A 532800-nucleotide genomic window follows, 5' to 3' on the forward strand; every position below is an offset into this window, starting at 1 on the left:
AATGCTGGCCTAGGCTCCGGGAGATCCAGGTTTGAATCTGTTCTGCCAATGAAGCTTGCGGCGTGACCTTGGGCCAGTGACATGCTTCAAGGCTCACCTACTTCACAGGGTTGTTGTGAAAATAAAATGGAGGAGGCCACAAGGCTCAGCAGAAGCCCTCTGTCTCCCATCCCCACCATGCGAAAGAAAAGCCATGAGGAAAAGGGTCAAGTAAATAAATAATAAAAACTTTAATTACACTTCAAAGACGCCTTACAGTGCAAAATTGAAACCTCTTTTCCCCTCCAATGTACATTTATACATTCAAACTCCATATCGAAACAGCAGGCACCGAGTAGCACAGATGGCGTGGAATTCACTCCCGTTTAAGCAGACCTCAATGGGCAAAAACTCTCCATTCGCATGGATCTTCCTGGGCGGCCCTACTCGCTCAACCGTTCAACCCTTGTGTTTGGAACACTTTTACAGTCAACCAAGTCATAACCGTTTCTTCAGATTGGTCTGACGGACCTCCTTGTGGAGTCTCTTGTGCACCAGCGCTTGGAAGCCAAAATAATAATAATAATATTTTTTTTAAAAAAACAGCTATTTGGAGCGCTGTGCGCATGTCAAGTTGGGTTAGACAAAGAATGGAATGAAATTTCAGACCCCCAAATTTTTGTCTGTGGAAAGACCTGACCAGAAAGGCAAAAGACACCACAGTTGTGAATTACTTTTCACTGCACTGGCATGGGGGATCACATGTAAAATGTGCCCATGAAACAGGTTTTCTAAAGAACGGATCTATCTGATGAACAGATGGCAGTAACATATCGCTGTGATGCTTCTGGCTCCAGCCTTCCAGGGGGAAGGTGCAAACCTTTACAGTGGTCTTACAGTGCCTTCCTGAGCAGTTACACTCTTCTGCTCACGCTGGTTTTAATGGACTTGATGGCTGTAGCTCATATTGGGACTGCACGCATTGAAGTTCATTTACCTCATAACTGTGAAGAAAGTACCAACTGAAGTCACCATCCAGATTCTCCCCAGTGTAAGCCCCCCCCCTTTAAAAGCCCATCCCTATGCAAAACAAGAAAGTGAAATGTATGGAAATGAACAGCAATGCATACAAAGTGGTTCAGTCCCGGAAGCATGCGCTTTCGACAAAAGCAAACAGTGTAATGGCTCCATTTAGCAAAAAAAAGAAACAAGGCAAAGCAAGACGTTAGGACAAAAATCAAATTTAGGCTGCGTGTTGGGATATTCCTGATTGATTCCAATCACAAAAAGGCTCCTCATTTGCTCAGATGCCACAGGCTGATCCCGTTCAACATGAATCTGCGAAAGCTGGAGTTAAGAGGTGACAGGCTTAAGGAACGCCCCTACATGTAGAGAGTGACCACGGTCAGGGGGGAAGGCTAGGCCAGAACCCCTGACACGCATTCTCTGGGCAGGGAAGCTTTCCAGAAAGCGAAGCAGCTCATTAGCCCAGCACCTATGCGCAGAGGCCACACCTGCTTGTATAACCCCTCCTAATGACTGGCAATGGTGGAAAGCTGCATTCCCAATCATGGGGAGGGAGAATGCGCACGGCTGCGGCCGCTGCATGTGAGTGCCGTGCTCCAGGGCCAGCACGCTCATGTGCACTCTCCCTCGCTGTCAAGGAAGAGGGGTTGCGTGTAGAGCGTTCAAGGGGAGACCTCACAAGAGGCAGGGGCACATGGCTTGATTTCACCCATGTCCCACTGCACACTGAAAACAAATTGGGTTTTACACACTGCATGTTTCTCTACAGGCCCTACTTACAGAATAATGTTTAAGAATTCAATAGGTGGGGACACGATCCCCTCTCTTAGTTCTCAATTATGGCACTCACGTAAACTGACATCAGTTCATCGGTTAATCTTTGCAGCAGCTAGAACCACCAAAGTGCCAAGAGTACCACTGATCTGTACTGCTTTCAAAGACACCCCACCCATGCCACACAATAAAGTGAATCAATTTACTTTAATTCCACAAAAATGACTTTTGCTCCCTGCCAGATCTCTATGCAAAGGTAACGACACAAATAACTGAAAAGGGGCGGGGGGGGGGGGATGGTGGGAACGATCCACTGTGGACCAGCAGGAGCTGCATTCAAAAAGCACCAGAGGTGGGGACAGTATTCAGATGGGAGAAGACAGGGCAGAACGAACAGACTGGATCAAACCACCCAATCTCATGCATCCTTCCTCACAGGCTCAATGGCCCCAGTATTTTACAAATTGTTTCTGCAAAACTACACACTCTGCCTTTCAGATGACGCCCCCCAGATGGAGAGAATCATCAGAATTATTTGTGCTTTGAAAAAAAATAGAGGGGAAAACATTTTAAGACATGGATCTTCTTCACACTCCCGTTGCAAAGGCCACAGAAAACTGGAGCACTTTCTCCTCCTAGGTCGTACACACACAGAACGGTTTTGCATCACAGTTACCATGGACTAAAAAGAGAACTTCCTTTAAAATCCCCTTTGATACATCAAAAACAACAACCCTGCTTTGATAATGGAAGATTGGCAAGAAGGTTTCCAAGAATATACAAAAGGAGAAAAAATTAATATGTACAAATCTTGTCCGGATATCAAAGCAGCGTGTTAAAAAAAATAACACGAGGTTCTCCCCCCCACCCCCATCTCAAAACTTCACATAGTAGAAGGTTTGGGGAGACGGGGGATGGGACTTTTATCAATGAAATATTTTCGGTCTACAGGCAAACACTGTTGTGACTGGTAGATTTCCCAGCCAAGGGCTCTAGCGAGGGAAGTTCACTCTTCCAGTGTAGAAATTTGGCAAAAGGATCAAAATCCATTCCGAGTGACACTGGTGCTCTGCTTCACCACTCAGGTCTTTTAATTTAAGGAAAAAACACAACACCTGGAGGTGCGCAACATTTTGCTCACACGTGAATTAGGTGTCCAAGAGTTTTACAGTAGGCTGTTCCTCTACAGAAGGCTGGGACCATCCCAAAGGACGCCAGGGAGCAATACCGGCGGAAGGGAAAAGGATACTTGATAGAACCGCCTACACTGAACGTGCCACAGTCTCATTACAATGTACCAGAGAATTCTCCAGCCACAAGGCTCTCTTATTTTTGGTGAATTGCCAACCACGGCTATGGTCCAAGAGATCCCGAGGGTGGCGGGGAGATCTCCAGTTCTGCTACCAATGCCTGGAGTCCACCAGCTCTGGACGGAGGCTCAGCTTCTTCAGTGTCTCGTAGCCCACCACGATGACAATGGTGGAAGGGGTGGCCGAGATGATGCGGGCCGAGAGACCTTTCATGAGGCCCCATGGACCTTCCTCCGCTATCAGCTGCTTGAACGTGAGAATGATGGAGTTTTTGCCTTCCACCTTAGGAGGAAAGAAAACCACACAGTCAAGAGAGATTCAGCTCAATGCAACATGAAGGGCCAACTGGGCCACAGTTTCACAAGGGCTGTGGGCACCAAGATGTTCATTCACACAAAGCTCTACTATACGGAGTCAAACCATTTGACTATCAAGGTCAGCATGTCTTACTGTAACTAGTTGTGGCTTTCCAGAATTTCAGGCAGAGAAAGGTCTTTCCCAACACCAGTAATCCAAGATCCTTTTTAGTGGAGATGCCATCACAGGCCAAGACCCTTTGAGGGTAGCAGAGGCATGAGGACAAAAAGAAATGGATGTTGCAACATGTTTGCGTCCTGATCAATTGACTAATTGACCAGAATAGCACAAGTTAAATCATTACAACTGCACAAATCCGATTTTAATAGCACACTATGTGCAGAACTTAACATGAGGGAATCGCCTGGTTTGAAGAGAGCTGGAACTTTTCTGGAAGTCAGCTATAGATAAAAGCAGTGGCGAGAAAGGACGGGCAGAGCTATTTATAGGAACAGGCTATTTTTTGGATCGATGGTGGTAAAACAGGAGTGAAAACTATGCTCAGAAACAGATCAGCAGAAGCTAATAGGACTATATGCATCATCCAAAGCTTCTACTTGAGTCACATCATCGACCTGATTGGCCCATTTGTCAACTTTAACTGCGGCTCCTTGGTGTGTCCCCAGCATTGCCACTGCGGACACAAGAAATGAAGTCAAAACCTTCCTTCAGCAAATGTATATGCTCTTTGGCCCCTTTTCTAAAGCACAAGACACAGAACTTGGTATAGCTCAGGAGTCAGCAACCTTTACTATGAAAAGACCTATTTTTGCTCCGTGCCCAAGGAAAAAAAACCCTGGGGTGCTGTGTGGTTTCCAGGCTGTATGGCCGTGTTCTAGCAGCATTCTCTCCTGACGTTTTGCCTGCACCTGTCTGGCATCTTCAGAGGATCTGATGAACCTCTGAAGATGCCAGCCACAGATGCAGGCGAAAAGTCAGGAGAGAATGCTGCTAGAACACGGCCATACAGCCCGGAAACCACACAGCACCCCAGTGATTCCGGCCGTGAAAGCCTTCGACAATACAAAAAAAACCCTGTTTGGAGCCACAAAACATATATGAATCTTATAATAAAGGTGACACAGCCTATTAAGTATAAATTAGCCCCTCAACATTACTGCTAGGTCTAACTGAGCATGTGGCTCTGCAGTGGACTATTTATGATTACTTGGGATTTTAACTTAGCCATTCTATTATAATACTATCATGTTTTGTTGCATTTATGAATGACCTGTGGGCCATAATAATGACAAGACTGACTGAAGATAATGTTGGTAGTGACTTCCTTATACAGCACATAATAAAGAAATTCACTAGCACAAAACACACTAACGATCATGAACATATTCTTTTAAATGGGGGTCAGACAAACATATGGAGATGTACACTATTAACTGTGTCAGCTAAACAAAGCCTCCAGGTTCAGAGGCAGTATACCTCTGAGCATCAACTACCAACAAAAATGCTGCAAGGGAAGGCTGTTGCCTTTAACCTGGCAAATGTGGGATTCCTAGATGGACCCCTACCTGATCTAGTAAGGCTTTTCTTACATAATGTTGATCCCATTTGCCAACATGCCTTGAAAACAGTGAGGGAAACAGTAATAAATGCCGTGCCAAAGGATAAATAACTGTGTGCTGTCCTCAAGCCCCTGTCCCCTTTACATCTTAAATCCCCTCTTTTCCCTACAGTTTCTGCCTCAATAAGATTACCAATCCATACAACTCTATGGAACATACCAGTGCTAACCATCACCTCCTACCCTGCCCAGCAGGTGCCTTCCCTTCCTCCTTGTGGTGTAGCCAGCATGGTGTAGTAGTTAAGAGCAGGTGACCTCTAATCTGGAGAACCGGGTTTGATTCCCAGTTATGCCACTTGAGCTGTGGAGGCTTATCTGGTAAACCAGGTTAGATTGTGCACTTCAACACACGCCAGCTGGGTGACCTTACCTGCACACAGTTCTTCAGAGCTCTCTCAGCCTCACCCACCTCACAGGGTGTTTGTTGTGGGTGGGGGGAAGGGAGAGGAGATTGTCAGCCCCTTTGAGTTTCCTTACAGGAGAGAAAGGGGGGATATAAATCCAAACTCTTCTTCTTCTCCTCCTTGCTCCTCACAGCAGCTTCAGCAGCTGAGCTCTCCTTTCTCACCAGCTGGCCACTTCTCCTTTTTGCCTGGCCTCCTTTCCCATGGTCCAGACAGCCTCATTTACTGTTCTGGAAACGCTTCATGCTCTCTGGGCAAGCCTGGGTTCACACTGGATGTGCCCAGAAGGGAGTGTGCAGTGGCTGTGGGCACCACAGCCAGTGAAGAAACCAGGGCTGGAGGCATGGGCACGGCGCCTTCCACCTCTCTGGCACTTCTGCCTGATTCGCAGGAGTGGGGAGAAGCAGAGCGCAAGCATGCAGATGCAGACTGCCAATGGAACTGACTTTGGTGGTAGACATGCTGAGGAGGCACCATGTCCCTCCTTGGAACCACAGTGCAGCATGGGTTCAGAAGGGCCATCGGCTGACATGACTGCAGCCCACAGTAGCCCTAGCAACACGGCCAAGCAGCTGGTCGGCAACTATAGCTCTTTGGTTGTTCCTCCTGCCCTGCCCCCAGGCCAGGCTACACCTCCTGCACTGTTCTGCTTGGCTGTCCGTCTGCTTGGGAACACAGCCACTGCAGAGTGGCAAAAGCCCTCGAGCCCTCCGGGGAAGAGGCGGCCTATATAAATCTAAAATATAAATAAATAAATAAATAAAAAGGGCCGAAGGTTGCAGACCCCTGGGTCGTGCCATTCCAAAACCTGGAGTGATTTTTTTAACCAGAGGCTGAATCTCTAAGACTGTCAGCCTACAAAGTGGAAGAGGACCAGGCTATCAAGAACACAAAGTGCAAAGAAGAGGACACGAAGGGGATTGGAAACCATCTTGTGATCTGAGGGTACGAAGGGGCAGCCTGTTTGGATACCTCCCATGTCTCTGAAATAGGGAAAGTCAAGTTAATTATATGCAAACCCACAAGGACAAAATCAACTACAAGCCTTCAGCCCCTCATAAAGCCTTAGGCAGCAGAGTCATCAAGCCGAAGTGATTCTTACCTGCACACGAGTCCGGATGACGTCCATGGGGTTGGTGAGGGTGGAAGCCGTGGCAGCTGCCATTGGCCCGGATATGGCTTGGAGGAGCAGATGCGGGCAGTCTGTGGGCGTGAGGCTAGAAAGCTGTTCTGGGAACAGGAGAGAGTGCCACGTTACAGCTGCCAGCACAAAGCGCCAGGTAGCAGCAGAATAAGATGCTGGGGATAAAGACCAGGGAAGGGCTACAGTCTTCCCACTTTGCCTGGGGGCTTCTCAGAAGCCTCCAACTGACAGCTTAGATGTGCCTTGTTCTGATTTGGTAAGGAGGTATTAGCATCTCAGGAAAGAGTTTATTGACAATTATCAGCCACTGTCTCAGCACACATTACTGTAACCTTATTGTAATCCCCACTGTAAATCTGACAGTAGCCTCTTGAGACCTGAAAAAAATTGACCAGGGTCTTCACTGTGTCCACTGCAAAGGCTTCCAGTCTCTTCCCTAATGTTCTTTTCCTGCTTAACATCCCGCCTGAAGATATGTTTTGGGGAACTCAACCACTTGCCCATACCATGATCGCTGATACGCATGGTTTTTATTATCTCACTACAGAAACAGATCTTGAATAACACAGATCACGGAATAATATAGCTGGCCACCAGAGGGCACTATTTCACGCAGCCGACAGAATGAGCAGGACAAATGACAACTTAATGCTAGTTGTCATTCTTGTTTTGTCTAAGCAGCATCATACTAGATCAGGGGTGTTAAACTTATTCGTTCTGAGGGCTGGATATGACATGAATGTGACTTGGTGGTGCCAGGCCCAGGGGAGGGGTATGTGGTTGTCCTAGCTGGTCCCAGAATAGCACGGGGGGAGGGTGCTGGACTGGTGAGCCTGCAGTAGTGTTGGGTGGCTGCCTCTAGGGGATTTATCAAGCCCCCAAGCCACCTGAGGCAACCCACCCCCCACTGCTCCCAATCTGGCCTGGCAGGAGAAGGAGGGTTGCCTCCATTGGCTCATGGGCCTGATAGGCCCCCTCGAGGGGTTGAATCTGGCCCCTGGGCCATGTATTTGAGACCCCTGTGCTGTGTTAAAAGTGCCCTGCTGTACCAACATGGCTATTTGTACTATTTGTGGGCTATTTGAGACTCTGTGTGGCGTTGTGCTGAAGAGCATGTGGACTCTAATCTGGAGAACCGGGTTTGATTCCCCACTCCTCCACATGAGTGGTAGAGTCTTATCTGATGAACCAGATTTGTTTCCACACTCCTACATTCCTGCTGGGTGACCGTGGGCCAGTCACAGTTCTTTGGAACTCTCTCAGTCCTACCTATGTCGTAAGGTGTCTGTTGTGGGGAGAGGAGGGGAAAGGAGTTTGTGAGCCCCTTTGAGTCTCCCGGGGACAACACCTGCCACGGGTCCGCAGCTGCAGGGCCAGGGTGGCTCAGCATGGAGCACCGCGATGGTGGCAGGCTGGCTCCTGGGCCGTCTAAGCCACCTCCCCCCCCACCCCGGCCTCCCTGCAGGCTGCCTTCTGCCCTCCACAGGGCCTTGGACAGGCACCAGCTCTTCTGAGTTGGCATGAGAGAGGAGGGGGTGATTTCCCCCCCACACACACACACACACCATTGTGCCCAGGGTCATTTGACCCCACCCCCTGTCCCCGTTACAAATACGCCACTTGTCCTCATAATGGGATTACATGGACTGGGTTGGTGGTTTGTGGCGTTCTGGTTTCACCTACCTGCGTAGAAGTGGTAGAAGGGCCACCAGGCGGCACTGTTGGGAATGTAGGTAAGGAGGGAGGCCACGTAGCCCCTGTAGAAGCCTTTCAGCCCATCGGCCTTGAAGATCTGTGAAATAATGTCCCGGGTCTGCCCAAAAACCGGGAAGCGCTTGCCTTCATAGGTCTGTACCTTGAACCGGCCCATGGTCTCGCCTTTCCGCTGCATCATCAGGTGCTGGGAGACCACATCTATGGGCACTGTGATGCTCTGGGCCACCAGGGAAGCCGACCCGCCGGCTACCACAGACTTGATGGTGTTGTTGTTGCTGTACCTGGAAACATATTTGCGAGTCAGCTCATATGTCGTCACATAGCACTGGCCCGAGATCAGGGTGAAGGTGTTGACCAAGAAGCCCCGGTAGAGTCCTGTTGCTCCTTCTGCCCGTAGGATCTTGACGAAGGCGTCGAAAGTCCCATTGTAAAGGCTCTTCCCCTTCTGGACCTGCAGCCGTGTCCGGATGAGTGTGAAGGGGTACACACTGACCCGGATCATCATGGTCATGCAGACGCCAAAGACGTAGAACTTCTTCTTGTCCAGGTGCTCCCACTCGATAATCGGGATGTTACGCTTGTCCTCCATGATTGAGGTCCCCTGGAAACGAGGGAGAAGGAAGTGAGTTCCTGGCTCCTTGAAGGCACAGATCTGCTTGGCCATACCTGATTGCTGTATTCCATCTATTAGGCAAATCTAATTCTTTCGTACCCAAACTATAGCTTGAGTTTCCAAACTGTAATCTATGCACATTCCTCTGCTTTCGCCTCTGCTGTCCCTGTTTCCTGTCATAAATTTACTCTAATCTTCATGGCTGGGCAGGCTCCACAGCATCAGCCGTAACTACGGAACTCAGGTCAAACATCCCACCAACCGCAATTTGTGCAAACCATACACTAATGTCCTGCCTGTTCTGATTCTTCAAGGCTATCTCCTGCTACCTTCAATTAACGCTGCTATGGATACAAACTGGGTTCCTAGGCATTGAAAGGCAGCATGCTGCCATGGAGCCGCAGACCCTTTCATGGCTTGTTAACGGACCTGTTACTCAATTACAAAGTCATAGTCCATTAGGGTGTCTTTTTTTAGTTTTAAATTTAAATGAATCTGTACAAACCTGGACACACCGAGCCTGATCACAGGAGAGGCGTTTTCTCCCACACAAGAGGGAATAATGCCCCTCCTGATATGGTACCCACCACTCATGATTTCAGATGACTTTTTTGCCATCAAGTTGCAATCGACTTATGGCGACCCCCGTAGGTTTTTTAAGAGACACTCAGAAGTATTTTGCCATTGCCTGCCTCCGTGTCACAGAATCATAGAGTTGGGAGAGACCATAAGGGTCATGTCATGCCCCCACAGAGGCTTTTGTTATTTCCCCATTAAGATTCAGTTTCCCCATAGTTAGCATGGTTTTCGTTCATTGTTAAGTCTCCTAAGGGAGGGTATTTCAGTTAGCCCCTGTCCCTTTAAGACATTTCCCAATAGGCAGTTTCTTTTCTTTACCCAGCAATCTCTTGTTTTAGTTCTAGCCAGTCAGTCAGAGTGAGGTGCTAAGGGTAGTTGGAGACTGGAATATTCGTGATGTACATATAAATATATGGTGGTCCGTAGAGCACAAGTTAAGTTTAACAGCAATTAGAATCAGAGAAGGACTAAAAGAACTGAAAGGAAGCAAGACACAGTGGACTTTCTTGAAAGCAGCCAAGAGTAGACACAGTCTGCAGCTTCAAACCTGCTCAAGACAAGCAAGTACTCTGATTTAGACAGACCCAAGGGAGGAGCTAGGGTCTTGATTCGCTCAAGTAATAAACCTATTGTTGAACTGTTAAACCTGGCTTGTGTCTCCCCCACTCTGTCCTAGCCAAGTACAGGGCACCAAAAACAGATTCACTTGGGGGGCAGAACAGGCCATCAAATCCAACCCCCTGCCATGCAGGAACACACAGTCAAAGCACTCCTGACATATTATCATCCAGCCTCTGTTTAAAAATCTCCAAAGAAGACTCCACCACTCTCCAAGGCAATGAATTCCATGTTGAACAGCCCTGACAGTCAGAAAGTTCCTCCTAATGTTTAGGTGGAATCTCTTTTCCTGCACCTTGAATCCATTACACCTGGTCCTAGTCTCTGAGGCAGCAGAAAACAAGTTTGATCCCTCTTCAACATGACATTCCTTCAAATATTTAAACACAGCTATCGTACCACCCCCACCCCCACCCCGTTAACCTTCGCTTCTCCAGACTAAACATCCCCAGCTCCCTAAGTCTCTCTTCGTAGGACATGGAATCCAGACCTTTTACCATTTTGGTTGCCCTCCTCTTGACACGACCCAGCTTGTCAATATACTTCTTGAATTGTGGTGCCCAGAACTGAACACAGTACTCTAGGGGAAGTCCTTGTGGGCCTCCCATCCATATTTTTGCCAAGGACAGGGCTGAGAGTGGCCCCAGGTCACCCAGCAAGTTTTCATGGCTGAGTGGGCATTCGAACCTGGGTTTTTCAAAACCAAGTTTGACACCATAACTACTGGTTAACTAGAAAACCTGTATCCACTGGAAGGTCTGACAAAACCATTTGGTCTTACACAGCCGTTGAAATGCTAGTAATATGGAGGCCTCGGTGACTTGCACATGATGACTCTTCTCCACTGCATAGGAATCATCACCGAGAGAGCTCTGGAACAGGCAGATCTTGATTGAATCCGCCTGCAAGATGGTACTCAACATGGAATAGAGTAAACAGCCCTCTACAAGGCCCACTCAAGTGAATTTGCTGCTCAAGAGCATACTGGGGTAAGAGGCCCACGAGATCAATATGTTTTCAAGAGACTCATTAAAGTGATTAGTTGACACACTGGTTTCTAGACCACGTGTCTAAGGCAGGTCTTGAAAGTATCCAGGCAAAGCCTGATGAAGTCACAGAAGCCACAATGGTGGCTACTTGAGAGGCAGCACCTTGGCACCTTGCACTGCAGTCTGCCCTGACCTGGACTGGACGGCCCAAGCTAAGGCCAGAAGGTAAACAGGGTTGGCCCTATTTGGTATTTGGATGGATGTCCTCCCAGAAAAACCAGGGTAATGACACAGAGACAGGCAATGGCAAATTATTTCCAAATGTCTCTTGCCTTGAAAACCCTAGGGCGCTGCCATAAATCAGTTGTGACCTGATGCCCCCCCCCAAAAAAAATTGAGGTCTACTTCCTTATACTATGCCAGATAAGAGAGCCACCTGTATACATTTCCCGTATTTCTCTCATTTATTGTGCAGATGGCAGCAAGCCATTCTTTTCTTTATTGGCAAGACAACTCTGTCTTGATCAGCTATACATGCCGAATATACTATTGAAAGCAGATTCCAGCTGCTCCCTTTTTCATTATAATGACTGAAAAGAAAATCCAGACTATGCTTCCATACAGCCAGTTACAACAACAAACCACAGTCTACAGTTATATCTGAATTAGCAAACTGTACGTAGCATGGCACTGGGAAATCAAAATCGCAAGTAGTGGCTTCGGTCTACAACTTGTTGGCTTGGAAGTAATGGCAAACCATGATTTGCTGCAAGTCCAGAAAGACACTACACTAGCTGGTTGTCTGCCAAGACAAGGGGGACCACAGGAACCCCCAGATTCTTTTACGCTGCAGCAAATGAAGGCTTGTGATCGATTATGTCTTATCAGGAGCACAAGTTTTTTGCACGAAAGGAGCTGGAAACAGAACCACTTGCTGTTCTCCTTGGTCTTCTCAGGCTTCCAGTTCAAAAGTAATCTCAGAATCCTTCTGGCTACCTCTGTGTGAGAAATGAAGAAGCAGACACAACCGAAGGAGTGGATCTGTAGTTATGGTGTACCCTGCCCACATGCAGGAGTAAAGCTGGGTCTTTTCAAGAGGGGGGCTGTTCAGAAAGTGGACCAAACTATAGACTTCACAACCCCCAAGACTTGTTTGTGGCATCAAAGGTTCACAAAGGAAATACAAGCATGAGTGAGAGATGACTTTTGGACTGGACAAGATGGAGGGCGGATCTAGCAGTGCTATCCTAAGCACGTCTATTCAGAGTCATGCTCAGGTCTATTCAATGGGACTTCCTTCCAGCAAAGTGGTTTTAGGACTGCCCTGTAAATGATTTAATATCTGCTCTTTATTGGGTTTAATTTTAAACTTAGCTGGACTACCATCAATGAGAAACAGGAATGAAGACAGACCAATATCAGGAAAGAGGAAATCTGAGCAACTCATCTGAGCAGTTAGAAGGATTTAGTGATTTACTTCCAACTGAGTAGGGTAATGCACTACATACCTGAAAGGGAGAATTTTTTTTCACATATGCAATTACAGAAAAGAGGACGCCAATGTAAATTTGCATATGAGTCACAGTTACACACAGTAATAAAACTTGTGAATCAGTCATTGCTGGTGGTTCCACCTACTGCCAACATTAACCAGTTGGCAGCAAAGATCAGGCAATAAATCATGCTTCTGTTAAAATCAATCCCTGTTCTCTTTTAAATGACTGAACTGCCATGGCTTCTATTACCTTAGGTTTTTTATCCTACGTAAGGACTGTATTAGTTCTATACTTCAAAGTGAATCATTGCTAAGGAATAACAGGTTGGAGCCAGACTAAACTTTTCCAGTAGCAAAAGAGAATTTGCCTGCCGCCCTGCACTCCCTAAAATGCTGTTTCTGGGGAACAGGGGACGCTGAAGAATGACATGGGGTAGAAGCCTGCAGCAGGATTGGAGGAATAGGTGGCAAATGCCAACTTAGTTTACATCCAACCCCTTGTCCTATTGAGTTGTGCCATAAATTAAATAGCAATACAGTAACAGAGGAGTCTCCTGATAGAAATTCGACATGTTTCTGAATTTCCAGGAATGGCTTACACTGCCTCAGTTCAGATAGGGCACCAAAACAGGGCTGAAGGACTGTAACTACCATGAAAAATGAAGATCAAATTGGGAGAACTCACACAAGGCCTTACTCTGCTTCCAGACATCTGAAGCGTTGAGCAAATGGGGAAAGGCAGCAGGCAAGCAGTTCTAGGCCAGTGGTGGCGAACCTATGGCACGGGTGCCAGAGGTGGCACTCAGAGCCCTCTCTGTGGGCACGCGCAAGCAGAGTTCGTCTTGTGGGGTGGGGAAATTGCCCACACACACACACACAGACACACACCCCAGGCTGGCCTGGGCCACTGGGCTCAATTATTAGCAATAAACCTAAGACCTAGTTTTGGAGAAGCAGTGTAGGTAACCCTGTTAAGCGCTGTTAAACCCCACTGATTTTCATGTGAAGAACTAAAGTGCTATCCTTTACCTGGAAGTAAGCTCGGTTGCTGGCAATGGGGCTTGCTTCTGAGTAAACCCTCCTAGGTTCATGATTCACCCGCTCAAAGAGTTGCATGGTTGTTTCAAAGCAAAGCCACTGACTTGTAGGGATGCACCGCTGACCCAGCAGCACCGTAGGTAGAGCGCCAGCACACTGGCCCCAATCCACGGCCTCTCTGCGTCGCTCTCGGGCTCACCCCATCCTCCACCCCCCCGGGTGAGAGTCAGCAGGTCATGCGAACTACCTGGCTCGGGCCACCTCACCTGGTAGGTGTCTGGCCATACAAAGGGACAATGGGGCCTTTGCCCCCAGGTGTGGATTAGACCCAGACGCGGACACTTCCTCCCACATCATCGCATACCAGCTCCGGCATGAGATCATGCAATCACTATGATGATGCTCCCAGTCTCCTCGCCTCTCCCCGGCCTGCGTCATATAGCGCGCTGCGCGCCAGCAAAGTGCCAGGGAACCGCCGCCTTTGGCAGAGTTGCCGGATGCTGGTTGGCTCCAGCAACGGTACTCTCCACCAGATGATATCTCAGCGTCGTCTACAGTTTCTTCACGGTGACTCAGCGTGCCGCGACCACAACCTGGTGCGAAACCACGAGCTCGAACCTCCACCCTGCTTGCCGTGCGCCTGGGAAAGGGGCGGCGGTACCGGCGGCGATCAGCTGGATCGGCATCCAGGAGACGTGCAGGTGCCGCCTGTAAACGGATCGAGAGCCGAGACCGAGTTCAGGACACTCTCTCTCGTCCGGCCGAAACAGCGGTAAGTATGGGAGCGCAAAAGCAGGGCTTATGACAAGCCGCGTTAGCGGAGTGGCGTTAAGCGTAGCGGCAGGGTCTCGTAAAGAGAGGGAGCTCGCCAAATTGGATTGAGGAGATTGAAGCTCAATGTCCGCGCCAATTTGCCGGAAGGGGACATTGAATCTTAAGGATTAGGAAGGCATAGAGCACTCTTCACAGAGCCTCGTAGCGCCCGTTGTGCTGCTACTGGCGGTATTCTTTAATGTAAAAGCCATCAATACCACGAGGTCGCCAGAATCTCATCTTGCATGCCAGCCACTCCTTCGACCCTTCAGCTTCAGACTGCACCCAGACTTTCTATCCACTAAATTGGGCCACCTGTCCTCCTTCTGCCTCCCTCGCCTCAGCCTTCAAATCCTCCCAGCGGCCCGGCCCGTGCATCCTCCTCCCTTCGCCCGCCTTCATTTTCTGAAGCCCGCTGCCTCCATCAGGCGCCCCGCGTGTGGGCGGCACCAAACCTAGCAGAGCATCCCAGCCACGATCTGCAAAAAAAAAAAAAAACTGGCGGGCTTGATGCAGTATTCACAATATGCCCGTGTGCACTGGCCGGAAGGGGGGGGAGGTGATGAATCCAGCGACTTGTTGAGTACCGTCCCATAGGCTACAGCATCCTCACTGGAAGCTCCGCCAAGGCAATGCGGAGTAGGAATCACCAGCCCCTATAGAGGCGCTGCCAGGAAGCGATGCATAGAACCACCCTAATGGTCGGAGGACCCCGGACAACCATGCTTTTAAACCCGCGCCCTGTCGTGGTTTGGGAGGCGTTACCGCCATCAGTCATAACGGGGAACATTTTCGGCACGCCGCTGCTTCTACCCGGCGGTGAACATGATCCCCGTATCAGATTGTCCTGCGGGAATGCCTGGCTTGATAAGCCTCACGGAGTGCTTATAAAGGCGTGCGCGGTCTGGCGGATGGCACCCAAAGCGCTTCTCAGCATCCGGGCAAAGCCTCAGGGCCCTATGCTGGGTTGTGAACAGGCTCAAGGGGGCGCAGAACGGTAGATAAGAGCCCCAAAATAGGCTCCTCTTCGCCTTGCCAAAGCGCCTCACTGGTGCGCGGGAAGATCACGGCTGGGAAGATAAAGACTGGCCGACATGCTTAAAGTCTGCCAGGATATCCCTACCGCCCACCAAGCCAATCTTTTAGCGCAGCCCTCTCCACGCAGGACTGGGTTGGTGGCTGGCCAAGCCAGGCGGGACGCTGAAGGGAATGTAGGCTGCCTGGAGGGCCTACAACCCCGGCCGGAGGAGTCCCGGAAGGGGCTGGGCAAGCCCCAGGCTCAGATGCGGTGGTGCCAGAAGGCTTCCGCTGGAGAGAATGCCATTAGAGAGCTGTGAAGTGCTCTAGCCCAGGACCAAGGGAGGGAGCTGTTGGAGACCCAAAAATCCAGACCGCCTCCCTCTTCGTGGCATCTGGCTCATCTGCACCCGGCTATTTCTTTCAAAGTTCCCCACAGTTACTACCGTTTGCCCCCACTTGTCCGCGGCGACCCCATCCCTGCGGACCGGTAGGCAGTGCCCTGCCAAAAGCTTATCTGCTGCTGGGCGGGATTGTTCCGTAATCCGGGGTCGCCGACTCCGCGCGCCAGGGTTATCCATCCAGGTGGTGAACCTCCGCGGGCTTGCGGCGGAGACCGCTTCTTTAGCTAATCTCTCCACCAGCATAAACGCCGTGATTCAATAAAGGCCCACGAGGCGGGCAGCCGGTGACGTACCATTGCAGCAGTGGAGCGCCCATTGGGAAAGCTGGCCCGTGCCTGGAGCTCACCGGTGAGGCCCACTCCGAGGAACTGGTGGACACTGGCGCCCGTCTCGCGGCGTCATTAGAGGTGACGGTGGCCTGATCAGTGGCCAGCGGGCCTGCCCTTGTATCTGGGGGGTGGAAAACAGGCGCGAGGCCGGGCGATCCAGCCAGCTCCACGGTGCAACCCTGGACTCAGCGGCAGCTCATGAGTCCGCCCATTGTTCTGGACATACGTAAACCTTTGGGGAAGAGGCCTCGCGGAAGGCCGGGGTTAAAGCGACGCGATATGGGATGGATAAATCCACCCCGCGCCGTTCTCCGTGCGGAAATCTTGACCCGACTGTGTTTGCAGGCTCACCTCCTGGCTTTACCGCCCGGGGCTGTTCCCTTCTCCTCCCTCTCCTTCTATTTTTTTACTACCGACAGGGAGGCGGTGTGAGCTGGCCTCCTGGATTAAAATCTGGGCCCATCCTGGGTACCGCAGCGGCACCAGGAGACAGGCCCTAAGTTAGGGATGCTGCGGCGCAGGATTCCTCATAGGATCCTGGCAAATGGCCAGGTGAGTGAAGCGTAAAAGCGCCCGGGCCAGCTGTAATGAATTCAAGCGTGCAGGCCGGCGGCGGGCAGCCCGCAGGCGATCCTGGTGGCGGCGTCCTGCCCAAGATGAATCCTAATCACAACTTCCATAGCACCCTTAGCCTTGCGGTCGGCATCTGGGTCCGCGGTGGTACGTCTCTTTGCGGGAAATTTTCCTCTTTGCGGTGGGAATTCACTTTAATCGTCTGATTGCTTTGTTTCTGGTCACAATCCTTGGCCGGAAAACACTCCTAAAGTCCCTTTATAAAGCAAATTAAGTATGCATACCCGATTTCCCTAAAGTGATTCGCTCGCCCCGCCCAGCCAGACTCTCGGACCTCGCCTTGGCAGCCTGATGGCGTGTTTGACCTACTCTTGCCCTTTCATCCGACGGTTGAAAGGGTAGTGGTGAAACATCCCCTGCGCTCCATGGGATGCGAAACAACCTGCCTACTCAGCCGATCAGTAGCTCCGCCGTTCCAGGCCGGCCTCCGCCACCGGCTGGCTGGCGGAACCGACCCTGGGGAAAGGAACAGTCTCTACACCACAGATCCCTGAACCGACTGCCATAATAGATGGCCGTGGAATGGCACTGAAAATAGCCATCGGAGATGGGTGGATCTCTTTTGGGACCCTGTCCTCGTTACGTTAGACGCGCCCGGCCTTAAACATTAAAGGCCAGATATTTGGTAAAGAAGCAATCACCAATAAACTCAAGGGTACTACGCAGCAAGGCCACCCGAACACCCGAGGACCTCTATTACGCCTATCTTGCTTGTCCGTCGCTGCAGCTCGCGGTCGCTGCATCTCGCCGCCTGCTCTGCCTGCCTCCTGCGGTGGCGGTCGGTGGCCTGCTTTGTGGCTTTGGTCAGACCAACATCTGGGAAGGCGGTTGCTGCCGCCCGCCCAGCGTCACCACCTTCTGCCTGGGCGAATTACCTGCAGGTGAGGAGTTTGCTAAGCTCCTGTCACTCCCGTTTGCAAAGGCCTGGGGATTTCCTGAGGCAGGGGTAGGGAACCTTTAACACTCAAAGAGCCATTTGGATCCGTTTCCACGCGGGAAAAGAAACCTTGGAGCGCAAAATAATTTTTTGACATTTAAAATAAAGGTAACCACTGTATAGGGTTTTAACTTTACTCGCTCATTCTGAGAAGAGCGCTGGATCGTCCGCCCTGTTGCCTACAGGGTGGGCAGGATGGGAGCCAGCAGCTCGGCCTTGCTGGCCGCCGGGGAAGCGCCCGCCCAGCTCCAGCGGGGTGGGCGAGAGGAAGCCCTACGGTGCGATCAGCCCGGTCGTGCGGGCAATTGATGCATCGCCCTGCTGCCTGCAGGGTGGACAAGGACTTGGCGGCTCAACCTCGCCAGCAGCTGGAAAAGCCAGCCAGCTCCAGCGGGGGTGGTGAGCTGGCCAGCCGACGTGGGCAATTGAACACCACCACGGGGAAAGTCAGACCACCGTGGAGCCGCGGTCTGCAGGGAACAGAAGGCAGCATGCGTCTCGGGCGGTTCCCCTGTCCTAGAGGAATCTGGCCTGAATTCCTTTATGAACGCCTCGTCCATCAAGTACTCAATGAGCGCTGACTGGGGACCCATCGTCCAGACCCTCCCGGCCGGCTCTCTCTCCCTCCTAACCAAAACTGTTGCCAACCACCAGTCAAACACCTGCGCCCGCATCTCCGGCGCGCCGGGACGAGAAATCGGACCGAGCCCATTCACCGGCTCGGCCAGTTGGAACTGCACGCATGTGGAAGACATCCCCCCCGTGTACGGGAACATCCTACTCCCTCAAGGTTGGTTCTGGACTTGCGGAAGAACTCAACTTCACATCCTGCCCGACTCTCTGCGGACTCTTTGTTGTCTCCAGCGTCTTACTATCGTTCCTCGGAGAGCCCACCTCCGGGAGCTCAGCGCCCTTCGGCTCGCCCTTCCTCTTCGACCCTCCTGCGAGATGACGCCAGTTACCCTCTCAAAGACAGGTTTGTCTCTCGCTGGCTTCCCTGGTGGAATTGGGACTACGCCTCTGGCATCGGGAGCTATTGGCGGCTGGCCTAAGCCCTTCGCGAAATCCATCAATTCACCTCCATTTGCTCTGGGCGGCGGCTTCCGGAAACAGGAATGATCAAAGCAACCCTAAGATAAATGTGTGCGCTAATGACTATTTGTTGTTAATGCATGGGGTTGTGAGATGTAAAGAATATGTGTTGTTTAATCTCTCTGATAATTCCCAATTGATTCACATGAAGGTGCATGAGTTGCAAGATGTTGTATCCAATCTGAAATATGGCCGTATTGCCTGGTGGTCATGTGGAGCTAGCTACCAGAGGATGGCCTCAGCATGCATACCAATTTTAATATTGGCTTAATTATGTGCCTCCTCGCCGGATCCACCATCCTTGTATATCTACTAGCGCATATAGCATTATGCAAAGCCCTCACGACTTTCCCTTACATACGCCAATCAGGTCATCGTATTTGCACAAACCTTCGACCAGCAGGCGAGCGGTGGCGTCCTTCGTCGGTAGCAACCATTTGACTTCGGCCTAAAACATAAAAAAGGAGGATATGTAGGGATGCACCACTGACCCAGCCTTTACCGTGGAGTAGGCGTAGCACACTGGCCCAACTTCACGGCCTTCTGGTGGCCAGCTCCCCATCCTCCACACCCGGTGAGTCACAGGTCATGAACTACCTGGCTGCGCCACCGCAGATGTGTCCATACAAAGGGACAATGGGGCCTTTGCCCCCAGGTGTGGATTAGACCCAGACGCGGACACTTCCTCCCACACGTACCAGCCCGATGAGATCATGCATCACATGATGATCTGATCTCCGCCCTCCGGCTGCTTACCGATCCGGCCTCCCTTGCACGCCCGCATAAAGCCTAATAAAGGTGCCAGGAACTAGCACGCCGGCAGAGTTGCCAGGATCACGGACCCCCGCGCTCCCGCTGCTGGTACTCTCCACCAGATGATATCTCCGCGTCTCGTCTCGTTCTTACGGTGACTCCGCGTGCACGACTACACTGACTACCACCAAGCTTACTCCCGAGTAATGCATGCCTTTGAGCCAACCGTTTTTTCTAAACTAAAACCTCAGTATTCAGGTTAAATTGCCATGTTGGCACTTTGCGATAAATAAGTGGGTTTTGGGGTGCAATTTGGGCACTTGGTCTCGAAAAGGTTCGCCATCACTGTTCTAGGCCATGTTCCATTGCCACATTTCAAGGCTCAGGTAGCTTGTACTCTAAACTGTGACCTGGTTTGTGGGTAGCGCAAACTGTGGGTTGTTGTGATGGTGGAAATGAGCCAGCGCCAAGTGGCCAAAAACCCTGGACAAAGACAGTTCTTCTAAGAAAGAACGGTACCTTTCAGTGATCATGCAGCACAAGCGAATTTGTAGGCAACCAAGGAATCTCTTCAACATTCATCCTGAGTATCAAGAGACTGCAAAGTCTTCGGCCTTTCCTTTTTACAGAATCTCAAACTTTCTGTGGAATGAGAGAATGGTTTATCTGAGAGTTGTTTTTTTTTTAACCAAATGTATCTCTTACCTTTCTGCCCTCACAAGGGCTGCCAAGGTGGCTAACAAATCGAAACATGCTTAATAAAACCACATTTTAAAACTACTAAAACCTACCCCAAAACATGGAAGCACCTGAGGCAAGTCCATAGAAGGTGACTATGGTGGCTGGGTAGGTTCAGAAGGAAGTAGGGGGTCCTTTCAGGTATGCTGGCCTCAAACCATATATTTATTTATTTTTATATATATCAGATTTAATATACCGCCCCATCCCCAAAGGGCTCTGGGCGGTGTACAACCAATAAAACGATCACATTAAATCATGATCAATAAAACAACATTTTAAAATACCAGTTAAATGCAATTAACAACCAGCTCCAATCTCCATCTTAAAATCAGATGATGACATAAGCATGGACTCATTGGGTGGTCGGCATAATATGGACAAGCCCCCAAGGTGGAATATGGGGCGCAGGGGACGGCACCTTCAACGGCCGACCTCCCCAAAGGCCCAGCAGAACAACTCCGTCTTGCAGGCCCTATGGAACTGTTCTAAGTCCTGCAGGCCCTGGATGGCTGGGGGGAGAGTGTTCCACCAGGTTGGGGGCTTTAAAGGTCAGCACCAGGACCTTGATTTGTGGCCAGAAACAAACTGGGAGCCTCAGCAGATTGACCAAGATTGGAATGACAAGGGAACAGGGAGAACATGGCAGCCAGCATAATTCCTAGAGTCTTTAACCCACCACAGATTCTCCAGCTTCTAAATGTTGCCTCCCCCCGCTCCCCATTGCCTCTACACTCGATTCAAGGTTTTGTTTCATAGTCCTGAAGGTTTGAACCTTTGGGCTAGATCCAGACGCTAGCAATTCCCAGCCCCTTCCCCCTTCTCATGACAGAGCCCCCTTTTTGACAATTCCTCAGAGAACCTAGTCCTCCCAAGGGCAGCACTGCATGGAGGTCAACAAGCTGCAACGGGGGGGTGGGGGCGGGGGGGGCAGGGCGGGGCGGGAGCAGGAACGTTCTATTCTGCCCTTCAAAAATGTTGTCTACTTTCAGTGACAGAAAAGATTCCCTATATTTTCAGTGAAGTAATTCTCAGAAATCTACACATGCTGACATTTATTCCAAATCTTGGTATCTCAAGTTTTTTTTTCAATTCACAGAACTTCCAATGTGGCTAATATAGAGAAAGTAATATTAATACAAACCTCCCCAGCATTGCTAATTATTATTAAATTAAATAAAAAGCAACTGCATACAATCCATCCACAAAAACAAAGCTCTGGTCATGATTATTGGTCATCCCACAGTCGACAAGCAAGGCACCAGGTGAATGAATGTACGTGGACAGAGAATTCCATAAGCACGGCGTCATCACACAGAGCTCCTCATCTCCGGTGGTGAGCCACTGCCCAGCAAGGCAGGAGATCCCCCTAAAACAGTGGTTCTCAACCTGGGGGTCACGGGCCCTTTGAGGGTCGAATGACCCTTTCACAGGGGTCGCCTAAGACTCTCTGCATCAGTGTTCTCCATCTGTAAAATGGATAAATGTTAGGGCTGGGGGTCACCACAACATGAGGAACTGTATTAAGGGGTCGCGGTATTAGGAAGGTTGAGAACCACTGCCTTGAAATGTCATATAGTTCATATAATAATTAAGTTTGGTCAAGAAGCAACCAACTCAAGGGGTTTTCAGGGCTAACAATGAGCAGAGGTGGTTTGCCTGCCTCCGTGTTGTGACATGTGCCTTCCTTGGTGGTCTCCCATCCAAGTAGTCACCGACCTGCTTAGAATTCAAACTCTGATGAGCTGGGCCAGTCTGTGCTATTAAGACTACTAAATTATCTTAACTACCAGGCAACCTCGCATGGGGCAATTCCAGAATTTCCTAGTGCTATTTCAGCCAAGCAGATCAATGTCACCTGTGTGTACACACCTGCCCAACAGATTCAGGTTTCGGAGGCTGGGCAAATTCCTTGAGCCACACTCCTCAAACCCCCTCAACCCCACATGGCAATCACCATCCTCAGCTCCTTGCTCCACTGCCTGCCACAAGTCTACTCCAAGACAGAATATGTACCATATGTGAGCCATCAACATACTGAGTCCTCCCACTGGCCTACAACGGTGTATTTTGATTGGCAGCCGTTTTCCAAGTCCTCGAGCAGAGACTAATCCCTTCAGCTTCATTACCAAAAACTGAGTCTGGGACCCTTCTGCATGCAAAGTATGCACTGTGCCATGACAGCCTATGAGCTTTTCAGACAGACCATTCCACAAGGTGGGGGCCCCGATGGAGAAGGTAAGTGCGGGGGAATGATTGATTTTGCCCAATTACTGGTTGGCACCTGAAGAAGACATTGCTCAGATGAGCAAAACAAATGAATAAATAACACTCCGCTGCCGCGTGCCAACAAGGCCGGCTCTGGCCACTAAAACAGACTGAACCAGACTGACTGTACACAAGAGAAATGAGGAATTCGAATCAGATGTTTGGTACGAATGGAAACAAGGGGTGGCAATACAGCCTCCCTGGAAAACTTGAAAGCTGCTATGCCGCACCAAAAAAGTTTCAAAAAAGAACTCCAGTGTGAAACCCCTACACTGGAATTTTGCAGATTTCACGTGACCAGACTTGGGCTCCACAGAGGCTGGGAGCAGCTAGCTCCCTGCAAGCTACTTATCTTGCATCTGATAGGCTTGTTTATGCCACTGACTTGGTCTTGTTTCCATTTGTTCTTTGCACAGTAATGTTGCAGTTCTTGGATCGCTGCGTTTCTTGGCCTCCTTTCTTCTGTTCTATCTATGTACATCTTTCTGCCAACTGAGAAGGCCCCATCGCATGCTACAAATGTGTTGGTTTTTTAAGTAATACAAAACTGGCTTTCAGCAGACTTGCAAGCCCGTAATAGCTATCAAATACTTAACCAGTTGCAGTGGCCTGTCTACCACCATTTACGTCTCCGGAGTCATCAGTTATGCAACACTTCAAAGACAGAAGCAGACAAAACGCATTCTAAATGGCCGTGGCCGCTCATACCCTCTCCAGTCTAAACGACCTTACAGGGTTGTTGTGAGGGCAAAATAGAAGTGAGGAGAGTGATGTGAGGCGCTTTGGGTCTCCATTGGGGAGAAAGGTGAGATGTAAACGAAGTAAATTATGGTAAGAGCAATTCGTTAACTTAGCTGTAGTCTGTACTAAATCCACTCTTCACCAGTTTAATTGCGTGACCCGAAGTTCTTTTATTTTAAGGAGTGAAAATGTCAAGTGGGTAGCCATGTTAGTCAGTAAGAGTAAGATTTGAAACCAGTGGCATCTTAGAGACCCAATAAGATTTCCAGAGTCAAACCTCCTTCTGTCAGATACCAGTCTGACAGATGAAGCTGTGACATTTGAAAATGGATATCTTGTTGGTCTTTAAGGTGCTCCTGGACTTGAATCTTGCTCTTCTAAGGAATAAAAGTTTTAATTTAGCCACTTTCTCCCTTGCTTGTTTACACCAGTCAGCTTCTTCAGTTTTGTTTAATCTGTTCTGTACTTTTCTTCGCCCAGGTCTGACAGTTTATTTACTACGCGGCGCTCTGCGTATTAAAAAAACAGACCAAGGAATGCACATTTTGTCCCCTTTCAGCACATTAACCGAGCCGACATTTACAAGGAGTTGCAGCTCTGGCTGAACGTGCTTCTTTGGCCAATGAAGCTGCTTCTTTTGTACTCTGGACGAGAGGAAAGGTTCCGGAATAAGGGGTTGGGTCGTATCCAGAGCACAGCAAGAGTCTAACGCACTCTGCACAGACCTCAAAAGGGACAGAAGGAGGTCAAACCAGCTGGAATATAAGCCCGCACTTCTAATTTTAATTCTGAACTCATCTCTGGGATGTTCATAAGGGATTAGCATAGCCAAATAGTGGAACTTTTCAACGTTTTTGCCCAACTTGCAACGTAAGTCCAATGGTTAGGTGCAGGCAGTCTATTATGTGGCAACACATTTTACTCCCCCCGTTTGCAGTGAGGAAAAATGAATCCCATCACATAACAAGGTCATAACCTGAAAGGTGGGGCATCCAATTATCACCTGAGAAAAACTGAAAGAAAAACAAAGCCAGTGCAATGCAACTCTACTACAAACGTGGCTTCAGGATCATACAATCAAGGACATTTGATTACCCGTCAAGTCACAAATAAAAAAACTCCACAAGGACAGCCAGCAGAATGCTTTGCAAAACAGGAATCCAGAAGAAGAACACACGCTTGCATAAACAAAATGTCATCTGTTTCTTCAACAGTCACACGGAGGAAGGAAGAAACAAGAAGCGGCCAGCCACTGTCGAAACTGCAGATGGGAATCAGATTCCATAGATGCTACCAGTGTACAAATGGGTGTGATTTTTTGATCACATGGACCATCTTAAGGCTGAGGGCAAGCAAGTTATACAAAGCAACCCCGTTAGCAAAAACCTGAATCCCATCCAAGACAGTCTGCAGCATCTCAAGTCCTTCACACCAGATGCACTTGTCAGTGGATTTCACAGACACACGTTTTTGCAGTCTTGGTATGTGCTTCTGGTGAGTGACCAGTTAGGCAGATAAACCTGGCCCTGTTTTTAAGAGACAACATTCTGCATTTCCATTCACCTGAATGCCAGAATTCTGGTTTCTTCAACAAACTTAAACTTCTAGGAGGACACAAACACCATGGTATGTACCCAAGTGGTAAACTAGTGGCCAGGCACATGGTTGCAAATCAGTAAACAAGTTTAAATTGCAGAGCTCAAAGAAAGAGCTGTGGAAAGTTCATATCCAACAGATACATAAGGATTTGTTTATCCAGTTACTGGTGTCTGACACAGCAATAGGCATTTTGTCCTACAGTTTATCCCTAACGATAAGCCTTCACTAGAAATCTATTCTCAAATTTTTTATTTCAAGTTCAGTGGCTGAACATCTGCTCAGCTTGCAGAAGGTCCCAGGTTCGATACCTCACATCTTCAGTTTGAAGGATCAGGTTGTAAATTCTGCCTGAGGCCATAGAGAGCAGTTGCCAGTCTGAGTAGGCAATACTTGAAGGACCAATTATCTGATTCACTATAAGGCAGCTTTGTGTGCTCATATACAGACTACACCCCTCAAACCTGAAACTACCACGAGCGTGGTTAAGAGTAGGTGAATTCTAATCTGGAGAACCGGGTTTGATTCCCCGCTCCTCCACCTGAGTGGCTGAGGCTTATCTGGTGAACTAGATGTGTTTCCACACTCCTTGGGCTAGCTAGTCACAGTTCTTTGGAACTCTCTCAGCCCCACCTACCTCATAAGGTGTCGGTTGTGGGGAGAGGAAGGGAAAGGAGCTTGTAAGTCACCTTGAGTCTCCTTACAGGAAAGAAAGGTGGGGTATAAATCCAAACTCTTCTTCTCTATTCCCCAGAAAACATTTTTCATTCACTATCATATTAGCAATCCCCAGTGAGGTTCCCTAGCTCATTGCCACACTGCATATTGCACTACTATTCCCTCCATTTGACAAATTCACCAACTGTCCACTCCCAAACCTGTTTTGGGAGATGATGAAGAAACCAATTCACATATGTTCCCCCTCAATAACAGTCCTCTTCCTCCTCTCAATTTTTTTAGCAAATTCTCCCTCTCCCAATAAAGGTTCCACAATATCCAATCTTTGGAGTTTCATTAGGCTAGAGCATTCACACTAGGCTTTGTACACGTACCTGCTATTTACTACCCCTCCCTGCTTTGCCCTGGGTAACCCCAAACCTTCTACATAGTCTTGCCTTATATAAGCTTCTCAAATATTCCCTATTTCAAGTGCCTCCCCCCAGTAACCTCCTCTCACAAACATTGGGGTTTGGGGCGAGAATTTATCCCTAATCCACATTTTGCCCTTAGAATCTACCCTGCCATCAGAACCAGGACCCTCTTTTAGGGGGTTGATCACTCCCTTTAAAGTGGGCGCTTTCCCCATTCTCAAATTCTCAGTGAGGTTCCCCTGTTTTCCAACACTAGCTCACTGTGAGCAGCAGTGGCGTAGGAGGTTAAGAGCTCGTGAATCTAATCTGGAGGAACCGGGTTTGATTCCCAGCTCTGCCGCCTGAGCTGTGGAGGCTTATCTGGGGAATTCAGATTAGCCTGTACACTCCCACACACGCCAGCTGGGTGACCTTGGGCTAGTCACAGCTTCTTGGAGCTCTCTCAGCCCCACCTACCTCACAGGGTGTTTGTTTGCAAGGAGATTGTAAGCCCCTTTGAGTCTCCTGCAGGAGAGAAAGGGGGGATATAAATCCAAACTCTTCTTCTTCTTACATATTCTACTTCTATCCCCCCCATTTGACAAATTCACCATCATAAGAACATAAGAACAAGCCAGCTGGATCAGACCAGAGTCCATCTAGTCCAGCACTCTGCTACTCACAGTGGCCCACCAGGTGCCTTTGGGAGCTCACATGCAGGATGTGAAAGCAATGACCTTCTGCAGCTGTTGCTCCTGAGTACCTGGACTGTTAAGGCATTTGCAATCTCAGATCAAAGAGGATCAAGATTGGTAGCCATAAATTGACTTCATAAATTTATCCAAGCCCCTTTTAAAGCTATCCAGGTTAGTGGCCATCACCACCTCCTGTGGCAGCATATTCCAAACACCAATCACATGTTGCGTGAAGAAGTGTTTCCTTTTATTAGTCCTAATTCTTCCCCCCAGCATTTTCAATGTATGCCCCCCCGGTTCTAGTATTGTGAGAGATCCATCCCCAAATCTGTTTGGAGAGATGATGAAGAAACCAATTCACATTTTTGGGCAACCCCAACCCTTGTACATACTCAGCCTTGCCTTATATAATCTCATACTCAGCCTTCTCTTTTATAAGCTTCTCAAACACTCCCTATTTCAATTACCTCCCCTCAAACATTGGGATTTGGGGTGTGAATTTACACTTAATCTACATTTTGCCCTTAGAATCTACCCTGCCATCAGAATGTGGACCCTCTTTTATAAAGCTGATCACGCCCTCCAAAGTGGGCTCTTTCCCCATTTTAAATGAACTCCCCCCTCCCCCGATAACCTGCCCTTCCCCAGAACTGCCCTCTTTCTCACCCTGGGATCTTCACTCCCCAGCATGTGCCTCTGCCCCTTTTCAAATTCCCCCCTCCCAGGAACCTGCGCCTCCCCCTCACCAACCTCCAGGCGGCGGTTGGGCGCCTCGCCTCGGCCCTGCCTTTCCTCTGGCCCCAGGCTGGGGCCTCTGCCCCAGGGCGCCCCCCAGCCAGGCCCGGATTTCCTCTTCTCTCGCTTCCTCTCACACGGTCCGAGAGAAGCCCTCGGCGAAGGGGCGGAGCCTTCTGGCCTCCCGCCCGAGCCAATGGCCGCCCGCGACTCAGCGCCTTCGCCTCCATCTTATGTGCTGGCAACGCAGGCCCGGGTCGGCTTCCATTCGCTTTACTACGCTTGCTTCTCGGACAGGAGCGGAGATAGAGGCCGGCGGTGGGGCGGGGAAGGCAAAGCTGCGCGCGCACAGGGAGGAAAGGCGAACGTTGGGCACTAGAGGAGGAAGTGAGAAGCCCACGGGGCCCTATTTCCGGGCTGACAACCGGGTTTCCTCTCCGTCAGACCCGATGCGAAGTTGTAGGGAGGACTCGACATAGAGATAGTAGGACGGCCGCACTTGTAATCATAGAGAACTGCCTCCTAGAGTGCGTCTCAATATTAAAGTATTGAATTCCGTTTCCGCCGTGCAATATTCCCGTTGACTGAGGGGGTCTCCTGGTCTATCGAGGGCCGGCTGTACACATTTTTCTTTTTCTCTGTGGCCTTCGGTTTTGTTTGCTCTCTGAGCCCCACACCCCGAATGCGCCAAGTGGATCAGGTTGAAAAAGGCGCGTAAGTCGTGTTACATTTTTTTCCCGTCTGAAGACTTCGTTCTTTCCAGGATATCTCCCCGTGTCTACCCCTATGCATGTGTTTGTGGGGCGGGGGTTCCTCCTATTTTTTTTATTGAGGTGCACTGCCTCTGGTCAGGGAGGCTCCATTATACTATCTGCATTGGCTTAATTCGGGAATATAACGAATAACTAAAATAGAAATTTTGTGGTACTTTAAAGGCTACCAACATTAAACCTCATAGTTCCGGCCAGGGGGTTGGATCTTTTATGGTTGTCTGAAAGGGTTGCCAACCTCCAGGTAGAACCTGGAGATCTAGCATTGCTACTGCAGAGATCAGTTTCCCTGGATGAAATCGCTGCATCGGAGGGTGGATCCTGCAGAGCCCCCCCCCCCCTTCCTTAAACTCTACCCTCTATATAGGCTGCATTCCAAAATCTCCAAAAATTTCCCAACGTAATTGGTCATGCCTCTGAAGATGTCATCACAGATGCAGTCAAAACTTCAGGGGCTAAAACTGCTAGACCATGGTCACACAGTCTGGAAAAACCCACAATAAAGGCAAGACTTAATCCAATCTAAAGATGTAAGATTTCCAGAAATTTGGTAGCCGGGAGGTAGTGGCATGGTTCCTGTAAATTTCGGGGGAAATCAGCAATATTTATTTCTTATTGAAATTATATTGTCGCTTTGACAACATAAACTGTATTGTTCAGAATGTTCATAATGTAACATATAAAATGTGTTTATGTGCATGTTTATGGGATTTGCAAGTGCGAACACCTTTGTTTTCTACAAGATATTATACCCAGCATTAAAGAGATAGTTTTACACCGCTGTTCCCTCTACTGTTGTAATCTTTGCCATATGAGAGGTTGGAAAAATAAAAGTTGAAATTAGAAAGCAAATTCTGTAGTAACCGAAATACTTCATACTGTTTGGACTGAAAGAGCAGAGCGACACTTACTTGTTCGGCTTTTTCTTTTTTCGGCTTGCTGCAGCTTGATTGTTTATCCATTTCCAAGACAAGAACAGCGTCCTTGGAGGCTGAAGACTTCCAGATAATTTGGCAGATGGATGGATCTGGGCGATAAGCCAATTGAGAAGGGTAACAACTGAGGGAGGCCTAAGACAGGAAACCAGTTTTCAGAGAGTAGCCGCACTGGCCTGCATCTTAGAGACAAACAAGATTGTGGGGCACAACCTCAGAGGTGGAGCTACCAGGGGGCTGGGGTATGTGTGATACACTGGGTGCGCACTGGGGGGCGGAAAATCTCCCGCGGCGGCCCACCCCCACTTACCTTTGTAAAACAGTGCAGGCTGGAGAAGCGGCCTGTTCCCTTCAGGCTGCAAACGGCCTGGTGGGAACTACACTTCCCAGGAGACCTTCCAAAGTGTCGTTCCCACCAGACCATTTTCAGCCTGAAGGGAACAGGCTGCTTCTGCAGCCTGCACTAAGGTAAGTGGGGGCGGGGGCAGGGCACCACGGTGGGGGGACACAGAGTGCGCACCGGGCACACTCTGGCCCAGCTACACCTCTGTTCAACCTTCCAAGAATCAAAGCTCTCTTCATCAGAAGGAATGAGAGTCTTTAGTCTATGTGCTCTATTTCTATTTTGTTGTTCACCTCCCTGAGCCCTTTGGGGGGAGGGCGGTATATAAATATAACCAATAAATAAAAGAAAAGGCTCATGATACACTTTCATTAAGCTCTGCCTGGGATGCCAGTCAGGGGAGATAATAGTGGCCTTGGTGGATCTAATGGTCTGGTTCATTATAAGGCAACCTCATGCAGCGAGTGACACACTTTGGGGTAATTCTGAAAAGATAACATCATCATTGCCAGGAGTCCAGTGACAATTTAAAGACTAACCAACTTTATTCCAGAATAAGTCAAAACTTACTTCATCAGATGCATGAAGTGTTCATCCATAAGGGATATACACTGTTTACTAACTGCTGCGGGCAGCAAGGCAGGAGAAAGGAGAAATTTTAGAGGCCTGATGAAAACATGATGTGGTCAGAAGAATAATTGATCCACTCAGGACAGGTGAGGACCACTCTCAGCTGTAGAGATCAAATCTGTTGTAGGAAATGTGAAGGGTGAAACATGAGTGAGAAATGCCACCTCCTTTTTCAGGCCAGGGATGGGAGAAGCAGTACTGAACTTCTTGATGCCAGGGAGGGACAGGTCTGGAATGTGCTTCAAAGGAAGCAGCCCTTACAAAATGACGCTGGAGCACATGGGTGTTTGCGGAAAGTAGAGACCCCTGGCACAGTGCCCAAGTTCAGCCCTAATGAGGACAATGAGCAGACCGACTTCTAAGCAGGTTAACAGCCTCCTCTCTATTCCCCCTCCTGTATATCCTTCTCATGAGGGCAAGTGGAAAATGGGAACAGAAAAACTTGGGTCTTCAGTTTTTCTCCAAGACCTCAAACCTACTGGAAGAATATAAGGGGGAGGTCACTCACTAATTCTTGCCCAAGTAGGTCATCCAAACACAGATGTTTAATAGACTTCGGAGTTGAGGGTGAATATGCAAATCAAGGTCAGGGCTCTTTCTGAGTCTTCCTGTTCGTCTTTTGTACTCCTTCTGATTTTCTTCATAATTACTGTATTGCTTCTTTCCTCTCTCTATCATTAAAGTCCCCAGTTTCACATTATAATTTGCCTCTTGGCGTGACTTCACTTGATAATTATCCAGTTTTATATGCACTGTTATATATACTCCGCCCAGGGAATGGCAGCTTGCTGAGGCTGCTGAGAATTCTCAGCTACAGATCCCAAACCCCTCCTACCTCAGAACACAGAGCCCCAGTGGGACAGAGAGCAGTACTTAAATTGCTTCTAAGGTGAAGTGTGGGTATGTTCAAAGGAGTAGTGACAACCAACAAATGTGCTAGACCACACAGACACACTCCTCCCCACCAAGCCAATTTGGAGTTTTAGCATTGTTAGGAATTCCTGCCATGCTTGTGGTAGCTGAGCATGTTTATAACGATCCTGAGAAACAGTAAGCATGACAACTGGGTTGCTGGATTTCAGGCTTTGCCGCACGGGGGGCCTCGTTCTTTGGGGGACAGGCTGGAATTCCAGGGCTGTCAGCTAGCCCACCTGGTGTGCGCCATTTGTGGGCACAGTTTGTCATGAACCACTCAGATACATTTTACGTGCAGTGCACAGTTGAGGACTAAATGGGGGTGAATGCTCCATTTCTTCAGCTGATTATTGGCTCTGCACACATTCTGAGGCAGTATGATAACAGGTTCTGTTGGGTTTTCTGGGCTGTGTGGCCGTGGTCTGGTGGATCTTGTTCCTAACGTTTCGCCTGCATCTGTGGCTGGCATCTTCAGCGGTGTATCATGGAGGTGTATCACTAGATACAGTGTGTAACAGACTTCTCTCTGTGATACAGTCTGGAAAACCCACCAGAACAGTTGAATCTGGCTGTGAAAGCCTTTGACAATACATAGTATGACAACAGTTGCTAATGGTGGATGAGAGTACTATTATTTCTGCTATTCAGCATCACATGACCAGGTCCCATCCCAAATGTCTTAGGAGTTTGTTAGGTACAGCACCTGAAAACCCTGCATGGCAGTAACCTTGAAATATCTGATGTGAGCTGGGGGGAACCCAAGGAGGGGCAGAGTTGGGTGACTGGAGCACCAACCCTGCGGGAAGGGGGGGCGGTTATATCAACCACTATTTTGTCTAATTTCCCATTCTAAAAGCAAGATCTAATTATTTAAATGGAAGGTGTGGTCATATTAATTTTTTTAAAAGGTTCTCAGGTGGAGGATCAATCAGGAGGAGAGATTGATCAATTGGTACAACTCTAGTTATAGCCTTTCACTATGAAGATGACTGACTCTGAAACCCAAGACCTGACAACTTGAAATGAACATGGAAAAGACAACTTAACAACTGCCTCCAACTGTTTCCTACCCCTTAAGGAATGGCTGAAGAAAATGTTGAAAACCCAAGCCAGGAGTCTTCTGCTTAAATTCAAATGCAATAATCAGATTGTCGTAATAACATCACATTTTTTAATAAAAATAGCATGTATAAACGCAACAAAGATTTACATCTTTAAAAAAAATGTATAAACACAACGTGGAATGAAAAGATCAAAACACCAAACTGGTGTAAATTTGTCGATCTCCAATAAAAGGGAAAATGAAGCTGGAAACATTTTCCCCCCAAGAGAGTTGAAAGGTGGCGTTATTGTTTCTAGTCCAAGACACAGGGGAGATTATTTCTGTGTGTGTGCGAGTGGGTATTCTATAGGAAATAAAACTTCTCTCAAGTAATTTGCAACTCAAACTAGTTTTCGTCTCCACTTTGGGGCAACTACTTTGGTTGAAATCAGCTGAACTGCGGATAGCAGGATCACGATGCCCTCCCCCTTGCCAAATTTGCTTTTCTAAGGGGGAGGGGCATAAATCATTTATTGGTTCAGGGTCCATGGCCCCTTGATAAGGATTTATCAAATATTAAAGCTTAAATTGGATTACACAAACATCTGTGCCTCAGATGGGATACAATGCCCTTTGGGCAACAGGGGAGTGCCCCCCCGTAGTAGTGGCTTGGAAGAACATTTGCGTGAAGAATAAAGCACAGAAGAATTCTCACTGCAACAAGTTTCAGAGGGTAGCTGGATTGGTCTGCAGTAGAACAGTTAGATCTGAGTCCAGTAGCAGCTTATAGAACAGGAAGATTTCCGGGGTATCTGATGAAGGCAGCTTTAATTCTCAAAAGCTCCTACCTTGATAATCCTGTTGGTGTCACTGGACTCAAATCCAACTGTTCCACTGGAACAAGATTCCCAAATAAAGCCACAAAACCTAGTGAAGTTACAGATCGTCACTTGTTTGACTTGAATTAAACCGATTTCCTAGGATTTGTATTTTTTTTTGCAACTCACAGAATTCCAGTGATACAACCTGTTGATACAAATAATAACCCACTAGAATAGTTGTCCCCCCCGCCTTCCTCTTGGAAGAAACAACAATCTAAATCACAGTTCGAGAACACTTCTCTCACACAAACACGCATGCACACAAACCCACACAGGCTGCTCAGACCCAGTAATGGGGGACCCCCCCCCCCCCAGTTTGTTTTCACACAAAGCTCTGGGTGCAAAGTTGTTTCGAGTATACACTTACAAAGGTTAACATATAAACATGACAAACGTGCTTGCAGTGGGAGGAGGACGACCCAGACTCGGCTGCCGACAAAGGCTCTTTCCAAAGACCTTGGGAAGATGCTTGCCAGTGGACTCCCCCCACCGCCCGTGTGGCGGGCCCTGGGCCAGTGATGCCAGTTCCTGAGGCCAGCCCTATCTGTAAAGCAGAAACATAAACGCAACCCTGCATGCCCTCTTCTGTCCCTCTCTATGCAAAAGCCCACGAAATGGACTCGAGCTCGGCTACCGAGCCATAGCCAGATTATTGAGTCCACAGCATTTGCCCGCTCCAATGACTTTCTGGGCTTTCAGAATCTCTGACCCAAATCAACATGTCTGTGGAACCAATGAAAAACCAAGCCCTTTCAACCATAAATACTGTCTTGACGTAACCACCTCCCAAGTGGTTTCCATGGCCAGAACAAGCCTAGAAATCAAACGTGTGTGTGTATGTGTGTGTGTGCGTGCGTGCGTGTGTGTGTGTTTTTAACAGTCAAGGTCCCTGATTCAGGGGAAAGTGCCAAGGCGAACAAACTGCAGCTCTAATAAAATTGTTTAAAAAGTTGTGGTTTCCCGTTTCGCTCGCTAGAGGTCAGAAGCGCTACATGGGCACGGAATAATTTTTCCATCTCGGAGAAACGCAGCTGTTAATGAGAAAGAGGTGGGAGGGAAACTCTCGGCTTTCTCCTAACCTGGAGCAAGACGAGAAAGGCCCAGCCCCCATCCTGGTGGAACAACCTCCCCTTTGAGTATGTTTGGTGTTGGTTCAGAAAGTGTACACAGGCCAAGAGAAGGGCATGCTGGGTAAAAAAGATAAGACTGCTGTCTCAACTGTTATCAAGAACTCGGGATGTCCTTCACTCTCTGGCTGTACACATTTTGTCCCACACACTTCTTAGATCCCATGCAAGCTGGCAAGGTGAACACATAATGTTCTGATTTGCAGACAGGGGTTCGAATCCAATTTATGCCATGGACACCCTAGCCTTGGTCTAAATGCTTCCGAACACCCCATGTCCACACATATCAGAGGTGACCCAGTGAGCTTCACAGCAGAACAGAAATTTGAACCCAGGTCTTGTGCTCTTACGATGCATTCGGTCTCAACTACAGCCTTGCATATGCAAAGATTCTGTAAGGCTGCAGGGGAAACAAATCTGTAGACTGCAGCGCTTCCAGACAATCTCATTTTCTAATCCAAACACAACTTCACTTTCTCTTCCTTGTGGCAGCAAAGAGATATAAAATCCCAGAAGCCAAAAGGAAGGTGGCTGAACAGGATATCCAGTGGTTTGGGGGACAGAGAGCATTCTGGCCCCTGCTTAGCTCCTTTCCACAAAACCACAATAATTTATGCAAAAATAGTAAAAATATTGGAATAAATTGTGCAAAAATAAGAGGAAAAAATATGCTACTGTAGAAGAATCCAGATTTTTCTTTCTTGGTGCTTGAATTTTCCTGAATTTTCCTTTCTTCTTTTTTGCATGAAATACACACGAATCAGTTGTAACCCAGCCTTTTAGGTCAAACAGACCTCTAAGTGGGGAGTCAAATTCACAGGGAGGCATGCCCACTTGCTTGTGGAGATGCCTCAATCTTCCCTCCCCATTTGGGGTCAGCAAGCACAGATAACCCTGTCTGGAACCCTGCCATTTCACAATATCCCAGGACGACAAAAAGAGGGCCCCTATTTGGCCAGCTCCATCTGCTGGGTGCCACCATACAGCAACCTCGCTTGCAGATAAGGTGATACATGGCGCACCCTTTGAGCAGGTCTTGCTCTCCCTGGCTCAGATGTCAGCCTGTCTCTCACTCTGCCAGCCTCAGCAGTGCCCCAAATTTGCCTCAGGATAGGTCTGCCTCTGATCCCCACTCATGGAGCAAACACCACGGCTGCACTGGTCTCTTATACAGTAAGGCTGTGCTTGTATTTTACCATTAAGTTTATCACCCCCTCATTTAAACCCACTGCTTTATGCCCCCCCCATCCCTTTATTTTTTGGCAGTGTTCCCCATAGACCTGTCTCGTTTATCACAAAACCTCAAAACCGTCTAGTTTTCTAGTAGAACCCACAAGGCCTTGACCCCTGCTTCCCACACCTCTCCAAACCCAACGGGGCCCAGGAGATGAGAGGTGAGGAGGGTGCCTGTTTGTCCCTGATCTCTGTAAACATTTCACATTAGAGGTTTATGAATTCAGCTACCAGCGACCCTGTGGAGACGTCACAATGAAAATGCTGGGGTCCAGTACCATATCGATGGAGGAAGGGCAGATGGAGGGGGAACCCCCAAGACCTGCGAACGTTAAGGATTTCCGCCAGCCCCTTGGTGCCAGTTTTCCAGGGCTGCGTGGCATCGTACAGACAAGACGAGAAAAACTGAATTCAGAGGTAATTCCTTGTTTTCCGATGGTATTTTCAGTTGCTGCCATAGAAATGGATAGAGGCCGAGAATTCTTTTTCAGGTTGCCTGTGAGCCCGAGGCGATGGCTTGAAAGGTCTGCTCCCGGGAACAGCCAGCAGGGGGCGAGCTAAATCAAGCCAGGTTCCCGCCCGCCGCCACGGCCTTTTTGGAGTCGTCCCCATTCAGCAGGGAGGAGTTCAAGCGGTTGTTGTCGAGATCGATCACTTGAAAAGAAGCCTCCTCGGGCTGCACACAGCAGGGTTTGGCACCATTCGTGGCCACTTCTTGCTGGGGGCCCTGCATCTGATATTCGTTGCCTTGTGGGGCACTCTGGCTGTTGCTCAGGAGGGCCTGCTGTTGTCCAGGAGCTCTGCCGCCTTCGGGGGCATTGGACCCCTGAACTTTGTTCTTGGCTTTCAGCCGGTCGTGGTAAGTGAAGAAAGCGAAAGCCGCTGCGATAGCTAAGGTCATCGACAGAAGTATAGTCACAGTCACAAACTGGACCCAGTAAGAATTCCGCTTGCCCGCTGGCATGGCCCGGTGCGGCAGGCCCTCCTCGGCGATGCCGTCTTTGTCGCTGTGGCCCAGAATGCCGGGGTACTTCGGGGTGAGCACACGGTACCTGGCCACTACCTGCTGGTACCCGTTCTCATTGGACAAGCACTCGTACGTGCCAAGGGAGGCCTTCTGGACAATAACGACCAGGTTTTTGTCATCTTCCATGACCAGCCCTTCTGCCTTTTCCCCCGTTGGATAGTTCCACGTGTAATTGGCCAGGGCGGAAGCATGAGGGCAGGACAACCGTACCATCGAGTTCAACGAAGAGGTCAAAGCTGAAATGAAACACAAGGAGCTGCAATTTCGTAGAGGAATCAACATGCCCAAGTCTTTACTGGACCTCTCCCTGGATTATGGCGTAGTTAATGACCCGATCTACTTTCAGACATGAGAGCCGGGCTTGAGAAATTGCTTTTACGCTAGACACTTAGTCTGCATTTTCATCTGAACTATGGTGAAGAAGAAGAGTTTGGATTTATATCCCCCCTCTCTGTCCTGTAAGGAGACTGAAAGGGGCTTACAATCTCCTCCCCCCCCACAACAAACACCCTGTGAGGTGGGGGCTGACAGAGCTCGGAAGAACTGTGACTAGCCCAAGGTCACCCAGCTGGCGTGTGTTGGAGTGTACAGGCTAATCTGAATTTCCCAGGTAAGCCTCCATAGCTCAAGTGGCAGAGTGGGGAATCAAACCCAGTTCTCCAGATTAGGGTGCACCTGCTCTTAACCACTACACCACGCTGGTGGTACTTTAATGTGCTTTTGCCCAATACTGTCATGTGCCTCATCCCCCTTCCACATTCATCCTGGAAATTTACTTCAGTACTATCCTTCCTGAAAGATCATCATACCCATGTTTTGATGCAAAGGTGTGGATTTCTGGTAATGCATAAACCTGCCATCCAGCACCATTTCCCTCATTGTCTTTTTAATTGCTTTAATCAAGAGCTGATGCATCAATGCAGAGTTCTAACGCTTAGAGCAATAGACCCATGACTGTTTTTTTGGAAAAACAGGCAAAACGTTTGCCAACAGCAGGCACGTTGAGATACTGCAGGCAATATCCCCAACGTGGAGATTCGTTGCCAGTGGAAATATGCCTCTGCTGTCACAGCAGCAGTAAGAGCAGAACGCAGAATCATTCAATTCAGAAGCAACTGAATCCCCCACTGTTCTGTTTTCTTTTGAACCAGGGGTCTGCAACCTGTGGCTCTCCAGATGTTCATGGACTACAATTCCCATCAGTCCCTGCCATGCTGGCGGGGGCTGATGGGATTTGCAGTTTATGAACATCTGGAGAGCCACAGTTGCAGACCCATTTTAAACGGTCCATTTTGATAGTTTCCAAAATCCAGTTTGACACAATGTTAATCTTTTACATCAGTGTTTTTTAATTTCATTTATATCCTGCCCTTGCTCAAGAAATCTTAAAGGTTTCAGGAAGCCCGATGGATTGACCCAAAAATTTTGGAATGCGGTTTCATGTTTGGCTACCCTCTTTGTGGTTACACGGAATTTTGTCGGCTCTCTTGCCATTTTCCTAAGTCTGCCTCCCAAGAAATCTAAGCAGGCATTTAGCAAGAGGACAACATATTTTAAATGGGGAGGGGGAGAGGGAGGAGTGCTCTTTACTCCAGAGGAAAGTGCTGTCATTAACACAACGGATCCAACCCAACCACTCCAACCTGAGTTCATATCCCTCCTCTCTCACCCATAAGATCGAGAACTGTGGTGGGAGCAGAATCGATAATTGATGGGTGAGGTGTTTAAATTGTATCTGGGTATTTGGTGTACACTGAAATGTTTTAATCTATTAATGTATGAAAGTCGTGCAAGTGATTGTTTTAAATACGTGTTAGCTGCCCTGAGCCCAGCTTTGGCGAGAGAAAATGGGATGTTAAATAAGTTAAGAAAAAAATATTGGGGGGGGGGGACGGACACCCTTATGACAACTAATGAACTCCTGAAAGGCTGACACTGAACTTTTTACAACTCCGTCGTCAGCTTCATTTGGAGACTTCATCAAAGTTCTGAAGCGTTTGGTCTTGTCTTGGCATCCGAGACCGGGATTCCCCTGCTCAACGTCCTGCAGCCAGTTATTCCTGGAAGTGGAGAGGACATAAGGACTGACTTGCAGGATCACAGCACAGATATCACATCCTGCTTCCAACGGCAACGGGCCTGGATCACAGCTCAGCAGCAGAGCAGCTGTTTCGCATCCAGAAGGTCCCAGGTTCAATCTCCCGCAATTCCAGTCAAGGGATTTTCTCCAATTAAGGAGAAAAGAGGCCGATGCATCAGACCCTGGACAGTCACGGCCAATCTGAGCAGACACAGCTGAACTTGATGGACCAATGGCTTAATTCAGTATAAGGGAACTTCATATGTTCATGAAGCAGCAGACTGCCGCTGAACATGGCTGTTCCGTTTAAGCTACCAGGGCTAGTGGCTTTCTTTTGCCCTACTATTAGCATGGGACAGCCAAAAAGACAGTATCGTCACCCTGCAACTGATGAAGAAGAAGAGCTTGGATTCATATCCCCCCTTTCTCTCCTGTATAAAGACTCAATCTCTTTTCCCTTCCCTTCCCCCCCCCCCCCCCCCACAACAAACACCCGGTGAGGTGGGTGGGGCTGAGAGAGCTCCGAGAAGCCGTGACTAGCCCAAGGTCACCCAGCTGGCGTGTGTGGGAGTGCACAAGCTAATCCGGTTCACCAGATAAGTCTCCACAGCTCAAGTGGCAGAGTGGGGAATCAAACCTGGTTCTCCAGATCAGAGTGCACCTGCTCTTAACCACGACACCACGCTGGCGCTCTCGTGATGTAGTGAATTAGATGCTGTTCTGATCTCGTATATCGACGCATGATGCTGACACGTGCCAAGTCAGACCATTTGTCCAAAGCAGCCCTCTGACAAAGAACGGCCTTACTCAACACCTGCCTGGGTTTGAAGCAGAGTCCTTCTCTATACAAAATATGTACACTAAGCAACAGCCCCCTCCGTACTATTTCACTGTTTAAACACCTGATTCTCTGTGTTCTTATGTATCTCTGCAACAGAGACGTGCATGTTAGTCCACGAAAGCTGATAGAATCATAGAGTTGGAAGGGGCCATACAGGCCGTCTAGTCCAGCCCCCTGCTCAATGCAGGATTAGCCTAAGGCATCCCTGACCAGTGTTTGTCCAGCCGCTGCTTAGAGACTGCAAAAGAGCGGGAGCTGACCACCTCTCGAGACAGCTGAATTCCACTGCTGAACGACTCTCACTGTTTAAAAAAATGCCTAATGTCCAGCTAGTACCTTTTCATCTGCAATTTACATCCATTATCACGGGTCCGCTACTCTGGGATCTGTGGCTCCCCTGCAGATAGACCCGCCCTGCACGAAGCTGTCTCCTCCCTTTCTGATTCCTGAATTGCAATTTGAAGTGGTACAGCCCATTCTACTTTTGCAGGGCTCTACCACCTGGTTCTGCTGCATGTGTCAACCAGACCCCCGGAGTTAGCTCAATTCTGCAAATACTCACAGGTCCTCCTCCTGTTGGAATCTAGCACATTTGTTGTGAAATCGGTCCCAGGCACAGTAGGGATCTCGGGCCAGCACACACTCTGCACAGCTTCTGTACATGCTGCAGTTGGCCAGCGATACTTGCAGTATGCCTTTTGAATAGCCCACGTAAAGGATGCCCTAAGGTTGCATGGAGCAAAAAAAGAGAGAATTGATACCTGTATTGCTTAATAAACCCTGTTCAAAGGAGAGCCATAATGCTCGCCAGGTTTAATGTTATGCCTTCTGCCTTGTTACATGGCAGATTTAATAAGCAAGAAAAGGCTAACAGATTGTGCCCATGTAACGATGGCTCAGTTGAATCTCTGGCCCACCAATAACTACAATGTCTCAAATTCAAGGAAATCAGATCCAAGTATGTGAATCTTACTCCTTTACATTTACCCCATCTCCCCGATTTAATTAGATTACACTACTTGTTGGACAACCCTGATCCTTCTCTCTGTATGATAGTGGCAAACTTTCTCCTGGAAATTACTAAACGCCAGTAGATTTCCTTCGACCTGTATTGTATATGCTTTTTAATCTGTTTTTTATTACTGTTGTACTGTTGTCTATGCCAATAAAGGCTTGCTTCTAATGTTGATTGTTATCATTTGGGTCCCTGCAGAAAAAGGATTAGCAGTCTGGTTCAGTCTGGGAAGACCTTTTCCTGCTGCACTTTAGCAGCCATTTCATGGTGGCACCTACCTTCCCGTTCACAAAATCCAGATGTGCCCCATCCTTGGGGGACCCTTGTCTAAGCTACAGACACAAGTAACTGATAGACAGAGACAAGCGACCTACTTTTTCAGGGGAGAGCAGCATGTTCCGAACAGGTTCCGCCTCCTCGAACAACTGGATCTCTTCGATGATGTGAGCTCCCCGGGTGGTGACCACTACTTTGTGAAGGGAACCATCCTCTGGAAAACAAATCCCAGATATGGATGTACTTTAAAATGTTTAAACCCAGGTTTGCAGCAATCCTGTACACATATAAGCTGCCTCATATTGCATCGGACAATCAGGGTCAATATTGTCTCCTGGCAGGGGTCTGCAAACTGCGGCTTTCCAGATGTTCATGGACTACAAATCCCATCAGCCCCTGCCAGCATGGCCAACAGGGGCTGATGGGAATTGTAGTCAATGAACATCTGGAGAGCCGCAGGTTGCAGACCCCTGATTGGCAGTGGCTTGCCAAGGTCTCCGGTGGAATCCTTCCAAATCACCCACAGCCTGGTCTTTTTAAATGGAGATGCTGGGGATTGAACCTGGAAATTTTTGATTGCCAGGTAGCGCTTTTTTTTTTTTACCCACTGAGCCACAGTCCCTCCTTCAGCAATTGGCCCAGAGAAGCCCCTGGCCATGCTTCAGGCACACACAGCTGCTCCCAACCCGACATTTTTCTCCCCATCAGACTCCCAGCATCAGTGTCCAGGCGGAAGGGAAAAGGAATTCTAAGTGAAAGCTGGTGGGAAGAAGAGGGGTGAACCCGGAAGCAGCTTCCTGGCTAAGGAAAAGCAGCCGCTCCGCAGAGGAGGAGAAGGGTGGGCAAGGGGCTTTTCCTTCTAATCTGGAGAACCGGGTTTGATTCCCCACTCCTCCACCCGAGTGGCAGAGGCTTATCTGGTGAACTAGATGTGTTTCTGAACTCCTACATTCCTGCTGGGTGGCCTTGGCCTGCACACTCCCACTCACGCCAGCTAGGTGACCTTGGGCTAGTCACAGCTTCTCTGAGCTCTCCCAGCACCACCTACCTCACAGGGTGTTTGTTGTGAGGGGGGAAGAGCAAGGAGATTGTAAGCCCCTTTGAGTCTCCTGCAGGAGAGAAAGGGGGGATATAAATCCAAACTACTCCTCCTCCCTCCTCCTCCTCCTCCTCCTCCTCTAAACTACCTACCTCACAAGGTGCCTGTTGTGGGGAGAGGAAGGGAAAGGAGCTTGTAAGCCACCTTGAGTCCCCTTACAGGAGAGAAAGGTGGGGTATAAATCCAAACTCCTCCTCCTCCTCCTCCTCCTCTTCTTCTTCCTCTTCTTCTTCCTCTGTGCAGTTTGCCTATCATCCCCTCCAACTTCCTCTGCCTGGCACTGGGGATACTTTCGAAATCCGTAACAAGCAGAGGCTAGCACACACGACTGGTTTCCGATGAACGGAATGTGACCATCTGAATAGCCCAGCTTAGCCCTAGCTTGCCAGATCCTGAAAGCTAAGCAGGGTTGGCTTTGGTTAGTTCTTGGATGGGAGGCCCCCGAGGGAACGCAGGGTTGCTACGCAGAGGCAGGCAATGGCAGATCACCTCTGATAAGTCTGGTTGTGACTCAACAGCATGCTCTTCTTTTTAGCTCTGTCCTGGACTGACTTGATTTTATCAGAGCTTGGAAATTAGTCCAGGTCAGCCCTCGTCAGTACTTGGATAGGAGGTCCAGGGCTGCTACACAGTGGCAAACTACCTCTGAATCTGAACCCCATTAGGGGTTGCTGTAAGTCAGCTGTGACCTGACAGCCAAAAAACAACAACAGCAGCAGCCAAGAAAAGAAAAAGAGAGGAAAAAAATAACGTCATGTGCAAGCTATAATTGGACAAGATGCCGGGGGATCTCGGAGTTTTATTGCCTTCCTTCTCCCAAGAAAAACAGCAATTCAGACTGAGGCCAAGTGGAAGGAGAGAAGAGATTTAACCCTTCCGTTGCCATGAAGTTTACTGATTGAGACTAGAGGCAGCTGTATTCTTACCAGGACAGCTGTAGAAAGAAACTGAGGAAGCCTCCGGAAAGGCCCATAACTCAGTGGAAGAACATCTGTGGAGAAAGCGAGAAGGGAAAAGCTCCCCCCCCCTCCCACATAAGACTAGGATGTGAGTCCTCTGCTGAGGCTGAAGAACGAGAAATTACAAAACAGACCAGAGGACGTATTTCTTCACACCACACACAGTTAAACTGTGGAACTTCCTGCCCCAGGATGTGGTGATGGCAGCCAACTTGAAAGGCTTTACGAGGGGAGTGGACATGTTCAAGAACCCATGGCTACTGGTCAACATGGCTACTAGTCATGATGCATACCTATTCTCGGGTGTAGTGGTTAAGAGCAGGTGCACTCTAAACTGGAGAACTGGGTTTGATTCCTCCCTCTGCCACTTGCGCTGTGGAGGCTTATCTGGGGAACCAGATTAGCTTGTGCACTCCAACACATGCCAGCTGGGTGACCTTGGGCTAGTCACAGTTCTTTGGAGCTCTCAGTCCAACCGACCTCACAGGGTGTTTGTTGTGAGGGGGGAAGGGAAAGGAGTTTGTAAGCCCCTTTGAGCCTCCTTACAGGAGAGAAATGGGGGATATAAATCCAACTCTTCTTCTTCCCCAGAATCAGAGGAGCATGCCTATTATATTAGGTGCTCTGGAGCACAAGCAGAATAATGCTGCTGCAGTTGTCTTGTTTGTGGGCGTCCTAGAGGCACCTGGTTGGCCACTGCGTGAACAGACTAGGGGACTTGATGGGCCTTGTCTGATCCAGCAGGGTTCTATTATTTTGCATACAGAAGGTCCCCGGTTCAGCCTCTTGCATCTCCAGTTAATTAGATCACAAGCAGCAGGTGATGGCGGAGACTCCAACCAGCAAATGTGACGAGATCCCTGCGTCCAGGTGTAGCGGGGGCAGCCGGAGGGAGTGGCCAGGGGAGGAGCCGACATCAGTTAGTTTTCTCCTGCCCTTTGTTCCTGTCGTGCCGGCAGCCTGGGCTTCGGACTGACGCTACCGTAAAGCGGGCTTACGTCCATTAAGCCCAATGGGGGCTTTGAGTCACCAGGAAGACTTTTTTGGATTCTAAGCCTCCATGCTGCCAGGAAACCTCGTTGGGAGCAGCAGGCCGGCATGGCCGCGGACAGGTGCTCGGTCCGTCAGATGGGGATGTAAATCAGCCAAAAGACCACCTGGTCCTTTGTCAGCCACTGACATGTTTCATCAATAGTGTTTGGAATCGTTACAGTTTTGACTGACTTTCAAGGTGTAGCCTGGTTTACAGGCCTGGTGTTTTTAATCAATTATTACTGTGTGCACTTGATAATAAATCTGTTCATTTTGTGATACAGACAGACAGACAGATATGGGTTTCCTGCTCAACCTTTGTGGTTCTCTAAATGTCAAATTAAACAAAGTGTTCTACCACACCAGTAAAAGCCATACCTGTTCCCAAGAACATCACAATGTACGGATCCCCGACAATGTTTGAGGTCTGGTGGACCATAATCCGAGTGTACAGGACATTCTGCTTCACCAGGAGAGGCTGATTTTTGTCAGGCAAAATCTTCTCGTCCATCAAGAAGTGCTCCTTAATGAACGTCAGGGCCCGGTCTGCAGAAGAGCCAACCGAACACTGTAGGAAGAGACACAATGTTGTAAAAAGACATCCTTAATGTGACCAGGAACATAAATGCAAGGGTTGTGTGCTGAATGCGTGCTTTGGAAAGCTGTCCAACTCCTGCACAAAAGTAACTAAAACTTTATGACAAAACTGTAACCTGCAGGAATATTTCATGGAGCAAGTGACCCCTTTCCCGATCGACGTACCTTCCCTGCGACCAGAGCAGTCGCGCAGGGCAGGGGGGCGTGTCCCCTGGCCTGGGCAACGCGCCAGAAGGTTGCAGGGAAGGTACGTCGATCGGACGACGGCGCAGCGCCGTCTTCCCTGCCTTTACCCGGACCGTTTGTGTGAACAGTCCCAGGGTGTGTGTGTCGGCGTTGTATACACCGACGCACCCCCCAGCGTGGCCGTGCGGAAACGGCCTAGCTGTGGAAACCTTTTATGGCCTATACACTGTAGGTATATTTTAGGAGTTTGTATCATTTGCAGTTATGAACTGTGATGAACTGTGATGCTTTTTAATGATGACCGACACCTTAAAGTGGGATATGAATGGTGGGATATGAATGTTTTAATAAAATAAAGGAATCAATAAAACAGGCACCTGGACTGAATCTTACCAAACCCTGGCTCAAACTTTGTGAAATCTCAGAAGACAGAGAGGTCTTTCATAATGTCCTGCCCCTCCTTGGGAAAAGGGAAGGAAGTGCCACTGGTCACAGAACCCAACTTCTAGTTATTCTCACCTTTAATTTTTTTAAAGCTGGTTACAGCGTGGTGTAGTGGTTAAGAGCAGGTGCACTCTAATCTGGAGAACCAGGTTTGAAATGAAATCTGACCACACTAGTGCTGTGCACATGCAGTGTGTGCACTCCCTAGCACTGCCCAGACATTAGGGCTGGAAGAAATACTCACGCTGCCAGGACGGGGATCAATCGCTGGCCCGTTGTAGGTCATCCATTGTGAGCAATCCTTGTTGAACTCCTTGAATTTCCCTTCAAAGGCTTGCTTGATAGCCTCAAAGTCAAAGACACAGACCGCTGAGCTCTGCAGATTTCCCCTCCGCCTGCACACAGATGTAACAAGTTAGTTGCATAGCTAGATCTGAAACTAACTGCACACACCCAGCGAGGTTTTGCATTCTTATGACTTCACAGCCTCTGGGACTCCACCCAAGACCAGATTCTGTGAGGTCAGCCTCAGGGAAACCCCTTCCCCAACACAGACCACTCGCAGGGTGGAACTATTTTCCAAGGGGATGGGTTGCTCTGGGAAGCGGGCAAGACCTCTGCAGCAAGACACTCAGTAGTTATTTGTTAGTGGAGAGAAAAAGAGACTTTGGCCCAGTCATACTTTGGCTGATCCACCTCACAGGGGTGTCAGGAAGACTGTGAACAGGGAGACACGCATTGACCTAAGCGTCCCAAAAGAAGGGGAGAAGGCAGAAATATTTCTAATTACTATTTATCTGCAATATTTTTATTGCGCCTTTCTGCCCAGTTAGGACCACCATGGTGGCTAACAATTAAAACAGCATAATAAAACACATCATAAAATTCAATTCAAATTAATGAAATTCATCATAAAAAATGGAGGGAAGATTTAAGAATATGGAACGTTCTAAAGGAGTTTGTTCATGTGATATGACTATGGTTGAAACACTTGACCATTCTTTGTTTCTATGCCCTAAATACAATAAGATACGCATGAAATACATGAATTCCATTTTCTTGCAATGTTCTCAGTGGCATGAGTGTTATAAGATACCCAATCTCCTGAACAGCTCTGATGTGCTCTTTTGTGAAACTGTTGCAAATTTTATACTGGAAATTAGTAATTTTAACTGTATTTCTTAACCTTGTTTTGTTTTTAAATTTTGTCCTGTTTTATATGCCAATAAAGGCTTGTCATCATAAAATTCAATTCAAAACAGTGTGTGTGTGTGTGTGTATAACTAAACAGAAGGCAGCAAATGGTATAGTGGTTAAGAGCAGGTGTACTTTAATCTGGAGGAACCAGGTGATTCCCCACTCTGCCGCTTGAGCTGTGGAGGCTTATCTGGGGAATTCAGATCAGCCTGTGCACTCCCACATACACCAGCTGGGTGACCTTGGGCTAGTCACAGCTTTTTGGAGCTCTCTCAGCCCCACCTACCTCACAGGGTGTTTGTTGTGAGCGGGGAAGGGAAAGGAGTTTGTAAGCCCCTTTGAATCTCCTACAGGAGAGAAAGGGGGGGATATAAATCCAACTCTTCTTCTTCAAATTAAAACACAAGGGAGAAAGGAGAGATCGCTGAAAGAATGCCAGACAAAACAAAGAAAGTCTTCATTCGCTGGCAGAAGAGGACAAACGAATGTCCTTGGGAAGGGAGTTTTCATCATTCTGGTGCTATGACCATGAAGGTCTTCTTGGGGGCTGCCACCCATCTAACCCCAGAGAGCAAGACAAACATGGAAAGTTTGAGCGGGGGGAAAAACACAGCGCAATCGATATAGACGTAATTAATTAGCCTGTTTGTAATGCTATACAATTTGCTTTCAGAGGATGTTTAGGTCAGATCTAGGAAGCACGAAGAGAAAACCCAAGGGGAATCTTTGTCCAGGGCTCTCGCTAGCCCTACCGCACACAAGTCAAGCCCAGCACCCCAACAGGTCCCCTGGCTTACCACTGAGAAGTGAAGATGCCGTAGAAAACAGTGCCGCCTCCCGGCTCCGAGATAGCAACGATGTGCTGGATGACGTTGTATGGAAATTCCCCCTTGTGGGAGCAGGAGAGCTGAGCTTTTAGAAAGGTGGTCCATTTCTTCTGAAGCACTTTGTCTCCTCCGGCGTCATTCTGGAAAGGGCAAGAAAGCAAGGATCTGGCGCAAACCGTCCACTTGCGGCAGGGCAAACGTGCAAAGTCCCAAGGTCAGACTTGTGCCTCTCCCATTAACAGGGGAGGCTAGTGTATGCCTTGCCCTAAAACTCATGGCAGCAGCTTCCACGCACGGAATACAGGTCGCAGCCTTCTCGGGTTGCTCTGGAATTTGGAATTCAGATAGACTGCCTCCAAATAGGGAGGTTCCGTTTAGCTGAGGCTAGTCACCGTCTCTTCACCTATATGCAGGTAAAGTGCTATCAAAGTCGCATGCAACTAATGGCAACCTCAGTGAGGGGTTTACAAGGCAAGTGAGAGGAAAAGGTGGTTTGCCATTGCCCTCCTCTAAGAGTCCTCTTAGATGCTCTCCCTTCCAAGTACCGAACCTGATGAGATCAGGCGACAGCGTGCCACCTCCCTTCCCTGCCGTCAAGTATATTCCGTGGATTTATTCAATCCTGTTTTTTTAAAAATCCATTTCATTTAGCAGCAACCACCCCATCTTGTGGCAGTGAGTTTCAAAGTCTCTTTCCGTGCTTCTGCAGCATTTTTCATTAATTTTACAAAATCTCCCTTCCAGTTCATCCTTTTCTTTCTACACTAAAAAGCTCCAAATAGGATGCTGTCGGGCTCTGTTCCTTCGTATGCTGGACACTTTCCACTCCCCACAAGCTCCCTCACTATCCCCCAACCCCGTAGGCCTCAGTTGGGAGAAGGGATTTCACATCACTCTTCTCTTCCTCTCCTCTCCTGTGTGGTGTAGTCGTTAAGAGCAGGTGCACTCTAATCTGGAGAACCGGGTTTGATTCCCCGCTCTGCCACTTGAGTTGTGGAGGCTTATCTGGGGAACCAGATTAGCTTGTGCACTCCAACACATGCCAGCTGGGTGACCTTGGGCTAGTCGCAGTTCTTTGGAGCTCTCTCAGCCCCACCTACCTCACAGGGTTTTTGATGGGGTGGGGAGCTGGGAAGGGCAAGGAGATTGTAAGCCCCTTAGAGTCTCCTTACAGGAGAGAAAGGGGGGATATAAATCCAAACTCTTCTTCCTCTTCTGGAAGGGAGGACCCAACCAGAGTCAGAGGACACCCTGCCTCCATCAACACATGAGTAAAATCTTATCTATGCAGGACCAAACCAGTCATGACTATTAAAGCGTGTTTATTTTTGCATTCATGTGTCTAAAGGAGAGAACACAGCCACAAAGATGCATACTGAGACCTTTGTTTGGGTGTGATAGAAAGTCGGGAAGCTGCTGGAAATTATGATGGGTGAGAGCGTTCCAGGTGCTCCTCCGCTGCTCTCACCTCCATTTTTCACATGCTGGTGGCTACCAACAGCCAGATCACAGGGCATCGCTTCCCAGGGATAATGAAAACTCCCTTCTTGGAAGCACCCCCAAATCAAAACAAAACAAGCATCGTCAGTGCCCCTTTGCTCAGATGACAATCAGTGCCAAGGCCTGGCAAAAAATTAGACAAGACAGCAATAAGTAAACCTTTCTGGCACGTCTCACCTTGCACACCCGAGCCACTCTGGAAACCTTCATTTTGTCAAAGAAGTCATACTCGCCCGTTTCCGAGAAGAAGAAATAGACTTTGTCGTCATCTGGAGGGCTGGGGATGTTGAACGAAGCCACGAAGGCTGCATCAGCTAGGAGAGAGCCACATAAAAACAGATGCTGAGGACGCTCTTTGCCCTGCAGGTCACGGCCCCTTTGGTGGAAATCCTCAGGGGAACTGCCGGTTGCCTTGGAAATCTTATCTGGGTACCCGGCAAATTGGTTGCCTAGGTGACCAAGCTGGCTGGTGGAATACTGCTGGATACTAGTCTGGGGCAGCTGAGGGGCTTCCCTATTCCCATAATGCCCCAGTTCAGACTGTGCCCTTACCATTCAGCCAGGTAAAGAAGAAATCGGACTTCAGAACGACTCGGTTGCCCAGGGTACGAGAGATGATGGGCTCATTGCCTTGGAAGTTGTTCATAGTACCTGTGTAAAGCTCTCCATCTGAGGAGCAGAGGAAGAACAGAAGATTATTCCATATGCTTCAGTTGTCTTTACTTACCAGGGATGGGGCTGGTTTCCTGATGGTGCTCGCCTTCCAAAGAGGTTGCCTGCCGCACCTCAGCCCAAACTACTACACTGGCCTTGCCTTTTTTATTTACTGATTCAGGTTATTTATAGTCCGCCATTTTCCCTGAGACCCAAGGTGGATTACATGGAGTAAATCAAGTACAATCAACAGTATGGCATATCCAATGAGCAATACAACAAAGTTTGGGCTGTAGAAATCAGAAAAATACAGAAGTCTCAGAGCTGAAACAAAAAACAATGATATGGTAAGTGGTGTACCGATCTGAAGAAGCAGGATTTGGATTTATAGCCCTCTTTTCTCTCCTGTAAGGAGACTCAAGGTGGCTTACAAGCTCCTTTCCCTTCCTCTCCCCACAACAGACACCTGGTGAGGCAGGTGGGGCTGAGAGAATTCAGAGAGAACTGTGATCAGCTCAAGGTTACCCTGCAGGAATGTGTAGGAGTGGGGAAACGCATCTGGTTCACCAGATAAGCCTCTGCCACTCAGGAGGAAGAGTAGGGAATCAAACCCAGTTCTCCAGATTAGAATCCACCTGCTCTTAACCACTACACCATGCTGAAGCCTACTTATAATGTTTGGTAGAAATACAGTGGTATAGGTCACTGAATCTATCCCTTCAGCGTGCCACTTTCTGACCATTTCATCACATTGCAGCTCCATTTACCTGCCCCAACAACTCAAAATAATAACAACTGTGTGTCGGCAAGTTGCAACCAACTGGTGGTGACCCCAAGACAATGGGGTTTTCCAAAGCAAGAGATGAGCAGAGGTGATTTGCTACTGCTTTCCTCCTTATAGCAGCTCCAGTCCTCTCCGGTGACGTCCCATCTGAGCACCAGCCCTGCCTAGCTTCCAAGATCGGACTTGCCTCCTTCCAATCAAGATGCCACACCAAGAACTGTGACTCACGCAGAAACACAGGAGGGCTCTTCCAAAGACTATTAATTAATACATTCTAACTGCTCCCATTGCTCGGGTATAATCCCTACGTTTTGGCACCAGTCCCTATCTGTGCCTCCTGAGGATGCAATGTTAACATTTTTCATGTGAGCTGTTACAGCTCTCGTCCTACCAGGCTCCGTCTTCATCCCCAGGCAATCTAGAAGTTAATCTTGGAACGGGAAGTGGATCCATAGCCCCAAGTGTCAACACACACATACCACAAGCACACACTGCGGTGCCACAGAGTAAGGCAGCCTGCCGTTCCTCACCTCCAGCTACAGAAGTGAGCACTGTTTACTTTATTTAGTACATCGTTTAATTTATTTAGTACATTTTATCCTGCCTTTCCTCCGAGCAGCTCAGGACAATTAACTAGTTATTGCAGGGCAATTACGGCAGGGTTTTTTGGTGCTGTCTCTCTTGGTGCTGGAAGCAGCAGCAGCAGCCGCCTTCTGGGCTTTTCCACTAGTTGAAAACATGTTATGGCTGAAGATATGCACACAGCAAGCAGAGTCAGACCTTCAACCCACACCACCAGCCTTTTAACTTACCCACAACAATGGCTGTATTGTCGTAGTTAGGATCATACGGGCACAGGCCTTTCCCCTTCTGGAAGAGCGGCTGTCCGCTTTCATCCGTCCCCAGGCTGAAATCACCCAGTTCCTTAAAAAAGAAAGACAGGGAAAGACGGAGGAGAAACAGGGTGAATATGCAGCCATCCTACAAAACCCAAGCTCTTTATTAAGAGATTTATATCCCTCTTTCCTCCCTAATGGGAAACTAAAGTGGTTTACAACGCCATTTTTCCATTTTATCCTGGCCACCACCCTGTGACACAGGTCAGGCTAAGACAAAGTGACACCAGGGTCACTGAGCAAACTTCCATGAGTGGGGATTTGACCCTGGGGCTCTCAGATCCAAGTCGGACGCGTTAACCACTACACCACAGTATAATAATCTCTTCTGGAGCATCCCAAATCCTTGACACAATTCAGCATTCCTTCTGGCTGCCGAATATCAAAGGGTTTGAGAAGTATCTCCTGGTCTTTTAGTGACAGCATCTGTTTTATTTGTTCCGGATGGGAGTCACATCTACACCTCAGCTTTGAACTGATTTAAACATGCTGCGTGAGGGAGAAAAGACCTCCTAAGGACGCTTCCAACCTTTCCACCAAATCTCAGGATTCTTTCGTGGGAAGGTACCACACAGTGAAAACTGGTGATGAAGCGTGTCCTCTCATCACAGAGGCCACGAACCAAGGAAGTCCCACATTCAAATTTCACCTCTGCTTCACCAGCAATGCAATCCTCAGTAGACTGCCATCCTTCTAAGCCCACTGTCAGGAGATGGAAAGAAAATTCCCACTAAGAAATTTCCCTCAGATAAAGACTGTGTGAAGGTCAGAGTCGGGCAGAGGTGGGATGCAGCAGGTTCTCACCAGTTCCCGAGAGTGGGTTCTAATTATCTGTGTGTGTGCAGAGAGGGGGTTACTAATTGGGTCTGCTTTTCCGTTAGAAATTCCATTAGGTCCAAAAATCATAAAGTCCTGTTGTTTCCTATGTGGCTGGTTAGCGAAGGTAGAAAACGGGATAATTCTCCCTGTTGGCCTGTTTTAAAAACATGTTTTAGAAATATGGTAAAGTTCCTTGTTTAAGGAAAGTATCCTTCTTTTGATTTCTAGAAACAAAATTAAGTATTTGAAAGTATTAATTATTTGACAGGCAGTCAATTAGAGGAGAAGTAGTTGTTTCTGTTGGCAGTAGACGATAGGACTTGCTATAATGAGTTTAAATTATGGACGGAAAGATACCAGCTGGAAATTAGGAACTTTTTTTTTACAGTAAGAGTTTTTTACAGTAACAGAGAAATTATTAATGCCCCGCTCCTGGAATGCCCGGCCACGCCCCCATCATGCCCCGCCCAGCCCCATTGGCACTACGCCACTGTTTGAATCCCATCACCATGGGAACCTGTTACTAAAATTTTTGGATCCCACCACTGGAGTCAGGGGTTTGGAGGATGAAGCTCCCAGTTCTCGCGAGTTCCGTCAGTAAATTCACTGTGGGCGCAATATGCTCGAGTAAATTCTGTGGTCACAGATGCACAAGAGCAGACACAGGAGGAAGAGGACAGAGCCACAGAGGCCGGGAAAGGACCTGAAGGGATTGATGAGTGTCGCAAAGAGAATCATCCGGAGACTGAGGGATAGAGTAAAGAAACGGAAAGCGGCAGGCAGGAAACGTCAGCACTGCCTCAGACGGTCACCCTGCTTGCCTCTCAAGAGCTCACACAGGCCCAGAAGCCCAGCCCGTGCTTTTTCGATGTCAGGAGCAGGCGGAATATGAGGAACAGAATGTTAATGCAGTTAATCCTGTGTGTTTTGTTTGGGAACATGGTTAGCTATACAGAAAACACAAACCCAAGTGTTATGATCTGACCAAACGCTAAGTGAGACAGTTTGATCTGACAAATTGATTTATACAACCATGTCCGTCTCTTGATGTCAATGGACTCAAAGGGGCAGAACTCTGTTTGGGATGATAATCCAGGCGGCCTTTGTGAAGCTGCTCTCTCACCGCCTTAGCCAGTGGTGGCGAACCTATGGCACTCCAGATGTTCATGGACTACAATTCCCATGCTGGCAGGGGCTGATGGGAATTGTAGTCTATGAACATCTGGAGTGCCATAGGTTCGCCACCATGGGCCTAGGCAACAGGAGGAGGAGAATACTGATCTACTTTACAGGATTGATGTGACACATTCCAAGTTCTAAGAACATTCTCATAGCAGTACATAAATGCCAAGTATCATTATTACGAAGTCCCTTGATTTATTCATTCAATTTTTCATCCTACCCTTCTCCCAAGGAGCTCACTAAAGGAACTATGTCTGGTTCTCCCCTTGCACACAACATTATAGTTCACAATGTGCCTGCAAGGTAGGTTAAGCTGAGAAATAGTGACTAGCTCGAGGTCACCTAGGGACCATTATGGTCTTTTTTTATACTATTACCCCTATTTTGAGAGCGGGGAGCTGAGAAAGAGCAGCAATGGTGAGATCTGAACCACTGGCTTTCTGATTTTAGCTCAGTGGCTGAGCCACTGCACTGCGCTGTACCCTTGTGAGAACCAGCCCGTTCCTCCCCAGGAGCTGGGCTCATGACGTGTTATTTGTCACAAAAGTGAAGTGGCCTCTTGGAGAAGCGATTTTCTAGTGGCGATGCGAAGCGGCATGGAAGCTAGGAGGCAGATGAGTCACTAAGGCCCTTTCCGCATGGGTCAATAAACACGGGTTAAGGGCGGGATAAAACCCGTGTTGGGCAGGAACTTCGCACGGTTCCCACCCCTAACACGGGTCTAACCTCACTCACGCTATGGGCCGCAAGGCGGGTTAAACGAGAATCATGTTTTGTGCGATTCTTTCGTTTTAACGTGCCTCACAGCTGTCGCCGATCGAGCGGCTGCGGCTGTGAGGGACGTTCAGGGGCTGTGATCAAACTAGAGAATCGCAGCCCTTGGCTCCCACCTGCAGGAAGAGGCCATAACGTGGCCCTGGGGGCGGTCCAGGAACCAAAACCAAAACACGCCTCCATGCGAAGGCATGCACCCCATTCACACAGCTGGCTGTTTGAACGGCCTGGGGCAAGGACGGGCTCATGTAACCCACCTCCCACCCGGGTTTATTGGCCCATGCAGAAAGGGCCTAAGAGCTTATGAGTTACTATCTTGAGGAGGCATTCTCTACTGTGTGAGAAAGAAGAATGCCTCTTCTTGCACAATGTCACGCAAACTACCGAAGACACCATCTCTGAAGAAATATTCCCTCACAGGTGAGAAAGGAGAATGTCTCTTCTTAGATAACCTCATACAAACTAGAGCAGATACCATCTCAGAAGAAGTATTCCCTCACGGGAGAGAAAGGAGAATGCTTTTTCTTAGAAATGACATGCTAACTGTAACAGGCTCCATCTCAGAAGAGGCATTCTCTTCTAGGAGACAACAAACTGGGAATGCTTTTTGAGCAAATGTTTAGAGTATTCACTCAAATCCAACAACTAAATGCAGTTAATCCTGTGTACAGCTCAATCTGCCATCACATCTGTAGACGTTTGACCCATCAGACACTTACAACGTAAGCACAGGTGGGGCTGAAAGCATATGTCCCGCAGGTGTAGAGGTGCGTGCTGTTCAGCTGTACTAGGACACGGATAAAGTTGAAACAATCTGTCTGTGGAAGAGAAGAAGAAGTCTGTGACACCCAATCTTTTCAGAAGAGATCATTTTAAATCCAGGCTCCAGATCTAAGGTTTCAAAAAATAGGAAAAGTTTATTGAAGAGTTGCAAAGACAATTCTTCTCTCCTGTTCCAGTGGGAGTCTAAATGAAAGCTCTGCCCGTTCCTCTATTTCAGGGGTCTGCAACCTGTGGCTCTCCAGATGCTCATGGACTACAAATCCCATCAGCCCCTGCCAATTGGCCATGCTGGCAGGGGCTGATGGGATTTGTACTCCATGAACATCTGGAGAGCCGCAGGTTGCAGACCCCTGCTCTATTTATTGCAAAACAGAGATCACCCAATCATATCCATCACCACAGTTTGACACTTTCAGCCAACCTTTTGATAAAAGCCTCCCAAGTCCTTTGAAGTTCGTCACATAAGAAATGCAAAGGTGGCTAGATTTTATATTCAGCTACAGGTTTACTGTATTGTCGAAGGCTTTCACGGCCAGAATCACTAGGGTGTTGTGGGTTTTCTGGGTTGTATGGCCGTGTTCCAGTCACATTTTCTCCTGATGTTTTGTCTGCATCTATGGCTGGAATCTTCAGAGGATCTAAAGATGCCCGCCACAGATGCAGGTGAAACGTCAGGAGAAAATGCGACTGGAACATGGCCATACAACCCGGAAAACCCACAACGCCACAGGGTTTACTTTTGGTCAATTCTGCTAAACTGAAGATTATTGGACCTCAGCCAGACTTCTATATGCAAGTTCACAGGGTACAGTGAAGCTAACACTTTTGATGTCTTATCAAGAGACAGAATGGTTATGTGTTGTCTCCAGTTAACCACAGAAGTTAAGTAGGCAGAACACCTGCAAAACTTTATATCAGCCTTGAGGCCCTTTTCCCTGTGAAAATACTCTCCAAAGACAGATTTTAAGTCATGGCTTTTACAGTAGTAGTTCCAACATCTCAGACAAATTGAATTCAATACTGATAGTGTAAGGCTCTTCTTGAATAACTAAACACTTTGTGGCATAACATTTTCTTTTCTTAGCAATACTATTATTATTCTATCTAAGTTTATCTTGACTTATGGCTTATGACTTTCTAAACTTACAATTATATTTTATTTTAAACCTATATTATCAATTAGTACCTAACATTTCTACATGACTATTTCTCCTTTATGCTGCATGAAAGCCAGATTTCCGTTTCCTGCCCACTTTGTACTCCAGAAAAGGGTTTCTGGTGTAGTTATTTAAGAGCAAATCTATGAATCAATAATGTCCAAAGTAAGGTCCCCCCCTCTTTAATCTGTCACCATGCAAGGTTGTAAAGGGCAGCAAAATTTGTAAAGGATTAATGGACACAACCTGGAAGAGACATTTTCAGGATGAAGTGACTTTGTGTTTCCGAACTGCCCCCAACTAGCAGAGCAGTCCCAATTTCCTGATTCCTGTCCAAAGGAAACCATAGCCTCTAATAGTGTCCCCTTTGAGGAGATTAAAAGGGTTAATTGTCGGGGTCGGAATTCTTCCCCGGAGTGTGATGTTAAAATTCTGCCAGTTTAACGAAGGGTTATGAAGGAGATCTCTACTCTTCTGATGTCTTTTTGTATGCTTTAAAAAGCATCCTCCAGAAGAGGAAGAAAGATGTTGCCACGGCATAAGCAGAAAGAAAGGTTTAACCTTTTCCTCCAGCACTATTGACCAGACAAAGATTTCCTCAAGATGCTACCGGCTGTAGCAGAAAGACCGTTTTCTATACTGGGGACTTCAAGGAAAAAGTATTTCTAATGTGAAAACAGTACCAGGTAGAGGGTTTAAATCTCTCTTCCCCCAATGATTCAGTCACAATAGAAATTCTTGCAACATGGTTTTTTTTGCTTTTTTTAACATTAAAAATTAGGGTTGCCGATGGCCTGGAAGAAAAAACAAAGCCCTTACCCTTTAGCAGAGGTTTTACTTCTCAGGTGATATCACATATCCCCAGGCTATAAAACACCTCAGCTGTCCACTGGCAACCTTACCCACACCCATGAATAGGATCCAGAGCTAGCAAACAAAATCCAGGTAATGATCCCATTTATAAAAGACAGATTGGGGTGGTGGTGGTGGAGTTGCCTCAGGGTGGGTTGGTCACAGCTGAGGAGCCACCACAGAAAAGGCTCTGTGCCCACCTGCTGCCTGCCTGACCTTTAAAGATGAAGGACCAGGAACAGTATTTCAGAGTCTTGCTGGATCAGATCTCCAGAGTATTTTTCCTGGGTAAAGTTGTGGGAAGTCATAAGAACATAAGAACAAGCCAGCTAGATCAGACCAGAGTCCATCTAGTCCAGCTCTCTACTACTTGCAGTGGCCCACCAGGTGCCTTTGGGAGCTCACATGCAGGATGTGAAAGAAATGGCCTTCTGCGGCCATTGTCCTGATTTAGATCAGGGCCACAATTTATTTATTTGTTTTATTAAACTAGTATGCAGTTCTTCCCCTCAAAGACATAGGGCAGCTTCCAACAATTTTCTTTGGGGTGGGTGGGGATTTCAATTCTTCCTCATGTCCATTTTACTGAGCTAGCCTGAGAAGAGGGTCTCAAAAGCTTCGCTAGGGGAAACCTGAAGATTGTCTGTATGGCAACTGTAGATTCCCCAGCAAAGGCAGACATCAGCATTGGAGGGTGCTTAAGAAACAGCAAAATTCCAACAGGTAGATTCATACAGGAGAAGGGAGTTCCTTAGATCCCCTGATCCAGGATGCTTCTACTATTACAGTGTTTTGTTCGTTGGACTGCATTTTCCTTTCTCAGTGCCTTTGAAAGCTGAATGATAAGAAACCAATGCGTACAGCTCAATCTGCCATTCCATCACCTTGCAGAGGAAAGTGGCACCTCCTAAATGGCTTTGCGTGCCGCCAGGTGGGAGCATTTTATACTATTACTAAAGCTCCTTAGGTGCACATGATGAAACTACTGCTTTTACCACTCGGAAGGGGGAGCCATAGCTTTGTGTAACTTTGCTTTGGGGGACACTGATTAAAGGAAAGGGAAATCTCTCTGGACTGATATGACAGTAAGGGAAGTGGAGCAACTGTAGCAAATCGTGTGTCCGGCAGGTTAAGGCTGGAACAAAAAAGAACTGCGACGATATGGGGTGAATTTCAATTATCTGTATAATTTATTACATATCTTGGTTGCCATCCCCACCCCATCTTTTTTTGCACGTGTTCCTCTGCCCAACATACCTCAAGGCTTTTCTGCTTAAAAACACATTCTTCCTTTTTCTCAGGCCTGGCCTTCCACGGTACCTATTACAGAAAATGGAGAAGTCTTAGCACACTTGTACCCAGTGGTGGGATCCAAAAATGTTAGTAACTGGTTCCCATGGTGGTGGGATTCAAACAATGGCGTAGCGCCAATGGGGCTGGGCGGGGCATGACGGGGGCAGGCCAGGCATTCCGGGGGAGGGGCATTCCTGGGTGGGGCTGTGGCAAGGACACAGCTGCTGCGCTGGTCCTTGGGTGGGAAACGAATGCACACAGGCGCAGGCTGCCACGCACACCGGTGCACCTCCTGCTAGACTGCTTCAAGTTCTGCGCACTACTGCTGAGAGGAGGGGCGTAACTAAGGCAAAAATCACATGGCAAAATCACCAATTAGTAACCCCCTCTCGGCACACACAAATAATTAGTAACCTACTCTCGGGAACCTGTGAGAACCTGCTGGATCCCACCTCTGGATATGGGCCTGAATCCCCCTATCCTGCTCTGATACTGTACCCCTCACAACTCAACCATCAGAAGCCAAATAGACTCTTGAAGCAATCCTCGCTACACAGGAGGATACATTGCAATAAATGGCATTGCTATAAAAAGTCACTGGGATCTAGAGGTTAAGGTGTCAGACTAGGATTTGGGACAGCCAGATGTGATCCCTGCTCTGCTCTGGAAGACCACGGTCCAGTCTTCCTCACAGGATGATCTTGGAGAAAAATCAGAAGGGAAGAATGATATAAGCTACCTTTGGGTTCTCACTGGGGAGAAAGGCAGGGTATAAGTAAAGTAAATAAAAATACAGCAAAGCAACAGCATAAAGCAGGGATGGAGAACCTTTTCGAGACCGAGTGCCCAAATTGCAACCCAAAACCCATTTATTTATCGCAGTGCCAATACGGCAATTTAACCCGAATACTGAGGCTTTAGTTTAGAAAAAAACAGTTGGCTTCGAGGCACGCATTACTCGGGAGTAAGCTTGGTGAAGCAACCATGCAACACTTTGAATGGGTGAATTACTACCCTTGGAGGGTTTACTCAGAAGCAAGCCCCATTGCCGGCAACTGAGCTTACTCCCAGGTAAAGGATCGTGCCCAGGCCAGCATAGATGTGTGTGTGTGTGGGGGGGTGATTTTCTGCCCCCCTTACATGACAAACTCTGTGTACACGTGCCCACAAAAAGGGCTCTGAGTGCCACCTCTGGCACCATGCCATAGGTTCGCCACCACTGGCATAAAGCATCTGTTTTAAATGTAAGCTGGGCAGAAGCCTTGAGCTGGCTGGTCCAGGCTAGCCCTACCTCACAGATCTGGAGATTAACCACGGTCAGACTTAGGCCCCTCCCGCACATGCAGAATAATCCATTTGCAAACAACTGTTTGCAAGTGGAGTTGGCTATTCTGCACAGTAAAATCCAGCTGCAAAGCGCATTGAAAGTAGATTGACAGGGCATTATTCTGCATGTGGAGAAGGAGCCTTTTCTGGAGATGCAGAACAGTGCCCTTTCAATCTACTTTCAATGCACTTTGAAGCTGTGCGGAATAGCCAACTCCACTTGCAAACCATTGTGACAGTGGACTGAAAGCGCATTATTCTGCATGTGCGGAAGGGGCCTGAGTCAGTACTTGGATGGGTGACCACTAAGGAAGTCCGGGGTCACTACGCAGAGGCAGGAAGTGGCAAACCACCTCTGCTCCCCTCTACCCTTGAAAACCCCACAAGGGGTCGCTATAAGTCAGCTGCATCTTGACGGCACTGTCCACCACCTCTGGCAGAAAGCCAAAGGAACAATACAGGATGCATTTCGTTACCCAGCAAGTAATTAAATGACAGAATTCACTGCCAGTGGATGTAATGAAAGCCACAATCGTACTTTGAATGGAGATAAGACAGATTCAGGGAAATCTGGTCCAACAACAACTATTATGGTGACTAAAGTGAATCTCCAAATTAAGAGACAGTAAACCTCTGGATATCAGCATCAGCAGGGACCACCAGGGGAAGGCCTTGACCTCATAAGGACTTAAGAACAAGCCAGCTGGATCAGACCAGAGTCCATCTAGTCCAGCACTCTGCTACTTGCAGTGGCCCACCAGGTGCCTTTGGGAGCTCACAGGCAGGATGTGAAAGCAATGGCCTTCTTCTGCTGCTGCTGCTCCCAAGCACCTGGTCTGCTAAGGCATTTGCAATCTCAGATCAAGGTGGATCAAGATTGGTAGCCATAGATCGACTTCATAAATCTGTCCAAGCCCTTTTTAAAGCCATCCAGGTTAGTGGCCACCACCAGTGCCCTGTTGCTCTTCCAAAGCAACTGGTTGGCCACTGTGTGGAACAGGATGCTGGACTAGACAACCCACTGAACAAATCCAGAAGGACTCTTCTAAAAGCTAAAGAAAGGAAAGAAGTTTGGTCAGGGTGAAACTGCTGAAGCCTAAGCAGGTGTGATCTGGTGAGTTTCTATTTAGGAAGCGGGTGTGTGTGTGTGTGTGTGTGTGTGAGTCAAGGCTGTTCCTCTTTGCCAGGCGGGGCCGTATCCTCTGCATTATCCCACAGCCAGTCTACTGGTGAGAGCTACAGAGTTTTGAGCAAACCTTACAGCATCGTCTCAACACAATGACGACACTTCTGCTTTTGTGCCCGAAATGAGGTTGCTCACAGGTGCACCTTTCCATGACCCCCAGTTCTTCCTGGAAGGTTGCCAACAAACTGTGGCCAAGCTAGCAAGATGTTGGATCTTCAGCACCCTCCAAAAGGCCTCATGGTGAATGCCTTTAAAACAGGGGTGTCCAACTCTGGCGCTTCAGACGTTCATGGATTACAATTCCCATCAGCTCCTGGGCTGATGGGAATTGTAATCCATGAACATCTGAAGTGCCAGAGTTGGACACCCCCGTCCTAAGATTTCGGAAGCTAAGCAGAGCTGGCCATGGTTGCTACTTGGATGAAGAACCACAACAGAGGTCCAGGTTTGCTATGCCAAGGCAGGCAATAGCAAATCGCCTCAGTTCGCCTCCTGCCTTGAAAAACCCAACGAGGAGGGGGGGTCACTGTAAGTCCACTGCAACTTGACAATACTTTCCATCAATGTAAACCCCTTCCTAACTGAATTTGAGTGGCTGGAGGCATCAACAGGCAGGGGATGTCCACAGATGGAGAAGCTGTGTGCTTTCACCACTATCTCTAAGAGTGCAATGTCAACACTAGCCTAAATACTAAGAAATACACACGTTGCACTCTGGCTGTATCCAATCTTATATATTGATCTTACATATAATGAATCAACTTAACACTTCTATTTGTATTTACATTTCCTCCGTTTTACTGACAGAGTTCTTCAAGATACAGTATAAGATACATAATAGAGCCCTGCTGGCAGAGGCTGATGGGAATTGTAGTCCATAACATCTGGAGTGCCAAAGGTTTGCCACCACTGTAATAGAGTGACTATCAGATACATAATAGATGTATCTGAGAGAGCCAATGTACCCATTAGAAGCCTCAAAGAATTGTTGGAAGTGTGACTGAACATACTAACGTACTGAGGAAGACGCACGAAAAATGTTCTCTACGCGCGAAACGTTTTTATGTAGAACCTACAGAATTGGAATATGGACTATATGAAACTGAAGCTTTGTCTCTGAAAAAAGAATTGGCAGGAATTGAATGGACTAAGTGGTTATTTATGTTTAGTTATAAATGCTGGAAGACTTACACTGTATCTTGAAGAACTCTATCAGTAAAAGGGAGGAAATGTAAATACAAATGGAAGTGTGAAGCTGTGTGCTTGCAACCACTGGAAAAGCTCAAACCCGAAACATGACAGACTGTACCTTAGAAGGAAGGGGTCCTGACAAGAGACCTTTGTGGGAAGAGCAGAACTATGCACTGGAAGATGTAGGGAGGGGCAGTTCTTCAAGCAAGTCATTCCCCCCCAACCTGGCCATGAAGAGCTTCGAATCATGTGATTCCAGATCTTCCTCTAACCCACTCCCACATCTCAGGTGTGCCCCCCATTCCAGATTCCGCTGAGTCCCACTCACCAAACCCTTCAGCCTGACAGGGGTGGCGTTTCTGATATCGAGCGACAGGATGGTGTCTCTTGCTCCCACATAAAGTGTCTCCCCATCTTGGCTCAGGAGGAAAGTATCGTAGTTCAGGACTCCGTCGTGGCTGAAAGAGGGGATGATCCTATTTGCATCTCCTGATTTCGGTAGAAAAAACATAAACAGAACAGCATGAATAATAAATATTATCAATAATTAGTAGAATCATAGTTGGAAGAGACCCCAAGGGCCATCAAGTCCAACCCCCTGCCATGCAGGAACACACAATCAAAACACTCCCAACAGATGGCCATCCAGCCTCTCTTTAAAAACCTCCAAAGAAGGAGACTCCACCACACTCCAAGGCAGTGTATCCAACTGTTGAACAGCCCCGATGGTCAGGAAGTTCTTCCTAATGTTTAGGTGGAATCTCTTTTCCTTCACTTTGAACCCTTTACTCCTGGTCCTGGCCTCTGGAGCAGCAGAAAACAAGCTTGCTCCCTCACCAGCATGACATCCCTTCAAATATCTAAACATGGCTATCATGTCACCTCTTAACACTCTCTTCACCAAACTAAACATCCCCAGCTCCCTAAGTCTCTCCTCGTAGGGCATGGATTCCAGACCTTTTACCATTTTAGTTGCCCTCCTTTGGACCTGTTCCAGCTTGTCAATGTCCTTCTTGAATTGTGGTGCCAGAACTGTACACAAGGTCTAACCAATGCAGAATAGAGAGGTACAATTACATCCCTCGATCTAGACCAGGGGTGTGCAACCTACGGCTCTCCAGATGTTCATGGACTACAATTCCCATCAGCCTCTGCCACCATGGCCAATTGGCTGATGGGAATTGTAGCCCATGAACATCTGGAGAGCTGCAGGTTGCAGACCCCTGATCTAGACACTATACTCCTATTGATACAGCCCAAAATCACATTGGCTCACTTGGTCAATGTACTAGTAATCGCAGCAGCACTGCTGGAGGTATTTGACTGCCACGGCTGGAATACTGCACCAGGGACCTTCAGTCTGATCCAGCAGGGTTCTTCTGATAGTCACTTCAAACATCTAACCCACAGCCCATCACCGTACTGAGATTACTTACGGTGGTCTCTTAAGCACAGTTAGTCCCTTCTGAGCCCATGCATGTCAAAGGGTATAACTCTGTTAGGTGGGACCTAGTAATGAGGAAACCAGGCTGGAAAGAAAGAGACCAAAATGTCAAGTGAGCCTCTTCGATCCTCTGAGCTGGAGACCAACACAAGGAGGATGAAGAGAAAATGAGATTACGGCCAAAAATTCTTAAATGGCTTAATCACCCAGTCCAGGGAAGGAAATGGAGCTTGATTAAAATGCACGGTTTCAGGCTTGACAGCCACTTTTAAAGGGACATATCCTGGATAAGATTCCTCTCCTATAATTAACACGCTGTCTCCTGCGATCAAGGAAGCCATTTGATAAGTCAGACTAAATGTTCTTTTGTCTTTCCACCTCTGAATGAAAGCATTCCTTAGCGCAGGGGTGTCCAATTCTGGCGCTTCAGAGGTTCATGGACTACAATTCCCATCAGCCCCTGCTACAATTGGCCATACCAGCAGGGGCTGATGGAAACTGTAGTCCATGAACATCTGAAGCGCCAGAGTTGGACACTCCTGCCTTAGCGGAATTCAGAAACCCGTGCTTTGGTTCAGTGTGAGGGGACAGGCCCAGACTGAGGGATGCTTCCAAACTTGTCCTCATCTGAACTTCTCTCGGTATTTTGGAGCGCCAACCTACCTGGCCTTGATTCCAAAGAAAGACTGAGGCATCAGGACTCCTTGAATGCTCCAGGGGTTATTTCTGAATTTTCAACAAAGCGACATGCATGCGTGCTTTCTCACATCTTTCAGTTTGTATTATTAATGCGCACATTTGCACTGATCAAATACTGCAAGAAAAGCAATGGTCACGTGACTGTACATCACGATTCTTTTCGTCTGATGTCTTAGTCACATTCCAGAGCACGTGCACCTTGTGAAAACATTTCACAACGGGAAGGATTATGGTGCAATCTATGCACAATCATATTAAGCTAGCTTTTTCTGGTAGGGTTTTATCAATGCACAAATGGGCAGCAGAAACACAGAGTAGGAGGGGGGAAATATATAAAGGAACGGTGTCAAACTCGCGGCTCTCCAGATGTCATGGACTACAGTTCCCATCACCCCCTGCCAGCATGATGCTGGCAGGGGATGATAGGAACTGTAGTCCATAACATCTGGAGGGTAGCGAGTTTGACACCTGTGAATTAAGGGATTAAAAGCTGTGACAAACTGGGCATGCTTGAGTTTCAGAATTAGCTGCAGCCATTCTTGGAGGTAAGTTGAGTTAAGATGCAGAAGAACACTGGAGGCGGGGGGAGATGCCAGGTCATGTCAGAGAACAGGAGAAATCTGCTGAGAATCTCCAGGCAATTTCCCTCTGGGCACAGGGTGGGATAGAAGTTGAAAGATAAATGAATAAAAAATAATAAAGGCTGCATCATTATGTTATATTAACCAATGATTCATCACTGGGCACATGTATGTGTTGTGATGTATAAAGTAACAACATACTTCTGGCTGTCCAAGGGACCCATCCGCAGAGGAGTCTGCCTGCCGCATCTCTGTATGATCCACTACTCTAGTTTCTTCCAATCAGCTTTCACTGGGGAGATGTTTTATTTCTGTCACAAGCCTACATTAGGCTGCACTGGATCCCAGCAAAAGCAGAACTACCTGTCTTCCATGGAAGTTGCCCGCTGCATCTCTGCATGAGTTGCCACTCTGGGCTTGCTTCCGTTGAAAACTGTAACTAGTGCAGAAACTCCTCAGTCATCGGAGGTGTTCCAAGAGTCAGCATAGTATATTGGTTAAGAGCAGCAGACCCTAATCTGGAGAACACTTCTCTGCATGAAGCCTGCTGGGTGATCTTGAGCTAGTCATGGTTATCTCAGAACTCTCTCAGCCCCACCTATCTCACAAGGAGTCTAATGTGAAGGGGAAGAGAACGCAATTGCAAGCCATTTTGAGACTCCTAAAATTAGAGAAAAGCGACCTCTTCTTCAAAGGCCATCAGTTGAGACAGCTAAATGGAACCTCCAGGTTCAGAGACAGTGTACCTCTGATTACTAGATGCTGGGGGGGGGAGGATAACAGCAGGGGAGCTATTGAATTCATGGCCCCTTTGTAGGATTTCTGAAAGCAGAATGCTGAACCAGATGGACCTCTTAGTCCAGCTGAGAGACGATCCTTGCCCTTCCAAAGCAGAAACAACTGCACAGAAGACTTGGGAGAAAGAATCAATAGACAGCTGAACTGCTTGGAGAAGCGGCAGCTGGTGTTTGTTTTCTCTGTGTCAGCAGATGCTGGAATAATTACCACCGGAAAATGCGGCTTTTGCTACGTTGAGGCTATTTTGGGTTGACAAAAAATGGCAGCGCCCCCCTCCCTCTCCACAAGGGCTTGGCTTTGCCGGGTGTCGCTTAGCGGATGCAAAACTAGACTCAAGCGCTCTGTGGCACTGCAATGGTAAAGAGGGTTAGCAGAGAGGAAAGCAGGTCTCTGCATACAAGGGTGCTAAACCACAGCTCCAAGTTCCTCAAAGCTGTAAACTCGAGCGGCGGGGTCTTAGGCCAACCGTTTTTCCTCACCCCATTTTTTTGATCGAGTGACAAGCTTGGTAGCTGAAGGGAGTGCTATGGGTGTAGCACACCTTGGTTTTAGAAAGGTTTTTGACAAGGTCCCCCACGATATTCTTGCAAGCAAGGTAGGAAAATGTGGGCTAGACAAGGCTACTGTAAGATGGATTTGTAATTGGTTGACCAACTGAACCCAAAGAAGAAGAAGAAGAGTTTGGATTTATATCCCCCCTTTCTCTCCTGCAGGAGACTCAAAGGGGTTTACAATCTCCTTGCCCTTCCCCCCCTCACAACAAACACCCTGTGAGGTAGGCGGGGCTGAGAGCTCCGAGAAGCTGTGACTAGCCCAAGGTCACCCAGCTGGCGGGTGTGGGAGTGTACAAGCTAATCTGAATTCCCCAGATAAGCCTCCACAGCTCAGGCGGCAGAGCTGGGACTCAAACCCGGTTCCTCCAGATTAGATACACGAGCTCTTAACCTCCTATGCCACTGCTGCTCCAAAGGGTGCTCACCAATGGCTCATCTTCATCCTGGAGAGAAGTGGCTAGTGGGGTGCCCCAGGGCTCTGTCCTGGGCCCAGTGCTATTCAATGTTTTTTATCAATGACTTGGATGATGGAATAAAAGGCACGCTAATCAAATTTGCAGATGACACAAATCAGGAGGGGCAGCTAATATCCCAGAGGTCAGGGTCAGAATTCAAAATGACCTGGACAGATTAGAGAGCTGGGCCAAAACTAACAAAATGAATTTCAACAGAGATAGATGAAAAGGCAGAAAAAAAATTAAAACACACAGATATAGGCTGGGGGACATCTGGTTTGACATCAGTACATGCGAAAGGGATCTGGGAGTCTTAGTAGACCACTAGCTGAACATGAGTCAGAAGTGTGATTTGGCAGCCAAGAAAGTCAGGAATGTCATACTCAAATGGAAGAAAGCTTGTTTTCTGCTGCTCCAGAGACTAGGACCAGGAGTAATGAGTTCAAGGTGAAGGAAAAGAGATCCCAGCTAAACATCAGGAAAAACTTCCTGACAGCAAGGGCTGTTTGACGGTGGAATACACTGCCTCGGAGTGTGATGGAGTCTCCTTCTTTGGAGGTTTCTAAACAGAGGTTGGATGGCCATCTGTTGGGAGTGCTTTGATTGTGTGTTCCTGCATGGCAGGGGGTTGGACTCGATGGCCCTTGTGGTCTCTCCCAACTCTATGCTTCTATGATGTCCCCATCAACAATGCAGCGATATTTACACTGGCCTACCTCTTGGGGGTGTTGCAAACCATCCAGTCTTCATTCAGTTAAGCAGCACGACAGTTAACAAGTTACAAACCATGGAATCAAAGAGCTGGAAGAGACCATACGGGCCATCTAACCCAACCAATGCAGGATCAGCCTAGAGCATCCCTGAGAAGTGTTCATCCACCCACTGCTTGAACACTGTCAGTGAGGGGGAACTCATCACCTTCAGTGGGGTGTAGTGGTTAAGAGCAGGTGCACTCTAATCTGGAGAAGCAGGTTTGATTCCCCGCTCAGCCACTTGAGCTGTGGAGGCTTATCTGGTGAACTAGGTTAGTTTGTGCACTTCAGCTGGGTGACCTTTGGCTAGCCACAGTTCTTCAGAGCTCTCTCAGTCCCACCCACCTCACAGGGTGTTTATTGGGGGGGGAGGGGGAAAGGAGATTGTAAGCCCTTTTGAGTCTCCTACAGAAGAGGAAGGTGGGATATAAATCCAAACTCTTCTTCTTCCCTGGGCAACAGATACCACTGCTGAACTACTCTCACTGTAAAAGATATTTTTGGAATATCCGGCCAGTACTTTTCTGCCCATAATTAAGACCAGGGGTCTGCAACCTACGGCTCTCCAGATATTCATGGACTACAATTCCCATCAGCCAACTGGCCATGCTGGCAGGGGCTGATGGGATTTGTACTCCATGAACATCTGGAGAGCCACAGGTTGCAGACCCCTGATTTAGACCCACTATTGCGAGTCCTATCCGCTGCGGCCAACAGGAACATCTCCCTGTCCTCCTCCACGTGAACAAGCCTTCAAATACTTCAAGAGGTCCATCCTGTCCCCTCTCAACCTCCTCTTCAACAGACTGAACATTCCCAAGCCCCTCAGCCTTTCCTCTCCAAGCTCCCGATCATCCTCATCGCTCTCCTTGGACTGGTCACAGTTCTTTGGAGCTCTCTCAGCCCCATTTACTTCACAGGGTGTTTGTTGTTGCGCGGGGGGGGGGGGGGGGGAAAAGGAGATTGTCAGCCCCTTTGAGTCTCCTTACAGGAGAAAAAGGGGGGTATAAATCCAAACTCTTCTTCTTCCTCTGTACTCACAGAAAGGTTTCTGTCTTTGGACTGAAGTCACTAAATCGTGTCCATCCTCCCTACCCACCCACCCACCCATCTGAAACAGACAATAATAATAATGCAAATCTGCTTTGCGAGGATTACTGAGCTAATGCATGTGAAGTGTACTTGAAAGTTACATAAATGCAAAGTATTCTCACTGCTAACTGGAAGACTGATTTCTTGCAATCAACGCAAAGAGGGCTTCCAGGTTGTGATTTTTTTAAAAAAAATCTGGCTCTCCGCTCCGCTCATATCCTCTAAGAAAGGAGCCTCAGCAGGCAGACCCTGAGAACTCAGGGACAGAACTTTGGATATCTCGGCCAATCAAAGAGATGCCACAACAAAACTCGGAAAAAATCGAGCAAGTTATTATGAGCTGTTCACCCCAGTGTCATGCGCAATGGACATTTTACAGAATACAAAATAAGGTTCCCTGCCCCAAGGAGCTTTCAATATGGACTTCGACATTAAAGCGGAGGCAGCGGAGGGTGCAGAGGGTATGAAGCATGGTCAGTTCAATGCAACAACAGGTTACATTCCAAATCTTTCACTGGAATGAGGAGTTTTGCTTAAGGAGGTCCTTGAAGGGAGACAGGCAGCCTCCTGAAAGGATCTTAAGAGGGGATTGAAAGCATAAAGAACAAAGAGGATGATAACAGGCTCTCTATTGCCTGGGCTCTCCTATTGGTGGCCGGACAGTTTTACCGGCCACACGTTGGGTTGGATCCTGCTGTCCATGGGCCAAGGATTTGGGATTTTTCCTGTATCCTCCTCACATAAGAACATAAGAACATAAGAACAAGCCAGCTGGATCAGACCAAAGTCCATCTAGTCCAGCTCTCTGCTACTTGCAGTGGCCCACCAGGTGCCTTTGAGACTCACATGTAGGATGTGTGAGCGCCAATGGCCTTCTGCTGCTGCTGCTGCTCGAGCACCCTGGTCTGTTAAGGCATTTGCAATCTCAGATCCAAGGAGGATCAAGATTGGTAGCCACTAAATCGACTTCTCCTCCATAAATCTGTCAAAGCCCCTTTTAAAGCTATCCAGGTTAGTGGCCATCACCACCTCCTGTGGCAGCATATTCCAAACACCAATCACCGCGTTCGCGTGAAAAGAAGTGTTTCCTTTTATTAGTCCTAATTCTTCCCCAGCATTTTCAATGAATGCCCCCTGGTTCTGTATTGTGAGAAAAGAGAAAAATTTCTCTCTGTCAGCATTTTCTACCTTAAGCATGTGGTGTGATGATTTCAAAATAAAGTCACTCATCAAATTATAGGGTTTTGATTGCTAGATTTGATTCAACCTTGGGCTAGTCACAGTTCTTCGGAGCTCCCACCTCACCGAGTGTTTGATGTGGCGGGGGGGAGGAGACTGTAAGCCCCCTTGAGTCTCCTACAGGAGAGAAAGGGGGGATATAAATCCAAACTCTTCCTCTTCTTCTCCCCAGCAGCCCCTTCGGAGAACTGGCTGGGCTTGCAGGACCCGTGCAGACTAACAGCCATGCAATTTGGGGTGGGAAGTGGGAACAGCACTGAGGAGGGGAACAAGGCAAAATTACCCTTCCTGCCTCTATTTTCAGCGCATCTCTGCTTGCAAAAAAAGGGGGGAGGGGATAAGTTGGGCAATTTCAACCCTTTTCCATTCTCAGAGCAGCCCTCTGGCCTGCATGGGTCTCACGACCCCAGGAAACCACTTTCCTGCAGTCGGAAGGGACTCCTGGGGAGATGGGAACTTGGGAAGAATCCCTCAGTGACAGCACCTTCCACTGATGGATCCGCGGTATCTAACCGGCAACTGTAGCAGGAACATAAGACAGAGCTTTTGCTGTATCAGACCAGGAGTCCATCTAGTCCCAGCACTCTGCTACTGCATGATGGCCACCAGTGCGCTGGCATCACATGCAGGATGTGAAAGCAATGGCCTTCTGCTGCTGCTGCTGCTGCTGCTGCTGCTGCTCCTTAGCAGAAATACCTTCTGCTTAGGCATTTGCAATCTGAGATCAAGGAGGATCAAGATTGGTAGCCTTAGATCAATTTCTCCTCCATAAATCGGTCCAAACCCCTTTTAAAGCTATCCAGGTTAGTGGCCATCACCACCTCCTGTGGCATGCTGTTCCAGAAGCACACCAATCATAGCGTTGTGGGAAGAAATGTTTCCTTTTATTAGTCTTAATTCTTCCTCGCAGTGTTTTCAATGTATGCCCCCTGGTTTTAGTATTGTGAGAAAGAGAGAAAATTTTCAACATTTTCTACCCCATGCATAATTTGCGGAGCCAATCATATCCCCCCTCGGTCTCTCCTCTCCAAACTAAAAAAAAGAGAGTCCCAAGCGGCTGCCTTCTCTTCATAAGGAAGGTGCTCCAATCTCTCAATTATCCTCGTTGCCCTTCTCCACACTTTTTCTATCTCTTTGATATCCTTTTTGAGATGTGGCGATCAGAACTGAACACAGTACTCCAAGTGCGGTCGCACCACTGCTTTATAAGGAGCATGACAATCTTTGCAGTTTTATTATCAACTCCTTTCCTAATTATCCCCAGCATAGAGTTTGCTTTTTTTCACAGCTGCCATGCATTGAGTTGACAGAATTATCTAAGTGCCAGTTTTCAACTGATCTGCACAGCCATGAAAAGAAAAGAAAAGTTTGGTTATATCCCCTTTCTCTGTAAGGAGACTCAGAACTTATAATCCTCCCACACACACACACACACAGCAAACACCCTGTAAGGTAGATTCTGGGACTGAAGAGAACTCGAAAGTTGTGACTAGCCCAGGATCACCCAGCTGGCATGTGCTGGAGTGCACAGGCTAATCTAGTTCTGCAGATAAGCCTCCACAGCTCAAGTGGAAGAGGGGGAATCAAACCTGGTTCCTCCAAATTAGAATGCACCTGCTCTTAACCACTACGCCACTGGCACTCTGAGGAACAGAAACATGTAGTTCTGAAGACACCAGAGTTCTATACCCAGAACCAACGTCTGCTGTAACAGCAGGGCCTTCAAGAATACTCCCAGCCCGTTCCATACCTTGCCCTCCCAGCCCATTCTGTATCTCGTTTCTCCCGTTCATCAGTCTCCATACTTCTCTGAGTTACTTACCACTCCGGATGGTCACCCTGGGCATCAGATCTGCAGCCAGGGCAGCAGAGGATACAAGAAGGCACACCGAAAGGTAAGAAGGCCGGCAGGGTTTCATGGTTGGTGGATGGTAGCTGGGATCTTGGGAGAAGGCAGGGCCCGTGAGTTACTAACGAGTAGCTGTAAAAAGAGAAGCAGGAGGGCACAGAAGGGGAAGTTGCCCGTTGAAATAAGGCACTCTTTGCAATGCTGCCCTGTCTGGGATGGAAGCAGAAGTGGGACAGGAGATTTGAAGATGCGCTAGACCAAGAAGCCACTCCTGTGGTTTCAGAATTACTGATCACGGATTGCTGCAGTTCTTCCTCTTCTTTTGGTTTCTTAAAATTAGATTTATTAATGTATTGTCAAAGGCTTTCATGCCTGGATTCAACTGGTTGTTGTGGGTTGTCCAGGCTGTGTGGCCGTGGTCTGGTGGATCTTGTTCCTAACGTTTCGCCTGCATCTGTGGCTGGCATCTTGAGAGGGGTATCAAAGAGAAAAGTCTGTAATACACTGTGTCTGTTAGACATAGACTTTTCTCTGTGATACACCTCTGAAGACGCCAGCCACAGATGCAGGCGAAACGTTAGGAACAAGATCCCTCCAGACCTGTTCCACAACCAGGGAAAACCCACCACAACTAGATTTATTAAGACTTTTAAAAGAATTACAGGTGCAGAAAAGGGGGGGGGGATAAAAAGTGCATTTAACAAAAGGACTCCCGATTTTATCTGAACTGCATATTAACCTATGAAGATATTACCACTTGCTCTTTAATAACGTATGTAACATTAGTTCTAAATTGTTACTACTGATAAATTCCACCCTTTCGCTATGAAACCTTATTTTTCATGATCTTCAACCCGTCAAATCCACAAGTCATCAACTCATTTTTTTTCTGTTTTATCTAAAAAGTCCATCAAGGGTTTTCCAAATCACTTTCAAAAGTTGAATGGTTCTTTCTCGAAAATGAAGTGGGGACTTCACGATTTGGGGCAGGCAAGCAGGCGGGCGAGAAATACGCTCTCGTAAAATCCCGCTAACTAGCGCTGGAAAAGAGGCTCCCGCTTAACAAAGTGAAGAAATTTCAAAACTAGCATTTACTCCGGATTAAAAGGAGTAACAAAAAAATTTAAAAGCCAGGCGACTGAGCGCCCTCCGGGGAACGGCGCCCGCTGATGAACAGGCGAAGGCTGGAACAAGCGAGGCGAGCTTCACATCAAGAGGCGGGAGTAGCGGTGGCGTTGCGGACCCAATTTTTCTATACAATACTGGAACATTAAGCTGCATGAATGGGAAAGAAACAACAAAAATATATACATGTGCGATAGCAGGCGAGGAGAAGATAAAAATCTGAAGAAGCGAGGTTGTCCTTTGCATATTGACATTGCGGAGGCGGTTGGGAAACTGAAAGGAAAGAGAGGCTGAGAGTCTTAAGAGCCGAACCATATAAAGTCATTCAGAAGGAGAAACAACAGCAGAGCTGGTGTAAAGTGGCTAAAGTCAAGTCAAGGGGCCATTTATTAAAGAAGTTAGGATTAAAGGAACAGCTATAAAAAAAAAAAAAAGAGGTCAGTGGAGAAATGAATAAAGAAAGCGAGAAAAAGCCAGTTTAATTGAGAAATCAGAAAAAGCGGAGATGGAGTGAAGCTGGATTATATGATTGAAATGATGAATGGCATGCAAAAGGACAGCACAAAAGCGTTTTCAATGAACTGGAAGGAAAATTAAATGAAATGGATAATAAATTCAATAAAGTGAGTACAGAAATAAATGATCTTAAAAATGAAATGAAGACAATTAAAGATCTGGGTCAGAAATTAGGAGAAGTAGAACAACGATGCTTGCAAATTGAAAATCATCAGAGGAGAATGAGAAAAAAGATGGTCAGCTGGGAAGAAGAATTCAGAAAGCGGAAAATCAAATGCTTCTCACAGAATTACACCAAAAGCAAAATATATTAAGACTTAGAGGAGTGCCAGAGAAAGAAGGAGAAAAGATAAGGAAGGAAATGATTACAAATTTGGCAAAATATATTGACACAGAAGAAGATGTTTTAGAGGAAGATATAGAAAAAATATTCAGGATTAACACTAAACAAGGAGACAACAGAAGAGATAGAGATATCCTGATTTTCTTTTCAAGACTGAAAACAAGAGAGGAAATACTTAAGAAAAATGCAAAATCCAAGTTGAAGATAAATTTGAAAGAAATTCTCATCTTGAAAGAAATACCATATAAAATCTTGAAGAGGAGAAGAGAGTATGACTTTGTGACTAATATATTAAGGAGAGAGAACATCAGATACAAGTGGGAAGATATCGAGGGGTTCTCAGTGACATATAAAGAAAAGAAAATGAAAATCATGTCAATACAACAAGGAAAAGATCTTGCAGAACAATTAGAAAATGAGTTAAGTAAAATCAAGACATTTGGGTATAAACAAAATATTAGTATAAGATATTAACAATGATGGGGAAAAATCTTATTAAATATTTATTCTGGATTGTATTAATTATTTTGTTATAAGTTTGGTTCTTTCATGGAATATTAATGGAATGAATCTCCCGCAAAAAAGGAAAAAAATATTCCATATTTTGGAGAAGAATAAATATGATTTGATTTGTTTGCAGGAGACTCACATAATAAAAAAAGATGAGTCATTGTTGATTAACAAAAAATTGGGTCAAATTTTCAAATCATCAAGAGAAAAAAATAAAAAGGCAGGAGTAGCTATATATGTAAAAGAAGAATATAACCCCAAAGAAATTGTGAATGATGAAGAAGGACGTTATATAGGAATTGAAGTTAATTGGTTAGATAGAAAAACATTTGTGATGGGAGTATACGCACCAAACCAAAATAAGAGTACTTTTTTCCAAAAATTGAAAGATGTAATAATGAACTTAGGTTATACACATATCATTTTAATGGGAGATTGGAATGGTGTAATTTCAATACAGTTAGATAAACAATCGGAAAGGGTCACTGAGAAAAGTAATGGAAGACTTCCAAATATTTTTTTTGAAATGATAGATGAGTTGAAAGTTGTTGATGTGTGGAGAAAACATAACTATGGGGAAAAAGATTATACCTATAGATCGGATTTCTACAAAACAAACTCGAGAATCGATATGATTTTTTGTTCTCAGGACTTGAGTTTAAAAACAAAAGAGATAAAGATTTTGCCAAAAATATTAACAGATCACAAAGCAATTGTATGGACAATTAAATCAGGAAGGAGGTTGGGGAATTCATGGTACTTATTAGAAAAATAACCAAGAAAAAAACCAAGAAAAAGTGAAAAGATTTTCTTAGGATTAATTGGACCACAGAAATCAATATAAATGTAGTATGGGATGCATTAAAGGCCTTTGTAAGAGGATTATTTATTAAGGAAAACAATATATGGAAAAAAGAAAAAGGGAAATATGAAAAGGAATTATTGGGAAAAATACAAAAAATAGAAAAGGCATTGATAGAAAACCCATCAATTGAAGAATTAAAAAATGAAATGAAAAACTTACAAAATCAGATAAATGTACTAACAACTAGTGAAATGGAAAAGAAAATTAGTATGCCAAAATGTACCATTTTGGCTTATAAACAAATCAGGAAAATGGTTATCATACAGATTAAGGAAAATACATCAAAAAAGCAGAATAACAGAAATAATAGATAACGCAAAAAGTTTTACAAAGCAAGAAGACATCATAAAGAAATTTGCAGAATACTATACTGCACTATATCAAAGTATAGAGAGTAAGGAGGAAGAAATACAGGATTATATACAGCAAAACGTTACAAATCAATTTACAGAGGAAAATAAAGAACAACTAAACAAAGAGATATCTAAAACAGAAATTAAAGAAGCCATTAAAAAATTAAAATTACATAAAGCTCCAGGCCCGGATGGGATACCCAATACTTTTTACAAAAAATTTCAAGACCAACTAATTGATATTCTTCAGGCAGTATTTAATAAGATAAAAGAATCAAAACAAATTCCAGAATCATGGAAGGAAGCCACCATAACGTTGATACCAAAAGAAAATCAAGATAGAACTTCAGTACGAAATTATCGACCTATTTCTCTGTTAAATACAGATTATAAAATTTATGCAACTATCTTAGCTAACAGACTGAAAGGAGTACTAGAAAAAGTAATAGGTAAAGAGCAGAATGGCTTCCCTTCCAGTTGAGGATAATGTAAGGTGTAATAGATATTATTGAGTATCTGAATAAAAGAGCAGATAAACAAGCAGCTCTTATATTCATCGATATCGAAAAAGCTTTCGATAATTTGAATTGGGTATTCATGAAGAAATCATTAGAAGTACTAAATTGTGGGGAAAACTTCGAAAATTGGATAGCAGCAATATATACACAACAAAGAGCTAAAATCAAAGTGAACGATGAACTATCAGAATGGATTCAAATAAGGAAAGGGACAAGGCAGGGCTGCCCTCTGTCACCCCTACTCTTTATCTTATCTATAGAGACCTTGGCCAAGAAGATGAATAAGGACAAACAACTAAAAGGAATACAAATAAATAACTACGATTATAAATTCAGATCTTTCGCAGACGATTTGGTAATTTCAATAGAAGAACCAAAAAAATCAATTAAGGCGTTAAAATTAGATTTAGAAGAATTTGCGAAATATTCAAACTTAAAAATAAATGAAAATAAATCTAAAATAATGTTTTTCAATATGACAAGTAATCAACAAGAAGAGATTTTGAAAGAGGCCCAATTTAAAAAAGAAAAGATAGTAAAATATCTAGGAATCAATCTAACAAAACAAAACTCCTTACTATTCCAAAATAATTACGAAAAAACTTGGGAAAAAATTAGAAAAGATATGGAACAATGGGGAAAATTACAGCTATCACTTTTAGGTAGAATTGCAGCAATAAAAACAAATGTGTTACCAAAGATGACTTTTCTATTCCAAACTTTGCCGATAATTATTAAGAGGAAATGCTTCGAAATTTGGAAACGAGATATAACAAAATTTATTTGGATGGGGAAAAAACCCCGAATTAATTATGTAAACACATGCGACAGGATGGAAAGAGGAGGATTGGGCCTGCCAGACTTGCAGCTTTATTATGAAGCTGCAGGACTGGTTTGGTTTAAAGATTGGATGAGTTTAGAAAATAGAGAACTATTAAACATCGAGGGCCACGATTTAGTATTCGGTTGGCATGCATACCTCTGGCATAATAAGTGTAAATTAAATAAACAATTTAATGATCATTTTGTTAGGAGAGCAGTTAGACAAATATGGGAAAGTTACAAAGCTAAATTCTTAATTAAAACGCCAGGATGGATTTCACCACACGAAGCAAGCGTGTTAAGACCAAATGCAGGAGGTATAGAATATAAAAGATATTGGGACATTTTGAAAGAGGAACGAAACATAATCAAAATAAAAGACAGGCATGAAATACCAATAAATGGAAAACAATGCCAATGGTATCTATATCTCCAAATGAAAGAAAAATTTAAACAAGACGAAAACAAAGGGTTTAATTTAGGGAAAGATCTACTATGGGAATGTCTGTGTAAAGACGAGAAGGGAATGATTAGGAGGAATTATAATCTATTATTAACTCAAAAGACGGAAAAAGAAAGGATAAAGAAGAGTATGATTATTTGGGCAAAATTAATAGGGAATAATTTAAGTTTGGAACAATGGGATCAAGTATGGAACAGAAACTTAAAATTCACAAGAAACATAAGTATAAGAGAGAATGTAATCAAAATGTTTTACAGGTGGCATTTAAGTCCAGCAAAACTAGCAAAGATGTATCCAAACACATCTGATTTGTGCTGGAGATGTCTTCGAGAAAAAGGAGATTATGAGCATATGTGGTGGGAGTGTTGTAAGATAAAAGATTTCTGGAGAAAAATACATGAAAAAAATTCAGAAATTTTGGGATACGTATTTGAAATTAAAAAAGAAACTTTTTTGTTAAGCTTTATAGACCCAGTAATACAAATACAACATGATTATTTTTCCATATGATTACAGCAACAGGGCGATAATAGCGAGGGAAATGGAAGAGCACTGAACTCCAAGAAATAACAAAATGGATGGTGGAATACTTGAGTATGGGACACGATAAGTTATCATCTATCATAAAGCAAAGACCTATAGAAAAATATTTGCAGGATTGGGAACCTTTATTGAATTATATTAAACAATATTGTGGTACAGATATGATAAAGATATACCAACATTGAAATAGAAATATTTTTTTTTTTGTTATGAATTTCAGTAAGCTTCAGATTAATAATTAAAAAAAAATGTTTAGAAACAATGCATTAGGAAGGTAAAAGGAACTAAGATGCAGAAGAAAAGAAGGAATGGAGTTTTGTCTTTTTTTTCTATGTTAGTTTGAAGTGATAGTGTGAACATGAAAATGAATTATTAGGATTAATATATTATTTAAGGACAAGGTGAAGTCATGAATTTGGTTATGTAAGAAATGAATATTAAGATGAGAGAACTTTAAGTTATTGACATTGAGAAAGAGTATTTTAGAAGCTAGTATTTATTTATTGTTTGTTTGTTTGTTTTTAAAAATGTAAACTTGAATAAAGATTATTTAAAAAAAAAAAAAGAAGTGAGTTTAGGCATCTCAGCCAACTCTAATAATGTCATGAGCCGTTCTTTTATTGAAGGCGTAGATGGAGTTTTACCTTTTTGGGCATATAATATTCTTACTGATGCTGTCAAATTTAAAAACGAAACTGCTGCGGTTCTAAAACAGGAAGGAACAAGAGGGCGGGAAGCAAAATTCTCAGTATGGAGGCTGGGGTTTTTGGAGAGTGGGTGCCCATAGAAGACATCTGCTGGGGGAAGGAAGGGGGGAAATCCACTATTGGTGCAAGGCAAAGAGTGATTCGTCTCTCTACCAGACTTTGGCTGATTTGCTCTGCCCCATGATTAAAGGAGATTCTTTTCAGGGCAGAGCTTCTGTTATGGACGCCTTTCCCCATTCTGACATTTACTGCACAGCAAATCCCATGATCTCAGCTGTTTGTAAGAATGGACAAAGAGCGACCTTTCCCCCTGTTTCCCAGGAAAGACACAATAAATGGTCCTGCATTGGACTTTCTGGCTGCACCCCAGTTCTACTTCTGTCCTCCTCAATGATGGGGAGGACTTTGTAAACTTTATTTCAACTTCAAGCATTTGTAGCATTTTAGATCTATTGAAATAATGGCAGATCAAGGTGTGTCAAATAACAAGCCTCTTTGTCCTCTTGCGGCAGCAGCAGGATGTGTGTATGTGTGTGTGCGTGCGTGCGCATTCATGGGGGGACAGAGAGAATATAAGTTCTAGGACATGGTTACTTTCTTCAGCGGTGTGGCCCAGGGAATTGCTTTGACTCTTTCATTTGTGAGGGGGGGGTTATTTTTGAAAGAAGCTACTAAATCGATATAACTGCCATAACAGCAACATTGATGTAACAGCAATTTCAAGGGCTTTAACGCTGAACACAGTACTCCAAGTGCGGTCGCACCACTGCTTTATATAAGGGCATGACAATCTTTGCAGTTTTATTATCCTTTCGTAGTTATCCCCAGGATAGCGTTTGCCTTTTTCACAACTGCCATGCATTGAGTTGACATTCCCATGGAACTATCAACTAAGATGCCCAAATCCTTTTCCTGTGACCCCTGTAGTGTGTATGTGAACTTTGGATTCTTTGCTCCTATGTGCATCCCTTTACATTTTGCTACATTGAACTGCATTTGCCATTTCTTAGCCCACTCACTTAATTTATAAAGGTCTGCTTGGAGCTCTTTGCAATCCTTTGCGCTTCTCACCACCCTACATAATTTGGTATCATCCGCAAACTTGGCCACCACGCTACCCACCCCTACTTCCATGTAGAAAGTCTCAGGTTCAAACCATGATGACTCTACTTAAATGAAAGACCTTTCTCCATCTCTGATCCAGGTATGGGTATTGACCCTCAAGGCCTTACGCGGTCTGGGACCCTCGTACCTTCAGGACCGCATTACCCCATATGTCCCTTCTAGGCCTCTGCACTCAGCAGAGGCCAATTTACTGCTGGTCCCCGGCCCCTCCATGATGCGACTGGCCTCCACTCGGGCCAGGACTTTTACGGCCCTGGCCCCTGCCTGGTGGAACACTCTACCTCCAGCTATCCGGGCCCTGCGGGACCTCGGTGTGTTCCGCAGGGCCTGTAAGACAGAGTTGTTCCACCGGGCTTTTGGAGTGTCCGGCTGCTGATGTGCCCCACCCTTTCCTTCTCCCTTCCCTCTCCCTCCCCCTCCCCTTCCCCCTCCCTCTACTTTAGTTCCCTGTGCTGAGTTCCCTTACCACTTATGGGACCCCCTCCCCTCCTTTTTGAGAGGGTTTTAATAAGGATTTGTTATGGACGCTGTTTTTATATGCTGATTGTTCTCTTTTAAATGGTTTTAATTGTATCTTGTTTTAATCTGTTGTTCACCGCCCAGAGCCCTTCGGGGGTAGGGCGGTATAAAAAACTCAAAAATGAATGAATGAATGAATGAATGAATGAATGAATGAATGAATGAATGAATGAATGAATGAATGAATGAATGAATGAAGTTTATAAACTGTTTATTAAAAAGGGGGCATGAGTGGATCAAGAAGAATTTATCTCCCAGTGTAGCTTTAGAGGGTAGCCATGTTGGTTGGCTATCCAATGAAGGGGTCTTTGGCTCTTGAAAGCTTATACCCCAAAATCTTGTTGATCTTTAAGGTGATATTGGAGTCAAATCTAGTTCTCCCAACAAACTAGAACTTATGGGCACTCAATGAAGCTGATGGCCAATAGAATCAGAGGAGACAAAAATTGAGTCAGTGTGGTATAGTGGTTAAGAGCAGGTGGATTCTAATCTAAAGAACTGGGTTTGATTCCCCACTCCTCCACCTGAGTGGCAGAGGCTTCTCTGATGAACCAGATGTTAGTCACAGTTCTCTCTGAACTCTCCCAGCCCCACCTACCTCACAAGGTGTTTGTTGTGGGGAGAGGAAGGGAAAGGAGCTTGTAAGCCACCTTGAGTCTCCTTACAGGAGAGGAAGGTGGGGTATAAATCCAAACTCTTCTTCTTCTTATACCCCAAATATCTTGTTTGCCTTCAAGGTGCTACTAGACTCTTAACTATTCGTTCTCCTATTCAGCTGTAACAACACTGAATCTCCTGCTCTGCACGCAGACCGCAGGTTCAAACCCACTCACACCCATTGGAAAGATCTGTGCTAGCAGAGGAGGGAAACATTTCACTTGCCAGGAGAAAAGATACTTTCCCACAAAGTCAGGAAAGCGTTTTGAAACCTATAAACAGTGTGAAGCTATTTGGGTGAATGCTGCCAAATCTAAATCCCAGCAGTTAGAGGACCATTGAAATTGATCAGTGTCTACTTTGGGAACAGGGCAATGAATCATGTTATCTAATTAGGAATAAACGAAAGGGAGAGAGAGAGAGAGAATTGTTTGCCATTAAAAGAGTTGAAAGCTGGACAAGAAAATGGATTTCAGAGCAAGGCCTGGATTTTGTTTGTGAAGCAAAAGGGAACAAAAGGCTGGCAGGGTGATCTGTTTGTTACCAACCTGTTACCAACCTCCCTAACAACAACACCAGGCATCTTTTCAGTGTACAAAGCATTTCACACTATCTTTTCTTGTAATCCCTACAACAGTTCTGCAAGGTAGTCCAGTACTATCCAACCTGTGCTGCAGATTTGGAGTGGGGTGAAGATCATGTTGGAATAAGCGACTTCTGCATGCCTGGACACTGGGGGGTGCTGTGTATCTCACTCTAACTGTGATGTTGCCTCTCTTGTTTGCCCTCCTTGTCTGGGCCAGGAGACCGCCCACTAACTTCCTTTCTTCCCAATGCTGGTTTCACTTCTGTTCTAGCGGCTTTGACCTGAGCGCATGGTCAATGGCAGCCTGCACACAGATGGGGCTTTCCCGCCTGTAGCATTCTCCTTACCCTTTTGCACTGCGTGATGGCGTGTTAGTTGTGCCACCCCGGCACTTATCGCATGAGGGAAATGGTAATCTCTTTAGAATTCTGAGGGTTTCTTTCTATCTACCTTTTTCCTGGAACAAAGCTGTGAACTGGAGATGCTTGAATAAATGTAAGTTTTACCTTTTACATTTATCTCTTGGGAAGTTTCTATAAACTGCACTCACACACACTACTGGGCAGATCCATGACTCTAAACCAGGGGTCTGCAACCTGTGGCTCCAGAGCCGCATGCGGCTCTTTCGTCCTTGTACTGCGGCTCCCCGTGGCTTGGGTCCTCTCAACCTCCTTCAGAGAGTCGCCCTAAGGGTTAATGGGAAAGAGTCCCCGTTCCTAGAGAGGCACAGCCTGAGACAGTTATCCCAAGCCACTTCCGGCTTTCCTGTCCCAGCTGCCTGGTTGGCCAATGACGGTGATGCAGCACTTCATGGATTTCATAACACACTATAATTGTTTATACAAAGCATAAAGGTAACAAAACAATTTATACAGTGTTATCTTCATTTTAAATGTCAAAAAGTATTTGTGGCTCCAAGCATTTTCTTTTCCGTGGAAAACGGGTCCAAGTGGCTCTTTGGGTGTTAAAGGTTGCCGACCCCTGCTCTAAACAAAATGTAACAGATCACATTGAAGCTGAAAGAGGAACTGGGGAAGATCTTGCCAGTTGAGTTGCCATCTTGTTGAGTTTGCCCTCCTCTCTGTACACAGGTGCTTAAGGCCTGGGCTTCCCCAATGGCACGAACCAGACTTTGGGCACTTAGCAGTTGACAGCTCTTTGCCAGAGAATCAGAGATCAGAAGTGGCGAAAAGATCGCCTAGCAGGGAGAAAGAAGACCTGCTTGAAAGTCAGAATAGTCCCCTCCCTTCATGTATGGATTATTTTTTCTGTGTTGTTTGCCCCTTTCAGTCCCCCTTGGTGAGAAAAGTAAGGTACAAAAACACTAAAGTAAAAAATGGAGGCGTCCATAAGGTAACCTGAGTCTGGGCTCTCTCAAATGACAGCTCCTCATCCAAGCCGCCACATCTCACCATGACCACAGATATGGGCCTCTATTTATTTATTTAATTCAATTTGTACGCCGCCCTCCCCACAAGGCTCAGAGCAGCTTACAGCAGTAAATAACATATAAAATTTGATTAAATAAACAACTAAACAATCAAAACAACTAAAACAAAACAATTAAAACCGTTATAATAATTATAATCCAATCTAGTCTAATTGAAATACATTTAAATTAAAATCGACTAAAAGCTTGATTTCAAATCAGAGTTAAAATAAGACTGGCAACAGATGCCATTTAAAGCATAAGAACATAAGAACATAAGAAGAAGTCAGCTGGATCAGACCAGAGTCCATCTAGTCCAGCACTCTGCTACTCGCAGTGGCCCACCAGGTGCCTTTGGGAGCTCACATGCAGGATGTGAAAGCAATGGCCTTCTGCGGCTGCTGCTCCTGAGCACCTGGACTGTTAAGGCATTTGCAATCTGAGATCAAAGAGGATCAAGATTGGTAGCCATAAATCGACTTCTCCTCCATAAATCTGTCCAAGCCCCTTTTAAAGCTATCCAGGTTAGTGGCCATCACCACCTCCTGTGGCAGCATATTCCAAACACCAATCACACGTTGCGTGAAGAAGTGTTTCCTTTTATTAGTCCTAATTCTTCCCCCCAGCATTTTCAATGAATGCCCCCTGGTTCTAGCAGATAGGGAACTAGGATTTGGGCAGGCAACAAGTGCAATTGAGAATAGACAATTTCAGTTTCCAGTTTTCAGGCCTCAACCAAAAGCCTGGCAGAACAGCTCTGCCTTACCAGCGCTGCGGAATTGCATCAAACCCCCAGGGCCCTGATGTTAGGTGGCAGACTGTTCCGCCAGGAAGGAGCCAGGGCCGGAAAAGCCCTGGTCCTGGTTGAGGCCAATTTGACATTAGTAGGACCGAGGACCACCAGGAGGTCCGCAGTGGCTGACCTCAAGTTTGCTTGGGGGACACATCAGGTATGAGAACACACTTTGTAACTCACAAGCATAGAAAACCAACATTACGATCTTGCTATCACAACCAAAGTCACACAACCGTTTTGCCAAGTTTGAAAAGCAGCAAATTTGTTTTCCATTGATATAGACCAGAGGTGTCCAACTCTGGCGCTTCAGATGTTCATGGACTACAATTTCCATCAGCCCCTGCTGGCCATGCCATCTGAAGCACCAAAGCTGGACGCCTCTGGGCTATATCAATGGAACACAAATTTGCTGCTTTCCAAACTTGGCAAAACGGTTGCGTGACTTTAAGGCCTTACGCGGTCTGGGACCCTCGTACTTACGGGACCGTCTGGCCCCATATGTCCCAACTCGGCCTCTGCGTTCGGCCCGGGAGGCCAGTTATAAATTCAGTCCCCAGCCCCTCTATGATGTGGCTGCTTGAAAGCTTCCCACTTTAAGACCCAGGGCTTTTCACGGTTCCCTGGCCTGTAACCTGAGAATAGGAACGCTCTCCCTCCAGCTGTCCGGTCCCTGCGGGACCTTAATGAATTCCGCAGGGCCTGTAAGACTGAGCTGTTCCGCCGGGCTTTTGGGGAGGCCAGCCGCTGAGTGCGCCCCCCTTCTTAACAGCGGGAGCCCTGCCGTCCCCCCCCTCTAGGGGAGTTTTAAACTGATGGACGCCATTTGCTGTTTTATAATGAAATGTCATAGTTGAACGCTGCATTTTTTAATACGGATCGGTACTAAATGTACGGACTTTATTTTTATCTGTGTTGTATATTTATGCCAGACAGACATTTTTGAAATACAAATCAAGAGTACATTCAAAACGCAGACAGGAAGACTGTATATAGCAGTATACATTACTTAGAAAGTTCTGTCACTTAGTAAAATAAATTTTGCTACTTTTTCCAAGAGCATGACATCTGTGTTGTTTAACAGAAGCTCCACAACAGAACAGTCAGAGTCACTTTCGGATTTGTCTAGGGCCAGCTTGGGAGAGAAATTCCTAATGCCCACGTATATTTATGCTGTGAACCGCCCTGAGCCCTCCGGGGGAGGGTGGTATACAAACCTAATTAATTAATTAACTAACTAACTAATTAGTTAATTAATTAGTTAATTAAATAGCAAGATTGTAATATTGGGTTTCTATGCTTGTGAGTTACAAAGCTGGAGTTCCTGGCCATGCCAACAGGGGCTGATGGAATTGCAGTCCATGAACATCTGAAGCGCCAGAGTTGGACACCCCTAATATAGACTCATGAGCAGACAAAAAGGAAAAGAGGAAAGGATTAACACAGACAGACGAAATTCATGCAGAGTTCCTCAGCTCTAACCGGCAAACCTCCCTCAGGTGTTTTCTCGTTTCAAAAAATAATAACCGAGAAACTGCTTATATGTCCCCCATGAGTAATCTAGTTTGATCTTTGATTCATGCCTTGGCCCAGGAAAGTGTTGATCTCCGGCTATTTTCTTCAGAAGGCTCCCCAGGCAGACTGGTTTCCGTCAAAATGTATGCCTTCAGGTAGCCAAAGTGTGACACAAACCATTCCTTTATCTAATTTAGGTCCCACCTGGGAGACCCAGTGGTAATTCCAGATGGGTTTTTTTTAATTGTTCAGTTCGTATGTTGCCAAGATCCAGAGCAACTTTATTTATGTGCCTCAACTCGTACCAGCACAGAAGCATTCAGACTAACCTGCCCAACAGCTCTGATCTGGCACCCGCCGCTGTCATTAAAATTATATTCCAATTAGGCAGATGACAGGCAAGTGAGATATACAAATAAGAAGCCTCATAATATGAATTCCCCCCTCCCCCACTGTGGCTGCTAACCCCACACCCCAGCCTGAAGACCCAATCTTATATTATCAGATAGTCTGGGACTTTTCACAGTCTGTTCAAGTTACCACAAGAATGGCCTCAACTTGACTTGGAATTCGGTGAGTTACGGCTGGATGACACATTCAAATAAGAGCTCTGTGAATTGGTCTCCTGATGGAATTTTCATTCATTCATTCACTTCATTTTATATTCCTGCTTTTCTCCCCAATGGGGACCCGAAGTGGCTCAAAACATTTTCCCCTTCTTATCCTCACAACAGCCCTGCGTGGTATTGGCTGAGAACGTGTGACTGGTCTAGGGTCAGCCAGTGAGCTCCCGTGGCAGAAAGAGGGTTGGAAATGGCATCTCCTAGATCAGCAATTCCCAACCAGGGTTCCGCGGTACCCTGGGGTGCCATGAGCACGTCCTAGGAGTTCCGTGAGAACGCCGCCGCCCACAGGGTGCCATGAGATATGAAGAGCAAGGTCAAGGGTACCGCAACATTGAAAAGGTTGGGAAACACTGTCCTAGGTCCAGCAATCTAACCACTACACCAGACTGGCTCTTGAATGAAATTAGGCTGTGGTACTTAATTTGGAACAGGAGAGCAAGTGTGTATTTGTGGGATTACCCAGACACAGGCCCAAGGAGCAGCAGGCGTAGTGGTTAAGAGTAGGTGAACTCTAATCTGGAGAACTGGGTTTGATTCCCTGCTCTGCCACTTGAGCTGTGGAGGCTTATCTGGGGAACTAGATTAGCCTGTGCATTCCAACACATGCCAGCTGGGTGACTTTGGGCTAGTCACAGCTCTACAGAGCTCTCAGCCCCACCCGGGGTGTTTGTTGTGGGGGAGGAAGGGAAAGGAGATTGTAAGCCCCTTTGAGTCTCTTTACATGAGAGAAAGGGGGGGGGGTATAAATCCAAACTCTTCTTCTTTCTCTCAGTGCCATTTTCCTGGTGAAAATCGCTACCACCTACACAGCTGATTAGCCCCAACAGGGAAACACACCCATATTCCATCTTTTTTGTTCTATATCAGTTTATGGGGGGAAAGCAATTAGGAAAATTGTACTGGTGGAAGGGAAAAGCTTAAACCCTTCCTGTAGGGCCCAATCCACAATCTTCCCTGCATTGGTCATTTTTTAACTTAAAAAAAAAAATTGGAGATCCAATTATGCAGCTCCCATATCCTATTTGGTTCAACCTTTATTGCGGGCTGGAATCTAGGGAAAAGCTCATTGGTACATTTACCAAGGGACGAAAAAGAATTACAGTGAGGTGCACAAAAAAGTTATAACCGTTCTATGCCACTTTAACTGTCATGGCTCCCCGCCAAGGATCTTGGGAACTGTAGTTAGATAAGGATGATTGTAAAGGGGCTTGTGCAGGGCTTCCAACTACTGCAACACTACAGTTCCCATAATCCTCAAGGGAGAAGGAATGATCAATACCCAATTAACTTGTGACATATGTTCCAACACCCAGTGCATTGAAGAACACACAAAAACTGACTGTGGCTACAACTAACAAGGAACGTCAATGCATTTTTTTTAAAAAGCTCCAGATTATCTCAAAAGCAGAGAGACTGTTTCTCTCTGACACATTCTAGGCTTGTTTTATCTCACAGTTCTGAACAATTCTGCAAGAAAAAAATCACAGAGGCAAGTCACGCAAATGCAGCCAGGGCAAATTAGCATTTCCCCTTAGTTGGTGGTAGGTACCTTATCACCCCGTCGAAACAGCTGTCTGTCCCTCCTCCGAATGCGATCAGCGTTGGAAGCAGCCAGGTGCTGAGCGGCTGACGGGCGAGACGGGGTGATAAGGACCAGCCAAAGGCGAGTCATCCCATTTCCTGGCATTGCTGGAGTGAGCCAGCAAAGAATCTGCTGCTGTCTGTCTGCGGAGCGCAGGCAGAAGCCGGCAGTTGTTCAGAGAGACAACTGCAGAAATCCTGCGGTTTGGTTAATATCGTGAACAGACACAGGCCCAAGAACCCGGTTTCCAAGCTGCCACACCAGAGGCGTACATCTGCAAATGTACAAAGCAGCAGATCTAGCCCATCTTCCGAGACAGGGGTCCAAGTACTAGTTTTCTAAGTGGCAATCTTCATCCGGATGAACACATGAAGGTGCCTTCAGGGGCAGACCACTGGGCTATTTCGTATTGCCTTCTGGGAGATTTTGCAAGGTCCCGGCCTGGAAAGACTTTTCCCAGCAGCCAAAGACCTCATTTTTTTATGTTTTGTGTCATAAAGTAACAGATGACTTATGGTGACAACTTAGGGCAGTGGTGACGAACCTATGGCACTTCAGATGTCCATGGACTACAATTCCCATCAGCCCCTGCCAGCATTACCAATTGGCCATGCTGGCAGGGGCTGATGGGAATTGTAGTGCATGAACATCTGGAGTGCCACAGGTTCGTCACCACGGCTATAGGGTTTTCAAGGCTAGAGAAGTTCAGAAGGGGTTTGCCGTTGCCTGCCGCTGTGTCACGACCCTGGTACTTCCTGGAGGTTGCCCATCCAAATATGATCCAGGACTGACCCTGCTTAGCTTCTGAGATCTGAGGACTTAGACTAGCCTGGGGCTATCCAGGTGACGGCAGAGAGCTCAGGTGGAGGATACAAGGACTTTGCATGCCTCTTTGTATCAGTTGCTGGGGAGCTCTTGCAGTCATTTTGCCTATGGCAGGGGTGTCCAACTCTGGTGCTTCAGATGTTCATGGACTACAGTTCCCATCAGCCCCTGCTGGCATGGCCAATTGGTAATGCTGGCAGGGGCTGATGGGAATTGTAGTCCATGAACATCTGAAGCACCAGAGTTGGACACCTCTGATGGGCTTCCTAAAGACAGCTGCTCGGCTACTGTGTGAACAACAGAATATTGTACTTGATGGGCCCTTGGTCTAATCTAGAATGGCTCTTCTTATGTACTTATGTATCAGACATGCAATCCTGGCTCCATTCTGCTTACAAGCCTGCTGCTCAGGGAAAACAATTTCAGTCTCCCCTCCCGTATTGATTTTGCACCCTTGAGTCAGAAGTCTTTCTTTTTCTTTTCTCCAGTATATTAGAGTCTTTTTCTTCATGCAGAGCAGGTTCACTTGTTATTCAAAAATAACAGATTAAAAAAAAGGGACAGAGAAGAAAATAAAAGGAAAAGGAAAGGCTGACGAGAAAAACAAAAAGAAGGGAGAGGCTGTTTCCAGGAGAACAATGTCTCGCTCGCATTGCTGATTCTGGATTTTCTCAGACCTTCAATATAGACCCTTCCCGTCCGCTTGTCAAATTCAAGGTCCCCAATATCTGGGGACGTGAGGGCTAAGAAAAACTTGCTCTACGGTCAGCAAAATAGCCTTTAGCAGCAATGTGCAGTCTGGGAGCATTCAAAGGCTCAACCAGATTGAAATGCTACTGGAAGTTCCTGATTTTGTATCCGCAAGCCCCCTGAGGAGCTGTTACTAGCCCCACTGTGAGGTCACATTACTCATGCAGCGACAAGTAATTTTTGCAACAACAACAAAAAAGGGTCAACAGTGTCTTCATGGGATAGACTATGACTGGGAAAATGGCACAGTGAGAAGGCCAAAGTCCTTTCTTCCTGCGTTGTGTGGTCATGAGTGGAGCACTGGGACAAAATTCCCACCACACATGATACAAAGAAGACGACGACGACAACTGTGGATTTATACCCCACCTTTCTCTCCTGTAAGGAGACTCAAGGTGGCTTACAAGCTCCTTTCCCTTCCTCTCCCCACAACAGACACCTTGCGAGGTAGGCGGGGCTAGGAGAGTTCTGAGAGAACTGTGACTAGTCCAAGGTCACCCAGCAGGAATGTAGGAGTGCGGAAGCACATCTGGTTCACCCGATAAGCCTCTGCCACTCAGGTGGAGTGGGGAATCAAACCTGGTTCTCCAGATTAGAATCCACCTGCTCTTAACCACTTCGCCACGCTGGCTCTCATCTTGTCCACTAACATGCAATGCATAGCCAGGTGCTGAGATTCTTTAACCGAAGATGCCGGGGAGCAGTGATATGGGTTTTCCAGGGAAGTTTTCAAATTTGGATTCAAGTACTGTGTAATGTTTAATAATATTAGCAAAAAGCGGGCAAATATACCATGTACAAGCAGTAGGACATGTCTGAATTTCAATCTCATGTTTAATCTATCTAAAATAAGTTATTTGCAATACAACAGCCCTGAAAATGAGAGATATGTTATGTTGACTATATTCACAGATGCCAAGAACAACATTTTCCACAGAAATATACAAGATTGGAAATTTTTCTATGGAACATTTTCTGTCCAACATCCACTGCCTGGGATGGAATCCGATAAACCTTTGACACAGGCAACCTGACACACTCTACCACCTTCTACTTGGTCAAACCAGCTGCCCATTTCATAGAATCAGAGAGTTGGAAGGGACCATACAGGCCACCTAGTTGAACCTCCTGCTCAACGCAAGATCAGTTCAAAACATCCCTCACAAGAGTCCCCTCAGCTGCTGCTTGAGGACTGCCATTTCCTAGGCAGCCCATTCCACGGATGAATTACTCCCCTTCTTTTCTGAGGTTGTCAAATCACAGCTGACTTATCATTTATGGAGACCCCATAGGGTTTTCAAGGTAAGAGACATTTGGAAGTGGTTTGCAATTGCCTGCTTCGACTTCATGACCCTGGTATTCTGTGGACGTCGCCCATCCAAACGCTAACCAGGGCCGGCCCTGCTTAGCTTCTGAAATTTGACAAGATCAGGTAGCCTGGGGCTATCCAGGTCAGGAATCTTAATCTATACCAGGGGTCTTCAAACTATGGCCCTCCAGATGTTCATAGACTACAATTCCCATGAGCCCTACCACTTTGCCATACTGGCAGGGGCTGATGGGAATTGTAGTCCATGAACATTTGGAGGGCCATAGTTTGAAGACCTCTGATCTATACCCACTATTGCGAGTCCTACCCTTTGCTGTCAACAGGAACAGCTCCCTGCCCTCTTCTAAGTGACAGCTTTTCAAATAGTTTAAGGGAGCAATCATGTCTCACTCACAACACCCCCTTTTCCATGATCATTTCAAAGTCCCTCAGTCTTTCCTCATAGGGCTTGGTCTCCAATCTCCATTTTGTCCAGGACAAACCATTTCTAATCAACAAGCTCCTCATGGAGGCAGGGGACTGAACCTGAGGTAATTCGGCATGCAAAGAATCTGCTTTGCCATGGCTCCTCCCCAGTAAACATGGGGCTCTGTGTCAGGACCCTCTAGTGTTGTAGCCCGGGTCCTGCCATATTTCTGTCTACAGAATGCTTACTGCCATATCTTTGCCTGCTGGAGATTACTGCTTAAGCAGGCCTGAGAATGTTTCCCTGTTCTCATGTACTCAGTTCTGACAGTGCAAGCCACCAGCTTTCCTATGCTTGCCATCAATAAATGAGAATTCTGCTTTCGAAGTATTGATTCCTTCATTGATCAAGTCTGGGGGTGTGACACTCTACTGCCTGAGGCTGAGCAACCACAGACATGCCAAGTTTTCCAAGGTGACAGAGTGATTTGTCCGTTTATATCCAATAACGGACAAGGCCTGGCATGCTAACAGAAGAAACCACGCACACACACACCCCTACACACACCTAGCAGTCACCAACAAACTCCTCACGGTGCTCAGTCAACCAAGACTGAGCAATGAAAACACCTGTCAAATGTTGGTGTTGCCAAGTTGTGGAGTCAGATACCAACAAAGAAGTGAACGCCAGTAAACAGTCTGGGAGGCTTTCAGTAAAACAAAACAGATCATCTGCCTCAAGTCGCCTTGGCTTTGAGCAAGAACCCTCTTTCAACATATCTCAGGAAATCCCAGAGTAGATGTGAGTTATGTGCCCTGGAGTGCCTTTTGACTTATGGTGTCTCTTGGGCCGTCAAGTGACTTCTGACTTATGGTGTCCCTATGAAATAATGGCTTCTGAACAGCCTTCCTCAGGTCTTGCAAGCTGAAGGTATACTGAAAAGTATATCTGGAACACAATATATACAGCTGGGTCATTGTGGGGCAGCCGGGGGGGGGGGGCACACAAACTCTTAGGCGACTATGTGACCCACACAAACAGGTTCTCGGTGACGCTTCTTTAGAAAACCCAAGATGACTCCCTAGTGCCATCTCTCAGACACACAACCCCAGTTTCCCCTTTTTTAAAAACTATCTTGGATTTAGCAGACTGGCGACAGGGGTCTGCCACCTGCGGCTCTTCAGGTGTTCATGGACTACAAATCCCATCAGCCCCTGCCAGCCCTATGGATCTGTAGTCCATGAACATCTGGAGAGGCGTAGGTTGCAGACCCCTGCCCATTAGAACCAGTCTAGGGAGCAATAAGGCTCATCCAGACTGCCTCCTAGCCAAGAAGGAATGCTTCGTCCCGAGAATACGGATGAGACAAGAGAATCTTCCTATATCGCCCAAGTCAAGGGAGATTTCTTTGCTAATGGGGTTTCCTTGCGAAAACACCCATAAGATCTGGAGCCGACACCATGGCAGCATCTACGCAACAGGACAATGAAGGGTGAGAGAGTCAGAATGTAATATATATTTCGACAGTGGAATGCACTACCTCGGGGTGTGGTGGAGTCTCCCCTCCTTTGGAGACAGGCTGGATGGCCATCTGACAGGAGTGCTTTGATCGTGTGTTCCTGCATTGCTACCCTGGACTTCCCAAGTGGTCTCCCATCCCAGTGCTAACCAGGGCCGACTCTGCTTAGCTTCCAATATCTAATGAGATCAGCCATCCAACTGAGGGCTACTTGTAACTAACTTACCAACTATTTTCCCCAATGGTTTTTTAACAGATAGCTGCCACCAAGAGAACATTTATAACGGGGAGACTAGGATTTGGGGAGGGGGGCTATTTTCATTTATTCCCCTCATGTCAGTTTCCCGCGGAAAGTTCAGACATCACCGTAACTGCTTTTATCCACACTGGGCAAAACATACAGTGTTTAATGTATTGCCGAAGGCTTTTACAGCCGGAATCACTTGGGTGCTGTGTGGTTTCCGGGCTGTATGGCCGTTTTTCTAGCAGCATTCTCTCCTGACATTTCGCCTGCATCTGTGACTGGCATCTTCAGAGGATCCTACTATCAGATGCAGGCGAAATGTCAGAAGAGAATGCTGCTAGAACACGGCCATACAGCCCGGAAACCACACAGCACCCAAACATATAGTGTTTGTCCTTTCTCCCCTTTTCCTTAAAAGTAGCTGAAGTGGTAGTGGCAATTTTTGGTGGGAAAACAGTACAAGGAGAGAGTTAAGTAGATCCATTCCTCTCTCTGGGTCTTCTGCCTGCAGTCAACCCCCCAGCAACATGGCTATACGTTGCCAAACTACAAAGTGATGGCAGGGGCGTACTGCCCAAGGGGACATATGGGGTCAAATGTCCCCAGGCTACGGCCACTTAGTCATGTGGGGGGCAGAAAATTGCCCCCTAAACCCACCCTCCTTCCTCCCAGGTCCATACACTTTCAAGACAAGTGAGTTGGCGCATGTTCTATAATGTGATGGTGACTTTGAGATGACCTGGTGCAAAAAAAGTTGTTTGGTCGTGGTAGGGGAGGGTGGCCACCCATACCGGGAAAGGGGAGGGGGGGCTCAGATTTTGCATCGGTTGACATTTTCCCTAGATACGCCTCTGAGTGATGGGAATTGTTGTAATGGAACCACATCTCAGGTGTATTTCCAACCTGGCCATCATCCAGATGATCTAGACTGCCACATCGTTGAAGATCAGCTGGGTAACAGTCAGGTTATTAGCAGTGGTGGGATTCAAATAATTTAACAACTGGTTGTTTACAAGCACCATTTTAACAACCGGTTCTGCCAAAGTGGTGCGAACCTGCTGAATCCCACCACTGGTTATTACCGTTTCCCTGAAAATAAGACATCCCCTGAGAATAAGACGTAGTAGAGGTTTTACTGAAGTGCTAAATATAAAGCATCCCCCGAAAGTAAGACGTAGCAAAGATTTTGTTTGGAAGAATGCTCGTCGAACAGAACTCCAGAGCATGCAGTTGTGGAGCGGAAAAATAAGACATCCCCTGAAAATAAGACATAGCACATATTTGGGAGCAAAAATTAATATAAGACACGGTCTTATTTTTGGGGAAACACGGTAGTCTCTGAGGTTCCAGAGAAAACATATTATCTCCATTCATCCACCCAGAGCTCAGGGTATAGGGATCAGCTGAAGGGCAGGGGGAGGGGGAACCACTGGCCATTTTCAGAGTGACCTCTTAGTGCTGGCAGATGTGGTGAGATTCTTGCACAGAGAGCCAGACCAGCAAAGGCCGCTCCTTACGTTCTTGCACAACAGTTGCGTTTCCGGATCACTTAACACAGATCAGCGACGCCTTAACTGTTGAGAGATCCTGCAATTTACACAATTAGAAATTGCTGTATAAATCCCACGCCTTGAGGAGGGCCGTAGAGATTCTAGGGGGAGGAAAGGCAGCGGTCTATGCAAAGCTAAAGTTAGCCCATCCCAGAGACAGAACTGCTGGCCAAACAGGCCTGGCAGATTTCTGAAGCAGAAGCAAACAGAGCCGCCGACTCTGGGCTGAGTTGGGCCTCCGCAGGCAACAACCGTCGTATCATTTTGCGGTCAGTTCCACAGAGATAGAACTCTGCTCAGTCTTCTCTGCAAATAAAATTGGTGTGTGAATTCAGTTTCCTTCTGTTCGCTTTATCTAATCAAACGCTCTCTCTTCCTGCTCTAGACGAGTTCTTCCCAAGGACATCACTGGCTCCCTGCCTGTCGCCTGCCGTAACCTTCCCTCTTGTTCATGTGCTCCATCTGTGACAATTCTGCTCTGTCTCTGCAAGAGGCCCGCTCCCACTGAGATCCTCTTTTGTTGCAATTCCTCGCAAACAGGGACACGCACTGCAATCCCCAGGATTCAAAACCCAACCTGGAGCCTCTTGTTTGCTATGCATGCCATTTTGCAATGCAAATAAGAGACCTATGCTGGGTCGGAGCCTGGCTGGGGCCATGGGCGGCCATGCTTAAATCCAGACTGGAATTCAGATGCTGTGCATCAGAGGGTGTAACTACATGATTAGTAAATCGTTGGGGACAATGGGGTGACAGGGATAGGCAAATGATGGTACTTCCGACATACAACCAGAAGTGATGTAATCACATAGGGCCGTGGTGGCGAACCTTTGGCACTCCAGATGTTATGGACTACAATTCCCATCAGCCCCTGCCAGGATGGCCAATTGGCCATGCTGGCAGGGGCTGATGGGAATTGTAGTCCATAACATCTGGAGTGCCAAAGGTTCGCCACCACTGACATAGGGAGATGCTCCAAAATTCACCCCAAAACCACAGAATTTTGCCCGGATGTGACGACATCAGAAAACTGGAAGTGATGTAATCGCACGGGGAGATGCTCTAAAATTCACCCCAAAACCACAGAATTTTGCAAGGATGTGACGACATCACTTCCAGTTTTGTGGCAGAAGAAAAGTGAAGTGCAGGCACGTACCATGTTTAACCACCGTCCCACCCCCTCAACCTGTGAAGCGCCAGGACAGAACCGAGGGCAGCTGGGAGGTCTCCTTTGTAGTGGGAGACCTGGTCCCCCCATACATATTATTTGCTGGTCTGTGTCATGTTCTCTCAGCCAGATGTGTGCTTGGAGCTCCATGTTAATATGTAAAATCTCAAGCGCATAAGGGCTCAATCTGAATCAGGAAAAGGGGGCTTGCCTTGACCCATTCCATCATGCCATCTGCCCAACATATAAGGGCCCTGCTGTTTGTCCCATTTTTTAAACAAATGTGGAGCTCAAAAAGAGAGAGTAAACTGGCTAGAACTTATACAGAGAGTCTGCAACAGGCTTATAATAGTTTTTAAAGAAGAGAGAGGTTTGTATTGGTGAAGAAGAAGAAGAAGAGTTTGGATTTAAACTCTACCTTTCTCTCCTGGATTTAAACTCTACTCTTCTTCTTCTTCTGTAAGGGGACTCAAGGTGGCTTACAAGCTCCTTTCCCTTCCTCTCCCCACAACAGACACATTGTGAAGTAGGTGGGGCTGAGAGAGTTCTGAGAGAACTGTGTCTAGCCAGGGGTCTGCAACCTGCGGCTCTCCAGATGTTCATGGACTACAAATCCCATCAGCCCCTGCCAGCATGGCCAATTGGACATTTTACAGCCAGAATCAACTGGGCTTGTCAAGCTGCTTGGCCGTGGTCTGGTATTTTTTCTCCTACCCTTTTGCCAGCATCTATGGCTGTCGATGTGTTTGCAACACATTTTGCTTTTATATACCTCTGAAGATGCCAGCCATAGATGTGGGCAAAATGTTAGGAGCAAAAACTGCCAAATCACAGCCAGACAGCCTGGGAAACGCACAATAACAAGAGAGGTTTCTATCCTAAGGAGTTCACAGTATAAATGGGGGAATGAGAGCTGAATTATTAGCAAGGGAGTCAGAGCAGATATGATTTAGAACTTACATGAGATTTAAATTGCCTTTGTTGTGAATGTGTGTTTACAGACACGGGAGAGGTGTGGGAATGAACACTTCGGGTAAACTGGACCGTGAGCCGGGAATCTTCCAGCCTTACTGGTGCTTTTCTGAGGAAGCTGCTAGAAACTTAATTCCCAGGTGCACAGGGCCTGATCAGAACTGTGTAATGCAGTGGCTATATTAGAGTTTTGGACTAGCTAGGGTCAAGGAGACTTGGGTTCAAATTCCCACTCTGTCGTGGAGGTTTCCAGGAGACCATGGGCTGGTAAACCTCGCACAGCAGCTGCGAGAACAGAATGGAGGACAATGAGGTAAGCTGCTTTGGGCCCCATGAGGAAAATGTTGAGTTATAAATGAAGTAAATAAATAAATATATCATGCCACCTTGAGCCAAGAGGTAAGTCTTGGTATAAATACTTCAATAGACTAATAAATAAAAAACAAAATAAAAACAATCAATTAAAGCCAGCCATTGAACACCCTAGCAAAAATCTGCTGAAAAAACCTCAGCCTAGAAGCAGCCTATAAGAACAGCTGAGAAAAACCCACAGCCCTTTCATTAGAAGCCTGAATAAAAAAGAAATGTACCTGGTACATACTGGTAAGAGGCCAGATGAGATTTAGGGCTTTGTACTTTCAGCACCCCACCAATGTTGAAGTATCTTCTATAGGAGCAGGAGTGGCATAGGAGGTCAAGAGCTCGTGTATCTAATCTGGAGAATCGGGTTTGATTCCCAGCTCTGCTGCCTGAGCTGTGGAGGCTTATCTGGGGAATTCAGATTAGCCTGTACACTCCCACGCACGCCAGCTGGGTGACCTTGGGCTAGTCACAGCTTCTCGGAGCTCTCTCAGCCCCACCTACCTCACAGGGTGTTTGTTGTGTGGGGGGAAGGGCAAGGGGATTGTAAGCCCCTTTGAGTCTCCTGCAGGAGAGAAAGGGGGGATATAAATCCAAACTCTTCTTCTATATAAGAATGCTGAGATGTTGACATAGATAGGGAAGAGGCGTAGCAGTTTGCATTTAGATCCCACTTTTCTCTACCTTAAGGAGTCTCAAAGCAGCCTTAGGGAGTCTCAAAACAAACTCCCCCTCTTCCTCTCTCTACAGCAGACACCTTGTGAAGGAACAAGGGCTGACAGAGTTCTGAGAAAACAGTGACTGGCCCAAGGTCACCCAGCAGGCTTCATGTGGAGGAGTAAGGAATCAAACCCGGTTCTCCACTCCAGATTAAAGTCCTCTGCTCCTAACCACTACGCCACACTGGCTCTTCAACACTACACCATGCCGAGAACCTAGCACCCTGCTAGAGCAGACCAAATTTCCATACAGTCCAGCATCCTGCCTACCACCATGACTGGCCAAATGGTCCCGAGAAGCACACCTTCCATTTTTTGTCCCTGGGCAATTCTTATAATAATAGGAATAATAGTTATCCTCCTCCATTAATTTCTCTTGTCTATTTTTAAAGCCAGCTAAGTTTGTGGTCATGGCCTACATCCTCGGGCAGTCAATTCCATCTGGTTAATTACGTATTGTCCAAGGACATTTTTCCTTTTGACTGTCCAGATCCGGCGCCCGTCAACCCGAATTCCAGAAAGGGAGAAAAATGTTTAACAGCTTGTTTTATACCCAGCCTAGTTAGATAAACCTCAATACTTTTTAGGGTTTCCTTATAAGGACAATGCTCAACCCCCTTAACCCACATTTCAGTGGACCTCTTCCGTGGCATTTCTTTTAAAAAAACAGACGCAATATCATAACGACAGTCAAGGTTGTATCAAAAGAAAAGACTATACACAATAAACAATCAATGTTGATAGCAACAGACCACTGAATGGTGGTCACTGCCATCATAATAAACCTTATGTTTTACGCTAAGATATCTGACACAATATTTAATAAACATAACAATGTCATACAATATTATATGATAAATTATGATAAAACGGCACAGATAAAAAGCTTATAATGGTAATTACTATTATAAACTTCTAAAAAATTCTTCCAGAATATTGAACATTGGATTCACACATTATAATCATCTATCCAAGATACATGTGTGCCATTTCTTGATTAATGGTATCCTTTTCGACCAGAGCTGCGCACACCATTTGAAATGCAACTGCACAAGGGAGGTATGTTATATGGTAATAAGGTGGCCGTTCAATTTTCAGTCTTTCCCTCAGAGACCAGGACACAGAGTAATGGATTCAAGTGTAGGAAAAGAGATTCCACCTAAACATTAGGAAGAACTTTCTGACTGTCAGGGCTGTTCGACAGTGGAATTCACTGCCTCCAAGAGTGGTGGAATCTCCTTTGGAGGTTTTTAAACTGAGGCTGGATGGCCATCTGTCAGGAGTGCTTTGATTGGTGTGTTCCTGCATTGCAGGGGGTTGGACTTGATGGCCCTTGGGGTCCCTTCCAACTCTATGATTCTACGATTCCCTAAAAATCCTTAGCCTGGCACTGACCTTTCTCAACACTGCTTGCACACTGAGTTTTTAGCGAGCTGTGTGACACAACCCAAGTACCTCTTTCCTGGTGAGTCATTGCCAGTTTAGATCCCATCAGCATACATATGATTTTTTGCTCTTTTACATACAGCAAATAGTTGTGTTCCATGCTGCACGTAGACCTAGTGTGGCCTTGGTGCTAAATTAAGAGTTAACTTGGGAGGAGTGGCGGACGGAGAAGGCTGGAAGGTCACTTGCTTCCCCGGCTCCAGCTGCCAAACTCAGACCAAGCCCGTCTTTGTGATTCTCAAAGTTGTGTGTTCAAAGTTCATCAGCAGTTGCTTTTAACCAAAACACACACGCTGGCAGGCGAAAGAAGCAGGGAACAGAAAGTATTTCTAACAAGCATCTGCGATGGGTCGCTCCCTCACCCCCCCTCCAATGATGCCCCATGATTCCTTTATTTCACAACATCACAGTACCAGTTGGAGAAGACAAAGCAGAAATTGGTGCTCTGCAAGCGATTTGCCAATCCGGGAATGTCTAGCCCCGAAAAGCTGGGGACAGGAGCGCCTGGAAGAGAAATCTGCACACTTTCTGCCCGTCTGTCCAATAATCACAAAATTATCGAACAGATGGCCAGAAAATGTGGTTGTACCGAGAAGTGGCATGTGGCGTGGGGGGGGTGGGGGTGTTGGAGTATAGGGAGACAAAGAAAGAAAGAGAGTCTTTGCACCCGGCCCGTTTACACCAAGGAGCCGAAGAGATCTGCGCACAAGAGAGGAAAGAGGGCAGGGATTATCATATGCATGAGATCACGGTTGTATTCTGCACTAATCTGGAACAGTTAACAACCTTACGATCATTAACGCTGATTGAAATTTTTTGTAGTCGTCGTTAAATGTGCGAGAAATAAGGGAAGAAAAAGGGGGTTGGAGAGAGAGAGAGATTTACATCCTGACCTGAAGGTGTTTGCTGGGACGCAAGTTCCAGCTATTGCCACAGAAATCGCTTCCAACTAGATATGCTAAGGAACTGCATTCTGAAGTCAGCGTGCTGCACAGACAATCGTTGCGCAAGAGAACGGAAGGAACGACTTTCCAAAGAAAAATGACATGAAGGCCTGGCTTGATAAGACGGAAACAGGCTTGTGGTGTAATTAGTCAACTTCAACAAGCATTTGTGGTCTTGTCAATTTAATGGCAAAGGAAGATAGAAAGACAGGAAGGAAGGAAGAGGAATTGTTTGACTGAGTTCCATGTGCAGAGGGCAATTTTTCTATCTCTCCCCTCCTGCAGGAACAAAATTTGGGGAAACATTTCAGGCCTCCACAGGAGGGTGAGGTTGGAAAATTGAGCTCTGTGAGCTCCTGCACCCCTCAAAATATTTGTTTGATTTTTACACCACTCCCCTGTTGCCACAGTCTCAGAACAGTTTCTAACATGAATTTACAATAAATATATATGTACTACTTTGTACAATTCCCTGTTTTATTGTGAGTAAAGTGCCATCACTTATGCTGCAGTGGTGGCAAACCTATGGCACTCCAGATGTTCATGGACTACAATTCCCAATTGGCCATGCCAGCAGGGGCTGATGGGAATTGTAGTCCATGAACACCTGGAGTGCCTTAGGTTCGCCACTATGGACTTATGGCGACCCAGTAGCCTGTTTGAATAGCTCACAAGAAACAAGCAGCTGGGAAGTGAGTAAATTCACGGGAAGTCCCTTTCCTTATGCACACACTGTTTCTGTGTGGGCTTCGCAGCAGATGCAGTAATTTCAGTGGAGGAGTAGGATCCTGGGAGACCTGGGTTCAAATCTCAACCCGTACCACAGAAGCTCGCTGGGTGATGTCGGGCCCCGTCACAAACTCTCAGTCTGGCAAACCTCACAGGGTTGAACTGTGGAACAGCAGAGGGGGGAGAAGAATTTTCTAAACTATTTTCAGTCCCGACTGGGAGAAAAGCAGGATATAAATAAAATGCAAAATTCCAATGCAGACTTGAGATCCCACTTCACACCAGGCACACAGGGGGTTGCTGCAATGAATAAGTAAAAGGTGACATGGAAAGTCATATCCCAAACATGCGGAGGTACTCCAAGGAACCACAACAGTCCGCTGCTCCCTGGTAGACATCCACTGCATGTTTTCACTGCATGTTTTGTACTGCATACATCAACACACTACTCATGTTTCACTAGCAGAATGGGCAGGCTCTCTTCTGAGGAACCTTTCGGCACACCTGCGCATTGCATGATTCCACAGCGAATAACATCACGCATGTCTGAAAATATTCATGCACTTAATCTATACCGTACCATGATCCTCTGAAGATGCCAGCCACAGATGCAGGCGAAACGTCAGGAGAGAATGCTGCTAGAACACGGCCATACAGCCCGGAAACCACACAGCACCCAAATATACTGTACCTTTATCCCCAATGGGGACCCAAAAAGGCTTGCGCTGGGGTCCAGGGTTCTCTTGGCCAACAGCAGCAAGAAAGAAGAAGGAAACCACGGACAGAGGTCAAATTCAGCAAATACCGTTAAAGGAGGAGTCAAAATGCCTTCCTAAAGAGTGCCACTTTGGCCAGACACTGAAACACCACCAGGGAAGGTGACAGATGGGTTTGCTTGAGAAGTGAATTCTACAGTCTTGGTCTTGTTTATTCCACATGGCCACCAACTGGACCTCCTATAGAAATGCCACAAGGATGAGGGCCTCGGAGCTGGGACTTAAGAAAGTAGCAAGTCAACATGGAAGTCAGTGGTCCTTGAGGTATCCTGGGCCTATAGAAGAAGAAGATTTGGGTTTATATCCCCCTTTCTCTCCTGTAAGGAGACTCAAAGGGGCTTACAACCTCCTTTCCCTCCCCCCCCCCCCCACAACAAACACCCTGTGCGGTGGGTGGGGCTGAGAGAGCTTCAAAAAGCTGTGACTAGCCCAAGGTCACCCAGCTGGTGTGTGTTGGAGTGCGCAGGCTAATCTGAATTCCCCAGATAAGCCTCCACAGCTCAAGCGGCAGAGCAGGGAATCAAACCCGGTTCCTCCAGATTAGAGTACACCTGCTCTTAACCACTACGCCACTGCTGCTCCTCCAGTTAGCTTTGGACTTTAAGGGTCAAAAAGGGTCAGAATTCAATTGGGCCCGGAAACAAAATGGCAGACAATGAAGATGATAGAGAACTGGCACAGAATGTTCTATACAACTTGTCCCAGTTAGGAATCTCATTCAGGGTCAAATATGGTTTCCAGGTAGACTCCAAAGGACGATGCATATAGAGAGTATTACAGTTGTCAAGATTGGATGTAAGTAAGGTGTGAATAATTACAATTAGTTGATCCCCAGTCTGATGCAAGTCCATCCACTTAAGTGGGAGACTCTTATCTGGTGAACTGGATGTAATTCCCCACCCTTACACATGAAGTCTGTTGGGTGACAATAGGCTTGTCATAGTTATTCAGAACTCTCGCAGCTTCACCTACCACACAAGGTGCCTGTTGGGGGAGGGGAAGGAGTTTGTAAGCAGCTCTGACACTCCTTACAGGAGAGACAGGTGAGATATAAATCCAAACTCCTCTTCTTCTTCATCTTTAGCTTTCACCCAAGGCTGCACGGGATTAGCCTCCTTGGCCAAGGGGGCAGGGCCGACTCCAACAGATGGTGAGATAATTTGTGTGAAGCCAAGAATGTCAGAGGGCTCAGATCTACCACTACTGTTTTGCACAGAACACACAAGAAGGTTAGACAGGGCAAATTTTGTTTCTGGGGCCCATTGCATTATGCTGCCTGGGGCTTATGGGACTCATAGTCCATGAACATCTGGAGGGCCACAGCTGGACACCCCGGGCTACCTTACTAGCACACCTACATTCCTAAAGTGAGCACTGCAAAATTAATTCTGAGCACCCACTTATCCTTTCCTTGCCTGATGCCAACTACAAATGCTCCTGAAATTCTCCACATCCAAACTTTCCACTTGATTTTGCAATTCCAAATCATCCCATCTTATTTCTGTAGCAGAACTGAGGCATTAAACGTGCTTAGGTCCTGTCCCCCCCAAACTGCACAAAATATCCTGTGGCTTTGGTTCCTTCTCTTGGTCTTTCCTTTTGCCCTCCCTAAGGTTCATACATGCACTGATGAAAGATGCAGAAAAGAAACACGTCTATAAATCCTCACGTATCGAGGTTTCTTTTCCAAGGGGCTTCCCCACTTTCAGAAGCGCACATGTGCCTTGGAAAAACAAAACAAAAGCTCCACCTATCTACAGTCATACTGGCTTTTTGGCAGCGTTCTCTCCTTGGGCATGTGTGTATCAGTAACGTGGCAGCGATACAACAAAACTGCAGGAGCTGGACGCAAACAGAGCATGCTGGAATTCTGGGAGACATTTCATCCTTTAAACCAGAACCCAGGTCGTATGTTCCAGAGAGAAATGAATGAAAACAGATCTGCAGGATGCACCCCTTTACAAGCCCAGATACAACTTCCAAACAACAAAGGACCGCATGGGGTGAAACCTGACCCTTTGCTACTTCCAAACAGAAGTTAACAACCTCCCCACTCTCCACAAACTCAACCCTGGCAGCTTGGCAGGACAGACATGGGGCGAAAACGCCTCGCAGATTGCAGAAGGTGGCATTACCTTTCCAGTGGGATGAAGGTGCCAACATGAATTCCCAGGCATTGTGATTTTTGGCGCCGATGAGCCCTCAGCTATGAATTTCTTCGTCCTCGGAGCATAACGGCGCCCCGCGGCTGGTCGGAGAAAAGGTCTCCGTTTTACAGCTATGCCAGTCGGATTCCCAGCCAACTCTTGGAGGAGGGGGCTCCACGCACAGAAGTTCTCTCAGCCGTAATGCTACCTGGCAGCTCTTCCGCTCCAAAACCCGCTCCCAAACTCAGGTTTCTTTCTCTGCAGACGGCTTCTGGGTCGAAAGAAAACCCCGCTCCTGCCCTAGCTAAAACTGGAAGCTGCCCAGAGGGCTCTTCCCCGAGAGAGGGGAAGGGAATAGTAAACGCGGCTTGTCACTTGCTGTGAGTCAGGGAACCAGAAAGTCCACCTCATCCTTGCTCCTTGGCGAAATGACAGAGCTGCGAGTCCGAACACATCCGAAATCTCTTCTCCTAGCAAGGCAGGACCTGTCTGTGGAGGTGGTATGTTTTATAAGCAAACAGTTTAGTCCCCCATTCGGGGTTGCACACTTGAGGCTTTAGAAGGAGGGGGTTAAAATGTTGCTGGGGGTGGGGGGAGGCCGTGGCAAACCAGAACTTCACTTTGTCCACTCTGGGAAGTTATAGGTCTTACAACTGTAGAATTCCCTTCTCCCTGCAGGTCCACCAAAGTCCAAAACTCAAGTGCCATTCAGAAGGGTCGTAAAAACTTCCCTATGCAGCCAGGAACTAGATACAATCAAACGTATGAAGTTTTACTTCTTTCTATACTCATTTGGTATCTGATGAAGGAAGCGTTGGATATCTGGGAAATCTTGGTCTTTAAGGTGCTACTGAATTTCAATCTTGCTCTTGTATTTGTGGGTTGTTTTTTTAATGAACCACTTGGGCCCTCTGCTTCTCGCTGCTACCATCATAAATCTTTCTGAACTTCATAAATCTTTCTGCATGGCATATCCACAGGGCACAGTTTTTATACACAATTCACGTGCCATTCATCTGCCTAGTGTACATCATTTCTAAGCACCGGATTTCTCAAATAACACCACCAGCGTGCACACGTTTTACAGAGGAGTGGGATTTAGCACAGTAAAATGACAAAAGGAAAGAATGGTTTCATTCCCACAATTTCTTTGGTATTTTGGTATTACGAGAATAATACCAAAAGACAGCAAAGCTGAGATAATGCTAAGAAGACAAAAGACAGCAATGTTAAGAAAAGTCTGGACACAGTGCATAACACACTTCTCCCTGTGATACACCTTTGAAGATGCCAGCCACAGATGTAGGAGAAACGTTAGGAACAAGATCCACCAGACCACGGCCACCCAGCCCAGAGAGCCCACAACCACCAGCTAAGAAAAGTCGTTTGCAGCAGGAAAAGCGGAAGACATAACAACATGAGATGAAGTGACTCAGTAAAGGAAGTCATGACCGGATGTTTTGGAGGTCACTGATTCATAGTGTCACCATAAGTCTGATTGCATCATGACGCGCACAGAAAAACAAAATGGGGGAGGGGGAGCGTTAAGGTCCCACCAGCAGGAATTATAAATTCAATCCTGGTGCACAGCTGGGCTACCCAGATCGTTCACCTTGCCCCATTTCTGTATTTCGCAGACATGTCCAGAAATTCGACAGATGAAGCTCAGCATGCAAATTAAATGACCGACCAAGTTTCACCCACTTAATTTCTACATGCACTGAGGGGCTGGAAAAGGCACCAGAGCAGTGAAGTCATCAGCAATCCTATATATTAGCACTAGCATAAGTTACCCACCAAGGGAATTCTAATTTCTATTAACAATGTGGTCAATTTAAAAAAAATACAGGATCCATTTCACTACTTTCTGGAAGGGAAAGAAAGTCTGATTTCACTGTGCTGAATGACTGTGTTCCAAAAAAAGGATTACAATGTTCCTCTCCCTCTACGCAATTAACTACCTTCAAACCCAAATTCCTCTCACAGACAAATGTTGACAGAGAAAAACCAAGATCAGGTTCAGATACAAGGAACAGTATTCAGTAGGAGTGAAAATGGTAGGATGTTGTAGTCAAACACAATCAAGAGTTATGTGGGATCTCAAAAACACACCCAGTTACCACCACTGTGGGGGGTTCCAGTGCGAGTTCTAGACTCCAACTGCTCCTTCCACAAGGTAAAGAGAAAGTCTTGGCTATCTTTCACCTCACTGGACCACGAGGTGCTTCAAAAGAACCCTCTGTTCTTTTGAAGAGACACCTCTGTTGTGGAAGGATGCAGGATGTGCAACCAGAGGTGGGATACAGCAGGTTCTCACAGGTTCCTTAGGTTACTAATTATTTGTGTGTGCCGAGAGGGGCTTACTAATTGGTGATTTTGCCACGTGATTTTTGCCTTAGTTACGCCCCTCCTCTGCTCCTCAGCAGTAGCGTGCAGAACTTGAAGCAGTCTAGCAGGAGGTGCACCGGCGTGTGTGGCAGCCTGCGCCTGCGTGCATTCGTTTCCCGCCCAAGGACCGGCGCAGCAGCTGCGTCCTTGCCACAGCCCCGCCCATGAATGCCCCGCCCCCAGAATGCCCGGCCACGCCCAGCCCCATTGGCGCTACGCCACAGTTTGAATCCCACCACCATGGGAACCTGTTACTAAAATTTTTGGATCCCACCACTGTGTGTAACCACTTCACGTTCTGTCATGAGCCCCAAGATCCCGTGGCTACCATTTCCCAATTGACCCCAGAGCAGCCATTTTGTGGGAGCACGATTCTCAAAATTTTTAGGTGCCCTCACACCCAATGACAGCGGGGACCCTGATTTATGACAGATGCGCACTACCAAAGGAACCACTCATCAGAGGCCCCTCGGGACGACTGATTCTTGTCTGCCACACAGGGTTGCCAACCCCCAGGTTCTCCAGAAGATAGAGATAAGTTCCTCTGGAGAAAATAGCTGCGCTGGTGGATGGATTCCAATGCATTACAGCCTGCTGAGGTCCCCTCCCCAAGCTCCACTTTCCCTAGACTGTGCGCTCAGATCTCTAGGCATTTCCCAGCCTAAGCATTTCCCAGCATGGTGTGGTAGTTAAGAGCAGGTGGATTCTAATATGGAGAACTGGGTTTGATTCCCCACTCCTCCACCTGAGTGGCAGAGGCTTATCTGGTGAACCAGATGTGTTTCTGCATTCCTACATTCCTGCTGGTCCTTGGGCTAGTCACAGTTCTCTCTGAACTCTCTCAGCCCCACCTACCTCACAAGGTCCTTGGGCTAGTCACAGTTCTCTCTGAACTCTCCCAGCCCCACCTATCTCACAAGGTGTCTGTTGTGGGGAGAGGAAGGGAAAGGAGTTTGGAAGCCACCTTGAGTCTCCTTACAGGAGAGAAAGGTGGGGTATAAATCCTCCTCCTCCTCCTCCTCCTCCTCCTCCTCCTCGGCAACCCTACCCAATCTTCATATCTCTATATACATTTGCAAGTCTCTTAGATGTCACTGGATTCTTGGGAGCGACAAAGAATTGGCTTTGTAGTGATGCAGACCAATATCATTATTTCAAGTTTGCAGATGGGGGAAAACGAGAGTTAGGAATGGATCCAGCAATCTGTCAAGGAAAGGCATTGACAGTTATGGCTCGTTTCCACCTACCCCTCCTTCCGCAGTTCTTTCCAGCCCTGGAAAAGTTTATTCCTGGAGCCTCCCCACAAGCTTCTCTACCATGTGAAACGTTAAAAAACCGATATACCTTCAGAAGCAAACTCAAACAATGTTGATGGACCCCCTCACACTCGACTAGAATCTGAAGTCAGAATCACAGCTTCTGGTGAGTATAAGAACATTTCTGAAGCAGGCCTTGAAACTGGTACAAATAAACAGAGGCCTCCAGTGTAGGGGGAGGAAATGTTTTCCCTTTCTCCTCCTTGTTTCACACACAGACCAAGGAACACATCGCCCCTGCTGTTCCAGTCCGCTCCAGGATTTGGGCAGAGCCAAATGATTTCGTTCTGTTCTGTGCTAGGACTCCAAAGAATAAACTGAACAACCAGCCATAAGAACAAAAGAAAACCCACAATGAATTAGACCAGAGGCCCATCTAGTCACCCACTAATTAATCCGGAGAACAACCTACCCCTACATAATAGTAACAACACACACACACAAAAATTATAAAATATATAACCTACCCCTACATATTTATACTATATATAACCTACCCCTACATACACACACACACAACCTATCCCTACATAATAGTAACAACACACACATAATTATAATATATATAACCTATCCCTACAATATATATATATATATATAAAACCTACCCCTACATATATACACTATATATAACCTACCCCTACACACACACACACACACACATTACCCCGACATAATAGTTCTACCCCTACATAATAGTAACAACATTTATATATACAGATATAAAATAACCTGCAATATATGTTTTAAATAGTATATTGGAAGTACTTCATGCATATTATTAATCTTTGCAAACACAGCAATAGCATTGCGTGGAAGGCCAATATTATTTCCAATTTGCAGTTGTGTTTGTGGAGGTGAGACTTAGGGCTGGATCCAGTGATCCGTCAAGGGAAGGAGTTGACAGTTGTGAATTTTTTCCCACATTCCCCTCCCGCTGCAGTCCTTTCTCACCCTGGAAAAGTTTATTCTTAGAGTCCCAGCAGGCCTGTGGCTGATAGGCTGCGGTGAGGAGCAGAAAGGGGCGAACCACTCTTTTGGCCTGGCCGGTCATGTAAGAGGGAGAAAGAAGGACTCTGCCTCCTGTGTACTGCAGTATTCTCATGGTCAAGAGGGGAACCTAGGAAATATCCGTAAACCGTGGATCACTGGACCCAACCATAAGCATGGCCCCTTCCGCAAATGCAGAATAACGCACTTTCACTCCACTTTCACAGTTGTTTGCAAGTAGATTTTGCTATTCTGCACAGCTGCGAAGTGCATTATTCTGCATGTGTGGAAGGGGCCTAAGACTATCCAGGCAGTTTACAAGTCGGATTTCAGGCACTTGGTCTTACACTTTCTGCCATAACACAACACCTGAAGCCATTCCGGCCTCCTCTGCTTCCACTTATCCCTCTGGAAACCCTTTTCAGGAGAAGACAGACGGACACTTCCTGAGCTCGTGACAGTGGCCGGAACTGACATCACTGCTGCATTTGTTCCAAGTATTATTTCAAGGACACGGGCAGAAGCAGCCTCGGGTAGTTCTTGGTCTCCTCTGCCCCTTCTCCTCTCTTCCTGCTACCTCTTCCCTTCCGTGGGATCCCCGGCTTCCTCTGCCCACCTTTCCTTAAGTCCTTCTTCCATCAAGCTACTTTATACTGAATCAGACCCTTGGTCTATCAAGGGTCGGAACTGTCCATTCAGATGGGCAGTAGCACTTCAAGGAATTCGGTAGGGGTCCTTCACGCCACCTACTACCTGAAGATACCAGAAACCAAATCGGGGACCTTCTGCAATGCCAAGCAGATGCTTTCCATGGTGTCACAGCCCTCCTTTCCCATCACCTCCACCTTCCTACCTTTTCCACAGGCTCCTGTCCCTTAGTCCACCACCTGCTCTGCCCGCTCCACAGCAACCCCAGCCCCAGCTTCTCCATCCCTGAGCCCCTCTGTTGCTTAGCTCGTCTGTGACATCATGGCCACTGCTCAGCCAATGGCAGAGGCAGCAGAGGGGAGCAAGTAGAAGGACAATCATTTTTACTAATGTGACCCATCATCAAGCCTGGGATAAAAAGTGGGTTTCAGACATAATTAAGAAACAGGGTTGATCACATAATAAAGGGAGGGGATGGACTTGGGGAAGGAGTGGTGGGTTTTTCGGGGCTGTGTGGCCGTGGAAAACCCACCACAACCAGTTGAATCCAGCCGTGAAAGCCTTTGACAATACATTGAGGAAGGAGTCTCTGCCAGTGTCTCACTTCTGACGCCCAACAGGCAGGGCAGTGAATGCTCCTTCTTTCCTCATTCCCCAAAAAGAAGAAGAAGAGTTTGGATTAATACCCCACCTTTCTCTCCTATAAGGAGACTCAAGGTGGCTTATAACCTCCTTTCCCTTCCTCTCTCCACCACAGACACCTTGTGAGGTAGGTGGGGCTGAGAGAGTTCTGAAGAACTGTGACTAGCCCAAGGTCACCCAGCAGGAATGCAGGAGTGCAGAAACACATGCGGAAGCATGAAAGCACATGCGCTGTACGGCTTCCCCCTACAGCGCATGCACGGCTTGTTCTTGCAGTGTTTCAAGGCATCTAGGTGAAATGGAAGGAAGGAAGGAAGGAAGGAAGGAAGGAAGGAAGGAAGGAAGGAAGGAAGGAAGGAAGGAAGGAAGGAAGGAAGGAAGGAAGGAAGGAAGGAAGGAAGGAAGGAAGGAAGGAAGGAAGGAAGGAAGGAAGGAAGGAAGGCAGGCAGGCAGGCAGGCAGGCAGGCAGGCAGGCAGGCAGGCAGGCAGGCAGGCAGGCAGGCAGGCAGGAAGAGGGAGGGAGGGAGGGAGGGAGGGAGGGAGGGAATGTTGAGTTTTCTGGCTGTTGAGTATTCTGGCTACCAAGAAAGGCGGCCACAGAAAGCACCCCCTTTCGAGCTGCTACTGTCAAAACAAAATGAACAAAAAATCCCGAGGAAGTCTGTACACGTTTCTTCCAGCTATGAGTCTGAGAAATCGGATCAACCCTCCAGCACCAAAATTAGGCCAGTGGAAGTGACACTAAGTATTTCTCGCAATTCCACAGAAAGATATTTGACAAGAAAGAGAAGGACGAAAATATCTGGAGAAAATGCAAATTCTGAAAGTAGTGCAGCCCTTCTCTGAAGGATAGGGGGAAAAAGCTTTACGGTGACAGTTCCAAGTCACAAGAGATGACACTGAACCCATACAGTCCAACAGCTCCTACTGAACAAGGACAGAGACAAGTTATAGGAATGAGAGAATATTCCGTATTTTGGTTTTCTCTTTTTTTGTGCTTACTTTTTTGTCAGTGCTTCTGGTTTCCTGCATTTTTAACCTTGATTTCGTAGATCTGCCTGTGTCACATGTTTACATGATATTCTACAACATGTGCCAGGCGAATGATGTGGAATGCTGCTTTGTTGATGCATAAACAAAAGTGAAAAATGTTTTACAGGAAAAAACTCTGTGCTGGACAACAGAAAGTAATCTCAAGTTCAATTTGGATAAAGGAGAAGCAAAATCAAAGTGGGGGTTTTCTTTTCAGACTGAGAACACCACAGTTGAGAAATTCAAAATCACCCCTTCCCATTATCTGCCTGTCAAAATGCTGCCCCAGTTTTTGCCTTTGGAGCAAGAACATTGCACACAGAGAGTTTCCTCCACCTTGTCTTTCAAACAGCAGCATGGTTTGTGGGGGGTTTGTGGGTTTTTTTGGCACATTCGTACAACATCATTCTGGGTAGGGGTGGGTCCATGGTGACTCTAGTGCAGATATGGATAAATGCAGAGGTGGGATTCAAACAGTTTAACAAACGGTTCCGGTTCAGTGGGAGGGGGGTGGCAGCAGCCGGCGGTAAGCTGCAGACTCACTGGCTGCTGCTGCCCAGCCCCCAGCCCAACCTCCATCGATGGTGGCCCTGCTGCCTCGTCTTCAGAGGCAACAGGGCCACCGCTGATAGAGGTTGAGGAGGAAGCAACAGCAACCGGCAGCAAGCCACAGGCCCGCTGGCTACTATGGTCCACCCCACACCCCCCCAGGCTCAACCTCCATTGGCAGTGGCCTTGCTGCCTCATCTTTGGAGGCAGCAGGGCCACTGCCAATGGAGGTTGAGGTAGGGGCGGCAGCAGCCAGTGGTCGCGGGGTGGTGGTGGTGGTGCAGGGATGGCAGTGGTGGGATTACAACCGGTTTGTGGAACTAGTAAAAAAATTAGCTACCGGTTCTACCAAACCGATGCGAACCGGCTGAATTCCACCACTGGATAAATGCGTATGTGTCTGTGTGCACGCACACAAAATGCTAGCGCACAGTTTCCTTTCACCCCCAATTCTGCCTGTCCAAATACAACTCGCCATACACCAGCCAAAAAAAAAAGCAGTGATCCTTGGGCTGAAAACAGAGTTGCTAGAAGAACACAAGTCATGCCCATGTTTTCCCCTTTGAAAACTTGCAAAAATAGGGAAGGGGCATCATCTGATTGTAAAAGCAGAAGGAACAGGGTTGCAGAGGAAGCCGAGCCCTCCCGCCCGACACAAACTCGTGGCATGCCTCCTCTCTACCCACAATCTCCAGGCCCTTCTCTTCCAGTTGAGGTTCCGAGAGAAGAATTCTGGCTGATAGTAAAGTCTGTGGGCTGCGCGGTCTGAAGCTGCAAACAGAGGATTTGGATCCCCTCCGACATCCTTGTTTTTTCTCCGCCCTTCCCTGGGCGCCTCTGAAACACAGAACTCGCCCCTCCGCACACATCCAGCTTCATCTTTTAGGCAGCACAAGTGAAGGCAAGATTTAATGCTGGGCTGATCTAAAGCAGAGTTAACAAAGTTTTCACAAACTCGAAGGCCGAGCAAATAACTGGTGCTCTTCCAAACTGTCGAGCAAGGAAAAAGGCTCACAGGCCAGCGCAGTTGACACGGTTAGCCCACTGCTGGCAGGCCTTTTATGCCGTTTCCTGCCCTTGCAGAAGCCGGCCCAAAATGCAAACAAACAACCTCCGCGGCACCCTGAGGGTTGGACTGAGATGGGGCGGACGCCTCTCGCCCTGCAGGTTACTAGAAACATCTGGCAGCGAATTAAAGGGAAACAAGTCTCTCTTCTCGGATGCAAAGGAGTTTAAGCAACAGCTGGATCCATCAACAGGTGGCTGATTTTCACAGAAGCAAACGTGAGCAGTGGGAGGGGAAAGCAGAGAGGTTTGCAAATCAGGCACTGGCAGTAGCTTTGCCAGCTTCCTCTTCTTCTTCTTCTTGTGTTCCTGTCAACTCAGCACAATTGCAGTGTCAACACTGAATCCAGGCTCTGCTCTCAGAGATGACAAAACACCCCTCCCCACCTCCTCTAGGTGCAAAAAGGGCTGAGAGTTCGGGTTTTGAAACCAAGTCAAATTAAACAAGATGCTGCAGATCTGCAATGAGATCTCCCCCCCTTTTCCCCCTTAGTTTCTAGGGATCCTGAACTGGATAGAGACTGTGGGTTACATGTTAAGATTTCTAATGCGTAGTATTAGCTAGTGCGGTGCGGTGGTTAAGAGCAGGTGGATTCTGGAGAACCGGGTTTGAATCCCCACTCCTCCACCTGAGTGGCACAGGCTTATCTGGTGAACCAGATGCGTTTCCACACTCGTACATTCCTGCTGGGTGACCTTGGGCTAGTCACAGTTCTCTCAAAACTCCCTCAGCCCCACCTACCTCACAAGGTGCCTGTTGTGGGGAGAGGAAGGGAAAGGAGTTTGTAAGCCACCTTGAGTCTCCTTACAGGAGAGAAAGGCGTGGTATAAATCCAAACCTCCTCCTCCTCCTTTTTCTTCTATTACTAAATAAGTGTGTTATTTAATCAAATCAAGCCTGAATTAATCAAATCAAGCCTGAATTCAGCTTATAGACTAAAATTACTAAAATAAGGCTACTGTACTTTGGTCAAATCACAAGAGGGTAAGCCTCACTGGAAAAGACAATAATGCTAGGAAAAAATCAAGGAAAGAGGAAAAGAGGTGCATTGATTCAATAAAGGAAAACATAGCTGTAATTTTGAAATAACTGAACAAGGCTGTTAATGAAAGGCTGTCTAGGACAGGGGTAGGGAACCTGCGGCTCTCCAGATGTTCAGGAACTACAATTCCCATCAGCCCCTACCAGCATGGCCAATTGGCCATGCTGACAGAGGCTGATGGGAATTGTAGTTCCTGAACATCTGGAGAGCCGCAGGTTCCCTACCCCTGGTCTAGGACATGCAGAAAGCCAACGTAAATTGAAAGCGACTTGACAAAACATAACATGCACTGTATCTGGATTCCTCTAACACTGACTGGAATAGTCAGATGTCAGGTGTGAGGAAACTCACTTCCCACATGGTGGGCCCATGATCTGGATAATAACCATGATGTACGGGGGCTTCAGAAGAAGAAGAATAGACGCTTTCGAGTTGTGGTGTTGGCGAAAACTACTGCGCACACCATGGACAGCTAGGATGACAAATGCAGAAGTCTTGAGTCGCATAAAACCAGATACATCACTAGAAGGGAAAATAACCAGGCTCAGACGTACATACTTTGGTCATGCGATGCGATCAAACTTGTTAGAAAAATCTATGATGCTCGGTCTTGTCAATGGCGGGAGAAGACCTAGACGCCAAAGAACACGATGGCTGGATACCATAAAAGCTGATACAGGCATGCGCATCAACCAGCTGAAGGAAGCAGGACTTAATCGGAAAATGTGGAAAGAGCTTGCCTATCGGGTCGCCAAGGGTTGAGAAGGACTGAGTGGATAACGTCATCATCAGGGGGCTTCATCTTTTCCCCATGCCCCATTCCCAACCTGAAATAGCCCCGGGGGGCAATATTTGCCCTGTTGCAGGGTTGAACGTGGACTGACTGGCTTCTCCCTCCTGTGTTATGGTCATAAGAAAGAACCTGCTGGATCAGGCCAGAGTCCATCTAGTCCAGCACTCTGCTACTCGCAGTGGCCCACCAGGTGCCTTTGGGAATTCACATGCAGGATGTGAAAGCAATGGCCTTCTGCTGCTGCTGCTCCCGAGCACCATCTGCAATCTGAGATCAAGGAGGATCAAGATTGGTAGCCATAGATCGTCTTCTCCTCCATAAATCTGTCTAAGCCCCTTTTAAAGCTATCCAGGTTAGTGGCCATCGCCACCTCCTGTGGTCGCAATTCAAACTGCAGAGATACAGACTTGGGAAATGAGTTCCTTCACCCCTGATGTCTGACTGTCTCAGCTGAAGTCAGGTTGGGAGATACCAAATACTGCATGTTACAAATCACAGTGCATAGATGTTGACACTGTTAATGGATCGTATCTGATACCTGTGGGTTTACCTCCACGCATTTGTGTCCACAAGGCAGTTCTTTGTGTGGGACCACAAATTATAAACAGCTCCTCCACTCAAGCAAGTGAGGAATGTTTCTGCTCGGGTTTTCTCGGAGACTGTGCCCATTTTATGGAACGGATGTTCTTAGGACACAAGGAACACCCTAACCCTGCAAACATTTCTGAAGCTCTGAAACATGGAACTGTTTCCCTTGGCTTTTGGCGGCTTACGAGTGGAGGTCAATTAATACAACAGGATATTGACTTGGCTGTTCTCTCTTCTTGCCAGTTGTACTGTATTTTTGTGAAATTAAATTTTAGCTGGCTTTAACAAAGTAACCCATGATGATGATAATGATGATGAGGAGGAGGAGGAGGAGGAAGAAGAGTTGGATTTATATCCCCCCTTTCTCTCCTGTAGGAGACTCAAAGGGGCTTACAAACTCCTTTCCCTTCCCCCTCACAACAAACACCCTGTGAGGTGTAGGTGGGGGGGCTGAGAGAGCCTTCAGTGAAGAATTTGTGACTAGCCCAAGGTCACCCAGCTGGCATGTGTTGGAGTGCACAGGCTAATCTAGTTCCCCAGATAAGCCTCCACAGCTCAAGCGGCAGAGCAGGGAATCAAACCCGATTCTCCAGATTAGAGTACACCTGCTCTTAACCACTACACCACTGCTGCTCCTATCAGATCTCAGAAACTTAAGCAGGATCAGCTGTGGTTGGATGAGAAACCACCCAGGAAGTTCAGGGCTGCTATGCAAAGATAAGAAATGGCAAACCACCTCTGCTATTAAGTGGCCATAAGCCAACCGCAACTTGATGGCAAAAAGGGGAAAAAAGTAAGCCTCTCCGAATTTCACTGATCAGGAAAAAAGCAAGATATATTTTAAATGAGTAAATATAAATAAAAGGGGGAAATCCTTCCACACTGCTTCCACAATCCAAATCTACTTGTTCAACAACCTTTAGTTTGTTCTGCCAGGGGGGAAAAATAACAGATATGTGGTTCCATACCAAGCTACTGGAAAAGTGGGATAAATAAGAAATGTAACACAAGGAAAATTTGCCCGCACCTTTCCAGCATTCCAGTACAATTCAGTTCAGCCCTCCACCTCACGGCTGATTTTGAACAGAAACTAAAAATGATTAGAATTGTAATAATAGATTTCTGGCATTATTTGAATCTCAGACATTCAGTGGGTGGAGCCTGGGGGATCAAGGCTGGAATCTATCCAAACAGGGCGAAACCTGCTGGAATGTAGTGATTATTTTAAAGACCTTGATACTTGCCTTTTAACTGTTTCCAGGTACAGGAATACTGCCTTCTGTTTTTGAAATACAATATGATTTTCCAATTACCTGCCTTTCTATCACATTTCCACAGAAAAAAATGGAGACTAGAAGAACTTGCCAGGCGTGAAGGGGTAGTGAAAACATTAAATACAGGAGACAGAGGACAACCAGCCCTGTGGAAACTATTTCCCCTCCTTGTTTCTCGTTCTGTCCCTGAAGATCCATTTTTTTTATTTATGAATAAGTATTTATACCCTGCAGCTCTAGATGGCTTGTGTAAGGTAAAAACAATAAAAAACACAATTAAAACATCATCAATAAAATACAACAATTAAAACTACAATAAAATGCCCTTAAAATAACCCCACCTTCTAGTCTAGCAGATGCAGCTAAGGATCTACAACCTGCGGCTCTCCAGATGTTCATGGACTACAATTCCCACCAGCCCCTGCCAGCATGGCCAGTTGGCCACGCTGGCAGGGGCTGATGGGATTTGTAGTCCATGAACATCTGGAGAGCCGCAGGTTGCAGACCCCTGCGCTAACCAAATGCCTGGGTGAAGAGGAAGGGCTTTGCTTTGTGCCTCAACGCATAAAAGGTAGGCACATTGCAAATCTCCAAAGGGAGACTATTCCAGATCCTGGGGGCAATCATGGAGGAAGTTTTCCCACGTACACGTGCCCCCCACACCTCAGGGAAGGGAGGTACCACCAGGAGTGCCTCCCCCCTGTGACCTCAGTGACTGGGTAGGTATAAACAGGCGCTGGTGCTCCTTCAGGTAGGCAGGGCCCAAGATGTTTAGGGCTTTGTATGTGAACATCAAAGTCAACACCTTGAATTGAGTCCTGGAGTGAACTGGAGCCAGTGCAGCTCCTTAAGGACTGGCACGATGTATTAGATAACAGCCCAGCTGTTGCAAGCTGCATCAACTCCAGCTTCTGGACCATCTTCAAGGGCAGCCCCATGTAGAGTGCATTACAGTAATCCAATCAAGAGATTACCAGAGAATGCAACACTGTGGCAAGGTCCCATTTGTCTAAAAATGGATGGAGTTGGTAAGCCTTTGTGGTCACCGTCATCAGCTGAACCTCAAAGGACCGTTATGAATCCAGGAGCTAGATCTTTCAACCGGTTTTTCTGGAGCAACAGAGCTCCAACCAGAACTGGGTGCCCTGTGATCTCGCCGACTTGGATGCTCGGGACACAGAGAATCTCCGCCTTGTCTGGATTCAGCCTCGGTTTGTTGGTCATCATCCAGCTCATAACTGCTTCCAGGTAGCAGCCCAGCACACATAGCACTGCTCCTGACTCCGATGAAATAGAGAGATACAGCTGGGTGTCATCCGTATATTGATGACACTTGACTCCAAATCCCCTGATGACCTCACCCAGTGGCTTTGTGTAGATCAGGGGTAGGGAACCTGCGGCTCTCCAGATGTTCAGGAACTACAATTCCCATCAGCCTCTGTCAGCATGGCCAATTGGCCATGCTGGTAGGGGCTGATGGGAATTGTAGTTCCTGAACATCTGGAGAGCCGCAGGTTCCCTACCCCTGGTGTAGATGTTAAACAGCACAGAAGAAACAACCAAGCAGTGGGGAACCCCAGAGGGGAGCTCCTAGGGATGTGAGCACGAGTTCCCCAACACTATCTTCTGGGACCAACCTCAGATAGGAGGAGAACCACTGTAACACAGTGTCCCCCAATCCCATTCCCCAGAGTCAGTCCAACAAAATGCCATGGTTTATGGGACAGGTGTCAAACTCGCGGCCCTCCAGATGTTATGGACTACAGTTCCCATCTCCCCTGCCAGCATGATGCTGGCAGGGGGTGATGGGAACTGTAGTCCATAACATCTGGAGGGCCGCGAGTTTGACACCTACGGTTTATGGTATCAAAGGATCCTGAGAGATCAAGGAGAATCAACAGGGTAATATTTCCCCATCTCAGTCTCTCCCAATAAAGGTCATCCATCAGGGCACAGGTGTTGCTGGGCCATACTGTGCCTGGTGCACACTCTGTGTTTTCCGCCCGCCTGCCCCCGCACCGGCACCCTGCCCCCCCACACTTACCCTGGGGTCACATGGGGGGCGGAAAATCGCCTCCATCCCTCCCCCTTCGCCCTGCCCCACCAGCCAGGCCCCGTGGCCCGGAGCAGGCTGCTTTTTCTGCTGGTTGCAAAGAGCAGTCCGTTGAACTAAAATAAGTGGGTGGGGGCAGGGCGCCGGGGGGCGGGGCGCCATGGGGAATCAAACCCGGTTCTCCAGATTAGACTGCACCTGCTCTTAACCGCTACACCACTCTTAACCACTATCTTCACACACTATGGTCGGTCCCAACCCAAATGTGCCTGAGAACCCAAATTTCAACAAGAAACTCCCCAAGTACGTGTTCATGACAAGACCCAAGGGGAATCCAGGAACTAGACCTGGGAAGAGTGGACTGTATCGTTCTCCAGAATCTCAGAAGACACCAGGGCAAGGCAGTCAAGAATGCCCCTGGTAAATAAAGACCGGTTATGCAAGAATGACTTTAATCGGTGCTGACCCCTCCCTCCACCAAAATCAACGTCCGCATCTCAGTTTGGGAGGCAATGTAAATTTTGTGGGTTTCAATCCTATTATTACTTCGTTGCAGGCCTTTATTGCCACCAATGTTTTCTTAGCTTCCCTCCCTTTGCAGACACTCGGGAATTGCTTAACACTTTTTGTGGGGCAATATGTAGGTTTAAGCTTGCATGATAAGCCAGGGGAACACAAAAGATTGGAAAAGAATGTAATCAAGATGAGGCACAGAAGGGGAAAAAAAGCAAAACTGACTCAGTAAGTCTTAACTTTATCTCACAGCATATTACACAAGAGCACTCCCTATGGATGCAGGCACTGCGATGTGTCTAGAAAGCCCAAGTTCTCCCCTCTGTAGCTGGACTCTTAAAGAGGCAGTTAACTTTAAAAAATGCCCTATTGGATTGGATCAAATGCCCATCTAACACCAGCATCCTGTTTCCCACAGAAACCATCCAGATCCCCCAAGGAAGACCCACAAACAGGACACTGAAAGCAATAGAAGAAGAAGAGTTTGGATTTATATCCCCCCTTTCTCTCCTGTAAGGAGACTCAAAGGGTTTACAATCTCCTTTCCCTCCCCCCCCAACAAACATCCTGTGAGGTGGGTGGGGCTGAGCTCCGAAGAACTGTGACTCGCCCAAGGTCACCCAGCTGGCATGTGTTGGAGTGCACAAGCTAATCTGGTTCACTAGATAAGCCTCCACAGCTCAAGTGGCAGAGCAGGGAATCAAACCTGGTTCTCCAAATTAGAGTGCACCTGCTCTTAACCACTATACCACGCTAGCCCCTTCCTCTGTTGTTTACTCCCTAGCAACCAATATTTTGAGATACACTGCCTCTGAACAAGGAGTTCAAAATTACTACCATGAGAACGTATGACGAGTCTTGCTAAAGCAAACCACAAAATATGAATGCTCTGGCGTTACATTTCCCACACCAGATGCCTCTGAAAAGCCACCAAGAAAAGTCTGAATGAAACTGCCTCTTCCCTCACCTTAGAGTCTGTTTTTCGGCGGCCATGAAGTTTTTCAGACATTCTTTAATTTTCTGAGGGGCTGGAACAGTTGTGGGATCCAAAAAGTTTAGTAACAGGTTCCCATAGTGGTGGGATTCAAACAGTGGCATAGCGCCAATGGGACTGGGCGGGGCATGACGGGGATGTGGGGCGAGGCATTCCGGGGGCGGGGCATTCCTGGGCAGGGCTGTGGCAAGGACGCAGCCACTGCGCCGATCTGTGGGTGGGAAACGAATGCACGCAGGTGCAGGCTGCCACGCACACCGGTGCACCTCCTGCTAGACTGCTTCAAGTTCTGCGCGCTACTGCTGAGGAGCGGAGGAGGGGCGTAACTAAGGCCAAAATCACGTGGCAAAATCACCAATTAGTAACCCCCTCTCGGCACACACAAACAATTAGTAACCTACTCTCGGGAACCTGTGAGAACCTGCTGGATCCCACCTCTGGGCTGGAAGTTTCTAATTGCCAGCCTCCATATTTATTCAAGGCCAAAACAGGGTGAGGTACAGGAGCCATGAGTGATTCCCCCCCCCCCGCCCCAGTAACAGCCATGTGGGGGGTGGGATTATCCTCCAATCCTGACCAAAGGACTCGTGTGTGTGTGTGTGTGTGTGTGTGTGTGAGAGAGAGAGAGAGAGAGAGAGAGAGAGAGAGAGAGATTGCCTGTCGGAAACAGCAAAGGTTTCTGTATGGCAAATTTCACCCTTGTGTGGCTAACAAAACCTTACTGATTTAGATCCGGGACATACTCCAGGAGGGAAAGGTTAAATCCCCCTCCAACAACTCCACTGCTCTAATCAGAATCCAGCGCCCTTCACAACTGCTTCAAACACAACTTTTCACCGGGGGTTCCAGGTCCTCACAAAAGCCAAAGCAGAATTGGATTTTTTAAATACAGTGTTACTTGTTGGGATGGAGGCCAAACACACAGAGTTTTGGTGGCAACCCAACACCCGGGCTGGCTCTCCACTCTCCTCCAAGGAGGCCTTCTCAAGGATCTGAATGGCTGAGCATATTGTTTGGAGAAGGGAGCGCGGAATAAAAGGCAGGGGGGAAGCCCGCCCCAGAGCCGAGACAGAAAGCTCCTTGTAGTAACCCAGCAAAACTAGGTTAGGCCAGGCTGGACTTCACAGGCCACTGTGTACCATTGGCCAAGAAACAAGGCCACACGGAGATCTGAAGCACTTGGCATTGTTCTGGGCTGGATCGCTGCCACAGGAAAGGAAAAATGAAAGGCCTGGTCTTTGTCCAAGCTCAGATTATCGGTTCAAAAGCTTTTGTTTGGGGGCATTTTAAAGTTTGCTTTCTGTAAGGGGTTTGGGGGGGGGGGGGAATTCCTACAAGTCCGGATTCAAAAAGGTCCAGCTGGTGTATGAGAGAGGCTAAAAGCCAACACTGGGACGTCACCAGTTCAAATCTCACCTCTGCTTGGGATTCCCTCCGACCCTCCCACCCTGGTAAAAAGTGGCTCGCTTCCAAACAGCCCGACAGCAGTTTGACACGCTCAAATTGCAACGTCTGAGAAAAAAACTTCACTTACTTCATTTCCTCAGGTCAGGCTGCAAAGGCCTTGAGATGCTTAAAAATAGTTGCGAACCTTACCGCTATTGTGAGCTCCCTTTGGACAGGCTGTTGTGCCCCAGTCCTCCATCTGGAGCCTGGGGATAACTCTACTGTCCTACCTTACAGGGCTGTCGTAACAGCCACTGCGTATAAAGCAGTTGTTGATGCTTTTCAATACTGTTAAATATTGGTGCTAATTAGCCCAGTTAGATGTAAAGGATGGAAGGATAGCTTTGCTGCTGGGGATGCCTTGCTGGTTCCCCCCCCCCCACCACTCAAGAAAAAGACCGCACAGTGGCCTCTCCCACACAAGAGAGAGGGTGCACTGAGCCTGCACAAATGGGAGCTTGTTTATTCAGACAAATGACACTGTGCCTTTCAATATAATATTTCCAATGCGGTTTCCAGCCATAAAACACTAATTATCAATTAAAACGCCGGAATGAAAAGCCAATAAAGCCGTCTCTCAAGCAAACAGCCAGAGCAGCAGTTTGCTTCTCGCTTATTGAAAAGACAAGGGAAAACAGTTTAAACTGGGACATAAAAGTCAACGGGGGGGAAAGCACCGCTCACCTCCAGGCAAGGCATTCCCTAAGAAAGAAACCACCACTCAAAAGGCCCCGTCTCCCGTCACCGCCCCTTTCACCGATGAGGGAATCCAGAGAACTTCCAAAGACAGCTTTAATGGACAGGCAAGTGAATTTTGGCAGCAGGAGGTCCAGTTCCAAAGTGGGTTGAAGTGGACCAGATTCTAAGCTAAGTGTCTGCAAAGTGCAGCCTGCAGGTCACACACGGGTTTACAAATAATTTAATCCAGCCCACAGCCACTTGCCTTCCTCCTTGTTTCTCTCTCCTGTCTCTGCCACGGCACACGCGGCACCAAAGAAAAGCCTGTTTCACGTGAACCTCTGAATCACAGAATCATAGATTTTGAAGAGACCACAGAGGCCATCAAGTCCAACCCCCTGCGATGCAAGAACACATAATCAAAGCACTCCTGACAGATGGCCATCCAGCCTCTCTTTAAAAACCTCCAAAGAAGGAGACTCCACCACACTTCCAGGTAGTGCATTCCATGGTCGGACAGCCCTTACTGTCAGGAAGTTTTTTCTTCTGTTTAAGGGGAATCTCTTTTCCTGTACCTTGAACCCATTACTCCTGGTCCTAGTCTCTGGAGCAGCAGAAAACAAGCTTGCTCCCTCACTAACATGTAAAAAAAGTAAAGTTTCTCCTCCAGTCTTGTCCGACCCTGGGGTACCACTGCGAGCAGTGATTTCATAGGAAAGCCTCTTTGTGGGTTAGTTTGCCATTGCTTTCCCCGGCTATTCTTTACCCCCTAGCTATGAGCTAGGTACTCATTTACGGACCAAGAAATGGATGGATGGCTGAGTTGACCATGAGCCAGCTGACCCATAGGGGGCTCGAACTCCTGACCGTGTGAGTGGCAGTGCAAACACTTAACCACTACGCCACGGGGCTCCTCACCAACATGACACCCCTTCAAATATCCACACATGGCTATCATGTCATCTCTGAACCTTCTCTTCACCAAACTAAACATACCCAGCTCCCTGTAGGGAAGTGATGGCAAACCTTTTTGAGACCGAGTTCCCAAATTGCAACCCAAACCCTACTTATTTATCGCAAAGTGCCAACCCGGCAATTTAACATGAATGCTGAGGTTTTAGTTTAGAAAAAAAAGGTTGGCTCCCTCTTCCTCCGCCCCACCTGCTCGAGCAGGGGCCAGCCTGCTCTAGCCTCCAGCAAGTCCTGCATACACCGCTCTGTGCCTCTCTAACATCTCTGCCTCCTCTGCGCCCCACCCCCCAGACAGCAGCCACCCAGAGCACAGGCACCAGGTCCACCAGCTGAGTCCTCCCTGCTCATCGCAGTGCACGCACATCGTGCTCAGTGGCCCAAGCCAGCCTAGGTGTGTGTGTGTGGGGGGGTGATTTTCTGCCCCCCACATGACAAACTCTGCGTGCGCGTGCCCATAGAGAGGGCTCCGAGTGCCACCTCTGGCACCCGTGCCGTAGGTTCACCATCACTGCTGTAGAGCATGGATTCCAGACCTTTTACCATTTTGGTTGCCCTCCTCTGGACCCGTTCCAGCTTGTCAATATCCTTCTTGAATTGCGGTGCCCAGAACTGTCCACAATATTCCAGGTGAGGTCTAACCAATGCAGAATAGAGAGGTACAATTACATCCCTCGATCTAAACACTATACTCCTATTGATACAGCCCAAAATCGTATTGGCTTTCTTGGCTGCTGCATCACACTACTGACTTCTGAGGCGGAGCCTGAGGTTTAAAGCTGGACCTAGCCAAGCTGAGTCCAGTGTTCAGCCTGGCCAGGTCCAGCCTGTATTGCTGTATTTGTATTGCTGGCTCCACTTCTAAAGTCTACATGACTTCTGAAGTAGAGCCAGCAGTATAAAGCTGGAACTAGCCAAACCAAGCCCAGCACTGAACTGTGGGCTCAGCCTGACTGGGTCCAGTTTTATACTGCTGGTTTCACCTCCTAAGTCCACCTGACTTAGGAGGCAGAGCTTCAGAGGTGGAGCCAGCCGTATAAACCTGGACCTAGCCAGGCTGAAATCCCAATTCAGTGCTGGATTTGGCCTGGTCAGGTCCAGTGTTGAACTGTGGATTCGGCCTGACCGGGTCCAGCTTTATGCTGCTAGCTCCGCCTCCAAAGCCCATGTGACTTCAGAGGCGGAGCTGCGGAGGCGGAGGCAGAGCCAGTCGTATTAAACTGAACCTGGCCAGGCTGCCTGCAGTTCAACACTCAGTCCTCAGGTATTTGTAAAATGTGCCATGCAGCCCATGCGTTGAAAAGGATGGAGATCCCTGCTCTGAGCAAAGGCTGAAGGAGCCTCTTTTCAGTTTTGCCACCGACACGATCACAAGCCTCCAGCAGATCTGACAGCTACTTAACATTGCTTTCCCCTCTTTCCCAACTCCAGCACTGCCCCTCTACATCAGCTGATCCTGGTGTTTTGCTTCTTCTGAGCAAAGAATGTTCTTTTTGCTGTGACTTCCCTTTTCTCTCCACGTCAGCAGGAGCCAGTCACTACTGGGTGGTGAGAAGGGATGGTAGCTCCCGGATGGCTGCCAGGGGAGTCTCCCCGGGTACCCACGGCTATCACTTCTGAAAGCTGCTACTACAGTCACCTGAAGGCTCATGAAGACTGGTTCGTTAGCAGCTGCATTAATCATTCCAGATGTGCAGAGGGCTTTGAAGGACCTTAAGATCAGAAGGCCAGGTGCTCACTGGGTGGGGCAGGAAAAGGGGTGCGAGCAGACATTTTGCAACGCATGACCACCCTCCCAGTGGATTCCAGGAGAGGGCCAGCTTCGATGCTGCATCTCTGAACGGCTTATGGTACCTACTGAGAACGTCTCGCCCCAAATCCGAGAGCCAAGGCTGGCCAGTTTCCCTCCATGCCAGAAAAGCACTACTTGGATTTCATTCTGCTTATGCAAGTCCCGCCACGACAGATCTGTCCCTCCAAGACTGGCAGATAATAGAAAAGCCAGGAGAGAAAAATGACTTCATTTTTAACCATCAGTGCAGCTCCTGGCTCACAACAACACCCCCAGATGTGCTTCATTTTGGCAGATGGGTGCGGCGTGACCATGCTTCAGGTCCACACAGAATTGTTCACCTTCCCCACACTGCTTTCCCCTTCGTCACGCACCTGCCCACTCAACACGACCAACTCGGGCTGAACGATCAACAGAACCGAAGTCCTACAACGAAGGCAGAGACCCTCCAGGACCCCTGACAAAATCCTGCATTTATTCTCCCGCAGCCGAACAGCTACAGCGGCACCCGGCGCTTATTAAATTACGCCTGCTGCTCTTTTCCTCCAGCCACCCCGCCCGTTCCAACCACCTGAGCGTAAAACCCACCGCCAGTTCTCTGGACGATCCATGCCAAATATCATACAGGGGAGACCGGTTCGGGGGGAAATCTCTCGACACATCGCTCGGCATACAGATTTTCAACTCGACATAACGTGCGAGGAAACTCCCCGCAAACACGAGACGCACGTGCATTTAAATTACTCCTCATCAGAGCTTTATAAAGCCGGTTCGTTTGCAAATAATTGGAGAACCTGGGGAAAAAAAACACATACGACTTCCCTCCTTTGTATTTAAATTTCAGGAGGGTTTCCCAATCCAGAAAGCCCAACGTTTTTGTATCTTTTAAATGAAACACTCCTCTGCCTGCTTTTCAAGCTTCTATAGAGCCAGATGGATACTCACATGTCTGTAGTCGTTTCCCAAGGAAAAAAAAACATCTTTCCCCCTCCAAAAAATTACCTGATGGCTCAGCATGACCTAGATCTTGGCTGTCTTGGCATGACTGTATCGAAACCGAGACCACAAGACCCTTTCCAGCTTGGGTCCAGCTCCCCGGAGGTCACCGGCTGGCGGGTGCTACTAAACCCGACCTGCTCTTCACATCTGAAAGGAGGAAAACCCCTCTATCAAGCATATTCCCTGTGTCACAACAGACCTCTGGTTCTTCTCAGGGAACATCCTGGCGTTGCCATAGCGACGGCTTACCTCCAGCAGCGGTCCAGGCTCTGCCGATCTGCTCACACAGCCCCGGCGCTAGCCATGCAGAAATGACCCGCCAGTGATTCCCAGTTCCAGATGTGGGGGTCGGGCAGAGAGACGACGGTGGGCTTTCTTCCCCCACAAAGGACTCATGGCACAGCAGCTGTGGAGAGGCACACGGACAGACACAAATGTTAATTCTCCACACTTGCCGCCTTCCTCCCCAATGCAATTCACCAGCTGCCAGATGTTTGTCGGCGAGGCGAGTAAGTGCGTCTCATAAAAGCGGACCCAACCTCTGGCACGCCCGGAACAATGCAAATAATCAACCTCCAGCCGTCTCCTTTGATCGCGTTCCCCAGACAGGATGATAAGTGTGGAGCAAACAGCGTTTTCCCTCAGTCACAAATCAAAGGGCGATAAAGCCGGCTCAGAGCATGAAACCAAGTGGAAATTCTTCACAAAGGGGGAAGGTGGCGGGGAATCTCTCGCCCCTCCCCACACGGAAAAAAAACCTCAGGGCTCCTTACACAAGATAATGGTTTTAATTATGTCTCTGTACTGTGCATCTTGTGGGATCGTTTTTTGCCTTCCCTCTCTTGCCCTGATGGCATCTTACAAACTGAAAAAATACAGCAACAGCAAAATCCAATAACAGAGGAAACAACAATTCTTCATACACACACGCACACAAAAACACACAGTATTAATGTAGTACACGAACAGGACCCCCACAGCAAACCACAATTTGTACAAATGGGTTAATAAACCCGCTACAAATCCTGGTTTGAAACTCCCATATAATGGAAGACAACAAACCCCAGTTTGGCAGACCATTCTGATGGCACCACTATTGGGAGTTCAATCTCATTTACAAACCAGATGTCTGAATGCAGACATCGTATTAGAGCACAGCAGGATAGGGGCAAACAATTCCCGCAGCGGAGTATTACAGGGCAATAAGAGGAGAGAGAAGGGTTTAGTTCCCCTCACCCACCTGCTCTACTCTACCTATAAAAAAATTTAATTGACACAATGTCCACGCTCTGGCATGCCGAAAGCCATCAGAGGCCAAAAATGACCCTCTTGTCTTCCCACAGGCTGAGAGAGAAAAGAAGGAGTAAGGAGAACAATGGGCCAGACTAGCCCAATGTCCTAAAACAGGGGTGTCCCACTCTGGCGCTTCAGACGTTCATGGACTACAATTCCCATCAGCCCCTGCTGGCATGGCCAATTGTAGTCCATGAACGTCTGAAGTGCTAGAGTTGGACACCCCCGTCTTAAGATTTCAGAAGCTAAGCAGAGCTGGCTATGGTTGCTACATGGATGAAGAACCACAACAGAGGTCCAGGTTTGCTATGCCAAGGCAGGAAGTAGTAAATCACCTGCCTTGAAAAACCCAATGAGGGGGGTCACTGTAAGTCCACTGCAACTTGACAATATTTTCTATCAATGTAAATGCCTTCCTATCTGAATTTGAGGCGCTTGTGGCACCAGCAGGCAGGGGATATCCACAGATGGAGAAGCTGTGTGCTCGCATACATTCCCTGCCCACTTTAAACTCAAGGTGACAGACATGCAAATAATGTACTTAAATCTTTGCAACATGCTCTGAAGATCTTGTTCTCACAAACTAGTTGGCTTCACCACTGAATACTCCTTTGCAGTAAACATATACCACTGTAGGTGGAGAATCTAGCTGTCAAGGAGCAGCCTTTCCCCTGCCACACTAGTTTGCTATATGCAGGGAGATCTGTCAAACAAAGAACATCCACTATATGAGCCCCCACCTCCTATCAGATATTGTGCGAGTCAATATCGGTGCATCACCTCAGTGAGATACACAGCTTAGAGGTTGTTTCCCTTGGAAATATTTTGGCTACTACCTGTTCAACAGAGATGACATGAAATATTCAGTGAGTTAACTGATCAGTGTTTTACTATTAAAATGGGAGGGACAGCAAAAGGCTTAGTTCCCCATGTTATGTCCACAGGGATGCCAAGAGCCAGTGAACACCTAGAAAAAGAGTCCCATTAGATCCCCTACACAGACACCACTAAGACCTTATCTACACTTCTTATGAAAGCAAGTTAGATGGTTTACATGGTTGTAAAATCCCAGAGAGACTAGCTCCCTCAAAAGTAGTTTCGCTAAGTGCTGTCCCCCAAACTAAACATGATGTTCACCTCATGATCCCTTCTGATCAAACAAGTTTTAGAAGGAGGAGGAGGAGTTTGGATTTATATCCCACCTTTCTCTCCTGTGAGGAGACTCAAGGTGGCTTACAAGCTCCTTTCCCTTCCTCTCCTCACAACAGACCCTTGTGAGCTAGGTGGGGCTGAGAGAGTTCAGAAAGAACTGTGACTAGCCCAGGGTCACCCAGCAGGAATGTAGGAGTGGGGAAACACATCTGGTTCACCAGATAAGCCTCGCCACTCAGCTGGAGGAGTAGGGAATCAAACCCGTTTCTCCAGATTAGAATCCACCTGCTCTTAACCACTAAACTCTCTGTAAAAAGCACTGTGTCATGTCCGCTGGGCAAACAGGTTACATAGGTTTATGTGCCCCCACAAAGCCCTGCAAGACCCACTGAGTAGAAACAAGGATACCTATCGCTGTTTTGAGTGATTCTCCTTCTACTTTCCGGAAAGAGAAACACTATTGCCCATCTCGGATATTTCCTTGATTCTGCAATAATGGGCATACGGATGCAAAGTCAGACCTATCATGGGGTTTTGCAAACTGTGGAGCCGTTATCACATTTTTATCTTGATCTTCCTCCAAGCAGTTCTACGGCCAGAACATACTTAAGGGGAGGGAAAGTCCCCTTCCTCAGCTGGGTTACTGGAGTCACAGTAAAATCTTAAGCAGTTACACCCTTCTAAGACAATTTATTTCAGTGGGTTTAAAAGGGCGCAACTCTGCTTGGGGCTGCACTGAGAAACAGCTGCCCCCTTCCCTTCCAGAGGCACCCGGCTCACGAGGTTCTTTCTTTGTCTGGATGATTAGTTAATCATATGACTGATCACTGGGATTATGGCAAAGTGGAAGCCTGGTATGTGTTGGGCCACGAGGTCACAAAGCAATCATTTTCTTGTGGGTGTGACTGTTTCAGCGTTCTCTAAATGTGTACCCTGACCGTGAACAGGGCCTTGGGAGGAAACTGGTAAAGGTTCCACGAACAGACGGGTGGAAGGAAGGAAGGAAGGAAGGAAGGAAGGAAGGAAGGAAGGAAGGAAGGAAGGAAGGAAGGAAGGAAGGAAGGAAGGAAGGAAGGAAGGAAGGAAGGAAGGAAGGAAGGAAGGTGTGGCTGCAGAGTTTGATTTTCCTGCATCTCCCCTCCAATGGCAGCCTTTATTTTGAGCTGCCAAAGGAGTAGGAAAGTGGGAAAACAGCCCTCCACAAGCAGAAATGCCTTGGAAATATTAGGCCCCTTCTGCACACGCAAAATAATGTGTTTTCAAACCACTTTCACAACTGTTTGCAAGTGGATTTTGCTATTCCGCACAGCTTCAAAGAGCACTGAAAGCAGTTTGAAAGTGCATTATTCTGCATGTGCGGAATGAGCCTTAGGCAGGACCCAAGCCAAAGAAAGGAAGGAAGTCTCCCTTCCCTTGCTGTCACTGTATTCTGTTATGCTTTAGGAAGAAGAGTCTGGAATTATATCCCACCTTTCCCTCCTGTAAGGAGATTCAGGGTGGCTTACAAGCTCCTTTCCCTTCCTCTCCCCACAACAGACACCTTGTGAGGTAGGTGGGGATAACAGAGTTCTGAGAGAACTGTGACTATCTCAAGGTCACCCAGCAGCAATGCAGGAGTACGGAAATACAACTGGTTCACCAGATATGCCTCTGCCACTCAGGTGGAGGAGAGGGGAATCAAACCAGACAGAATCCACCTGCTCTTAACCACTACACCACAATGGCTCCCTAGATCATTCTCAACTGAATATGTGGACCAACTCCACTGAGAAGCACCAGTGTCTGGGGCAAACTGCACCTCTGGCATATGATCTGGTGCAGTGGTTAGAATATCAAACCAGGATTTGGAGTCCCAGGTTTGAAACCCTGCTCTGCCTACTGGGTGACCTCTGGACAGTCACACATTCTCAGCCTTACCAACCTCACTGGGTTACTGTGACAATAATACTGTTACTGTGGCAGGGGAAACGTCAGGAACAAGATCCAATTGGCCATGCTGACAGAGGCTGATGGGAATTGTAGTTCCTGAACATCTGGAGAGCCGCAGGTTCCCTACCCCTGGGCTAGCCTGACCACGCCCTTTCAGGCACACCTAGCCTAGGGGGCTGCAGGGCGGTGCCTTGTTGGCCAGGAGGCGGAGCCTCAGGAAGCAGTGGTGGGACACTGATGCCTAACAGATGCTGAAGATGGCAACAAACTGAGGAGCTTGGCTGTGAGTGCCCGAAATATGTGGTTCAATGAATAACGGGTAATCTTGACCCTCCAGACACTGACCAGCTCCTCACTCTCATCCTCGGACCCCTGAAAAGACTACAAACATCCTGCAACTCCAAGTCACTCCCAAGAGTGAAAACCCCCTGTGGACGGGGCCAGGACTTCACGGCTCGCGGTTCCTGTCTTGGCTTGCAGATTTCTTGGCAGGGAGATGAAAATGGAAGGAAGGCAGGCCAAGGTGGATCAAGGGGAGAACAGCGGGATGGAAACAAAGGGAAGTCACTCGGCAGCAGGCCAGAAATGTAGCTCAAGGGAGACTCAGAGGAAACGAGCAATGTGGGTGGGGGGATGGGGGGGCCTCACAATATTGCCAAGCCAGGAAAATATCCTGGTTCATGTTATGGGAGGCCTATCAAAGCTACGACAGCCCAACAGAACCTCCATATATTCTGTTTGGGACAAACAAAAGAGGAGAGCCAGTGTGGTGTAGTGGTAAGAGCAGGTGGATTCTAATCTGGAGAACCAGGCTTGATTCTCCATTCTTCCACCTGAGTGGCAGAGGCTTATCTGGTGAACCAGCTGTGTTTCCGCACTCCTACATTCCTGCTGGGTGACCTTGGGGGAGTCACAGTTCTTCGGCACTCTCTCAGCCCCACCTACCTCACAAGGTGTCTGTTGTTGTGGGGAGAGGAAGGGAAAGGAGCTTGTAAGCCACTTTGAGTCTCCTTGTAGGTGGGGTATAAATGGAGAAAGGTGGGGTATAAATCTAAACTCTTCTTCTTACCTGTCAAGCCCTGCTTGAAAGCTACCTGGAGACATCTGGTTAAACAGTGTGGGAAGTAGGATACGGAAGTAAATGACCTTTTTGACAGATCTAAGAACATAAGGAGACCCCTGCTGGATCAAACTAGTGGTCTATCAACTCCAGTATCCTATCTCACACACTGGTCAATAGGACATACAGACCAGCCGAGGCCTTTTTGATGTTGCTGCCTCACACTAGCATTCACAGATTGACTGCCTCTAAACATGGATGTTCCCTTTAGTCAGCAGGGCTAGTAGCCACTGACAGACCTATCCTCCATGAATCCATCTACTCCCCTTTAAAAAGCTATGCCTGTGGCCATCACTATATCCTCTGGCAGTGAATTCAACATTTTCATCTATCGCTATATAAAAAAGTATTTTTTTTCAACCCTGAATCTACTGCCCATCAGCTTCATTGGATGCCCTGGAGTTCTAGTATTTTGGGAGAGGGAGGAAAAAGTTCTCTCTGTTAACTCTCTCCATCCTGTGACAGTCTTTGCCTTGCATTCTCAAGTGGCATTCTGAGATTTTGGCCGACCAAAAATACCCACGTGAAGGTGAAGAAGAAGGTGAAGAAGAAGGTGAAGAAGAAGAAGGTGAAGAAGAAGGTGAAGAAGAAGGTGAAGAAGGTGAAGAAGAAGAAGGTGAAGAAGAAGGTGAAGAAGGTGAAGAAGAAGAAGGTGAAGAAGAAGGTGAAGAAGGTGAAGAAGAAGAAGGTGAAGAAGAAGGTGAAGAAGAAGGTGAAGAAGAAGAAGGTGAAGAAGAAGGTGAAGAAGAAGAAGAAGGTGAAGAAGAAGAAGAAGAAGGTGAAGAAGAAGGTGAAGAAGAAGAAGAGGAGGAGGAGGAGGAGGAGGTGGGGGGGTTGGGCTGAGAGAGCTCCAAAGAACTGTGACTAGCCCAAGGTCATCCAGCTGGCATGTATTGGAGTGCACAAGCTAATCTAGTTCACCAGATAAGCCTCCACAGCTCAAGTGGCAGAGCAGGGAATCAAACCCAGTTCCCCAGATTAGAGTCCACTTGCTCTTAACCACTACACCACGCTGGCTCTACATACAGCACTACATTTTGAAGGGACCCATTTTGTTGTCTCAGTAAACCCAAAATACTGTTACAGAATTCGGTTCCTTCTTCCTTGGCAATGGTCAGTCAATGGTCAGTCAATGTTTTGCCAGCCTGTGTTGATATTTAATTTTTTGAGGATATTTACGCTGCCTTTCCAGATGGTTCGCAGCAAGAGCAACTGTGACAAGATGTTCTCCTGATAGATGGAAGTCACGCTCGATTTTGAAATGAGATACTGATCAGAGAAGGTGACACTCAGAGGCAGCCCAGCTGAAGAGAGCAGGAACAACTGTGCATGTATGAGATACAGTAGTTGGCACTTCAGAAGAGAGAGGCAGAGAGAAGTTAGCTGGAATTGGGGTGGGATAGTCTCCTGAGGACTCCAATCTGTTCACCTTCCACTTATACTCTACTTCATAGGTGCCAAACTTGAGGCCCTCCAGATGTTACGGATTACAGTTCCTATCATCCCCTGCCAGTATCATTCTGGCAGGGGATGATGGGAACTGTAGTCCATAACATCTGGAGGGCCGCGAGTTTGACACCTGTGCAGTCAACTTGAATGTTCTAACGAAGGCCAATATTTAAAAAATGAACACATAGGAAGCTGTCCTATATGGAATCAGGGAACTGGTCCTTTAAGGTCACTAGTGACTGATGGGTACCAGCGGCTCTCTAGGGTTTTGGGCAGAGGCCTTTCACATCATCAACTCCCCGACCTTTTGAACTGGAGATGCTGGGAGTTGAACCTGGAACCTTCTGCATGCAAAGCAGAGGCTGCTCCATTGAATGACAGTCCCCCTGCACAAGATAGCATATATCTCCAGCTCTCTGAAAACTAAACCTGGAGTCAACTGCTCTGAGAACTTCTTCCCATTCAGGGACACAAAACTTATGTGAGACTAGCAGGGCCCGGCCACACGTTGCTGTGGCTTATTGTGGTGAAATGGGAAAGGAACAGTAGCAGCAAATCAATTGCAGAGGCCAGAAGTACGTGCTCATGCAAACACGCAGCCTGATACTGTGCGATGCCAGTGATGTGTGTGCCCGCATTCCTTGGGGGGGGGGAGGAATGGAAAGGCACCCCTCCCACACATCTAGGCTGGCTGGTCATGATCCTTTACCTGGGAGTAAGTTTGGGTGTCGCTTCTGAGGAAACCCTCTGAGGGGCGAAACGCAGCCATTCAAAGTATGTCACGGTTGCTGTACTGAGCTTACTCCTGAGTAATACGTGCCTGGTTTTCATGTATGTGAACATCTAAAAACACTCTCACCTGGCTGACTATAGTGGCTGGGAATTTTCAGAGGAATTGGCCCAGCAGTTTCTGAAGTATACTATCATCAACAAATACACGGTTATTATTTATTTATTTTTATTTATTTTATTGGATTTTTATACCGCCCCATCCCCGGAGGGCTCTGGGCGGTGCACAACATTTGAAGACAATATAATTAATAACATTTAAAAGCAGCGATAAAATATCCCAAGGCGTTTACCAATATGTCCAAAGGTTAGCTTTTTATATCTATAGATTTGTATTGTCAAAGGCTTTCATGGCTGGAATCATTGGGCTGCTGTGTGGTTTCCGGGCTGTATGGCCATGTTCTAGCAGCATCCTCTCCTAACGTTTCACCTGCATCTGTGGCTGGCATCTTCAGAGTTGTATCACAGAGGGAAGTCTGTTACACACTGTGTCCAGAGAGAAGGAAATGTTTGGGGTATATATTGTCCGTGTCCCAGGGTGGGGAACCAATCAGTAAGTGTTTGGGTGGAACTTGCTATGCAAAGGTATGGTTGATAGTATTGTATTGCAGGTGGGGGTTTTCAGTCCAGGAAGTGATTCACATTTGCATTCCCTGCAGCAGCAACAGTCTTAGTGAATGCAAACCTGTGTCTGGGTAGAGTCCATTGTCTATGAACCTAGCATGCCCTTGGGGTTTGATTCTGGTGTTTTCAATCACTGGTAGCCAAGCTTTGTTAATTCTCAGAGTCTCTTCCTTTTTGTTGAAGTTTTCTTGGTGTTTATGGATTTCAATGGCCTCCGGAGTCTCTTCCGTCTTGTTGAAGTTTTCTTGGTGTTTATGGATTTCAACCAGAAACCCGCCGGAAAACCCACAACAACCAGTTGAATCCAGCTGTGAAAGCCTTCGACAATTATGTGAGATTCTTTTTTTTTCCCCTTGAGAGAGCTGCAAGTTGGCTGGAGGAAAAGCATCTTGGGGTGCAGGGTCTCCTAATATGGAGAAGCGGATCTACTGACTTGTGGGTGTGCCCCTTTAATCCTATTTATGTAATATTTGCTGGTGCTATAAAAATATAGAGGCATCATGAGGCTTCAGTGCTTCACTGGTCATAGGAATCCAACCACGTGAACACACCCTCTGGAACATCTCATTACTCGGGGGGAGGGAGATGGTTGCAATTAATTAGCCTGTTTTTGACATCAGATCGCAACTATATTCTGTTCCACATCAAGATGTTAGTAGATTATATATTTCTCCGCCACAGAACAAAGCCAGACTTTCTTTGTTGGAGAATGCTCCGCCTGGGTCTGAGTGCCTACCTAGCCCTGCTCTCTTCATCCGTTTGAAAGTAAAAATAAATTTTGGCATAAATGCTCTTGTATCGAAGTACCCTGTTCAATAATGCACAAAATAATGGTTATGACAAAGGCAGTGAGTGAAAACGAAGGATAATTCTCATATTCGTTCGGTAGTATGTTCTAATGTGGAATCATACAATTTTCTCAGCAGCTGTGCTTCAACTGACTAAACTATCATCTTTATGTGAAACAGAGTATACCCATGACGTGGTAATGAACAGAACACCCCAACCAGGCACACAGAGCGTTTCTCTTGACCAAGTGTAGCCATGGCCTAACTTCCATTCATTTGTGACAAGGGAGGAGGGGGGTGGCTACCAGATGAGGAAAGAGGCATCTAACTGACTGAGAAGAAAACCCTCCCCTGCTCCTGTGCTTTTAAGAGATGCTTGAACAGCAGAAATCAGCAGGCAAAGCTCTTTCCAGCACAGACATAAGCATCATTGCTTCCTGATGTCTGCACACCAACCCTCTGGTAAAAGGGACGGCTAGAGAAAAGTTGGCACCTCTAGCTAAATATCCCTGAAAAGCACAGGCTCAGGACTCCCATAAACTGTATAAGTTATGGAACTCACCGCCACAAGATACGATGAACGCTACTGGGTGGCTTTGATAGGGAAGTCTTTCAGCTAGGCCAATTCATGGCAGACTCAGCCTCACTGAGTTTCCATGGCTGGCAAACAGAACCTCCATGTTCAAATGCAGCACACAGCTGAGTACCTGATGCTGGAGGAAAACAGGGAAGGCTTGTTGATTTCCATGCTGTGCTTGTGAATTTCCATTGGTGGCCACTTCTGAAAACAGGGAGATGACATAATCCAGAAAGGTATTACTGAGGACAGAGCAATCCTAGCTATTAGTAAGCCACAATAGACAAATGGAGCCTCTAATACACAGTCTCTCTCATCTTTATTTAGTCACTTTATTTATACCCCACCTTTCTGCCCACCAGAGACCCAAGGAGGCTTCATTCTCATCTCCTCCATTTTATCGTCACAACAACTCTGAGGGGTCTGTTTGGCTAAGAACATGGGGTTAGCCCAAGATCACCCAGTAAACTCCTGTGGCAGAGAAGGGATTTGAACCTATGTCTGCCAGATCTAGCCCAGAACTCTAACCACTATACCAACCTGGCTCTCAAGTAACTGGTGCTGGACCCAAACAGGTCAAGCATTCATATAAGCCAACCAAAGGTGTTAGGCTAGCCTTCTACACAGCAAACAGGTCTCTGAGTTCTCACTCAGCAAGGCAGTTTTTTTTTAATGTGACCAGCGTTTTGGTTGGTTATTGGAAGATGAAAAGTAGGGGTGGGTTGTCTGACTCACAGGAAAGTTCCCAGTGGCCCCTGCCCTGTAAGACAGCTGGTAACAGAAGGATGCTGAACCAAGACCCAGCGGGGCGAGCAGCCCCTCAGGAGTTGTTCAGCTCAAGACTGATCCCACAGCGGTCATTATTGGTAAAAGCTTCCCCGAGAGCAGCACCAGCAGCTGCCAGATCCAAGACAATCACCCCCCAAGGCACTCCCAGCACTGACGGGACTCGGCTCACCTCAACCCTGGGTTGAGTAAAGGCCCAATCTGACCACACTACAAAAGAGTCACAACGTGGGTTTCCCCCACCATTTTGGAAATAAATCAAAGCGTCTCCCTGACACTGAGCGTGCATTTCTCTCTGAAAGCTGCAAACACGTTTAGGAAACAGCTTCTTACACAGAGCCGGAAATGAAACCCATGATACCATCTTGCGACCAAAGCACAGAACAAATGGCTCTTGAGGTTTGACAGCAAAATGCTCAGGAGCAGATGAAGTGAGAAAGCTGCCATCAGTCAAGTTTATCCACATTGCTCCTGTTTAAGTATGCTGGCTGAAGATATACAGAGCCAGCATGGTATACGGGCTACAGTGTTGGACTAGGATCTAGGGGACTTGGGTTTCAATCCAAGAGGAAGGGCAGGAATGCTCAGTATCTGTTTTGCAAGCAAGAAGGTCCCGTGTTCAGTCCTTGGTATCCATAATGAAAAGGGTTCCAGGGAGAAGACACAGGAAAGACATACTGGAGAGCTGCTACCAACTGGAAGCGACAATATGGGGTTGGATGGACCACTGGTCTACGCATGAGGCAGATTCATATAGCTGCCCCTTCAAGAGCCAGCATGGTGTAGTGGTTAAGAACAGGTGCACTCCAATCTGGAGAATCGGGTTTGATTCCCTGCTCTGCCACTTGAGCTGTGGAGGCTGATCTGGGGAACCAGATCAGCTTGTGCACTCCAACACATGCCAGCTGGGTGACCTTGGGCTAGTCACAGTTCTTCGGAGCTCTCTCAGCCCCACCCACCTCACAGGGTGTTTGCTGTGAGGGGGAGGGAAAAGAGATTGTAAACCCCTTTGAATCTCCTTACAGGAGAGAAAGGGGGGATATATATTCAAACTCTTGTTCTTCTGTTGAAGCTCAACAGGCAGTTCTGCTGAGGCATCAGGCTCAGAATTCCTAACAGGCCCCAACACAAACATTTGCTTAGTGGTGTAAACTACACCTATGGGATTTGGGCCTGCCATGTTTTCCAACAGAAAAGGGAGAAAGCTGTCAATTTGGCCTCCTCAACAATGCTGAAGGCCTACCTAAAAGACACCGTTCCCAGGGCCACCCTCATATCCACACTAGATCCCATCATGCAGATGTGTTCGGGAAGTCCCAGGTTGAAATGTAGACTCTCAGGTGGAAACTGAGATTCTCAGCCACATGGAGTCAATGTTTTAAAATCAGGGCCATGATGAGAACAAGCGTAAACCTTACCCCTGTACTGTGTTTCTCCAACTCGAGCCTCACCCCCTACACACAATTTCTCCAACTCAAAACTGCCTAAATGGGGAAATTAGGTACATACAATTTTCCCCAATGGGGCAAACAGCAGTTCCTTGGGGACACTTCAGGCAGTGTGGGGGATCTTAAGCCCCCCCCCTCACCCCATAATCCCAATTGGTCTTCACATGCCTCAGAATCAATGGCCCCTTCCACACACGCAAAATAATGCGTTTTCAAACCACTTTCACAACTGTTTGCAAGTGGATTTTGCTATTCCGCACAGCTTCAAAGAGCACTGAAAGCAGATTGAAAGTGCATTATTCTGCATGTGCGGAATGAGCCCATGTTTCAACTAGGAACTCCAAAACTCTTAAATGAATGACAGGATTTGAGGTGGATGGGGGAACAGTGTCCCATGTTGTAAGGGACCTAACACACAAGCCTCAGGCGAAAACAGGGCCTTGTTAACTCCCTAACTCTCATATCAGGAATCACTGGCCATGCTCCCCTCCCATCCACAAAATGTGTACAGCTGGAAGGTCTATGTTCATCCTCTCTACAATCGCCTGTCTGCCACCCATAGAAAAGCTGTGAGGTTTTCTGTTCTCTTTTGTACCTGCAAGACTACCACAAGGTGTTCTCATTCTCAACACTTCAAAGCATTACCTCAGCAGCTGCAGAGTGTGAAACGGCAGGCTGGTGCTCTGGGAGATCCACACGCTGCGTTCCCCAATTTAGAATAAATAAAAACAAAACTAGCAGTTTACCCGATGTGAACCAATTCTGAGCAGTTGGTGATCGTAAGTGTGTCAGGATCTGTACATTTACCGCCAGTGGAGTTTCAGGTTGAAAAAACATACCAAGAGGGAGACCTGAAAACCCTGCCTTACCCCCAAGTAGTTCTGATCCATATGGGATCATTTGAACCTGGTTCTATTTTCAAAAACAGGCTTCAGAACTCTTCACATTGAACTCCCACCATCTAGGCTAGTGGTGGCGAACCTTTGGCACTCCAGATGTCATGGACTACAATTCCCATCAGCCCCTGCCAGCATGGCCAATTGGGAGAAGCAATTGGCCATGCTGGCAGGAGCTGATGGGAATTGTAATCCATGACATCTGGAGTGCCAAAGGTTCACCACCACGGAGTCTCTAGGCCTTGAGTGTTCACACATATGCATGAGGGCAGTGGCGCATCAACAGAAAATGGAGCCTGGGGCAAGAACTGAGTTTTCGGAGGGGTCCAGGTAGCCCCTGGGGCGAGGAGAGGGGCTGGAGGCCAGCAAAGGCCAGGAGCCTGTGGGACTCCCCTTCCTGACTTGTTCTGCCACCCGGCAGGGCCACCACCCAAAAGGAATGTGGAGAGGACAGCAGCAGGGATGGCCGAGCAGCGTCCTTGGGGCAGTTGGCATGGCGCGCTATCCACAAAAGGGCAGGCCTTTCCTTCCCCAGAGAGTGACGGCCACGTGGGACCCAGGAGGGAAGAAGGAGGGGGGTGGGGAACAATTTTCCACCCTCCATGTGACTAAATAGGCACCGCCCGGGGACATTTGCCCCCATATGTCTCCCTGGGCGGTACCCCCCCCACCCCCCGCACAAGGGTCCATTTTTTATCCACTCCAAGATTTCATTCCTTGAAGCCCTGAGGAAGCAGCTCTTGGAACTGCCACTGCAACTATTCAAAAGGCATTCCTCAAGGACAAAATGTTACGGCAGCAATTCACCTGGGGAAGGGACAATAAAGAAGACCCCTGTCCCTCCCTTTCTTGGCACGCTGAGGTCTGTCTGCATTACTAGGAAAAACAGTTTTACTGCTCCTTTATTCAGTCGCCTGCCTCCCTAATGATTCTCTGAGGCTTAACATGCCTCGAGATCAGGCAGTAAGGAGCTTGGGCCTCGAGCTGGACTGCACTACAAAAGGGTCATTCACACCTAGAAAATCTTTGCGGACTTTTTCTAAAGCACCTGCCCCTCCAGCAGCTTCGTCATGAAGCCCAACGGACAAGCGCACCTTCTGGGGTCCGTAGTTAATACCTACCTGAATGTCACAGAATATTAAATAAGTTGACAGGTTCCTGAAATTCAGCTTCTTGATACGTGAACTAAGAAAGGTCTTGCTAACTGTGAGGTCCTAGGTTATCTAAGTTCTTGCAAAGACAGGCCAGCAGGATGTGTGGCTCGAATTGAACTGAGGCTGTCCGAGGTGAGACAGCGTCTACCCAGCTGTGAATTTCAGAGGGGCTTCCTAGTATCCCTGCCGGCATCATGTGGTGGTTAAGAGTGGCGGACTCTAATCTGGTGAAGTGGGTTTGTTTCCCCACTCCTACATTTCTGCTGGGTGACTTTGGGCTAGTCACAGTTCCCTAAGAACTCTCTTGGCCCCTTTGAGACACCTTACAGCGGAGAAAAGCAGGGTATAAAAATCAATCCTTCTTCATCTTTCTCTCCAGGAGGTAGCTGGCTTCAGCAAGGTAAGTTCTTGAACAGAATCACAAATGCTGAATGTCCTCTCCCAGATTCCATCCACTCAGCCTTCAGGCTTCAGAACTAAAGTCTTGTTCTTCATAAGGACTCGAAACTTGTCCTTTCCTTCCAAATGAAAGGTTGCTGGATCCAGCAAGCCATACTAAACAGTCCATTAGGGTTGCAGGCATACAATAAACTAGAACCGTTTCCACTAGGCCCCAGGTTTTATGGTTTTGCGAAGTGGGTTTACTTTTCCCCGATGCTTCCCCCAATTGGCCATGCTGGCAGGGGCTGTTGGGAATCGTAATCCATGAATATTTGGGGCACCAAAGTTGGATACCCCTGTCCTAGGATTTTCCTGGCATTCCCACGATCTTTCCCAAAGCTGTTTTGCTGCAAAGCTGGAGTTTTGGGAAAGAAAGTGGGAAATTCTGGAAGTTTCCCACACAGCTAGGAAAGTCTGAATTTTCCTGGTCCTGCCTACATGGTAATTTCCTTCCATTAGCCATTTCCTCTCTCAACCAGGAAGAAGAGGATTAACAGGGAAATCAATATCTCTACATCACTATAACAATGTAAGAGGGTTTGAGCTCCATTTTCATTAAAGTGTGTGTGTGGGGGGAGGGGGTGAGATCAGATAAACCTTTTTGTTGCAGGTTCTGTAATGACAGCCTAGACTTACTTTTTTAAAAAAAGGAACCTTGGAATTCACAGAACCATTTTCCACTAATCTTACAATTTTTTTTATTGATATAACAACAACATGAGATTGCCTATTTGTAAAAGCTGGAGTAGCCCTGGGAGGGCCCAGCTGGAGGGTCGAGATTGGAAATCTATGGAGAAATCCAAAGAGTTGCCAACTCCTGAGCTGGGAACTTCCTGGAGATTTGTGGGCGGAGCCTGAGGAAAGTGAATTTAGGGAGGAGACAGACCTCATTGGGGTGCGCAATGCCATAGATCCCACAAAGAAGTCATTTTTCTCAAGGGAATAGATCTCTGTTATCTGGAGATTAGGTGTAATTCTGGGAACTGATATCTGTTGTCTGAACATCCCCTGCAATTCCGGGAGATTTCCAGGTCCTATCTGGAGGTTGGCACCCTACTATGCGGCAGCCCCCTTGCCACTGAGCTGCACAGGCAACCGCAGCAGCAACAGGGAATAATGCATGCCTCTGCCCGTGCGGAAAACACTATTTATTGGCTTATCTCCCACCCATACCAAACGCCCGCGCAGTCTACACACTCTGGCTTCCCAGGGCTCTGACCCTAAAGTCTCCGTTATGTAGCACCGGCCCTTCCGATCACAGCCGGCTGCGCAACCGATTTACAAAACCATGCCGGGAGCGCGCTTGCACATAGAAGTTGCGTATGGGAAGACGTTTGTGCCAATGCAACCGCCAGCTTCGCAGCGCGATCCTCCCCCCCCCCCCCCCCGCGCTTGGACGCTACTGCATTTCAGGCACTCGTTGGGTCTCCATTGGATCTGCAGGCGCGCAGCTCATTGGCACTTGCAGAAAATGTTTGTGCGGGACAGGAGAGGAGCTGCAAAGGCCTGCCCCCACCCTCCAAATGTCCCGAGGCGCCCTAAAAACGCCGGGAACTCACGTAGGGTCCGCCGCCTCCGGTCTTTGCAGATCTGGAGAAGCTCCTCTGGAAGGAAACTTGTTTTTGCCGAGCAGCGCCCGGGGCGCGCGCCCTTTCTTGCGCGCTCTGGCTTCGGCGAAGGAGGTCGGGCAGAACTCTTAAGCGCTTCTCTTTCTTCCTTTCTCTTTCCTTTCTCGCCCCGATTAGCTTCCCGGGGAGAATTGGCGTCACTCCAGCGCCTGCCAAGTGAGCTCTGCCTGGCACTCTGCAACCAAAAGAGCAAAAAAAAAACTTTTCCTACTCTTTCACAACTTACCCAGCAAAAAAAAAAAAAAAAGGCGGGGGGGGGGGGGTTCGCATCAACAGCTTCAGGGACGGGCGGATCAGCTGATCATAATAGCGGCCTTTGATTGCAACGGGGCTGGGTTGCAACGGGACAGGCGCTACCTCTCGAAACGCGTCTATCCCCGTTACATTCACACGTGACGCTGGCGAGAGAAGGACTGTGCGCGGCGCCCAAATGCGAGGGAGCGATTTCGGTTCAGCCGCCGGCCTATGGCTGAAACTGAACCTCGAGCCAAGGATATGGGTGGGCGAATGGACAACAAGTGCGTCTGGAAGTTCCCCCCCCCCTCTAACAAACGCCCCCCCCCCCACTTTTCATCCTGTAGTTTGCGTTACGCAAGGGCGTAGAACTTGTCTGATTTTGTACAGTGGGTTCTGTAACTTTTGTTTCCCTCCATGTGTTAGTGTTAAGGCCCCTTCCGCACATGCAGAATAATGCACTTTCAAGCCACTCTCAGTGCACTTTGCAGCTGTGTGGAATAGCAAAGTGCATTATTCTGCATGTGCGGAAGGGGCCTTAACACTAACACATGGAGGGAAACAAAAGTTACAGAACCCACTGGTTCTGTAATAGTCTGGTTCGGCTGGCCACTGGTAGCCACTGTGGGAAACTCTGAAGGACAGCTGGAGGACCTGGACATTTGACCCCCCCCCCCCCCCGCCGACTCCCCACCCCGGCCGACTTCTGACAGTGGAGTAACCTGTGTAATACATGCTGCACCACAGGCTGTAGCCATACACTTTACAACATACTTGGCTGCAAGAAAAGAATATTCGATGCAGTTTTTATCCCACAGTTCTTCCAAGGCAGCATACAGGGATCTTCATGCCTCCTCCATTTATGGTGGGCTGTATTGTGAGCTGATGTCCATCCTCTCTTCAAACCCTGCTTTCTCTACTGGCCACCCTCAAATGATCAGGAATTTCCCAACTCTATTTTATTCTCCTTGTGGGGTAATTTCAGGTGGGTAGCCAGGTTAGTCTGTAGTAGTAGTAGAACAAAATTTGAGTCCGGTAGGGGCATATCCAAAGCAGTTATTTTCTTCCAGGGAAACTGGTCTCTGTATGGGGAGATTAGTTGGAAGTATGGGATGATGGTTGTTGTCCTTATGGATCAGTTGTCATTATGGGAGATCTCCAGGCACCAACAGGAGGTTGGTAACTAATCCAATAGTACCTTAAAGACCACTTAAAACTTTCAGAATATGAGCTTTAATGAGTCAAAGCTCACTCTTTTTTTGATTGGCACTGGCACACACTCTGTGAATTTGTGTCCAGTTGAGGACAGATAGTTGTTCTTTCATTACCATCCATAATGTGAGCTCCTAAATAAATAGAGGCTTCTATCTGGCAGTAATTATATGACCTACGCTTGACTGGAGATTCATAATCAACCTTTTTACCAGATTCTTTGTGACTTTTGTATTATTTTGAACTGTTTGTTTTGTCTGTACTTTTTACCTCTGAAGAAGACCTATCAGGTCGAAACGCATCAGGTCAGTCCACGTAACAAGTTTTGTGCAAACAATTTGATGTTTTGTTGTCATTGGAGAGGCAGTAATTCAAATATCTATTAAACGATGTAATTTTAAGAGTTTAACATTGTTTTTAACTTTAGTTCTTTAAGCACTGTGTAATAATGACATATTGTATATTTTATCAGTTTTAATTATCCCTTCTGCTTTTCTCAGTCTTTTTTGGTTCTTTCCTTCCTTCCTAGCTAACTTCATCAGATACAAATGAGAATGAAGATGGGTCTTATATCCCAGTTGGAAAAGGTGAAGTGTGTTGGAGTCAGGAGGCAGATCAGCTGGATCTTCATTCTAATTTATTTTTTATTTTGCTTGATTTATACTTAGCACAAGAGTGGCCAGCCTATGGAGCTCCAGATTTTCATGGACTACAATTCCCATCAGCCCCTGCCAGCATGGGCTGATGGGAATTGTAGTCCATTAACATCTGGAGCATAGGTTGGCCACCCTTAACCTAGCATTTCTCCCCAATAAGAATCCACACCAGCTTACATCATTCTCCTGTCTTCTACTTTTCCTTCAGAAAAACGCTGTGAGATAGGTTAGGCTGAGAGTGTGTGACCGGCCCATGGTCATCCAGCGAGTGTTCATAACAGAGCAGACCAAATTTGAATCTAACACTCTAACCGCACTATCTGATAAAGAGAGCTTTGACTCACAAAAACCTATATCCTGGAAAATGTGGTTGATTTTTAAGGCCTGATGCGTTCATGGCTGGCTGCTTCACTTCTTGAGAGTTGGGTTCCCACTGGGGAGAAAAGTAGGATGCAAATAAATAAATAGACCACAGGGGCCAGCCAGTAGCTTGAGACAGCTCAAGCAGAAAACTCACCCAAGTGATGAAAGTAATAAAGACTAAAAACTAGCTAGGGGATTTTTCCCATTTGACAGTGTGCAGATCACCAGCCACAGCAATGAAAGCTGTCATGATGCAGCACTGCAAAACACTGGGCTGCAAGACATGCATGTGAACCTATCTCACAGGTGGCTGTTGTGGTTTTAGCAGGCTGTGGTCTGGTAGTTTTAGCTCCTAACCAACACTCCCTCTAAGCGATCCCTGAAGCTGCACGGAAAAGCGCTGTGCCAAACTGAGCCACCCAGAAGAGTTCCCCCTGCTGGGTGACCCTTTATCTGCCCAGCACCAACATGGTGGCCATGTGGCTGCATGTGTGCACAGCTAACATTTCACCAATATCTATGGCTGGCATCTTCAGAGGCATGTCACAGTAAAATGTGTTTCCGTGGCACAGTGTAGAGTGGTTTGTGTAGGTGGGTGTCTGTTTTGTTTACCTCTCAGGTTCCACCCAGACACATGCAAATGTACCTCACACCCTTCCGCCTGAGAGGTGGACAAAATGGATACCCAACTACACAAATCCGCACTGGGAGAAACATCTTACTGTGACGTGTCTCTGAAGATACCAGCCATAGAAGTGGGTGAAATTACCAGACTATGGCAATGCAGCCCAGAAAACCAACCAGTTAATTCCAGCCTTTGACGCTACCTCACTAAGGTTGCTGTGGTGGGGAAAATATAGGAGAAGGCCTGTGATTGTCTTCTGAGGACAGAAATGTGAGAGTCTGCAGGGGAAAGCCGTCGTCTGGAAGCATTTCAGAGACAGCCTGCTCATTTGCCTCTCTTCTTCCAAACACGCAAATGACATGCCTGGCAAAATGAAACCTTGGAGAAGACTCTTGTACCATCTAGTGATCACAGGAGGTAACACACAGGGTGGAAAACGTTCGCAGCTGGAGAATTAGGGGAACTAGGACTTAAATGTGGGAGGCTTGTCACACCTGCGAATGGCTCTCACCGGAAGACAGTTGTGGGGGAAGTTTACACGCTTCAGACAATGATCCGACTTGGTATAAGACACCTCTGCATATTGAACTCTCAACCATATTCCACATGGGGTGGTGATGTCTCTATAGTAGGAGTCTCCAACCTTTTTCAGTCTATGGGCACATTTGGAGTTCTAATGCGGCACAGTGGGCTCAGCAACACTCGGTTCCCTTCAGTGGAGGCTGTCCCCACAGCAACTGAGTTGGCCCCCTGGAACCGAGCTAAGTGGGCGGGATCATCTTGGTGCCTGTTTCGCTCCTCGATCGTGATTGGTGCTTGTGTTATGGCAGGAAATGGGAGCGTTCTTTTTTTTTTACAGTTTACAGTTACATGCGCTTTCTGCCCATCACGACTCTCCCGTTCTGCACATGCCACAAAAGTGGCTCATGATTGGTTGAATGGATGAGGTGTTGTTTCGATGCTTCCCCACTTCGAAGCGGTATCGACCTTGTTCCGGCAGAAAAGTGTAGTTCATAACTGCGACAAGGATGTTGCAGTTCTGAGGGGGTGGGGGAAACTGAGACAAAACAATGTTGAGCTCGGTGGCAGTGGGGATTCACTGAGGCGAACCTAGGTAGAAACCAGTTCAACTCTGTCAGTGGGGAAAGCCCCTTTGTTAACACAGTGCAGATCCTTGTGCTGTGGTGGCAGCTGCTGCCAAAGCAACAATTTGGAAAATCTGTACAGCCAAACAAATCCTCAGCAGTCACTTAGAAACCTTGCTGGGCTCATCCACTTTCTAAAACTTGTTGGGCCCTAGAAAAGGTGTTGGCAGATGCCATTCTGCAATAGTTTGAGTATTGGAGTAGGATTTTGGAGTCCCATGTTCAAATTCCTAGGTTGATTTCGCATGGGCCAAAAACAGCTGTGTGAAAACGGTGTAAAAGGGTTTAAAATGGTGTAGAAGGGTTTATACCATTTTCACACCGCTGTTTTTGGCCCATGTGGAATCAGCCCTACTCTCAAGAACAAATCACTTAAGTTTAGTGGTGGGATCCAAAAATTTTAATAACAGGTTCTGATGGTGGTGGGATTCAAACAGTGGCGCCGCCGCACACACGCACCTCCAGTCCCTATTGGGCAGGAAGGTTGCTTTAGTAACCCCTTCTCGGCACTCAGAAAAAATTAGTAACCACTTCTAGAGAAGTGGTGAGAACTGGTTGGATCCCACCTCTGCTTAAGTTGTAATATCATCAGATCAAGCCTTGAATCACCCTTTCTGTGGTAGCTTATCCACTTTAATAATACTTATTTATGTTTGCCAGTTATTGGGAACACTGGTTCCAAATATCCCAGAGCAGTTGAGTTGTTTCCTGCACTTTCTTCTGACACATTCTTCTTTTGAGTCAGCTGCTCCAGAGAAGGGCAAGAATTAAAATAAAAGAGCTATATAGCCTATTTGTTAGCACAAGTGTGACCTGAGGAAACTTTGACATTTTTTGTGTGAAAAAATTTACATTTTCGGTTACGCTGAAAATATAATGCCTTCCAAGGGATATAATATCGCATTAAGCATCACTTGTTCTTTTCTGAGAAACAAAGAAGGAGCTACATGTTTAGTTCAGTTTAGGATCTGACTCTGGAGGCCCCAGGTCAGCTGAAGCAAGGTTAGGAGTGGAACTGTCTCAGTGGTGCCATCTTGGAATTCTTCTCCATGGGAAGCTTCTGGAGTAGTTCACGTGGCACCTATGAACATCTTCTCCCAGATATTTCCTGCCAAGGAATTAAGACCACAGGGAGAGGTGGGCACACAGGACAGGACCCTTTTAGTGGCAACCCCACACTTATGGGATAGCCTCCCCAGGGAAGTACACCTTGCCTCATCTTCAGGAGGCAGTTGAAGGCAGTTTTATTTTGGACCTTTTTTTGATTATTTTACTAACAGCCCTAAACTGTGATTTTAACAGGTATTTTCTATGTATTTTGTGTGTTTTATTTTAGGTATCATAAGCAATTCTTGAGCTCCATAAGGCAGAAACGTGACTGATAAATGTTTCAATAATAAAATTTCCCTCGCCAATGCTGCAGTCCTCACAAATAACATGCAGGGAAGAGGGACGTTCAAATGGAACACCCTTGCTGTGCCCATGTGCTCCAGAGCCATGTATCCCAACATGTTCACATTAATAGTTTGCAGTTTGAAATGTGCAGGCAGCAGGTGGCATTCAGTTGGTTCCTGTGGGGACATCCTCAGGACTTAGCTTATTGCTGGAGTTGATAGCAACCCTCAGTTTTGTTTTCTCAGCCTTCTGACTCAACCCTTTGGTTTTGCTTTCTCAGACTTCCTCAGATTCAAGCCACCAAGCCACCTTGTCAGAGAGCCTGGCTGCAGAAGACTGAAAAGAATAATTGAACGGAAAGAGAGGCTGTTGTCAGGACTACAACTCCCAGCATGCACCGGCACCCACCTTTTTCCAGCAAGAGCGGGAAAACAAACTGAGAAGCTACATCCCATCAGAGCTTCACGGCCAATGAGAGGCCAGAGACTGGGCGGGTGGAGAAAGCTGATTGGTTGTTGTTGAGTTCAGAAATAAAATAAATATTGGAACTGAGGACATGAATCCTCAGTTCCAGCACCCTGTACTTAGGGTGACGCAAATTAATAAAGTTATTTTCTTTAAGTTAACTGTGTTTGAGTGTGTTCAGCCTTACAGGTTGTGAGTGCATCTATGGTCTGTTTATGGAACCCTGCTTCACAGAAGGATTCCCACCTCTTCAGGAAGGTACAGTTTGTAGGCTGGAAATGGAAGGAAATTGCCTGTGTGCACGTGTATCTTACGAGCATGCTGGACCCTCTGAAATGCTCAAAAGGTTTGAACGTTGGATGGGGAACACTCATAAAATGCAAGCTGTCTTAGAGAAATGTTAGGTAAGCTGTAGCAGTAGCAGGCCTAGCCTGTGCTCATTCTCAGACTTTGTTGCCGCGTTCACCACATTATTAATTTCAACACACTGTGTGAGGTTAAAGACTACGGTGTTCTTAAATGTGTGATGTGAAAGAGTGCGGTATTCTAAGCATGGCTTAGATAAAGCTCTCCTACTACACTGTTGAACAGTCTAGATCAGTATTATCTGGCCAGCAGCAGATGGAACAGAAGATATCCCCAGCGTGATCCAAAATCATTTAAATGTCAAGGACTGAACCTGGGATCTTTGTGTGTGCAATACACTGCCTGGAAGATTATGCCCTCCCCCAACAACAATGAATGAGTCTGCCAGTTCATTGGTCCATCAAACCCATCATGATAGGAGACAGTTCTGCAGGATTTTAGGCTGATGAAGGTCTTTCCTATCACCTGCTAATTGTTTTACTTGGAGATGCTGGGAATTGAGACCTTCTGACACAAAACATGCTCCAACACTTGCATCACATCCTCACTAAGTTGCCTTGTCCTTTGCTCCATCTAACTCTATATGCTTGTATACTCTGACTGGGAGCAACTCTCCAGGGCTTGCAGCAATGACAGGTCTTCCCTTTTACCAGCTACCCAGGATCGTTCCCAGCAGAAGATGCCAAGAATCTTTCACATACTGAACATGTGTCTACCAATGTGCTGTGTGAGCCAGTTCTGAAGTGCTTTTCAGACAAAGTGGGTGTTTTTTTAAAAAAGAAATAATTCTGGGCAAGCAACACACTGAAGCCAACAACCCCTGTTCAAACCTGGTAGCAGCCTGACTAGACTACTGTAACAAGTCTTACATCCCGCCCCCCTGCATTGAAGATTATCTGGACACCAGTTGGTTCAGAACATGCCAACCAAAATTTGCACATTAAACAAGGTTTGTACTGTGGCTCTCACTGTGTTTCTGGCTTCAACTCAAAAGCGTTGATTTGTTAAGTCCTTGTTAGTTGTTGGCCCAAAGTAGCACACCATCCCCAGATGTTCCTACTGTGCTTGCAGGTTAGCCTTAGGTGCTGTGTTATTAGGGGGTGGATATTTTGACAGGTGTGGTTAGTGGGAACCCATGTGAAGAGAGGCCTTCATGACTGTCACCCCTCAGTGGTGGGACTCTTGTCCCCAGAAGTTTGACTGAGCCATTCAATCACCATCGTGATTAGCATTCCTTAAATCCGCCCTTATTGCAGAAGGTCTTCAGTAGAACTTGAAGCCAGCCCTGGTTTTATTTAGGTCAAGCTCTTCATGTGTTCTTGGATTTTATGGTCATCCTCCCCACCCCCAAAGGGTGTAGCAAAGGCAGCAAGATATAACCCGATCTCAGCACATCTCAGAAGCGAAGCGGAGTTGACACTCAGACGGGAGACGACCAAGGCAAGCTCTGCAATGAAAAACCGCCTCTGCTCTTGGCTGGCTTGCCTTGAAAGTCCCTTGTCTGGGTCAGTATAAATTGGTTATGATTGACAAGGCTTCTCTATATTTAATAGCCAAGCCTAGCATTCAACATGCATGCCTGATTTGCGGGTTTTTAAAATATCCCAAACATTAACAGTAGTGTCTGTACTTGGCCAAATGTGACAAATGAATAAACAAAACAAAGTGGAGTTCAGCAGCATTTGGGGTTGCCATAGCAACCCCAGAATGGCTCACAGAAACTCGGGCAAGCAGTGAGCATGAAGTGGGGAAGGAGGCTGATCCAGTGACAGCAGGGCAGTTCTGGAAGCCTGCAGCAAAGAAGAGAGTCCATGGGATGGGGGCCTGGGAAAATGGGACCTCCCTCGCCAGACTGCACTTGAAGAAGAGTTGGATTTATATCCCCCCCTTTCCCTCCTATAGGAGAATCAAAGGGGCTTAAAATCTCCTTGCCCTTCCCCCCTCACAACAAACACCCTGTGAAGTAGGGGAGGCTCCAAAGAACTGTGACTAGCCCAAGGACACCCAGCTGGCATGTGTGGGAGTGCACAGGCTAATCTAAATTCCCCAGATAAGCCTTCACAGCTCAGGTGGCAGAGCAGGGAATCAAACCCGGTTCCTCCAGATTAGAGTACATCTGCTCTTAACCGCTACACCGCTGCTGCTCAAACCAAACTTGGTTTGTGAACTGCCCTGGGAGTGTTCAACCACAGAAAGGCCACATACGAAGAAGTTGTTTCAGGGCACCACTCTGGCATACAGTTCAAGCAGACCCGTTAGTGTAAGCAGCAAATTAAAACAGACAAATTAAAACAGACACAAAAGAGCAGGTTTCCGTAAGTGTATTGGTTTAAGAAAATACAGAAACGTTGCGATATTGCCATGTTCTCAGCAAAGTAAGCTTTATCAGACCTCCCTCACAGCATCCAAAATTAGCGGCAAAAAAATAAGCAAAAAAGTGGCTCTCCCTGGAGAATTAGGTTCTGGGCAGTGGCCCCTTGCCAGGAAGGGTGGAGGAGACGTCAGATACTGGGCAGCATCAGGATTCGAACTCAAGACAGCTACATTGTGCCCAGTGAGAGAACAAAGGGGAGAGAGATGGTGGCCAGGCGAGGGGGCTTCGAGTTTTAGTGTGTTGCTTTTGCACCAAGGCATTCCCCCCCACCCTGGATTAAGGCCACAGTGCAGATGCGACGCAACACGGGCGTCAGCAGCTCCCACCTGCTGGTTGCGAAGCAGTGCAGGGCAAGGCTGTGTGGTGACCACACTTGCAGTTGTGTACCTGAGGAAAATATTTGGCTGCGACCAAGAGATGCACATAAGGAAATGCGTACATGCAAAGACACTCCCAGCCCCCCAAAGCCGTTCTGATGGCCACAAGAGACACTTAAAAACATCTCAAGTCTGGTTGCTGTTGGGGGAGGGGATCTTTGCAGTGCACACATTCATACACACACACACAACAGGGCTTTCGATGTTGCAGCTACTGAGTGGAAGTGGCCAGAAAAGGTTGTGCTAGCTAGGCTATCACTGCCTGTTGGGGAGCAGGCAAAGGTCAAGGCCACCTTGAACCCCCCCCCCAAAAAAAGTGATTAAGGCTGCAGCCAATGTTGCCAACCCACTTGAAAGCAGTTGGAGAGAGAGATTTGGCTGTCCCCCCCCCCCCAGGGTGCACAGATTCCTTTGTCACCTCTGGTTCTGATCAAACAGGTTTAATAAGTGCACAAACACCACCACCCCCATCCTCCACAGAACCTGTTTGCCCAAAGGCAGAAAGGGACACTGTGCAGAAACGAGGAGTGGTTTTTCTTCCCTCAAACCACTTTCAGCTCTCGAGGGAGAAAACATCCTGTCTCCAGCTGAGACCTTTCTCTCTGGGACTCTCTAACCTTGTTTCCTAAATTCCTTAGAGCAGAGGTGTCTAACTCTGGCGCTTCAGATGTTCATGGACTACAATTCCCATCAGCCCCTGCTGGCATGGCTAATTGGCCATGCCAGCAGGGGCTGATGGGAATTGCAGTCCATGAACATCTGAAGCGCCAGAGTTGGACACCCCTGCCTTAGAACATACTCTCATGTCCAAAAGACACAGATTTCTGATGTTGGGTCAAGATCCAGGAAAAAAATAATTCCTAATTCCCTGAAGGCTTCTCCGGGGTATACCAGAAATACATCCCGTGGCAGCGTCCAGAAGGCATCAACTCCACTTTCCCCAATCTTTCCAACCCAGCAGGCAGGAGTCTGGCATACTGAGGTTCACACTGGATCCTCATGCTACAGCACCCGCAGGGACCAACTTTGGATGGGTTCAGCTGGATCACTGTGGGGGCTGGGGATGTCCTGAGGAAAACCTTTGGGCCCCTGCTCACCATTTCCCCAGCTTCATCCAAACATGCCCCAAACAAGCTCAGTTCCCAACCCTGTACCTGCTATCCCTAAAGACCAAAGTGAGAAGCTAATTAAAAAAAAGATTTAGGGAGTCACCATCTGCTTCACGTTAAGGAGGAGATGGGAGGGAGCAGAGGCAAAGTTTAATGTTTGCTGGACCAGATTCCAACTGAATCACACCGATACACCTCCAGGGAAGAACCCCCCGCCCCCTTTTGAGAAAGGCGCTCCAGATGTTCAACAGGGAACTCCCCCCACTAATGAAGTCCCTGCTCACGTGGAAACTCTGAAAGTGGGAGAGCAACAGACCTGCCAAAACCCAAGCGTCCAACGCTTCTGCTAAATTCGACAACCTTTGAAAAGTGCCTGGTCCCACAACAAAAAAGAAAAAAAAAGAAAAAAAAGGCCCGTTGTCTTGCTCACTTTCCTTCAAATTAAAACTTCTGGAAAAAGAACAATAAACTAGCGAACGAAAGGCAGTTTTTGGCTTCCTGTTCCTCTGTCTCTCACCTCTAACTACTGTCCCACAAATATCATCTCTTCCCCAAGGCACATCTTGGTTAGTTTGACATACATTCTCTCCCTCCCCTTTCCACCCTCAAAAGTGCCACTGAAGAACTTACAGTACATAAAAAATCAACCCGAGAGCATCAATATTGGCTACTATAGCTAAGCAACTGGTATGAAGCGGGTAGAGATAACAGTGTGGCTGCAGCTCAAGCAAAGCGGGGCAAAGAGGCGCTTTTAAGCACCCCATGTCGGTTTAAAGATAATTGTCTTTGCTAGGAAAACCCAGCAAGCAAAGCCCTGTTGTGACAAAGCAAGACATCTAAATTCTAGTTTCCAAAATAAGGCATTTCGTTTTTAAGATCTATATTCCTTGAAGGAAGAGTGAGGGGGAGGAAATTATGCCTCCCCCTGAAACTGCTAGAGCCGCTGAAAGTACCATTCCAGACAGCATCCAGGTCTCCCTCTGGGGCGGATGTTTTAATCCAGATTTCAAATCGTACATGCAGATGCAGCTAATTGAATTAGGAGTGACTGCAGTCAACACAGGTGTTTTTCTTGAAACGGATGGAGGGAGGAGGGTGTAAACCAAAAAGCTACAATTGGGATTTTAAGACCAGCTGACTTTATAATCCTGCCAAATTTAAGGATGTTTTGGAGTTTACCCTGCATGGCCTCCTACCATTGTTTCCCCTGTAGTGTTTCAAACCCGGCCTTGGAAGCAAGAGGGAATCCATCTTGGATTATTTACATCAGATTAAATGTGCTGTGTTGCTTATTTAGGATTTTGAACCAGAAGGTCCTTAACATGTATCATCAACAAATTGGTTCCCCTAAATCTCCCTCAACATGTAAACAAGGTCCCTCTCTGAATTTAGAGGGATGCTAGGGATGACATGGGGTTATTCCACAGGGGCAAATGAGAACTGAGGATGCTGCTAGCTGGGAGTTATGCAGGCAATTGCCTCTTCTATACATCCCGCCAGTTAAGTGCAAAAGACAGAATTTACCCCCAGGAAGCAACAATAATCTAGAGGCCCTTCTCTATGGACTTTTCTCTTTAACAAACAGAAAACTTTGGTATTCAAGGAAAAAAAATACATATATACCTATCTAAAGATATATTAAACGAACAAGATTTTTCTTTTCTTTTTTTGGCACCAACAATTCCGTCTCTTTGGCTTGTTTCTTTTTTTAAAAAAGAAAAAAAAATTAAAGCCTTTTTTCGTCATAGAAAAAAAAGATTTTTTTCCTTAAAAAAACCCCCTGAAGCATCTTTAGCATTTTATATATATAATAATATGTATAAATTTTTTGCCGTAAAAAATAATTTGTTTAAAAATGTTTTTTTTTCATTCTTTCTTTTTTTGTTGTTTGTTTGTTTTTCCTCCTGTGCACATAAGGACCAAATAGCTTTGGATAATTTGGGCAGTGAACAAGTCGGGGGTGGGGGGAGGGGGTCAATCAGAAGAGTTACATGATGCTGCAGTTCTGCGGACCCTGCAAAGGAAACGAGAAAGAGGGGAAAAGGTCACTGGGATGTGTTTTGGACACTCTGACTGAAAAACATACAATAATAAGTACATGCAGAAATGGACGACCAGAATCACCAGCGGGTTGGAATCAGTGGTGGGATTCAGCCGGTTTGCACCAGTTTGGTAGAACCGGTACCTAACTTTTTGATGAGTTTGGCAAACCGGCTGTTAAAAGCAACCGGCTGCTCTTGAGGTGCTAAAAACCCCATTGTTCCCTCTCCCAGGGCAGCAAAGGGGCTTTCAGAGCAGTGGTGGCAAGGCCCCGTTGCCCCCTTCCACCCGCACAAGAAGTTCCTCCGCAGCAGATAAGTGGAGGGGTGGGGTGAACCAGTTGTTAAATTATTAGGATCCCACCACTGGTTGGAATACTTTCCGCTTCAGGAAAACAATTTGAGGCTTTATGTTTGGAGGAAGGAGATTCAAAGGAGACACGAGATTGAAGAAGAGTTTGGATTTAAATCCCTCTTTTCTCAACCGTAAGGAGTTTCAAAGTGGCTTGCAAACGTCTTCCCTTCCTCTTCCCACAACAGACACCCTGTGAGGTTGATGGGGCTGAGAGAACTCTGAAGAAGTGTGACTAGCGCAAAGTCACCCAGCAGGTTTCGTGTGAGAAGTGAGGAATCAAACCTGGTTCTTCAAATTAAAGTCCACCTGCTTATTACCGCTATACCATGCTGGTACATAAGCACAATCACGCCATTAAAAGGCGGAGAGCTAAACACACAGATTCAAGGAGTTTATAGAGACATGAGCCCTGCAGGGATAGGGAGGGATATAAATCCAATAAAATAAATTTTTATCCCCCCTCCACAGTTTCTCCTGCCACACCATGGAACACTGACCTGCTGGCGTGGGGTGGAATTGCCCAGAATGTAAGACCTGGGCAGCAGGCTCTCTCCAATGCCAGTCCCCCCTGTGCTGCGGTAAGCACGGGTAATGGTGACACTGGAAGAGGATGATCCAGAAGACACAGCGCTGGTGGCAGCGTTGGTGCCGCCGGCCTTCTCTGCTGGCTGCCCACAGGTACTGCATAACACCGTGCGGGAACGCAGGTTGTACTCAGCAGGGTCCCCGGAGCTGCTGCAGTGGCTCTGAAGGAGGAAGGAGAGATGGTGAGAAGCAGGCCAAGGTGTGGTTTCAACAGCCCTTCCAACAGGTCTTTCACCCAAAGTCTCACAATGAACAGGGGGCTGGCTGCAGACCGACTTTCCCACTTGCAGGGGCTCTTCTGCCAGTGGAACAGAATGTTCCTGCCGACCCCCTCCCACTGAAGCTAACTAATCTCCCTGAAATGCTGCCTCCGGGGATAAGACAATCTCAGGTGGAGTGTGAGGGACAATTCAGGTCTACAACAGGAAAAGGGAATTGGTGGTAATTACTTCACCCCTTCCGTTAGTGCAGGGGCGTCCAGCTGTGGCCCTTCAGATGTTCATGGACTACAATTCCCATCAGTCCATGAACATCTGAAGGGCAAGTTAGAAATTTCCATGTTAGTGGAAAATTTAGTCTGTGCCCCACCTGTTCAAGTTATCCCCAGCAGAGCAGTTATCTATAGGTTACAACTGCTCAAGATTGTAGCACATGAACAGTGACGCAAGTTTACTTTAATCTGAGCATGCCCCCCCAATCCAGAAAAGATAAGCTTGTAGCCTGGTCTGTGGTTACTTTGTTAATGAAAGGTATTACAAAACCACCTTACAAATGGGTAACAGAACCTGCAACAGAGCCCTTTCCGTAGCGGCCCCCTTCCTAGCAGGCAGGCGAGTCTAAGGGTGTCAGGAAAGTGCCCATTCTTCTGTCATGTCGCACAATATGTAAACTGGTACAGTTCTTAGAACTGAATGATTAATGCTGTTCAGGCAGGCTTTTTAAATAAAAGGAGGGCTCCCATGCTTATATCACTCCACAAAGGGTGAGGCACAGAGGGCGCTTCTATAAAGAGAATTGGTAAAAAGGAAAATGCTTTGGAACACTGAATTGTTTATTCAACGCAGTCTACAGCTTTCATTTCAGTGTTCTCTAATTTAATAATCCAATTTCACTGCAGTGTTTGTTGTTGGTGTTACCCAGGTCTGGGCTGCAGCATTTTCTAGTTCTAGTTCCAGGCGGGTCTGCAGCAGAAGGGCAAGATTTGAGTCCAGTAGCACCTTAAAGACCAGCAGGATTTCCAGGGTATAAACTTCCCAGAATCACAGGTCTCTTTGTCAGGTATCTGACAAGCGGCCTTTGACTCCCAAAACCTTGCACCCAGATAATACGGTTTGTCTGTAAGGTGCTACTGGACTCAAATCTTGCCTTTCTAATTCTGTAATCCCACGAGTTTCAACGAGAAAGGGCAGACTATAAATGAAGAAAACAAATTTAGTTTGGGGATTTTACTATGGACCAAAGTGGATACCTACACAATCCCACAGTTATATTCACTGTCTTTATTACAATGAAAAACACCCTCCTAGAAAGACCCCTTCAAAGGCAATGAAACCAAGGGTATCGCTTTGCTTAGGACCTGTTAGATGTTCTGATTTTTGTGCTGGATGGCTTCCAATTAAAAGCCACTTTCAGTATTTGTTAAAAACACAAAATGGTTGAATGCAAAGCTATTTTTATTGAACTTGACGGGCAGTTCCACTGAACGACAGCAGCTTCGCCAGCGCATGGTGACTTCCCCAGCGCAAGACGCTCTTACGTCACACCAGAGGATGATGCTATCGTTAGCAGACTGTCAGGCCTGGCACCCGCCCGGCCTGGCATCAACTGGCTGGTGCCAAGGTCACACCTGCACTTGATGCACACACCTGCATTGTATGTTAATGGGCCATTCTGTTTCAATCGCTGTGCTTGTAACTTAGGGAAGTATACCTCCCTCATTCCTCCCTGGGGCTAGATTGAGACGACCAGGAACACATAACAATACTGTACTTCTGTTATTCATCCTATTGTGGGAAAAGGTGGGAGGGAGGAGTCTAGGAAAGTGGGAAACTTGGGAGATATAGGGCAGGCTGGCTTCTTGCAGCTAAGGTCCTGATACAGTTCAATAAAGCTCTTGAACTATTCCAGAATCTCAATTATTGACTGGAGTAACAGAGCACAATACAGGCCAAATCCATAGGATCCTGCTCGGGGATTGAGGGGCCAGAGATGCCAGCTCGCAGCTCCACTAGCGTCTAGTCATCAGGGAACTGCCCCTGTTCCTCCTGGCACCTGCCCACAGCAACACACTATCTGCATTTCGCCTTTGGGAAAAGGTGCTGGGCGTCTTTCAGGAAGTGTGCCTCAGAAGAGCTCTACAGAAGTCAGCCCTGCCCCAATGTCAACTGAAACCTCTGAACGGGAGTCTGAGGTGTCTGTGCTTTAGACACCCGGTGTCCAGTGCCTCAGGAACTCACATGGTGGTGGTGGCGGTGGTGATGGATGCCAACCTCGTCATCATCCTCTTCATTGTCATCCTCGACAACTACAGTGCGCACCAGCTTCCTCATGGCCACTTCCTGTGGAGAATATGGAAAAGGAGGAAGCGTCACTGCTCCATTTAGGTAGGAAGGACGGGGTGTGTTTAGCACCAGAGCAGCAGGAAAGCCAGAACGGAGAGTGAAAAAGACAAAAAGTAAATATTGTCGAAGGCTTTCACAGCTGGAAATACTATGGCGTTGTGGGTTTTATGGCCGTGTTCCAGTTTCTCCTGACATTTCGCCTGCATCTATGGCTAGCATCTCCAGATGCCAGCCACAGAAGCAGGCGAAACGTCAGGAGAAAATGCTACTGGAACATGGCCATACAACCCACAAAACCCTCAACAACCTACAGAAAATAAGCTTTAGGTTTCAAAACCTTCGTGCTGAAAACAGGTTGCAGGCATTACTATTAATCAATATTAGACATAGCCTAGGAGACAACAGAGGCATGTCTGGAAACTGATAATCAAAAACAGACACACACACACACACACGAGACCCAGACGCGAGGGCAGAGACCGGCCAAACGGAGCTCTGCCAGCCAACAGGCTCCAACAAAATTCGTCTTGGGACTCTGGATCGGCCTCTCTGTTTTTGCTGAGGGCCAGCTGCCTCATGCCAGCTCCTGATTGCCCCCTCCTGCCAAGCGCCAGCCTCAGGGCATCTTACCTCTCCAGAAGAAGTGAGGAGAGCCGTGCGCAGGCTGTCTCCAGATCCCCATGAGCTTTGGTTCTTCCACACCATATCCGAGGGTGGGTTGTGGGTCACCCCAGCGCCAGCAGCCCAGATCTGTAGACAGAAGGAGGAGGAGGAAGACATGAGACAGCCTCATACCAAGTCTGGCCTTTGGTCTACTGAGGTCAACACTGTCTACTTGTCAAATGCCTGTTGTATAACTGTGTGAGCTATGTTTTGACCTTGGTTCCCACTCCTGTGCGCGCCTAAATCTTTCGGTGGCCAGCTGCCTGGAGTGCAAGATGTGAAGTATTAACCACGTCTGAGTGCTATCTGGTCTTTGAAATTTCTGCAATGAGAATACTGTTTATGTTATCTGGCTGGGAGTGGGATGCGGGTCTGATTTTATACTTTCGCCAGGAACTCTGAAGTCTCAGAGTTCCCCTGTCTTGGTTTCGAATCTATCTTAGCCAGTGATTAAATAACTGTTTGAAGTTACTTTGCCTGGACTCAGTCTGTTCGTTACACTACTCGGGTTGGTGGCAGCTCAAGTAGCGACCTTTCACATCGCCTGATCCTTCCAGGAGATGCTGGGGATGGAGCCTGGGACCTTCTGGGTACCAAGCTGAGGCCAAGCCACAGCCCTATCGCAATTCACTCTCCAAAGGAGCTCTGTGCCCACGCTGCTAATCTAGCCCACAAAGCAGCCTAGGTAGCTTCAGGGCTATGAACCACAGATGGCCGTTCATTAGCAAAACATCCCTTTGAGAACCAGTGGGGTGTAGTGATTAGAGTGACAGACTAGGATCTGAGAACCTCAAGTTCAAATCCCGACTTTGCCACGGAAGCTTGCTGGGTGTCCTCGGGCTAGCCACATACTCTCAGCCTAACCCTAACTGAGAGGGTTACTGTGAAGACAAATGGGGAAGGGAGAAGAGAATGATAGCAGCTTTGGGTCCCCATATGGGAAAAAGGTGGGGTATAAATGAAGAAGAAGAGTTTGGATTTATATCCCCCCCTTTCTCTCCTGCAGTAGACTGAAAGGGGCTTACAATTTCCTTTCCCTTCCCACCCTCCACAACAAACACTCCGTGAGGTGGGTGGGGCTGAGAGAGCTCCGAAGAACTGTGACTAACCGAAGGTCACCCAGCTGGCATGTGTTGGCAGTGCACAAGCTAATCTGGTTCACCAGATAAGCCTCCGCAGCTCAAGTGGCAGAGCGGGGACTCAAACCCGGTTCTCCAGATTAGAGTGCATCTGCTCTTAACCATTAAACAAAGAAACAGAACTGTGCCTGACGGGGCTTCAATGGGCCTGACGGGGCTTCAATGCATCTCCATCACATCCCTTTTCCCAACCTGGGGACAGCCCGCATGACAGTATCTTCACAGATACTTACCGTTACTAACTGTCCAGCCTTCAAGGTGAACTTAGGAGGGAACCTATAGCAGATAGGGGCCTCTTCTCCATTCTGGCGCTTGATCTGCCAGTTTCCCAAAGACTGGTCCTGGGCAAAACAACACCATAGAAACCGTTGAAATACCTCCAGTCAAGGTGGCTCGCGCTCGACTGGCAACTTGACCCAGCCTCCTCTCCCACCCCCAAAAGAAAAACCGGATGGATACAGTTCTGACTTTAACACATTCTTTCATATCTTAAGCCCACACACTACAGAACAGCCTGTGTGCCCCTCAATGCAGAAAGCTGGCATATCTGCTGTTTGCCCACAGGCCCTGCTATGCCATGACGTTGCTTTAAATCAGCGCTTTCTTTCCCTCGAATCAGGGGAAAGATAGTTAATACCTTTATGAAAATGTATTTTGTTAAAAAAGATATATCCCCATCTGACATCGACCTCTACCAGAAAACAGCAAACTCCTACAAAAATCAGACACAACACAACACCCAAAAGGAAAGCAGGTATCAAAAATTCAAGGTCCCTTGTGATACCTAGGGTCTCCTTTCTTCTTCCCAACGAATCTCCCTAAACATTCAGATCTTTACCCTCGGTCTCTGAGGTTTGGTAGGTGGTGACAAGAGACGGGCTCTTCCCAGTGGCAGCACCCAGATGGGGGGACAGTCTTCCCAAGGGAAGCCCGTATGGCCTCCTCATTGATAAAATGCAGGAATCGGGAAGACGATTCCATTTGAGAATGTTTGAAGTTTAGCTAGCGTTTATTTCTGCCAAGACACCTGTGGAGTCTACTGAAGTACTGCACCTGCTGGAATTTTAGACCATATTGTACACTACCGTAAGCCACCTGATCAAAGCTGCGGGATATGAAGGGTTCAAATAAACAAAACGTTTTTTAAAATCTGAAATTTCAAACACCAACCAAACCTAGAAGGGAAGAACAGAACGGAACCATCTGCAGCTGGTGTCCTACAAGTGAAAATACCCCAAGTACTGCTAATGGCTCCATCAGACCCCAAACCAGGTCACAACAGGGCCTTTACAGGAGGCCTTGGAAAGGATTAACCCCGTTTCAAGTTCTCTACTTGCGGCCGTTCTACTTCCCCTTTCCTCGCCTCACCACAATATTTATTTATTGATTAAGTTGTATCGAAGGGAAAGGATGGCGAAACACAATTTGGGGCTCGAAATATCCTTTTGTCCAGATGGAACGTTCTCCGACACCTCCTTGAAAGCTCTGTGATCCTACAGAGATTGAAATTCACAGTGTCCCTAATGCATTCCTGCCCGGGACTGGAAACCAGGAAATCCCCCTACCCCTAGCACGCAAACCCCCCCCCCCCCCTACCTCATTAGATTTGTTCCTGAGGCGGACAAACTTCCCCTCGAGGTCCACTTCCTCCACGGCCACGCGGCCACTGGTCCGGGCATGGTGGGAGAAGCTGGTGCGGCTCTCTCCGTCCTCCAGCTTCCTCTTCTTGGAAGAGCTTTGAAGGGATGAGTGGGAGACCCGGGCCCTGCCGCCAGCCTTTTGAGAAGAAGGACTCGGGGAGAGACGCAGCCTAAATGAAGGAATTGAAGAAGGGTGTGAGTAAAGATGGATTCCGATACTATCTACAACCCCATCCCAACAGAGAAGAAGAAGAAGAGTTTGGATTTATATCCACCCTTTCTCTCCTCAAAGGGGCTTATAATCTCCATTCCCTTCCCCCGCCCCCAACCAAACACGCTGTGAGCTGGGTGGGGCAGAGAGAGCTCCGAAGAACTGTGACTAGCCCAAGGTCACCCAGCTGGCATGTATTGGAGTGCACAAGCTAATCTGGTTCCCCAGATAAGCCTCCACAGCTCAAGTGGCAGAGGGGGAATCAAACCCGGTTCCCCAGATTAGAGTGCACCTGCTCTTAACTACTACACCAGGCTGCCTGGGAAAGAATGGGTAAGCACCCCCAGTCCTGGCCCAGCTGCGCACTGACCTCTCCTCCTCTCCCTCTAGGAGCTTGCGGTAGGCATTGATCTCCATGTCCAAGGCCAGTTTGATGTCCAGAAGTTCCTGGTATTCATCCAGCTGTTGCTGCATGCGGGCCCGCATCTCAGCCATCTCCCGCTCCTTTTCAGACAGGATGCGGCGGCTGGTGTCCCTTTCTCGGGCGAGCGCATCCTCCAGATCCCGCAGTTTCGCCTCCTTGGCAGACAGCTGAGAAGGATGCATAAGAGGGAAGCGGTAGGCGGCAAAGCCCAGCACCAAGGACTCAGAAAGGGACAAACTGCCAAGGGAGAAGAGGGATTCCACCTCCTTAGGGCAGCTGTCAAGGGGAGACGTGAACCTTTTCCTTTGTGGCAGCAACCAAGACCTCAGATAATGCTGAGTTTGCATCATTTAGTCATTTTTTCCTGACGCTTTATTAACTTTCTGTATATTAATTTTCCCCACCCCCATCACCAAAGTCCCTGGGAGGGGTACAGTCATAAAAGCACCATAAGATACAAACTTATAAAGAACAATGTGTTGTCAAAGGCTTTCACAGACTGAATCAAGTGGCTGTTGTGGGTCTTTCGGGCTGTGTGGCCGTGGTCTGGTAGATCTTGCTCCTACCATTTCTCCTGCGTCTGTGGCTGGCATCTTCAGAGGAGTATCACAGAGAGAAGTCTGTTACAGTGTTGGACACAGTGTGTAACAGACTTCCCTCTGTGATACACCTCTGAAGATGCCAGCCACAGATGCAGGAGAAACGGTAGGAACAAGATCTACCAGACCAGGGCCACACAGCCTGGAAAGCCCACAACAGCCAGTTATAAAGAACATCCTAAAATAAACCATTCCCACCCCCCAACCTACGCTTCCCTCCTAAAAATACACAAGCACTCAACGCAGCACAAGGCTAAAACCTGTAATCTGTTTTTCAAGTATGGCTGCTATCTGCAGATAGCTAAATCCACAGATCAAAGTCACACTTATCCAAAACAAATTTTTCTGCAAACTTGGGGGACCTCCAAGGCTTGCAGAAAAATCTGAAACATTAAAAGAATGGGGGTTCAAATCCCCACCCTGGGAAGCTGGAGAGCAGCCCTGCTAAGAAGCAGAGCCTTGGAGTCAAAACAGATTGCAGACACTGCTACGGCCAAACTCCAATTATTATTTAATTTTATTATTTAATTCCTTCTTCCACCACAATTCAGGAAGGACATTAACAAGCTGGACAGGTCCAGAGGAGGGCAACCAAAATGGTAAAAGGGCTGGAATCCATGCCCTACGAGGAGAGACTTAGGGAGCTGGGGATGTTTAGTCTTGAGAATTGAAGGTTAAGAGGCGACATGATAGCTCTTACCAAACAGGCTGATTGACGCTTGGTGAGGAGGGACTTAGGGAGCTGGGTGTGTTTAGTTTGGTGAAGAGAAGGTTAAGAGGTGACATGATAGCCATGTTTAGATATTTGAAGGCATGTCATGTTGGTGAGGGAGCAAGCTTGTTTTCTGCTGCTCCAAAGACTAGAACCAGAAGTAATAGGTTCAAGGTGAAGGAAAAGAGATTCCACCTAAACATCAGGAAAAACGTCCTGAAAGTAAGTCCTGTTCGACAGTGGAATGCACTACCTTGGAGTGTGGTGGAGTCTCTTTCTTTGGAGGTTTTTAAAGAGAAGCTAGATGGCCATCTTTCTTTGGAGGTTTTTAAAGAGAAGCTAGATGGCCATCTGTCAGGAGTGCTTTGATTGGGTGTTCCTGCATTGCGGGGGGGGGGGGGGGGGTGGACTTGATGGCCCTTGGAGCCTCTTCCAACTCTATGATTCCATGATTCAAAGTGAGTCGTGCCAGACAGCAACAGGGGGAAAGGGGGGGGGAAGGATGGGAGCAAGTTTCATGGGCCCCCTGCTAGCTCTTGGCCGATCTGTCCATCACCACAGCAAAAAATAGAGAATCAAGTGAGACTTAACTGCATTTTCTCAGAACACGATGAAACTTTAAACCAAAGAGCAAATGCATCAACCGAAGTGTCTTGGAGTTAAACAGACAGCATTTAAGTGTGCTGTGGAGGATCATGCATGCTTTTGTTTTTGGCCTCTGATGTCAATGTTAGCATGAGCTTTACTTGGCAATGTCCAAATGGAACGCTCCAGGTCAAGGCATCTGATACTGATCACAAACTGCAGGCACTCCGAGAGGCCTGTATTCAAAGCGCTGCCTGCACCAACTGCCTTCTGCCATCAGCCTTTCCTGCCAGCCTTACCTGCTTCTGCAGCTGGCTGAGCTGAGCCGACAGGGTGTCGATGCGGATGCGGGTCTGCTGCAGCTCCTCGTGGGCCGCTCCCGCCATGCTGCTGTTCCTCTCGGCGGACTGCTTGGCGTTCTCCAGCTGGAAAGGAAGTCGAATCACAATGAGACGCGGGAGGGTATGAACAGAACAAGCCGAAAATGCCAAGCCCTGTGACGTGGGTTGGACTTGTGTAAACCCAAGGCAAGCTGCCTTCTGAACACCACCACCTGATAAATACTTAACCTTTGGCTGCCATGCTGAGCGGTTGAGCACCTTTTTAAATAAGTTTGACCCTACTTAGCTTTTATTTCTCAGTTTATTCTTTTATTATCTAAAATGTTTTACTGTTTTTTACTTAAATCTTGAACTGCCTGTCTGTGGTTGTCCCACACTTTCTCTTTACACCCTTTGTTCCCCATAAGTCACTACCAGTTCTCTCCTTTTTACACCAGCTCCCTTCCGATACACCTGCATGGTGCCCACTTTCTCTCCTGCTCCACACCCGTCCTTAAAAGCCCCACCTTTCCCCACAAAGCCTTCGTTTCCGTTCCCCAGATCTTATGGACTTCCTTATGCCGAGCTGGATCACTGGCTTAGTACAGCCAACTCCGATTCTCCCAGGAGACGTCTGCCACATGAGATCTTTTCCCTGGAGAGGTTGAGAATCGAACCCAGTTTTTCTGCATCTTGCTCATTTAACCAGTGGGCCACAGTGGTTACCCATCAGCTCTGGCTGATACAACTGCCATCAAGTTGCCTCCAGCAGTTAGAATGTAAACTTCTGGGGGGAGGAAGGGCCTACTCAAATGTCCCTAGGCTGTGGCCATTTTGTCATGCGGGGGGTGGAAAATCGCCCCCCACACCCCTCCCGCTTCCCCCCGGGTCCATACATTGACTTCATGACCTGGGGCAAAAAAATGTTTGGTTGTGGTGGGGAAGGGCAGTGGCCCATACCAAGGGGGGGACGGGGGGCGGGGGGGCAGAAAACTCAGATTTTGAACCAGGCTACATTTTCTCTAGATACACCCAGTGCACACTCTGGCTTCCCACCCCACCCCTGCAAGACCCTGGGAAATGTAGTTCCCACCAGGTTGTTTGTAGCCTGGAAGGGAACACAGGCAGGCCTCTTCTCCAGCCTGCTCCGTTTGCTGAAGTAAGTGTGTGTGTGTGGGGGGGGGCACCGAAGGGGGAGGGGGGAATTTTCTGCCCCCTCGTGACCCAAAGCCGTGCGCCTGGTGCATGGTGCGCACCCTCCCCCCTGGTAACCCCGCCTCTGCCTCTAGGGGCAGGCGCCTCTATTTTTCAGATTGCAGAATTCAGTAATGGCTGCCCTGTATGCTGATGATACTATATTCGTAAAAATGGCCCAACAGGCAAAAATCAGAAGGTCAGCTAAGGTGAACAAAGGATGCCCCAGAATTCGTCGCCGAGCTATTGACAGAAGTAGCTGCTTCTTTTTACAGTAGCCAGAGACATCCCCAAAAGGAGTGGAATTCAGGGCTAAACTAGACATGAGAGGATTTCCAGGTACGACACACTCTGGGCTGTATTTTAAAACGCCCTTTTAGAGACTAATGGGGGCAATTTAAAAACATTCCAAGGACCCAATATGTGGGCTGGACCATGACAGGATCAGGCTCTCATGGCATTTTAAATTTCCCACATTAGAAGAAGAGTTTGGATGTATAGCCTCCCTTTCTCTCCTGTAGGAGGGGCTTACAATCTCCTTTCCTTCTCCCCCCTCCCCCCGACAAACACCCTGTGAGGTGGGTGGGGCTGGGAGAGCTCCAATCAACTGTGACTTGCCCAAGATCACCCAGCTGGCATGTGTTAGAGTGCACAAGCTAATCTGGTTCACCAAATAAGCCTCCACAGCTCAAGTGGCAGAGCGGGGAATCAAACCCAGTTCTCCAGTACCGCCCACTTTAGGAATCCCTAAGTTAGGCCCTTGCTGCAACGAATGCCTTTGAAGATGCTCTGTGCTCTTGGTAGCTTCCCCACTTCCTGTTGCTGGACCCTCGAGTGAGAGGGGGTGAGCATGTTACCTTGGCACTGTAAGTTTTCTCCAGCTCCTCCTTGTAGAGTCGGACCTGGGATTCATGCTGGCCCCTCAGATCCTGTAAGGCCTCAGCCAGCTTGCTCTCAAACTCCTGCTGGCGGCCGCTGTCAATCTCCACCAGGCGGGTGTCGTGGCGACGTTTGGTCTCGCGAAGCTCCTGCAGGAGAAGGAAGGGATGTGATCAAGGCCCTGCAGTGGCTTCAACTGGATTCTATGAGAAGCGGGGCCTTTCTTGTCACAGCCCCAAGAAACCTGGAATGTTTTCCCAAAGAATACTAGTTTATCAACCTTTGTTACAGCATCCCGCAAAGGCTAAGAGAAAGATAAGGCTACTTTCGCTAAGACTATTAAGCTAAGGCTAAGAGAAAGATATGGCTACTTTCGCTTTTGCCTAGTGTGACGAAGTAGATGTGCCTGGGGCCAGGTGGCGGCTTCATCCCTGTGTTCATGACCTTGAGCCTGTCTTGCATCCCTTTCTGTAAAGCTTTGGGCCGTGTGGGATGGAGGTGTGGAATTGGGACGGGGAAAGGCAAAGGGAGGATTTGATATATCTGGGTTCTTCAAGGCAGTTTTCAGAACTGGCTTTTTTCCTCTGGCCAACCGATGTCTATCAATAAAGACTTCTAAACCCAGAGTTACAGAGTCTGAATCGGTCCACAGAACTGCGGCTTGACACCAAGATGAAGCGGAAGCCCACGCCCTCAAGGACTGCAACAGCTTACAAAAGCCAGGCCCTGACCTGATTTTCTCAGCTGACTTGATCCGTAGCCCCACAACGATTGGAATCTAAGCACTAGAGGGCGCAACAGTCCAAGCAAAGCTTGGGTCCCTCTGTGGGACACCCACTCACCTCACTATAGATGTTCTTCTGGAAATCCAGCTCTTCCTTCAGGGTCTGCAACCTGTTCTCGGCATCGACCCTCCGCAGCATCTCATCCTGAAGCTGCTTCTTGGCCTCGGCCAAAGCCGCTTCCAGCTGGGGAAGGAGGAAAAGAAAAACGATGCATCACAGATGAATAGGAAGAAGGGCAGCTCTTACCAAACAGGCTGATTGAAGCTTGGCGAGGAGGGACTTAGGGAGCTGGGTGTGTTTAGTTTGGTGAAGAGAAGGTTTAAGAGGTGACATGATAGCCATGTTTAGATATTTGAAGGAGTGAAAAATTGGTGAGGGAGCAAGCTTGTTTTCTGCTGCTCCAAGGACTAGGACCAGGAGGAATGGGTTGGAGGTGAAGGAAAAGAGATTCCACCTAAACATCAGGAAAACCTTCCCAACAGTAAGGGCTGTTCAACAGTGGAATGCACTACTTTGGAGTGTGGTGGAAGAAGAATTTCCTTCTTTGGAAGTTTTTTAAAGACAGGCTGGATGGCCATCTGTCAGGTGTGCTTTGATTGTGTGTTCCTGCATTGCAGGGGGTTGGACTTGATGGCCCTTGGGGTCTCTTCCAACTCTATGAGTTTATGATCTAAGCTGGCAGGATCTCTGTATAGTCGGTGGCAGGACACAAGATTGTAGCTTTGTCTGTTCAATTGCTTCGGGAGAAACACGGAGCCGTGACTCCTGGTAACTGGCCATGTGGAGGGAAAAATCAGGACAACAGCACAGTTGGGCAGAGGCTAAAAAGAGCCTTGCTGGATCAGGGTGAAAGTCTATTTAGCTCCACACCCTATTCCTTATGCATGCCTCCAGAAACATCGCCGGGAGGATACGGAGGCAACATCTCTGCCCCACTGTTTATACTCCAGAACAGGAATTCAGAGATACACTCAGTGCTCATGAACAGGCAGGTTCATTCAGCTACACAGTCTGTCAGACTAATCCTCTTCCATGTATGGATCAAACACCCTTTTAAAGACATCTTTGCCAGTGGACTTCACCATGTCTCATGGTAGCCGACACCACAAGTTCTTTGTCTACCCTCAGTGTAGCACTTCGGACCAGTATTATGGGGCGACTCCTGTCCCGTTGCACAAGAACCGGGAAGGAAATACTCCTTGCTCCTGTCATCACTACACCAAGCATTACTCTGTGGATCCCTGCTGCGTACCCTCCCCGAATGAAACTTTTAAAAAAGCTACCCTTCTCTTGTAGGGAATGTGCTTCCAGTCTCCTAAGTGACTCTTTTTTGGGGAGTGCAGCAACCTGAAGCAAACTCACAGGTCTGGCCTATGAAGACAGGAGGCGTTGCGGCACTCATCTTGGCCCTTGGCATGGAAAGCTAGGCTCTGAAACTTAAGGGAGGGGGGCTCTTTTTAAAAGGGAAAGAAAAGGGCCCTTTTGCCACAGTTGTGGAGTTTCATTCTCAGCCCGTCACTTTGTCCAAGGCCACCTCCTCACATTTTCACTCAAAGCACATTCATTCGAGTGTGCAGGAGCAGTGCATGGTGGGCAGGCAGGCAGCACGTGACCAAACATTAGCTGCACCACCTTCTACCTTGCCAAGATTTTGAGTTGCAGGGAGCTTGTTTGAACACAGGAGGGAGGTAGTGAGACAATCTGCTGTCTGTGTCCTGCGGTCGGCTCTTTCAGCACTATTTTCTTTTTCATTCCTAAATCGAGGAAGTTGTTGTGCACAGACTGTGTACTCTGCTCTCCCCCGGCTGGCCGATGTGGCCTCTTCTGAAGACAAGTTCCTTAACAAAGCTCTAGTAGCAACTGAGCTTTGGCACAAAGTGGAAGTAGAGATTCAGTCTAAACTGAGCACACTTTGTTAGATTAATGGACCAAAATTCTTTGACTGCCCTAAAATGCAGTTGTGTATCCACAGGTGTGTAGCAAAAAAGGTGGGTTTTCAAGGCTATCAAACTTCTTCATTGATACTGACAAACTGGAACAGGTCCAGAGGAGGGCAACCAAAATGGAAGTTTGGTGAAGAGAAGGTTTTAAGTGGTGATATGATAACCATGTTTAGATATTTGAAGGGATGTCACGTTGGAGAGAGAGCAAGCTTGCTTTTTGCAGCTCCAGAGACTAGGACTTGGAGTAATGGGTTCAATGTGAAGGAAAAGAGATTCCACCAAAACCTCAGGAAAAACGTCCTGACAGTAAGAGCTGTTGGATAGTGGAATGCACTACCTCGGAGTGTGGTGGAGTCTCCTTCTCTGGAGGTTTTTAAAGAGAGGCTGGAGGCCATCTGTCAGGAGTGTTTTGATTGTGTGTTCCTGCATTGCAGGGGGTTGGACTTGATGGCCCTTGCGGTCTCTTCCAACTCTATGATTCCTAAATCACCAAGACTCTTCTGGCATGTGGAAGACTAACAAGCTTATTTTGGCATAGCCTTTTGGATGCCAGGGTCTATTTCAGTGCCACAATAAATCCACCAGACTTTTGGGTACCACAAGACTGTTGTTTTGGCTGCAATGGTGTCACTCACCCGCTTTTCAAACTCATCCCTGCCAACCAAGCACAAGTTAGGGGGATCCCAAACAGCTCAGGCCAGTTTGCTTCACCCCTGGCCGAGGAATCCTAGACAGATTTGGGGGGTCATTTACCTTGAGCAACTGGGCTTTCAGATCACGGACTTCATTTTCCAGATTTCGCTTCTCCCCCAGAGCAGTGGTGAGGGCAGCTTCCTTGGAGTTCAGAAGGGCCTCAACATCCTTCAGGCGGGCCTGGGCCGCCAACAGGTCCCCTTCCTTCTTGGTGTTCCTAAAAAGCAAAAGGAAGAGGGAGGTGTCCATTAAGTCTGTATCTCAGAGACCTTGTGAGAAGCTGTAACTCCGCTACATGGACATCGCAAGACGGATGACAGCACAACAGGAATCCTACTGAATGGGACTACGACTGGCCCAGCAGTGGCCACCTAGGAAATTCTGAACCCTAGAAGGAGACAGCCCTCCCTATTTGTTCTCCTGCCTCTGAACCCAGAATTGCTGGCACAATGCTTCCAAGCGCTATTTCAACCTGCTACAGGAGTTTGAACACATGATAAAAAAATCCAGCATATTTAAATAAGTAAATGAGCCTCTACATATCTGAGGTGGCAGGGATCCTTTGAACTCACCCTCCAGACACATGGAGGGCCAGGAATATCCCTCTGTCTGCAGAATGCAAGTTAAGTTCTCCAATACAAGGATGTATAAAACAGGAGTCTTGCTGGATCTGTCCAAAGGCAGCCCGGCCTCCTCTTTCCAACAGTGGCGAGCCACATGTCTTTAGGAAACTCATAAGCAGAATACGAAGGAATTAGTCCTTTGTCCCTGCTGTCCCCATGGTATTCAGAGGTATAATCAGTGGCAGAATTCAAATAATTTAACAACCGGTTCTGGTGATGGGATTCCAATAACCTAACAACCGGTTCCGGTGATGGAATTCAAATAATTTAACAACTGGTTGTTTACAAGCACCATTCTAACAACCAGTTCTGCCAAAGTGGTGCGAACCTGCTGAATCACACCACTGGGTATACTGCCTCTGACCATGCAGGCTCCACTTAGCTATCATTGCTAATAGCCATTGACAGGGTTACCCTCTGTGAATCTGAATCGACTCTCAAAACCTCATTGCATCTTGTGGCAGCAAATTCCTAAGGTAATGAAGCGACTCAGCTGCCCATCAGTTTCATTTGGTAACTCCCTGTTCTGGAGAAGAAAAAATTCTGTTTACTTTCTCTATGCCATGCAACATTTTATAAGCCTCTGCTATGTCTCCCCTTTCCCTGGATGACATGAAAAACTGCAGCACAGTCCAAAATGATCTTCAAAGACCATATGCCGCCTGTTTGGCACGCCCATTTCCAGCGCAGTACAATGGTTATAATCAAATGAGAATTTGGGAGACCCGGCCAAAGAAGTGACCGTGGGTCAGTCATTGTGTCTCAGCTTAACATCCCTCACAAAGTCATTGTGAAGGCAAAATGAGAACTGTGTGGGTCACCCTGTGTGGGTCACCTGGAGCAGAGCGGGGCAAAACTGTACTAGAAGGAGAGATTCCATACCCACCCTCCACAAAATGATCATGAGGCAATTTCCCGCCCAGACATCGACCATAACAAACTCCATTGAGTGTCTCAGGGAAAAGACTCATGCGGGTTACCCAACAGAGATTGTGACTATTTCTAACACAGCGTGTACACAACGCAACACAGACCTTCAATGCATGCAGCAGCATGCAATACCAAAGACACACACAGAAAAGGAATTCAAGGACCCTTGGAAATGTGGTGCGGATAAAGCTGTGTGACAGTGCAAGTTCACACGTTGATATTTCCTGTCTCTGTCAGAGCCACCATTTCACGGCCCACTGCAGAAGACTTATCCAGGCTTAACCAAACACACACAGGCAGCCTCCCAAAGGTCAGTGCTTATGATCTTGTAAACTTGGATGCCCGTTAAATATTTTGCTGATCAGGCAAAGCTTGTTTGAAATCCCACCTTGTATTTGATTTTATGACCAGCTCCTATAGATTATAAGAAAAATATTAGAGTATCTTTAACAATAAGAGATGTGTTTGCCTATTAAGTTGTACATCAGTTTACCCATCATCAATACATTATTATTTATGGAGGAGAAGTCGATCTATGGCTACCAATCTTGATCCTCCTTGATCTCAGATTGCAAATGCCTTAGCAGACCAGGTGCTCAGGAGCAGCAGCAGCAGCAGCAGGCCATTGCTTTCACATCTTGCATGTGAGCTCCCAAAGGCACCTGGTGGGCCACTGCGAGTAGCAGAGAGCTGGACAAGATGGATTCTGGTCTGATCCAGCTGGCTTGTTCTTATGTTCTTAAGGCCGAAATCAGAACAGAACCAGGGCTCAGGTGGAAAAGTGGAACAGCATCTACCTGGAATTTTCCACGCAGGGTATGAGGGAAACTAAGCAAAAAGCTCTAAGATCCAGGATTCAAAATTTGACTCTGCCACAGACGTGCTAGGTGGACCTCAGTTGAGTTTCTCTCTCTCTCAGCTTCAACCCTCTCCCCTCCAGCTGGAATTTGGGGATTACAGAGCTGGCCTACATTTCGGAGCTGCCGCACATAATCACTAAACCTAGTCTGAGCTCAGAAGGGGCTGACCTGCTTGATTCCCAGACGCAGCCAGGGCTTCCCCAAACATATACCCCTCACGCCAGGAACACAGGAAAGAAGCAAGAGTGCCTCTGAGCAACAGCAAACTGTTCACCAACCGACCACGGCATGAAGAGGGAGACAGACGTAAGACATCTAGGCAGATTGGAGCCCCAGTATGAACTAGCCCTCGGCTCCACCAATTAAAATTGGCCTGGATAGAGCACAATCAACTTAAGTTTCAGTTGATTAATCTATTGAGGACAATTTTAATCTGCAGGGCTGAGGGAAGGGCACCAGCTTGTCATGGGTGGGGGTGGGGGGGTTGTTACTATAACAAAGATTGAACTGAAAAATATCAGAGTATCTTCAACAATAAGAGATGTGTTTGCCTATTAAGTTGTACATCAGTTTACCCATCATCAATACATTTTAAGACGGCAGCTAAAGATTTTGATGACGCACACGTCCATTTTTTTAACCCAGTCAATTTAGTTGACCAACTCTGAGTTCTCCCTGATTGACCTTCTGCATGAGGGTTGACTTTACCTGACGAGCTGCCTCCTGCAATTTTGCTCTTTGCCTAATCACACCTGAAAATGGTTCAGTGATGGAAGGGGTAGTCCTGTCCTTGAGTGGAGTAATTGGCTTTTTAAGACAGCTGGGAAGTAAGAGAGGGTGTCTGTGTTCTAACCAAGAGCGGGTTGTTATTTTTGTTCGTCCCTAAGCTTTTGTGGCTGGGAGCAATACTTTTGCATTGGATAATGCCCTGAGCCCTTCGGGGGAGGGCGGTCTATAAACCCAATTAATAATAATAATAATAATAATAATAATAATAATAAATAATAATAATAATAATAATAATAATAATAATAATACATCTGGAAAGCCTAACTTGGACAGAACATCAGTCCACATGCTGCAGAAAGCAGCACTTCTAGGAACTGCACACATTCTACGCAAATACCTCTAATATCCTAGGTCCTTGGGAAGGACTCGATATTCAGAGATGAATTCCAGACACTTGTGCTGTGTTGTTATGTGTATAATAATAATAATAATAATAATAATAATAATAATAATAATAATAGTAGTAGTAGTAGTAGTAGTAGTAGTAGTAGTAGTAGTAGTAGTAGTAGTAGTAGTAATAATAAATCTTTTAAGTTTTGATATATTACGTGGAGAGCTGACTTTTAACCTTGACAGTTTTTGCTAATAAATTTGTGAACTTCGTTTTGGACAACAGGATCTGGAACTGTGATTATGTTTGCAAAAGTCCCTGTTTACAAACCCCTTTTCTGAAGAGAACTGGAGGAGGAGAGACCTTCAGCACGTCCTCAGCAATTGAACTGCTGTGTCCCCTGACTGAGTTTCTTGGAGTGCGCACGAGAAGGTGGTGAGCAAGTGAGGAGTTCCAGGAATCCTCCCTCCCCCCCACCCCAATTGCTTCTATTTGGCCAACTGGTGCAATAAAAAACAAATATCTTTGAACAGTTTTCTTTTTCTAATCAGCCAAACTTTTGCCTAAGTCCTTAATAAAAAATCACTGACAACAGAAGAAGCAGAGGAAGAGGAGGAGGAAGAGTTTGGATTTATATCCCACCTTTCTCTCCTGTAAGGAGACTCAAAGGAGCTCACAATCTCCTTTCCCTTCCCTGCCCCCACAACAAACACCCTGTGAGGTGGGTGGGGCTGGGAGAGCTCCAAAGAACTGTGACTAGCCCAGGGTCACCCAGCTGGCATGTGTTGGAGTGCACAAGCTAATCAAGTTCCCCAGATAAGCCTTCATAGCTCAAGTGGTAGCAGGGAATCAAACCCGATTCTCTATATTAGAGTGCACCTGCTCTTAACCACTACACCACGCTGGTTGTGACATGGTGAGTACACTTCAGAACTCTCTTCTGCTGCAGGCTCTCCAAAGCAGCAGCCTGAGCTGCTCATGGAAGCCGAGTAAGATCAGGATATGGGAGAACTGAGTTCAAATCTACACTCTGCCCTGGAAGCTCACTTGGTGACCCTGGGCCAGTCACACACCCTCAGCCTCATCTACCTCACAAGGTTGTCGTGAGGATAAAAATGAAGGAGGGGAGAATTATGCACCCTGCTGTGCTCTGAGCTCCTTGGGAGAACAGCAGAATAAAAATGAACTAATCACATCCTGTCTCAGAAAAAAAGATGATTAGTAGGATTGTAAATTCCTCTACCATGGAACTCAACATGTCGGACCTTCTTTGTTGTAGAACGCTCCGCCTGAGTCTTAGCAGCTACCAATTTGCAAAAGGCAAGTACTGATAATAACTGTTCAATGTATTGTAAATTCTCTTGTATCAAAGTACAATGTTCAATAATGCACAAAATAATGGTTTTGACAAAGGCAACACGTAAAAACAAATGATAATTCTCACCTTCGTTCGGGACTATATTCTAACGTGGAAGCATACAATTTTCCCTACCACTGCACCTCAACTGACCATACCAACATCTCCATCTGAGACACAGTATAAATATTCTGTACATGGTTAGCCTGACAGGGAAAGATCACGTATGCTAATTCACACATAACTATCCATACTGAACCCTTGAGACTAGCCAGGCTACCAGTCTAATTAAATAAAAAAGATCCATAAATAAATCTGCAGGAAGTCTACCAGGTAAATATGACTATAATTTCTATTGAACCGTAATATTTACCAGTACAGAGAAACAAAGTGAAGGCGGAGGTTTATGAAAAGCTTTTCAGTTTTAAGAGAGAGAGAGAGAGAGAGAGACAGCAGGAGGCAGTAGAGAAGCAGACAGAAAGCTATAAATATGGCTGAGGTAAGAGAAAATCCAAAGTTTATAATCAGCTCCGATCCAAGTTTCCATTACTTAGTACAAAAGAAGGCGGGAGGGAAGTTGTGGGGGAATGGAGGAGGAGGGTAAAAAGGAACAGAACCGAGAGAGACGCAGCTAGCGGGAAACCGAAAGGCAGCTGTTTTTTTGGTTTTAAAAAATGACACCCACTAAACAGATGATGGAAAGCGAAAGACTAAACGCTCTGTGTTGCAGACAGAACAGGCGTGCAGGGCTGGAATGCGCCAAACAAGGGAGTCACTCTGGACGGGAGCTGTCTGGCCGAGAGGCGGCTCCGATTGCGCAACGTCTTTTGAAGGAGGAGGGATAAATCGGTCTCCGCACCCCGGTTGAAAGGCGGCACCAGAGCAAGAGAGGGCCAAATCCAGCATGTAAAAAACAAGCGTCCTGCAACATAGGGCCTCTGAGCATACGCAGTGCACTCCCATCTGGTTAACGACAGCACGTTCGAAAGCACGCTTGCCAGAAATATGCGAAGGTGCCTTCTTTGGAGTCAAACCATCGGTTCCAGTTTCAAGTGTCTGTTCAAGCTCGGACTGTCCAGGGGTTCCTTCAACACCCGCACTATGCAAGTGGAGATGCCAGAGACTGAGGCTCGGTGTATGCAAAGTCACATGTGCCACTGCTGAACTAGGGGGGACCTGTGGCGAAAAGCAGAAGACTCTCATTCTAGATTTCTGCTCAAGGACATACCTGCCCTGTCCCGAGACTGTCCCCTTGGCCCCTCCTGTCTACTCTGTCTAGCTCAGGGTCTGCAACCTGTGGCTCTCCAGTTGTTCGTGGACTACAATTCCCATCAGCCCCTGCCAGCATGGCCAATTGGCCATGCTGGCAGGGGCTGATGGGAATTGTAGTCCACGAACAACTGGAGAGCCACAGGTTGACGCTCTAGCTCCAGTTCCCTTAAGGCTTTGGTCAGGTGGCTTCGCTAGTCCTGCCATCAGAGATCTTTGTAAATGGAGGTGCTGGAGACGGCAAAGCGTATCTGTTCCTGAACCATGTGCCTGTTCCTCCAACAAGCTAGCCACAGATAGCCACGGAAAGGCACCTTCCTGGCAAGCAGCAAAACACAACAGGAAAATGACCCAGGGCAACCTCCGCTGTTACTGTCCCAGTCTTAGCTGCTTCAGAAGTTCTGAATTCTTTTTACATTTAATTTAAAACAACTGGTTCTGGTGGGTTTTCCGGGCTGTGTGGCCGTGGTCTGGTGGATCTTGTTCCTAACAAGTTTAATATTAATTTAATATAAATTTAAAATAAGTTTGTTTCAAAAATATTAAAAGGTACATACAGATAACGTAACAAAAAAAATAATAATTACACAGTCGTTCCCTAAACAGGATTACTCAAAAACACCATTTGTCATCCTCTTTGTATAGTTGACTACACCATCCGTCCCAACATAGCACAACATTATGATTTTAACAAAGAAATAATACGACTATTCTTATACAAAGCTATTCTAAAGTCCTAACAATAATTTCTGCTACAGGAATTGGATTAAGTAAAGCAGTATAAGGAATACTGAATTCTAACTTACTAAAGCCACCAAATACCCGTCTTTCCCCAAAAATAAGGCAGGATCTTATATCCATTTTTTGCTCCAAAAGATGCATTAGGGCTTATTTTCAGGGGATGTCTTATTTTTTCCCCCCATGATTTTGCCCCCCCCTCCCCCAAGTGACCAGATCAGCTGCGCCGGGAAATCTGTAACTAGGGCTTATTTTTGGAGTAGGGCTTATATTTCAAGCATCCGCCAAAAATTCCAAAAAAAATCATGCTAGGGCTTATTTTCAGGGTAGGTCTTATTTTAGGGGAAACAGGGTACTTACAAGCTTAAAAACAGGAATTTGGAGAAACCATCTTTTTTATCTTGGGGGGACAGGACCACAGATACATGACATGCACTACTTCAAAAAGTCTTCTGAAAGCAGTTAGTTTGCCTGCAATGGGGTTTGGAGAGGCTAGACAGCAACTAAATCAGCTCCCAGTTTGCTTCCCAGCATATCTGTCCACGGCACTGCACAAATGGGAGCAAACCATGTGTAGCCTGCAGGATGCTATTTTGTGCAATTTGACGATATGGCCTGTGTGCTGTTTGTTTTTCATCTGCCCCAGACACTCTTCAGTTAGGAACAAAAGGTCAAGACTTCCAGGATTAAGGTAAGACACCTTGATAGAACAATGAGTTGTTTTTTTCTCTCCTGATATTTTTCCTCCTTCTTCGGGGCATTTTTGTCCTTGTGACACAAACCCGAGCTCGATGATTACACAAACAGCAGCTAGAAACAAGAATGTTCCCCTCCGGCATTCAGGGCATGGCTTTCAGGAGGCGAAAAAATGAAAGAAACAGGCAAATCAAATACCGAGAGATCTTCAGGCACCCATTATTAGCAGAGAAAATCTAGCCATGTGCAGGGCCGACACTCCTCTGCACATCTGGGGATTCGTAGCACACTATTGTGGTATAGTGGTTAAGAGTGGTGGACTCTAATCTGGTGACCTGGGTTTAATACCCCACTCCTCCACATGAAGCCTGCTGGGTGACCTCAGGCCAGTCACTGTTCCCTCAGAACTCTCTCAGCCCCACCTGCCTCACAAGGAGTCTGCTGTGAGGAGAGGAAGGGAACGCAGCTTGTAAACTCCATGTGATTGAGAAAAGAAGGTTATAAATCCAAACTCTTCTGGCAATTATTTTGTCCTGATTAAGAATTTCAGATTGTTTTAAAAAAGAAGGCACCATTTCTATTCCTCAAGGTTGTTCTTCAAAGTGCCTTCTTTGAGGCCTTTCACGAATGTGAGGCCTGTGCCACTCCGCCTGTGATAGCACCCAGGACTGGGTACCAGACCAGCAAACCCCCACAAGCAGTTGCTATCATGTGGCTGTACCAGAGTTGGGATTCTCCTCAGGACTGCGAAATGAAGCGTCCCACCCCAGTACAGATCGCAATTATTCATTTCCCAATCACGACCCTACTCATAAAAGGGAAGAATATTACCACTTTGGGTTCCTGAGTCTGGATGATTTCCCTCTAAACCCGGGCTTGTACAGTTGGCATAAACTCAACCATTGAAAGTTAAACTGCAGAAAATCAGGAGGTTTCCTTCCTATAGCTAAATTAGTCTCCTGCTGTATGCCACTAAAAGCTATACCTGAGAAACAAACAATCGGCTTGCTTAGAAACACACGTGAGGTTTGGGCAGGTTTTCAGAGCATTCTTGGCAAAGCACCGGTGTCCTCACAACAGACAATTTGATTCGTGCCTTGCCCCTCTGGCCGGATGCAGCAAGGACTTTCTGATTGTTCAGAGGTCAATAACTGGCAGTCCAGAGGCCAAAGCAGACCCTCCAAGACATAGGTTATGGACTACAGTTCCCATCATCCCCTGTTATGGACTACGGTTATGGACTACAGTTCCCATCATCCCCTGCCAGCATCATGCTGTCAGGGGGTGATGGAAACTGTAGTCCATTAACATCTGGAGGGCCGCGAGTTTGACACCTGTGCTCCAAGAGGTGCTGCTAGACCCTCCGCTAGCAGGTTGAGGTGTTTGTCCAAATATTCCTCCTCCTGTCCAGCAAAACTGGTTCATGTTTGAGTTACATTTATTGAGGAAGGAAGTAATTATGAGCATTTTATAAGCGTACACATCCCAGATCTAAATTGTCCATCTGATCCTTTTACTAGCCCTGTGTTCTGCTTCTGCATTCCGCTGTCTTGGATACCTGCAGAAAGTTTGTAGAGGACTCTGGTCAGTCCCTTTTTTTTGGAGAAAATGAAGGGTTTAACCTGAATGTACGTCTGAATGTATCCAAATGTGGATGTTGTGGATGTTAGACTTTCTTGCCCTCATGACAGGCAGTAACCAAACTGGATAGCGACTGAGCGAAAGAAGCAGAACTGTAGGATGCATATTAGGATTTGTGTCTGCCAAATTACCACCACAATCTCAGACAATATGATCAGTTGTCTTGACTTGTCATTACATGGAATGTTGTGGGCTTTTAATTGTTTCCTCATCCTTAATTCTGTTACTTCTGTGCAGCGTCTTCAGTCAAAGCAGCAAGACCACCAATGTTAAGTCAGTCAAGGGAAATCGAATCAAGATGGCAGTCCTACAGCTCGACTCTTGTTTGCTCAAGTCTGAAAAGAATTGTTTCCAGGTTGGGAGCTGTCAGGCATAACAGGCCCTGGTTCCCTGCGATCTTCTCCATTAGAAGGAAGAGCTGCAGACAATTCCAGTCAGGAGATTCATGGAGAGCCAGCGTGATGTAGTGGTTAAGAGCAGGTGCACTCTATAATCTGGAGAACTGGGGTTGATTGGATGAGAAAATCTCCTAAACATAAACTTTTGGCAAAACAGACAGGGATATACTCTCTCCTTTTACACACATGAAATATACAAGAAACAGGGATAGACTGTCCTTTACAACCATGTAATACACGTGCATGTTCGATGTATATCGAAGAATCCAACTCAAATGCCCTAGCAGTGATCATCGCTGCTACAACATTTGAGTTGGATTCTTTGATGTACACAGAACATGAGTTTATATTAGAAGAAGAAGAAGAAGAAGAAGAAGAGTCTGGATTTATATCCCCCCTTTCTCTCCTGTAGGAGACTCAAAGGGGCTTACAAACTCCTGTCCCTTCCCCCCTCACAACAAACACCCTGTGAGGTAGGTGGGGCTGAGAGAGCTTCGTAGAGCTGTGACTAGCCCAAGGTCACCCAGCTGGCGTGTGTGTGAGTGTACAGGCTAATCTGAATTCCCCAGATAAGCCTCCTCAGCTCAGGCGGCAGAGCGGGGAATCAAACCCGGTTCCTCCAGATTAGAGCACACCTTCTCTTAACCACTACGCCACTGCTGCTGGTCGAAAAGGAGAGGGTATATCTATGTTTTGCCAGAAGTTTTATGTTTAGGAGATTTCTCATCCAATTTTTGTTCGCCGGTCAGTAAGTTTATGATTCAGAACAAAGAATCTTTAATTATTTCAAACATGTGGTGCTATTCAGCTCAGTTGGCGCAGTCATTCTTCTCTATTTGTTGGTGCACCTCCCCCCCTCCCATTTTGATTAGGGTGGACCCACCTGGAGTCTGGCACAGTAACAGCCACCTAAAATAGTTATATGAAAAATCACTAAGATGAGTTGTGGAAAGCTGGCAGGGTTTTTGAAATCTCCACTGGAAACTTGTTGCATTTGGGGAAAGCAACAAAAAGGCCAGGAAAGAGCCATTGAGGGAAATCCCATGGATGTTTTCAGCTGTGAGGGGCGAAAGGAGAGGATACGCCACGTTCTCTGACTCATCCATTCTTTTCTGGTCTCATGCGAGCCGTTACCAAACCAAAGGGAAGTGTGGAAACGCCACTATCCTGCCAGATCAGAGCCAACTGGATAGGAGTCCCAGGGAATAAAAATAGGATTTTTCCGCTACTGCTGCGTGAAGGGACACACCTAAATACTTCAGTGAGGACCCCCCCCCAGATTCTTATCAGCCACCTTCCAGATTTTAAGGACCTCTTGCATTTTATTTCCAATCTCTGGCAAGCAAGTCCCTCAGTTTCAGAAGTGGGAGGGGCTCAAAGCACCTGCCATCCTTCAATAATAAAGCAAACACGCACAAAGCCAGAAGTGCAAAAACAAAGCCTCAGTAAAATAAAAGATCAGATCTTTAGTAATATTGAGTTAGTCAGGCTCTCTCCCCCCACCCCCACCCTGCCCGCCCGCCCCAGCTCCTAAGGCAAGCTCACCTCCATTACAAAAATACAACAAAATCAATAACTGTTGGCACAGTTAAAATAGAAACTAGCCAAACTAAGGTTGCCAGCTTTGGCTTGAGAAGTTCCTGAAGATTTGGGTACAGTACCTGGGGGGGATTTCTGTTTCACCTAGACTCTGTGGTATATAATAGAGTCAGTTTTCCTGAGAGCCGACATGGCGCAGTGGTTTAAGAGCAGGTGGACTCTAACCTGGAGAAACTGAGTTTGATTCCTCACTCCTCCACATGAGTGGCGGACTCTAATCTGGTGAACCAGATTCGTTTCCCCACTCCTACCTCCCAGCTAGGTGACCTTGGGCTAGTCACAGTTCTTCAGAACTCTCTCAGCCCCACCTGCCTCACAAGGTGTTTGTTTTGGGGAGAGGAAGGGAAGGAGTTTGTAAGCCCCTTTGAGTCTCTTTACAGGAGATAAAGGCAGTGAATAAATTCAAACTCTTATTCTCTTTCAAAAGCTACCATTTTCTCCAGGTAAAAGATCACTTCCTGATGAAACAATTCCAGGAGAATTCCAGCCCTCACCTAGAGGTTGGGAACCCTTGGCCAGATAGAAATATCAATAAATACATATCATTCATGAAACAATGAAAAGAGTAGCAGCACACACACACACAGGAGAAAAAGAGAAAAGCAACCAGAGAGAACTAATGACCACCACCAAACGTGTGGGAAAACCAAAACCTCTCCAATTGGCCATGCTGGCAGGGGCTGATGGGATTTGTAGTCCATGGACATCTGGAGAGCCGCAGATTAGAACCTAAAACTCAACAACTTTTGAATCAAGCAAACAGAGGGGAAAAGGGAACTTCAACTTGGGGTGGGGGTGGGGGAGGTGGCTGTGCATCTTTAGCTACAAATCCACCAGCATGATAAATCAGAATAATTAACTTTGACCCCTTGATTACAGCATAGAAAAAGAAACCTGAAATTATAACTATGATTTGGGGAACAAACAGGGCCATTTCCCCAGCAGCAGTGGTTTCTTGAAGCACCAAAGGCTATGGGGAACCTGCCTGTCATAGAACACAAGCTAAAAATTCACCAATTACAGTAAGCCAGGGTGTCCAACTCTGGCATTTCAGATGTTCATGGACTATGATTCCCATCAGCCAATTGGCCATACCAGAAGGGGTTGATGGGAACTGTAATCCATGAACATCTGAATCCCCAGACTTGGACACCCCTGCACTAAGCAAACTGAAAGCCACACATGTGAAACGGGGATGTGGAAGAACAAAGGATGCTCAGCACAGTGGTGGGATCCAAAAATTTTAATAACAGGTTCCGATGGTGGTGGGATTCAAACAGTCACACCTCCAGTCCCTATTGGGCAGGGAGGTTGCTTTAGTAACCCCTTCTCGGCACTCAGAAAAAATTAGTAACCACTTCTAGAGAAGTGATGAGAACTGGTTGGATCCCACCTCTGGCTCAGGACAGGAGGTGCCTGCATTTCCACTCTATTTTGATGACCCAAGCAGACTTGGCAGCCACCCTGACCAACAACATTTGCATGCTGAAAATGTTACGACTGCAAAATCAATAAAAGCAGTGATGACTTAAAACCGACAGCCTGGGATCCGCTGGGATCACGGGTGCGTCTCATTTCCATCGCTTAAATGTTTCTTACCACATTATCTAAGCAAACCCTTCAATTCACAATGAGGGCCAGAAACATGCCGCTTAAAAAAGGACCAAGAACCCAAATGTGGGCAGAGACAACCTAAGAAGAAGAAGAAGAAGAAGAGTTTGGATTTATATCCGCCCTTTCTCTCCTGTAAGGAGACTCAAAGGGGCTGACAATCTCCTTGCCCTTCCCAGCTCCCCACCCCAACAAACACCCTGTGAGGTAGGTGGGGCTGAGAGAGCTCCGAAAAGCTGTGACTAGTCCAAGGTTACCCAGCTGGCATGTGTGGGAGTGCACAGGCTAATCTGGTTCACCAGATAAGCCTCCACAGCTGGAGTGGCCTGATTTCAACAGCCTAAATTCAACCAAATGTCTAATTGTCTACTCATTTGGCTTTTCTAGGAAGCTTTTGGTTTTTCTAGGCTTTTCTAGGAAGAAGAAGAGTTTGGATTTATATCTCCTTTTCTCTCCTGTAAGGAGACTCAGTGGGGCTTACAATCTCCTTTCCCCGTCCACCACAACAAACACCCTATGAGGTGAGTGGGGCTGAGAGAGCTCAGAAGAACTGTGACTAGACCTCCAATGCCTTTACTACAGCTAAAAGACTTATATTACAATGATGGAAAGATAAAAGTCCACCTCCAGTAAATCAGCAGACTGAAGACCTTAGAAATATATCAATATCTGGGCACGTGGCATGTAGACAGTAACTGTGCACAGACTTTATTTTTAGATGTTTAGAAACATTTATAGAAACTTATGCGCAGATCCACCATCGCTATTCTATTTTTGTGTTTATTTTACGTACACCTTTTTAAAAAAAAGTTATCTCAGGGTTTCTTCCCTGTGTTTTTGAAATAAAAAATATATATTTTTTAAATTACAACCAATTTGCTGCCCGGAAAACCCTCCAGAACCAATTTGCTGCCATTTAGAGGCCAGAAACAGCCATCTCGGCATTGCATCTGAAGTAAATCAAAAGCTATTATTATACACAATCCGGTCTTTGTGTCCAGGCAGCGGTGACAATTTAATTCAGGTCTTAATGAAATCAGGAAGCAAGATGTTAAATATTACATTAAGGAAGAGAAAGCCAGCAATAAAGCGAGGCTTTGGCTGGGAAGAGAAGCCACCTTCCCCCGCCACCCAATTCCGGCCAGGGCTGAATCATTCCAGCTGCTTTGCATTTCCACAAATGGAAGCTGTGGTATTTGCCCCTGTTTGGGCCAGCGTAGTCCTAGCAACCGTTTTGAATGGGTGGGAAGGGGAAAAAAAAAAGAGAAGACAGATTCAAACAGGGAAATGGGATTTGAGTGGTTTTTTGGCACCGTCTCGATGACATTTTGGGGAGAAATGAGTCAAACAAGCTTCCCTGCCCCCTGTCCCTCCCCCCCCCCCGCCCCCCGAAGTTGTCACTTAGCAGAAGTTTTAAGACTGTGAGCAACATGAAGAATGTACTGGGGATTTTGGAGCCTTTTTTTTTAAGAGGGAGAAAGAGAGAACCAAAAAAGAAACAAACCCAGCAAGACTTGCAAACGTCGGTATGTATATGAAAGAGAGTCTGACACCCTCCCGCAATTTAAGGATAAAATAAGGGCTAAGATTGAGACTGTGCTTCCTGGAGAGAAAAAGACTCAGCGCCAGTAAAAACAAGAATTAAACCAGCACGGCGCACAACGGCTTAGAGGAAAGCTGAAAACATTCCTTTCGGCTGAGGGCAGCAGCCCTGGTACAGCACTCTCGAAACGTCACTGCAGCTGAACAGCCCGAGGCTTCTACCCGACTGGGCCATCCCCAGTGGGTGCCACAAGCAAAGCATGCGCCTGTCTGTAAAGCAACGTAAACGGCCAAACCTGTCTTGTCTGGCTGCCGCATAAAAGGTTTGAGGGGCGTGTGCAGGCCCACATGAGAGAGACCTTCCTGTTCCCCAGTCTCCGAAAACCCACAGGGCTGTGGCGAACACGATGGGGAAGTGGCAAACCACTGTGACCTGGATATGCAAAATTATTTCTACCGCATGCACGTCAAGCACAGCGTCGATAACTTTTGTTCATCTGCAAAGCTTTCACTGTGTGGGTTTCGTTTCTTTTGAGGGTTCAGACTCTGGAGACGCAGAGGCAGATGACTATCATTTGGACAAAGCCGGAGGGACAAAGGTGACTTCGGTCACAGTTAGTGGCACAGATGAGGCGATAGGTCACCATCAGTGAAACAGGTAAGCAGACGGCATTTCCCAGACCTTTACTGCAGGTCCCAGATTTCTACTGCAGCCAGAACTAACGAATTGGCAATGAAGTCAGACATTTGCCTGAGCATTGTCAAAGACCCACACCGCAAAATGCACTACCGTTCTACTTTTGCACAGAGAGCACCAAAAACAGAGGGAGAGAACTAGCAATCTGCATGGTGGAAGGGGCTCTGCTAAAATGGAGGAGAGAAAAATAATGCTATATGCCTCTTTGGGTCCGTACTGGAGAGATGAGTAGTATAAATACTTAAATAAATATAATATACTTTCCAAAATTGGAAACCTGTTGCCATTTGTGCCCTCTGAAAGTCCTACCAGGTACAATTCATGAACAGAAAACTGTCTATGCTAGGCAAAGTTGGGAACAGGTTCTTCTGCTACTTTGAAAGACTCCCCACCCCCAGCCAGCCAATCTGGGTCAGAGGCCTTCCTGGGACACGGGAGCACAAGCTCCTTTCCCAGTACAGTATGGGGAAAAAACAACCAGGAAGACTTTCAGGAGAGGAAATCAAAGACTCTCTCTGTTCTCTGTCAGCAGCCCTGTTTTCAAGTGAAGATCAGCAGATTAGGACTGGTTGTGGTTTGGAAGAGAGAAGCGCCATTCTGGCCCCTGTTCACTCCCACCTTGGACTACTTCTTCCTTCTATGTTGCCCCGTCAGAAAAATCTGCTCGAGGTGACTTACAAAGTAAAACACAACAAAAACATTAACTCTGAACCACAGCCACAGCATAGAACAGAATAAAAAACGAATCACGTCAAACAGTTCTCAGGCGCGAAGATGACCGTACAAATGACGTTAAAAAACATTAAAAGATCATAATTAAAAATAAGCTGCAATACTCTAAATATTAGATACCACTCCTACCTCCATCACTGCTAAAGGACATGGCTGCTTACACCAACTATTACATAAAGGGGAAAAGACATTTCTGAATTTTTAGAAGTTCAGCCGCGAAATGACACAAGTGTGTTTGAACTGAACAGTTAAAACTGGAGAGGAAAATCAAATGTGCGTATGTAATACTTTAAATTATACTATACCGTCACTTGACTTGCCTTTTATAGAGTGGATGTACACAACGGGAAAGAGCACAGAACTGAGGAACTTACCATTCATGAACATCAACCCCTTAATTTAAAAGCCTGGATAAAAAGACACGTTTTTTTCTGGTGCCTAAAAGAGAGTAGGGAAGGCACTGAGTGAGCCTCAAGGGGCAGTGCATTCCACAGGCAAGGGGCCATCGCTGAAAAGGTCATGTGTCCAGCCATACACGCCTCACCTCTGAAGGGAAGCCATCAACCAGGACAAAAAGGCTAAAGCCTTTTCCTGTTTGTCCCCACTCCTCGGTATCTAATATTCAGAAGTATGCTGCCTCTGCAAATGGAAGCTCTACTGAGCTTTTTATGTCTGAAGGCCATTGGCTTTTCTATTTCCCTTTTAAAAAATTAATCAGTTTTCCTGGTAATTGCTGCACCCGAGGGACTTCTGAAGCGGCCTGCAATAATATTTCTGGCTGGTCATCCATCTCAAAGCAACACCCTTCCCACTTGTAGTGCCACGTTTCTGGATGCCACAGCAGCCAATGACACACTCTCTTTTTAAAACAGGTGGTGACTCAGTCATTCCAAACTCAGCCGGGAGGCCCTTTGTGCGGCAGCTGCTGCCCGGGCTTCTGTCGGTCCTATTTCTTATTCTGCCTCTGCTTGCAAAAACTCTCCCGGCTTCCCTTGCGCTGTGCAAAAAAACAAAAAATCCAGCCTCCTCTTCCCCCTCTTGCGTGCTTGAAACGTCAATAATTGTCCTGGGTTTTTATCTGCCAGCTGAAATAAGAAAAAGTCCCCTTTTGTGCTGTGCTCGGGCCAGTTGCGGCTGAGCTGTTCAAAGTAGAGGCCTGACAATCCCTCTTGTTATGTCTTGGGGCCAGATGGATCTCAGCTGCCAAGAACTGGGATTGGAAAGGCTGAGCTGGGGTGGTGGCAGAGGAGAAAACTGCTTTCTTTCAGACTTCTCTGTCTGTACAGATAGCGAAAGCTTGGAAAACCCACAATAGCTACTTGGAAAGAGCGTTTTAACATGCAGGACCTGTCTGCACCCTGCTCAAGTGCATGTTATGTCTATGCATCTAGTGGATTTTTGCCTCGTTTCGAGAAGGGTACTTGAGCGGTGCCAGCATGGTGTGGTGGTGAAGAGCCACAGACTCTAATCTGGAGAACCGGGTTTGTTTTCCCCACTCCTCCACATGAAGCCTGCTGGGTGACCTTGGGCTAGTTCCAGTGGGGTTGGCCTTGAAATGCCTTTTCCCTCCACAATCTTGAGTGTTGGTGGGACTCTGGAGCTGTTGTAGCTCAAGGCTGCTGAAAGAGGCTTGGAGAAAAGGAAATCCAGGACAGGATATCCTCCTGGATCCCACCCCAACCATCAAGGATGTTCTTAAAATGGCAGAAAGTGCCACTTTTGGCACAAACCTGTGTTGGCACAGCAGGCCTGGCGCCAAAGCCCATCTACGCAGACTGTGAGTCATCTGAATTGTTGGCTGGTTGGCAGACAGGACAGCAGTAAACGTCTTGCCTTGGCATTTGGAAGAGCAGACAGGACAGCAGATTTATAGGACAACAACTATTTCCTTGCTAATTAAGATCTTCCTCACAAGCACTGCTGTATGCTCTGAGAAAGAGGGGGTTGTGGCTCTGAGGCAGAGAATCTGCTTTGAATGCAGAAAGCCCCAGGTTCGATCCCTGGCACCTTCACTTAACAAGGTGAGGCAGTAGAGGATGTGGAAGATCACTGTTCTCTCAGAACTCTCTCAGCCCCACCTACCTCCTAAGGTGTCTGGGGAGAGGACGGGAAAAGGAATTTGTGTGCCCCTTTGAGTCTCCTTACAGGAGAGAAAAGTAGGGTATAAATCCAAATTCTTCTTCTTCTACTACTATAATTAACTTGTAATTTTAAAAATAAAAACGAAACACAGTAATGTTTGGGGAAACTGTGCACACACTTAAAAGTGCTATTTTTTAAAAAAAATCCTGACATTCCAGAAGCTACCCGTCACCATAAATTGGCCATTGAAAAAGCACCCTCCCCCCCAAGAAATTACAAGCATCAAAAATGTAGGCAACAGAACCTTATTCATTCTTTTCCAGACAAAAATCTCGTCTTTTCATGGAAAAGGTTATCTCGTCCCTCCCCCTGCCCTCATGCCATGCAAGACGTCTGGAGTTGGGCGATTCCTTTCTCCCCACAAACAAATTGCCACCCACTGCTGGCACAACACCTCGTGTGGGCCCCTCTTGCAACAAAACACAGGATGTGGTGGGATTGTAAGAATTGAAGGCTGATCTGCCGGAGACTGTAAACAAAGCAGGGTTTTCTCACTGGCTGGCACGGAGAGTGGACACATGCTTTGCGAAGACAGGCTGGTCGAGATGGATTCCCCATGGTGGCTAAAAATGTTTTGCTCCAATCTGGTTGTTACTGGGAAGTTTGCTTACTGGTTAAATTGAATTCCACAATAGTCAGTGGAGATCTTGGAGAATTTTTCCCTCAGAGAGGAGAAAGGACCGTCCACCGTCTTAGGTAATGTGAAAAAGGCGGGAAAATGAACGGTCGTTGTTTAAAGAGCCCCTCTCCCCTATTTTCAAGCATTCTATCACCCTGGAGGGTCTGAACGGGGACATGGGGACAGGGACGGAATCCTAGTCACACACAAGCACATACAAGACAGCAAAGAACAAATTAAGCAGAGTCCACACTAAAGCTTGCTCTCCCTTGAGAGGCAGGAAAATTACTGGAGACAAAATGGAGTCGGCGCCCAGGACAGGAAGAGGAAAATTTAAGTTCCAGCCTCCCTAAGAGAAGGGTATGGAAACACCCACACAAATTGGCCTCCGCCTCCAGGAGAAAAGGGCATCTATGATTCTGTCTTGGACACGCTTTTTTCCTTCATTACACCCACAAAGCTCACAGTTGTTGCTGAACAATATGACTATCAACAGACGATTCCATTGCCACGCAATTTAATTCTTATCCTAGCATAAGAGAGATACATGCTGCACAAATGAATGGACCTCTAACAGAAACTTACTGAAGAATGTTGTGATTCCAAGAGATTGCGGGCATGTTATAAACACCAATGCTGAGGAAGTTAGAAAACCTGAATGAAAGAGGCGTGTCACTCAGAACTGTGACTAGCCCAAAGTCACCCCCACAGGCTTCATGTTGAGGAGTGGGGAAACAGACCTAGTTCACCGGATTAGAGTCTGCCACTCCTAACTACCTCGATATGTTGTTGTTCTAGCAGTGGCTGGTCAATGGTTTCCAAGGATTCACAAGCTAAGGCAAAGTACTCCATAACAGATGAGTCCCAAGAAACTGATATTCAGAAAGCATTCTATTTAATTTCAAATTCCTGCAATCCAAATCCTTTTGCACTGTTTATTGGACGTCCCATCTTGATGACCACATTGACCAACTTTGTGTAATCTGCCTCAAATCTCAGTGAGAAAAACAGATTATAAACAGAAACAAAATAAATTCTGTTCTTGAGTCTGAAGGTGCCATTTAGCTATTCCTGGCATGATTTAGTCTCATCTTCCTACTGAAGTCATCCAAAGTGACGGACCTACATTTGAGGCAGCTGGAGTTAATTACGCTATTGAAAGGCAAGGCCCGGCTCCACAACTGTTCAGACAACAACTGGATCCTGCCACTGATTAATACAGTAGTAATTGATTCAGTTGTACTGGCTGCAACAACTCAGTCCTATGCTCTTGCTTGTGGATACTTATCTCAAGCTTGCAACATACAGAGAAATAACCTTTACAAAATGAATTCTGCTCCTAACAGCATGAGGCAGATGGATTAGTTTAGCAGATCCAGCGATTGATTCTTCCTGGGTTAGAAGGGGACTCAAATCTTTACTCAGTTGTTAAGTTTTGGAGAAGGGGGGGGGGGGAGACACTCAAGACTCACTTAGACAGCAACTCCTGACGTTCTTTATTCAATGCATCTGTGCTAAAATTGGTAGCAAAGAGAGTTGTAATAACCAGTACCGTCCAACAACAAGAAATATTTATCCCCTGACTTTAGGTGTGCCAGTGCCATTCTTCTAGCTCTGTACAGATGGCTCTGTTGCTCCAGCAAACTCAAAATTATAGTCAACTGTGCATTCAGCTTCTCGCAACTTGAAGGAAGAGGTGCATTAAAAAAAAAGACTTTGAAACAAAAATCAGGATTTTAGGAGACCCTCCATGCAGAGAGTCTAGCCAGCCCAAGCCAGCCACAGACAAAACCAGACCAGCTTGGTAGTTAGAAAAAACTAGCACAGGCGTTCGCTGGCGGTGCAGATGAGGCCCTGGGCCAATTGCAAAGAGCCACTCCCAAAAGCGGCATGCAGAACAGGGATCATGTTTCCACCCCCGGAGTCCTTTTAGCTCATGCCAAAGCTGCAAAAGAAATCTTGCACTGCCCTGGCAGGTGTGGTGGGCAAAGGGCACCTTTTATCACTACCTTTTGGTTCAACTGATGATTGTAAAATCACGGTTACTCTGATAGTCTAAAAGTCCCCCTCTTGCCATTGAGGGAGGAGGAGGGAGAGAGAAATTTTATCGTCCTATGAGTCAGAGATCAAGGGCAGGAGAGCCACCAAATCCTGCCCCACACAGGGCTCAAGAATATTTCAAAGACCAATTGGCAGTTTCAACTGGCAGAAAAAGGAACAGGGGACTACCGACTGCAATTTGTTATAAGGAATGTATCTTGGCCAGTTCAAGGGAAAAAGAACCCATATGGAGTGACCGTTCCCTTTCAGTTTCAGTTCAAATTGCTGATGATTGCTTCTTAAAGCCTTAAATGAACCAGGAACTGGCATTAAAAGGATCAAAACTCTCCCACAAATCTGCCCACTGGTTAAGATACCTGTAGAAAGACCCGATCTGTGTGCCCTCACCTTTGGAGGGGAGGCAGGTGACACCTAGGGACCAGGGTCTTCCTGGTAGTGGTGCCTTGACCTGGAACTCCCTCTCCTCCCCCCCCCCACCCGCACCATTCTTCTTCTGCTGCTGAGCTTATCCAGCTTCAGACACCCAGTGAAGACTTCTTTTTACCCAAGTTGTGGGTTGATTTCAACAACCTTCTTTATTTTCCCTCCTTTCACCTTTGCCTTGAGTAATATTAATTGGTGCTGGTATAAACTGCTATCAAGTTACAGCTGACATGGGTAGCCCATAGGGCTTTAGTTTGGATTTGAGTTTGGATTTATATCCCCTCTTTCTCTCCTGTAAGGGGACTCAAAGGGGCTTATAATCTTGGCCCTTTCCCCACTTACCTTATGCTGCGTGCTACTCTCCTCAAGTGGTGCGGGGTCCCGCAGCACTCCCCACTACAGGGGCAGCGACAACGCAGCCGTCCCGACGCTGCCGCTCTCGCGCCCCCTCAGCGCGCAGCATCCCTGGTGCTCCTCAAAACGGCGCCTTTTGATTAAGCCCAGGAGCACGCCAGAGATGACGCGCGCTGAGAGTAGCGCGCAGCAAAGGGTGGTCAAAGGTAAGTGGGGAAAGGGCCCTTGTTTCCCTCCCCCCCCCCAACAACAACAAACACCCTGTGAAGTGAGTGGCCTGAGAGCGCTCCAAAGAACTGTGACTACTTTTAGGAACTTCACATTTTGTAAGTTGCTGGACCTTTTTCATTAGCGGGGGTATCATTTTATTGTGAAATTATTTTTGCTGCCATTTTAGGTTGAAAACAGCTTCAGGAATAGTTAGCTAAAAGTTGCAAGGCCTACGACATCTTGCCAAAGAAATATGTTTATCTCTGTGCCTTGAAACAAATAACTTTTATCTTCGCACCACAGTATCCCCACTCCATAAAACAAGCCAATGTTTATTTTGCTAAGTAGACACACCAGACCTTTGTTAAAAAATGCAAAAAACACATTTCCAGCATCTTAGACAAAAATTATGGCTTGATTTATGTAAAAGCAAAAAGCTGCCAACCAGTGCTGTTGGTAAACCAAGAGAGTCAAGAACTCAGTCTTGCCAGAGAGGTTAAAAGCCATAATAAAGGCTTTTTTTTTATTATGACCATAGCAAAAGGGGGGAAAGGATATGATAGGGTCCCTGCGTGGAGAAGATGGCAAATGCTAACAGGGGAAGGAGAAAAGGCAGAACTATCCAACATCTTCTTTGCCTCAATCTTCTGCCAAAAGGAAAGCAGTGTTCAACCAGGGGGGAATGGAACAGAAGATACAGTAGGGGAAATTCAGCACAGAATAAATGAAGAGGTAGTACAGGAATACCTGGCTTATTTAAATGAATTCAAATCTCCAGGACCGGATAAACTACACCCCAGTGTATTAAAAGAACTGACAGAAGTAATCTCAGAACCACTTGCTATGATCTTTGAGAACTCCTGGAGAACAGGAGAAGTCCCCGCAGACTGGAGGACGGTTACTGTCCCCATCTTCAAAAGGGGGGAGGGGAAGGACACAAACAGTGACTGCCCTGTCAGCCTGACATCAATACCAGGAAAGATTACTGAGCAGATAATTAAACAGACAATAGGCACTAAGAAGAAAATCCTATATTCACTGAAAGTCAACAATGGTTTCTCAAAAACAAGTCATGCCTGATTAATCTTATCTCTTTTTTTCTGATAAAGTGACAAGCTTGGTAGACAAAGGGAAAGTTGTAGGTGTAGCATACCCTGATTTTAGTGAGGTCTTTGACAAGGTCCCCATGATATTCTTGCAAGCAAGCTGGTATAAATGTAGGCTAGGCAAGACTAATGTTAGATGGATTTGTAATTGGTTGACTGACAGCATTCAAATAGTGCTCACCAATGGCTCATCTTCATCCTGGAGAGAACTAACTAGCGGGGTGCCACACGGTTCAGTCCTGGGCCAGTACTATTTAATATTTTTATTAATGACTTGGATGATGAAATAGAGGGCATGCTAATCAAATTTGCAGATGACACCAAATTAGGAGGGGTAGCTAATACCCTAGCCTAGAGGACAGGGTCAGAATTTAAAATAACCTGGACAGGTTAGAGAGATGGACCAAAACTAACAAGCTGAATTCAACAGAGATAAATGTAAGATTCTACTTCGGCAGAAAAAACGAAACGCACAGACATAAGATGGGTGACACCTGGCTGAATAAACTTGTATTTTGCTGTCCAGAGACTAGGATCAGGAGTAATGGGTTCAAGGTACAGGAAAAGAGATTCCACCAAAATATTAAGAAGAACTTCCTGACACTAAGGGCTGTTTGACAGTAGAATACACTGCCCTAGAGTATGGTGGAGTCTCCTTCTTTGGAGGTTTTTAAACAGGCTGGATGGTTAGCAGTCAGGAGTGCTTTGATTGTGTATTGATTGTGCATGGCAGGGGGTTGGACTTGATGGCCCTTGTGGCCTCTTCCAACTCTATGATTCCATGATTCTAAGATGGAAAAAGCACTCTGCTTGGATTCCCTCCCCTGTCCCCCACAAAGCCTCTTTTTGCAAAAGCACCAAGACATATAGCCCATCCATTTTCCCTTTCTTCCCACAAGGCACAATTTTGGCTTTCAAAGTGAAAAACCAAACACAAGATAAGTCCACAGAGACTGTAGCGAGGATCAAGGCTAGAATTGGGATTCAGTGGGTCAGATCAGAAGTTTCAAGCTTCCTTTTAAGGATATCAAGTGGAAAAGAGCAAAATGGCAGGCGAAGAGCCAGAATCAGGGGGAACGGGCTGATTTCTTTTTTGCTTGGCTGATAATTTTTCCTGCTACTGACTCTGCTTCAGATTACGCAGCGTCCAGTACAGCTGCTAAACCAGGTGCCGTCCTGTCTCCCTGCTTTGAGGCACTGAGCCTGAGGACACACAGCATGTGGCAAAGTTTGTCGAGTGCAGTTGAAGATTGTGAATATCAAAGCTGCTGCAGCTACAGCATTTGATTCTGGAATTCCTGATTTGAAGGGGGGGGGGGGATTCTCTGCAATTTGAGGCTCTGCCAGTTGTTTCCACTCATACACTGTGCCCATTGAAGATGTGGAGCATCAGGAAGCAACTGCAAAAGAACAGGTGGGCAGCCAAATTGCTTTATGGCCATCACTGCTTATGGGGCCATCAAATTGCTACCAGGCACTTGAACCCCTGAGCCCTTGGGGGCGGGGGGGTGTGGTGGTCTATAAGCCTAGTAAGCAAGCAAGTAAGTATAATAATAATACCCAGCCACTCCTTTGAAACCCCAGGGGATAATCTGCTCCTCTGACTCACATCCTGTCAACCAAAAGACATTCTCATTATGGAATTAAACCTTTCTCTTGCCTGCCTAGAAGGTATAAAGTTAAAAAGTAAAATCATACACACAAAAAGGAAGGACCAAGGCCACGCCTCTCTCTTGGCCACTCCCTTTCTGTCCCTGAGGAACCCTTGATCATTAGAAACATGACTGCAGCAATCAAAAGCCTAGTTCTCACTGGAGTTGGCAAACATTTGCACGGCACCATTCCAGGCTGCAAGGATGTGTGCGTGTGTGCGTGCATGCGTGCGCGTGTAAGAAACAGATTTTAAAATCAGGTCCAGCTCAGCCTTCTACCTCACACGCTTGGTTGTTGTTTTTCAAGGACAGGGACTTTTATTTTGCACAGAGGAACAGTCAATCACAGGAACTCCTGCACTCTGATGCGGTACAATCCAGATAGAGCTTTCCCAGTGCCGGGAGACAACACTGGGAAGGCCTCAGCCCTCATTGTTGGCCCTCCAGAGTGCCTGGTTTGCACCGGACTAGATGGACCATTTGTCTGACCCTGCAGGCTTTTATGTGCAAACTGAGGGTCAACACAGCCTCACATTCCTCCCCAGTACACTGGCAATGTCACAAATGTCTTCCTTTCCTACAGGTGAGCAGGATAAGCCATGATTAACTGTAACAGCTAAGTAAACTGAAGAAGTACACCTAGAAAGGCCAGTTTAGCAAGAGGGGAGTGTAGCTGTTTTCATTCCCAGTTCGTGAACTTCCTGAAAACTCTTGACTGGCTATATTTTGAAGCAAAATTGACCTTTAATCCAACCCCGCAAAACTAGTGTAAGAACCAAATGGAACTTCCATGGCCAGAGGCAGTAAACCTCTACGAATTTCACTTGCTTGCAAGTCCCAGAGGCATCTTACAAACAGAATGTTGGGTTAGATCAGGGGTAGGGAACCTGCGGCTCTCCAGATGTTCAGGAACTACAATTCCCATCAGCCCCTACCAGCATGGCCAATTGGCCATGCTGACAGAGGCTGATGGGAATTGTAGTTCCTGAACATCTGGAGAGCCGCAGGTTCCCTACCCCTGGGTTAGATAAACCTTTGGCTGGGCTTTTCTTTGGTCCTTATAACAAGATACTCCCATATAAAGTTGTTCCCCATTCCAGGAAAGGAGGGGGAAAGGCTTTCTGAAGCAAAGAGGATCTACTTTTGGAAACAGGGCACATTAAAAGGGGGAAGGGAACCACGCAGGAACTAGGCTATTGGGAGCTGCAATTCAGGAAATAATAGCTAGACAACCTCATGACAACCAAAGACCAGTTCCTCATACAGAACTCAAAAGGGAAATTAAAAATACAGCTTGCCTCCCTCCTGGGGCTTACCAAAGCCCATTTCATGTCTAGATCTTCCCTTTTCAAGAAGAAGAATGGAGAACCAACATTATCATCTCCTTAAGGCAGAACTGGAGGGTGGGGGAAAGCGAAATGGCTACTACGCAGAGCAACATCCGAAAAGGGCAAAGTTCTTCTCTGCCTCCCATCTACTCCTATCTTCCGATCACCAGTGCTGTAGCTGCTGATCCCCCTATCCCAGGGGGGGTCCAACTCTGGCGCTTCAGACGTTCATGGACTACAATTCCCATCACCCCCTGCTGATGGACGTGCCAGCAGGTGCTGATCGGAATTGTAGTCCATGAATGTCTGAAGCGCCAGAGTTGGACACCTCTGCCCTACCCAATATTCTGTGCCAAACAGGTGTAGAATATTGGTGAGAAAGGAAGAATGTTATGACAGCACTTGTAAAGCCCAGAAACACCAAAATTCTTGCCGCATTTCCCACACATGGCAAAGGGCTGATGTCACAGTTTCAATCACTTCAGAAATAATTTTTAATGGCTCTCAGAAGATATTAATTTGCAAGAGATGCCAACTTGGGTTAAAACTTCTAATGTGAAATGAATAGTCTCTGGTTGTACATTTTGGGGGGACAGAAGTATAATAACGGTAGATACAAGAACCTGTAGAAACTGCAGATCACTTTAACAGAAAAAAAGGGGGAGGGGGCTTTAATGGCTGGCTTTAAAAAGATGAAAGTTAGAATTGCTTCAAGGATGGCTCTCTGGCATTCAGATATGAGTTCTCTTCAGGTTGAAAAGGTTACTAATTGTAAAATTGGAAATAGGACAGAAAGAGAGAGAAGTACAGTGGCACGCTTCCACAAGGAGGACTAGAACCTTAGTGTTAACATCATCCTGGGATCTTGAGAATCTGAAAAAAGAGTTTCATAGAAAAACAGTTTCATAGACTTTCAGGGGAGATTTGCCTGATGACAGAATCAGAGGAAAAGTCAAGGATGCCACAGAGGCTAAGAAGACACAATGCGAAGGCTGATATGACTGTTACTATCAAGATCGTTGATAACTTCGGAATAAACTTCAAAACCAGAACAGTGTATTGAAAACTCAAGCATTAGAAATGTGACTGGAGTGGATGCATCCCATAAGAGTGCAAAATGAGGCTCCCAAAGAATCGCTGTCTTAGACTTTTAAAAATATATTTTTGGCAGGCCCGTAGGAAACTGCCCTAAAGCAATATGGGAGCACAAAAACGAGTACTAAAGCACAAATTGGCTCTTCCCATCTCATCACAAATGTCTGCCTAGCTGTGACGTGCAGTTGAGAAACCCCTGGCACACATCTGGATGTTCCAAGCACGGTTTTGAATCCAGTGGGGAGGCTGGCAGAAGGATCCAATTAAAGTTAGGACAAAGCCTCGCCCAAAGCAATCAGGAGAACATTTTGGGTACGTATAAGCGCGGGTGTGTGTGTGTGTGTTTACTATTGCTCACACTTTGGCTGTTCCTGATTACCTGGGACACTCGCCACCCCTGGTAAATGGTCACCATAAATTTTGCCTTCAGGAGGAAATTTGGGGGGGCTAACTTTTGAACTCCCAGCTAACAAGTTGCTGAATATGTTGAAAGAGGCTAATGGCTTGTTACGTACACCATCCAGAAGTCATGATTTCTTTTCTAAAAACAGTTTAATGGAAAGCAGTTTCTGAGAAAATAGCTGTTTCAATGCAAACAAGCTTAACATCATTTCCCCACCCACCATCTTCTTGCTCCAGCCCAGGAGCAGGATTTTAAGCAGAAAAAAGCGGGAAAAGGGATGGTACACCTTTATGAACTGCATTTCTCCACTCAGATGTGAAATCTAAAGACTACTCTTCTTTTTAAGAAGTCAGGGCTTCATTGTCTGCATTTGGATTCAAGCAGAAGTACAGCTCAGAACCACTGCAAGATTCAATCTTCTCTAGTTTGTTATTTACAAAGAAGAAGAGGAGTTTGGACTTATACCCCGCTTTCCTCAACTGTAAGGAGTCTCAAAGTGACTTACAAACTCCTTCTCTTCCCTTCCCCACAACAGTCACCTTGTGAGGTGGGTGGGGCAGAGAGTTCAGAGAGAACTGCAACTGGCCCAAGGTTATCCAGCAGGCTTCCTGTGGAGGAGTAAGGAAACAAACCTGATTCACCAGATTAGAGCCCACTGCTCTTAACTACTACACCACACTGTAGGAAATACGTGCAGCACACTTAACATGCTTGCCAGATAGGATTGCCGACCTCTGGGCAGGGTTTGGAGTTCTTCCAGAAGTACAATTGCTATCCAAACCATGGCAATTGGGTGCACTGGGGGAAATGGCAGCTTTGCAGGGCAGACTCTATGGAACATCATAGATTCTGCCTGAAATCCCTCCCCAGATTCCCACACACACACACTCCCTCCAGAGGCACGCTGCCAATCCACAGGAATTTCCCAAGACGGACTTGGCAACTGTATCTGCAGAGTAAACTACACCAGCATGGTGTCGTGATTAAGAGCAGCGGACTCTAATCTGAAGAACCAGGTTCGTTTCCCTGCTCCTCCACATGAAGCCTGCTGGGTGACCTTGGGCCAGTTCTCTCAGAACTCTCAGCCCAGGCAATGGCAAACCGCCTCTGAGAAGGTCTCTTGCCTTGAAAACCCCATGGGGCCTCCTTCAGCCAGCTGGGACTTAACAGCACTTCCCCTCAAGTGACTTCTCCCACACCATCCTGGCTGCCTCCAACAAGTAGTGTGGAAAAACACCTCTGCAGCCCCCCTTAAAGAGAGAACCCCAAGTGGGCGGCAGCAGCCCAAGAGAAGTGTACATCTCTTCCCACACTGCTGAGGAAGAGTTCAAAGGCGGTGCGCAGGGGAAGACATTACCAGAGACTGAAGCCACAGAGACATTACCAGAGACTGAACCCACACTCCCTCTGCAAGTTACCTCAGGCAAACTTTATTCTCAAGTGCCCCAAAAGCCAAATTTAGACTGGGACCACCGTGCAGGGTGAGGAGGAGTTTTGGGCTTCTCCAATGTGCATTTTTTGGTCCCAAAATGGCCTTAGGGGTATTATTTGCCCCACTGGAGGGCACATGCATTGAACACTGTGATTAGAGCCCGGGGGCCTTCCAGGGTGGAAAAAAAGCATGTGGGGAGGAAGTCAAATCCATTCCTCCCCCTGTGCTGACGTCCCAATCTGAATGAGATCCCCACAGGGCTTCAGAATGAAGTTCCCCAAAGGAGCTCAAGAGGCTGTGTGGTTGCCTGACCCCCGTGGCTGCCACGTGGTAGACGTCACGTCTCATTTAGACCTCAGACTCCCCCGTCTGAGTGGCCCAGGCACAGGAGGGGATGGCAGGCATACTGTGCCTGTCGCCTCCTTCCACGTCAGTGCCGCCTTGCCAGTTTGGTGCCCTGAGCAACTGCTCAGGTTGACTGGGTGGTAAATCAGCCCTGACAACGCACAGCATGCAGAAAAGAATCTTCCGCAATACGCCCTGACGTGCAAGTAGGCGCAAATTCTGGAGTGAGAGGTCACAGGAACGAAAGAGCACCTTTGCACTTTTTGCCGTGAGATACTGATGGGGATTAGACCCTGAATGAAAGACAACCACCTTTTAAAAAAGCAACAACAAACCAATTTTGCAGATAACCGTAGTAGGAATATGTCTTGATGGGACACGCATGGGGGAAACCCTAGTCTTCCTACAGACTAGGGTTAGTGCAGAGGCTGTGGCAGACCAAAAAAAGAATGCCCAAAGTACCAGCCCATTTCTCAGGCTTCTTGGCCAAGCAAGCCCTGAGAGCCTTGCGTTGTGCCAAGCCGAATTATGCCCCTCAAACCTTGTACCCCACATAAACAGGGGTTATATCAGGGGTCTTCAAACTATGGCCCTCCAGATGTTCATAGACTACAATTCCCATGAGCCCTACCACTTGGGCATGCTGGCAGGGGCTGATGGGAATTGTAGTCCATGAACATCTGGAGGGCCATAGTTTGAAGACCCCTGGGTTATATGAAGAGGGTAGGATAAGGTCTGGCTCAAAACAGCTCAGCCTCACACAGGTTCTAGCCCACCTTCCCAAGACAAGGCATGTGGCAAAAATCAGCAGTCCATGAGTCAGGTGAACTCATGATTTGTAGGTTTAAACCCCATATGTAGCAAGGTTGTTGTGAGCAAGGTAAGGCCTTGGCAGTTCCCAGGGTGATTTTGATAAGCGCTTTGAGGAGTTCACAGTATCACTGTGAATGGGAAACCAATAGGACAACTGAAGCAAAATGAACAGTCATCCCAAAACAGGGAGAAAAGGTGGTAAATGGATATTCTGTCCAGATGCCAGCCATTTAAGGGAAAAACAAACCAATTGCACAATCCTAATTAGGAAGATACACATATGGCTATACTTAATTGTGACTGCAAATGTTATGGGTTCTATTCTCCGCGTGAGGGAATGCTGTGCGGTGCCAGAATGCCTGACCCATAGCAACAAAGCAGCCAAGTTTTCCCAGAATGCACTGGGACAAATACACTGCCAACGTCCATGGATGAGCCAATATGGAGGCTGCCATATGTAGAGCAGTAAGTAGTGCCATTTTCCACATTCCTAGCTATACTCTGCTTCACAAAAAGATGATAGTTCAGTCAGCTGAGGTGAAGCGGTTGAGAAAATTGTATGCTTTCACATTAGAATATAGTCCCAAACGAATAAATATTCATTTTCATTCACTGCCTTAGTTAAAACCATTATTTGTGCATTATTGAACACAGTACTTTGAAACAAGAGCACTTATGCCAAAATGTATTTTTAAGGGGTGGGGGAGAGAAGGGCTAGGTAGGCACTAGGACCCAGGTGAAGCATTCTACAACAAAGACAGTCCAGCATGCTTTGTTTTGTGGCAGAGGAATATGCAATCTACTATCATCTTTACGTGGAACACAGAATAGCAAATTCCAAAAAAAAAAAAAAGTAACAGAAGGGGGCTCAGGGAGCAGCCCCTTCCAGCCTCTGCTTTAAACTGCATCATGCTTTTGGGGGGGGGGGGTGTAGGGGAAATACCACCAAGAGGTGGCAATCGCTGTGAACAGCAAGTCTGGCAAGAGGCATATTGCAGCAAAGGGCGTTGGTTGTTGCCTGAAACAATGAGTCAGAAACGGATTCTCCGGCACAGGCCCCTCCCCTGATGACGAACAATTTCTCTGCTTTTCAAATCCAAATAACCACCTCCCTTCCCTACGGACAGCCAATCCAAATCTACAAGCACAACGTCTCCAATGGGCATTGGCTCATTAGAAAATTGCCAGTAGCTAAGATTGACGGAAAGGCTTACCCGCTTGGTACACGCGCACAGCCAGCTTGTGTCAACGCCAAACTCAACTGCTGTTTCTGTTAGCACCTCAGGACTGGCTTGGGTCTTGAAGAAGCACTCCATTTAACCAGCCATCTAGCTTTTTATAGGCACCCCAGTGAAGGTAATGTATGGTCAAGAAACACGCACAAGAGGCCTTGTCACAGCAAGTTGAAATCTCAGCGCTTTCAGGACGTTTGCTTAGCTATCTCAGCAAGCAACGCCCGGTCATCCTAACCACCAAACAGGGCCACTGCGCTTTACGAGTGGCACTCAGCCCTGCTTTAGGGATAGAATTCACTGTAAGACCATGGTAAGAGCTGCTTGACTAGTCACAGCTTTCTGGAAAAAGCCTTTCCCATACATAGGTTGCAACATACACTGACTACCTGAGGCAGTATATGCAGAACAGCAAGCCACCAAGCACTGAGAAGCCCCAGTGCTTTTACACTTATGTAAGTAATTGCATTTGTCTCAGAAAGCTGGGCTTTCTTGTCTGCTCCTCCTGCCCTTCAGCTGCATGCAACATCTAACAAAGAGGACTACAGTTTTCACCTGGCACTGCAACACATTAGTTCTGTTTAAGGTATTACAAGACTATGCGTTGTCAAAAGCTTTCCCAGATTGAACCAACTCAGTCGCGGAGCTACAAGGGGGCGGACGCACGCCTGGGGGGAGCGCAGAACATTGCCCCGCCCCCGCCCCCTTGCAGCACTTACCTTAGTTCCTTTCCTTTTTCAGAACCTTTTCAGGCTGCTAAAGGCCTGTTAGCAGTAAAAATGGCTTGAGGAACTACAGTTCCCAGGAGACCTTGGGGCTTACAAGGTCTCCTGGGAAGTATAGTTTCCATCAGACCGTTTTTACTGAGAACAGGCCTTTTGCAGCCTGAAAAAGTTCTGAAAAAGGAAAGGAACTAAGGTAAGTGTGGGAAGGGGGGAAGCGGGGGCGCCGTGGGGGGTGGTGCTGCGGGGGGGGGCCCCCGGAAAATTAGAATGCGCACCAGGTGCAGTTTGGCCCAGCTACGCCTCTGAACCAACCGGCTGTTGTGGCCACATAACCAGTAAACCCACAATAGGCAGTATCACAAGCTTCTTTATTTTGGCTGCAGCAGATTAACATAGTACTCACCCAGAATGGATTCTTAGGAAACTATCTTATGCCATGTCAAACTACTGGTGCATCAACCTGGATGGCCCAGGCAAGCCTGATCCCATCAGATCTCAGAAACTAAGCAGGGTCAGATATGGTTAATATTTGGATGGGAGACCACCAAGGAATACCAGGGTCATCATGCACAGGAAGGTGAGGGCAAAAAAACCTTTCATCTCTTTTCTTAAAAACCCTACTGGGTTGCCATATGACTTGACGGAACTTTACATACACACACACACACAGCCTAGTAACTATTTCCCACCAAGGATTAGAGGAAGATCTTCTGTCATTGGGGGAAAAAAAACCCTCTCTGCTCTGCCTCAGAGCTACTGGCCCTTTCTGGACTCTGCCCTGGCTGGTTAATTATAAGCCAATGGAAGCCAACGGTTTCTCTCTGAGGCACGGCAGCATTTACATCTCGCTGGCTGGGGTTGGGGCTGAAATAGGGAAGCGATCCAGAAAGCTTGGCTGCCAGCAGGTTGGAAAAATAAACTTTCAGACACCTGTTGGGGAAGCCTCCTCGGCCTCCCCTCTAGCCACAGGTATCTCAGAATGTTCACAAGCGTTCCAGTGGCTGAAAGCAAAGGGTCAGTCACGAAATGTAGACTTTAAAAAAAAAAAACAGTGCAGCTGCTGCAAGCGAAGTGGGAGATTGGTCCAGCTGGGGGGAATCAAGGCAGGCAAGCAGGAAGGAGGAAGAGGGAGAAAATACACAGCCAACATGCAGACTGGACACTTCATACGATGGGGTGTAGAGGCCAGGTTTTTCATATACTGGTTCTACACAGATCTTCGTCTGTACATCTCCCTTACTGTAGTTGGGAGGCTGGGCGTTTTGATCCAGGCATGGGTGGGTACTTTTAGAATGACAGAAATTCAGGAGAATTTTTGGTTGAAGGAGCTGGAGCAGCCACGGGGGCAACATGTGTTTCCCTTCCACAATTACTCACCTGCTCCTGTAAAAACAAGCACTTCCTTATATTTGCAAAAAAATTAAAATGCATTCACAAACCTAAGCACCTTGGAGCAGAAACAAACTCACCACAGACAGAGTCAATCAGGAATAGGAAGCAAGATCCGAGTCCAGCAAAAACAAGATGTTCAAGGTATCAAGAGTGAACACTCCCTTCGTTCATTAGGAACAGGTAATGTGCCCTTTAGAGGATACCCGTACCTTTGATAAGCCACCATAACCTGCTTGCTTCCTTTCAACGTTAACCATTCGTTCCCCACAAAGCCAGACTCAACATTTCGAAGTAAGACGATCATGCAGAGACCCGGTGCAGACAAAAGGCTGTGTGACACAGATAAATGGCTCGCCAGACCACAAGCGGAGCCTGATCGGCTACGATATCAAGTGTCTGTTGCCTTCCAGCCACAAGATGAATGGCTGCCTGCATATCTGTGTGTGCGTGCCACTCACAGTCTCCCTACAGAGCCCTTCCATGCTGCTTTCCAAGTGATTTCTGCCAAGCTGGCCTGCCTCTACAATATGCCAGCATGCCATTCATGATGCCACGGTGTACCCCAGAACAGCCAGAGACTGACACAGAAAATTACATTCCTGCACTATTCAATTCTTATTTTCCACAATGCTGCTGATAAAATATGAAGAGTGCAATAATAAGGACATAAGAACATACAGCTGGAAGGTACCTCGGAGGTCATCTAATCCAACCCCCCGCATAACTAAAGTAAATAAAGTATGAAATTCATAAATAGCTACCTCTGCTCCACCAGTGGCCCTTCCTAGTCTACACTCAGAGGAAGCCAAAAAAACTCCAGGATACCTGGCCAATCTGGCCTGGAGGAAAATACCCTCCTGACATATTAAACATTGGTTGAAAGAACCAGATCTAAACTGATATAGGAAGTTAGCGAGAACACTACTCAACAAGCTCCTCAAGTTACTACATCTCTACAAGGATACTCTCCCTTTTCTTTCCTTGTTCTAGTCCAGTGATGGTGAACCTATGGCACGGGTGCCAGAGGTGGCACTCGGAGCCCTCTCTGTGGGCACGCGCACACAGAGTTCATCATGTGGGGGGTGGAAAATCACCCCCCCACACACACACATATATCTAGGCTGGCCTGGGCCACTGAGCACGACGACGTGCGCGCACCGTGGTGAGCAGGGAGGACTTGGCTGGCAGGCCTGGTGTCTGTGCTCCAGGTGGCTGTTGCCCGGGGCGGGGGGGGGGGGGGGGGGGGCACAGAGGAGGCAGAGATGCTAGAAAGGCACAGAGCAGTTAGTGATGCCTGGGGACTTGCTGGGAGAGCTAGAGGCAGAGGCTGGCCCCTGCTCCAAGAGTGGCAGGTGAAGGGGCGGAGGAAGAGGGAGCCAACCAGTTTTCTAAACTAAAACCTCAGTATCCAGGTTAAATTGCCGTGTTGGCACTTTGCAATAAATAAGTAGGGTTTAGGTTACAGTTTAGGCACTCTGTCTCAAAAAGGTTCGCCATCGCTGTTCTAGTCTTTACTGCCATGGAACCACAAATATTCCATTTCTCAATTAAGAGCTTCCAAATGCTTTTCTCAGCACCTAATCCACTGTTCACTCAGGACAGGGAGTGGATTTCCAGAGATGAACAAGACCAGCTCCCAAACCCCAGAAAGAGAACCCCTCAAGCCACTGGCCATAAAATGCTCTCTCAAATTTATTTGGCATTTATATTTTGCTTTTCCTCTTGGTTAAAGGCAGCTTACAATGATAGTTGAAAGATTCTTCACATTTCCCAAATTAACACAGAGTATGTGCCAACAAACTACCAGGGGACGATGCTACACTGCTGTTGGGAGCCACCACTAAGAAGAACTTGCCTCTGTCTCCCTGTTTGATCTCTGATGGTGAGGCACCACACACAGAGCTTACAGATGACTGCCTATCAAGTGAAGGAAGCCCTTCAGACATCTCAGTCATAGGTTATTTAGAGGCTGATAAATCAATGCCAACATTAGAGGCAGTCAACCAGTTGCAACTTGACTTATTTTACCCTCGGAGCCAAACATCAGGTGGAGAGGAAGACCAACAGCTAATGAACGTAATTTTATGAAATCTCTCAGCCCAGTGACTAGTTGCAAGGGAGAAAGGACTTGACGGGGCAGGAGACACTTCCGCACACCACTTGCTTAGATATTCACAAAGCAACCACTAAAACCGAAATTTCACAGCCACATCAAAATTGGCACGATGATCTCATCGGCCTCAGCTTCTCCCACACACAATTGCTAGCTCTCCCTGGAATTTCTGTCCATGGGCACAGCCGAATCAATGAATTACCATTCCGGTTTCCCATTTCTGAGTCACCAGTTGCTTTATTTGTCATTCCACAACACACAGGGCCTTCCCTTGGCAACCACTATCGCTGCGCTGTTTGCTGAGGCAGGCGGGCAGTTCTGATGAAGCCTTTTTAACTAGCCGGGCAAATGGGAAATGGCCCAGTAGCCGCCCCAATGGGGTGAGAAGAATTTGCATCTGGGGTGTTTGAAGTGCAAACACAGGGTTGCCAAGGGTATGATCTCGCATGCATTACAAAGAGCCACTTCTTACTGCTCCTAAGGTTGCTTGCATAGCGCCGGTCGGTGAATCGAAAAATTACCACCAGCGGAGAGTTGCAGGGCAGGCAGCTTAAAGCATACGGGGCTGGTGTAGATTAATGGCTGAACAAGCTACAAATCCAGACATTCCTGATTGCAATCTTGCCTCTGTCACTAGTTCACTTAAGCGAGTCTCAGAGTCTCTTTCTCTCTCTCTCAGTCCCAAATCTGCAGATGGGAATGATACTGGCCTACTTGCAAGACTGTTGTAAGGGTCACATAGCAAGTGGCATGCAAAGCATTTTAAACGCTAGGTGCTATACACATTATACTTTTCAAAAAGAGGAAAAGCGAAGACCGAGACAATGTGTTCCCAGTCTCCACTTCTGATTCTCCCAGTTCCGTCCATCTGCTAGTTTTTCTTCTTTTATCATCGCTATCACTGTCAAAATGTACACTGAATGCTCCTTGGGGCAGTGACTTATTGGCCCCTTCCGCACATGCTGAATAATGCATTTTCAATCCACTTTCAGTGCACTTTGTAGCTGGATTTTACTGTGCGGAATAGCAAAATCCACTTTCAAACAATTGTGAAAATGGATTGAAGGTGCATTGTTCTGCATGTGTGGAAGGGGCCTCGCTCTGCTTGCCCAGCTAGTGGCCACCCTGACAAGCCATCCCAAGCAAATGTGCTCATGACACCCCTGACCCCTGCTCTGTATTTAAGATAGCAGCTTCCACAAAGACAATGGAAAAAAATTGGAGTACTTTATAAAACCGGCCTGCCAGTTCCCTCCCCTCCTTGGCCATAAGCCACACTGCTTGACCTTCAGCCAGTCACTTTTCCTTTCTGCCCAGCCCACCTCTAAAGGTTGTTGTGACGTCCACATGTAGAAAGGGTTGAAAACTATCGAAGTGATACTCAAGCGTGTTTCACGTCATTATACTTTAAAGAGAACGGGCATGAAGGGCTCCTACAATTTCCTCCTCCCGATGGTACCGCAGATCCAGCAATGCTGAGCAACAGCCAGACACCCGTGTAAAGGAACAGCCCCGCAGCCCCCAGCCACGCCATCTTTAAAAAGCTCAGCCACACGGCCCAGAGCGCCTGGCTCTAAATGCAAAAGCTCTCATTGTCAATCAAGAGGAGCAGAAAGTCTTCTAAAGAGGGAACCTACGGTGGGACATACCAGTTAAATATAAAACAGTGAGTGGCTTTCAGAGGCATTTGTAAGATTCAGCGTACGCAAGGCGGCTTTGAATGAGACCACGCCGGCTTATGGGGAGCACTGGCTAAAACTTTAAGGATCCTGCTCTAGCCACAGATGTAGGTGAAACGTCAGGAGAAAATGCTACTGGAACATGGCCATACAACCCAGAAAACCCACAACACCCTAGTGATCCTGGCCGTGAAAGCCTTCAACAATACATCCTGCTCTATGATCACCAGGGATGCAGAAGGACCCTTCTGAAATGAAGTCCTCTTCCAAGTTGGTTCACTTTCTACTTGGGGTATAAGGAGAGTCAGGTTGACCGAAAAAGCTGCTCTCCGTACTATTTTGGAATGACGTCAACCCATAACTTCTGCCCAAATTACCTGACAATGCCACACCATCCCAGACTCAGAAGAGCATTCATGCAAGCCAGAACAAACACTCTACTCTCCGCAGTCTTATCCGGACAGATATCAGCAAATTCCGTATCCAGACAGACTCTGCACCAGCGGTTGTGGACCCCTGATTCCTTGTCTCATATCCTGTTGGACAGTCAACTGCATAAAGATTTAGCGGAGAAATTATATAGCAGCGTGGCACCATTTTACCAAAGAATGAATAAATGCGAGCTTCTTCAATCCTTATTAATGGACCGAAACTCAACTGTTACTTTTGAAGTGGCAATTTTTTTTTGTTAGTAGTCTTTGATCAACGGTTATCTAGTCTTGTTAATGGCGCTATGTAAAGACGATGATTAATGTCTAACAGAGACTTCGATGGGCTAAGCGTTATATTCAATGTAATAGCTTTAACTATGCCATTAAAGGTTGTCTTGTCTTGATTAAATCAACATCCAACAAGTCCTGGAGTGGTCAGCAGAGTGCCTCTGAGAGGCTCACAAGAAGATCAGGAAGGTAAAAGTTTTCCTTTATTCTTCGCCCCCAGCATCTGATAAACTGCTCCTAAATATGGAGGTTCCATTCAGTCAAAACAGTTAATAGCCTCTGACAGACCCAATTCCAACAAGACCCAGTTGTTTTACATGACAATAGAGATAAGGGGAAGCTTCCCTTATACGCTTCTCAAAGGAACAGCCTGGAAGATCCAGTGAAGTCCAAAACCACAGGGAAAGGCTAGAATGCTGACTTTGGCATGAAGCCACCAGGTCCTCCAAGTCTCACGGCCTCTGCCCAAACTCATTCACGCTGCAGAAGCCAGAGTAGACTGAGGCTATGTTCCACACTAGCAAACAGAACAGAATATAGCCACTAACACAGGCATCTCTCCTCGCCCCCCATTCTCGGAAAATCGGAACTTTTGTTCAAAACAGGACAGGCATTGCTAGTCCTCAGGGTTGAAGAAGAGCAAAGAAAAAAGAAAAAAGGTTGGCCTAAAACCACCCAAGCTCCATGTTTTGAAACTAGAAAGGTTTGGGAAGGGGGAAGGTTACTCTGTCAACTTTCCACTCCTTCACCACGGTCGCCAACTCTTGTATCTTTGCACACTCCATAGCTTCTGGGCGTTCAAGTACCAACCTTCCTTCTCCAGCTCATGATCAAAAAAGCGAGGGACGACCACACCCTGCCATCTCCACCACAAAAATGCAATCAACCTACAGCCGAGCTGTATATTGTAATCTCCTTAATCGACATAAATTATACCAACTGCAGAAATCTGGAGGGGACACGGGTTAAAATTCCGCCATCTCACCCCAAAAGAAAGTCTTAAGGCACCCCGGGAACATTATGCAGGGAAAAGATAAAACCCGGACTGAGCATTTGGAAGGCGGGAGGGAGCCCTGAAATGGGTAAAACCTCATCCAACACCTCTATCAAAAAAGGTTGCTACTTTTTCCTAAGCACACTAGTGAAGCGCAAGTACACAAATTCCACACGCCAGGCAGGAATATTGGACATTTTCAAAACGATCTCCGTACAGCTCTGCAGTCCAGGGCGAACAACTGCCAAGGAAGAACTCTCCATTCAGACTTAGGTTTTGCCAAAGACAAAATTCACAAAAATTCAAAGGATTGGAAGGAAATTCAAGAACGTCTGAGTTACACATACAAAATTAAAACCCCATAAAGGCTGAGAACAGGCTATCCACGGCCAACATGTTCCGAAACACTGGTAATTTTATACCACGCTAGTTCTAATTGGTTATTTATACCAACTTCTGCTGTGGGGAAGGTTTAAAGTTCCTTAAATCTACAGTATAACTTGGCTTATGGATATATTTTTGTCATCTGGATTTTTGTGTAAGCAAATTTCCATGTTGCAAGACCCATGGTTTGTGTTAATAGTTACACAAGATACAAGGTATCCACAGTCTTATATTTTAACAATTTTTCAAGAAGTTATTTTTTCTCCCTCATAAGATTTTCTATTTTCAGATTTTAAAAAATACCTTGCAAGGCATATTTCTGGATATATATTTAATAACCATGCTTTACATTTATGGCCACTGAAGAAGGCTCAATAAGACAAAAAGTGAATTGGTCATTTATAATGAGTGCATCATCAATTTCATTTGAGATCTTTGTAATTGTTTTTATTTTTTAACACATAGCCTGTATTCCAGGCCCTGTGTTTTTAACAAACTTACTATGCATACCACATAATATAACTATTTTGCTATAAGTATTATAGTTTCCAGCTCAACTTTTCAGGATTCCTATCCCTGTCCAAGCCAATGCTGGGACAGAATTATAGAGTTGATACAACTGGGATCTTTCCTGGCTCACAGCAATTGGGGTTTCTCTGGAGTTTGCCAAGAGTTCAAGCAGCCATTTTGCCAGGAACCCCCAAACCGAGAAGAAGCCAGCAAGTTGGAGGGCAGAATAAAACAATTCAGGCAACTCTGCTGCCAAAGGTAGGGAAAGAGGTGATGGCAGACGCGTGGCATAGATTGGCACGGCAGCAGGTCAATGGGGGTTCAGATCCAGACATAGCTTAATTGACAAACCAAAAAAGGGGGGGGGGGCTGGAGGTCTTCTATCTGAATATATTAAAAGGCATCACCAAACTGAATTTTACGGGAAGGCTCTTGGCAGGAACCAATGTTCTTGTGAGCCACCCAGCTTCTTGGTTGCCAAGCCAGCGGCTGACTGCCTCGTGCGGCCCAACCCTTTCAAAGGGTTTTCCAGGACACAAGAGAAAAGGCTCCATCTGACAGCTGGAAAATCCCCAAAACTGAGATGTGGCTGAACGGGGGCCGCCTTTTCCAAGGGGCAAAGCAGGGTTCCCTTGAACCCCCCACTGTGCTGGTCTCAAACCCTGGCACGCCTCCAACACACCAGATATCTCCCCAGTCGGGTCATTCCTGGCTTCTGCCAAGGACTTCACAAGGCCAGCCTGACAGGCAACCATTCGTGCTCAGGAAAGGGTCGGGTTGTTACAGCTGGAGAATATTTCTCATCCTCCTCTGCCCAGGAGGCGTCAAGCTCTCCAGCTGGAGGCTGGCATTCCTCTCCTCCTTCCTGCTCCCTCCCTTGGCCGTCAACTCCCGGGTCCCTTTGCTGTGCGTGCGTGTGTGCGTGTGTGCGTGTGGGGGGGGGATCCCATTACGCCACAGTGGCCAAGTAATGGGGGGGGGGATCCCATTACGCCACAACCGGGCCGGCATCTGCAAACCCCCGGAGGCGCTGTGCAAGGGGCCCCGATCCCGCGAGGGCACCCACCTGGCCTTGAGCTCCTTAAACTCCTCGCGGACCTTGCTGAGCTCCAGCTGCAGGCGGGCGCGCTCCTTGGCCACCGAGTCGAGGGTCTTGCGGGCGTCGGCCAGCTCGGCCTCGTAGGCGCCCTTGATGCCGGTCACTTCGCGGCTGACCTCCTCCTCGGACTCGGTGATGCGCAGCCGCAGCCCGGCGTTCTCGCACTCCAGCGAGCGCACCTTGTCGATGTAGACGGCCAGGCGGTCGTTCAGATCCTGCAGGTCCTCCTTCTCCTGCAGGCGGGTGATGCGGGCCGGCGAGAGCGGGGTCGAACTCGCCCCGCTGCGGGTGCTCCTCTTCTGCCCGGGGGTCTCCATGGCGGCCTGGGAACGGCGACGGCGACGGAATAGGCGCAGCTCTGCGGGGGCCTCGCCTTTCCCTCGCCGACTGACAGTCTGCCTGAGTCACCGCCGTGGGGAGCTCATATACGGCTGCGGCTGGAAAAACAGGGAGGGGGAAGCGATGGGCGGCCTCGCGCAAAACGTGGCCCGGCCCTCCTGTTTTGCTTATTTAAAGCCACCGCCGGCTTCCCCGAGTCTGGATTTCCAAGTGGGCCTTCTCGTCTTGCTTTCTCCTTTCGTGTGTCCCCCCCCCCCCCCGCGCCTCGTTTGATGGGAATGGCTGAAGGTTCCTTGTAAGCGCCATGAAGCTCTGCGGATGGGTTGGGGCTCCTCGGTGGGGGTGAAAACGTTTGCATATCGTAGTAGTTTGCATATCGTCTTCAGGCCCCTTCCGCACAGGCAGAATAATGCGCTTTCAGTCCACTTTCGCAATTGTTTGCAAGTGGATTTTGCTATTTTGCACAGAAAAAAGCCAGCTGCAAAGGGCATTGAAAGTGCATTGCACAATATGCCAAGATATTATTTATGGAGTAAAAGTTTTGCTGTCAGTCTTAGCCGTGGCAATCGATACATGCTCAGAAGCACTAATTACTTGCAAACTGTTTTGAGATACTCCGTTGGAAGGGGAAAAGACAGCTCTGCCCATGCTTAGGGCCCTGACTATCTCCACCATGCTCACTGCGGCGCAAGGCAGATGGCACAGAATCAGTCAATACAACCATCCGAGTAGGGTACTCAACAGTAGGTTCTTCCTACTTGCAGATCGACCCTATAATAGTGATCTCAAGGGGGAAAGCAGACGCTCCTGCACATTCCACGGAGAGGCGGCCAAAAGCTGGGGGAGGGAATGGGCGTGAGAATGCCATCCTTTAATTGCCCTATGCTCATTTCTCACATATTGGTCACTGAACCCTTTTTCCAGAAAAGGTTGTCTTTATTGGATTCTGCACTGCATATTTATAACGAGTTGCAATCGTTATAAATAAACACGTTTTCAAAGGGAAAACGCCTTCATTTATAACAATTGCAAGTAGTTATAAATATGCTATGCAGAATCACTCTTTGTCTCCACAAAAAATCTACTATTCCTTCACGCAAGGGTTTTGATTAGATGCACTATGTATTATCAGACCATCTGTGCTGCTCACTTACCTTGAAAACTCCTTGCTGGAGTTGCCATAAATCAGCTCTGGTTTGTAATGGATTTTTAATTGTAAGTTGTTTTGGAAGCCAATCTTGTCTGAATGGAAGGATATAAATATAATAAAGAAGTAATAGGTCTGCATTGCCTACTGCTTCCTCCCCACCCATCCCGCCGTGCTTTTCTGTGCTGGAACACATCTGTGCTGGAACCTGGCTGAGGGTAAAGTAATGTAGGAGACAAGCCATGGGAGAGATCAGCTGCAGGCAAGGGTAGGTTTAGCACTCCTTTCATGTGCCTCTTTGGCTCTTTAAATTGGACCACTGGGCTTTCCATACAATTGGGGCAGATAGATGTTTAAAATCTACTCTCGATGTTTTGAGTTTAAGATTCCAGTGGAAACGTATACTACTGGTTAAAATGGAGAGCACAAAACACAGATTTCACGTGTCTGGGGATTGCGGCAGCTGCCCCGGACTTCCCACCTTACCACCTCCTACACCCTCCCGGGTGGGTCCCATAGCGCTCACTCACCCAGGCCCAGCAGCAGAGGACATCACCCTGTCCGGCCCAGCTCCAGGGGCCTTGGCTCTACTGATGGAGAGTAGGATTGTGTCACAAGACCCCCACTCACCCACCCCCAAGACACACCCATGTTTAGGTACTTTATGGTTGTGAAAAGCAGGGTATAAATCCAAACTCTTCTTCTCTTCTACCAGGCAAAGGATTAAGAAAATGCATGTGGTATAACACAGCTGGACTAGTCAGCTCTTCCACCACCACTCCCTGGTTGACTTTGGGTAAGTGTCTGTTTCTCTCTGTTCAACCTCCCCCACAGGTGGTTGTGAGGTTGTGTGGAGAAAGGGGAGGACCACAAATGCTGACTGGAGCTCTTTGAAAGAATGGCAGGATTCAAAGGCAAAAGAGAGGCCAAAAACCCTTCTTCATAGAAGTCACAGCTCCAAATTTCATCCCAATGTCATTGTGTAAAAATAAAAATGTTTTAAAAGCCCGTGAGCAAAATCACATATAGCTGTCCTAAGCTGTGCTCTGATCTTGTTCCCAACTCCAATCAGAAGTAGTGATACTCAATTCTACCCCAAGAACTCTTTCCTGGGTGTCAGGCCTATTGAATAAAATGGGACTTAATTCCAAGTGACCTGCTTAGAAATGTTCCTAATGGGACTTGATTACTTATTATAGAAGCCAATTGCTAGCTGAAAAGTACCAAATACATTTAGTATGTTGTATTTATTAGATTTCTGTAAAAATACACATACTTTCAAGGCACTGCATAATTTCCACTCTCCTTTTCACAACAATCCTGTACTGCAGATTAAGGTGATTTTTATAAACCAGTGTAGCCATTAATAAGAGATAGTGACTCTCTTAGTAATAATAAGATCACTATAATAATAATATCAATAATAATAAGATCAATAATAATATGACAGTGATAATAAGAGATAGTGTCCCTAGGACACCCAGCAAACTTTGTGGCTATATACATATTTGAACTTGGGTGTCCCAGTCCAAGTCTTACAGTTTATACCTCACAAAGATCTCATCATAAAATACACGCATGCCCCCTCCCCCACGCACATTTTGTCTGATGACAAAACACCCACTTTCCCAAGCTGGTAATTCTGCCAACAATCTAAAACTGGGGCCAAACAACTACATTTTGTTTGGAAACCACAATTTGATGATGCACTGAAATAAATATGCAGCTTTATGATATCTCAGTGTACAAATGCTGATTGTCTTGGCAACAGGAAAATTAATGCAAAAGCCATTTTGAAAAAAAAATGAACAGCAAATCAGAGTTGCAACCCTGATATTTTTATTTTAAATAAGCCGGATCTGTATTTCATTCTGTAGGATAGAAAAGAATAGAAAAGGAAACTATAAAGCCGGGAGAAAGAGTTTCATATTCATTATATTGCTGCATTAAAATGCATTTTTAAAAAGGGACAACTTAAGGCAGGGGAAACACTTTGTATATACTCAGACTGATTTGTTTCCTTTTTTTTTTTTTACAAGCCTTTATTGGCATAAAATAAACATACAAAATCAGCATACAAAATTTGCCCATTATTGCTCACAATTATAGACACTGGTACTAAAATACTAAATACTAAAATATATACATGGTCCTTCTGTAACTATAGGACATTCCTTCAGCTAACTCACTTAAACGTCATCGGATACTGACAGAAGCTAGAAAAATTACTGCTGGCTATATGTGGTCATAATACATAGACATTGGTTGGTATTCATCTAGACTTAGGTCTATTATTGTTAGCAGAAAATTTCCTACATTCTCACACACTGCAGGGATCCACGTTGTTCAAAAGCACAGGTATCTTAAGACCATTAGCTAGCTTGTTATACAGCAATGGGATACGCGCAGATTGTGACATTCTGATTTTTTGCAAACCTTACACAATGAAAGAGGGTATGATCGAAAGGTTCCACCTGACCCATATTGTACGGACACAGCCTCCTCTGGCAAGTATCAATTTGTTGATATCTCGGCCATAGAGCAGCATAGAAGGGATTAGATTGAACTTGGCCAGCGTTAAAGCTCTTCTTAACTTCTTAGGGTTGCGGATCCACCGTAAACACTGGGCCATGTGTCCTTGTTCAATTGGAATAAGCAGGGTCAGGGGGAAACACGCTTCCCCACAGCTGCCATCATGGTCCTCGACAATTTTGTTCTAATTAGCTTAGTTTCTCAAGCAGCCATATGCTTCTGATAGGGTGAGTGAATCAATCTAATTTTAATGAAAAGCCAAGAGTGCTTGATTTTTCCCTCAACTAGTTTCAGCCACCTAGAATTTGGTATAGTCGGAAAGCATGAGGTGTAAACAAACTGGAGTGGATCCTGCAATAGTGGATAATGAGCCAGTATCTGCTGACAGTTCTCAGGCCAGGCCATCGTGGCATATGATATTTGCCCGAAGTTCTAAACATAGGGCTGCATATGAAGCACAATTTGGTGCTCTCCATAATTTTGTGGAAGAAACGGGACTGGGCTGTGTTTATATTTTGTTTATAGCTCCGATCCAAATAGGTGCTCCGTATAGAGGAGCTGAGAGTCGGTGATTTAGCACTTGAACACCTTCAATGCGGATGGTATATACTGGCGGGCCCACAGTGAAAAGAAACTGCTTGAATTGCTAGGGCACTGTTGTTAGCTGCAGCGCAGTGCTAATTTCCTATGTACCGCCCAATTCATGTTTGCTAGTAAGAGTTATGCCCAAATATTTGAACTGGGCTTAACTTGTTCCTATGGGTCTGTTATTGACTTGGTCCATGTATAGACTAGGGGTCTTCTAGCTAAGACCAATATTTTGGTCTTTTTCATAGTTAATTACCAGTTCGCCTCCTCTTTACAATATCTCAGCACAGCAATTTAGAGAGACGAAAGTGAGACTGCAACTTTAGTGTGGGAAAGAAGAACAGTGTCAGCCAGCATACAGTAACGCTGGCACGGTTTAGTGCTTTTATAGGTTTGGGAACATGCCCATTGGCCTTCTGGAGGGTTGGCACTCAGGATCACTAAGGAATATATTGAACAAAGTGCGGGCCAATGCTACAGCCTTGTTTGACCCTCTGGTTGTGATGATATTTTCTGTGAGCGGTCCTTTTTCGGTTACATGGCTCTTATTCTGGCAGCTAGTAAAGCGTGTAGCTGTTTTATAAGAAAACAGTAGTCTGGGGTCCATGTGTAACGGCCAATTTTTTCCACAGGAGGGTTCTATATATTGAGTCAAATGCGCCTTTTAAACTTCCTTACAGGAAGGCTGCAAACAAGCTTTACGGGTTATTATGAGTTATACCTTTTGTTAGCTAAGTGCGCAATAAACTGTTACATGATCCAGTGTTGATTTATTTTTAGTGAATCCAATTTGCTCCGGTCCTATTATCATTTCTGCTTGCTTGACCTAATCTTCCACTCTCCTAAGGAGTAGTTTTGCATTAAGTAGTTTGCCACCATTACAGATAATAGGCTTATAGGGCTATAGTTTGAAGGATTAGCAAAATCACCCTTTTGTGGTAGGATTGGGACAACTATAGACGCCGCAGCCACATCTTTGGGATGCGGCCCGTGTTATTTACATGGGCAAATAAGGAAGCCAGGAGTTGTAGTTCACCACTCCGCAGGATTTAAGTATTTCTGCGCTATTGCATCGGTGACCTTGGGGCCTTTACCGCTTTTCAAACCATTTATCAGTTTACTCAATTTCTGAGTATATCAACTCCCAGCTTCTCAACTCTGGTAGCTCCTCTGGTATTGAAGTGGAATCAGGGCACCAGTTAGGCCAGCATTGAACAGATTAGAAAAATGAACTGAACCATCGGTCTAGTGAAATATGGGGCAACTGGGATAAATGCAAATGCCTAGCCCCTTTTATTTATGATCCGCCAGAATTGCTTAATGTTGGCTGTTAAAGTGGCTTGATATAGTTGTTCCTACTGCATGTTCTAATTGATTCTTTTCGCTTCCATTGTACCATAATTTGAAAAATCCTTTTTCAGTTGGGCTTATACGTTGAGTAGCTTTTCCTCACCTGTGCTGCATGTAACTTCTATATAGTGACTGTATTAAGCTGTTAAATTCAATACAGTAGCGATCAAACCATTCCCTCTATGACTCATATGGAAGCCTTAGATTACCTATGAGACGGCCTGAAGTTCCCTCAAGCTAAATTTGAAACTAGTTGTTCAAAAGCATGCATTCCGTCGCCTGGAAAATGTCAGCCTTGTAATATATTCTCTTTTAATTTATTAAAATGTGCGAGCTACAGTGTTTCTCGCGCAGCTGCCACCTGGAGGTGACTGCGTTATTTTCTGATGCCCAAAGTTGGTGGGGTCCTCTGTAATAGTCTTTACCTCAAATGGAAAAGTTATATTGAGTGGAAGATGATCACTTCTAGGCAAATAAGTCCCTAACTTAAAAGATGCACATTAATTGGTGTAGATAGGGGGATATTAAGATGTAATCGATCACGCTAGCACCGAGCGAAGCTTACTAAGGTAAAGCTATCTGCATCTTTATAGCACTTGAGGCCATTTAACCGATAATTTGTTACAATTTGATGGCAAATTTGATTAACTGGAATTCACGCATTCACGAGAGAGTCCTCCTTGAGGAGTTTAAGAGCTGGGGTTAGCATTGCACGAGATCGCCCCTCTGATTCTAAATGGGCCAAAGTGGCAGAAAGGTCCGCATTCACTCTGGCGTTAAAATCGCCTAACAGGACTTCACCTCCGTCGATGGCTGTTTATTTTCTACCTTTTCTACAAATGATGATATCATCCTACTCCAAAAGTTGATTAAGGAGTCTCGTATCAATCCAGCAGGTATATACAAGTTCACTATAATCATGTGAATAGCTTTCCTTCTAAAAAAACAGCCTGTGCAAGAGGGGGACATGAGTCGAGAGTATTTCGCTTCGATGCTATTGCCATGCAATAGTGAAAGTCCCTCCAGAATAACTACCGTTCTTGGATACCTTTGTAGCAGGAAGAGAGTATTGTTGGTAGCCATTTCAAGGCAAGCTCTGAATTGGACCAAGTTTCTTGTAAGGCTATAAACGTAAATTTTTGTAGATAAGTGAGGAAATCACGATTATCGCATTTCTTGATCCATCCGGCTATATTCCACGAGATGAGGGAAATCACATCTCTTCTCTGACTTGGATTTGGAGATACTTCCCCCCATGCTGTGTTGGTCCCAGATTGGCTAAGAGATTTTGATAAGGGTTGGCGTCACTGAGATTGGTCTATGGTTGTAATTTCGTGGTCATTTTGATTTGATTTGTTTCTTTTAAAGCTACTTCCCATCAAAAGTGCACTGACACAGAAGTATTTGGACCCTGAGGTTATTCAATATGTGTGTGTGTATGTGCACATGCATGCACACTTTGTTCTAGAGAAAGACACTCTACACGTGCTCAGAGGTGCCAGAATTTTGAAAATGAGTTCGCAACCCTGGTGCAAAAAGCAGTTTAAAGAAATGACATCCAGTCCCTTGTATATTGTATACATATCCATGTATAGAGAGGGTTTTTTTGTTTGAGTTATATCATTGCAAGGGCATAAAAGTTACTGCTGGAGTTAAAATGTTATTGTGAAGTAATACCTATGGCCGTTTCCGCACGGGCATTTAATGGCGGCGGCTTCCCGGCGCTCCCCCCCCCCTCCCTGTACCTACCTTGTCCCCAGGCCTCCGGCGCGTCGCCGAGGCCTGGGGACACGCCTCCCTGCCCTGCACCGCTGGAGCAGGCACGCAGGGCCAGGGGGGCGTGTCCCCAGGCCTCAGCGACGCGCCGGAGGTTCGGGGACATTACAGGTCGGCCTGGCGCTTGCGCTCATGCGGCGCGGGCTGCCTAGTGCTTTTTTCTAGGACCGCCCGCGTAATCTTGTCCTAATGCTCTCGGGTCGGCTACGCTGTACGCCGACCCGGCCGCTTCCGTATTCGTGCGGAAACGGCCTATGTGTTTGTTAAGCATTATTTAAGGAAACTGTGTTTCACAATACTTGAGCCTTAAAGGTACAGAACATCCTGTCTGTAGGTTGGCAGCCCACACTGAAAGGGATCCAACTAGGGTTGCCAATTCTGGATTGGGGATTACTTGGAGATTAGGGGGGTGAAGCCTGAGAAGGGCAGGGTTTAGGGAGGGGCTTCTGTTGCCTAGCAGTGACGAAGCTGCAACGGGACGTGTGTGTGTGTGTGTGTGTGTGTATGCTGCGCCCTGGATGCGCACCACTGGCGTCACGTGGGGGCAAAAAAATCACCCTCCAGACCCTCCTCGTGGAGCGTGGGCAGGACATGGGCAGATCAGGCGAGGTGTAGGCAAATCAGGATGGGGCGTGGGCAAGTGGGGGGTACGTGCGGGCAGGTAGTGCCCTAGGCACAGTTTCCTCTCCCTCCATCCCTGTTGCCTAGAGTTCAGTTGTAATAGAGGAAGGTCTCCATCCAGCACCTGGAGGTTGGCAACCCTAGAGATCCCATGCATCGCTCATGGCTTGTGGCATGGAGCTGGCAAAAAAAATGTACACAATAGCCCTAAAACGTCGTAAAATGCAAGTGTGCCGTTTCTATGCGTAGCTCAAAATGTAGGTAACTTAAACCCAGTCGCCAGACTTAATCCCAGCAACTGGCAATCTCTCTCTCTCTAATTTTATCAGAAGCATTTATTATTTACACAAATTCTAAACAAGTAGTTCCCAGGCAGCTTAGAAATTAAAGAGCAATTAACAACACAGTTAAAAGCATTAATCATAATTAAAATCACTTTAAAACAATAATTCATAGCCACTTACGATTGTTAGTAGCTTGTCAATAGAAACTCTATCTGCAAACACACACAGAGGGAGAAAAGAACCCACAACAATAATCTCTAGGCCAAAAGCCTGAGCAAACAGAAGGAGCTTTCACCCGGCATCTAAAATTAATCATGCAAACAGCTGCAGAGACAGAATTTCACTGCAGAAAGATGAAACTCTCTCACACACACACATATGCACACATACAGCCACCAACTGTGCCTTTGAGTGTGCAGGCACAGCGGTGCGCACAGAGAAAGGCGTCTGCCAAAGCTCATATGGGAGCTTCGGTGTTTTGAATGTTCCCGCCTATAAAAATACTTCCTTGTAAGTAGAAAACTCACAGAATAGGCCAGCTTAGAATCTTTCCCCATGACGTGACAATCTTCACTGGCAGGGAGTCGTTTTATTTCAGAGGGCATTCAAAACTGGAGTCCCCCGCCTAGGGTTACCAGCTGCTGTCTTGGAAATTCCTGGAGATTTGGAAGTGGAGCCTGACAGTCAGTGTGGTGGTGCAGTGGTTAAGAGCAGTGGACTCTAATCTGGAGAACCGGGTTTGTTTTTTCCTACTCCTCCACATGAAGCCTGCTAGGTGATCTTGGGCCAGGCACAGTTTTCCAATCTACCTCACAAGGTGCCTGTTGTGGGGAGAGGAAGGGAAAGGAGTTTGAGACCCCTTGCAGGAGAGAAAAGCAGGTATAAATCCAAACTGGTCTTCTCTTCTTCATCTGAGGTGGGCAGGGTTTGGGGAACGAAGGGACCATTATGCCATAGAATCCACCCTCCCAGCCAGCCATCTGCCAGATATATACATTCAGGCCTACAACACAGTTGCTACGAAGAGACCAAACATATTTCTGAAGCGTAATTAAAAATGAAGGAAAAACCAACAGCTAATTTCCCAGCAGCCTGGGAGTGACTCATTCTGTCGCCAGGGCAACAAATTGCACACATACGCGTGTGTGCATGAACACACTCACACACACACACACACACACACAGCCTTTTATGAACAAGTAATCTAATATCTCCCATTCGTGGCATGGCAAGAATGAGTCATCAATTGTCAGCAAGCAGAGAAGATTTCCCCCCCCCACTCCACAGGCCCCTTTTATGAGTTGGTCTGCAATTTCCCTTTCCCCACTGATTGCCAAGTTCTCTGCAACTTCCAAAAAGCTGCTGCTGCCCCAAAGAAACTGCAGCAGAGCCCCCCAAAAGGGCGGTTCATATGCTTCAACTGGGATGTGTCTACGTATGGAGTCAGGGGATGATTTCAAGATTACATAGGGGGAGCCTTTGTATGCTTACACAGTTAGCCTCTCTTGGCAGTTAAGGCATAAACAGCCTGGACCATGGTGGACTTCTTGCTGTTGGATATGAGAACTCCCTAGCTCAGATCAAGACTCCTACTCAGTGACAATATTCTTTCTCCCATTCACCTACATGGTAGATTCTCCCACAGTCTCCTTGCCTCAGAGTCAAAACTAGACATTACAGGTCTACAAGGCAGAGAGGGCTTACGCCCCTTCCACACAAGCAGAATAATGTGATTTCAATCCGCTTTCAATGCACTTTGCAGCTGGATTTTACTGTGCGGAATAGCAAAATCCACATGCAAACAGTTGTGAAAGTGGATTGAAAGTGTATTATTCTGCATGTGCGGAAGCGGCCTTACAGCAGCCATAACTTTCTCACGTGGGGTCCTCTAGTGGGGCCTGGGGATCCCCTGGAATTATAACTGATCTCTAGATCAGCCATTCTCAACCAGGGTTCCCTGGTACCCTGGGGTGCAGTGAGCATGTCCCAGGGGTACCGCGGCAACAGTACTGCCCCCCCCCCATTTTTGTGGTGTCTCCCACCGGCGCCAGCAAGGACATGGAGCTGGCCCATGGGGCAGGGCCAGCCACAAGGTCAGCAGCCACCACCACCCCCAGTGCTACCCTTCACCCTGGGAGGGGAAGGTGGGGGGTGTGGCAAGCAGGGGCAATGGGAGGGGAAGGTGGAGGGTGGTGGCAGGGGTACCGTGAGATATGAAGAGTGAGTTCAAGGGTACCCTGACCTCGAAAAGGTTGGGAAACACTGCTCTAGATGGTAGAGATCAGTTCTCTTGGAGAGAGAGGCTGCGTTGGAGCGTATATGCGTTGCGCCCTGCTGAGGTCCATTCCCTTCCCAAACCCCACCCTCCGCAAGCTCCACACCCACATTTCCAGGAATTTCCCATCATGGAACAGGAACAGGCAACCCTACCTGAGTCCTCCATGATTCATTTTCCGCCCACCCACCTCTGCTCTGGAGGGCTTTTTAACTTTAGTAGTATGTCCATTTGCTATTCAAAAACCTCCAAAAGTGCCTCAGTGGTATGGTTGAGGGGTGGGAGTGGCATGGCACCAACATGGCGGGACCTTCAAAAATATGCACCTTCCTAGCCACAAATGTGCAAAGACTTGTTGACTGCAGTCTTTCCCAAAAGATCTTACTGAAACAGATTTCAGAAGGGTCGCAAAGTGGGGGGAAACACGTGAGCCAGACTGAGGCCCCTTCTACACATGCGGAATAGTGCACGTTCAATCCACTTCTGCAATTGTTTGAAAGTGGATTTTGCTAGTCTGTATAGTAAAATCCAGCTTCAAAGTGCATTGAAAGTGGATTGAAAGTGCGTTATTCTGCATATGTGGAAGGGACCTAATAGAGGCACCAGTTATGAAGAAGCCAGGGGGGAACGAAACATCCATGTGCGGAACAAGCCTAAACAGAGATATTTTTTAAAATGATTTAGCTGGTGTTAATTTCAGTTTTGATTGATTTAGGTATTTAGGTATCTTATGGTATCTTGCTTTTCCACCAGAGTCTTCAGGGCTGCTCATGATATTCTTACATTGTATTTACATGCCATTTAAAAATATAAGAACATCTTTCAATTTAATTTTTAAAAATGAAAGAGATGAACACGAGAAGATGTTTGGGTGGAGAGAAAGAGTTCTCAGAGGATTGCAAAACAGTATTTTGAAATTCTGCTCAAAAATAGGGGTGCCAACCTGCAGGGGGGGGCTGGACAACCCCCCAAAATTACAACTGATCTCCCCACAACACAGACCAGTTTCCCTGGAGGAAATGACAGCTTTGTAGGGTAGGCTCTATGGATTCGTATCCCTGGGCATGCTGGCTGATGGGAATTGTAATCCATGAATATCTGGAGCACCATAGGAGCAGCAGTGGCGTAGGAGGTTAAGAGCTCGTGAATCTATTCTGGAGGAACCGGGTTTGATTCCCAGCTCTGCCGCTTGAGCTGTGGAGGCTTATCTGAGGAATTCAGATTAGCCTGTATACTCCCACACACGCCAGCTGGGTGACCTTGGGCTAGTCACAGCTTCTCGGAGCCCTCTCAGCCCCACCTACCTCACAGGGTGTTTGTTGTGAGGGAAGAAGGGCAAGGAGATTGTAAGCCCCTTTGAGTCTCCTGCAGGAGAGAAAGGGGGGATATAAATCCAAACTCCTCCTCCTCCTCCTCCTCCTCCTCTTCTTCTTCTTCTTCTTCTTCTTCTTCTTCTTCTTCTTCTTCTTCTTCTTCTTCTTCTTCTTCTTCTTCTTCTTCTTCTTCTTCTTCCCTCCCCCAATTCCTCCTACCACAAGCCTCACCCCCAAAACTCCATGAATTTGCCAAACCAGGGCTGGCAACCCTAAAAGTAAAAAAAGCTAGTAACAAAATAAAAATGTATCCCAAATGGAGATCATGGGGGCAGGAAAAATGTGGGCGGCGAAGCCCAAGGGTCAAGTTTGAGCAGAACCGCAGGAGTAGATGCGGGCTGGTCTCTCTCTGTTAGGCAGTCAGTCCTGGCTGCTGGGGTGGAAAAGGGAACAGGCCAAGTGAGTCAAGCTGCAAGCCTGCAGTGGCTCATCATTGCAACAATCAGCAGCCACTAAGCTGCTCGGTCACAGCACTGCTGGATCACAGTCACCCTCCTGCTCAAACCTGTTTTGGGTTCAAATGTTTTACCGGAATCGCCGTGTTCCTCCAAATTGTCTTACATTTATTAAGCAAGAATGCATACAGGGTCATGGTTTTTTGCTTAATTTCTATGAGCACCTTTTTGGCCCACTTTTTCTTGAAAGAGTTCAGGAGGGCACATTTATTTTTCCTGTCTTCTGCTTCATTCCTGCAACTACCCTGTTAAAGAGTAGGGGTAGAAGAGGGGCAGGCAAACCCCTCTAAGTCCACAGCGATTCCTGCACTCCGCTTTCAGGAAGCACAAACCTAGCAAAGTGTACTGGAAGTTTTCGGCCTTTTGCACACGTTTGCTCCCTTCAGGTCAAGTGAACGTTACATTTGGAACAGATTCTCAATTTCACACACATTTTCTCTGCTTCCAAACTCATGGGGTCACAGGTGAGCGGATCCCTGCAGTTTCTGAGAACAAAGTGTGGTGTTTTCCCTGCCTGCACAGGGAAAGCAAAGCACACTTTTGCTGAAAGTTTTGTTTTCCACTCTTCTCCGCCTGTGCAGCAGTGGCAGCAGGAGCAGCAATGGCGTAGTGGTTAAGAGCAGGTGCACTCTGATCTGGAGGAATCGGGTTTGATTCCCTGCTCTGCTGCTTGAGCTGTGGAGGCTTATCTGGGGAATTTAGATTAACCTGTGCACTCCCACACACGCCAACTGGGTGACCTTGGGTTAGTCACAGCTTCTCGGAGCTCTCTCAGCCCCACCTACCTCACAGGGTGTTTGTTGTGAGGGGGGAAGGGCAAGGAGATTGTAAGCCCCTTTGAGTCTCCTACAGGAGAGAAAGGTGGAGTATAAATCCTCCTCCTCCTCCTCCTCCTCCTCCCTCCTTGCCCACGTAGGAGCAGTTCTGCCCACTCCCTTGCCAGCATTTCCAGTGGATTGATGGGGATTCTTTTAAACATTTTGATATGTTTGATCTATTGCTCCTGTGACAGAACATTAAAACGCCTTTTTTAAAAAAGGTGGCAAACAACTTCTGGACCTGTAAGCAGGAGGCAGGCAAAATGGTGTCTAGGCTTGCAGGAAGCAGCAGGACACCTCAGGGGAAACATGGGGGGACCCCACTGTGAAGCACACAACCCCGCCACAAACTGTAAGTGCACAAAGGGCCAATAATATCTAGTGTTCTTGAGACTGCTGCTAGGAATGTCAGCCCCCAGGAGGGGCCTGGAGATCCCCCAGAATTAAAGCTCATTTCCAGACTATACAGGTCAGGCCCCCTGGAATAAATGGGGCACCTTGGAGGGTAGACTTTGGCATTGCACCCCACTGAGGTCTTTGTCCTCCACCCCCCAAGCTCCACCTTCAACCTGGGTCTGGCAACTCTATCCCTATCTCCCACCGGTAGCTAGGGAGGACTTGACAACCCTAACTGGAGCTGAATAGTGCTCAGGTGAATTGCGGATTCATCCATCTATTATCCATCCATCATCATCTATCAAACGCTGTAATCTGTCTCCCCCCCCTTTTTTTTTTCCTTTTGAACATCCAGCCAGGATAATAGTTCTGTCAAAAGCCTGCTGGCTGTTTTGTGGTGATTCCAACATTACACCATTGCTACTTTATGTGTTTTGGTACTGGGGTTTTGCTTTTTTTGTTTTTTACTAATGAAGGATGGGAAAGCAGCATGGTATAACTTTATCTCACCCATTCTCGAAAGCTAAGCTGGGTAAGTATTTGGAAGGGAGACCACTGAGGAAGACTCTGCAGAGGAAGGCAATGGCAGACCACCAGCTTGGTGTAGCAGTTAAGAAAAGGTGCGCTCTAACCTGGAGAACTGGGATTGATTCCCCGCTCTGCCACTTGAGCTGCGGAGGCTTATCTAGGGAACCAAATTAGCTTGTGCACTCCAATACATGCCAGCTGGGTGACCTGGGCCTAGTCACAGTTCTTCGGAGCTTTCTCAGCCCCACCGACCTCACAGGGTGTTTGTTTGTGGGGGGGGATGGGAAAGGAGATTGTGAGCCCCTTTGAGTCTCCTGCAGGAGAGAAAGGGGGGATATAAATCCAAACTCTTCTTATGCTTCTGGCTTGCCTTGAAAGCCCCTTGCTGGGGTCCTCATAAGTTGACTGCAAGTTGACTGCACTTTACACACACGCACGCACACACGTGCACCATGCATGAAAATATTGACCTTGCCTGCCATTTTGTGTCTGTTAAAACACATTTTGCAGGAAACAATACAAAAACCTGCAGGACTGCTGACTCACAGAAAACAATGGATAGGCATCACATCACGAACGGCAGCCACACTTTTGAATTGCCTTCACTATTGTGAGGGGGGGGGGCGGGGACACATTGGGTGCAGCCAAAGTTATGACCCAGGTGCAGGAAGAGAAACCCAAAGAAAACCGCTCTTTCTCTTCTCAGAATTTGTGAACTTTACCAGGAGGAAATAACAATCTTTCTATCGATTATCCAGGGGCGAAAGAGCAAACAATTTAGATCCCCAGATCCTGATAAGGTTTACTGGCTTTCTTGCAACTCACGTGAACCTGTAAGCAATCAGCAGCTATTGGGGAAGGGACGCTATCCAGTGGTGGGATTCAGCAGGTTAGCACCACTTTGGCAGAACCGGTTGTTAAAATGGTGCTTGTAAACAGCCAGTTGTTAAATTATTTGAATCCCACCACTGGAACCGGCTGTTAAATTATTTGAATCCCACCACTTGGGCTAGTATTCCAGGAGAAGTGATAGCAAAGGAATCATTGGTGCACCCCAAAATACTTCCCAGGACCCCTTTTGCTTCTTTCCAAAGTCTTTCCCCTTAATTGCTGGGTCATGGGATTGACTTTAAACCACGGTTAATGTTTCTTTTCTTTTGCTGTACCTACTACACGGGCGTGGGGGGGGGGGGGGGTTTGCTTGCACAGCCTGATATTGTATCAGCAGCAATGTACACTTAGTGTTGCCAGCTCCAGGTTGGGAAATACCTGGAGATTTCGGGGGTGGAGTCTGAGGAAGGTGGGATTTGGAGAGGGGAGGGATTTCAGTGGGGCATAATGCCATAGAGTTCACCTTCTAGATACAATCATTTTCTCCAGGGGAACTCTGTTGCCTCGAGATCAGCTGCGATCCCAGGAGATCTCCAGTCACCACCTGGGGATTGGCAACCCTCTGTTTATTGTAGGAAGACATATACAAGGTCAGAGGCAAATGTTACAGTCTCCCTCCCTCCCTCCAGATTCCTGGAAGCATCTGCCATCTTCCTCTCAGTGATGTGTTTAGGCTGCAAACTGTGACACAGAAACTATTGTGCCCCCCCCCCCTGGGTGTGGCTCCATTTGGTTAATAAAAAAACAACCTTTGTTAGGATCAGGGAATGACAGGCTTGTAGAGTATGGGGGGAAACTCATACACTGAGGTCATAAAATATGCTGTTGGGCTGGCTGGTGGTTTTCCCAACCCTGTTCGTTGCACACCTGGCATTAAGATAACACAAGAATCCAGCCAAATGCGGTTCCTGCCCCAACGGCATACTTATTTATTTTTTGTAAGAAGATTTGCATCTGATTTGCCACCCAATTGGCCTCACCAAACACCTCCCCCCTGCAGCATCTGCTTTGAAACAAGCCTTTTTTTCCTGTTTAGGGTTCCCAATTGACATTTTCCCAAAACCTACAACTGATCTCCAGACTAGAGAGATCCATTGGCCAGGAGGAAATGGTAGGTTCAGGAAGTGGTGGGGTTGACTTTGTGGAATCACATATTCTCCTCTCCTACTAGTCTGAATTGTGTCAAAGTCCGTGAAGTTTCCTCCAGATGTTGTGGATCACAGTTCCCATCAATTCCCCGCAAGCAGCATGATGATGGGAACTGTAGTCCATAACATCTGGTGGGCCACGAAGCTTGACACTCTATGCCTAAATCAGTGGTGGCGGTTCTTATACTCCAGAGGTTATGAACTGCAATTCCCATCCAGGGATCTCGGCCTCAGCATGGCCAATTGGTGGAATTGGCCATGCTGGGCAGGGGCTGATGGGAATTGTAGTCCATAACATCTGGAGTGCCAAAGGTTCGCCACCCTGCCCTAAACTCTTCCTTCCCCAGACTCCACCCCCCGCCCCCGCTGCCCCACCCAATCTCTAAGAGATTTCCCAAACTGGATTCTGGCAACCTTACTCCCATTGGTCCACAAACTGGCAGGGAGGATCCCATGGGAGAATGATACAATCCCCGAGAATGTCTCTCCAAATGAATTGGGAGGAAGCGAAGGATTAAAAAAATGTTTCCCACTGAAGCTGGGGGGGACCAAACTGAATAATTAAAACCAATAGTTTTAATAATGACTTCAGTGAAGTCCAGTCAGGTTTCGTTTATAAAGTACCACAAACAAATGAAATGCACGTCTCTAACATTACCTCAGTTAACCTTACAACTGCCAAGCAGGCCTGTATAATTATTTTCATATTGCAGAGTTGGTAGTGTGCCTAAACTGTAGTTCTCTCTAAAGTCTTAATTACGCCTGTGTCTGGGCTAGCTTCGCTCAGTTCCCCTGGAGGAAAAGGGTTGCTTTGGAGGGTGGACATTATACCCTGCCGAGGGTCCTCCTTTCCCAAAACCCTGCTCTGGTGTAGTGGTTAAGAGCAGGCGCACTCTAATCTGGAGAACCGGGTTTGATTCCCCGCTCTGCCACTTGAGCTGTGGAGGCTTATCTGGGGAACCAGATTAGCTTGTGCACTTCAACACATGCCAGTGAGTGACCTTGGGCTAGTCACAGCTCTTCGGAGCTCTCTCAGCCCCTCCCACCTCACAGGGTGTTTGTTGCGGGGGGGATGGGAAAGGAGATTGTAAGCCCCTTTGAGTCTCCTTACAAGAGAGAAAGGGGTTGATATAAGTTCAAACTCCTCCTCCTCCTTCCCAGGCTGCCCCCCCCCCCAAAAAAAACCTCCAGGAATTTCCTAAACCAGCAATTGGCAATCCTAATCTGGGCTGAACCAGTTCACACTGCAAGTCTGCTTATGTGACTGAATACTGCTCTACACACAAAGAAAAAAGAACCCAGAAAAATGATCCTATCAGGAAGATGGTTACATAGCATTGCCAACTCCACGCATATGCCGGAATCTTCCTTCTTCACCATGGAAGGAGTATACCGTAGGCACATTTCTGTGGCTGAACCCAGCTACCGCACGTCCCAAGGAAGCCCACCACCTCAGTGCAAGAGCCAAACAAGATAGGGGCCTGGGATGTGGGTAAATGGATCCGTGGATGGTGATCCCTGTCCTGAAAGATGTCCAGCTGGCCTCAACCAGAGCATTCTCAGCTCTGGCTTTTTTCGTGCAAACAACCTTCTGCAGTATGTTGGAACAGAAGGAAGGGAATTGGGGGCCTTCTTGCAGGCAAAGGGGCCAAGATGAGAAAGGCAACTGCGCTGGAATATATGTGGATCCTCGGGACATGCGGTTCGTACAGCACTCTTGTGAAAAGACTAGAAAGAAAGAAAAAGGACAGCAATTTCAGCAATGCTGCCAAAGCCACAGAAACATAAACCATTCCAGGCTTCTGAACGGAAAATAGTGTTCAGCCTTGGACTTCTCCTGTCTCCAGGACGGAGAGGCTTTCTGGTTCTTAAAAGAAGGGAGTGCGTTTCGCGGAGGGCTTTTGGCTTCATGTCACCCCAACCCAACGGCAAAGGTTGAGGGCAGTTCTTCCAATAGGGTGTTTTTACCCCACCTCGCAACAGTCCCTCAGGAGGCATCTTCTTCTTTCCTCCACCAGCTCCCTCCCACCCCTCTTCCCCCCTCGTGGATTTGCACGTTGGCGGCAGAGAATGGCAGCGCTGGTGCCAATTCACAAAGCCAGGGGATGTGACTCATTCTTACCAAAAAATGCCAAGCCAAGGCGGGGAAAAGGGGTGGGGGACGTGCAATTAAGTACAGAGCTCTTTTTTCCACTCTCCGAACCATCGGCTGCTTAAAACTTTGAACTCGCAACCAAGAAAAAATCCGCACGACAAATTCCGATAAATGTTTGAAGGGGCTTCGGTACACAAGTGGTTGGGGTTTTTTTACATCCCGTATTACCTGGTGGATGTGGCCTCTGGGAGAAGGCCCACATAGCCACCAATTAATCTGTCCTGTATGTCCCAATGTGAAGGTTGGCAACTCCAGGTTGGAAAATTCCTGGATCTTTGGGGGCGGAGCCTGGGGAAGGTGGAGTTTGGAGGGGGAGACCTCAGCAGGGTCTACTGCCATAGACACCACTCTCCAAAGCTGCCATTTTATCCAGGAGAACTGTTAGTCTGGAGATCAGTCATAACAACAAGAAATCTTCAGGGCTCACCTGGAGGTTGGCAACCGTATTCAACACTAGCACTGTTGGGGCTCTTCCCAGAAGATCCTGCGTGTTGGCTTCGTAAAGGACTTTCATTAACTGCCAGTACCATCTCACTAGAAATCTAGAACTCCACTAATACTATTCCCTCTCCATTTTTTGCAGTCAAGTCACAGCTGACTTATGGTGACCTCAGTGGCGGAGCGGCAAGGGGATGGGGAGGTGTTGCGCACCAGGCGCATGCCTGGGAGGGCGGAAAATACTCCTGGCCCCTCCTCCTTTTCCTTGCACGCCCTTTTTGGTTCTTAAAAAGGGAGTGCTTTTAAGCTGGCAGGGGCTGATGGGATTTGTAGTCCGTGAACATCTGGAGAGCCGCAAGTTGCAGTCTAGTTCAGCATCTTAACTACTGGCTCTCTGAGCATGCAGGAATCTGAAGAGCTATGCTCTTGGGCAGAATTACACATCAGATACACCAGGCAAGGGGACAAGCTGGAAAATGTTATTTTCTCTTCCTCCAGAGTGTTCAGAAGAACCTCCACCCAAGCACATCAAGGAACTCAAATAACACAGCGAAACAAATAGGATATTAACACAGCAAAACAAATATGCTATAACACGGCAAAACAAATATATATTAACCCAGAAAAACAAATATATATTAACACAGCAAAACAAATATGATATTATAGGCATCACTGAAACCTGATGAGTCTCATGATTGGAACATAAGAATTGAAGGGTGTAACATATTTCAGAGAAACAGATCCAATAGGAAAGGAAGAGGAGCAGCATTATACATAAAAGATTATTATAGCTGTGAGCAGGTCCATGACTTAACTCCTTTTTTAAAAGTTTATTGGTAGTTCATTATCATATAATTCATAATACAATCATTTATAAGCAATTAAGCAAGATATCGCAAAAGAAAAGAAAGAGAGAGAAAGAGAAAGAGAAAGAGAAAGAGAGAAAGGAAGGAAGGAAGGAAGAAAGGAAGGAAGGAAGGAAGGAAGGAAGGAAACATGAAGGAAGGACTTCCAGCTAGGTTTACATATCTCTAAACTCAAAAAAGAAACATTATACATAAAAGATTATTATAGCTGTGAGCAGGTCCATGACTTAAATCCTGCAAGCTGGGTTACGTTGAGTACTAGGGCGCAGTTCGGGAATAGGGCTATGGTCAGTTTCAGGTTTTGGGTTTTTATTACAATTTTGGGAACAATTTATGGCTTAATAAATTAAATAAAAATATAAAGTTAGGGTGAGGCTGCTTTGGAAGGTGAACTCTATGGTATTCCTCCTCACTGAAGTCCCACCCCAAACCCCACCCTCCCCAAGCTCCAGCCCCCAAATCTCTAGGTATTTCCCCACTGGGATTTGGCAACCCTAGTTACAAAATGACCCAAACCAATAGATATGGTGTACAAACAGTAGAACACAACGGGAATGACAGTATCAAGGCTGCTTACACACGTATACAAGATAACAGTGTACAAAGCTCAATAGCAGCTACGTCTCTATATCACAACAAGCTGTCAACCAGTAATATACTACACCTCAAAGTCCATTTATTATAAATCCTGAAATAGGTATAGATCTATGTCCCAAACAATTCATAAGCCTATCCAGCCCTCCAATGGCATATAATACTTGTTATGTTGGTGGAAGACAACTGAAGAATCCAGTCTTCCAGTTTAACATAGGTCAGTAGATAAATTAATCTCCTGGGTAGTTGGCCGCCACATAGAACAACCACATTAAAGATCTGTAGAGAAATTAATCTCCCGGGGTAGTTGGTAACCACACGAAGCAACGGCAGGAACAACGCCGTTTGCAATAAGATATCGTTTTCGTAATCTTCAACTGGTCAAGCTACCCTCACATAAAGCGGTTTAATGTAGATTTAACTGAAATATCCCCCTATCAGGCTTAGATGCGCTTCGATCCCCAAGCTCTAGTCACAAAATCTCTAGTTATTTCCTCACTGGGAGTGGGCAACTGTCCTTACAAGTCTGTTTTCAGCTCTGAAGTGTTGGAGGGATAGGTACGCTTCAAATGACTCATCAGAGCCTGTTTCCATGTGGGGATTTACCCTCTGCACAGAAAGGAGGGAGCCCCCAGATTAAAGAGAAATCCAGGGAGCCCCACTCCTGGCTTTCCGGGGTCTTTCCCCTTGGTTTTATTTTTCTCTGATTTAAAGGGGAACTGGACGGTGGTTGCAGGTCCTCCATCCATTTGGATATTTCACTCATAACCAGTGTGGGGTGGAGGGAGACATAGCTTACAGCCACTTTCAAAATGGCATGGGACAGCTTATTGCACTACGTTATTCTGCCTACCCTTTTTAGCTCCCTCAAGGCCCTTTTTTCACTTTTGATGCCAAGCCACGTGGAATTATTATTATTATTATTATTGTTGTTGTTGTTGTTGTTGTTGTTGTTGTTGTTGTTGTAGTAGTAGTAGATTTCACAGCTGACAGATCTTTAGTTGGTTGTTGGCCTTCATTACAATTCGAGCCTCACCCAGAGGCCTAGGAAGTTGTAATGTATCGGCATAGTATTTGTGTGGATCCCAGCAGGGCTGCCTTCTGAATTTGACAGATGTTAATTTTGTCAATTCGAAGATGTTTCAAGTGCTGCCCTAGTTTTTTTGGGATGGCGCCCAGCGTGCTGATTACCACTGGGACGACCTCTGCTGGTTTGTGCCATAGACGCTGAAGTTTGATTTTCAAATCGCGGTATCTAGTGACCTTCTCATGTTCTTTTTCGATGACCCTGCTGTCATCAGGAACTGCTATGTCGATGATGGTCACTTTCTTGTCCTCGATCACAGTGATGTCTGGTGTATTGTGTTTCAGCACTTTGTCCATTTGGTTTCGAAAGTCCCACAGGATCTTGACCTTCTCATTTTCCATTACTTTCTCTGGACAATGTTCCCACCAGTTCTTAGCTGTTCTTATGTTGTAATTCTTGCATAAATTATTATTATTATTATTGTTATTATCCTGTAAGGAGACTCAAGAGGGCCTAAAAGCTCCTTTCCCTTCCTTTCCCCACAACCTTGTGAGGTAGGTGGGGTTGAGAGAGTTCTGAGAGAACTGTGACTAGCCCAAGGTCACCCAGCAGGAATGTAGGAGTGCGGAAACACATCTGGTTCACCAGATAAGCCTCTGCCACTCAGGTGTAGGAGTGGGGAATCAAACCCGGTTCTCCAGATTAGAATCCACCTGCTCTTAACCACTACACCATGCTGGCTCATAGCATTACACTGCAGCTTGGCAGGGAAAGGAAAAACGAGGGAAAGGCTGTAGGGAGTCCCAACAAAATCACTGTTATGTCAGCTCTTATGCCCAGGTGTGACGGGTCTGCTGTCATGCTGCTGCTACTGAGATGGGCACATTTTCACGCATCCCCATCTGGAAGCAACCAGGAAGGACAGGAGTAGTTGGTTTTTATACCCTGTTTTTCTTTGCCAAAGAGTCTCAAAGCTGCTCACAATCACCTCTCCTCCCCCACCCACAACATGCACCTGGTGAGGTAGGTGAGGCTAAGAGAGTTCTGAGAGTCCTGTGGCTAGCCCAAGGTCACCCAGCAAGGGAAACAAATCCAGCTCATCAGATAAGAGTCTGCTACTCATGTGGAGGAGTGGGGGATCAAACCTGGTTCTCCAGATTGGCGTCCACCTCTCTTAACTACTACACCACACCACCTGGAAGCAAGAGGTTTTATACCTGAACTGAATCCTGGGCAAATAGCAAAAATCTAGTGCCCCTCCATCCCCCAACTCCAGTGTTTGATGCAACTCTGTATGTATGTCTGTTACACAGTTTTTACATTTCTAGATCCGAGTATCTTTTGTTCACCCCCAGTCTGGCTGGTTCCACACTAGCCATTTAGTCTGCAATTGCTAAGGGGATGTCACTCTGTTTTACAAACCATCCAGATAATGTTGTAAAATATAATTGTGTTGCCAGGTTTTCCTGGATTGGCAGTCACAGCACAGAGCTGCTGTCCCTTTACATTTTCAGTCGTTCCCTTTCCTTCCAGCATAATTAATTGCAGGCTGCCTGGCTCCGGGCACTGGTGGATGAATTGTGAATTATCAGCTCTCTTGTCGGGAGGCATAAATACTTGTTTTACACTTTGTGTTTGTGCCAAAGCCACAAATCTGTTCAAATATAACATTGTGACTTCATAATTATGCTACCATAATGATAAAACGCTATTAACAACGGAGCAGCGACTTTGGCTGGCTACAAAGGAACACCACCACCCCAAAAAAACCCCCAGCAATTCATCAGGGCAGAAGAGAAATTGCAAGGAGAAGCAGGATCCTTACTGAGCAACATATAGTCAGTAGACATATGGTGAGATTTTGTTGATGGGAGTATTTATATGTGATCTATGAAAAGAAGTTTTGGAATCCAGCCCGATTCTAGAACTATTGCTCTTCCTTTTATAGCGGATTGGGGATCCTTGGGCCTTTCCCCACTGACCTTAAGCCCCGCACTACTTTCCTCAAGTAGCGCGGGGTCCCCCAGCACTCCCCATTACAGGGGCGGCGACAGCGCAGCCGTCCCAATGCTGCCGCTGTCGCGCCCCCTCAGCGCGTGGCATCCCTGGCGCTCTTTTAAACGGCACCTTGTCATGGGGATGCCCAGGCGCGCGCCAGGGATGCCGCGCGCGCGTAGGGGGGATCGTGGTGAGTGGGGAAACGCTCCTTGTCTTTATATTTCCAAACCCACCTTAGGAACAAACTAGATATGGCGGTGTCCTTATGTCTACCACAGAGATGCTGCTGCCATTTTAAAGTGATTTTAAAATGCTTCGCGGGCCTGATCCTGATTGGGGCTGCTGTGTGGCAGGCCAAGGCACTCTTCCCCGCCCCCTCCATGTGCCCTTTCCAAGTACTGAAAGAGACATACACATCCCCAGTGGTTGCATTTTTAAATCCCTTTAAAAAGGTGATGTCATCCCCGTGGGGGGGCAAGAGGATGTTATGTCTAGCTTGGCCTTTAGTTAATATTGCCAATCTCCAGGTGGTGGCTGGAGATCTGCTGGGGTTGAGCTGATTTCCAGGTGACAGTGATCAGTTCGCCTGGAGAAAATGAAGGTGCATCTACCTGTAACTGCAGTTCGTCAAGTGTTTTCTCTGCAGGCACGCATTACACTGTGCAGGCATAGGCTGACCACAGAGAACTGACTGGAAAGCTTCTAGAAACTTCCGAGCACTTGGAGTGCCTCTCTTCCCCTCCATCTTGAGACAAGAGTGGGCCAGTTACCACCCAAACGGTCATGTGATGGAGGTGGGGAGCGAGCTCCTCCCTCAGTTCTCCCTTCACCTCTATTGAAGAGCTCTCCTACAGCAATTGGCAGCCCACCACAGGTAAAGGAGGGAGGAAAGAAGAAGAAGAGTTTGGATTTATACCCCACCTTTCTCTCCTGTAAGGAGACTCAAGGTGGCTGACAAGCTCCTTTCCCTTCCTTTCCCCACAGCAAACACCCTGTGAGGTAGCTGGGGCTGAGAGAGTTCTGAAGAACTGGGACTAGCCCAAGGTCACCCAACAGGAATATAGGAGTGCAGAAACACATCTGGTTCACCAGATAAGCCTCTGCCACTCAAGTGGAATCAAACCCGGTTCTCCAGATTAGAATCCATGCCCACACAGAAGACATTAGATGAACATCAGTTACAGATTGTTTGTACCACTGTGTCCTCAGTGCAGTCCCACACAGAAGACTAGCAAGCTCATTTATCTTGGAGGCAGGTATGGGCTTGTCAGTGAAACAATGACTGTAAAACTGCAGCACCCAACAGCTACATCTCTCCTGGAATCTGTGTTGATGGAGTAACGTCAGAGGAATGTGGACAGAGTGGACCAGGTTGCCGCTATACAGATATCCTGAAGATCAACTCTGGCAGTGAAGAGGCTTGAGCTCTTAACTAAGCGGACTGTTCACTTATCATCAAAGGTAAAGGTATTCTCCTGTGCAAGCACCAGGTCATTACTGACCCGCGGGGCAACATCATATCCAGACGTTTACTGGGCAGAATATACTTATGGGGTGGTTTGCCATTGGCTTCCCTGTCATCTACACTTTATCCCCCGCATACTGGGTGCTAATTTTATCAACCTTGGAACCAGCTACCTGAAACCAACTTTCGTTGGCATCAAATTCAAGTCATGAGCAGAGCTTTGACGGTAGAACTGCAGCTTACCTCTCTGTGCCACGGGGCCAATCTAATTGCATAAACTACCCTCCTTGAAATGGTCTACAAAGAGCTTTTCCCTTTTTAGGTCCTTTAAAACAAACAAATAAATGCTTGTCTCATCTAAACAATTTAAATACAAAAGAAGTGCCCTTCTGACATTTAGTGTATGGAGTGATTGCTCTAATGCAGTGGCGTAGCACCCATGGGACAAGGGGGGCACAACACTCTGGGTGGAGCAGCAGTGGAGGTGTGGTTGGGACATTAAGGGGGCGTTCTGGGGGTGTTCTGAGGCATGGGCGGGTGATGCTGCAGCAGGGGCGCAGTTTCCCCTCGCTCTGCCTGTGATCTGATGACAACTGAGGATTTTGGGGGGAAATGGATAAAACAATGTCCTGGGATGTGTGGACCTGGGAAACTACCTTAGGGCTTAATTGCAAGCTAGAGCATAGCATTATGTCCATAACATCTGGAGGGCTGCGAGTTTGACACCTGTGTTTTAGAGTTTTACTAGGATCTGGGAAATCGCAATCCGAATCCCCACTCCTCCGTGGAAACGTTCTTGGTGATCTTGGCCCAGTGACACACTTTCAGCCTATCCTACCTTACATGGTTGTTGTGCAATAAAATGGAGGAGACACGAGCTGCCAGTAGCTTCCAACTCTCCTTTGCCCATTTCCAGTGCTACGTCTCCTCCATCCCAGCTCACAAGTCTGCAATATGTTTTGATCCCAGGATTGCATTAATGACCCCCTCCGGCCATAAAACTCCCATCCCTTTTTATATCTAGTCCTCCTCTCCCCCTGCGCCCCCGCCTCCAACAACCACGCACTCCTTTAATCTCCAAGAAAGGCAGAGAGGTTTAGGAGAAAATCTGGTAAGCATCAAAGAGTTTTAATTTGGCACCATTTCCTGCCTGGTGGCTGGAAACCAGAGTATTCCTTTTCCTCCCTTGGCTGCTAAACTTTTGGAAGAGGGTGGGGGAGTGCCTAACCACAGTTTGGAGTCTTTCTGGTAACGGCCTCCGCCCTTTCTGGGCTCCTTTGCAGCTGGTTCTGTGGTTAATGGGCTTGCCTAATCCATTCCCTTAAAAAAAATCCTAGGGATCATATTAAAAAAAAAAGAATTTAGAAGAGCATCTTATTGATAGATACATCCCACTGCCCCAGGGAGTCCAGGGACAGTATTACGGGTATGAGCAAGTTCCTGTTTTTCTGGAACTGATCCCTGGAAAATCACTGTCCTTGTTTTGTACTTCTGAAGAAGCTTGTTAAAGTTTTGTTAGCGAGAGCTAATGTTGCCATTCTTGAGGATTCAGCTCCCTCCCTACAGTCTCAAGAAGTTAAGAATGGTAGATTCTGTACAGCATGAATATAACTTTCGTTACTGCGGCTCACGGCCGCCATTTTGAGTGCTGCAGCAGATTCTCTGTGGAGATTTTGGGCACAGAGATGGGGAATGCCCACGACACAAATACGTGCATATTGCAGCTTCTCTAATTGTGTCACCATAGGCATCCCCCTCAAAATAAAACAAACAAACAAAAAAATGACACATGCACGGGATCACTGGGCTAAACAAACTTAATTCATCTATTTTTTTACAGTGAAATAGCAAAAGGTTGAGCTGCAAGCTGAGGAAACCTCTGTGGGGAATCTCCACGGAGAACCTGCTGCAGCGCCCACTGGTGCACTAGAAAGGTCTGGAATTTAGATCCACTAGTTCTGAAAAAAATCCAGAATCAGCAGTGTGAGTGAGCCGTTGAGCTCTTGGAAACAGCATCCCCCTTTTCTTTGTTTTTCTCATTAGTCTTAGCCATTTCTGCACAGCACAAATAAAACTTCTTGAGGATGTTAAAAGAAGCGTTTTGGGAGGAACTCTACACAGCTTCCTCCCCCCCTCCCCCCCCCCCCCAAAATGTCTTCAGGACATTTTATTTCTGCTCAGCCTGGTTTTTTTGTGAAAAAGCTAAACTAGCAGTCTTTTTTCTCCGAGACAGGGTCAAGACATTTCCTGCTTGCTGTGCGGAGAGCAGGAAACGTCTTTTTCCCACCCAATTTTAAAGCTCTTACTTTAATTTTCATCACAGCTGGCATCCACCATTTCCCCCCTCTTGTGATTCTCAGTGCTGCCCTCCATTTAGTGGAGGTTTCCCTTGGAGAATTCCTCTGCTTGCAGTTCTTCTACTACTCACCATTTCCATATAAAGAGTACATGAATAAGGTTAGTTTTGACTGCTGATTCGGTGCACGCGTTTCTCCTTTTTGTGTTTTGAATGACGTTTCTTTGAAACTATGACAACATGATACAAGAATCTGCAATATGCACATTTTTCGAGTCATCATAGCTTTGAAGGCACCTCCTTCAAAACAAACCAAAAAAAAGAGAGGGGAAAATGACCTGTGTGGTGAATTGGCTATCAAAACGAACTTTACTCAAGTACTTTTTTACACAGAAATTCTGGGCGGATGAGCTGCAAGCAGAGCAAACCTGCAAGGGAAATGCAAATGGCAGGCGGTACGAATCACAAGCGGGCGGGGGGCGTGCGCGCTGCAGCGAAAATGGCAGTGAGAGCTAGTGGGGAGAGGCAGGAACCAGAACCGCTTTCCCTGGCAATGCTTTTTTTCCCATGCTGTGCAGACAAAAAAAAGCCAGAGCAGTTCTTTTTAAAACATTTACAAGATGTTTTATTTGTGCTATGCAGAAAAAGCCATTGAAAATGGGTTGAAGGGGGGTGGGACAAATGAAACCAATAGAAACAATTTACACTCAGAAAAAGCCAACTCAAAATTAGCTTCCAGAAAAACATTGGGGTAAAAATGGTCTCAAAATGCACATGGAAATCAGTAAATAAACCAAAACATTGTGCATTGTACCAAGGAACGGAGTGCTTCACCCTTTCCCTCCCTCCATGCCATTTTCTGATATCAGATGAGTACCATGGAAAAGCTCTTTGGCACATTGGGGGAATATGCAGACAGCATGCAAGCAAGAGCCAGCGTGGTGTAGTGGTTAAGAGCAGGTGGATTCTAATCTAGAGAATTAGAATGATCTAATGTCTTCTGTGCAAGCATGGATTCTAATCTGGAGAACGGGTTTGATTCCCCACTCCTCCACCCTAGTGGCAGAGGCTTATCTCATGAACCAGATGTGTTTCCATCCTCCTACATTCCTGCTGGGTGACCTTGGGCTAGCCATAGTTCTCTCAGAACTCTCTGAGTCTTACCTTCCTCACAATATGTCTGCTGTGGGGAGAAGAAGGGAAAGGAGCTTGTAGGCCACCTTGAATCTCCTTACAGGAGAGAAAGGTGGAGTATAAATCCAAACTCCTCCTCCTCCATCTCCTCCTCCATCTCCTCCTCCTCCTCCTATGTTTTCCCCAATAGACCTCATAGGAACTTTGGAACACTGCTATCATCAGGATGGAGGCTGCCATCAGAAAAACAGTGGAGAAGGAAAGGGTTAACCCCCATCCTCTCTGTCCTGGCCCCAGTTTGAAAGGGAGGGCCCTGTAAAAATGTTTTTGGGTGGGTTCGTTTTTAATGAATTACCCAGTCCTGACTACTCACTTAAGTCCAGATGACTCTTTCAACAGCTCAAAAAGACATCTACATTGAGGTTTTGACTATATGCAACTGTAATTACGTATAAACTTATTTAAGTACATGTAAAATGTGTGTGATTAATCAACTGGAAATTCATCAGACTTTCAACAACAGAACACTTGAACCATGTAGGCAGACGGGCATGCTTGCACAAACCGCTGGGAGTTGTTCTAACTGAAAAGAGGTGCCTCTTTTTCTTAGCTGTGTTACTGGCGGGTTTGAAAAATGCCAAGGCCAGCCAGACCCTGAAGAATTTCACAGTGAGTCACCAGAGCGTCATTTCCAAACCGACCGTGAAGGAGTGGGAGGATTTGGACAGGAAGTGTAGAGAAGGAGTGGCCCAGTGTTTCTGCAGGATGGAACTGCAGAGACCCAGTACAGCCTATAACCAAAGAGACTCAGCTGGGAATCAGGAAGTCCTGGTTTCAAATGCTGCTTAGAATCATAGAGTTGGAAGGGGCTATAAAGGCCATGTAGTCCAACCCCCTGCTCAATGCAAGTTCAGCCTGAAATATCCCTGCCAAGTCTTCGTCCAGCTGCCGCTTCAAGACTGCCAGAGAGGTGAAGCCTCTCTGGAGTAAACTGTTCTTTGGGAGGGGCTAATTATTTGCCTAGGAGAAATGGAGCAGGGGCTAGGTAAAATCTATCACCTCCCTAGCCAGCCAGTTCTACTGCTGAATGACTCTTACTGTAAAAAAGTAATTTTGTAATATCCAGCTGTACCTTAATGTAAATCTATTATTGTGAGTATCTGCTGTCAACAGGAACAGCTCCCTGCCCTTTTCTAAGTGATAGCCTCTCAAACACTTAAAGAGGAGGAGGGAGGAACAGGAGGAGGAGTTTGGATTTATACCTCACTTTTCTCTCCTGGAGAGAGTCTCAAGCTCAATTCCCTTCCTCTCCCCACAACAGACACCTGGTGAGTTAGGTGGGGCTGAGAGAGTTCTGAGAGAACTGTGACTAGCCCTAGGTCATCCAGCAGGAATGTAGGAGTATGGAAACACACCTGGTTCACCAGATAAGCCTCTGCCACTCAGGTGGAGGAGTGGGGAATCAAACCCAGTTCTCCAGATTAGAATCCACGTGATCTTAACCACTACACCATTCTGGCTCCCAGCAACCATGAGAGCAACCATGTCCCCCTTCAACTTCCTCTTCTCCAGGCCTAACATTCCCAGTCTTTTCTCATCGTGCCTGCTCTCTAAGCCCCTGATCATCCTTGTTCTCCTCTCCACCTGCTTCAATTTGTCAGATGCGTACCGGGGGTGGGGGGATTGCACCTGGAGACATCTGTTCTCCGGGCACCCCCGCCCAGCTATGCCTGGGGCAAGGCCCACTCCTGGCCCCACCCCAAGCCCCTCCCCCTCCCAACTCCTGGCTCCGAACAGGCAGCTGGCAGTCCCTTCTGCCCTCCCCTCTGGGGAGGACAGAAGCAACTGGAAGGCTCCATGCTGGGCCCTTTGCTTTTAAAAGCTTGGGGGTGCAGCCCCGCCCCTCAGGGCGTTTGTCCCTAGGCAAATACGCCACTGCATTTTGTCCACATCCTTTCTGAAGTGAGGCCTACAGAACTGCACTCTGGGTGCAGCCTGACCGATGAGGTGTATAGTGGGAGATTTGAATGCAGAGGCGTTCCTCCCATTGGGCAATGTGGGCAGTTGCCCTGGGCGCAGCCCTGTGGGGGGCGCAGGTTTGTTTGTGGGATTTTTTGTATTTTCAGTGTTTTTCCATTTTTGGCCTGCAGAGGGCACAGTTTTTAGGCTAGCAGCACCAATATTTCAGGGATGTTTTGGGAGACTCTCCTGATGCTATCACCCATGTTTGGTGAGGTTTGGTTCAGGGAGTCCAAAGTTATGGACTCCCAAAGGGGGTGCCCCATCCCCCATGTTTCCAATGGGAGCTAATAGGAAATGAGGCTACACATTTGAGGGTCGATAACTTTGGACCCCCTGAACCAAACTTCACCAAACCTGGGAGGTATCATCAGGAGAGACTCTTATTGATACCACCCAGGTTTTGTGAAGTTTGGTCCAGGGGGTCCAAAGCTATTGACTCCCAAAGGGAGTGCTTCATCCTCCATTGTTTTCAATGGGAGCTAATAGAAGATGAAGGCTACATCTTTGAGGGCCCATAACTTTGGACATCCTGAACCAAACTTCACCAAACCTGGGATGTACTATCAGGAGAGCCTCTTATTGATACGACCCAGGTTTTGTGAAATTTGGTCCAGGGAGTCCAAAGCTATGGACTCTCAAAGGGGGTGCCCCCATCATCCATTGTTTCCAATGGGAGCTAACAGAAGATGGGGGCTACACCTTTGAGGGTCCATAACTTTGGACCCCCTGAACCAAACTTCACCAAACCTGGGTAGTATCATTGGGGGGGTCTCATAAAGATACCCTGAAAGTTTGGTACTGCTAGCTTAACAATTGCACCCCTGCCAGCAGGCACCTCCCAAATTTCCCCAGATTTTCCTTTTAAATCCCCCTGCCTTTGATATGGATTTAAAGGGAGAATCTGAGGTCCCCAGTTTAAACATTGCAAGTGATGCTGTTTCAGGGTGGGGGAGAATCAACCTCAAACTGGGAACCCCAGATTCTCCCTTTAATGTGGATTTAAAAGGAGAATCTGGGCTCCCTAGTTTAAACACCATTGAAAATGATGCTGTTTGGGGGTGGATTCCAGCATCACTTGTTTAAACTAGGGAGCCCAGATTCTCCTTTGAAACATTGAAAGTGATGCTGTTTCCCCCAATTGGGGGTACTGGATACAACACCATAAAATGTTTTCATAGCAGTAATAAAACATTTTGAAAGCATTTTGAAAATATTTTCAAAAAATTATTTCTGCTGTGTGGCATGGCTTATTGCTGTGCTCAGATTTGTGAGTTGGGGCATGTTCTATAATGTGATGGTGACTTTGAAACAACCTGGTGTAAAAATCATTGCTTGGTCACAGTGGGGGAGGGTGGCTGCCCATGGGGGGCGCCAAACTCCACTTTGCCTAGATTCGCCACTGGGCATAACTACAAGGGTGTGTGTGTGTGTGCATTGCATTGGGCACGTGCCTGGGGGCATCAAACTCAGGTTTTGCCCAGGGCTCCAGTTTGCCTAGTTACGCCACTGTTTGAATGTTCTGCTTCTGTTGATACACGCCAGGACTGCATTAGTCTTTTTTGATGCTGTATCACTTCTGGTATGAACTCACTAGAACCTGAGAACTTCTACTGACAAGATTCCGCCTCTGAGCCTCAGTTTCCGCCCACTCTTTCAGCCTCTGTCCCAGGAACAACAACCCAGATTGTTATACAGCACGCAACAAACAAAAGGGTTCTGCCACAATCCCCCTGTTGCCATAAGACCGACTGCAACAGAATAACACACTGTCTCTGCGAAATTTTCAACTTCTATAACATGGCTAAGATAATCAGTATATTAATGGTTTTCTGCCCTCCCACTTCCTTGGAGAGAAACCTCACTGGGAAATGCAACCTGGAAGGTGAGAACATTTTTCATTATCTACAAATTGTTTCCTTTCTGGTTGAGACAGGATAGCGGACTGTTTGGTGTTTTTTAATTCTGTTTTGCTAGTTTCTATTATTGATCATTTCTTTTGTTATTCTGTTTTGTAATGTGCTAAAATTGGTTTTATTCATAAACTGCTTTGATCCCAAAGTGGGTGTTCTGTTTCCCATGTAAAACAGTCTTAGGTGCCCTGTACTCGGCCAGAACAGAGTGGGAGACTCACAAGCAAGGTGTAACAGTTAAAAAAAAGGTTTATTGCTCAGAAGAATTGATACACTAACTCCTCCCAGGGTCTGAAGAAAATAAAGTATTTGCTTGACTGGAACAACTTGAAGCTTGAGACTTTAATTCTTTCTTGACTTCTTCCAAGAAACTCCACTTTGTATGTACTTTCTCTTGGTTCCTTCAGTGTCCTTTATCTGGATTCTACCTTCTGAACACCTTAGACTTACTGTTCTCTATGCACTTTATACTATACACCATAGACGTAAGAGATATTGCAGCCTTCCAACTCCACTGGCACCTTAGACTAACTGAGCTAAACGGGGGCACTACTGGGTAATGAAAGGAGGACTGCCTCGTCTAGGGGGATTTCTTAAAGGGACAGGGTCTAACTACAGTTCCCTCTCTTAGAACACTATACAAAAGGAACGAAACCCATTGTAACTAAAGGGACAACTGAGGCTTAATAAAATAAGAGCTTCTCTGGGGCATGACAGTGGGATAGAAATGTTTTAAGGAACAGAATATAATAGTTTTGGTGGGAAGCCACAGAAGACAAACAAGATCCAAGGCCAGGAACACCTTAAAGGCCCGCAAGATTTTCAGGGTATAAACTTTTGAAAATCAAATATTCCTTCCTCTTATACTTTAATTTACTTTAATAAGCCTTTATCGGCATAAATTACAACAGTACTACAGTACAATGACAGTTCAAACAACAGACGAACAGATGAGTAAAGCAAAGTTAAGCCTTTGTAATTTCAAGCAGAAAATTTGCAACTGTCTCACAAAATGTCAAATCAGTACTATTCAACAAGTAAGGTATCCTGTAATAGTCCGGCGACTGAAAGCAATTTGCCAAAATTGAGTACTTATATTTGGACTTGATCTTTTCATGCCTAGGGCATTCAAACAAAGAGTGCGTAAGCGTTTCCACACTGCCATTATTACAAGGGCAAAATCTTTTGGTTCAATCAATGTTCCTGTATCTTCCAGTCAGAAGAGTCAAAGGTAGTACATTAAATTTTATTTATTTATTTATTTATTTATTGTTTCGTCTTCTATACCGCCCGATCCCCGAAGGGCTTGCAATTGCCAGTGCTCTTCTTTGTTTCGGATTTGACAAGGAACTTTATCTGACTAAAGGAACTTTGACTCTTGAAAGCGTATACCTTGGAAGTTGGAACTCTTCTTGGTCTTTTAAGGTGCCGTCAAGTCACAATTGACTTGTGGCAATCCTGTAGGGCAGGGGTGGCCAACCTATGGCACCCCAGATGTTCATGGACTACAATCCCCATCAGCCCCTGCCAGTATGGCCAATTGGCAGGGGCTGATGGAAATTGTAGTCCATGAACATCTGGAGTGCCATAGGTTGGCCACCCCTGCTGTAGGGTTTTCAAGGCTAGAGACGTTCAGAGCCAGTTTGCCATTGCCTGCATCTGCTTGGGCCGAGAGAGTTCTGAGATAACTGTGACAGGCACAAGATCACCCAGCAGGCTTCATGTGGAGGAGTGGAGAATCAAACTCGGTTATCTAGATTAGAGTCCGCTGCTCTTAACTGCTACGCCACAGGGGCTCTCTCTAGACATAAGCAGCATAGGATGGCTGTGATTTGGTTCTATCACATTTTCACAGTGCAACCTGTCATTCTTTATTTCTTCCCCCTTTATTGATATGCTGCTGTATTGATATGCTGCTTTTCCACGTCAACCACGTCAACAAAGCAGTCTTCTAACAAAACATCCAATATCATGCTAAATCCTCATTGAAATAATACAATGAAATAATACGATGGAATGAAATTCAAAGTCAATAGAACAAATCAAAATCACTATATGTTTCCAAACAGGAGCAGCAAGAGTTAAACAATTCAGCAGACGCAGTGGAACAAGTTGACAGACCAGCCAAAGGGAGAACAAAAGCCCTTTCTGCAGATGTGATGGACTACAGTTCCCATCATCCATTGCCAGCATCATGCTGGCAGGGGATGATGGAAATCTGGGATCAGTGGTGGCACCTTTGGTTAGATACATTACTGGCTCCCATCAGCCCCTGCCAATTGGCCATGCTGGCAGGGGCTGATGGGAATTGTAGTCCATAACATCTGGAGTGCCAAAGGTTCGCCACCACGGCTGTAGACCATAACATCTGGAGGGCCGCGAGTTTGACACCTGTGGCCTAAAGCATCCCTGACAAGGATTCATCCACCATGGCTTCATGCCTGCCAGTGAGGAGGGGCTTCCAACCTTGGACTAATCTTTCTTTGGGAGGAGCTAATGATTTGCATAGGGGAAATGGAGCAGGGGTAGGTTAAATCTGGGCTAAATCCAGAACTGTAGGTCTCATCTGGATTGGTGTTTGCTTTGAAAAAAAATGTAGTGGAGTTCCTTACCACAAATATCTTAGGTCACATGTGGGTTGGCTCTCAGTACTGAAAGTTAGGAGATATGGTCAGGTGACAAGGGTACCACCGGAAACCATAACCAACAGCTGAAAGCAAGCATTCGTGCATTGGTTCTTGGAATGCTGCCAAGGGAGGTGCGGTTAGCTTGTACTTCGTTATAGAAAAGAAAGTATGAGTGCAAACTTGAAACTGAGACCGGTGGGGCAATTCCAGAAAGGGATTTGCCATGTTATACTCCAAAGTGGGAACTCAGGAGAAACTGGTTCCACCAGGCTGCTGGGGCAGGGTCAAGGGGTGTCCGGTGGTAGCCCAGCCAGGCTGCTCTGCTGGCTGAAGGAGGCTCTGCCAGCTGAAGGAGCAGCCTGGTGGGGCTTGGCCGAGGGGAGGGGTGTGGCGATTCTCTATCCCCTCCCCCACGTGACCAGCTGGCATGCGCCCGGAGACATGTGACCCCATCTGATGGCAGATGTGTGGGTGGGAAAGTTCAGATGTTCCCAGACCAGTGTTTTCCAACCTTTTTGACGTCACGGTACCCTTGACCTCACTCTTCATATCTCACGGTACCCCTGCCATCCTCCCCACACCTTCCCCTCCCAGGTGAAGGGAAGCACGGGGTGGGTGTGGGTGGGAAGTGGCTGCAGACCTTGCGGCAGGCCCTGCCCCCTGGGCCAGCTCCATATCCTTGCTGGTGCCGGCGGGAGACACCACAAAAGTGAGGGGGGCCAGTAGCGTTGCCACGGTACCCCTGGGACTTGCTCATGGCACCCCAGGGTACCACGGAACCCTGGTTGAGAATCTCTGTCCCAGACCACCTGTACAGCACCATTTTCCCTTAAGTTCCCACCCCCAGAGGGGCTTTTATTTTTGTTTTTTAAGTGGCAATTGAATATGGTGTTGATGTAAGTTATAATATTCTATGTATTCCCAGCTTTCAGACCACCCCCCTCTAAATGTATGTCCAGAGTCTCTTTAATTGCAGAGATATGGGGGAAACAAAAGGGATTAGACAAAACTTGCAATTCTGAGACCCAGATTCATGGAGTATTATACCATTATAATGATAATATTCAACCACCAGTTTTAATAAAGGCTGGAAAAGCCCTGGTGGCATGGGGGAATTTTAATGCCAGTTGGCAGGGGCAAGCAAACTATGGGGAAACCTGCCATGTTTCCACAGTGCTGTATAAGTTACCTCAGCATCAATGAGGAAACCAGCTGAGCCTGTCTTTATGGCAGAAACGCCTGTGAGAGACAAATCCACTGTGACTCTTGAGTCGGGACAGGTGCACTGCGAGCATGTACATAAGAACTAAATAAGTAAATATTTACTGTAATATTTTACAAATGTATTTGTACACAGCCCAAAACTACATGGCCTCACCCTCATGGGACCTTTGTTATCAGTGTTGCTCCTGAAGCGTGTCCAGGGAGGCTGTGCTTATTTAGGGTGGGAGAGGTATTTCTGTTTACTTATACATCAGTTGGAGTCTCTCCAAAGCAGAGCCACGGCCAAAGGTGGGAAGAAGTGGAGCTGAACGGGCGTGGCCAAAAAAGCAAGGTCAGAGCTATAGTGCCGCCGTCTGTTCAGTCTCACCCCACGAAAAGCTGAGGTATTTTTAATTGCTCAGGTATCCTTCAGAAACCCTTTCACAGAAACATCTAGATAGAGGCCTTTCTATCCAATGAGGGCAGCTAATTCTCCCACATTTTGTCATCTCAGTAGGGTTGCCAACCTCCAGGTTGCACCTGGAGATCTCCCACTATTACAAGTGATCTTCAGATAACCAAGATCTGCTCCCCTGGAGAAAATGGCTGCTTTGGAGGGTGGATTCCGTGCCATTATATTCCACTGAGGTCCCGTCCCTCCACAAATCCCACCTTTTGATAGCGGAGTCAGAAATTATTTATTCCATTTCTGATCTTGTTTTTAAATAAAGATGGAACTATGTTTTATTTCTGTATAAGTTAGATAGGAACAAACTATATGAGGTAGAAAGTAGGAATTACAGCTATATTTTGTATCTGTGTCTGCATGGAACCTCCTTGACTCAAGGCAAGAATCCACCCCTGCTCCACCTGGGCATGTCCCTTTCATTTGTAAAAACCCTGAATGGACGTTGACAAAAGGGACCCCGGAAGAAGCACATCCATCTGCCTAATCCCATCGACAGGCAGAGATAAGGGCGTCGTCGTTAGGTTTCGTTTCCTGGCCCCAAGCACCCAAAGGACTCTTTTGTGTTTTTCCCGCCTGTGCCTATGTCATCACCTCGCCCTGCCTCTGCCCAGAAATTCAAGAAGGGACTGCCCACCGGACTCTAATTGGTTCCTATGTATTTGTAGATGTATGATTGGTTGCTATGTATTTTGTGAATGAATGGTTGTAGGCTGTCCTGTATTCCCCCGGACTCCCGGGCAGGAGAAAGTGTATAAAGGTTGTTGTAAAGCTGCTAGGCAGCGCAGTTGCTGTGGTGTGGAGGTGCTGACATGTAGGTCAGCATCTCAATAAACTCTTTTATTATTTCACTATAATCGCTGTATTGGGTCCCGTTTCTGTTCCTCTGCGCTGCCGAGAGCTGGTTGGTCTGGAGCTATTAAAAGTTACCAGGCAGCGCGGTAACACTTTCACAAGCTTCCTCTGTCATGCCCCCACAGAGGCTTTTATTATTTCCCCATTAAGATTCAGTTTCCCCATAGCTAGCATGGTTTTAGTTCATTGTTAAGTCTTCTAAGGGAGGGTATTTTAGTTAGCCTCTGTTCCTTTAAGACATTTCCCAACCAACAGTTTCCCTCTTTACCCAGCAATCCTCTGTTTTAGTTCTGGCCAGTCAGTCAGAGTGAGGTGTCAAGGGTAGTTGGATACTGGAATATTCGTGACGTACATTTTAGTATATGGTGGTCCATAAAGCACAAGTTAAGTTTAACAGTAATTAGAACTAGACAAAGGCTGAAAGAATTAAAAGGAAGCTAGACACAGTGGACTTTCTTGAAAGCAGCCAAGAGAAGACACAGTCTGCAGCTTCAAACCTGCTCAAGACAAGCAAGTACTCTGATTTAGATAGACCCAAGGGAGAAGTTAGGGTCTTGATTCTCTCCAGCAATAAACTCCCCCACTCTGTCCTAGCCAAGTACAGGGCACCAAAAATAGATTCACTTGGGGGCAGAACGTCCCCCCCCCACAAATCTCCAGGTACTTCCCAACCCAGAGATGGCAACCCTATATCCCAAAGAGCTTGTGGTGCCACAAGAACCATCATCCTGTTGGAAAACAGAAAGAGATCTCAATACAGAACTCTGGGAAGATAAAGTTGGAGAATATGCTATTGAGTATGCTACAATGAATATGCTACAATGGCCAAATTAACCAATCTTGTAAACTCCGGTCAAAACAAAAGTTTGATGAGAAATGGGAACTTTATTTCTTATATGAGGCTGAATCGATTATGTAAGAATAATAACAAAAGTAAGAATATTAATTTGTTATTAAGTTATAAATAGCTGCTTACTAGATACTTATTGTTGTTTTGGAACGAAAGGTAATGAATTTTAAAACTGTGCAATGTTCTCTCTCAATGATATTAGTGTTGCAATTCCAAGATCCAATGTGTTAGAGCTAATATATATATAGTTTATGGGTAACTTTATTTCCTTTTTCCTTTTTCTGTATTTTCTTATCTTTTAAACTATGTTTGAGAAAATTAATAAAAACATTATTTTAAAAAAGGAAGAAAGGTTCTTCCAACAGCAGTGGCGTAGTGGTTAAGAGCAGGTGCTTTCTAATCTGGAGGAACCGGGTTTGATTCCTCGCTCTGCCACCTGAGCTGTGGAGGCTTATCTGGGGAATTCAGATTAGCCTGTGCACTCCCACACACACCAGCTGGGTGACCTTGGGCTAGTCACAGCTTTTCGGAGCTCTCTCAGCCCCACCCACCTCACAGGGTGTTTGTTGTGAGGGGGGAAGGGCAAGGAGATTGTAAGCCCCTTTGAGTCTCCTTGCAGGAGAGAAAGGGGGGATATAAATTCAAACTCCTCCTCCTCCTCCTCCTCCTGGGGCAGGGGGAAACATAATGGAAGTGTGGGGTTCAGGTACCCCAAAGCCATTCAGTACTATGCACAGTTTGTGGACCTCCCTAGCTGCTTGGATTTTTTGGCAGATCAGCAGGGAGTTTAAAAATAAACCAGGTCCAGCCTTCGTGTGGAGAGTGTCTGGCCTCCCCCTTTCCCTGCACACCAAGTGACTCAGAGGAGCTCTCCACCGTCTGTGTTGCTCCTAGAGGTGGTTTCCTTAGCGACAAGAGGGAAACCCCAAACTATCTGGTTTTCAGTACACCCAAGTCGCATGCCTTTATAGCAGAGTCATGTGCTTGGGAAAGGAGGGGGGGGGAACAGGCTGTTTCTACTTTTAACCACCCTTGTGAGCAAAATGCTCTTCTTCTTTCATTCTGAATGAATAATGCGCAAGAGCCGTCTGCCCTGTTTTTCTTGCAACTGACCAGGGCGGAGGCATGACTCACTGGCAGGGCACGAAGAAGGCCCCAGGTTCAGACCCTGCATCTCCAGTTAAAGGATTTGGCAGCAGGTGATATGAAAGGGCTGCTTCCTGAGACCCTGGATTGCGGCTGCCAGTCTGAGTAGACAATACTGCCCTTGATAGACAAAAGGTCTCACTCAGTAGAAGGCAGCTTCAGGGGCTACCACCCAGGGGGACATATGGAATCAAATGTCCCCAGGCTGCGGCCATTTAGTCACGTGGGGGTGGAAAAATCGCCTGCCACACCCCTCCTCGTCCCCCTCCCCCAATACACTGAGTTCAAGACCTGGTGCAAAAAAATGTTGTTTAGTCATGGTGGGGGAGGGCAGAAAACTCAGATTTTGAATCAGACTACATTTTTCCTAGATATGCCTCTGGGCAGCTTTGTGTTCAAGTGGCCGGGGGGGCACAAATGCAAATATCACTGACACACAAAGGCAGAGCTACCAGGGGGCTGGGGGTTGCGCATTGCACCCGACAGGCAGGTTCATGCTCGAGGTAATGTGCCCCTCTTCTCCCCCCTACCTTTATTGAACACAATGTAGGTTGAGAGGCAAGTATTCATCCTTCAAGTCTGGAGACGGGCCTAGTGGGAAGTATCCTTCCCAGGAGACCTTGCGAGCCCCAAGGTCTCATGGGAGGTATACTTCCCACCAGGCCATTTTCAGCCTGAAGGGAACAGGCCGCTTTTCCAGGCTGAACTAAGGTAAGTGTGGGAGTGAGGGGGGGAAGGGCGCCCGGGGGGGTGTGTGGAAAAAACAGAGGGCTCACTGGGTGCACTCTGGCCCAGCTACGCCTCTGCTGACACACACAGGTACATATTTATTTATTTATTTATTATTTAGACTTCTATACCGCCCCATCCCCGAGGGGCTCCGGGCAGTGTACAACAGAAAATCTCAGTACAGTGCAAATATACAGTTATAAATATAGTTACTAAAACCTTTAAAAACAGCAGTAAAAATAATGAGAGGCGTTCAACAACCCCAATTTTAAATCCTCCCCACGAGGGAGGGGACAGCGAGTCCCATTAGAGGAAAGAGGGCTCAGATGTTAAGAGCCAGAAAAAGGGGGGGCACCTTCAGCGGCTGGTCCCTCCAAAGGCCCAGTGGAACAACTCCGTCTTACAGGCCCTGCAGAACTCGCCAAGGTCCCGCAGGGCCCGGACAGCTGGAGGAAGAGTGTTCCACCAGGCCGGGGCCAGAGCCGTAAAGGCCCTGGCCCACGTGGAGGCCAGCCGCATCATATGAGCTACATTCTAGAGTTGCCAATCTACAGATAGGACCTGCAGATCTTCTGGAATTACAACTGATCTCAAGTTGTCAGAGATCAGTTTCCATGGAGAAAATGGCAGATTTGGAGGGTGGGCTCTGTGGCATAATACCCTCCCCTCTCCAAATCCATGCCTCCCTGGCTCCACTCTCAAAATCTCCAGGAATTTCCCTACCTGGAATTGCCAGTTCCAGTGTTCATCTGTAACTGGATACTGCGCTATCATTTTGGTATAGCAATCAGTCACAACTGGATTGAGACTATGACCAGGAGTAATGGGTTCAAGGTGAAGGACAAGAGATTCCACCTAGACATCAGAAAAACTTCCAGACAGTAAGGGCTGTTGGACAGTGGAATGCGCTACCTTGGAGTGTGGTGGAGTCTCCTTCTTTGGAGGTTTTAGAAGAGCTGCTGGATGGCCATCTGTCAGAAGTGCTTTGATTGTGTGTTCCTGCATTGCAGGGGGTTGGACTTGATGGCCCTTGAGGTCTCTTCCAATTCTATGATTCTTGCCCACTCAGGGAAATCCAATTATGAATTATTGCTGTCCACTACTATAGTTTCCAATAACGTGTGCATTGTTAACCTGAAAGATTATTTATCCGGATATTCTCTTCTGCAAAGCTGAACAGGAGATGTGCAAATGACGTACGTATATGGTGATTTGCAGATTGACTGCTATAGCGTGTGAATGTTTTGATTGCTGAAGAGATTAGCATCCTTTGTGCTATCACACACCCAGCCGATGAATTTTCTTTAAGGAAACTGATCAGCAGTATGTAAAGAAAGTCCTTCTTAAGACATAATTGACATGGAGTTCATTGCCCAAAGGAGGTGGCCACTAGTTTATATGTAAAAGATTCATGGAGGAAAAGTCTTTCAAGAATAAGACAAGTTTTATTAAGCTGAATAAACAAACTGATGAAGGTGACTTGGTGAGCTTCTGAGAAGCACCTGCATATCCACAGTGGGAAACAGGATGCTAGATGGATCCAACAGGATGCTAGATGGATCCAACAGAGTTCTTATATTCCTATGTTCGGTTATTAACTATCAGCCCCATCTGGGGAGGGTGGGGGGAAGAAGGAGGAGGAGGTAGTAGTTTGGATTGATACCCCACCTTTCTCTCCTTATGGCTTACAAGCTCCTTTCCCCTCCTCTCCCCACAACAGACGCCTTGTGAGGTAGGTGGGGCTGAGAGAGTTCAGAGAGAACTGTGAGTGGCCCAGGTCACCCAGCAGGAATGTAGGAGTGAGGAAAACATATCTGGCTCACCAGATAAGCCTCTGCCACTCAGGTGGAGGAGTGGGGAATCAAACCTGGTTCTTCAGACTAGAATCTACCTGCTCTTAACCTCTACACTTCGCTGGCCGGAGTGAAAGTGCTTGGGAGAGCGACACAGCCTTGTGCCGGCACACTTGCCCTACCAGGGGCAATTGCCCAAGAAGAGGAGGCAGACACACCAGTGACTACCTGCCCCTCAGCTCCACCATGGCAAAACCCAAAAATCTGGGTGGCGGTGGAATTGTGCTGGCATCCTGATCAGACACCAGGATGGGGGTTGGGTGTTCCCAAGGGCAGAGCTGACTTTAGTTGGCTACCACTCAGGGTTTCATGCCGAGAGCACAGTGCCCTGGCCTTCAGACTTATGCCACCCTTTGGGTCCTACAAGCCCTGTGGATGACTTTCATGCAGCAAGGGTGGGGATTCTTTGCACTATTTGCTCCCCACGCAGCTGGGCTGCCCACTGGTAAGCAAGACCTCTGTGTAGTGTACCTCTGAATAGCAATGGTTAAGAAACAACTCCCTGACCTGAATGTCCCAGGCAACCCTGATCTTGCCAGAACTCAGAAATTAAGCAGGGTCAGCCCCGGTTCATATTTGGATGGGAGTCCACCATGCAAGCCCAGGGTTGCGGTATGGAGGGAGGCAACGGCAAACCTTCCACGTCCAGTAGCAATTAAGATGAGGCTCAGAAAGCCTTAAGGATAATAAAGGTCTAATTGATTGATTACTGACTGATTAATTGATTGATAACTAGTCCATTCACTCAAAAACACCCGAAATCAGAGGTGGGATCCAACCAGTTCTCACCACTTTTCTAGAAGTGGTTGCTAATTTTTCCTGAGTGCCGAGAAGGGGTTACTAAAGCAACCTCCCTGCCCAATAGGGACTGGAGGTGCGTGTGTGTGGCGGTGCCACTGTTTGAATCCCACCACCATCGGAACCTGTTATTAAAATTTCTGGATCCCACCACTGCCCGAAATCCAAGAGCAAGAAATCCCACCTCTTCAGCAACTCTCCCAAAACTACAGTGGCTGAAGAGGTCCAAACAACTCCAACTAAAAGATACAAGTCCCTCCTGACATGCGTAACAAAACCACCTTTTTTCCTTGAAAACTCTCTGGAAAAGTCAGCTGTGCACTGATGGCCCTTTCCACCTCCAGGAAACAATGAGTTCTTATGGCTCTTACTGCCTTTACACCTGACTTGTGGCATCAGGTTGGCCACTGTTGGAAACTGGACGAGGTGGACCTTTGATTTGACCCACCAGGGTTCTTTGCAAGACAAGTTCTGATGAAAGCCTCAACTTTCTGACAGTTTTTCAGGGAAGTCAGAGAAGTGATGCTCCAGGAAGGCTCAGAATGGGAAGGAAGAAGAGACTGCCTCCAGTCCGCCTCCATCCCCCTGTTCCAATCAGTCTTGTGCCTTTCCTGGAAACCAATCGCAGTTCTTTGCCGTCACCTAACAACGCAACGATGAGAACTCTGTTGTTGCCCAAACAGTTCGGGAGGCAAGACCGGGCTTGCGTGAGAAAGCGGCAGAGCTGTTCATTTCCCTTCCTGCTGACTTTTTTTTACAACCGACATCTATTATTATCACACGTTTTGGAAGAAAGACGCGATCTTGTGCGGTGTGCCTGGCTAATTCAAAACGCAGTTTTCTCCTTGCTCTGCAAAAGCAGATCCCAAACCCGAGCTCTCCCCCATCAAGCACTAGCAGAGCACTGAAATTCAAAGGAAGAAATCACGGCCCTCTATTCTGGTCAGGCACATCATGTATTCATTTCTCGAACCCTGTTCCCTGACCCAAAAGGGCTCACATAGCTGCTTACGGAAATGGTTACACACCTTCCCTTTTAGTCATTGGGCTAAGCTGAAAGCAATTTGGCATCAGTTGAAGAATAGGGGGGAGGGAAGATTGCGGGGCGGGGGGGGGGAAGGGAAGGAAACTGGCCTGCTTGGGCCTCTAACAGCTCACAATACCCCGGAGGGTTTCTCATATGTACCCACAACTCCAGTTTCCACATCAAGTGTGAATTCTCCCCACATAAATGCTATTATTGTTGTTTTTGTCACGGAAAAGAGAAACTATCTTAGCGGACTCTCTAGAAATTCCCCAAATCTCTGTGGTCTGGGAAATTCTTTGAGTGTCCCATGATACTATTTTCTGGAGTCCCCAGGGGGGTGGCCAGTGAAGGGATGGCTACCCTAGAAAGATTGCAGCAAAGTCTGAATGGTTGCCATGACAGTGGGACAGTTTGGATTTCCCTGCCACATGAACAGCCATTTCACCTGCCCGTTTCCACAAAGGCCATTTCCTCGCCCTGCCAACAACAGGGGCATTTCTTTTCCTTTTGTAAATGGCAGTGGAATATAATTCTATTGCTCTAATGTTATGACAATCTGTGCATCAGATTCTCTGAATCCCCAGTCTTAATTTTTTTTAAAAGGAAGTCTCTATCCCCTACTTTTTTTCTAAGGGTAACAGTATATCTCCAGAAGCTGCAGCTGTAGTGGGAAAACTACACAAGTCCGCCCCGTGGGAAAAACACCGACATCACCGCCACGTAACATGTGGGCTCATATGCTGCTACAACATCAGTGGGCAGGCCCAAGTGTCGCTGCTTGGGTGGCCACTGCCACTTGGCAGACTCTAATTCACTCATGCACACCCCTCAGCAGGTGGTATTTCCTCTGCAAATGAAAAGACCGATGCATTTTGCTAAGGCTTCCCTCCAACAGCTGGAACCAGCCCTGGCTGAACTACACAGACCCTTGGTCAGATTCAGCAGGGGTCTTCTTATCCTCCCTATTGTGCGGGTGTGTGTGTGCGTGCACACAGAGATAAACAGGCTGGCCAGTGGCCATAGAGTGAGTTCATGAACAAGGTGACATTCACCAGGAGCTTCCTTATTCATAGTCGGCTGGAAACTTTGCTATACCGGTATAGCAAAGTTTTCTGCTGCCTCAGAGACTAGGACACAGAGTAATGGATTCCAGGTGCAGGAAAAGAGATTCCACCTAAACATTTCTGACTGGCAGGGCTGTTTGACAGTGGAATTCACTGCCTCGGAGAGTGGTGGAGTCTCCTTCTTTGGAGGTTTTTAAACAGAGGCTGGATGGACATATGTCAGGAGTCCTCTGTGTGTTCCTGCATGGCAGAGGGTTGGGCTTGATGGCCCTGAGGGCCTCTTCCAACTCTATGATTCTCTGATTCTACTGTTGCACAGGGTGAGAAGAAGCGTGCTCTTGACCACAGGAACGGCTTGCTAGAGCAGGGCTCACACCGACTCACAAAAGTGGCACCCTTCCATGCTGCCTGTGATGGTGAAAAGTTATACTTATTAATTATAAGTACAGAGTTGGATTTATGCTTGGATCCTTAGTGTGGTAGCTGGGAAGGCACCAGCCCTCCGGGGGTGGGCGGTATAAAAGTTAAATAAATAAATAAATAAACAAACAAACAAACAAACAAACAAACAAACAAACAAACAAACAACAACAACAACAACAACAACAACAATATATGTGTAGGTGTTTGTGTATGTGTTCTTTTTCTTTTCTTTTAATTTAGAATTATTATTATTATAAGGGGGAGGGGGGATTAGATAGAGATCTTTTCTTTATCTTTCTATGGCTGTGCTATTTAGATATGTAAAATAAATAAAAATTCTCATTAAAAAAAGAAGTTATCCAGAGTTCTCCCCCGGAAGCTGAAAGCAAAAGAAAGCAACACTGCCACCTTGTGGTGCTATGAGAAAAAGGAAGCAAAATGTGACACGAAAGCGCCAATATTGATTTGGACTGCAGCATGTAAACTTTTGTGATATACAGATTTCGTCCTTGAGATCAAGGATGGAGGAAAAAACTTTAAAAAGTTAAGGAAAACATGTCTGTAGAAATGGGCAAGACCTTAGAAAATGGGTGACCGTAACCAATATTAGGGAGCAAACCACTGCTGTATGTTTTGGATTCATTTATTCCAATCCTGGTCTTCTTCTAAAGGTCTCAGAGTGTTTTGCATTTGGCACCTGGGCAGTCTTCTGCTTAGGTATTTTAGGCTGGAGAAAAGTGATCACTTTTTAAAAAAAAGTAAATCAATTTTGGTTGGAAAGATGCACTGCTGATTGTGGGGTGTACATTCACACCACTCTTCTCTCTGGCCACACAGGTTGTGTAGGTTTGTTGTGCAGCTTCCAAAACCTGCTGAACCTGTTTGATGGTGGCGGAAGAAAGGAAATGTGTATTCTGTAGGAAACAAAACCGTTCTTGAAACAAAGAGTAACAAGAGTTAATCTATGGCTACCAATCTTGATCCTCCTTGATCTCAGATTGCAAATGCCTTAGCAGACCAGGTGCTCAGGAGAAGGCCATTGCTTTCACATCCTGCACGTGAGCTCCCAAAGACACCTGGTGGGCCACTGCGAGTAGCAGAGTTCTGGACTAGATGGACTCTGGTCTGATCCAGCAGGCTAGTTCTTATGTTCTTAACACTGCTCCACACAAACCTTGGCTATCTTTCTTTCCATTTTAAGGGCCCTCCCCAGCTACAGATTCATTAACTTGTGGAAAAACTTTGTTAGCAATAACTTCCCTTTTAAGAAGTGCTACAAACATTTCTCCTCATTAACAGGAGTCTAAAAGGTTGTTTGGAGCTCTTGAAGGTTCTTAGAGGTGGAGCAGAAGAGAGGAGGGAGGCGTCATTGGACTGAACCCCAGAACTTTCCTATAAAATCTTAATTATTTTGAAACCTCCCCATTAAACCTCACATCTTCTAGGCACAGGATTCTGGCCACTGAGGGAAGCCAGCTGTTTTATTTCTTCTTTCACTGCCAGAGAGAATTCCTCTGTGACTTCTGCTGAATAAATGAGGGGGCATTTGTAGAGGGCTTGGAAAAATTGTTCAGCAGGATTCCACATTTGCTCTATTATGGTCTGTCCCTTTTCCCAGTATGATCTCCCATGACCACTGGAATAGGGGCGTCAAACTCATTTGTTATGAGGGCCGGATATGACATAAATTTGGCCAGGCGGGGCTCGTGGAGGAGGCTAGTGACCCCCAACAGGCTCACCAGTCCAGATCAGCACTGGAGGAATGGCTTGCCAGGTCAAATTAACAGCGGGGTTGGTGGTAGCTACACAGAGGTGGGATCCAGCAGGTTCTCACAAGTTCCCGAGAGTAGGTTACTAATTATTTGTGTGTGCCGAGAGGGGGTTACTAATTGGTGATTTTGCCACGTGATTTTTGCCTTAGTTACGCCCCTCCTCCTCCTCAGAAGTAGTGCGCAGAACTTGAAGCAGTCTAGCAGGAGGTGCACCGGCGTGCGTGGCAGCCTGCGCCTGCGTGCATTCGTTTCCCACCCAAGGACCAGAGAAGCGGCTGCGTCCTGGCCAGAGCCCCGCCCAGGAATGCCCCGCCCACGGAATGCCTGGCCACGCCCCGGTCATGCCCTGCCCAGCCCCATTGGTCCTTCGCCACAGTTTGAATCCCACCACCATGGGAACCTGTTACTAAAAATTTTGGATCCCACCACTGTGGCTACCTGTGGGCTCGCCAGGCCAGATCGTGGGCAGGGTGGCAGGTGAGTGCAGGCTTGCCCAGCCAGATCAGATGCGGGGGTGGGGTGGGATGGGGCTGACTGACTGACTGACTGGTGAACCTGCAGGGGGCTCAACAAGCTAGATTGGCTTGCCTGGGCTGGCAAAGCTGCAGCAAGCTCACCAGGCCAACTCAGGGGTGGGTGCCTGTACAGGCAAGGCCACAGTAGGCGCCACAAACCAAACCAGGAGTAGGGTGGGTGGGTAAGTGCCTGAATTGGCAAGCCCGCAGTGAGTTCACCAGGCCAGATTCAGGGGGGAAGGGGTTGCCTCAGCAAGCTGGCGGCCTGATGAATCCTCTCAAGGGACCAGATCCAGCCCCTGAGCTGCATGCTTGACACCCCTGCGCTACACCATTAGGAGCAGTGCTACACAATCAGATTGTTGTAGGCTAAAATGTATGTTTGCTTCTTGCATGTTGCTATGTATTCCATAGATCAAGATCCTATTTCTCTCCTATAGATTAGGATCTGTTCACCCACCTGTTGGTGCCAAGCTGGAATTCTGTTGTAGGTAGATAATGTCAGCCTTATTGGCACTACAAACCTGGGATAGCTTGATACCATCTTGGCTGTCATGGTTTTCCAAAAAAATCCTGGGGATTATAGTTTGGTGAGGTGCTAAGAATTCCCTACTCCCAGAAATATATAATTCCACAAAGAGAACATTTAGTGCCCCCAAGAACTTAAATGGCCATTTTTGGTGCATGAGGAAAGATTAGGGTCTCTTTGTCACTATGGCGGACATGGAGAGAGGGCTTCGGCCTTCACCTTCAGTGCTGTTTCCCTGGCCTGTGACAGTACTGAGGGTATGCTATGTGGCCCATTTGGAAAACCCAGGTGAGAGGCCAGGAGATCTTCCAGAATTACAACCGATTTCCAGACCTATAAAGACTAGTTCCCCTGGAGAAAATGGCAGTGGTGAAGAAGAAGAAGAAGAAGAAGAAGAAGAAGAAGAAGAAGAAGAAGAAGAAGAAGAAGAAGAAGAAGAAGAAGAAGAAGAAGAAGAAGAAGAAGAAGAAGAAGAAGAAGAAGAAGAAGAAGAAGAAGAAGAAGAAGAAGAAGAAGAAGAAGAAGAAGAAGAAGAAGAGGAGGAGGAGGAGGAGGAGGAGGAGGAGGAGGAGGAGTAGTTTGGATTTATATCCCCCCTTTCTCTCCTGCAAGGAGACTCAAAGGGGCTTACAATCTCCTTGCCCTTCCCCCCTCACAACAAACACCCTGTGAGGTGGATGGGGCTGAGAGAGCTTTGAAAAGCTGTGACTAGACCAAGGTCACCCAGCTGGTGTGTGTGGGAGTGCACAGGCTAATCTGAACTCCCCAGATAAACCTCCACAGGAGACTTGAAGTGGCCTACAAACTCCTTCTCCTTCCTCTCCCCACAACAGACACCTTGTGAGGCAGGTGGGGCTGAGAGTTCTGAGAGAACTGTGACTAGCCCGAGGTCACCCAGCAGCAATGTAGGAGTGCGGAAACACATCTAGTTCACCAGGTAAGCCTCTACCACTCAGATGGAAGAGTGGGGAATCAAACCTGGTTCTCCAGATTAGAATCCACCTATTCTTCACCACTACACCACGCTGGCTGAAGAGTGAATTCTATGGCCTCACACCTTGCTGAGGTCGCTCTCCTCCCTAAAATCTCCATGAATTCCCAGCTCCCAATTGGCAACAATAAGACCCACTTTCTTCCCTATTCACTGCACAAGGCAAGGGACCCTCCTCTGCTTGCTAGTGGTTGAAAAACAATGATAAGGTACGTTAAGCCGAGAGGGTGATGCTTCTTAAAAGACAAAACTGGCACTTTCATTCTCACACACTTATAGGACACGCACTAAAGATCAGGCGCATCCATTTCCTATTAACTTTTAGAGCCTCAAGGAGGGAGCCGGACTCAAAAGGATACCAACTCTAGCTGTTGACACTAACAACGTTTTATTAAGGCATACAATGGGGAGGAGGGGAGAACATTTAGCAGGTCCTATGTCTAGATAACAGAGATTTGGCCCAAGGTCTACCAGTTGCTGATCGCTCCTTTAAACAGAGCCTGTGTGTGGAGAGCCAGCGTGGTTAAGAGCAGGTGGCTTCTAATCTGGAGAACTGGGTTTTGATTCCCCACTCCTCCACCTGAACGGCAGAGGTTTACCTGGTGAGCCCGATATGTTTTCCTCACTCCTACATTCCTGCTGGGTGATCTCGGGCCAGTCACATTTCTCTCAGAACTCTCTCAGCCCCACCTACCTCACAAGGTGTTCTGTGGTGGAGAGAGGAAGGGAAAGGAGTGTGTAAGTCATCTTGAGTCTCCTTACAGGAGAGAAAGGTAGGGTATAAATCCAAACTCCTCCTCCTCCTCCTCCTCCTCCTCCTCTTCGTCTTCGTCTTCGTCTTCTTCTTCTTCTTCTTCTTATATTATTATTATTATTACAATATTATTATTATTATATTATTATTGTTGTTGTTATTATTGCTCCCACCCTTCACACATGTGGCTGTCCTCGCAGGAGCTCAGGGGCAGGGGAACTGGCAGGCCTCTCCAGTTTCAACCTGATGAATGAAATGGGATCATGGGGGGGGGGGGGGGGGCCAGTCAGCCGGGCCACCAACTGGCAGGTGGCGTCAATCACCACAATAGGCCCAGGTTGCAGCCAAAGAGGCTCCAGTAACCGCAGCCAAGGGAGCGGGAGAGCAGCCACCCGGGTCTGGTTTTGAATGTCATTCATATGACGTCCTCCTGGTTCAGCCAGTGGGGCTGAGTCACCCTCAAGCTGTTGGAGGAGAGGACGTTTCAATTTACGCCTCCCCCTGGGCCAGCTGAGCTCACCCCAGGCTGCCAGATGGCTTTTTTTATTCTGAAGCAGGAAAATACCCGTTCGATTCAGAGCGCCAGGCAACACTGCCATGCGGGCCCCAAGGGCTGGCGAGGATGCCACATGGAATCATGATATCTGAGGCTGTCTTTGGCAGATGTCTCTGCAAAACCACCGGAAAAAAAAACAACAACAACAAATCCTGAAAGCAAGTTTCAGGTCCATATGGTCAGTGGCTGAACTGCACCTTCCAACCCGATGACGTAAGTAATTTGCAAGTTCTAGCTAATGAAGACTTTTGGTTTTCAGAACTAACCATATGCATGCTTCTGTAAGAGGACTGGTTTTTTCCAATCTTTGTGATTTGTCTACTGTTATCGATATAATATGTATAGTATATATCGGTATCACACGTCTATGTTGATAAACACAGGCTTGCACAAATGCAAATTTCATAGGGTTGCCAACTCCAGTCTGGGCCCTGGAGTTTTGAAGCTGGAGGACAAGGTTAGGAGAGGACTTCAGCAGAGTATAATTCCATTGTGGCAACTCTCCATAGCAGCCATTTTTTCCCAAATTTATTACATTACATTTCTAGGCCATTTTTCCCGTTGCAGGCCCAGGGCGGCTCACAACATATAAAATCACAATTAAAACCATTAAATAATAAATGAGACTCACCATTCCTCCCTTTTGGGGGGAGGGAATATTAAAACTAGAATGCTGGACGCCACTCATATTTTCATCTTATTGAGATCTATCGTATAATTATTAGAATTAATTTTTACGGTTTTTATCGCTGCTTTTAAACGTTTTAACTGTCTTATATTGTTATTTCCATATGTTGTACACCGCCCGGAGCCCTTCGGGGATGGGGCGGTATAAAAGTTTAAGAAAGAAAGAAAGAAAGAAAGAAAGAAAGATAGATAGATAGATAGATAGATAGATAGATAGATAGATAGATAGATAGATAGATAGATAGATAGATAGATAGATAGATAGATAGATAGATAGATAGATAGATAGATAGATAGATAGATAGATAAAAAAATAAAAAATAAAATAAAATAAACATTTCCCAGTTTAGGGCCAACCCATAGATAGACCGGTTAGCCCAGATGGCAATAATATACCTTTACAACAAATACCCCTACCCTAACCCTGCTAAAACTCCACTGAGGGGGCAGAGAGGAAGGAGGCTGCTTAGATGGTACCCCGCTATACTCTTTTCCAGCGAAAAATGACAGCGGAATTGTATATTCATCGGCCAGATGCTGGTCCTTCTTTGTTCTAGAATGCTCCGCTTGGGTCCTAGCCAGAGGTGGGATCCAGCAGGTTCTCACCAGTTCCCGAGAGTGGGTTACTAATTATTTGTGTGTGCCGAGAGGGGGTTACTAATTGGGTCCGCTTTTCCATCTCCACGCCCTCACCTCCCTGAGAAGCATACTGCCTTTGAACGTGAATGTTCCATATAGCAATTGCGACTAATAATGTAACTCCCTGAACTGGGTTAATCCCTTTCAGGTACTGCAATTCATTGATTCTCAGCCTTTCGTACCTTTTATCTCACCAGTCTCTATCAAAGAACCTGTGTGTTTCACCATTGCTGTGTTCAGATTTGTGAGTTGGGGCATTTTCTATAATGGGATGATGATTTAGAGGTGACCTGGGGCAAAAAAAAAATTGGGGGGTTGTGGTGGGGTGGCTGCCCATGGGGGAGGGGGGCAATCCAACTCAGGTTTTGCCCAGGGCTCAGGTTTGCCTAGGTACGCCTCTGCCCCCTTTGCTGAGGGGGGGCTGGCGAGGGAACCTGTTACTAAAATTTTTGGATCCCACCACTGGTCCTAGCGCCTTGGGGACATAGCTGGGTAGGCACTAGGACCCAAGGGGAGCATTCCAGAACAAAGAAGGTCTAGCATCTAGTGCAGTGATGGCGAACCTATGGCACGGGTGCCAGAGGTGGCACTCAGAGCCCTCTCTGTGGGCACACGCGTCCAGAGTTCATCATTGAGGAGGGGCAGAAAATCACACACACACACACATCTAGGCTGGCCTGGGCACGATCCTTTACCTGGGAGTAAGCTTGGTTGCTGGCAATGGGGCTTGCTTCTGAGTAAACCCTCCTAGGGTCGTGATTCACCCTTTCATAGCGTTGCATGGTTGCTTCACCGTGTTGGCACTTTGCGATAAATAAGTGGGTTTTGGGTTGCAGTTTGGGCACTCGGTCTCGAAAAGGTTCTCCATCACTGATCTAGTGGATGAATACACAATTCTACTGTCATCTTCTGGTAGAAAAGAGTATAGGTGCCTCATCCATAGACCTGGTGGAACAGCTCGTTCTTGCAGGCCCTGAGGAACTGCATTAGGTCCCCCAGGGCCCAGGCCTTAGGCAGAGTGTTCCATCATGGGAACCGAGCTCTGTCTTCTGGGGAACAGTGGAAATTCGGGAGATTGCCAGGTTCCCCCTGGAGGTTGGCAACCCTAGGTGATAGATGACTCATGATAACTGACTTGTGACTAGACATTTTTAATGTGCTGCGTTAGTTGATTTGCTGAGAAGGTTTCTCAAAGAGCCCTGATTCAGCCTAGGAACTTAAGTTTTGCAAAGCTCACCTGACCGCAAGAGGTGGGATTTCCACAGGTCTGGAAAGGAAACCGAAGAATGCCCCACCTTCACCGATGCTCAGCCTGAAGTAATGCTGCTGGCAGTTAGCCAGGCGGCTGTTTGCTGCAACAAGAGCACTTCAGGCAGAAATTCAGGGAATGACACGCCCACCATCGCCCCTTCCCGAGCGAAGGCGCGATCTGATGGATTTCTGTCGCGCGGCTGTCGAAGGGACTGGAGGTTCGGCAGCCCAGGTGCAGAACCCTTCTGCAACGCCACCAGCCGCCTGTCTCTTGGCAACTGATACACAGGGATGGGGGGGAAAGTGAAAGATGACAGAGTAATTTTTACCCACCATTTATAAATCAATAAGGCCAAGTGGGTGTGATTTATAGTGAGTGCATAGGGTCTGCAGAAGAGTGCTCTCTCTCCCTCCCTCTCTCTCTCTCTCTCTCTCTCTCGCTGCTTCCTCCCAAGAGGAACCTGCCAGACTTGGCCACGATCCTTCCAAAATGTTGTGCGCCTCCTGCCCACGTCAGATTGCCGCTGAACACAAAGCAAGCAGGGATTTGGGCTGCTTTAAAAATTCGTTTCTCATGAGCCTCTGGGACTCTGCCCAGGAATCCAGAAAATGGGTGGACTGACTGAGCTTCTAGAAACAAACTCTGTGTACACCCAGAGGCACTCTGGTGTTACTTCACATATCCCAAAGTGATGCTCAGGCACTGGGAATGAGCTTGCGCGTCAGGATTGAGCCTCTAGGTCCCAAAGCTAAATCCACATGCAAATGTAGATACGGTTAAACCCCAGATTTCCTGTTCAGCTTGAACTGCCACCTGAAGCTTAGAGCAGCACCTGCCAAGCTGTGTCCCCCACCCATTCCCTGACTGACCTGCCTGCCCTTTGATTCCCCCTCTTTTCCTCTTGAAAGAGTGCTGTTTTTACACTTCAGACTGCAAGCCTTCAGGAACAGTTTGCTTTACTATTAAACAGTGCATATAGTACCTAGCAATTTTAGGCCTTTTATAAACAATAAATATGTTTTATAAGAATGGCAATAATAATAATAAGGCTGCAAGGAACAAGGGCAGGGCAGGTCTAATTGCGCACCAAATGGTGCATCTGTCAAGCCTTGCTGTAAAAGAGACAGCGGTAATTTCCGCACAGCAGACATAAAACGTCTTGAGGGTGTTGTAAAAGCGGTTTTGGGGAATAAATTCGCACAGCTCTCTCCCCCAAAACGTCTTCAGAACCAGGCGTTCCATCCACACACCCCTCCTCCTTCCCTACCCCCCTTCCCTACCCCCACATTGACTTCAAGGCCTGGTGCAAAAAAAAAAGTTGTTTGGTTGTGGTGGAGGAGGGCAGCCACCCATATGCCGACACCTTTTCTTGCACCCACCAAATGCTTTTAGGTTAAGGTGACCAAATTTTCACGTTTTAAATGTGGGACGTGCGCGTGCATGTGCGTGCGGCCGCAGGAGCACACTGCCTTTTGGGGCGCTCCCCGGTTTCCTGTTCCTGTCACAGGGCGGGAAACAGGAGCGCCCCAGAAGGCAGTGCGGCAGCACGGGAGGCTGCCGCACTGCCTTCTGGGGCGCTCCCCTGTTTCCCGCCCTGTCCCACCAAAAGCAGGACGTCTGGTCACCTTGTTTTAGGTGGGTCCAGGTAGGGCGCTTGCCCAGCAGGCTTCCGATGCAGCATTGGAGATTTGGTTGGCTAAGCAGATTTTCTAAAAATGTTGCTTTGGCAGCTGCTCCCAACCCAGCACAAGGATCCATACTGTGTTACTGAAGTTCAGCGACGGCAATCCTTTTATGGCTGACAGCCTCCGGTAGCAGCCATTTTGTGGCAGCCATTTTGTTGCTGTGCCCACTGTGCCTGTCAGAATTCCAAATGTACCTGCAGGTTCAGAAAGGTTGGAGAATCCTGGTCTAATCCTTTTACAAAGCCATCTAATCTAGTGGTTGTCTCCCTACCTCAGAGCCCTGCAGACTAGTTGTTATTACAGTTACGTTTTTATCTCATCCTTTCCCCAAGGAATGTGGGGCTAACAGTGTGGTTTCCTTTTAGGGCTGCCAACTCCAGGCTTGGGAAATCCGTGGACAATTTGGGAGGAGAACCTGAGGAGGGCAGGGTTTGAAGATGGGAAGGACTTCAGCAGGATATAATGCCCACCTCCAAAACAGCCATTTTCTCCAGGGGAACTGATCTCTATAGCTTGGAGATTGGTTGTAATTCTGGGAAATCTCCAGGCGCCACCTGGAGATTGGCAGCTTTCTTTCCCTCCCATTGTATTATCTCAATATGCTTGTGAGCAGGTCTAAGCAGAGAGATAGCGACCAACCAGTGCCACCTAATATGTGTTACAGATATATAGACTTGGGTCTTCCCAATCCACTAGACCAGGGGTCTGCAACTTGTGGCTCTCCAGATGTTCATGGACTACAATTCCCATCAGCCACCATGGCAGAAGCTGATGGGAATTGTAGTCCATGAAAATCTGGAGAGCCGCAGGTTGCACACCCCTGCACTAGACCCAGTAGGGAGTGGCTGCCAAAGCAACATTTTTAAAAATCTGATTAGCCAACCAAATCTCCAATGCTGCATCAGAGGCCTGCTGGGCAAGCACCCTACCTGGACCTACCTAAAAGCATTTGGTGGGTGCAAGAAAAGGTGTCAGCAGACATGTTAGGGATCCCTGGATTAGACAAATGACCCGAGGAGAGGCCTACCATGAATTATATCGTTGTCAAATGGAGCTTCCCTATTCAGAAGCAGTATACCATTGAATAATACAGACTGGGGCAAACAACATGGAAAGCCATCACCTTCATGCCTGGCTGGCAATGGAGACAGGAGGCTAGGCGAGATAACACCTTGGTCTAACACTGCAGGGCAGTCCTTTCGCTCTGTGCAAGAAGAACCTCAACTGCACAGAAGGAAAATGGAACCACTCCAGTGCTCTTTTTCGGAAGGGCCAGCCTGCCTCACACCCATCAAAGCTTCTGCCTAGAAACAGCTCCAGACTCCAAAGATTAGCATAACGCTTGCAAGGTCAGTGGGCCAGTCCTGCCAAAGAGAAGAGCTCACCAGAGTCCGTTCTGTAATCATAATAAGGCACAGTGAGTGCCATTCCCCTTCCCCCACCCTCTAAGCACCTCTGTCAACAAAATGGACCCCTTTACTCTCAAAGAGCCCCACCTCTATGATTCACCCAAATCAAATCCAGCTGGGCCAGTATTTGTGACTCTCTGATTCCTCTCCTACACACCCCTCCAATGGAGTCAGGATTAGCTGCCGGACAAGCCTGGGATGGGGGAAAAAGGGAGGGTCCTCCTCCCTCTTCCTCTGCTCCCTCCCCTCAGCCCTCCACGCCAAGCCCCCACCCCTCCACCATCTCTTCCTTTGTGCTCCTTGCATCTTGGCATGCAAGAGCGACTGGAGGGCTCCCTTTGTTGTAGCAAAGAGGCAGGCGGGTGTCCCCCGTGGGAACTTTACACATTACACCATCGGGTTCCCCGGGAGCCACGTCTAGACAATAATTGCCCGCACCTTTCCAGAGCGGGAGGGGGGCACTTGAGCTGGGGAGGGGGCCAGCCAAGCCCTCTCCTTGCTTTTATTCAGGGGGTGGGTGTGGTGCGCAAGCCTTTGTGGCGCAAGGCCTTCCAAACACCTGTCTGTAACATATCGACCCCTCGGAGCAGCTGAGGCCGGGAGTAAGGGGAGTCAGATTTATGCTAAGGAGAGAGGGGTTAATCATCCCCCCTCAGCTCAGCCGGTCTGGAACAATGTTCCTTGCATTGCTAACCCCCTTTCCAGCCCTTGTGAGCCCCCACCCCAAACTGTGCGCTGCATTTAAAGGGAGAAAATCCAGCCGGCGTTTGCAGATATTATCACTGGGGGCACGCCAAGGAGGAGTTTGCCCCTGGTTCTGATTCATCCAACGGCTTGCCAGGGAGAGCTTTCCATCCTCTCTTCCATTAGGGAGGGATACTTTGCCAAGATAGCACTGCTGACCTCCAAGTGGTGTGTGGAGTCCTCCTGTTACTACAGTCATTCTTCAGGTGACACAGACCAATTCACCCGGAGAAAATGGCCACCTTGGAAGGTGCACTCTGTGGCATTATCATACCCTATCAAAGTCCTGCCTCTCCCCCTCTCAGGCTCCACTCCCAAAATCTCCAGGTATTTTCCCACCCGGAGCTGGCAATCCTATGCCTAGAGCAGGGGTAGGGAACCTGCGGCTCTCCAGATGTTCAGGAACTACAATTCCCATCAGCCTCTGTCAGCATGGCCAATTGGCCATGCTGGTAGGGGCTGATGGGAATTGTAGTTCCTGAACATCTGGAGAGCCGCAGGTTCCCTACCCCTGGCCTAGAGGATACAGTCTTGAACTAATTTCAACTAACTAACAACTAAGGCCCGCTGTTAGAGGAGTTTAGAGGAGTAAACTCCTCTTAGAGGAGTTTAGTAGCCGGACGCCATCTGTATTTTAAAATGGTTATGGTAATTTGAGCGCTGTATTTAACCTGAGGACCAGTACTTTGTACGGTATTTTATCTATCCACTTGTTTGGTGTTATTGTTGTGAACCACCCTGAGCCCTCCAGGGGAGGGCGGTATATAAGTGGATCGATCGATCAATCAATCAATCAATCAATCAATCAATCAATCAATCAATCAATCAATCAATCAATCAATCAATCAATCAATCAATAATAACTTTGGTACTGGGCTGTGTTGGTGTGTCCACAAATGCTCTTCAAGGAAGGAGAAAAGGACACAGACACATTTTTCAAAAACTCCAGCATCGACCCTCATTTGAGGTGATTCTGGGTCACCCACCTCACTGAGTGTGGGCATTGGACAATGGGTGGCCCACGCCACCACAAAATGGCTGCCACGGAGCACAGCCGGTCATGGAATGCTGGAAGCTATCGAGCCAAACATCCTCTTATGCTGGAGGCAGGTGCTCCCGAATGAGACGCTCCCTGCAGATGGAAAGGTGATGCCTCCAGGGCTCTTCGAAAGCACCTGCTGCACCAGCAAGGGAGGGAGAGGCCAGGGCTAGCTCTTTCTTGGAGAGAGAGATGCCATTTGGTTTCAGTTTCCGAAGAAACGGAAGGGTTGCTCACTGTGTGGCCACAGGGAGAAACAACCAAGACCAAAGAAATGAAAACATCTGCGACGCTGAGCAAGCTGAGGGTGCATGCTCTCATGACACACCTGCCCAGGATGAGCTCAACACTATTTTCAGGTTAAAGGTGACACCAGATTAGAGAATTCATCCACCATTTCTGTTCCAGGATACTGCACTTGAGTCTTAGTGCTTTAGGGACAGAACTAAGTGGGCACCAGGACCCAGCATGGCGTAGGGGTTAAGAGCAGGTGCACTCTAATCTGGAGAACCAGATTTGATTCCCTGCTCTGCCACTTATGCTGTGGAGGCTTATCTGGGGAACCAGATTAGCTTCTGCACTCCAACACATGCCAGCTGGGTGACCTTAGGCTAGTCACAGTTCTTTGGAGCTCTCTCACAGGGTGTTTGTTGTGGGGCGGGGGGAAGGGAAAGGAGATTGTAAGCCCCCTTGAGTGTCCTTACTTTTTATGCCTAATAAAGGTTTTGGATTTGGATTTGGATTTGGAGTGTCCTTACAGAAGAAAAAGGGGGGATCTAAATCCAAACTCTTCTTCTTCTTCCTCCTTCTCCTCCTCCTCCTTCACAACAAAGACAGTTCAGGAAATGGCAGATGAATTCTCAAATCTTTATCCTGAAAAAGGTATACTTAGAGCCAAACTACGCAGCTCCTGACCTTTTCACAATGTCCTCAGCCTTGGTTGAGATGGTTCAGATGAACATTGACAGCCAATAACATACTTCAATTTTTTTTAAAAAAAATGTCTTATCAAAATGCCTGAATATATTGGCATCGCTGCCAAACAATGTCTTTTCAGGTCATCTCATACAGATTTGTATTGTTGAAGACTTTCACAACCAGAATCCAGTTTTCCAGGCTGTATGGCTGTGGTCTGGTAAGGTGTGTTTCTCCAAACATGTCTCACCGTGACATGCCTCTGAAGATCAAAGTACTAAAAACAACAGTGAACAGCAAATCCAAATATCTAAGACTACATAAAAGCTCCAGTACTCATAAGACTCATGGAGCCACGTCTATAAATGTACAGTGTAATAATGCATGAAATAAAGAAAAATCATCAAGGAAAGGTAACAGTCCTTTAAATAATGTAATCCAAACATCAAACATAAATAATCCAAAGAGTCCAAGTGCTGATGTTTACAAAATGCCTGCAATCTCTTGGGATCACAACATTCTTCAACAAGTTTCTTTTAGATATCCATTCATTTATACTGCGTGTTTCCATCTTATGCGAGAATAAGAATTGAATTGCATGCATGCAACTCAATTCTTAGCCACACGTAAGAGAAATACATGCTGTTAGAATGAATGGATCTCTAACAGAAACTTATTGAAGAATGTTGTGATCCCAAGAGATGGCGGGCATGTTATAAACATCAACGCTGAGGAAGTGGACTCATTATAAAACCTTCACAAAAGGGGCACGGAACCAAGGGGGGGGGGGTCCTCCTTGGACTATTTGGACTATTGATGTTCGAAGAAGAGGAGTTTGGATTTATACCCCCCTTTCTCTCCTGTAAGGAGACTCAAGGCGACTTATAAACTACTTTCCCTTCCTCTCCCCACAACTGGCACCTTGTGAGGTACGGGGGGACTGGGAGAGTTCTGAAAGAACTGTGAATAGCCCAAGGTCACCCAGCAGGAAAGTGTAGGAATGGGGAAACAAACCTGGCTCACCAGATTAGAGTTCGCTGCTCATGTGGAGGAGTGGGGAATCGAACATGTTTCTCCAGATTAGAGCTCACCTGCTGTTAACCACCACACCATACTGGCCCTCTGGTTTGATGTTTGGATTGCACTGTTTAAAGGCGTGTTACCTTCCTTGACGATTTCTGTATTGTTGCATGCACTATTACACTGTATTACCCTGTTTCCCCGAATATAAGACATCCCCTGAAAATAAGACGTAGTAGAGGTTTTGCTGAAGTGCGAAATATAAGGCACCCCCTGAAAGTAAGACATAGCAAAGTTTTTGTTTGGAAGCATGCCCGACGAACAGAACACAGAAAAATAAGACATCCCCTGAAAATAAGACATAGCGCATCTTTGGGAGCAAAAATTAATATAAGGCACTGTCTTATTTTCGGGGAAACACGGTACATGTGCCTCAGAAGATGCCAGCCATAGATGCAGGCAAAAGGTTAGGAGCAAAATCTGCCAGGCCACGGCCACAACAGTCAGTTGTACAGGATTACTTCCTGCATACAATCTGCATGGGGCTGCATTTGCAAAGTACAGTGAGGTGTGTGTCTTTAAAGCCTTCAGCGGTGGAGGGGCTGCCTCCACTTACGTGAGCCTACCTACCCATGAACACATGAAGCTGCCCTACATTGAGTCAATTGATCTGTCAAACTCAATACTGTGCCCTCTGACTGACAGTAGCTCTCCAGAGTTTCAGGCAGAGATCTTTCACATCACCTGAAGTCTCATCTGTTTTACAGCAGAGGCCAGGAATTGAACCAGGGGCCTTCTGCATGCGTAGCAGATGCTTTACCACTGAGTCAAGAGGACCGTATGAACCTTCTGTTGAATCTCTGCTGTTTGTGTCCACTTTGATGGAGCTGAGGGGGGGGGCGCACATGGGACAGAGCCACACAAGGAGGAAGCACATGGGACGGGGGGCGCACATGGGACAGAGCCACACAAGGGGGGCACACATGGGACGGGGGGGGCGCACTTGGGACAGAGCCACACAATCTCAAAAGGTCTTATCTCCAAGAAGTCTGTAATTGGTCCCCTTAAGCAAGAGATCTGTGTTCCGGTGGGTTATCACCCTGGTAGGCATGGGACTGTCAGTAGGAAGACAGAAGCTGCAAAGTGTTACGAATTAAGTGGGCTACTGGACAGCACTATTGCACAATACACTACTGACACGAATTTAAAAAGTCAACCTTGCCCTTAGGTTTTGTGAAGTTTTTTTTAAAAGCATTTTAGAAGGCATTAGGGAGCAGGAAAAGGCAGATGCCGGATGCTGTCATTTTATCATGGCAGCTTTGTTGTCTGATCTTATTATACTCATGTAACGCTATCTTGTTTTCTTCACATTGCAATTGCTGCATTGAGCACTGCAAGGCAGAAAGACGGATTATAAATATTTCAGAGTGTAAAATATCAATAGGAATGTATTGTCGAAGGCTTTCATGGCCAAAATCAACTGGCGGTTGTGGCTTTTCAGGCTGTGTGGCCGTGATCTGGTAGTTTTCGCTCCTAACATTTTGCCCATATCTATAGCTGGCGGCTTCAGAGGTATAGTCAATGAACAAATTGCAATAGTGTGCCAAAAAAGCAGTATCGGAATGGTGCAAGAACAAGGTAGCACACTAGGGCTGAAACAGTATCAATCGCCAAATAATCAATATATCAAGTGTATATGTATTCTTAATTCATTATAAAAAGTGTAATAACACTCACTAACATCTTATCCATTTGAATTACAATTTGAATTATAAAAACATAGGTGTATAGCAGTGGTTCTCAACCTTTCTAATGCCGCGACCCTTTAATACTGTTCCTCATGTTGTGGTGACCCCCAACCATAAAATTATTTGTGCTAAGTTCCTAAGACCATCGGAAATATGTGGCGACCCCTGTGAAAGGGTCGTTCAACCCCCAAAGGGGTCGTGACCCACAGGTTGAGAACCGCTGGTGTATAGGAATGTTGTTATATATCCTTTGTAACGTGTACATATACACAGATTTTTCAGGTTGTAATTCAAATGGATAAGATGTTAGTGAGTGTTATAACACTTTTTATAATGAATTAAGAATACATATACACTTGACATATTTATTATTTGATGATTGATACTGTTTCGGCTTCAGAGGTATGTCTTGGCAAGATGTGTTTCTCTGTCACAACAAAATGTGTTTCTCTGAGACATGGTGCCACAGAGAGAAACACATCTGACCATGACATGCCTCTGAAGATGCCAGCCACAGATGCGGGTGAAATATTAGGAGGAAGAGGAGGAGGAGGAAGGAGAAGGAGGAGGTGGTGGTTTGGATTTATACTCTGCCTTTCTCTCCTGTAAGGAGACTCAAAGGCCAATTCCACACAAAGTCTTTGCTGCGTAGTGGAGGCCAGTGTTCACCACAGCAAGATTTCTTGTACAGACGTATTTTCTGGAGCTCCACTTTCACTTTCCACTCTCTTTGCTGCAAGCAAAACCACTTATAGCATGATTTAAATCTTGCTTCGCTGCCAGAGCAGGACAGATTTGCCAGTGGGTACAGCTTTGTCCCAGACCTCTTCCCTCCACCCTGGCCAGCCTTCCCACTCCCTCGCAGCACTTTGCATGACTTTCCCCCTAACCCCCTCCCCTTCATACTGTTGGCTCCTTCTGGCTTCCCTAAGTACACTGATCAAGAGATCGATAGATCAGTTGCTCATATCTACAGGTGGGAACTCCCCTTCATCTCTAACATCTGAGTTCAGTCTCTTCTCCACCAGCACAGCCTCAGCACAGCACTGCCTCACTTGCCAGGTGCCCGCAAGCCTTCTTCCTTGCCCCACTCTCCATGCTACCAGCTCCTTCCTGCTTCTCTAAAGTGCACAAATTGAGAGACTTATCTTTTGATTCAAAGGGCTTTTGCAAGGAACAGTACAAAATAGGGTCTCCTTTGGGCTCCACACCATCTCCCCTGCTCTGCTTTTGCCCTCCCCAATGGCTGAGAGGGCTTTTAAAACATTATTTCAGGGAAGAAGACTGTTGAAAACAAGCCTCTCTCTTCTCTTGCTACGGTGGCAGAGATACAAAGATAGAGTGTGCTTGTGTGTGCGGAGGGGAAGGGAGTTGGGGAGATAATATCAGCTCTGTGCCTTTAAGACTGTTGATAGGTGGAGTTAAAAGGGAGAAGCAGAGGCCCAGCAAAATTCAGCAGACAAACTGCGCTGCAGGCTGTTGGTTGCCTCCTCACATGTAAACAGACAAATGCAAGGAGAGCCCGCTACGAGTCCACTGTGTAGAGAACAGGCTCAAGATAAGAGCTCCATGCGTAATGGGCTATTGCGACTTACAAACTCCTTTCCCTTCAATGTATTGTCGAAGGCTTTCATGGCCAGATTCAACTGGTTGTTGTGGGTCTTCTGGGCTGTGTGGCCATGGTCCGGTAGATCTTGTTCCTAACGTTTCACCTGCATCTGTGGCTGGCATCTTCAGAGGTGTATCCCCTCTGTGATACACCTCTGTGATACACCTCTGAAGATGCCAGCCACAGATGCAAGTGAAATGTTAGGAACGAGATCTCACTGACTACATTGTCACGCAGTCCTAAAATCCTTTCCCTCCCTTCCCCGCACTCTGCCCACACAAGGGACGCTTTGGCAAAATAAGGTGGGCTGGAGAGAGGATTCTCCTTGAAATGAACTGTGACTATGCATGTTCACCTCAGCGAGGGGAATTTAGGAGTGGGGAAACAAATCCGGTTCACCTGATAAGCCTCTGCCGCTCATGTGAAGGAATGGGGAATCAAACCTGGTTCTCCAAATTAGAGTCCACTACTCTTATCCACTACACCAGGGGTATAGGATCTCAGATGTTTCGGGAACTACAATTCCCATCCCAGCCCCTACCAGCATGAGCCAATTGGCCCATGCTGGTAGAGGCACGATGGGAAAATGGTCAGCCTCAGGCCCTGGGGTCCCTACTAGAACTCAGGTTTTCCAGGCCTGGGAACTACATCTATCAGTTCTACCAGCATGGCCACTGGCTACGCTGTAGGGGCTGATGGGAATTGTAGTTCCTGAACATCTGGAGAGCCGCAGGTTCCCTACCCCTGCACTACACCATGCTGGCTCTGGAGCAAAAACTACCAGACCACGGCCACGTAATGCAATCATATTGAACTATAGCTGAATTGGAATTTAAGATTTAATAAAACCTGAGCGCAGAATTAAATAGCTGCTCTAGGAAGCCTATCCATACTGTGTGTGCCTATCTCCCTCCCACCAAGTTTGCAGAATTTTGAGTTTAGCAGACAGCAATAACATATCCACTATTTGGGTCGCCTTTACACTAGCACTGAGATGTAAACAGGCTGCATGCTAGAAGTAAAAACCAAGTCCCCATGCTTCCAGAAAGCTGGTGCCTGCCATTTGTTTTCTCCGTTCTGATTCCACCCCTGGCATCATCCAACCCTCTGGGGCTCCTCTGGTGTCGTTTTCTTAATAAGCTGTCTCTAATCCAGACTCCCAGAAGGGCAAGCTCTGTCTGTGAGTACACCGAGATGCTCCTGAGAACCTCTGGCCTTCGGAGGCCAACCTGGAGACCGTGTGAAGTGTTCTGTGCTGTATAGGTAATTATTATAGACATTAACTTATACTAAGATGAATATGATCAAAAGGAACCAGAGCTCTCCAAGTCAAGGATCTGACTGATGATTGCACAGGAGAGCATGGAAACGCACTCCAGTTTGGCAGGAGGAGCAAGTGGGGAGGGAATGGGTAAGAACCAGTTTTGCCCTGGGGGCATTCACACTTGGGGCAGCTTGGTATCCCCTGATCTCGTCCAATCTCAGAAGTTAAGCAGGATCAGCACTTGGAAGAGGGACCTCCAAGGCAGACTCTGCAGAGGAAGAAGAAGAAGAGTTTGGATTTATATCCCCCCTTTCTCTCCTGCAGGAGACTCAAAGGGGTTTACAATCTCCTTGTCCTTCCCCCCTCACAACAAACACCCTGTGAGGTAGGTGGGGCTGAGAGAGCTCCGAGAAGCTGAAACTAGCCCAAGGTCACCCTGTTGGCGTGTGTGGGAGTGCACAGGCTAATCTGAATTCCCCAGATAAGCCTCCACAGCTCAGGTGGCAGAGCTGGGAATCAAACCCGGTTCCTCCAGATTAGATACAAGAGCACTTAACCTCCTACGCCACTGCAATGACAAACTGCCTCCACTTCTCACTTTCCCAGAAATCCCGTTGCTGAGGTCGCCATGTCAGCTGTGACGTGATGGCATAGAATCACAGAGTTGGAAGGGGACATGTAGGCCATCTAGTCCAACCCCTGCTCAATGCAAGATCAGTCAAGAGCACCCCTAACAAGTGTTTGTCCAGCCGCTGCTTGAAGACCGGCAAAGAGATGGAGTTCACCACTTCCCCAGGCAGCCGATTCCACTATTCTTACTGTAAAAAAATTCTTCCTAAGGTCCAGCTAGTATCTTTCCACAAGACTTATACCCATTTTTGCAAGTCCTGCTGCCAACGGAAACGTCTCCCTGCCCCCCTCTAAGTGGCAGCCTTTCAAAAACTTCCAAGAGAGCAATCATGCCCCCTCCAACCTCCTCTTTTCTAGATTGAACATTCCCAGGTCCCTCAGCCATTCCTAGCAGGGCTTGGACTCCAGGCCCCTGATCCTCTTCCTCTCTCCATTCTACCCACATCCTTTTCACAGTGAGGCCTCCAGAACTGCACACAGGACTCCAGGAGGGTTGGTACTTGGATGGGAGACCGTCAATGAAGACTGTGCAAAGGGAGGCCATGGCAAACCCCCTCTGATTCACACTTGCCTTGAAAGCCCCTTGCTGTGACTTGAGGGCCCTTTTCACACACCCAGTGACCCAGGCCTATTATGCATGGAACACTTTCCCCGATGCTCTTTGCTCCACAGTAGAGTCGCAGTGGGAAGTCCTCCTTTTCCAGCCCTTTAAAGGGCACCTTTGCTTCCCCAGCTGGCAAAACTATATCTTTACAGCAGGAGTGGGGAACATGTTTCCTTGTTTACACACAAGGACAGAGGTGGGATCCAGCAGGTTCTCACAGGTTCCTGAGAGTAGGTTATTAATTATTTGTGTGTGCCGAGAGGGGGTTACTAATGGGTGATTTTGCCACATGATTTTTGCCTTAGTTACGCCCCTCCTCTCAGCAGTAGCACGCAGAACTTGAAGCAGTCTAGCAGGAGGTGCACTGACATGTGTGGCAGCCTGTACCTGCGTGCATTCGTTTCCTGCCCTAGGGATCAAGCAGCCTTGGCTGCAAGCCCTTGCCACAGCCCCCCACCCAGGGAATGCTCCTTCTGGCCCCCCCAGAATGCCCGCCCTCACTCGGGCCGTGGCCGTCGCCCCAGCCCCATTGACGCTTGGCACAATTCACAGTTTTCTGAATCCCCACCACCCATGTGGGAACCTGTTACTAAAATTTTTGGATCCCACCACTGCACAAGGAGGTTTCCCACTACCTGCTGCACAGCTTGCCTGCCCTCACCTCTGGGTCGCTCCCCATCAATTCCAAAATTGACAGCTAAAAAAAAAAATTATATGGATATTCTTCCAGAGTGCAACCTTGCTCCCTCCTTCTGCTTTAGTGCAGGACATCTTGGAAGGTAGGTGGGCTAGGCCCAATCAATCATTGGTGGTGAGGGAGGATGCCACAACCGGGCAAGCCCCTGCTTCCCCCCCCCCCCACCATTGAGAAAGCAGTGGGAGCCTGGAGGGTGGAAAAAGAGGGAGGGAAGAAGAGGTGGAAGTGTGCAAACAGGGCTATATTGATATTCTTCACATTGCTATTGTGACGACTCATTATTAATTTTTGGCTTTTGAGGAAAAGCGTGCTGTTAATCCCCCAGAAATGCCTGTGGGGGGTAGGGATGGGACTGGAAGGAGCAGAAACTCCAAAGCAAGGGAAAATACCAGATTTGCCCACTCTCAGGAACCATGGAGCTTCCAGGATCTACAGCACCATAAATGCAAGCATGTCTGCAACGAAAGCTCCACCTCAAAGGAAAAGTGCCTTCGCTGCATGGTGGAGCACCAATGTATAATTGACCACGTGCTCCCTCTGCTCGCTATTGCTGCCTCTGCTCGCCTCCATGCCACTGCTCCACAGGTCACCCCACAACCTGAAACCCCTCCCCTGTTTCCCTTCCCTTTCCCTTTCTCAGCCCAGCCACACTGTAAAGCAGGGGTGGGGGACCTTTCTTCTGCCAAGGGCCATTTGGATATTTATAACATCATTTGTGGGCCACACAAAGTTACCAGCTTAAACATTAGCCTGCTATATTTGGTAGAACATTCAATTAACTCACCCCTAATGTGATGGCTGGAGCTGCTTCTCTTTGGTGAGGTGTGTGATGTTGGCTGGTATTGACGATGTTGCTTCTCGCAACTGCTTTTCCAGGTTTGAATTTCAAGTCTCTCCTGCAGCTCCCTTGGCAGGGCCACACCAAATGATTCCATGGGCCTTATATGGCCCATGGGCCAGACGTTCCCCACCCCTGCTGTAAAGATATGGATTTGCCAGCTGGGAAAGCAAAGGTGCCCTTTAAAGGGTTGGAAAAGGAGGACTTCCAGACAACATTTTGAATGTGGAACTGAGCTCTCCCCTCTCCTTAGTGGCTGCAAGTAATAGATGCTCCACCTGAAGCCATCCCAGAGTTCCTCTCTTGAACCAGGAAGGTTTAACTTAGGTCTGGTGTAAAATGGAAAGTGCAGAGAAGGCCACTTCTCATACTCGGGGTAAATATGGAACTGTGTTGATGTTCCCTTTAAAAGTTGGGGGGTTTGGCTCTCTATGCAGGGGGGCATCCCTATGAGGAAGCACTGGTAAGATATGCACATGCTAGCCTTTCATGCCTCTGGCTGCCTCTGCCAGCATGGTGTAGTGGTTAAGAGAAGGTGCATTCTAATCTGGAGATCTGAGTTTGATTCCCCACTCCTCCAACTGAGTGGCTGAGGCTTATCTGGTGAACCAGATGTGTTTCTGTACTCCTACATTCCTGGTGACCTTGGGCTAGTCACAGTTCTCTCAGAACTCTCTCAGCCCCGCTTGCCTCACAAGGTGTCTGTTGTGGGGAGAGGAAGGGAAAGGAGTTGTAAACCACCTTGAGTCTCCTTACAGGAGAGAAAGGTGGGATATAAATCCGAACTCTTCTTCCTCTCCTCCCCTTTTTGCCTGAGTTTATTCTTCATACATACTCTCTTACCCTTTCTTAAAAGTGTTGGGGGGGGGGGGAGTTCCCACAGAACTCAACCCACAAACGCCTCTAACCCATTTGATTGGCCAAAACCTGGGTTGAATGAAAATTGCTAAATTAGTGACTTTTTTTTACCCCCTGGTTGCAAATGCTTCCTGTTTGCCTGTGTGAACTACGGCAAGCAGGAAGCATTCAATCCCCACCCCCTTCTGTCCACCATTATGATGGATCCCCCAGGTGGCCGCCATTAGAGTGGATACTCCAGTAGGCAGCTGCCGTGCTGTGCAGTGGATTCTGGAGTGGGGGTAGATTCTAAGGGGGTGGATTTTGGGGTGGGGGGATTCTCAGCGATGGATTTTCGGATGAGGGGGATTTTTGGCTGTGCGGTCCTGCCTCCTGCCTCTATGATCCCAGCAATCCTGGCTGGCCCCTGCAGCCACCATGCAAATGGTGCCACAGGCAACAGAAATGTGTTCCATGAGCCTGTGTTGTCTGTGCTGAACCAGCCTGAGGACATCAGGCTGCAAGGATCCCAAGTTCCTGTCGCTCACTAAAACTCTGCTCACAAAGCATCTTTTAGGATCAGATGTTAAACAGGTATTATTTTCATCCACTGCAATCACGTTCCAAGGTATGTGCATTGAAAGTAAAACTACTTAAGTCGCACATCAACATTTCTGAAGAAGCCTCGGTTTCAGTCTCTTACTTCCGTGCGAAAAAGGGGGGGGGGGTTACATCTAGCCAAGTGCTTCCACCTCCCTTGTGTTACGCATCACACCAACCTCCTCATAGGTAGATGGTGAGTTATTTTTTTTCAGCGGAAAAGGTCGCCTACCTCTGGGTTAGTCTGTACCGGGCTACTGGGGTAAATGCACAATATCAGTTACCCACTGATGAGAGGGAAGATGAGTTCCTTCCATTCATTAGATAATACTACCCAGTTTGGTTTTAATCTGACCCTTTATCTAGTGCACCGCCTCACATTCATCTCCTGATTGCTAGCATAAAAACAGCTATGTTTTTCTGTGTGGCCGCCTTACCGAGGAGCCGTGAGTTCCAATTAGTGCTGGAGACAGATGTGATATCTGAGCGGGCCCTAAGAAAACCTATTTCCCCTACTGTTGCTTTCAGAGGCCTTCTACAGACCAACACAACTCTCTGCAATTGTAATCTCCTTTGAAAAACACACAGAAGATATTCTGGACTCTCCTGTTTTCACAGGTGTGTCTTTGCCAACAGCCATTCTCGCCTTCTGTTGAAGATTACCCCCCCCCCCCCAAATCATTTCAAGCCTTGAAACTCGAGCTTACCTGCGAGACAAAAAGGATGGCATCCGCTGGGATCACCGAGTTGGCACCGGCTCGCCCGCCGACTTTGTTGTTCCGACGCAGGCTCTTCTCTCTTGTGGTCTGAGCAGCTGCTGAGTGTCTGGCTGGCCTGCGGAGTGCCACCTCAACAAAGGCAAAAGGTGCACCAGCCGTCAGGGAGCTGCGAGGAGATTGCGGCAGGCTCACCTGGCTCCACGGCTGTTCTGCAACTTTCTTTCTCCTCCCTCCTTCCCTCTGCTCCAGTCAGGTTCATGTTCTGTGTTGTGAATCTCAAGCACAACTTTCGAGACGGGCTGTGCATCCAGATCTGGCCTGGGCAGGCAAAACAGGGGTTTAAGAAAAAAAAGATGTGCGTTTTTTATCTGCATATTTGGGAGGTTTAGGAGAGTGCCAGCGTGGTGTAGTGGTTAAGAGCAGGTGGATTTGAACATAAGAACCTAAGAACAAGCCAGCTGGATCAGACCAGAGTCCATCTAGTCCAGCTCTCTGCTACTCGCACTGGCTCACCAGGTGCCTTTGGGAGCTCACATGCAGGATGTGAAAGCAGTGGCCTTCTGCGGCTGTTGCTCCTGAGCACCTGGACTGTTAAGGCATTTGCAATCTCAGATCAAAGAGGATCAAGATTGGTAGCCATAAATCGACTTCTCCTCCATAAATCTGTCCAAGCCCCTTTTAAAGCTATCTAGGTTAGTGGCCATTCTAATCTGGAGAATCAGGTTTGATTCCCCACTCCTCTACCTGAGTGGCGGAGGCTTATCTGGTGAACTAGATGTGTTTCCGCACTCCTACATTCCTGCTGGGTGACCTTGGGTCAGTCACTGTTCTCTCAGAACTCTCCCAGCTCCAGCTACCTCACAAGGTGTCGGCTGTGGGGAGCGGAAGGGAAAAGGAGCTTGTAAGCCACCTTGAGTCTCCTTACATGAGAGAAGCGTGGGGTATAAATCCAAACTACTCCTCCTCCTCCTCTTCTTCTTCGGGAGGGATTTTTAAAAAAAAAGTATTTTAAAGATTAAAATGAAAGCCAGTTTGACACAGCACCTAGAATGCTTGCCTAAAGCATGCTGTATGGCAGAACAACGCTGCAGGTAAGGGAATCTCATTTCTGGATGCTCCTCTGCACCTAAAACTCCCTGCACTGTTCTCTGTAATATGCTGGAAGAGTTTTTGCATAAGGAATCAGAATCTCCCCACTGCCAGAAGGAGTACCCTCTATTATTTCAGGATCTGAGGAGATCTGGGTTCAAATCCTGTTTGGCCACGAAGCTTATTGGAGAAGTTCACACTACTCGCCAGCCCGCAAGCCAGAGGCAGAGCGAGGGGAAGCAGTGCCCCTGCCACAGTGCCACACGCCCCCTCCCCACCCCGGATCGCCATGCCACGCCCCCTCCGCAGCCAGGCCCTGCCCCTCTGCAGCTCCGCCTGTGGCGTCATGCCCCACCCCACTCTGCCTCTGCCGCAAACTCACTGATTTATTGTAAGAGCATTATTTATGTATTATTTAGATTTATTCCCCACTCTTTACGACAGTAGAGTAGAGGAAGACTTCATTATTTCCTTTGTGAAGAGATCAGGAAACCTGATAACAAATAACACATCAGTTACCACACATAGGTTTGGATCCAGCACAAATGTTCCACTTGTGCTAGAGCTCTTGTGCAAATGGACGCACAAGAAAAAGAATGTGGTAGCTGTTTGCACTAAGGCAAGCTTATTGTTTCCCTATCTGCGCTTCTGCTTGCACAAAATCATTCTGGGCACTATAATATGCAGGGAGGAAAGAGTTCCTTCCCAATATACTTTTCTGTATAAGCTGTTTGGGAACTATTATGTCTTAATTTATGTGAGCTTATTTCCAACTGGATACATACCTTACAGATAGATCAGGGCCGTTTCCCCACTCACCTTTTGTTGCGTGCTACTCGTGGCAAGTAGTGCGGGGTCCAGCCGCACTCCCCACTACAGCAGCGGCAACAATGCAGCTGCTCCGATTCTGCCGCTCTCCTACCCCCTCAGCGCGTCATTTCTGTTCCTGTTCGGAACAGCGCCTTTTGGAAAAACCCAAGTAGTGGGGCAGCTCGGGGGGTGACTCCGGGTTTCAATTTTCCCGCCGCTTAGTGACATGGACCCTCCCGTCGAATCAGGCCATGGCGGGGTGTGTGCGCAGCTGGTTATTAATTTTTTTTATTTTTAACACTACAAATCCATGTCTGCACGTAGTTTTGAGCACACATGGGCATAGAAGCATATTGTGTGTGCTCAAATAGACGTGGAGACGTTGATTTGACCCTTTGAAAAGAAAACAAAAATTCCCACCGCAGCACAATGCAGCAGCCAATCAGGACACCCCCTGAGCAGATCGTGGGGAATCCTGCCTGGCTGCTGCGTGGCTGCCACGTTCATTGGACCAAGGGGCAGAAGCTGTGGTGGGGAACATGACCTCGCGCTCAAAAGGTCCTGGAACAAACAAAACTGGTGCATATCGACCGCCATCTTAGAAGTGGGGAAACAGCCAACAGATGCTGTGCATCATTTTACTGTAGTTGTCCTATGCTGGAAGCTCCCTGCCCCATTCAAGCCCATGGGAAAGGGCAGCGTACAGCTCACCTCATCTCAGATAAATTAAATAAAATATATTGTACAAGCAGAGCTGCATTAATGCTGTCCATGTTTTTGCTTGTGATCACTGGATCCAAGCTGAAGTCCCTATGATCTTTCTTGCCACAGTAGCTTTGCAACTGGCTAGCTGACAGGGGTCTGCAACCAGTGGCTCTCCAGAAGTTCATGGAATACAATGTGATGTGAAGGACCTCTTTGGCCATGCTGGCAGGAGCTGATGGGAATTGTAGTCCATGAACATCTGGAGAGCCACAGGTTGCAGACTCCTGCAGGTTGCTCCCCATTTTCACACAAATGCAGGTAGACCTCTGAGAAGGTTTGTATGTCCAGCATTCTTTGCTCCTTTTATTTGAACATGCCCAGTCCTCCAGATAATCTGTTAAAGCAGCCATTCTCAACCAGGATTCCCTGGTACCCTGGGGTGCCATGAGCATGTCCCAGGGGGCACACCGCTGGCAACCACCTATCAGCCCCTCCTCATTTCCTTTTGTGGTGTCTCCCGAACCGGGCCTAGGCAGTGACATGTGGAGCTGGCCCATGGGGCAGGGCCTGCCACAAGGTCAGCAGCCACCACCACCCCCAGTGCTACCCTTGGCCCTGGGAGGGGAAAGTGGGGGGTGTGGCAAGCAGGGGCAATGGGAGGGGAAGGTGGAGGGTGGCGGCAGGGGTACCGTGAGATATGAAGAGTGAGGTCAAGGGTACCCTGACCTCGAAAAGGTTGGGAAACATTGTGTTAAGGCCTTATCTTGGATGCTCCCGTCTTTAGAGGTAAGACAAGTAAGTGCCAGCTACGGGGCCTTTCCTGTTTTTGTACTTTCTTTATGAACAACCTATCATGCATCTGTTGATGGGCATCCGCTCTTTTGAGTTCTATATGCAAAGTGAAAGTCATCCCCTTTTCCCAAACATTTGGAGAGAGGAGATTGAGATTTGCATTGTTGAAATGTTCTCTGTTTGCTTAACTGAAAATTGCCATGATTTGGAGAAGGGAGGTGCGGTGGGAGGGTCTAGTAGGTTTTAGTGGGAACTCTTATTTTGTTATATCCTATTTATTTATAGATTTGTTTGGGTAAATTTATCCACTGTTGAAGACTGAAATGGAAAATGGAAAGGTGCTTATGTCTGAATATTTTGTAAATGTTAACTATTTATTGCTCTGGTGTAAATTATTTACTTTGCTGATTGCACCATTTAGAGACTGTATTATTTATAGATTGTATTGATTATAGTATTATGTATTGGTTGTATATGTTATATGTTGACTAAGTGTAAGCCTCCCTGAGCCTGACCTTTAGCTGGGGTAGAGCGGAATATAAATGTATTTTTATGTATTATTTTAGGCTTAATGCCATTGTAAGCTGCCCTGAGCCCTTTGGGGGTAGGACAGGGTATAAATATTTTTAAAAACCCAAAAAATGATTGAGATTTTATTTATTTATTTATTAAATGTGTTAGACTGCCCATTCCCGAAGGGCTCTGCCACATGTGTACATGAAGACACCTCATACAGAATCAGACCATTGGTCCATCAAAGTCAATATTGTCCAGAGGCATAGCTGGACCATACTGCACCTGGTGCACACTCTGTGTTTTCTGCCCCCCCCCCCCCGTGGCGCCCTGCCCCCCTCTCACTTACCTTAGTGAAACAGTGCAGGCTGGAGAAGCGGCCTGTTCCCTTCAGGCTGAAAATGGTCTGGTGGGAACTACACTTCCCATAATACCTTGGGGGTCGCAAGGTCTCCTGGGAAGTATAGTTCCCACCAGGCCATTTTCAGCCTGAAGGGAACAGGCTGCTTCTCCAGCTTGAACTGTTTTACTAAAGTAAGTGGGGGGAAAATGCTCTGGGGGGTGGGGGAGCCACTTTTTAGAGTCCAGATTAGATTAGATTAGAGTCCAGATTAGAGTCCACCACTTTTAGGTCCCTTCCACACATGCAGAACAATGCACTTTCAATTCACTTTCACAATTGTTTGACTGTGAATTTTGCTATCCCGCACAGTAAAATCCAGCTGCAAAGTGCATTGAAAGTGGATTGCAAGTGCATTATTCTGCATGTGCTGAAGGGGCCTTAAGCAACACACCATACTTGATCTCAGCAGACCATGTATGCTGACAGGCAGGCGCACATGGGAGCTATGTGGCCTCTTAGGTTTCCTGGTCCCTAATGGTTTAGGGGCTTCATGCTCAGAAACAAATAAACAAAAATTTAAAGGCACCGTAGACCTTCCAGTATTGGGATTATCTAGTTTTGTTCATTTGTACTTGCCAGCAAACCGAGCAGAATTTTCAACCAAATTAAGTTCCAAACAGTCTCCAAAGGCAGCCCCACTCAGAAAAAGAAGAAGAAGAAGAAGAAGAGTTTGGATTTATATCCCCCCTTTCTCTCCTGCAGGAGACTCAAAGGGGCTTACAATCTCCTTGCCCTTCCCCCCTCACAACAAACACCCTGTGAGGCAGGTGGGGCTGAGAGAGCTCCGAGAAGCTGTGACTAGCCCAAGGTCACCCACCTGGCGTGTGTGGGAGTGTACAGGCTAATCTGAATTCCCCAGATAAGCCTCCACAGCTCAGGCGGCAGAGCTGGGAATAAAACCCGGTTCCTCCAGATTAGATACATGAGCTCTTAACCTCCTACACCACTGCTGCTCCTCAGAGCATGTTGCAGTGGTTCAACCTGAATGTTACAGAGCATAAATAAACGTGAAATAAAATCTTGCCAATCAGGGAATGACTGCAGTTGGAAAAGGTCGCTGTGTACTGCAGGAGACACTGGGGCTTCCATCTAGATCTAATAACTTCTTCCCACCACCGCTAAGGCTGCATGGACCTGCTTTTTCAGGGGGAATGAAGTCTGGTCGAAACATTATTGCACAGTGCAACTCTCAACAGAGTTACACCTGTCTAAGTCCATTGACTTCAATGGATTTGGAAGAGTATAATTCTGCCTAGGACTGCAATTTTGAGGGAACCTGCAGAAGAAGGTACCATGGTACCAGGGCTGTGTATTCGTTTCTCCCGGCTCAGAGCATGCATCCCCCTTTCTTTTGGCTGTCAAATCACAGCTGACTTATGGTGACTTTATAGGGTTTTCGAGATGAAATACTCGGAGATGGTTTGCCACTGCCTGCTTCCATGTCACGACCCTGGTCTTCCTGCGTGGCCTCCCATACAAGCACTAATCAGGGCTTCGTTTCTGAGACCTGACACGATTGGGTAGCCTGGGCCATCCAGATCAGGGTAGCGCTGCTCTTACTCAGCCCCACAATACCTGGGGAGGGACTCACAATAGTGCATATGCTTGGCAAGCAGGAGGTCCTGGGTTCAGGTCCTGGCATCTCCAGTTACAAGGATATGAAAGACCTCAACCTGAGACCCTGGAGAGTCACTGCAGCCCCTTCTGCACCAGTGGTGGGATCCAAAAATTTTAGTAACAGGTTCCCATGGTGGTGGGATTCAAACTGTGGCATAGTGCCAATGGGGCTGGGCGGGGCACGACAGGGGCGTGGCCGGGCATTCTGGGGGTGGGGCATTCCTGGGCGGGGCTGTGGCAAGGACACAGCCGCTGTGCCGGTCCTTGGGCGGGAAACGAATGCACGCAGGCGCAGGCTGCCACGCACGCCGGTGCACCTCCTGCCCTAGAGCTGGCTTCAAAGTTGCCTGGGTGCACGCTATCTGCTGAGAGGGAAGGGCGAATTCAAGGCAAAAAATCACATGGCTAAAATCTGGTGACCACTAGTAACCCCCTCTCGGCACACACAAATAATTAGTAACCTACTCTCGGGAACCTGTGAGAACCTGCTGGATCCCACCTCTGTTCTGCACATGCAGAATTATGCACTTTCAATCCACTTTCACCATTGTTTGTAAGTGGGTTATGCTATTCTGCACAGTATAATCCAACTGCAAAGTGCATTGAAAGTGGATTGAAAGTGCATTATTCTGCACGTGCAGAAGGGCCCTGCCAGTCGCAGTAGACAATATTGATAGATCGAGGATCTCACAATGACGCTTCCTGTGTTCCTATATGTGTTCATATGATTGCAACCATAGATAAACATGACAGGGAACTGTGACCAATTCTTGCTCTCTGGTATCTAAACTCAAACGACACATATATCCAGAAACATGCAGTTGGCATGTGTGTACACTACAGTTTCATAGGCACACAATCAATACTCTACGTGGCCCTCCTTCCGTTGTCCATCCGACTGTCAACATACACCATGTAAGCTCCTTGGGCTCAGCAGAACGTAAGACTTTCTGCTTCTGTTCCTCTGTAAAGTGTCACACATTTTTGATGGCACTGTCTCAATCACAGTAACGTTAATAATAGTGCCTGTAAAAATGTGTAGCATCTAAAGTCAGAATCAGATGTCTTTGTAAATGAGCGTGTCATTCCTTTCCAATACAGGACAGATCATTATTGACATTTTTCAAGACATTTTGCCCCGAAGATGTCGGGCCAAGCTATCTCAGATATTTGGAAGAATCTCATCTGTGCGGACCTGAGCTTCTTTTTCTGAAAACGTAGCTGTATTCATTTGGTGCAAAACCAGCAAAGAGTCTTGTGGCGTCTTCTGTTTATTTCTCTGTCCGTCTTTAAGGTGCTACGAGGCTCTCTGGCAACTTGCTGGCTTTTCTACAAAGATCTGTGTTGAGGCCAGCTGGGAAGCCGGTCCCCTAAACCATCCAGGCAAAAAGTTGCACAGAAAGAGAAGGAGAGAGAGAGAGAGAGAGAGGCCTTGCCTTACCTTGCTGAACAAAACCCGCCGCCAAGCAGACATCTTCCTGTGTAGCAAAGAGAAGATCTGTTGAAGGACAAGAAAGGGGAAAGTGAGCAGAGCTCACACTGGTGAACTTGTCCATTCTCATTCAACAAGAACTCTTTTTCCTTTCCCCATCCAGAGAGAGAAGCAGGCCAGAGTTATTCCAGTCAGACCTGCAGGGTACCAAGTCTCAATGGGGGTCTCCCATGAGCCTCTCTCTCTTGCTCCTTCGCGGAAGCTTAGCACAATCTCTCATTTCACGGGGAAGCATTAATTCGTTTCTAGCCTCAAAAAAAGAGGGGGGAGTCTCTCAAAGCAGCCACACAAAAGCCCTTCTCACTCCTGAGGTCACACCCTCGACTTTCGGCTTAATATGAAAAAAAAGCCACCTGGTGAGGCTTTCTTCCCTGTGCCCCTTCCTGATTTAGGAACAAGGGCAGCAGCCCAGCAGTGCTTAACTTCTTCCATCCCCCAATCGACAGCCCTTCTTGCTCCTATTAAGAAAGCCTGTGGGGAGAGAGGGGGAAAGTGGGGCCTGTATTGGGGGGTTTGCATTGTTGTGCATCATGCGGTAGAAATGTTTCCCCCCCCCCATCAATTTATGGCCGTTGTTCCTCTTGACAATTTGCCCATTAAGAAACGGGCATCGTTGGAGAGGGGGGGTGGAAGCGCCACAAAGCTTTGCACACGAGAAATGCAGACTTGGCCCTGCCGTATTACGGAGAACGTTTGCAGGCCAGATCAAACTGGGCAGTTGGCTGACATACTTGGTGGCTGATAACAACGGCAATTGGAACCCGCCACTTGGTTGCTATTAACTGATTTTAAAGTTTCCTATTTCACCGTTCTATCAAACAATAGCCCAGGCATCTTACCAATTTTTTAAAAATCTAGTCAGGTCTAAAAGGATTTACTTTTCCTGTGACCCATTCTTAAACCCACCAAAATCTTCTGGATGTAAAGTGACTTTATCTCATGGCCCCTAAAAGTGAGTGTTTCGTAATTAGGGCACCACAACAAAGAAGGTGCTTAGTAGCCACTTGCCTTATCTCAGATGAGATGGGGCATCCAGAGCCAGGCCTCCGCAGAGCAAACAGACAGGTTCCTACAGGAAAAAGGACAAAAGGACAGGGTTGGCCAAACCCCAAAAGAACTCACCACACGACAAGGAGAATTACACTACTGGATGAGTGTTAATAACAACAGTGACTATAGTATGGCATATATATAATATTCACAAATTGCTGCTCTCTGTGCAAGTTGGCAGTATGGTTGCTGCTCTTTTGAATCTGTGCTATTTGGCGGTATGGTGAGTGGACTGCCTTTCCACCATATCCAGTCTTGTTTTCCATTGGGCTGTGAATGAAAATATTTATATGACATTATTACCATCGGGAGAACCTTATGGATTCATGAATGGACTTCATCATTTTTAATGAATTTATGTCACTTTGTGAATATTGTATATATGCAATACTGTAGTCACTGTTGTTATTAACACTTATCCAGTAGTGTAATACTCCTTGTCGTGTGGCGAGTTCTTTTGGGGTTTGGCCAACCCTGTCCTTTTGTCCTTATGTCTGATTTAATTCTTGCCCTTAGTTCTTCTTTTCCTACAGGGAGAAGACACGCAAATCCTGCCATCCTCTGGAATGGCGCTTGCTCCAGAGGTGTTCCCTTATTGGGTACCTTGTTGACTGAGCAATCCCCAAATTTGTATCAGTGTCCATCACTGATTTTCGGCTCAAGTTGCTGTCCCAATAGTGAAGTCATTCTTCTGCTTATTGTCCTTTTCACCTTGTTCCCTTGTCTTCTTTGTTATAACTCGGGCTGTGTTTGGAACTGATTTCAAGTAGGAAGCAAGAGAAGGCAAGACTAAGGCAAAAGAGGGGTTCGAAGCAGAGGTGGTTCGAGATATTTTTGTGCCTGGGACGGAAAAACCCTTTCTAATCCCCTACCCAGGAATCTGCTACCCACTAATTAACCCTAGGCAAATCCCGGATGTTCCAATCGTCCCTACTTGGAAAGGATTGTTCCAGTTCTGATTTCTGCCCTTGGAAATCAGTGTCCCTGTTTTGACTTTTTTCTGGAAACAGCTGGTTGAAATGTTATTAACATGATTTGGTAGCATTGTTAGTTGTCAGCGTTCTGCTCCCATCCTATAGTCTCTAGAAGTTAAATATTTGAGTGGGAGGGGGGATGCATCTTGTGCCTTGTGTACATACATGTTCACATGAAGGTGGTAAACAGTGCCATATTACTGAGAATCACTGACAAAAGACTGCAGGATAATTATGTTTTCTTCCTGTGTATCTTCTACCCTACTGGTTTTTAAAACAGTGTAGAGTAAATGAATACACAATAGAACCTTCAGCATGTTCAATGGCAGGTGCGGGCAACAATCCTTGTTATGAAATTATGGGTCATCTGTAGGACAACCTGTGTGGTGCAGTGGCTGGTTTATTATGTCCGACTAGAATCTGGCAAATTCCAGTTTGAAACCTCACTCTACCACAGAACGCCACTGGGAGACTTCGGGCTGGCTGTGCATTATCAATCAAACCTACCTCACAGGTTTGTTGTGAGGGTAAAATGCAAGAAAATAAAATAACGAAAGCTAGTTTGGGCAACAGTAGGGAGAAAGGTGGGTACACATAACATAAATATATACGTTATTAAAATAAGAGGGACCCGTTTTTGAACTGTGAAATGCTGTTCCTATTCCACCAGGAAATTCTCTTGTCCAAACTTCATTCACATTCATTGTATTCAGCTGCTACTGAAATAACTTTCGGGTGGATTGGGCCTCACAGGTTAGATCAGTGGTGGCGAACCTATGGCACGGGTGCCAGAGGTGGCACTCAGAGCCCTCTCTGTGGGCACGCATGCACAGAGTTCGTCATGTGGGGAGCGGAAAATCGCTCCCCCCACACACACACCTAGGCTGGCCTTGCTTCTGAGTAAACCCTCCTAGGGTCGTGATTCACCTGTTCGAAGCATTGCACGATTGCTTCACCAAGCTTACTCCCGAGTAACACATGCCCCCAAACAACAATTTTTTTCTAAACTAAAACCTCAGTATTGAGGTTGAATTGCCATGTTGGCACTTTGCAATAAATAAGTGGGTTTTGGGTTGCAATTTGGGCACTCGGTCTCGAAAAGGTTCGCCATCACTGGGTTAGATCCTTTCCACACTCTGCTGTCCATCATGGGGCACTGTTCCCTGTGCCTCATGGCCAGGCTCTCTTTCAGCAGACAGAAGAGGATGAAGGGAAGATGACAGAGCTTGAAAACGTTGTTCCATCCCCCTCAGAAGTGAAGAATATGTGAAGCTGCTTTTACAGAGCTGGGCAGTCGAGCCCAGTCCTAAGGTTGTCAGCTCCAGGTTGGAAAATACCTGAAGATTTTGGAGGTGAAGCCTGAAGGAGCGGAGTTTGGAGAGGGGAGGGACCAATGGGCTATAGTCAGTGGTGGGATCCAAAAATTTTAGTAACAGGTTCCCATGGTGGGGGGATTCAAATTGTGGCGTAGTGCCAGTGGGGCTGGGCGGGGCACAACAGGGGTGTGGCCGGGCATTCTGGGGCGGGGCATTCCTGGGCGGGGCTGTGGCAAGGACGCAGCCGCTGCGCCGGTCCTTGGGCAGGAAACGAATGCACGCAGGCGCAGGGCCTGCACATCAGCACGCCAGTGCACCTCCTGGGCTAGGACTGCTTCAAGTTCTTGTGCTTGCTACTGCTGAGAAAGGAGGAGAGCGTGGCTAAGGCAAAAATCACGTGGCAAAATCACCATTTAGTAACCCACTCTCGGCACACACAAATAATTAGTAACCTACTCTCGGGAACCTGTGAGAACCTGCTGGATCCCACCTTTGGCTACAGTGCCATGTAGCCCACCTTCCAGAGCAGCCATTTTCTCCGTCACTTGATCAGTTGTAATAGAAGGAGATCTCCAGCCACCCCCTGGAGGCTGGCAACCCTGTCCAGTATTGTCTACTTGGCTTGGCTTTTGGAAGTCTCAGAGGCCTTTCCCCAGCGCTAGTAGATCACTGTAGATGGAGGTGCCGTAGTTTGAACCTCCTATGACCTTCTGCAAGCAAAGAATGTATAAGACCACTGAACGAGCTCCAGTTCATCTGATACAGAAGATGAACTGGAAATCCTAGAGCAGTTTCAGGGAAATCCTACAGCAGGGGTGGCCAACCTATGGTTCTCCAGATGTTCATGAACTACAATTCCCATCAGCCCCTGCCAGGCAGAGGGAGATCAGCAACGTTGACATGCTCAGCAGAGCAGGGTGTGCCCATATTGGGAGCATTTGGCCGACAGGAAAAGCCCAGTGGCTGGTGGAGTCCAGGCTTAGCAGACAATAATGTCTCCATTCAGACAATCTAACTCAGTGCAGTCTGAACTGACTCTAGGAGGATCTTCAAGACCTCAGGCAGAGGCCTTTCCCAGCCTTGCTATTGGCAATGCCAGGAATGGAGCCTGGTTGTTTTTTATTGTTATTTTTATTTGTGTAATAAATATGCATTCCACCACTGAGCGATGACCTCTTCCCACTGCAATAACTTAGTTATGAGAAAAGATTGGGTTTTTCTTTTCCTTTTTTTTTTTTTACAATGGATTAGGTGGTACAGTAGATAAATTTCCTTATAACTCCGTCACCTGTCAACATGGGGCCGTAGGCAGCAAAACACAAAGAAAAGTGATGTGCAAGTCCTGGCAGGACTAGCAACTGTGAGAGGGGTGTGTGTGTGTGTGTGTGCCGAGACTAATTTGCAGGTGGGTCAATCCAGGGGCAAAGCCAATTGTAGGCCAGCATCTGGCCAAGGAGTCTTTCTGGAGTGGGCATTGAAGTGAGTGCCAGGTACTTCTCCTTAAAGACCTGGAAAGCAAGTGGGTGGACTGAAGCCTGGTGAAAACCCAGTGACCTCTCTGCCGTCAACAGATAACCTCATCGGGGGAAGACAGGAGGCCTGATAATTAGGGTTGCCAATTTCCAGGCGGAGGCTGGAGATCATCTGCTATTACAACTGATCTTCAGGCAACAGAGATAAGTTCACCTGGAGAAAATAGCCTCTTTGCCAGGTGGACTGTATGGAATTAAATCTCGTGGAAGTCGCTACCCACTCCAAACCCAGCCCTTCCCATATTTCACTCCCAAAATGCTCAGATAGTTCCTGATCCAGAGGTAACAACCCTATTGATGCATAAAGTTTGCACTAGATTGGCCTTCTGGCAGGAAGACCAGGAAGAGTTTGGGCTTTTATGTGAGTCTCTCAGCTAGGATGATCAATATTTCCTTTCATCAGCCCCAGAGAACAGACATGCAAGGAGACCTAGCAAGAAGCAAGCTCCCAAAATACAAGGATTCAGGCTGGAGTCCAAGAATGCAGGGGTATCCTCTAACACTAATTGTGGGACCCTCCCTTACTTTTGGAAGCAGAGGTGGCATAATATGGGTCCCTGGCAGACCATTGTGGTAGGAATGTACCTTGTTTCTTTAAGATTTTTATGTTTTTGTAAGGACTTTTATATGTTGTTCACACCTTCCCTGAAACCCTCTGAGGATAGAGGCGGTATAGCAAGTTTAATAAATAATAATAATAATAATAAGTATAGTTTACTACAGCAACGCCTGGGTCTCACCTTGAGCATTGAGTGCCCCCCGCCCCCGGCCAGGTCAATAGGGCTAGACCTAGACTGACCCCGCCCCCCAAACTCAACATGGAGTTCGGGGCCAGCCACCTCCACCCAATCTTCACTGGCCAGGTCCAGCTTTAAACTGCATGCTGGAAGCCTGAAGTTTAAAGCTAGCCCCAAACCTCGCTGAGACCAGCAGCAAATGGAGTACCGAGGGAAGAAAAATAAGAGTTTGGATTTATACACCCCCCCCCCATCTGTCCTGTAAGGAGACTGAAAGGGGCTCCCAAATTCCTTTCCCTGCCTCTCCCCACAACAGACACCTTGTGAGGTAGGTGGGGCTGAGAGAGTTCTGAGAGAACTGTGACTGGCCCAAGCCAGGTCATCCAGCTAGAATGTAAGAGCGGGGTTCACCAAGTAAGAGTCTGCGGTTCATGTGGAGGAGTGGGTAATCAAACCCGGTTCTCCAGATTAGAGTCCACCTGCCCTTAACCACTATACAACGCTGCCTCCCAGTCAGGTGGAGCTTGGCAGGTTGAGAGCGGGGGGAGCCAACAGTATAAAACTAGAGCAGGTCAGCCTTGAGTATTTTAGTTTCCTGCTAGCCTCAAGGCTAACTTTAAACTGCAGGTCAGGAGCAAACAGGCCACTCTGGACTCCACGTGGAGATTGGGGCAGGGTTGCTGGTTCCACACTTGAATTCCACATGAGCATAGGCGGGGGGGGGGGGGGGTGACTATGTACCCTCTCTGGATGTGTAGCCCAGGGCTGTAGCCTCCTCATGTACTCTCACTATGCCAGTGCCAGAGGGTATTGGGAACTCTTGGTGGACAGCAAGTAGGTAGAGACATTTGGAGCACTTTAAAGAGCAGCAAAATCAAGGTTTATATGGGAATTGCTAATTTTTACAGAAGAACTGGACTTGTGGCTAACGTATGTGGCAATGTTAGGCAGTTTTATGGCTTCACTCTTTGTATATATTATATTGTTTTTATAGCATTTACAGCCTAGCTTTGCTGTGAATGTTATGCTGTTTTTTAGTGATTTGTTCTTTACCATTGCAATTCTAAACAAAATTACGCCCTTTTACACTCATGGACTTCAATAGATTCAGAAGGGTATCACTCTGTTTAGGATTGCCCTGTAATTTCTGTCATCCAGTTTTATTGCACTGTTGGTTATATGCATTATAGCATTGTTGATTGCTCTGTGTTTAATTGTATGATTTGCATTGAGTCTCAGTGAGAAAAGAGAACTTGGATCTGCATTAAGTCTCTGTGAGAAAAGAGAACTCGCTGTCATATTGCAACTAACTCCAGGCAACCCCATCCACGAAATATTCCAGGCAAGAGACTAGTAGAGGTGGTTTGTCATTACCTTTCGCTGCACAGCAACCCAAGTTTTACCTAGCGGTTTCCGATCCAAGTACTAACCAGGGCCAAACCTGCTTCCATTCCAGGTGCTGACAAAGGCTAAGGTGAGTAATTTGATTGATTCAGTGAGTAAGATGGACTGTCTATGAAGTAAATAATAGGTAGGGCTCCTATTTAGGCCTGATCTTGGAGGTATTTGTATCTAGGCTAGAAGTAGCAGTGGCTTGCCTTATGGTTGAAGCCCTTACACCAGGTTGGACAATACTGTTGTTTTAAAAATCTGAGTGGGTCACCTCAAAGGGCACCACTATGTAGACTGAGTTTCTGGATGAAGTTCTGCATCTGTCTGAACAGTCTTATCAGTAACGATTACAATACCTTTTAAAAATGGTGGTTATGCAGTAAGTCATTATGCGTGGACTTTGCAGTTGTACATATGAGTTTAAATGCGGATACCCATTTTGTTGACTCAGTGATGCTAAAGCCGGTTTGTAAAAGCATGGGGCCTATCATTCTCAAATATTCGCAATATTCTCCACAATGAACTCAGCCCACCACTGTTGCGTGAGCTGCGGTACGTCATTGCCAGAACACAAACATGACGTGCACGTGTGGTGCTTTGCTGAAAGAAAAAAGAATTGTGTTTTGAATTTTATAAGGTGTTTTTCGAAGCTAATGACACGTCACCAGTTCTTACGAAGGACATGCAACTGGGCTGCTCAGAAATGGCCTCTGTGATTTGCTGAACAGGCACCAGCAGAAGACAACTTCTTACAGAAATCGGCCCATTGCTTTCCATCACAGCCTGGGGCGCACACTCCCGCATTTCGTTCACCTCATCTTCCTTTCTTTAACACAACAGGATCACGCTCCATTCTGTGTGGGTGCGACGGGATTGCTCATCCCTGACTTTGACCTGCCCCTCATCCCGAACTGGGTCCTCACACAGCATTTCTCTAATTTCTGCGTTTTGGATAACTATAATTTCCACCTTGTGTCCCTTTTGTTTGCTTTCTCACACTTCTCCCCTTGGCCTGCCTCATATTACTTCCTTCCCATTATTCTATTCCTTCATCCACTACTTCTCCCTATATCGCTCTTCCTTAATCATAGTGTAAAGGAAGGCTTCCTTCCTTCCTCTCTTTCTTTTCCAAGCTGCCTTGGCATCCCTTCTTTCTCTCCTCTACTCCTGATCTCTCCTGCATCAGGCACCTGTGTTTTCCTCCTCTGCCCCCTCCACCCCACGCCTGAGCTCTTCCTTCTCGCCTGCCTCAGTTTCCCTCCAAACGCCCTCCTGTCGCTTCCGCTTCCTTCTCCCCTTTCCCAAGTTTCTCCTGCCGGGGCTCTTCTCCTCTCCTTTGTTCCAGGCCTTCTTTCTTTTCCCGTCCGCGTTCTCTTGTTTGCACGGATTTTTCCCCCCCACCTCGAGCGCAAAGAGCCGCCAGCCAGCCGAGGCAAAAGGGGGTGTGTGAGCTTCCCCGCGAAACTACATCCCCCATCAGCCTCCGGGCCTCTTCCTGAGTGTCAGTTTCACGCTGCAGCCAGGGAATTTAAAACAAAAGAGACTTTTCCCCCTCCTGCTGCCGGGGCTGTCGCGGTCTTCTTTCTTTCTTTCTTTCTGCTCTTTGCCGCGGCTCCGGTCTTCCTCTTCGGGGCTTGGCTGGCTCGGCTTCTGCACGCGCGGCGGCGACTTGGTGGTCTTTGAATTCTTCCTTTTTTTCCCTCCTCCTCCTCCTCCTCCTCCTGGCTTGCTTTTTTTTTTTTTTGGTCTGTCTCTCTTTCTTTCTCTTCATCTCCACACCCCCTTCAGCAGCCAGGCGGGGTCTGCGAGAGCAGCAAGAGCATTAAAAAAAAAAGGAGCGAGCGAGCGAGAGGGGATCTTTGTGCGCCTCGATCCACATTGGACAGAAGGATCAGGTTACAGAAAAGGAACCGGGAGAAAAAGAGACAGATCGACAAGAAGGCAGGGGAGAGAGAGAGCGAGAGAGAGGAGGGGGGAAGGGGGGCTTGGCCAGCAGGGGAAAGAGGGGAGGTGGGCGGGGGTCTCCCTCTCTTTCTCTTGCCTCGATCCCCCCCGCCTCTTTGTGCCTCGCCCCCTCCTCTTCGGCAGGCTCTTTGTTTCTCCCCCCTTCCCCCTCCTCTCCCACCCACCACCCCCAGCCCCCTCCCCATCCAAGCAGCGGCAGCAGCAGCAGCACCATCACCATCCCGCCGCCGCCGCGCCCCCCCACCCCCCTCTCTCCCCAGCCTTTGTTAGCCATGCCTAGCTTGGTAGTGTCAGGGATAATGGAAAGGAACGGGGGCTTCGGGGATCTGGGCTGTTTCCCGGGGAGCGGCAAGGACCGGGCGCTGCTGGAGGACGACCGGGCGCTGCAGCTGGCCCTGGACCAGCTCTGCCTGCTGGGCTTGGGGGAGCCTTCGTCCGCCGCCGCCTCGGCCGCCCCCTCCTCCGCCTCGGCCTTGGGGGTCGGCGGCGCGGCGGAGGACAGCAACAACAACAACAACAACCCGCCGGCGCAGCCCTCGACGCCGCAGCAGCAGCAGCCCCAGCAGCAAGCGCCGCCGCCCCCGCCGCCGCCGCCGCCCCCGCCGGCCTCGGCCCAGCAGCAGCCCCCGCCGCAGGCAGCCCCCAAAGGCTCCGCCGTGGCCGTGGCCGCCATCCCGCCGCCCGCGCCCCCGCCGCCGCCGCCGCCCGGCGCCGAGGCCGGCAAGCTGTGCGTCCTCTACAAGGAAGCCGAGCTGCGCCTCAAGAGCAGCTCCAACACCACCGAGTGCGTCCCGGTGCCCAGCTCCGAGCACGTGGCCGAGATCGTCGGCCGGCAAGGTGAGCAGCCGCCACAGCCAGCCAGCCAGCCCATGCCGACGGGACGGGACGGGGGCCGGCCGCGCTCGCCGCTCCTGCCTGCCCGCCTGCCCCATTGTCTGCGCCGCCGCCGCGCCGATCCCGCCTGCCCCATCCCGGCGCAGGAGCTACTGTCCCGGCTTGCCACCAACCAACCAACCAACCAACCTCTTTTCTTTCTTTCTTTCTTTCTTTCTTTCTTTCTTTCTTTCTTTCTTTCTTTCTTTCTTTCTTTCTTTCTTTCTTTCTTTCTTTCTTTCTTTCTTTCTTTCTTTCTTTCTTTCTTTCTTTCTTTCTTTCCCTTTGTCCCAGGTCCCACCTTTCTCCCCCTCCGCTCTTCTCCCTCCCTCCTTCCTTTGTGCCTCGCAGAAGTCTTCTTCCTCTTCCTCCTCCTCCTCCACTTGTTTGTGTGCCCCCCTCCACCTCTCCCATCCCCTTTCCTTCCTTCCAGCCCGGCTTCCCTTAGCTTCACCCCTGGCCACATTTCTTCCTTTCCTGGCGTTTGGTGTTCCCGTTCGTGGACCCCACTTCTCTCCCATCTGTCCATCTTCCCCCTCACCCATTCCTCTTTCCCTGTTTCAGTCTTTCTTCCTCTCTCTGGACGTCTCCCAACATTTCAGTTTCCCTCCATGCTGGAAACCCCCCCCCCCCCCCAGTCTTCTTCTCCACCCCTCCCTGTCTTTCATATATATCTCTGACATCACTCCTTTCCCATACAGAGCCTTTCTCCCCATCCTTGTCTGGGACTCTATATCCACCCCCATGTTAAACCTGCTCTCTTTAGCTAGCTCCAAGAAGGCACAACTCTTGCTCTTTCCCAAACAGTGGCACCCCCCTCCCTTATGATGGTGTCTGCAGTAGGGACAGCAAGAGGAAAGGACCCGTGAATGAAAACAGGCTGCCAAAGTTAAACAGTGTCCACACGCAACCACTTTGGAGCTCCCTCCACTTTGTACAAATCATTTCTAGGGCCGCTTGCTAAAATCCCCCGGCTCACAGTTAAGATGAATAATGGCCACTGCAGGGGGTGGAAATGGGGGAAGGGGTTCTTTCTCTATCAAGCATCAGTTCCTAGCGCTGGTCCGCTGAATACATTTTCAGAAGAGGTCAGAAATCTGAGAATCTGACTAGCCGCACTATGTATGGCAGGAATACAGAAACGAGTTAGGATTTTCATCCTTTAACCATATTTTTAAAAACTAATAGTTGTACAGGAGAGGGTGGAATGGCAGAAAGTTGCAGGGTTTTATTTTTGTCTCAAAAAATGGAAACAAAATCTGAGAGCCCCTGGGGGCTGTTTGGAAACGGGCCTGTTACTTTTAATTGTGTCCAGACCTACAACGCATACCTCCAGTGGTGCAAATATTACATTTTTAGAAAAGGACTGGAGGGCTCATTTGTTCCATGGGTCGATGCTGTTGTGATAGAAGCAGAGAAAATCCCCCCCCCCCCCCAATTTGTCAGGCTTGTTTCTGGAAGAGAAAGGGGGTGTGGTTCTACTCTGGATTGCAATGGTTGCTGGTGGGGGGGCAAATGCTTGGAGCTTATAAAGGGTTCAAGCACAGATTAATGAAAGTTGAACTCAGTCATGTGACTTGGGGGGTTGGGGGGGGAGATACATGATCCCTCGAAGAGGTCAGATTATTAAATACCTGCTTTTGTGTCCATTTATGCGTGCTTTTTCTTCCTGGGGCTTTTTGTGTGTGTGGGTAATGCTTTTGTGTCCTTGTTGCATGACAGACAATGGTTGAGGCTCGTAATTTTTTTTAGATGCATCTCCTGTATATGTTTACCCCCAAGATTAAATGTGTTGTGAAAGGGGAGGTGGGTGGGCTGGACGAAGCCCACCCCCCAATATCTACCCAAGGATGCTAGAAACGGCCCAAAGTTGCCTTGTTTAAAAAGGACGGTGTTGCTAGGTAGAGTTGCCTCTGTTATTATTATCGTTATTATTATCCCTTGTTTTAAGTGTTTTGGACACTCTTGGATGTGAGGTTGAAAGTCTCCTTTTGTGTAGCCACTGTAAGAAGGAATTTTTTTTTAACCGTGCCTGTTTTGGGGGTAGGTGAGAGAAGGTTCAAGTCCGAGGGCAGATAATGCTGTTGAATGGTGGATTGGGGGGTGGGGACGTGGGAGTATCGGAGGAGAGGAGCGAAAATGAGAATGATTCACCCGCTAAATCCACCAGCATGCTATAAGAACAATGGAACAGGCACGGCTTCCTCCAGGAGCGAAGAGTTGTAGGCTCCAGGGCCCACCAGCTGTGCTCCTGCTGCATAGAGATGACCCCCCCCCCCACCATCACCACCAAAGGGGAACAACACCTTTTGGAGAGAGTGTATCTTCTCCTGTAGCAAGACCCCCTTCCTCTGCTCCCAAAGTCACTTAGAGTTCATTCATAGCTTCCGCGAAGAAGAAACAGCGCATGGAAGGGGGTGTGTGTGCACCACCACAGAAGGTACACACCTCCCTTCCACCTTGTTCTCCATTGTCCACATCGGCGCACAAAAGCAAGTCCTGTTTTGCCCAGGCACTCCGCACTAGTGCAGGCAAAGAATTCAAGGTGCATTGCAGCGAAAGATGGGGCCTCTCTTTGTTTAATCGTGCTGGATTCTTGGTGGGGTGGGGGGCAGGGAGAGAAGGGGAGGCTTGTTTTGTTTTTTTAAAGGAAGCGTTATTTTTTACACCAGGTCCAAAATTGAAGTGTTGCATGGCTGTGAAACAAGATGCTGCTATTGTGTTCTCCAGGGTAACCCTGATGACCCACACTTGGTAGGAGAAAGGGGGGGGGGGGGGTTGGGTCTGCATGGCATATAGCCATTCACTTAGAAAGCACAGCTGGGGGGGGATTGCTTTTCTTCAAGATGGGAGGTGAATCATGTCCTACTAAAACGTACTAGATACACCGGAGCTGGATCCTTTGAAATCAGCCCTGCGCTCTCTCTGTCTGTCTGTCTCTCTTTTAAATTTCTCATGGGGTAGAACCTCCTTTGCACGACCCAAAGCCCTGGAACCCAAGGGAGATCAATTTTCAAGGCCCAGGATGGTAGAGGCAGTGTCTGCTGCAGTTGGGAAAGGTTAGGTTCTTGGGGGCTGGCTCTGAAACAGACGCCACCATATCCCATAGCCCTTCGCCTCAACAAAGGAGGAGTTCTGAGCCCCATTGTTCTCCATGGGGCCTGCTGTTGAGTCTCTTTGGAAAATCCAGCCAATTCATTATTTTCAAATGGATGGCTGGTTTGTCCATAACACAGAGGATTTCCATAGCAGCCACTGGCTTGAAGCTTTTTGAGTGAGACTGAATATATATATATATATATATATTAAAAGGGGAAAAAAGTTCTTTAAAAAAGCTCGTAGAGACAAGGGAAGACATGGCAGGTTTGACAGTGAGAATGAAGGCCGTTTTAAAAAAACACTTGGGAAGAGTAACAATGTAAACATTCAGTTTATTCTAAATGAATGTTTGGCCTTTATTTAATCAACTTCCAGGTTTTAAATATAGAGTGGTGTTTTCCCTCATTTTAATATTTAGCCATATCTACATGTTGTTAAAAGATACAATATTGAAATGGCTTGCAATGTTGGAGGGGAGAATTCATTGTGAGCAAGGACCTTTATAGTCAATGGGGGACTGAACTGGCTGAATGCCCACCAATCCACCTCCTCTTCTCTCCTTCATTCCCACATCCCTTTGAAACACATTCCCAGTGTAGCTGACCCCCTCACCCCTACCCCTACCCCTACTCATATTATTGGGTTGCAGGAACTTAGTCACAGAGCTTTCCCCTAGTATAAAAATAAAATTCAGCTTCAAATCAGAGTTGCAATGTGGCAGGGGAAAATGTTTTTTTTCTTTTGGAGGGGGAGAGATATATAAGAATAGATCTATTTTGTGTGAAAAAAAATTAAGTTGCACTCTGAGTGTATGCGTGCTCTAATGGAACTGTTTTAAAAAGAGATGTTCAAACATTGTTGTGGAGCAAAACAACCTGGTTCTTGCCATTCTGGCGGGTTTTTTATTGTGGGAGGTTAAGTTCACTTCCTGTCCACTTGGCAATGACAGAATCTGACCAGGTTTCTTTCTTTAATTATTCTTTGATTGTATATCTTTATTTATTTATTTTTTTTTTTATTTATTTATTAATCCTCTCTCTTTATACACGCCCATCCCTCCAGGGGCTCTGCAAGGGTGTACAACGCATAAAACTATGGTAAAACAAGTCACTAAAATCTTTTAAAACAAGCGGTAACAAACATTAATAGTAATCCATAAAAAATAGCTTCTAAAACCTATTAAGTAAACAGCAAAACCATAATAATATAATGTGCTACGGCCCCACCCTACCCTATAAAACCTAATTCCCCATGAGGATGGCAGGACCCCAATAAGGAGGGGATCTCTTGATGTAATCCGCCCTAGGGTGGCAGTAGGCACCTATATCAGCAGCTGACACTCCAAAGCGTCTGGTGGAACAACACAGTCTTGGTCTTATGGAACTTTTATTTATTTATTTTCTTTTATTTATTTATTGGCCTTTATACTCATCTGTACCTTGGCTGTACAGCATAAAACATGGTAAAACAAGTCACTAAAATCTTTAAAACAGCCGGTAAACAATAATACAATAATAGTAATCCATAAAAATAGCTTAAAACTCATAAAACAACAGCAAAACCATAATACACATAATAAAGGCGTCCGACTTTACTTCAAAACCTACCCCCCATGAGGGGATGGCAGGACCCCTCAATATGAGGAATCCTGATGTAACTGCCCCAGAGGCAGGAGCAGTAAGAGACAACCATATCAGCAAGCTGGACCTCCAAAGGCCGGTGGAACAACACAGTCTTTATTACAGGCCCTGCGGAACTTGACCCCAGTCTACGAGGGCTTAGGGGTGGGCAACAACCCATATCAAAAAGCACAAAAAGCAACGAAATAGACTTATCAACTTGTACAATAGTGTGTGTGAAAAAAAAATCAGTCGATCTAACATTTGCTTACAATAAAGTAGCCTGAAGAAGTTTTACAGCATTTCTAGAAAATGTTCCCAGACATTTTTTGGGTTGTTAGACCCATCATCCTCCATGTGTCTTTGCTGTTTGGACTTGGTACATAGACAGTCAGTGGCATATCTTCCAGAGAGACATGGGGGGTGTGTGTGTGTGTCAATTGACCATTAGACCACGTGGGGGCGCAAAAACGCCCCCCTCCCATGGAGAGAAGCCCCTGGCCAGGAGCCTCCTGTGGGCTCGTGGGGTGCCCCTTGACCTGGCCTCACTTGGCCTCGCCCTGCCAGGCTGCCCAGGATTGCCACTGTCCTCCTCCACTGGCTGAAGGAGCAGCCTGGCGGGGCCAGGCCAAGGGGCACCCAGTGGGCGTGAGGAGTGCCCAGCTCAAGGAGCAGCTGGGCGGGGAGCCTGCTGCGGTCCTGCTGGGTGCCCCTCGGCCTGGCCCCTCGGCCTGGCCACTGCCAGCTGAGGTAAGTGGGGCGCGCGGGGGTGGGGGTGGGGCGCCCTGAGCAGGTGTTGCCCTGGGCACCATTTCCCCCCTGGTATGCCTCTGTAGACAGTAGATACTTTGGATTATCTTCAAGTTCATGATGGAATGGAGAAGACAGTGGCTAGAGCTGAGTTAACATGTTTAAAGGAATGATGTGGCAGTACACTCACAGAGCTGTAGCACTTCAGAATTCAGATGGAGGAACTGCCTGTTGGAGCGCTACCTCATGTAAAAAAAAATCACTGTCTCTTGAAAGCTAGCATGTAGTAGAGAAAGGTTCTTGTTTTGCCTTCTCCTTGACATTTTAGTTTTCTTCACACAGGGAGCCCAAACGAAAGCATTCAGGTCATGAGATTCATCTACCACCCTCCACCACTGTGAAATGGAACAGATTTAAAAGGGTTGTACCACGTGGTTTTTCTGGCCGCACAGATCATCTTTCAGATTCTGTGAGATAAGGTGCCTCAATTATCTCCCAAGAACTATCCTTTGGAGCCATCATGAATAGGGACCTGGGCGCAAGGAGCTGGAGAGAATTAGAGTCAAGATCACACCATAGTATTTATTCCGTTTATGCCCTGCCCTATACTGAAGTCCCAGGGCGGCTTACGTAATGGTGAAGTTGTCTATACCTCCATTAAGATTAGATAAATTAAAGGTAAGTGAGACTTTGCACAAAATAGGAGAAACAAAAAGTCATAGCCCCACATGGAACAAACTCCCATCTACTCTAAGGTCTGAGAACCCGATTAGACATGATTAGTCATGTACCTCCCTTAATCACATAGAAAGCTGAGGTGTAGCTCAGTAAAAGGGGTGTGCTTGAGAGAGTTAAAACCCCCTAACCATGCCTTGGCGGATATGCAACCACCCATGGACTTTGTGTACTGGATCATTCCTTTCCTGCTGCAGCTCACTGAAGTCCTCCCAGATTTTCTCCTGGGAGTCAGTAGACCCTCAGATACACCATAAAGGACAAAGGAGTGTATGAAGTGTGCAGGGAGACTCTACAGAAATTGCCTTCCCCTCTTCCACAAATGATAGGAGCTCTGTGGTGAAGAATGGTAAGTTGCAGTGCTGCAGACAGAGTTCTACTGATAACCTGAGTTCGATCCTGACAGAAGTCAGGTTCAGATAGCTGACTCAAGGTTGACTCAGCCTGCCATCCTTCTGAGTTTGGTAAAATGAGTACTCAGCTTGCTAGGCAACTGGGGAAGGAAATAGCAAACCACACCATAAGCGAAGTCTGCTAGTAAACTGTTGTGATGCGATGTCACCCCTTGGGTCAGTAATGACCAGCTGCTTGAACCTTCACCTTCCACAAATGGATATCCCTTTCCTTGGAGGTGTTGCACGTTTAGATCCTTATCTCCTCACAGCTGGTTGCTCCAAGCACTTTTCTCCTGTCCTGGCTCTTGAGGTGGGATGGGAGAAGAGTGTGAGGAACAGCATCTTGAAAGAATGGTTATCCTCCCACTAGCCAATTTGCAGAGTTTTCCACCAACTAGTGGCTATTCCTCCAATAAAAGAGCCACTTAGGTTGGAAGAAGGCTTTTTAGGATGGAGGAGCTTCCTCCAGCCTAAGGTAGGATATGTGCCAAAGTGTAGGAATGGGAAGGGTCAGCACCCCTCTTCTCCTACTGTCAAAATGAGGTCACCCCATTCCTACTTTTTATGTGAATGGTGCAGACACATGTCGTCTTCATGTCTTGTATGGCCCCGATTGAGGCCATTGTGTCCTTTAGCAACTTTTATGCTCAAATGGGATAGTGCTTCACACTCAAAACACAAACCCACTAACACTCAGGAGGCTGTATCCATAGCAATGGCTCTACACTCTGCACAATGTGGTAGCATCACATTATATTGTGAGCAGGGCTAGAGCTACTAACCACAAATCCCTGTATGTGTGGTTTATGTGCTACTTCCTAATGGGACAGGGCCACATTTTCAGCAAATGTATAAATCCCATAGTGGTAGTTGTGTCACATAACACAGAATACAGCTTTTCCTAGGCCTGAACCTGCTGACTTCCTGGAAAGGAGCCCCATTGAACATGTAGAAGTCACTTCTGAGAAAACTTGAACAGACTCAAAATCCATATACTAATAGCTGGGAATCCCCTGTAAGGTCAAGCTCTTGTAGGACCCTACATAGTTACAATAGAAAGTTGGCTGTGGGGATTGCTTTTTCCATTCATGATAACATTTGGAAATCCTTACCACAATCCTGTAGAGAAGGGTTATGTTTTCGCCCACATCTCACAAATAAGGGCCTGAGATAGAATGGCTGGTTTAAGGCTACCTAATAAATTCATGGTAGAGGGGAGATCTGACCCCCAGGCTTCCTGGTTCAAGTTCATAGAACCAAGCTATGTATGAGATCTGACCCCATTTGTTCCAGCACCCATGTCTTGCTGGTCACTTAGGAAGCCCTTTCAGATTCTGGAGAATGGGAGGGAAAAAGTTCTAGAAAAAGTTCCAAACATTTTACCTCAGGAGGAAACCACACAGAAGATCTATAGCAGGGGTCTGCAACCTGCGGGCTCTCCAGATGTTCATGGACTACAATTCCCATCAGCCCCTGCCAGCATGGCCAATTGGGGCTGATGGGATTTGTAGTCCATGAACATCTGGAGAGCCGTAGGTTGCAGACCCTTGGATAGGCTCTCCTTGCTTGCAAATAAGGCTTAATGTTATATTCAGGTTTGGCTGAGACCCAACCCTAGAACACATGCAGTTAGAAAAGAGGAAAGTTGTTGCTGAACTGGTGAATTTTGACTGGTGTAACTAGAGAGAATCCCTACAGGTCAAGGATCGTGGGGGATGGCCTGTCCAAACCAGATGGTGATGATTCCAGGAAGATCTCCGCTCCAATATCCTTTTTTTCTAGAAATTAAACCTTCCTTGTGAGGCAAAAAGTTACACAGAAGAGAGGAACAGATGGCCAGCTGAAAGTCCTACAAACTACGGTCTGATACACACATTAATTTGTTTAAGCTTACACCTCAGGGTCGAACTACATTATTCTGCAAGTTGTACAAATTCCACCTGCCTGATTTTCGGTCAGTCAGTCACACATCAGGTTCCCTGCTGGAAACTTAATTTCCAGGTGCTCAAGGACCTGATTTAAATTGGGACCCTTTGTGGAGAAGTGCTTTCAACCTTCCCACAGGTAATTTTCTAAATGCAGCATGACCAGTGTGTGTGTGTGGGGGGGCTATTTGCCCCATTGGGAGGTTGCATGTGTGCTGATGGGCTATACATGCAGCCCCCTGACAGAGCCAATAATGGTCCCAGGGCTGTTTGGAGTCTAGAAGCCAGTGTTGGGAGGAAGGCAGAAGTCCCTTCTCTTTTCATATTGCTGTCCCAATCTGAACTGGACCCCCATGCACCTAGGAACTGCAGGAAACTTGCAGTTGACATGGGACATGAAACTCGCAGTTGACATGGGACTTGTGACTGACTTAAACTTCATGGGGGGGGGGGGAGATGGCCAGATGCAAACCATAGAACATAGAAATGGTAGCTTGGCCCTAATATTTTCTTAAGAATATACCTAGAAATATAAATTCACACAACCCTTAAATGTATCCCCTAGAACCGTGGTGGCGAACCTTTGGCACTCCACATGTTATGGACTACAATTCCCATCAGCCCCTGCCAGCATGGCCAATGCTGCCAGGGGCTGATGGGAATTGTAGTCTGTAACATCTGGAGTGCCAAAGGTTCGCCCCCACTGCCCTAGAAAGAAAGGTGAATCTTCTCTGAGAGCAAATTCTGAGGGAGACCAGTTGGGCCTCTCTGCCTTCCAACAGATGTTACAATGTAGGACTTTAACTTCCTCTTTGGGAAACTGTTTTGTTCATGTATATCTCCTGTACTTTGCACATTTCCTTCGTTTACCCTGTTGCCCCCATTTAACTTAAATGGTCTCTTTGTTCTCTATAGACAAAAGTCCTGAGACCCTTTCATTTACGCAGTTTTACCTCACAGGTTCCCAGAGAGCCTCAGATGGTGATGATGCCATGTCTGAAGCTGTTTCTGGAACATTCCAGAAGGGCCAAACTTATCTTTCCTCAGCCTTCCCCTCAGAATTCCCCTCAGAACATGGCAGCTGTGCCTTAGACATTCTGTTTGGGTCTCAAGCATGTCTGTATCAAAGTATTTGACCCAAAGCAGCCTTTTCTGGCTTGTCATCCCCAAAAGCATTTATATCACTTTGCATGTATCAGTTTACACCAAGAAAATCTGGCTGCTCCACCTAATATGAACAGATTTTTTTAAAAAAAGGTGTACATCTGAATATCAGCAGGTAAAAAAAACCTGAGCAGCAAAGACTTCTCACAAAAGGCTGATTTAGGCTATTTTGAGGGGATTCCTAAATGCTGGCATCTTACACAAATGATTAAAGCAGCGTTGCATTTAAAGTTGCCAGCTCTGTGCTGGGACTCTTCCCCAAACTCTGCTCTTCATAGACTGGACTCTCCAAAACTGCCATTGTAATTCCAGAATTCCAGGCACTACCTGGAGGTTGGCAACTCTAGTCAGGGCTAATGCCCTCAGTAACCACTGACTTGCCAGCAGTGGCTACTCTATGACACATCATTAGCTTCTTTGTTTCCCATAGGGTTTCTATCTCCAGCCTGAGAAACCCCTGGAGATTTGAGAGCTGAGCCTGGAGTCGTGTGTTTGGGGAGAGAAGCAAGCGCAGGGATTTCCTAGGCTATTTAGGAGTGGTGTGTTACAAGAATGGGAGAATAGGCTGGCTCCAATTTTCATGAGAGGGCACAAAATATATCTTTGCTGCCCACTTAGTACACTGTATTTATTTATACCCTGCTTTTGTCCCTAATGCAGACCCCAAAAGGCTTGCAACATTGTGCTCCCATCCTCCATTTTATCCTCACAACAGTTTTGGGAGGTAGGTTAGTGAGAATGACAGGCCCAAAGTCCCCTAAGTGAGCTTCCCTCACACAGTAAGGATTTGAGCCTCAGTCCCCCCAGATCTTAGGCCCCTTCTGCACATGAAGAATAATGCATTTTCAATCCACTTTCACAATTGTTTGCAAGTAGATTTTGCTGTCCCGCATAGCTGTAAAGTCCATTGAAAGTGCATTATTCTGCATGTGCAGAAGGGGCCTAAGTCTGACACTTTGATGCCTACACCACACTGGCTCTCATCTGACATTTCTTACCCACAGTAAGAAGGGCAGTTACCACCTGCTTGTTCACCTGTTTTGGATGCTCCAGCTGCTATTGGCAATTGGGTTGGTGGGTTTTCGCTGCCATTGAAATGGGGAGGGCATCGAAAATAACAGGAGGGATGGCATATCATTGTTCTAATGGCTACTTATTTCGCCCAAAATTCTGGGCCAGTTTACCGCCTGGCAAATTGGCAATCATAAAAGGAGGTAAGCTTTATGATTGTGTTGATGGAAGCTGTGCTTGGGATGAAAGTAATAGGTTCGGCTGCTGGATGTGGAGTCTGGCTTTCAGCCAGTTGAGACTGGCACCGCCAGGAACGAAAGGGTTGAGAAATGCTGAGGGAATATTAAAACTTTAAGTATATTCAAAATATTTTTATCGCACTGTATTCACAAGATAACTATTTTTATTCCTTATTTGACTCAGCACTGACATGCACACACTGTGAAAGTTGATCCTATATGGACAGGTTGGTAGAACTTTGACACTATTTAAAATATGAACTTCTAAATGAGCAGAGACTACTAGTTACAGTAATTATAAGACCTACATTTGATTGGAGACTTCCAACTTCCAAATTTGGTTATTTTTGCACAATTATAATATACGATTTGTAATTTTGTGTGTATGTATGTGTATAAATTTTGATCTCTGAATATCTTTGTGTTAAAACACATCAGGCCAGTCTTGGCAATGGCTCATACAGTGGGGACGAACCTTTGGCACTCCAGGTGTTATGGACTACAATTCCCAATTGGCCATGCTGGCAGGGGCTGCTGGGAATTGTAGTCCATAACATCTGGCGTGCCAAAGGTTCGCCACCACGGTGCTATCAGATCAATCTTTATAACAGTTAGTGTGCTATTGTGGTTTTTTTAGGTATTATTTGAGATGCAACTTCTGGATTTATATTTCCACTGAATATTCACAATTTTAAATGGTTGTAAATGTTTTTAATATAATCCTTGTGAGCTCTGTGTAATAAAAATATTTGGTATATACTTAAGGTTTTAATATTCCCTCAGTTTTTCTCAAGCCTTTGGTTCCTGACTTATTTTATGGATTGGGTTTGTGTTTCCCTTTGTGAGGTTCTATATTGTGAATACAACAAATCCTTATGCATTGTGTCACACAGGTATACTAGTCGCAGATGAGATGGGCAGCTGTTCCTGGCCAAACATCATCTTGATTGGAAAACTAGTTTTGTTCCTCTGTGTGTGTGTGTATATATATAATGGCCATAGCATTCTACAATCAACAAGCCAGTGAGATCTGCTTTTTCTGGGAAGTTCAGGCCAAATCTGGGTAGACGGAGGCAGAGGGAAAGACACATAAGAATTCTGTACCATAGTAACTGCTAGTCTGGATTCCACAGTGTGTGGAAATCACACAAATCATGATCCGTCCTGAATTATTTATAATGCTGCTAGTCATGAGAAAGGGCAACTAAGATGCACAGCATACTTGAAACCCCAGCCTCTGACTACAAAAAATGTTACTCCAGCTCTGGTTTTGCTCCCTACAATATGAGCTAGAAACTTGATTTTAATATATTTTTTTAAGCTAGCTTAGAACCTTAGGAAGATTCTACACCCGGATCTTTTTGCAAAATTGTCCCTCCCACAGCCTTGCTTAAGTCTCATGGCAATATTAGCTACCCACAGATGGTTATACTCGGTGCACCTTTAAATATGCTCCTCTGCTCCCTTTGGAAAGAGCCTGAGGAGAGCATCTTCCCCACTGAGGCAGCGTGGGCTGTCAGTCTTCTGATATGTCAAGATAGGTCTAGAGCTAGCACCAGACTAGGGTAGCTCTGAACCATATGACCCAAGCCGTGTGGTAAGCGAGAACAGAGAAAGATAGAGGAGGGAGCCACCGAGAAAAAGCAGGGCATTTCTAGGAAATCCACCAGCTCAGCGCCATCCCTGTCCGAATGAACCTTGCCGTTGCAGCTCAGCTGGCTGGAAATCTAGGGCAGTAGGAAATTGTGTCACGAGGCTCTACTTAACTTCCTCCATTCTCTTCTTCCTTCGCTCTTTACCGTCAACTCCTGTCTTGCCCCCTCCGTTGCACCTGCCAAAGCCCCTCTTCCCTATGTTTCCCTCTCTCCCAACCTGAAAATGGCAAAAAACACGTGTCCGAGGCAGCGATTGGGCGCGCATCTTCCAGAATAGAAAGTGACACACCCACCCTGCACTGTTATTGTGATCTACTGCCGTTCAAGATCTGCGCCTTGTTGCTGCCGCTACTACTGACCGTTCTGTTTTCAATCTAGCAACAGTTTACGTTGGCAATGCGACGAGCCGCAGATAACAAATGGGTGGCTTGCCTTCGGTTGTGTGTGCCTTTTTCAAAAAGTCTTTTTAAATCAAACCTGAGAATAGCACGGAAGTGTATGATCTCATTCCCCAGATAGTCAGTGGCTGGTTTTGGCCGTTATGCAATTTTATTTTTGCAAATGTCTTGTGATGGCATTAAAAAGGTGCTTGCTTTTTTTTTGTTTTTTGCACAGGTGTCTGATTGGTTATTTTCCAGACATACCTTATTGAGGTTGTTATCCAGTCTTTGTTTCAGAATAGCATCAGGGTGTCTTGTTAGGGTTTTAAAAGCACATTCATATTTTTTTCCCCTCAGAAAATGCAAATAGGACAAAAGAGTGCTTTTGATCATGTGGCTACATTCCTCAGAGGTCTGCTGCAGTTCTGTGTTTGGTACATGTAGATATGTGCCGTTAGGTAGCAACAGACATATGGTGACCCCAGGAAAGGAGTTTTTGAGGCAAGTGAGGAGATAAAGTGGTTTGCTGTTGCCTTACCCTGCAGATTCTTCCTTGGTGGTCCCTCATCTCAGTACTGACCATGCTTAGCTTCCAGGATGTGACAAGATTGGGTTATACCATGTTGCCTTCCCTATTTAGCATACAGATGGGATCATAGCTTTGTTAACAAGCTATCCTAAGCAGAAAGGTGTAATTCTGCTTAGGATGACACTGTTAATGAATATGTGAAACAGTTGATAATATAATCAAAAACACATGCAACCCCCCCCCCCCTTTGTGGAAGACATCTTGGAAAACAAATGTTGCATGGAATTTAAAGCAGTTAACCCCAACTAATGTGAAAATATTTATAACTCAGCCCAAAGATACCTGAAAGAAAAATCCTATTTCAGATTTTTACTTTATTACTATATATGCCCATGAATGCCCTGACTTTGATGACCCAGACTAGTCTAGTCTTATCAGATCTCAGAAACTAAGCAGGGTTGATCCTGATTAGCATTTGGAAAGGGTTACTATACAGAGCAGGGATGTACCACCCATGGGGACATGTGGAGGGAAATGTCCCTGGGCGGTGACCATTTGGTCACGTGGGGGGCAGAAAATCGCCCCCACACCACTCCTCCTTCCCTGGAATCTGGGCCTGAGAGCAGCACCCTGCCCCACCCCTCACTGGGCCCCTGCAAGGCTGCACAGGACTTACCCAAGGCCAGGGGGCCGGCCACTGGAGGAGGAGCAGAGCCAGAGACGTCTGCTTCCTAGAGAAGCAACCCAGCCTGCCCCAGAGACTAGTCGCAGCAAGCCCTGAGACAGGCCTGGGCAAGAGGAAGAAGAGAACAGGAACGCCGCAGCTTGACGGGAGGGGGCCCCCGGCCTAAGCCGGAAAGAGATGGGGCCCAGGGGAGCCTGGCTGGTGCAGCAATAAGCCAGGCAAGGGGAATCTGCCCTCCCAATGGAGCCCGGGGCCAAGAAATGAGTTTTCCGTTGGGCACAGGAGGCAGAAAATTCATTTCTTGCCCAGGCTTCATTTTGCGTTGATATGCCACTGATACAGAGGCAGGCAATAGCAAACTACTTCTGTTACTCTCTTGTCTTGAAAACTCTACAGGGTTGTCATAAGTCAAAAGAAGAAGAATTATCATTATAGCCGAATCAGCCGAATACCTGATTTGGTATACCCGAATATACCCCGTTTCCCCGAATATAAGACATCCCCTAAAAATAAAACATAGTAGAGGTTTTGCTGAAGTGCGAAATATAAGGCATCCCCCAAAAGTAAGACATAGCAAAGTTTTTGTTTGGAAACATGCCCGATGAACAGAACACAGAAAAATAAGACATCCCCTGAAAATAAGACATAGCGCATCTTTGGGAGCAAAAATTAATATAAGACACTGTCTTATATTCGGGGAAACACGGTACCAAAAAATGTGGGTTCTTTTGAATTTTTTTGTATTTTTTGTGGTTTTTAGTTTTTTGGCCTGTACGGGGCGCATTTTTAACCTAGCAGCACCAACATTTCAGAGTATCTTCAGGTGACTCTCCTGATGGTGCCACCCAGGTTTGGTGAAGTTTGGTTCAGGGGATTCAATGTTATGGATCCCCCAAAGGGAGTGCCCCTGTTGTTTTCAATGGGCTCTAATAGGTAGAAGAAGAAGAGTTGGATTTATATCCCCCTTTCTCTCCTATAGGAGACTCAAAGGGGCTTACAAACTCATTTCCTTTCCCCCCTCACAACAAACACCCTGTGAGGTAGGTGGGGCTGAGAGAGCTCCGTAGAGCTGTGACTAGCCCAAGGTCACCCAGCTGGCGTGTGTTTGAGTGTACAGGCTAATCTGAATTTCCCAGATAAGCCTCCACAGCTCAAGCAGCAGAGCGAGGAATCAAACACAATTCTCCAGATTAGAGTACACCTGCTCTTAACCACTACGCCACTGGTCACAGCCTCTCTTGCTCCTTGGCCACCCAGTCCTAGGCACCAAATCCAAGTCTTTGGCTCACTTGGCCACCAAGTTCCGGGTGGCAAGGGGGGCGATGCTGGGAAGTTGTTCAGGCTGGTGCGCTCTGCTTCCCTTTCCCTCCCCCCGTCAGACTCCCTCCCCCTGTGCCAGACACTTAAGCCGGGGGAGGAAAAGTTGATGGAAGTTGTCCTGACCAAATCAGGAAGTTGTCCTGACCAAAGGATGCTGCCGGGAGGCAATGCCTGCTCATGGCCTTCGATAGAAGTGGGGGGCAGCAGCAACCCAGCGCCAGTGCACGCCATTCTGTCACAGAAAGCCGCTGGGGTCCCCCCTCATGTGACAGAATGGCGTGCGCCCGAGGATGGGTCCCCTCATGTCCCCTTTGATGGTACACCACTGCAAAGCCGGAGTCTCTCACTGAGCCACAGGCCCTCCCCTCCCTACAACCCACTAAGAAAAAGTCTTCCTCCAGCTTTAAAAGAGTCCCTCCAGGTTAAGATCTCCTTCCTGCAATGGAAGAGCCACTTACGTTGGAGGAAAACTCCATGCAGGATGGATTGAGCCATCTGGATATCTCCTCTCATGAACAGTGGCTTGGTCTCAGGCATGAAGCCTTTTCCAGCCCTGCTACCTGAGACTCTTTAAGAGGAGATGTTCTAGAACAGTGGTGGCAAACCTTTGGCACTTCAGATGTTATGGACTACAATTCCCATCAGCCCCTGCCAGCATGGCCAATTGGGAATTGTAGTCCATAACATCTGGAGTGCCAAAGGTTCGCCACCACGGTTCTAGAAGGAAACTGGGGGAATTCTGCATGCAGCGTGTGTGCTCAACCACTAAACTGTGGAGCTACTGGTTTTAGGTGGTGTGCTTGTAATAATATGTCATATATATCATTGTTTTAAAGACAGGTTTAAGACAATGTACCTTGTGTGTGCCAGTTCAAATGCTGAACAGTAACTAATGAGTTTATAAAGCTTGGCTTGCTTCCTTGAGTCACCTTGGGCTGCTTGTGGCTGTAATCTGAATTGTGGAGCATCAGTACAGATATGGGGCTTTGGGGCTAGGAGCTGGAAGACTTGCTTGCTGAGTGTTTAACACTTTTGCTCTGCATTTTCAAGTGAAATAAGGAATAAGATTTCTCCCTTGGCAACAGACCTGGATCTTCAGTGCCCTTTACGAGGAAGAACGGGAACGGGATGTAGTTCAGGGGTCCCAGGTTCAATACCTGCATTGCCAGTTAAAGGATCTGGCAGCGGGTGATACAAACGGCTGCTTCCTGAGTCCCTGGAGAGCAGCTGCCAATCTGAGTAGACAACACTGACCTGATTTGGTATAGAGCAGCTTCATGTATTCCAAGCAAGAATATTCCCCATTAAAGAAAGTCAGCAAGGAAGGGGTAGAGAATCACAACACTCAGGTGGCATTGATGGGGAGGGGGTGGTTCCACATATTTGAATTAATTAGGACACTGCCTCTTCCCCCTTGAGGAGGAACAAGGGTCTTGCTGCCAACGTCACACTGAACTTCCAGGGCACTAGAACTGTTACTACTGCCTTCAATCAGTTGTGTGGCACTGCCCTTCTGAGGCACAACTCGCAATGGAAGAAGAGCAGCCTGACCGTGGGATGGAGGCCCTGCGCTGCAATGAGGCCATCTGAGGCAGTTGTCTCAGGTGGTATGTTTTAGGAGGTGGGAACGTTGCCACCTCCCCCATACACCAGCTGCCGGTCTCTCCTTGCCTGCTTGCCTGCCTGCCAGCTCTCTACTACTGTCCCTGCCTGAGCACTGAATGAGATACTTTTCCTTGCTCTTCACGGCCTCTTCAAAAATGCTACGTCAGGTCCCATGCACCAGTTCCCAGACTCTTATGAGAGACCATTCTTATGAAAGTTTGGTAACCAAAATGGCGGCCAAACTCTTGTGACAGGAAATGACCTCTTGAGAGTCCAGAGTGATCCACAGACCTATATTTTAAAAGAAAACTGGGGTAGCCATGAGGTGAAGAGGACATAGAGTAGTCTTTCTTCTGTAGGTGACAGCAGCCGCAGGGCAGGCGGGTGTGGAGTTGCAAAGTGGCAGGCAGGAGCAGTGAGGAAAGTGAATGTCTCTTGAGTCACCACTGGCGGGATAATTTCCTCCTCCCTTTGCAGCTTCCAATGTGGAAGTACAAGTGAGACTTCTCCCTCACATGCCAGAGGAGAGAGGAATATGTTGTCACGATGAGCAAATTCTTGACTAATGTATTTGCTTGTTTACAGAGGCCTAATTCTCAGTCGGGTGATTGAGTTAGTGTGTGTGGGTGAGGGAGCTGTACTTCAGCCTGAAAGTAGTTACCTCACATAAGGTTGCCAATCTCCAGGGAGAGGCTGGGGTTCTCCCAGAATTACAACTGATTTCCAGGCTGCAGTAGGGTTACCAACCTCCAGGTGGTAATCTTGTGGAAATCTTGTGGAATTCTGAATTACAACGGATCTCCAGACAACAGAGATCAGTTACCCTGGAGAAAATGGTTGCTTTTGAGGGTAGACTCAAAGACAATATTTCCTGCTGAGGTTGTTCCCCAAACCCTGCCATCCCCAGACTCCATCCCAAATCTTCAGGAATTTCTCAACCTGCAGTTGGTAGCCCTAAGCTCATGAAATGGTGCTCTGTATAGAAATCTAGCATGTTAGAGAACATGACATAATGCCATTGTTACCAAGGACTCGCAGCTCCCAGCAGAGGCGTACCATCAATGGGGACATGGGTATCCCCCCCGCGTGCCTTTCGGTCATGTGGGGGGGAGCCGGAGGCATGCGCCTGAGCCACCTGCCATGGCACCCCGTCCCCTGCAGGCCAGCTTCTGCCCTCCCCAGACCCTGGGGAGAGCAGGAGCCAAGCTCCAGGGATGCGGGGGGGGGGGTGGCGCTCTGCCCTCCCAGGCTCCCTGCAGCCCAGCTTCTGCCCTCCCAAGAGCCTGGGGAGAGTAGAAGCCCGCCTCCAGGCCAGGGACCTACTTTTAAAAGCACAGAGGGCAGGGGCAGGGCTCAGGGACGGGACCTGCCCCAACTTGCATTGAGGGCAGGGCTTGGGGGCATGGTCCTGCCCCCGAACCCTACCCCTGGGCCTTCAAAAACCGGGTTTTCCAGCTTTCTGGTCTTCATGGAGGGGGGCGGGAGGGCTCAGAGGGGTGGGGCCTCCGGATACAGGGGGGGAATGCCTGGAGACAGTTGCCTCCAGGCACCATTTGCCCCCCCATACGCCTCTGGCTCCCAGCATCACCTGATGCCTCCAGTCCTGAAGACACATGTAGTCACATCTGGTTACATAGATGGAAAATATGCCATGATGTTACTTTTGGGGCTAATTTTTTCCTTCTGGCAGTGGCAGGGGACAAGAAGCAGGAGCTCATAAACCAAAGCCCTTCTCCGTGTTGTCTAGTTTCTTGTGTGAAAGTGATGGTGACAGTTCCATGCGTCTAGAGCTGCCCCAATCACATAGCAACACCAAAACAAAAGCGAAGGAAGATGACCCCCCCCCCCCATACACACACACCACACACACACAGCTTTTAAAGGCCTACAGACTCTCTCCCCAAGCACTTATATTTTAGGCACATTCATGTTGTAAAATGTTCTGGAAGCTCTTGCTGAAGAAAAAGGACCTAGTCAGTCTATGGAGAGCTAAGTCGCAGAAGAGCGTTCAGCACCTGTATTCACATACCTCCTTTCCTTAAAACAAAAGACCCTGCACTCTCTTTTCTATGCGACTGGAGCAGTTTTGAGTTTCACCACCAAGAACTGTTGTAGTCATGTCAAGACTTGCCTTGAGAAACTGGTCTCAATATTACATGTCCTGTAGTCACCTGCTTGCCCTTATTTTATGCTCCAGAACTCTGGGATTCTTTTCTGACACCCTTCAAATCAAATGTATTTTTTTCATGGTCACTTTTACTTAAATGCAGCTGGAGAGGAGACCGTTTCAATGACTAGCTTCTCTAATTTGAAAGCGGGAAAATATTTATTGGGTGAATATTGATTTGAATTGCCAGATCTTCCGGCAGTAGGTCCCCCCAAGCCCTTCACACTTGGTAGGCTAGCAGCGGGGAAGATAATGCAAAAATTTATGATGACATGAACATAATTTCCAGGGCAAACCCAGAAATGACATCATACCCCTCTAGGATTCCACAGAAACTTTTTGGTAAGAATATTACCATAGGGTTTTCTCTGAATCCTAGAGTGGCATGACATTATTCTTAAGGCTTGCTCCAGAAATGTCATCATGCTGTCAACATGATAGCCTCCCCCATGTGTTAACCCCCCCCCCATCTCCTTCCAGGTGGCAACCTAAAGACTGTGGTCCTGATTACACAACAGACATAATTGGTTTTATACTCAAGGTAACAAAACACACACAGAATAATTCTTGGAACTGTTGTTTGGTGAGGGAATTCTCTGCTATAGATCATGGCGTGGTGAGGAAACAAGTTCACTTATCAAGAGATGATCCAAGTTGTAAACCCACTGTGATATTACTGTCAGTTTATCTAATTTCAGAAATAACCACCCCCACCCCACCCCCCTTTCCATTCTGTAAACTGGTCTGTATGGGATGAAGCCGTCTTTGTACAACCAAGCCCTGGGTCTCCTCCTCAGAACTACAGTTTCCTGGGAAGTGGAAATTACTTTTACAGTGTGTTGGGAGAAAGGCAGGCCAAGTAATATTTTAAATAAATTAAATACACCTTTTCAACCACTTTAAGTGTGTTTTTTAGAAACACTCTGGGAATAGTAGGAGAAGGTCAGCAATATTTCTCTTTCACCCACCCGAAGAAACACACAGTGAGGAAAAACAAGGCAGCAGTCTGCTGCATTAGTAAAATCCAGTTATATCATAAGGAGGCCCGTGCTTCTCTGGGTCGATTGGAAATGAGGGGTCTATGATCAGATTTTCTGATGTTTCACTGTAAAAATAGGCACCACAGGACGGGGGAATGCAGAATGGGGCTATGAAACGGGTTAACTCTCCCTCTGCCCTGTGCCATTTCCCCCAACTGAAAATGAGCCCCCTCGGCTTAAACCAGCTCTGAGATGCCACTTTCAATCAGTTAAGTGTCATAAGAGGGTGTGTGTGTAAACCTATCGTTCCTCAACGCTGTTCTTCAGCGCTGTAGCTCCGATCTGTATCACCTCCTCGTCCACTTTTTGCAGCCGAATTGAAGTTTCACATGAAATTTTGTCACCATGATCGTGTTCTGGTGAGCACTCCATCCCTGCGGGGCCTTGTGCCCTTAATTCAGCCCACTTTGAGAGAGTTTCCCAGGATGTGGCCAGTCATGATCCCGAAACTTTGGGCGTACATTTGGAACACCGGCCAACGCAGAGGTGCCCAACTCTGGCGCTTCAGATGTTCATGGACTACAATTTCCATCAGCCCCTGCCGGCATGGCCAGTTGGCCTCTTCACAGAGGCCAATTGGCCATGCCAGCAGGGACTGATGGGAAATGTAGTCCATGAGCATCTGGAGTGCCAGAGTTGGACACCCCTGGGCCAACAGATCCAAAATGTAAAAGTTAAGCCTAAGTGTTACCAGCACATGTAAAACAAGTGATAGGAATCCACATCCAATTCACTGCAGCTCAAAGATACGCTTGTCAGAATGGAGAGAATGAGTTGGACTCTGCAATAGACACACATCTCGTGTTCCTTGCCTATGATTGTGTAATTTTTCACCCCCCTCAGCTCAGTTTAAGCCACAGAATCCCTCCATCTGTCAGTGTGTGGAACTCTGTCCTGTAGATGGGCTGATCGACCCTCCTGTGCATCCACCCTGCCTCCATTCTTCGGCCTTCCCTCCTCTTCCCCTCCTCCGCCGTCTCCTCATCTCCTTTCGGTCTGCCCCCATTTTGCCCTTTCCCCACCCAATTTTCCCCCTGCATTCTTTCCTCCTCCATCTCTGATCTTTCCCGTTCCCCCAGATAGACACGTTTGCCCTCAGCTACATCTTCGACTTGCCTGCTTTCCTCCCCTCTGCGCTCAGCATGGATTCCCCCTTCCTTTGTCTCTCGTCTGTCTGCATGACCCCTTTGTTTCACCTTTCCTATTACGTTAGGCTCCATTTCTCTCCTTCCACTCCAACCCCTCCCTCATACACACACACATATCCCAAGCCCTATTCTATTCTATTGTATACATTAAAACAGTGAGAACCTTCACGTCCTTCTTAGCTAGATGCATGATCTGAGAAGTCAAATGTTCACGTAGGGAAAGGAGCAGAGTTGTTTTGTCTCTTAAACGGGCCCTGGACAACGGGAGATTTTAGCAGTGCAGATTCCTGGCCCCAGTGCAATTGATCCCTTCTGCATAGGATTTCCTGAGAGAGAGGGAGAGAGAGTGCAGTCCATTAGGGGCAGCATGGTGTTTTTTTTAAGCTACACTGCGGTTGTATCCTCCAAAGCACAAGCCAGCAATGAGCTTGGCCTGCTGGCTTTCTGCCCATTCTTGCCATGTAGAGTGGAATTTCCAAGAACCGCCCGAAGCCTCTCTTGGGGTGAATCATTTCCCCTATCTCCATAAATTCAGCAGGGGGTGGAGAGAGAAAACAATGGATTTTGTCTCGAAGACGTCCCACCTCTTACACACGCACCCTTTAAAAAATCTGGGTATTCATCACCGGCATTAAACTAGTATGGCACTCTCTTGTTTAAACATTTGTACTTAACCCAGTGATGTTCATCAGACTTTTCATGTAGTAGATAAGCTTGTAAACAGCCACTTGTCTGAATGAAGAATCATATATAGTTGACTAGCTAGGGAGACTTTTTAAAAGTTGGTTTGCTCAAGGTACAAATGGCCAACACTTGTAGGCAGGACACAGTGGCGTAGCGCCAAGGGGACGGCGTGTGCACAATGCACCAGGCACACGCCAGTGCAGGGGCATGGTAGGGTCGCAGAGTGCACGTGTGCCCTGGGTGCAGAGAGCACGCGTGCCCCAGGCGCAGATCCCCTTTCACTCTGGCCCTGGCATGACGTGAAGACAAGAAATAGAATATGAGGAGGACAGAGGCTAGCCCAGGCTACCCTGATCTTGTTGGATCTGGGAGGCCAACCAAGATCAACCCACGGAAGTATTTGGGTGGGAAACCTCCAAGGAACATCAGGGCCATGATGCGGAGCCAGGCTGTGGCAAACCACCTTTGAACATCTCTTTCCTTGAAAACTGTACGGGGGGTCCCCCTAAGTCAGCTGTGACTTGACAGCAAAAGAAGGAGAGCGTAATAACTTTCACGGACTTATTTCCAACACAATAACCCTTTGTGCATGACGTTGCACATGCAATATCAATGTGTATTCAGAGTAGGTATGAGTGCGTCGGTTCTGCCTCCATTTACATGTTATCTGCTTGTGAGCATAGAATGCATGGAGAGTGTTCTCATTTACGCTTTGGGCCCATGATCAGGAATGTTGTTGTTTTTTAAACAATCCTGATCGCAGGGAGGGAGCCTGCATAAGCACACTTTTTATGCTTGCAGACTGTCGCCCTTTTGACATGGCCCCTGGTTCCCCTGCCTCAGTCCTGAGGTTGTACACATGGAACTAGGGTTGCCAACCTTCAGGTGGCATCTGGAGGGCTCCCGTTATCAAAATTGTTCTCCAGAGCCCCTTCCGCACACGCAAAATAATGCGTTTTCAGACCACTTTCACAATTGTTTGCAAGTGGATTTTGCTATTCCGCACAGCTTCAAAGAGCACTGAAAGCAGTTTGAAAGTGCATTATTCTGCATGTGCGGAATGAGCCCAGAAAATCAAGTTCAGTTCCCCTGGAGAAAATGCTCGCTTTGGAAGGTGGATTATATGGCAATATGCCCTGTTGAGGTCCCTCCTCTTCCCAACCCCCAGTGGCGTACCAAGCATAAATGGCACCCGGGGACATGATCGCCTTTCTGCTCCCCCCCGGGCTCCCTGTGCCCCATTTATGGGAACCAGCAGGGAGGCTGGGGGAGGGCGTGGCTCAGGGAAAGGGTGGCTCAGACGGGCACCGTGGCGGCAGGCTGGCTCCTGGACTGGCCTGTGCCATGGTGTCCTGCCCTCCCGGCCTCCTGCAGGCCAGCTCCTGCCCTCCCCAGGCCCTGGGAGGGCAGAAGCCAGCCTGCAGGGAGGGCAGGGTGCCACGGCAGGTGGCCCAGGCAAGCACCGTGGCCACCTGCCACCGAGTCCCACCCCGCCTCTGTCCAGGCCAGTCAGGAGGTGGTGGGGGTCAGCAGCGTGCATCTTGGGGGCATGCTGTTTTGTCCCGTAGGAGGCGCCGGGTGCCTCCCCCACATGAAACGGCAGGTGCCAGGGAACATGGCATACCCCATGTCCCCATTAGCGGTACGCCACTGCCAACCCCTGCCCTCCTCAGATTCCACTCCCCAAATCTCCAAGTCGTGTGTCAACAGTATGATGCAGCAGCCAAGAAAGCCAACGTGATTCTGGGTTGCATCAATAGGAGCATAGTGTCTACATCAAGGGAAATAACAGTACCACTCTATTCTGCATTGGCCAGACCTCACCTGGAATCCTGTGTCCAGTTCTGGGCACCACAGTTCAAGAAGGATATTGACAAGATGGAACATGTCCAGAGGAGGGCAACCTACAAAGAGAGACTTAGGGAGCTGGGGGTGTTTAGTCTGGAGAAGCGAAGGTTAAGGGGGGACATGATAGCTATGTTTAAACATTTGAAGAGGGAGCAAGCTTGTTTTCTGCTGCTCCAGAGACTAGACAAGGAATAATGGATTTGAAGTACAGGAAAAGAGATTCCACCTAAACATTAGGAAGAACTTCCTGACGATATACACTGCTTCAGAGTGTGGTGGAGTCTCCTCCTGTGGAGGTTTTTACACAGGCTGGATGGTCATCTGTCAGGAGTGCTTTGTTTGTGTACTCCTGCATCACAGGGGTTTGGACTTGATGGTCCTTGTGGTCTCTTTTAACATTTCTCAACCCATCGCTGAAAACTCTACACGGAACCCTTTCTCTGTGAAGAGGCCTCTCTAAGAGCCACACTCATGAATAGGACTTCACAAGCAGTTTGTTATTTGTGAGAAAACCTCGCTAAGGATCAAGGCACCTGGCTGGAAGTGGCAGAGGGGTCGGCTGACTACCTGCTGCCTCCGCAATTAAGGTTGCCAACTCCAGATGGAGCCTGAAGTTCTCCCAGAATTACAACTGACCTAATGGTTAACAGGGTGTGAAAACAGTGGGAGATTTGTGTGCTGCCGTGTCACTTCTTGGGGAAACCTGAGGATGGCATAGGGCAGCTCTAGGAATCACCAGAGACTCTATGGTTTTACCACTAGACTTCCAGCGAGTCCCAGAGCTACCTTATGTCACTTACAGGTTTCCCCCTGAAATGACGGTGCAGTGCATAGGACAGCAATGTTTAGAATAAAAATCTCCAGCCGCTGGTCTGAGGAGTGGCAGACGGTGGTCCGCTGGCCTAGCAGCCCTAACTGATCTCTATATTATGGAGATTAGTTCCTCCAAAGAAAATGGTAGCTTCGGAGAGTAGACTATGATATGTCATAGATTTTACGGGAAACCTCTCCCCAGAGGCGGAGGTTAGCTGGGGCTTGGTGGGAAAAGCACTTTGCTCCTGCTCAGACGTGCTGTTTTCTTCCTGTTAACGAAGGCATCAAAAAGTCTGTCCAAAGGAATTATGGGTTTTGGCAGGGCCAGTTCCAGGTTTTCAGGGGCCTCTCCCCTCCTGTGCCTACCCCAACACTCATACCAGCTGAAGGAGCAGCCTGGCAGGGTGGGGCCGGAGGGAGGGGTGTGGGGGCGATTCTCCACACCCTACATGACCAGCCGACATGTGCCTGGGGACATATGACCCCCCATGTCCCCGAGAGTGCTCCGCCTCTGCCTCTCCTTAAACCCCTTCCTCCAAAGGTGCTTCCCCCCACTCCAGGAATTTTGTAGGCCACAGCCGGTCATATGCAACCAGGCTGTTGCCTCTCCCGGTCTCCTTAAGGTTTATTTATTTATTTCATTAGTTGGCTAAACATTTTTTATCCCACAGCTTTCTGCCCGAAAAGGCTCCCACGGCACCTTCCAGTGTATAAAAAGACACTGTTAAAAACCCAATAAAACCATCAATAAGTTAATAATAGAACCTCCATAAACCCAGCGGATGATAATATAACAGATTAAAAGCAGCAGTCTGCGAGCTGAAAGAATAAAACCATTACAGCGATTATAATAACAGCGATGATAATATCAAAATGATACTACTTTAGAATTTGCATAGCACTTCTGGTGCTCCACGTGCGTTATCTGGCAGTCTGTATGCCAGCCCTGTACGATAGGCCAGTTTAATTATCCCCGTATGACAGCTAGAAATTGAGAGGGAGCAGCCGAACGAAGGCCAAAGTGATATACTGGCTCATGAGAGTCAGTGTGGTGTAGTGGTTAGGTCAGGAGCAGGTTCACTCTAATCTGGAGAACAGGGTTTGATTCCCTGCTCTGCCACTTGAGCTATGGAGGTTTATCTGGTGAACTAGATTAGCTTGTGCACTCCAACACATGCCAGCTAGGTGACATTGGGCTAGTCACAGTTCTTTGGAGCTCTCTCAGCCCCACCTGCCTCACAGGGTGTTTGTTGTGGGGGGCGGGGGGGGGGGGAAAGGAGAATTGTAAGCCCCTTTGAAAAAGGGGGGATATAAATCCAACTCTTCTTCTTCTTCTTCTTCTTCTTCTTCTTCTTCTTCTTCTTCTTCTTCTTCTTCTTCTTCTTCTTCTTCTTCTTCTTCTTCTTCTTCTTCTTCTTCTTCTTCTTCTTCTTCTTCTTCATGGTGTAGTGGTTAATAAGTCGAACTTGGACTTGAAAGACCCAAGTTCAAATCTACACAGCCATGGGTGCTTGCCAGGTGACCAATCACATGCTCAGCCCAACCTACCTAACAAGGTTGACATAAAGCTAAACTGGTGGACTGGAGGATGTTGTAAACCACTCTGGGTCTCTTTTGTGGAGAAAGGTGCTGTATTAATGATGCTAATAAATAAATAACACATAAATAATGTCTACTCACGGACGTCCTAGATCACTGCTCAGTTTTTAATTTATTCTTTATTTTATTTTGTAATGTTTACCTCCCCTTTCTGCCCTTATGAGTCTCCATGGCTGCTAACAACTTAAAACACAGAGAATAAAATGTCATCTTAAAAGCCTTGAAAACCAACAAATGCATCATTAAAACAATTAAAACCGGAACAAAAATACATGTAAAGCATAGAAATGACAATTAAAACATTGCAAGAGGGAGGAAAAATCACAGAGAGAACCCCAAATAAAACAAAAATGTCTTCACCTGCTGGCGGAAGGTGGCAGTGGAAGGAGACAAGCGAATCTCCTTGGGGAGAGAATTCCAGAATTTTGGCAGCACAACCGAGAAGCCCCTGTCCTGGGTGGGCCCCTGCCTGATCTTAGACCCACCGTAGACAAGCAGCCCTGCATGAGGCGGGCAGGAGCTTCCACAGTAGGGCAATGGCTCTTGCCACAAGTCAGCAGCATGTCCAAGATAGGCATAAGCTGCCATAGCAAACCGATGCCCTCACTTCACATGAGGCAGATGGGTGTGATGAAGCCGTTCTCCTCCAGACTGGCACCAGTTCTCCAGGGTCTTTCACATCACTTGCTATGACCCTTTTAACTGGAGATGCTGCGGGTTGAACCTGGGGCTTACTGCATGCCAAGTGGAGGCTCTACTGTCAACTCCAGGTCACTCCCACGAAAGGTCCGTGGTAGTTCTTGGTAGCTCTAAGTTCCAGTAGTTGCAGGTTCAACAATCGGCAAACGAATACCGTCTAAAAACCACAGACTTGCTTCAAATATCCATATTCTAAGGGGAAAGACATTGAGACGTCCGTGCAGGCAAAGGAAGGTTAATCCCCTTCCCTCCCATGTAATGCCCCTAATCCAAATTGGTCCCTGATACAGCTGCTGTTGACCTCCTAAGCACACTAGGAAGATCTGATCATGGGATCTTTGCCTCAGCATCTCATCTAGTTAGCCTCTCAAACCAATGATCTTTTACTGAGGCACACCCCCTTCACTATTATAAATTGCTGAAAGCTCTGCTGCACTTAATGTATTAATTCACTCCATGTTGCCCCGTCCCCCAATGGTTTAGAAGCCAAGGGAGCGACTATTATTTGAGTTAAAGCTTATAGTAGTTATAGAAACCCAGAGGGGGCAGCCAAGTCGATCCTCTTAGCAACCAAAGGGCTGGGACTGGGGGGGTGAGGCAGCTGGCCTTGGGTCTCCACAGCAGTTGGAAGAGGACTGGCTCCCTGAGATATTTCTGGGTCTCCCTGACGCTTAAGGATGGAAGGGCACTTATCTGTGGTGTATTTTTCCTGTGCAGTAATGCCTGCAGTTCTGACAAGCACATCCTGGTGGTGCATGAAGAAGGCATTTGATAGATTATCTCTTGTGGCTCAACAGCAGAGCACATGTTTTGCATGCACAAGGTGCCAGGTTCCATCCCTGATGTCTCCAGTAGTTCAAGGTACTTGCAGAAGTCCTTCTCTGCTTGAGCCACTGTCCAATAGATCAGACAGTGTGGAGCTGGATAAGTCAATGGGCTGTCTCAGAACCAGAGGCGTTCCTCCCATTGGGCAAAGTGAGTAGCTGTCCAGGAGCCTTGTGTGTGGAGTACCAAAAATGCACAGGAGTTCATTTGTGGGATTTTTTTGTATTTTCAGTGTTTTTTCTGTTTTTGGCCTGCAGGGGGCGCAGTTTTTAGGCTAGCAGCACCAAGATTTCTTGTGATTTTTCTAGGAGATTTCTCCTGATGATATCGCCTGGTAGGCTTCGGTGAGGTTTATTTAGGGAGTCTGAAAAGTTAAGTGGACTCCCCAAAGGGAGTGCTCCCATCCCCATTGTTTCCAATGGGAGCTAATAGGAGATGGGGGCCACACCTTTGAGGGTCCATAACTTTGGACCCCCTGAGCTAAACTTCACCAAAACTGGGTGGTATCATCAATAGGGGCTCACGGAGATACTCTGAAATTTTGGTGCTGCTTTCTTAATAATTGCACCCCTGACAGCAGGCACTCCCCAAATTTTGCAGATTCTCCTTTTAAATCCACCCCCTTCCTGCCAATGCTTGTTTTCTTTCTTTCTTTTATTCTCTCAATGCCTAATAAAGGTGGTGGTGGTGGTGGTGGTGGTGGTGGTGGTGGTGGTGGTGGTGGTGGTGGTGGTGGTGGTGGTGGTTATTATTATTATTATTAAATCCACCCCTTTCAGCATGGATTTAAAGGGAGAATCTGAGGTCCCCAGTTTAAACATTGATGGTGCTGCTGTTTCAGAGTGGGGGAGAATCCACCCCAAAATAGCATCACTTTCAATGTTGTTTAAACTGGGGACCCCAGATTCTCCCTTTAAGGTGGATTTAAAAGGAGAATCTGGTTTCCCTAGTTTAAACACCATTGAAAATGATGCTGTTTGGGAGTGGATTCCAGCATCACTTGTTTAAACTAGGGAGCCTAGATTCTCCTTTTAAATCCACCTTAAAGGGAGAATCTGGGGTCCCCAGTTTAAATAACATTGAAAGTGATGCTGTTTCCCCCAATTGGGGGGACTGGATACAACACCATAAAATGTTTTCATAGCAGTAATGAAACATTTTGAAAGCATTTTGAAATTGTTTTAAAAGAATATTTCTCCTGCGTGGAATGGCCCATTGCTGTGTTCAGATTTGTGAGTTGGGGCTTGTTCTATAATGTGATGGTGACTTTGAAACCACCTGGTGGAAAAAATCATTGTTTGGTCACGGTGGGGGAGGGTGGCTGCCCATGGGGGGGGGGCATCAAACTCAGGTTTTGCCCAGGGCTCCAGCTTGCCTAGGTACGCCACTGCGCAGATTCTCAATGAATGGGGAAGTGCCCTTTTTAGCAACAGGAGGTTGGTCACATACACAAGGAGCTGCCTTCTACTGAATCAGATCCTTGGTCCACCAAGAGCAGTATTGTCTACTCAGGCTGGCAGCTGCTCTCCAGGGTCTCAAGTAGTGGTTATTCACATCACCTACTACCAGGTCCTTTCAAGTAGATCTGCTGGGGATTGATCCTGGGACCCTGTGTACAGGTCAAGCAGGTGCTATACCACTGGGCCATGGCTTTCCTTTCTTTGGTTTTTTTGGAGGGTGATTCATTTTGCAGTAGCAAGAGAAACAGCTTCATCCAGCCCCAACACATAAACCAAATTCGTCCAGTATCCTCATCCCATTTCACGTTTGGGCATTAGGGAAGTGAGACTGAGAGAAATCAGTTATCACTTGATTATCCCCGAGGTTGGCAAGGAATGAGATTCTGGGAGGGAAGCGAAGGGAATGTATCAGTATCTCTGCATGCGAACAAGTGACAACTACTAATGTAGTTACATTTGCCTTCAGAAAGGGAAATTTCTCAAAGATGAGGGGGATAGTGCGCAGGAAGCTGAAAGGGAAAATCAAGAGAGTCAAAAATGTCCAAGATGCTTGGAGGTTATTTAAAAAACACAGTCACAAAAGCTCAGCTGAATGTGTTCCGCGAGGTTAGAAAGGCAGCAACAGTCCAAAAAAGAAAGCCACCTCTGGCGGTTAACAAAGGGACGCTTGAGGAAATTATTAGAAAAAAAAAGATGTCTTTTTAGAAAAATGGAAGTCCAACTTTAACTGATAAAGAATACCAGAGAGAAATACAAATGCGGCAAAAGAAGCAAGTTAGCTGTAAGGGGAGGCAAAAAAGGATTTTCATGAGGAACACATGGTTGTGAACATCAAACCAGCAACAAACAGTTCTTCAAGTACATCAAAAGCAGGAAATAGCAAGGGAAGCGTAGGCCCGCTAGGGGATGACAAAGGAACAAAGGGTGTGCTAAAAGATATTGCGGGAGATTGCAGAAAAGCTGAATGAATTTTGCATCTGTTCACCCAAGAGGAGGTGAGGAAAATTCCTGCACCTGAACCAAGTTTAGTGCTTAACTGAACCAACAAAGATAGTGGTAGACATGAAGAAGTTCTGGCAGCCATTGATAATTCAAATGTTACCAAATCCCTGGCCCAGATTGCATTCAATTCAAGAGCTCTTAAAGAGCTCAAGCATGAAATTGCTGATCTTCTCACTCTTTAATATGCAACTTATCCTGAAATCAGGCTCCATCCCCCTGAAGACTGAAGATGGGCCAATGTCACACCACTCCAAGAAAGGATCCAGGGGACCCGGAAATTACAGGCTAAAGTCACAAGTTTGACATCTGTTCCTAGTAGTAAATTAGTAGAATCTGGTCATTAAAGATAAAATTATAAACATGTAGTAAGCAAGACTCCGCTGAGAAAGAGTCAGCAATGGCTTTGCAGAGGCAAATCCTGTCTTACAAACTTACTTCAGAGTTCTTGAGGATGTAAACAGGCATGTGGATAAGGGGAACCAGTGGACATTGTCTACTTGGATTTCCAAAGGCTTTTGGACAAGTTCCTCACCAGAGACTATTGAGAAAACTCCAGCAATGAAGGAATAAGAGGGGAAGTCCTCCTAAGGATTAAACTGTGGTTGAGAAACAGGAAGCAAAGAGTGGGTGTAAATGAAATTCTCACAATGGAGAGATGTAGGAGTGGTGTCCCCATGATCCCCAGATTGGACCAGTGCTCTTTAACCTATTCATAAATGACCTGAAGTAGGTGGGTAGCCGGTGGCCAAGTTTGCAGATGATACCAAATTATGTAGGGTGGTGAGAACCACAAAGGATTGCTAGGAGCCCAAGCGGACCTTGATAAATTAGGGTGAGTGGGCTAAGAAATGGCAATGCAGTTCAATGTAGCAAAATGCAAAGTGATGCACATAGGGCAAAAAAAAATCCAAACTTCACATACATGCTACAGGGGTCAGTGCTATCAGTCACAGACCAGAAAGGATTTAATGCCTAGTTGATAGTTCCATGGGAATGTCAACTCAATGCGTATGGCAGCTGTGAAAAGGCAAACTCTATGCTGGGATAATTAGGAAAGGAATCTCGAGAATAAAACTGCAAGATTGTCATGCCCTTATATAAAGCTGTGGTGCTTAATCACACTTGGAGTACTGTGTTCAGTTCTGGTCGCCACATCTCTCAAAAAAAAAGCGATACTGAAGAGATAGAAAAGTGCAGAGAAGGGCTTAATGATGATTGAGGGACTGCAGCACCTTCCTCCTTATGAGGAAGCATGCGCCGCTTGGGACTCCTTTTTTTAGTTTGAGAGTGAGACGCCTTGAGGGGATATGATTGAAGCCCATAAAATTACGCATGGGTAGAAATGCTGACAGAGAGAAATTTTTCTCTCTTTCTCGGCCAACACCAGAACCAGGCACATTGAAAATGCTGGGGAAGAATTAGAACTAATAAAAGGAAACACTTCTTCACTAACGGTGATTGGTGTTTGGAATATGCTGCCACAGGAGGTGGTGATGGCCACTAACCTGGATAGCTTTAAAAGGGGCTTGGACAGATTTATGGAGGAGAAGTCGATTTATGGCTACCAATCTTGATCCTCTTGATCTGAGATTGCAAATGCCTTAACAGTCCAGGGGCTCGGGAGCAACAGCCACAGAAGGCCATTGCTTTCACATCCTACATGTGAACTCCCAAGGCACCTGGTGGGCCACTGCGAGTAGCAGAGAGCTGGACTAGATGGACTCTGGTCTGATCCAGCTGGCTTGTTCTATGTTCTAATGTATCGAGTATCTCTGCATAGAACAAGTGACAACTACTAATGTAGTTACATTGCCTTCAAGAAAGGGAAATTTCTCAAAGATGAGGGATAGTGCGCAGGAAATGAAAGAGGAAAATCAAAGAGAGTCAAAAATGTCCAAAGATGCTTGGAGGTTATTTAAAAACACAGTCTAAAAGCTCAGCTGGAATGTGTTCCTTAGGTTAGGAAAGGCAGCCCAGTCAAAAGCCACCATGGTTAACAAGGGGCGTTAAGGGAAATTATTAGGAAAAAAAAAGATGTCTTTTAGAAAATGGAAGTCCAACAACTGATAAGAATACCAGAGAACACAAATGGTGGCCAAAGAGGAAACAAGTTAGCTGTAAAGGGGAGGCAAAAAAAAAAGGATTATAGGAACACATGGCTGTGAACATCAAAATAGCCAGCAACAAACAGTTCTTCAAGTACATCAAAGCAGGAAGCCAGCAAGGCGGTAGGCCGTTAAGATGACAAAGGAACAAAGGGGTCAGTGCTAAAAGATGACAGAAGGAGGAGATTGCAGAAAAGCTGAATGAATTCTTTGCATCTGTCTTCACTGCAAGAGGAAGTGAGAAAATTCCTGCACCTGAACCAAAGCCTGTAGGAAGCGAATCAGAGAACTAACAAAGATGAGTGGTAGACAAGGAGAAGTTCTGGGCAGCCATTGATAAACTAAATGTTACCAAATCCTGGCCCCGGGTGCATTCACCCAGAGTTCTTAAGAGGCTCAAGCATGAAATTGCTGATCTTCTCACTTTAATATGCAACTTATCCTTGAAATCAGGCTCCATCCTGAAGACTGGAAGATGGCCAATGTCACACCAATCTTTAGAAAGGATCTAGGGGGCCGGGGAAATTACAGGCAGTCAGTTTGACATCTGTTCTAGTAAGTAGTAGAATCTGTCATTAAAGATAAGAATTAAAACATGTAGAAAGCAAGACCTGCTGAGAAAAGAGTCAGCATGGCAAGCTTTTTTTTTTTTGCAGAAACCATTCCTGTCTTACAAACTTACTAGAGTTCTTTGAGGATGTAAACAGGCATGTGGATAAGGGGGAACCAGTGGACATTGTCTACTTGGATTTCCAAAAGGCTTTTGACAAAGTTCCTCACCAGAGACTAGTGAGAAAACTCAGCAATGAAGGAATAAGAGGGGAAGTCCTCTATGGATTAAAAACTGGTTAGCGAGAAAACAGGAAGCAAGAGTGGAGTGTAAATGGGAAATTCTCACAATGGAGAGATGTAGGGAGTGGTGTCCCCAAGGATCGTGTTAGGGACCAGTGCTCTTTAACCTATTCATAAATGACCTGGAAGTAGGGGGGGTGGAGGTAGCGTGGTGGCAAATTTTGCAAGATGATACCACCTACCAAATTATGTAGGGTGGTGAGAACCACAAAGGATTGTGAGGGAGCTCCAAAGGACCTTGATAAAAAATTAGGTGAGTGGAGCTGAAATGGCAAAATGCAGTTCAATGTAGCAAAATGCAAAGTGATGCACATAGGGGCAAAATCCAAACTTCACATACATGCTACAGGGGTCAGTGCTATCAGTCACAGACCAGGAAAGAGAGAAAGGGATTTGAAGCGTCTTAGTTGATAGTTCCATGAGATGTCAACTCAATGTATGGCAGCTGTGAAAAGACAGAAAGCTCTATGCTGGGGATAATTAGGAAAGGAATTGAGAATAAAGAGCTGCAAAGATTGTCATGCCCTTATATAAAGCTGTGGTGTGACCTTGCATAGATTACTGTGTTCAGTTCTGGTATACATCTCAAAAAGATATTGAAGAGATAGAAAAAAAAGAAGTGCAGAAGAGGCGGCGAGGATGATTGAGGGACTGCAGCACCTTCCTTATGAGGAAAAGAGCTGCAGCGTTTGGGACTCTTTAGTTTGGAGAGGCGTCTGAGGATATGATTAGAAGTCTATAAAATTATGCATGGGGTAGAAAATGTTGACAGAGAATTTTCTCTCTTTCTCACAATACTAGAACCAGGGGGCATTCATTGAAAATGCTGGGGGGAAGAATTAGGACTAATAAAAGGAAACACTTCTTCACGCAACGTGTGATTGGTGTTTGGAATATGCTGCCACAGGAGGTGGTGATGGCCACTAGCCTGGATAGCTTTAAAGGGGCTTGGACAGATTTATAGAGGAGAAGTCGATTTATGGCTGCCAATCTTGATCCTCTTTGATCTGAGATTGCAAATGCCTTAACAGTCCAGGTTAACAAGGGAGCCTTGTGCAAGGCCATTGCTTTCACATCCTACATGTGAACTCCCAAAGGCACCTGGTGGGCCACTGCGAGTAGCAGAGAGCTGGACTAGATGGACTCTGGTCTGATCCAGCTGGCTTGTTCTTATGTTCTTAATGTAAAGTAAGCCAAGAAGGCCACTTAATTTGTGTCCTCTTTTTCCTTTACTGTCTTTAAAGGCTGCAAAATCAAAGCTCTGAGGGCAAAGACCAACACCTACATCAAGACTCCGGTACGTGGTGAAGAGCCTGTATTCATGGTGACCGGCCGGCGGGAAGATGTTGCCATGGCAAGGAGAGAGATCATCTCTGCAGCCGAGCACTTCTCCATGATCAGGGCCTCTCGCAACAAGGCCGGCATGACTTTTGGTAGCGCCCCAACCTTGCCAGGTCAAGTCACCATCCGGGTTCGGGTCCCATACCGCGTAGTAGGGCTGGTGGTGGGGCCCAAAGGAGCCACCATCAAGAGGATCCAGCAGCAGACCAACACGTACATCATCACACCCAGCCGAGACCGGGACCCTGTCTTTGAGATCACAGGAGCGCCGGGCAACGTGGAGCGAGCCCGAGAGGAAATCGAAACCCATATCGCGGTCCGGACGGGCAAGATTTTAGAATACAACAACGAAAACGACTTCCTGTCCAGCAGTCCTGATTCAGGCATGGAGAATCGTTACTCAGAGGCCTGGCGGGTCCACACTCCAGCTCCTGGTTGCAAGCCTCTCTCCACCTTCCGTCAAAACAGCCTCGGGTGCATTGGTGACTGCTCTGTAGACCCAGCTTATGAGACTCCCCGGCTGAATGACCAAAATGATTTTAATTACAGTTACCTCTTTCCCAATTATGGTGTCAACAAACAAGATCTCTACTACGGGGTTCCTGAGTCTGGTGCTCCCTTGTGGGCTGGGCAGGAAAATACCAACCCTGTTTCTGTCCTCTTCTCTAAGCAACAACGATCTAGCAATACTGGCGCCATCCATCCAAACTCGCATCGTTCCCCATCCTCTTCTATACAAGAGCCTACTCTCTCCGGGCTTCCTAGAAGGTGTCAGGGAGAGTCCTTACAAGGGTTTTCCAAACTGGGTCCTTCCGCCACCACCCGGTCGTCCATCTCGAGCAGCCGGGAGTGCATGGTGTGTTTTGAAAGCGAAGTAACGGCAGCCCTAGTCCCGTGTGGCCATAATCTCTTCTGCATGGAGTGTGCTGTGCGGATCTGTGAGAGAACTGACCCAGAGTGCCCGGTGTGCCACGCAACTGCCACTCAGGCCATTAGAATATTTTCTTAAAAAGAGACATCGTTAGGGGAATTGGAGTGGGTCAAGGGAAGGGAGGGTGGGAAGAGCAGAGAGCGAGAGCAACTGAGCGAGAGAGAAATCCAGACATCGGAAGAATGAACAAACAAATTAGAAAAAGAAAGTTAATTTAAAGAAGAAGAAGAAAAATTATTTTAGGAGCAATGTATGTTATTTTTTAAGAAAAAATAAGAATAAGGAGAATAAGCATAAAGGTGACGACGATACAATTAATATGGAGAAGCCAGAAATATTGGGAATGGCAATTGCTATACGACGGCCCGCAGTGTCGTTTTGAAACGGAGAACTCTCAACACGCATGAGCAATTTGCAAGCAACACAGGAAGTGATGCGGTGGTAGTAGGGTGGGGCCTGTGGCCTGCTAGCGCCATTACTGGAGGGGAACGAGGGCATTTTCTCATCTAGCAAACCCAGCCCTGATCTTGGTCTGATGATGCTGGGCTTTCAACTTGCCTGGTGGGGCCAAAAATTCAGAAAGCAACTTAGAGCTGTCAGGAAGGGAAACAGAACAGAAAAAGAGAAAAACCATCAACCTCTGGGAACCTGATCAAACGAGGGCACAACTGTATTACCTCAAACATTTAAAAGAAAAAGAAGCAGCTAAAGAGCTTTATATTCTTTTTCCTCTATTTTTTTTCCTAAGAAAAAATAATTAAAACGAATAAATAACGTTAAAGCCAGTGAAATGGGAGAAGAATCAAAAAGGGTTTGGAAGAACCCCCAAGGAAAATCCTCCTGGCCACTTTTAAATTTTAGTTTTGAGTCTTCTGAGCCACTGCAAAAGGTTTTGGAACTTTGAGTTTGCTTTTCCTATTTGAGCAGGGATTTGTTCATCGAATAAGAAATCAGGAGTCACTAACAGGGTATTTCCAAAAACAAAACCAAGCTACCAACGCTTCCAAATTCCCAGTTAAGGGGATGGAGGGGGCTGACCGCCATGTTTCTACGTCTCACCCTTCACACTTGCCAAGTTACGCAGCCACTAACGTAGACACACAAAAAAGAGGAAAAAAATTCTTCCTTTCCTTCTCTCTTTTGATTTTAAGAACAACAACAATTTCTCACGAAAACCTAAGAAAGATGTTCACGCAATACCGGCAATCAAGCCCACTTACAACCAACACGCATCCCGACGGAAAGCAAAAAATAAAATAAAATAATAAAAATGAAATAACATGTTTATATATAATTTTCTCGTCTTTTTAAACTGGACCAAAACTTTTGTTACTCAAAACCAAGCAAAGAGAAAAAAAAAGAGTATTTACTTATGGACCAAAACCTCTATCGTTGTCCTCATCTGGATCTTCCGGAGGTTGCTAACTTTTATATATTATATTTTTTTCAGAATGAAGCAAACAGACACATGCGCAAAAAAACACAAAAAATAGAAAAAAATAATTTTGAATTGCCTTGTTGAACATCCTTAATCATTTCAAGACAAAGTCGTTTGACTCCTGGTTTTGTTACATCAGATACTTTTTGAAAGTGTTGGGAGCAGGCGAGACGGGTCATTCAAACTTGTCTCCCTGCCTTCTGCAGCCCAGCAACCTAACGTAGTCAGGTTTCTTGAACTTGCTACCTGGATGCCAAATTGCCAAGATGGTCATATGTTAAAAGGGGGTGGATCAGAACAACCCGGTACCACTATAAATGCATATATATGAATGTTTTCGTTTTCTTCCCATTCTCTATCTTTACTTTTCGCTTACAATTCTTGGATGCTTATTTAGGAAGGAACTCTTGACACCAAGGACCTTTGCAATTTGTTAGAGATGGTTCTACAAAAAAAAGGAAAGAAAGAAAAGGAAAGACAAAGAATTAAAGAGCCCAAGCATTTCTGGGATTTGTAGGGTTTGTTTTTTTAAAAAAAAAATCCTTGTATGCTATACAGGAGACTTTCATGTCATCACTGCATGCTTCTTGGGAATACATTCTCTTTCTCAGCCCTTTTGTTCCACCGAAAATACCATCCCTTGACCTCTGCTGATTTGTTCTAAATGGTCCCCAGTCATCTACTGACAGGGTTGTGTGTACTTTCATGCTTTAAAAAGAAATATCCTAAATTCTGCATCAAGAAAATTGTAGAAATTATGCTAATTAAGTGTATTTATTTTGCATGGCTCAACCCACTGCCTTCAAGTATGAGAGCTACACAATTCTCCATGTCACTCTTCGTCCCAGTAGGCCTTGCTGCAACAACATATGCTCATTCGTGGCTTCTGATATTTCAGGAGAGAATGACCACCATTTCAGGTGGACTCACTTTTTTTGCAAAAAGATTACAGAAGTGGGAATTCTCACGATGAGGGAGTCCATACCCATTCCACAAGACCACACTCGCACGGCCCAATTGAAGAATCATGGAGTACATGCAGCCCTGTCTGAGAAATTTATTTTGGGGGCGGGGTGAGGGAGAAGTGACTGATGTTCCTGCCAAACTTGGCAATGGTTTGTGATCTAAGGGAGGAAGTAGGGAACACAGGTATTTTTTTTTTCAGCTATGACAAAATATGTATTATCCAGGAACTGAAAGAATTTGTGGGGTGGTGAGGCGATAATCCATGACCACATCTTATATTCTGCACTATACACTGAAAAGACTGTACTCTGCTAAAGGGGACACTGTCAGCCTATTGCAGGGCTTGCCTTCCTACCCTAGCCTCCGGAAGCTATAGCGGCTTGATCCTCGAACACATTTGGGCATGAAAAACATTACCTAATCAAAATGAACAGGAGGTTCTTTTTTAAAAAAGAAAAAGAAAATTGCAGCGAACCCCAAGCCTCTCTGTTTCAAAACTGCAAAGCATCACCGAGTCTTAAGGGGGCAGCTGTGATGTTCTTATGTTCTTCTTATGTTCTTATGATGCCAGCCCCTTCTTTTGAACCAGATTGAGCCAGCCGCTGAGGGAAACACGAAAGCGACTCCGGAGAGTGAGGCAAACCCGCACAAACTTTCTCAGCACTGCCCAGCGTGCCCAGAGCAGACGCTGACAGATGCGAGGCAGAACTTAGCAGGGCCGAACTGGGCGATTCCCCCCGCCCCTTTCCGGTTTGTCAATTTTCAGATCCAGCAAAGGGGCTTCGCTACCAAAATTAATCTGCACTTGCCTTCAAAGCAGTTCACTGTGCGCCCTGCAAGAAAGGGGTGTTCACTGCACCCTATCTGTTCTTGGTTAGTCTTCTGGCATGCCAGCAAAACAACTTTCTATGCATTCCTTTTTAAAAGCCTGCAAATACTTTAAAAATCTTGGTAACTGGTTTCATCCCCCACCCCCCACCCCTTTTTTAAGTAAACCCTTGTGGGATACCATTAATTCTGACAGTCTCCCTTTTTTTTGGTGAAAAAGAAGTTATAATACTTGTTTTATTCAATAGAATTGTATTAATCCCAGTAGGAGAAATGGAGAAAAGGAAAGGAGGCAGAGGAGGGGGCGGGGGGAGTAACATTTTCTGTTTTGGAGAAAGCAGACAAGAGGAAACCAATCGATACCAGTCTGATTCCATTTGTTTCTGGTGGTAGTGACGGTAGCACGGTACTGGTGGGAAGTTATCTTAACTTCTCACGCTAATGTAGATAAAATGGGGTGGGGTGAAGGAGCCAGAGGGTGGACTGAAATTTGCGGGAATGGTGGGACACACAGCGATGCTCCCTCTGGCAACGTGGCGCCCTACGCAGGGCCGGATATATTCTTTGAATTTAGTCGTTCTTGGCGGAGTGAAGTCTGTTTTGTAGTTAATGTGAGAGAGTTTTCGGTCAATGTTTTATTGTTTTATGCCAGGTGATGGAGAGAAGAGAAAAGCGGAGGGCAGGGCCTCCCTTTGTGGGGAAATGTGCATGGGGGGAATATTTTAGCACCGGCCCTTTGGGGCCAAGTAGGAAAAGTGTGGAAGGACGGGGAGGGGGAAATCCATTCTTTTCCTCTGGTTTTCTCCCCCCCGTTGCCTCCTTATTATGGTAAGAAAGTGAAATGGCCCCTTCCCTTACACGCACGCATGATGAAAATATTAGAATCTTTCCCTTAGAAAAACAAACAAAAACGGAACAAAAAATAACAATATAGAATCCAAAACCAATATCCAAACTTGCTAATCAGAAACGGAAGGGGGGAGGGGTCCAAGTTTGCGAACCAGGCCTTGCCCTCTTCCAAGTTAATTTTTTTGAATAAAGAAATTTTTTTTAGTTCCAATAACCTTTTATCTATCTATCTAATCTATATATACATATACATATATATTAAAAGAAAGCCTGATGTAGCAACTCTAGTTTAATAGCAGTATTTTAACTCCCATCTTTTAAAAAATATATATAAATATAAATATATATATATATATTTCCACCCTCCCTCCCTGTTATTTTTTAATGTAGCAAGTGAAAGAAAAAAAAAACCAACCCAAGTGTGCAGAACCTCAGTTGCAAAACCAAGAGCTACCTCTGGTCTAAGAGGGGGCCTGCATACTTACCTTGGGGAGAAGGGAGGGTCCTGTAGGGGGCGCCCATCGATTGGAATTCCCAGGGGTCCCTTACAGGAAGGGGATGGGAATAAATTTTGCGTAATTACTTTGTTTTTAATATATGTATATATATAAATCTTAAAAGAAAAAAAAAGAAAAAATGCCCACGACCTTAATTTTTTGCTCTGACTTGTATCTTCCTTGATAGGTATGAAGAAATGGCTTGTTGGTCTGATTCACCAGCAATAAAGAGGACAAATGTTATTATTAATATTAATAATAATAAAAGCAACCCCTCTAGCACGATCAGATGGGCTCTTGAATATCTGGGAGTTTTTAAATTCCAATCTGTGCCAATACTCATATCTTCACTGAGGTAATGCTGGATTCCCCCACTACCTTCCCAGGGAAACAACGCCCGCTTCGAAAGAGACTGCACAGCGGTCGATTTTTTCCTAGGCCTTACCACCCTTGCCATTGCAATTGCCTTTGGCACAGGGAAGAACTCATGTCTTGTAACCTTCGTCCATCACAAGCTGAACTGCTTCATTGATAGGGATCCCCGCCCTTTCACTCTGCTCGTACCAAATGGGGAAATGGAGCAGTGATGAATGAGTCTGCTTTAGTCTCTTCAGTCCCTTTCCAGGGGAAGAAGACCTGGCCGCAGGGCATTTGGGAATAAAGATGCTCGTCTCTGCAGTCTCCTACACATGGGTCAAGCCGTGTCGGAGTGCAGCACTGCCACCAGGCTATAGTTTCCAGGATGGATCGGAGGGAAGCCATGACTATTAAATGGGTGTGAAATCAATACATGTTTCCCTGAGAGTATGGAGTTGGGTTGGAGTACAGATACTGCTCAAATGACACTTATGAGAAGCATGCAGTGTGTCGGGTACAGTTATGCGGACTCCCCAACTTCTGCTTTTCGCACAACCAAAGTTTACTTTGGCCAAGCCCATCCAAACCCGATCCCAAGCTTTGGCCAGCCAACAGCATGCAATTCATACCCAATAGCAGCTGCCTCAGAGTGTCAGTTGAGTTCAGAATGCCAGTCTGTTTTGCGCATTTTGGCAAAAGAGCCGTTTGCCGTGTCATGTTTGGGAAACACAGAGTAGAAGCAAGCCGTGTAGAAACACTGCCTGATGTTGAAAGGCGTGAACTGGTGCGCGTTTACAAAAGCAGTGAAGGAAACTTTGTTTTAGGCAAGATAATTTGACGCAGGTTTGCTCTTTGCTACTAAATCTGATTTCATGAGGGCGAGATCTGGTATCTGATACCAGTCGGCAGCATCGCTGGAGTTGGAAATAAGTTGCTGAACTGAAGCCTAAGATCTTTTGTACATTCGAGCGTCTCCAAATGATGTGGGCTCTAGTGGGAAACCTCTCCAAGTGCTGGCAAGTGTCAAGTACGTAAAAAAAATGGGAGGGGGGACCATAGAGAAATGGGAGAGTTGGGTAGAGCTGAAAGAAAATAGTCTAATTGAATTAGCGAATTTCAGACCTAAATTCAAAATTTTTCTCAGGTCTAAATATTAAAATTCAAATTGGAGGTATTTAGAACTCTATAGGAAGAATTTCAAGGAAAGCAATGTCCTTGTGTTTTGAAATAATAGCATTTCCGAAATGCAGCTTGGAATTCTTGCACCAGAGGTTTGATGAAATGTAATTACTTCAAAATTTCGCAGGCAAGGGGTGGACAGTTTGAAAATTCTAAAACTTGACACTGACGTGTGACTTCAGTGGGAATTTGGAATTAATATTCCAAATTATGCTTTGGAATGCCAATAAACTTTCACGTCTTTTGGCAACAAAAGGTCGTGTTTTCAAGACTACTTGATATTTGCTTCAAATTTGTTACGTATCAAGGACCTGAATTCGAGACAAGACGTTGATGTCATCAAAACATAGCAACTTGATAGTTGTCTTATTGGAATACAATCTTTGGCCATTGTTCTGAAATTTCAGCTTGGAAAACCTGCTATTGGCAAAACACTCCTTTCAGCTCTATCCAAACTGGAGTGAATCATTAATGTCCGCACTGGCTGAGAAGAGAGACAAATGCCAAACATGTGAAATTGGAAGCCATTGTTTAGAGGTATTGGCGTGTTTATATAAAGGGGTGGGAACAGATCTATCCAGGGAGGGAATTCCCATGATCATACTGTGAGAACAGCCTCATTGACATAAATTATATAGAGAATAGTATTATTATAATGCATTAAAACTAAGAAATGAATTGGATTTATATTTAAATGAGGAGACATTATCAATATCCTAGCCAAACTGTAGTTTGCAGAAGTATTTTTAGCTGCTGGGATATCTTATCTTTTTTTTCCTCTTTTCTCTCTCTCTCTCTCTCTTCATACACATACTTCTAAAAACCTCCAGTGATGCAAAGGCTGCGACTGTTAATCTAAAGCCCCTCTTGAATCAAATCGACAGCAACAAACATTTCAGTCTTTAGTTTATTTTCGCCTTGACGAGGTGCATTTACAAGCTCGGTTGTTTTGGTGTTTTGTTTTGTTTTTTAAATGGAGAGGGGGGAAAGATTAAAAAAATTAGAACATTTCTTTATAATTTAATATTCTATTTTAATAAATGCATTTATTACATGTAAATGTAGTAAGGAACTGGGCTAAAATAAAAAAATACTTTTTATTAGGTAATTTATTATAAGGAAAAAAAGGATATTTTATTTTATGATAAAGTGATCCTTAAAAAGATTAGAATGTTTAGAATATATGTAGGTTAAAAATACATTTGTATCCAGAGTATTGCTTAAAAAAGTGTTTTTAATATATGTTTTTCTTTTTTCCTTCCTCTTGTGTGTGCGTGCGTGTATGTATAAGTGGGTAGTTATGGTACGAATAGCCCTTCCCCCCCAAAAAAACCTTATCACACATTTGTAATGGGAAAAAAAGGATTAAAATAACAAATATTATGAATTGGATAGAAGAAATGCCACTAAAAAATCCTAACTGGACAAACACTTCTCTAGAAAGTATCCAAGATGTTTAAGTTTGATTTAAAAAAACTAAACACATGCTTTAAGAATCTAACAGCACTGTCTTAGAGATAGTTTCCCTCTTTTATGTCCTTTGAAGTCAATGGACTTGAAAGGGTATGACTCTACTTAAATAGTATTTCTGTTCCCATGGATATAGGGAGTGCTTTGGGACTTTGCAGGCCAGTTCTGAGCAATCTGCCTCAGAACTCTCTTCAGATCCAGCTGGGAATTCCCAGTGTCAGTCTTTTTGATAGGCAGATAGTTGACAGTGAGAGGCAGAGGTGTATCTAGGGAAAATGCAGCCCGGTGCAAAATCTTAGTTTTCTGCTGCTCCCACCCCGTATGGATGGCCGCCCTCTCACACCACGACCAAACAACTTTTTTTTGCACCAAGACAAGTCACTTGTCTTGAAGTCAGTGTATGGAGCCAGGGGAAGGGGTGTGGGGGGCGATTTTCCGCCCCCACATGACTAAATGGCCACAGCCCAGGGACATTTGACCCCATATGACGTCCTGGGCGGTACGCCCCTGGTAAGAGGCCTCTATATTGGCCATGCCCAAACAGAAGGGACTTTCTATTGGTCCAAGCTTCCAACTAGCCTCCTCACCCATCTTCCTGTGACTAGGAAGACTGTTGGTGGTCTTCACTGAGCTTCTGTGTCATGGATCCTCACTCGTTGACCACCCCCACCCTTCCCAGCCACTTTCTCACAATTACAAGATGTAAGATGAGGAAACCACACAATCTGAAAAACGCTGAGCGGAATACAATCAAAACTCTTGGTAATCTAGGCAAATTGCAACTAACCACTGTCTGCTTATAACTCCTGGATGAGGTGATTCTCATTATCTAATGAATAGCTGAGGAAAAATTACTGTTTGTGCACCAGCCAAACAAACCCCTAGAAAGTAAGAGGAGTGATAAAATTCCACTGTCATTAATTAGTACTGGGTGTACGGCCATGGAATATATGGTTCCTCACCCATCTTTAGACATAAGGTTTGTGGATATTTTGGACACCTTTCTGTGGTCCAATTATTTCAGGTATTAACAACAATCCTCAAAGGAAATATTTAAGGCAATCAGCAATTTTGCTGATTTCTATAGTCCTAAAATAAAATGTGTGTTTTCAAAAATATTTAAAATTCCTGCAAGCATGGAACTAGGGATCCAGCCAAGAGCTTAATCATGAGGAATGCTGGACACAGCTTCAGCGTACTACATATTAAATACTTCCTTTTGATACTTTGTGGAATGGGTTGCTCTCTTCAGAGGGTAAACCTACACCCTATCCTGAAACTGAGTTTAGTCATCTACTGTCTACTTATGGAACTGTAATGCTGTGATTGGCAGTTAGAAATCTCTAGCAGAGAATTAGGAGCAAACCACCAGGCTAAACTTCCTAGAATTTCTGGGAGAACATGTGACATTTAACGATAAAATGAACAGCACTTTGTAGTGCAGATGTACACCTTTGGAGTTGAGTGGTATTTCAGCACAGACCCAGTTCTTTGTGAAAGAAACACTAAAAATAACCCCCTGTTTCTTAGAGGACAGTGACAATTCTGGTCTCGTTTAGGGTTACCAAACTCCAGGTGGGGTCTGGTGAGCTGAAAATGCCACTGATCTGCAGACTATTAGCCCAATCCAGGGGCTAGGGCTGAATCCATCTATGGAAGTGGTACGGGGCTGCGCCAGTGGATTTGCTCTCCCCAGGGCACTTACGCCAGTGGAGGGGCAAATCTGCCAGAGGGTGGCTGCAACGGCCCTCCGCAGCGGGCAGACATGGTGCAGAGCACTGCATTGGTACTGCTGGCGTAGTGGGGCTGTTCTGGAGGCGTAGCTGGGGGTAGAGCCGACATTAGTCAGCTTCCACAATGCCTTTGCCTGCCAGAATGCTGGTGCCGGGAGCTTAGCCCACTTGAGGGCTTTTGGGCAGCAAATAGGGTGGGGTTTTTTTTTTTTGGTTTTTCGCCTCCCTGTGCCAACAAGAAGGCCTCCCTTTGCCAGGGGCTCTAAATTGGGCTGTATAGGGATTAGTTCCCCTGGAGAAAATGGCTGCTTTGGAGAGTGGACTCTTATAACCTTCTGTGGTCTCAAATTGTGTCCTCCCCAAGGCCACTCTTCCAAATTCCTAACCCAACATTGACAATTCCAGTCTCTCTTACATTTCTGCAAGGCTGGGTCTTCTACATTTTATCAAGTCAGAAGGAAAGTGTCTCGGCTCTGTTGGGCTTTGTTCAAAGAACCATTTTCGTAGTTTTTAACCAAAAATTAAAACAAAGCAAAAAAAAAGAAAAAAGGGAGTCCATGAGTATATTAAATAAAACTTTTTAAAAGTATAAAATTTCTAATGTATTTCCTATAATCCTATAGAAAAGAATAAACATTAATAGTAGATGATATCCATATTGTTGAAGAAAATATAAGAAATTGACGATCCCGGACAGAGCAGAATGTAAAATAAATTCATAACCAAGGTCAGGGTTTTTTATTGTTATAATTAATTTCCCTTCTAATCCTATGCAGTTTTTTTTGAGGTCATTACTACGTTACTTAACTGAAATTTGAACCACCGTTTAGTAGACTTCCTGTCAATCAAAGCTGCAATGTTATTTTTTTATGGAAGGGGGAAATTATGGGATCTATTGTGTATTTTTTTAAAAAAATAGGTTTGGATTTTTATGTTGATCTTTTAAAGAATATTCATCCATAAGAGAGAAAATATTCATGAAACAGAGAAGATTACACTTGTTGGGTTTAATTTCAACTTCCGGCCAGAGGCAAGGAGGTAGTTGAGTTTTGAACAGAAAGTGGAAAATGTAAAAAACATGAGGTTTGTTTGTTAAAAGGACAGGTTACTGTTTTCTTTCTGAGAAAAAAAAAGAAAGAAAAACTTCTCAAGACAGGCTTTTGAAAGGTCCTTACCAACATATTAACAAATACAGTTACATTCCACTTATACTTTGAAAATAGATGATCAATGTGAATGAAACATTTTGCTGATATTCCTTGCCTGTCTGTTCCTATTTCCATCACTGGTGAATAATACAATTAAAAAAAACCCTCCTAGAATTTAAAAGGAGAATTTGGAATAAAATTGTCCCATAGTTATATTCTGCAAGACTATTAAGAAGTTGGAATTGTGGAAAGAACAGTTTTGACCAGCAAGCAATTACCTTTGAGACCCCACCCTAACAAGTCTACCCAAGGCTGAAAGAATAATATAACAGTGTTCAGGGTCTTGAAATATGTTTTCAACTTAGTATAAACTCTTATTATTAACTTAAGCCATGTATGCACTATAATCTCCTTCGCAATGAGCATACATTCCCTTTGGGTTTGATTCTTGATTATGTATATCTTTTCACTCCTTCTGAGCTCACTGCTCTGTCAGATCAGATAATCCCCACAGTTTCTGGAAGCTGTTAAAGTGTGGTTTTTTTTCTCACCCTTTGCTGGGAAAGTGAAGGAGATCACTGTATGTTAAGCTTTCTTTGGGTTTTCTGGCTACTCCCCTCCTTTCTCCGTCCACACAACAGCCACCATTTCAGAATGACTAGAAAGGCTTTTTTATCTTTATTTTAACTCTGATGGTCTGTCACTGGAGTGAGACCTTGTGAAATTCACATGAAATTGACATGCTCCAGCAAAGTAATGCTAGACCAAAGACAGCAGGATAAAAATGGCAGGCAACCTCCTCAAATGGAGGTTGCATGGAAGCAGGAAGGAAGGAAGCAGTAAGCAGGCAAAATGGCAGATTGACTTGGCTAGGGACACTTCTCAGGAGGAGAATCCCTGTGTAAACAAAAAAGTGAGAAAACCCCACTGTGAAGCAAAGAGCTGTGGGGTGAAGGGTGCATGCAGCCCTAGAGTCTCTAATGTTTACTCTGCATTTTCGTGGAAGTTCAAAAATCTGGATATTCTCTGCTAGCGCAAAATTTTATTTCCCTCCAGCTTTGAGCCCGAATATATCCCCCCTCTTAAAATATTCCAGTACTCTGACAACTCAAAATTCTTGGGAGGTAAACAAATTATGCCTAGCAAACAAGCCAAATATAGATAATCTGAGGACAGGCAAGTATGGAATTTGGATTTGTGTGTGTGTATATGTGTGTGTGTGTGTCTGTGTGTGGAGGGGGGATATAAAGACACTCATTCTTAGAATACACGAATCAGACCGGGCAGTATTCAGTTTTTATGCAGTCTTAAAGGAAGTGTAGATTAAAATCTCGAAGAGTATAAAGTTCACAATTTTCAAGGGGCTGGAGAGCCTCTGGTTCATTATTGTTTGCCTCTGCAAAGTGATAGCCATTCTGAGCCTTATTTCCTGAGGAACGTCTCGCATTGGGTATCATATCCCAGTGATCAGCGGCTTTTGCTGCACCAAAATCTTTTGATATTATAGGACCTTATTATAAAATCAAACAATAACATAGCTTATAGGATGCTATTAGAGTAATTTGAAGTAAGCCTCTAAGAAGTATAGAGTTGACTCCCACTCCCACACCCTACCCAGTTGGATTATTTTCTCATTCCACAATGAAACTGTAAAACAATTCAAAAGTCTTGAATATTGGTGGAAGCACCCAGTGGATTCAGAAGACAAGCTACAGAGTCACTATGCTCCAAATGTAGAAATGTGGCTACTTCTGGAGTGAGAGAGAGCACCTTTTTAGAGTACACAGGTATGCCCAGTTAAGCTTTCATGAACATTTGACACATGTCTAGCAAATATCCCCTTTTGCCCCATTCTCAACTGTTTTCCTGTGTTGCGAATCAGGGCTAGGCCTTTCCCAGCCTGATTCAAATACAGATTTAAGTCCACCATAGTCCTTGTGATGATGTCAAACATATGTACATCTGGAATACCTCCAGGTCTCTGTAAAAGAATTGCTCTCTGTGGGTGAAAATTTTCCAAGTCCTATTAGATCCTGTGGAATTTCTAATCTTTGTATACAAGATTAGAATCTGCTTTTTGGGATCAGAATCCAGTTTAAAACTGAATTAAAAATGGAATTTCCTTTGATTTGTTCAGACAATTGGTGTTCACGGTCTAGGAAATAGTAAAACAGATCAAACATTTTGCTATTTCGTCGCTTTATTATTTTTTTTTGCTTGTTTTCTTTACCTCATTTTGGTTTTTTTTTAATGGTTTGATACTTGAAACAGTATGCCCTGGACTGAAACTCGGATGCACTTTATAGTTTACATCGACACTACAAATTTAAACTGTTTTAAAGCTAATTTAACTGCTGTGGCATTCTTCAAAGCTCTCTGGGAATTTCTGCAAGGGTGCTGAGAATTCTGTTTGTTCCCCAGAAAGATGATAGTTCGGTCAGTTGAGGTGCAATGATTGAGAAAATTATAGACTTCCACATTAGAATATAGTCCTGAATGAATATGAGAATTATCATTCATATGTGTTGCCTTTGTCAAAACCATTATTTTGTGCATTTATTGAACATGGTACTTTGATACAAGAGCATTTATGTTTACTTTCAAATTTTCAAATGGATGCGGGGAGCCGGGCTAGGTAGGACTAGTACCCAGGTGGAACATTCTACAACAAAGAAGGTCCAGCATGCTTTGCTTTGTGGCAGAGGAATATACAACCCAACAATCATCTTTCTGTGGAACGTAGAATTTAGATCTCCTCACAGAACTACAGTTCCCAGGATTCCTTGTGGAGGGGGGTTTAATGTAATAACTAGACTGATTTAAGTTTGTAGGGCAGATGTTTTCTAATACTTGTACCAATCAGCAAATTCTAGCCTTGCTTTAGTCCGAGACAATGGCATAGACATTTGCTCATTGATTTTGACAGGTAGGAGAAGCTGATTGAGTGGGTGCTTAGCTTTTCAAAAAATATTTCTACTTTCTTGGGAAGGATGACATTGAACAACCTGGGTCCATTTTTGCTAGTACTTATGTGTAAATTAAAGGTACCTTTTTGAAATCAGTTATACTAACTTCTGGTATGTAAAACCTGATGCAATTTCAGTTGCTATTGAAGTAAAGAGGAATTCAGGTATTACATTTTGTATCAGCATTTCAGAGTTGGTTCCCATGGGAAAATGCAGATCTGTTGTGTGTTAATAGAATGAATCTTGGATGAAGGTAGGACATGAAATCCACTGAAGTCACAGGAAAATCTTTTACTGATCAGGATAAAATCAGGAAACCAATATTCTGCGCCTGGCGTTAAAGGATTGTTGTAATAAAATCTGGAGTGATTCCATTTTGTTTAAACTAAATGAAGCCAGGTTTTAGGAGAAAAACACTGATGCCTTTTAAACTAGTGGGCCGAATTAAAGCTAGAACCCTTTTTCTCCGAGGAAAACAATGTGAAATAAACGGCTACAGCAAAACAAACAAACAAAAATCAGAGCCGCACCATTGCAGTAAATGCTGTGTATCCAGGTCCACTCCAGTAGCAGAAATGCTTAATCAAGACACATACCTTAATCCATTTGTTATATTAAGAACCATTCTAGAATTATTATACAAGTGGAAACAGATTTATCCTTATAAGTGAAAGAATGTATTTTACCTATCTATAGTTCTTCCATGATCCTTTTGCGACAGGGGAAGAGAGGAAAATACCTCAATACAACAGTGAGGAATTTGCTACATCTGCAGATATCCAGCTTAAACACAAAAGTGTGGTGTCTGCATTGTTACTTAATTTTCTATTAAAATGGATCTGTGCTTTTTTTTCTTTTTTTAAAAAAAGAGCAAAATGATTTCATTGCCTTGGTGCTATTGTGACCTTTTCCACGTGTTCATAAATGAGAAGAATAATGGTTACCTCTTTATCTCTTGAATTATGGGATGCCCCTCTGTTTCATTCAGCCATTTTGACTCCACAATTCAGCCACTCCAATGCATGTGCCACGTTGTATGCATACAGTCCCAAGGGGAGGAATACTGGGAATGTGTCTGCACTGCAAACTCAAAACCAGTTTTTTCATTTTAGTACATTTCCCAGATTATCCTAAAAAGAGGGCATTAATTTGTCGTTCTCGTTCACCAGGGAAACCTGGGAAATGTAGTTCCAAGCGAGGGGCAAAGGCTCTATAATCAAGAATTAGCACTCTTGCCTAACTACAATTTCCAGTGTTTTGTGGGAGAAGGGGAAGCCATGAAAGTTAATATAAGATTGTAGTGTAGGCATAGCCTCAGCATTGGAAAAGCCACACATACAGATGGAAAATTTTCTTCAAAGAAGGAAGTCCATCTGTAGCTTTGAATTTTGACTGTGGCTTAAATAGGCATCCCCAAAGAAAGTTTCTGGGGTCTCCTTCCTTCTGCTGAGTTCAACAGTTTGTTCCGTCACATTTTTGGGCCATGTATCTGAAGGCTGTCATGGAGTTGTTTTCTTTTTTTAAAAGATGGTGCTGAAAATTTTATTCTGAGTTAATGAAAGAAAATAGATACACATTTCATAAGCCAATCGCCTGTTGAATTCTCCAGCAGTTTCTCTGATATTCTTAATGCTACGGACATTTCCAGCTCGTTCCTCATTTTAAAAAAATGTCTTTGTTGGCATAGGAAACCAGTAGTTAGTTCATGGAAGTTGATCCTATCTTACGGCCAGGGTTTGGAAGGGCGGGCTTTGTTTTGTTTGTTTTTGCGTACATTTTTCCCGCTCTTTTTCTCCGTCTGCAGAAGTCCATTTGAGAAAGAGAGTCCGACAGACAGACGCTGAGAAATACTAACCCAACACGTATGAAAATAAAAAGGAAAAAAGCTTACTAGTTAGACTCAGTGTCTTGAGTTTCGGAGGCATATAGAAAAGAAGATTTTTAAAAAGTTTTAAAAAAAATAATGATGTTGCACAACTTGTAGGAAAACCAAGAAGGGAAAGGGTTATTGTATTAAATGTGCTAAATTACATTAAGAACTTAATTTTATTAAAGTATTATTACTTAAGAAATAGCAGTGTCTTGTGTTCATTGGTTCTCGCGGAAACCAGCCCACATTCATGATAAAATCAGCATGGAAGGTCAGGGAGGTGAGTTTTCAAATGTCACCCACAAAAAAAATGCAGGTCACCATCCACAGGGCTCTGCTTTCCTATAATGACAAAACACTGCCAACTATTTCCGCATCTACAGCAGGTTCACAGTTCTATACATACAACCCTCTCCACCAAACTGGCGTGGGTGTAACTTGCAGTATTATTGCAGTGTAACCTACAAGGGCACTATAGCTAAAATTCCAAAATGTTGACGCTGTATTAGACCATGTTACGTGTCTTGGACCTTCTCCCCCATCATCAGTATATGATTGCTGAATGCACTTTGCTGTGCCTGCTTACAGACACAGCCAGTCAGAACCTGCAAACTGTATTTCTGATCATGCTAACATTTTGTATTTGGGGGACAAAATATTTATTGAAAGATGCAAAAGCTTTCAAGGCCCCTCGTTGTATCCAGGCATTAATCCCCAGCTCCAGTCCTATATCCAGATCTGTGCCCTCCAGGTAAAGGTTCACAGTTGCCCACTTGGCTTTTGGGGAAACTTACCAGTTCTGTGACAACATGGTCCATACTGTAACCTGGGGTAGGGGGTGGGACTGAGTCCCTGCCTCGCTGTCTCCACTCTGCTGTGCAAGAATGACTCACTACAGACTCGAAAATATTAGTTCATCTTCTAATTCCCCCCCTCCCTTTCTCAGTGCCTGCTGCTAAGCAATTGCTGGGTAAAATGACATCACCATTTGGCAGAAAGGCACACAGAGGGCAGACGGTGGGCAGGCAGAACACCCACGATTTACACTTCCCTTTCTGCACTATGCCGGTTGGCTAAAGCCCAGGCAATCACAAATCTCCTTAGCAGAAAGTCCCAGATACAACCTCGTTCTGCCCTTCAACCCCCAGCCTGGGCACCTACTTTGCTCTTAGTCATCTCAGTCTGCCAGGTCCCCAAAGCTGATGCTCAGACTCTGAGATATCAGGGAGCAAAACAGTTGTATCTGGAAGGCCAAGGTGTAGGGAGCAGGCCCATCAAAGCCTCTGGGAGCCTTGCTATGCCTCAGGGGTGGAGTTTGAAGGATAGGATTGCAAAGCCCTCAAGTCAGTAGCTCAGGGGTCCTTAGTCTTTGAGCTGGCAGGCACCTTTGGAATTCTAGCAACATGGTGGGCACAGCCACAAACCGACGGCTGCAGGTGGTGGAGTCTGCCACGCAACGGCTGATACAGCTTACCTTCAGTTACGCAGCGGCAGCTGCTGCCGAAGCAATTAACTTTTCCAAATCTGCACACCCAAGCAGATCTCCAACGGCCAGCCAAAAGCCTTGCTGGGCAAAAAGACTCGCTCCCTTTCCAAAAACACTTGGTAGATGCCAGGAAAGGCGGGTATCATTGAGCCCCTGGCACCACGATGGGGAAGGGATAACTGTAATGCTTTCAGAGACAGCTGAAATCGCTTATTCCTTGCAGTGTCCCTTTCCTTTATGATTTCCCATGGAGAGCTTGAGAAGGAAGGTAAAGCCACGGCACTTAAGCTCCTAACTGCATTTCGCTGGTGGCCACTCCATTTGCCAGCTGGCCATTTTTTTTTCTACTGGAACAACTAGGTTTCCATCTTCTTCCCAGTTGCCGGATGAGGCTTTTTGCTTGTTTTGTATAATGGTGGAATATAATAGTTTGTTGCATGTAATCTTTTTAACCATTTAGTGCCTTTTCCATCCAATAATTTGGGGTGCTGCAGCTTTAAGACCTTCCGCCGCACAAGGCCTGCAGCCAATTTTACCTTTCCTTTTCGACCCAGGCTCCTCCGTTCCTCCAAAGCAGCTTCTGTAAACACCGAGGTGTCGGCGCTGCCCTTTCTGCATCCTTTTCCCACCTGATATTGAGTCAGCCAGAAAGAATCAGGGACCTTTAGCATCTTAAACGAATTACAGCTATCCCTTCCACATTGCGACTTTCCCCACTATGGTGTTCAAATATTGTGGGTTGGCATAAGAAATTGAATGGGAATTTTGGGGGAGATTTGCGGAAGCCACAGATGACATGTGAAGGCCAGCAGAGGACACAGGAAAAGTTTATAAACTCACAAATATATAAAATATATACCGGTATGTGGTATTATATAATAGCAACATATTTTATCTTTTAATGCCATAAACACACACAATTTCTTTTTTTCAAGTTAAAAGAAAAAGAAAAAAAATCAGACTTCTTCTCTGGTACGAAAGGAAGGCCAAATTTTTGTACATAGATTTCCAGATTGCAGGGGGCTAATGTTTAGGTGAAATCTCTTTTCCCGTAGTTTGAATCCATTACTCTATGGATCACTCCTAGATGCAAGAATGGTGTCCTAGTCTCCGGAGCAGCGGAAAACAAGCTTGCTCCATCTTCAATGTGACATCCCTTCAAATATTTAAGCATGGCTACCATATCACCCTCAACCTTCTCCTCTCCAGACAAAGCATACCCAGATCCCTAAGCCTCTCCACCCAGGGCATGGATGAGCAGAGGTAGTTTGCCATTGTCTGCCAAACTGCCTCGGCGTAAGAACCCTGGACTTCCTTGGTGATCTCCCATCCAAGCACTAACTGGGGCTGCTTAGCTTTCAAGTACTTACGAGATCAGGCTAGTCTGGGCCATCTAGCTCAGAATGAAAAAATATAATTCAGTGTTGTCAAGTTGCAACTGACTAATGGCAGTACTTTGATTGTGTGTTCCTGCATGGCAGCGGGTTGGACTTGATGGCCCTTGGGGGTCTCCTCCAACTCTATGATTCTAACCCTTCAGGGCATCTTCAGGGCAAGAGAAATGCAGACCTAATTTGCTGTTGCATTCCTCTGCGTTACAACCCTGGACTTCTTTGGTAACCTCACATCTAAGTATTAATCGGAACTATTCCTGTTTATCTTTCAAGCTGTGATGGGATTGGGCCAGCCACGTTTTTTTTAGGCTGCTGTTAAAATAGAATTGCAACTCCCCAAAATTGTGTGTTTTTGAGGTGGGGGGGGGGAGAATGGGGAATCGCCCCATGAGAAGGGCTCCTACAGCTGCGAATGCTGTTACATCCCCAGCAGGAACGAGCCCAAATCAGGGCATCACCCCCTTGCGGAAGCAGCCTCCATCTGGTCCCCAGCTAGCCCCCATCTGTTAGTCTTTCCCATCATGACCACAGCTTGTGGAAATATCAGCCTCGCCCCCCCCCCCCCTGCTCTCATCTCAGTATTTTTTGGGCTGATCTCACCTTGTAAATATAGATGGGTGATGATGGTAACGGAGCCTCGAAGAGCTGACAAACGCTGACTGAAAAAGAGGGCAATTCCAGGAATGACGAAGACAGGAAGCAGCATTAAAAGTCACCACTGAGGCCAGAGAAGTTGGCTTACCTTGAAATGTGACTCGTTCATAAAAACAACCAACCAACCAAGAGCCAGCCACAAAACTTTGCGAAACAGAGGTAAGCTGATCTCCTTTCCATCAATGGCTGGTGTCAGAAGTTGTTCTTTTATAGAAGCCGGAAATGTTTGAGAGGCAAGTTTGCCTGGAAGTCCTGCCTCTTTTCCTCCCTTGAGACTCCCTAACTGCTGGGCAGAAAGAGAAAAAGAACACTCTGCCTGTGTCTAGCACACAGGTGACAAACTCACGGCCCTCCAGATGTTATAGACTACAGTTTCCATCATCCCCTGCCAGCATCATGCTGGCAGGGGATGATGGGAACTGTAGTCCATAACATCTGGAGGGCCACGAGTTTGACACCTATGGGAAGGTGGCATGGTATAGCCCAGGGGTCTGCAACCTGTGGCTCCGAAGCCGCATGCGGCTCTTTCAGCCTTATACTGCGGCTCCAGATGGTCAGAGGGTAGTGTGGGTGTGTCCCTTCAGAGCAGCGCTGGAAGGAAAGGTGAGTGGAGGGCCGAACCAGAGGCGGCTCTGTGCGTGAGGGCGCTGCTTTTTGCGTCCCCTCCCCTCCCCTCTCCTTCCAGTGTTGCTCTGGAGGGCTGGAGGGACACGCCCATGCTGCCCTCCGATCCCTGGAGGTCAGAGGGTAGCGTGGGCATGTCCCTCCAGAGCAGCCGCCATCCCCCCTCTGCCATCTCCACAGCCGCCACCCCCCCTGCCCCACGCTACCCTCCCATTCCCCCTCTGCCCCACGCTGCCCCATCGGGCAAAGGGGGTTTCCCTGCCCAGTACCGCTGTCTCCTGCAGTGTGAGACGAGGCGGCACCAGGCAGGCCACAGCCGCCATCCCCCCTCTGCCTAGGCAGCTGCCTGCTCCATCGGGCAGAGGGGGTTTCCCTACCCGGCGCCTCCGCCTCCCAGGACTGGAAGGAAAGGTGAGTGGAGGGGCCGAACTGGAGCGGAGCCGCCTCTCTGGCTCGGTAGATCTTCAGGGCCATGGAAAATGGGTCCAAATGGCTCTTTGGGTGGCAAAGGTTGCTGACCCCTGGTATAGCCCAATTTCATCAGCTCTCAGAAGCTAAGCAGGGTCAGTACTTGGGAGACCCCCAAGGAAGACTCTGCAGAGGAAGGCAATGGCAAACCACCTCTGTTTCTCGCCTTGAAAGCCCCTCCGTAGATCAGCTGCGACTGGATACACATACACATGTAGATGAGGGAGTGTTGCAGATGGTAAAGTGTGGCTAAGTGTGGTGTAGTGGTTAAGACCAGGTGGATTCTAATCTGGAGAGCTGGGTCTGATTCCCCACTCCTCCACCTGAGTGGCAGAGGCTTATCTGGTGAACCTGATGTGTTTCCGCACTCCTACATTCCTGCTGGGTGATCTTGGGCTAGTCACAGTTCTCTCAGGACTCTTTCAGCTCCACCTACCTCACAAAGTGTCTGTTGTGGGGAGAGGAAGGGAAAGGAGCTTGTAAGCCACCTTGTGTCTCCTTACAGGAGAGAAAGGTGAGGTATAAACCCAAACTCCTCCTCCTCCTCCTCCTCCTTGTTCTGTCCTGGGGGTGGTTTTCATGAAGCTCCAGACAAAACTCTGGCTCCATGCTAGGATTTTGGCAAATTGCACCCTTCCACTTTCCATTTGCTCTGAACAAGACTGCACTTTTATACTTCTTGCTGGTTTATTCAGAATAACCGCCATTTAATTGATGCAATCACTAACAGGATTGGAAGGGTATCTCTACCCAATGGTATGTACATTTGTTTGCCACACTAGTGAAGGGACTGTTCGTCATTAGCTCCACAAGTCAGATTGCTAATCTCCAGGCAGTCACAAGATAAACCACACTGCACCGGCAGCTCCAAGAACCCTTGTGCCAATCATCTATCTATGTATTTAATACAAACCAGTTCATCACACTTTTCAATAATCAGTCAATCACATTTTTCAAACATATCTCCTTTGTGTTTCAAAATTTTCTAATTACAATCCAAATCTTTAAACAAACCAGAATCTTCAAATGATCAGAATTCATTTCATGTATAAGAACTGCATATAGCCCGAGGCGTACGGCCCATAGGGACATGGGTGGGTCCCTGTGCCCAATATCTCTCATGGCACAGCAACCCAGCCAGCACCTGACGGCTCTCCTCCCCATGCCGGGGCGCTGCTTGCTGGCGCACGAGGCCAGGCCCAGCTGCACGGCAGGGAGGCCTCTCCTCCACCAGGGGTTCACGCCAGAACCACTGCCACCGGACCACTGCCAGTGGAGCAGCTGCCATCTAAGGTAAGTGGGGGGCGGCAGGGGGCATGGTGGGGGCGGGTGCCCAGAGCAGTTGTTGCCCCTGGCCGCCATTTTCCCCCAGTACGGGTCTGCGTATAGTACAATGGTAACACGAATATTTGGGCTGGCATTCAAATGACAAAGTGGGAACAGCAGTGGCGTAGTGGCTAAGAGCAGTGGCTAAGAGCAGGTGCGCTCTGATCTGGAGGAACCAGGTTTGATTCCCCGCTCTGCTGCCTGAGCTATGGAGGCTTATCTGGGGAATTCAGATTAGCCTGTGCACTCCCACACACGCCAGCTGGGTGACCTTGAGCTAGCCACAGCTTCTCGGAGCTCTCTCAGCCCCACCTACCTCACAGGGTGTTTGTTGTGAGGGGGGAAGGGCAAGGAGATTGTAAGCCCCTTTGAGTCTCCTACAGGAGAAAAAGGGGGGATATAAATCCAAACTCCTCCTCCTCCTCCAAAGAAATCTCCAAATAAGCTTCAAATATTTATACCATGTATTTCATGTAGCACTCTAAAACATTATACTGTTATGTTAGGGCATAGGTGTCAAACTCGCAGCCCTCCAGATGTTATGGACTACAGTTCCCATCATCCCCTGTCAGCATGATGCTGCCAGGGGATTATGGGAACTGTAGTTCATAACATCTGGAAGGCCGGGAGTTTGACACCTGTGCATTAGGGCATTTAGGCTAGTCAACCCCCATGTAGTTCTTCTTTTTGGCCCAATCACAGACATCCAAATGGATTACTGTATATTCTCTCTGTGAGATTCTCAAATATTATCTCAATGATGCTTTTTGAGAAGGCTTTTTGCCGGGGATTCTCACGCTCAGCCTCGATCCTCAATGGAAAGACTTAACTTTCCATTAACCCATTTGGATGTCTGTAATTGCACCAATAAAAAGAACTATACAAAGTCAAGCTACATACTCGTGTGTGTACCGTTTCTAACACCCACACTTAGTAAATCATCTGCATAGTGCTTTTGAGTGTTGAAATTTTATAACAAACATTTCTGCTGCAATCGCTACAACAACCCTGTAAGGTAGACCAGCACCAGCCCAATAGTAAGGGATGAGAGAAGAGGTCAGGATGGAAATGGGTTTTAGCTTGGTGATACCAAACTGACCCATGGGGAGTGCGGGGAACCTGTTTTCTACCCACCTCGCCAATCTTTGGGGTGCCTGGCATGCAATGCCAAGATGGGAAGCCCGTTCCTGCATGGCCTGACTTACCCACAAGGACAAAATACTTTGCCTGGTCTTCCCTTCCCCAGCATCTGTCATGCAGATAGCCTGCCTCTCCCTCCATGAAGGGATTAATAGGTAAACAGTGCTTGCTGCCAAGAAAGAGCGGCTCCCCACCTTCAGCCCTGGATAGGGTGCTCCAAAGAAACAATAACTACCCTAAGGGGGGTGCTTCAAGGTGTTCCCACAGCGCAAAGACTAACTTGATCCCTCCCTCTAACTCCTCACTGACCACCTCAGTTTGCGGTTGGCTTTGTCCCAAAGCTGTAATTCAATCAGCTTCACGCTAAAATGTAATTAGCCCCAAATATCTCCAGGGCTCAAGCTATTCAGGGTAAGCGCCCAATACTCAGCTCTTGAGTACCCGATACTTCAATTCTAGTGCCCTCCTTTCTCTTCCCTCAGCAGGACAGGACATCTCCTTTGTCCTGGGAGGTTAAGCTCTCTTAGCATGGCCAGAGGGCCCGATCTCCCTTATAAAATAGGTCCTCGGCCAACACTCAGTTTTCAGTGTGTGCTGGGCCGGCAATACTGTTCTGCCCAGTACTTCGGAGCCTACCTGTGGTCCAGTTGTGCTGTGTGACATCTGCTTTCCACCCCGCCTTCTTGGAGCTCAGTGTGGGTTGCTGACTTTGCCTCCCGAATTTGAGCCTCTTCTAGATTCAGTAACATATTGTCATGCCCCCCCAGAGAAGCTTTTATTATTTTCTTATTAAGCATAAGTTTCCCTATAGCTATCATGGGTTTAGTTCAGTGGTGGGATCCAAAAATTTTAGTAACAGGTTCCCATGGTGGTGGGATTCAAACAGTGGCGAAGCACCAATGGGGCTGGGCAGGGCACGACGGGGACGTGGCCGGGCATTCTGGGGGTGGGGCATTGTTGGGTGAGGCTGTGGCAAGGACGCAGCCGCTGCGTCGGTCCTTGGGTGGAAAACGAATGCACGCAGGCGCAGGCTGCCGCGCACGCCGGTGCCCCTCCTGCTAGGCTGCTTCAAGTTCTGCGCACTACTGCTGAGAGGAGGGGCGTAACTAAGGCAAAAATCACGTGGCAAAATCACCAATTAGTAACCCCCTCTTGGCACACACAAATAATTAGTAACCTACTCTCGGGAACCTGTGAGAACCTGCTGGATCCCACCTCTGGTTTAGTTCCTTGTTCTAAGGGAGGGAATTTTATTCAGACCCTGTCCCTTTAAGAAATTTCCCTAGAGGCAGTCTTCCTTCATTACCCAGCAATGCCCCTGTTTAGCTCAGTCAGTCTAAGGTGCCTAGGGAGTTGGAAGGCTGCGGTAACTGTTACCTTTATGGTGCATAGACTAAAGTGTATGTAGTCTAGAGAACACAAAGTTAAGGTGTCAACAGAAAATAGAATCCCGGAAAAAAGACTGAAAGAACCAAGAGGAAGTGCAGACAAGTGGACTTTCTTGAAAGGAGTCAAGGGAGAATAAAAGCCTACAGCTGCGAGTCTGTTCACCAGTCAAGCAAGTACCTTATCTTAGTCAGACCCTGGGAGGAGTTAGGATCTCAATTCTTCTAAGCAATAAACCTTGTTTTTGAACTGTTACACCTTGCTTGTGTGTCTCCCACTCTGTTCCAGCCAAGAACAGGACACCTGTAGATTGTTTTATTTGGGGAACTGAACACTTATCATCCCACTTTCCCTGAAATTCCCTAACTTTTATCCAGATCTATCCACTCAACACTATCTATATCTTAGGCCTGTGTGAATTTCTGCTGCTTTGGTCATCGCACGCTTGTGTAGCCCATTTATCCCTAAACAAATTTGTGGAACTTTATTTTGCTCTCCTGCGAGTTTCTTGAGAAAAGTCGACACGTAGGCAATGAAGACCCCCGAGCTTGCCCTACCCTTGTTAAGCCAAGGTCTCCTCTTGCTAATTCCCCCACCCCAAAAGGGACAGACCCAGTGGTGGGATCCAAAAATTTTAGTAACAGGTTCCCTTGGTGGTGGGATTCAAACAGTGGCATAGTGCCAATGGGGCTGGGCGGGGCACGACGGGGGCGTGGCCAGGCATTCCGGGGGCGGGGCATTAATAATTTCTCTGTTACTGTAAAAAACTCTTACTGTAAAAAAAAAGTTCCTAATTTCCAGCTGGCATCTTTCTGTCCATAATTTAAACTCATTCTAGCAAGCCCTATCGTCTACTGCCAACAGAAACAACTACTTCTCCTCCAATTGACTGCCTGTCAAATACTTAATGCTTTCAAATACTTAATTTTGTTTCTAGAAACCAAAAGAAGGATACTTTCCTTAAACAGGGAACTTTACCATATTTCTAAAACATGTTTCTAAAACAGCCCAGCAGGGAGAATTATCCCGTTTTCTACCTTTGCTAACCAGCCACAAAGGAAACAACAGGACTTTATGATTTTTGGACCTAATGGAATTTCTAATGGAAAAGCAGACCCAATTAGTAACCCCCTCTTGGCACACACAAATAATTAGTAACCCACTCTCGGGAACTGGTGAGAACCTGCTGGATCCCACCTCTGGACAGACCCCAACTGCTTCGGGAACAGTGGTGTAGTGGTTAAGAGTGGTGGACTCTAATCTGGAGAACTGGGTTTGATTCTCCACTCCTCCACATGAGCGGCAAACTCTTATCTGGTGAACTGGATTTGTTTCTCCTCTCCTCCCTATGAAGCCTGCTGGGTGACCTTGGGCTAGTCACAGTTCTCTCCGAACTCTCTCAGCCTCACCAACCTCACAAGGTGCCTGTTGTAGGGAGAGGAAGGGAAGGAGTTTGTAAGCTGGTTTGAGATCCCTTATTGTCGAGAAAAGCAGGGTATAAATCCAAACTCGTCTCCTGCTTCTTCGTGGCAGAGGACAGACTTGGCTCAGCTCCTTACCAGAGTTCAAACACAACACTTCTAATTTGATCTAAATATTTAACCCTGTTGAAAAAGCAAGAGGTAGGTGGGAAGGCTAGAAAATTAAGAGGAAAAACTGAGACATCAGGACTTCCTTTAACTGTTCCCTCCTTTAAGATCACTTTGGTCTCCCAGAAAAGTTGCAAAATGGCTCCACCTTGCGGTCGTACTCTTGTTTGGCACTCTGGTTTTCAGGAAATAGCGCCAAGCTATCTTCTGAAGTATTTTGATTCAGCTGTGGCACTACCAATAGGCTGGGCAGGTGAGGGTTTTTTTAATGAATGACCAAAAATGTGATGAAGAAGGATTTCCCCCCTCAAAACTCACATTAAGGGAGATTATTTGACAAAAAAACAGAGGCACAATAGAAAGACAGCCTGATCATTCTTGTGCTGTACAAAAAAATTTCCCACATCCTTCCTTGCATGCTCTCACAGAAGACAGGGGAAGAAAAATTGAGGATAATGGGCAGTAATGGTTGCAAGTCTCCAGGGGGTGCCTGGAGATCTTCCAAAACTACAACTGATCTCCAGCTGATCAGTATATGGAAATCTGTTGGTGATCAAAAGAAGTCCAGCTAGCCTCAATCAGGGTCATTTTCCATCCTGGCCCAACCTGATGGAAATCTGTGTCCAGTGAGCCCTGAGCCCTGCAGAACTTACTGCGATTCTGCAGCGCCTGTAAGGCAGAGTTGTTCCACCAAGGAGGTGGTTGAGGGAGCTACAGTTTTCCATTTTTTGGCCTCCCTTTTTTCCACACACCCCTATTTCCCTCATGTATTTTAGTTAGTACTTTAGCTTTAGTTGCCATCTGATTTAGCTTATGTTTTTAACTATTTTAATCACTTTATTGTGTTTATAAGTTGTTGTGGGCCGCCCTGAACCTGCAATGGGAAGGGCGGTCTATAAAACTAATAATTAGTAGCAATACAGCCCCAAGTGTTTCAATACACCCAGGCTTTTTATTGAAGGGTTGATTTTTAACACTGTCTCAGCCTGGAAATTTATTTGAAGATAGTCCGCTCTTATGGTCTGTGCTTTTATAGCAGGCCGGGTTTTTAATGCGGGCTTTAATATTTCACTATTTTTATTGTTTCATTCATTTTTTTAGTAAACTATCTCAGACAGGTTCCTGGAGTGATGGCATGAAGTTCTTCTGCATAATCTTTTTTAACTGTCAAGTCATAGTTGACTTACAGTAGCCCATAGAGTTTTCAAGAAAAGATGCTCAGAGGTGGTTTGCCATTGCCTGCCTCCAAATCACAATTCTGGTATTACACAATTCTGGTCTCCCATCCAGACACTAGCTAGGGTCAGGGCTGAGACTATGTGACTAGCCCAAGTTCACCTAGCAAATTTCGATGGCAGAACAAGGATTCAAACCTGGGTTTCCCAGATCCTAGTCTGAGGGACTGCAACCTGCGGCTCTCTAGATGTTCATGGACTACAATTCCCATCAGCCCTTGCCAGCATGGCCAATTGGGGCTGATGGGAGTTGTAGTCCATGAACATCTGGAGAGCCGCAGGTTGCAGACCCCTGTCCTAGTCTGACACTTTCATTGCTACACCACACTGGCTCTGCAGTAATACAACCAGAAAAATCTCAACTGCTTTGCTAGTATTGTCAAAGGCTTTCACAGCTGGAATCACTGGGGTGCTGTGTGGTTTCCGGGCTGTATGGCCGTGTTCTAGCAGCATTCTCTCCTCTAGTGCATACACATATATATTACAATATATATGTAATATATATTGTATTGTATAATATATATTGTAATATATATGTGTATGCACTAGAGGAGAGAATGGCGCTTTGCTAGTATTACACATGCCAACTGTCCCTGCTAAAACAATGTTCCTAATGCGGTGGGGAGCGGCATGGGGCATGCATTGCTGGAAATCTTTAAAACCAGTTGCTAGCTCTGTTATTCTGCAGCGTTTGGCTCTGTCCCTTTGGCTGAGTGGATGTGTGCCTTTCTCTGGATACCTGGCAGCTAAATGTATGCATGTGAAAAAGGTAAGTACTGTGCAGTGTTCATAGCTGGCCATAGCACATACTGCTGAGAGGCGGCAGACAGTAGGGCGATGACTTCTTTTTTAGCCTAGCTGTAATGAATAGAATGTGCGCTTTCCTAGTTCTTAAAACAGAGAAGCGCGCCAAGTTTGGGGGGAAATGCTGAAAGAAATGGAGTACAGAGAGAGGGGAAAGAGGCAGGGTTTTGTTGCCTTCATCTATACATTCCTTTTTCACTTCCAAAAGGCTTCTCGCAGTGCCTGCTTTCTATTCGAGCGCGCAGATCTGTGAATCCATGCATGATCCTGCCCCACTATGCCTCATGGGACTCTTGTCTACTCCACGTCGGGTCCCTGCAGCATCTGCAGCCCCCCCCCCCCCGGTCCTGGGGCAAGGGACAGTTTCTCATCATAGCCCCCACATCTGTGCTTCTTTATGGAAACCCAGCTTGGTGACACCCAGAAAATTTATGCTTGCAGTTCAGTCCCGCAACAATACCAGCACATTGCAAATGTCAATATATGGAGATCTTTATTTGAACACTTAAATGCCTGCCAAACACTCAACACACACAATTCCATTACAGCCACAAGGGAAGGCAATTCCAGACATTAAAATTATTATTTACAGGAAGGCGGCGATTGGAACAGAAGTGTGACAACATCATCATTTAACACAACATTATGTTCTCGGTCTCTCATCAATTGCCCATCTTTACCAGGTGGTGACTCGCTAGAGGCCTTCTCCGAGGATGCAGAAGCAAAGACACAAACTGAAGCAGAAGGGAAACTAAGGTTCTTAGAAAGTTTCTTTCAGTGCGGATTTTGGCCTCCCCTTTCCAGAAAAGCCCTTATTGTGCAAGAGCTTGTATGCGATCAGGGGCAGAGCGAGGGAGAACTACGCCCAGGGCATGCGCATGCCCTGTGCCCCTGCTGTGGTGCCGCCCCCCGCCCCGCAGCAGCGCTGCCCAGGGCATCACGGTCCCCCTGCCCTGTTGGCGCTACGCCACTATATATGAATTACTGAAAATCTCCAAGCCTGACTTCAACAGAGAGAGAGGAGCCATGTTGTAACAGATGAGGAAGCACATGCTAGAGTGGCTTGGCTGAATGGTGAAAGCGGAGAGCTTGTAACATACTAAGTCGCCTATCAGCTACTTAAATGCGTGCCCCTGACCAGACCTGATCGGCAAGTTGCGTTTTTTGCAACCAGGCACGCCCAGCACATTAAATGCTTTGAAACAATTGCACATCTTCCTTACTTGAAGGCCTTCCATTCCTGAGCAGAGGGGAAGCGAAAATTCACATCCTCCCCCCGGGCACGCCTTGCGTCAGCCTCTTTACGGAGCCCACAACTTACTCGACGGACTTGCTGTCATGTAGGAGTAGCCAAACTACAGGATGCAACTGTGCTATGAAGTAAAGAGGTTTTTAAAACAATTAGCCCTGGCTTCCTTCAAAGGAACTTTGGGGCTGTAGCTCCTATGAAAAGGCTAACACATGAAAGTGTCCCTCACAAGACTACTATTCGCATGATTCCTCAGGGAAGTCATGATTGGATGTGAATTTGGTTTCAGACTGGTTTGAGTTCAGAATCACAGGCCTATGCAGAAGTCAGATGAGCATCACCTAGCTTAATTTATACACACTGAACCCTTTAGCACAGCCTTGGAAGGGGGACTATGCCACATTTGTTTGTTTGCACAAAATATAGTCAAAGGGGGCCCTACATAAAGCAGCCCGTGCATAGCAGTCAGAGATTCAGCAGGAGAAAGATGTCTGACCATGTGGGGTGCTCCAGCAAATATTCACACACCCTTTACAGATTCCAGAAAGAACTTCAAGGTGCCATTTTCATGGCTGCCTAGCAACCCACCATCGCCTTCCAGTGCATTAGTTTTCCTGGAACCGGCCTTAGGCAAGTAGGACTGACCATGAGGCCACAATGGCAGCCCTGTCAGGAAAGAAAGGTATGGACGGGGGAATTATTTGCTAGGCCAACTGATAATATTTCCTTGGATAGGCTTGGGCCTAAGGGCTTCCAGTTGCCGACCTCTAGCTATTTGCCAGGTTCTAGCTTCAAATAACTGATATCTTGGAAGGGAAATGAGTATGCCCTACATCTAAAGTTCAGTGGCTAATGGGGAAGGACATAATCCAGGAAGCAGTTCTGTGAGACAGACACGAAGCAGAGTAACATAGCAGAGATCGCATCTGAGGAGGAAGAGGGCCTTCTGAGACACTCAGTGCTGTCCCAACTTGCTGTTCCTCATGCCATCCTCGGCAGATTATATATTCTGGCAGCAAGGTGCCTGTTTCCCTTCCTGGTGAGTAGGCAGGACTTTGATAGGTTCGATGGTGCTGCTGGGGCTGAATTCTGTCTCCGGCTGTCCACTGGCGATTTGTCTTTGAGATACGATCCGGTAGATTTCTGAAGGACAATGAAATATAAGAATTGCAGAGGAGGCGGAACTGGTGGGTGAAGTCATGTGCATACAACACAACAGCATACAGGCAATAAGGAAAGAACGGACCATCCTGGCTTGCACAGTTTCTGCACTCAATTTGGTGTACACAGCGTACCAGAGTTGGGCTTAGGTACAACCTAAACACAGCACAGTTTAGGGCCTCATACTGCAAGGGTGTCTCTAAACATAAGACATTACTAAATTTCAGCATTTGAATACTATACTTTTTGCGGGGTGGAGGTGGGTAGGTTAATGCTATGGAACCTTTTTAATTTCACATAGTAAGGGCCTCAGCATGTCTTAGGCCCCTTCTGCACATGCAGAATAATGCACTTTCAATCCACTTTCACAATTGTTTGCAAGTGGATTTTGCTATTCTGCACAGCTTCAAAGTGCATTGAAAGTGCATTATTCTGCATGCGCAGAAGGGGCCTGAATCCAGCCCTGCAGTATGCGCATGTAAAAAGCCTCTCTCTGATTATTGGACAAGAAGAGTTTTGGATTTGTACCAATCAACGCCAGGCAATCAGAAACAAACCAGATGAAAGAACCAGAAACCACCCTTCAGCATAGTACAGGACCCCCGAGGGCCACACACTGGGGTTGTGGGTGCTTCACGGGGCTGGTTAGCACACTTGGTTGCCGCCCCAACCCAGAAACCAGTGGGAGACCACAGGGCAAGGAGATGGCAGGGAGGGGGAGCTGTTAGCAACATCAGTGGTACAACCACAGAATTTCTGGCAATTCCTAGAGAGGTGTAAAGTCACTCCTGGGTTTTTCCTGAAAGTGAAGTAATGCCCTTGGTCCATTGCCTTTTAAAAAGTTTTTCTCCTGCCCTTACTCCAAGCAGTAGTGGGAAGCAAGAAGCAGGGAATCCCTCACTGGGAAACCTTGCCAGCTGCATGGCTGGCAACCCCCCTGGGAGAATTGGATAGCTGCATGAGCATCAGAGGCACAGTGCTCTAGGACTCACCCACTCTACGGTTTAACCCCATCTTTCCCCCCATAAGCCTTAGAAAAGCTGCCATTGAACTGTAGAGATCTCTCCTGCCTACTTCTGTCTCTGTGCTCCCTAGGCAATCGCCTATATCAGTGATGGCGAACCTATGGCACGGGTGCCAGAGGTGGCACTCAGAGCCCTCTCTATGGGCACGCGCAAGTAGTGCCCCCCCCCCCCACATCTAGGCTGGCCTGGGCCGCTGGGCTCGATTATTTGCATTAAACCTAAGACCTAGTTTTTGGGAAGTAGTGTAGGTAACCCTGTTAAGCACTGTTAAACTAAAGCGCAATCCTTTACCTGGGAGTAAGCTTGGTTGCTGGCAATAGGGCTTGCTTCTGAGTAAACCCTCCTAGGGTCGTGATTCACCCATTAGAAGAGTTGCACGGTTGCTTCAAAGCAAAGCCATCAACTACCACCAAGCTTATTACTGAGTAACGCATGCCTCGGAGCCAACCATTTTTTCTAAACAAAAACCTCAATATTCAGGTTAAATTACCGTGTTGGCACTTTGCGATAAATAAGTGGTTTTTGGGTTGCAATTTGGGCGCTCGATCTCGAAAAGGTTCACCATCACTGGCCTATATCCTTCTCTAGTGGACAGGTCAGATCTGTTGTGAATAGTTATTTAGCAGCCACCTAGGCCTTGCCCATCATGAAGCCACAGAGGACTATGTGTGGTTACCTAGCAACAACTCCCAACTCCTCTCACCCTTTTAATTCATCCTACATCTTTCCAGCACACACCCAACCACCAAGTTACGGCTGATAACCAGTGCGTGTGAACTAGGTACAAGTGATATATAATTTCTCTGCCGCAGTTTTGTGAGTTGGCAAGAAAGGTTAGAGACAGCGATCAGATTCATGTAGGTCAAAAGGTTGCCAGCTTCAAGTTCCCACAGAAATTTGAGTATATGTCACTCAATTTGAAGGCGAACATCTCCTCTTCCCTCATGTGGAATTTTAGATTGTGAATTCTCAGGGCCTCAACCTAGTCTTGATATTGTCACTGTAAAGGGTAATTATGCCCACAACTAGCATTACTTAACAGCTGTCGAGGAACCCCAATAATCATCAGGCCTATGCCTTAACCTTTCTACCCTTTTTTAGAGCTTACCTCTTAATATGGAAGAAGGTGTGGGACAACTTACCTGTGAGGATGTTGTGAAAGGCAGTCTCCACATTAGTAGAATCCAGAGCCGATGTTTCTATGAATGACAAGCCGTTCTTTTCTGCGGTGGGGACAGAGAGAAATGATGTCAGTTCTTACCCACACATCTCTACTTTGGCATGACTTATTTCCTGAGACGTCAGTGCTTAATTTCAAGACACCATTGCTTCAAAGCTTCACTGTCATCTGAAACCTCTACTCCAGCTGGCCCACAAGTAGCTACTGAGGTTTATTGAGTGGTGAGTGGAAGGTATTAGCGTGGTTAAGAGGAGTGGACTCTAATCTGGAGAACTGGGTTTGAGTCCCCACTCTTCCACATGAGTGGGAGATTCTTATCTGGTGAACCAGATTTGTTTCCCAGTTCTTACATTCCTGCTGGGAGACCTTGGGCTAGTCACAGATTTTTCAGAACTCTCTCAGTCCCACCTACCTCACAAGGTGTCTGTTGTGGGCAGAGGAAGGGAAAGGAGCTTCCCCTCCCTCCCCTTCACTAGGGTGGGTGGGCCATGTCCAGAGGCCGGGCCCCTTCCCTTCCCTTGCATGCCACCCTTCACTCCCTCCCCTTGTATGCCACCCCTCCCCCTCCCTCCCCTCCACTAGGGTGGGTGGGCCATGTCCAGATGCTGGGACCTCCTTCCCACAATGCCACCACTCCCTCCCTCCCCTTGTATGCCACCCCTCCCCCTCCCTCCCCTCCACTAGGGTGGGTGGGCCATGTCCAGATGCCAGGCCCCCTCCCTTCCCTTGCATGCCACCCCTCACTCCCTCCCCTTGTATGCCACCCCTCCTCCTCCCTCCCCTCCACTAGGGTGGGTGGGCCATGTCCAGATGCTGGGCCCCCTCCCTTTCCTTGCATGCCACCCCTCACTCCCTCCCTCCTCTTGTATGCCACCCCTCCCCCGCCCTCCCCTCCACTAGGGTGGCTGGGCCATGTCCAGATGCTGGGCCCTTTCCCTCCCTTGCATGCCACCCCTCACTCCCTCCCCTCACCCCCTTCCCTTTGGTACATTAGATGGACAGCAGCTCTCCGGGGCCTCAGGCAGAGATCATTCACACCACCCATTACCCAGTTCTTTTAACTTACGATGCTGGGGACTGAACCGAGGACCTTTTGCATGCAAAACAGGGGCTCTTCCACCGAGCCAAGCCAGAGACCCTCCAGACCCAAACTCCATCACAATATCTCCAGTATTTTTACATACATTGCAGCCATGAAGTTCATTATTTCTCCATCTAGCCTACCTCACCTGGTTGCTGCAAGGACAAAATAGGTTGTGGAACCTTTTCTCTATATTGCTGTGAGCTCCCTACAGGGCGGGCAGGCAGAGGTTTGTACCTGCAAAGCTTTTGGCCTCATCGGTGGGCACGGCCCGTAGATGTCGCAGATCACTCTTATTCCCCACCAACATGATGACGATGTTCGTGTCTGCATGGTCTTGCAGTTCTTTCAGCCAGCGCTCTGCGTTCTCATAGGTTAGGTACTTGGCGATGTCATAAACCAGAAGCGCCCCAACTGCCCCTCGGTAGTAACTGTGAGGGAGAGATCAGTGAAAGTTGGACTTGCGCTAAAGCCTCCCCTCCAAATAATTAGTATTATAATAAGCCATTACAAATGCTTAATTGGTAATTGGTTTTATTATAGATGGCCATGTATTTCACACATTAATTTATTTAAAAATCTCTTAGTTGCCTTCCTGATGGAGCTTGAGGCGGTTTATGACAAAGCTAAAATAAAATCCAAAAAGAAACCCATAAAAGCCAATATTTAAAATTATAATTCTGGACTGATAATAAACTTAACCAGATATTTTGGGTGCTGTGTGGTTTCCGGGCTGTATGGCCGTGTTCTAGCAGCATTCTCTCCTGATGTTTCGCCTGCATCTGTGGCTGGCATCTTCAGAGGATCCTCTGAAGATGCCAGCCTGGAAAGCGAAGCATCGGAAGAATGCTGTAGAAACTACTGACCCTTGAAGCTAACTGATTCCGGCCGTGAAAGCCTTCGACAATACATTAACCAGATATGGTTCTAAATAAAGCAATCTTCAACTGCCTCCTGAAGATCGAAAATGAAGGGGTCAGGCCCACCCCCCTGGGAAGGCTGGTCTATAATCATGGGGCTTGTAAGCTACCGGTACCTTGAGTCTCCTTATAGGAGAGAAAGGTGGGTTATAAATCCAAACTACTACTCCTCCTCGTCCAGAAGTATTTAGGATGTTGCTTTCACCTCCACATGAAACACTGCACACTTCCACTTTAAAGGTCTTAAGAGTTCATACCCTTTTGAATGTTGGTTGTAACCAACCAGTATCTTAAGCTTTGCCCTGGGGTCCAATTTTCCCCTTCTTTCCTTGGGAACGTGGGCATAGGCTCTTGCCCCCCAAGCTTTCCAGTGTTTTAAGCCAGGCTTCTTATTATGCCACACTTCAAATGAACTTTTCCCAATAGCCTACCCTGTTTCCCCTAATATAAGACATCCCCAAAAAATAAGACATAGAGGTTTTGCTGAAGTGCGAAATGTAAGGCATTCCCCGAAAGTAAGACATAGCAAAGTTTTTGTTTGGAAGCATGCCTGATGAACAGAACACAGAAAAATAAGACCTCTCCTGAAAATAAGACATAGCGCATCTTTGGGAGCAAAAATTAATATAAGACACTGTCTTATATTTGGGGAAACACGGTAGTAGAAACTTCTATTGTGGAGGTAAGCAGCTGTTTTTACAGCTTCTGCCCAGCAGGGGTCAGGCAGCCCTGACTGCATCAATGAACAATGCACAGTTTTCATCACTGTCTTATTGAAATGTTCAGCAAGTCCATTATGCTTTGGCATATACATCACTGATCTGGCATTCTGTATGCCTTTATTCTCCAGGTATCATTGGAACTCACTGCTACTATATTCATCTCCACTATCTGTGTACAAAATCTGTGGAGCTTTGCCAAACTTATTTCTTACTACTGCCACATAACTTTTGAATTTCTCAGGTACCTGGTCTTTAGACCAGATCAGGTAAACATAAGCAAAACAACTGGTGCTATCAGTAAAAGTCAGCACATACTTAGCACCACCAGGAGAAGGAGCTAGTGGGCCTATCAAGTCACTGTGCACTTTCTTCAAGACTTCAGTTTGCACTGCTCATACTGCGGAGTGGCTGGGGGCAGCTGACTTAACACAAATTTCACATCTCTGCTTGCGTTTACTACATCCAATCAACTTCAAACCACAGTCTAGAATATGTTTTCTAATAGAGTCCAAATGTCTCTGGCCAAGTTTTAAGTGCCAGGCATAGAGGCAGTTTGTATGGGAGCAACCCGTTTCTCTCACATGAACAAGTCTCTTTTACGGTTTCCAACATCTTGCAAATAAAAGCAGGGTCCACATTTCTCTGTCATATATTCCATGCCAATTTCATCATCAAAAATTCTGCATGATTTCTTATTCATCGCAATTTCTTTTCCAGCATTAAATATTTAGGTTCAGAAATCAGATTTTCAGGAGCATTAGGCACAAACAGGGTATTGTGCAAACTATGCTGAATTACCTCACAAGAAACATTTAACACGTTCATTTTTACTGTGCCTTTTTCAAGTGCTTTGGAAGAATCACCATTTGCTTGCACCAAGGTTACATTGCATGCTTCGACCTCAACAAAATATCTCTCATGGTTAACAACAGCAAAAAGAAAATGTATTTGCTGTTAGATACTTTACTTCCAACCACATACACTTTGCCTTGACTAGGCTTTCCTCTGTTCTTGGGTGAGGGTCTTTCCCCCTCCCCCTACTTGCTTTTCAGCAGAGCTGTTGGGACAGCTTTCTCTGAAATTAACATAGTCCTTCCCCCCTATTTTCGCTCTTCTGAGCCACTGCTCTTTGTCTACAGTTTCTGGAAACATGGCCAGCTTTTCCACAATAAAAATATTTCAAGGGTTTTCCCTTTCTGGCTGCATTATCAAGCCTCTGGCCACATCAGACTCTCTCTGTTCTGCTTCCGAATCTTGCAAATATCTTACATCTTTACATCAAGATTATCACGCGCTTCCAAAATAGACTCTTCATTTTCAAAATGTGTAGGTAAACTTCCACAGACTGCTGCTAGCAGCTCATCATCATCTAAATTTTTGCCCAGTTCTCATATTTTGAAAGCAAGTTCAAGCATGTGCTGCAAATGATCCTCTAGGTTCCCATTTTCAGGCATTTTGGCACTATAGAGTTTTTTTTTTCTGAGAGTTCATACTTGGATGGCTGATTTCATGGAATATTTCTGCTCTAAAGCCTCCCATGGGGCACGTGCTAATTTACAGCTTAACAAGAGCCCGGCCTCTCTTTTGTTAACAGGAGAAGTGAGAATGGGGAGTGCCCAGGAGTGGAAGATTGATGGATTTCCCAAACCAAACTACAAACTAAGGTCTTTGCCTCCAGACTTGTTCCCACATTCAGTTTCAAAGCCCTGCCACGAAGTTCAAAGCTATCTTTCATTTTGTGACAGCCAAACCAGGACATGGAAACTTCCTCAAATGAACTGGTGGTGGGAAGCACCATCAAGTCACAGCTGACTTAGGGTGACCCCGTGGGGGCTTTATGGCAAGAGATGGGCAGTGGTGGGTTTCCCATTGCTGCATCTGTGTAGCAACCCCAGACTTCCTTGCTAGTCACTCATCCAAGCGGAGGTGGGATCCAGCAGGTTCTCACAGGTTCCCGAGAGTAGGTTACTAATTATTTGTGTGTGCCAAGAGGGGGTTACTAATTGGTGATTTTGCCATGTGATTTTTGTCTTAGTTACACCCCTCCTCCACTCCTCAGCAGTAGTGCGCAGAACTTGAAGTAGTCTAGCAGGAGGTGCGTGGCAGCCTGCGCCTGCGTGCATTAGTTTCCCGCCCAAGGACCGGCGCAGTGGCTGCGTCCTTGCCACAGCTCCGCCCAGCAATGCCCCACCCCCAGAATGCCCGGCCACGCCCCTGTCATGCCCCACCCAGCCCCATTGGTGCTACGCCACTGTTTGAATCCCACCACCATGGGAACCTGTTACTAAAATTTTTGGATCCCACCAATCAAAGCTGACTCTGCCTAACTTCTGAGATCTGATAGGATTGGACTATCATCGAAGGTCCAGGTCAGGCCTCAAAAGACTTCCACTTTCCATTTTGGCCACAGCAGGAACATTTCTGGCACACCAGCAACATAAACAGCCACCCTGTTCCCCCAGGACAAGTACTGGTCAGTGGGATAAGAATTGAACCCATGAAGCACATAGAATTTTAGACCCATGGGCAAGAAGAGGTATCATTAACCTCAGCAGCATAAGAGAACAAAGAGGGAGAAGAGATAATAAATTCTTACGCGGAAGTAATGGCACGGTAGCGTTCTTGTCCGGCTGTATCCCAGATCTGGGCTTTCACAGTCTTGTTATCCACTTGGATGCTGCGTGTGGCAAACTCAACTCCAATGGTGCTTTTACTTTCCAGGTTGAACTCGTTCCGGGTGAACCGTGAAAGCAGGTTGCTCTTCCCTACTCCGGAGTCTCCAATGAGGACAACTGGAAAGCCACAAGGGGGAAGAACAAGACAGGTTACAATTTACAACAGGGGTCCATAAGATACTGGGATCTGTGGAAGCCATGCTGGCCACCAACATTTCTTCCAGTGCTTGTCAAATGTTTTCAGAAATTGAGGAAAGCTTCTAATTGGTTTCACCAATTTTTAAAAATGTTGCTTTAGCAGTAGCCTACACCACTGACCAAGGACCTTCACCATGCAACTGAAGATAGGCTGCAGCAGCCATTTTGTGTCTGGTTCTGCCTCCTGTGGCAGCCATTTTGTGCTAGATATTTTGTGGCTGTGCCACCCCCTGAGTCGGAATTCCAAAGAAGCCTACTGGCTTAGAACGCTTGGGGACCCCTGCTTTACAACAATACTGCGGGGGGGGGGGGGGATAATGCCATTTTTTGTTACCAAATGCTAGCAGTTCATTTTGCCCGTTTTATTCTTACTTTCCTCTTTGGGGGCCACCTACATTTTGCTCATTTAAATAGCACGCATTTTAATCCTTTCGGATCAGCTCCCTACCCAGGGTATCTAGAAGTTAAATCTCTGCATGCCAAACAGATATACATTTTGTCTTCAGTGTGCAAACCTACGAACTGCTGTCCACAAACATTAAGGCTAATTAGACACTGGTGCTCTGCCGTGCAGCAAGTGGACATTTCCTTTGCGGCACAGTTTTCATTGCAGACATGCTCACACTTATGACGCTGAACATACAGGAGCCCTGTGGCTCCTGAGAGTGGGCAACCCCCAATATTTTCCCTTGCTCTGGGGCTTCTGCTCCTTCCGCCTCCCCTCGCAGGTATTTCTGGAGGATCGACAGCCAGTTCCCCCACAAAAAAACAATAATAATGAGCCTGTACAATAGCAGTATGAGGAATATTGATATGCAATTTAAAGGGCTCAAAAGAAAAAAAGCCAGCATTCTTACAATCTTGTGAAGAATATTGATATAACCAAGTTCACACACTCTCACCAATTTCTCCATCCCCCTTTTCCTACCCTCCAGCAGTGGCGTATTGACAGAAAATGGTGCCCGGGGCAAGAAGTGAGTTTTCCACACGCACACGCACACACACACACCCCAGGCGGCCACCCTCCCCCACATTCTCACATTCCCCCATTTTATCCTCCCCATCCTCCCTCTGTGCACCTGACCCCTCCTACAGCCAATTAGTGCCCTGCCCCCTTATTCTGTAGGCCCGGCCCATCTCCCTGCCTGCCCACTTCTGCCCGGCTCCACCCACAGCCTCCCTGCCAGGCATGGGGGCTGTCCTTGGGCCTGCTTGCTTGCTTGGCTTTTGTGGCTTGCACCTGAGCTACCCGCTGAGGGGCCGCTTGCCACTAAGGTGCTTGCCGCGGCTGCAGGCCTCCTGTCCTCCCCGGTCTTGCTCGGCTTGGGGTATGTTGCTGGGTTGCTGGGGTGGGGCGGCTGGGTGAGTCCAAGGTGGGTGTCACCCCCAGAGTCCGACACTGGGGGGGTGTAGGAGGAGGGGGGGCAATTTTCCACCCCCACATAACTAAATGGCCAGGCTTGAGGACATTTGACCCCATATGTCCCCTTGGATGGTTTGCCCCAGGCCTCCAGGCTTTCTTGGGTGGGGGGAACAGGGGCTTGTGACATCCTCCTCCACCGTCAATGATGGATCACGCCTGGCTCATCTCCCTCCCAAGCTCTCCAGCACTGCAGCAGAGGGAGGGAGGGAGGGAGCAAGGCTGCACCATGGAAAAATATTGATATTAAATTTAAAGGACCGTTTTAAAAAGCCAGTCCTGAGATTGACAGGGTGCGACCTGGAAGTGAAAGTAGGCGAGCAGCTCAGCAGGCAGTGGGGCACCTTCTCCTGAGTGAACAAGGAACCACAAGGAGACCCCGCTGCGCCCCCTCTGTGGAGCAAAGAGCATTGCGGAAAGTGCTCCATGCATAATGGTCCTAAAGGAATCATGTATTTGTCTCATTGAAGCTGCTGAGTTTTGTCCATATCTATGTTGTTGGGCAAGTGTTATGTTTCTGCTATGAGACATCTTGAATTTGTGGGCACTTTTGTAATTTTGAGAACACTGCATGAATGTCACAGCAACATGGTTGCTGTGCAAGCCGGGTCAGTCAAAAACTTTAGGCTGAACATCCTCCTGTGATGTCTCCAGCTGTTTCCTGCAGGTGCCAAAGTGATGCATCTTGGGGTTTCCCTGAAGCATATCCTGTCCCAATGAGGTGGTGGAAAACCAGGACTGGCAGTTTTCTTTGGGAATGGAGGACGTAGGCACCAGAAAACACACTGGTGGTTGCCTTGGCAGCCATGCAGAGGTGGGATCCAGCAGGTTCTCACCAGTTCCCGAGAGTGGGTTACTAATTATTTGTGTGTGCTGAGAGGGGGTTACTAATTGGGTCTGCTTTTTCCGTTAGAAATCCCATTAGGTCCAAAAATCATAAAGTCCTGTTGTTTCCTATGTGGCTGGTTAGTGAAGGTAGAAAACGGGATAATTCTCCCTGTTGGGCTGTTTTAAAAACATGTTTTAGAAATATGGTAAAGTTCCTTGTTTAAGGAAAGTATCCTTCTTTTGATTTCTAGAAACAAAATTAAGTATTTAAAAGTATTAAGTATTTGACAGGCAGTCAATTAGAGAAGAAGTAGTTGTTTCTGTTGGCAGAAGACAATAAGACTTGCTATAATGAGTTTAAATTATGGACAGAAAGATACCAACTGGAAATTAGGTAAAAAAATTTTACAGTAAGAGTTTTTTACAGTAACAGAGAAATTATTAATGCCCTGCCCTCGGAATGCCTGGCCACGCCCCCGTTGTGCCCCACCCAGCCCCATTGGCGCTATGCCACTGTTTGAATCCCACCACCATGGGAACCTGTTTCTAAAATTTTTGGATCCCACCACTGCAGCCATGGGCACCCCCTTGGGGATCCCTGTTCTATTTTCATGGTGTATTTGAAAGGGAAAACAGCCTGGTATAGCCCAGTCTCTTCAGATCTTGGAGGGTTGATACTTGGAAGGGAGACCTCTAAAGAAGATACTGCAGAGGAAGGCAACAAACCACCTCTGCTTCTCATTTACCTTGAAAGCCCTATCAGGGGTTTCTATAAGTCAAATGTGACGTGACAGCACTTCCCACACACACACATTCATTGTATATATTGCATTTATTGTGTTGACCTGGATAGCCCATGCTAGTCTGATGTTGACCATTTTTACACAGATCTCCCCAAAGCATTTGCAAAACCTTTTCGATCCCCTCCATTTGTCCACATTCATCACCTTGAAATGATTCCTGGCAGCCATTTTGTGACTGTTTCGGTTTTCTAAAAATTATCTGTGGATTCAAAGCCATCTTGCTTCCAAGTCTCATTCTCTGATTCTCCCAGATTATGTACACAAGATTTCAAAGATTTGGACCTCCTCCCAATTTTTTTTTAAAAACTGACAAAAATAAACAGGCGAGCTGGAGAAAGCTCAGAAAATGGCATCAAGGAAGAAGTTTGGAGACTGCAGAGTAGCGTGGGAAACTTTTAAAGAAATCTGCACAGCAAGTGAAAACGCTTTCAGAAAAGAATTGCTAAAGAAGAGCATGAATTAAAAATGTTTTCAGGCTGAAAATAAAACATTTGGGGGGGGGGAACCATGCAGAACTCCACGGAGGAAACGCTTTATTTTCTGCCTCAAAATGTTTTATTTTGGTTGTGCAGAAAGAGTCATTGTCAGAACTTGGAAATAAAGAAGAAGAGTTTTCCTTGTGGGATTTATAATCCCCCCCTTTCTTCCCTGTCATAGATTCGGGGCAGCCAAATCTCCCCTTTCTCTTTTCTCCCTCAACAAACACTGACTGAATCCCCACTGAAAATTAAATACAGATACAACCAGGTTTCAAAAGAAACAGCACCTTTTCATCAAGGTTTCACGCTCCCCACTGCGGCGTGTGTGTGATGAGGACATCCATCTCAATCATGCTTTCAAACAGTGCAGCAATTCCTACTACCGTGCGATTGAACCTGCAATCTGCTCAGCGGCTCTTCCTTTCTCATCCTGATTGACTGTCATGCTGTGTTGAGGCGGGAACTTTTTTTTGCGCGAAATAAACATACTAACGTTGAAGCGAGTACGGTTCTTTCGTGCACACGTTGAAGCGAGTAATGTTCTCTCATGCACACGTAACAACGATAGACTCAGCCGGCAAGAAACAGACCCAAAAAAGCCTGTGCGCGCATAGCACACAGCCCTCTGCGCTCTGATTGGCTGGAAGGCATTTGCATCACTCTCTACAGCAGAAAATTTGAAACCACATTAGACCCCTGAACCTCCCCACCTATCTGGATGGAGACTTTTTTTTTTAAAGGTTCACATTCAAGCAGGTTCAGGGAAAACACATGATAAGGGGGGGAAGCGCCAGAACCAGGATGAATCTTGTTCGGCGGTTCAGCTGTGGGGAGTTTGTTGTGAAACCTGGATATTTCGGGTGAGCATCCTGGGATTAATCAGCAGTGAGGATATCGCGACCCTGTGAGGTGGGTGGGGCTGAGAGAGCTCCGAAGAATTATGACTAGCCCAAGGTCACCCAGCTGGCATGCGTTGGAGTGCACAAGTTAATCTGGTGCCCCAGATAAGCCTCCACAGCTCAAGTAGCAGAGCAGGGAATCAAACCTGGTTCTCCAGATTAGAGTGCACCTGCTCTTAACCACTACACCACTCTGGCTCTCTCACAACTAAGCAGGGCCACTCTTGGTCTTTGAATGAGAGACCACCCAGGAATTCCAGAGTCATGCTGAAGAGGCAAGCAATGCCAAGCTACCTCAGAGCTTTTCTTACCTCGAAAACCCCAACAGAGATCACTGTAAATCACTTGTAACTTGATGGCCAACAAATTACAATAGTATACATACAATGGAACAATCTATTTCCCCTTGATGTGCCAGTTCTCTCATGGAAAAGCCCAACCCCTGTTCCTTAGTTTGTTAGAGCTATAGTCTGGCCAAGATCCCTTGTCTAGAAACCAGCTGCTCCTAATCTTGTGCCTTCTGGTTGACACACCCATCTTTGCTGGATAAATCTAAAAGCACAGAAGAGGAGGAGCCCCCACCCTCCAAAAAATCTGGAACCACCAGCCCTGTCAAACACCCACCTCTTAAAACCCCACCCTTCCTGGTAAACCTTCTGTTGGGTCTTTTAATCCTCCTTCCCACTGAAACGAAGCTTTTCCTCTTGATCACGCCTTGTTATCTGTGTTTCTCCCTACTAAGGACTCCGAGGCAGGAGTTAGCCATCTTTGTTTATGGTACTGTAAAGTGCCAAATACCTCATTAGTATATACATCACACTAACCATTGACTATTAATCCTCCAGCCCCACCTCAAGCAATTGCAAGGTTCCCTAGGAATTAACTCTGGCTGCAGAGCCTTCCATTTGCAAACAGGAAATGCTTTTATATAATAACCTCAACCAACCACAACTCTTTCCCCTAATCACCGATTCTCACCAGCATAACGGGTTGGTCAAACAACACAGAAATGATGCATCAGGGCAGCTTTTGAAGGGCAGTGTTCAAAGGCATAGGTGCAACACACCTTGGATTGTTTTTACACCTACAGGTTAACCATGGATCAAATTCCACTTGTACTGAGAGCTGACACCATTTTGAGTGGAAGCCATCTACTTCGCCATCAGTTCAAAAGCCTCTTCCTCGCTGAAACATACTTATTTATATATTTATGCTCCACTTTCCCCTCCAGTAGGGTCCCAAAGCAGATTTCAACCATCTTCTAGATTTCATCCTCCTACCAACCACGCGCCGCAAGGTAACTTTGGCTACCCAAGGTCAGACAGCATAAGTTTCTATGGCAGAGGAAGATTTGAACCAGGGTCTCCTACATCCTAACCTGGCATTCTCAGCCACTAAAAAAAGCTGGAAAAAATTCCAGAGCGGAGCTGCATTAGTCTGTCGCGGTAAAAAGAAAAGACTTGTGGCACCAAAAAGATGAACCGATTTTGGTATTGTCAAAGGCCTTCACGGCAGGAATCAGAAGAAGAAGAAGAAGAAGAGTTTGGATTTATATCCCCCCTTTCTCTCCTGCAGGAGACTCAAAGAGGCTTACAATCTCCTTGCCCTTCCCCCCTCACAACAAACACCCTGTGAGGTGGGTGGGGCTGAGAGAGCTCCGAGAAGCTGTGACTAGCCCAAGGTCACCCGGCTGGCGTGTGTGGGAGTGTACAGGCTAATCTGAATTCCCCAGATAAGCCTCCACAGTTCAGGCGGCAGAGCGGGGGATCCACAGCTCAGGCGGCAGAGCGGGGAATCAAACCCGGTTCCTCCAGATTAGATACCTGAGATCTTAACCTCCTACGCCACTGCTGCTTAACCATGATATAACTCTGAAAATGTCAGCCACAGATGCAGACAGAATGTCAGGAGCTAAAACCACCAGGCCACAGCTACACAGCCCAGAAAACTCACAACTGCCAGAACAGATTTTTATTCTACCATATGGTTTTGTGAGCTAGAGTAGACTCTAGTTCCCAAAATTGTCTTCTAGAGTAAAACATGCTCAGAGCCTGTCATAAGGGTCCTTATTCTCACTGAAGTGATCAACCTGTATTGGCAGAACTACTTTGGAAAACAGAGGGCTTACATGACTGAATGTTCTTCCACACAAAAGAGAAATCCCTTCCCACAGAAAACTAGTGTGTCAGGGAGGAAGCTATCCTAGAAGCCATCACCCTGATACACTACCTTTTTACAGGCAGGGTCTGGTTTCCTTGTATGGAGGTACATTCCGTTCAGGCATAGGTTTAGCACCTCAGTTGATGTCCTTTGGCCTGGTTCAACAATTTTCTTAAGAGCTGGTTTATATGTACATTGTCTGTCATTGGCTAAGTGGCACTTGTGTATAAACCCCAACATACAAACAAAACTTTCACATCAGTCATTATCTTACACTTTGAGTCAGTTCGAACATTCGGACAGCAGGGCACAGAAATACTGAGCCAAGAAAATCCAGTGATGAACAATGGCACTTTGTGGAAGGATCGGTTGACCTTCAGGGTACCTCCAACCTGAGTTGGAACAGTGTCACCGTTTGGGTCACAGTTAGCAAGCACAGAAGACAGGGTAAGGAGGAGGATAACTGCTCTTATGAATTATTTCTGAGGAATATACCTATAAGAAAACAAAGACCTGTTCACATATTAAAATGTATGTATACATGACCTGCGTAAAAGAAGAAGAAGACGAAGAAGAAGACGAGGAGGAGGAGGAGTAGTTTGGATTTATATCCCCCCCTTCTCTCCTGTAGGAGACTCAAAGGGGCTTACCATCTCCTTGCCCTTCCCCCCTCACAACAAACACCCTGTGAGGCGGGAGGGGCTGAGAGAGCTCCGAAGAACTGTGACTAGCCCAAGGTCACCCAGCTGGCATGTATGGGAGTGCACAGGCTAATCTGAATTCCCCAGATAAGCCTCCACAGCTCAGGCAGCAGAGCTGGGAATCAAACCAGGTTCCTGTAGATTAGAATGCACCTGCTCTTAACCACTATATATAACACCAAACAAAAAGGAGAATTTGGGCTCTCTAGTTTAAACACCATTGAAAGTGATCATGTTTGGGGTGGATTCCAGCATCACAGAAGCCGCCCATTGGGGGGGATGGGGGACTCAGATTTTTCACTGGGCTCCATTTTCCCTAGCTACACCTCTGGCCAGACGGGGGGGCAGAAGGGGCTGCCGGCTGGGAGCCCAGTTGGTGGGGGCAGGAGGTGTGGGGGCAGGGGAGTTCGCCTGTCCCCCGCCCTCAGAGAGTCGCTGCTTTATAAACTCTGGAGGCCGGGCTGGGCTTGTGTGAGGTGTGGGCGATACACCCCAGGCAGGCGTGGCCCCCATGGCCCCACCCCCAACCCCCCATAAAAAATCTATACCTATGTCCCTGCTTTGACTCATTCTAATCAACATCCTGGCTGAAACATTCTGTACCAATTGAAATTTCCAAACATTCCTCAAGGGCAACCCCATGTAGAGCGCATTGTAGTAATCTAATCTAAATGCAACCAGGGCATACACCACAGCAGCCAGATATTTTCTGCCCAGGAAAGGTCATAACTGGTTAACCAGTCAAAGTTAGTAAAAGGCACATTTGGCCACAGCTGTACGTTTGTTTAGCAAAACTTGTGCACAGGGCCCATGCCTTGGATAGTCACTAAGGCCCCTTCTGCACATGCAGAATAATGCACTTTCAATGTACTTTACAGCTGGATTTTACTGTGCGGAATAGCAAAATCCACACGCAAACAACTGTGAAAGTGGGGATTGAAAGTGCATTATTCTTGCATGTTCAAAAGCGAAGGGGCTTTAACATGGCCCCCCCGTCTCACAAGTTATTAATCCAAACACATAAACAGTCCATGTACCATGACTGTTTCCACATTTATCCTTTGTGTGTGTGCATTGAATCATTTGCACATTGCAGTCTGCATCTGTGCAAAGGTATTGGTCCCCAGTTCCATTTCAAAAGTGAATCCCCATTGGCGTTTTCTTACAAACAGAATGCATGTGCATTCACTGTAACAAATGTGGTCTTAAAACTTTGTTGTCAATATGCACGCGTTTGGCAAGTAACATAAAGCCTCTGGATCTATCACATATGGCATAAATACTCGCAGCCAAACAACACAGAACACGGGTAATCTGTAAGACATCTCTCAACAGTTTTATTCCATTTACACTCTGGGCGTACTCCAAATCTCACTGTTTTTTTGCCTGCCAAAAGTTTGTTAGTCCTTGTTTGACTCTGTTTCTTTCCTTCAGGAACTGGTGGTGAAAAGTTTGAACCCAGTCACAGCTGATTTATGGTGACCCTGTCGGGTTTTCAAGGTAAGAGACAAATAGAGGTAGTTTGCCATTGCCTGCCTTTACATAGCAACCCTGGAATTCCTTGGTGGTCTCCCATCCAAGTTCTAACCAGGGCTGACTCTGCTTAGCTTCTGAGACAAGGATGTCAGCTTATAGGTGGTACCAGAATTGCAGCTCAACTTCAGACTACAGAGATCAGTTTCCCCTGGAGAAAATGGATGCTTTGGGGCGTGGACTTATGGTATTGTACTGCACTTAGGTCCCTAGCCTCTTCAGGCTGCATCCCTCAAACTCCAGGTGTTTACCAACCTGGACCGGGCAATCCCACCCCACCTGTGGCCAAAGGGGAATCTGGCAACCTTGTTCTGAGATCTGATGAGATTGGGCTAGCCGGGGCTATTCCGTTTGCTTACAATGTCAGGGGAGAGTGACATTAAACACACTTATTTAACTCAAGCTTGTCGCTTGGACTTGGCATTCCTTGCGTTGTTCAGATAGCAACAGCAACCAGCTGCTGCTGCTGGTAAACACCATGTAGACCGCAGCACTGCAGAAATTGCTGCCGAGCCTATTCTGTCATAAAGCAAACTGCTGAAAAATACAGTCAAGACAGCAGTTGTGAACTTACAAACAGCCTCTAGAGAAAAGGTAAAGCAAGGAGGAAGGGAAGGTGGGAAAAATCCCTTCCAAGCCTGGGTTCAGGCACAACAGCAAACCCTCCAACATCTCACAGATGAAGCAGGAACATAGTTGTAATGCTTCATGCTAGGGCTGCCAACCTCCAGGTCCGGTCTGGAGATCTCCTGGAATTACAACAGATCTCCAGGCGACATAATTTATTCACTTAAAACAGTTATTCCACTTCTCCAGGAGAAAAATGGCCGCTTTGGAAGGTGAACTGCAAGCAGAGGCGGAGCTGCAATTGGGACATCCGGGGCGGCTCACTCCTGGCGCCGCCATTGGGGGCGGAGGGGTTGGGGATGGGGTGGGGCGTGTCGGTGGGCGGTAGGGGCAGGGCATGGGCGTGTGGGCAGTTCATGTCCCGGGCGCAGTTTGCCCTCTCTTCGTCATTGACTACATGACATTACTGATGTCCTCCTTCCCCTCTCTCTACCTGCAAATCTCCTGGTATTTCTGAACCTGGAATTGGGAAACTGCTGGAGATTTGGGGGTGAAGTCAAGGAAAGGTGGAGCATGTGGACAAGAGGGACCTCTGGATTTAATGAAGGGATGCTCCATCTCCAGGTGGGATCTGGGATCCCCTAGAGCACGGGTGTCAAACTCGCGGCCCTCCAGATGTTATGGACTACAGTTCCCATCATCCCCCACCAGCATGATGCTGGCAGGGGGTGATGGGAACTGTAGTCCATAACATCTGGAGGGCCACAAGTTTGACTTACTCTATAGACAGGGAGCAGGGTATTCATGGCCCTCCGGAGTTCACCACACCATCAGCCCCGCCAGAATAGCCACTGGCCATGCTGGTGCAGGGGCTGATGGGAATCTGTAGTCCACTCTAACAATCTGGAGGGCCAGTTGCCCACCCCTGCACACTAGAGCAGGGAGTGAGCAGCTGTGGCCCTCTCCAGATGCTCATGGACTACAATTCCCATCAGCCCCTGCCCGAATAGCCCATTGGCCATGCTGGCCGGGGCTGATGAAACCAATCCCACAGGCTCTGGAGGGCATGAGATGACCATGCGTCCAGAGTTGCATAGCTCCTTCAGCCGGTGGAGCCTCCGCCTACAGGTGACCAGGGGCAACCTGACGGAGCAGCCTGGCAGGGCGGGGCCTGGCCAAGGGGGAAGGGGTGGGGCGATTTTCAGCCCCCACATGACTGAACAGGGTCCTGCCGGGGGCATTTGTCCCCACCCTGCCCCGTGGAAGCTACACCACTGGAGTGAGTCCTATTTCATAAAGTTGCCAACCAATCTCCTGCCTACAGAGATCAGTTCCCCTGGAGAAAATGGGAGTTTTGGAGGATGGACTCTATGGCACCTTATCCCACTGGGGCTTCTATCCTCCCCTGGCTCCATCCTCAGTTTCCCAACATGGATCTGAGGACCCTCCCCTCCCGCAACCTCCTGCCCACGAGGACCCAGCAACTCTCACATAAAGCCAGACAGTTCATCCTCAAAGCAGCCATTCTCTCCCAGGGAACTGATCTCCAGCTCTCCAGGCACCACCTGGAGGTTGGCAAGCCTACCACACCCCAAGAACCACTCTGCGAGCCCCGCCTCCTCTCTGGGTCTGTGTTGTCAAAGGCTGTATTCGTTTACTGCAAAGTGCCCCGTTCTCCATTGATTTGAGCAGCCTCAACCGTGATTGTTCTTTTGGTTGAAGCTATACTAGGCCGGCAGCGGCATCCCACAATATGTTCTCATTGGTTCCAAATATACCTCGGCAGCTGCGGTATGCCAAGCAGCAGGCTGTGCACCGCATGGCTCCTTTTTGCTCACGTTGTTCCAAGGATGTGCGCTTGAGAAGCGGCTAGCCAACAACCCAGAGATTTTCACTTCTTGAGCTCCCTGACAGGGGGAGGGAAGGGGGCTAAGCCTTCAATGTTTCTATACCCACCCAGCATTTTCACAGGGCATCTCCAAACAGCCAGAACAGAGACAAGAGTCCTTTTCAAATGTTTTGTCCTCGCATACTGGAAGATCAGCAACCACTCACATTGGGAGTGAGTCAGTGGTGCAGTGGGGGAAAATGGCGTGCCCCAGTGGTGGGATCCAAAAATTTTAGTAACCGTTTCCCATGGTGGTGGGATTCAAACTGTGTGCATTAGCCAATGGGGCTGGGAGGGGCACGCACGCCAAGGGCGTGTGTGACCAGGCATTCTGGGGGGGGCGGAGCATTCCTGGGGCGGGGGGGCTCGTGGCAAGGACGCAGCCTTGCTGGCCCCGGTCCTGGGTGGGTGGGAAACGAATGCACGCAGGCGCAGGCTGCCATGCACGCCGGGGCACCTCCTGCTAGACCGCTTCAAGTTCTGCGCGCTACTGCTGAGAGGAGGGGCGTAACTAAGGCAAAAATCACGTGGCAAAATCACCCATTAGTAACCCCCTCTCGGCACACACAAATAATGAGTAACCTACTCTCAGGAACCTGTGAGAACCTGCTCGATCCCACCTCTGGCGCATCCCCGCCAGGCATTGCGCATCACTCTTCCTACCTGAGCCCAGCCCGGAGTGTCCTGGGCAGTCTGGCAGGGCCTGGCGAGCGGGTTCGGGAGGTGCCCGGCTGCGCCCTCCACCAGGTCTGGTGGGACGGAGCAGGGCTGAGGGGCGCCCTACGGTGGCCCCGCCAGGCTGCTCCTTCAGCTGGCCAAGGGGAAGGGGGAGGGGTGTGGGGGGCGATTTTCCACCCCCACGCGATAGAACAGGGTACTGCCCGGGGCATTTGTCCCCACCCTGCCCCGTGGAAGCTACGCCACTGGAGTGAGTCCTATTTCATAAAGTTGCCAACCTCCAGGTTAGCCTTGGCAATCTCTCAGAACTACAACCAATCTCCAGACTACAGAGATCAGTTCCCCAAGAAGGAAATGGTAGCAGTAGAGAGTGGATTTCACAGCATCACGTTTGTATTGAGTTCCTTCCCTCTCCCACTCCTCCTCAAAGTCTGCAGGAATTTCCCAAGATAGAGTGGGGAACTCTGCACGATACACAGGCTACCCAAGTTGTCCGGACACACGTGTTTCACATGTTATTTCCAACTTCAATACATCCCTAGATTGTTCAGAATTCAGAGGTATGTGTCTGTACCAAAGCTATACATGCCTGCAAAATACACCCATTGCCTGTGCTCAGACAATATGATGACTGCACATATTGGTACCATTGCAAGTAGCGTGAGGCGCCAGCAACATGTGTATGTAATATCTAAAGAGCGCAGGACTAGAGATTTACAAATAGCATAAAATAAGGACCATCTTTGGTGTGTAGGGACAGGAAGCGTATGCACCAAGACCTGTTGTAGTGGGCACAGCAGCAATTTCCAATATGGTACTAGTTGTGCTCACTGATGCATTTCCTAGCTCCCACTTGGCTCTTCCCCAAACCAAAGAGCCAATCCTGGCTTTCCAGTAGTTCACTGGAACAGGAGGTTCTTCAAATAGGGATGCTAGCTTCCAGGTGAGAAGGGGGGATCCCCCAGAATGGCAGCATATCACCAGACTACAAAGAAAATGGATGCTCTGGAATCTATGGCACTGTACCCCCACCCTGAAGTCACGGTCTTCCCCAGGCTCCAGTTCCAAATCTCCAGGAGTTTCCCAACCAGGATCCAGCAATTTTAACCCCCTATCCCCTACAGGTGACCAGGGGCAACCTGGCAACCCTTACTATAGAAGACACCAGCGTGCGCCCAGTGCATCGCGCGTGCCTCTACTCACTTGGTGCTACACCACTGGAAGACTCCAGTAAGCATAACCTCTGGGTTTGAAAAGATTGTCTGCTTGGAACTAGCCCATTATAGGCTGACCAGATGTCCCGCTTTTGGCGGGACAGTCCTGCCTTAAAACAATTTGTCCCGCGGGTTATTTCAATTGTCCCGACTTTTGGAAGGCTGCCGCACTGCCTTCTGGGGCGCAAGGCAGTGCGGCAGCCTCCCGCGCACGTGGCCACAGGAGCATGGCCTTCTGGAGCGCTCCCGTTTCCCACCCTGTCACAGGGCAGGAAACAGCAGCACCCCAGAAGGCAGTGCGCTCCTGTGGCTGCACGTGCGTGTGCGGCCGCCCACTTACCCATCTGGTCACCATATTATAGGGCAGGGGTCTGCAACCTGCGGCTCTCCAGATGTTCATGGACTACAAATCCCAATTGGCCATGCTGGAAGGGACTGATGGGAATTATAGTCCATGAACATCTGGAGAGCCACAGGTTGCAGACCACTGTTATAGGGGGATGCTCAGCTTGGGACCTCTTTTGTAATTGCCACTTCTGGAATGTGATTAATGCCACGTCCCATGGCAGCCATTTTGTGGTGGGGCCTTCTTCCCTTTCCCAAAATTTCAAGAGTGCCCAAAGGTCAACAAGAGTGGGGACCTCTGAGTCAGAGTGGTAGACTAGGACACCTGGAATTCAAGTCATTCCACCAGGAAATTTGTTGAGTTACTTTAAGCCAAAGCTACCTCACAAGGGAAGATCTACAAATGCTGCTCTGATTGTCTCAGAGGAAGGGCAAGATAAAAATATGACAGATATGGCAGACCAGCCCTGGCAACGCAGGTATACGTCTGCTTACACCCAAACTGTCCTCCTCCTTCACCTTGTACCTACCAACTTGTAACTTCGTCACAGGGCAAAAAGCTACCAAGCTTGAACAGCTGGTTATTTTTCTCCTGTTACACACTGAGTCAGTCAAAAGGGAACTTGCACACTCAACACCTTCTCTCCCACAGGTGAAATGGGAAATCCCTCCTGTCACACTTCCCCATTTTGCTGCTCTCTGTTCTTCATGAAACAAAGAAGACCTGCTTTGCACACCGAGATCTGGGTGTGGACAGTGAACATGGGAGGAAAAACCCCCAACCTTCTCCAGTGGCGTAACTGTCAAAGCTGCCATTCTAGTCTCTGCAAAGAAAGCAGAAGCAACTCATCAGAAACTAAAGTTGATGATTTCATTACTCACTCCCCACACACCACGGACAAGCCCAAAGATGTCTCCAGGCAAATCAACAGGTTAAGTCAACAACGACTCAGCCATTTTGCATGGATCTCGGGGCCAAAGGGAACTACAGGCCCAGATTTCATTCTGAGAATCCAGCCCTGGGAACATGCATACTGGCACTACAAATAAATTTATTTATTTAATTAATTGGATTTATATGGGTTACAACATAACTTAAAACATTCAATAACTTTAAAATATGAATCCCAATATAAATAATTAAAACCAATTAAATAGAATATTAAAATAGAATATTAAAACAAGACTAGACTAATAGTTAAAACTGATGGCTTAGATTAGTTCTTCCTGCCTTTCACCTCACTGGCGTAGCGCCAAGGGGACAGGGGGGTACATGACGCACGGGGCGCGTGCCAGTGCGGGGGCATTACAGGGTGTGGTGGGGGTGTGGTAGGGGCACAGGGCGCAAGTGTGCCCTGGACGCCGTTCCCCCTCGCTACAGCTCTGTTTCACCTTATACACACCTTTAACACCTTTCCCCACCCCACTTCTCCAGGAGACCGAAAGATGTTCTGCTAAATTCAGTCAATCAAATTCAATCAAATGAACTGCATGCTGACATCAGGCAGGAACTAGATGAATGAATATTCCATCTCAGGTTGCCAGACCACTATCACCTCAGCCACCAGCAGAGGATAGGGGAGGTAGGGGTGCCAGATGCAAATTGGGAAACTCCTAGAGGTTGGAAGATGGAGCCTGCAGAAGACAGGGGGGCCTCCCAACAAAAGTACATGCAAATGTCAAGATCATACAGCTCACCCTGAAGACAGTCTAGGGGTTCATCCTATGGCCCGAGTGCCAGATGTTCAGCACCCATGAGCCTAATTACCCATGAGCCCTACCACTTGACCATGCTGGCAGAGGCTGATGGGAATTGTAGTCCATGAACATCTGGAGGGCCACAGTTTGAAGACCCCGCTCTAAAACATCCACTTCCTCCTTGGGAACTGACCTGTAGTCCGGAAATGAACAGAGAGAAATTTTTCTCTCTTTCTCACAATACTAAAACCAGGGGGCATACATACATTGAAAATGCTGGGGGGAAGAATTAGGACTAATAAAAGGAAACATTTCTTCACGCAACGTGTGATTGGTGTTTGGAATATGTTGCCACAGGAGGTGGTGATGGCCACCAACCTGGATAGCTTTAAAAGGGGCTTGGACAGATTTGTGGAGGAGAAGTCGATCTATGGTTACCAATCTTGATCCTCTTTGATCTGAGATTGCAAATGCCTTAACAGTCCAGGTGCTTGGGAGCAGCAGCAGCAGCAGCAGCAGCAGCCCATTGCTTTCACATCCTGCATGTGAGCTCCCAAAAGCACCTGGTGGGCCACTGTGAGTAGCAGAGAGCTGGACTAGATGGACTCTGGTCTGATCCAGCAGGCTTGTTCTTATGTGCACTCCCACACACACCAGCTGGGTGACCTTGGGCTAGTCACAGCTTTTTGGAGCTCTCTCAGCCCCACCTACCTCACAGGGCGTTTGTTGTGAGTGGGGAAGGGCAAGGAGATTGTAAGCCCCTTTGAGTCTCCTGCAGGAGAGAAAAAGGGGATATAAATCCAAACTCTTCTTATTATTATAATTTCAGGTCACCGCAGGACCCACCTGGAGGCTGGCATCCCTAGTTCCATCTAAGGTGGTACATTTTCCCATGCCAGGAACCCATGAAGCAGTGAATAACCAGAGATGTGACAGTTCTTAAAAACTGTATGGCTTCCTTTTCTCTTCCACACTATCCTTTTATATATATGTGACTATAATTTTTTTAAAAAAATTACAGAGAAGCAAGACAAAAGCTTTCCAGAATGTTCATTTTTTTTCTCTTCCCACACAACCCAATTTACAAGCAGGAAATCAAGCCTTTCTGGTCAAGTCTAAAAGGGGCAAAGTCCACCAGAGATGAATCCCCAATGGTAATGTCTGTGATTCAGAAAGGTTTCCTTAGAACATAGAACATTTAAGGGCAATTAAGGGCTAGTCAACAATTCCCACCTGCCCCTAAAGCGTTGTGAACCTTCATGGACCTTTTAAAACAATATTTTTTAACACTAAGCATTGGGAAAAAAAAGATATTGATAAGAAAAGTAACTTCTCAGAATGCAAATATCACATCTTTATCCCTCCTCTTTCCCCTACAAGCTGCATTGACAAATGCCTTCTCCGTTTCATCTTTGCAACATAGTCTTGTGAACCAGGTTGCCAACTCTGGGTTGGGAAATAGATAGAATCATAAAGTTGGAGGAGACCACAAGGGTAAAGTGACCAGATGGTCACCTTTGTGAACCGGGACGGGGGTAGGCACGCGGGAACAGGGCGGGAAACGTGACAGGGCGGGAAACGGCAGCACCCCAGAAGGCCATGCTGTACACCCAGAAGGCAGTGCAGCAGCCTCCCAAAAATCGACACTGAGCCACCCGGACGTGGGACAAATTGTTTGAGCAGCGGGACTGTCCCGCCAAAAGCTGGACGCCGCCTGGTCAGCTCTGACCACAAGGTAAAGTGACCAGATGGTCACCCCTTGTGTCCCGGACGGGTGCCTGGAACAGGGCGGAAACGTGACAGGCTGGAACGGGCAGCACCCCAGAAGGCCAAGGGTTGCACACCCAGGCTGCAGCAGCCTCCGCACCGGACACTGAAATAACCTCAAGGGACGCTGGACAAATTGTTTGAAGAAAGTGGACCCGGCCAAAGCCGTGATCGCCTGGTCAGTCTGCACATCGAGTCCAACCCTCTGCTATGCAGGAATACACAATCAAAGCACTCCTGACAGATGGCCACCTATCCAAAGGAGGAGACTCACCACACTCTAAGCCAGTGTACTGCACTATCAAACAGCCCTTACTCTCAGGGAGTTCTTCATTTTTATGTGGAATCTCTTATCCTGCACCTTGAATCCATTACTCCTTGTCCTAGTCTTTGGAGCAGCAGAAAACAAGCTTGCTCCATCTTCAACAGGACATCAAATATTTAAACATGGCTATCATGTCACCTCTTAACTTTTTCTTCCCCAGACCAAACATATCTAGCTCCCTCAGCTGCTTCTCATAGGGTATGGAATCCAGACCTTTACCATTTTGGTCTCCTGCCACTGGATCCCCAGTTTGTCAATATCCTTCTTGAATTGCAGGCCCAGAACTGGACACAGTATTCCAGGTGAGGTCTGACAGATGCAGAATAGAGAGGTACTATTACATCCATCAGTCTGGACCCTATATTCTTATTGATGCAGGGCAGAATCACATTGGCTTTCTTGGCTGCCACACCACACTGCTGACTCATGTTCAGTCTGTGGTCAGTAGATTCCCAGATCCCTTCCACATGTACTGTGTCAAGTTAGGTGTCACTCATCTCATACCCATGCATTTCACCCTTTCTGCCTAAGTGTAACACCTTACATTTAACTCTGCTGAAATTCGTATTGCTAGTTTTGGCCCTGCTCTCTAATCTGTCCAGGTCATTTTGAATTCTGACCCAGTCCTCCAGGGTATTAGCGACCCCTCTGAATTTGGTGTCATCTGTAAATTTAATTAGCATGTCCTCTATTCCACAATCCAAGTCATTTTTTAAAAATATTGAATATCACTGGGTCCAGGACAGAACCCTGTGGCACCCCACTAGTCACTTCTCTCCAGGATGAAGATGAGCCATTGGTGAGCACCCTTTGGGTTCAGTCGGTCAACCAATTACAAATCCACCGAACAGTAGGCTTATTAAAGCCCACATTTTCCTAGCTTGCTTGCAAGAATGTCATGGGGGATTTTGTCAAAGGCCTTATTGAAGTCAAGGTATGCAACCTGGAGATTTTGCAGGTGAAACCTGAAGAGGGCAAGGTTTGATGAGGCGAGGGACCTCAACAGGGTATAATGCTATAGAATCTATCCTCCAAACCTGCCATTTTCTCCAAGGAAACTGATCTTGGTGGTCTATAGATCCACTTTAATAGCAGGAGCTCTCCAGGTGCCACCAGGATGTTGGCAACCCTACATGTGAAATAGATTAGGCCCAGTGAGAGCAGTTGAGCCAAGTTGAGTTTCAAGGTTAAATGTGAAGTTGAACCCAGGTCTCCAGGATTCTTACATGACAACATAACCTACACCTTAGTCCGTGGTGGCGAACCTTTGGCACTCCAGTTGTTATGGACTACAATTCCCACCAGCCCCTGCCCTCTGTACTGTCTGCTTCTTCTCTAGCCAATTGGTCATGCTGGCAGGGGCTTATGGAATTATAGTCCATACCATCTTGGGAGTACAAAGTTATAGGTCTCAGGCTAACCTTTGGCACTCCAGTGCTATGGGACTACTCCCACCAGCCCCTGCTGCCTCTGTAGCTCAGTTCAAGGCTTCTCTAGCCAATTGGTCATGCTGGCAGGGGCTTATGGGAATTATAGTCCATAACATCTGGAGTGCCAAAGGTTCACCACCACTGTTATAGGTTTCCAGACTAGAATAAAAATACCCACAGGGAGGGTACTGCACCTATGCAATGGGGGGTGGAGTCTGAGGAAGGTAGGATTTGGAGAGGGAAAGGATTTCAGTCAGATATAAGGCTATAGACTCCACCCACCAAAGCAGTCATATTCTCAGCTGTCTGAAGATCAGCTGTAATTCCAGGAGATATCCAGGCCCCTCCTTGAGTTTGGCAACCTTATCCTGCAAAAATACCAAAGCTAAAACCTTTATCTACAAAGACTGGGCGTACAATAGGATACTGGAAGGAGTCAAAAGGTAACTTAAGGAAAGTATTTGAGATCGATAGTGTGCTTTAAACATTGCTCTTATTCACCTTGCGCGTTTCCATAGTTAACATGGTGGAAAGGGCCATCAAGTCATACTCAGCTTATGGCCGCCCCCGGTGGGGTTTTCAAAGCAAGAGATGTTCAGAGAAGGTTTGCTATTGCTGTTACCTCATCACAACCTTTGGAGGTCTCCCATCCCAAAACCAATCAGGACTGACACTGCTTAGCTTCCAAGATCCAATCAGATCATGCCAGCCTGGGCTACCCAGGTCAAGGCATAGCTAACATAGGACACTAAAACAACCGACCTGCAGGCCTTCGGAACTGGGCTAAGAACATTTGAAGATTTCTGTTCATTTCTTAGAAGCCTTGTGTCTTTCCTTCCACAGAAACCAGGCAACTGTGGGCACCTCTGCGCCACACACACACACACGTTTTCAGAACGTTTGACAATAGCTCAAAAATGCAAGCTGCAGTTTCCAATCTCTGGCGTCAACCATAAAGTTGGCCATAATAACCACAACTTATTTTCAATTCTTGATAATATGTCCCAGAACAGTCACCATTTGCCAACCTTTAATGAAAAGAACAAATGCCTTGTTGGCATTTGAGTAATTTAGGTATTCACACTCTGATTTCTCCCTAGTAGGGATTGAAAGCTTCTTACAATATCTTTCTCCACTCCTCCATTTTACCCTCAACACAGCCACCCTGTGAGGTTGGTTAGACTCAGATTGCGTGACTGGCCCAAGATCCCCCAGCAAGCTTCCTGTTAGCCCACCTGCTGTAGTCCCCACAACAGCCATTTAGGGGATAGAAAGATTGTTATATCTGTGTCACGGACATAGGTGAGAGGAGAAAATTAAGGCCAAGAAAATAGCAACGAAAGAGAGTCTCATGGTCTGTAGTTGCTTCCAAAGCCCTCTAGCAAAACTGCTGCTCAGCAAACCAGATATGCTTCCGGTTTTGAAAATGGGAATGACCAGATCAAAATATGCCTTAACACACTTTGTAGAAATCAGACCTCTCCTTGACAATCACATTCAAGATTTTCTAAAATTCCAGGCAACAGAGATCTCGTGACTTTTGTTGCATGTATCCTCTTGGGATCCGGTCCCACTCCTTGCCAAATTGGAAATTTCACGGCCTCCTGCCATTTTTCTTACCACTTTTCCCCATGAAGGTTTACCCTCCCCCCCACGTACAAAATGCACTAATTAATTGAATTAGTAGAGGCAGAAAGGCAGCTGGGGCAGGGCAAGCTGTAACTGCGCTCAGCCAGCTCTCCTTCCTTCTATCAAGAGTTTGTCAAAGCTGGAACCATAAGGGGGGCAAAGTTTTAGCAGAGGTCAACATTTTCCACACAAAACATGCCCAGTATGGGTGTGTGTGTGTATTTTTTACCCCAATGGATTACTACAGCGCCAAAGAAACAATCAGCCCGAGAAGATCTGGCCACCCAAACTGTAGATCCCACATAACATGCTGACCCACGAAATTTCTAGCAGGAAGGCAGAACAGGAGGTATGAATGAAGAAATTTTCTTCAAGGAAAAAACAGGCAGCAGTTGTGTGAAGGTGTAAAACAGGTTTAAATGACAGGGAAGAATCCACAGGTCAGAGCAGGAACAGCGTGTTGAGGAAATGAGATCTGTATTCTATGGAGCTGTATAAGGGATTCTGGAGAGAGGGTTATTTCAAAGGATAGCAGGGGTAAGGTTGCCATCCCCCCATGGGCCACTGATGGGGGATGGGGGTACCATTGCCAGATCCGGATTGGGAAACGCCTGAAAATGTGGGGATGAAGACTGCGGAGGTCAGTGACAGTGGGGGTGGAAAGAAGGTTGCCATCCCTGGGCCACTGGATGGGGATGGGGTACCCAATAAGTGTATCCGATTGGGGTTCTGTTCATTACACCATGAGTGACAGGGTAAATCGTGACCGTGATAATGCCATTAAGTCTACTCTCTGGAGCAATAAGAGCATGTCCGGAAGTTTCCCATAAGAGAGAAGGAACAGTCCTATAAACAAAAGAGGCAGTTTCAAAGCCTGAATGGAGCCTTCTTGGGGGCGCTCCCTAAGAAAGTTACACAATGCGATACTGGGCAGCCACTCTAGGCTTCTAGAAATTTGGGGAGGGAGTACAATTTTAAAGTCGCTAGAAATAATTCACTAGAAGGATGTCGCCCTAAGTGAAAAGCCGTCAGCTAACATCCAAAAGAAGGCAGAACTTTGCTAGTCTCAGGAAAAAAGCAGAAAGGAGGATTTTTAAAAAACAAAAACTTACTTTTGAACAGGTAATCATATTCATCATCCTTGCCACGCATGGTGAAGTAAGCTGATCCCCGAGACCTGATACAGCCTCTCCTATAAAATATGTAAGACCACACCTGTGCCTCTACCCCTTTGCCCCCCCAAAATAAAAGAGAGTGACCTCACTACTCTGGGATTTCCTGGGTCTAGACCAGCCTCAGGTGGAACAGGGGAAGGCCTTTCCCTCTCAACCAATGGGTTAGGTTACTGCCTTCTCCTTTGGCTCTGATTGGCCTCCTGTTCTGAGTTTGGAATTTTATAGGCTAATGGCAAGGAACTCACCTGGCTCAGGTAGGCAGGTGAGTCGTGCCTCTTTGTTTCTTTTCTTAAAGGGCCACAGTCTCTTTCCAGAGAGAGGGAGGAGTGAAAATTGTTAAATTCTGCAAGTTTGCATATGGATGGATCCTGGTTGACACTGTTTGGATCAGGTGTGTGGTGGTTGTTTTTTTCACAAGAAACTTCAGATCTTTTTGAAGGTATTTCACTGGCCCTGCAAAAAGGTGTGTGTGTATTTTTAAACCTACATTATGGACCACAAAAGCCAAATTCTTGCAGCTGTGGTATAAGGAGTATGAATAGTGCATATCTATTTCTGTTAGCTAGTGGCAAAGTGAAGGACATTCAAAGTGCTAATGGCACCCCTTGGCAACTAAAATCCTGCTCGGTCGCCTTCATAGCTTTCAGTGTTACTGCTATGGTTGCCAACCTCCAGGTAGTATCTGGAGTTCTCCCAGAGCCAAAACTGATCTCCTGACTTCAGAGATCAGTCCCTTTGGAGAAAATGGCATATTTGGAGGATATCACATCTCTGCTGAGCGGCTCCCCTGCCCCAATTCTGTCCTCCCAAAAAACAAGCTCTAGGAATTTCCTAAGCCAGAGTTGGCAAGGTACACATTCCTACTCCACAGCCCCAAGGAACAGAAACTTTATGGAAGTGGATTAGACCAAAGATCTTTTTAATCCAGGATTCTCCCTGCTTCATTATCTGTTGGATGTTCCCAGAAAGCTCATAAGCTAGCTGTAACAGCAGTAATCATGTTTAACCTTAACACACACACACAGAGACACATGACCCATCGACCCATCGACCCATCTATCTATCTACCGGTATCTATCTATCTACCGGTATCTATCTATCTACCGGTATCTATCTACCGGTATCTATCTACCGGTATCTATCTACCGGTATCTATCTATCTATCTACCGGTATCTATCTATCTATCTACCGGTATCTATCTATCTATCTATCTATCTATCTATCTATCTATCTATCTATCTATCTATCTATCTATCTATCTATCTATCTATCTATCTATCTATCTATCTATCTATCTATCTATCTATCTATCTATCTATCTATCTATCATCTGCCACCTGGGCTGCCTTTTGGGATTCTGCACCTTCTGGCACCCTTGAGGAGGGATGATCCTGCCATGACAGGATGAGCGGTGGCCCATCGTCTTACAGTTCATAGGGGATCAGCACCCTTGCCAAATGCCACTCCCCCCTTTCCCACACTGTGCCCTACACTGCAGCCAGGAAAACCAGTGAAAGTCTCCATTTGCAGGGAGGGGTTCTTCCAGACACCCACCCCTATCTATGTGCAGCAACCTAGCTGCAGGTATGCGGGCCAGAATGCGCGTAGAAAGGAGTCCCAGCAGTGACCCTGAGCCATTCTGGGAGATCTCCAGCCACCACCTGGAGACTGGCAACCCAATAACAACTGGCATGACTAACAGCTATCTAGCCCAGGGGTAGGGAACCTGCGGCTCTCCAGATGTTCAGGAACTACAATTCCCATCAGCCCCTACCAGCATGGCCAATTGGCCATGCTGACAGAGGCTGATGGGAATTGTAGTTCCTGAACATCTGGAGAGCCGCAGGTTCCCTACCCCTGATCTAGCCCAAACCTCCATGACTTTGCTTAATGAAGAAATGAACAAACTCGTAAATGTCTCCGCCCGATTTAAACGTGATGTTTGCTGGCATGGAACACTTCCTTCTGCAGTATTGTGAATGTCTCCCTTGAAGCTCAGCTGAGGTCAGTCGTGACCCATCGAGCGTTGCCTTAGCATGCCAGAACACTTCTGCCTGGGGTGAGCCCGTAGCCAGAGGTGAGGCCAGTGGTGGGGCAAGCCCAAGCTACTCACTTGGAGCATTAGCCTGCCCCACCTAAGATATTTTTTTCTTGGGGAGGAGGAGGCATAACAAGACTTGTGATTAGAACGGGAAAATTACTAGTTTAAAAAAGTGGTTGCGCTCTATTCACCTGACCTTCCTAGTTCAGCCCACCAGATGTGTACCTGCCAGAGGGACATGTGGGGTCACATGTCCATCATGGGCACATACCATCTAGTCACGTGTGGGGTGGGGGCAGTGGTGGGATTCAGCAGGTTCGCACCACTTCGGCAGAACCGGTTGTTAAAATGGTGCTTGTAATCAAGCAGTTGTTAAATTATTTGAATCCCACCACCGGAACCGGTTGTTAAATTATTTGATTCCTACCACTAGTGGAGGTGTGTGTGTGCTGGGCACCGCCACTGGGCTCCACACCCCAGAAGAGGCCGGGCTGAAGGAGGTAGGGGCACAATTTAGGGGGGAGGGAGCAAATTTGGGGGGGGAGGACCCAGGGAGTCCATTTTAGTTCTTGCCCCGGGCCAGGGGGCACCACTTTAGAAGAAGAAGAAGAGTTTGGATTTATATCCCCCCTTTCTCTCCTGTAGGAGACTCAAGGGGGCTGACAATCTCCTTGCCCTTCCCCCCTCACAACAAACACCCTGGGAGGTAGGTGGGGCTGAGAGAGCTCCGAGAAGCTGTGACTAGCCCAAGGTCACCCAGCTGGTGTGTGTGGGAGTGTACAGGCTAATCTGAATTCCCCAGATAAGCCTCCACAACTCAAGCGGCAGAGCTGGGAATCAAACCCGGTTCCTCCAGATCAGAGTGCACCTGCTCTTAGCCACTGCTCTTAGCCACTACGCCACTGCTGCTCCTTTAGTTCTTGCCCCAGGCGCTGCTTTGTTTAGGTAAGCCTCTGCAGCCCACCCAAGATTCTTCCTGGCTCAAACTGGATTTTTAAATAATGTGATCATTAGCAGTTCCTGGGGAAGGCTCTTTCCACTGGAGGAAAGAACTTCCACATGGAATGAACCCATGGATCCAAATAGGATTGCCAGATTCAGGTTGAGAAATTCCAGGAGATTTGGGGGGGGAGACCTTGGAAAGGGCGAGTTTGGAGGCACCTGGAGATCTCCTGCTATTATAAATTTTCTCCAGACTGCAAGGATCAGTTCCTCTGGAGAAAATGACTTCATTGGAGGGTGGACTTTCTGGCGCTGTCTCTCCTTTTCCCCGAACCCCACCCATCCCAAGCTCCACACACGCCCAATCTCCTTGTTTAAATTACAGGTCTGGTCAATGGGAATATCGCACGCGGGCTCGTTCCGCACAAGTCACTGAAAACCTTTGCAAAGCGTTTTCGATCCTTCCCACCTGTTTGTCTGCACCCACTCTCTCGAAATGCTTCCTGGCTGCCTTTTTGTGATTTTTCCTTTTTAAAAAAAAGAAATTCTTGATGAATTTGACGCTTCAGTGCTATAATGCTTTGTGCTGCAATTCGCCATGGCTCATGTAAGCGATACTTGATAAATCCCCCCCCAACCCCCCACCCCCGAACTGACATAAATAAACAGGCGAGATGGGATGGAATGAGCTCAGAAAATGGGACCAAGGGGGAAGTCCGGGGACTGCAGAGAGTTATGGGAAACGTCTTAAAGAGATATGCACAGCAGGTCAAAACGTTCTGAAAACATTTCAACAAAATAATCGCTCCTCTTGAGAATACATTTAAACCATTTTCAGGCTGGAAATAAAACACTTTGGAATAAAAACTATAAAGAACTCCTCAGTGTGTCAGTTCTTCATGTCCAGCTGTGGCACTTTTAATTTGGACCAAAACTGTCCGCCCCCACCAAATGGTGTGGGAACAAGTATGTCTTTCCTTGACTGAGATTGTTCCTGGACATCCACCACCGGAGGCTGCCTCTGAGGTTTCGTGGCATGAGCATTGGTCGGTCCCTTTGCAACATAATGTCTCTTCGATAACTGCTGCAACGGTCGGGCACAAAGTCTGCCCCACTGAATCATGTCCATGGTGGAGATGAACAATCCCAACAGACTGGCTAATTTCAGAAGAGGTTGACGATCGTTCTGTAGAATCGAAAACACCTCCCTCTGAATTTTGACTATCTTCTTGTTGGCCACAAATAAGGAATTCTTTGTTGAGTCTATTACCTCCCCAAGATGTTCCATTCTGGTGCTCGGAATCATGGAGCTCTTCTCTCGGTTGATCTGAAACCCGTGGGCTTCCATGACCTGAATAACCAACTCTGCTGAACCGAATAACCAAATGGTGAGGCTGCGGCTCAGTGGTTGAGCATCTGCTTTGCATGCAGAAAGTCTCGGGTTCGATCCCCAATTATCCCAGTCAAAAGGATCAGGTGGGAAGCGTTACGAAAGACTTGGGATACTGGAGAGCCACCACCAGACTGAACTTGATAGACCAGTGGTTTGATTCAGTAGAAAGAAATTTAATGTGTATTTGGGTTTCTGTACTTGCTACTGATGCAGCACATATTGCAGATAATGCTGGGTATTATTAAAGCCAATCTAAGGCATTTTCCCCACGGCCACCATATCCTGTGTTAAGGAAGTGAACCATCCCGGTTTGGCCATGACTTCTGCATGGCTTCTGCGTCTCACTCAGGCCTGCCCTGTGAGATTTGCCTTATCCCACGGCATTCAAAAAACGATAAAATTGGCCGTTCTTTTGAAAAAGCCTGTGTCGATCCGCTCCCATGCAAATACCGCAAGAGACACGAGCCTGTTTATTTTTCCAGCTCTGCCTCCTGCTCTCCCCGCCCCTTAGCTGCAGCCAATCAGAACATCGGAAAAACGGAATCTACGTAAACATGCGCAAACTACATAAACTACATAAATGACGTAAACGTTTGTGTGGAAAATGAAAATAAACTGGGGAGCTCGTGCATAATTCACTGGAGTTTTTCCTCCCGGCCTGAACGTGCTGACAGGCAGTCATGCGAAGGGAGAAACCGGGATAAGAACACCCTGGGATATATGATCCCAGGTCTATCCCAAAAAACTTTGTCCGTGGGGAAAACGCCTAATAATCTGAGCAATGAAGTAGGGCAACTGGGCATGTCCGTGTGTCTCACAGCAAACCTCGTGTGTTCCTTGACATTCTGAAATGACCACAAAATTGGTCTGTTTTGAAGATCTTGTCCTGGCCCAGATACAGCCTCTCATTATAGGCAACCAACACAACAACAATATTCTAACCTTAGATGCACTGACTGGACTACTTGAAAGTGGTTGGGCTGGTTTCCATCCCTGGACATATGCCATGGTTGCTGGTTTTTCTGGATTTGGGGTGGTTTTCAGATTACCCTTTGTTTGGAGCATCTGCTTCATGTACATCCTACAAACCTCTGAATGGTTGGACAGACGTCTGCCATGTTACCCATTACAAGAGCTACCTCGAAATGCCCCGATTTATTCCATTCACTTAATAGATTTTTATTCCACCTTTCTCCAAGGAATTCAGGGTGGGATACCTGGCCCCAGCCTTTAAAGGGGATGGCCCAGACTAGCCTGATATTGTTAGGTCTCAGAAGCTCAGCAGGGTCAGTCTTGGTCAGTACTTGGATGGGAGACCACAAGGGAAGCCCAAGGTTGCTACACAGAAGCAGGCAATGGCCAATCACGTCTGTTCATCTGTCAGGGTCGTGACCCTCACTTAAGCCTCTGTTGCATGTTAAGTTTCTGTTCCCAGCTCTCCCCGTTCCCGTCACTGGGAAGGACCGCCCACTCCTACCTGTATATATACTGGAACTGAGGGCAAGAACCCTCAGTTCCAGCACCCTGTACCTTAGGGTAACACAAATCAATAAAGTTCATTTCTTTGTTTCAAAGTCGACTTTGTCTGAGTGTGTCCAGCCTTACACATCTTGCCTCAAAAACCATACGCTGACTGCCACTTGGCAGCATTTTTCACCAGCGTTTGGCTCTGCAGATCGTAGTCAGCCAGCAAAAGTGCAAAAAGTTGAATTCTTGCTTTCTTATTCCCATTTCCTGAATTATTCAACCTGCTGTTTACCGCGACTCACCAAAAGCCATGCCTGAGTATGTCAACTTGTGAGCAAACCGTCCCACGTGTGTCAGCCTCACTGACAGATCTGCAGGACAATTATGTTAAGATATCAAGACAGGGAAGGCTGAACACTTTGCACTTTTTAATCCCAAAAGTAATGTCCATAATTATAAACAATATAGGAAAAATTAAAGGATGACAAAGCAAAGGAGACATTTTGCAAAACCAATTTAAGTCTGCAGAAATTGCGTGAGATCCTCCCATTCATTTCAAGCTTTAATGAGTGCTAGCTTCCGGTAGGAGTGCCATTTAATTTTTAACCTGGAGTGACAAGTGTCCACTACTCTATTGACTCTAAGTCATTCTATGCTGAATGAAAGAGCCAGGGCTCAATGGTAGAGCACCTGTTTTGCATACCAAAGGTCCCAAGTTCAATTCCAGGCATCTCCACTTGAAGCAGATGTGGGGAAAGATTTTTCTCTACCCAAGACCCTACAGCCAACCAGAACAGAAAATACTGAGCCAGAAGGACCAATGGTTTGACTTCACAGAAGACAGATTCTTATGGTATGGAGGAGGGTTCACAGCTTAGTGGCAGTGCATGAGATTTGCATGCAGGCAGTTACTGATTCAGTCCACGGCATTACCAGGCAAAAGGGCAGGAAAAGATACCATCTGTTGCCGTGGAAAATCATCATCTGTATGTTTTGACACATGGCCCAAGTTCTCTGGCAACAGCCTTAGGTAAGCTGTTCTTCTCTCACTTGTAAACGCCTTCCAGCTAATAATAACAGCCTACCTTGCAGGGCTGTCGTGCTGCCTGAAATCATATATATGCAATATTCTGAATGCTTGAAATGTTTAGTAGGGACCCTAAATATTCTCAAAACAAGCCCTTAACACTCAGATTTATGGTGGATTTCCCTGATCAGTCATTTAAGCGAGATAGATCATAATGATTTATTTTAAAAAGACGTTAAAAAGAATAGACTCCAGCACAATTTATTTACAAAATATGTTCCATATATATTTATATATATATATATATAAAATGTACACATACCGGTGGATTTCGGTTCCCATACAGGTGTGTTTGTGTCTTCTGGATGGCTTGTATTCAGAGGATTTATTTTTATTACACAAAGTTTTGGTTACAGAGATTTGACAAATCCAGCAAAATTTTAGTCACAAATAATTCATGCATGCAGGAGGCAAAAACCTCAACAGGGAGGGACAGACCATACAGCTTACAATTGCAGGTGCCAAATTCCTATTCTGAATGATAATTTGCATAAAAACCCTACCTCTATGCAAACAGAAAATAAAGGCCTCTTCCCATGTCAGAGATGACTGTGCTTTAAAACAATGCCTGTATTTCATTTGCATTCATTTCTTTATATCCCATTTTTCTCTTCAGTTGGAACATTGTTCTCCCAGTCCATAACCCTGTGAGGTAGGCCAGGCTGAGAATTTGTGGTGGGCCCAAGGTCTCCCAGCAAACTTCCCATAGTAGAGGTCAGGATTCAAATCCAGTTCTCCCAGGATTCTAGTCTGACACTCTATCCAACACACCTCTCTGATTCTCAAGGTTAGTAGCTGTCAGTGATTTGTTTTACATGCTTAAGTTACTACCAGAAAAGATCCAATGATCCTTCCAAGTCAATCTAGCTAGGATAAAGGTGTAAATCTCACTGAAATAACTGGGACTTATTCTAGCCGTAGCTAAGTTTCATTCCAATACAAAATAAAATTTTCCTGCATTGTGCCTGCTGTTATGTATGTACTATGGCTTGATTAGATCTGGAAGACCAACCAGAGGGGTGGGGAGATACACCATATACCACTACAGAGACATGGCACATTCTTCATGGTCCTTGATATTGCAAATTGCTTTGTTTCTCCAAGGTCTCTCTGTTGTGATAGGGATGACCAGATCCAAATTTTATAAGCCACCAACCAATTACAGAGACCGGAGACAGACCACATTTCTCAATCGCAAACTATCCAGCATTTGAGTGGGAACACACGCGCACACTTCCCTGGCTGATGCTCCATGCACGCCTCTGGCCCATTCAGAGGTTTAGGCAGCAAGCACGCTTCTCTTGTGTGGGTGAAGAACCAAACACGTTGTTGGAGTTTTCAGAGGAGAGCGCAACCGTGTTGTCTAGTGGGCTTTTCTGCTTCTGTTTCTGCACTTTGTTGAAAATATCTAGGAAGTATGGAAAAACATTTTTGCTTTTTTTGATTTGTAGATTAAGGTTAGTAGCATTGTTGTGAATCCCACTGCTGTTGACCACCAGTTTTGAAACTGGATGTTGTGGATTTTCCAGGCTATGTGGCTGTGGTCTGGTAGTTTTTGCTCCTAATGTTTCACCAGCATCTATGGCTGGCATCTTACCATGCTGAGGGAGATGCACGAAAAACATTCTATACGCGCGAGACGTTTTTATGTAGAACCTACAGAATTGGAATATGGACTATATGGAACTGAAGCTTTGTTTCTGAACAAAGAATTGAATGGACTAAGTCAGGGGTCTGCAACCTGCGGCTCTCCAGATGTTCATGGACTACAATTCCCACCCCCCCACCCCCCCCCCCCCCCACCCCCCCCCCCCCCCACCCCCCCCCCCCCCCACCCCCCCCCCCCCCCACCCCCCCCCCCCCCCACCCCCCCCCCCCCCCACCCCCCCCCCCCCCCACCCCCCCCCCCCCCCACCCCCCCCCCCCCCCACCCCCCCCCCCCCCCACCCCCCCCCCCCCCCACCCCCCCCCCCCCCCACCCCCCCCCCCCCCCACCCCCCCCCCCCCCCACCCCCCCCCCCCCCCACCCCCCCCCCCCCCCACCCCCCCCCCCCCCCACCCCCCCCCCCCCCCACCCCCCCCCCCCCCCACCCCCCCCCCCCCCCACCCCCCCCCCCCCCCACCCCCCCCCCCCCCCACCCCCCCCCCCCCCCACCCCCCCCCCCCCCCACCCCCCCCCCCCCCCACCCCCCCCCCCCCCCACCCCCCCCCCCCCCCACCCCCCCCCCCCCCCACCCCCCCCCCCCCCCACCCCCCCCCCCCCCCACCCCCCCCCCCCCCCACCCCCCCCCCCCCCCACCCCCCCCCCCCCCCACCCCCCCCCCCCCCCACCCCCCCCCCCCCCCACCCCCCCCCCCCCCCACCCCCCCCCCCCCCCACCCCCCCCCCCCCCCACCCCCCCCCCCCCCCACCCCCCCCCCCCCCCACCCCCCCCCCCCCCCACCCCCCCCCCCCCCCACCCCCCCCCCCCCCCACCCCCCCCCCCCCCCACCCCCCCCCCCCCCCACCCCCCCCCCCCCCCACCCCCCCCCCCCCCCACCCCCCCCCCCCCCCACCCCCCCCCCCCCCCACCCCCCCCCCCCCCCACCCCCCCCCCCCCCCACCCCCCCCCCCCCCCACCCCCCCCCCCCCCCACCCCCCCCCCCCCCCACCCCCCCCCCCCCCCACCCCCCCCCCCCCCCACCCCCCCCCCCCCCCACCCCCCCCCCCCCCCACCCCCCCCCCCCCCCACCCCCCCCCCCCCCCACCCCCCCCCCCCCCCACCCCCCCCCCCCCCCACCCCCCCCCCCCCCCACCCCCCCCCCCCCCCACCCCCCCCCCCCCCCACCCCCCCCCCCCCCCACCCCCCCCCCCCCCCACCCCCCCCCCCCCCCACCCCCCCCCCCCCCCACCCCCCCCCCCCCCCACCCCCCCCCCCCCCCACCCCCCCCCCCCCCCACCCCCCCCCCCCCCCACCCCCCCCCCCCCCCACCCCCCCCCCCCCCCACCCCCCCCCCCCCCCACCCCCCCCCCCCCCCACCCCCCCCCCCCCCCACCCCCCCCCCCCCCCACCCCCCCCCCCCCCCACCCCCCCCCCCCCCCACCCCCCCCCCCCCCCACCCCCCCCCCCCCCCACCCCCCCCCCCCCCCACCCCCCCCCCCCCCCACCCCCCCCCCCCCCCACCCCCCCCCCCCCCCACCCCCCCCCCCCCCCACCCCCCCCCCCCCCCACCCCCCCCCCCCCCCACCCCCCCCCCCCCCCACCCCCCCCCCCCCCCACCCCCCCCCCCCCCCACCCCCCCCCCCCCCCACCCCCCCCCCCCCCCACCCCCCCCCCCCCCCACCCCCCCCCCCCCCCACCCCCCCCCCCCCCCACCCCCCCCCCCCCCCACCCCCCCCCCCCCCCACCCCCCCCCCCCCCCACCCCCCCCCCCCCCCACCCCCCCCCCCCCCCACCCCCCCCCCCCCCCACCCCCCCCCCCCCCCACCCCCCCCCCCCCCCACCCCCCCCCCCCCCCACCCCCCCCCCCCCCCACCCCCCCCCCCCCCCACCCCCCCCCCCCCCCACCCCCCCCCCCCCCCACCCCCCCCCCCCCCCACCCCCCCCCCCCCCCACCCCCCCCCCCCCCCACCCCCCCCCCCCCCCACCCCCCCCCCCCCCCACCCCCCCCCCCCCCCACCCCCCCCCCCCCCCACCCCCCCCCCCCCCCACCCCCCCCCCCCCCCACCCCCCCCCCCCCCCACCCCCCCCCCCCCCCACCCCCCCCCCCCCCCACCCCCCCCCCCCCCCACCCCCCCCCCCCCCCACCCCCCCCCCCCCCCACCCCCCCCCCCCCCCACCCCCCCCCCCCCCCACCCCCCCCCCCCCCCACCCCCCCCCCCCCCCACCCCCCCCCCCCCCCACCCCCCCCCCCCCCCACCCCCCCCCCCCCCCACCCCCCCCCCCCCCCACCCCCCCCCCCCCCCACCCCCCCCCCCCCCCACCCCCCCCCCCCCCCACCCCCCCCCCCCCCCACCCCCCCCCCCCCCCACCCCCCCCCCCCCCCACCCCCCCCCCCCCCCACCCCCCCCCCCCCCCACCCCCCCCCCCCCCCACCCCCCCCCCCCCCCACCCCCCCCCCCCCCCACCCCCCCCCCCCCCCACCCCCCCCCCCCCCCACCCCCCCCCCCCCCCACCCCCCCCCCCCCCCACCCCCCCCCCCCCCCACCCCCCCCCCCCCCCACCCCCCCCCCCCCCCACCCCCCCCCCCCCCCACCCCCCCCCCCCCCCACCCCCCCCCCCCCCCACCCCCCCCCCCCCCCACCCCCCCCCCCCCCCACCCCCCCCCCCCCCCACCCCCCCCCCCCCCCACCCCCCCCCCCCCCCACCCCCCCCCCCCCCCACCCCCCCCCCCCCCCACCCCCCCCCCCCCCCACCCCCCCCCCCCCCCACCCCCCCCCCCCCCCACCCCCCCCCCCCCCCACCCCCCCCCCCCCCCACCCCCCCCCCCCCCCACCCCCCCCCCCCCCCACCCCCCCCCCCCCCCACCCCCCCCCCCCCCCACCCCCCCCCCCCCCCACCCCCCCCCCCCCCCACCCCCCCCCCCCCCCACCCCCCCCCCCCCCCACCCCCCCCCCCCCCCACCCCCCCCCCCCCCCACCCCCCCCCCCCCCCACCCCCCCCCCCCCCCACCCCCCCCCCCCCCCACCCCCCCCCCCCCCCACCCCCCCCCCCCCCCACCCCCCCCCCCCCCCACCCCCCCCCCCCCCCACCCCCCCCCCCCCCCACCCCCCCCCCCCCCCACCCCCCCCCCCCCCCACCCCCCCCCCCCCCCACCCCCCCCCCCCCCCACCCCCCCCCCCCCCCACCCCCCCCCCCCCCCACCCCCCCCCCCCCCCACCCCCCCCCCCCCCCACCCCCCCCCCCCCCCACCCCCCCCCCCCCCCACCCCCCCCCCCCCCCACCCCCCCCCCCCCCCACCCCCCCCCCCCCCCACCCCCCCCCCCCCCCACCCCCCCCCCCCCCCACCCCCCCCCCCCCCCACCCCCCCCCCCCCCCACCCCCCCCCCCCCCCACCCCCCCCCCCCCCCACCCCCCCCCCCCCCCACCCCCCCCCCCCCCCACCCCCCCCCCCCCCCACCCCCCCCCCCCCCCACCCCCCCCCCCCCCCACCCCCCCCCCCCCCCACCCCCCCCCCCCCCCACCCCCCCCCCCCCCCACCCCCCCCCCCCCCCACCCCCCCCCCCCCCCACCCCCCCCCCCCCCCACCCCCCCCCCCCCCCACCCCCCCCCCCCCCCACCCCCCCCCCCCCCCACCCCCCCCCCCCCCCACCCCCCCCCCCCCCCACCCCCCCCCCCCCCCACCCCCCCCCCCCCCCACCCCCCCCCCCCCCCACCCCCCCCCCCCCCCACCCCCCCCCCCCCCCACCCCCCCCCCCCCCCACCCCCCCCCCCCCCCACCCCCCCCCCCCCCCACCCCCCCCCCCCCCCACCCCCCCCCCCCCCCACCCCCCCCCCCCCCCACCCCCCCCCCCCCCCACCCCCCCCCCCCCCCACCCCCCCCCCCCCCCACCCCCCCCCCCCCCCACCCCCCCCCCCCCCCACCCCCCCCCCCCCCCACCCCCCCCCCCCCCCACCCCCCCCCCCCCCCACCCCCCCCCCCCCCCACCCCCCCCCCCCCCCACCCCCCCCCCCCCCCACCCCCCCCCCCCCCCACCCCCCCCCCCCCCCACCCCCCCCCCCCCCCACCCCCCCCCCCCCCCACCCCCCCCCCCCCCCACCCCCCCCCCCCCCCACCCCCCCCCCCCCCCACCCCCCCCCCCCCCCACCCCCCCCCCCCCCCACCCCCCCCCCCCCCCACCCCCCCCCCCCCCCACCCCCCCCCCCCCCCACCCCCCCCCCCCCCCACCCCCCCCCCCCCCCACCCCCCCCCCCCCCCACCCCCCCCCCCCCCCACCCCCCCCCCCCCCCACCCCCCCCCCCCCCCACCCCCCCCCCCCCCCACCCCCCCCCCCCCCCACCCCCCCCCCCCCCCACCCCCCCCCCCCCCCACCCCCCCCCCCCCCCACCCCCCCCCCCCCCCACCCCCCCCCCCCCCCACCCCCCCCCCCCCCCACCCCCCCCCCCCCCCACCCCCCCCCCCCCCCACCCCCCCCCCCCCCCACCCCCCCCCCCCCCCACCCCCCCCCCCCCCCACCCCCCCCCCCCCCCACCCCCCCCCCCCCCCACCCCCCCCCCCCCCCACCCCCCCCCCCCCCCACCCCCCCCCCCCCCCACCCCCCCCCCCCCCCACCCCCCCCCCCCCCCACCCCCCCCCCCCCCCACCCCCCCCCCCCCCCACCCCCCCCCCCCCCCACCCCCCCCCCCCCCCACCCCCCCCCCCCCCCACCCCCCCCCCCCCCCACCCCCCCCCCCCCCCACCCCCCCCCCCCCCCACCCCCCCCCCCCCCCACCCCCCCCCCCCCCCACCCCCCCCCCCCCCCACCCCCCCCCCCCCCCACCCCCCCCCCCCCCCACCCCCCCCCCCCCCCACCCCCCCCCCCCCCCACCCCCCCCCCCCCCCACCCCCCCCCCCCCCCACCCCCCCCCCCCCCCACCCCCCCCCCCCCCCACCCCCCCCCCCCCCCACCCCCCCCCCCCCCCACCCCCCCCCCCCCCCACCCCCCCCCCCCCCCACCCCCCCCCCCCCCCACCCCCCCCCCCCCCCACCCCCCCCCCCCCCCACCCCCCCCCCCCCCCACCCCCCCCCCCCCCCACCCCCCCCCCCCCCCACCCCCCCCCCCCCCCACCCCCCCCCCCCCCCACCCCCCCCCCCCCCCACCCCCCCCCCCCCCCACCCCCCCCCCCCCCCACCCCCCCCCCCCCCCACCCCCCCCCCCCCCCACCCCCCCCCCCCCCCACCCCCCCCCCCCCCCACCCCCCCCCCCCCCCACCCCCCCCCCCCCCCACCCCCCCCCCCCCCCACCCCCCCCCCCCCCCACCCCCCCCCCCCCCCACCCCCCCCCCCCCCCACCCCCCCCCCCCCCCACCCCCCCCCCCCCCCACCCCCCCCCCCCCCCACCCCCCCCCCCCCCCACCCCCCCCCCCCCCCACCCCCCCCCCCCCCCACCCCCCCCCCCCCCCACCCCCCCCCCCCCCCACCCCCCCCCCCCCCCACCCCCCCCCCCCCCCACCCCCCCCCCCCCCCACCCCCCCCCCCCCCCACCCCCCCCCCCCCCCACCCCCCCCCCCCCCCACCCCCCCCCCCCCCCACCCCCCCCCCCCCCCACCCCCCCCCCCCCCCACCCCCCCCCCCCCCCACCCCCCCCCCCCCCCACCCCCCCCCCCCCCCACCCCCCCCCCCCCCCACCCCCCCCCCCCCCCACCCCCCCCCCCCCCCACCCCCCCCCCCCCCCACCCCCCCCCCCCCCCACCCCCCCCCCCCCCCACCCCCCCCCCCCCCCACCCCCCCCCCCCCCCACCCCCCCCCCCCCCCACCCCCCCCCCCCCCCACCCCCCCCCCCCCCCACCCCCCCCCCCCCCCACCCCCCCCCCCCCCCACCCCCCCCCCCCCCCACCCCCCCCCCCCCCCACCCCCCCCCCCCCCCACCCCCCCCCCCCCCCACCCCCCCCCCCCCCCACCCCCCCCCCCCCCCACCCCCCCCCCCCCCCACCCCCCCCCCCCCCCACCCCCCCCCCCCCCCACCCCCCCCCCCCCCCACCCCCCCCCCCCCCCACCCCCCCCCCCCCCCACCCCCCCCCCCCCCCACCCCCCCCCCCCCCCACCCCCCCCCCCCCCCACCCCCCCCCCCCCCCACCCCCCCCCCCCCCCACCCCCCCCCCCCCCCACCCCCCCCCCCCCCCACCCCCCCCCCCCCCCACCCCCCCCCCCCCCCACCCCCCCCCCCCCCCACCCCCCCCCCCCCCCACCCCCCCCCCCCCCCACCCCCCCCCCCCCCCACCCCCCCCCCCCCCCACCCCCCCCCCCCCCCACCCCCCCCCCCCCCCACCCCCCCCCCCCCCCACCCCCCCCCCCCCCCACCCCCCCCCCCCCCCACCCCCCCCCCCCCCCACCCCCCCCCCCCCCCACCCCCCCCCCCCCCCACCCCCCCCCCCCCCCACCCCCCCCCCCCCCCACCCCCCCCCCCCCCCACCCCCCCCCCCCCCCACCCCCCCCCCCCCCCACCCCCCCCCCCCCCCACCCCCCCCCCCCCCCACCCCCCCCCCCCCCCACCCCCCCCCCCCCCCACCCCCCCCCCCCCCCACCCCCCCCCCCCCCCACCCCCCCCCCCCCCCACCCCCCCCCCCCCCCACCCCCCCCCCCCCCCACCCCCCCCCCCCCCCACCCCCCCCCCCCCCCACCCCCCCCCCCCCCCACCCCCCCCCCCCCCCACCCCCCCCCCCCCCCACCCCCCCCCCCCCCCACCCCCCCCCCCCCCCACCCCCCCCCCCCCCCACCCCCCCCCCCCCCCACCCCCCCCCCCCCCCACCCCCCCCCCCCCCCACCCCCCCCCCCCCCCACCCCCCCCCCCCCCCACCCCCCCCCCCCCCCACCCCCCCCCCCCCCCACCCCCCCCCCCCCCCACCCCCCCCCCCCCCCACCCCCCCCCCCCCCCACCCCCCCCCCCCCCCACCCCCCCCCCCCCCCACCCCCCCCCCCCCCCACCCCCCCCCCCCCCCACCCCCCCCCCCCCCCACCCCCCCCCCCCCCCACCCCCCCCCCCCCCCACCCCCCCCCCCCCCCACCCCCCCCCCCCCCCACCCCCCCCCCCCCCCACCCCCCCCCCCCCCCACCCCCCCCCCCCCCCACCCCCCCCCCCCCCCACCCCCCCCCCCCCCCACCCCCCCCCCCCCCCACCCCCCCCCCCCCCCACCCCCCCCCCCCCCCACCCCCCCCCCCCCCCACCCCCCCCCCCCCCCACCCCCCCCCCCCCCCACCCCCCCCCCCCCCCACCCCCCCCCCCCCCCACCCCCCCCCCCCCCCACCCCCCCCCCCCCCCACCCCCCCCCCCCCCCACCCCCCCCCCCCCCCACCCCCCCCCCCCCCCACCCCCCCCCCCCCCCACCCCCCCCCCCCCCCACCCCCCCCCCCCCCCACCCCCCCCCCCCCCCACCCCCCCCCCCCCCCACCCCCCCCCCCCCCCACCCCCCCCCCCCCCCACCCCCCCCCCCCCCCACCCCCCCCCCCCCCCACCCCCCCCCCCCCCCACCCCCCCCCCCCCCCACCCCCCCCCCCCCCCACCCCCCCCCCCCCCCACCCCCCCCCCCCCCCACCCCCCCCCCCCCCCACCCCCCCCCCCCCCCACCCCCCCCCCCCCCCACCCCCCCCCCCCCCCACCCCCCCCCCCCCCCACCCCCCCCCCCCCCCACCCCCCCCCCCCCCCACCCCCCCCCCCCCCCACCCCCCCCCCCCCCCACCCCCCCCCCCCCCCACCCCCCCCCCCCCCCACCCCCCCCCCCCCCCACCCCCCCCCCCCCCCACCCCCCCCCCCCCCCACCCCCCCCCCCCCCCACCCCCCCCCCCCCCCACCCCCCCCCCCCCCCACCCCCCCCCCCCCCCACCCCCCCCCCCCCCCACCCCCCCCCCCCCCCACCCCCCCCCCCCCCCACCCCCCCCCCCCCCCACCCCCCCCCCCCCCCACCCCCCCCCCCCCCCACCCCCCCCCCCCCCCACCCCCCCCCCCCCCCACCCCCCCCCCCCCCCACCCCCCCCCCCCCCCACCCCCCCCCCCCCCCACCCCCCCCCCCCCCCACCCCCCCCCCCCCCCACCCCCCCCCCCCCCCACCCCCCCCCCCCCCCACCCCCCCCCCCCCCCACCCCCCCCCCCCCCCACCCCCCCCCCCCCCCACCCCCCCCCCCCCCCACCCCCCCCCCCCCCCACCCCCCCCCCCCCCCACCCCCCCCCCCCCCCACCCCCCCCCCCCCCCACCCCCCCCCCCCCCCACCCCCCCCCCCCCCCACCCCCCCCCCCCCCCACCCCCCCCCCCCCCCACCCCCCCCCCCCCCCACCCCCCCCCCCCCCCACCCCCCCCCCCCCCCACCCCCCCCCCCCCCCACCCCCCCCCCCCCCCACCCCCCCCCCCCCCCACCCCCCCCCCCCCCCACCCCCCCCCCCCCCCACCCCCCCCCCCCCCCACCCCCCCCCCCCCCCACCCCCCCCCCCCCCCACCCCCCCCCCCCCCCACCCCCCCCCCCCCCCACCCCCCCCCCCCCCCACCCCCCCCCCCCCCCACCCCCCCCCCCCCCCACCCCCCCCCCCCCCCACCCCCCCCCCCCCCCACCCCCCCCCCCCCCCACCCCCCCCCCCCCCCACCCCCCCCCCCCCCCACCCCCCCCCCCCCCCACCCCCCCCCCCCCCCACCCCCCCCCCCCCCCACCCCCCCCCCCCCCCACCCCCCCCCCCCCCCACCCCCCCCCCCCCCCACCCCCCCCCCCCCCCACCCCCCCCCCCCCCCACCCCCCCCCCCCCCCACCCCCCCCCCCCCCCACCCCCCCCCCCCCCCACCCCCCCCCCCCCCCACCCCCCCCCCCCCCCACCCCCCCCCCCCCCCACCCCCCCCCCCCCCCACCCCCCCCCCCCCCCACCCCCCCCCCCCCCCACCCCCCCCCCCCCCCACCCCCCCCCCCCCCCACCCCCCCCCCCCCCCACCCCCCCCCCCCCCCACCCCCCCCCCCCCCCACCCCCCCCCCCCCCCACCCCCCCCCCCCCCCACCCCCCCCCCCCCCCACCCCCCCCCCCCCCCACCCCCCCCCCCCCCCACCCCCCCCCCCCCCCACCCCCCCCCCCCCCCACCCCCCCCCCCCCCCACCCCCCCCCCCCCCCACCCCCCCCCCCCCCCACCCCCCCCCCCCCCCACCCCCCCCCCCCCCCACCCCCCCCCCCCCCCACCCCCCCCCCCCCCCACCCCCCCCCCCCCCCACCCCCCCCCCCCCCCACCCCCCCCCCCCCCCACCCCCCCCCCCCCCCACCCCCCCCCCCCCCCACCCCCCCCCCCCCCCACCCCCCCCCCCCCCCACCCCCCCCCCCCCCCACCCCCCCCCCCCCCCACCCCCCCCCCCCCCCACCCCCCCCCCCCCCCACCCCCCCCCCCCCCCACCCCCCCCCCCCCCCACCCCCCCCCCCCCCCACCCCCCCCCCCCCCCACCCCCCCCCCCCCCCACCCCCCCCCCCCCCCACCCCCCCCCCCCCCCACCCCCCCCCCCCCCCACCCCCCCCCCCCCCCACCCCCCCCCCCCCCCACCCCCCCCCCCCCCCACCCCCCCCCCCCCCCACCCCCCCCCCCCCCCACCCCCCCCCCCCCCCACCCCCCCCCCCCCCCACCCCCCCCCCCCCCCACCCCCCCCCCCCCCCACCCCCCCCCCCCCCCACCCCCCCCCCCCCCCACCCCCCCCCCCCCCCACCCCCCCCCCCCCCCACCCCCCCCCCCCCCCACCCCCCCCCCCCCCCACCCCCCCCCCCCCCCACCCCCCCCCCCCCCCACCCCCCCCCCCCCCCACCCCCCCCCCCCCCCACCCCCCCCCCCCCCCACCCCCCCCCCCCCCCACCCCCCCCCCCCCCCACCCCCCCCCCCCCCCACCCCCCCCCCCCCCCACCCCCCCCCCCCCCCACCCCCCCCCCCCCCCACCCCCCCCCCCCCCCACCCCCCCCCCCCCCCACCCCCCCCCCCCCCCACCCCCCCCCCCCCCCACCCCCCCCCCCCCCCACCCCCCCCCCCCCCCACCCCCCCCCCCCCCCACCCCCCCCCCCCCCCACCCCCCCCCCCCCCCACCCCCCCCCCCCCCCACCCCCCCCCCCCCCCACCCCCCCCCCCCCCCACCCCCCCCCCCCCCCACCCCCCCCCCCCCCCACCCCCCCCCCCCCCCACCCCCCCCCCCCCCCACCCCCCCCCCCCCCCACCCCCCCCCCCCCCCACCCCCCCCCCCCCCCACCCCCCCCCCCCCCCACCCCCCCCCCCCCCCACCCCCCCCCCCCCCCACCCCCCCCCCCCCCCACCCCCCCCCCCCCCCACCCCCCCCCCCCCCCACCCCCCCCCCCCCCCACCCCCCCCCCCCCCCACCCCCCCCCCCCCCCACCCCCCCCCCCCCCCACCCCCCCCCCCCCCCACCCCCCCCCCCCCCCACCCCCCCCCCCCCCCACCCCCCCCCCCCCCCACCCCCCCCCCCCCCCACCCCCCCCCCCCCCCACCCCCCCCCCCCCCCACCCCCCCCCCCCCCCACCCCCCCCCCCCCCCACCCCCCCCCCCCCCCACCCCCCCCCCCCCCCACCCCCCCCCCCCCCCACCCCCCCCCCCCCCCACCCCCCCCCCCCCCCACCCCCCCCCCCCCCCACCCCCCCCCCCCCCCACCCCCCCCCCCCCCCACCCCCCCCCCCCCCCACCCCCCCCCCCCCCCACCCCCCCCCCCCCCCACCCCCCCCCCCCCCCACCCCCCCCCCCCCCCACCCCCCCCCCCCCCCACCCCCCCCCCCCCCCACCCCCCCCCCCCCCCACCCCCCCCCCCCCCCACCCCCCCCCCCCCCCACCCCCCCCCCCCCCCACCCCCCCCCCCCCCCACCCCCCCCCCCCCCCACCCCCCCCCCCCCCCACCCCCCCCCCCCCCCACCCCCCCCCCCCCCCACCCCCCCCCCCCCCCACCCCCCCCCCCCCCCACCCCCCCCCCCCCCCACCCCCCCCCCCCCCCACCCCCCCCCCCCCCCACCCCCCCCCCCCCCCACCCCCCCCCCCCCCCACCCCCCCCCCCCCCCACCCCCCCCCCCCCCCACCCCCCCCCCCCCCCACCCCCCCCCCCCCCCACCCCCCCCCCCCCCCACCCCCCCCCCCCCCCACCCCCCCCCCCCCCCACCCCCCCCCCCCCCCACCCCCCCCCCCCCCCACCCCCCCCCCCCCCCACCCCCCCCCCCCCCCACCCCCCCCCCCCCCCACCCCCCCCCCCCCCCACCCCCCCCCCCCCCCACCCCCCCCCCCCCCCACCCCCCCCCCCCCCCACCCCCCCCCCCCCCCACCCCCCCCCCCCCCCACCCCCCCCCCCCCCCACCCCCCCCCCCCCCCACCCCCCCCCCCCCCCACCCCCCCCCCCCCCCACCCCCCCCCCCCCCCACCCCCCCCCCCCCCCACCCCCCCCCCCCCCCACCCCCCCCCCCCCCCACCCCCCCCCCCCCCCACCCCCCCCCCCCCCCACCCCCCCCCCCCCCCACCCCCCCCCCCCCCCACCCCCCCCCCCCCCCACCCCCCCCCCCCCCCACCCCCCCCCCCCCCCACCCCCCCCCCCCCCCACCCCCCCCCCCCCCCACCCCCCCCCCCCCCCACCCCCCCCCCCCCCCACCCCCCCCCCCCCCCACCCCCCCCCCCCCCCACCCCCCCCCCCCCCCACCCCCCCCCCCCCCCACCCCCCCCCCCCCCCACCCCCCCCCCCCCCCACCCCCCCCCCCCCCCACCCCCCCCCCCCCCCACCCCCCCCCCCCCCCACCCCCCCCCCCCCCCACCCCCCCCCCCCCCCACCCCCCCCCCCCCCCACCCCCCCCCCCCCCCACCCCCCCCCCCCCCCACCCCCCCCCCCCCCCACCCCCCCCCCCCCCCACCCCCCCCCCCCCCCACCCCCCCCCCCCCCCACCCCCCCCCCCCCCCACCCCCCCCCCCCCCCACCCCCCCCCCCCCCCACCCCCCCCCCCCCCCACCCCCCCCCCCCCCCACCCCCCCCCCCCCCCACCCCCCCCCCCCCCCACCCCCCCCCCCCCCCACCCCCCCCCCCCCCCACCCCCCCCCCCCCCCACCCCCCCCCCCCCCCACCCCCCCCCCCCCCCACCCCCCCCCCCCCCCACCCCCCCCCCCCCCCACCCCCCCCCCCCCCCACCCCCCCCCCCCCCCACCCCCCCCCCCCCCCACCCCCCCCCCCCCCCACCCCCCCCCCCCCCCACCCCCCCCCCCCCCCACCCCCCCCCCCCCCCACCCCCCCCCCCCCCCACCCCCCCCCCCCCCCACCCCCCCCCCCCCCCACCCCCCCCCCCCCCCACCCCCCCCCCCCCCCACCCCCCCCCCCCCCCACCCCCCCCCCCCCCCACCCCCCCCCCCCCCCACCCCCCCCCCCCCCCACCCCCCCCCCCCCCCACCCCCCCCCCCCCCCACCCCCCCCCCCCCCCACCCCCCCCCCCCCCCACCCCCCCCCCCCCCCACCCCCCCCCCCCCCCACCCCCCCCCCCCCCCACCCCCCCCCCCCCCCACCCCCCCCCCCCCCCACCCCCCCCCCCCCCCACCCCCCCCCCCCCCCACCCCCCCCCCCCCCCACCCCCCCCCCCCCCCACCCCCCCCCCCCCCCACCCCCCCCCCCCCCCACCCCCCCCCCCCCCCACCCCCCCCCCCCCCCACCCCCCCCCCCCCCCACCCCCCCCCCCCCCCACCCCCCCCCCCCCCCACCCCCCCCCCCCCCCACCCCCCCCCCCCCCCACCCCCCCCCCCCCCCACCCCCCCCCCCCCCCACCCCCCCCCCCCCCCACCCCCCCCCCCCCCCACCCCCCCCCCCCCCCACCCCCCCCCCCCCCCACCCCCCCCCCCCCCCACCCCCCCCCCCCCCCACCCCCCCCCCCCCCCACCCCCCCCCCCCCCCACCCCCCCCCCCCCCCACCCCCCCCCCCCCCCACCCCCCCCCCCCCCCACCCCCCCCCCCCCCCACCCCCCCCCCCCCCCACCCCCCCCCCCCCCCACCCCCCCCCCCCCCCACCCCCCCCCCCCCCCACCCCCCCCCCCCCCCACCCCCCCCCCCCCCCACCCCCCCCCCCCCCCACCCCCCCCCCCCCCCACCCCCCCCCCCCCCCACCCCCCCCCCCCCCCACCCCCCCCCCCCCCCACCCCCCCCCCCCCCCACCCCCCCCCCCCCCCACCCCCCCCCCCCCCCACCCCCCCCCCCCCCCACCCCCCCCCCCCCCCACCCCCCCCCCCCCCCACCCCCCCCCCCCCCCACCCCCCCCCCCCCCCACCCCCCCCCCCCCCCACCCCCCCCCCCCCCCACCCCCCCCCCCCCCCACCCCCCCCCCCCCCCACCCCCCCCCCCCCCCACCCCCCCCCCCCCCCACCCCCCCCCCCCCCCACCCCCCCCCCCCCCCACCCCCCCCCCCCCCCACCCCCCCCCCCCCCCACCCCCCCCCCCCCCCACCCCCCCCCCCCCCCACCCCCCCCCCCCCCCACCCCCCCCCCCCCCCACCCCCCCCCCCCCCCACCCCCCCCCCCCCCCACCCCCCCCCCCCCCCACCCCCCCCCCCCCCCACCCCCCCCCCCCCCCACCCCCCCCCCCCCCCACCCCCCCCCCCCCCCACCCCCCCCCCCCCCCACCCCCCCCCCCCCCCACCCCCCCCCCCCCCCACCCCCCCCCCCCCCCACCCCCCCCCCCCCCCACCCCCCCCCCCCCCCACCCCCCCCCCCCCCCACCCCCCCCCCCCCCCACCCCCCCCCCCCCCCACCCCCCCCCCCCCCCACCCCCCCCCCCCCCCACCCCCCCCCCCCCCCACCCCCCCCCCCCCCCACCCCCCCCCCCCCCCACCCCCCCCCCCCCCCACCCCCCCCCCCCCCCACCCCCCCCCCCCCCCACCCCCCCCCCCCCCCACCCCCCCCCCCCCCCACCCCCCCCCCCCCCCACCCCCCCCCCCCCCCACCCCCCCCCCCCCCCACCCCCCCCCCCCCCCACCCCCCCCCCCCCCCACCCCCCCCCCCCCCCACCCCCCCCCCCCCCCACCCCCCCCCCCCCCCACCCCCCCCCCCCCCCACCCCCCCCCCCCCCCACCCCCCCCCCCCCCCACCCCCCCCCCCCCCCACCCCCCCCCCCCCCCACCCCCCCCCCCCCCCACCCCCCCCCCCCCCCACCCCCCCCCCCCCCCACCCCCCCCCCCCCCCACCCCCCCCCCCCCCCACCCCCCCCCCCCCCCACCCCCCCCCCCCCCCACCCCCCCCCCCCCCCACCCCCCCCCCCCCCCACCCCCCCCCCCCCCCACCCCCCCCCCCCCCCACCCCCCCCCCCCCCCACCCCCCCCCCCCCCCACCCCCCCCCCCCCCCACCCCCCCCCCCCCCCACCCCCCCCCCCCCCCACCCCCCCCCCCCCCCACCCCCCCCCCCCCCCACCCCCCCCCCCCCCCACCCCCCCCCCCCCCCACCCCCCCCCCCCCCCACCCCCCCCCCCCCCCACCCCCCCCCCCCCCCACCCCCCCCCCCCCCCACCCCCCCCCCCCCCCACCCCCCCCCCCCCCCACCCCCCCCCCCCCCCACCCCCCCCCCCCCCCACCCCCCCCCCCCCCCACCCCCCCCCCCCCCCACCCCCCCCCCCCCCCACCCCCCCCCCCCCCCACCCCCCCCCCCCCCCACCCCCCCCCCCCCCCACCCCCCCCCCCCCCCACCCCCCCCCCCCCCCACCCCCCCCCCCCCCCACCCCCCCCCCCCCCCACCCCCCCCCCCCCCCACCCCCCCCCCCCCCCACCCCCCCCCCCCCCCACCCCCCCCCCCCCCCACCCCCCCCCCCCCCCACCCCCCCCCCCCCCCACCCCCCCCCCCCCCCACCCCCCCCCCCCCCCACCCCCCCCCCCCCCCACCCCCCCCCCCCCCCACCCCCCCCCCCCCCCACCCCCCCCCCCCCCCACCCCCCCCCCCCCCCACCCCCCCCCCCCCCCACCCCCCCCCCCCCCCACCCCCCCCCCCCCCCACCCCCCCCCCCCCCCACCCCCCCCCCCCCCCACCCCCCCCCCCCCCCACCCCCCCCCCCCCCCACCCCCCCCCCCCCCCACCCCCCCCCCCCCCCACCCCCCCCCCCCCCCACCCCCCCCCCCCCCCACCCCCCCCCCCCCCCACCCCCCCCCCCCCCCACCCCCCCCCCCCCCCACCCCCCCCCCCCCCCACCCCCCCCCCCCCCCACCCCCCCCCCCCCCCACCCCCCCCCCCCCCCACCCCCCCCCCCCCCCACCCCCCCCCCCCCCCACCCCCCCCCCCCCCCACCCCCCCCCCCCCCCACCCCCCCCCCCCCCCACCCCCCCCCCCCCCCACCCCCCCCCCCCCCCACCCCCCCCCCCCCCCACCCCCCCCCCCCCCCACCCCCCCCCCCCCCCACCCCCCCCCCCCCCCACCCCCCCCCCCCCCCACCCCCCCCCCCCCCCACCCCCCCCCCCCCCCACCCCCCCCCCCCCCCACCCCCCCCCCCCCCCACCCCCCCCCCCCCCCACCCCCCCCCCCCCCCACCCCCCCCCCCCCCCACCCCCCCCCCCCCCCACCCCCCCCCCCCCCCACCCCCCCCCCCCCCCACCCCCCCCCCCCCCCACCCCCCCCCCCCCCCACCCCCCCCCCCCCCCACCCCCCCCCCCCCCCACCCCCCCCCCCCCCCACCCCCCCCCCCCCCCACCCCCCCCCCCCCCCACCCCCCCCCCCCCCCACCCCCCCCCCCCCCCACCCCCCCCCCCCCCCACCCCCCCCCCCCCCCACCCCCCCCCCCCCCCACCCCCCCCCCCCCCCACCCCCCCCCCCCCCCACCCCCCCCCCCCCCCACCCCCCCCCCCCCCCACCCCCCCCCCCCCCCACCCCCCCCCCCCCCCACCCCCCCCCCCCCCCACCCCCCCCCCCCCCCACCCCCCCCCCCCCCCACCCCCCCCCCCCCCCACCCCCCCCCCCCCCCACCCCCCCCCCCCCCCACCCCCCCCCCCCCCCACCCCCCCCCCCCCCCACCCCCCCCCCCCCCCACCCCCCCCCCCCCCCACCCCCCCCCCCCCCCACCCCCCCCCCCCCCCACCCCCCCCCCCCCCCACCCCCCCCCCCCCCCACCCCCCCCCCCCCCCACCCCCCCCCCCCCCCACCCCCCCCCCCCCCCACCCCCCCCCCCCCCCACCCCCCCCCCCCCCCACCCCCCCCCCCCCCCACCCCCCCCCCCCCCCACCCCCCCCCCCCCCCACCCCCCCCCCCCCCCACCCCCCCCCCCCCCCACCCCCCCCCCCCCCCACCCCCCCCCCCCCCCACCCCCCCCCCCCCCCACCCCCCCCCCCCCCCACCCCCCCCCCCCCCCACCCCCCCCCCCCCCCACCCCCCCCCCCCCCCACCCCCCCCCCCCCCCACCCCCCCCCCCCCCCACCCCCCCCCCCCCCCACCCCCCCCCCCCCCCACCCCCCCCCCCCCCCACCCCCCCCCCCCCCCACCCCCCCCCCCCCCCACCCCCCCCCCCCCCCACCCCCCCCCCCCCCCACCCCCCCCCCCCCCCACCCCCCCCCCCCCCCACCCCCCCCCCCCCCCACCCCCCCCCCCCCCCACCCCCCCCCCCCCCCACCCCCCCCCCCCCCCACCCCCCCCCCCCCCCACCCCCCCCCCCCCCCACCCCCCCCCCCCCCCACCCCCCCCCCCCCCCACCCCCCCCCCCCCCCACCCCCCCCCCCCCCCACCCCCCCCCCCCCCCACCCCCCCCCCCCCCCACCCCCCCCCCCCCCCACCCCCCCCCCCCCCCACCCCCCCCCCCCCCCACCCCCCCCCCCCCCCACCCCCCCCCCCCCCCACCCCCCCCCCCCCCCACCCCCCCCCCCCCCCACCCCCCCCCCCCCCCACCCCCCCCCCCCCCCACCCCCCCCCCCCCCCACCCCCCCCCCCCCCCACCCCCCCCCCCCCCCACCCCCCCCCCCCCCCACCCCCCCCCCCCCCCACCCCCCCCCCCCCCCACCCCCCCCCCCCCCCACCCCCCCCCCCCCCCACCCCCCCCCCCCCCCACCCCCCCCCCCCCCCACCCCCCCCCCCCCCCACCCCCCCCCCCCCCCACCCCCCCCCCCCCCCACCCCCCCCCCCCCCCACCCCCCCCCCCCCCCACCCCCCCCCCCCCCCACCCCCCCCCCCCCCCACCCCCCCCCCCCCCCACCCCCCCCCCCCCCCACCCCCCCCCCCCCCCACCCCCCCCCCCCCCCACCCCCCCCCCCCCCCACCCCCCCCCCCCCCCACCCCCCCCCCCCCCCACCCCCCCCCCCCCCCACCCCCCCCCCCCCCCACCCCCCCCCCCCCCCACCCCCCCCCCCCCCCACCCCCCCCCCCCCCCACCCCCCCCCCCCCCCACCCCCCCCCCCCCCCACCCCCCCCCCCCCCCACCCCCCCCCCCCCCCACCCCCCCCCCCCCCCACCCCCCCCCCCCCCCACCCCCCCCCCCCCCCACCCCCCCCCCCCCCCACCCCCCCCCCCCCCCACCCCCCCCCCCCCCCACCCCCCCCCCCCCCCACCCCCCCCCCCCCCCACCCCCCCCCCCCCCCACCCCCCCCCCCCCCCACCCCCCCCCCCCCCCACCCCCCCCCCCCCCCACCCCCCCCCCCCCCCACCCCCCCCCCCCCCCACCCCCCCCCCCCCCCACCCCCCCCCCCCCCCACCCCCCCCCCCCCCCACCCCCCCCCCCCCCCACCCCCCCCCCCCCCCACCCCCCCCCCCCCCCACCCCCCCCCCCCCCCACCCCCCCCCCCCCCCACCCCCCCCCCCCCCCACCCCCCCCCCCCCCCACCCCCCCCCCCCCCCACCCCCCCCCCCCCCCACCCCCCCCCCCCCCCACCCCCCCCCCCCCCCACCCCCCCCCCCCCCCACCCCCCCCCCCCCCCACCCCCCCCCCCCCCCACCCCCCCCCCCCCCCACCCCCCCCCCCCCCCACCCCCCCCCCCCCCCACCCCCCCCCCCCCCCACCCCCCCCCCCCCCCACCCCCCCCCCCCCCCACCCCCCCCCCCCCCCACCCCCCCCCCCCCCCACCCCCCCCCCCCCCCACCCCCCCCCCCCCCCACCCCCCCCCCCCCCCACCCCCCCCCCCCCCCACCCCCCCCCCCCCCCACCCCCCCCCCCCCCCACCCCCCCCCCCCCCCACCCCCCCCCCCCCCCACCCCCCCCCCCCCCCACCCCCCCCCCCCCCCACCCCCCCCCCCCCCCACCCCCCCCCCCCCCCACCCCCCCCCCCCCCCACCCCCCCCCCCCCCCACCCCCCCCCCCCCCCACCCCCCCCCCCCCCCACCCCCCCCCCCCCCCACCCCCCCCCCCCCCCACCCCCCCCCCCCCCCACCCCCCCCCCCCCCCACCCCCCCCCCCCCCCACCCCCCCCCCCCCCCACCCCCCCCCCCCCCCACCCCCCCCCCCCCCCACCCCCCCCCCCCCCCACCCCCCCCCCCCCCCACCCCCCCCCCCCCCCACCCCCCCCCCCCCCCACCCCCCCCCCCCCCCACCCCCCCCCCCCCCCACCCCCCCCCCCCCCCACCCCCCCCCCCCCCCACCCCCCCCCCCCCCCACCCCCCCCCCCCCCCACCCCCCCCCCCCCCCACCCCCCCCCCCCCCCACCCCCCCCCCCCCCCACCCCCCCCCCCCCCCACCCCCCCCCCCCCCCACCCCCCCCCCCCCCCACCCCCCCCCCCCCCCACCCCCCCCCCCCCCCACCCCCCCCCCCCCCCACCCCCCCCCCCCCCCACCCCCCCCCCCCCCCACCCCCCCCCCCCCCCACCCCCCCCCCCCCCCACCCCCCCCCCCCCCCACCCCCCCCCCCCCCCACCCCCCCCCCCCCCCACCCCCCCCCCCCCCCACCCCCCCCCCCCCCCACCCCCCCCCCCCCCCACCCCCCCCCCCCCCCACCCCCCCCCCCCCCCACCCCCCCCCCCCCCCACCCCCCCCCCCCCCCACCCCCCCCCCCCCCCACCCCCCCCCCCCCCCACCCCCCCCCCCCCCCACCCCCCCCCCCCCCCACCCCCCCCCCCCCCCACCCCCCCCCCCCCCCACCCCCCCCCCCCCCCACCCCCCCCCCCCCCCACCCCCCCCCCCCCCCACCCCCCCCCCCCCCCACCCCCCCCCCCCCCCACCCCCCCCCCCCCCCACCCCCCCCCCCCCCCACCCCCCCCCCCCCCCACCCCCCCCCCCCCCCACCCCCCCCCCCCCCCACCCCCCCCCCCCCCCACCCCCCCCCCCCCCCACCCCCCCCCCCCCCCACCCCCCCCCCCCCCCACCCCCCCCCCCCCCCACCCCCCCCCCCCCCCACCCCCCCCCCCCCCCACCCCCCCCCCCCCCCACCCCCCCCCCCCCCCACCCCCCCCCCCCCCCACCCCCCCCCCCCCCCACCCCCCCCCCCCCCCACCCCCCCCCCCCCCCACCCCCCCCCCCCCCCACCCCCCCCCCCCCCCACCCCCCCCCCCCCCCACCCCCCCCCCCCCCCACCCCCCCCCCCCCCCACCCCCCCCCCCCCCCACCCCCCCCCCCCCCCACCCCCCCCCCCCCCCACCCCCCCCCCCCCCCACCCCCCCCCCCCCCCACCCCCCCCCCCCCCCACCCCCCCCCCCCCCCACCCCCCCCCCCCCCCACCCCCCCCCCCCCCCACCCCCCCCCCCCCCCACCCCCCCCCCCCCCCACCCCCCCCCCCCCCCACCCCCCCCCCCCCCCACCCCCCCCCCCCCCCACCCCCCCCCCCCCCCACCCCCCCCCCCCCCCACCCCCCCCCCCCCCCACCCCCCCCCCCCCCCACCCCCCCCCCCCCCCACCCCCCCCCCCCCCCACCCCCCCCCCCCCCCACCCCCCCCCCCCCCCACCCCCCCCCCCCCCCACCCCCCCCCCCCCCCACCCCCCCCCCCCCCCACCCCCCCCCCCCCCCACCCCCCCCCCCCCCCACCCCCCCCCCCCCCCACCCCCCCCCCCCCCCACCCCCCCCCCCCCCCACCCCCCCCCCCCCCCACCCCCCCCCCCCCCCACCCCCCCCCCCCCCCACCCCCCCCCCCCCCCACCCCCCCCCCCCCCCACCCCCCCCCCCCCCCACCCCCCCCCCCCCCCACCCCCCCCCCCCCCCACCCCCCCCCCCCCCCACCCCCCCCCCCCCCCACCCCCCCCCCCCCCCACCCCCCCCCCCCCCCACCCCCCCCCCCCCCCACCCCCCCCCCCCCCCACCCCCCCCCCCCCCCACCCCCCCCCCCCCCCACCCCCCCCCCCCCCCACCCCCCCCCCCCCCCACCCCCCCCCCCCCCCACCCCCCCCCCCCCCCACCCCCCCCCCCCCCCACCCCCCCCCCCCCCCACCCCCCCCCCCCCCCACCCCCCCCCCCCCCCACCCCCCCCCCCCCCCACCCCCCCCCCCCCCCACCCCCCCCCCCCCCCACCCCCCCCCCCCCCCACCCCCCCCCCCCCCCACCCCCCCCCCCCCCCACCCCCCCCCCCCCCCACCCCCCCCCCCCCCCACCCCCCCCCCCCCCCACCCCCCCCCCCCCCCACCCCCCCCCCCCCCCACCCCCCCCCCCCCCCACCCCCCCCCCCCCCCACCCCCCCCCCCCCCCACCCCCCCCCCCCCCCACCCCCCCCCCCCCCCACCCCCCCCCCCCCCCACCCCCCCCCCCCCCCACCCCCCCCCCCCCCCACCCCCCCCCCCCCCCACCCCCCCCCCCCCCCACCCCCCCCCCCCCCCACCCCCCCCCCCCCCCACCCCCCCCCCCCCCCACCCCCCCCCCCCCCCACCCCCCCCCCCCCCCACCCCCCCCCCCCCCCACCCCCCCCCCCCCCCACCCCCCCCCCCCCCCACCCCCCCCCCCCCCCACCCCCCCCCCCCCCCACCCCCCCCCCCCCCCACCCCCCCCCCCCCCCACCCCCCCCCCCCCCCACCCCCCCCCCCCCCCACCCCCCCCCCCCCCCACCCCCCCCCCCCCCCACCCCCCCCCCCCCCCACCCCCCCCCCCCCCCACCCCCCCCCCCCCCCACCCCCCCCCCCCCCCACCCCCCCCCCCCCCCACCCCCCCCCCCCCCCACCCCCCCCCCCCCCCACCCCCCCCCCCCCCCACCCCCCCCCCCCCCCACCCCCCCCCCCCCCCACCCCCCCCCCCCCCCACCCCCCCCCCCCCCCACCCCCCCCCCCCCCCACCCCCCCCCCCCCCCACCCCCCCCCCCCCCCACCCCCCCCCCCCCCCACCCCCCCCCCCCCCCACCCCCCCCCCCCCCCACCCCCCCCCCCCCCCACCCCCCCCCCCCCCCACCCCCCCCCCCCCCCACCCCCCCCCCCCCCCACCCCCCCCCCCCCCCACCCCCCCCCCCCCCCACCCCCCCCCCCCCCCACCCCCCCCCCCCCCCACCCCCCCCCCCCCCCACCCCCCCCCCCCCCCACCCCCCCCCCCCCCCACCCCCCCCCCCCCCCACCCCCCCCCCCCCCCACCCCCCCCCCCCCCCACCCCCCCCCCCCCCCACCCCCCCCCCCCCCCACCCCCCCCCCCCCCCACCCCCCCCCCCCCCCACCCCCCCCCCCCCCCACCCCCCCCCCCCCCCACCCCCCCCCCCCCCCACCCCCCCCCCCCCCCACCCCCCCCCCCCCCCACCCCCCCCCCCCCCCACCCCCCCCCCCCCCCACCCCCCCCCCCCCCCACCCCCCCCCCCCCCCACCCCCCCCCCCCCCCACCCCCCCCCCCCCCCACCCCCCCCCCCCCCCACCCCCCCCCCCCCCCACCCCCCCCCCCCCCCACCCCCCCCCCCCCCCACCCCCCCCCCCCCCCACCCCCCCCCCCCCCCACCCCCCCCCCCCCCCACCCCCCCCCCCCCCCACCCCCCCCCCCCCCCACCCCCCCCCCCCCCCACCCCCCCCCCCCCCCACCCCCCCCCCCCCCCACCCCCCCCCCCCCCCACCCCCCCCCCCCCCCACCCCCCCCCCCCCCCACCCCCCCCCCCCCCCACCCCCCCCCCCCCCCACCCCCCCCCCCCCCCACCCCCCCCCCCCCCCACCCCCCCCCCCCCCCACCCCCCCCCCCCCCCACCCCCCCCCCCCCCCACCCCCCCCCCCCCCCACCCCCCCCCCCCCCCACCCCCCCCCCCCCCCACCCCCCCCCCCCCCCACCCCCCCCCCCCCCCACCCCCCCCCCCCCCCACCCCCCCCCCCCCCCACCCCCCCCCCCCCCCACCCCCCCCCCCCCCCACCCCCCCCCCCCCCCACCCCCCCCCCCCCCCACCCCCCCCCCCCCCCACCCCCCCCCCCCCCCACCCCCCCCCCCCCCCACCCCCCCCCCCCCCCACCCCCCCCCCCCCCCACCCCCCCCCCCCCCCACCCCCCCCCCCCCCCACCCCCCCCCCCCCCCACCCCCCCCCCCCCCCACCCCCCCCCCCCCCCACCCCCCCCCCCCCCCACCCCCCCCCCCCCCCACCCCCCCCCCCCCCCACCCCCCCCCCCCCCCACCCCCCCCCCCCCCCACCCCCCCCCCCCCCCACCCCCCCCCCCCCCCACCCCCCCCCCCCCCCACCCCCCCCCCCCCCCACCCCCCCCCCCCCCCACCCCCCCCCCCCCCCACCCCCCCCCCCCCCCACCCCCCCCCCCCCCCACCCCCCCCCCCCCCCACCCCCCCCCCCCCCCACCCCCCCCCCCCCCCACCCCCCCCCCCCCCCACCCCCCCCCCCCCCCACCCCCCCCCCCCCCCACCCCCCCCCCCCCCCACCCCCCCCCCCCCCCACCCCCCCCCCCCCCCACCCCCCCCCCCCCCCACCCCCCCCCCCCCCCACCCCCCCCCCCCCCCACCCCCCCCCCCCCCCACCCCCCCCCCCCCCCACCCCCCCCCCCCCCCACCCCCCCCCCCCCCCACCCCCCCCCCCCCCCACCCCCCCCCCCCCCCACCCCCCCCCCCCCCCACCCCCCCCCCCCCCCACCCCCCCCCCCCCCCACCCCCCCCCCCCCCCACCCCCCCCCCCCCCCACCCCCCCCCCCCCCCACCCCCCCCCCCCCCCACCCCCCCCCCCCCCCACCCCCCCCCCCCCCCACCCCCCCCCCCCCCCACCCCCCCCCCCCCCCACCCCCCCCCCCCCCCACCCCCCCCCCCCCCCACCCCCCCCCCCCCCCACCCCCCCCCCCCCCCACCCCCCCCCCCCCCCACCCCCCCCCCCCCCCACCCCCCCCCCCCCCCACCCCCCCCCCCCCCCACCCCCCCCCCCCCCCACCCCCCCCCCCCCCCACCCCCCCCCCCCCCCACCCCCCCCCCCCCCCACCCCCCCCCCCCCCCACCCCCCCCCCCCCCCACCCCCCCCCCCCCCCACCCCCCCCCCCCCCCACCCCCCCCCCCCCCCACCCCCCCCCCCCCCCACCCCCCCCCCCCCCCACCCCCCCCCCCCCCCACCCCCCCCCCCCCCCACCCCCCCCCCCCCCCACCCCCCCCCCCCCCCACCCCCCCCCCCCCCCACCCCCCCCCCCCCCCACCCCCCCCCCCCCCCACCCCCCCCCCCCCCCACCCCCCCCCCCCCCCACCCCCCCCCCCCCCCACCCCCCCCCCCCCCCACCCCCCCCCCCCCCCACCCCCCCCCCCCCCCACCCCCCCCCCCCCCCACCCCCCCCCCCCCCCACCCCCCCCCCCCCCCACCCCCCCCCCCCCCCACCCCCCCCCCCCCCCACCCCCCCCCCCCCCCACCCCCCCCCCCCCCCACCCCCCCCCCCCCCCACCCCCCCCCCCCCCCACCCCCCCCCCCCCCCACCCCCCCCCCCCCCCACCCCCCCCCCCCCCCACCCCCCCCCCCCCCCACCCCCCCCCCCCCCCACCCCCCCCCCCCCCCACCCCCCCCCCCCCCCACCCCCCCCCCCCCCCACCCCCCCCCCCCCCCACCCCCCCCCCCCCCCACCCCCCCCCCCCCCCACCCCCCCCCCCCCCCACCCCCCCCCCCCCCCACCCCCCCCCCCCCCCACCCCCCCCCCCCCCCACCCCCCCCCCCCCCCACCCCCCCCCCCCCCCACCCCCCCCCCCCCCCACCCCCCCCCCCCCCCACCCCCCCCCCCCCCCACCCCCCCCCCCCCCCACCCCCCCCCCCCCCCACCCCCCCCCCCCCCCACCCCCCCCCCCCCCCACCCCCCCCCCCCCCCACCCCCCCCCCCCCCCACCCCCCCCCCCCCCCACCCCCCCCCCCCCCCACCCCCCCCCCCCCCCACCCCCCCCCCCCCCCACCCCCCCCCCCCCCCACCCCCCCCCCCCCCCACCCCCCCCCCCCCCCACCCCCCCCCCCCCCCACCCCCCCCCCCCCCCACCCCCCCCCCCCCCCACCCCCCCCCCCCCCCACCCCCCCCCCCCCCCACCCCCCCCCCCCCCCACCCCCCCCCCCCCCCACCCCCCCCCCCCCCCACCCCCCCCCCCCCCCACCCCCCCCCCCCCCCACCCCCCCCCCCCCCCACCCCCCCCCCCCCCCACCCCCCCCCCCCCCCACCCCCCCCCCCCCCCACCCCCCCCCCCCCCCACCCCCCCCCCCCCCCACCCCCCCCCCCCCCCACCCCCCCCCCCCCCCACCCCCCCCCCCCCCCACCCCCCCCCCCCCCCACCCCCCCCCCCCCCCACCCCCCCCCCCCCCCACCCCCCCCCCCCCCCACCCCCCCCCCCCCCCACCCCCCCCCCCCCCCACCCCCCCCCCCCCCCACCCCCCCCCCCCCCCACCCCCCCCCCCCCCCACCCCCCCCCCCCCCCACCCCCCCCCCCCCCCACCCCCCCCCCCCCCCACCCCCCCCCCCCCCCACCCCCCCCCCCCCCCACCCCCCCCCCCCCCCACCCCCCCCCCCCCCCACCCCCCCCCCCCCCCACCCCCCCCCCCCCCCACCCCCCCCCCCCCCCACCCCCCCCCCCCCCCACCCCCCCCCCCCCCCACCCCCCCCCCCCCCCACCCCCCCCCCCCCCCACCCCCCCCCCCCCCCACCCCCCCCCCCCCCCACCCCCCCCCCCCCCCACCCCCCCCCCCCCCCACCCCCCCCCCCCCCCACCCCCCCCCCCCCCCACCCCCCCCCCCCCCCACCCCCCCCCCCCCCCACCCCCCCCCCCCCCCACCCCCCCCCCCCCCCACCCCCCCCCCCCCCCACCCCCCCCCCCCCCCACCCCCCCCCCCCCCCACCCCCCCCCCCCCCCACCCCCCCCCCCATTGGCCATGCTGACAGAGGCTGATGGGAATTGTAGTTCCTGAACATCTGGAGAGCCGCAGGTTCCCTACCCCTGCTCTAAAGGAAATGGTGTGTTGCTTTAAGACTACTTTGGTGGGGATCTTGTGTGGGAGGGTGCCACAAAATAAGAGGAGGGAGAAAGTTTAGTTGCTCTCACTTGTGAGTATATTTTCTTGAAAGAAAGAACTTCCACAAGGAAAGACCCCCATCCCCCACTTTACACTTAACATATAAGTAAATGCATATAAACCTTGCTGATATAACTAGTGTAAATGTTAAAAAAAATGGAACTTGATTGTGGAACAACTGGAAGATGCCAAATGACAAACTTGTGGAAATAAAGTTGTCAACTCTTAAGTTGAGAAATTCCTGGAGTGAAGCCTGGGGGCAAGAGGGTTTGGGGACAGAAGGGACTTCAGTGGGGCATAATGGCATAGCATCCTCCTCCAAAGCAGCCATTTTCTCCATGAGAACTAATCTCTGCCTTCTGCTAGCCTAGCTGGACCCGTGGTCTGACTTTTGATCAAGCATCTTCACATAAGAACGTAAGAACGAGCCTGCTGGAACAGACCAGAGTCCATCTCGTCCAGCACTCTGCTACTCGCAGTGGCACATGTTCTTTGGTAGCTCATATGTTTCACACTTCAAATGGGCAGACTTGTTGGTTAATGGCAGCAAAATATAACCATTTTAAAGGTTTTTGTGGACCATGGCCATGATGGACCAGGCTCGTTTGATCTCATCACAGAAGCTAAGCAGGGTCAGCCCTGGTTAATAATTGGATGGGAGACCATCAGGGAATGCCAGGATCTCTATGCAGAGGAAGATAATGGCAAACCACCTCTGTTAAGCTCTTGCCTTTGGAACCCTAGGGTTACCGTAAGTCAGCTGCAACTTGCTGGCACTTTACACACGCACACAAATACACACACAAGGTGCCATGGACTCCTAACAAAATCTATTCCAATGTAAGCTTTCATCATGAATCAGAGCTCTCTTCATCAGATGCACAAGTGTTCATCCATTAGATAAATTTATACTAAAAGCTGCACACAACGGTGGTAGTGAGAAGATGTTATCAAGAGAGAACAGTAACCAATCAATATGCTAATAGACAGGCATAGAATTAACATAGCCTGGGTCTGGTGCAGGGTGAAACATGATATGCAGGTCCAATTAGAAAATTATAGAGGCACAGTTGAACTAATTAACATCTGTAATGGGTGGAATATGCTAATAAAATAGTACCTATTGAGACTGAGAAATGCCAGCCCTGGAGGAGTAATAGTGTTGAATTTATTGATGAATGTTAATGAAAAGATTTCCTGTTGGACTCTCCCTTTGATCTTCTTTTGTAGGAGATCAGTGACTTTCGGTACAGCCACAGATCAAAATTACCCACTGGTTTCTGGATATTGTAAGTTTCAATGCCGGATCTGTATGCATTTATTCTTCTTCTGAGTTCAAATATCCCAGATGGCAGGTGTCAGAAAAGGCTCTGGAAAGCTCTTCTGCCAACCAGAGCAGACAGTACTGAACTATTCTGGAGGAGAAGCTGGGCTAGCTGGCTGCAGCAAGAACAGCGTTGTGGCACCATATTTATTGCAGCATAATAAATGGTTATTTATTAACATAATGGTTGGTAACCCCAGACTGGACTTCTATTTGGAACATAAGAACATAAGAACTAGCCTGCTGGATCAGACCAGAGTCCATCTAGTCCAGCTCTCTGCTACTCGCAGTGGCCCACCAGGTGCCTTTGGGAGCTCACGTGCAGGATGTGAAAGCAATGGCCTTCTGCTGCTGCTGCTGCTCCTGAGCACCTGGTCTGCTAAGGCATTTGCAATCTGAGATCAAGGAGGATCAAGATTGGTAGCCATAGATCGGCTTCTCCATACATCTGTCCAAGCCCTTTTTAAAGCTATCCAGGTTAGTGGCCATCACCACCTCCTGTGGCAGCATATTCCAAACACCAATCACACGTTGCGTGAAGAAGTGTTTCCTTTTATTAGTCCTAATTCTTCCCCCCAGCATTTTCAATGGATGCCCCCTGGTTCTAGTATTGTGAGAAAGAGAGAAAAATTTCTCTCTGTCGACATTTTCTACCCCATGCATAATTTCATAGACTTCAATCATATCCCCCCTCAGACGTCTCCTCTCCAAACTAAAGAGTCCCAAACGCTGCAGCCTCTCCTCATAAGGAAGGTGCTTATGAGGCTTCTATCATTGTAAGCAGGCTGGAAATATGAACAAGTAACATCACTGGGTCCTGAAACTCAGTATCACAGAACGTAATGCCACACCCTCAGAAACAACTGTGACAAAGAAGAAAATGGATACGAAATAGAAGACTAAGTGGCAGCTGCTATCTTCTACAGGAATCAACCTTTTGACCCCACTGAGAACACGATTTAACGTCCTAGGCCCTTTATGCAAGTAGTACTTACCCGGAGGCTGTTTGCTCTGCAGAGGGGTCTCCCCGCTTTTCTTTGTTTACCCATGAGGAAGTGCCCCACTGATTCCTCTGAGCTTAGCAGCCATTTTGCCTGCCCCCTGTTTCCAGGTCAGGAGGTTGTTTGCTGTCTTTTAACATTTTATTTGGGAGGGTGGTGTTCTAACAATTTATTAGTCCTGGGAAAAGCCCATTAATCCCCTATAATTGCCCATGGAGGAGTGGGTGGAACTGCTTCTGCATGGGCAGGGGAAGGCGGGGAGGAGTGAAAAACCAGAGGGAAACCGGACACACACCAATCAGTTGCTCTTCCCCTGCACACTTTGGCCACTTTCACACACCGTGGGGATTATCTGATTTGTGGCGCGTTGAGTTTGGGAGGGGAAAAAACATGTGTGCAACCAGAAATCCAACCCAAAGGGAATATAGATTCACTGCGCGGCAGACCACAAGTGCATAAATGGCCATAGACACACCACAGCAGCCTCAAGTAGAATTCTTCTATCTGCTGCCAATGGCACAGAAAATGGAGAACATTGGATGATTCCCTATTGTTTTGTGAACTAGTACTCTCTAAACTAGTACTAGTACCCAGCCTTAAGACGGGGTGCCGCTAATATGGGGATGTTATGCTGCATACTGATTTTAATGTTTCTAGAGGTAATTTAAGTTATTTATTGACTGCTCTTTAGTTTTGTGTTGTGAACCTCCTAGAGCCCTCCGGGGATGAGGTAGTCTATGAAATCTAATGAATGAATGAATGAATGAATGAATGAATGAATGAATGAATGAATGAGCATCTGCCTACGTATACTACACCCTCAGGCTTTATGCTAGCAGCACTACTAGTTAACTGCCATAGATTTCCTGAGGAGACTCTGTTAGCAGTCCTCCTGAAATAACTATGTTGGACGTCACAGATGCAGAATCCTTCTATACCAACAACATTTTCTCTCTTTCTCACAATACTAGAACCAGGGGGCATTCATTGAAAATGCTGGGGGTGGGGGGAGAATTAGGACTAATAAAAGGAAACACTTCTTCACACAACGTGTGATCGGTGTTTGGAATATGCTGCCACAGGAGGTGGTGATGGCCGCTAACCTGGATAGCTTTAAAAAGGGCTTGGGCAGATTTATGGAGGAGAAGTCGATCTATGGCTACCAATCTTGATCCTCCTTGCAAATGCCTTAGCAGACCAGGTGCTCAGGAGCAGCAGCAGCAGCAGAAGGCCATTGCTTTCACATCCTGCATGTGAGCTCCCAAAGGCACCTGATGGGCCACTGCGAGTAGCAGAGTGGACTAGATGGACTCTGGTCTGATCCAGCTGGCTTGTTCTTATGTTCTTATGTTCTTAACATTACATGGCTCCTCTTTGTGACCTTCCCCTTTACCCCCAAATATTTCAGATTATGGAGCTTCTTCAAGTCAGACCAGATTAGCCAAGTCTTGTCAGATTTCAGAAGCTAAGAAGGATTGATGTGGTTGGCAGTTGGATAGGAGACCTCCAAAGAAGTCTAGGGTTGCTATGGAGAGGCTACAGCAAACCCCCCTTGCTCATCTTTTGCCTTGAAAACCACATGGGGTGGCCATGAGTCAGGTGTGACTTGATGGCACTGTCCCCCACCGTTAAGACAATACATGTACGGTCGGTTTAGAACGCCACTTCCTCAGGTAGTTCTTCTAAACTCGAGAAACAAGAATGTCATATTTATCATTTGAGGAAATTCCTAAAAATTCCTAGGGAGGAAATTCCTAAAAATCCCCCTGGGAGCTTAACAACTTAGACTTCAAGTACCGGTCCGTGCTGCTGGTCAACTTTCTGAACACCATTGCACAACTATATGATGGGCATATAAGCACTACTATATAACATAAAGCTACTCACACACTTACAGGTTTCCAGTTTCCATCCAGAGTGTGATCTAAAGCCAAGTCCCAAGATAACATCAATATATATATATAGCGGCTGTTGAATTGGAATCCATATGCAGATCTGCTATCATCAGACTTGCACTCAATAGCAACGCCAGGGTTGCCAACCTCCTAGTTTCTCCCTGAGTAGCAGGAATAGGAGGAGACTTAGTTATATATTATATATATATAAGGCTGTGCTGATTTCCACCAAATCCTTTCCCAGGACATGGAAGAAGCCCTCAAAAGTTGCCAGTGCTCAGTACCAGTAGTACGGCAGAGGACTTCAGCAATCATACCTTGTCAGAGGCATTAAACATTACATCCAATCACAAGCAAGGAAGACAAAAAGTCCTATCCCAGGATTTTGGGCATGTGACATCACATTGCAGGACCCAGATGAAAACCAGATCCAGTCAAAAGAGTAAACAATAATAATAACAACAACAACCTTTATTTGGCATTTAAAAATAGGTTCTAGAGCGTTGCCAGACATTTTTGAAATACAAATCAAGAGTACATTCAAAGCGCAGACAGGAAGACTGTATATAGCAGTATACATTACTTAGAAAGTTCTGTCACTTGTAAAAGAAATTTTGCTACTTTTTCCAAGAGCATGACATCTGTGTTGTTTAACAGGAGCTCCACAACAGAACAGTCAGAGTCACTTTCAGATTTGTCTAGGGCCAGCCTGGGAGAGAAATTCCTAATGCCCACATATCTCGGACAGTCAAGAGAGTAAACAATACAATCAGTGTGGGAGCAAACCACTCCCAAGTAGCTGCTGACAAAACAAGCCAAGTAATTTACACAGACTTAGAAAGAGGGATGCCCTGACCTGGATGGACCAGACTAGCCTGATCTCATTGGACCTTGGAGACTAAACAGGGTCAGCTAAGTCCATCCAGGGTTCCTCCACAGAGGCAGGCAATGGCAAACCACCTCTTGTTTGGTGGTTCTTGCCTTGAAAACTGTATGGGATTGCCATAAGTTGCCAGTGACTTGATGGCACTTCCCGCACATAAAGAAGAAGAAGAGTTTGGATTTATATCCCCCTTTCTCTCCTGCAGGAGACTCAAAGGGGCTTACAATCTCCTTGCCCTTCCCTCCTCACAACAAACATCCTGTGAGGTAGGTGGGGCTGAGAGAGCTCCGAGAAGCTGTGACTAGCCCAAGGTCACCCAGCGGCATGTGTGGGAGTGCACAGGCTAATCTGAATTCCCCAGATAAGCCTCTGCAGCTCAGGCGGCAGAGCGGGGAATCAAACCCGGTTCCTCCAGATTAGATACATGAGCTCTTAACCTCCTACACCACTGCTGCTGCTGCTAGGAAGGATAAATAGGGTTGCCAGCTCTGGGTAGGAAAATACCTGGAGATTTGGGAGGGGAAGGGGAAGGATTCCAACTAGGTATAATGCTTTGGAGTTTACCTTCCAAAGCAGCCATTTTCTCCAGAGAAACTGATCTCTTATTGCCTGGAGATCAGATGCAGAAGATCTCCAACTGGCAATTGTAAAGGAAACCCTATCTTAATTGAATAACTATACAGTAGTTCTGTTTTTAGCCTGTTAACAAGATTGAATTTTCTTCTTCTTTTGCATTGCATTTCGGTGTCTTCTTGACCATATTTCCAAAAGACTAATAATGTTAAAATGTCTCCGTATGGGACTGTATCTTCCTTAGGAGCCGGAGCAGGTCAGCGATGGTGTGGCTGTGATTTCAATCCAGCGTCATCTCTTTCTTCCACTCCAGGGTCGATTTCGCACTCACCGTGTGAACTCAAGTTCGACCTATGTTCAACCCAAGTGCTCCCCACATCCGGTGAATCCGACGTGGGTTCGTCCTGCTCTGCTCCGTTCTGCCATTAAATTTTCGACTCCACCTCCAAGGTGGGGTAAACCGGCGAAGCTAGGTTGAACTCAAGTGAAGCTGACGGGAGTGGGGAATTTTCGTCGGGTCGATTCGCCCGTTCAGCCAATCACAGACAAATGTTTTGGGCATGCGCAGAACAGAAGACTTGCGCCGTAAAAAGCCTTTTTTCCCCGCTGATGGAGGGAAGATGAGACCATCACCTTAACTGGGATTTGGGCAGAGCAGGAGCTCCACAAAAATTTGAAAAAGTGTCAGAGGAATCTGCACATTGAGTTGCGATGTCAACGCTACGTAGCTGTAACGTAAAAAAAATTTGGGGAAAAGGGACGCACATTCGCATTCCCGCCTGAACGCAGCAGCCAATCAGGCACGACGAGTGAATGACGCGCCGAGGTGAACCCGCCCTCTGAACTCGGCTCTGGCAGGACAACCTCGGCTGCTGTGGGAAGTTATGAGGGGACTGACATAGGTCGACTCTTTCAGTCTGATGAGTCGACCCTATGTCAATTCTCAAGTGCGAAATCGCCCTAGGAAATGTCCTGCAGCTCTAGGCTAAAAACCCACCTCACTATCTGGGCCTCAATTCTCTGTAAAATAGGAATAAATAGTGACCAGACCATCTTACAGGATGAAGAAACTTTTTTTAAAAAAGGGGGGGAAACATAATATTTTAAAACTGATGCATGCACAGCTCTGCATAAAAGCAAATTGTCAATAAATACACAACAACCCAGTATGTCTACCATCCCCATACTGAAGAAAGAAGAGAGGCGGTGAGCTCGTAGGCCAGGGTAAGATTTGAACTGGAAACCTTCCTGGCTCCCCTCCCCACTCTCTTTTCATCGAAAAGCTGGTGTGGCACAATTGGCCTGCTTTTTGCACAACATATAGACAAGGAACGGTTCCTCCATGTAGCAATCTCATCCTGTTTGAAATCTTCCTCAGTCTTGGCATCTCTGTTTCTCAGCCTGCACTCGTACAACAACTGAAGGAAGATGATGGACTGGTGCTAAACCTTTCCAGTTACAAATAGCTGGTAAAAGAAAAAATTCTGCTACAGCCTGGCATTTGGCTCGGAGGGTAGACTGTAATGTTTTGCGGTGTGGTGTATTGACTTTGGGCAATTTTAAATTGTTTTGAGTTATCAAATTGTGGATTTTAACTGCTCCGTCCGTAAACTGCCTCCTAAGTGAAGAGCTGACGAATTATGTGGGTTATAAATTTGTTAAATAAACAAAGCTCACCAGGTTTCCTTGGGCTTGTTGTACTTTCTAAGCCAAATGTACCTCACAGGGTTGGTGTGAAGATAAAATGAAGGAAGGGTCAATGTAGAGTTGCTAGGTTCCTCCTGACCACTGGTGTCAGGGGGAGGGGGGGCTTGCCAGATCCAGATTGGGAAACTCCTGGATATTTGGGGATGGAGCCTGGCGAGGACAGACACCTCAGTGGGGTACAATGCCATACAGCCCATCCTCCCAAGCATCCATTTTCTCCAGGGGAACCAATCTCTGTAGTCTGGAGTTGAGCTGTAATTCTGGGGGATCGCCAGTCCCCATGTTGGGGTGAGTGACTAAACTGCTTTGGGCCCTCACTGGAGAGAACAGCTACAAAAATATCTGTATTTTATGCAAGCATCTAAATAAAGAAGAATAACTAATTTTGAGTCCTCCAAAGTGTGTGTGTATTGGGGGGGGGGGGGGGAGATGGACGGACAGAGAGAGGAAAGCAAAATGGCCCAGTCTTCTTATATGAGCTTTGCAAATATACTTGGATGTAGGGTTGGTTGCCAACTCCAGATTAAGAGGAAAGGAAGATTGGCAGAGCATCATGCAATGCAGTCCACATTCCAGAGCAGGCCTTTTCTCCAGCATGCATGCATGCATGCATACATACATACATACATACATACATACAGTGGGATCCAAAAATTTTTAGTAACAGGTTCCCATGGTGGTGGGATTCAAACTGTGGCGTAGCGCCAATGGGACTGGCCGGGGCACGACGGGGGTGTGGCCGGGCATTCCAGGGGCGGGGCATTCCTGGGCGGGGCTGTGGCAAGGATGCAGCCGCTGCGCCGGTCCTTGGGCGGGAAACGAATGCACGCAGGCACAGATTGCCACGCACACCGGTGCACCTCCTGCTAGACTGCTTCAAATTCTGCGCGCTACTGCTGAGAGGAGGGGCATAACTAAGGCAAAAATCATGTGGCAAAATCACCAATTAGTAAGCCCCTCTCGGCACACACAAATAATTAGTAACCTACTCTCAGGAACCTGTGAGAACGTACGTATATATGTATGTTGTCTGGAGGAAGTCCAGGAAGTCTCCAGCTTTCACCTGGAGGTTAGCAACCCTGGTTGGGCGTGTGTGGTCAGGAAAGGGAAAAAATGACCATCAAGGAATGGGTAAAGCACCTGGCTTCTTCCCCCTCCCTCTACATAGCTTATCTGCTTTTCTGTCAATAACCCCATCGTGAAAATGTTTTAACACTCGCTCAGGAATGTTATATGCGTGCAGACGCGAGGTTCTGTCGTGACTCCCAGAAGTTGTCTTCAAATTAGAAAGACCCAAATTTCTTCCCTTGGTTTGCTTGCAGTTGAACAACATGTTGCCAACTCCAGGTTGGAAAATTCATGGATGTTTAGGAGTGGATCCTGAGAAGGTTGGGGTTCAGGGATCAAATGGACCTTAATGCGGTGCAGTGCCATAGAATCTCAATTCCAAAGCAGCCACGTTCTCCAGGAGAACTGATCTGTGTTATCTGGAGTTCAGATGTGGTTTTGGGATATCTCCGGGCTGCATACATACATATATGAAACACAACGAACATTTGAAATGGCTAAGCATTATCATCTAGTTTTGCCTTCACTTAGAAGTAAATTCTACTGAATGCACCAGGATGTTCTTCTGAGAAAAGGTGCCTATGCTCTCACAGCATGAATGTGAGTCTTACAACATGCAACTTGTCACACTGAAAGAAAGAAAAGGCGCAGCAGTGGCGCAGTGGCTAAGAGCTGGTGCACTCTGATCTGGAGGAACCGGGTTTGATTCCCTGTTCTGCCGCTTGAGCTGTGGAGGCTTATCTGGAGAATTCAGATTAGCCTGTGCACTCCCACACACGCCAGCTGGGTGACCTTGGAGCTCTCTCAACCCCATCCACCTCACAGGGTGTTTGTTGAGAGAGGAAAGGGCAAGGAGATTGTAAGCCCCTTTGAATCTCCTACAGGAAATGGGGGATATAAATCCAAACTCTTCTCTTCTTCTTCTGCTGAAGTCTAGAAAGTTGTATATTTTCCTTTAATAGAAAATGCAGTTATGTTATAAGAAAAATAGAACAGAATGCTCAAAATTAATTGAATATTGTAAATGTTAAAAAAATGAGATCTCCTCTTAATGGAAAGAAGTTAAGTTTAATGTTATAAGGAATAGGAAAGGAAAAAGTATTGAATTTTGGAATTGTTTATAATTAAGGGAATTGTCTATCTTAGGTTATTGGAAGCTCAGTTGGAAGTCTGAAAAAGGGAAAGAAAGAAAAGAAGACAAATTGTTTAAGGATTATTTAACAATAACTTGAATAAAAATTGTAAGAATAATATGTATCAAACCTGCTTAGGTAGTAGGTGATTTTGGCTATGTTTCATTAAGTGCGAAAATAATGTTATGGTTTTTCTACTTTTTATGTAAAAGTTGTTTATATTGTTATTTCAACAATGTCAATAAACAAGATCTACATAATAAACAAGATCTACCAGACCACGGCCACACAGCCCCGAAAACCCACCACAACCAATGTTAATAAAGTTTTTTGTAAAAAAATATATATATGCAGCTTTCCCAGTTTTGTTTCTGTTATGGGGTTAAAAGGCACATTCTGATTTTAGCCGCTTACTTCTTTGCCTCCCTAACCTGAAACCTGAATGACTAATCCAGTTAGACTGGAAGGATGGAATGTGGAAGAGGGTGAGAAATCTCAGACTGACAGGTTTTTAGAAACGCAACCGCAGGGGAAAGATGGTAAATAAAAAAAGTCCAAACATCAGACATTACTTGTGTAAACATTTTGGGAATTTTTGGGGAAAATAATAGCCGGCAGGACTCTGAATCTTCAGATGTCATTTGCAATTCAAAGCAAACCGCATTCAAAACAGAAGTAAAATGTTCAAAACAGGAACAGCAGGTACATTTCCACAAGAGCTGGAAAGCTGCTAAATTAGAACTGCCAACTTCTAGGTGGAGAATGAAGATCTCCTGGGATTACGCCCGTTCTCCAGAAGCCGCTTTGGAATTTGAACTCTCTGGCATTATACCCCACTGAACCCCCACCTCCCCCAAACACCTTCCATCCCCAAATTCTCCAGGTATTTCTCAACCTGGAGCTGGTAGCCCTAGTCCCCAACTTAGTGCCTGTGGATTGAAAGTGCATGTGCAGAAGGGGCCATCGACAGTTTATGCTGGAGTCTACAGCACCCAGTCTCCCATCCAAGTACTAACCAGGCCCGACCCTGCTTAGCTTCCGAGATCGGGTTTGTTCAGGGTGGTATGGCCGTAGGCTTATGCTGGAGTCAATATGGTGATTCCTTCAAGTTCGGTCCCTGCGCTCGGTAGGGGCCAATTTGCTGGTAGTTCCGGGTTCCTCCATGGTACAGCTAGCCTCCACCCGGGCCAAGGCCTGTAGGACCCTGGCCCTCACCTGGTGGAACACTCTCCCCACAGCCATCTGGGCCCTGCGGGACCTAGAACAGTTCCGCAGGGCCTGCAAGACGGAGTTATTCCGCCGGGCCTTTGGGGAGGCCAGTCATTGAGGGTGCCGTCCTCTGTATTTTCATATACCATCTTTGGAGCTCACAATTGTTGTGTAGCCGCCCGGATGAGCTGTGATGTTGAATCTGAAATGTTTTTAGAGTTAAGGTTGGAGTGTCTGTTTTGGAACGGTTTTAACTGAGATGTAAATTTAAATTAGTGTTTCATTGACCTGTACACCGCCCAGAGCTCTTAGGGGATAAGGCAGTATATCAAAACTAACAAATAAATAAGTGTGCCTGGGTTTCTGTTTTAAGGTTGCTTCCACAGACTAACATAGCTACCCCTGTAGAACTGTAGCCCCCTCCCTTATTTCCGGAAACTGTCCTCACGCAAAGAGGTTGGAGATATAATGTAAAGATCCTCAGCTCTCTTGCCAAAATACAATTCCCAGAACTCTTTTCGGGGAGCATCAAGACCCAAACAAGGTTCAAAACAGGTTCAAATTGGCTCTAACCAGCCGCCAGTCTTTGTGAAGGCAGAATCTTCAGGGCTGCACAAACATAAGTTCTGTGCTTAATGGTCTACCAAGTATAAAAACAAAACAAGACGACAGTGTAATTCCTTTTTATTGGGACCAACCGAAACATCATAAAACCAGTGAGCATATTTCTGCTTCCCAGAATTCTTCAGCGAGCCGAATATTCAGTAAATGAAACGGGGGGTGGGTGGGGGGGAGGAATGTTTCAAGGCATGACGAAAAGATCCGAAGCCTGCAGTTTGTAGCCTTTTTGAAACTGGAGGTGTTACGGGCTTAATTGGATTAGAGTATAAAACAGATTTAAAGATGCAGCCAGTTCTGCTGGGTTGGAGAAGCAAAACAAATAGCCACTCCCGCTCGGAAAATATACACGCTGCCAGTTAATGAGATCCCGCCCCGGTTCTAATTGGATCAAAAAGCTCTATTGGGAAACCGAAGAAAAATGTGGTCACGCTCACATGGGAAAGCTGTGAGATCCCCAGAAGCCGCACCTGGAATTAAAAAGTCAAAACTGAATGAGATGGACTGAATGAGCATCCCCTCCAGGGCTGTCTTAACAGCATTATAGGCCCCCAGGCAAAGCAGCGGACTGAGACCCCCTACCTACACACTCACAGGGATAAAAATGTAAATAGTCGATAAAACTAAACATATATTTATGGGTATTTCCAACAAAATCAGTGCTTAAACATTAAAAAACCTGCTGATCAATACAAACGTTTGAACAATAACCTAAGTCTTGAAAAACACAAACATTGCAAAATATAAATGATGCTCAATCGGTAAACCAGGCAGATGGAGATGGTACAGTATGATTAGAAGGGGGCCCTTATGCTTGTGGGGGGCCCAGGCAACTGCCCAACAGGCCCATGCATTAAGAACCCTGTCTCCTGCAATTAATAATGTTATTAGCCAACACATAGATTTTACTTACAGACCAGTGATGGCAAACCTTTTCGAGACCGAGTGCCCAAATTGCAACCCAAAACCCACTTATTTATCACAAAGTGCCAACACAGCAATTTAACCTGAATACTGAGGTTTAAGTTTAGAAAAAATGGTTGGCTCCGAGGTGTGCGTTACTCGGGAGTAAACTTAGTGGTCGTCGGTAGCTTTGCTTTGAAGCAACCATGCAACTCTTCCAACGGGTGAATCATGACCCTAGGAGGGTTTAATCAGAAGCAAGCCCCATTGTCAGCAACCGAACGTACTCCCAGGTAAAGGATCTCACTTCAGTTCAACGCATGAAAATCAGTGGGGTTAACAGCGCTTAACAGGGTTACCTACACTGCTTCCTGAAAACTAGGTCTTAGGTTTAATGCTAATTATTGAGCCCAGTGGCCCAGGCCAGCCTAGATGTGTGTGTGTGGGGGGAGGGGGACTCTGTTTGCACGTGCCCACAGAGAGGGCTCTGAGTGCCGCCTCTGGCACCCATGCCATAGGTTCGCCACCACTGTTATAGACCCTCTGAGGAGGGAGTTGAGCCCTGAAGAACATTTAAAGGAACCTGCCAAGTAAAAAAGGGGCTAGAAAGTAGGATATCTAAGTAAATAGGGACAGTTGGAGCAGCAGGTTATGAGAACATTGCTAGAAATCATAATATTTGTTACTCACACAACTTAATAGTTTTCCTCCTCTCCCTTCTGTCAATAAACTCAGAGTTTTTCAGATGGAGTTGCCACACCCTTCCGCAGAACCGACTCACCTTTGGAATGCAGCAAGCACCTCCAAAACACCACAACATGAAAATTATACAGCACTTCCGGCTCATTAAAACCGGGGCAGGAAATAGATGACAGGCAACCACTACGGCGTAGCAGTTAGAATGATAGAGGAGGATCTGAGAGACTCCGGTTAACTGAAATCTCCACTCTGCCATAGGAGCTCACTTGGGCCAGTCCCACTCTCTTAGCCTACCCTACCCTACCTCACAGGGCTGTTGTGAGGATAAAATGGAGGAGAGGAGAACAAGGTGAGCCGCTTCCGTTCCCCCCAGAGAAAGCGGTAGGATATAAACAATGAAAATTGTAATAATGCATGAACCACCAAATCAATTGTACTAGGTATCTTGGAGAAGAGTTGCAAAGAAAAGGGGCAAGAAAGAAGAGTTGCAAAGAAAAGGGGCAAGAAAAGTTTTCTTTGCAAAGAAGAGTTTTCTTTGCAAAGAAGAGTTGCAAAGAAAAGGGGCAAGAAAAGGATAAGGATATAAACAATGAAAATTGTAATAATGCGTGAACCACCAAATCAATTGTACTAGGTATCTTGGAGAAGAGTTGCAAAGAAAAGGGGCAAGAAACTCCAGAGTACAAAAGCCCTTGGCCCTGTGCCAAAGAGCAGCATTTGTGCTTGGCATGCACGCTGGCTCTGTACCCAAGAAACCGGGGCACTGGCAGAGAGACTGGAACGGTTGGCATGAAAGAACGTGACAGGGCTTTTGTCCAGTTTTTGGCAGCCATAGCCATGCAGCTGTTCAGCAAATTCAAGCCCCACAGGGCCAGCAACAGCACGGGGACCCGACGTACACCCCAGGTACCTGACTGATCAAGCCCATCGGTTTCCAAGGGACAGTGCGGTTGGAGTCATACGTCTTTCTCTCGCTAATCAACAGTTGTTGATTTCAGCACAGCCATCTCTGCTATATGACCCTAGGAGAAGGAACCTAGGTGAGTACCTGTGACAGGCACCTCTTATCCTGTCCCCAAAGGGAAAATCTGCCACTCAGATGAGCCCATAGGAATGCTGCTCAAGCATCCAGTCACCTTTGAGGAACCTTTGAGCTGTTGGAGGGAACACAGGAAGAGTTGTGTTCTGCCTCAAGGAGAAAGCAGAGGCAGCTGAGGTGAGCTGCCAGCAGGTGTTAGCTAAGGTGGAGTCAGACAGTCCAGAGTCAAGGGTCCAGCAGGAGGTTAGGCAGGCAGGCAGGTAAGGGAGCTAGAATCAGAGGAAGATAGGAACATGGAGCTTATAAGGAAATACACTCATTTCACTTAGGCAGGGCTTGTAAGATGCTCCTGATAATGGGACTAGGCCAGTAGTAGCAAACCTATGGCACGGGTGCCAGAGGTGCAACTCAGAGCCCTCTCTGTGGGTACGCGCAAACAAAGCACCAACACCCCCTCCCCCCGCACACACATCTAGTCTGGCCTGGACTGCTGGGCTTGATTATTAGCATTAAACCTAAGACCTAGTTTTGGGGAAGCCGTGTAGGTAACCCTGCTAAGCGCTGTTAAACCCCGCTGATTTTCACGTGAAGAACTAAAGCGCGATCCTTTACCTGGGAGTAAGCTTGGTTGCTGGCAATGGGGCTTCCTTCTGAGTAAATCCTCCTAGGATTGTGATTCATCCATTCAAAGCGTTGCACGGTTGCTTCAAAGCAAAGTCACAGACTACCACCAAGCTTACTTTTGAGTAACGCACGCCTCGGAGCCAACCCGTTTTTTCTAAACTAAAACCTCTGTATTCAGATTAAATTGCCGTGTCGGCACTTTGCGATAAATAAGTGGGCTCGGGGTTGCAATTTGGGCACTCGGTCTCAAAAAGGTTCGCCATCACTGGACTAGGCTTCTGTGGAAGCTTAATCCTGTTCAGATGCTGATGAGTCTTCTGCCATACCAAGCAGCAATACAGGCACTTCTCCTTTTAGAAGCGGCAGTTTCTGCCCTTGTCTCCTTCCTCCAGCTGGCTCTTACTTGGTTCAACTAAAGTTCCTGGTGATTCTCCCAGCTGCACAGCATCAAGCTCTGCCTCATCTGTCAAGGAAGGGCTTAGACCTGACTCTGCCCCAGCTTGCAAGGAAGAGCTTTGAGCTGGCTCTGTTGCCTGCATCTCCTCATGAGGTGCCAGTTCTGGCCTCACAGTTGCTTTCAGGGTCTACTTCTGAGTCCTCATCACCCGGGGACTGGCTCATGACGTGAGGTCTGGCTCAGGGAAAAGAGCAGAGTGAAGAATAGCTTTGCCTGGCAGAGCAGTTTAGCCCTAATGCTGAGAGATAAGAGAGTACGGTACTACTTGTGAGGCCTGGTGATGAGAAGACCTCGTACACTTTAGTCTGATTCGGGCTGGTTAGTGTGGGTGGAGTCTGTGTGAGAGGGTATCCAACTCAGTGGCTAGTCAGTAAAAGTCTGTTTGTGCCTGAAAGCATTCTATAAAAGTCTAACTTCTCCTAGAAGTCATAACCAGTTTAAATTTTTGTGCCTCTGCCAGGATTCTACTTTGTCTTCCTGGAGCCCTGTGTGGCTGGTTTGTTCCTTGAAACCAATTTGTAAATAAAAAAAAATATTGTTTATATATTAATCCAGCCTCAGTGATCTCAACTAGTCTCTTTGTGCATCACAAAACCTACCTCACAGCAGCGAACCCAATGCCTGTCTGCACTTGCTACCAGTAGAACACTAGGAAACTGAGGGAAACTGTATAGTTCGAAATGAACCTAGATCCCAAAAATCTTGAGGCTGTGTGTGCCCTATAAGTAAGGGAAGAAAAAGGCTTGTCACAGTACCTTTCTCCTGACCTACAAGTAACAGGGAACACTACAGTTCACATCAGAAACCACTGACTTTTGGAACAGAGTTTTGTAGGATAGCTCTATACAAATGAATATATAGAAACTAGCAGGATACTCGTGCTTCGCTATGCATACTTCATCACAGCCTCTATGAATTTTGGGGTGACATTCAGCATACTTCTTTACAGCCTGTTTGTGAACTTTGGGGTGACATGCAGCATATTTCCTCACAGCCTGTTTGTGGACTGACGGGTTGGTTTTTGCATATTTTGCAGCAGCTTCCTGTAGTTGTCTTTTTCTAATGCAATGTATAAATCACTTTCTGTGTTTAATTCCTCTTCTCCCTTTAGCGGTTTCAACAGAAGGAACAGGTTCGTATGCGTTGAGGAGGGCGGTGTTAGAATGCAGTTGGCGCGCCATTGGATCAATCGTGCTTGTTGTTTGGCGGGCATTAGCAGAACTTGTCGATGCGACAAATGGTTAGAGCTTCAAAGTGCCCTTCATTAAAATGTCCTGTGAAACAAAGCTATATATATAAACGCGAAATACCACTCACTGACTGACTCATCAAAAGAACTCAAAATAAGAATGCATAGGCTGGCCACATAGAGCCCACAGCCAATATACTAATCATGAAATCCAAAGCAGCTCTTTGGAGACCAACCCCAGCTGCCATCATTAGCCATTCCTTATGCATGTACCCGCTCTCACTAAATCAGGTAGAAACCAATTTAGGCACCCACCTGCACAGTTGGATATGGACCAACATTCCATTACACAGAAACAAGAGGACCAGATCTTTGAGGTTTTTCACAAATCCCTGTTGTTGCAAACCCAGGCTTAGTTTTTGTGCTCTGGGCCCAGATAAAGAAAAATGGCTGGGGGAGGGAGGAGGGACTTGCTGGTGAGGTTTGGCTCATGCGGGAGAGGGCATTCCCCCAATACCCGTCAATTCTCCCCTTCAAATGTTGAGATCCTTAATAATAACTCTGTGCCATTCAGTTGCAACTGACTCATGGTGGCCCTAAGACAGTGGCAAGATCTGAGCAGATGTGGCTTGCCATTGCCTGCCTCTGCATTGAAACCCTGGTCTTCCTTGGTGGTCTCCCATCAAACTGTGGCCAGCCCTGCTTAGCTTCCAAGTTCTGGTCCATAATAGCAAAACATTTGCAGGGGGAAAGAGTCAGCCACCAGCTACAGACATTTGCCATGTCATCACGGTGACTCAGCTGCCACAAATTTGGGAACACACAGTTGTTACAATAAAAGTGTAATTCAGGTATGAAACCAGACTAATAGGGCAGGTGGCTGACAGCAGTTACAGGAATTGCTGGTACATCATTACTTTCCAAGACTTTGCTGCCACCTACTGGTCATCCTCCAGATAAATGATCATAGGCTAGCTCAGGAATCGCCAACAGGATGCCTATGGGTGCCTTGGCTCCCCCGACACCTTTTCTGATGCCCACCAGGCAGTGGTGTACCACCACAAAACGGCACCTGGGGCTTACACAGCCGCTGTGCCCAGCCCACAGCCACCTTTCCCCCTGCCTGCAAATAAACCCATCAAACCTTTTTGCTTCCAAGCAGCGCTAGCAAGCAACACAGTGGGGGCGGGGTTAAGGCCAAGGGGGCATGTTTATTCCGTCCTTACCCTGGCGCCAGTGTGTTGCCGGCTGGTGTAACTCAGAGGAGGTGGTTTGTTGGGGATTTTTTTTGTAGATGCTTGATGGTGGGGGGAGTTCAGCCGAGGGGTGGGCACAGGGGGGAGAGGGGGCGGGACCATATGACCCAGGCCAATGATGCCTGGGTTGTCTGCCCTCTCTGTTCTCCACCCCACCCCCCAGTGCCACCAGGTGTTTTCGGGAAGTGACTGACGACTGGAGATTTGACTGGCTGTGCAGATTTTTAAAAATGTTGCTTTGGCAGCAGCTGCCTCCACAGCACAAGGATTTACACAGGGTCACTGAAGTTTAGCTGTAGCCATCATTTTGTGGTAAGCTCCATCTCCTGGGGCAGCTGTGTCAGAATTCCAGATGTGCCCACAGGCTTAAAAAGGTTGGCAACCCCTGGGCCAGCTGTAAAAAAACTACACAGACCATGTAAAGGTTTCCCAGTTGTCTCCTTTGGATTCAAATTAAAATAAGAGATCCTTCTGGTACCACCAGACATCTTCTATGTGTGTTTTCATCACCCCTCGTTTTACTGTTCACAGCTCCAGGTAAGATGGCTTTCACAGGCCCCTATTTTAAGTGAGACCATGATACAAGCTGATAAATCCAGGTTTTTATTCTCTTCCCACTCTCATTTTAAATCTGCCTGAAAGATTCATAACTCAGAAGGCTGACGCGATCCACAGTACTGCTAGGAGGCACAGTCTGCAAGCCAAAAAGCCCATGATAAGCACCCAGTGTCTCTTCTGTAAAAGTCTGTTTCGGAAATAGCTCCTTCTGAGTCAAGTCACAAAAGACTTTTCCCCCAGTATCTTTGGCTCCACGGTTCATGATGCTGCCACCTGGGTGAGTGGGTCCTCCAGATACTGAACCAAAGCTTGTGCCTAGGAAGAGCAAGTGAGAGAGACGTCAATTCAGGAACTCTGTGAATTGGAGGCACTACCTCAAATCACAGAAAGCCAGGTAAAGGGAGCCTAGGTATGGTTTAGGTGTGACATCCACCTGGTGTAACAATTAGAGTGCTGGACCAGGATCTGTGTTCAGATGTCCATTGTGCCATGGCAACTTCCTGAGCAGCCAATCATACCCTCTGTCTAACCTACCTTGTAGGGCAGGGGTGTCCAGAGTTGTTGTTGCTGTTGTTATTGTTGTTATTATTATTATTAATTATATTTATAAACCGCCCTCCCCGGAGGGCTCAGGGCGGTGAACAAGACAAATAGATAGAGCATGATAAAATCCATAATATCAAGGTTTAAATAATCATTAAATATGGCTCTATATGTTAAAACAACCCCATTAAAATGCAGCATCCTAATATCAAATGTACCGATGGCGTCCTACTAATAATCCCCTAAGAGAGAAGGGGAGAGGGAGGAGGGGACGGCAGGGTCCACAGATGTTGTAAAGAGGAGGGGGGGCATCAGCGTTGGACACCCCTGTCGTAGGGTCACTGTTGTGAGAATAAATAAGGGGAGAACTGCTTTGGGTCCTTACTGGGGAGAAATTTGGGGTATAAATCTCTAAACAAATCAATTAAAAACATGACTCGTGATTGACTAGCAAGGCAGAATCAAAAAGCTGGGTGTGAAGTAGGGTTCCCTCAAACCATGGTTTGGGATAATTGACAAAAAAGTCACTGCCTCTGTCTGCCTCAAAAGAAATGCAGACAGTGGCAGTGAACATGTCGAGCAGACAGCTAGCAGCGTAAGGGAGGGGGGAGTTAAAGCAGACAAGCAACTAAGCTGTGGCTGGCCAAGTGCACACAGAGAAGCACCGACCAGGTTTCTTGTGAAGTATTTTCTTCTCCCATTCAACTAATGAACTTCAGTGGAACATGGAAATTCTAGTATTGCAGAAGGAAACAAAAACGTTCTTACTGTATTCTCTTTTTAAATAAACTTCTGGTGTGTTCCTCCCCACTCCCACATTTATCTTCAAACTAAAAAGGTGCCGGCTCTCTCCTTGCTGGGAAAGTGCTTCGGCTCTTAAACCAATCATGACCTGCTTCAAAAGCAGACATCTTTGATTGTCCCACTGAGGGAGCACATAGGACCAAGGATCCCTGGGCTTGCTCAGGAAGAGGCCCAGCATACATGAAGCTATCTCAGTGATGGTGAACCTATGGCACAGGTGCCAGAGGTGGCACTCAGAGCCCTCTCTGTGGGCACATGCAAACAAAGTCACCCCCCCCACACACACACATCTAGACTGGCCTGGGCCGCTGGGCTTGATTATTAGCATTAAACCTAAGACCTAGTTTTGGGGGAGCAGTGTAGGTAACCCTGTTAAGCGCTGTTAAACCCCACTGATTTTCATGGGAAGAACTAAAGCATGATCCTTTACCTGGGAGTAAGCTCGGTTGCTGGCAATGGGGTTTGCTTCTGAGTAAACCCTCCTAGGGTCGTGATTCACCCATTCAAAGCGTTGCACGGTTGCTTCAAAGCAAAGCCATCAACTACCACCAAGCTTACTCCTGAGTAATGCACGCCTCGGAGCCAACCATTTTTTCTAAACAAAAACCTCAGTATTCAGGTTAAATTACCGTGTTGGCACTTTGTGATAAATAAGTGGGTTTTGGGTTGCAATTTGGGCACTCGGTCTCGAAAAGATTCGCCATCACTGAGCTAACTTATACTGAATCAGCCAACAAGGTCAGTATAGTCTACTCCAAGGGTCTGCAACCTGCGGCTCTCCAGATGTTGATGGACTACAATTCCCATCAGCCCCTGCCAGCATGGCCAATTGGCCATGCTGGCAGGGGCTGATGGGATTTGTAGTCCATCAACATCTGGAGAGCCGCAGGTTGCAGACCCCTGGTCTACTCTGTCTGAAATCCTGGAGAGCCACGGGAAGTCTTTCCCATCTCCTCCTACCTGGTCCTTCCAACTGGAGAAGCCAGGGATTGAACTTGGAACCTTCTGCATGCAAAACAGATGATCTACCACTGAACCGTGGCCCCTCTCTAAACGCAGGAAAACATACCTCCTTCCCTGCTGAGGGAAAAGAAGTCCGAGCCTCTGCCTCAGTTAACTGGGCAGCCTTCGTCAGATTGCAAAGTTCTTTGCTGACATGACAGAAACAAATCAACAGGGCGACAGCTCCCTCCCCACTACTCCTGAATGAATAACGACACTCCCATTCCAATAGCCCCAAAGGGATTCTGAACCATCAAACGGAGGGGCTTACCTTTGCTTTCAGCATCCCAAACCCCACAGTCTCCTTTGCATACATGCACAACAGCAAATTGGCAACTCTGGTGATTGCGACGCGGCCCTCCTGAGTTAGTAGAAGAGAAAGAAAAAACAGTCAGGACAGGCAGTAGAAGCCGAGTGAAGAAAAGGTGTTGGATTAATGAACAGGCTGATTATCTGCCTCAGCAGTTTTGGTCTTTTCCGACCAGGAAAGACCTCCTGTACCTTCAGAGGACCATAGAAGTAACCACTGCGAGAGAAGGTGCTGCATCTGGGGAACTACTGCCTTCCTCACTCCTTATAGAAACACAATCTCCACTCCATAAGCATAAGCATTTTATTGTCATTGTGCACGCACAACGAAATTTACAGCAGCATTCCTCAATGCACACAATTTCAGACTCATACCCCATCCTCACTTTCCCCTTCCTCCACCCATCCCTACACAGCCCCAAACCCATCAATACGAAGCCACGGAGTTCAGCATAGCCACAGCTCTAGAGTAGAAGCTGTCTCTAAGCCTCTTTGTCCTAGTTTTGATAGACCTGTATCGTAGCATGTCTGGGGGACAGCCCCATTTCTAGTGGCTAGGCAACATAGAGACAGAAGCTTTTCAACTCTCTTTCATGGTCGCTTTAGGCCACACCAGGGGTAGGGAACCTGCGGCTCGAGAGCTGCATGTGGCTCTTCTGCCCTTGCACTGTGGCTCCACAAGCCGAGCCGCCGGCCCCATCCTTGCCCGTCCTGCAGTCAGCAGGGCGGGCGCACCAACTGCCCATGGTCAGCTGGGCTGCGCTGCGGGCTTCCCCTCTCGCCCACCCCGTTGGAGCGGGGCGGGCGCTTTCCCGGCAGCTGGCGAGGCTGAGCAGCTGGCTTCATCCTTGCCTGCCCTGCAGGCAGCAGGGCGGGTGCATCCATGTGCTTCTCAGAATGAGCGGAGTAAAAGGTAAAAAAAACCCTATATATATAGTGTTATCTTTATTTTAAATGTCAAAAATTATTTGCGGCTCCAAGTGTTTTCTTTTCCCGTGGAAAACGGGTCCAAATGGCTCTTTGAGTGTTAAAGGTTCCCTACCCCTGGGCCACACGATGCCCATGATGTTTCCAGCATCATCATTGGCAGCTGCTAGGATACACAGAGATGGAGGAACCTCCACCCACCTTGACAGGACTGTTCCTTCAGAGCCTGGCTGCATAATACACTCGCCACAGGACAACAGCCCCGCCCACATGACAGCTCAGTTAAGAACTCCCAAGTCTCCTCCTCCTCCAATCAAAGGATAAAGCCAGGAACAACACCATTGCCAAATGGAAGCAACATCCAAAGAGGCACCAGTTAATTTTGGAAGGATCGAGGCCTTCGTTTAGGAGATTTTTCTCCTACCCTTTCCAATTCATAAAGAAAAGCCAACTACAAAACAGAGAAAGAAGATCTAGAATAGGCAGTGAGCACCCAAGAGCCTCTTTCTTTCGAGTACCATTTCTACTCCCCACACCAACTTTTTGCTCCCTGCTGCTGAATAGGAAATAGAGGCTGCTCTTAAAAACATACCTGCTACTGATCCTTCTGTGTTCCCCTGGTTTTCAACCACGGTATATCATAGATTCAAAAGTCCTTTCCCTCCCCTCTCCAATGTACTATTTAATGTATAGCCAAATTTTCACACCCCATATAATTAATTTTTTTAATTAAAGTATTTATACCCTTCCTGTCCTCTTGGTTCAAGACAGTTTATGAATGATAATTAAAACTTTTACAGATTAAAGGCAAATAAGCCCTGCCCAGTTACCTGCCCTCCCTTTAACAGACACCTGCCGTTTATACCCCCTCAAAAGTCCTGTCAGACTAGCAAGGTTTGCAGCATCAGAATCCCAGCCATTCCTCCCCTAGACCATTTTGCTGCGTATACAAGCATGGATTCAACCAGGAAACCAAAGCACTGAGCGGCCCGAGGATTCCCAGAGAGTTAGTAGCAGAGCGATAAGTACCATACAGTCCATCAGGATGAACTTCAAGTTGTCCTCGTTGAATGCCTGGTGGCCATTCTTGTCATAGGCCACCCAGATGTTGCTAGCAATGGCTGCAGTGACTCTGGCATCCGTGTCTCCGTATCCGGAATATGCCAGGAGAGAACCCTCATTATTCAGGAGCCTGCAGGAGAAAGCAGACACAGTGCAAAGAGTATATAAGAACTGGATCCGATAAGGATTCGGAGATGAGAGGGAAGATCTCTATAGTCAAGAAGCAGGGTGGCAAACACCAGCAGTTTGGAGCAGAACTGTCTCGTATACCTAAGTGTTACTTTGGTCCAATAAGAACCCAATTGTCTCAGTCAAAAAGTTGTTCCAGCCTTGCATCTAGTTTCCAGCCATATACTACTGGTGGCCAGCCATATACTACTGGGAAGTTCAATAACAGAGAATACTGGCAAGAGCGGTCAGCGCTTTCAGACACCTCCCTGACCCAGGTCAGATAGGACAACACAAGGAAATGTCTCTTACTAACATACATTTTCTAACAAGAGCTTCACCCCATTCTTTGTTCGCAGCATCAAACCTGGATTCCATTTAGCTATTACAACCACAAATTTGAAAAAAAACCACCCACTATAAAATCAAGACAATTAAGAAGAAGAAGAGTTTGGATTTATATCCCCCCCTTTCTCTCCTGTAGGAGACTCAAGATGACTTACAAGCTCCTTTCCCCATAACAGAGGTGGGTGGGGCTGAGAGAGCTCCGAAAAGCTGTGACTAGCCCAGCTGGCGTGTGTGGCAGTGCACAGGCTAATCTGAATTCCCCAGATAAGCCTCCACAACTCAAGCGGCAGAGCAGGGAATCAAACCCGGTTTCTCCAGATTAGAATGTACCTGCTCTTAACCACTACACCACTGCTGCTCCTCCTTAAGGGACACAATAGAAAATTTTATCAGTTACTTTAGATTGGAAATAACTACTTTTCTATGCAAAGCATAATTCCCTTGATGGCATTTAGTACCACAGGGTGCTCTAGTGTTGGCCACTAGCTTCAGCGGTTGTCAAATCTACAATTTAGCCTGAGTAATTATGCAAATAAAACAGAGTTAGGGAGTGTTCTGTGGGCTACCTAAACTCATATAGGAAGAATGGGTATAAAAAAGATCTATCAAAATTCTCACTTTTAAAAAATGCTGCCCATCCTAGGAGCCTTGGTAAACAGAAGTTTTCTTCTAGTTCAATAACAGCCTTTCCCAAGTGCTTTTCTCATGGATTTTAAGCTGCAAAGCTGTTTTATACGGAGTCAAACCTTTTAGTCTATGGAGGATACCGTTGTCTACGCTGGCAACAGCTCTCCCAGGGCTTGGGAGGCCTTTTGCATCATACTTTGTTCTAGAATTTTTAACCGGAGATGCTGGAGACAGAACCTAGGAGCTTCTCCATGCTAAACTTTACCACGGTGCCCCACTCCAGACATGCCTATAAAAACCTATCATGTGTCTAGGGTATACATCAGTTATTCAACTCTGAAGTCCTGGCCCAAGAGGCCAGAAGTAAAGTAAATCAAGTATAAATCTACTTAGTAGTAATAACGATACTTGATTTACTTTACCTTTCACCTCTTTAGTCCTTCACTGAGCCGGGACTTCGGAGTGTAATAACTGATGTAAACCCTAGACACATCAGTTCTCTGGAGGTTTGTCTGGCATTGGGCTCCTGCAGTTGGCTCTTATGACAGGCACGCCTAGGGAGCCTCAGTTGCCTTTTTGTTTTTTGTTTTTCCATCTTTTCCTGGATCCCACTGATGAAGAAACCCTCAAGCGGTGCATAGGCTCAATTCCCAAACATGAGACATTCAACTGGTTGTGGTGGGTTTTCCAGGCTGTGTGGTCGTCCTCTACAGCCCAGAAAACCCACCGCAACCAGTTGAATCCGGTCATGAAAGCCTTCGACAATATAAGGCATTCAATTCCCAAACACGAGGCCTTGCCCGAGACATTCTGTATCCCTTAGAGGGGAACTATGATCCAGTTCGAGCACCCAGAAAACTGATGTTACATCACAGATGACACATCACCTATTTATGCTTCTGGTCCCCTTAATACATTCTGTAGCATTGAACAAGTTAACTAATCTCTTAATAAAAGCAAACCGTAAGAAATGCTCTGTTTTGCATGGCATCCAATTGCATTAACAATAAATTGTGAGGCAGGGTTCTAGTCCCATTACGTTTTATCCCTTTTATCTCAAAAGGAATTTAGGGCCACACTCACATTTCTTTTGCCCCTCCCCTCCCTTTTTATTCTCAACAACAACCCCGCAAAGTAGGCTAAACTGAAGCAACGAGCCCGATAGGCTGCATGGCTGATTCTAACCACTGCACCACAACACATTTGCCTCCATTTAGCCCCTCTTAGAACCTGGAAGCTAAAAATGTGTGTGTGTTTCATTGGAGGCTGAAACCTCCCAACTACTCACAAGGTGCTCTGGACGCCGCCTGTGTTGGCCTGGCTCAACACCTGGGTCAAGGCTTTGGGGCGCAGCATTGCGAACCTTTTCGCAAAATGCAGGATACGCTCAAGCGGAACGGTGCGGAAGGGCTGTTTCCTCTCATCAGCTGATGCACTTTGAGCCCTCCACGCATGCTGGGAGTTGTAGTTTCCCTTCCGGCGCCGCCGCAATTCTTTGCGCCCTTCCCCCAAGCTGCAATTTTCTCACTGAACCTGATGGTGTCGCTGTGGCCCAATATTTGCAGCAAGGCCGCCTCTCGTGTTGGAGTTCCCGTTCCTTCTCTCCCTTCGCCTGAACTTTCTCCTCCCAAACGAATGGTGTCGCCTGTTTTTAAAAGCCACTCGAAGATCACTTCGATGGGATAGCAGCAGCTACCATAAAGATCGAATTAAAGAGAGACGCCTCAGACTGATCCCTTAGTCATTTCCTGTTTTAAACAGAACTTTCCCCCTCAGGCCAACCAACAAAACACAGTATAGACTTTCACCATAGAATTGCCAAGGCCTAGTAGAGCGGCCTCTCTGTATGGGTATGACCAAAGGCGGCTTCTCATTTTTGGCAAACGGGCGTTTTTTTCGGTATCAAGGGTGGCTACTGAAGGCACTTTGAGCATTATAATCGAGCTTTTCTCCGCTTTAAATTTCACATTCAAGGCATATAGTATTACTATCATAGAGGTGGTAAGGCCTAGAACGACCCCACTACAGAATATCCATGGGCACGGTCGAATGATTAACAGGGATTTTGAACGTGACTCGTCTATCATCATATTGGCCGTTTCTTAGTCTTTCAACTTCCGGGTCAAACAGTATCAAAGTTTTGCAGCGTCACGCACAGCCCCGTCGCACTTATGATCACATCCGGTTTAAACATTTTCCCGCTTCTTAATAATGTCCTGTACAAAGCCTGTTTGTTGGGAATAGAGGGCAAATCCTAGAGCGTCTTTTTTGCCCGCTTGAAGAAAAGAAAGACTGAGGAGAGGAACAAACTGTAAGCTCCGCTTCAAGACCGGACGTTCTCTAAGGAATCGGAAGTGTCGTTGCCACCCCCGCGATGCGCATTGGCCAGGAACGCGAGGAGGCGGGAATCTTGTCTCTATGGTGGCGGCGGGAAGGCCCCTCTGTCTCCTTGTCGTCTGTAGCCGGCCGGCGGCTTGGTCGGGAAGCGGGCGAGGGGGCGGTGGGCCGGCCAGCCAAGATGGCGGAGCTGAGCGGCGGCGGCCCCGGCTCGGCCGGCAGCGGGGAAGGCGGCGGGGGCGGAGGAAGTGGCTCCAGTGCCGCCGTCGGGAGTGGGGAGGGCAGCTCTGGGGGGCCCCTCATCCGGGTGATGGTGAAGACCCCCAAAGACAAGGAGGAGATCCTCACCGGCGAGCGCGTCTCCGTCAAGGAGGTGAGGAAGGAGGAGGAGATGAGGAGGAGGACGTGAATAGTAGTACTATCCCGTGGTTCATCTGTTGCGTGGGATACCTGCGGGGCGGATGGGGGGCGTGCAGAGCTCTTCGTGGCCCCTAGATTTAAGGCCTGGCGAGAGAGCAAAGGGAGGTTACCACGGGAGTGCCTGGATAAATAAATCTAGGGGCCACGAAAAGTAGCGAGGGAAGAAAGGGCTGAAACTTGGTCAGGTGAGATAAGACTTAAGGGCCTGGAGGGGTGTGTGTGGGGGGGATGTTAAAGGGACCTGAGAATTGGAGAAGGAGGTGCAAATAGGAGGTAAGAAAGGGGGAGAGAGAACAGGTTGTGGGGAAAGGCTGTGGGGGGACATTTGAGACAGTAGGATACTGGGGGAGGGGGGCCAGCTGTGAGGAAAGGCAGGCCAAACTCAGGGTTTACAAGGAGCATTGTGGAGGTTGGCGGAAAGGAAGAATGAATGCAAATAGGGAGGAAGAGGACAAAGAGAGAAAAAGGGGGGCAAGTGGCTAGCTGGTGGGGGAGGGGGCCAACATGTGGTTAGTAGATTGGTGTTGGAGAGTAGGGGGAATGGAAAGCCTGTTAAGAGGGAGTGGAGTGTTTGGCCCTGAGGAGATGGAGGAGCCCCTTGGGATGTAGCGTCCATACTGGAGAGTTTTCCATACAGTACAGGCTCTTCAACTTGTTTCCTGTGTCATCATCTTGACAGCAGTCCTGCGAGGCAGACCTGTGCATGATGAAACTCAGGTTAATTAATGCTTTCAAATGAAATGTTGCCTAGAGAACTTAATGTCAAAGTGAGAACCAGGAGTAGTGGAGGGTTGTGAGAAGCTTTGGGTGAATGGGAACTCTCTAGCAGCCAAGATCCAGTGAGGTGGGATTTAGAAGGAGATGCAAAAGGGGTTCAACAAGGGGATTTTTGTATAGGGTGGAATGACTGTGTGTAAAAACAGAAAGTAGCTGCCGTAATTGGAGGGAGGGGGGTGACTCCCATTTCACTTGATTCCCTGGAGAAATATTCTAGACTGCCACTTTTTGCCTGGGATGAAAGAAAAACAGGCCAATGAATATTCCCATTCCAGTTTAAAGAGGAGATTTCCAGGCGGTTCAAAGCCAAACAGGATCAGCTGGTTCTGATCTTTGCTGGGAAGATTCTGAAGGACAGCGATACACTGAACCAACATGGGATCAAGGATGGACTAACGGTGCACCTGGTGATCAAAACCCCGCAAAAGTAAGGAGAAAATTCATCCTGGAAACGCAGACTAGTTCGATCGGCTTAAGTTGGAAGCATGCATAGAGTGTTGTTTTCAAGTCCATGCACTAATTTTTTTTTATTGGCTGAGATCTTTGTGCATAAGTGTCACATGAGCTGTGAAGTCAGATGTCGTGTTGCTGTGATTGATGTGCACACTGCCATTGACAGGCATAGTTTTGTGTGTTAGTGATAGACTTGTCTCCTGAGAGTCCTGTATGCTGCTCTAGAGCCATTATATGGGTTGTCTCCCTGTGCTTCTTACTGTGGTGGGCTGAACCCTTGTCTCTTGTGATCTTTTCACTACTAAGACAAGTTTGCTTAAATTCTTGCCCCTAACCTCATTACAAAAATGAGCTTGTTACAGCTTACATGAAGGGGAAAACGGCACAATCTTTACAGCATTAAATAAGCCATCGATAATAATTTTGAATAAGTAACTGTTAAAGGACCAATCCCTAAAATTGGTTCTAGCAATAAATAAAAAAGGTTTATATAAAAACTAACTTGATGGACTAACTTGGCAATTATTGGCCAGGCATTTTTGAAGGAATAATACGGATAATTCTACTCTGTAAACTTGACATTTCAGCTCATTTGGATCTTTTTAGTTAACCGGTCATGAAAAAATGAAATCTGCTTTAGTAAGGATTGTAACAAAATAATCATTTAGCAATGATTATTAGCTGGATTATTATTATTAGTGCAAATGAGTCTGTGAGTTGTTCTTGTCTGTGATGGTTCTTTTAAATCCATTTGTTTAAATGATGCTACAGCAAAAAATAAAAGCTTGTGTTAAAATCTATTTGAAAATGCATGCAGTTCTCACAGGTGGAGGTGCTTTGCACTGTGTGCTGATTTTTACCTCTGGCTGCTACAGGGCAAAGGAAAGGGATTGGAGAGCAGCTGTCTCACCCTGGGCCTTCCTAATCCATGACCCCATCTTGCAGCTAAAGAAGGCAGTCTGCCTTCTCCCCCACATAAAGTAACATTCTTGGGTTTGTGAAATATTTGACTGATAGTATTGTTGTACCCCAACCCGAGTAAGAAATTAGGAACCTGATACCGTGTTTCCCCGAAAATAAGACAGTGTTTTATATTAATTTTTGCTCCCCAAGATGTGCTATGTCTTATTTTCAGGGGATGTCTTATTTTTCCGCTCCACAGCTGCATGCTCTGGTGTTCTGTTCAACGGGCATGCTTCAAAACAAACACTTTGCTACGTCTTACTTTCGGGGGATTCTTTATATTTAGCACTTCAGCAAAACCTCTACTATATCTTATTCTCAGGGGATGTCTTATTTTGTGGGGAAATTGTCATACAGTGTTCAGCATTGAGGCATAGGTGAATTTGGAAGATCAATCCCTATGTTACTTCTGCCTGAGAGAAATAAGGAACAGAACAACTACAAGGGCGGGAGATGAATTTCCTAACATAAATCAATAATAATCCTGCCAAACCAGTCCTTGACGCTGTTGATCTAAAATGAGTCCCGAAGTTGTCAGCTTTTGCATTGACATTCATAAGCCTCTGTTCAGTTTTAACAGCAGTGGCGTAGTGGTTAAAAGCAGGTGTACTCTAATCTGGAGGAACCGGGTTTGATTCCCCGCTCTGCCGCTTGAGCTGTGGAAGCTTATCTGGGCAATTCAGATTAGCCTGTGCACTCTCACACACACCAGCTGGGTGACCTTGGGCTAGCCACAGTTCTTCTGAGCTCTCTCAGCCCCACACACCTCACAGGGTGTTTGTTGTGAGGGGGGAAGGGAAAGGAGATTGTAAGCCCCTTTGAGTCTCCTACAGGAGAGAAAGGGGGGATTTAAACCTAAACTCTTCTTCTCTTCTTAAAGTGTCTTTGCTGAACCCTGGGAAGAATGTAATACCCTGTGGCGGTGCCTGTTCATTTTTTTTTTACCATTTACATGTGCAGTGTTGCAGCTGTTATAACCAGTTGGCATTTGTCAATTTTTTTGAAAAAGTTGTAAATTCCACATCTCCAATGCTAAACTGTGTGGGGCAACGTTTTTCATGTTGCAGAATTATGGGGTGCTTCAGATTCCTGTTGTTGCTGAATATAAATCCTGAAACACATAACATATCTTGCAGTGAATGTTTCTTGGTGGTGCCTTTCTTCCCCCAATGCAAGTTGGGTGAGCCTGGGTCAAAACCCTGCGCGGAATGATGTTTTACCTCCTTTCACCTCCAGATGGAGCTTTCATCTCTCCCTTGGTGTGCTCCACAGGACTCAAGACCCTTCAGCGGTGGCCGCAGATTCATCTCCTCCTCCGGCCCCTCCTTCTGCTACTTCAACTGCTGCGGTTCCTCCCTCTGCCGCCCCTGCTTCTCCCACTGCCCCATCACAGCCTTCCACGTCCAGCAACACACTCTCAGATGCGGGGAACAGCAGCCGGAGGAGCAGTGGATTAGGGGCTGCTCCAGGCCCGACAGCAGAAGGGGTGCCCGGAGGTGCCACTTCCATCTTGTGTGAGTCTTCATCAGTTTGGGTGCCTTGTTTCTCATTTGCTGCCTCCCGGGAGGACACGAGTCTCATATCCCAGATACGATCGGTTGTACATTCTACTGCTTGGTGGGCATGCATTGAAACTAACATTTGTGACCTGGGTTTATCTCTGGAGTCACTAGGCATGCTGCCTCTCAAAGAAATACTTAATATCATTAGGAAAAGACTTTTCGATCTGGAGCACCTGACCCTAATTAGCAAAGCAGAAAAGTTTTGCTCTCCTCTTTTTCTCAGGATTCCTTTAAGCCCTTTTGTAACTGCTAAATAGTTATATGTACTAGTTGAATCTAAATTTTGGTGTGCACTAACTCTTGCAAGATGCACTGTTCTACCTTCAGCCCTACATCTGGGGAGAGTCCTAAAACTCCCTCATCATGAAAGATATTGTATTGGCGCAGTTAGAGCAAAACTATTACTTCCCCTACTTGTGGGCACTGATTGTCTATCTCAGTGGTTCTTATCCTATGGGTCGAGACTCTTTGGGGGTCAAACCACCCTTTCACAGGGGTCACCTAAGATTCTCTGCATCACTGTTCTCCATCTGTAAAATGGATAAATGTTAGGGTTGGGGGTCACCATAACATCAGGAACTGTATTAAAGGCTCGGGGCATTAGGAAGGTTGAGAACCACTAGTCTATCTCATCTGCAAAAGACTGTATTTTTATTGAACCATGAAGATATACATATTTTGGAAATGACAGCCAAGTTTCTTTGTTATATTATTACAATTCGCTCCAAACGCTTGTAATTACCATTTTTATTGTGTTTTTTACTTATAAGTGTTGTTAGTGCACTTTGGATCTGTTATGCCATGAAAGGTTATATGTATGTATGCCTGCCTGCCTCCTGGGAATTGGGAAAACTAGAGTTTTGACTGTGCTGGGTCTTGTGTTTGCCTTTTCAAAATGACCAAGGGCCATTTTTTTCTCATCCAGTGGAAGAAGCTCACTTTGAGCAGATGTGTGCCTGCATCAATCTCCATGCCTACCTCCAAAACCTGGAAAAATTGAGTGGCCAAGAGGATTTTGTGGGTGGGGAAAGATGCCCTGACTCATGATGTCACTTTCATCAAAACAAGGAAGTGGCAGCATGCCATCAAGGGCAACGCTGTAGGATGCATTAAGAACTCCATGGCTGAACCATAGAGTTTTGGCAAATCCTAGTGTCACTCTCAACATCATTATGTTACTTTTGTTTTCAAACCAGGAGTGATGTTGCACATTGATTTGCCTTGCAGGGTCCCCACCACTTTGAAGCACCAATGGGGGCCAGGGACATACCTTGCAGTGCTACTGAAGGTCCACAGATCCTCATGCTATGTATCTCTTACTGCCTTTGGCCTTACACAGTTCATGTAACCTACCTCAGCTATGTCTGCGTGTTAGGATTTGAGATACTGAGGGAAGTGCTCTGAAGGGCTGTCAGGATGTCTGGGGTTGGGGGGAGGCTCTACCTTATTGTTCAGTTCCCATTATAATCAGCCTCTTACCAATGCTGCACCTTTGTGGTTCACAGAAGTGCTAATTTAACTAGAGCAGGGACTGCAACCTGCGGCTCTCCAGATGCTCATGGACTACAAATCCCATCAGTCCCTGCCAGCATGGCCAATTGGTCTGCAGGTTGCAGGCCTCTGAGCTAGAGGCTCTGCTTCATAGCAAGTTGACAACATGGACTAGGTTTTGCTGTGGGCTTTTTCCAGTAAGCCAGTCTTGATGCAGCAATAATGATGGGATAAAGTAGGCAAGTCAGTAGGCAGGGGTTTTTCTCTCAGATCAGGACATGAGGAGTCTTGGCTCTTGTCGTTACTTGGTCCTTTTCTCTCTCTCGGTCTTTCAGCTGGCTTTGGGGGCATCTCTGGACTTGGCCACCTGGGGATGGGCTCAGCCAACTTCATGGAGCTCCAGCAGCAGATGCAGCGGCAGCTGATGTCCAACCCGGAGATGCTGTCCCAGATCATGGAGAACCCGCTGGTCCAGAACATGATGTCCAACCCGGATTTCATGAGGCAGATGATCATGGCCAACCCCCAGATGCAGCAGTTGATGGAGCGCAACCCAGAGATCAGTCACATGCTGAACAATCCGGAGCTTATGCGTCAGGTGGCTGACTGTTCCCCTTCCCTCTTGGCTAGGACTGTGTGTGTGCGTGCATGTAAAATCCAGTCCAGATAATCATGCCAAGCTCTTGAGTTCTGCGAACCCTGGTTTAGTAGCTGGCATAAGTCCATGGTTTAGAGATGTTTTTCTACAGCTGTACTCTTTAAAAAGGGCATGGGTCTTGCAGCTGAATTTCATTCAAGATGGTTCTTTCCCTTGGGGCAGCATGGAATTGTGGGATCGAGCCTATACTTCTTGTTTTTGAAGCTGCCTTATGCTGAACCAGATGATTGGTTTATGAAGGTCAGTATTGTCTGCTCTGACTGGCAGCGGCTCTCCAGGGTCTCAAGGAGAGGTCTTTAGCATCATCTACTACTTGATTGTTTTAAACAGAGATGCCATGGATTGAACCGTGGATTTTCTCACAATACTAGAACCAGGGGGCATCCATTGAAAATGCTGGGGGGAAGAATTGGGACTAATAAAAGGAAACGCTTCTTCACACAACGTGTGATTGGTGTTTGGACTATGCTGCCACAGGAGGTGGTGATGGCCACTAACCTGGATAGCTTTAAAAAGGGCTTGAACAGATTCATGAAGGAGAAGTTGATCTATGGCTACCAATCTTGATCCTCCTTGATCTGAGATTGGAAAGGCCTTAGCAGACCAGGTGCTCAGAAGCAGCAGCAGCAGAAGGCCATTGCTTTCACATCCTATATGTGAGCTCCCAAAGGTATCTGGTGGGCCACTGCGAGTAGCAGAGTGCTGGACTGGATGGACTCTGGTCTGATCCAGCAGGCTGTTTCTTATGTTTTTAACCTGGGACCTTATGCACGCACAGCAGAGACACTTCCTCTTCCTCACCAGCAGTGCTTCAGCTGTTGCAATGCTGGGGCATATTCTGCCTTTGATCTTCATCCTTGCCCCACATCCTTCTGGACCTTTTTTCCCCTCTTCCTGAAGCCTACCTCGCTGATAATTTCCAGGTGTTGTTTCCTGCATGTTTTTTACTCCAATAACATGCCAGACCTGTTCATTTATTCCAATTGCCGGCTCGGGGGCAGACTGGCCTTGGGTTCTTCTAGGGAAAAATGTCACGCGTGTCTGGGCTTGCCCTGAGTCTTCTCTTCCTTGTTCTCTTTCAAGACTATGGAATTGGCCCGCAACCCAGCTATGATGCAGGAGATGATGCGCAACCAGGACAGGGCTCTGAGCAACTTGGAAAGTATTCCAGGAGGGTACAACGCTTTGCGCCGGATGTACACGGACATTCAGGAGCCCATGTTCAGTGCTGCCAGGGAACAGGTAGGCCGGGCAAAGTCTTTGTAAAAGGTGTGTGTAAATTGCCATCAAGTTGCCGCCAAGTTAGGGCAACACTGGTTTTCAAGCTGATTTACGGTGACCCCGTGGGCAAGAGACATTTCAAGGCAAGAGACATTTGAGGTTGTTTGCCATTTGCCTTCCTCTACATAGCAACCCTGGACTTCCTTGGCGGTCTCCTATCCAAGTATTAACCACTGCTGACCCTGCTTAGATTAGCTTCTGAGATCTAACAAAATTAGACTAGCCTGGCTTGTTGCCTAAGCAGCAAAAACAGAACAAAATAAAACAATCCCCCCAAGATAAGGCTAGCTAACAGCCACTGCTAAGCAGCTAAAAACCCAACCCCAGTGTTTTGAGTATAGAGAATGATTCCAGCAATGTTTGCTCTGCAGGGAGCTGCTCTTGAAGACAAGCTGGAAACGTCCCGTTCTTGACTCGTGCTTTTATTGCGAATAAGCAGAAGTTGGCGGTAGCATTTCTGTCCTTCAGCAGCTTAAGTTTCACCCTTCTTTGGTCCAGACTTGCTAAACACACAGCGCTTGGGGTTCTTTGCTTAGGAACCCCGATTGGTCTTGCCTGGAGGTTTTTGAAATCCCTGTTCATTTGGAGAGGTTTGGTTTGAAGATCCTGCCAAACCGGTTTACGTTATTCCCCGTTCAGAATGTAAAACCACCGTCTGACCTTCCAAACATGCTGTGGGCCCAATCTGCTTGTTTTCTTTCAATTGATCTTTTCTGCAACTCCTTTCTCTTCCTCTCCCCACAGCAAACACCTTGTGAGGTAGGTGGGGCTGAGAGAGTTCTGAGAGAACTGGCCCAAGGTCACCCAGCAGGCCTTATAGAGGAGCAGGTAACTAATCCAGTTCACCTAATAAGAGCCTGCAGCTTCTGTGGAAGAGTGAGAAATCAAACCTGCTTCTCCAAATTAGAGTCTACCACTCTGAACCATTATGCCACACTGTAGTCAAGCTTCTTTATCCCTGCATGCTCTGACTGTAAGTGAATTGCCGTAAATGTTGTACAAACGTCAAAGCCCTTAGCAGCCTGGGCTGTGACAGCTGCCTCCGCTCACACCCATCTCCAGGTCTCTCTTCTGTTAGCCTGTAAAACAGGCTGCACCAGCAGAAGTTAAAGTAATCGCAGATTGCAATTCCCTCCACAAGGGGGTATTTTAAACTTTAATTGGATCAGGCAAGTCAGAAGGCTTCTTTACAAAATAGTTTATTTGCTGTCTAAAGAAAATAAAAAGGAGTCTAGGAGGTTTATTTGTTCCTCAACATACAAAAGAGTCAGTCTTGAGTTGCAAAAAAAAAGTATTTTACTTGATCACCACATTTTAGATGCTATTCCAGCAAAAGTCCAGTCCTGACCTGCATGGCTAGGCTGATCTCAGAAGCCAAGCAAGGTCAGCCCTGGTTAGAATTCGGATGGGAGACCTCAAAGGACTACTAGGGTCGTGCTGTGGCAGCAGCTCCTAGCAAACCATCTTGGAACATCCCTTGAAAACCCTGTGGGGGTCACCATAGGTCAGCTGTGACTGGATGGTACACACACAAACAAAAGCTCGTTGTTTATTTTAAAAGAACTGCTAATTGGAAGGATTTAGTAGTACACTGTGCTATATCTGTTAGCACTGATACGCACAGTTCTACGTTCAAGCAAATCCACCTGTCGGTCATGTCAGATGCGGCAAATGTCCTTTTTGTAAATATACTTCTAATGAAGTTCTTTGTTAATCCTTTTTTATGGTAAAGCGTATTTTGAAGAGACTGCCGCAGGCAATACAAGTCCAGTGGCTTATGCCGTTATCTGGATTTTTAAAAAACTACATCTTGAAAGTTGCGTCTTTTTAATCAGTGTTACATCATCTTAATCCCAGAGGTTGTTTTCCTGTTTGGAGCTTTGGGGACGCTTGCAACAGTAGAAGGCAGCATGCAACATTCTTGGATAGGATTGTTGTATCTTTTCTCTGGGGCTGATTCCGCAATGTCTTCTCTCTGTCTAGTTTGGCAACAACCCGTTCTCTGCCTTGGCCGGAAGCTCTGACTCCTCTACCCAGCCTCTGCGGACAGAAAACAGGGAGCCTTTGCCAAACCCTTGGAGCCCCTCGGCTTCTTCCCAAAGCCAGGCGCCCAATAGCGAAGGAAACACCGGGCCTGTTGCCCCCCAGACCACACCGACTCTGTCCAACCCTTTGGGAATCAATGCAACCAGCCTGGGATCTGGTAGGAACGCCCAATCGTGGTTAATGCAGGCTCTGGGTGGGTGGATTCAACAGCAGTGCGGGGTGGTGATAAACTTACAACTTAGATTGTTTTATCACTTCAGCTAACTACTCTGCTGGGTTTTTTTTTGTCTGACACATGGCCTACAACATGTAATCGTGAAACGCATTTTTAAAAAGGAGAGGTATTTTAACATTGTTACAAAAAACAAAGCATCCAGTAAAAGATACAATGCTGTCAGCCAAAAATCTTGGACAAAAAAGTGCCCGTTATTGTCTGGAAAGCCTGTAAAAGGCTGTGCCAGCTCCAATTCCTGGGGATCGAAGGTAAAAAGGCCCTGCCAAGAGTCTCCACCCACCACTGACCAGCTGTGTCGGTGCAGGAGCTGCCTCTCAAAGTCCTGTCTCAAAGCTGAGATAGGCTGATAGGCAAGGACAGTGATCCTTTGAGTGCTTTGGACTTAAATCATTTAAAGCTGAGGCGTCCAATTCTGGCCCTCCAAATGTTCAACAACTGGGAATTATAGTCCATGAACATCTGGAGGGCCAGAGTTGGACACTCCTGATTTAAATCATTAAAGAAATCTCATCCTTCCTTAAAGTTGACAAGGATGGCTTTTATTGATTTAATTGCACTTTTTTTTCTGTCAAGGCAGCTAGTATCAGTCTCGATCCAGGCACAAAACTGTGGTTCTGAATTGAGCCTACAAAATCATCCATTTCTTTCTTTGCATCCCTGGGATGGATCCTATTTCATGCTCAGGAAGGCAAACCTTCCTGCCTCCTTCCTCCCACTGCAGCTTTCTATGACCCCAGATTCAGAGGACCCCCAAGAACAGCCGGGGGGGGGGGGGGGGCTGGGCTCGGCTGCACTGGGAGAGGCCAAAAATTGCCACCTGCTGGCCATTTTTGGCAATTCCTCTCCCACTGAACATCAGAACCGAACCCTGTAGAACACTTTAAGACAGGGGTCTGCAACCTGCAGTTCTCCAGATGTTCATGGACTACGAATCCCATCAGGCCCGAGCTGATGGGAATTGTAGTCCATGAACATCTGGAGAGCCTCAGGTTGCAGACCCCTGCTTTAGGATCTAACCCCTGCTTTAGGATCTATGTCTAGTCTTATTTGTATCGCTGCTTTTAATGGTTTTAGTTGTTTTATTCTATATATATGATGGTTTGCTGTACACCGCCCAGAGCCCTTCGGGGATGGGGCGGTATAAAAGTCGAAAGAATAAATAAATAAATAAAAAAACCCCTCCTACTGGGCATTAAGAGCCCTGCTGAGGATGCCAACTTCTCTCCATATATGTGAAGCCTGACAGTGCCATAGTGCAGTGGTGGCGAACCTATGGCACGGGTGCCAGAGGTGGCACTCAGAGCCCTCTCTGTGGGCACTCGCAAACAGAGTGCCCCCCCACACATCTAGGCTGGCCTGGGCCTCTGGGCTCGATTATTAGCATTAAACCTAAGATCTAGTTTTGGGGAAGCAGTGTAGGTAACCCTTGTTAAAGCTGTTAAAGCCCACTCGATTTTCATCACGAAGAACTCATTACTCGATCAGCTTTACTTGGGGAGTAAGCAGTTTGCTGGCAATGGGGCTCTGCTTCTGAGTAAAACCCTCCTAAATTAAGTGGATTCATCCATTGGAAGAGTTGCATGGTTGCTTCAAAGCAAAGCCCCTGACTACCACCAAGCTTACTCCTGAATAACACACACTTCGGAGCCAACCGTTTTTTCTAAACTAAAACCTCAGTTTTGAGGTTAAATTGCCGTGTTGGCACTTTACAATAAATAAGTGGGTTTTGGGTTGCAATTTGGGCACTCGGTCTCGAAAAGGTTCGCCATCACTGCCATAGTGTGTCAGATGCCTAAGAATACATGGGAAGGATCAAACAGAACGGTCTGGCCTCCTCAGGATCAGGCTTCCAACAGCAGTCAGCCAAATAGGTTCACACTGTTCTGTTTGAAGTACTATATCCCACCTCTGTTCCCAGGCGCTCTAAAGGTGCCAACAATTTAAAAAATATAGTAAGCCAAAACAGCAGAGCCGCAGTAAAAAGGCCAGCTGGATGCGCCAAAGTTTATATAGCAGAAGAAAAGCCATAATATGCAAGTCAGCTCCTTAGAAACGGGGAAAAGCCTCTTTATACTCTCCCTTTCCCTCATCTCTCCAGCTCCTCTCTAGTCCAGGAGATTTAGTACTTCTTTCTTGAAGTGCTGATAATTCTGCATGCTGAGCAGAGCGTCCTATGCCACTTCTGTTTATTCACAGGCGTGTTTTGGCGTACATCTCCAGGCCTGTCATTGTCCCCACAATGCTAAACTTAGCCACTTACCAAAAATCCATGCTGAAAACCTGATTTTTTTCCCCTGCTTCTGTGTTGGATAGCAGTGGGTGCTTACAAAATAGGCTTCTTGTTTATCCCATGCTTGTGTTTTGCGCTGTGGGAGTCTTTGCCTAATCGCTGTAGTGACATCACACACTCATTTCTCCTCCTGGTCACTTTTTCTGTTTTCCAATTATTTATAGGGATGTTTAACAGCCCCGAGATGCAAGGGCTCCTGCAGCAGATCTCGGAGAACCCCCAGCTCATGCAGAACGTGATCTCCGCCCCTTACATGCGCACCATGATGCAGACGCTTGCCCAGAACCCCGACCTTGCAGCACAAGTGAGTATCCTCCGCTGACAAGTTCAGGGTGCACTGAGGAGAGATGCAGGCCGAAAGTCCCCATTGGTTGACAGTGTGCAGTGCTTTCAGACCAGGAGGTGGGGAGGGAGCTATAGCCTGATTCTTGATCCATATGTTCAGGTTTGCTTTCACCTGAACATAAGAACTAGCCTGCTGGATCAGACCAGAGTCCATCTAGTCCAGCACTCTGCTACTCACAGTGGCCCACCAGGTGCCTTTGGGAGCTCACGTGCAGGATATGAAAGCAATGACCTGCTGCTGCTGCTGCTGCTGCTCCTGAGCACCTGGTCTGCTAAGGCCTGGTCTGCTAAGGCATTTGCAATCTGAGATCAAAAAGGATCAAGATTGGTAGCCATAGATCGACTTCTCCTCCATGAATCTGCCCAAGCTGGATAGCCTATTCGGAGAGCCCGAAAGCACAGTAGATGTGCAAGCCCTTTGCTCCAGTTAGAGAGTTGTTTAGAAGCTTAGGCAACTCAAAGCCACGATAGGGATAGATCCAGCCACCTGCCTAGCCTCTGCCCTCAGGGCAACAGGCACATCCTGTGTCCGAGGGATGACTTGCCAGGGTCACTTAGCCTAGTTATCTACAATCCGTGTTAAGGCCATAAAGATCATAAGAGAGAGGAAGCGGAAAGGCCCTCTACATATATCAATCATGTTACATAATCTCTTGCAACGATTACATTGAAGTGAAAGTACCCCCTCAATCACCAGGCGCCGGTCCTGACACAAACAACAAGGAAGTGTGGGAAGGGGGTGGGCGGGCAGAAAGTGTACTGTGTAAATGGAAACCCAAATGCAGAGCAAACAGCCTGGGGGAAGGTTCTGCATGCATAAAGGGCCTGTGTCAGTCAAGGACTCCCAAGAGCTCCCCTTTCCTCTCCTGTTTCCTGGCAGATGATGGTGAATGTTCCCCTCTTTGCTGGCAACCCTCCGCTTCAGGAGCAGCTACGGCTCCAGCTCCCCGCCTTTCTACAGCAGGTGAGGGAGTGCGTCATGGTGGTCCCTGAATTGCATGGAGTTGGGGGAAGGCCTATTACTGGGGCTGGAGAGTAAAATGGGTAAACGCTCCTGTTCAGCGTGAGTGTCATTTTCTGTGGCTCCACCAATGGGTATTTGGTGTCAGACCACCACTGTTCTTGGTGCTTTGAAGTAACATCCAGGAGAGAGGGTCTCTGCCCTCTGCAGGGCTTTTCCTTTTGGAGAAAGAGGTTGGCAGGGGTGAGCGAAATGTTTTCAGCACAATGAAGCAGACTTCTACTGAGTCGGACTATTTAAGACAGTACGGTCTTCTCAACCTGCCAGCAGTTCTCCTGGGCCTCAGGCAAAGATCTTTCTCATCATGTACAGGAAGACCTTTTAACTGGAGGTGCCAGGGACTGACCCTCGGACCGTCTCCTTGACTACCGGATGTTCTGCCACTGAGCCACACCCCCTCCAGTTTGCTAGGGGAGGGCTTGCCCCAAGGGCTTGTGCAAAATGGTGCAGAAGGGACTGGGAAGGCGAGAGGCAATTCCAGATGGCAGGCAAGGTGGCTGCAGCCCTTTAGGGAAGTGAGTGTTCTTTGGGCAGCTAAAAATGGTAGAATCTGGAGAGCCCAAAAGCACAGTGGATCTGCAAGCCCTTTGCTCCAGTTAGAGATTGTACTTGCTAATGTAAAATGCACCATCAAGTTGCAACAGAGTTGTGGTGACGTTATGCCTCATGGAGTTTCCAAGGCCAGAGATGAACAGGGTGGTTTGCCACCACCTTCCTTTGCATAGGAACTCTGGACTTCCTTGGTGATCTCCTACCCATGGTCAACCCTGCTTAGCTTCCCAGCTCTGAGTTCAGTTGTCTGGGCTATTAGAACTGCTACATTTCTTTGTCTAATCTCCTAAGCTAAATAGCCATGAGTTCTGTGAGTGTATTTATGCATTGCCAGGGGAATTGTCCAACTTCAGTCTATTGCCAATTTATTGTCGAAGGTTTTCACAGCTGGAATCACTAGAGTGTTGTGGGTTGCCAGCCACAGATGCAGGCGAAACATCAGGAGAGTGTGCTACTGGAACACAGCCATACAACCTGGAAAACCCACAACACTCTACTGCCAATTGATTTTACCGAGTGACTCAGAGTCGCAGCATTGTAGCAAGAGATGGTAAAAAATGTCTCTCTATCCACCTTCCCCACACCATGCATAATTTTATAAAGCTCAGTCATTCCCTTTGTTGTCTCCTCCCTCCCCTTCCTGCAAACTACAGAGCCCCAAATGCTTTATTTTTTTCCCTTACTTTTTAGTCTCCCATCCAATTACTGACCTTGGACAAACCCTGCTTTAGCTTCCCAGCTCTGATGAGATCAGGCTAGTCTGGACTATTAGGGCTGCCACCCTGTAGCCATTAGAGATCCGAGACCAGGGGCATTGCCCACAGAGGAATTGTGCCACAGTCTTTTCATTGCAAACAGGCCCATGAGGCCAAGACTGAAAGTTTTGTAGCAAAGAACTGAAGGCTTGGATGGATGCATTGGAACCTGTTGATGATGTCGTCTGCTAAGCCACTGCTCCTGGTGATTCTCTTCTGACCTTTTCTTACCCCAGATGCAGAACCCCGATTCTCTCTCAATCCTGACAAACCCTCGCGCCATGCAGGCCCTGCTCCAGATCCAGCAAGGGCTCCAGACGCTGCAAACGGAGGCCCCGGGACTGGTGCCTAGGTAACGGGGAGCCTCATTCTGGTCTACGGTTGCTTGTGCCGAGGCCTAGTATTTGGTGGAAGGGGGCAGAAGCAGATTAGGGATTAGCCAAATTTGGGGGGGGGGGGGGAGATGCTCATCCCTGTTCAACTCTGCAAAACTTTAATTTGGATCCTGCTCTTTGACTGGTTCCACCTCAAAGGCCTGCAGTGCTCGCAGAACGCTGAAGGCAACAGTTGAAGAAAGAAAGCAAACAAACTCTCCTTCACTTTGATGTCAGGAGGGGCTCCTGACACTGCCTCCATATCACGACCCTGGTGCCCCTTGGAGGTCTCCCTTGCGAATATCTGCCGGGCCAACCTTGCTCAGGTTCTGAGATCTAATATCAGGAGGGACTCCAATGCCACAGAGTCCACCTTCCAAAGCAGGCTGCATTTTTTCCCAGGGGAATTGACTGTCACCTGGAGATCAATTATAATAGCAGGAGATCTCTAGCCACCCCCTGGGGATCGGCTCAAGAAGGTTGGGGACCCTTCCTTTGCAATATAATATCAGCTATGTTATTGCAGTCAGCTTGGCACATTGTGGAACGCAATAAAGAGAATTTCAGATATCTGGCTGAACATTTATAAGCTGTGCCAAGCTAACCGATTCAAACATCCTGGCTAGTTTTCATTAGTGGTTTTGTGTGTTTCAGAGGAATCTGTCGTAGGGCTAGACTACAAATCACGCTCAGTTGTATTTCGTTTTCCCTCCAACTCCTCTAAAGTATTTTTTCCGTGGCACAGTTATCCAAAAGATGTGTATCAAATGTTTTGGGGAGGCGCAATTTGAGAGCTTGGCCCAGGTGCCATTTACTGTAGCTAGGCCCCTAGCTGTAGCAAGTCACTGAAAGTCTGAATTAGGCACTGGCGGCGTTGTCCTGTTTTCTTTTTTCTCATTGGCCGGCATGGCACCGGTCGGATTCTGTCGACACAGCTAGACACAGGCGACACTTTGTTGCATTTCTGTGAGCACAAAGCACAAAGGGCAATGGCATCTTTATCTCCTACTCAAAAGTTGCTGAGCACTTTGGGCATTTGCCACACCAGGACTCGAAAGGCTCCTTTCAGGTTCCTAAATGCCCAGCATGAGTCAGTCTGCCTGCGGTCGCCTGCCCTCTCACCCTTGGGCCTTCCTTCCCTTTCTGCAGCCTTGGGTCTTTCGGGACATCTCGAGCCCCCCCGCCTTCTGCCGGAGGAAGCACAATCCCCGAGACCCCCATGTCCTCCGCTTCGACACCTGCCAGTGCCTCTCCAGCCGGAGACAGCAATCCACACCAGCAGCTGATGCAGCACATGATCCACCTACTGGCCGGCGCAAACTCTCAAGTACGTCACGCGCACCCTTTCCTGGCTGGCCTGGGTTTTTCTCTGCTTGCTGCAGGATGCCCTTGCCAGCATGGCCGGGGAGCGGCCCTTTAGACAAGGTTGGAACGTTGGTCCACTGAGGCCTTGATAGATTAATCTCAGTTTTCACCAGCAGTGGTTCTTCTGGTGGTTCTCCAAGGTTTTAGGCATGTGGTGAGGGGGGAGGGGAGGCTAGAGATGTCTTGATCTGGTGATGGAAGGCAGTCCAGGCAACACTGTGACTGCAGAGAAGGGGAGAAGATGCCCTTTGCCGGATTTCCGGTGTCCTTTTCCAGCTGAGAGGGATGCTACGCTAGTCATTTAATCTGTTAACACAGAGGTGTCCAACTCTGGCACTTCGGATGTTCAGGGACTACAATTCCCATCAGCCCCTGCTGGCATGGCCAATTGGCCATGCCAGCAAGGACTGATGGGATTTCTAGTCCCTGAACATCTGAAGCGCCAAACACCTCTGGTATACCCTATTATTATTGTTAATTAAACTTTTATACCGCCGACCCCTGAAGGACTCTGAGCAGTGTACAACATTAACAACATAACATGTTGTTATAAAAACCAGATTGAGCTGTAAGATCTAGGAGAATTTCCACAAAGTGGATGAGTGGACAGCAATGTGGCAAATGAAGTTCAGTTTAGGAAAGTGTAAGATGATGCACCCTGGAGCAAAAAAAAATCCCAAATTTAATTATATGAGAATGGGGTCTGAACTTGTTCACACTGAGAGGAAAGAGACCTTGGGGTTGTAGTGGACAGCTCAGTGAAAATGTCAACCAATGTGCCGCTGCAGTATAAAAGACAAACTGTACACTAGGGATTATTAGGAAAGAGACTGAAAATAGTCACTATTAACATGCCCCAAAATAGATCTAAGGTACAACCTAATTTGGAATCCTGTTTGATGTTTTACTTGCATTATCTCAAAAAGGAGATTGCAGAACTGGGAAAAGTCCAGAAGAGAGCAACCAAGACGTTGCCTACCATTCTTCATCCCAATGTGTTAAATCACTTGATTAGAGGGTCCGCATTTCGTGGGCTTGAGCCCCAAGGTTTAGCACTAGGGTGTCCCCCCCAACACACACATTGGGAAATACCTGAAAATTTGGAGGTAGAGCCTGCAGAAGCATAGTTTGGGACCAGGAGGGAGCTCAGCAAGAATCTGATATCACAGGGCTCCAGATCAGCCTTTCTCTCCACACAGCAGTTATTATACTACCCAGTAGTTTTAATATTGGGATCCTCAGACCCCACCTGGAGTTTGCAACCGTAATTGACTCCCGGATTGACTGAAGCCCCAGGAGCACCTGTGAGGTGGGGTATGAAGAAGGAACCCCTTCCTTTGATTGGGGGCTCTTTCTTTGGAAGTCCTTTGGAGCCTGCATCTTTTCCCATGAAGGATGACGGAGGAGAATGAGAGTTGCAAATGCATCAGGGGTGAGGGGCATCTTGCCGCTGCCAAAGATTGGATGCAGCGTGGATTGTGAGCACTTTAGTTAGCTCCTCATTTTCATTAGTGCATCTAGTTTCTGTCCTTTGCAGTATCCTGAGGCTGCACCTTGTAGAAATAAAGTTTAACTTGAGGGAGTCTGTAGAAGTCCTTCTTTACCTCGCTGCTTGGAATGCTACTGAGCGACACCCTGTGATGTTGATTTTAGGCAACCCACACAAGGGTGGGGGGGACAGGGCTGGATTTTATCCAGAGTGGTGGCAGTGACTGTAACGGGCAGGCAAAACAGTGGCTATTCTTGCTCCACCACACGAGAGAGACTACAATAGGGCAGGCATTTCTCAGTCCTTTTTTCCACTAAAAAAGACTAAAGATCTTGAGGCAGAAATTCAACCGGAGATCTTGGGGCACGTGAAGTACGCAGCTCATGAACGGTAGCTTTGTGGCAGCCTTCCAAACTGTAGATATCAGGAAAGACAATGTCCAGTGTGGTGTAGTGGTTAAGAGCAGGTGCACTCTAATCTGGAGAACCGGGTTTGATTCCCCGCTCTGCCAATTGAGCTGTGAAGGCATATCTGGGGAACCAGATTAGCTTGTGCACTCCCAACACGTGCCAGCTGGGTGACCTTGGGCTAGTCACAGTTCTTCAGAGATCTCTCAGCTCCACCCACTTCACAGGGTGTTTGTGTGTGGGGGGGGGGCAGGGAAAGGAGATTGTAAGCCCTTTTGAGTCTCCTTACAGCAGAGAAAGGGGGGATATAAATCCAAACTCTTCTTCTTTAGGATGATGGGGGCTTGTAAAACCAGCCTGCTTCTAACGTTGTTTTGGTTTAGTCACACTGACAGAGGATTTCTCTCAGCAGGCGCAAAGCCCAGAAGTGAGGTTCCAGCAACAGCTCGAGCAGCTCAATGGCATGGGCTTCATCAATCGCGAGGCTAACCTGCAGGCACTCATTGCCACGGGTGGGGACATCAATGCTGCCATTGAGAGACTGCTGGGCTCGCAGCCTTCCTAACACCGCGCGGCCCCTCTAGGCTGCCCGATCTCATCTCCCGCACAGGGACCGATCAAGGAGACTGCCAAGGTGGTGCCTGAGTCCCGCAATAGCTGTCCGCAGAGCGAAAGAAAAAAATGGAGGCGAAGCTCCGGCTCAGCGTGGCTGAGAGATCCTTTTCCGAATTGCATTGCGCATGGATTCAGATTCTCATTGAGTGGCCATTTTCAGACATGTATTCACTTCTCCCCCTCCTTCCCCCCGGGTCTCCCCACAAATTAGGCTGCTTAGTTAGTAGAAGTGTTTACTTCTAGTTAACCCAAATGATTGTGTTGGATTAGCTTGCTTTTAAAATGAAACAAAAACCGTCTTTCTCCTCCTGCCCCCCTCCTCCTGCCCCCTTAAAGATCAAGGAAATATCAGTCTGGTTTCTGTGACCCAAAGGCTATCTTTTTCGATGCAGAATAGTAGGGAAGGGGCAAGTCCCTTTAATGCTACGGACTGAGACGGGGCCTGTCTTGTGATGTCCTTGCACTCCCCTTTCTGGACCTTGGTTCTGGACTCCTCTAGCATCGCTTTGGTGCTCAAGGGGTTTTGAGGGGGGAGGATTATGGAGGAAACTGTCCTGAATTAAGTACATGGGATGTTTTCAAAGGCAGAGGACAGTGTCCTTTGAAGGCATGGCTCTTTCAAAAAGACTGGAATTATGCTTTTATCATCTACCTTAAATGCCACCTCGTGAATGTCATGACTTCTTGATGCATCTAGAAAACAAATAGCCTGTAACCTTAAACAAAGTTCCAGTTTTTTGTCGTTGGTTTGGATCCTTTGTCTCACTTCCTTGTGTGCTAGAAATCGTCCTACAGTGATGCGAGAAGGTGGAAGTGAACAGTTTGGCCTACTTTCTTCCCACTGCCAGTTCTGTGCAGCTTTCTATCCAGTTGATTTCTCCTCGCCAAGCCTGGCCTTACTTTTTGGGTGATCCTGCCCATAAAAGGCAGGAAATAATGGCTTCTTCACCACCTGCCATGGGTGCTGCAGGGTCCAACTTTATTGTTTCCTCTGGCCAGACAGTTTGAGGACATAGCTTGTGGGGAGTGGCAGCTTGTGGGATTTTTTTAGGTGTTTGGACAAAGCATGGGGAGTGGGGAAACTGTGCTGCTGTCAGTAGCGATTGATAGTTTTCCTGCCCTTTTCTGTAGCCTCCCTTTCCTCTTTTAGTTCAGAACGTTAAAATGACCTTACTACCTGTGGCTGACCTATAATTTCCATTTGAATTTACGTACTGTTTTTATCCTGGAATAAAATGCACACACGTCTCCCATTTCTGAGGGTTAATTTTATTTTTTACAGGGAGTCCAAGGTCTGCTCCCTTGGGGCTTGTCTGGTGGATTTTCTTGTGTTGGGGGCAGGGGAAAACTTTACTGGGGAATTGTTGCTTTCTTTGCACGGACCTGTGGTCTCTACCAAGTTAGACCAGTGAAACGGGCGAGACAGCTCTCCAAGGCATGGAATGAGATAAGCGGCCATCTGGCCAGGGCACCCCTACTTGTTCAGCTATGTAAAGAGAAAGTAGTTTTCCACTCAAACTCCCCGCTCCCCCTCCCAGCTGCAGACTGTTTTCCCAGATGCCATTGCTTCCGCCTGACAACTGGTCAGTCAAGATCATTGTGCTGATTGGCAGCTGCTCTCCAAGGTCTCAAGTTCAGGGCTTTGACACCAACTACCACTTGATCTTTTTAACTGGAGACCTCGGGCACTGAACCTGGGACTTGCTCTGTCACTGAGCCACAGCCCTTACCTGCGTTTCTCTTTGAGACAAAGAGTAGAGAATCTACTCTGCTTGTCTGTCTCTTTGAGACAGAGTAGCAGTGGTGTACTGGTTAAGAGCAGGTGTACTCTAATCTGGAGAACCGGGTATGATTCCCCGCTCTGCAACTTGAGCTGCGGAGGCTTATCTGGGGAACTAGATTAGCTTGTGCACATGCCAGCTGGGTGACCTTGGGCTAGTCACAGTTCTTCAGAGCTCTCTCAGCCCCACCCACTTTACAGGGTGTTTGTTGAGGGGGGGAGGAGATTGTAAGCTCCTGAGTCTCCTTACAGGAGAGAAAGGGTGGATATAAATCCATACTCCTCTTCTTTTTCAAATAGCGTAGAACGGCAAAAAAATCAAAGTTCTTAGCAGAAACTTTGAGGTAGTGATTTTTTATTTAGAAGTGGAGTCAGAGGTGCTCCTAGAGTGTCGCGTAACCACTAACACACACTGAAAATATTTCAAACAACTCATCATAGTGTCTTTCTTGTTTAGAATTTATAGGATGCTGTTTTTCAGATTCAGATAGGCACCTGTCTCCTCTAAGCGAGAGGGTGATGGGGAACGGTGTTAAGAAATTTTTATATTCTTTTGTTAGAGGTTTTGATTCCTCCTAAGCTGCCTTATTTTATACCAAGCCTAAAGGGATACATCCATTCATAGTAACCAGACAGGAAACTAAATACAGTATCCCCCCACCCCCCCCCCCCCCCACCCCCCCCCCCCCCCACCCCCCCCCCCCCCCACCCCCCCCCCCCCCCACCCCCCCCCCCCCCCACCCCCCCCCCCCCCCACCCCCCCCCCCCCCCACCCCCCCCCCCCCCCACCCCCCCCCCCCCCCACCCCCCCCCCCCCCCACCCCCCCCCCCCCCCACCCCCCCCCCCCCCCACCCCCCCCCCCCCCCACCCCCCCCCCCCCCCACCCCCCCCCCCCCCCACCCCCCCCCCCCCCCACCCCCCCCCCCCCCCACCCCCCCCCCCCCCCACCCCCCCCCCCCCCCACCCCCCCCCCCCCCCACCCCCCCCCCCCCCCACCCCCCCCCCCCCCCACCCCCCCCCCCCCCCACCCCCCCCCCCCCCCACCCCCCCCCCCCCCCACCCCCCCCCCCCCCCACCCCCCCCCCCCCCCACCCCCCCCCCCCCCCACCCCCCCCCCCCCCCACCCCCCCCCCCCCCCACCCCCCCCCCCCCCCACCCCCCCCCCCCCCCACCCCCCCCCCCCCCCACCCCCCCCCCCCCCCACCCCCCCCCCCCCCCACCCCCCCCCCCCCCCACCCCCCCCCCCCCCCACCCCCCCCCCCCCCCACCCCCCCCCCCCCCCACCCCCCCCCCCCCCCACCCCCCCCCCCCCCCACCCCCCCCCCCCCCCACCCCCCCCCCCCCCCACCCCCCCCCCCCCCCACCCCCCCCCCCCCCCACCCCCCCCCCCCCCCACCCCCCCCCCCCCCCACCCCCCCCCCCCCCCACCCCCCCCCCCCCCCACCCCCCCCCCCCCCCACCCCCCCCCCCCCCCACCCCCCCCCCCCCCCACCCCCCCCCCCCCCCACCCCCCCCCCCCCCCACCCCCCCCCCCCCCCACCCCCCCCCCCCCCCACCCCCCCCCCCCCCCACCCCCCCCCCCCCCCACCCCCCCCCCCCCCCACCCCCCCCCCCCCCCACCCCCCCCCCCCCCCACCCCCCCCCCCCCCCACCCCCCCCCCCCCCCACCCCCCCCCCCCCCCACCCCCCCCCCCCCCCACCCCCCCCCCCCCCCACCCCCCCCCCCCCCCACCCCCCCCCCCCCCCACCCCCCCCCCCCCCCACCCCCCCCCCCCCCCACCCCCCCCCCCCCCCACCCCCCCCCCCCCCCACCCCCCCCCCCCCCCACCCCCCCCCCCCCCCACCCCCCCCCCCCCCCACCCCCCCCCCCCCCCACCCCCCCCCCCCCCCACCCCCCCCCCCCCCCACCCCCCCCCCCCCCCACCCCCCCCCCCCCCCACCCCCCCCCCCCCCCACCCCCCCCCCCCCCCACCCCCCCCCCCCCCCACCCCCCCCCCCCCCCACCCCCCCCCCCCCCCACCCCCCCCCCCCCCCACCCCCCCCCCCCCCCACCCCCCCCCCCCCCCACCCCCCCCCCCCCCCACCCCCCCCCCCCCCCACCCCCCCCCCCCCCCACCCCCCCCCCCCCCCACCCCCCCCCCCCCCCACCCCCCCCCCCCCCCACCCCCCCCCCCCCCCACCCCCCCCCCCCCCCACCCCCCCCCCCCCCCACCCCCCCCCCCCCCCACCCCCCCCCCCCCCCACCCCCCCCCCCCCCCACCCCCCCCCCCCCCCACCCCCCCCCCCCCCCACCCCCCCCCCCCCCCACCCCCCCCCCCCCCCACCCCCCCCCCCCCCCACCCCCCCCCCCCCCCACCCCCCCCCCCCCCCACCCCCCCCCCCCCCCACCCCCCCCCCCCCCCACCCCCCCCCCCCCCCACCCCCCCCCCCCCCCACCCCCCCCCCCCCCCACCCCCCCCCCCCCCCACCCCCCCCCCCCCCCACCCCCCCCCCCCCCCACCCCCCCCCCCCCCCACCCCCCCCCCCCCCCACCCCCCCCCCCCCCCACCCCCCCCCCCCCCCACCCCCCCCCCCCCCCACCCCCCCCCCCCCCCACCCCCCCCCCCCCCCACCCCCCCCCCCCCCCACCCCCCCCCCCCCCCACCCCCCCCCCCCCCCACCCCCCCCCCCCCCCACCCCCCCCCCCCCCCACCCCCCCCCCCCCCCACCCCCCCCCCCCCCCACCCCCCCCCCCCCCCACCCCCCCCCCCCCCCACCCCCCCCCCCCCCCACCCCCCCCCCCCCCCACCCCCCCCCCCCCCCACCCCCCCCCCCCCCCACCCCCCCCCCCCCCCACCCCCCCCCCCCCCCACCCCCCCCCCCCCCCACCCCCCCCCCCCCCCACCCCCCCCCCCCCCCACCCCCCCCCCCCCCCACCCCCCCCCCCCCCCACCCCCCCCCCCCCCCACCCCCCCCCCCCCCCACCCCCCCCCCCCCCCACCCCCCCCCCCCCCCACCCCCCCCCCCCCCCACCCCCCCCCCCCCCCACCCCCCCCCCCCCCCACCCCCCCCCCCCCCCACCCCCCCCCCCCCCCACCCCCCCCCCCCCCCACCCCCCCCCCCCCCCACCCCCCCCCCCCCCCACCCCCCCCCCCCCCCACCCCCCCCCCCCCCCACCCCCCCCCCCCCCCACCCCCCCCCCCCCCCACCCCCCCCCCCCCCCACCCCCCCCCCCCCCCACCCCCCCCCCCCCCCACCCCCCCCCCCCCCCACCCCCCCCCCCCCCCACCCCCCCCCCCCCCCACCCCCCCCCCCCCCCACCCCCCCCCCCCCCCACCCCCCCCCCCCCCCACCCCCCCCCCCCCCCACCCCCCCCCCCCCCCACCCCCCCCCCCCCCCACCCCCCCCCCCCCCCACCCCCCCCCCCCCCCACCCCCCCCCCCCCCCACCCCCCCCCCCCCCCACCCCCCCCCCCCCCCACCCCCCCCCCCCCCCACCCCCCCCCCCCCCCACCCCCCCCCCCCCCCACCCCCCCCCCCCCCCACCCCCCCCCCCCCCCACCCCCCCCCCCCCCCACCCCCCCCCCCCCCCACCCCCCCCCCCCCCCACCCCCCCCCCCCCCCACCCCCCCCCCCCCCCACCCCCCCCCCCCCCCACCCCCCCCCCCCCCCACCCCCCCCCCCCCCCACCCCCCCCCCCCCCCACCCCCCCCCCCCCCCACCCCCCCCCCCCCCCACCCCCCCCCCCCCCCACCCCCCCCCCCCCCCACCCCCCCCCCCCCCCACCCCCCCCCCCCCCCACCCCCCCCCCCCCCCACCCCCCCCCCCCCCCACCCCCCCCCCCCCCCACCCCCCCCCCCCCCCACCCCCCCCCCCCCCCACCCCCCCCCCCCCCCACCCCCCCCCCCCCCCACCCCCCCCCCCCCCCACCCCCCCCCCCCCCCACCCCCCCCCCCCCCCACCCCCCCCCCCCCCCACCCCCCCCCCCCCCCACCCCCCCCCCCCCCCACCCCCCCCCCCCCCCACCCCCCCCCCCCCCCACCCCCCCCCCCCCCCACCCCCCCCCCCCCCCACCCCCCCCCCCCCCCACCCCCCCCCCCCCCCACCCCCCCCCCCCCCCACCCCCCCCCCCCCCCACCCCCCCCCCCCCCCACCCCCCCCCCCCCCCACCCCCCCCCCCCCCCACCCCCCCCCCCCCCCACCCCCCCCCCCCCCCACCCCCCCCCCCCCCCACCCCCCCCCCCCCCCACCCCCCCCCCCCCCCACCCCCCCCCCCCCCCACCCCCCCCCCCCCCCACCCCCCCCCCCCCCCACCCCCCCCCCCCCCCACCCCCCCCCCCCCCCACCCCCCCCCCCCCCCACCCCCCCCCCCCCCCACCCCCCCCCCCCCCCACCCCCCCCCCCCCCCACCCCCCCCCCCCCCCACCCCCCCCCCCCCCCACCCCCCCCCCCCCCCACCCCCCCCCCCCCCCACCCCCCCCCCCCCCCACCCCCCCCCCCCCCCACCCCCCCCCCCCCCCACCCCCCCCCCCCCCCACCCCCCCCCCCCCCCACCCCCCCCCCCCCCCACCCCCCCCCCCCCCCACCCCCCCCCCCCCCCACCCCCCCCCCCCCCCACCCCCCCCCCCCCCCACCCCCCCCCCCCCCCACCCCCCCCCCCCCCCACCCCCCCCCCCCCCCACCCCCCCCCCCCCCCACCCCCCCCCCCCCCCACCCCCCCCCCCCCCCACCCCCCCCCCCCCCCACCCCCCCCCCCCCCCACCCCCCCCCCCCCCCACCCCCCCCCCCCCCCACCCCCCCCCCCCCCCACCCCCCCCCCCCCCCACCCCCCCCCCCCCCCACCCCCCCCCCCCCCCACCCCCCCCCCCCCCCACCCCCCCCCCCCCCCACCCCCCCCCCCCCCCACCCCCCCCCCCCCCCACCCCCCCCCCCCCCCACCCCCCCCCCCCCCCACCCCCCCCCCCCCCCACCCCCCCCCCCCCCCACCCCCCCCCCCCCCCACCCCCCCCCCCCCCCACCCCCCCCCCCCCCCACCCCCCCCCCCCCCCACCCCCCCCCCCCCCCACCCCCCCCCCCCCCCACCCCCCCCCCCCCCCACCCCCCCCCCCCCCCACCCCCCCCCCCCCCCACCCCCCCCCCCCCCCACCCCCCCCCCCCCCCACCCCCCCCCCCCCCCACCCCCCCCCCCCCCCACCCCCCCCCCCCCCCACCCCCCCCCCCCCCCACCCCCCCCCCCCCCCACCCCCCCCCCCCCCCACCCCCCCCCCCCCCCACCCCCCCCCCCCCCCACCCCCCCCCCCCCCCACCCCCCCCCCCCCCCACCCCCCCCCCCCCCCACCCCCCCCCCCCCCCACCCCCCCCCCCCCCCACCCCCCCCCCCCCCCACCCCCCCCCCCCCCCACCCCCCCCCCCCCCCACCCCCCCCCCCCCCCACCCCCCCCCCCCCCCACCCCCCCCCCCCCCCACCCCCCCCCCCCCCCACCCCCCCCCCCCCCCACCCCCCCCCCCCCCCACCCCCCCCCCCCCCCACCCCCCCCCCCCCCCACCCCCCCCCCCCCCCACCCCCCCCCCCCCCCACCCCCCCCCCCCCCCACCCCCCCCCCCCCCCACCCCCCCCCCCCCCCACCCCCCCCCCCCCCCACCCCCCCCCCCCCCCACCCCCCCCCCCCCCCACCCCCCCCCCCCCCCACCCCCCCCCCCCCCCACCCCCCCCCCCCCCCACCCCCCCCCCCCCCCACCCCCCCCCCCCCCCACCCCCCCCCCCCCCCACCCCCCCCCCCCCCCACCCCCCCCCCCCCCCACCCCCCCCCCCCCCCACCCCCCCCCCCCCCCACCCCCCCCCCCCCCCACCCCCCCCCCCCCCCACCCCCCCCCCCCCCCACCCCCCCCCCCCCCCACCCCCCCCCCCCCCCACCCCCCCCCCCCCCCACCCCCCCCCCCCCCCACCCCCCCCCCCCCCCACCCCCCCCCCCCCCCACCCCCCCCCCCCCCCACCCCCCCCCCCCCCCACCCCCCCCCCCCCCCACCCCCCCCCCCCCCCACCCCCCCCCCCCCCCACCCCCCCCCCCCCCCACCCCCCCCCCCCCCCACCCCCCCCCCCCCCCACCCCCCCCCCCCCCCACCCCCCCCCCCCCCCACCCCCCCCCCCCCCCACCCCCCCCCCCCCCCACCCCCCCCCCCCCCCACCCCCCCCCCCCCCCACCCCCCCCCCCCCCCACCCCCCCCCCCCCCCACCCCCCCCCCCCCCCACCCCCCCCCCCCCCCACCCCCCCCCCCCCCCACCCCCCCCCCCCCCCACCCCCCCCCCCCCCCACCCCCCCCCCCCCCCACCCCCCCCCCCCCCCACCCCCCCCCCCCCCCACCCCCCCCCCCCCCCACCCCCCCCCCCCCCCACCCCCCCCCCCCCCCACCCCCCCCCCCCCCCACCCCCCCCCCCCCCCACCCCCCCCCCCCCCCACCCCCCCCCCCCCCCACCCCCCCCCCCCCCCACCCCCCCCCCCCCCCACCCCCCCCCCCCCCCACCCCCCCCCCCCCCCACCCCCCCCCCCCCCCACCCCCCCCCCCCCCCACCCCCCCCCCCCCCCACCCCCCCCCCCCCCCACCCCCCCCCCCCCCCACCCCCCCCCCCCCCCACCCCCCCCCCCCCCCACCCCCCCCCCCCCCCACCCCCCCCCCCCCCCACCCCCCCCCCCCCCCACCCCCCCCCCCCCCCACCCCCCCCCCCCCCCACCCCCCCCCCCCCCCACCCCCCCCCCCCCCCACCCCCCCCCCCCCCCACCCCCCCCCCCCCCCACCCCCCCCCCCCCCCACCCCCCCCCCCCCCCACCCCCCCCCCCCCCCACCCCCCCCCCCCCCCACCCCCCCCCCCCCCCACCCCCCCCCCCCCCCACCCCCCCCCCCCCCCACCCCCCCCCCCCCCCACCCCCCCCCCCCCCCACCCCCCCCCCCCCCCACCCCCCCCCCCCCCCACCCCCCCCCCCCCCCACCCCCCCCCCCCCCCACCCCCCCCCCCCCCCACCCCCCCCCCCCCCCACCCCCCCCCCCCCCCACCCCCCCCCCCCCCCACCCCCCCCCCCCCCCACCCCCCCCCCCCCCCACCCCCCCCCCCCCCCACCCCCCCCCCCCCCCACCCCCCCCCCCCCCCACCCCCCCCCCCCCCCACCCCCCCCCCCCCCCACCCCCCCCCCCCCCCACCCCCCCCCCCCCCCACCCCCCCCCCCCCCCACCCCCCCCCCCCCCCACCCCCCCCCCCCCCCACCCCCCCCCCCCCCCACCCCCCCCCCCCCCCACCCCCCCCCCCCCCCACCCCCCCCCCCCCCCACCCCCCCCCCCCCCCACCCCCCCCCCCCCCCACCCCCCCCCCCCCCCACCCCCCCCCCCCCCCACCCCCCCCCCCCCCCACCCCCCCCCCCCCCCACCCCCCCCCCCCCCCACCCCCCCCCCCCCCCACCCCCCCCCCCCCCCACCCCCCCCCCCCCCCACCCCCCCCCCCCCCCACCCCCCCCCCCCCCCACCCCCCCCCCCCCCCACCCCCCCCCCCCCCCACCCCCCCCCCCCCCCACCCCCCCCCCCCCCCACCCCCCCCCCCCCCCACCCCCCCCCCCCCCCACCCCCCCCCCCCCCCACCCCCCCCCCCCCCCACCCCCCCCCCCCCCCACCCCCCCCCCCCCCCACCCCCCCCCCCCCCCACCCCCCCCCCCCCCCACCCCCCCCCCCCCCCACCCCCCCCCCCCCCCACCCCCCCCCCCCCCCACCCCCCCCCCCCCCCACCCCCCCCCCCCCCCACCCCCCCCCCCCCCCACCCCCCCCCCCCCCCACCCCCCCCCCCCCCCACCCCCCCCCCCCCCCACCCCCCCCCCCCCCCACCCCCCCCCCCCCCCACCCCCCCCCCCCCCCACCCCCCCCCCCCCCCACCCCCCCCCCCCCCCACCCCCCCCCCCCCCCACCCCCCCCCCCCCCCACCCCCCCCCCCCCCCACCCCCCCCCCCCCCCACCCCCCCCCCCCCCCACCCCCCCCCCCCCCCACCCCCCCCCCCCCCCACCCCCCCCCCCCCCCACCCCCCCCCCCCCCCACCCCCCCCCCCCCCCACCCCCCCCCCCCCCCACCCCCCCCCCCCCCCACCCCCCCCCCCCCCCACCCCCCCCCCCCCCCACCCCCCCCCCCCCCCACCCCCCCCCCCCCCCACCCCCCCCCCCCCCCACCCCCCCCCCCCCCCACCCCCCCCCCCCCCCACCCCCCCCCCCCCCCACCCCCCCCCCCCCCCACCCCCCCCCCCCCCCACCCCCCCCCCCCCCCACCCCCCCCCCCCCCCACCCCCCCCCCCCCCCACCCCCCCCCCCCCCCACCCCCCCCCCCCCCCACCCCCCCCCCCCCCCACCCCCCCCCCCCCCCACCCCCCCCCCCCCCCACCCCCCCCCCCCCCCACCCCCCCCCCCCCCCACCCCCCCCCCCCCCCACCCCCCCCCCCCCCCACCCCCCCCCCCCCCCACCCCCCCCCCCCCCCACCCCCCCCCCCCCCCACCCCCCCCCCCCCCCACCCCCCCCCCCCCCCACCCCCCCCCCCCCCCACCCCCCCCCCCCCCCACCCCCCCCCCCCCCCACCCCCCCCCCCCCCCACCCCCCCCCCCCCCCACCCCCCCCCCCCCCCACCCCCCCCCCCCCCCACCCCCCCCCCCCCCCACCCCCCCCCCCCCCCACCCCCCCCCCCCCCCACCCCCCCCCCCCCCCACCCCCCCCCCCCCCCACCCCCCCCCCCCCCCACCCCCCCCCCCCCCCACCCCCCCCCCCCCCCACCCCCCCCCCCCCCCACCCCCCCCCCCCCCCACCCCCCCCCCCCCCCACCCCCCCCCCCCCCCACCCCCCCCCCCCCCCACCCCCCCCCCCCCCCACCCCCCCCCCCCCCCACCCCCCCCCCCCCCCACCCCCCCCCCCCCCCACCCCCCCCCCCCCCCACCCCCCCCCCCCCCCACCCCCCCCCCCCCCCACCCCCCCCCCCCCCCACCCCCCCCCCCCCCCACCCCCCCCCCCCCCCACCCCCCCCCCCCCCCACCCCCCCCCCCCCCCACCCCCCCCCCCCCCCACCCCCCCCCCCCCCCACCCCCCCCCCCCCCCACCCCCCCCCCCCCCCACCCCCCCCCCCCCCCACCCCCCCCCCCCCCCACCCCCCCCCCCCCCCACCCCCCCCCCCCCCCACCCCCCCCCCCCCCCACCCCCCCCCCCCCCCACCCCCCCCCCCCCCCACCCCCCCCCCCCCCCACCCCCCCCCCCCCCCACCCCCCCCCCCCCCCACCCCCCCCCCCCCCCACCCCCCCCCCCCCCCACCCCCCCCCCCCCCCACCCCCCCCCCCCCCCACCCCCCCCCCCCCCCACCCCCCCCCCCCCCCACCCCCCCCCCCCCCCACCCCCCCCCCCCCCCACCCCCCCCCCCCCCCACCCCCCCCCCCCCCCACCCCCCCCCCCCCCCACCCCCCCCCCCCCCCACCCCCCCCCCCCCCCACCCCCCCCCCCCCCCACCCCCCCCCCCCCCCACCCCCCCCCCCCCCCACCCCCCCCCCCCCCCACCCCCCCCCCCCCCCACCCCCCCCCCCCCCCACCCCCCCCCCCCCCCACCCCCCCCCCCCCCCACCCCCCCCCCCCCCCACCCCCCCCCCCCCCCACCCCCCCCCCCCCCCACCCCCCCCCCCCCCCACCCCCCCCCCCCCCCACCCCCCCCCCCCCCCACCCCCCCCCCCCCCCACCCCCCCCCCCCCCCACCCCCCCCCCCCCCCACCCCCCCCCCCCCCCACCCCCCCCCCCCCCCACCCCCCCCCCCCCCCACCCCCCCCCCCCCCCACCCCCCCCCCCCCCCACCCCCCCCCCCCCCCACCCCCCCCCCCCCCCACCCCCCCCCCCCCCCACCCCCCCCCCCCCCCACCCCCCCCCCCCCCCACCCCCCCCCCCCCCCACCCCCCCCCCCCCCCACCCCCCCCCCCCCCCACCCCCCCCCCCCCCCACCCCCCCCCCCCCCCACCCCCCCCCCCCCCCACCCCCCCCCCCCCCCACCCCCCCCCCCCCCCACCCCCCCCCCCCCCCACCCCCCCCCCCCCCCACCCCCCCCCCCCCCCACCCCCCCCCCCCCCCACCCCCCCCCCCCCCCACCCCCCCCCCCCCCCACCCCCCCCCCCCCCCACCCCCCCCCCCCCCCACCCCCCCCCCCCCCCACCCCCCCCCCCCCCCACCCCCCCCCCCCCCCACCCCCCCCCCCCCCCACCCCCCCCCCCCCCCACCCCCCCCCCCCCCCACCCCCCCCCCCCCCCACCCCCCCCCCCCCCCACCCCCCCCCCCCCCCACCCCCCCCCCCCCCCACCCCCCCCCCCCCCCACCCCCCCCCCCCCCCACCCCCCCCCCCCCCCACCCCCCCCCCCCCCCACCCCCCCCCCCCCCCACCCCCCCCCCCCCCCACCCCCCCCCCCCCCCACCCCCCCCCCCCCCCACCCCCCCCCCCCCCCACCCCCCCCCCCCCCCACCCCCCCCCCCCCCCACCCCCCCCCCCCCCCACCCCCCCCCCCCCCCACCCCCCCCCCCCCCCACCCCCCCCCCCCCCCACCCCCCCCCCCCCCCACCCCCCCCCCCCCCCACCCCCCCCCCCCCCCACCCCCCCCCCCCCCCACCCCCCCCCCCCCCCACCCCCCCCCCCCCCCACCCCCCCCCCCCCCCACCCCCCCCCCCCCCCACCCCCCCCCCCCCCCACCCCCCCCCCCCCCCACCCCCCCCCCCCCCCACCCCCCCCCCCCCCCACCCCCCCCCCCCCCCACCCCCCCCCCCCCCCACCCCCCCCCCCCCCCACCCCCCCCCCCCCCCACCCCCCCCCCCCCCCACCCCCCCCCCCCCCCACCCCCCCCCCCCCCCACCCCCCCCCCCCCCCACCCCCCCCCCCCCCCACCCCCCCCCCCCCCCACCCCCCCCCCCCCCCACCCCCCCCCCCCCCCACCCCCCCCCCCCCCCACCCCCCCCCCCCCCCACCCCCCCCCCCCCCCACCCCCCCCCCCCCCCACCCCCCCCCCCCCCCACCCCCCCCCCCCCCCACCCCCCCCCCCCCCCACCCCCCCCCCCCCCCACCCCCCCCCCCCCCCACCCCCCCCCCCCCCCACCCCCCCCCCCCCCCACCCCCCCCCCCCCCCACCCCCCCCCCCCCCCACCCCCCCCCCCCCCCACCCCCCCCCCCCCCCACCCCCCCCCCCCCCCACCCCCCCCCCCCCCCACCCCCCCCCCCCCCCACCCCCCCCCCCCCCCACCCCCCCCCCCCCCCACCCCCCCCCCCCCCCACCCCCCCCCCCCCCCACCCCCCCCCCCCCCCACCCCCCCCCCCCCCCACCCCCCCCCCCCCCCACCCCCCCCCCCCCCCACCCCCCCCCCCCCCCACCCCCCCCCCCCCCCACCCCCCCCCCCCCCCACCCCCCCCCCCCCCCACCCCCCCCCCCCCCCACCCCCCCCCCCCCCCACCCCCCCCCCCCCCCACCCCCCCCCCCCCCCACCCCCCCCCCCCCCCACCCCCCCCCCCCCCCACCCCCCCCCCCCCCCACCCCCCCCCCCCCCCACCCCCCCCCCCCCCCACCCCCCCCCCCCCCCACCCCCCCCCCCCCCCACCCCCCCCCCCCCCCACCCCCCCCCCCCCCCACCCCCCCCCCCCCCCACCCCCCCCCCCCCCCACCCCCCCCCCCCCCCACCCCCCCCCCCCCCCACCCCCCCCCCCCCCCACCCCCCCCCCCCCCCACCCCCCCCCCCCCCCACCCCCCCCCCCCCCCACCCCCCCCCCCCCCCACCCCCCCCCCCCCCCACCCCCCCCCCCCCCCACCCCCCCCCCCCCCCACCCCCCCCCCCCCCCACCCCCCCCCCCCCCCACCCCCCCCCCCCCCCACCCCCCCCCCCCCCCACCCCCCCCCCCCCCCACCCCCCCCCCCCCCCACCCCCCCCCCCCCCCACCCCCCCCCCCCCCCACCCCCCCCCCCCCCCACCCCCCCCCCCCCCCACCCCCCCCCCCCCCCACCCCCCCCCCCCCCCACCCCCCCCCCCCCCCACCCCCCCCCCCCCCCACCCCCCCCCCCCCCCACCCCCCCCCCCCCCCACCCCCCCCCCCCCCCACCCCCCCCCCCCCCCACCCCCCCCCCCCCCCACCCCCCCCCCCCCCCACCCCCCCCCCCCCCCACCCCCCCCCCCCCCCACCCCCCCCCCCCCCCACCCCCCCCCCCCCCCACCCCCCCCCCCCCCCACCCCCCCCCCCCCCCACCCCCCCCCCCCCCCACCCCCCCCCCCCCCCACCCCCCCCCCCCCCCACCCCCCCCCCCCCCCACCCCCCCCCCCCCCCACCCCCCCCCCCCCCCACCCCCCCCCCCCCCCACCCCCCCCCCCCCCCACCCCCCCCCCCCCCCACCCCCCCCCCCCCCCACCCCCCCCCCCCCCCACCCCCCCCCCCCCCCACCCCCCCCCCCCCCCACCCCCCCCCCCCCCCACCCCCCCCCCCCCCCACCCCCCCCCCCCCCCACCCCCCCCCCCCCCCACCCCCCCCCCCCCCCACCCCCCCCCCCCCCCACCCCCCCCCCCCCCCACCCCCCCCCCCCCCCACCCCCCCCCCCCCCCACCCCCCCCCCCCCCCACCCCCCCCCCCCCCCACCCCCCCCCCCCCCCACCCCCCCCCCCCCCCACCCCCCCCCCCCCCCACCCCCCCCCCCCCCCACCCCCCCCCCCCCCCACCCCCCCCCCCCCCCACCCCCCCCCCCCCCCACCCCCCCCCCCCCCCACCCCCCCCCCCCCCCACCCCCCCCCCCCCCCACCCCCCCCCCCCCCCACCCCCCCCCCCCCCCACCCCCCCCCCCCCCCACCCCCCCCCCCCCCCACCCCCCCCCCCCCCCACCCCCCCCCCCCCCCACCCCCCCCCCCCCCCACCCCCCCCCCCCCCCACCCCCCCCCCCCCCCACCCCCCCCCCCCCCCACCCCCCCCCCCCCCCACCCCCCCCCCCCCCCACCCCCCCCCCCCCCCACCCCCCCCCCCCCCCACCCCCCCCCCCCCCCACCCCCCCCCCCCCCCACCCCCCCCCCCCCCCACCCCCCCCCCCCCCCACCCCCCCCCCCCCCCACCCCCCCCCCCCCCCACCCCCCCCCCCCCCCACCCCCCCCCCCCCCCACCCCCCCCCCCCCCCACCCCCCCCCCCCCCCACCCCCCCCCCCCCCCACCCCCCCCCCCCCCCACCCCCCCCCCCCCCCACCCCCCCCCCCCCCCACCCCCCCCCCCCCCCACCCCCCCCCCCCCCCACCCCCCCCCCCCCCCACCCCCCCCCCCCCCCACCCCCCCCCCCCCCCACCCCCCCCCCCCCCCACCCCCCCCCCCCCCCACCCCCCCCCCCCCCCACCCCCCCCCCCCCCCACCCCCCCCCCCCCCCACCCCCCCCCCCCCCCACCCCCCCCCCCCCCCACCCCCCCCCCCCCCCACCCCCCCCCCCCCCCACCCCCCCCCCCCCCCACCCCCCCCCCCCCCCACCCCCCCCCCCCCCCACCCCCCCCCCCCCCCACCCCCCCCCCCCCCCACCCCCCCCCCCCCCCACCCCCCCCCCCCCCCACCCCCCCCCCCCCCCACCCCCCCCCCCCCCCACCCCCCCCCCCCCCCACCCCCCCCCCCCCCCACCCCCCCCCCCCCCCACCCCCCCCCCCCCCCACCCCCCCCCCCCCCCACCCCCCCCCCCCCCCACCCCCCCCCCCCCCCACCCCCCCCCCCCCCCACCCCCCCCCCCCCCCACCCCCCCCCCCCCCCACCCCCCCCCCCCCCCACCCCCCCCCCCCCCCACCCCCCCCCCCCCCCACCCCCCCCCCCCCCCACCCCCCCCCCCCCCCACCCCCCCCCCCCCCCACCCCCCCCCCCCCCCACCCCCCCCCCCCCCCACCCCCCCCCCCCCCCACCCCCCCCCCCCCCCACCCCCCCCCCCCCCCACCCCCCCCCCCCCCCACCCCCCCCCCCCCCCACCCCCCCCCCCCCCCACCCCCCCCCCCCCCCACCCCCCCCCCCCCCCACCCCCCCCCCCCCCCACCCCCCCCCCCCCCCACCCCCCCCCCCCCCCACCCCCCCCCCCCCCCACCCCCCCCCCCCCCCACCCCCCCCCCCCCCCACCCCCCCCCCCCCCCACCCCCCCCCCCCCCCACCCCCCCCCCCCCCCACCCCCCCCCCCCCCCACCCCCCCCCCCCCCCACCCCCCCCCCCCCCCACCCCCCCCCCCCCCCACCCCCCCCCCCCCCCACCCCCCCCCCCCCCCACCCCCCCCCCCCCCCACCCCCCCCCCCCCCCACCCCCCCCCCCCCCCACCCCCCCCCCCCCCCACCCCCCCCCCCCCCCACCCCCCCCCCCCCCCACCCCCCCCCCCCCCCACCCCCCCCCCCCCCCACCCCCCCCCCCCCCCACCCCCCCCCCCCCCCACCCCCCCCCCCCCCCACCCCCCCCCCCCCCCACCCCCCCCCCCCCCCACCCCCCCCCCCCCCCACCCCCCCCCCCCCCCACCCCCCCCCCCCCCCACCCCCCCCCCCCCCCACCCCCCCCCCCCCCCACCCCCCCCCCCCCCCACCCCCCCCCCCCCCCACCCCCCCCCCCCCCCACCCCCCCCCCCCCCCACCCCCCCCCCCCCCCACCCCCCCCCCCCCCCACCCCCCCCCCCCCCCACCCCCCCCCCCCCCCACCCCCCCCCCCCCCCACCCCCCCCCCCCCCCACCCCCCCCCCCCCCCACCCCCCCCCCCCCCCACCCCCCCCCCCCCCCACCCCCCCCCCCCCCCACCCCCCCCCCCCCCCACCCCCCCCCCCCCCCACCCCCCCCCCCCCCCACCCCCCCCCCCCCCCACCCCCCCCCCCCCCCACCCCCCCCCCCCCCCACCCCCCCCCCCCCCCACCCCCCCCCCCCCCCACCCCCCCCCCCCCCCACCCCCCCCCCCCCCCACCCCCCCCCCCCCCCACCCCCCCCCCCCCCCACCCCCCCCCCCCCCCACCCCCCCCCCCCCCCACCCCCCCCCCCCCCCACCCCCCCCCCCCCCCACCCCCCCCCCCCCCCACCCCCCCCCCCCCCCACCCCCCCCCCCCCCCACCCCCCCCCCCCCCCACCCCCCCCCCCCCCCACCCCCCCCCCCCCCCACCCCCCCCCCCCCCCACCCCCCCCCCCCCCCACCCCCCCCCCCCCCCACCCCCCCCCCCCCCCACCCCCCCCCCCCCCCACCCCCCCCCCCCCCCACCCCCCCCCCCCCCCACCCCCCCCCCCCCCCACCCCCCCCCCCCCCCACCCCCCCCCCCCCCCACCCCCCCCCCCCCCCACCCCCCCCCCCCCCCACCCCCCCCCCCCCCCACCCCCCCCCCCCCCCACCCCCCCCCCCCCCCACCCCCCCCCCCCCCCACCCCCCCCCCCCCCCACCCCCCCCCCCCCCCACCCCCCCCCCCCCCCACCCCCCCCCCCCCCCACCCCCCCCCCCCCCCACCCCCCCCCCCCCCCACCCCCCCCCCCCCCCACCCCCCCCCCCCCCCACCCCCCCCCCCCCCCACCCCCCCCCCCCCCCACCCCCCCCCCCCCCCACCCCCCCCCCCCCCCACCCCCCCCCCCCCCCACCCCCCCCCCCCCCCACCCCCCCCCCCCCCCACCCCCCCCCCCCCCCACCCCCCCCCCCCCCCACCCCCCCCCCCCCCCACCCCCCCCCCCCCCCACCCCCCCCCCCCCCCACCCCCCCCCCCCCCCACCCCCCCCCCCCCCCACCCCCCCCCCCCCCCACCCCCCCCCCCCCCCACCCCCCCCCCCCCCCACCCCCCCCCCCCCCCACCCCCCCCCCCCCCCACCCCCCCCCCCCCCCACCCCCCCCCCCCCCCACCCCCCCCCCCCCCCACCCCCCCCCCCCCCCACCCCCCCCCCCCCCCACCCCCCCCCCCCCCCACCCCCCCCCCCCCCCACCCCCCCCCCCCCCCACCCCCCCCCCCCCCCACCCCCCCCCCCCCCCACCCCCCCCCCCCCCCACCCCCCCCCCCCCCCACCCCCCCCCCCCCCCACCCCCCCCCCCCCCCACCCCCCCCCCCCCCCACCCCCCCCCCCCCCCACCCCCCCCCCCCCCCACCCCCCCCCCCCCCCACCCCCCCCCCCCCCCACCCCCCCCCCCCCCCACCCCCCCCCCCCCCCACCCCCCCCCCCCCCCACCCCCCCCCCCCCCCACCCCCCCCCCCCCCCACCCCCCCCCCCCCCCACCCCCCCCCCCCCCCACCCCCCCCCCCCCCCACCCCCCCCCCCCCCCACCCCCCCCCCCCCCCACCCCCCCCCCCCCCCACCCCCCCCCCCCCCCACCCCCCCCCCCCCCCACCCCCCCCCCCCCCCACCCCCCCCCCCCCCCACCCCCCCCCCCCCCCACCCCCCCCCCCCCCCACCCCCCCCCCCCCCCACCCCCCCCCCCCCCCACCCCCCCCCCCCCCCACCCCCCCCCCCCCCCACCCCCCCCCCCCCCCACCCCCCCCCCCCCCCACCCCCCCCCCCCCCCACCCCCCCCCCCCCCCACCCCCCCCCCCCCCCACCCCCCCCCCCCCCCACCCCCCCCCCCCCCCACCCCCCCCCCCCCCCACCCCCCCCCCCCCCCACCCCCCCCCCCCCCCACCCCCCCCCCCCCCCACCCCCCCCCCCCCCCACCCCCCCCCCCCCCCACCCCCCCCCCCCCCCACCCCCCCCCCCCCCCACCCCCCCCCCCCCCCACCCCCCCCCCCCCCCACCCCCCCCCCCCCCCACCCCCCCCCCCCCCCACCCCCCCCCCCCCCCACCCCCCCCCCCCCCCACCCCCCCCCCCCCCCACCCCCCCCCCCCCCCACCCCCCCCCCCCCCCACCCCCCCCCCCCCCCACCCCCCCCCCCCCCCACCCCCCCCCCCCCCCACCCCCCCCCCCCCCCACCCCCCCCCCCCCCCACCCCCCCCCCCCCCCACCCCCCCCCCCCCCCACCCCCCCCCCCCCCCACCCCCCCCCCCCCCCACCCCCCCCCCCCCCCACCCCCCCCCCCCCCCACCCCCCCCCCCCCCCACCCCCCCCCCCCCCCACCCCCCCCCCCCCCCACCCCCCCCCCCCCCCACCCCCCCCCCCCCCCACCCCCCCCCCCCCCCACCCCCCCCCCCCCCCACCCCCCCCCCCCCCCACCCCCCCCCCCCCCCACCCCCCCCCCCCCCCACCCCCCCCCCCCCCCACCCCCCCCCCCCCCCACCCCCCCCCCCCCCCACCCCCCCCCCCCCCCACCCCCCCCCCCCCCCACCCCCCCCCCCCCCCACCCCCCCCCCCCCCCACCCCCCCCCCCCCCCACCCCCCCCCCCCCCCACCCCCCCCCCCCCCCACCCCCCCCCCCCCCCACCCCCCCCCCCCCCCACCCCCCCCCCCCCCCACCCCCCCCCCCCCCCACCCCCCCCCCCCCCCACCCCCCCCCCCCCCCACCCCCCCCCCCCCCCACCCCCCCCCCCCCCCACCCCCCCCCCCCCCCACCCCCCCCCCCCCCCACCCCCCCCCCCCCCCACCCCCCCCCCCCCCCACCCCCCCCCCCCCCCACCCCCCCCCCCCCCCACCCCCCCCCCCCCCCACCCCCCCCCCCCCCCACCCCCCCCCCCCCCCACCCCCCCCCCCCCCCACCCCCCCCCCCCCCCACCCCCCCCCCCCCCCACCCCCCCCCCCCCCCACCCCCCCCCCCCCCCACCCCCCCCCCCCCCCACCCCCCCCCCCCCCCACCCCCCCCCCCCCCCACCCCCCCCCCCCCCCACCCCCCCCCCCCCCCACCCCCCCCCCCCCCCACCCCCCCCCCCCCCCACCCCCCCCCCCCCCCACCCCCCCCCCCCCCCACCCCCCCCCCCCCCCACCCCCCCCCCCCCCCACCCCCCCCCCCCCCCACCCCCCCCCCCCCCCACCCCCCCCCCCCCCCACCCCCCCCCCCCCCCACCCCCCCCCCCCCCCACCCCCCCCCCCCCCCACCCCCCCCCCCCCCCACCCCCCCCCCCCCCCACCCCCCCCCCCCCCCACCCCCCCCCCCCCCCACCCCCCCCCCCCCCCACCCCCCCCCCCCCCCACCCCCCCCCCCCCCCACCCCCCCCCCCCCCCACCCCCCCCCCCCCCCACCCCCCCCCCCCCCCACCCCCCCCCCCCCCCACCCCCCCCCCCCCCCACCCCCCCCCCCCCCCACCCCCCCCCCCCCCCACCCCCCCCCCCCCCCACCCCCCCCCCCCCCCACCCCCCCCCCCCCCCACCCCCCCCCCCCCCCACCCCCCCCCCCCCCCACCCCCCCCCCCCCCCACCCCCCCCCCCCCCCACCCCCCCCCCCCCCCACCCCCCCCCCCCCCCACCCCCCCCCCCCCCCACCCCCCCCCCCCCCCACCCCCCCCCCCCCCCACCCCCCCCCCCCCCCACCCCCCCCCCCCCCCACCCCCCCCCCCCCCCACCCCCCCCCCCCCCCACCCCCCCCCCCCCCCACCCCCCCCCCCCCCCACCCCCCCCCCCCCCCACCCCCCCCCCCCCCCACCCCCCCCCCCCCCCACCCCCCCCCCCCCCCACCCCCCCCCCCCCCCACCCCCCCCCCCCCCCACCCCCCCCCCCCCCCACCCCCCCCCCCCCCCACCCCCCCCCCCCCCCACCCCCCCCCCCCCCCACCCCCCCCCCCCCCCACCCCCCCCCCCCCCCACCCCCCCCCCCCCCCACCCCCCCCCCCCCCCACCCCCCCCCCCCCCCACCCCCCCCCCCCCCCACCCCCCCCCCCCCCCACCCCCCCCCCCCCCCACCCCCCCCCCCCCCCACCCCCCCCCCCCCCCACCCCCCCCCCCCCCCACCCCCCCCCCCCCCCACCCCCCCCCCCCCCCACCCCCCCCCCCCCCCACCCCCCCCCCCCCCCACCCCCCCCCCCCCCCACCCCCCCCCCCCCCCACCCCCCCCCCCCCCCACCCCCCCCCCCCCCCACCCCCCCCCCCCCCCACCCCCCCCCCCCCCCACCCCCCCCCCCCCCCACCCCCCCCCCCCCCCACCCCCCCCCCCCCCCACCCCCCCCCCCCCCCACCCCCCCCCCCCCCCACCCCCCCCCCCCCCCACCCCCCCCCCCCCCCACCCCCCCCCCCCCCCACCCCCCCCCCCCCCCACCCCCCCCCCCCCCCACCCCCCCCCCCCCCCACCCCCCCCCCCCCCCACCCCCCCCCCCCCCCACCCCCCCCCCCCCCCACCCCCCCCCCCCCCCACCCCCCCCCCCCCCCACCCCCCCCCCCCCCCACCCCCCCCCCCCCCCACCCCCCCCCCCCCCCACCCCCCCCCCCCCCCACCCCCCCCCCCCCCCACCCCCCCCCCCCCCCACCCCCCCCCCCCCCCACCCCCCCCCCCCCCCACCCCCCCCCCCCCCCACCCCCCCCCCCCCCCACCCCCCCCCCCCCCCACCCCCCCCCCCCCCCACCCCCCCCCCCCCCCACCCCCCCCCCCCCCCACCCCCCCCCCCCCCCACCCCCCCCCCCCCCCACCCCCCCCCCCCCCCACCCCCCCCCCCCCCCACCCCCCCCCCCCCCCACCCCCCCCCCCCCCCACCCCCCCCCCCCCCCACCCCCCCCCCCCCCCACCCCCCCCCCCCCCCACCCCCCCCCCCCCCCACCCCCCCCCCCCCCCACCCCCCCCCCCCCCCACCCCCCCCCCCCCCCACCCCCCCCCCCCCCCACCCCCCCCCCCCCCCACCCCCCCCCCCCCCCACCCCCCCCCCCCCCCACCCCCCCCCCCCCCCACCCCCCCCCCCCCCCACCCCCCCCCCCCCCCACCCCCCCCCCCCCCCACCCCCCCCCCCCCCCACCCCCCCCCCCCCCCACCCCCCCCCCCCCCCACCCCCCCCCCCCCCCACCCCCCCCCCCCCCCACCCCCCCCCCCCCCCACCCCCCCCCCCCCCCACCCCCCCCCCCCCCCACCCCCCCCCCCCCCCACCCCCCCCCCCCCCCACCCCCCCCCCCCCCCACCCCCCCCCCCCCCCACCCCCCCCCCCCCCCACCCCCCCCCCCCCCCACCCCCCCCCCCCCCCACCCCCCCCCCCCCCCACCCCCCCCCCCCCCCACCCCCCCCCCCCCCCACCCCCCCCCCCCCCCACCCCCCCCCCCCCCCACCCCCCCCCCCCCCCACCCCCCCCCCCCCCCACCCCCCCCCCCCCCCACCCCCCCCCCCCCCCACCCCCCCCCCCCCCCACCCCCCCCCCCCCCCACCCCCCCCCCCCCCCACCCCCCCCCCCCCCCACCCCCCCCCCCCCCCACCCCCCCCCCCCCCCACCCCCCCCCCCCCCCACCCCCCCCCCCCCCCACCCCCCCCCCCCCCCACCCCCCCCCCCCCCCACCCCCCCCCCCCCCCACCCCCCCCCCCCCCCACCCCCCCCCCCCCCCACCCCCCCCCCCCCCCACCCCCCCCCCCCCCCACCCCCCCCCCCCCCCACCCCCCCCCCCCCCCACCCCCCCCCCCCCCCACCCCCCCCCCCCCCCACCCCCCCCCCCCCCCACCCCCCCCCCCCCCCACCCCCCCCCCCCCCCACCCCCCCCCCCCCCCACCCCCCCCCCCCCCCACCCCCCCCCCCCCCCACCCCCCCCCCCCCCCACCCCCCCCCCCCCCCACCCCCCCCCCCCCCCACCCCCCCCCCCCCCCACCCCCCCCCCCCCCCACCCCCCCCCCCCCCCACCCCCCCCCCCCCCCACCCCCCCCCCCCCCCACCCCCCCCCCCCCCCACCCCCCCCCCCCCCCACCCCCCCCCCCCCCCACCCCCCCCCCCCCCCACCCCCCCCCCCCCCCACCCCCCCCCCCCCCCACCCCCCCCCCCCCCCACCCCCCCCCCCCCCCACCCCCCCCCCCCCCCACCCCCCCCCCCCCCCACCCCCCCCCCCCCCCACCCCCCCCCCCCCCCACCCCCCCCCCCCCCCACCCCCCCCCCCCCCCACCCCCCCCCCCCCCCACCCCCCCCCCCCCCCACCCCCCCCCCCCCCCACCCCCCCCCCCCCCCACCCCCCCCCCCCCCCACCCCCCCCCCCCCCCACCCCCCCCCCCCCCCACCCCCCCCCCCCCCCACCCCCCCCCCCCCCCACCCCCCCCCCCCCCCACCCCCCCCCCCCCCCACCCCCCCCCCCCCCCACCCCCCCCCCCCCCCACCCCCCCCCCCCCCCACCCCCCCCCCCCCCCACCCCCCCCCCCCCCCACCCCCCCCCCCCCCCACCCCCCCCCCCCCCCACCCCCCCCCCCCCCCACCCCCCCCCCCCCCCACCCCCCCCCCCCCCCACCCCCCCCCCCCCCCACCCCCCCCCCCCCCCACCCCCCCCCCCCCCCACCCCCCCCCCCCCCCACCCCCCCCCCCCCCCACCCCCCCCCCCCCCCACCCCCCCCCCCCCCCACCCCCCCCCCCCCCCACCCCCCCCCCCCCCCACCCCCCCCCCCCCCCACCCCCCCCCCCCCCCACCCCCCCCCCCCCCCACCCCCCCCCCCCCCCACCCCCCCCCCCCCCCACCCCCCCCCCCCCCCACCCCCCCCCCCCCCCACCCCCCCCCCCCCCCACCCCCCCCCCCCCCCACCCCCCCCCCCCCCCACCCCCCCCCCCCCCCACCCCCCCCCCCCCCCACCCCCCCCCCCCCCCACCCCCCCCCCCCCCCACCCCCCCCCCCCCCCACCCCCCCCCCCCCCCACCCCCCCCCCCCCCCACCCCCCCCCCCCCCCACCCCCCCCCCCCCCCACCCCCCCCCCCCCCCACCCCCCCCCCCCCCCACCCCCCCCCCCCCCCACCCCCCCCCCCCCCCACCCCCCCCCCCCCCCACCCCCCCCCCCCCCCACCCCCCCCCCCCCCCACCCCCCCCCCCCCCCACCCCCCCCCCCCCCCACCCCCCCCCCCCCCCACCCCCCCCCCCCCCCACCCCCCCCCCCCCCCACCCCCCCCCCCCCCCACCCCCCCCCCCCCCCACCCCCCCCCCCCCCCACCCCCCCCCCCCCCCACCCCCCCCCCCCCCCACCCCCCCCCCCCCCCACCCCCCCCCCCCCCCACCCCCCCCCCCCCCCACCCCCCCCCCCCCCCACCCCCCCCCCCCCCCACCCCCCCCCCCCCCCACCCCCCCCCCCCCCCACCCCCCCCCCCCCCCACCCCCCCCCCCCCCCACCCCCCCCCCCCCCCACCCCCCCCCCCCCCCACCCCCCCCCCCCCCCACCCCCCCCCCCCCCCACCCCCCCCCCCCCCCACCCCCCCCCCCCCCCACCCCCCCCCCCCCCCACCCCCCCCCCCCCCCACCCCCCCCCCCCCCCACCCCCCCCCCCCCCCACCCCCCCCCCCCCCCACCCCCCCCCCCCCCCACCCCCCCCCCCCCCCACCCCCCCCCCCCCCCACCCCCCCCCCCCCCCACCCCCCCCCCCCCCCACCCCCCCCCCCCCCCACCCCCCCCCCCCCCCACCCCCCCCCCCCCCCACCCCCCCCCCCCCCCACCCCCCCCCCCCCCCACCCCCCCCCCCCCCCACCCCCCCCCCCCCCCACCCCCCCCCCCCCCCACCCCCCCCCCCCCCCACCCCCCCCCCCCCCCACCCCCCCCCCCCCCCACCCCCCCCCCCCCCCACCCCCCCCCCCCCCCACCCCCCCCCCCCCCCACCCCCCCCCCCCCCCACCCCCCCCCCCCCCCACCCCCCCCCCCCCCCACCCCCCCCCCCCCCCACCCCCCCCCCCCCCCACCCCCCCCCCCCCCCACCCCCCCCCCCCCCCACCCCCCCCCCCCCCCACCCCCCCCCCCCCCCACCCCCCCCCCCCCCCACCCCCCCCCCCCCCCACCCCCCCCCCCCCCCACCCCCCCCCCCCCCCACCCCCCCCCCCCCCCACCCCCCCCCCCCCCCACCCCCCCCCCCCCCCACCCCCCCCCCCCCCCACCCCCCCCCCCCCCCACCCCCCCCCCCCCCCACCCCCCCCCCCCCCCACCCCCCCCCCCCCCCACCCCCCCCCCCCCCCACCCCCCCCCCCCCCCACCCCCCCCCCCCCCCACCCCCCCCCCCCCCCACCCCCCCCCCCCCCCACCCCCCCCCCCCCCCACCCCCCCCCCCCCCCACCCCCCCCCCCCCCCACCCCCCCCCCCCCCCACCCCCCCCCCCCCCCACCCCCCCCCCCCCCCACCCCCCCCCCCCCCCACCCCCCCCCCCCCCCACCCCCCCCCCCCCCCACCCCCCCCCCCCCCCACCCCCCCCCCCCCCCACCCCCCCCCCCCCCCACCCCCCCCCCCCCCCACCCCCCCCCCCCCCCACCCCCCCCCCCCCCCACCCCCCCCCCCCCCCACCCCCCCCCCCCCCCACCCCCCCCCCCCCCCACCCCCCCCCCCCCCCACCCCCCCCCCCCCCCACCCCCCCCCCCCCCCACCCCCCCCCCCCCCCACCCCCCCCCCCCCCCACCCCCCCCCCCCCCCACCCCCCCCCCCCCCCACCCCCCCCCCCCCCCACCCCCCCCCCCCCCCACCCCCCCCCCCCCCCACCCCCCCCCCCCCCCACCCCCCCCCCCCCCCACCCCCCCCCCCCCCCACCCCCCCCCCCCCCCACCCCCCCCCCCCCCCACCCCCCCCCCCCCCCACCCCCCCCCCCCCCCACCCCCCCCCCCCCCCACCCCCCCCCCCCCCCACCCCCCCCCCCCCCCACCCCCCCCCCCCCCCACCCCCCCCCCCCCCCACCCCCCCCCCCCCCCACCCCCCCCCCCCCCCACCCCCCCCCCCCCCCACCCCCCCCCCCCCCCACCCCCCCCCCCCCCCACCCCCCCCCCCCCCCACCCCCCCCCCCCCCCACCCCCCCCCCCCCCCACCCCCCCCCCCCCCCACCCCCCCCCCCCCCCACCCCCCCCCCCCCCCACCCCCCCCCCCCCCCACCCCCCCCCCCCCCCACCCCCCCCCCCCCCCACCCCCCCCCCCCCCCACCCCCCCCCCCCCCCACCCCCCCCCCCCCCCACCCCCCCCCCCCCCCACCCCCCCCCCCCCCCACCCCCCCCCCCCCCCACCCCCCCCCCCCCCCACCCCCCCCCCCCCCCACCCCCCCCCCCCCCCACCCCCCCCCCCCCCCACCCCCCCCCCCCCCCACCCCCCCCCCCCCCCACCCCCCCCCCCCCCCACCCCCCCCCCCCCCCACCCCCCCCCCCCCCCACCCCCCCCCCCCCCCACCCCCCCCCCCCCCCACCCCCCCCCCCCCCCACCCCCCCCCCCCCCCACCCCCCCCCCCCCCCACCCCCCCCCCCCCCCACCCCCCCCCCCCCCCACCCCCCCCCCCCCCCACCCCCCCCCCCCCCCACCCCCCCCCCCCCCCACCCCCCCCCCCCCCCACCCCCCCCCCCCCCCACCCCCCCCCCCCCCCACCCCCCCCCCCCCCCACCCCCCCCCCCCCCCACCCCCCCCCCCCCCCACCCCCCCCCCCCCCCACCCCCCCCCCCCCCCACCCCCCCCCCCCCCCACCCCCCCCCCCCCCCACCCCCCCCCCCCCCCACCCCCCCCCCCCCCCACCCCCCCCCCCCCCCACCCCCCCCCCCCCCCACCCCCCCCCCCCCCCACCCCCCCCCCCCCCCACCCCCCCCCCCCCCCACCCCCCCCCCCCCCCACCCCCCCCCCCCCCCACCCCCCCCCCCCCCCACCCCCCCCCCCCCCCACCCCCCCCCCCCCCCACCCCCCCCCCCCCCCACCCCCCCCCCCCCCCACCCCCCCCCCCCCCCACCCCCCCCCCCCCCCACCCCCCCCCCCCCCCACCCCCCCCCCCCCCCACCCCCCCCCCCCCCCACCCCCCCCCCCCCCCACCCCCCCCCCCCCCCACCCCCCCCCCCCCCCACCCCCCCCCCCCCCCACCCCCCCCCCCCCCCACCCCCCCCCCCCCCCACCCCCCCCCCCCCCCACCCCCCCCCCCCCCCACCCCCCCCCCCCCCCACCCCCCCCCCCCCCCACCCCCCCCCCCCCCCACCCCCCCCCCCCCCCACCCCCCCCCCCCCCCACCCCCCCCCCCCCCCACCCCCCCCCCCCCCCACCCCCCCCCCCCCCCACCCCCCCCCCCCCCCACCCCCCCCCCCCCCCACCCCCCCCCCCCCCCACCCCCCCCCCCCCCCACCCCCCCCCCCCCCCACCCCCCCCCCCCCCCACCCCCCCCCCCCCCCACCCCCCCCCCCCCCCACCCCCCCCCCCCCCCACCCCCCCCCCCCCCCACCCCCCCCCCCCCCCACCCCCCCCCCCCCCCACCCCCCCCCCCCCCCACCCCCCCCCCCCCCCACCCCCCCCCCCCCCCACCCCCCCCCCCCCCCACCCCCCCCCCCCCCCACCCCCCCCCCCCCCCACCCCCCCCCCCCCCCACCCCCCCCCCCCCCCACCCCCCCCCCCCCCCACCCCCCCCCCCCCCCACCCCCCCCCCCCCCCACCCCCCCCCCCCCCCACCCCCCCCCCCCCCCACCCCCCCCCCCCCCCACCCCCCCCCCCCCCCACCCCCCCCCCCCCCCACCCCCCCCCCCCCCCACCCCCCCCCCCCCCCACCCCCCCCCCCCCCCACCCCCCCCCCCCCCCACCCCCCCCCCCCCCCACCCCCCCCCCCCCCCACCCCCCCCCCCCCCCACCCCCCCCCCCCCCCACCCCCCCCCCCCCCCACCCCCCCCCCCCCCCACCCCCCCCCCCCCCCACCCCCCCCCCCCCCCACCCCCCCCCCCCCCCACCCCCCCCCCCCCCCACCCCCCCCCCCCCCCACCCCCCCCCCCCCCCACCCCCCCCCCCCCCCACCCCCCCCCCCCCCCACCCCCCCCCCCCCCCACCCCCCCCCCCCCCCACCCCCCCCCCCCCCCACCCCCCCCCCCCCCCACCCCCCCCCCCCCCCACCCCCCCCCCCCCCCACCCCCCCCCCCCCCCACCCCCCCCCCCCCCCACCCCCCCCCCCCCCCACCCCCCCCCCCCCCCACCCCCCCCCCCCCCCACCCCCCCCCCCCCCCACCCCCCCCCCCCCCCACCCCCCCCCCCCCCCACCCCCCCCCCCCCCCACCCCCCCCCCCCCCCACCCCCCCCCCCCCCCACCCCCCCCCCCCCCCACCCCCCCCCCCCCCCACCCCCCCCCCCCCCCACCCCCCCCCCCCCCCACCCCCCCCCCCCCCCACCCCCCCCCCCCCCCACCCCCCCCCCCCCCCACCCCCCCCCCCCCCCACCCCCCCCCCCCCCCACCCCCCCCCCCCCCCACCCCCCCCCCCCCCCACCCCCCCCCCCCCCCACCCCCCCCCCCCCCCACCCCCCCCCCCCCCCACCCCCCCCCCCCCCCACCCCCCCCCCCCCCCACCCCCCCCCCCCCCCACCCCCCCCCCCCCCCACCCCCCCCCCCCCCCACCCCCCCCCCCCCCCACCCCCCCCCCCCCCCACCCCCCCCCCCCCCCACCCCCCCCCCCCCCCACCCCCCCCCCCCCCCACCCCCCCCCCCCCCCACCCCCCCCCCCCCCCACCCCCCCCCCCCCCCACCCCCCCCCCCCCCCACCCCCCCCCCCCCCCACCCCCCCCCCCCCCCACCCCCCCCCCCCCCCACCCCCCCCCCCCCCCACCCCCCCCCCCCCCCACCCCCCCCCCCCCCCACCCCCCCCCCCCCCCACCCCCCCCCCCCCCCACCCCCCCCCCCCCCCACCCCCCCCCCCCCCCACCCCCCCCCCCCCCCACCCCCCCCCCCCCCCACCCCCCCCCCCCCCCACCCCCCCCCCCCCCCACCCCCCCCCCCCCCCACCCCCCCCCCCCCCCACCCCCCCCCCCCCCCACCCCCCCCCCCCCCCACCCCCCCCCCCCCCCACCCCCCCCCCCCCCCACCCCCCCCCCCCCCCACCCCCCCCCCCCCCCACCCCCCCCCCCCCCCACCCCCCCCCCCCCCCACCCCCCCCCCCCCCCACCCCCCCCCCCCCCCACCCCCCCCCCCCCCCACCCCCCCCCCCCCCCACCCCCCCCCCCCCCCACCCCCCCCCCCCCCCACCCCCCCCCCCCCCCACCCCCCCCCCCCCCCACCCCCCCCCCCCCCCACCCCCCCCCCCCCCCACCCCCCCCCCCCCCCACCCCCCCCCCCCCCCACCCCCCCCCCCCCCCACCCCCCCCCCCCCCCACCCCCCCCCCCCCCCACCCCCCCCCCCCCCCACCCCCCCCCCCCCCCACCCCCCCCCCCCCCCACCCCCCCCCCCCCCCACCCCCCCCCCCCCCCACCCCCCCCCCCCCCCACCCCCCCCCCCCCCCACCCCCCCCCCCCCCCACCCCCCCCCCCCCCCACCCCCCCCCCCCCCCACCCCCCCCCCCCCCCACCCCCCCCCCCCCCCACCCCCCCCCCCCCCCACCCCCCCCCCCCCCCACCCCCCCCCCCCCCCACCCCCCCCCCCCCCCACCCCCCCCCCCCCCCACCCCCCCCCCCCCCCACCCCCCCCCCCCCCCACCCCCCCCCCCCCCCACCCCCCCCCCCCCCCACCCCCCCCCCCCCCCACCCCCCCCCCCCCCCACCCCCCCCCCCCCCCACCCCCCCCCCCCCCCACCCCCCCCCCCCCCCACCCCCCCCCCCCCCCACCCCCCCCCCCCCCCACCCCCCCCCCCCCCCACCCCCCCCCCCCCCCACCCCCCCCCCCCCCCACCCCCCCCCCCCCCCACCCCCCCCCCCCCCCACCCCCCCCCCCCCCCACCCCCCCCCCCCCCCACCCCCCCCCCCCCCCACCCCCCCCCCCCCCCACCCCCCCCCCCCCCCACCCCCCCCCCCCCCCACCCCCCCCCCCCCCCACCCCCCCCCCCCCCCACCCCCCCCCCCCCCCACCCCCCCCCCCCCCCACCCCCCCCCCCCCCCACCCCCCCCCCCCCCCACCCCCCCCCCCCCCCACCCCCCCCCCCCCCCACCCCCCCCCCCCCCCACCCCCCCCCCCCCCCACCCCCCCCCCCCCCCACCCCCCCCCCCCCCCACCCCCCCCCCCCCCCACCCCCCCCCCCCCCCACCCCCCCCCCCCCCCACCCCCCCCCCCCCCCACCCCCCCCCCCCCCCACCCCCCCCCCCCCCCACCCCCCCCCCCCCCCACCCCCCCCCCCCCCCACCCCCCCCCCCCCCCACCCCCCCCCCCCCCCACCCCCCCCCCCCCCCACCCCCCCCCCCCCCCACCCCCCCCCCCCCCCACCCCCCCCCCCCCCCACCCCCCCCCCCCCCCACCCCCCCCCCCCCCCACCCCCCCCCCCCCCCACCCCCCCCCCCCCCCACCCCCCCCCCCCCCCACCCCCCCCCCCCCCCACCCCCCCCCCCCCCCACCCCCCCCCCCCCCCACCCCCCCCCCCCCCCACCCCCCCCCCCCCCCACCCCCCCCCCCCCCCACCCCCCCCCCCCCCCACCCCCCCCCCCCCCCACCCCCCCCCCCCCCCACCCCCCCCCCCCCCCACCCCCCCCCCCCCCCACCCCCCCCCCCCCCCACCCCCCCCCCCCCCCACCCCCCCCCCCCCCCACCCCCCCCCCCCCCCACCCCCCCCCCCCCCCACCCCCCCCCCCCCCCACCCCCCCCCCCCCCCACCCCCCCCCCCCCCCACCCCCCCCCCCCCCCACCCCCCCCCCCCCCCACCCCCCCCCCCCCCCACCCCCCCCCCCCCCCACCCCCCCCCCCCCCCACCCCCCCCCCCCCCCACCCCCCCCCCCCCCCACCCCCCCCCCCCCCCACCCCCCCCCCCCCCCACCCCCCCCCCCCCCCACCCCCCCCCCCCCCCACCCCCCCCCCCCCCCACCCCCCCCCCCCCCCACCCCCCCCCCCCCCCACCCCCCCCCCCCCCCACCCCCCCCCCCCCCCACCCCCCCCCCCCCCCACCCCCCCCCCCCCCCACCCCCCCCCCCCCCCACCCCCCCCCCCCCCCACCCCCCCCCCCCCCCACCCCCCCCCCCCCCCACCCCCCCCCCCCCCCACCCCCCCCCCCCCCCACCCCCCCCCCCCCCCACCCCCCCCCCCCCCCACCCCCCCCCCCCCCCACCCCCCCCCCCCCCCACCCCCCCCCCCCCCCACCCCCCCCCCCCCCCACCCCCCCCCCCCCCCACCCCCCCCCCCCCCCACCCCCCCCCCCCCCCACCCCCCCCCCCCCCCACCCCCCCCCCCCCCCACCCCCCCCCCCCCCCACCCCCCCCCCCCCCCACCCCCCCCCCCCCCCACCCCCCCCCCCCCCCACCCCCCCCCCCCCCCACCCCCCCCCCCCCCCACCCCCCCCCCCCCCCACCCCCCCCCCCCCCCACCCCCCCCCCCCCCCACCCCCCCCCCCCCCCACCCCCCCCCCCCCCCACCCCCCCCCCCCCCCACCCCCCCCCCCCCCCACCCCCCCCCCCCCCCACCCCCCCCCCCCCCCACCCCCCCCCCCCCCCACCCCCCCCCCCCCCCACCCCCCCCCCCCCCCACCCCCCCCCCCCCCCACCCCCCCCCCCCCCCACCCCCCCCCCCCCCCACCCCCCCCCCCCCCCACCCCCCCCCCCCCCCACCCCCCCCCCCCCCCACCCCCCCCCCCCCCCACCCCCCCCCCCCCCCACCCCCCCCCCCCCCCACCCCCCCCCCCCCCCACCCCCCCCCCCCCCCACCCCCCCCCCCCCCCACCCCCCCCCCCCCCCACCCCCCCCCCCCCCCACCCCCCCCCCCCCCCACCCCCCCCCCCCCCCACCCCCCCCCCCCCCCACCCCCCCCCCCCCCCACCCCCCCCCCCCCCCACCCCCCCCCCCCCCCACCCCCCCCCCCCCCCACCCCCCCCCCCCCCCACCCCCCCCCCCCCCCACCCCCCCCCCCCCCCACCCCCCCCCCCCCCCACCCCCCCCCCCCCCCACCCCCCCCCCCCCCCACCCCCCCCCCCCCCCACCCCCCCCCCCCCCCACCCCCCCCCCCCCCCACCCCCCCCCCCCCCCACCCCCCCCCCCCCCCACCCCCCCCCCCCCCCACCCCCCCCCCCCCCCACCCCCCCCCCCCCCCACCCCCCCCCCCCCCCACCCCCCCCCCCCCCCACCCCCCCCCCCCCCCACCCCCCCCCCCCCCCACCCCCCCCCCCCCCCACCCCCCCCCCCCCCCACCCCCCCCCCCCCCCACCCCCCCCCCCCCCCACCCCCCCCCCCCCCCACCCCCCCCCCCCCCCACCCCCCCCCCCCCCCACCCCCCCCCCCCCCCACCCCCCCCCCCCCCCACCCCCCCCCCCCCCCACCCCCCCCCCCCCCCACCCCCCCCCCCCCCCACCCCCCCCCCCCCCCACCCCCCCCCCCCCCCACCCCCCCCCCCCCCCACCCCCCCCCCCCCCCACCCCCCCCCCCCCCCACCCCCCCCCCCCCCCACCCCCCCCCCCCCCCACCCCCCCCCCCCCCCACCCCCCCCCCCCCCCACCCCCCCCCCCCCCCACCCCCCCCCCCCCCCACCCCCCCCCCCCCCCACCCCCCCCCCCCCCCACCCCCCCCCCCCCCCACCCCCCCCCCCCCCCACCCCCCCCCCCCCCCACCCCCCCCCCCCCCCACCCCCCCCCCCCCCCACCCCCCCCCCCCCCCACCCCCCCCCCCCCCCACCCCCCCCCCCCCCCACCCCCCCCCCCCCCCACCCCCCCCCCCCCCCACCCCCCCCCCCCCCCACCCCCCCCCCCCCCCACCCCCCCCCCCCCCCACCCCCCCCCCCCCCCACCCCCCCCCCCCCCCACCCCCCCCCCCCCCCACCCCCCCCCCCCCCCACCCCCCCCCCCCCCCACCCCCCCCCCCCCCCACCCCCCCCCCCCCCCACCCCCCCCCCCCCCCACCCCCCCCCCCCCCCACCCCCCCCCCCCCCCACCCCCCCCCCCCCCCACCCCCCCCCCCCCCCACCCCCCCCCCCCCCCACCCCCCCCCCCCCCCACCCCCCCCCCCCCCCACCCCCCCCCCCCCCCACCCCCCCCCCCCCCCACCCCCCCCCCCCCCCACCCCCCCCCCCCCCCACCCCCCCCCCCCCCCACCCCCCCCCCCCCCCACCCCCCCCCCCCCCCACCCCCCCCCCCCCCCACCCCCCCCCCCCCCCACCCCCCCCCCCCCCCACCCCCCCCCCCCCCCACCCCCCCCCCCCCCCACCCCCCCCCCCCCCCACCCCCCCCCCCCCCCACCCCCCCCCCCCCCCACCCCCCCCCCCCCCCACCCCCCCCCCCCCCCACCCCCCCCCCCCCCCACCCCCCCCCCCCCCCACCCCCCCCCCCCCCCACCCCCCCCCCCCCCCACCCCCCCCCCCCCCCACCCCCCCCCCCCCCCACCCCCCCCCCCCCCCACCCCCCCCCCCCCCCACCCCCCCCCCCCCCCACCCCCCCCCCCCCCCACCCCCCCCCCCCCCCACCCCCCCCCCCCCCCACCCCCCCCCCCCCCCACCCCCCCCCCCCCCCACCCCCCCCCCCCCCCACCCCCCCCCCCCCCCACCCCCCCCCCCCCCCACCCCCCCCCCCCCCCACCCCCCCCCCCCCCCACCCCCCCCCCCCCCCACCCCCCCCCCCCCCCACCCCCCCCCCCCCCCACCCCCCCCCCCCCCCACCCCCCCCCCCCCCCACCCCCCCCCCCCCCCACCCCCCCCCCCCCCCACCCCCCCCCCCCCCCACCCCCCCCCCCCCCCACCCCCCCCCCCCCCCACCCCCCCCCCCCCCCACCCCCCCCCCCCCCCACCCCCCCCCCCCCCCACCCCCCCCCCCCCCCACCCCCCCCCCCCCCCACCCCCCCCCCCCCCCACCCCCCCCCCCCCCCACCCCCCCCCCCCCCCACCCCCCCCCCCCCCCACCCCCCCCCCCCCCCACCCCCCCCCCCCCCCACCCCCCCCCCCCCCCACCCCCCCCCCCCCCCACCCCCCCCCCCCCCCACCCCCCCCCCCCCCCACCCCCCCCCCCCCCCACCCCCCCCCCCCCCCACCCCCCCCCCCCCCCACCCCCCCCCCCCCCCACCCCCCCCCCCCCCCACCCCCCCCCCCCCCCACCCCCCCCCCCCCCCACCCCCCCCCCCCCCCACCCCCCCCCCCCCCCACCCCCCCCCCCCCCCACCCCCCCCCCCCCCCACCCCCCCCCCCCCCCACCCCCCCCCCCCCCCACCCCCCCCCCCCCCCACCCCCCCCCCCCCCCACCCCCCCCCCCCCCCACCCCCCCCCCCCCCCACCCCCCCCCCCCCCCACCCCCCCCCCCCCCCACCCCCCCCCCCCCCCACCCCCCCCCCCCCCCACCCCCCCCCCCCCCCACCCCCCCCCCCCCCCACCCCCCCCCCCCCCCACCCCCCCCCCCCCCCACCCCCCCCCCCCCCCACCCCCCCCCCCCCCCACCCCCCCCCCCCCCCACCCCCCCCCCCCCCCACCCCCCCCCCCCCCCACCCCCCCCCCCCCCCACCCCCCCCCCCCCCCACCCCCCCCCCCCCCCACCCCCCCCCCCCCCCACCCCCCCCCCCCCCCACCCCCCCCCCCCCCCACCCCCCCCCCCCCCCACCCCCCCCCCCCCCCACCCCCCCCCCCCCCCACCCCCCCCCCCCCCCACCCCCCCCCCCCCCCACCCCCCCCCCCCCCCACCCCCCCCCCCCCCCACCCCCCCCCCCCCCCACCCCCCCCCCCCCCCACCCCCCCCCCCCCCCACCCCCCCCCCCCCCCACCCCCCCCCCCCCCCACCCCCCCCCCCCCCCACCCCCCCCCCCCCCCACCCCCCCCCCCCCCCACCCCCCCCCCCCCCCACCCCCCCCCCCCCCCACCCCCCCCCCCCCCCACCCCCCCCCCCCCCCACCCCCCCCCCCCCCCACCCCCCCCCCCCCCCACCCCCCCCCCCCCCCACCCCCCCCCCCCCCCACCCCCCCCCCCCCCCACCCCCCCCCCCCCCCACCCCCCCCCCCCCCCACCCCCCCCCCCCCCCACCCCCCCCCCCCCCCACCCCCCCCCCCCCCCACCCCCCCCCCCCCCCACCCCCCCCCCCCCCCACCCCCCCCCCCCCCCACCCCCCCCCCCCCCCACCCCCCCCCCCCCCCACCCCCCCCCCCCCCCACCCCCCCCCCCCCCCACCCCCCCCCCCCCCCACCCCCCCCCCCCCCCACCCCCCCCCCCCCCCACCCCCCCCCCCCCCCACCCCCCCCCCCCCCCACCCCCCCCCCCCCCCACCCCCCCCCCCCCCCACCCCCCCCCCCCCCCACCCCCCCCCCCCCCCACCCCCCCCCCCCCCCACCCCCCCCCCCCCCCACCCCCCCCCCCCCCCACCCCCCCCCCCCCCCACCCCCCCCCCCCCCCACCCCCCCCCCCCCCCACCCCCCCCCCCCCCCACCCCCCCCCCCCCCCACCCCCCCCCCCCCCCACCCCCCCCCCCCCCCACCCCCCCCCCCCCCCACCCCCCCCCCCCCCCACCCCCCCCCCCCCCCACCCCCCCCCCCCCCCACCCCCCCCCCCCCCCACCCCCCCCCCCCCCCACCCCCCCCCCCCCCCACCCCCCCCCCCCCCCACCCCCCCCCCCCCCCACCCCCCCCCCCCCCCACCCCCCCCCCCCCCCACCCCCCCCCCCCCCCACCCCCCCCCCCCCCCACCCCCCCCCCCCCCCACCCCCCCCCCCCCCCACCCCCCCCCCCCCCCACCCCCCCCCCCCCCCACCCCCCCCCCCCCCCACCCCCCCCCCCCCCCACCCCCCCCCCCCCCCACCCCCCCCCCCCCCCACCCCCCCCCCCCCCCACCCCCCCCCCCCCCCACCCCCCCCCCCCCCCACCCCCCCCCCCCCCCACCCCCCCCCCCCCCCACCCCCCCCCCCCCCCACCCCCCCCCCCCCCCACCCCCCCCCCCCCCCACCCCCCCCCCCCCCCACCCCCCCCCCCCCCCACCCCCCCCCCCCCCCACCCCCCCCCCCCCCCACCCCCCCCCCCCCCCACCCCCCCCCCCCCCCACCCCCCCCCCCCCCCACCCCCCCCCCCCCCCACCCCCCCCCCCCCCCACCCCCCCCCCCCCCCACCCCCCCCCCCCCCCACCCCCCCCCCCCCCCACCCCCCCCCCCCCCCACCCCCCCCCCCCCCCACCCCCCCCCCCCCCCACCCCCCCCCCCCCCCACCCCCCCCCCCCCCCACCCCCCCCCCCCCCCACCCCCCCCCCCCCCCACCCCCCCCCCCCCCCACCCCCCCCCCCCCCCACCCCCCCCCCCCCCCACCCCCCCCCCCCCCCACCCCCCCCCCCCCCCACCCCCCCCCCCCCCCACCCCCCCCCCCCCCCACCCCCCCCCCCCCCCACCCCCCCCCCCCCCCACCCCCCCCCCCCCCCACCCCCCCCCCCCCCCACCCCCCCCCCCCCCCACCCCCCCCCCCCCCCACCCCCCCCCCCCCCCACCCCCCCCCCCCCCCACCCCCCCCCCCCCCCACCCCCCCCCCCCCCCACCCCCCCCCCCCCCCACCCCCCCCCCCCCCCACCCCCCCCCCCCCCCACCCCCCCCCCCCCCCACCCCCCCCCCCCCCCACCCCCCCCCCCCCCCACCCCCCCCCCCCCCCACCCCCCCCCCCCCCCACCCCCCCCCCCCCCCACCCCCCCCCCCCCCCACCCCCCCCCCCCCCCACCCCCCCCCCCCCCCACCCCCCCCCCCCCCCACCCCCCCCCCCCCCCACCCCCCCCCCCCCCCACCCCCCCCCCCCCCCACCCCCCCCCCCCCCCACCCCCCCCCCCCCCCACCCCCCCCCCCCCCCACCCCCCCCCCCCCCCACCCCCCCCCCCCCCCACCCCCCCCCCCCCCCACCCCCCCCCCCCCCCACCCCCCCCCCCCCCCACCCCCCCCCCCCCCCACCCCCCCCCCCCCCCACCCCCCCCCCCCCCCACCCCCCCCCCCCCCCACCCCCCCCCCCCCCCACCCCCCCCCCCCCCCACCCCCCCCCCCCCCCACCCCCCCCCCCCCCCACCCCCCCCCCCCCCCACCCCCCCCCCCCCCCACCCCCCCCCCCCCCCACCCCCCCCCCCCCCCACCCCCCCCCCCCCCCACCCCCCCCCCCCCCCACCCCCCCCCCCCCCCACCCCCCCCCCCCCCCACCCCCCCCCCCCCCCACCCCCCCCCCCCCCCACCCCCCCCCCCCCCCACCCCCCCCCCCCCCCACCCCCCCCCCCCCCCACCCCCCCCCCCCCCCACCCCCCCCCCCCCCCACCCCCCCCCCCCCCCACCCCCCCCCCCCCCCACCCCCCCCCCCCCCCACCCCCCCCCCCCCCCACCCCCCCCCCCCCCCACCCCCCCCCCCCCCCACCCCCCCCCCCCCCCACCCCCCCCCCCCCCCACCCCCCCCCCCCCCCACCCCCCCCCCCCCCCACCCCCCCCCCCCCCCACCCCCCCCCCCCCCCACCCCCCCCCCCCCCCACCCCCCCCCCCCCCCACCCCCCCCCCCCCCCACCCCCCCCCCCCCCCACCCCCCCCCCCCCCCACCCCCCCCCCCCCCCACCCCCCCCCCCCCCCACCCCCCCCCCCCCCCACCCCCCCCCCCCCCCACCCCCCCCCCCCCCCACCCCCCCCCCCCCCCACCCCCCCCCCCCCCCACCCCCCCCCCCCCCCACCCCCCCCCCCCCCCACCCCCCCCCCCCCCCACCCCCCCCCCCCCCCACCCCCCCCCCCCCCCACCCCCCCCCCCCCCCACCCCCCCCCCCCCCCACCCCCCCCCCCCCCCACCCCCCCCCCCCCCCACCCCCCCCCCCCCCCACCCCCCCCCCCCCCCACCCCCCCCCCCCCCCACCCCCCCCCCCCCCCACCCCCCCCCCCCCCCACCCCCCCCCCCCCCCACCCCCCCCCCCCCCCACCCCCCCCCCCCCCCACCCCCCCCCCCCCCCACCCCCCCCCCCCCCCACCCCCCCCCCCCCCCACCCCCCCCCCCCCCCACCCCCCCCCCCCCCCACCCCCCCCCCCCCCCACCCCCCCCCCCCCCCACCCCCCCCCCCCCCCACCCCCCCCCCCCCCCACCCCCCCCCCCCCCCACCCCCCCCCCCCCCCACCCCCCCCCCCCCCCACCCCCCCCCCCCCCCACCCCCCCCCCCCCCCACCCCCCCCCCCCCCCACCCCCCCCCCCCCCCACCCCCCCCCCCCCCCACCCCCCCCCCCCCCCACCCCCCCCCCCCCCCACCCCCCCCCCCCCCCACCCCCCCCCCCCCCCACCCCCCCCCCCCCCCACCCCCCCCCCCCCCCACCCCCCCCCCCCCCCACCCCCCCCCCCCCCCACCCCCCCCCCCCCCCACCCCCCCCCCCCCCCACCCCCCCCCCCCCCCACCCCCCCCCCCCCCCACCCCCCCCCCCCCCCACCCCCCCCCCCCCCCACCCCCCCCCCCCCCCACCCCCCCCCCCCCCCACCCCCCCCCCCCCCCACCCCCCCCCCCCCCCACCCCCCCCCCCCCCCACCCCCCCCCCCCCCCACCCCCCCCCCCCCCCACCCCCCCCCCCCCCCACCCCCCCCCCCCCCCACCCCCCCCCCCCCCCACCCCCCCCCCCCCCCACCCCCCCCCCCCCCCACCCCCCCCCCCCCCCACCCCCCCCCCCCCCCACCCCCCCCCCCCCCCACCCCCCCCCCCCCCCACCCCCCCCCCCCCCCACCCCCCCCCCCCCCCACCCCCCCCCCCCCCCACCCCCCCCCCCCCCCACCCCCCCCCCCCCCCACCCCCCCCCCCCCCCACCCCCCCCCCCCCCCACCCCCCCCCCCCCCCACCCCCCCCCCCCCCCACCCCCCCCCCCCCCCACCCCCCCCCCCCCCCACCCCCCCCCCCCCCCACCCCCCCCCCCCCCCACCCCCCCCCCCCCCCACCCCCCCCCCCCCCCACCCCCCCCCCCCCCCACCCCCCCCCCCCCCCACCCCCCCCCCCCCCCACCCCCCCCCCCCCCCACCCCCCCCCCCCCCCACCCCCCCCCCCCCCCACCCCCCCCCCCCCCCACCCCCCCCCCCCCCCACCCCCCCCCCCCCCCACCCCCCCCCCCCCCCACCCCCCCCCCCCCCCACCCCCCCCCCCCCCCACCCCCCCCCCCCCCCACCCCCCCCCCCCCCCACCCCCCCCCCCCCCCACCCCCCCCCCCCCCCACCCCCCCCCCCCCCCACCCCCCCCCCCCCCCACCCCCCCCCCCCCCCACCCCCCCCCCCCCCCACCCCCCCCCCCCCCCACCCCCCCCCCCCCCCACCCCCCCCCCCCCCCACCCCCCCCCCCCCCCACCCCCCCCCCCCCCCACCCCCCCCCCCCCCCACCCCCCCCCCCCCCCACCCCCCCCCCCCCCCACCCCCCCCCCCCCCCACCCCCCCCCCCCCCCACCCCCCCCCCCCCCCACCCCCCCCCCCCCCCACCCCCCCCCCCCCCCACCCCCCCCCCCCCCCACCCCCCCCCCCCCCCACCCCCCCCCCCCCCCACCCCCCCCCCCCCCCACCCCCCCCCCCCCCCACCCCCCCCCCCCCCCACCCCCCCCCCCCCCCACCCCCCCCCCCCCCCACCCCCCCCCCCCCCCACCCCCCCCCCCCCCCACCCCCCCCCCCCCCCACCCCCCCCCCCCCCCACCCCCCCCCCCCCCCACCCCCCCCCCCCCCCACCCCCCCCCCCCCCCACCCCCCCCCCCCCCCACCCCCCCCCCCCCCCACCCCCCCCCCCCCCCACCCCCCCCCCCCCCCACCCCCCCCCCCCCCCACCCCCCCCCCCCCCCACCCCCCCCCCCCCCCACCCCCCCCCCCCCCCACCCCCCCCCCCCCCCACCCCCCCCCCCCCCCACCCCCCCCCCCCCCCACCCCCCCCCCCCCCCACCCCCCCCCCCCCCCACCCCCCCCCCCCCCCACCCCCCCCCCCCCCCACCCCCCCCCCCCCCCACCCCCCCCCCCCCCCACCCCCCCCCCCCCCCACCCCCCCCCCCCCCCACCCCCCCCCCCCCCCACCCCCCCCCCCCCCCACCCCCCCCCCCCCCCACCCCCCCCCCCCCCCACCCCCCCCCCCCCCCACCCCCCCCCCCCCCCACCCCCCCCCCCCCCCACCCCCCCCCCCCCCCACCCCCCCCCCCCCCCACCCCCCCCCCCCCCCACCCCCCCCCCCCCCCACCCCCCCCCCCCCCCACCCCCCCCCCCCCCCACCCCCCCCCCCCCCCACCCCCCCCCCCCCCCACCCCCCCCCCCCCCCACCCCCCCCCCCCCCCACCCCCCCCCCCCCCCACCCCCCCCCCCCCCCACCCCCCCCCCCCCCCACCCCCCCCCCCCCCCACCCCCCCCCCCCCCCACCCCCCCCCCCCCCCACCCCCCCCCCCCCCCACCCCCCCCCCCCCCCACCCCCCCCCCCCCCCACCCCCCCCCCCCCCCACCCCCCCCCCCCCCCACCCCCCCCCCCCCCCACCCCCCCCCCCCCCCACCCCCCCCCCCCCCCACCCCCCCCCCCCCCCACCCCCCCCCCCCCCCACCCCCCCCCCCCCCCACCCCCCCCCCCCCCCACCCCCCCCCCCCCCCACCCCCCCCCCCCCCCACCCCCCCCCCCCCCCACCCCCCCCCCCCCCCACCCCCCCCCCCCCCCACCCCCCCCCCCCCCCACCCCCCCCCCCCCCCACCCCCCCCCCCCCCCACCCCCCCCCCCCCCCACCCCCCCCCCCCCCCACCCCCCCCCCCCCCCACCCCCCCCCCCCCCCACCCCCCCCCCCCCCCACCCCCCCCCCCCCCCACCCCCCCCCCCCCCCACCCCCCCCCCCCCCCACCCCCCCCCCCCCCCACCCCCCCCCCCCCCCACCCCCCCCCCCCCCCACCCCCCCCCCCCCCCACCCCCCCCCCCCCCCACCCCCCCCCCCCCCCACCCCCCCCCCCCCCCACCCCCCCCCCCCCCCACCCCCCCCCCCCCCCACCCCCCCCCCCCCCCACCCCCCCCCCCCCCCACCCCCCCCCCCCCCCACCCCCCCCCCCCCCCACCCCCCCCCCCCCCCACCCCCCCCCCCCCCCACCCCCCCCCCCCCCCACCCCCCCCCCCCCCCACCCCCCCCCCCCCCCACCCCCCCCCCCCCCCACCCCCCCCCCCCCCCACCCCCCCCCCCCCCCACCCCCCCCCCCCCCCACCCCCCCCCCCCCCCACCCCCCCCCCCCCCCACCCCCCCCCCCCCCCACCCCCCCCCCCCCCCACCCCCCCCCCCCCCCACCCCCCCCCCCCCCCACCCCCCCCCCCCCCCACCCCCCCCCCCCCCCACCCCCCCCCCCCCCCACCCCCCCCCCCCCCCACCCCCCCCCCCCCCCACCCCCCCCCCCCCCCACCCCCCCCCCCCCCCACCCCCCCCCCCCCCCACCCCCCCCCCCCCCCACCCCCCCCCCCCCCCACCCCCCCCCCCCCCCACCCCCCCCCCCCCCCACCCCCCCCCCCCCCCACCCCCCCCCCCCCCCACCCCCCCCCCCCCCCACCCCCCCCCCCCCCCACCCCCCCCCCCCCCCACCCCCCCCCCCCCCCACCCCCCCCCCCCCCCACCCCCCCCCCCCCCCACCCCCCCCCCCCCCCACCCCCCCCCCCCCCCACCCCCCCCCCCCCCCACCCCCCCCCCCCCCCACCCCCCCCCCCCCCCACCCCCCCCCCCCCCCACCCCCCCCCCCCCCCACCCCCCCCCCCCCCCACCCCCCCCCCCCCCCACCCCCCCCCCCCCCCACCCCCCCCCCCCCCCACCCCCCCCCCCCCCCACCCCCCCCCCCCCCCACCCCCCCCCCCCCCCACCCCCCCCCCCCCCCACCCCCCCCCCCCCCCACCCCCCCCCCCCCCCACCCCCCCCCCCCCCCACCCCCCCCCCCCCCCACCCCCCCCCCCCCCCACCCCCCCCCCCCCCCACCCCCCCCCCCCCCCACCCCCCCCCCCCCCCACCCCCCCCCCCCCCCACCCCCCCCCCCCCCCACCCCCCCCCCCCCCCACCCCCCCCCCCCCCCACCCCCCCCCCCCCCCACCCCCCCCCCCCCCCACCCCCCCCCCCCCCCACCCCCCCCCCCCCCCACCCCCCCCCCCCCCCACCCCCCCCCCCCCCCACCCCCCCCCCCCCCCACCCCCCCCCCCCCCCACCCCCCCCCCCCCCCACCCCCCCCCCCCCCCACCCCCCCCCCCCCCCACCCCCCCCCCCCCCCACCCCCCCCCCCCCCCACCCCCCCCCCCCCCCACCCCCCCCCCCCCCCACCCCCCCCCCCCCCCACCCCCCCCCCCCCCCACCCCCCCCCCCCCCCACCCCCCCCCCCCCCCACCCCCCCCCCCCCCCACCCCCCCCCCCCCCCACCCCCCCCCCCCCCCACCCCCCCCCCCCCCCACCCCCCCCCCCCCCCACCCCCCCCCCCCCCCACCCCCCCCCCCCCCCACCCCCCCCCCCCCCCACCCCCCCCCCCCCCCACCCCCCCCCCCCCCCACCCCCCCCCCCCCCCACCCCCCCCCCCCCCCACCCCCCCCCCCCCCCACCCCCCCCCCCCCCCACCCCCCCCCCCCCCCACCCCCCCCCCCCCCCACCCCCCCCCCCCCCCACCCCCCCCCCCCCCCACCCCCCCCCCCCCCCACCCCCCCCCCCCCCCACCCCCCCCCCCCCCCACCCCCCCCCCCCCCCACCCCCCCCCCCCCCCACCCCCCCCCCCCCCCACCCCCCCCCCCCCCCACCCCCCCCCCCCCCCACCCCCCCCCCCCCCCACCCCCCCCCCCCCCCACCCCCCCCCCCCCCCACCCCCCCCCCCCCCCACCCCCCCCCCCCCCCACCCCCCCCCCCCCCCACCCCCCCCCCCCCCCACCCCCCCCCCCCCCCACCCCCCCCCCCCCCCACCCCCCCCATGTTCAGGAACTACAATTCCCATCAGCCTCTGTCAGCATGGCCAATTGGCCATGCTGGTAGGGGCTGATGGGAATTGTAGTTCCTGAACATCTGGAGAGCCGCATGTTCCCTACCCCTGCTTTAGAGTAACTCGTGACATGAAGGCAGGCAATGGGAAACCACCTCAGAACATCTTTTGCCTTGAAACCCTCCACTAGGGGTTGCAGTAAGTCAGATGTGACCGGAGAGCAAAAAAAGGGGGCAGCAGGAACACTGATGGTATTGGTCCCAGGAAAGAAGAAAAATGTTTAAAGCTAGCATGGCGTATTGGTTAAGAGCGGTGGACTCTAGTCTGGTAAACCAGATTTATTTTCCCGCAGATTTGTTTTCCCTGAAGCCTGCTGGGTGACCTTGGGCCAGTAACAGACCTCTCAGAACTCTCTAAGCCCCATTTACCTCAAAAGGTGTCTGCTGTGGGGAGAGGAAGGGAAAGAGTTTGTAAGCCGCTTTGAGATTCCTTACAAGAAGAGGGGAAAGTGTGGTATAAATCCAAACCCGTCCTCCCCCTGCTTCTTCAACAGAATGTTGTTGCAATCATTCCTTCACCCTCATGATCAGTTTTGGATTAAAAATAGCCCCTTCCCTCCATTTGACAAGGGATATGTGTGTGACTTTTCCCACAGCGTATCTTTAAACCTATTGTTTAGTTCTGCCATTGTTATATTGGTTGTTATTTGTGGCTTTAACTTCAATAAAAGCAAAACATAGAAAGACAAAAAAAAGCAGCATTTGAGTCCCCACAGTGCCTATGTGCTCAGTATGGCCCCAAACCATCCTTTAATAAAATCGCAAAACACACAGAATATCCATAACACATAAATAGCCCGTTCCCCCAACCAGACAGTATATTTGTTTCAGTGCAAATCTCTGTAATGGCTTCAACCAAACATCAAGGAAGCACACACAAAAGGCCTGCTTAAAAAGAACATCCACACACACCTTCTGATAAATGGTCGGCATTGGTGGTCTCTGGAGTTGCCGGAGAGGGGAGGACGCAGGGGGGCAGAGTTGCAGGGGAATAAACTGTAATTCGTAAGGATCCCCAGGCTTCCCCTGGAGATTGGCATCCCTAATGGCCTCCAAGCAGCTCTTGGAAGACCATTCTAAAGAACTGGTCCCATAACTGAAAAAAACCCCACTCAAGGAGATATGGAGCAAACAACTCCACAGAAAGGCACTGGGTTACCATAATTGTTGTCTTTTGGTTATGCTGTATCTTGTGTATCTATAATCACACACAATTTGAAGAGTGCTGTTTTGCAAGTGGGCCTGACAAGTGCTATGTGTGTGTTAAGTCGCTTCTGTTTTAACAGCCCCATGAGTTAGTGACTTCCGAAACATTAACTGCCTTGTTCACGCCTTGCAAACTAAAGGTCTTGATTTTCTTTATTGAGTCATTCCATCCCAGGTCGAGTCTTCCGCTTTTCCTACTTCCTTTCACTTTTCCTAGCGTTACTGTCTTTTCCAGCGACTTTTGTCTTCTCATGATGTCCAAAGTATGATAGCCTTAGTTCAATCATTTTCGCTTCTAGGAAGAGTTCAGGTTTAATTTGAAGAGTTCAAATCTCGTCCAACACCACATTTCAAATTATTCAATCTCCTTCCTCTTATAATTCAGTAAACAAGAATATTTGACCCCTAGCAAGGAAAAGTCAGCGGGGGGGGGGGGGGGGGCATCCTCAGACCCTCCACCATTTTATTTATGGAAACATTATTTATAGAAACATTCTTAGTACACTCTTGTTCTTGTCCCAAGGACTACTACGCCCAAGAACTCCCCTGCACACATCTATTGCACCTCTTTTCTGATCTAAAAGGACGTGGTTCTTTGGGTAGAAGATACATGTAGGTGGGGAAATCCTAATACAGTAGGTTGCAAAATATTCATAGTATTTTCTCAGCAGCTGCAGTGTTTGAAACGGCAGGCTGTACACTGCTTAGCAGCTCAGTATTCATGTGTGCACATTGACAGGGATCCTTGCAACAGAGAAGACATATCCATTCCCCCACTCAAAGGTATAGTTTCTACAGACCCTGAGGAAGGATGAAAACTGTGAAAAATTGTGGGATTCAGTGGTGGGATTCAGCCGGTTCGCACCACTTTGGCAGAACCTGTTGTTAAAATGGTGCTTGTAAACAATCAGTTGTTAAATTATTTGAATCCCACCACTGATGAAGGCCATCCTCCTAAGGCAAAAAAATCCAGTCAGTGCTTTGACAGGGGATTAAATAGAGGGAGGTGAAACCTTTGCAGTTGAGCCCGCCTATTTCCTCACGAGCAGCCCCCAGCACCTGGGTGATTGGCAGCCTCCTTGGGCCCACCTTCCTCTGACCTTACTGCAAGCCCCAGGTGAAGTGGGCGAGGAATGGAGCTGGCTCATGTGATGCTCCCAGGTGAGCTGAAGGGGAGGGGCTGGGTTCAGCCCTTACCTGTTGAACCAGTGCAACCGCAAAAAGTTACACCCCACTGACTCAGGTAGCACTGCACCTTTAACCTGCCCTACTGGAGCTTAGTTTTTCTCTGTCTTTCCTGCCACCTTTCTGGGATTGCCTCCCCCTGTCAGCACCGCTTTTTTTCCTCGAGCAGGTAAACTTTGCTCCTTTTTCTCTCAGTCGAGGTTCTCAAGCTGTCTACCTCCTGACTCTGGTGGCTTGCATTTCTGCAAAGGAAAAAGAAACACAGCCCGGTGGTTCCTCTTTTTTTCTTCTGTTTCCTTCCTGGTTTACTGGATTGAATCTTGGTAGCTAAAGAAGGAAGCTAATCGAGAAAGGACCCCCCACAGTGGCAGCCGGCCCAGCAAGGCAAGGAGCCATGGGCACGTCGGAGGAGGATTACAACTTTGTTTTTAAGGGTGAGTGTCACTTTGGGTCCTCCTGCTGCAGAGGCATGCCCTGTGCTCTTCGAAAAGTTGTGTCTCTCTCAGACCTGCAGGTAGGGATGTCAGCCGCTCCAGGTGGGAACTGAGGAGCTCCCAGAACTGCATTTCATCTCCAGACTACAGAGACCAGTTCTGGAGAAAATGGATGCTTGGGAGGGTGGGCTCAATGGCCTTGTATCCCACTGAGGTCCCATCCCTCCCCTTCCAAGACTCCATCAAATCTGCATCCCAACTTACATCTGGCAAGGCTACCCCATCCCCCAAGAGCCAGAGGGGACTTGGCAACCTTACCTGCAGCTGAAAATAATACCTGGCATTCATGTATGCTTTCAAAGGTTGTCGTTTATTAACTCAGCAGAGTGTAGCGGTTAAGAGCAGAGGACTGTAATTTGCATAACCAAAATCATTTCCCCACTCCTCCACATGAAGCCTGCTGGGTGACCTTGGAATGGTCACTAGAGAGCAAGGAGATTTAAGCGCCATTTGGGGCCTATTCTCTCTGCCGTAGCTTGAGTTTAGAGCCAGCGTGGTGTAGTGGTCAAGAGAAGCAGGTTTGTGTCCCCACTCCTCCACATGAAGCCTGCTGAGTGACCTTGGGCCAGTCACAGTTCTCTCAGCCCTATCTATCTCACAAGGTGCCTGTTGTGGGGAGAGGAAGGGGAAGGAGTTGGTAAGGAGCAACAGTGGCGTACTGGTTAAGAGCAGGTGCGTTCTAATCTGGAGGAACCGGGTTTGATTCCCTGCTCTGCCACCTGAGCTGTGAGGCTTATCTGGGGAATTCAGATTAGCCTGTGCACTCCCAACACACGCCAGCTGGGTGATTTTGGGCTATTCACAGTTTTTGGAGCTCTCTCAGCCCCACTCACCTCACAGGGTGTTTGTTGTGAGGGGGGAAGGGCAAGGAGATTGTAAGCCCCTTTGAGTCTCCTTACAGGAGAGAAAGGGGGGATATAAATCCAAACTCTTCTTCTTCTTCTAAGTCACTTTGAGACTATCCTTGCGGTGGAAAAAAGCAGGGTAGAAATCCAAACTCTTCTTCCTTTTCTAAATTTGTGTAAGAATTGACTGGTAGGAATCCCACAGGATTCCCATCATTGTGAGAGCATGCAAAAGTTGCAGTTGATCAAGCATAAGTTTCACTGGTTGCGCTGGAAGGAAAAAAAAACTTTCTACCTTTTAAAGTTGTATGCATCTTTTTTTATAGCCATCATCTCAAAAGAGGCATCCCCTCCAGGAAGAATGACTCTTCTAAGATGATAAGAAGATTTAAAAAATCAGAGCAAGGACAATGGTGTAAAATAAAGTAAAAATATATTTTATTACTTAGTTAAAATTTCCAAAATACCCTTCATGTTTCACCAAGAGCAGTGGTTCTCAACCTGTGGGTCACGATCCCTTTGGGGGTCAAACGACCCTTTCACAGGGGTCGCCTAAGACTCTCTGCATCAGTGTTCTCCATCTGTAAAATGGATAAATGACTTAGGGTTGGGGGTCAACACAACATGAGGAACTGTATTAAAGGGTTGCATTAGGAAGGTTGAGAACCACTGACCAAGAGGCTTATTCAGGGGAATCTGTCTTGTAGTGATTCTCCAAAAAGATATGTTTGTACACCCTTCGGGGATAGAGCAGTCTATCAAATCAAATAATAATAATAATAAATAATAATAATAATATATTTTTATTTCCTGTGACTGGTGCGGCCCTTTTATTTCACCTTCTTCTAACATGCTGCCAGACACTTAAGGTTCTTGTAAGTTCCTATATTGAAATAACTTACATATCTGATGCTACCCATTAGATGCATGGCAAGTTTTAGTTGTTTAAAAGTATTTTAATTGATGGATCAATGGATGGTCTGTGGTATTAATAATTCACTCACTGATTCAGAAGTAGAGCAAGGAGGTTTTGGTGACTGATCAGTTGGGTTAATAAATATAAGCTTTTGGCTAACTAAAAATCCTTATGATTAATGCGGGAGATTTTTTTCCGTATTTTTAATACCAGAACTTACAAAAACTTTGGATGACAGGCACTAACATAATGGTTAAGTGTCAGATCAGCTTCTGAGAGACCCAGGTTCGAATCCTCACTCACCTTGGGGAAGCTCGCTGTGCGACCTCTGGCCGGTCACGCTCTTTCAGTGTCACCTGCCTCACAGGGTTGTTGAAGATAAAATAGAGGTGAGGAGGAGGATGTGAGCTGCTTTGCCAGGCAGTGTGGTGTAGTGGTTAAGAGTGGTAGACTATTCTGGAGAACCAAGTGATTCTCTACTCCTCTTTCTGAGCGCCTGACTCTAATCTGGTGAACTGGGTTTGTTTTCCCTGCTCTCCAACATGAGGCCTGCTGGGTGACCTTGGGCCAGTCATAGTTCTCTCAGAATTCTCTTATCCACATCTACTTCACACGGTATCTATTTTGGGGAGTGGGAGGGAAGGTGATTGTAAGCTGCTTTGAGACTCCTTAAAGGTAGAGAAAAACAGAGTATAAAAACAACTCTTATTTCCTCCTTTGCATCTCCAGTTGGGAGAAAGGTGGTGTACAAATGAATTAGCTACAAATCTAATTTGAATCTAATACACATTCCCCTTTTTCTCTGGAATAAGACAGAATGCCTCTTCTGATCTAATGCACTGTTATTATCTAAGAAGAGGCATTTCCCTCCGCTGTCTCATACAGGAGGAAATGCCTCTTCAGGGATGGTACCTGCTGTTTTACATGTGAGCATTACCTAAGACTGGACATTCCTCCTTCACTTGGGAATACCTACTCTGTAATACTGCCTGCTTTGACATGATCTTGTATTATCAAAATACAAAGAAAGAAGATTGTTTTCCTCAGTCTTTTTTTTATTAATATGGACATTTACACAGATTCAATTAAAGTATTGCTTATAGCAATAAAGATTGTACAGATCATGTGGATGACTTTATTAAATCTGGTCTTAACACAGGCAGTCACTCATCTTCCTTCCTATGTTTTTTGTGTTTGCTTATCTTTTTTCTTATCTGTTTCATCTTGGTTGCCCTAAAGCATATATGAAAAAATTAAGCTTTGTTAGATTGCTAAATTGGAATAGAGCTTCTTGCAACTCCTCGGAATCTCTGCAGCTTCAACTGGGAGCGCTGCAATAGGCCATCTGCTGAGTGAGACCTGAGTGACTTGGCAGAGCTCTTTTATGCACTCAGCATAAGCAAACTAAACTCTGCAAGAGATCACCTGCACATCAGTTATGATTAGAATTTGCAAACACAACCGAACAAAAATAAGAGACTTCAGAGCCTGCCACCCAAGACAGTAATCTTGTTTTGTCATAACTGGAAAGACCTCTGGTGGCAACATGTTTTTTTTAATAATGATCTCGAATTTGAAATCTATCCCTAAAGATTAGGGGGGAAATAGCATGTCTTTATCTTCACCCTCATGTGACTCTTTCCTACTGTTATGTAGCCTAACACACACACATATAACACACTTGCCTGCAAACTACTACTGAATCTGTAACAGATACAGGATCTGAACCTTGGATTCTCAAGAATCAGACCAACGCCTCGCTACTCTCATTAGCTCAATAGCTAATAAACAATTAAGGACAGAGAATTTTTTCTGGGCCCTGCCTTGGGTGCAGTCTAGCCTGATCTCATCAGATCAAGACAGCGAAACAGGGTTGGTCCTGATTAGTATTTGAATGGGAGACCACCAGGGAAGTCCTACACAGAGGCAGGCAATGGCAAACTACCTCTATTTGTCTCTTGCCTTGAAAACCCTACAGAGGCAAAATAAATCAGCTGTGATTTGACCGTACTTTCCTCCACCATCTTTTCTAGATACCACTTTTCAACCACTTTTCAACACAAGTCAACCACTTTTCCGGTGCTATTTTTTTTTCTATAGGCCAACATGCAGTTTAAGGAAGAGTTGGCAGAGAGCTAGAAACTTGACAGCAAGTTTCACAACGCTTGATTTCCCACATACACACCCCTGATGCCGATCTTCCGAACATGGATTAGCCATAATCCCAGCAGGGTTGACATCCCGTTTGGGGATTCCAGGGTGCCCAACTGGTGAGTCAAATACTGCAAGTGCTGGGAAAGAATATATCCGGGAGCTAAACAGCTACCAAGAGCAGAAAGGTTTGGGTGAAAAGTGCACCTGCCTTTCCATGAATGTTCTCTGTGCTTTTACGCACCCCATCCCTCAGCAGCACATGCGGAAAAGGGTTCAGAAGAGTCTAATGTGGTTCGTGGCAAGTTGGAACTGGAGGTGAGGCTGTGCAAAGAGATGGAAAGACAGACAAGGAAAGGGCAAAGTGTTAGTTTGGCTGGGAGGGGAAAATGGAGGTAAGTAAACAAGCCATTAAATAGGCGGCAAGCTAAGCCAGGCTTCCCTGACATGTTGCTAGCAAAATGCAGCAAGTATTATTAGGGTTTCCCCCCCTAAAATACTAATGAAGAAGAAGAGGAGGAGGAGGAGGAGTTTGGATTTCTACTCCTCTTTTACAACCCTAAGGAGTCTCAAAGTGGCTTACAAATTCCTTCCCTTCCTCTCCCCACAACAGACACCTTGTGAGGTTGGTGGGGCTGAGAGAGTTCTGAGGGAAGTGTGGCAGTGTAAAGGGGTGGGGAAGCAAACCCAGTTCTTCAGAGCAGAGTCAGCCGCTCATGTGAAGGAGTAGAGAATCAAACCCAGCTCTTCAGATTAGAGTCTGCTGCTCTATAACCACTACACCATGCTGGCTGGGTTTATCTTCAAGTCACGGAAGATATTATTTGCAAGACTTTCTTTTGTGGATCAGGCTCAGATTGTTCTAATCTATTTCCAACAGATGTTTCCCCAAAAAATTCACTAACAGGGCCCAAGAAAAGTGGTCTGTGGTTTGGCATAGTTTCCGTTCAGCTACTATGACTCACCCAGCCTCCATGTTCAGAGGCAGTCTATCTTTTTATGAACATGAGGGTAAGAGGAAGTCTACCAATCTTGAGGACTGGAGGAGTTTTTGCCTTCAGGTCCAGGCCTGAATTGGAGATATCCGGCTGGCCACTGATCGTAGCATAAGGATGTCAGCCTCCTGGTGATTCTCTACAATTACAGCTGATCTCCAAACTACACAGATCAGTTCTCCTCCAGAAAATGACTGCTTTGGAGGGTGGGCTGAATGGCATTGTACCCCACAGGAGCCCCTGTTCTCCCCAGACTCCACTCTCAAATCTCCCTCCCTTTCCCCCACAAGCATCCTGGGGGATTTGGCAACCCTAGGGTAGAAGGGTATTGGACTGGACAGATTTTTTGCAATGACCCTGCATGGCAATTCCCAAAGCAAATGCCTCAAAGGAGTTATTAAGTGAGTTTAAAAAATAGATTAAATACAAACGGTTGTGAGGCTGCAACCCTTAAGGGGGCTGCCCACTGCATCTCTGTGTGATTCAATGCTCTGGCCTGCCATTCTTTCAGAATGCCTCTTTGGGGAGCGGGTCGTTTTGCTGTGCTTTTTGCAGCAACTCTGTTTGGATCCCTCAAGTGCTCCTAACAGAGGATGGCAAAATCACCTAGCTCTCAAAGACCGCCTGTTGTATCTCTGCATGACTCACTGCTCCCTCTTTTCAGTTGACCTGTAGTGGAAGCAGGTCATTCTGCCACATCTGTGCATCAATTCTGTTCAGATCACAGGCAGAATTACTTAACCACTCCTACACAGAAGACTGCAAGTCTGTCTCTGTGTGACCCCTTGTTCTGGTGACCGTGTCTGAATGATCTGTTTGAATGATGGACCCAGTAATAATTCTTTGAGATACAACAGGAGTGGGCAGATACCTCCAAGGATGGGTAATTCTAACAGATTCTGAAAAGGAACATGGTTGTGGCAGTATCTTTTCACAAGGAGACCAAAACTCTGTAGAAATCCTGTTCTTAGAGGTTTCCTGGCCAAGCCCTTCTTTATGGCAATTCTCTGCTTGCTGCCACATTCATTTAATCAGCAATAGTCTCTCTTGCATTGGCTCCGGAAACAGGGTGTGTTAAGCACACAGACCATTTATTTTAAAGTTTATTTTAAAGACATATATATTTCCCCTGTGCATGTTTACTCAGATCTACTTTATTTCTTTATTATTTATATCTAGGCTTCCTCTTGACTCAGAACCATTTTCAGGTCTCAGTTGAAACGCTACAATTTAAAACCAGTAGAACAAAACCCCAGATACCTTCTCCCCTCTGAAATGCCTGCAGTTTATACCCCATTAAAAGCCTCAGTTAATAAAATGGCCTCAGTGGAATTTTCCAGAGACTCTACCCCCACCTCACTTCTGAGGGAGCTCCACCTCACTTCTACAAAGGCGTGATGGTAAAAATGGATGCCTGGCAGGCTGCCTTGAGCGGGGGCGGAGCCAGCTTGTAAAGCAGGTTGTTGCTTTGGCCAAGAGCACCTTCTATCAACACCTTCTGGTCCCTCAGCTTTCTTAGGCCATTTATGCACGTGGTCGGCTTTGCATTGAGCGTACATTCCCTTTCAGTTGGATTCTCTGTAACGCACACATTTCCCCCTCTCCTGATTTCACTGCGCCTCAGATCAGAGAATCCCCATGGTTTCATCAGTGGTTCATCAATATATCGTTAGAGCCAAATCCTGTCAAGATCGTGTGTTTTTGCAAGGGAGGGAGTTGGATTCATTGGCCCTTGGGGCTCTCCCAACCCTATAATTCCATGATTCTAAGGTGGAACAGAGCGAGCTCAGAAAATGGTGCTGAGGAAAAAGTCCAGGTACTGCAGAGAGGCATAGGAAACATTTTAAAGAGATCGCACAGCAAGTTAAAACACTTTGAAAACATTTCAGCAAAATAATTGCTGTTTTTAAGGATGAATTTAAAATCGCTGTTCTTAAGGATGTGTTTAAAACTACGTGGAACTTTTCAGAGGAAATGTCTGATTTCCTGTCTCAAAACATTTTGAAGTGTCTGTATGGAAAGGGCTGTGAAATTAGCCTTAAAAGAAGCTCACAGGAGTAAAAGACCCAACAGAAATGACATTCACACACAGTACAGATGACCCTTGGAGAGATGATTTTCAACTAAGCTGGATCCAGGTGCCACAGATGTGACTTCCTGCCCTCACCCTAAAGCATTTGTAAAGCTATCTTAAATGCTCTGCAGTACCATATGCTGCTTTCAATGCTCTGCAGCACAATATAATTGCTTTGCTGAAGGCTTTCATGGCTGGAATCACTAGGATGTTGTGTTTTTTTCCGGGTTGTATGGCCGTGTTCCAGTAGTATTTTCTCCTGATGTTTCACCTGCATCTGGGGCTGGCATCTTCAGAGGATCCATACAATCAGGAAAACCCACAACATCCTAATATAAATGCTGCTTACGTCTAGTAGCATAGTATACTAGTTGGAGCTTCCTGTCAGTCTTCACAGACACTCCACCATACCCAATCGGGATTTTCTTTCTGAGCCACTTGCCAGGGGACTTTGTTCCTTTTCAGTGAATTATGACTTGTGTTTTTCCTTCCCATAGCAATCAAAAAAACTTGTCATGTTAATTGTGGTGAAGTCTTTGGGATATGAAATCAACATTATAAATAAATGAATTAGGAGAAGTTAGCCTGGGGGAAGAAGAGACAGCCCTTATGTGTTCCTGGTTGCAGACATGGGGAAGAAGAAGAAGAAAAGGAGTTTGGATTTATATCCCCCCGACCACAGCTGTATTTGGGAAGTTATATTTCCTTATTTATCTGTGCTAGAATAGAAAATGTTTCTTGTGCTCACATGAATAACTGAAGACCAGGTAGTTTTTCTATTATTTTGTATTGTCATTAAACTTGTGGAAGAAGAGACAGCCCTTATGTGTTCCTGGTTGCAGACATGGGGAAGAAGAAGAAGAAGAAAAGGAGTTTGGATTTATATCCCCCCTTTCTCTCCTGCAGGAGACTCAAAGGGGCTTACAATCTCCTTGCCCTTCCCCCCTCACAACAAACACCTTGTGAGGTGGGTGGGGCTGAGAGAGCTCCGAGAAGCTGTGACTAGCCCAAGGTCACCCAGCTGGCGTGTGTGGGAGTGTACAGGCTAATCTGAATTCCCCAGATAAGCCTCCGCAGCTCAGGCGGCAGAGCTGGGAATCAAACCCGGTTCCTCCAGATTAGATACATGAGCTCTTAACCTCCTACGCCACTGCTGCTGCTTTCCTGGGAGCAGGAAATTCAAGGCCAGAGCAAAAATGCTACAAGAGAAATAAAATACCAGTCAAAGGCAGGACAGGGGAGGGGAGGCCCTTTATTGGGAAAGTTTCCTGTGAGCCACTGCCCTGGAAGGCAATGGCAGAGAAGAACCATGTCCTTGTCTGTTCCTGGTAAGGTAAAGTGGGACAGACTCCTTAATTCTTGAAGCCTTTAATGGAGAGAGCTTAGAATAACCTGATGCACAGGCTGTTGTGATCCCAAGCATTTGTTTCCTGGTGTTTGAGCTGCAGCAATTCCCTTTCTAAATGGATTCTTCTGCTGAGGAACCCCTGAGGGGAGCATTTTCGGATACATGCCATTTGCATAGGGTGCCTAGTGTATCTGGCAGCTTTTGACAGATGGAAATTGGGACATGCATGGAACGCCTCTAGTCTCCATATCAAGGACAGCTATACAAAACCCACAGCGCCATCCAAAGTAGAGTTATGCCCATAAGAAATCCCATGCCAGATCAGACTAGTAAAGGTTGTAAGGGTTGTTCAACAGTGGAATTTGCTACCATGGAGTGTGGTGGAGTCTCCTTCTGTGGAGGTTTTTAAAGAGAGGCTGGATGGCCATCTGTCGGAAGTGCTTTGATTGTGTGTTTCTGCATTGCAGGGGGTTGGACTTGATGGCCCTTGGGGACTCTTCCAACTCTATGATTCTATGAGTGGTCTGTCTGGTGACAACATAGGGCTGGAGGAGACCTCAAGGGTCATCTTGTTACCTTAAGTTGACAGTCTCCACTTTTAAGCAGAGAAATTAGCTGAGGAGACAGCTTAGCAAGAGGGGGTAAATGAGATCTATAACCAATGTTTATGTGGCTTTTCCAAGTGGGAAAAGGCCGTTATGAAAATAAACAAGTTTTATTAATAAAATTGCGACAATCAAGAGGCATATTTTAAAGCTATGAGCATACATGCATACAAGAGCTGACTAAGAGAAAGGGTAGAAAATGGATAGGGTTTCAGGGATGGGTGTCTAGTGAGAAGGGAAAGTTTAGTGGGGTATAAACTTTCCCTTCTCACTAGACACAGTGTGAAACAGACTTTTCTCTGTGATACATCTCTGAAGATGCCAGCCACAGATACAGGCAAAATGTTAGGAACAAGATCTTCCAGACCATGGCCACACTGCCCAGAAAACCCACCACAACCAGTTGAATCTGGCCGTGAAAGCCTTCGACAGTACAGTAATATGGAACTCCCAGAAAAAGCATTTCATTGCCTGCCTGGAAACATTTTAAAAGGTTTGTGCGGAAAGGACCCTTGTCAGGCAGGTGGGACTGAGAGAGTTCTGAGAGAACTGTGACTGGGCCAAGGTCACCCAGCAGGCTTTGTGTGGAGGAGTGAGAAATCAAACTCGGTTCACCAGATAAGAGTCTGCCACTCACGTAGAGGAGTGGGGAATCGAACCCGGTTTTCCAGATTAGAGTTCACCGCACTTAACCACTACAACATGCCTAGTGTGGCCCACACCCAATCACTGCCTGAACACAATCCCAATGTACCACATAAGGAGAGTTCCCAACCTCCTGTTGGGGTTTGAAGATCTCCCACTATTACAACTGATCTCCAAACAACTAGGGATGCCAGTCTCCAGGTGGGACCTGAGCACAGTTGTTAAACTCGCAGCCCTCCAAATGTTATGGACTACAGTTCCCACCATCCCCTGCCAGCGTGATGCATGATGGGATCCCCCAGAATTACAGCTCATCCCTGGAAAAAATGGCTGCTTTGGAGGGTGGTCCCTTTGGCATCACTCTCTCCTCAGGCTCCACCCCAAAAATCTCCAGTTATTTCCCCACTAAATGCTGTCAATTCTACACACAAGCAATCTAAGCACTTAATCCTCTTGAATTTTCAAGGTCTTAAAATACACAAAATCGTGTTTCTTTCCTGGTATAAGCCCTGCTAATGACAATTGCATTTTCAGTTGCCTAATAAGGGTTGCCTAATAACATTGCCTAATAACAGTTGCCTTTTCACAGAGACACTCCCATTCCCAACAACTAGGGCCACTAAAGGCAGCTAACAATTTAAAACGTACCAGATAAGATCACATTTTAAAACCGTTAACATCAACCTGCTCCCATATTATTAAAGCAATTAATAAGCAGAGTTAAAATACATACAAGACAGAACTAAAGCACATACAAAACAGAATTAAAACACAAATAAAACGTATGAAACATTGGTCAGGAAGGAGGGATCATTGAAGGAATGCAATATGAAACAAAAAAAAGTCTAGTGTAAGACAGCAACAGACGAGAATAGATTAATCCCTCTGGGGAGAGAGTTTCAGAGGGTTTTTTTGCCACAACGGAGAAGACCGTGTTCCAGGTTGCCACCCACTAACCTCAGAAAGTGGGGGCACCCAAAGCAGGGTCTCTAGAGATTACTGTAGCAGTCACAGAGCTTCATGAGTGATTAGGTATGTTGACCCCAAACCATATAGGGCACCTTGAATTGTGCCCAGAAACAAATTGGAAGCCAGTGTAAATGGGTCAAGACTGGAGTGACCTGGTCCCTACATCCCTAAGGACCATGAGGAGGATTTTCCTAACAGTCTGTAAAATGCCTTTATTTGTATCTAAAATATTTTAACACTTTCTCTCAAGGTAGCTTAGAATTGGGTTGGATCCTGTCTTCCGCCTCAGGGCAGAAGAAGGCCTTCTTTTAGGAGAACAGCATCTTCCACCAGCACAGAGGCAGAACTTCCACGGGGTTGCCTGGAGACAAACGTCCCGGGCAGCTGCTGTTCATGTCACATGGGGGGTGGAAAATCGTCCCCACGCGCCTCCTCCTTCTCCCCTTGACCCAGCCTGGCCCTGCCAGGCTGCTCGTTCAGTCGGCAGAGCCTCTGCCGGCTGAAGGAATAGCCTGGTGGGACCACTGCTGGGTGCCCCTTGGCCCCACCAGGCTGCCCGGGACTGCCACCGCCTAAACTAAGTGAGGCGTGGGCGTGTGTCCAGAGGTGGGATCCAGCAGGTTCTCACAGGTTCCTGAGAGTAGGTTACTAATTATTTGTGTGTGCCGAGAGGGGGTTACTAATTGGTGATTTTGCCACGTGATTTTTGCCTCAGTTACGCCCCTCCTCCGCTCCTCAGCAGTAGCGCGTAGAACTTGAAGCAGTCTAGCAGGAGGTGCACCGGCATGCGTGGCAGCCTGCGCCTGCGTGCATTCATTTCCCGCCCAAGGACCGGCGCAGCGGCTGCGTCCTTGCCACAGCCCCGCCCAGGAATGCCCCGCCCCCGGAATGCCCAGCCACGCCCCCGTCGTGCCCCACCCAGCCCCGTTGGCGTTTTGCCATAGTTTGAATCCCACCACCATGGGAACCTGTTACTAAAATTTTTGGATCCCACCACTGGGTGTGTCCCCAGACCAGGTGTTGCCCAGGGGCCATTTTCCCTTCCTACACCTCTGCACCAGAGCGAGGTTCTACATTTAGGTGAATGGAACGAATGACAGGATCTAACCCACTGGAAACAGATTCAGTAACCCTGGGTACAGAAATACTTGGAAATTTGACGGTGGAGCATGAGAGGGTAGGGTTTAGGGAGGGAAGGGACCTGGGTAGGGCATAATGGCCACTAACCAGGATAGCTTTAAAAAGGGCTTGGACAGATTCATGGAGGAGAAGTCAATCTATGGCTACCAATGTTGATCCTCCTTGATCTGAGGTTGCAAATGCCTTAGCAGACCAGGTGCTCAGGAGCAGCAGCAGCAGAAGGCCATTGCTTTCACATCCTGCATGTGAGCTCCCAAAGGCACCTGGTGGGCCACTGTGAGTAGCAGAGTGCTGGACTAGATGGACTCTGGTCTGATCCAGCAGGCTAGTTCTTATGTTCTTATAATACCATGCAGTCTACATTCCAAAGTAGCCATTTTCTCCAGGAGAAGTGGAAGAATTTAAAAAATAATAATAATGAATAGGCTATTGATGTGGTCTGAAGATCACTTGTAATTGCAGTTGATCTCCAGGCCTCCACCTGGAAGTTGGCAACCCTGGTTGAGTTGGATCACGCAGATCCATTCTGTTAATGCCAGCACTTCTGCCCACTAGAAAGAGCTTGCCCCGATGCAAGAACCAGCATGGTATAGTGGTTAAGTGTGGTGGACTTAGATTTGGAAAAATGGGTTCTATTCCCTGCTCTTCCACATGAAGCCTGCTGGGTGATCTTGGCCCAGTCACAGTTCTCTCAGAACTCTCTCAGCCTCACCTATCTTACAATACAGTGTTTCCCAACCTTTTCGAGGTCAGGGTACCCTTGACCTCACTCTTCATATCTCATGGTACCCCTGCTGCCACCCTCCACCTTCCCCTCCCATTGCCCCTGCTTGCCACACACCCCACCTTCCCCTCCCAGGGTGAAGGGTAGCACTGGGGGTGGGGGTGGCTGCTGACCTTGTGGCAGGCCCTGCCCCATGGGCCTGCTCCATGTCCTTGCTGGCGCCTGTGGGAGACACCACAAAAATGAGGGGGGGGGGCGGTAGTGTTGCCGCGGTACCCCTGGGACATGCTCACGGCACCCCAGGGTACCAGGGAACCCTGGTTGAGAATGGCTGTTACAAGATGTCTGTTGTAGAGATGGGAAGGGAAGGCAATCATCAGCCGTTTTGAGACTCCTTCAAGGTAGAGAAAAGTGGGATATAAAAACCACTGTTGTTCATCAGTGGACACTTCCTTGCCCTAGGTGAATTAGATTACCTGTACTTTGCATTAGGAGTATTTTTTTAGATTAAAATGTGAGGTTAAAAATGAATACACTTGCAGCGAAGGTAGTCCAGAACAATACCAGATATCGATTGATAGATAGATAGATGATAGTAAAGTTTCATACAGCCAACTCGTGGCAGCCCTTTTTGGGGTTTTCAAGGTAAGAGACCAGCAGAGGTGGTTTGTCATTACCTGCCTCTTTATAGTAGCCCCAATCTTCCTTGGGGGTCTTCCATCCAATTACTGAACAGTGTGGACTCTGCTTAGCTTCCAGGCTCTGACAACCTGAAATACTATGAGCCATTTAGGCTGCTATGTATATGTCTGTACTTGGACTTTTGGTAGATTCTGGTCCCTGAGTTTTTCATTGTTGTAGTAGGGTTTTTTTCTATTTTAATATTTAATTCTGTGCATCCTGTTAGTCATTGTTTTATTGATCTGGGCTGTTATTTTGTTGTTCACTATTGTAGATAACGTTTTCTTGATTACTTGCCATATTTGAAATGAATATGGAAGAAACCCTCTCTGTTTTAAAATGAGCATGTTGAATGGAATGCCCTCGGTTTGCTTCTCCTTCCAGTGGTCTTGATCGGAGAGTCTGGAGTTGGAAAGACCAACCTCCTTTCCCGTTTCACCCGCAACGAGTTCAACCATGATAGTCGCACCACTATCGGAGTTGAGTTTTCTACCCGCACCGTTATGGTGGGAGACGCCCTGGTGAAAGCACAGATCTGGGACACGGCTGGGCTGGAGCGCTACCGCGCCATCACTTCTGCGTAAGGCTAAACGTGATCTGGGGGAATGGAAGCTATCTTCTCCTTCCCCTCGCCTGGTGGCTTCTAGTTCTCCTCACACTTTTCTTTTAATCCAGCTCCTTCTCTCCTCCATGTCTGTCATCTCAGCTACTACAGGGGAGCGGTGGGTGCCCTCTTGGTTTTTGACATCACAAAGCACCAGACGTACGACGTGGTGGAGCGCTGGCTGAAGGAGCTGTATGACCACGCCGAGGCCACCATTGTTGTGATGCTGGTCGGTAACAAGACAGATCTGGCCCAAGCCCGGGAGGTTCCGACAGAGGAGGCCAAAATGTATGCAGGTAGGGGCAGGTCTTCAGGGAGTTCTGTGCTTCAGAAAGTGGGCACGCCTAAAGATTTGTTCCCTCACATTTTTTGCATATTTGTGTCCGGATATGAATGTCTGGCTACTTTCACAAGGAAGTTATCAAGATTTGCCTCTGAACTTTTTTTCCTTAAGCATGTGTAGATGTGGTGCACACAAACACAACAACAGCAACGTGGAATGCAGGCAACTTATTGGGTAACCACGGCAACCTCAAAGCCATGGTTACAGTGGTAAGCAACAGGAAAAGCAGGTGGATGCAGAGCCCCCCCCCCCAAGAGCTGGAGCAGGAAGTAGGAATGCAGTTTCCCTCCCTTGTGAGCCTTGTAGGTCTTGTATATATCTAATAGTCAAAGGTTTTTAACCATGTGGAGATAGACAAATCAGCAAAATGGAGCCAGTCATGGTTACAGTATAGGGTTCCGCAGACCTAGGGGAATCCTCTTCACACTTGGGCTGTTTCCGCACGGGCGGAATACAGCGCCCCAGGAACGCTAAAAACACCGTCCCTGGGGTGGCGTTCGCCCAGCAGGCTGGCAACAGCCAAGTGGCGCGAAGACGCCATTGTTGAACCTCGCTCAAGGAGTGAGGTTTTTCAACAATGGCGTCTTCCAACCGCTGCCGGGCGAACGGCAGCAGGTAGAAGGCGCCATTTCCTCCCACCTTCCCTGAACACCGTACCTCCGTCTCCTGGCTTCCGGGCCATTGCAGAGGCCAGGGGATACGCCCCCTTGGCCTGCAACTCCAGAGCCGCTGCTCCAGCCTGCGGTGGGGGGTGTCCCCTGGCCTCTGCGACGCACCAGAAGCCAGGAGATGGAGGTACGGCGTTCAGGGACAGCGCAGCCTGTGTGAAGGCTGCGCCACCACCTGCACCCCTACTGGGACTGTCCGTGCGAACGGTCCTGGGGGGTTTGTGCGTCAGCATTGTTTATGCCAACGCACCCCCGCTTGCGCCTGTGTGGAAAGGGCCCTGGTGAGAGAGGGGAGCAAACAAGGCATTCAGAACCTCAAGCATACCGGAGAGATAAGCCACAGTGGCATAGTGGGTTTGGGGTAGGACAGTACAACATAGCTGATGATTGGAAATACTTGGGGACACAAGCTAGAGATAGGGTGGAAGAAGAGGTGGTAGAGATTGGGGTGGAGGGAACAGGATTTTCTCTTTGCCACCAGTCCTCACTGACCCCCTCTTGTATGTATATGTGTTTACCTCCCAAGGATGGGCTTGTGTGGTTTCTGCACTCCCTTTGTGTATAGTACAGTAGCAATGGGGCTTCCACATGGTGGATTTCCCCTCATTTTCCTTGCCCCATAGTGGTGCCCCGTTATGCTGCTATGGCACTTTAAAAAAAAACCCTTGGCAATTGATATAGTGTTACAGTGTTATAACAAGCTATCTGCTGCTGATGTGCATGGCCATCTTTTGTTATTGCCCTTTCATTGCAGAGATATAAGAGGAAATGCATCTCTCTGCAAAAAAAGGGCTAGAAACTTATTTTAAAAAGAAAGATAGGAATTCAGAGGAACTATTATAGATTGTTATAATACTATAATTGCCAGTGGCATCAACGTGGCCAGGACTTGGAAGATCCAGACTTTTCCATTCACACGCGGCAACTTTCCCCAAAATTATAGCAAAACAGGTTAGAGAAAGATCGAAGAAGAAGGAGAGTTTGGATTTACATCCCACCTTTCTCTCCTGTAAGGAGACTCAAGGTGGCTTACAAGCTCCTTTCCCTTCCTCTCCCCACAACAGACTCCTTGTGAGGTGGGTGGGTCTGAGAGAGTTCCAAAGAACTGTGACTAGCCCAAGGAACGTAGGAGTGGGGAAACAAATCTGGATCACCAGATAAGCCTCTGCCACTCAGGTGGAGGAGTGGAGAATCAAACTCAGTTCTCCAGATTAGAATCCACCTGCTCTGAACCACTACACTACGCTGGCTCCTTAACAAATGCACCATAAGGCTGTGAAGGAGTACAAATAAACCCTGGTTTTCAACAGCATCTGAGCTTTTGAAAATAACTCATGAAATGAAACGGATGTTTCTTCATTTCTTAGGTGGATCTTCCCAGGAAAGCTCCTTCAAGTGCTGTTTGCTCCTTAACACGTTATAACCACCTCCTTCCTGTGAAGTCCTCTTGTGTTTCGTTTTGCCTTAAAAACTCAGGGGCAGAATATAACTAGATGCTCCACATGTGCAAGGTCACAGATGCACAACCCAATTTGCAGTTAAATGAACAAAAGGGAACTTACCTTAAACAGTACTCCTTCCGTCAGTGCTGTGAGGGAAGAGAAGGAGCTCCTGATTTCCCACCCACTCCACTTTCATTAGTGGAACAGGAGGAGTAGAGAGCTTTTCACCCCTTTTCTGTGGCTCAGGAAGTGATGTAGAGCCAGAGAAATGGGTTTAAGAGACCCACCCTTTTACCATTTCCACTGATGAAAGCAGGTTGGGGAGGGAAACTGGAAGAATCTTCTACTCCCTCATATCACTCCCTCACAGCACCAAGCAAGTGAGGGGACAAACAATAACCTGTTTTGTACGTATTGTCGAAGGCTTTCACAGCCAGATTCAACTAGTTCTGGTGGGTTTTCTGGGCTGCGTGCCGTTGTCTGGTGGATCTTGTTCCTAACGTTTCGCCTGCATCTGTGCTGGCATCTTCAGAGGTGTATCACGGAGGGTAGTCTTCTCTCTGTGATACTCCTCTGAAGATGCCTGCCACAGATGCAGGCAAAACGTTAGGAACAAGATCCACCAGACCATGGCAACACAGCCCAGAAAACCCACCAGAACCTGTTTTGTCAGTATTTTAACACTTTTAAATCTCTATTTTAAAGCTGTTTTAATTATGTATGTTTGAGAAGGGGGGTTATTTTAATGGTTTTATAATATAATTTTATAATGTATGTATGCCTTAAATCGTTAGCCCCCCTTAATAGGCCCTTGTATGGACAGAATGATGGAATATAAATTTTGTAAATAAATAAATGATAAGGTGTGTTTCTCTGGCATACATCTGACTGTGGGTGGGGTCACACACTTGTCTATTTTGACCTTCAGTAATGTTCAAGTAGTATTTCGCTGTCACTCTTCTTACAGAAAACAACGGCCTTCTCTTTGTGGAAACCTCAGCGCTGGACTCTACGAATGTGGAACTGGCTTTTGAAACTGTTTTGAAAGGTATGTCAGCTGCCAGACCAGGTCAGTTGGACTCACATTCTCATTCAGAGGGGAATACACAACGCTGCTTCCTCAGGGGAAGCTAGGGGTGTCAATCTCCAGGTGGGGCCTGGAGATTTCCCAGAATTGCAACTAATCTCCAGGTTGCAGATATGGGCTCCCCTGGAGAACACGGCTGTGTTGCAGTGTGGGCTCAATGACATTATACTCTACTGAAATCTCTTCCCTCTTCAAACATTGCTGTCCCCATTTTCTACCCCCAAACCTCCAGGAATTTCCAATCCAGAACTGGCAACTGTAGCCTTTGTTGGACCGGGGGGGGGGGGTCCTTGCCACCTTCATTCCTTGAAAAACCTAATTTTTGTTTGTCAGACAACCAGCATGGTGTAGTGGTTAAGTGTGGTGGATTCAGATCTGGGAAATGAGTTCTACTCCCTGCTCCTCCACATGAAGCCAGCTGGGTGACCTTGGGCCAGTCACAGTTCTGTCAGAACTCTCTCAGCCCCACCCACTTCACAATGAGTCTGTTGTGGGGAAAGGAAGGGAAGGATTTTATAAACCACTTTCAGGGAAAAAAGTTCTACCCTTTTACTAGAGGCTTAAAATATGGACGAGAATCAGCTTGGGGGTTGTGGGCACCCAGAGCAGGTGTTGCCCTGGGCACCATTTCCCCACCCATACGCCTCTGGCACAGGGCCAGGCAAGGGGTAATTCTACGTGGAAAAGAGTTTCACAATTGTTGTTGAAGGCTTTCATGGCCGGAATCAACTGGGTTTTTCGGGCCGTGTGGCTGTGGTCTGGTAGTTTTTGTTCCTAACGTTTCATCTGCATCTATGGCTGGCACCTTCAGAGGCATGTCACTGCAAGATGTGAACATGGTAAGATGCCACTATCTTTAAGAGTGCAATGTCAACGTTAGCCCAAATAAACTCAAAAATACACACGTTGCACTCTGGCTGTGTCTAATCTTATATATTTATCTTACATATAATTAAACAACTTAACACTTCCTTATTTCTCTGACAAAGTTCTTAAAGATACAGCATAAGTCTTCCAACTCT

General features: G+C 52.6%; 8 protein-coding genes across 17 annotated transcripts; 3 read left to right on the top strand and 5 right to left on the bottom strand.

Annotated features, from left to right (window-relative positions):
- Positions 1-206: 206 nt before the first annotated feature.
- Positions 207-27746, bottom strand: SLC25A44 (solute carrier family 25 member 44). 3 transcript variants are annotated; one of them, XM_048513023.1, is made up of 5 exons: positions 27458-27743; positions 20119-20241; positions 8257-8890; positions 6532-6659; positions 207-3371 (listed from the first exon to the last, which is right to left on the bottom strand). In XM_048513023.1, exons 3-5 carry the CDS (start codon positions 8876-8878, stop codon positions 3180-3182), a joined length of 942 nt encoding a protein of 313 aa, XP_048368980.1. In that variant the 5' UTR covers positions 8879-8890; positions 20119-20241; positions 27458-27743; the 3' UTR covers positions 207-3179. The 3 variants fall into 3 exon arrangements, with proteins under 3 accessions (XP_048368980.1, XP_048368988.1, XP_048368996.1); XM_048513031.1 differs by lacking the exon at positions 20119-20241; XM_048513039.1 differs by lacking the exon at positions 207-3371 and having other exon boundaries at positions 6530-6654; positions 27458-27746.
- Positions 27747-32186: 4440 nt separating this feature from the next.
- On the bottom strand, positions 32187-140237 carry SEMA4A (semaphorin 4A). Of its 5 annotated transcripts, none has more exons than XM_048512983.1 (16): positions 140018-140237; positions 124262-124418; positions 70732-70890; positions 61624-61784; positions 57557-57619; positions 54227-54325; positions 50649-50760; positions 48951-49067; positions 48576-48712; positions 46869-47038; positions 45119-45269; positions 44026-44215; positions 40656-40771; positions 39829-39989; positions 38287-38405; positions 32187-36581 (listed from the first exon to the last, which is right to left on the bottom strand). In XM_048512983.1, exons 3-16 carry the CDS (start codon positions 70826-70828, stop codon positions 35881-35883), a joined length of 2394 nt encoding a protein of 797 aa, XP_048368940.1. In that variant the 5' UTR covers positions 70829-70890; positions 124262-124418; positions 140018-140237; the 3' UTR covers positions 32187-35880. The 5 variants fall into 5 exon arrangements, with proteins under 5 accessions (XP_048368940.1, XP_048368950.1, XP_048368960.1 ...); XM_048512993.1 differs by lacking the exon at positions 140018-140237 and adding an exon at positions 124552-124638; XM_048513003.1 differs by lacking the exon at positions 140018-140237 and adding an exon at positions 124586-124604.
- Positions 140238-152251: 12014 nt separating this feature from the next.
- LMNA (lamin A/C) lies at positions 152252-295333 on the bottom strand. 3 transcript variants are annotated; one of them, XM_048513069.1, is made up of 14 exons: positions 295311-295333; positions 285271-285327; positions 277889-278218; positions 167795-167951; positions 165156-165281; positions 164292-164462; positions 162220-162345; positions 159971-160191; positions 159346-159559; positions 157983-158090; positions 156578-156697; positions 155843-155944; positions 153299-153547; positions 152252-152421 (listed from the first exon to the last, which is right to left on the bottom strand). In XM_048513069.1, exons 3-14 carry the CDS (start codon positions 277909-277911, stop codon positions 152395-152397), a joined length of 1644 nt encoding a protein of 547 aa, XP_048369026.1. In that variant the 5' UTR covers positions 277912-278218; positions 285271-285327; positions 295311-295333; the 3' UTR covers positions 152252-152394. The 3 variants fall into 3 exon arrangements, with proteins under 3 accessions (XP_048369026.1, XP_048369017.1, XP_048369008.1); XM_048513060.1 differs by lacking the exon at positions 295311-295333 and having other exon boundaries at positions 285271-285477; XM_048513051.1 differs by lacking the exons at positions 277889-278218; positions 285271-285327; positions 295311-295333 and adding an exon at positions 208345-208800.
- On the top strand, positions 293586-346288 carry MEX3A (mex-3 RNA binding family member A). Its single transcript, XM_048513077.1, has 2 exons — positions 293586-295124; positions 329758-346288. Exons 1-2 carry the CDS (start codon positions 294560-294562, stop codon positions 330861-330863), a joined length of 1671 nt encoding a protein of 556 aa, XP_048369034.1. The 5' UTR covers positions 293586-294559; the 3' UTR covers positions 330864-346288.
- Positions 346289-358666: 12378 nt separating this feature from the next.
- On the bottom strand, positions 358667-390051 carry LOC125441995 (ras-related protein Rab-11A-like). The gene is made up of 5 exons (XM_048513089.1): positions 389880-390051; positions 368127-368322; positions 364126-364319; positions 362770-362850; positions 358667-360584 (listed from the first exon to the last, which is right to left on the bottom strand). The coding sequence occupies exons 1-5, from the start codon at positions 389917-389919 to the stop codon at positions 360442-360444; spliced, it is 654 nt and encodes a 217-aa protein (XP_048369046.1). The 5' UTR covers positions 389920-390051; the 3' UTR covers positions 358667-360441.
- A 51908-nt stretch (positions 390052-441959) lies between these two features.
- On the bottom strand, positions 441960-449162 carry LAMTOR2 (late endosomal/lysosomal adaptor, MAPK and MTOR activator 2). Its single transcript, XM_048518611.1, has 4 exons — positions 449009-449162; positions 446545-446707; positions 444551-444640; positions 441960-442245 (listed from the first exon to the last, which is right to left on the bottom strand). The coding sequence occupies exons 1-4, from the start codon at positions 449074-449076 to the stop codon at positions 442189-442191; spliced, it is 378 nt and encodes a 125-aa protein (XP_048374568.1). The 5' UTR covers positions 449077-449162; the 3' UTR covers positions 441960-442188.
- An 847-nt stretch (positions 449163-450009) lies between these two features.
- Positions 450010-470409, top strand: UBQLN4 (ubiquilin 4). Of its 2 annotated transcripts, none has more exons than XM_048513099.1 (11): positions 450010-450430; positions 451530-451681; positions 453943-454184; positions 456059-456321; positions 457465-457623; positions 459646-459865; positions 462398-462537; positions 463459-463542; positions 465143-465258; positions 466430-466607; positions 468951-470409. In XM_048513099.1, exons 1-11 carry the CDS (start codon positions 450095-450097, stop codon positions 469104-469106), a joined length of 2046 nt encoding a protein of 681 aa, XP_048369056.1. In that variant the 5' UTR covers positions 450010-450094; the 3' UTR covers positions 469107-470409. The 2 variants fall into 2 exon arrangements, with proteins under 2 accessions (XP_048369056.1, XP_048369064.1); XM_048513107.1 differs by having other exon boundaries at positions 450011-450430; positions 468954-470409.
- Positions 470410-514104: 43695 nt separating this feature from the next.
- RAB25 (RAB25, member RAS oncogene family) lies at positions 514105-531939 on the top strand. Its single transcript, XM_048504279.1, has 5 exons — positions 514105-514481; positions 528019-528214; positions 528341-528534; positions 531659-531739; positions 531926-531939. The coding sequence occupies exons 1-5, from the start codon at positions 514442-514444 to the stop codon at positions 531937-531939; spliced, it is 525 nt and encodes a 174-aa protein (XP_048360236.1). The 5' UTR covers positions 514105-514441.
- The last annotated feature ends 861 nt before the right edge of the window (positions 531940-532800 follow it).

This window comes from Sphaerodactylus townsendi, linkage group LG01 (assembly GCF_021028975.2).
Source record: "Sphaerodactylus townsendi isolate TG3544 linkage group LG01, MPM_Stown_v2.3, whole genome shotgun sequence".
NCBI lineage: Eukaryota > Metazoa > Chordata > Lepidosauria > Squamata > Sphaerodactylidae > Sphaerodactylus > Sphaerodactylus townsendi.

Coding starts and splice junctions, on each gene's coding strand:
- LAMTOR2 (XM_048518611.1), bottom strand. CDS start 449,076: ATGCTGCGCCCCAAAGCCTTGACCCAGGTGTTGAGCCAGGCCAACACA. Junction 444,641..446,544: donor TCATCCTGATGGACTGTATG/GTACTTATCGCT, acceptor CTACTAACTCAG/GAGGGCCGCGTCGCAATCAC. Junction 442,246..444,550: donor TTGGGATGCTGAAAGCAAAG/GTAAGCCCCTCC, acceptor TGCTCTTCCTAG/GCACAAGCTTTGGTTCAGTA.
- LMNA (XM_048513051.1), bottom strand. CDS start 208,694: ATGGAGACCCCCGGGCAGAAGAGGAGCACCCGCAGCGGGGCGAGTTCG. Junction 162,346..164,291: donor AGAAAACTTACAGTGCCAAG/GTAACATGCTCA, acceptor CTTCCTTTCCAG/CTGGAGAACGCCAAGCAGTC. Junction 156,698..157,982: donor AGGCTGGACAGTTAGTAACG/GTAAGTATCTGT, acceptor TTCTGTCTACAG/ATCTGGGCTGCTGGCGCTGG.
- MEX3A (XM_048513077.1), top strand. CDS start 294,560: ATGCCTAGCTTGGTAGTGTCAGGGATAATGGAAAGGAACGGGGGCTTC. Junction 295,125..329,757: donor CGAGATCGTCGGCCGGCAAG/GTGAGCAGCCGC, acceptor CTGTCTTTAAAG/GCTGCAAAATCAAAGCTCTG.
- SEMA4A (XM_048512983.1), bottom strand. CDS start 70,828: ATGAAACCCTGCCGGCCTTCTTACCTTTCGGTGTGCCTTCTTGTATCC. Junction 57,620..61,623: donor CTGTCAGGCTGAAGGGTTTG/GTGAGTGGGACT, acceptor TTTCTGTAATAG/GTACCGTGGAAGGCCAGGCC. Junction 45,270..46,868: donor GGCATCTTCACTTCTCAGTG/GTAAGCCAGGGG, acceptor ATCTGTGTGCAG/GCGGAGGGGAAATCTGCAGA.
- SLC25A44 (XM_048513031.1), bottom strand. CDS start 8,878: ATGGAGGACAAGCGTAACATCCCGATTATCGAGTGGGAGCACCTGGAC. Junction 6,660..8,256: donor CTTCTACCACTTCTACGCAG/GTAGGTGAAACC, acceptor TCCTGTTCCCAG/AACAGCTTTCTAGCCTCACG. Junction 3,372..6,531: donor TCATCCGGACTCGTGTGCAG/GTAAGAATCACT, acceptor TTTCCTCCTAAG/GTGGAAGGCAAAAACTCCAT.
- LOC125441995 (XM_048513089.1), bottom strand. CDS start 389,919: ATGCGTGGCAAGGATGATGAATATGATTACCTGTTCAAAA. Junction 368,323..389,879: donor ATATGATTACCTGTTCAAAA/GTAAGTTTTTGT, acceptor GTGGCTTTCCAG/TTGTCCTCATTGGAGACTCC. Junction 364,320..368,126: donor TACCGTGCCATTACTTCCGC/GTAAGAATTTAT, acceptor TCTCCCTCACAG/TTACTACCGAGGGGCAGTTG.
- UBQLN4 (XM_048513099.1), top strand. CDS start 450,095: ATGCGCATTGGCCAGGAACGCGAGGAGGCGGGAATCTTGTCTCTATGG. Junction 462,538..463,458: donor ACCCCGACCTTGCAGCACAA/GTGAGTATCCTC, acceptor GTTTCCTGGCAG/ATGATGGTGAATGTTCCCCT. Junction 465,259..466,429: donor GCCCCGGGACTGGTGCCTAG/GTAACGGGGAGC, acceptor CCCTTTCTGCAG/CCTTGGGTCTTTCGGGACAT.
- RAB25 (XM_048504279.1), top strand. CDS start 514,442: ATGGGCACGTCGGAGGAGGATTACAACTTTGTTTTTAAGG. Junction 514,482..528,018: donor TTACAACTTTGTTTTTAAGG/GTGAGTGTCACT, acceptor TTCTCCTTCCAG/TGGTCTTGATCGGAGAGTCT. Junction 528,535..531,658: donor GGAGGCCAAAATGTATGCAG/GTAGGGGCAGGT, acceptor CTCTTCTTACAG/AAAACAACGGCCTTCTCTTT.